This window comes from Oenanthe melanoleuca, chromosome 6 (genome assembly GCF_029582105.1).
Source record: "Oenanthe melanoleuca isolate GR-GAL-2019-014 chromosome 6, OMel1.0, whole genome shotgun sequence".
Taxonomy (NCBI): domain Eukaryota; kingdom Metazoa; phylum Chordata; class Aves; order Passeriformes; family Muscicapidae; genus Oenanthe; species Oenanthe melanoleuca.
In genome coordinates, this window is record NC_079340.1 from 8,081,269 (window position 1) to 8,630,810 (window position 549,542).

The following is a 549,542-nucleotide window of genomic DNA, read 5'->3' on the forward strand; positions in this document are numbered from 1 at the left end:
TTGTCTCTTTCCATCCAAGATTAAAAAAAAAAAAAAAAAAAAAAAAAAAAAAAAAAAAAAATCAAACACTTGACAGGGAAATTAAAAATCTACCTAAATAACAAAAGATTTTAATTTCAGGGTTTTCCAAAAGGCAGAAGGACCCATTACTCAAAAGTGCTTTTGCTTTTTCAGCCAAACTGATTCACTTACACAAGACAATTCTTTGTGCTCTCAAAATTAGTGCACTTTGAACAATAGCTGCAATAGAGCAAACAGGTAAAAAATAAATATTCCTTCCTTATCCCATTGAAAGAGGTAACATCACCTTTGTGTTTATACACTAATATTTAAAAAATCTATTCCATCAGAAGCTGCAGAAATTATTGAACTAAATTTACTAAAGAGGACTGAAATGTACAAACAACATTAGCATTAATAGAATATAAGCAATATTTACTGCAGTTTAATGGCCTCTGCATTAATAGTCCTTGAAACACACTCTCTATACACAGCATTAGGAGTGAAGTAATAGCTGTTTACAGTGCTGGAAGGCTTCTGCACTGCTTTTATTTTTGAACAGTTGGGTTTTTCCATGGAATTTAAGGTCTCTGTGGCCCACAAAGGCAGGCTATGCAGGGTACCTAATAGAAGACATAAGCAAACATTAAGCATTTGAAGATTCAATCAATCTGAAATATTTGACATTATCAGAACTCACAAATTCACATCTTTCCATACTGTGTATCGCACCACAAAAGAGACCAAAGGCCCCATGGTATGAGCTTCTGCCCAGACAGAATAAGGCTGAAAGTACTTCAAGTGTTTTGGGAAATAACTGTAATTTAAAGCCCTCTTTTCTGCATTCTCCCCTTGAGGGTGGATGCAAAACTTTTCTGAAGTTTTCCAATTACTAAGATGAAAATGTATTCAAAATAATGAAACTTATGGAAGTATAAAAATAAAACAAAATGAAAAAACACCACCCCACACAAATATTAGTGTGGAGGTTTGAATTATTCACCCAAAATAGTGAAACAGCTTGCAAGTTTCAATCCATTTATCTGATGTGATAAGTGCAAGATAATGTTGAACTGACTTCTTTGATCAGGGACTATCAAAGGGGCTCTGTAGAGTTAAGCTTATAAGTCCCATTGAAATTTAATAGTTGGGAGATTTTAAATGTCTTTGCCTCCATCATAGCACTTTTACCTTTTTTTCTTGGCTGTCAGAAGACTTGAGCTATTTCTTTCTAGTACTTTAAAAAACAAAGGCAAGTGACATCTAAACATAATCAACATGTGCCAGCATTCAATCTCTCAATAACAACTTAATAAACCCATCATAACTAAAGTCAGGTGAGTAATTTAATGCTAATTATTTCCAATTAACTGGTTCTTTTAAAAACAAAAGCAATGTGAAGTTTTAATGTTTCGTTATCAACTGCGAATACTTCTAATTTGCCACTCACAGAGTAATCATTTCAACTTTCACTGATGTTTATATAACATTGGCCAGCTAATTTAAAGCCAAAAATCCTATACAATTCCCAACTAGATGAATTACAGAGCCTCAGTTCCATTGGAACCTTTGAGCAAATCTCAGCTTTAGAAAACTTCAAATAATATACTCCAATAAAAAAAAAAAAAATCCAGAAGCACAAGCACTGCAGAGAAGGAAATTTTTTTTTGTTTTTTTTTTAAATACATTGTTATCTTTTCATCAAATCCCACATATACAAAGGTTTTTTTGTCTTTGAGAAAATAAGCACTTCATTGGTGAGGAAAATAATTCTCCCTCAAATTTTATGAATTTTTTTTTTTTAATCTGTCTTAATGCTTGTTCCTATAATAGTTTAAGGCCAAGCAAAAAAAAAAAAAAAAAAAAAAAAAATCTGAAGTCCCAGCACCTCACACCTTGCTCCCCCCATGGAAAGGGAAATCCAGGTCACTGCTGGCCAGGCTGTCTGCTCCACCACAGCTGTATCTCTCAGCCTGTGTTACAGCATCCCCCAGTTCCCCTCCTTCCTTCTCCCCTGCAGGACCTCTGCAACTCCTCCCTGAAAAGCAGAGAAGGGTTTGCCTTTAACAATCCACACAGGTAAAGGGATTACCTGATAAAGAGTAATTAAATTGACAGTCTAATTTAACACTTTGCATTTTGTGTGCTTTCACTGGGCGCTGTTTGAGTTCTTAATAAGAGGTTTAATACACTTTTCATGGCACTTAATGCTGTGGAACTAAGCAGCTTTATAACTAGAGGTCTGGGACTTGCCCAACCATTTAATATCCAGGCTGACACTTTAGGATTCTTCTTTTGCAACCTCTTGGCAAAAAAATGCCCTGGTGGAAGTTTTGCTCTAGGGCCAAGCAAGCTGTTCACCTGTCCCACACTCTGGTTGTGAGATCTTTCTCCTATCCTGCCTTACACCACCATTTTCTGGATGTGATATTCCAGCCCTTAGAGGGACCTCAATGCCCAAATTTCACCAGGCAGGACACAGGGAGCCTTCACCTCCTGTGCTCCTACAGAACGTGGCCAGACACTCCCTGAATCCAAACCCCTCTCTCTGTCCTCAGGCAGGTGGTTTCTCTCAAACCCTGAAGCTGTTTAGGCATTGTCTCAATACTGACTGCACCAACCTTCAGAGGAGCCCAGGGATGATCAGCAGCTGCATTGAGCTGTCAGGAGCCAAAAGTGACATGCCTGTGGATTAATGGCCTGTATTTGCTGTGTGCAGAAGATGAAACATCTACTTTCCAAAAAGCAGGATTTGCTTTACAATAGACCTCTGCATTGCCCAGAGCAGCGATATTTTTCTGTCACTGAACGTCAACAAGCTACAGTCTGGAGTAAAATATGGTTTAGTAAGCCACTGAATTGATAGAGCTTCATATTCCTCTGTGGGAGATGTTACAAATATGCAGACAGACAGTCCTTATTGATCCAAATGGTCTGCAGAAACTCCATTTGAAAGCATATGTTTCTCTGCTTGACATTTTGACATGAATGACAAGACAAAGCTAGGAATGCAAATGCACAAGAAGAAACTGTTCTTGTGTTGTAAGAGCACATTCCCCCTGCCAAAGAGCTGCTAAATGTTACACAGCTAATCACAGCCCAGAGAGATGTGTGAGCTGACCTACAGACACAGAACAGGAGGGGAAATCTGACAGCACGGACTTGAAACAGCTTGATAGGATCTGCACAGCCCAATCCAACCACACTTGTTCTCCCTGTGCCAGGACCAGCCTAACAGCAAGTCCCACCGTGCAGAACCACATGAATTTCAGGAAACCCTTACATAAACAATGACAGCAGCATCCAGCAACTCAAGTGCTCCCCAGCCAACAGGCCAGGGCCAAATACAGCATTTGCACCATTTTATTTTATGGCCTTCTTCATGGGCTACACCCTCAGCACTCCTCTCTGGAGACCTGCAGCCCCCCAGCTCCTACCCCTGCTCTCCAGGGCTGCCTCCAACTCCCTTTCCAGGTGCTCCCACAGCAGCAGGAAGAGCTCTCTAGGAAGCTTGCAGCAAACATTGCCTTTAAATGCCACCTCACTCCACTGTGAGTAGAGCTGGGGGCTCTCCCAAAAAATTCTCACCATCAACCAAGCTGGCTTTAGAATCAAGCAAAGCATTGCAATATACTCATTCTCCTGGCCAGCCCCTAAATGGCAGCTGAAATGCAGGAATTACTAAATTTCAACAGCCTATAAATGCTCTACCTACCCACACCCAGCACTCTCTTCTTCACAATTGTCATGGGGTGTAGACTTGCAGCTCAGTGTAGACCCTGGTGCAGCAGAGCACTCAGGACTTAAGGTTAACTTAAAGAAACTCCCAAGGAGTTTATTGAGCTCACTCACCTGATTAAAATTAGGCACATATTTAATTTGAAACATACATTTTAACTCCACCATAAAACCCTTTTATTCTTTTAGCTGCAATTCTCACCCAAAGTGTGGGGCTCTGTTGTGTTATACTCTGCTGCAGAAATAATTCCATCAAGAAAGAAATACAAACATTTTACACGATAAAAAGTATTTTAGAAAAATACTGGAACATAGAAAAATTTCCAGGATGCTTCCCTTCACGACTGACTTTTCAGAATCAGAGTCTAAAAGCAGACTGATCATTAGCTACAGCTGTAGGTGATAAACCTTCAGGGTCCACCTCCCCTCCCATACAATGTTCCTTATGGCACTATAACAAAACAGTTAAAAACTTAAACAAAATTCTTTATCTTGAAAACAACATGGGGCACAATGAGCTCAGTTGTGGAATTTTGACCTAGAAATGTTTCAGATGGTGTCTACACTACAGTCACATGTAGCATTATTCAGAAACCAGAGTCTGTCCCAGACACTCATTTAAGCATTTAAACTTCAGCAAGACGAGCAGAGATTCTTCTTTTAAAATTTTTTTGTTCAACCTTTTTTCTTACCTTTGTGGGTATATTTCTGATTCTGAAGACTTCTCCTCTTTACATGATATAGAAGCCAAACAGACCTCCTCAAAACTACAGAGCTTTCTAACTACAACAGCAGAGCTAGCTACTGAAAGATAAGACATCTTTCAAAGAAGCCTATAAATTTAAAAAGGCAAACAACTCTCTCATACTTGTGCTGTACTACAATGCAATGTGAAGTTTCTGCCTACATCAATTGATTTCAAAGAAAGCTATAAATTTCAGTAAGAAGATAAGAAAATAATTTAGGTAGTTCACCTGAAATCATACAATTACAAAAAAAAATACCTACTAAGGCTGTCAGAAAATTTAGAAGAAAACAAAACTAAAGCTTTATGCACTACTTGCTTCTCTTATTGGCTACCTTGCAAGCTCACAGAACCCACATTTCTGCTCTGCTTCCCTCCAACACAGGAAAAGCACCATCCTGCTCCAGGAATCCAGAGCCACGTGCAGCAAACTCTCCCCAGAGCTGGAGAAGTGAGAGCTTTATGGGGAGCTGATTGGAGCTGATTGAGGCTGATTTGTCCCAGCTGCAGACCAAAACAGCCCTTGGGAGTGTCTCCCAGCAAACAGCCCACAGCTGCTTTGGGTGAAATCACTCATTAAAGCTGATTCTCCCCAGCTGAGCAACAATCAAGCCAAAAAACAGGCACCGCCACACAAATAATTTCAACTCTTAAATAATATAACAACTGTTTCTGGTAGAACAAATGCTGTTTTTATTTGTTTCCTAAAAATTAAGAAAAATAATAATTAGCTGAGGCAACTGCTTGTATGATGGAATTGAGGCTTCTCATACAAGTAATACAGCTTTACTAATATGAATTATAACCATCCTTTTCTCCCTCCCCCTTCACCACATGTCAGTTTTTACCTTTAAATTTACTTTTCTTCAGAGTTTTCTTCTGACTTTCTCCTTGCCTTTCCCAGGATGATGCCAAAGGACGTGGTTTCTCTGAGAAATTTCCAACAGGGCTCCCCAAATGTGTTGTGTTTAGATTTAGGTCACTCTTTAGCTGCTCACAATGTAAGTTCAAGTCAGTAAAGCAAAATAAAATAAATAATAAGGTCTGAACGCTGTGGTTGCTGTGCCATCCCACTAACAAGATTTCCTCTGAATGCTCCACTTGTCACCAAGCCAACAGCTTTAAGCCTATCTCAGAAGACAGCTATTCTGAAATTTAAACAGATTTTAGGAAGAATTTTCTTTCTTTAAAGCAATCCCAGCATAAAGTTTAAAACTGTAATCCGTGTTACAAGCTCAAAATTTTAATAAAGTTCCTCTTTCAGGTTAATTTTTGAGACATTTTCCTTTCCAGAGCTACCCCTGAATACCAGCTTATGGAAAGCAGTGCTCTTGAGCCCAGTATTAAGAGCTAAACCTTCACCTGCTGAAATTCAGTATGCTTGGCCCATTTCCTGGAGGGAAGCTGATTTACACAGGTGAGAACCCAGGTTTAAGTGGTTTATTCTATCAGCAGACTAAGAAAATTGAGCTGCTTTGCTGAGACTTCACCTACAATGCAGCAATGGCTATCAAAGCAAGGCAGATACTGGGAATTTCACTTTGCAAGACAAGTATTGCACACATGTAGTTGTAACTCAGCATAAAAACATTCTATCAAGTTTCAACTCCGAAATTAAGAAGCACAATTACTCTATTTTTTTCCATTGCAATTGGAAAACATGACATACTAAGAAATAAGAGCAATGCATTCTTCAGACTGAAAGCAGATTGCCCGTGGATTACAAGCAAATAGAATAAACTGAGTCACATTTTTGTAAGAAAATAATTTCTAAACTAATGGGTTGATAGAACAAGACAGGCTAGAAGTGCTGTGCCACAGATGTCACTTCTGTGAAAGCTCATAATCAAAAGAGCACAATAAAAGGAAGGTACATTTCATGTACAGCCACCTTTGCAATGTAAACATTCCAGAGGAGTTGGAATATTTGGGATCATACGTTATTCCCTATTTTAAGTACGCTCGGGGAAGTTCCAGTTGAAAAACCAGAGCACAGTTTGATCTTCAAAGTTTTCAGAAACTTTTGCAGTTTTTCTATTTTAACTTTCCAGATATTAAAGGTGAAGGGGTCAAATCTGCAGGTGGTGTAAATAAGCACAGCTCTGTGAGAGCTTTCACCTTATGCTCGTTTACATCACATGGAAATTATATTTCTCACTTCTTCTGTGAGTAATTGCTAATGTATATATAAATATATGCATGTGTGTGATGAATACATATCATATAGAAGGTGAATGTTTTGATCTGTCAAAAGGAAGATACAAATATAAAACAGGAGACAGGATATGAAAATCATACATTCTGCATTTACTTTGAAAACTGAAAGTTATGGGGAAAGAAACATTATTTATGTTCAAGGAGAACCTGGTGATTTGCTTAAATAATCTAAAACCAAACCACTAGCTCATGAAGGATTTAACAGCTTCCTGTCAGTGCTGACAGGCTCAAGCTATGCCTTGCTAACTTTTATATAAACAAATAATCACTAGACAGTGAGAGATCCATTGCAGATTCCTAGTTTTGCAGTGTAGACCCTGGTGCAGCAAAGCACTCAAAACTTAAGGTTAACTTAAAGCAGCTGAGTAGTCCCAGGGAGTTTGGCCAGCTCACTCACCTGCTTAAAATTAGGCACATATTTAATTTGAGATGTGCAGTTTTAACTCCACCATCAATCAGCAATGCTCTACACCTGTGCATAAAGCAGGTGCTCCCTATAGGGCTCACACATACTTAAATATTTTTCTGAAAGAGGGCTGCATGGTTTGATTCTTCATGATCCTGCTTCTCTTAGCAGTAGTCCTGCAAAACATTCATACAGGTGAGCCATATTCTGTGCATGAGAGTAAAGGAGCTCTAATATCACTCATGACTTAAACCACACTTCCAAACTTGACAGCACATAGCAAGAGTAAGCCAGGAGGAGGACACTGAGTATGAAGAATGCTAAAGTTAATCCCCAAAATATTTTGTATTCACAATTTGTTCCACAAATGCAGGTCAGTTAAAATTACAGTGTTTTAGTCTATAACAGGAAAATGATCTGACTTGAAAGCAAAGATGTGTCAGTAAAGGAGGGTTTCAGGCCCCTGCTCTGGCTGTGCTGCAGCGAGTCAGCAGCATGTTTGTGAGTTAACAGCAGGGCAGCAGCTCAGGAAACCTCCAGCAGGCTTGTGTGCCACAACAGACTGCACCCTCTTAGCCACTGCAGCACCTCCTTGCATGGATTCTGCAGCACATTCCTCTGCTGCTGCTAGAGTCTGAAATCGGTCATGAAACCAGAGATTTTTCCAATGCACATCCATGCACTCTTTCTCCAAAGCATCTTTACAGGTTCCTGTGTGAGCACAGTCTTTTAGTGCAGCTATTTCTGCCATAACTAATTAGTGTATTTATGGATTTTTTTTTTTTCCTGTGGCCACAGGTTTAAGACGACAAACAGAAAAAATATGATAAAATAAGAAAAAAAAATCCAAAGTTTTTGTGGACCACACCTCTAAATAACATAAATCTAGTCAGCTTTACTATTAATTTTTAATTAGTGTGAAGCAAATAGTGCAATTTGTGCCAAGCTACAAAACTGCACCATCTTCATGAAGAACCAGATTGACAACAGAGATAAATTAATTATCTCCAAGAGTACTCCTTCTCTAAGCCCACCATCAATATTCCTCATTTAAAAACTGGTAGGCTGAGTATCCTCTTCCATAAGGCAGGTTTTATATCACAGTTTGACTTTTCCTCCCTACTGCTTAAAGTAGAAATGTAAAAATGTGGGGACTTTAATCACCCCGTAAATATACATGTTGTGTAATTATGCAAATTAAATTAGTATCACTGGATGGAATGTTTATTTACCCAGACACCTGACCCAGATTGCCTGCTGACTTTCCTGGGATGTGAATGCATTTTTACCTCTTTCAAACAAAAATTTTCACCCTAATGTAGACAATGATTTTGCTGCACCAGGATCTACAGCCTTTTCCAAATAGCAGTGTTCTAATAAAGTGAAGAAATCCAGCTACAAAGGGAAATTACAACCTAGTATTAGGGATACATTTGAGAAGACACTAAACTGTCCCAGTTTTGAAAGAGAGTGATGGTCCATGAAGAGTAGGAGGGGGGACAGGGATCCATTATGTTTGGCATTCAAAGTTCTGTTTGGGAAGGAAACAATGTCTTAGATTTTGGTTTGTTTTTTTCTTGCCATACGACATTGCACTGGTAATATCTGCATGACAAGACATCAAATAAGCTATATGTGTTGCTCTATCTTTTTCCTCTGTGTTGCACAGACAACAAAAAAAAAAAAAAAGAAGGTTTTGTACAGCCATTTATAGACATGGCCATTAAAATGTCTCTTTTTACAAAATCAATGGAAAAAAAGCTGAGCTGTGCTTATACTCGTCATTCAGGGATATGATTTCAACAGGGAGCATTGCATCCATTATGCAACAAATTCAGTAAAATCTTAAAGAAAGAGATGGCACCAGAGGGCACAGTCACTGCAGTGCCATTATCTCCTGCCTTTACTGTTCCTCCTTGCCTCACTCCATTGGTTCCTCCCCATTTTCAGCCATGTACGCAAGAAACGAAAAAGAACTGAGCAGATTTTCTTAAAAGCTTTTCCCCTAACCTAAAACCTGTTCATCAAAGCATTTATATATATAATATATATACGTTATGATATGTATAATATATATTATATATATATGTATAACAGAACACAGAAAGTTAAATAAAAAGAGCCACACAGCACAGCAGACATGTAAAAACACAACCCAATAATCCTGTGCTTAAATTTAGAAACTCTGTGTATGTTTAAATTCTTGTCAGAAGGAAAATGTTCTCTGTTCATTGTTTGTTGGATTTGGGTTATAATTCACCTTTAAAGCATTTTTTACTGCTATGCTAATACCAGCTGCTAAGTTCTCTGAGTGAATTGTCATCTTGGCTATAAAATGGGGTTGTGGGAAAAGGAGAGATCTAAGCATGGTGAATTTTCTAGCAAGAAACTGATACATTTTTTGCTCTTAAAAAAAACCTATTTCTGTAAGGGAAAAAGTGCTGAAATCCATGGGGAAAAAAAAAAAAAAAATGAAAAGTATGGCCCTCAGTCCCAGTAACAGGTCTTCTTTGGCACTTGAGAACGACCACGAGTAGTTTGCCTTTTTATTCATATAGAACAAAATTTACAAAGTCATTCATACATTTTTGTTTGTTTTTTGTTTTGTTTTTTACTTACTTCGAAAATTGGGAATATTCAAAATACACTTTTTACCCCACTTCATTCTTTCATTATTTACAAGTATATACAAGAAAAATGCAAGAGTTTCTTTTCTTTTCCTTTTTTTTTTTTTTTTTTTTTTTTTTTTCTTCTTTTCTTTTAAATTTTGTATTAAAAATCTCTGCTGGTTGTTTGTACTGTTTGTTTTCGTCATATGGATGTTCCGTGCGAGGGCTCCATCGCTTCTGGGATGACTCCGCCCGGCACGGACTGGAATGACATTGGGATGGGGGTTTTGACGGGGCTCTGCCGGAATAGTCCCCCGTTGGGTGACCTGTGTTTGCACTGTATGGAGGGCATGGTGGCCGAGCTGCTGAGGGGCAGCGGCAGGGTGGAGCCCGAGGCGGCTGTCAGTGTCCTGCCGGCCCCGTGGGCGCTCTGTTCGGGTAAAAAGGTGCTGACGGAAAGTTGCGTGTTCTGGTACTCGCGCACCGGCTCCAGGGCCGGGGCCGGCTGCATGCCGCCGATCTCCAGCGCCGAGATCTCGATGGACGCCGGGGAGATCTGCTTGTGGGCGATGTCTTCGTCAATCAGACTGTTCATGCGTCTGTGCACCTGCTCCAGGTTCACTTCTTTGTCCTGGTGAGGAAGAAACCAGAACAATCAGTCCAAACACAGTCTCCAACCCCATCCGGACCCCCCTCCTCTCCTCTGTGTGACCTGAGTTGCTGATCGCTCATTACATCACTTGGATTTCAAATGTGCCTGTGCAAAACCTCACGATCTGGTGACATCTCCAGATGAAAAACCTGCTGAAGAAAATGCTGAGGAAAACACCGGTTCAATCTCAGCCTGCTGGAGCTCCTGGTGTTGTCAATCCCATCCTCCTGGGAGGTAAACTTGGTGGCCGTGCTTCAGCTAACAGGGGCTGACATCAGGGACCAGCCCATCCCTCGTGCCCCTGCCTCACCTTGCACAAGCTCAGAAAACAGCCCATAGCACGCAAACAAATGACCTGGGACTCCAAATTCCAGTGGGCAGCTCAGCCCTGTGCCACCACATGACAGCTCACCACTAACTCATCTATCTGCAGAGCATTTTCTAAAGAACAGATCAGTAAAAAACCCTGACTTCAGGGTAGTTGCTTCAAGTGTCGAAATCTACTGGCCAGAGGTTGCAGTGGTGATGAATTCTTGCCTTCCCATCAGGAAGACCTGGGTCACCTGTGTGGCACAGAAGTTAACCTACAGGAACAGCACTGAGAGAGGCCTTCTCTGGGAGCCCTGGGGAGGGGACCCCACACTCGTGTTTGGAACAGCTGCATGACAGACCATAAGCTGTTCACCTTGGCATGGCATCTGGAAAAGTCTGTCTGCAGCCAGAGCTCAGAAAAACGGTGCTGGTCTTTAGAAAATGCATCACCATCTTCTGAGAATGTGTCTCCTAAGGTTTCCAGAGTGGTCTCTCCAACTGACTGTCAGAACCACTCACACAACACATTTTAGCTTCCCTGAGGAAATACAACAAAAGGAGTTGTCTTTAAATCCTGAAGTAGCAAAGATCTACAGTGGGCTGTTTATCACCTCATCACTGCATTCAAAATGCTCAAATTGGGAAGCAGCAAAACTGGCAGGGTGAAGTCAACCACCTGGGATGCTGTCTGACTGAATTTTAACAGCTTGCATTGTATTGCCAATAAAAAAGTATTACATTATATAATTTCTCTACATTTCATAAAGCACTGCTATGATTGCAGTTGTAGTTATTTGATGCAAGTGTAACACACAGCAGAATAGCAGCAAAGCATAACAGCCCAACAGCCCTGGAACTGCAGAAATTCCCTGATCCAACAGAAACCTGTAACTACATTACTCAGACAGCAAGACTCCAACCTAGGGAGCAGGACTACCCAAAACTTTTGCGTGCCAGTAATCCCTGACTGCCCAAGGTCAACCTGTGCTTAAATGTTGGTTTAACCCAACATCAGCAAGATCTAGGCTCAGGGAATGAAGAAGCACAAAGTGTCACAGCCTGTAAATTGCCAAGCCAACTCCAAAGTCCTTGATTCCAGTCAATGTCAACTACAGATTCAATTCTAACCTTGTGATTTAACACCCCTTCTACATTACTCAAGAACTGTTGAATTTGCTGATCCCTGCATAGGTTTGGAAATGAATTAGTGTTACATGATGTACAGTCCAAACCTGTGTCCTCAGCTTAGGCTAAATCCATATTGATTTCAACTGGAATACAATTGCTTCACAATTACAGGGCTGAGATGCATGTTGCAAATTCTTTGCTAATCAGTGGAAAATGAATTCCTATTTAATTTATGTCATAAATTCACCAAAATCCCAATGCAGCTCCCAGAAACCTGGGGGATATAATCTTCCTCACCAAAGAAACAAATAACTTTAAAAATCCTGCTTTTTCAGCCAAATCCTCTAATCAGATAATTCTGACTTACAGAAAAATCAATGGGCAATAAAATAAAAAATAAACTTTTTTGACATGAAGTGATCACATAACACTTGATCAGATAACCCCTGCAGCTGTATTAAGTCCTTCCTGACAAAAAACACACCTGAGCTGTCAGGCCCTTCATCCAACACATTAGACAATGCACTAAGCTGATGGTAACTTAGAGGGTCTTTCCTAAATTCTGTAGCTAGGAAACTTAAGGATTTATGATGCAGTGGCCAGAGGATTACATAGATTTAATTCATACTTTCCTCAGTTCCTTTTCTTGAAGCAAAATTGCAGACCAGGGGCAAACATGAGAAAAGCTCTTACATTATTCCCCGATGGCAGTAAGAGCTCAACCTCTCTGGGTGGGTTCTTTTGGAACAGAAGTCCAACCACTCACTGCTGCATTTTCCTCACCTGTTTGCCAGCAAAAGTTTGTTGCAAAGCCCTGCTTGTCCACAAACTCCAGCTAGCACCATATATTGTGTCTAAGGAGCTAACTCTCAGAAGCCCATTGTGCAATGCCTCTTTAGGTACCCTGCACTATGTTTTTCTAAACCATGCTCTCAGTTGGGATGCAGACTCCCAGCTGGCATTCTGGGTATCTGGGCTCATATTCTTGTCAAGCCTCCACTACAAAATAAGAGAACTCAGGTTAGAATTGAGCAAATATTAGAGCAAATGTTCCTAAATGAGACTTTGGCAAAATGCTCATGACTCATTTACATTTTTCTGAGCTTTTGCCAAATACTAATGCCTTTCTTCAGATAATTTCAAGGGAAAACATACATCAATGTTTTATTTATATTTTAATTTTTTTTTATTGCAAATACATCCTTAGTGTATTCATCCTGCTTTGCAAGTGGAACAAGTAAAATGTGACTTGGATAAAGCCAAGCCAGAGGGAAAGCTAAGGTTTCAATAATTGCAACAAGCAGTCATTAATTGTTTGCAGAGCAAAAATAAATTCATGAAAAAAACAGGATCTTCATTTGGAGCATCTGGGCACAGAAGGTCATAAAATTCAAAGCATGAATTAATCCTGGTTACATATTTAGCTGAGCCCTTTTAAGATGTAAACATGAAGAGCCACAGCTGGCATGTTCTTAATACACATCTCTGGGTCCAGACCACAGGGATTATTAAGGACCACATTTTTTGGAATATTCCTTTATCCTGGCCTAACAGGAATTCACGTTATTCCTTCTTTTCATTGTCAAAATAAAATGTTTGTAAAGGTTGTGAAAAACAACTTATCTCTGAGGAATTATAAAAACCCATTTTTAAAGGTTCTTCCCTTTGTCTTATTAGACAAAGAGCAGCTAAATAACTAAATGTCAAAGTTTGTATGAGACTATCTTAATGGTGAATGAATGATTCTTCCAATATTAAAAAAAACACCCAAAGATAAAATTCAGAAACCCTTGAAAATCTTAGTTTGTCATTGCACACCATAAAACTGCTTTGAATCCCAAGATTTCTAGAAGCAGAGGTTTTGGGATAGCTTTACATGACAAGTCAACCTTTCAGAATCTGTAAATTCTATGCACCTAATCTTTTTTTTTCTTTCCTTCATTGTTCTTCTGGGAAATCAGTAACATAGCATATGTTGCTGAAAACTAACAAGCTAAATGGAGAAAGGTTTAAATGGCAATAAAACCAGAAAAAGAAATCTTAAAAGTTATTATATTTTGTTCCATTGTCAGCTCAATGTTCTCCTTTATTTTTAGTTCTGTGCTTCCTATTAAATATCAAGTAATTTGTTAAAATTTATTTTTTGCACTTAATATATAAAATTTAGTTAATATTATAAATATGTTACCTCTCAGACATTTCATGCCAATTCAGCTTCACTTCTCCTTTATGGCTGTGTTGGACACAAGTATATGTTTGTGTTGCCAGAGGAAGATAAATATTTTTCCTTTGCTGGCTTCATAATTCTATTTTCAATATTAATGCTGTACTCCAAATAGATCAGTTGAAGAAATTAATCAGTGAAGGAAAGAAACATCTAAGGAAAATTGATTATACACCCAGGCTTATCCTCTGCAGGCTCAAGGAGAACAGCTAACCAAACATTGCTCCTCGTCAGGAAATTCTCTTATTCATAAATACCAAGTGAAATGTCAATGTCCCTCAGTGAGTTTGAGCTCTGGAGGGTGTTTGAAGGGCAGGTTTCTGATGTGCAAGCACTTGACCATGAGCAACAGGTTCAATGGCCTCTGACAGACAGCAGGAGCACACCCTGGCTTGGAGGGGATCTGGAAGATCCACCAGAATTATCTGGGAATGACCACACCTGCAAGGAACTATGACTCCCTTTCAGGACTAACCAAGTCTGGCTTTTCATACACAGTAAAATTATGGCAAGATATAAATGCAGACATCATGATTTTCAGAATAATGAATATTTTTTTTCTAGTTTATTTTCTGTGACTCTTGACAGTGGGTCCTAATAAAAGCCTGTGGGCAGTCATAATGAAAGAATAAGCTAATTGGGAGGTTTAGAGGCAGTTAACATGATCAAATTCAAGGGTGTTGGAAAGGAGCTAGTGGCTGAGGTTTTTAAGAAATTGCCTACATCACTCTAAACACAATTAATTAACAGGTAATACAGCTCAGCTGACTGGCTTGCAACACTTGGGATTTTCCAAGGGAAAATTTTGTTTGAGAAAAATATATTAATTAAAGACATCATTGTGGTGTCTGTTTTCTTACTTGTGATTTCTGTGAGCTTATTACAGAGTTCAAGAAAAGCCACTTCAAGACATTAACATCCTACAAGATGAGGAAGCAGTTCCAGTAAGGCAAAAAAAGAAGACAAATTCCCAAACAGGAAAGTCTAATATCTGCAGAAATGTGATGCTAAAACTATGCCAAAGCTGTGATAAGTTGCACAGGCATCTAACACATGCAAATAAAAGCACACTAGACTGGAGAAGAAAAAGATTGATGGCCCTGACCCCAGAAGGACTAAAATTTCAGAAACATAGCCAATATGGGCAGGCAGGCTCATACAGGGAGGGAATACCCTGCATATGTCAATACCTCCCAGTCAGGTGCTGGTAACTGTGCCAAGAATTAAAAGCCTGTTAAAGCAGTTAATAAGACTCAGGAGATATGCAGAAAACAATGCTTTTAAGGTAATATAGCCTTGATCATCAATCAGGGCACATTTCTGGTTTGGTTTTTTGTTTCCTGTCCTGGGTGACAATATGAAGGATTATCTTTTGGTGAGAGAAAGAAACCAAGACATAAATGCTAATATTAGGTTTTCATTCTGTGCAATAACTATTTTTAAAAAGTTAGGTAATTTTGTGATTAGGACTGGGTTTCAAAATTTGACACAAATCCCAGTGTCAGACAGACACTTCCTCTTCTGCCCTTGACCAGGAAACATGCTGGTCTCTCTCCCACCCAGATAAAAGTCCTCTTGACTCATACATGTGTGTTCATAATGACAGGTGTCAGAGGTCATGAGACACAGGTGCTGGAAGGCACACCTCTACCCAGTTAGAAAGGAATACTCTGAAGCATTTCCAAGCACAGACAGCCACACTGCAAAACTGAAAAAGGAGGCAGAGAAAAAACAGCAAAGTTTCCATGCTCAGGTACCCACAAACTATTCTTTTCTTACTCAGCATCAAATTCCACAGCTCTGCCCAGCAACCAACTTCAATCTGTGGGGTTTCAGACATCATGGGCTCAAACATTTAGCTTGTTAAAGAAACAGTAGCTCTGCATATGTACCATTGTTTAGGATTATTTTGAAATCCTGTATTCAACCAGGGTCATTATCATTACTTTCAGTTATAGGTACTGCATATGCAAAGCTGTAATTTTAATTTATGCCAGTAGGCTCTGACAGACTGGCAAAACCAGGCATAACTGGCTTGCTCAAGAAGAAAAAGCAGTGATGATGGATGTAATAGATGTGCTGCAGAACAATGACAATACAGCATGGTGTTACATTAATACAAACAACCCCTTTTTCATGTGACTCACTGTGTGGCACTCACTGTTCCGGAGATGCCGCAGCCGACAACGCGGCGAAATGCAGAGACGTGTGAGAGATGCACTGCTGATGTGTGTCTGCTGTCATTAATGCAGCACAGGCACCTGACCCAGCCAAACAGCACTCAGTGTTACATACAATCTGCTGAGTGGTTCCTGAGTGTGCTCCACTCAAGCTGGTTTGACCATAACAGAACCTTATTAGAAATACCAGGGATGCACCTCAAGAGTCTACTTGAAAACCTGCTTTTAGAAATAGGCCAAATCCTGCAATCAAGCTTCTGCTCTTACAAGTGGAATCTCCACCATGTATTTTAAATTAGCAATTAGCTAAATTATCATCCATAAACCAGCTGTTAGAAGAAGGCACTGAGACTGACATCAGGTGAGGTCCAGTTGGCTGTTACCTAATTGAAAGAATAAAAGAAATGAAAGTTTTGCAGCATGTTAATTTCATTCAATGTGGAATCATCTGCAAAGAAACAAAACTTCATAAAATTATGTAGAAGAGGCCACCTTATTCACTAGGTGATGCTCTCCTTCACCAGAGAGCAGAAATTCCTTTATGAAGAGACAGTAACAGTCTTTTCCCTTCTAAGTAAACCTGAAAAAAGTGAGATTTTACAGAATACTATGAAGTTTATGTTAATGTGATAGAAAATAGTTTCAAATACATTGCCAAAGTTTATTTCTAGCTACCCTCAGCCAGAAAATAGGTGCAAATAAATTATTACCAAAAAGCCTAGACATCCAACAAGTAACAGTGATTTGCTACAGTGCTGGTGCAAGTAGCAAGAACCTTCATGAAGCAGTTCACATCTTCCCACACTCCTGTTCACACCTTACCCAGGCTGGATCTATCTAACCTGAAATCACACCTAACCAGGGGTCTAATTCAGGTCCTGCCTGTGAACCTTGCCAGGAATACCCCAGACAGTGATCCCTCCAGCAGGCCACTGAAGCTGACAATGCACACCACTTTAAAACAGCTAAACCTCTCTCTTGATCTTATTTATCTCTTCAACTGCATCCCTGTCTCTGTGAATAAATGCACAGGACACAGTCCTGATGAGGGAGCAGGAGGTTGCCCCCAGTGTCTTGCAGTGATCTGCTCCCACATTCACCACCATCCATTAACTAAGTGCAATCACAGAGAGCACAGTCTAGACCTCACACCTCACAACAGACCCAAACCAGCCAGGGAAGAAGCTGTGATAGCATTTTCATTTGTTACTTAGTATAAAAGAGGACATTCAGCCTCATGCTGAGATTTTCAAGCTTTAAAATCCTTACCAACCTTGGCTCACCAGCTGGTAACCCAACGACAAAGAGAATGAGTGAGCGGTTCACATGGTACAGATGTTCCCACAGTTTTCATGACATTAAAAATAAACAGGACAATAAGAGAATGCAAAGAAACATTTCTCAACACAAGCAGCAAAATGCAGTACAGAATGAGTGCTGGTTGATGAGCATGCCAATGTGTCTGCAAAGGAACTTGGGAGGAAGGAGGACTTGCACCCGGAGAAACCTCTACTGTGCACACACTGCAGACTGGGGATACAGGCATTGCCAACAACACGGGGCAGCACCATGGAGAGCTCCAGGGGAAGGCAGAGGTGAGGGGAAACTAACAGGGATTCGTCTGTGCAGGCAATTTCAACAAGAAACCAATCATCTCTATGTTTATTATAAATTCTCACCATGCTTCTGAGGCCCAGCCTCACATCATTGGCCATCTCCAGATGGAAAGGGAAAGGAAGATGTGGGGAGAAAAAAAAAAAGGATCAAGATAGTGAGGCTGATAATGTAATTAATATTTCACTCTTTTCAGCAAACATATACTAATCATTTCTTATACTTCTGGTCTGAAATAGCATTACAACAAGAGAGGATGGCCCTCAAGAGGGTGGTGTTTTCAGAATTTGACATCACCTAAAATTACACTGTGAGGAGAGAGATTATTCTTTTATGAAGGAAAAATTAAATTCATGAAGGTTCTGTTCCAAAACTCACTAAAACTTAATGGTTCCTTTTCACTGCTTTACACATTTTTTTAATCCTAAATTATAATCTAGTCCATAAGGGATGTAACTTCTTACTCTAGTGAGCCCAAATCAAAGCAGTGTTATCTCTTAACAGACTGAATTACTCTACTGGAGCATCAGGCGTAACAGATTGCTACACACACTCCTTCTTCATCATCCCTGTCTAGTCACATCCAAATCTCAGAAGTTCCCATTTTTTCCTATTATGCCAGGAATAGAAGAGAGAGTTGGCACAGGAGACAAAGAATTGCTTCTACAACCTGTTTGATGCCCAGTGCTGGCTGACTTACAATGCCTCTCATCTCCACTCCAGCTATATGAAAGCCTTATGAAATCCTTACTCTGACTATTAGCCACAATTTTTGCAATTAAAAATCGAATTTTGAAAAGGTTTCTGCGCCCCCATTCAGGGCTGCATTTTGGAAACTGCCCAAGCTCCTATTTTGACATAAGACAAGACATAACCAGCCAAATCATTAAAACAGCTCAGCATAACAGAAATCTGGACACCAGTTTCCCAAGAGATAACTCTTGCATACTGAATAATTCTGAAGAAATAGTACTTTTTTATGTTGAGTGAGTTTGTGTGGCTCCTTTTTATATATGTGCCTATAAATATGGGTCTGGACTTAAGGAAAACCATAACCATTGATTAATTTTAAAAAACCCCTATTTTCCACAGTATTGGCATCTGTGATACCTTAATGTTTTAATAATATTGACCACAGGTTGTTTCAGGTATGATAAAATTATTTAAATTCAATTGATAAATAAGTTTATAAATTGCATGTTAATTTTATTGCATGGTAAGGTCAATCTTCACCAAAGAACTTCAATGTAACTCCCAGTTTCTGCTTCATATATGGTGGTTTCAAAGCAACTGAAGTTTGATCCTATGCCACTAAGAGGACTGGAAATGTTTTGGTGCTCTGGGTGAGATTAGAATACACCTCTTATTTATTTTTAGGTACGTGCTTACATTCTTAGTCAGATCAACACCTAAGGCATTTTACAAACCACAAAAATGCAAAAGAAATTTGAGAAAAAGTCACATTTTATGCTTTTTTTATTTTAAACTTTTACTCATTTTGTTATTTTACACCCCCTTCAATAAGTCAACTTTAAAATACCACCATAGGCTGAGATAAGACATACAAAAATTAGCTGTGTCAACATTGTGTGAAGAATCTAAAAGAATCTGACATGTTAAGGCTCCAATTCAGTAAAATACATAAGCTCATGGCAAGCTCATGAGTAGCCACAGAAGTTCTCTGGGATAGGCAATGTAATGCAAATTAAGCAAGTACTTACACTCATCACCAAACTGAAACTTTAAATAGGTTATTTCTTTTTGATTTTCCTGCATGGCAACACTCATTTTTTAAGCTTATTTCTGTTGAATAATTTTCTTGCCCCCCCTAAGGTTCATGCCAGGTAAATCCAGATAATATCCCTAAGGACCCCATTAGCAGGGTTTTCTTACATGACAGAGAAAAATTAAACCAAACACAAAAATCCCTTCCTTGCAGTTAGGGAAATATGCTGGTACAAAATTCAATTGCTTCACCACTGCTTTGGGTAGCAGAAGCCTGGGCCCAGTGCCATAAATCACAGATATGACATGTCACTGTGAAATCCATTACAGCCTTAACCAAAATCTATGGTGATCAGTAGCAGGAGTTGAGTGATTTCATTGGATTCTGGATGTGCACCCTGCCTGGGACCAGGAATTACAGAATATCTGCTTCTCTATAGGCACCTCCAAAGAGAAAATCTTGTTTCTTCACTCACACAAAAAGCCAGCATGGAGTTAGTTAAGATGCCTTTCCAGCTATTACTAGCTTCTGTACATGGTAATTTATATATTATATATTATATTGGCCTCTTTTTTTCCTTTTTTTTTTCCTCCTAGTTCTTCCAGCTTATACTTTATCATCAAACAACAGTAAGCTTTGCATTCTGGGTTGACTGATTCCTAACACTGCTTTGCTGATTTAAAAGTGCTAGTTAAATGAAGTTCCTCAGCTTATTACATTCAAAGTTGGTTTGAAACTGAATTTCTAGATGGCATTAAAATGCATTATTTTGCCAATGTTTGCATGATTTATTTTCCCCAAACAAGCCTTTATTTATTCTTAGAAAAGTAGAATACAATACAGTAGTACAAACAAATGATAATTTATATGCAACTGAGCAAAAAATGTACAAAGATTTCAGACATGTCATTAAAATACAGAAAAAATAATTTAAAATAAAAACAAGATAAAATATAGAGAACATGCAATGAAGGGAAAATAAAATATCAGTTTGATGATCTTGTGTTTCCTTTCACTCTCAAAAGGAACCATCCTGGGGCAAATCAAATTATCACATAAAAAGATAACACCACAAAGGGGACAAGGTAAATGAAGTGACAAGGAAAAAGACAAGGAAAGTGAAAATAATGGTGAAAGCAAGAGACTTTAATAATCAAAACCAACACTGCTGACACCATGCTGAAGGTACAGAAGCCTTGGTTGCCATGGAATAGTGTCTGGCTGGAGAACCACAGAGAGATGAATACACAACAAATCACAGTTCTGAGCAGTGGCAAATTTGGATCCATTGGACTCGTGTCTGCCAGCTCCTGTTTTCATTGCTAAGGTACACTGGGATTCCTGCTCTTCTAATATCAGGTGAGAGGCTTAGTGGGTAATTTTCATGACTGCTGAAGCTGGAAGAATGGATTTCTGAGGTAGGCTGGGATTTGCACAAGGGGGTTTAAGGCAGATCACAAGAGGCTGCCCTGGTCAGAGACACAGGGTTTCTTTCCTTTCACCTTGTGTACTGCCAAAATACTTGTGATAATTTTTAGAATCATTTTGCTACCTCCCATTGTCTCATAGAGCTCACAGAGTCGAGACCTTTTGAGATTCAAGACATTATTAAGGTTGGAGTAGCAGGAAGTAGGAATTATAAGGTGCTGTTATAGTACACAAGACCATTCCCACTCTGAACAGTACCTGAAATGCAGCCCTCTTTTAATAATTTAAAAATAAAAAGGACAGGAAAGTGGAAAGAGTCTATTCAATAAAATGATTTTGCAGAAGCGTGAGAAAGGAAAGAAATCACAAACTAAGCTGTGAAGACTGTGATTGTTAATGAATTATAAATTTGACACAAGTTATGAGACAATGACTAGAAGCAACTCAGGAGGTGGAAAACTGTTCTATGCCTTAACCAATAAAACCCTCAAATCTTCTTGCACAACAGATTCCCAAACACACTGGGCCCAGTTTCTGACACACTCACATTGCTAAGAATAGCACAGCTGGTTTGGAAAAGTAGATTTTTGATTAATCATATATATTATCTGTGCAAAGAATCAAAGCAATATTTATTGGGGTCATTCTAACATTGTGTTTCAAGAGCTATATCAAATGTAAGTGGATCAGTATCACCTCTTATAAGAGATGCAACAAGTATCAGATCCCAGAAAACAAAAAATCATCCTGTACAAGTGACTAATTTCGTTTAACATGGGGTTGTCTGTTAATTTTTTTTAGTGAATAATCTCATGCACAGTGAAAAATATGAAAATTTAACTTTCTTTCCACAATTAGTAGGATATTTTATCTTTGCCTATAAGTTTCCATCGTTCTGTAGTATATGAACTTGGAATGCTTTCTTCATAGTTCTGATGAGATCTCAGAAGTAATGATCTTCAGAGGAATAGCACATCACACAAAGACACAGCTGATAAAGCACAGAGGATGCTGGAGAGCCCATTGCAGGAAACAGCCAGGCTGGATCATAGTGACAACAAAGATGTGACAAAGTTGTGAAAACTGCCTTTCATTCCTTCAAAGGGGAGAAAAGACACCTACAATCTGATGATGTGGCAAAGCCCTTGGCTGTTAAATGATCCAAATTACATTATGGCTTACTGATATTGTGACATAAATGCATAGGAATTACAACAAAAAGTTAAATCCAGAGGCAATTGTAAAAAGTTCAGCATTTTGATGGCACCAGCTTTTAATAACTTTATCTGATTGCTCAGTGATTTAAAAGGGATATAAAGTGACTGAACAAAGACTCCAGAATAAATATTAATTTTTCACAACTCCCTAATTTTCTGAAGCTTATCAAAGTCAAAAGATTAGGTATCAGTATTTCAGGCTGAGTAGCAGCTGTGTAAATCCAAGATTTTAACATAGAGAGATAGATGTATGAGCTGACTAAATTTCACTGTGTGTATTGGATGGCTGGGTAGTAACAAGGAGGAGAGGGTGATTATAAATTCCAGAATATCTTTTTGGAAAAAGATGACCTAGTGCAAGTTTTTCTGTAATAAGGCAATTTTAATGTTACCAGATATTTTCCAGCTTGAAAAGATTGCAAATTTGAGCCCTAATAGAAGAATGTGGCATGGTGTTGCAGCAGTAAATTTTTTTCCTGATGCTGGAGCTAATCTTTCTTTTGTTAATCTGATCTGATAAGGATTAAATAGGGATAGCATTAAGATTTGTACAGCAGAACTCATTAGAAACATTTTTTTTTTTTTAAATCTCCTTCAAGTAGAATAAAAACATCTTGTATCAACATCCTGAAAAAGATCAATCCAGCCTTTGCTCTTCCAGCAAGGAATAGTGAAATTGAAAGATACCATTGTGAACCAATGGCAACATGGAAAAATAAAGGGAATGGAGATTTGTCTTCATGAATTGACTTAGTGCATAGGAACAATACTATTTTTAAAAAAAAATTTTGTGGGTTTCTTCATATGGGAAAAATGTAAAAAATATTCTAATTGGAAGCAGTGTCCCCTTGACATAACTCTTCCTATGAAGTCTACAAAAGTAGATCAGGTTAATATCAGCATCCAAGTTATGTTGTCAGGTTTCAAAAGACAGGCTCTGTTCATCTCATAGTTAATGCTACATTCTTCACACTCAGTGTAATTAAGAGCTGTGATTTACACCATGCAGACATCTGAGCCCTTGGACATCAGTGCATTGGCTCAGCCTAACCTTCACAAAAGCCAAAGGAATACAAAGTGGAAAAAGAAAAGACAACAAACTGGCAAAAAGCACCACCTTAACAGCAGCTGAAAACATTTCTCCAATGCCAATGAAGGCAATGCACAGTTTTCTAGCCACAGACTTCACAGACCCTCAACATAAAAAATAAGAGTCTCTAAAGAATGCTTTTTCTCTCTCTCCAGCAAGCTGCACGACCCCAACCCTGTGACAGATCTGCCATAATAGTTGTACATTCATGGCCCCAACACTTCTTTTCTTTGAGCTGGCAATTATTGAAATGGTACAACCAACCAAGTGGGCCATGCCAAAGTGAGAATGCTGCACAAGGACTTCATGAGTCAGGACAGCTCTTCATTCAATTCTGGTTCCGCTGTATTTTTTTCCAAGGGATTTCTAAAGCTCCTAACAGGGTGAGGGTCACAGAAGCCAAATGTTGCCATCTTCTCTTTGCCTCATAGGCAACACCAAAGTCTAATCTCAGACTGCAAGAAAATCTGCCTTTTCTGTGACCCTCCACAAGCTCTGCTTCACAGAAGAAAGTGGCTGGGAGACATCCCAGTTCACACAATTTTTAGGTGATATCACAACACTTGTGTTTTGCCAAAGCATTCCCAAAAGCAGAAGAAAATCAGCAGCATGACTTGAGTTTGCAGCTCTTTCTGAACTAATTACTTGGCTGGAGCACCAGATGCAGCTAAGAGGCAGATTTTAATGCTCTGTGTGCTACTCGTGCTGTAGCTCTGTCATTACAGCTCTTGTAGAAATGCTGGTTACCACAGTGCTAGAAATGAGCTCTCCTGAATACAACTCCTCCTGGAGATCAAACTCTCTTTGTGCTTTTGGTCCCCTATGCCAGGCTCAGCCACTGCTCCTGGCTCAAGCAGAGGAGCACCCAGGACTCCACACCCCCCTCAGCCCTGGATCCTGTCTTTACCACAGTTTTGAAACTTGGTTCTTCTAAACACATCAGAAACCTTCAACCTATATTCACCATCACTTTCTAAACTTAGTTTCCTACCTTAATTGCAGTAGGCATGAGATGTCCCACTTCAATCCCTCCTCACTGGAGTACATAAATAAAATATGTTCCACTAGTCTGCCAGGAAGTATGCTACATTCATTTGCTAATTTAGCTGAGTGGATGTTGTGGCCAGTGTGACAAAAGCCTCCAGCCCCTGGTGTGCAGCAGGGCCAGAGCAATGTGGCTCTAGGCAGAGGGTTCCTGAGGATCCTGCCTGTCCCTGGCTCTGGGCTGCTGTCACCCTTCCCTCCAGCTGCTCTGATCGACCCAAAGGTGCCTCTAGCTGCCTGCCTGTCATTGCACCCAGCTGTGCCTCCCATGGGACCCTCATCCACCCCATCCTGCCTGGCATACCCTCCCTGTGCCCTCCTCAGCCAGCTCAGCCCAGCACTGTGCCCTCTCCCTGGGAACCTCCTCCTTCAGCCTTTACACCTGCAGTGCCAGGGCTCACCCTGCTCCCCCTCTCCTGACAGCAACCCCATCACTGATCTTTCTGGAACCTGCCCACTCTCTGTTTAAGTTTAATTTGCCTCTAACCCAGCCTAGCTGTGCTCCAAGCCTCACAGACAGCGACCTCCCCAAGCACAGCTCTACCATGGGAGTACAGTTTACTTTAAAATAGAGGGTTAAAAGTATTCTATGTTTAACAAAGAAACTGCCAAAGAGCACTACAGACATACAAGAGCAACTTTGATCAAGAACACACTGGAGGGAAAGGGGAGGAGAAGGATGGGAAAGAGAGAAAAGATGGGATGGGGTAGGCACAGATATGCAATAATCCTTCTTAGCCTTATTAGAAAAAGAAACAAGGGGATGAGTGAAAAAGAAAATATTTATACTTGAGAAGACAGATCCTTTTTCAACAATGGAAACTGAGTATTCAAAGCTCCTTGCAATAAAAGAGCGAATTATTTCACCTTAGCTATATGAAACTGCCTTTTGTCATATTCTCATCTCTACAAAGTGACACAACTGCAAGTCCCTGAGCGTAGGGGGGGAACACACACATAGCATGGCCAGATAGGTGCTTGTGCACACAGCATGAGGACACCCTGGACAGCATCCCTGCCTTGCCCTGCAGGATTTCAGAGTGCAGGGGAACACCTGCTGCTGGGCTGTAGCCTCCACAACACCAGTCTGGGGGCACCTTTGGACTTACAGCAGGAGCAACATCTACAAGGCAGCAGGGACAGGGTATGGAACTGTTTGGGTTGGAAGGGACCTTGAAGATCCCCAATTCCAACATCCTCTACCTTAGGCAGAGATGCCATCCACTAAACCAGGTTGTCAGTTTGCCAAAATTGCTTACAGGTGGCAGGTATGTCAATTAGTCTACAGCTCCTGCAGCTTGAGAGACTAGAATGGTGGCCTATGTACTATTTTCCAGCTGTAGTGTAGTATAGCAAATAATAGTTCACTGCTATTATTTGCTTGAAACAAACATCTGTTCCAAGATAAAAGCACCTACAAATGCCTCAGTGTCTCCAAAATTGCAAGAGGTTAGTTTGTTAAACATTTAATCTACGTAAACAAATACAGCCTTCATACAAGACAGATCTGAGAATAGACTGATTATTCTACCTTAGCATTGCTAACTTCTACAGGCTGCTGTGCATGGAAACTTCAAACCCAAGAACTTCTCAGATATAATTTCCTAGATAAAACATGTTATATGAAGGTCAGCTTCCTCAGAGGCTCCTACTTTTAGAAATAAAACTGACTTCAAAAGAAAGGACACATTTAAACAGTGTCACGGCAGTATGGCTTATTCAATTATTAACTAGTTGATTCATTTTTAATTGCTCGTGTACCTCTTCAAACTCAGCCTAGGTCAGCCATGAAGGAGAGCAGCTACCAGACATCTGGCAGCTGCAGAGCCTGTGCAGGATGGACATGGGTGTCCCAGGCAGTGGATGGGGCTCAGATCAGAGCAAGCATCACCGCAGGTGGCACAGCCTGTGCCTGGCTCCCCGTCACTCCCAGCAGAGCGGCCGGGGCCGTGTGTCTGAACCACTCTTACCCCTAAAGCTGGTCTCTCCAGGTCAGGACTGAGGCACATTGGTGGGGCAATGAGGGGAAGTTTGCACTGCTGCTGCCCATGCTGTATCTGCTCTACAAATAAATAGAGGACTTTAGTCTCCAGGGCTGTCAGTTTGGCACCTTCCACGTGCACAAAAGACACTTTTGTTTGTTTGTTTTTATTTTCTTAGAAACAACCACCCAAAAAGTTATATGCAAAGCTTAGTATGGCAAATCAAAATAAACCAAATTTATTGCATGAGAGCACCTAAAATCCCAAAATTTCCACTTGCTCTCTCTTTCTTTTGTGTTTTCTACTTTTAATTGTGATAAGAATAAAAGTTATGGACCTCTTTCGGTGTTTCTTGATGACAACGGTTGCTGTTCCACCACAACTCCAATGCTGCCACCAAGCAAGCAAGAAGAAGGCCTATTGCTAAAATGCAGAAAACGCCTGCAAAACTGTGCAGCTTGAGTGCCTTCCCATCTGTCTGTGCATTGGTGTGGCTGTTCAGGTCACAACGTCCCATCCGTGGCCACCACTTCTGTTTAAGAACATCCAAATCTCCACTTTCTTGCAACTCCAGGATCCTGCAGAAATTTCAAAAGACGAGTATTATTTGCAATGATACTTTGTTTACAGGTTATTTTGTCTTTTCCTTATGCTTCATAGATCTTAAATCTACCACCACACTATGCAAAACTCCACCCAACTCCCCCCCCACCACCAGAGTGTTGTATTCTTCATCTGAAACTCCCTTATACCAAGATTTCTTTCTACTCACAGCAGCAGGTAAACTCCTCCGGGTAACTTTAGGAAAAAAAGAGGCTGTCAAAAATTCCACTTCAATGCAAACAGCATTTCCAAGGGAAATCACCACTGTTAGTTATTCCTGGTCTGGCTACATTCAGCTGCAGCAGCTGGTCCCACTAGTGAAATGCTCAACCCACTCCACTGCTACTCTCCTACAGTAATTCCAAAAATATGTGAGGGTAAACGTGCTACTGTCTGTGCACCACTTAGTGCAAATCTGTTTAAGCAGCGACCAACTCATTTACTTCAGCAGATGCAGTTTATTCAAAAGGATTTTACTTCAATGCTGTTACTTAATGCCTGAATTACTGTGTTAGCAGTTGCTAATTAATCATTGTTTTGTCTCTTGTGAAGTGTCCCTTCTCTGCATGAATGATTCATTTTGGATTTGGTTTGATAACTGTTTTAGCTGTTTACTAACAATCTTTTCTCTTGAGGCAGCTTTGTCTCTAGTTATGCAGCTGGAGTTTTGCTCCCTTTTGCAAAGGAGGAGCAAGATGAGGCAATCTTGCTTCAGTTCCCTGCCTGGAGCGGAGCACCCGCTCACCTTCTGCTAAGGCCACACATGCCTGCACAACTGTGTGTCTTTGTTCAGGGTACACACTCACAGGGACAAGAGGTACCAGCTGATGGCAGAGATCACAGTTTACAGTCTCCTGGCCTTGTCAGTCCCATGCAATTCTCTGCAATTCTTGTTTCCCTGCACCGCTGTGAGTCTTTGACCTGCCCCTCCACCCTGAAGGGTAACGCAGGGTGCAGGAGCAACACACGATTCAGAGCCTGCAGAGTGAGGCATGAGTCGAGACCTCTCTTCAATCTCTCCTCCACCTCACAGGAGCTCTGAGGACATCAGTCCTCCCTGCCAGGGGCAGTGCTGGCTGAAGGTGTGAGGCCACCTGGCGCCCTCGGTCCCCTCCTCCCAAACCACACGCACATGGAGCAGAAGGAGCAGCAGCTTTGTTGGAGCCTGAACTCATAACCTCTCTGCTGTCATGTATCCACTGCTCTTGGTTAATTACATGCCAAAATTAATGTGAATGGTTCCTGGCTGCAGAGAGAGATCCCATGAAGCAAGCTTTGTTTCATTTTACCTCTGGGAGAAAAGATCTCTGTAGGGACTTCCATGCTGGAGTGCTATCCCATATCCTTTGCTGCTGATGCTGTTTCCAATGACTGTCACAGAGCATTCATCATCTGTCAGTGCAGCATATTCCACCACTGTCACATCCCACAGGAAAGCATAATTTCCTTTCTTTGCCTGTAAATACAGCATGAACACAACACAGTCTAAACTAAACTCCATTTCTAGGTAGGACAAAACCTAGGCCAGCAAACAAATCCAGATCTTGTCACTATTCCTTGCTGGTATTTCATTAGGTCACAGTTTATATGTAGACCTTCAATATCTTAATACATTTCTAACAGTCTTCTCTCCTAGCAGCATCTCACCTACTTCAAACCTTGCCAAAATATCTTCCTTTTTTTAGTATGCACATATATGCAGCCAACTATAACTGTAGGTGAGGCTTATGTAACAGGTTATTAATTATAAATGAAAGCTATTGCTTTAGATGATGACATTTGATGCATGTTTTGTAGGAGACATGGAATGTGACTGGCTCCATGCATTATGTGACAAGACTGGCATAGTATGAGCATTTAGTGATGAGCATCACAGGCACCAAAATAATAATTTTGCAGCTTTGCTAATATAAACATGTAAATAAACAAATTTCCCTTGCAAGTAAACACAGCTCTTCTGAGAGCTATGTAACAAAAGGCATGCATTGAGCTGAAAGAGTTCCCTCTTTTCTTCACAGGTAAGAAGATTCAAAAGCATCTACTACTATCTCAGTTTTGGGATAAATACTGTTTTATTTAACACACATCCATGCAGATATCTTTAAATATCACTTTTAATTGGGACTGAAACCAAGGCCTGCACACAGTGTATATAATGAACATAATTCACCCTACTTAACACAAGATGTAAGAAACATATTTGGATAGGGATTCAGTAAAGTAAAATAAAATATCATTTTTTGTTTAAAGTAACCATTGGTTGCCTAATATATTTAAGTAGCTGAAGTCCTGTGTATATTTCTTTATGGGAGCTGATTCACAAAGCTCCCCTAGCAAATGGCTACAGCTCTGGTACACAACTAGCTCATCCTTCTGCATAATTTCAGTTCTTTTCTAAGCTCAGTTTTGAATTCATCTGTAAGTTTGTAAGACTCCATCAGTTATTTCATTACCCTGGATTCCTCAGTTGAGCAAATAAGATAATTTACTTCACCATAGTTTGACATAAACCATACCTTTCTGAAGTCTCTTACAGTTGCTTACACATGACAATAAATCAAATGGGTGAAGTATTTTATAGGAGACAGAATTCAGGGAAATAAAGATTAAAATTATGTTGCCTAGACTTCTTGAGAGGCACTTGTTGCAATCCACCTCTTTTCCCTCATTCCCTTCTACTTGCATTGAGGCAATCAAAGATCCACAAACTCATTTGCTTCTGGGTTAAAACAAAGTAGAAATGCTATATCCTTTCTCTTTGGTAAAATGTGAAAGAGTCTGTACATTGAACCTTTGGAAAATATTATTTTTATTACTCAGCAATATTGTCTTCCATGATAAATAAGAATACACAGGATTTTGCTACCTATGATAGGAAACTGTCAGCATTAAAAATATGTCCATTAAAAATAAAACCCAGCAACACTTGTTACTGTATACAGAATTTATTCAAAATCCATTCTATTAGAGAACAAAAGTCCTGCCTGATGAATATAGAGAAATCAGACACCCCAGAAAGATTTGGCCTAAGTCACTATAGTAAAATGTGTTTTACATTTCTCTGGGTATTTTTGTTGGTTGGTTGAATTTTTGTCTTCTTTGTTGTTGTTGTTTTTGTTTTGTTTGGTTTGGGTTGATTTTGTTTGGTTTTTTTTTTGTTCAGTTTGGTTTGGGGTCTTTGGGTTGTCTTTTCTTTGTTGGTTTTTTGGTAGTTTGTTCAGTTTAAAGAGCTGTATTTATCTTCTGTTCTTTCAGAACTGGTCAGTAAATCATCTTTTCAAATTTACAACTTAGAAAAGAACACTGGCAACACAATATATTCCTTATCTATCTCTTAGTAATACTTGGGGAACACAATGTTCCTCAAATATTTGGCTTCTATTACAATGCACTGGCTCAAGAAATAAAATATTATTGATTCTACTTTTCAATCCTAAGATTTCTGTGTGTTATCTTATATACAAGTGCTCTGTACACTGACTTTCAGTGTTGGGCAGCAGATCTTATGTAAAGATCTACTTCTCTTGTGTTTGTAGTGCTGCTGTCCTAAATCACATCCTGCAACTGTAAGTGGTCAATAAACCAAGTCTGCCAGATCTCTTCACATCTATTTTACATATTTTTAATGACATAAATCAGTCTATCCAATGTCATCACATCTGCAGAGCATTATTTCTCTGACAGCCTGACCATTTTAGCATAATCAGGAATCTGACTTTTAAACTCTTGGTTGTGCATATATCTCAACTCTCAGAAATCCTGGGTACAAGGCTGTGTCCCCTCCCTCTCTGATTGCCAAAACCAGAATCTCCAAAGATCCCTTTTTCCTAAGGGTAGACTCAGTTCTTTCCAAACTTCTTCCACTTGTGAAATTTTCCTCCTGGAAGAGTGAGGACCTCATAGTATTAGTGTGTTCGCTGTGTGGAAAGTTTTCTTATAACAAAATGTTTATTTGCTGTCTAAATTCGGCATCCTTCACTTCCCTGTTAATATCTGTTGTGACAGCTAAGCAGTATCATTTGTTCAATTTAAGGAAAAGCTGTCAAACTTTGAAAAACATATGTACAAGATATATAAGTGCACACATACATGTGTGTTTGAAGTAGGCTGACTTTTTATATACCTTCACTAGGCAAGCAGTAAAAGCCAAATAAAATCAAACTGACATTTATTTTTAATGAAAAATCAGCCTCAAATTTTAAATGTAGTTTAAACATTTTCTTTCTTTCTTTTTTCTTTCTTTTCTTTTTTTTTTTTTGTTATTAATGAAAGACTCCATGTGTGCACATGTGCCTGCCCCTTAACATCTAGACCATGAATATAGGAAGACTGGCAAAAGAGCCTGTGGCAAATGCCAGCTGAGAATAGGTGAGACAGCTTGAATAAAAAATGACTGAAATAAACAGAGAATAATGAGCTCAAATTTACACTTCAGTCTTCTAATTGTACTTCATATTTTGCTCCTTTGCTATGGCCTTACTGTGACTCTCAGCATGCAGGCATGCTGCACAACAAAATAAAAAGCTCTGCATGCTGCACAAACTTTCAAAAACCTCTTTATCAGAAAGTCAGCTAAAGCAGCACTCATTTATTCCACCCCAGCAGATCAACTACTTTGGCTTATACCAAGGACACCAGATTTATCTTTGGTTTAAGAGATTTAAGAAAACAGATTTAAGAAAGAAGAACCCCCTGGGCAAAACTTACATTAAAAAATTTTTCTTCTTAGCAATCCTAAAAAAAAATTAAAAGGCCAGAGAAGATTGCTTCCTAGACAAGACAAGGACCACAAAGAAAATAGTACTCCAGGAAAGCAGTAAACAACCCCATAATGTCACTCTTCAGCATGGATGGAGATAGAGGAATGTTGTTCAAAGGGTCCTGGCTCACTGATGGTTAAACAATGTTGCTTCAAAGAAAGCATGATAAGAAATAATAATAACATGAAAAAAGATTGATTCCAGATTAATCACTGATATATCTGTGATTTATCTGAAACATATGAAGAAGCTATCATACTTAAGACAGAAGTGCCAGAATAATGAAAAATTCATCATTAATTTACTGCCAGAACAAAGTGTCAGTGTAGCTGATCCCATTTTATGGCTGGTACCACAGAAATATCAAAAAGTGACCTTTACATTGGCATTAGTGGAGTAGTTCAAAAACACGGTTGGATAACATTTATTATCTACAAAAAAGTGCTTTAAGAGAAGCAACACAGTTCTAATAAAAAGAAAAACATGCCATTTAATCCTGTTGAAATGTTTTAAACATTAAGATAATTAAGGAACCACTACAGGATGCAATAGATTCAGGTTGAAGGAAGCATTTGCTTTTGCTTCAAAGGCTGATGGATCAAGAAATGGAGGAATTTATGAAGCTCTATGAGAGCAATCCCAATTCACAATATAAAATTCATTGTGGACAAAGTTTTAAAAAAGTCTTATTAAATGAACTTTTAAATTACTTCTACTCTCAATATTAGAATGAAGAGAGAAGATCACTCTGATTTAATGCTCAGTGATCATTACAGAAGCAAAAAAGAGAAGGAATAAATTTTCACTGTGCCATTGCCTAAATCAATGATGCATTCTCATTTTGTGCTCTACTTGGTTTTGATCGTTTTTGTTTAAGAGTGATACACAGGAAGAAAAGAAGCAATTCAGAGAAATTTTGGCACCAAATGGATTGGACAGGGGAACAAACAATCTCAACCAAAGCAAGGCATTATAAAATGCAATGATGACTTTAATTCTCCTATCTGTATATATAGCAGATGCAGGATTGCATGGGGATCATATAATTTCATTCTTTCAAAGCAAAAATGGGAGCTCCCAAAGGAAATAAAAAACATTTATTACGTATGTTGGTGCAATCAATAATTACCCTGATTGCCAGTGCATGTAAAGAAAACAGTTCACTGAGACCTGGCTGCAGAAACTTTCCTGATACAGCATTAGTCAATCCTCATCTGTGATAGTCCCAGACAGCTCAAAGTGGCAAAACAGCATTTTGTATGAACTGCTCCTGTGCTGGGCAGAGGTACTGCTGGATAGGAGGAGGTTTTCCATCTTCAATGACCACTTTCAACTACCTTGGAAATACAGCAAAAGCAATCTTGCCTCCACCCTCGGCTCTCAAGAGCTCTCCTGTCACTTCTGTGACACTGAAGGGCATTCCTGCCTTTCCCGTGGCTCTCCCAGTGCTGCAGAAGCCGTGCCTTGCCCATGGGAGATGGTCACTGTGGCTGCAGGGACCTGCTGGGCTGAGACACCTCTGCTGTGGCAGCCAAATGCCTGAAAGCTCACATTACTTTCTTCCACTGCCATCCCTTTGTTTTCAGTCATTGAGAGGGAGTAGGAAAATCTCCGTGAAATGGAGAAAGATAAATGGAATAGGGACAAACACCTGAAATACCTGTCTGGGGCATAAACAACCAGCACTCCCTGTTTTGCACTGAAGTGGCATTGCTTTGTTTGTAACTGCAGCTGAACTGTGATACTGTCTGAAGAAAATGGAAAGGAGAAGGAGGGAAGAAAGAATAGTAGTGATTTTTTTTTTCTTTTTTTTTGCATTGTGTCAGGCAAGTCCTCATTCAGAAAAATGTTTTATGAATCTTTTTATGCTGGAGAGATTTAGAGTCCCCATTTCCTACGAAACACATTTGTAAGGCACATTTACATCTCTTTCATGCAGCAGTATGTGTTTATGGATGGAAACTCTCATTTCCTTGGCAGACATCTATTCTCCTTTAGAAAAAAATCCAGAATTTCTAGCCATAATACTTGACATAGATAACTTGTCTGTTTATTCAGAGAGTTCAATGAGCTAGGAAGAGCAACACTTAAACTATGAACACAATGGTTTAGTTGACAATGTCATTAAATATTAATGCCAATTTTTGTAGGTGTCTAATCAAACATCTGCCCTGGTCATCTTTGGGGACTGAAGTAAAATTTAGCTGTTGTTGACATTAATTGAATGAGCTGATCTAGTTATATAAAAATCATCCTACAACACTGAAATCAAACTTAGTATGAAAAGTTATTATCACATAGATAGGATGGAGCTGCCAGCTCCATACAGACAATATAATTGGTATTCTCAACTGCCTGCCAATCTACAGTTACATTTCTGGCTTAGCAAATGTAGCTATCATAAATGGCAGCATGCACTAGGCTTACAGAATAAAAGTATTTACAATTTCATGGATAAAGAGCATCCACTGCCATAAGAATGTTAGTAAAAAGAAAAGTAAAATATGGTACATTTTTCTAAGGTAAACTGTTTTATTACTGGCTTAAATGCTTGGGTGCGTAGAAAAGTATTTAATGTCTCTATTTCTCCTCTAAATGCTACCAAAACATCTCAAAAGAGGCCTCACTTTCATAAAGTGCTGAGCAGATTAAGAAAAAAAAAACAACTGCTGCAGACTTTGCTATTGCCAGAGCCCTACCTTGTCCCCAGGGAAAGGAAGATTATTGAGCTGAGGGATGGGCAGGGTGAACCCAAATTTTTGACTGAATACTCTTATGCTAAGACATGAGAGTGTCCACATAAAGATTTTGTCCAAAAGTCAAGCAAAGAGCTGGGAATCTTTTGCTAAAGGAATTTGAATTGGGAAATGGGATGGCTTGCATTACTTGTATTCACCCTCTTCATGGCACCGTAAAAACAGAAGATTTTGGATACCACCCCTCTGACTGTTCAGAAAAGGTTTCAAAAATTCAGAATAGAAAAAGGAAATGCAAGCCAAAACCCTTTTATTATGTCCCATGTACAAAAGCATATAGAACTAATAAACCAGTGTTTCACTGACAAGAGTATCTCTGATCAAACATTCACTATGGTAATAAAAACTGTTAACTTGTTTTAGGGAAAAAATCAATTGACAGATGAAGAGGACACTTTTCACTAAAGGAGCAGCACATCAAGGCTTTCAGCATGTCTGCATCCCTTCCTGTAATGTACTCCTGGACTTGTGTTTGATGTAAGGTACAGCCTGTTTTTGCTGAGATTCAAGATGGGGAGCAGAGGGGAGGGGCAGGCTATGAGAGAGAGGGCATTTTTAATGGCCAGTACTCTTTATTGCAGGATTCAGAACAAAGATTAAGCATTCTAAGCTGTTATCATCAGTCCTTGAATCCCACATTAATTCTCTGTTCCACAAAAATAGGTGTAGTTTCATCTGAGGGAAATAACATTTTGGTAAAACACAGTGTCATGTCAATGCATTTTTCAAAATCTGGAATAAACAAAGAAAAATCCTGCATTAAATTTCTGTTTTAAGAGAAATGAGTATGCATTCTGTGGATCCCTTAATTCTTACTCATGTTTCCAATCATGAACTCAGAAGAAGAAAACAAACACGAGCAAAGGACAGGAGTCACAGACAGGATAATGTAAAGAATTAAATCCAAAAAGGCATTATCAAAGCTCCCATGAAACTGAGAAACATTATGACCAGATCAAAGGACTTACATACTGAAGACTTGGGCAGAGCTAAAGTACTTAAACTCAGAACAATGACACCAAAATACAATTCTTATCAGCTATTGAGGTACTAAAAGTAACTTTATATAGGAATTTAGGGGTTTTTAAATGACTGTAATTTCTTCCCTGTGACTTAATATTAACTCCATAGAAACAACATTGATACAGAAATTAAATGAAAACCTCTGTGATCCAGTCTTACCTTCCTGATGCCTTCAGAAGGGTTTGATACACAATTATCTGCCCCATTGTTCTTACTGATAGTCCTCCACAGTTCAGCAAATGTGTTATCCTGCTCCAAAGGGTTGGTCCCTTTTGCTTTAAAGTATTCATACACTGCTGAATCCCTGACTGTACCATAAGATATATCCATTTGTTTGGACAGATCCTGAAATGTTCTGAAATTCAAGCGATATTGAGAAATTAGTATTATGTAGTATATTAGCAAGATTTCATTAAATAAATGGTTTCTTTCTATATCTGTCATTCATCAGGAAGCACTTACCCTCACCAAGTAACACTCCCATATTTCATTCCTCATCGTAAAGGAAAGCCAAGTAGTTATTTAATTGTACTGAGATCTTATGATTTTAACTACACTCAAGCTGTGTTTCACCCCAGTGTGAAGTTTTTGGGGATTTTTTGACAGAAAATATTCATGTTAAATATGTCACCAAGATTGCACAAGAATATAACGTGATAAAGACTTACCTGAACACAGGAAAAACTCAGATTATAAATATAAACTTCCAGCCCCATCAACTTCACCAGAAATACCTCGCAGAATTCAGTGGAATTAGTTTGCAGTTATACCCATGCTCCATCTGACTCCAAATCAATAGGACTGTTTTAAACAAACAAATAAAATCTTGCTTCCAATTTCCACTAAGTCTCTCTTGCTCTCTCTTTTCACAGCCTCTGGTAAAACAGGCATTTTTCATTCACACAGAAGCCTAACTTTCATTTACTCATCATATACCACTCTGGAAGTGTAAATGGGCCTCACCCTGAGTGGCTGTGAATGCACAATTTATTTTCACATTGTACAGAATGTAATTCACTCCTGTTTTACAGCCTGTTCTGCACTGGAAGGTGTAAATCACTGCCTGCATCAATGAAAACCAGCCCAAGCCTCCAAACATTTAAGGTGGCATCACTGCCATCAGCAGCAGTGTCCTGGCTGGTTTCCCTCTCTGAGGCTCATTCCCATTCCTGTGCCTTCCTCCTCTGCCATCAAGTATCACCATTTTTTCATCTGAGCACACAAATATACAACACACACTCGACCAGTGACAGCCACACACAGCAGCAGGGACCAAACTGAATCTCATAAATAATGGCTTGTTTTCATTAAAACACTTTACAAATGTGTGACTTCACATATCAACAACACGCTTCTGATACAACCAACTATCATTGCTTGACAACAGTTAAGTGACCCTCCCTGCCTCACCCCATTTCTTTTTCCCAAAAGCAAAAACTTCCTGATCAGTAGCTCTGAAGGGCCCATTCCTGCCACCTCCCCCATACCTCCAGCTCCTGGAGCCACAAAAGCAGAACATTTTGGCTTGCAGCTTGGGCAGATTTCTTCACAGTGCTCCTGAGGAGCCTTCCCTTGGCCCATGAGCCAAAGCTGTTTTCCACAGCTGAAGACTTGTTATATACAAGTATTTTCCTGCCACCCTCTCCCCTGTTTCACCTGGGGAGATGCCACTTCTGACACATCACATGCCTGTAAGGCTTCCTGCTACACTATTTACAGCAAAGCAATCTGGGCACATCCTCAATGCCCCACAAAAATAGGTAGAAAGCTCTTCCCTCTTCTCCCTGACAGCACCCCCAGGCCTCCCAAGTTTAGAAGGTGCCCTTCTCTGGGGCTCTGGTGTGGAGCCCTGTCCCCAGGCTGCAGCTGCCTCTCAGCACATCCCCCTGCCCCAAACTCTTTGAACTCACAAGCTGCTCCACACAGCCTAAGTGGTTTAAGTTCTTAAATTGTGTTAAGGACTTTTTCATCATTTTAAGCTGTTAAGCAGCTTTAAGTAAGACTGTGTGAACAGTTTCTCTCCACATACATTGCACACTTGTGGCTTTGGGCTAAGTCTAGGAGTTCCACCAACCCCCAAAACTCCTGTTATTTTCCAAGCTCTGTATATGGCAACTAATAAAGTACAAAACAAGCATCCTGGAGGTTGTTGGAAATTCAAAATGCTAATGAAAAATGGCAGAATTTGTTCAGATTTTCTTTCTCTCTTTAACCTTCCTGAAAGGTCCATTCTGCTCCCCTAAATATTTCCTGTATATTATATGGAACATTTTTCATCCAGTCTTGATCTACATGATTATATGCTGCATTTAGTTCTGTCTTTAGTTTTTTCCCACAGCTTTACAAATGCCTACTGCTGATACCACTATTCTGTTTGAAAGTTTGAACATGGGGGTTTGGATAGTTAAAAATATAATTAAACTTGCAATTTTAATATTATCAGTATTTTCTCTTTTCATTTATTGCCATGGAAGCTTTTACTCAGAAACGTGCATTTTGTTTTAGCTAAATTGCACTTTATTGACAATCAGTATTTTTATTTTAGCTAAATTACATTTTATTGACAATCAGTACTGCACAAAAGCACAGTACATGTTGCTTTATGAGCAGCACAGTTTGTTCAGTTCTCTAAGCATCATAGGGCAGAGAGAGCAAATCTGGGCTTAAATCAAGGCTTGCAATAAACAGACAAGCACACAGGTGGCAGGGAGGGAAGCACAGTATTAGCCTGGGTGTGGGAGTAAGGCAACCCCTTTAGCTGGCAGCATTTCCTTGCAACAGAAAGTGTGGAATATTGTGTGTCCTAAGGATTTCTTCCAGAGCACTGTTTGGTATTTTGGTTTTTTAGTTTTTTTTATTTTTTTTTTGGTGTTTTGGTATTTTTAGCCAAAAACCTATCCCAGAAATAATTCTGACAGGAAGTGGTCTCAGCCACGGTTCTTACTCTGTATAAAAAAATATCTCTGCTGTATTTCTGCACTGAAAGTGGAGGTGATGCTCAGCCCCTCCATGGCTAGAGAAGTGGTCAAACGATTTGGGCACATAAATAAATGATACTCCTACTTTTTATGGGGTGAAGTAAGGTAATCACAAGGGTAGATTTTAAACACTGTTATTTTAACTCCCTCAGATTTGCCTTTGCCAGACAAAATCACTCACTGCTGCATTTCAGATAGTGGCTGGATCTTACCAGTTGTGTCATTCTCTAAAGGTGGCTGCTGTCATTGCTCTTAAGCTTTATTTGTGCAACCAGCTGTTAGCTGGACCCATCTCCTTTAGCCACTCAAATTCCTGTCTCACTTTCCTATGGCAAAGATTTCATGCATTTAATATACAAAATTATTTGCAACAAAAATGTGCAGCACAACAAGATGCCCCATTAACCTTACCACCCCAGTTATTGGATCTCACAAGCCATTAAAGTCTCTTTGTAAGTGTGATTAAAGATAAAGCCAGTAAAGCAGAAAAAGCCAATGTCCCTCACTTCCAGTTACAGGAGTGCAACTTCAATTTGTAAATACATCCACGGTGTGATTGCTGTAATTGACAAGCACATGTAAACCAATTGATTTAAGTAAATGTATCTACAGTCAATCTAAAGAAAAATGTTGTCTTTTAAATCTGCATTACCAGCCAAAATATTTAATGCCCATATTTATGCCTGCTAGATGAACTCAACAACTGATACATATTCCAAGTGGAATTACAATTACTTCATGCAGAGCCAGCTTGGGCTCTCTGCTTGTTTGGTTTGTCAGAAACTTATTGACATAAAACAAACGCTGCAGAAGACACAGACAGGCAATAGCAGCATTAGCATTTATAATTAGAACACTAGAAGTAATTGCCAGATTAAAAATACTGGTTAAGGTACATTTTTTGGAGATGTTTTCTTACTTGTAAAAGCCTTGTGTAGCTGTAGATACACGGACTAAAAATATGCTGCCAGTATGGATTTATTTTACTCTGTTGCTGCTATATACCCAAGATTTCTGGATGAATAATAAGTGACAGACTAAACTTGACACTAGGTGCTTTGAGGTAACTGCTGATCAATTAACTCAGCTGGAGGCACCTGGATCATCAGATGTGATCAAAGTGTTTTTCAAAAGAAAAACATGATCCTGTCATTAAAAAAAAAAAGTGGATTTTTGTTTGTAGTGACCCTGAGATCTTTGCTCAATGCATCAGAATATTCTAGGAGATGGCTGCCAACAAGATAAAGTGTCCCAGAGATGATGAGACTTTTTAAGCTTCTCTGCCTAAATGGAGTCTTAAAAATGCATACATAAAATGTATAGTACAACTCCTAAATCTATCTTTAAATGCCTTGAGGCTAATTTATTTTCTTTTAAACCTTTTTTCTCCAAAAGTTTGGAATTCATTACATCCACAGAATTAAATATAAGTGCAGTTCCTAACCAGAACTGTTTTCTCCACACAATTATGTGAGAGGGAAATATGTGTTTTATGCACTGGGAAAACCCAGCAAACTTCAAAGTAAAAACAGAAGTATCTGAACTGATTTGACAAGCTTATACCACCATTCTAAGCCTAAGAAACACCTATGAGCTGAAACCTAGAACATAAAAGCCTATCTGAAAGGAGATTTGTTGGATAAAGTTATACCCAGTGGAAAGCAATGAGTTGAAAGAGAATTCTGCCTACTGTGAACTACAGAAAAGTGCAGAATTCTGAGACCTAAAATTGCTGAGAACTCTTCCCTCCAAGGGAGAATTTTCAACAATGAGGATGAATAAGAAAATGGTATTAGTTGTTGTTGACCTCATCAATCCACCCACTGAGAGATGAACTTGGAAGCCAAGCAAGCATTGCCAGAACTGATTCTCATTTGTAGATGTCCCCCAAGAGAAAAGTCTGCAAAGCTGAATCAAGGCTGAAGTGGGACTGCAGTGGTACAGACAGTGTCTACATGAGCAGACCTTACCATTCAGAACCTCAGTCCTGATCTGAGTCCTGATTAATTTTTATATCCATTTATGAATGTGCAAGGCAAAGGATTTGAGCTTCAATCCATTGCTCACAAATGAACAATCTTTGGAACTCCAGTTTTAAGTAAAATGTATAAGTGGGTAGCGTAAAGCTTGTCTTCAGACATCTAAAACTGAGTTCAAATTTTCACAAAAAGACATTCTGTAGAGATGGTCTACCCAAGTTGAAAAGCTTAATTAGCTGAAGAGCTGAAAATAAATAAAAATTCCCTCTGTTATGGATATAAAATACCACTAGGGGATGACAGCCTCATTGACTCATAGACTTGCATGAAGAATTTCACTGTGCTGTTAAATGCAAGTTTGAAAAGCAAAAGCCCACTTAAAAATGGAAGAGAATAGCAGTTAGTGTCTCTAAACATTATTGCAACTGATATTTCATGAGTCTTCATCTGTACAAGAAAGGGGGATATATTGGCAGAACAATGAAGTAACATTAGAATTGAGCTATCTTTAGCACCTACAAGTCTAAAAAGTAAATATACTTAAAAAAACAAACATGTGATGACATATTTTGGTAGATTTTCAATGTTTGTTCTAGGTACATATAGGAATGTCATTAGTGTGTGTTAAACTGGACATACAAAAACTAAAAGATGGGCTACTTTAAAGATTACTCTTAGTGGGGCCAATTAAACGGTTAAAGGTATTCTTAGAATGGCAGTACCTTTAGTAGAGAGATTTAAAATGAAACAAGTTTATCTCAACTTCTTACAACCTTAGGCTTCCGAAGAACTGGGTCCATGATTTTAATCTGGCCATCTCAGATTTTCTTTGACACTATGAATAATTAAACCAAGCTCTTAAATCAATCCTTAAATTGTCAACTTCTCTATAGTGACGTGATCAAATTCTGCATTGTTCCATTTCACTGCAAGTCACATTAAATGCTCTTAATTCTGTCTCAGTGCAGTGATGTGCAGAGCAACAGGTTTCTTCATCAAATACTCTAAGCAAAATTTTAACTTTAGCAACAGAGGTAGTCCAGTAGAGATCTGCAGCAGTACTTGCATGCTTAGGATACACTCTTCTGGGCCAAGTCCTTCACCAGCAAACATGTCCTGCTTTATAATTCATCTAAAATTCATTTTATCTGCTCTCCATGAAAAATACCATCCACTTTAAACAAAAGCCTTAACAGAAAAAAACCTCATGGGAGTTTCTACAAGGCAAGCTGTAAGTATTGACAGATTAAACTACACTGAATCAGTGGAGCTGCAGCCTTTCACACCAGGACTGAAGCTTTCCAAATCACAGCAGGAGACAAACAGTGCAGACAGTCAGGGCTGTGTCTGCTCTTGTCCTCACCAGAGGGGCAGGAACAGCTGCTACACAGGATTTCAGAGAAGCAGGGACTTTCCTCCAGTGGCAAAACCAATCAATTGACAAGTGTCACAGAGCACGTTGCCATGTCAACCACCTACTCTTCCTATAGTTAAAACAAATAGTGATTGAACTCCTCAGCAGGTAATGGCACTGCAGCAGCTTTTTTCATTATAATGGTCACTGCTGCCAGTGTGGTGGCATCTCTGAGACTCTGATTGCATTGGGAGTCACTGCCCTAAATTAGGTGCAAGCAAAAGTAAAATGTAACATTCCATTCTAGGGAGAGGATGCTAAAGCCAGCTTCATTTCTGTCTCAGGATGAAGGGGTTTGCTACACATCCTGCATGCCATGTGTGATGGCAACAGCTCTGTCACCCACCCAGCTCAGCATCAGGACCCTCTCTTCTGCTGCCCCCAAAGAAACAGGCTACCTAGCAGACTCAATAGATACAGCAGTACTGCTGAGATCAGTGAAAATAGTTATGCACACAAAAGCACATGCTCAAGGTTCCCAGGATTGGAGACAAAAACACAAACAGTAAGAAAAAAGAAAAACAAAATAGCCAAATAATAGATATACAAAGCACTAGAAGCATTAAACTTGTACATCCTCCAAACTGATTTAATTTCTTTCAAAAAGCTTCCAGTAGCCTCTGTTGCTACATGTAAATGGAAAGACAAGTAAACTAAACTAAACTGTTTTCTTAACTCCTGATGTAGCACTGGCTTCTCTGCAGACTGTTTTCACTGGGGCTCTGTTCCTGCAGAGCTACTGCATGATCAAGTTTTAAAAGAAGGGAACAGTTCCCCTCTTTTAGAGAAGGGAAAGAAGGGACTGTATACCTACTGAAATCCAAAAACAGTCAAGCCACTAAAAAATCATGTTTATGATTTTAGTAGCAATTAATTGCTAACTACTCGTATTGGCAAAACATTTGGAGGCTTTGTGTACTTTCTAAGAGTCTGAGATGCAGCAGAAATAAATTCTATTAACAGCACTTGAGATTCCACTTTTGCTTTACCAGTCTCAGAACAATCTGCAGCACTTTTGCTGAACTCAAAGTGTGGAGGATGTAGGACAAAACCCCTACAAGCAGGCTGTGTCCCACTGCTCACAGAAGTTCTTAGTATCTTCCAGCAGTTTATTTAGGAAACATGCCCATTTAAAAAAACAAAAAAGACTTAACATTATTTCTGGCTACAAGACTCAAATTTGGATCCAAAAATCAAACTGGATTCTCATCATAATCAGTAAAACAGGTTCTTCTGTAAACCAAATTAAACCTCTGGGTATTCCTATCCATTGCTATTCCTAAATTATGCCCTCAGGACCACCTCAGCAACTCCAATCATCTGCAGTGATCTGTGTGAGTGTGACTTGACTTGTCACTGGATCCTAAAAGTTCATTTTGCCTAGAGCTGACCCTGGCTCGACTCCAGCACTGCACATAAATTTGTTAAACAGCTCAAAATAAGCTAAACAGCTCCTGATTCCCAGTCCAGTGTTTCTAACTATACTTCCAACCCTTCTCTGTGAACCTCCTCCAGGCAATAAAAACATAAATCACTTAGACTGCTGCTATTTAACTCATTAACTTATCTGTAATTTAATTTTTTCTTTCTCAATGTCCCATGTTTTCTGAATTTAGAATTTGTAAAGAAACTGTGGTGGTTCTTACAGTAGAAGATATGATTGATTGTTTTTGCTTGAAATGTTTCCAAAAAATGAAAGACAGCAGAATAAATGACTCCATTAACAGTGATAGCAATGGGAACTAATTTCTGAGCATTTGCATCTCAAAGCTGGATCCAGTGGGGCCACATAGTTGGTGATCCCTGGATGAAGTTTCTCTCATGGCTAAGCATTTATGATTGCATATGAACTCATCTGATGTCTAAGGGAGTGAAGTCAGAGGGCAATCTTTCCTCTACATTTATTTACAAGGACTGCTTACAGAGCCCCTCCTCACCACCCCATTTTTCCATATTTTACAAAACTTAATAACCTTGATATATTTCCCAGTTTGCCCACCATGTTTCCAATTTAACAATGAAAAGTATCAGACTGACAAAGAGACATTCAGAACATCTAGCACACTAGAATCTCTTTTAAGATGCAGGCCCAGGTTTTCAAAGTCTGGAGCTTTAATTTGTATGCTCAGATCCACATTTAAACTGCTACATGACTGGGCAGATTTTCAGAACAGGTCAGGAAAGATCTGGCACAACATCACATCTGTACAACATTGGCAGATTCAGCTAAAAGTCTGGAGAGGGATTCAGAGCAACTATGAGTAGTTGCTGTTCACCCTGCAGAATAATCAGTTCTGCTAAAAAATCTGGGTAATCCTGGATCCTTTATCTGTACTCCATATCCCATTCAACAGTGAGAAGGAAATTAAAATGCAAAGAAAAGGTGAAAACATCTCAAGAACGTGTTTGGAGGAAAAAAATACCCACATTGGGACTTCCTTTGAGTATTTTCTTGCTTTATTTTTAAATCACTTTGCCATTGTGGCCTTCCTCTGAGTAGCTCAAAGGGTTAACGTGTTAATTAAAGCAAGGTATTCTACACCTTAAATTATTAATTAAAATAAAAACTGCAGCTGGTGTTTTACAGCACCTCGGTCCCAACAGCAGGTTTTAGTCACTTCACCTAAATCAAACATATCATAAAGTTGGCATGAAAATCATATTGTCTGAATCAAACACATCTGGCAACTGACACATGCTTTTACCTATAATGAAAATAACAAACTACCTATTATATATGCAGATGCACTTTAAATTGTTTGCTACGCTGCTGTCTTCTACCGCTCACATTCAGAAGCTAAAAATCCTAATGAAGATTAATGATTAAGATCAAGAGGGAAGAAATTGCTTTCTTCCTTTTCCACTGCTGTTCTAAGTACTGATAACACAGCCGAGCTGTTTTGTGCCCAGATGACAAAGAACAGCTTTTTATTAAACAGAGTGGGCAGCAGATAAGCTTGGCTTCTTGGTTTATAAAGCCTTTACTCAGGGTTAGTGGTACTTCATACAGTGACTATTAGGATATCATTAAAGTCCATGAAATCCCACTGTGGAGTAAGGTCCTGCACAACTCTTTATTAAGTTTTGATTTATCAGGAGCCCTGCATGTCAGTAGTCTCACAGCTGGGGTGGAGGGGCTGGATGAATACAGATCTGTCAAATGTGCATTGTGATTCTGGAAAACAGCTTCACACCCTTCCCTCACCACGGGGAGCAAAGCAGAATTACTGTTGACAGAAAGAAGAGAAGAAAGCCTCTGAAGAGGCACCTTGATTGCTGGAGCATGGGCTGCATACTCCTGGGAAATCAAAGTATAGGGCTCTTCATTAATACTGAAAGCACATATAGCATTCATCACTTATTATTGATGTCTAAAGTGCATGCATTACACATGCATATTTTAAAGTCTGGAGGCCCTGTTTCTCAGAGGACCCAGACTGAGCACACAGAGTATGGTGCACTTCCCATCTCATCCTGATGTGCAGGAAGGTAACCAGGAAGAGACACCTTACCCTTTGTCCTCTCTTACTCCTCACCCTGAACACAAGTCTCTCTGAACACTGAACCTCATCCTAGAAAGCACCCAAAAAGCACATCAAAAACAACTGGCTGCTCGTTATATTGAGATCAATTAGTTTATTTGGTAGCCTCATTGAAATATGAGCTTAGAAATTGCATTATTGCCATATGTAAGAAACACAGTATTTAACATCCACCCCATTCTGACTGATGGTTTTCTATTCTTTTGTAGATAGACATGACTATCCATAAATCAATTAAATTAAATCAGTGGCACATTCTCTCAGGCTGGTTTTAATGGTTTAGAAGGCAAACAACTTCAATGCCAGTGATTACATTTCTTGTAATGCAACAAACTTTGTCAGCTGTATCAAAACAGCTTTTCTGAGGCAATGCCATTCTCTCCCTCATCTCCAGATGAGTCTGGAAACACTCCTGCAGTATATCATAAAGGGGGCACACGTGCAGAAGAAGAGAACATTGCTCAGAAAGGCAGATGAGCCCAGAAAATGGAAAGAACACATGCAGCCCTTCTCTTTAGCAACACAGTACTATTCCAGAAAAGTTTTCTTTCTCTCCAGAAAATATTTTGCTATGTAAGAACCAAGAGGATAGCACTCATGGTAATAAACAGTAGTATCTTAGTTCTCAAGGAAAGTAAGTTCCTTTCTCCCCTAAACATCCATAACCTGCATTGATTAAAAATGTTTTGCTGGGCCTTTTTTTTTTGTTTGGTTTGTGGGTCTCTTTGTCTTGTGTTTGTTTTTATATCATCAGGAACAGCTTCTAAACCTCTTTATAAAGATACTCAATTTTAAAAGGCTTTCTTTAAATGGCAAGTTTACAGATTTCCACTTCATGGCACGAGATGGTTGATAAATATTTTAGAATCTATTTGAACAACTTTTTTTCAGCAGATGAAATATCATCCTATATATCAGTTAAGGTGTTAAGAGTGTCTGGTGTGAGAATGAATGCTCTTCTGTCATGGAGACATTTATGTGAGGAGTGGCTATTTTAGATCTGATAGATTTAAATGGAAATGTCAAAGAGAAAAGTATCCAGATTAAAATTGTTCACAAGATGTTGGAGTTTAATATCCTGAGGCAGAAGAAAAACCCAAAAAAGATTAACAACAACATAATAATACATTTCAAAAGACCAGACTCAACAAACACTAGAACTGGAGAAGAAAGTCTCCTGGGGTGTTGCTTTAAAGTATAAAAGATAGAGAAGGGCTGGCAATTCCTGAAAGACACCATATCAAAGACACAGATGCAAACTATCTTAACATGAGGAACTATTAAAAGCAATTATAAGAAGCTGCAAGAGTTTCTGCAAGAGCTTTTTCAGGACCTAGAAAACCTTCTCTTTGATTTTTAAAGAGTAGTGCAGCTATTGGGCTAGCTAACCATGCATACTATAAATGTTTGGGAATTGTGCAAATGTACAAGATAAAAAGAATCAAGAAGCAAAAAAAAATCCTCCTCACAACATCAATAAATTTAGTTTGCATGATTTGTCACTGCAAAAAGTGATTTGTGTCATCCCTTCATTGAGTGTCCAGGGCAGAAAATTACCTTTGATGTTAGGTGGGTGAGAAAACCAATGCTGAACAATCATGGCACAAAAATGACAAAACCACTGCACGTGTGGGAATGTTGGTAAGAAATTGCACAAGGTGAAAAGAGTTTTTTTGCATGAACAAATGAAGCAGCTCCTAAAGTATTTCAAGAGATTAGCAGAGTTGGAGGTCTATGTATGCCCTGTCTGAAGTGACAGTAATTAAAAAAACAGTTACAGCTTCTTATGAGAACAGTGACTTTTAATGTTATCTCATGGTTTTGCAGAAATGAGCTTACTGTGATTGAGTGTTTGCTAACTATTGGCAGTTTTGTGAATACAATTTACTTGTTCTGGCTTCAGGAATGCTCTCAGAGAGACCCTCTGGCAAGTTTGAAACCTGTGCCATAATATTCACTATACTATCCTGTAACAGAACCTGCATGGCTTTTAAAATAGGGCCCATTGTTACACTAATGGCTCTGACCAGTACAGACAAATAGTATAAAATACATGTTATTTTACAGGGATTTTGGGTTGGTTTGGTTTGGTTTGCAGGCAGCTGCTTCACTTCACAATGTCATTAAGATATCTGCCTGAAAACATGGAAAAAAGCCCCCAGTGGCCAACCTCTTTAATGGTTCAGACACAGAATTATTTCCAAAAGAGAGTTCTGTATGGATTTTGATTTCTTTCTCCTGTTTTTGTCTTTAGAGATGATGGATTGAGCCGTTAGGAGATGTCTGAAGCTTTAAGGACATTTCTGTTTGATTTGCTATAGTAATAGTTATTTTGCTTTTTTAATATCCTGCTATATTAGATAGTATTATCGGTTCATATAAGAATTAAATCAGCTTCTTTAGAGAAAAAAATAACAGAAATCTAAGTATCCTATTGAGCAAAAATCTTCTTTTACTTTGTTATGTACTGTTTATCCCTTAGGAGTCAAATAGAAAATCTAACCTGACAAAATAAGTCATAGGTGCTACCCATGTAATAAAAAGAAACCTCATGCTACTACAAGGAAGGTGTAAGTCAGGGGCCAGTGGGATTTAATGCATGCAGAAAGCATACAGCTACTATGTGGACAGCCAAGAAATACAATCTATATTAATATGAGACAACCTGACCCAAAAGGTGACTCTGTCTGTGCTGAGGAGAGTCTGTTATCAAATATCACATTTAAACCAATCCTTGTACATTTGATGGGCTGTCCTGAGGGCTGCTACTCTTGCTAGATTTTTGTTCTTCCAAAGCAAAAGCCAAAAAAAAAAAAAAAGAAAAAGATTTTATTATCTGCACAGATGGTAGATTTTGATAATGTTATATCCAAATAATTTTCTTCTCTATACTGTGCATGCATCTGAATTTTAATGCTTCAACCCACCTCAGTCTCAGAACTTCTCAGTAACCAGAACAAAGGAAGAGATGCTATGATATAGGTCTCTCAAAAGTCAAGTTGTTGGAGAGGTGTGGAATCACAAATCTCTTGATTTGCCAGTGATCTCAGATCTCCACCATATTTTTTAATGGCAACTGGAGAGATGGAATGCAAGCTTGATTTTCAGTTGTGCATTCTCATTTTTCACAGAAAAATGTCCCTGGGAAATATTTGCACTTAGATGCTCGCCTGCTTGTTGAATTAGAGGAGTAATTAGGATCCATTTTAAACCGTGCTTGATGGCATATGCCAACATTCAGAAAGCTTTTCAAAAGGCTCCAGACTCTGTGGCTCTCCTGGCAGCACCCACTGGGCAGCACCATCAATAGGAGTGAGATGAAAAGACAAACAATGGGGAGCTGGAGCACTGGCTCCCAGTGCCTTGTCCTGAACAGAGCCTGAAGGCAAATGCTGGCAAGCTCTGCTCCTGAGCACTGAGCACTTCCCAGGAAACCTCACCCATGCTCCAGAGAGGGAATGCTCTGGAAAGGAAATCAAGTTTTTCTTTCTTACACTCTTTTTTTGCTTTTGTGTTTATGGAGGGACTTAATCTAGTTATTTAATGATTGAAGCTTTTGCTCACAGGCCTTTAACAATAATCACAATAATTTTTATTTATCATGTTCATTCATACATGCCTCCTGCCAACACGCCTGAGGTGCTGCACAGACACTGCAAAACATAATACAAATTAAACATAACAAAAGGAAACCCAATGAAATATTTTAAAAGACACATCTGATATTAACAAGAGAAAGGCTGTTTTCAAACATGAGGAATTTCAAGACAAAATTGCTGTGAATACAGAGGGATTCCAGTGAGGTTCTTGCCACCAACCCTATCAAATCCACTTAACTACAGCAGATGAAATATTTGTTCATTTCCCTCTGGTTGGCATCTTCCAAGTACTTTCTCATTTTATTTTAAAATATTTTCAGATTGCTTCTGTTTTGTATGCAACCCAGAAAATCTATCTTTTTTTGATACCTGCAGTGCTACTATAATATGGTCATTTATGGCCATGATCTTTAAAACAGCTAAACTGAAAATATGCCATATAAGAAAATATTATTACTGTGTTATACAGAAAGAGAACAAAGACAGACAGGAGACTAAGCTTGCCAAGATCAAACAAAGCTTGTGGTAGAAAAAGAATTTGCACCAAGTCTTCCAAGTGCCAGGCTATCACCCCAACTAAGCTGCTCTGAATCTTCAGCTGTCACCAAAACACAAAAAATTGGGGGATTAAAATACAAATAAGGAAATCTGAAATCATGAAACAACAGCTGATATATCATGTATTAAAGCAGATATATCCTGCATTTGTATGCAGTCCATGAATGTATATAATACTGATACCTTTCAAGGCATCATAGCATGTACAAATGTTAAGGATCAATTTGATAAAATCTAAAATTTAAACTCTTTTGAATTTGCAAATTGAATACCTTTTTTATGTCCTATTTTTCTTGCATGATTCTTAACCTCTTGTCAGACAAGCTCTCCTAAACCAGAGTTTCAGAATATCTGTGCAGCTATTGAACTGCATGTAGTCTGCTTGTTAACAAGAAATGGAGCTGGAATGTAAGCCACTGCTAATTAAACTCATAATTACAAATGGAAGGTTAGACAGCAGATCCAAGAGCCGTTTGAAAATACAGTAAGACAAAAGAAGGAACAAACTCACATGTAATAATTCTGCCTAACCTGGCAGACTGACCCATTAGGAGACTCCTCAGCTGCACACAGTACCAAAGGCAAATATTACAATAGTAAATGCAAATCATTTGGGCTTAAACGAGTTTGTTGAGGATTAGCACAGGCTCTAAACATTACCTAGATTTCTTATTAAAATAAAATGAGAATTGATAATTTACAAAGGTAGAACATGGATCACAGCTTCCTAACCTGAGCTCCAAAGTAGTTGCCACCAGTAGTTGCCTTCCCTTTTTCATACTGAACAGGACAATGTCTCTCTTTCTCTGCCCATAAGGGGCCAGGAAATCTGCTTTATTTGTCACTGCCCTGCCTGTGGACCTCCACAAACACAGAACTCCTGAGATAACCATGACACTGCCTTTGTTCCCTGGCTGGGAGGTGGGGCACAGAGAAGATGAGAAGTGCAGGAGGTAGTTTGGACAAAGGGATTTAGAAGCAGCATTAAAAGATCAACAGGGAGCAGAAGCACCAACCACCAGCAACTGAAACATTAAGGGCAGCCAAGGACACATGAGGAGCAAGGGAAGCATGTGCTGTCAGAAATCCAGTCCCTCTTCTTGTTGGCACACTTGAGATGAAGCCCTTGATGTTTTGGGAAAAATCCAAGGAGAAGAATACCTTTTCTTTCCAAGTGAAGCATGTTTCTTACTTGGGATCTAGACACCAGGACAAAAAAAATCCTGTTCAGGATTTACAAAGGGATCTAGGCACCCAGACAAAAAAAATCCTGTTCAGGATTTACAAAAGGATCTAGGCACCCAGACCAAAAAAATCTGTTTGGGATTTACAAAGTATCTGTCAGGAAACAAATATAGGTGGCAGATCAAAGCTGCTTTCTGCCATTCCTCCTACCCTGGGTATTTCACCTTTCTGTGAGCCACAGGAAGCCTCTGAAATTCCCAGCAGGGTGGAATAGCCTTGTGAGACTTGCCGATGGCAGATTTAAAAAGCTAAAAAAAGTATTCCCTTATCAGCAGGCTTTCATCTGACATGACAATTCTAAAAATCTGCCTTCCAACAGTTCAACTTTGCTTCAGTGAATGTCTCACCAAGCCCCTTCTAATAAATATTGTTTATGATTTCTGTGACACACTTGTTTTGCAGTGAAATTGCGGAGGCAGTGATCACTGGGTTGATTGACACCTAGTTATTCAATCAAAAATACTTCTATTTCACTAGTCACAGACCACACATGCCAAATTTGATACTGAAACAACTTCTATTAGGCTTTTTGGAGAGGGTTTGAGAAGAAAATCAGTCTTGTAATGAAAATCTTAACTATGCTGCAGCTACTGCAGCACCATAATACTTATTTCTCTCCTGCTGGCAATTTGGAGGCAGCAGCACTGAACACCAGAGGACTTCTCTATGGAGGGAGAGATAACAGCAGACATTTACTGAAAGGATGGGGGTTGTTTTCTCTTAACAATGGAAGTGTACAAAGATGGATTTGGTAGTTCTCAGCTGGTGAGCAAACATTCAGCTCTAGCTCACTGTGGCTCTTCGGGTGGGAAAAATAGATTTCACATAAGTATTCCTTTCTGGGTTCATGAAAGACAGAAAGCAGGCAAGCTGAGTGGCAGAGTTAGGTGAAAACAGCTACTGCACATCATATGATGTGAAGCCAGTTAGAATGGGGAGCAGAGGCACAAGGCCACGATTAATTCATGAAAGGCAGTAATTTACTTTCCCAGGAAAAAAACACTTGTTCTAAATCTGACAAATCATTTTATAAGATGTTTCGTCTAAAGAGTGGGGACATGAAAATCATAGCTCAGAGATGGATAAAGGTTTAGCAAGAGTTTCTAGAGAAATTATTTCTTTACCCCACCTCCTCTCTCCAAGGCATGTCAGGAGTGATTTGGGAGCCTAAGCCACAGCATCCAGGACCAATTTTGACATCTCAGGCAATATGAACAATCCACATTGTGGCTGACAGCACCCACTAGAATCACTAGCCACTTACAGCCAAGTAAGGCAGTTTCATATAGGCAGTGAAACTTCTGGCAACTTAAATTTCTTTTGGCATTTATGTTCTGGCACTAGAATTACTCTGCTGATATTTTCTTACTTCTACATCCTCATCTTGTATAAGGGGATGTGATAAAGGAACCTGGGAAGTGGCTGCTACCATTAGGTATAGAAAGGCACTCAATTACTATTCTCCAGCTGTCATCTCTAGCAGCAGAAGGGTGCCTGAGTTCTATATTGTGAAAAAATTTTGAGCAGTTCCTTTACTCAAATAACTTCTCTCCTCCTCAAAATTCTTAACAATGTTCTTTCATTTTAATAAGAAGGGGATTTAAAATCCATTGTAAATGTTGTAACAGCTCAGACTCAAAGGCCTTCCCTAAAAATCCATAGTTCTGCTCTTAAACCACTTTTTTTGGAGATTACTCATGCAATTACACTCCAACTTTTGTCCTTCTCTGAACTTTGCTGAGTTTTGGAAAGTGCTGATTAGACCAAACGGAAAATTTCTTCTGCAGTGAAAGAAATAGAACCTTCAGAAATTTTTAAGAATATCATTAGTCAAGCTTTCTGGATAGCTATTTGTGTCTTGCTTTTCAAGAGCAATTTATTCACTGAGCTTAACCTTATTCCCAATACATCCTGGCATCACACACAGATAGTTTTATTCTACATAGTTTCTCATGTTGCATCGAGAAATTACTTGGAGTACTTATTTCTGTTACTGTTAAGACAAAACAGAAAGAGAATTTAAAACCAAAGCCTATTATGGTTTTGACCTGGTTTGATGATGATGATGATGATGATATATCCATACAAAGAATTACATTATCTGCAAGTACACATTGGCAAGCTAAAAACTGGAAATTGTGCTGAACTCATGTTTAGAAGAAATGGACTTACATCCTTCTATGCAGAAACCACTGAGACAGCAAAAGCCCTTTTTTAAGTGCCAGCCTCACCTCAGTGACAATTCTTCTGTTTCAGGAAGTGAACACAAACATTCAGTGCCAGTCTACCCAGTGCTATCCCAAATGAGAGCAGCAGCTTAACTGTGTCACCCTCTAACACCTGAAATCCTTGGCTTAGCACTTTCTAGAAGAAGAACCTGTGCTGCACTGCTACTGCTCCACTCCATCACTACCACATCAAACATGAGATATCAGGCTCTGACAAGGCTCTAACCTTGTCAGCACTGAGCATGAAACTTCAATGGACCTCTCAGCACTCCACACCAGTGTGAAGGTGGAAATTTTGTCCACATTTTGTGAGAAAAAAAAAATGACAACATTTAGCCTTTAAATTTGCAGAAAAAAACCCCAAGTTATATACACATGCACGAACTGCAACCAAATAACCAGAAGGACATGAAAGACCTCTCTTCTGGAAAAATACAGAATTAAAGTGCTATTGTCCCCTCCATCAGAACTGCTTGAGGTCTATTACACTGAAGGTGAAGAGGGGAAGAGGAGAGGAAAACAGCCACTGCAAATAAGCAGAGTATTTTATTAGAGAGTTATCTCCTTCTTGCAAGAATGAGTGCTCAAATGGATAATACCTTCCTGTGAAATCCAAGTTTCCAGCTTCGTGTTAAGAAGAGGCTCTTACCTTATGGGATTATCCATCCTTGATACTGTGAGAAATGCTGCTAAATTCGCTGTGTAGGAAGAACACACAATAAGGGTGAAGAGCCACCAGCTTCCCATCACAATGCGCATCGCCACAGAATTGACAGTGGACTCCCCCCCTGCAAATAAACAGAGAAATGGAGGCTCTCTCAGCAGCTTCCATGTACAATCACCCTCTGTGTGCCCTGGCATGTTAAACTTTGTTGGAGATCCTCTCTGCCTCCCCTCCAGTCTGCCCTTTCAGCACTGCCTCTGTTAAGGCTGATAATTCACAAGTATTTTCTCCAGTCAACCTCTTGCCCTAGACAGTGCTCTAGAAAAACATCTTTCAAAATATTTCCCTTGAGAATCATTGAGGATCAAGTCTAAAGAACATGAAAAATGTTCCAAATAAAGTTGAATGGCGAAGCACAACTAATATGCAGGAATTAAATCATTACAGTGTTCAGAATATAATAATATTCTGTTTTCAATTACCCTTTCAGCATTGGAAAATAAGCCCCACAGAACTGCCATGGTTTGTGTGCTATCTTTGCTGTATTTAAATCTGCAAAGACTGAAGCATTAGTGTCATTACTTGTTACCCTTTACAAGATTTCAAGCCATGTGAAGATTTCTTTCCAGCACTCTTCAAGCACAGTTATGCTTGAGCATCATTGGAGACTAAACCTTACCATAGAGCTGGTTCCACTTACTTCAGCATATGTTTGTGCTGGTTGTACTTTACTGCACTTAAACCCATCAAGGCTGTCACCTTAATGAGATGAGGGACCAAGTTTCATCGCCATAGGATGGATTCTCTAGCTGAAGCTTTAGAAGCTTGCAATCACAATGAAAAAAATGTAGAAAGAAGTTAACTACTTTACCCATATGTCAGCATTCAATAAAACCTGCCTTCCAAGAATAAAACTAACATTATAGATACAGCACAAACACTGTGTGGGCAGATTTTGTAAACAATTAGTTACAAAAACAACTTTGTTAATGGCAGCAGTCCTACTGAACTCAGTAGGATTAGTCCTATGTCTAGAGATTCCTGAGTATAAAGTAAGTTACATACTCGGTTCAAACAACCAAGAGATGAACTATCTCACATGAGTTCAAAAATGTATACATTTCTATTTCTATTTATATATTAAACAATTAAAAAGGTGCTTGTTTCAGAGCTGGAGAAGCGTTGCAATTCTGCACCAAGCAGCTCTGTAGTTTATTTCTAGAGTAACAATTTTCCCAAAGAGGACAAGCCTGCCAGTGTTTTTTCTGGACTTACCAAGAGACAGAAAAGGCATAAAAATAGACATAAAGCCCCAAACTTGCCTACCTTTCCCACTTTTGCTCAGCTGGGCTAATAAAACACAACACTTCCTGATGGCAGTGGTAATGAAGAGATGGGGTCTCCATGATATGCTTGCAGTAAGCCATGCAGCCATGAAGCCGTTTATTGACACACAAAGCAAAGTTTATACACTTTTTCAGCTATTGCTAAAAATAGCGCACCGATCCTATTGGCGTTACCAAGCTATATTGCTTACTTGTAACTAGAAACATTGCTCAATCTGTGCCTCCTTTAAGCTAACCAGGTACACGCTGTATTTCATGTAAACCCCCATGAACTGCAGGGTAAGCACCCCGTACCAAGCACTTTCTTATCTCTTACATTCCTCCTCCAAAATCCCGCTTCTTGCCAAGGCTATTGGCCCACTGTGGCTAACACCTGCATGTCGGCTGTGCAAGCTGAGCAGTGCTGCTCTCCAGTTGTATTCCCACAGCTCCCCATACAGCATCTCCTCCAGGCTAGCAGGGGTGAGGCAGAGGAGTACCTTGCTGGACGAAGGCTCCGTACACCACCCAGATGGCACTGTGCAGCGTGGAGGACACGGAGGCGCCGGGCTGCGCCCCGCCCTGCGCCCGCACCGCCTGGATGCGGTTCAGCACGAAGATGAGCACGCCCACGATGGGGATGGCCGCGGCGATGCACGCCCACACCGCCACGTCGAAAGGGGCGAACAGGGAGAAGATGTTGATTTTCTCCTCGGGCTTCTTGATCAAGATCCCCACGGAATAGTCCATGTAGCGCTTGCTGAAGTCCACCACGCTCTCCCGCTCGGGGGTGATGGTGATGGCTGAGATGGCCAGGTCTGCTCTCTGCAAGACAAATGCATCGCGATCGCATCACAATCGCATCACGTCGCAATCGCATCGCATTGCAATCACATCGCATCGCAATCACATCGCATCACAATCGCATCGCAGTCACATCGCATGGCAATCGCATCGCACCGCAATCGCTTCGCAATCGCATTGCAATCGCACCACATCGCAATCACATCGCATTGCAATCACATCGCATTGCAATCACATCGCAGTCACATCGCATGGCAATCGCATCGCACCGCAATTGCTTCGCAATCGCATCGCAATCGCATCGCAATCGCACCACATCGCAATCACATCACATCGCATCGTATCACATCGCAATCGCATCGCAATAGCATCACAATCGCATCACACCGCAATCGCATCACATCGCAATCGCATCGCACCGCATCGCAATCTCATCGCAATCACATCAAAATCACATCGCAATCGCTTCGCACCGCATTGCACCGCATTGCAATCACATCGCAATCGCACCACATCGCAATCACATCACATCGCATTGTATCGCATCGCAATCACATCGCAATCGCATTGCAATCGCATCGCACTGCTTCGCACAGCATTGCAATCCCATCGCAATCCCATCGCAATCGCATCACAATCCCATCGCAATCCCATCGCAATCCCATCGCAATCGCATCGCACCGCATCGCACAGCATTGCAATCGCATCGCAATCGCATCGCAATCCCATCGCAATCCCATCGCAATCGCATCGCATCACAATCCCATCGCAATCGCATCACAATCCCATCGCAATCACATCGCAATCCCATCGCAATCACATCGCAATCCCATCGCAATCGCATCACAATCCCATCGCAATCACATCACAATCCTATCGCAATCCCATTGCAATCCCATCGCAATCCCATCGCAATCCCATCGCACCGCACCGCATCACAATAGCATCACATCGCATCATATCGCATCGCAATCACATCACAATAGCATCACATCGCATCGTATCGCATTGCAATCGCATTGCAATCGCATCGCACCGCATTGCACCGCATCGCATCGCAATCGCATCGCAATCGCATTGCAATCGCATCACATTGCATCGCAATCACATCACAATCGCATCACAATCGCATCGCATCGCAATCGCATCACATCACAATCACATCACAATCGCATCACAATCGCATCGCATCGCAATCGCATCGCTTCGGAATCGCAACTCAATCGCTTCGCAATCGCATCACTTCGCTCCCGGCCACCAGCAGGTCGGCCAGCGTGAGCCTTAAGGAGAAGCTTTTCAAGAACCAAGCGACCCCATGCCTTTCCTTCTATAACTTAAAACACTTAGATGCATTTATATAAATTCACTAAAAATCAGAATCACTTTCACCTTTAAAAGATTAGTTAATTGCACTGGTCTAAAGAAGAGTAATGGAAAATAATCTGTTAGGATACTCTTGAACAGAGAGCACGACCCTGACTCCTCTCTGGAAGATGGGTGTCTTATTTAACCTTTATCCCTCTCTTGTTTTCCAATGGAGGCCTAAAACTCCAAACCATATTAACCCAGTGCACTGTAAGCAGTAAAAAGAGAAACACCATTTATTTAGCTTGTGCATTTGATAGCAGGGTGGGAGAGCTAATGTTTGTTTTTCTCTCAGCAGAATTGCCAACTTTCCATATTCATGAAGAGATTTCATAGGACAACTGGGGAGAAGATTTTGTTTGTTTTTTAAAATGAATAAATTGATGGAAAAAGCTTGTAACAGGGAGAATGCACAAAGGCAACTTTGTTGCTGAAACTGCTTTGACTTCAATATTTAAAACAAGTAGGTTTTGCATGTAGGTAATCCTTAAAGAGTATGCACACTTGATGAAGTGTAAGATAGGAGTTAATAAATAAGATTCCCAAAGCTTTTGAAGAGCTTCAATTAGATTTTCAATATTTTCTGTCTTAATAAAAAAGAGTTCTCTTCAAAAACCAGAATATACATTTAGTTTCCTATCTCTAATTGTGTTGGGAATGTAAAGCAAATATTAAATGAGGAAGGTTTGCTTTGAAACCCTTTGGAGTCTGTGAAACAAATAGTAGCAGAAATACCATTTAAAAATTCTATAATAGGTATTTTATTGCTTCAAAGGAAGCAATTTCCGAAGAAATTTAACAGGAGTTCTTACCTTATTTTTAAATCCATGAAATTCAAACAGTTTATGTCAATGCAAAATAAATTAAAAATTCTTTATGCTCCCTAGCACCAACCAAAAACATCCCATTATCACACACGTTTGCTATTGCTTTAATTGCTTCTATTTCTTCCTAAACATCTTCTTACAGATACTAAGCCACCTATTTACAAGATAATAAGAAAGGTTTCACTTTCAGTAATAACCTCCACTGCAGAAGAGCAACCTTTTCTATAAAAAGCAGCAACATGAAATATCAATTCCTTTGATTCTTCTTCTTGATTAACTCTTGTCCCATGTCAGGTTATACTAAATACACTCATTTCATTCTCTGGGAGATTCTAACTTACAAACTCCACAACTACAACAATTAATTTACTCCTGGATTTACAATACTGGATTTAAGAAATTTGGTCTTCTCAGTTTTAAATGAATGAATAATCTTGAGACCAGTTTAAATTCTGATCCCCTATTACTGGGGCTACTTCACCTGTTTGGGAGTCAAACTCATTGTCATTACTCATTGGTCTTTATTAAACACATTGTCACAGAATGACAGAAATAAAGTCCCATCTACAGACAACCTTCAAAGACAAAATGACAAAGAATAAAACACTAGTAGTTAATATTTTATGGGAAATACCTTATTTTTTTTCTCTACTTTCTGTAGTCATTCCCTCACGCCCACAAACATGACCTCTATTCTTATTGCAATGCAAACACATAGATTTGCACCAATATAATTTATGTTGAGAGCAGCTGGAAGCAAATAAAACCAGAGACTCTCTAGTTCCTATCCTGTATACAGAGTCTTAAATTGCAGTTTATATCACACTCAAACCATCCATAGCTCAGAAGCATTCTTTCAGAAGCATTCCTTCATTCCTACATGATTCTCAGAAGCATTCCTTCATCCTACCTAATTCATTCTCCTGTAATTTTTTAAAATGCAGCTTCCTGTCTGTGTACCTTGTTAATGAGTTCTCCAATCATGCCATTCCAGGAGCTGTTTTGGAGCTGGTGTCCATACTTGCCATCAGGAGCTTGATAAATCTCATACTTGAAGCCCAGATTCTTGGCCAGTGCATCCAGGACATCAATGGAAAATCCTTTATATCGTTTTGGCTGCCCAAGGATGTTCTCTGCCACCATCACAAAAGGTTCTTCCTAGAAAACAAAACAGTATCTTAACTGACACTTGAAATGAGACTTTTAGTTTGCTTCTCTGAGCAAAAGGGTGTTTTCTGAGTTAATTCTGGACAATTTGGCACACATTTTGAGACACTTGTAACCTTCTGAGGCAAAAATTGTAGGTCACATGGGATATTGTTAAGTTTCCCAACTAGACACCTCTGCCTCAGCACTATCCTATCCATAGCCTTGTTTTTTTCCATAGTTCTTCAAAAGAAGTAGAAACTCCTAAGAAATTCAACTCCAGATTTAGAAAGCCATCTTTTATATAAAAGGCCTCACCTTTTATCCAGGACACATACTAAAACATGAGCTAAAAACACTGCAATTTTGTGAACATTTAAAATTTTGAAAATTTGAAGAATTACTTTCATGGATACTGGTTTCTGGACTATTTTAATTTAAGAAGTCTGTTTTGGGACCAAGGAAATGCAGCATTTTATGGTATGTTTCCTGTTGGGGATGGGTGTCCTGCTCTCCTGCAGGGGAATCCCAGGGATGTTGGTGGCATGGCCACTGCCTTTGTAGCCTGGTACTGTCACAGAAGGGACCTGCTCACCTCTCACACCAGCTACAGCATAAATTGAGGATAGAAAATTGAGGGCCAGAGGGGTGGCCTCCATGTATATATGTACTCTTAGGTACTGCCTATTTGTACCATGATTCCAAAAAAGAGAACTGAAAACAAAAACCCCTCATCATATTCTGCAATCTGCAGACTACAATATCTTAGCCAGGAATTAATTCAAGCCCTAATTTGCCCCTAATGTAGCACTTGGCTGACAGGAGCTCTTTACCACTCCAGACAGTAGTCCCAAAAGTGTAATGATTTTTTTGGAAAGATGACACCTTTCTAAAAGATATAGTTTATCTCAATGGGAATTTATAAGCTTGATGCAGGAAACACTTGATTAAATTTTACAGCCTGCAGTGTACAAGAGCCAAGATTAGATTATCGTAATTGGCCCATCTGATCTTAAAATCCATGAAATGCTGAAAACTGCCTATCCAAGCTGGAGGATGGTATCTGGAATGCACCCCTGTGCACTCAGGCCCTATGCTGCTTCTATGCCTGGTAGGAATTACAATGCAGAAAAACAGCACAAGCAAACAAACAAATGCCCTGTATCACTGACATAAAATAATAAAGGGCCATCATCTACCCTCCTTGCTTATGTAACTGATCATCCAAAAATACAGAACTGAAAATGACAGGGGAAAACACTGCAGGAAGAGCCCAAAATACTCCGCCGGACGCCTTTAGCTTTGGCCAGGCTGTTTCCTGAGCTCGGGAAGGAGCATACCAAGACAGTCACCACTTTGAGCGTCACTCCCTGCAGGTCGTTGCCCAGCCGCCGCTCCTGCAGGCTGCCGTTCAGCCCCTTCTCCGAGTCCCACGTCGCCAGCTGCAACACAGACACGAGACCTGAGCCACTGCCGGGCAGGAACCCTGCAGCCTGGCCAAACCCACAGCTGAGGCACAGAGGTTGGGAGTGGGTGGCTTTTTTTAGTGTAGAATCAGAATTGGGGTGATTCAGAGGACAGACTTAAACAAGCACCTTGCCTGAATGTACATTCACTGATGAGTGCAATATAAATCCTCTATTCTCTGCAGTATTTATCATTTCACTTAGTTCACGTTGGCATTACATTTCTCCTCAGTAAGTTTATATTGCCTGAGAGTCCCCAGGATTACCTGTGGTTGCACTATCCCAGATTTCCCTCTCTGCTCAGACCCTATTTTCAAATACCTTATGTTTATCAAACACTGACCTTTTTTCCCATAGTGTTTTAGCTCACCTACAGTCATAAATTCTTGACACAGGTTCTACAGTGTCAAACGCTCTCAACCTGCATTTTATTCAACTCCTATCTTAAGGCCTGTTTTCTCTGTTCTTGCCCTGCTTCTACCTGATCTCTGAAACAATTACAGCCTCTCGAGCTCCCAGGCTCCTGATGAACAAGTATCTCATATCTACCAGATGTATCACATGCATGTTTTCAGGATATCTCCCTGGAACATTACATCTAAATATTTTATTTTTCAATTAAATGTGCCATTTAAAAATAATTTTACTGCATTTTCTGAAGAGAAATACAGACTAATTCAATAGAACAGATTCAATAGAAAAGTCAATCTTAAGTGACCTTTGGATTATTCAAACTAAATATGCTCCTGAGCAGCAGCAGCAGCAGCAGTCAGACACTCCTCTGCCTTCAAACAGAATCCACAGTGTCATTTTATTCAGAATAGACATAAATAGTATCAAGTAGAAACTGTTTTCTTCTTTTTTTCTTCAGCTGTATGCTTAAACACCAATACTATGCTCACATATTTGGAAGCAGTGTTGTTAGCTGAAGGCATGCCCTGTAGAAATTAAACACAGTCCAAGATCTGTGAAATATGGATTCCTCCTGCCAGAAGCTAATTTTCATGTAACAAGTCAAAATCTTCTTGGAAAGAACTTATTTCACTGAAAATGCCTATGGCTAGATGTCTTACATGATTTATTTCTATGACTTCAGTTTTGTCCTAAAGCCTCACAAATCAAATCAACAAATAAAATGTGATGGAAGAGATCTGTATAGTTTTATTTCTGTTTTGTTGCATTCAGCTGATAAACAGGGAACTAGAAAAGAACAAGACATTCAGTGAATACTCAGCAACTATCACAATTGATGGAAATTATTCCACAGTCACTAAATCTTGAAAGCTGAGACGCAGGAGAGCAAAGACTTGAGGTACACCTTTTATCCAGATGACCTGGAGGATGGAGGAGGAGAATGTATGAATAATTTCCAGCTTTCTAATGACACTCCTGAAAGCTGAAATATCTCAGATTGAACACTCTCCTCCTGTGATGCAGTTTGGAGTGACAGAGGAGCGTCTGCACATCAATTCTGCAGCAACACAGGCAGATAAATACCTGTAGCCATGGTATCTTTTGAATTTGGATTTAGATGCTTGCACTAAAATATTTCCAGATGTTTCTCAGCCCTTGCTACTGCCAAACCAAATGGATAGATCTTTCCTTTGACAAAAATCAACATGGTTCAACAGACTTCAAAGATCAGTGTGGGTGTGTATAGCATCTATTGTGTCTCAAACGAGTAAAGAAAGCTTACTGTTTAATCCTTCTTCTCTTGTCCTAGGCATCTGATCAAGATTTTTGCCAAAATGGCTTGCAAAATCTACAGGTGATGATTGAATAGTCGTTCAAAATGGGAAATGTAACACATTCTAGTTATTACTTCGTCATTGGTGGACTGACACATCAATTTTTTCTCCTACACATGCACCTTTCAAAATCTGATTTCATGTAAGGGCTTTAGACGTCTTGAATACTTTAAATTTCATATTCTGCACTACCTAAAGAGTTCCAAAAAATACCAGACACAAGACAGTGTAAATCCATTAATTTATTCTTTTTTTTTTTTTTTTTCAAAAGGAGCAAAGATTCTTCCTCTATGCAGCAGGGGTAAGTGCAAAGACAAGGAGTATATTTTGCTTCAGAACAGTACTCCAGAGTACAAACTTTTCAGCCTCTTAAAAGCAAACTACAGAGATAAAAATCCTAAATAGAACATAAGGAAAACCATTTCCAGAAGGGGATTTTCCTGTACATCCTTGTGCTTTGGAATACTTCATTTGTTAAGAATTGTGCCAATTTTATCTTCCACTTCTTGTAGACAGACTTTTGTTTATAGGAATGATCTATTTACAGATATGTATATCAATTTGTGACAGGTGACCTGTCAAGGTCAGTGCCTCAGAAACTAATTTCCAGCACAGTTACACACCATGAGGACTTTTGTTAAGGCCATTAGAGTTTCATTCTTTGTAGAAATATGTACAAATTTCCTACCAGAAGTCTGGAGCCAAAGGTTAAAGCACAGCCATCAGCTGATAGGAGATAAAGGGCTTTTAGATCTGATTACGAGAAACAACTGCCTGCAGAATCAGCACTTGCAGGATGTGTTCTAAAAAAAAAAATCAATCCCCTCTAGAACATGCATTTAATGGCAGTCTGGGTGGGATTTTTTGATTCTCAAGTTACCTGCTTATGTGAGTTCAAGTTTTGGAACCAGCTGCTTTATGAGAGATTTTCAACTTAAAGCTTCCTAGCTTTTCTTTCTGAAACAGCCCTGAGAATCCTCTAGTTCTAGCCATACAGCAGAAGCTAAACTATCCAGTAAAGACTCTCCAGAGGAAACAAATGTGGAATTCAGACAAAATGGTAATTTTGAAAAATTCTGACTCAAAACATGCTTCCAATTTTAGTCAATATTTACTGCATTTTCAACTAAAACTGCAAAGGAAGGTTTGGAGAGAGAAAATAACAATTTTAACATTGTTTTCACCCTCCACAAGCAAGCCAGGATGAAACAAAGACACTTCTTCAAAACACAAGCAAAACAAATGTCTGTTACAGGCCCAACCAAATGGAGATGCAAATTATCCCAAACTACTAGTAAATTCAGTTGAAAACAGACATTAGGAAATAGTGTTCAATGTTTCTATCACAGTACTGAATGTGATTATCTACACTACTTCTTCAGTTTATGATACAATAGTTGTACAAATAGTTGTACAAATGATGTATGTCACTGCTATCTAACACAATTTTAAGTATGACACCATCCTAAACGTGATGTACTTTTTATGAAAAACATGATTCACATAAAAAATAAAAAAGATAATTCTCAGCAGATGCATACTAATGTTTGAAATGGTTACAATCTATCCAGAGTATATATCTTCTATTTTACCAAAACCCAAAAACTTTGACTGGGTGACTTTGTTGGAGCTAAGGTTACACTATCCAAAGAAAATAAACTTGGGAAACATTTACTTGAAATCTGAAAAAAATCTAAGAGACAGGAAAGTGAGAAGAGTGCAAGGCAGTCAGTTCTCACACCGTGAGACAGAGACACTCATATCAACCAAAGCACATTTTCTGTGAATACAAAAGTTGTTCTGTCCATGGAGTTAAATAAATTAATCTATGCCACTCACAGTCTAAAAATGCTTTTAGATTAGACTCAAACAGATTTCATTTGAATGGCAACTTGTTTCTTAACCTTGAAATCAACAGAGTTTATGCCAAGTATGATGGCCTTGTACCATGTATATGTAATTTACATATTGGTGTTTCATTCCCTTTGTAAGCATTGCAATACAGCTAAAAGCAGATTTTAAATGAACCAGATAATAAAAAAAACATAAACAAGAAAAGTAATGTTTACAGGAGACAAATATGAAATAAGGGAGTGGGCCATTAAATAAACGAGTATATTAGACACTTTTCTGTTACAATTCTAAGGAATAAAAGGAATTTCATTTAAATCCTAAAACAAATTTAAGTCAACTTAAAACAGTAAAGTCCACAATTCCTCTTCAAATGAAGTATAACAGTAATCTACAGAATTTTCTGCCGTTCAAAACAAGGTAGTAGTAGGACTCAAAGTTTGAAGTAGTTGTAGCGGTAGTAGTAGTTAAAAACTCTTTTGTATTTGTGCAATCCACAATAATATAAAACAGCATTCATAAAATGAAAAGGTATAAAATCTTTTACTTCCAAGCAAATCCAAACACTTATACAATTTATTTCCATCAGAGCTACATAATTATTATGAATATTCTAACATTTCTACTCTAAAACAAGCTTATAGTCAATATAGGAATAAGATACTGTGTATGATCACCAGATAAACTAATTTAAGATCCATTCTGTGGTCCAGCATAACTCAACCCTGTTTGCAGAGAAATAACAGCAAGTCATCTACATCCAGACATTCTAGTCTGATATTTTGCATTTATTTGTATTAAAAAACATATCTTGCTTCCAAACATTTGCAGTGTGGCTGGAATACCTGTGCACCCACAGCCACAGAGAACTCCAGAACACATTTAAACTACGAAGCAGGGGACTGAGAACCAAGTCCCAAACAGTACATAAACTCCCAGTCTTTGGGTGAAGATTTTATGCCATCCTGCTCAATGCTCAAGAGGCTCAGTTTGCCATTAAGGTTCACCATAAGGATTGCATCTACTTGATAAAAGGTCAGAGAATGGCAGAGAGACCATGGAAAGCTGCATAAAGTTAGAAACAGGATGCAGAGGTAAAGGCTGCCTCCCCTGGGGTTGCTTTGCTGCTGCTGCTTCTACAGGGGGACCTGTGTCCAGAACAGCAAAGGACATACATGTGGCTATTGATGCTTTAATGGGGCCTTAAGAATGCAAGACCTTCAGGGAGAAGAATTCCATTTATTCCAATTTCAGTGCAGGTTTTTTTTTGGAAATTTATGGTGCTATATCGATGATAATAAAATTTCTGCAGAGAATCACAGGAAAATGAGCATGAGGCAGAATGACCTAAAAATTACCAAGTCATTCTGGAAAAACTTGACTGCTTTTTCAATAGTTCTGCAGAGTTAATAGGTAGCTGAAATGAAGTGGACAATATGCTTGCATCAGTCTTATGAACCTTCACCTAGGGCAATTTGTTTCCTAAAAAAGACAATATCACATGATTTACAGATTAGCTTCTAAGAGACAATGAAGAATGATGTATATAGATGAGAAGAAAAGTTCTGAATAGGTCAGAGCAAGTCAATATTAAGATCTTGACTTTATTGCTTTTTTACTGTTTTGGAACAGGAAATAGGAAATTACTAAATTAAAATGTCTGAAATGCAAAGATATCTCAAAACTGTAGGGTGCTGAAAATATTTCAATCTAGTACAGTGAGAAAAACAAATAGGAGTGGTAAGAACTCCGATATGAAACAGTAATATGCATAAGTAGAAATGAACACTTGTGGAACAGAAAAATGGGAAATAGGCATACTTAACTGAAGAAACAAACACAGAAATTAATGAAAAAGTTCTGCAGGGTGACAATGAGATGCAAATGGTGATGAGCTTGTAAAACAATACTGCTGCACAAGTACCAGTGTGGTCCTGGACTCTACATCTCATGGCACAGGCTGAACAGAGCAGCCTCAACACATCTGAGAAGAATGTACAGTCTTAACACTGTGGTCAGCATCTGTCTGAACAAGAGTTAGGCATGATGGAAGAATATCAAGGGAGAACAGGACAACTGCTACTGTGATGGAGGATTCAGTTCATACAAAAAGGATGGAAGATGCAACTGTGCATATTTGAGATAAATGGAAAAATTGGAAACAAAACTAGATATAAGGCAACAGAACCACTGCTGCTAACTTTTTGCAATCTACAGAGACCCTTTCAGAGGAAATAAAATTGTTTCTAGATTCATTCTGTGCAGACTGTTAAATGAGAAACAGATAAAAGGGCAGGGATTTTTTCAGTATCTCTAAGTGAAACAACTTCATGGGAAAGGCTTGGCACATCCAGGACATGAGGAAGTAAGTAAAGGAAATCAAAGAACCCTCTAGTGGTTCTTGAATTCAGCAGAGATACCAGATCCAAAAAATTGCTTCACATAATGCTGGATCCCAGCCAAAGGTGATTAGGATGGCTTTGTCTCATGTGCAACAATTTGATTAGAGTCTCAGAGTGCAAGGTTTAACCTGTGATCTCCTCAGTTTGCCATTTCCCAGGCGATTGGATTGCTTGCCATCTTAAAGGCTGATGTAGGGGCATATTACCCACAAAGGTAAAAGGTACTGGCGTAGTTTCTTCAATAATTCCAGAATACTTGAAAACCTCAGCTGCTTTCATCTCCAAAACAAAAAATCACTCCCTGCTGCTGAAACAAAGCCATTCCTAGAACTCTGCCAGGGAGAAATCCTGTCAAAAGTGCACAGGAGCAATTTGAGGTTCCAGCCTACAACCATTAACTTTGCAAGCCTACGTTAACACCACTGGGTCCCGAGAGCCACACTTATATAAAGTTAATTGAGCATAGACCTAGAATAGAAAATAGAGAAAGTTCAAGAACACTGAAGGAGGGATTTGAGTAGGAAAGAGCAATTGACCTGAACTGACATATCTAAGGAAACAGATATACACCACTGCTCGCCTGAGCAGCCAGTGAGACAAATGGCAAATGTCTAGGACTGAGATGCCACATGAAGTCTGCCCTTGAAGCAGCACAACGCCCTTCAAAACTGTGAGGGAGCAGCCTCACAATTAACAGAGAAAAGCTGCACTAACAGCATCATCACCACACAGATAGTCCCATGAAACTCAGAATTTAAGAAGACAAACCTCTAGCTGTGCCAACAAAATGTACTTTGTCAAGAAGCTGGATAGTAACAAGCAGAGAATTTACACAAATTGGAATAAAAATTTTGAATTAATTCATACACCTGAAAACTAAAGAAAATTACTAAAAATTACATTGCATTGAAACAAAGTGCAAATTAGTATCAGAAGCATGCTTTTGACAGGTAAGATCAATGACTACTTGCCTGCCATTATCTAGAGAGTAACTAGATAGAATATGGATATGGAGTCTCTCTCTGCATGTCATTTACAATAATTCCTTCATAATAAATAGGGAAGATCTAGAGGGAAAAAGCTACATGAGTTAACCCAAAACTGTGGGAATAGTTTAGGACAGAGGATTACCAACAGAGGCTTTGGTACAGGTATTTCAGCATTAATATTCTTATTCTCTGTGTATTTCTTCAGGTCTTGCTCTTCAGATTCTGCCACTCACTGCAGCTAACAATTTTGACCCTATCTATCAAAACTCAGCAGTGCCTTGCTCCACTATTTTTATGGTCCTTCATTGTAGAGAATATCAAATATTTTGACGTGAGACAAAATGTTTTCCCTTACGTTTTTCATTAGCCAAAGAGCAATTCAATTAAATGTAATGACCATAGTATTAAAAGCCAACTACTTTACATATAATAGAGCTCTACAACATAAATGAAGATTAGACACATTATGCCTTATACTACTAATATTAGGGAAGGCAAGGTATTCTCATGCACTGCTTTCTACAGAATTGTGGCTGAGGAGTTTCATGCAGAATTGAAGAAATAGTTTTCCTTAACCCCATAGGTTTTATTAACACAGTGTCAGACTTCTTATACCCCTTGGGAGTAGATCAGCACCATATATTTTATATAGCATATACATCACATTTAATATTATGTTGAAGGACATAATTTGTGAGAATTATCTTTTATGCTGAAATAAGATACTGCTCCATTATGTGGCAGAGTGAGACATTATTTTGCTAGCAGGGATACCATTTCAGGGCTGCTCCTCTTTCCATATTGTGATATCTGGTGAACATCTCTGACTCCTCTGCAACACAAAAAACCACCTGTGTTCTACTGTGCTGAGCCTGGGCAACGTTTGTGTGGGGCAGCAAATCCACACTTGGCAGAAAAAGGAGCTGAAAGGACATGACAAGATAAATGTATTCTGTAATTCATTATACAAAAGTATAAATAGGCCATCCTCAGCTCTGCTAGAATAAATTGCTTCAATTAATACTAGTCTTTGAAGGAGAAGTGACTGCAACATGCTGATGTTATTAGTGCAGCAACACAAGCACTGAGAAAGATGTAGTACTAAATGAAGCAATCATGAGAGTGATGAAAACAATATGAGCAAGAATCTTATCCTCTGATGGCTCCTTTATGAAGTGCAGGGAAGTATTACTCCATCCCAAAATTTTTGTATTTCATTTCCCTGACATAAAATCAAAATGTGGTGAAGAAGGTGTTGAAAATAAATTGGAGGTATTTTCTACTAGACTCTCACAGGCTTCTCTCTTGAAAAGCAGGCAAGAAACCTCCACCCCTGTCCTGCAGTTTTGCCACTTTTCAAGGCTCTAAGACACAAACAAACGCTGCTGTTGAATCAGATGGCAGCATTGCCATAGGAAAAGATTTGTGTGCAGCACTACAACTCTTCTATGGGTCAAATAAATTAACTGTGAGTACCCAAGATACTGCTGAATCAGGCACTTCCCAGGGGCATTGCAAATTACCCTTCGATATGAACAACCAGATCTCTAAGCATAAAATTAAAACTGATAAGTAATCATAATAGTTGAACCAATCCAGGTATAAAGTCCTCAACAGCTGTCACAAGTAGCTGGCTAAAAACACACTGCCACTGGGTTACCTATTGAAAGGCAAACAAGCCCCTCTTCTATTTCCTGCAGTTTAAAAGACAAAGTCATTGTCCAGTGAAATCCAACATGTCCTGGACTCCAAGGATACTCTGAATGCTACAGCCAATTACTGGAAATCAGGTAGCTCAGGAATAGCTGCTTGTGGACAAAACTGAACCAATTCCCTTTACTACTACTCATTATGAGTAGGTAAAGTGGAAACAAATCCATTTCACACAGAGAGCAGATTGTTTTCAAAGCTTCCAAATGCTTTTTGGTACCAAATTACTAGCTTTTGAGAGCAGAACTATCCTTGTTATTCATGCCATAGTGACCTCAGCAGACTGTTTGTAAACAAAAAAAACCCATCATCAAGAAGTTGGATCTAACAAGTACAAATTTATGTTGATTTCCTATAGGTTTTTGTGCTGTACAGAGTGTAGTAGCCAAATAACTCCCTGCTGTGCTGTTCTAAGAATTTTACTGGGGAGAGAGAGCAAGAGAGGCTTGTGCATCTGTCAGGACCTACTCTTTCCAGTCCTTATAAGCAAGGGCTCTGCACAAAGGAATTAATGGGCATGCTACAACTGATTATGTCAAAACTGCTCTTTTTTTTGCAATTCCTTACTGGGTTTCTTGGATATTATCTGAGCTGAATGCTTTTGATGTCTCACATTCAAGAATTCCATCTATGCTTCTGCAGTTCTAACACCACAACTTTTCCTAGCCTGCTCCCTGAGGTACAGACCACTGTGTGATTTCACCAGCTGTGATTTCCACCTCCTGAAGCCTGGCCAACATGAATTCACCTTCTGATTCTGGTTAAAGGCACAGAGTCATCTCAGAATGAAAGCAAACTTCAGCCCACACTCTGGTATCACCTATCAAGCCATTTCTCAATGCTGCATTGAAAACTGCTCTTCTCCCAAACTTCAGACACCTATGGAAAGCTCCACAACAATGAGTAATTTTTTGCAGAAACTTATTTAAAAATAAGTAATGGCATTATCTAATTACCTCATGATATTTTGATGTCTTGATATAACAAGGACAGTGTTTTAGAGAAAAAGATAGACACTTTGCATTTTAGTTCAAAAGGTGTGGATTCATAAATGTAATTTATAAACCAAATTGAAAACTTAAATACAAAAAAGGTCAAAGTCTTAGATGAAATGTTGATACTTAAAAATGACAGTTAAAAAACTCCAATGATATTTTATCAGAATTGCTGTTAACACTTCCTCTTGACATTAGTAAAAACCCTAAGTGCCAAAGCTTCCTTGCTGAAGATTTTAAGTGAATTTTGACCAGCTCTGATTATCAGCACTGCAATCTACATCCACATCCATGGAACACTAAAAATTCTTGTAATAAATTTTAAAGTTCCATTTTTACTGAACTTTCCCTTATTTTGATCTTTACAATATGACTTCATCTTTATCCTCACTTCTCACAGAAAGCGACACAAAATGGCTTAAACAATTTGCAGATTTTTTTTTTCCTCTACAACAAAAGCCAATGAGTGAAAAAAACCCATAACTTGGTGTTTGGTAATGGATAATTGCTTCTCCAAGAAACAGAAGAACTGTAGATAGTATTAAGGAAAACATTAATTTTCTTCTCTGTAATGATGGGCATTTAATGGTTTTAATTAACAACAAGCTATATTGAGACAGCTTTCAAAAATATATTTATCCCTTGGGCTTTGTTACATACATAGAACAGGTTTTGTAAGGCAAATAAAATCAGCTTGCTCATAAAGCCAATTAGCAGAGAATATATAAACACCAGATCCACAGATAATATAGTTCATATAAACTATGTACCAGTTGCTAAGTATTCACAAGGAACATAACAATACACTTAGCTAATCTTTGCATAGTCTTCATACAGAAACTGTGGTAAGCATGAAAAATACTTTTCCATGTTGCTGTTTACAAACCTTGTGCTTACAGCCTATTGCCCTCCTTCGTTTTTCCTTGCTTCAAATCAACATCCAGGAGAATTTTTAGCTTTAAAAATAAATACTGGACAATGAGAACTTCTGAGCAATTTTGCACAGTGACAGACAGCGCACACTGGGTAGATAAGAAAGATTACAGTAATAAATACTTTCTCCCAGCTCCACAAGCTCCCATGTACCAGCAGAACTCCATCACTAGAAAGGATGGGGTAATTTCAGCAAAGTAGTCCAAGGTAAGAAATAAAAGCAGGTAAGAAATACAGCTTGTACTATGTGTAATGCTTAAAGTCTCCCCTTTCAGATTCCTTGCTGCAGCTTTAAAAATAAACCCTGATCTCCAGGAAGCTTTATTAGAGTCCCCTACATCATTTGTTTAGGAGGATTCAATAATTTAGTAGGTTTATGCAATTACTACAGAGTTTATTTAATATTGCACCTGATGCGTTGCTGTTTTCCAAGGTTTGAGAAAAGCTTCTAGAAAGGTCAAAGCTGATCAAATTAGAAAACAAGACATGATTTATGCATGGTCCAAACTTCTCAGGGGAGGGAGAGAAACACTTTGGGCCCATGGAGGGGCACAGATAAGGGAAAGCTGAGGAAGATGAGGGAAAGGCAGCAGTCAGACCTCATTTGAAGATCACCCTGCCTTAAAACATCACAAAATTTATTTCTACACTCTAAATGGCCCTTGGTCACTGCAGGGCAGGTGGTTTTTTAACAATGAAGAGCAGAGCATTTGTACATGGAATTAGAGCTAAAATGGGCAATGCCCTCAGAGAAATATGGATGCAGAAATATGGCAAAGAATTGCCACAAACATATCTGAGGAGGAAAAAACCATACACGTTACATTCATTAAATCCCTTTCTTACTGCCTTAACCTGATCTTCTTTCTGTTGCTATGGTGATTGTTATCCAGCCATTTATACATTTAAAGGAAAAAATCAGTATTCTCTCTCATGAAATTCAAAGTGTGAGAAGTATCTCCTTAATGCAATATAAAGACTATTTCCTCAGTGGACCCATCAGGCATTCACTTTCCTAAGGTCTTTGAGTCCATTCAAACTTCTCTCTTCCACACATGGTGTGGCAATGAATATCCAAATATAAGCAGACAGTCTCTGAAAATGTACTTCCTCTTATAGGTTGTAAGCTGCCTACTAGTTCATTTTATTAAGTATCATCTAGGTTTCCATTACGAGAAAAAATGAATTATTCCTCCCATTTCATCTTTTAATCTCTTTATTTCCTAAGCACCTAGATGCACTCCCTCCTTTTGTCTGCTTACTGAGCTGAAAAATTGTAGCCTGTATGTCTCTTCATATAGAAGCAATCTGATATCTCTAGTCATCCTTCTCCCTCTTACATGTTTTCTAGTTCTTCCAAATATTTTTTGAAAGGGGAAAGGAAATAAAAATCACAAAAAAAACAACTCAATCCAAATTATAGACACTGGCCAAAAATCAGCCCACAGAAAATTGGGAAACTGACTTAAGAAAGCCAACTTTTGAGTGCAATATTTTAAAATTATTTTGGAAGAGTTGCCTTAGAAATCTTCAACACTGCATTTCAGCATTAAAATGGAGAAACAGCTGAACAAGGAAAGTAGAAAGCAAATGTCACCAATAGAAATTGTATATATTTAGATAATATATATACTTAGAAAATGGGAAATAAATTCTTACCTACTACACGAACATAAAATGCAGAATTATTTAATGTTTCATTTATTAGAAAAAAAATGCTATCACCCTTCATTGTATTTGTTGGGACCTTTTCCTAAATCCCTTCCCTTGCATAAGCAGAAGGTGGTACATACTAAGTAGAAAGCTGTGAGCCTGCAGTAATCCCCCTCCTCTCACTAGGTCTACAGTAAAACAATTTGTTGTAATTACTGCCCACAACTTTTCATAAAGTAAGGGGAATTTGCAGCAACTGAATTTCCAGTATTTCTTTTCCATAAAGTACATCAGGCCTCAACAAGTGGTCTAGCCACTGTGAACACATGAATTTTTTTGTAACTCACAGAACTGCCGTATAGATCCCAGAATGTCTGAAGGCTACAGAATTTCCTCACAAATCCAATTAATTAAAGGAAATAAAATTAACAGTGTGTTAATAATTATGTGGGTTTGTCCATACCTCCATGGCAAAATATTCCCAGCTGCTTTGGAGCAAGCTTGGGGCAAGCCCTGATGGCTGAAAGGCCCTACAATCTGCTGGCTGCCCATCAGCTTAGCAGCTTGTGCTACTGGAGTGAAAACTTGGCCATTACTGAGCTCTCAGGGCCTGCATTAGAGACTGACAAGGAGCTTCACTGCAGACTTCAAACTGCAGCAGTTGCAGGAGGGGTGGATGAATGGCTGACAAATACAATCATCACATCAGCCCAGGAGATGCTACTAAAATGTGGCTTATTAGCACTGCCAAGGTGACAGCTGAGAGTCTGAGCTCTGATGGACCTGCAGAATTGACACAGCCCAGGACTGGAAGAATCTCCAATAGCTGAGGTCCTTCCAGAGCAGGCAGCTCCAACCATACAAAGCTACATCTGCACATTGCTCAGAAGCAGAAGAAGGTCTCCTGCACTGAGGGCTGTCAGGCTGGTAGCAGCACAAGCACACTATCATTTTTAGAATTCCAGGAAGGGAAAAAGATTTGACTGTTTCTCACCCAAAATATATTGAAAAGCCTGAAGGCCAGAAAGATGGATACCCAGGTCACAGACCCTGCATCCCAAGAGAGACAGGATGCAACTCTTCAGGAGGCCCTTCAAAAGGCAGGTTAGAGACAGCTCCCCCAGTGGGTGGTTTTTCCTTCACCCTGCTGAGTAACACAGGCTAAATCTAAGATCATAAATGAATTAGCTAAAATGTACTCCTGTAAAAATATACCCCTTCCCACATTCACCTAAAGCTGTCATAAAAATGGCATCTCTTCTTAGGAAACACACAGTTGTCATTAAATATATATATATATATGATATACATGATATATGTAGACAGATATATATGTATATATGTATGCATAAAGAAGCCTGTGCAGTTATCTCTCATAAGAATCTGTCTGAGTTTAAATTGCCTTTCAGTACTAAATGTCACAGTCACTATAGAGAGCTACAATTTAAAAAAACTTATAGGACTGAAAATATTTTTCTCAATACTCCTATCTAGTTTTCTTAAGTTTTTTTAATCTAGTTACTTGTCCTTTTGGGATGCTTCTTTCTCCTTATGCCAAATCTCCTGGTCTTGAATTGGTACTGCATCAGTTAGGAGAAAGAATATCAGATCTCTCCAAAGCAGGAGTTGGCTTTTAATGTGAATAAATCTCATGTTAATGACTTTCATCAGGACTTCAGTCTGTGTTAGTCTGGCAAAATTACAGAGGCTGCACGTGCACACAGAAAATCAAAAAGAACCAAGGTTTAATTGTACAATGGGCTGCATAGCAATATGTCAGAACCTTTTGGTTAAGGAGTCTCACAAGACTAAGAGACCAGCAATCCCATCAAACAATGACAGCCACCAGCACATCACCCCTATCCTCCCAAGACCCACCACACCAACACAGATTTCTTCCCAGGCACGGTAAAGGTCACCTCGTGGATGCTGCACAAAGTGCTGACACTACAGCTCATGCAAGATTTCACATTCAATATTCTTCAGTGAAATAAACTGACTCTTCCCATCTCTGGCTTAGGATCTGATAATCATTCCAATGATGGTGTAAATTACCACAGCAGACTCTTCATTAACGTGTTCCAGGCTATCACACTAAGCCAAATAGATGTAAAAAGACTAACACCAGACTCAAATTTTGACCATATTTTGACTTCCTATGTAACAAAGCAGTTGCATAAGAAGGACATAAGGTAAAAAGGAAAATAAGAAGGCATATTATACTGACTTTCTTGCTCTTCACAGATTTTCTATTTTTAACTTTTTCCACTGAAGTACAAGACTAAATTGAAGCCTGCTGTGAATACATTCAGGAACTGCACTCATTTTGTTCAGGCTAACCTGTGGTCCTAAACCTTTTTGTTGCTTTATAATAAACACCTTATATGTTGCAACACAAACCAAAGGCATCTACCTCTCACTGCCACTATTTCTGTGTCTTAGTTCATGATATCCATGCTCTAGATCTTGTTATCTTTCTCCCAGGATACTTGCCCTAACATAACACGAGCAGGAAACTTCTCAGGCTTACTGCACACCATGCCATTCCAGCTGTGGAACTGCCTCCCAAGGATGGGCACTCGTTTCATTTGTTTATCTATGACTTAAACAACTTTTGTTATGGCCAAGAAAAGATTCTGGCTAACCATCTTAACATCACTAAATTTGGACCAGCTCTGTTAAGGCTGTGATCCAGGTAGCTCCCTCAGTTTAGGGAGCACCTTAGGCTCCAGCCTGCCACCAGGATGGAGCTGGAAACAGGAGCAGTGCTTAATTTCATAGTTCAAGGGGCAATGATATTTCATAACCAGTCCAAATCCAACATGAAGATGGATGTATAAGTGAGGAGAGGAGACTGAAATGGGGAAGTAGGAGCCTTAGGTTTTCATGAGAAGATTATTATGAGATATCATCAGTGTATGATATATTGATGTGATATGTGCACTTCCTGCAGCTGAAATATCAGAACAAGACACAGTTGTTCTTCCACTACTGTAACCATTTGATTTCTCCTAGTTTCAACATGACAGTGATACTGGAATTGATTTAATGTATTAATGCCACTGGAAGTTATAAGGGCTTTTGGCAGAACCTATAAAATGGGAAGAGTCCATCTGTTCCATTATGCTGATGATGTTGAACAGCAAAGTGTGTCAGCCAGAACCCACCCCACACAACCCCAAACCTTTAATTAAGAAAGCCTGATATTAAGTTGTACTCAATTACATCATCTGTAATTTGCCACTGTGCTCCCAGAGCTAGTCCATATGCTTGTGAGGCACCTTTTCAAACCCTCTTTTGGGCACACTACAACTATCATACAATGCACTTGTATTATAATTAAATTTAGTATAATTACTTTACAGAGTGATCACTGACAGTCTATTGTTCAGGAAGAATTAATCCTTTGAGCCTTCCAACATCATTTTAGTTCCTGGTTCTAAATGAGATTTCAAAGAATGTAATTTATAGTAACCAAAATCCCCAATGTATACTTTCATATAGCCTTCCTTTGTTACAGCAGCTCACCAGTAAAATGCTTCTGAGTTAGAGCACTCCTGGTGTGCTGATTTACCTAGGCTGCACAGGACCACTCAAATGGGGAGGAAAGCAAGCAGGAATTCTTAACTGATCACCTTGATGTCTTCTCTTTCTTCCTCCTTCCCAAAATATGGGTGCTCAGAACCCTTTCAGAGCCAGTTCCACTATTAAAATAGAATTCTTCCCCTAGGAGAATGCTTGCCTTTCCAGCAGCCAAAGAAATCCTCCCATCCTAAACATCACACTAATTCACAAATATATTTAAAGGAGGTGTGATGATTGGACTTGAGAAAAAGCTGGAACTGCTACCATACAAGAAACCAGGAAGTTTGATTTCTTCCTAAATGAGATGCTTTTCCACGGAGAGGAATCCAAGTTGGGCAGTGCCAAAACATTTTGTTTAGACTTTTTTAATTCAAGTAAAATGTTTTGACAAGTGGAATCCTTGGAAAAATCCTTTGCAGATTTCATCCATACAAGTATTGAAAGCTATTTCCCTGTTTTGTATCCATTGCAATCTGAGTTCTCAGTTTCTTTCTCTGGATCAGTTGTTAGGCATATTGCATACCCCACTGAATAAATTCCTCCAGTTGCACTCCAGTCCCTCAGGACCACCATGCACAGGAAATATTTGAGAGAACCTGGCTCACAATACAAGGCAGAAGATATTAAAACAGGTCAATATTGTGGGGTTTTAAAATTGTCTTGTCAAAATTAAACCCTTCAGGCCAGTTAAAAAATTCTAAATTTTCATTTAATATCTTTTACCAAAATAAAAGCTTTTCTTGTGCAACTTTTCAATGAAAAATTGCCAACTGCCAACTGTAGCTATCACTACAGCCAAATTTCTTGATGTGATTTTTTCTAAATACCATGTTGAAAAGCTCTCTTTCATTCTACTTGACTAATTAATATTTCTCAGCTATTAAGGCTCAGTCCTTTTTACTGTCAGCAAGGTTTGTTTGTGCAATCAAAGATGCTGGCCACAGATCTTCTGGAGGTGACATTCCAGGAAAATGTCACTGTTAGGATGATCAGCACTCAATAATATGCGGGTATTGAAACTGCATCAAAAGACACATTTTGTGCAAAGTCTGAGAAAATCTGCATATTTCACACTTCTGCCACCTAACAGATAGAACAAAAATTTTCTCAGAAAGCACATAAATTCTTTTTTTATTGGCTGAAGTAATTGAGCAAAATAAGAGAATCACTGGCAGTCGTTCTGCTCCTGCCTCGTGCATGAGGTTAGCTGGTTTATGAGTTAGTTTGTGAACCCCAACTGCAATGTCACTAGCAGCTGAGAGCAAAAGCTTTGGGGTCTCCAGATGCCAGAGCAGTATGATTACAATGCCATCATATCTCTAATTTTAAAGAGATAAGTCAAAAATCTCTTAAAATTATCTTCCTGTCTTTCTTTCTGCATGGAATACGAATGGAAATGTTTGCTGGAAAACATAGGAGGTACCAAATGTATTTTCTAGAAGAAATATAAAGTTGTAGATACTGACACTTAAAACATGATTGTTCAGAGTTCAGCTTACCCTCTTCCCTATGGCAAAGTATTCTACAAGGAAGAGAGGGACATAAGCAAAGTTAGAGGAGGAAATAGAAGTGCCAGTGGTAGCTGACTTAGGTCCTATCTACCCAGCCTAAACAGTAATACAATGAGATTTATCAACTCTCCCCTCCATAAAGATCTGGCCACTGCTATCCATACATCAGAAAAAGCTCTAATACACGAGAAAAAAATGCAGAGAATGAAAAGATGTGGAACTTTCAGCTGGAACAAAAGCCATCAATTCTGCAGGTTAAATTTCAGTTGCACATTATGTGTTCCTCCTGCAGCTTCCCTGTCAACTCTTCATGATAATTTAAAAATTTCATATTAAAATATTAATTTCGAATATTCTTCACGATTAAATCGTTCACTAAGTAAAATTTCAAACATGTTTTCATCTATAAAATAACACCAGAGGCATTCTTCTGAGACAGTGTAGTTCACTAGACTTGGGTCACTTCCCAGAAGTGGGGATCAAGCATTCTTCATCAAGAAAATTGAGCTGTAAGACAAGTTTCCCAGGTGAGGAGTAAAAGAAAGTAAATTAACTTAAAAAAAAAAAAAAAAAAAAAAAGACAAAAGCAAAAAAAATCCACAAATAAACACACCACTTCCTTTGAAAAGTACACTGACAAGCTTAATACTAATTTACTACAGAAACACCACTGAAAATGATGCAGCTTTTAAAAGAAAAAATAGGTAAAAAAGAAAAGGTGACAGGAAGTTTGTGGGGACCTGGTCCACCTGATGATACTATGTAGTGGGTGGACATAAAACAGAAAACATGAATGTTTGTATGGACACAGTTTAAATCCCACAGAGCAGTGGCACAGAGAGAAGAAGGGGGAATGACCAGGAAAAACTGAGCAAGAAGCCAGGAGGTGGAAGGAAGATGCACAGAGGGAGACAAAAGGAGAGGCACTAAGGGCTGAATAGACAGAATACCACAGCACAGAGAGATGGCAGGCAAGCAGGGACAAGCAGCTCATTTTCCCTGATGGCAGTCAGCAGAGGCATCACTGCTGCTGCACCTGACAGGCAGAGCAGCTTAGTAACCAAACAGCATCCTTTAGAAAGAGAGGATTGTTTGTTTGCTCCTCCCAGAGCACCCTCTGGATGTCATGGCAAAATATTATTAGTTGTGTCTCTGATGAGATTTCTAATAAAGGTATCTTCAAGGTTTTTCTTTCCACCTCTATGTCAGAAACTTCAAATTATTTGGTAAAGATGCCATATTTTAACAATACAATTTCTCTAAAGTAGAGTAAGCAGAACTCTAAACTATAAAATCTCGAGCATTAATATCTGCAATATGTCTTTGACTTGTTTCAGAGAATATCAGTTTACTATTGCAGAATAAATATGCAAAGGAAAACAGTCACAATTAGACACCTCACAATTATACTACTTCTGTTCATTTTCTCCCTTCTTTTCTTAGAAATTGGAGATGTTAGACAGTTTTAAAAATGTCTACCTTATGAACTATAGCAGTAGCACTGACATTACAATTTCAGCCATGGCACAATAAACAAGTTCAGTAAATTCTCCCACATTCATAAACCAACAGTATTATCTTTTGATATCAAGAAATGCTAATACATGGCGCAGAGAGCTTGCAAAGTAATTACATTGTAGATTGACACAATCATCACATTCACTCCAGATTTTCTCTGTGAGCTGGAATTTAGGCATTAGCAGCCATCTGCCCTAGGAGACAAGTATGAGGCTCTCACTGGAGTCCCCAAGAACTGAGGATGTTGACAATGGGCCAAGTTTCAGTCCCAACTCAGCATAGAAATTAAGCATTCCAACAGTCACTGAATTTTTAGGTTAGACTGAGGTTAAAGGGCTTGCTGAATCAGGACCCCATCCTTCAAATGTTAAACTTCATAAGAAATAAATATAATTATTAACATTTTCATAAACTGCCTAGGTAAGTCCTCTGGTGTTCAGAGAAATCTGACAAGAACAAAATCCACAAAATAAACCTTGGTTTGCATAGTCAGAATCTTATGAGCAATACAAAATCACTTGGATAAAAACACCCCAGCCCTCACTTTGAATTTGGTATGCTACTGCTTTCTACCCTTACTGTCTGTGAGCATGACTGAAGTGAACTGTGAACACAAGAGGCCTAAAATAAAGCCAGATCAGAATTGAGTTCACCACAAGAGGTGTAAGACAGACAAATCCCACAGCTCCAGGTTTTTCAGAGGGAACATAATGTGCTTAAAACAATGAAATATTGTGGTAGAATACTGATATTCTCCTACTTAACCCCCATTTATTAGCATAATGCCAAAAGGAACATAAAATTTCATTAACATGGGCAGTTAATATAGCAGTCCTGTTTACAATAACTGCATTCTATCTACTGCCTCTATATAACTGTACTTGTTAGGTTTTTAGCAGGAACATAAGTGGGTTTTGCAGTCTTTGTATGAATTTCATGTTGTGGTGGAAATATGACTACCAATGCCTGAGCTAATTTAAAGCTAGATTAGACATGGTTAGGTGAACTGTTATTACACAGCCTGCAGAGCAAATAGAAGCTGTAATTCTACTGGGAAAATATTCCAGGCAAGATCCTTAATTGGCAAAATCTGATCAATATCCCTTGACTTGACTGCTCTTCTATGACTGTACAAAAAGTGAGGTTCCAGCTCACTCTTTACCAGTGACATCTTTGCTAAGTGCTCTGAGTGAATTTCTGTATATGTTAACAGGAACATTTCAGGAACTGGCTCTTAAATCATTGCTACAATATTCTGGACATCCATGTCATAGATTACATTACCAAAGTATAATAGTGAAATCTCTGTGGAACTGGTGTCTTAGAGATTATTTATCTTATTTACACCTTTCTTTCTTTCTTTTGAAAGCATTTTATTTGCCTTATTTGGCCATTCTTAAATTACCACTAATACAAGTGAACTGCAAACCAATCTCTCTACACCTAAAGTACAGTAGGAGACTTAAATTGTTTAAATGTAATGAAAGTTGCAACATGATATTCCATTTATAGGAAAAGGACAGTTTGGAACTATAGAACAAAATAAAACTGCATTTAACTTTACAATCTAGAGACTTTTCCAAAGGTTTCTATATGAAAGGAAAAATAATTTTTGCAAATATAGTCTTAAATGTAATGTTTACCCAGCTCAGTATATTGCTCAAGACATACCACAGGCTCACAGGAAAATAAGAATATTAGTGGTCTTTTTTCTTTTCTATTTTATGCTGTTCTCCTCAATTCTGCTTTCAATTCATTAAAAAATGTTAAATATAGAAAAAGCATCCAAACATCTGACAGTGTCACCCACTACACCAGCAGAAATATGACAAGGTTAATCATCTAGTTTAAAGGAGTCTGACTTCCCCTAGCAGGAGATTGCTGCTATCAGTTTTCTTATGGAGGAACAGTCAATAATGTCTTCTAATCTCTAATAACAGACACGGGAGAAACATCCTATTACAACCTAAATAAATAAGACAAACTTTAATTTTAGACCTGTCTATCAAAGGGCTATTCCAGTAATTATTACTATGATATGCTTGGCATATTTTTTTTTCTTTTCCAGGTTAATGATTTTTAGATACTACTTCAATTAAATGTCATTATGGTTACAAGCAATGAGATTAAATTATATTTTGGTTTAAAAATACAATTATTTGCCACTTATCCTCTCTTTTCTAACTTTAATTTTTTCCAACTCTGTTTTCCTCTTTTCAGTCACTTCTGTGTATTCCCCCCAACTGCTCTCTACTTATTTCCCAAGTCAATTTATGGGGACCTTGTTCTCACAAAAAAGGGGGGGCTGGTGGGGAATGTGAAGCTCCAGGGCAGCCTTGGCTGGAGTGACCATGACATGATGGAATTTTGAAATGTTGGGACAGTGAAGAGGGTGCACAGCAAAGTCACTGCCCCAGGCTTGAGGAAAGCAGTGGCCTCTTCAGGGATCTGCTTGGTACAGAGCCATGGGATAAGGTCCTGGAGGGAAGAGGGTTCCAAGAAAAATGGTTAATATTCAAGGATCACCTCCTCCAGGCTCAGGAGTGGTGCATCCAAAAAGAGGAAGCCAGGCAAAGCACCAGCAGGCCTGCATGGAGGAGCTGCTGGACAAACTCAAACACTAAAAGGAAGCCACAGAGGGGCAGGAGGAAGGACAGGAAGCCTGGGAGGGATACAGGGAAATTGTCTGAGCAGCCAGGACCTGGCTAGGAAAGATGAAGCCCTGACAGAATTCAGTCTCATCAGGGACATCAACTTCTCTTGTACTGCTGTAGTGTTGTTTCTGAATTTCTGCACAGTCACATATAAATGGTATATCACCACCTCACTTTTACATGAATTACAAAGTAAGATATTCAGGGCAGGTATAACACACATAGATATATATATATATATATACATATATACACATATATACATATATAACCGTAGCTCAAAGTACACAAAACAATCCAAATTGTCAAAGAGGATGTAAAACACCACCAAGGTAATGCACCAGCTTTTCACTTCCTGCACTTTGATATTAAATATGTGTTCTGCAACATGAAATTAAGACACGTAGATCAAGTCTGAGGGAAGAAGTCAGCAAACCCATGTTTTGTTTCCACTATTTATGTCCAGATATTAGGCACTGTCACTATTGTGCTTCAGACTCTTCTGTCACAATAAAAAGGAAAAAAGTGAAATGAATAGATTCCAAAAATCAGAATTAAAAACAAAAATATAGACACATTTCTACTAAAATAAAGCTCAAAGTATTTCCAGTCTCACGCTAGGACAAAGAATACCTATTTTTGAAACAAAGCTTTCTATTTAGTAAGGCAAAAAAATATCAGAAAAATGAATGCATTTGGATATTAAGGGGTATTTCCATGAACTTGTAAGTTTGAACCTGATTCTGAGCTGAAAATCCCAAACAAGGTAAATCAGAGGCAGCTGAAACCCAAATCATGGGGCTTTTTCCCCATGATGGAGACCAGCCGTGACAGACAGTTCCACTACCAGATTTTGGAGATGTTAAACTTGATTTTAAGACCAGAAGAGGTCACTATAATGACTCCACTTTGGATTCCTCCACCACAAGGTTTGAAGACAAACACTTAGGCCTGTAGTCTCTATGAAAATAATACAATGTCTCAGGACATCTAACTTTGACCTGATAAATGAACTCATGGAAATTTCTTGTCTGTAAATAGGTTACCCTACCATTTCTTTTCCTCATGTAGAAAAACTGGAAAGGGAATTCATGCCCTTTTCTCTGTATTACAAATACACAGAAAAAGACATGAATTTGAAAGTGCCACTGCTCTGCAGTCTTTGTCCAATATGAATTCTAGAATACAGAATAATTATTATGACTGTGGTGTTGATAACATTGATCAAACTACCCTGAGCATTAACAAAACACTGCATTTTCTGGTTATGAAACTGACCCCATGACATCTTTTCACTGCCATTGAAGTAAAAGGTGACAAGAGAACAGCAGTGAGAGAACACAGATCCTTTGATTTTAACCACAAATCTCCCAACAGTACAAATGGCACCCATTGTTGTGTAATGAAAAAAGCTCTCTTATTAATAATTTCACTCTTTTCATCTTCAACCTACTAATTTTCATGTTTCCTAGAATTTATTTTGCCTTTATTACAGTTCTTGATTCAACTCAAAGTTAGTATCTTGTTTCAAAGATGCTGGTTCATTCTACCTCATACTGGCAGAAAGCTTTTAAACAATCATGAATTCAGTATTACATCTACTGTGCTATTAGCATGGAAATATCTTACTGTTCAAGAATATTTCCTCTGGGTCATAATTATAATAAGAATAGATTCCTTAGGGCATAATCTAACAAAGTACTGAAGTTGAAAGATTGTTTAAAGCCTTATTGAGGTAGATGTCTACCATTTTCTTTCAAAAAACAACATCAGAGGTTTATAACACATCTGAAAGTTTTAATGTTTTTATTTTTTCTTGTTTTGAAGAAAAAAGAACCACACGCAGTTGAGAGTTTCATCAGTCGGCATAATCACTTTAGCATAGAAATTTTCACCCTAAAAGGCTCTTCATCCTTTTTTAGCACATGTATTCAGTAATTTCTGCAGTGGAAAGTCACAATGTCAACAGCTGGAGACGTGACAGGTAAATCATTTCAAAGTACACAATAGTTGGAGAAGGGGAAAGTCAAGGGAGTTTTCAGGAAGATGGGAACTAGCAGCTTACATTTATCTCAATAGAAGTCAATTTGCAACACAAATTAACTAATAGAGCTAAGAATCTGCTTCAAACTCAGAGAAACAACACAACTGAGAATAAACTTCAAGAAGAAACTAGCTAGGCACAAATGGGCTAATTTGCACTGTAATACAAGCAAAAAAGTTAAACAAGAGATCATGGCCAGTATTATACACCTAAAGGAAACACAAGCTAGGCTGGGAAAGGGACAGAGCCAGACTGTGATCAGATCCAAATCAATTTGCAATTCATTACAGGACTTTGGCCACCTTAAAGGCACCTAATTTTCACAAGAATTCAGGCAGCTGCTCTTCCCGGATGTCCTTTCTCCACACTCCATATTCTCCAGATAAATCCTTTAAAACATGTAAAAATCATCAACCTATACTACTGATGTAGTTAGAAGCATTTTTGTAAATAATGTGGTTTCTATATACTTGTATCCTCGTCCCCTATATTTAATTAATCATTTAGATTATATAAGTGGGTCGCTTGCAACTCAAGATAGTCTGTGATTCAATATAAATCACTATCTTAACTTCTCTTAAGGGAATTAGAAGTCATCTAGCTGGGAGATGTCCAGGTAAAGCACATCATCTGTCCTTGCAAATAAACAGGTTTGGGTTCTTTTAAGCAGATTACTACAGAATAGTAACATAGTAAAATATTTATACAAAGCTATTAAATGATACAGAGTGAAGCAATGCCACATTTAGAGGAAGAAGGAATTTAAAAATCCATTCAAAACCCAGTTCAAAAGCAGCCTCATTTTCTACTAAGGAAAAATAAAGATCTGCAGATGTACAAAGGTCTTCATATGAAGGTAACTTCAGGGAGACCATATTTCTCTGAATACAAAAGGCAGCAGTAGGAAGAAAGACATCAAAGTCCAGCCAGCTAGAATTCCAGCTAGCTAGAATTCAAGATTTTAGTCTTTGCAAAAGAAAAATTAAAAGGAAAAAAAAGTTTGTGCATTTTTCTCTTAGATAATTAAAAGAAATGCCAAGTGAGAGTAAGGTTTAATAAAGTAGAATTTATAAATTAGAATCAGAGACACATTCATGAACAGAAAATACCTGGTTTTAATAAACTCAGCTGAGGTATATAGATGCTTGGTAATGATGCACAGCCAATAAAGGTGTCTGAAATGCCTGCAAAGAGAAGCAACAGGCAGAGAAAAAATAAGCTAAAGGATTGCTGTATGTTTGGTGTGTTTATGTGGATAACCTTACATGTGCTGCCTTTCTGAACACAGAGCCCCCACTTGCACTGGCTGTAATCACTGCGTGCCAGTTACAGGGGAAGGAATTATTGCTTGTTATTGGTGAAAATGGGGCAAAATTTAGTTAGGATTTTACATAAAAGCCTTATATTTACATGAAAGAAGCTAATGTATGTATATATACACATAGAAAAAAATTCCCTATATGAAATTACTTCCTGAAACTGGAAATCATATAGATAAAAAATGATGGCCAAAACATTTCCTAGCTTTCTGAAAATGAAGAAAAAAGTTGACCTAGAAGATGAACTATTTATTATACCTATGAAAAAAACTAATTTTTTTTTTTTAAATGACAACTGATTTAAAGAAATATTTGCACAGGCACTAGGCTAGCCTGCATTTTCTTTATATCCAAATTTACCCAATTTTTCACTCTAAACTATTACTAGACAATCTGTTGCCATTTTTTGGGAATTGTCCAAAAATATCTATCAAATCCTCATCAGCTGATAGATGATACAGGAATGTACCAATTTCCTGTACTGCAGGCAACTGAAGCATCCCAAATACCCCCAGCCTTGCAGTTTTCTGCACTCCCTGTGCTATAACCAGACCAGGAGTGCCCAGGGCTGTCACCCTGACACGAGCTCAGATCCTCTGCTGAGAGCTGAGCCCTGCCCATGCTCCAGCCAGGCAGATGGGCCAGCCCAGAGAACTGGGAGGGACATTGCAGGACTGTCTGCAGAATGCTGTGCAGAGATAATGCAGAAAAACTCTTCCTCACAGCAATATTAAACTCTCTAATATAATGTACAGTCTGGAAAGCAGCTGTATTTCTAGCTTGTAATCAGCTAAAGGAAGCACTGATATTGTCTGTCAGGCTTATTGATGACTAGTATCCATAAATTCTTTCTGGTTTTCTCATATCCTTGCATTTCCACTGGGCATGTCTAGTTTCTCAACACTGAATTTTTGACAGCATTAGTGAACAAACGAAAATAAAATAATGAATCCTACTGCTGTGCTTTTTCCATCCTAAAAATATGCCCATATAAAGCCTTTAAAATGCTCCCAGAAGAATTGCTTTTTGTTGATTTGTAATTTTTTAAGTGACTGACATGAAAATCAGATTCTAGTACGCCACAGAAAAAATTAAGAGACAGTGAAATCTATAGATGCAGTACACATCTGTAAGAGCTTGCATGCTTTACAGTCTTACCCAAAATTTAAAGATTCAGAATGTTTATGCAAATGGTTAACAGCAACAAAAATAGGGAGACCATTTGGATTTACAATCAAGTACATTGTGACATAAAAAAGTCTGAGACAGCCAAGACCAGACATCCTTCAGTACAAATACATCAGGAAGGCAAGAGAACTCGTTCCTGAAGTGGATTTCAGCAGAGATGCTCTCAGTCAAGCAAGTATTTAAATCAACAGACTCTGTCAGTTTGCTGAAGTTGCAGGCCAGCTGGAGGTCCCTTCCCCATGAATCCTGCATGCCCAGTCTCTGGGATGGCTCAGATCAGCAGCCTGTGCTCCTGGTGCACTCTGCACAGAGCGCGGTGCTGCTGCCCGGCTCACCGCAGTGACAGCCACAGGAGCCGAGGGAATGGCCTGAGCTGTGCTGGGGAAGGCTTAGCATGGTTACTAGAAAAAGGTTTTTCACCCAGAGGGTGGTTGGGCACCGAACAGGCTCCCTGGGGCAGTGGTCACAGCACCAGGAGTTGGACTTCATGATCCTTGTAAGTCCCTTCCAACTCAGCTCATTCTGTGATCCTGCGATTTTTGAGATGCCAGCAGAAAGGTAAAGAAATTCTGGAACTAAGATAGGTCAAACCAACAGCCATCTTAATTTCTATGCTGTAAGACATTGTTAATGCTTGTTTTTGGTGACAGGGAGCATGGGGAACAGGGAAGGATCTGAAGCAATGATGGGGCAGGATCACGGCTGTACAAAAATGACTTTGGGTTTAATGTGGAGGAGGAGAAAAAAATCCCTTCTTTTCCTCACTGATATGGAGCAGTATTAATCCACACACTGTCTTTCTGGACTGGACCATGAAATATCTACTGAAGAAAGCCAGAGCTACAGAAGGGAGATATTCTAGAGTGGTGTTTCATAATCAGAATTAAAACTGCTCTCTTCAACTAGAAAGTCAGGCTCTACAGAACCTTGCTGCTAGGCTGATCCTAAACTTTTAAGTCAGGAAATACCCACAGTTATTATGAATTCAGAATAGACAGCAGTTCTGAAATAATTACAGCCAGAGAGGTAGTAGGTAAATTGATATACCTATTTTACACCACCTACATCTAGAAAGTTAATTCAGCTACAGGAAAGGATATTTAATCTTTGCTTTGGCCTGACTGCTGTGGAGCAATGGAGATTTTTAATGTGGGCAGGCTGAGTTGGGAGACACAGGAGGAAGGGAGCTGAAGAGATCCTTGCTGCTCCAATTCTTCTCATCCTTCTAGGGGATCCTGCTAACTCTATTTCTTTGCCAAAAAAAAGAGCAGCTTATCTTCAAAATCCAGTACCAATACTCAAAAGACCTTCCATAAATCCTCCTGTACCGACACAAGCAAAATGAGCACAGGTTCTTAAAGAATATTTTGCTCAAAATCTGTGAGAATAGAGAAGGATAATCTGGCAGGCAGCAGGAGCAGTGGGCAGGTGAAGTTCCTCTCTGAAGTGCTGTATACTATGAAGAACAGACTGTACTGTACCTGTCTTGGCAACTGATGTATTTTAAGCAGGAACATTTTTTTCCTGATAATACTAGGATCCAGCTCTGGGGTCCCCAATGTAAAACAAGGATATGGACATGCTGCTGCAAGTCCAGAGGAGGCCAAGAGGATGATCAGAGGGCTGGAGCACCTCTCCTAGGAAGACAGGTGGAGAGAGCTGAGGTTATCCAGCCTGGACAAGAGAAAACCTCAGGGAGATGTTATAGCACCTTCCTCTGCCTGAGGGGGCTACAAGAAAGCTGAAGGGGGTCTTTTTACCCTCATGGAGGGACAGGACAAAGAGGAACAGTCCCTTCCAATCCAAGATATTCTGTGTTTTGCCTGCAGTGTTCTTGTTAAAACAGTCATAACTCTCTCTTAGGAACTTGAAAAATCGTAATAAATGATAAAAAAACTCTATTGTAATTGCAACAATTGTTCTAAAGGCAAAACCACTTACTGCCTTAAAATTTTGATTAGTTCTGAAAAATGCCTTTCTAGTGTAATCTGAGTTCCTTTCCTTATCTGACCCTCACTAAAAAAGAAAAGAATATATTAAAAAAAGGCTAAAAAAGACCATTCAATCCATATTTCCCATTTGGTCTTCTCTACTGCCTACAATAAATGACTGTTTCACCCTGCAACTCAGGAATGGAAAAAATAGAAAAGGACCATGGCAGTGGATAATTAAAAAGATTCAACAGGAGTCATCATGGATAAAGTGTTGTGATGGTGTTAAGTCCTGTCTGACACAGTAGAATTGATAATAAAGTATTTCAATACCACCCATAGGAAAAATATACAGAAGCACACTACATAAAGAATGAAAACATATATGAAAATTTATCCCTTTCTTCTGATATTTAACACTGGACATTTCAGGTTTTTTCCTTACTTTTCTAATAAATCAAACCATAGTTAGCTAGAGATTTTTGAACAATTCATCCATCATTCAGAATAGAAACAGGAAGCAAACATCTCTAGATTTGGAGAATGGATGGAATCAACTTAATCTCTCAGTTCAAGTATGACAATATGTTGAGTACTATTAAAAAGCTCTAATTGGGCAGCAGAGGAAGGTACCAGACCTTCAGAGCCAGTCTGCACACAGAGTGACTTTGGATTTCTTGCCAAAATGGGGCCATTGTGGCTTCTCTTCTCAACAGAGAGAAGTTTATGGGGCACAGAACACAACACAAAAGTGAGAACCATCAGCTGGGTCTGAAACTGGGGAATGCATGAGAGGAAGAGAAGCAAACTCAGAGAGCAAGCCTCTGACATAAGAGACCCTTCTTGAGATCCTAGCAAGACTAGACATTGTGTTTTAATTAAGAAAGGGACTGAAATGTGCTGTAATAGGAGCCACACTAGAATAGCAGAGTCTGTGGCCTGTACTCCAGATTCAGGTTCGTTTTTTCATTTTAAGCCAGCTCAGCCTGCAAATCTGTGTTTTTCACTTCACTGGTTACTGTGTTCCTATTTGTGTCCAAAAAAAGAAGAAAGCCCTGAATGCTGAATGGTCTTTCAGTGAGTCTGTCGAGGAACAGTCCTCCACTGAACACTCAGAAACCAATCAGAGTTAATGAAAAATAACAACAAAATCTCAGTGCACTTCCCTCATGCTCATAAAGTAAATGTTTTGTGCTCTCTTTTGCCCTCTCTTGCCATAGAAAGAAAACCCAAAAGCCATGGAGTAATAACACTTGTTTCTCTAGTGCAATTACCTTCTAGTATTACTGAGAAAGTTTGGAAAGCCTACTGTGAAATACTTCACTCCCTATTATTTTAAAATTTAGGAGAAAAGAAAGAAAAAAAGCAGACACAGCTTCAGATTCTATTCCAGAAGGGAGCTGCTTTCTCTGCAAGTTTGAGCCCTGAGCAGCACTGTTTGCTATACCTACCCTGATGCAGAGAAATATTCATCCCTACACACCTTACACCTCATGCAGAGAAATATTTTCATCCCTGTCTTGGCAAAACAGCAGAGGCAGATTTCTGAGCACACAACCACGTGGTTTGCATATTACTCAATAATTATACATTTAATGACCTGGACATCTCCTGGTATAACAAAACCACAATCTCCAGGTGCTACTGAAATGTAAATAGCTTAAATAGCTACAGTGGCCTTGTAGTTTGGTATTGAACAGCATCTTGAGAGCATGAGCTCAGTTTAGATTCAATACAGCTCAGACAGCAGTCTTGCAAAGCAAACTTGGGCCTTACTGTATTATTAATTTTATGGCAGAATAAATGGCACATAAAGCTTTAAGAAATTAAAGAAGTGCTAGAACTATCCAAACAGATATATTCTCATACAATTAAATATCACCCATGCTCCTAGTTACTAAATATTAGCTTTTTTTTTCTCCCATGTAAGCAACTGCTGATTGTTCTACTTGTCCAGGACTACTTTCTGGTAAGGCTGCAAAATTTTGCTATTTCACCTACTTTAAAACATACCCACTCCTCTTGGAGCATTGTAACAAAACATTACCAATAAAACTTGAAAAATTTAAGGTTTTACAATGAACAGTGCAGGGAGATATTGTGGGCAACCTGCTGAAACCAGCAATTCCCTCAACAGGTTGGTGCAGTCACCAGTCCCTTAGCCACCTAACACAAAATGCCATTGCCACTTTTATCCCTGACCAGTATCCCAGCATGTAGGAGAATTTTACTCCCCATTTTTTCTTCCCAAAGTCCTGTGGTGGTGGGAGAAAGGGCAGGACCAGAAGACAGCAGAAGAATTTCAGACACAGTGAGAACAAGTGCAAGTGCTGTCCTAAGTAAAGCACATCCTTTTGGGACCTTTTGGTGGTATTCCAATTGAAAGGAATTTGCTGCCTCTCAATAGCTTATTGAGCAAGTTCTCCTTCTTCTCATTCTGCTCATATTCAGGGAAACTGATCTTGGCAAGTAAATTAAAAAAAAATGTCAGATTAAACTATTTTTATGCTGTTTCTTTTCCTAAAAGAAAACCTGTATCTGGCTACCTGCTTTGGTCAATATTGAACACCAGGATATTTCCCTAACTCATTCACTATAACAGAGAATCCCTGGATTATTTGTTGTTTTCCCTTTACTCCTCATTTCATCTGCTTTTCAACAAAGCCCAATATTCTTAAGTTCTTCAGGCCTCATCAGTAAAGTCTGTGGGATCTGCAATTTAACTTTTCATAGGAAAGATACTGTTGTGAGTTAAGCAGATGTTTGTGCATCACACTCATTAACATATTAAAAGTACAGACATACCATGGCATGTTCAGAAAGAATATTCCATTGTAGTAGTTATGTAAGCCTGTCTTCATTCCAGTAAAATGATGTTGTCTCAAAATGAGAAACAAGTTTTATTACATGTCATCTGCATACTTTACCCAATTACATAAACTCATCCACTCCTACTGCAAGACACATTGTGGTACTGGACCAGGCATATTTTGGAATTCTTTCCCTGACACAGGCTCACACTGCTCATAGATTGTACCTATTTTAAGGTAAGACTCAGTGTTTCCTGTGTAGTTTGAAAACAGGAGGTCCTCAGTTTAAAGGCAGTTCTGTGAGGAACTGGAACAGCAGCTGGCAATCTCTGCCAAGTACTGCAATTGCAGTGAATTAGCCAATAAAGACAAAACAGCTTAATCAGAACTCTGATGCCCTTTTGAAAGTATCTTTCCCAAAAGGTAAATTCAGGAATTAGGATTATTCTTTTTATAAGCATAATGAAATTCAGGAACCAAGTCAAAGCAAGCCAGATAGTTCTTGCCACTTGGTAACACAGAAGTTCCTCACGTCCCACATTTGGACTGATCACAAAGTAATCTTGATATTAAACCTTTCTTTTGAAAACCATGTGAAAGTATTTATTCAAATAAAGTGATGTAATCTGGCATGAAATGGCAGAAATAAAAACACAAAGTGAAGGGGAAATTTAGATAACTTCTATTTATGTTGTTTATTTTAATCAGGCTGAAGAGAAACCATAAAGTTCTTCCATTTTTCTTAACTACAATGAAGCATGACCAAATAGATTAACTACCTATATTTAAAGATCCACTTTTGGACATATTGAATATATCAGAGCAATACACACAGGCAGGCACCAGATTTTAATACCCTGGATTTTAATATTACTGCTGAAATAAATTACTTCATAAATTATGCTTGGCCTACATGTGTTTGCAGTTTATCAAATGATACAAGGCAGCAACCATTAGAAGAATTAAATGCATTTTTCAAATACTGCAGAGAAGACACTGTGCATGGCCTCCCTCAATACACAGTCCTTGCAACTGTCCCTGACACTGAGACCATGCTGTAAATGAAGAGATGTTACATCTCCTTAGTTCATGTCCCTAAAAAAGCTAAGATGACATCTACTCCATCTGACAGTTAAGATAATGATATTGATATTATTATTATTATTATTATTATTATTATTATTATTATTATTATTATTATTATTATTACTATTACTCTTTTCTTTCAAAGCAGTTTTACTAAACAGACATCACACTAAAAAAACATTATTCTGACATTCAACAGAAAGTTCTGGAATAGGTATGAATTTTAAACAACAATCATGGATCAAAGATAATTTAAGGCAGGAAATTAAAAAAGACAGACTGTTCCTCTTTTCTGGAGTAGAGAGCTTGTTGCCTTTGTTCAAGATTGATACCATGAAAAAGAAAATTGTAAATAACATCCATTTCTGGATTTCCAGAAAGATAAAAAGAATTTGTGTAGTTTTTTTCCAAACATTTATTTTCTTTTGCTTTGTTAAGCTCAGTAAATCTTGACCTGTTGCTGTATGAAAATACATTTTTTTTCATAGTGTCCACACTTAAGCACAGATTCTTCATGAGCTGAGCTACAGAAAGAGGATTTTCTTGTCCTAGAATACCTGAGGGAATACCCTCCTAGGATTCATCAGTAAATTACAGAAACTTTGGTGAAAACTCCAGAATTAAAGATGCATCTGTTTTTACAAGGCTGATTTTAGCACTCTTATTACCCCAATTTTATGCACTACAGCATATGTGTGAAAAAAGGAGAATGTTATACCTATGATTCATTAGAACCTGGTAGGTATGATATAATAGGTGACTTAGAAATTAAACAGAATTTCTAAAGATACAGGTAGTGGTGCACGTGGCTGTGGAAACCTCTGCAGCACCCCAATTGTCCTGGCCCCACTCTTACCTCATTTACCTCATTACTGCTTTGTAAAATCTACCCTCGAGCTTCACACTGTGGAAATGTCATATAAACAGTCTTCCAAAGGGGAAGACCAGCACAATCTTATGCTTGGAGAAGTTCCAACTCAAATTTGCCAGACATCCCTTTTACTCGGCGTTGACACTGGCACAATTTGCAAACACAAGTAACAATTTATACACAAGCATAGGTCCCATTGGCAATGCTCCCCAAAAACATAATATAGAATTTTTTAAAAAAAAATCAAACTTTGAAAGAACAATGTATCACATATCTGCAACAGAAAATAAATTTTTAAAATTGCTTACCCATTCTTCAGTGAAATAATTCAGCTAGAATTTTACAATGAATGCATGCACAACATTAAGTGTACTTCAATTAGAAAAAAAAGACCAATTTGCAGAACTTGGGCAAGCAGTGACCCCACTTTATTTCAGGGTAAAAACAAACCAAAATGCTCAAGGTTATTATGTTTCTTCTATGATTTAAAAATTGATCATAGCCATTTCCTATATGTTAAGCTGTATTTTTCACCACGAATAATTCAACTTGTGGAATATGCAATGCATTTACTTTTATTCCTCATATACATCATGCACAGAAAATCAGAAATAAAAATTCAAGGGGGCTTATTATTTTTGAGTAAAATAATTATTTTGAGTTGTTTTTTCAGTTTGATACAATGTGGTTATAGGATGAATCACAGTGCTCTTTTTTAAAATTATTCCACCACTCAATCAGCTCAAGCAGAAAGAGAAAGTTTAACCAAATGTAAATATGTGGAAACTGCATTCTATCAAGAGGAGAGGACTTTGCCCTTCCCTTTGCAATGTAGCAGAGGGATTTTACTGATCAAAAGTTCAGTCTTACACTTCTGCTGAAAGATAGCTTGGCCAAACAGGTAAAAATGAAATACTACACCAGGTGCCTACTCATGAAGTGCTCAAACAGAAGGCAGGAATCTGTTTTACAGCTAAAGCCATGGCAATTAAGTTATGCATTTTCCTATGTAAATAAAACTGATTCAATTATGGTAGGAAGCCATAATAATTCTTTTGTTGTAAATATCACTTTTAGCAGCATTTGATGGGATTCAGAAATATTCTTGGAGGTGAAAGTACTTGATACTTCAGATGTCTAAAAATGCCATTCATTTTTGAAATGAATAAGAAGCACAGGATTTGTCTTTGTGATAATAATGAGATTTTGTCTAAAGGTAAAAATCCCAACTAAACCATGGTATCAGAATTCAAAAATGTGGTTTCAACAACTGTGAAACATATCACAAAAACTACTTACAGTGATTTCTGCAGTCTGCCTCAGAAGTGCTGTAGGAAACAACTATAACTGTTTACAAAGCTGATGATATTTCAAGAAAATCTAATTAAAAAAAATAAAACATACCAACTGACAGAAATGAATAACCAATCAGGAACATTATCATTTTGAACAGAATGCTTCTTATGAAATACAAAATGTGTGCAAACCATTAATTCTGCCTTCATTACAGCCAGCTCGGGAAAGAAATGCAGATTGCTTTACAAAAATATGTTCACTGTCATAAAGTAAACTAAATACCCACATCATTTCACACTTAAAGAAGATCTTCCTGCCAAAGATGAAGATGAAGGTTATCATAAAGCTCCTTTCAGGCACCATCTAACTCAGCCTAATCACATCCCTGTAGGGTGTGCTAGCTGTTATGGTGCTCTCTGCACACATGGCCAAATAAGAACAAATAGGTTTACACCTTGAGAGCTCACAATGATATGGTGACTTGCTAGGAAAGCCACCCTGGAGCTCCAGCTCCCTTAGTTTTGCCCTCACAGCTGATCATCCAGCTCTTATACTGTGTAGAATCTGCCCAAGTGCAGGAACATATGAAGTATAAAGCAGCCCAGATGTTCTGAAAGCTCTGTCAAGGCTTTGATTAATAAGAGCTAATAATATAGACAGTCACTAAGAAGTGAATTAATGCAGTCCTGCCTTCCTTTCCCCTTCTACAACCAATGGACTGTGAAAGTAGGACATCAGCTTTATTTTTGCTTTTTCCTTTTTGATCTATTCTGTTCCCTCATCACTTTACATCCACTTATTTTTCTTACTTTTTTAAATATACAGATACCCTGTTTGCTGTTTCTGAAGGTGTTTATAGACACTAGGAACATAAATCATAGTGGTAATCATCAAGCAGTAGACATTTAAGCCTTTTCAGTTTCTCTAGAAGTCTTTAACTTTCAAATGCCCCAATAAGCCACGACATAAATCTCTATTTTAAGCATGAATACATGATACTTTCTAAACTTTTACATGTACACAGTGAATAGAAGGCAATTACCTGAGCCTTTTGTAAAACAAGGTGATATACCTTAAGGGACATACCCTGTTCTTTTATGTTTAAACCAAAGAAATTAGAGCATTTTCTGAAGTTTCCCTTTCACTAAAGCACACCTAAAGGAAAAACAAACAGTAACACACAAAATACACAAAAGCCTCTGTGAGCCTTTACCAAAACCACATGGTGTTAGACTTGAGTAGGAAATGAGAAGACAAAGTGACTTGTGGAATAAAGAAGCCACACTGAGCAGTGAAATACATATATTAGGTGCAATTGTAACTAAATCACAGCTAGCAGAAGGAAAAATGGTCTGTGCAAAGACCAGATCTCAGGACAACTGGAGAGTCAAGATGCCTCTGCAAAATAGCTCTGAAAATTACTGCAGATTTGAGTTACTGACTTGGACAACCTCCCAACCTCCCCTTTGTAAGGGATGCTGAGTATAAGAAATCCAATTAAAAGCTTTTGACTGGATTCCCTCTAAGGTCCAACATTCAACATAATCTTTTGCCCTACCCTGTCACTGATCCTGACAGAGATTTCTTGTAGGGTCTGGAACAGGGATGAATAACTACAGATGCTCTCCAGACATAAATAAAACCATGCAGAAAGAACTCTATGTTTTCCCAAAATATGTGCTTCTACAGCCAAACCTGACCAAAAGCTGAAATGGAAACAATTGACAATAAATCAGAAACTGGTCTCTCACTCAAGTAATATAAGTAAGACAAGCATGACTTTCTGAGCCTTTAAAAGTACTTCTAAGCTTTAACATATTTTTGCTGCAATAATAAAAAATCAGGCTGCCTAAATAATTGAACTCCAATAGTTCCATGGTAATTTTGCTCTAAGAGGTATCATCTCTTCCAAGTTCTTCTCCAAACTTCTGTAGCATATTGCTGACTTTTTACTCTCTCTATATATTAGACTGAAAGGATATTTCCAGAACTTCATTTTAGCTCAGAGCAGTATTCCACAGCCATTAGCTTTTTACCCATTTAGAATTATACTCCCTTTCAATTTTTGGGAACTCTATAGTGTTCTGCATTTAACACCCAAAGAGCTTTCCTATATTAACCACCTAGCAGCACAAACTCAAAGTAGCACACTAGGGATAAAAAGTAATCAGTATTATAGCAGATCAGCCATTTTAGTAATTTTCCCATTTAGTCATTTTCTATTTCTTTACCTTGTGATTGCTTTTGAGTGATATTTTAGTTATCTTCACCTCACACCTTTGGATTGTGTGTCAATTAGGTCAGTGGGCTGCACATACCAAAGTGACAGCATTTGTATCTGTGGTACCATATTTGAAAAGCACATTAGAAAACACCTAATACTGTATACTCACACATCCCAGTTTGCCTGTAAGGCTCAAACCTGTGCTCTGTGGTGTTCATGCCAATTTTACTGGAAGGTAAATATTGAAGCATCAAGCAATTATGTGACTTAAGCAAAGTCACTTGGGAATTCTGTAACAAAATGGGACCAAACTTAGATGCCCCATGGCATCCATGTGTTAGGGATAACACAGCACTGACAGGATACTCAGGCTTTTCTGGGCTGGCAGCTGGAAACAGTGGGGTAGTCCACAGCATTTCACATGGCACCAGATCCTTCTGTTTTGCATACTTGTGCATAAAGTGAGGAGCATACTGCTGCCTGAGAAACAGGACTGATTCCTACACCTCCTAAACTAGCCTTGTTTTATTTAACAGGCCATACTTTTTCCAAAATTAAGACAATAAAATAATCTTTTATAATTTATACATAGTGTTTGAAATTTAAGACTTCCTCATTTTCAATCTTCTAGAAATGAAAGTGGGCTGAGAAATAGCCTTTTCTCATCACCACAATATAAGAGCCAAACTGAAGTGTTCAGAGGCATACTTTTGGCAACAGAAAATTTTCAATTATATCTCCTGGAACTCTGTGCATTTCAAATACTTGTCTCCCTTCTGTTGAATTTCTAATAGATATTGCACAACTTTGGCTCCGTGTCCAGAATCCTTGTGCCAAATTAGACTCTGAAAGAATCTCATGTTTAGCTGATAAAGATGATTATGTAAACACAAGTTCTCTGCTTGTTTTTCCACTTACACTTCTGTAATTCAGACAAATCAAAGCAAATCACCAAAGCAAAACCAATGGCCAAATGAAAATAAGAAATCACATATATTTTAATTATTTGTGAAATCCTCTTTGGTCAGCTCTGTTTAATTAGGACCCATTGATCATACCGTGGTAATGTCTGTATTTCAACTATCTGAGCAGTTTAGAAACTATTTATAGCATGGGTTCCATTTAGAACCTCACTGCTCAACGGAGAGTTTCATGTATTTTTGGAGCATCCCCTCTGTGTGTGTTCAAGGTAGCCTTCACATAACAAGACAATTTATGTCAATAATCCATGGAACCATTCTAACTGCCTTCTAATCCTTGGCAGACTTTGTTCCACTAGCTACCACTGATAGGTCAGTCTTTACTTTTCATGACAGAGCATCTTTCATTTTGGAAATTATCTTCTCTAGAATTTTTTATTTATTTATCTCAAATTCCTGCAGCAAACATCCTACTATGTTTATGTAATTTATATGCTCAGCTAGCTTCCTTAGTAAGACAAGTGTCAATTGTGTTGTATCTTCCATATTTATATTACAGCAATCCTATCTTAATTAACAATAAAACACATAAGCTATATTGTGCAGTCTTCACTATCATATTCACAAGATGCTTATGGCATTGCATTGTTACTGCACACGAGAAATAACTTGCAGGATTCCTGCCTACCAATATAAAACTGGTTCTCAAGATTTAAGTGTGTAATAAATTAGAAAATATTTCTCATAGAGTAAATGTCTTCTGCAGCATAGCACTAATTCATTCTTGAAGAATAACATTTTCTCCTGTGAGGTAGGATGTATATAATTTAGAGGAAAACAAAAGAGAGAAGGAAGCAGCATATCCTTACCCTCCTCACGTCTTTGCCAAATGTTTCACTGTAGCTGGTGCCCAATATTTCAAACTGGACATAGGGGTTGGCTCCATCTTCTCTGAACTCCATAACACCAGTTAGCCCAGTTATATGACCCTAAGGAAGTAAGTTTTGAGAAATTTCAGAACAGAAGACACTCGCCTTCATAAACACTCTTCTGCATAAAATGTGTGCCAAACGTGCTTAAATCATGTTTACAGTGAACTTACATGTAGCCATCACTTGTTCTTCGGTAGCTCAAACCCAGAACTTGACAAAATACTTAGTTTTTTAATTTTTTCAGAAAATCACTTTAGCATTAACACACACAGTATTTATGGCCATCAGGTCATTACTGTCCACAGAAACGGACCCCAAAGCAAAAAGGGCCTTAGTGGACTCTGAGACAAAAGCCCTCCTGGTGTAACTGAGGGCAGTGGGCTCTGTTCTTGGCTTGAGTGCCAAGGCATGAACTCCCAGCCCAAAACAAAGGATATGAGAACCATGAAGGAAAGATAAAATTGCATCTCTGTGAAACTATGTCAGAGTTTGATTCTGGCTTTGTAGCAAAGAAGCTTGAAGTGACACCAAAGTTCAAATTAATTTAGCAACAAAGGGTGGCATCATTAGGACTTGTCAGAATGATCAAATTGCATCATTTTACCAGTGGAAAATGATTTAATCAATATTTATTTCAGAACTGGGAGTTTCTTCTGAACAATTGCTAAAGCTAGTATAGTAAAAGTAGGGATTTTTCTACTATTACTTGTAATGAAGTAACTTTTATACAAGAAGTTGTCAGGTGTCTGCAAAGCCACAGTTCTGTCCATATTTGAGTATTTCAGCATGGTGCAAGACAGTGTAACTGTTAGTGACAGCTTAGCCAAATCAGATCCTTTTTGCTCTGCTCAGGGCTACAGTACACAAATAGACCCTTACCAATGCTCAGCTAACTTACAAAGATATCTGAGCTGTAGAAAAAGGAACATAAGTCTTAAACCTCATCATTGGTTTGCCCTCCTGTTCCCCCAAGCTCCTTAAGTTATCCTCTTGCAAAAATGCATGAATCAATTCCCATGACTACTTCTGATCCTACTTCCTCCACAGAAGACAGCCACAAGAACAGAAGTAGCACACACACCACTGGATCCCACTGCACTGTGTGCAACTTGTTTATCATAAATCATTTGCTTGTTTAATAGCTGTGGATTGTTCTTGGTTGTAGTACATCACTTGTAATACATCAAAGAAAAGTTGAATAGAAGTTAAAATCATCATCAAATGTTCAAACAGATATGAAGCAACTCTTTCAATTGCTCAGACAATGGTGGTTTGTCTTTTCTCACCTTCTTAATAGTCTCTAGCATGGACCTTCCTCCATTCCAAGGTTTGGTGGATTTCCTCATGCAGTTCAGACTTGCCATGCTGTGCCATTTCCTGTCCTCCAGTTTTCTGTGGAAAGCATTGGCCAGCATGAGCACACTGTCATACAGGTACAGGTTGGAAACCTGCAAACAATAATAAGAATAAGCCTCTTTTTTGTGAGCACCTTCCAAAGAAACGATAAAAACCAGCAAAGAAAACAAAAGAAGGCATAAGTAAGAACTAAAAGCTGGGTATATTTGACATGTTCAACAGTCAAAGCATTTGAGACAAATGCCTGTGCTCCTGGGTCCCTCTGTCCAAGGGATTCTAGCACACTGGCACTGCCTGAGCATTGCTGCAATGCAGTGCTGTAAAGAGAGATCACACTCCACATAAAAACTCAAACTACAGAGGGAGTACAGCTATCTATCAATGATAGACAAGGATTGCTACTTTGTCAGTCCTTTCAGCAAGGAGAGAAAGTTAGAATGGAATTAAGTTCTTGGGGGTTTTATTCATTTGAGCAACTGGTAATTTCTGGCACAGCAAAATCCAATACACAGCTCCTTAGAAGGAGGAGAAATGACAGTATTATTTTGGTCTCAGTATCTCTCTCCACCAATTATACATGAGACTGGTTATGTGCTACTTTTTCTGGAGCTACTGAATTTAGCCTCCTTATTCTTCAATTTACATGAGAGATACAGAAATAAAAAATTGATAACAAAGAGTCCAGTCAGAACAGAACACCACACTAGCAATGCTGAGCTATTTATTTAATTTTTCAAACCAAGACATGTCTAGCAATACATTATTAGATCTTTGACAGTCAGTGGTATCCACCTCAAATGCTAAAACTTTAGCAGTGGAAGTTGGCTGAGACAAGTGATTTAAAAAATATTATTAGATACTCTTCACTTGTTCCCAGAGTTCACATGCACTCTTCATAAAACATATGCACAGGGGTTTAGACTTAGTCTTTACTAAACTCAAATATTCACTTTACATCATTGGCCAGATACAGCTTTTTCTATTAATACAATAACAACAATCATAATCATAATGATGAATAAGAAATAAGAAATAAGAATAAGAATAAGAATAAGAATAAGAATAAGAATAAGAATAAGAATAAGAATAAGAATAAGAATAAGAATAATAAGAAGAATAAGAATAGAATAAGAATAAGATTGATAGTAATAATATCATTTCTTCTAGTTGTAGGCTTTAATCATGGTCATCCCTGACTGTCATTTATCTCCTGGATTTTTCTAGTTCACTTTAGAAAGTAATGCCTAGAGACCAGGAAAGGGTTGTAGGTGGAAGTTAATTCAGCTGCATACTTCCCATAAATGTCACTCTCTTTGTGTCCCAATAAAAGTGTCACTCTGTGAAAGCTTAAACATATATTACTGTTGAATCACTGGCTGCAAGTAAACTTATGATGTCTGTAAGATGCTAATCTTCAGAAACAAAACGTTTCATGTTCCATAATCCGGAGTTTGATGTAAATTGAAAAGTTAGGCACTTTGAAATATCTTCTAGTATAAGTAAATCTGAACAAAAGATATATGAGCAAAAACTAATTTTGAAAGAATCAAAATACAAAGAATAAAAATGTTGCAAATACACACTTATTTAAGTGACTAAGATAAAAAGGGATCTTAACATGAAAACAATGCAAAACCTATGAGATACTAGCAGAGAGAATCTCTCTCATCTGGCATTGCCATCTCTTACCCCTTCTTTTCTTTCCAGCCTTGTCAAACAAGCACTCTACATTGCCTGTATTTCCTATTTTATCCAGCTAAACCTTTTCTTTTTAGAATATTTTCTGAAGTAGCTATATGCCATACTTCCTCTGGTTTTAAGAAAAGTAGTTAAAGAGTTAATAAGAGTCCCAGCAACCAAGTTTCTCCTGCTCAGTTGCATTTGTTTTTCTTTTCTGCAGATATCTCCAAACAACTCTCAAATAAAGCAACCAAGCAGATCCTTATTATTCATTATTATTCAAGAGGGCATTTCTGGGTTAAACAACTCTTCAAAGAAAAAAAATCAAAACAAACCTCAGATCCCACAAGATACACCACCCCAAACCACATACTACAAAATCCACTTTCTTAGAAATAGGTTTTACATACATAAGGAAAAATGCCATTTCTTATAAGCCTTCATGATCCTCCTTGCTCCCAACTGAATTTTACACACTCACTTTCAACTGACAATAATTGTCTGTTGCCTTGGAACTCCCACAGATCAGAAATGCTTTGTGTTTTCTCCATTTGGCACTGCTCTTTTGTAGTTCTGGGAAACTGCAGCCTCATTCCCAAAAACAGTGCTTGGCTTGCTAGCAGAGAGCTCCAAGGCAAAATATAAGATGAACTTGGGTACAGTGTTTTCTGCTTTTCATGTGCTTGGAAAAGACTCCATTCTGCACATGTGACTGACAGAGCTTGGGAGAATGGCACTGAGGATCTCAGCCTGCACAGCCCTGTACCCAACTCAAATTACCTCCTGCTGCAGAGCAAAACAGAACAATCCTGTGTTTACCAACCTAATCCTCCTAGTTCAGCTAGACCTTTAATGGACTTTTTTGCATCACTATTGCTCCATTAATTTCTTTTGAAAGAATGCTATAAAGTGAGAGATAGCAAGACAGGGTCTGCACAAGAGGAGCCTCCCACTACATTTGTACTTATTCTACATCTGGAGATCTGTACCAAGGCAGAGGAAAATGTTGCAGAGAATACACCAAGGTACTTTTTGCCATGGAAAGAATATTCTGCACATTCTGTTGTACTATCCACTGGTATTTTGCCACTCTGATTCTCTTCTGCTGAAAGCCTCATCCCAAACATGAGTAAATGGTGCTTTTAAATCAGCAAAATTCCTTCCTTCATATAATTATACTCTATTTACTCCAGTAAAAATGACATGCATGCATAACTACATTTTACTCATTACTCACTGAAGAGTCAATATCCTATGGAGGAGTAAATTGCATCTTACTCACACAATCAACACTTCTATTTTAGAACAGAAAACATGCAAGCTGGGAAAAAACAGCATCAAAATTCCCACAACTAAGGCTGGATCTGTAATAGGAAGAAAAAAAAGACACACTCATTCTGGGCTGGTCTTACAGTAAATTCAGGGCTATAATAGGTTTTAAAATTACATTTAAATGCAGCAAAATCTCTGCATATGTCCAAAATAATATTTGCAACATGAGTTTGCTGCAACCTCCAGAATAGTGATGCTATGAAAAGAAAAAGAATTCAGCAGACATGGCCTGTATGTCCTTGTTACTGCACCTGCACACATATTTTAATATTCAGTGACCTGTCAAATTCCCTATGAGTGTGGACATGACCACTGAAAGGGAACTTTTGAGATACCCAAGGGTTCAGCTGTACTCTGACTCTGACAGTACTGTCAGAAGCATGACAAAACAGTTAATTTTAAAAATTTATCTTCAGGTAGCATTCAGAATTGGTAGTAAAGTAAGGGAGAAGCAAAACAAGGCAACATACTTGGCTACTTTGAGTTTTCAAAGCTCTAGAGCATTTTTTAATTCCCCTATTTGGATATTCACAGGGAAACAGAGGAGGAAAGAACATACATCTGTCTGAAGAGATTCCCCTTAACAGATTAAAGATTCCTAGACTAGAATAAAGTACTTCATTTTGGTCATATTTGGAGGAAGTGACAGTAATTTTTAGTTCTTCTTTCTCTCCACTGTTGGAAGTGAAAGAGCTGGAGGAATTGAAATGGTTTTTGATCTGCTATAAGAATGATGGTGACTGCTTCACTAATATGTTAAAGAATATATATATACTCTGTACATGAATAATTTTAGGCATGTTCTGGTTTATCTTCTGGAAATTATTCCAGACTTTATGAAGCCCTTTTTTGCACTGAAGAAATAAATCCACCATTACTAGTTGAGCACAGCAGAAATTTTCAAGAATGGAAATCTATCACAGTATTAAATGTCATTTCACAGAAGTTTCTATGTGAACTTCATGAGATTTTTCCAGAATGATTTTACTTTTAAAGTTATGTATGAAGAAAGCTCTTAGATCCTTCAGAGGGACTAATCACAGATAAGTGCTCTTCTGAGAAGGCCAGCAAGCCACAAAGACTGACCCCAGCTCCTGAGCAGCCAGCAGAGCCAGGAGTCCAGCCAGAGAATGCTGAAGAGATTAGTGGGAACACAAGCTGACACTGAGATGCCACCACTTCAAAAACTCATTCCCAAGCTGGGCATCTGTACCCTGCTGCTGCCAAAACTGCTCTGTGAGTGGCCACAGCAGTCAGCTCCAAGGATGAAGCAGATGGAAGAGGAGCTCAGAGCAGAGCATCCTGCCAGAAACGCCTGCTGCCTGAGGAGAGAGATCATGGTGACTGCCATGCACACCCCAGCATGCCCTAAACCTGGGAGCAGCTCCCAGAGCTCAGGTACTGCCCAGTGCAGCTGCACATCTGTGTCTGTAATGAGAGTGTGTCTTAGCAGGAGCAGCAAAGACTGATGGTTTATTTATGGCATGATGCCGTGCTGACAAGGATATTGTTAGAGCAGAGGGACTGAAAATTTGACCTCTTTCATTTTCCTTAATGTGTTTCAAAGAATGGCAGAATTTCTTGGGTTGGAAGGGACCAAGATCACCTAATTCCAGCCCCCCTGCTGTGGGCAGGAATGCCATTCACTAGATCAGGCTGCTCAAAGCCCTGTCCATCCTGGCCTTGGACACTGCCAGGGATGGGCATTCAGACTGGAACACTTGCCAGTGAGGACCGAGGCAAACAAATCATTGAGTGTCTCAGCCTTCTCCTTATCCTGAGTAACCAAGTCTCCTATTTCCACCAGAAAGGGCTCATATTTCCCTCATTTTCCTTTTATCACCAACAGTACATATGGAAGATTTTGGGTTTTTCCTTGACATTCGTGGCCAGACTTAATTCTGTCAGGGCTTTAGTTTTCCAAACCTGATCCCTGACTGCTCAGACAATTTCAGATTCCACTCTCTGTAGACTTTCTTTTAGTGTTTTGAGTATGTCCAGGAACTACTTGTTCATCCATGTGGCATTTTTGACTGACTTCCTTCTGGATGCTCCTCAGAGCACTCCTGGCTGTATCACTGCCACTGATCACACGGATCAACAGCAGCAGAAATGGTCAGGGGACTGCATGAGCCTGGCAGTGTCTCAGTCACCTCCCTGCTACACAATGCTGTGTCAGAACCATGTGTCTCTGTGTTTCTCAGGAGAAAGCCACTGCTACTCTCACCTGCTGCCTTTTCTTAGTTGAGCCAGTTGTTGCACAGGAGCAGATGAGGCTGCCCTACTCAGCTGTGCCTCTCCCCTGATTGAAGAGTCTTTTCAGCCTGCAGAGTGGTGAAGTGGCTCTGCAGGGGCACTTCAGGCTCTGGGGAAAGCCTCTTCCTCCTGCAGGTCCTTGCTTTTGCAGGTTCTCACTCTCCTCATCACTGCTCCCCTCCCTCCTTCCCTCCTGGGTGTGCGCTGGGAGATTTTGGGTCTGTTTAGCTGTGGCTCCACTGCAGACTGTGCTTGCAGCCAGCTCTGCAGCTCCTGCCCTGCCTCCCTGATGCTCCTGCCCCTTTCCATGCCTCCTGCAGCTCAGCCAGGTGTGTCTGGAGGTTCTGTGCCTGGACACACCTTTCACTGCAGGCACTGTCCCCAGGAGATGGGTGACCATGCCTGGAGACTGAGCTCTGACACAAAGTGCCACCCCATCCCTGTCCTGTCACCACTGTCCCCAGGGTGCCCCTGGAGCCTGGGCTGGCTCTGCTTGTCCTGCTCCTGCCCACACCCACCAGCCTCTCCCGTGGGCACTGCACCACTGTCTTATTATAAATACACACTTGCTGCTCAGGGAGAGCAAAACCACAGCCAGCAGCCCAGGATTCACGGGAAACAGGCAAAAACAAACGTTCATTAAAGACTCAAATGTCAGCTTCAAACTTCCAAAGGGCTATTTATTTATTATCCCTAAGGCAAATGAAATAAAATGACCAAATTTCTCCTACAACCACTAAAAAACAGGCCTCAGCTGTATATTTTTAAGCTTTCTGACAGTAAGGAATGTAACTACTGTATTATTTAGTGTTTTGGCAATTCTAGTTTAAGTATCTCAATGAGCTTTCCAAAGAGTTCTTTGTAAGACTGAGCCCTCAGAATCTCTTTTTAATTGATAAGCAGCTCTTCTTTCCTTTTTAATTTTCTCCTGTTTTTACATAGTGACACATATCACAACACTCTTCCCTTCTTTCAGGTTCTATTCCCTGAATGCTCACTGTCCTTCAGCTATTCATTACAGGCATTTAACATCATTATGAGTGTTTTCTTTGCCAGTGTGTTTTGTAACAACATGCCAACAATAATACAAGGCCTGGATTACCCTGTAATGCTCGAGTTTGTTAGCTGGAGGCATTGGCTTCACTCACTAAACATCTCAGGAATTTGGCACAGCTAACACTAACTATGCAAGGGAAGTCTAGTAGGAGTGCCTTGATAAAGAAAACTAAACACAACCAAGAGTCAAGCAGAAGGACAAGAGGTAAATGCTGGAATTGTAAAACAGTGTTCAAGATTAAAATTTTATCCTACCTCATTTATAAATAAATATGGGTAAAAATTAGGTTTCAGAGGCAATAACAAATGAAAAATGGAGGTACTGATGCTTTCCTTAAGCCAATATTGTCTGCTCCTTGATTGAGCAGTGAACAAAAATTCAATGAAATGATTATGCAAATAGAGAAATCCAGCAGTCAAAAGAGGCAGAGAGGCAAAGATCATTGCAGAGCCTACCTGGGGTTTTAGCCTCCAGGGTGATCACAAAATCCCCCATGGCCACAGGACACCTGCAGTGCTTTGGGGGTTTTAATGAATTCTTCTGCTAACACACCTTGTAGAAAACACACATCGCTGGGTTTCAGGGAGAGATTTGTGCTGTGCAATGGGCAGTAAAGTCAGCTCAATGATACTTCACATTCACATTGTACTCAGAAACAATTTCACTGTGACTGAACATCTGGCCAAAAATCCAAATTAAACTTTGCTAAAGAGACTAGCAAATACAGGTTTACATTGAAAGAAAAGTAAAAATGTGGCTCATCAACCCTTTATGGGAGAAAGTGAATGCTTTAATAGGGTTTAATAAATATTTACTGCCCCTCAGTAGGACTCTACGGTCGTGTAATAACAGCAGTGTTAACAAGCCAAATGACAACAAGTCCATTTAGTTGGACAAAATTTCAGGATCAGGCCCTTAAGTTTAGGTACTCAAACACATCCTAAAAACATCACTTACAGTAGTTAAATTGCAGTGACTCCTGAACAGAAAATAGATTGGAAATAAAAACCCAGCTTTGCAGGAGCAACTGCCAGGAGATGCCCACATAGTTATCTGATGGACACATCCCTGAAAAATGCAATTTTTACTCAAGGAGAACATCAGCTCTTTCAATGAATACCCTCCCACACTCCTCAACGTCTCCTCAAATATGTCCAAGCAATGCCTGGAATAGTTCTTCAGTAGAGAGGCTGGACTCTCAATCAGGAATAACCTCACTAATTTTGTGACACAGTATGCTGGGGTTTTCTTTTTGCCTTTTCAATCCTGCTATGTATTTTGGGTCATGCTAAATGATTTCAGATACACTGTGTCCCTGTAATATATTTTAATATTTTTAGAATCTTACATGGATTGAACTCATCAACTACACAAACAGTAAGCAAGGCCAAAAGCAAACTAATGGGAATTACATTCTAAAGAGAAATATTTCTTTAAAAAAACATTTTAAAAAATCTGATTTTTAATTTATGAATGCATTGTGACTAAACTGATGAAAGAAAAAAATACCTTCATCAAAAAACAAGTTTGTAGGGCACAGTCAAAAGTAATACTTAATGGGAAATATTTTGGAAAGAAGAAAGTTATACAGCAACAGTTTTTCAAATTGAGTCTGTAAGAAATAATCTAAAAAGTTTAATAGCAATTATATGACTACATGCTATCCAAATACCATGTGGGGACACATACTAAGCCTGGTTAGGACTAACTAGATTTAGCTATAAATCCTGAAGTACTTCTGTGCTTTCTGTCCAGATGAGGCAACACTGATGGCCCAAACCACAGGACAGCAACAGCCAATGCAAGAAAGCAAGTTCTAAACTGTGTCTCTTACCAAAAGTAAATGAGATGGACACAAAAAATCCTACCTGAAGAATAAGACAGAGAGAAATGCAGTCCTCTGAAGTCAAATAAAATGATCAAGACAGGAAACTTTATAAGGCTTTTTCTCCACTTGAAGCAGAAACCCAGCTGAGTATATTATACACACAAGAAATAAGGGCATGAGCAAAATTTTGACAAGTGGGTTGATGGAATAAGATTGGATTTCCACAAAGCATTCAGAACAGATGAGTTTTTGGATGAGCTTGCAGAACAGCCTGATCTTTAAAAGGCTTGTCAGAATGCCAAACCGGGATGATCACCCACTGAAAAACAACCTTCCAGGATATGGGACTAAAGACACAGAGAACAAAATCGTTCCAAAGAGATTTTCATTAATTCAGCCAGAAGAAAGTTAATAATCCATGACGTAAACGTTTCTTTCTTCACTTGCTTGTTAAAAGTGCTAAATTCTCCCCTAGAAAAATACTACAGCTAGAGGTTGACAGAGATGAGCTTATTCTTCTTCAAAGTCATTAAATAAATAATTAACCAACAATAGCTGGTGAGTTACCTTGACAACAAACAATTATTAATATGAGACTGCCCAAGGGAGAATGAGGCTGGGATTTCCAAACTGTGGTGTTAATCAAAGTACTTCAAAGCAACACAAAGACTCGGTGCTGGCAGGCGGTCGCTGCCTCTGGTGGATTCATGTAGCCTGACATGGAGCTTGGAGCTCCTGCAGCCTCTGGCAACGGGGGTAATTCAATGATGTACTTCTGTACAGCAAAAGGTCACCACGATTTTTTTAAAGCAGGAAAAATGAAACAGAAATTTGCAAGTACCTGAATTACAGGACCATTAATAACACGTCATTCACACTCAAATTAATATGAGCAGTATGTCCACAAGGTGTTACGTAAGATATTTTGGCAAAACCTATGAAAAGTAAATGCAGCTGGGGAACACTTCAGGCATAACTAAACATGATAAAAGCATCCTGTATTCAATTTACAGACACTTAAAATATAGTGGGGCCAGCTAATTTGGAGAGCTCACATCTCTGTGCCCTCTGTCTTTCATGCCAATGCAATTGTACATGAAAGTTGTGGAATCAGCTGCCAAAACTATTTTACCTCTGCACTGCTTTATCTCTCTTGTTCTTAAGTTCATAGAGAAGGAACTAAAGGGCAAAGCATAACATTACCACACCATTCTCTCAAAGACAGTTCCTAAGGTGGTATAATATTTGTGGAAGAGAGAAACTGAGAGTGTTTTGTTTCCTAAAGTCTGTATCTGGAAATCAGCAGGAAGAGTGTCCTTATCTAAAGGTCCTTATCAATGAAATTTAGTAGTAGAACATGAGGCTGCTGGTGCTAGCAAACCAGTTACCAGTTACCAGTTTGCAAATTTGCAAATTAGAGCTTGCTGACAGGCCTGTCAGAGCCCTTCAGATGAGCCTCTGAATTAGATTATGCATAAACCAGCATAGGCAGCAAGAGCAAAATCCTGCTGTAATGGAAGATTATTCCCCAATGAGTGATTTGTTGGTGCAGCAGAGATAATTTTTCATCATACTGGAAATTGCTTTGATCCTGTGAAATGAGCAGCCTTTGTTCTCATTACAGCATACCTCAGAGTTACTAACAAAGATCAAAAGTGTCTTTTCTTTCTGAGCCAAGGCAGACAAACTTTCCCCTGTGCAGAAGGAATACAGCCACACTTAGAACTACAGGGGGTGTGTTTGGCTTTTCCAAACTTTGCCATGGCTAGGACAGAACCTGAGCCTGTAGAGCTTCTCTTCAAGGAGGAACTGCTCATATCTGTCCCTTAAAGGATATCAGTCTCTGCAGCTACTTTTTAGTAGGGTGCAAATAAGTAAAATTAACACTCCTATCCCTATCTGGGAAATCTCATTCTACTTCCCTTCCTGGCAATCTTCCTCTGATCTGAAACTCAGGAGCTCCACCTTGCAGGAGCCCTGAGCCCACACCACCTCCTGAGCAGGCTGCAGCAGCCCAGGCTGGTTTATAGGTATATCCAAAACCTTCAACAGTGATACAAATGAGATTTTTAACTGTGTCTACAGTAAACCAAAATACACAAGTCCCACTGGAAGTCCAAGGCCTTTGTTTCTGAATTATTGCACTATCATTGGAAATAGCACCTATTAAATAATATTGAAATTACTGCAAGAAAAATTCTGATATCTGGGACAAATTGCCAAGAAATGTCAAGATGTTGCTAACACCAGAGTCAAATGTGTTACCAAAACCTGAAACTTGAACTAGCAGAGCATAATTCACACACTCAGACAATTATCAGCTGCTGGAGACTTCAGAACTATTGAAAAGGGACAGACTGAATGTATCAGCATGATCCAGTCCATTACCTAAATATGAAATGCTCTGCAACCCAATACCTGTCAGAGTTCTATTATCCTCCCCAATTACCTCCTTCACAACAGATGTCTAATAAGCATAAATACAATAAGCAAGCAGTAATATCACAGGACTATGATGGCACAACAACAATTTTCAAATATAAAATATTTTAAAGAGAATCATGGGCATAAAATCACACCTAAAGCACTCAGCACTGGGAAATAAAATAAATTATCTGTACTCATTTCCTTCCTTCTCTGAGTTAATACAGCCATGGCAAATTTCCAAGATGGACATTTTGCTGCTGTGCACAGCTACTGACCTGCAGCATCTGAAGATAGCCTTCCTGTGGGTCACACAGCAGGGAGGATATCCGGTGGTTGTTCCTCATGCACCTCTGGTTGTTGTCCCTCGACAGAGGGAAAATCTGCCTGATAACTGTCATCCTCCCCAGGGCACTGTGCACCAACTCCAGTATCTCATTGTCAGTGATTTCCTGTCAACAGGGAGACAGTCATTTAAAAACACGTAATTGTCCAGAGATTTTATGTATCACTTTCATTGTTGGTTAAGTGCTTTTTTAAAAGACAATAGAAGTAAAATTTTACAGATGCTTAGTCTAGGCCAAATATTATTTTGTGTTTAATGACAACAATGCTATTTTTTAATACATCATCTGAAACAAAAGAAAACAGCCTAACACAGTACCATCTATCTTGGCAATACTACAATTTTGCAGATGTAGTTCCTCAAAGGAAAGCACCAAAATGGTACCAATAGATTTCTTTAAAAAAAAAAAAAAAAAAAAAAGCCTTGCAATGAAATTTATATAGGAAGACCTTTTGTTTGACAGACTAGAACCTCACTATATCCTCAGGACAAAATAACAACTGAAAAACATAACAGTCTTCAGGAAATATGGCTCTTTCACCTGTGAACAACATTACAAGAAAGCACTTTTCCCATAAGTACAGTAGATCATTTCTGCAGACTAATCTTGGTAATGACTCAAGTCTTTTGAGGTTATCTGTATTAGGAAATAAAAAATAGGAGAAACTTTATGGAGGGGTTTGACACATTTAGGAACATCAGTTTGTGCACACAGAATAATTTTGGAGAAGATATAAGGAGACCTCAAGGACAGGTTGCTTTTCTTTCCAGGCTTCACAACTTCTAAAGCTTCTCTGCAGACCTTCACACACCCCAGCCCCCTAATCCATCCTGGGACAGAGCCTCTATCTACTGCTCTTAGAGGGGGACTGAAGCCAGCTCAACTCCATGCTTTACACATTTCATGTTTAAAGAATGACACAAAACTAAAACCTCTTTTTTTTTACCCCAGTTTGAAAATCACAGGCTTAACTGATCCTGAACTCATAATAAAGGTGCAGCTTGTGATGTTTTCATCCTGGCAGGAGGCACTGCTGCCTGCACCCACCCCCCAGGCACCTGCTGTACCTCCCAGCTCCTCACCAGGGCCACCAGCAGCATCTGCAGATCACACCAGCCCATCCCCAGCACAGCTGGACTGCCCTGGCTGCACAGCTGGGCCAGCCCAGTGCCCAGCCTGCACAGGAATCTCTCAGCCCCTTGCAGCTCAGGGGGCTGAAGATTACTCATGTTGCTGCAGGTACTTGCCCACACCTGGTGATGCATCAGCAGCAGAAGTGAACTTGGCCCTGGATATTTAACATTCAAGGAAAAAAAATTATTTTGTTTTCTTGCCATTTTCTCTGTCAAGCTGTGAGTGAAATGACCATGGGGTTATAATAATTACTTGTTATGGTTGACTAGTACTGTACCTTTGCTCAATTTAGTTTGTCTTTGCCAATTTCCCCCCTTTTTTTTTTTTTTTTTTTTTTAGGAACATGAATTTTTAACTTTGCAGAAGGTTAAATTCATTTCATTAATGACAGACCAACTAGTGTGGCATGAAAACAGTAAAATCAGAAAACAAACAGATTCTTATAGAATACAAAGATTTTGAGGCTTAATAGAAAAACACTGGGCAGCATTTTCTAGCCTTGCAAGGAGACAGTGTAGCAGACCCCCAAGCTCTACAGACCCCTCCAGATTTCCCCTCTGTGGACCTGAGGGGTGCTAAAGCCACCTAAAGCCATGTCTAAGCTGAAGTCTGAGGGAGAGACAATTTTATGGCATAGCTTTAACTCATAACCTCCTCTGCTGCATCCCTTGGTAGGCACACTCAGACCAAATGGCTGCAAACCGAATAAAAAGAATCACAAATCATCCAAACCCTCAGCTCAGCTCTCCCCACACACATTTTGTGTCCCTTCTGAGTGATACACAGCCTTTCAGAGGTGTCTCAGAAACACAAACATTGGCCATTAGTGGGACTGGTCTATCTGTCTGTCTATCTGCACACACAGAGCCTCAGTTAGTTTGCAATAGCACGTTGTGTTGCTCAGGGGAATGCTTCAATCCGCTTTGTTGTGCTCAACTATCGCAACACAAATCGCAAAATGACACAATTGTGTTCCACGTTACAGTCTCTGTTTTCCTAGAGGTAATGACAGAAAATTATAAATTTTAATGGCATTAATAATTTACAGAACCAAAACATATTTCCAGAGAATACATCCCTGAGAAACCTGGAGGATTAAACAGAGCAGCAGGGAGAATAAGGATGCTCACGGATGCAAGCTAGAGATTTATTTGGATTTTTTCAGGAGTATCAGTCCTGTTTGGTGGGTTATTCTAACTCCCCTCAATGCACTATTTACATCTATAAATAAACACTCATTGAAAATCCAGAAAATATCATTCAGTTAGTTGTTTTCCTAGAAGGTTCACCACAGCTTACCCTGTAGATAGATTTATTCAATATTTACATATTGCTGGCTTCTCTGCATCCCACGTGACACTCACACATATACACAAACATATGTAAATAAAAAGATTAATCCTTTAAAGAAAGGACACCATTTTTCTTACCACAGGACATGTTCTAATACAAGTGTGCATGACCAGCTGTCCAACTCCTCCCACACATCCAGTACTACACCTCACTTCTTTCTACACAATGCACCTGAAAGTCTCTACAGGGATGTAGTCATAATTAAATTTAACTAGCTCTATTTGTAGATATAAGGACTCTGCACTGGGTGTCCAGATGTCTTTCTCAGATCACAGTGAGTGCCTATACAGTAAAAGATCCTTTGATTTAACATAATATTATTCCATACTAAAAATTCTCTTGGGGGGTAGGGGAAGCACACAAAATTATAGTTAGTAAAAGCTGGACAAAACAAACAAAAACCCCACCATTTATATTACTGTGGATGAAATATTATTATTCACTGATAAAAAAACTCATGAAAGCTCATCTGTGACCTTGCTCCTAGCTGACTGAGACTCTTCTTGTGTAATCCCACAGCATTAGAATCAGGGCAGTTCTAAACCCTACAAATTTCTTTGGGCAGGATACAGGTACATAACTAGCTTCAAGTCTATGTATAACTTTCAAGCAGTTATCAGGAAAAGAAAACCCACAGATTTTTGTTGGAATAAATAAATAAATAGAAATGCTGTGGTGTTAAAGACTGCAGCCAAAAGGAGAGAAGTGAGATTTCCTCAGGCAAGTAATAAATATAGAGTACCTGGAATACAATTAGAATAAATTGTAATTGCAAATTACTACATTTTGCATTGAAATGTGTCATTTCCTAAATCTTACCAAATTTCCACACTGTGTTCCTTGTATTTCTATTCAATTTTTAAACTTTTTCACTCTGTATTTTTGTATAATTTGAGAATATCTTAGAATGCTTGCCCCACTTGCATTAATAAATGATCATTAAAAGGTCTGAATTTTTCCAAGAAAAACTAAGGTATAGGGAAGTGTTAAAGATTTATTAACTTCTGATTATGAAAGTAAACACAAATATCATATCAGAGATTGGTGCTTTAAAATGAAACAAACAAAAAAAAATCTTAGGCACTTCCATATGAAGAGAAAAAGTCAGCAGAATCCCAGCCACGAGCAAAAATTAGGCCACAACAATTTGCATGGGGACTGATCACCCAAAAATGCATATAACGCAGGCATTTCTGGAAAAATATTCTCCAAAAAAGTGAAGAATAACCACTGCATTCATAAGTTTTTTTTCTCCCAAAGTGAACTTTCCCAATATTGCTCTACAGGCATGTGCTAAGAAAACTCTGTTCATCATTCATTATCTTACACCTTCCTACATCCTGCCCTTGGCAAAAAAAGTATCTTGCTGAGATAGAGACTTTGTCTGATAATTACTGTTCTATTTTCTGCTCTTTTTTCTCAACTTTCAAAAAATATTTCATAAAGGAGAATAATAAAGAAGTGTCCAGATGACAGCTGAGAAACCATTTGATTCTCAAATCAAGAGCTCCAGTACCTACAGATATACTGGGCACACCTAATGTGGTGAAAGGAAAGAAAACAAATATTGGCAGAAGCAAAGGAAGTGCAGGATGAAAATGGAAAGTAAGATATACATCACACCAGGGGGTTCATGAGACACACTCTTGTCCCTCATATAGAAAACTGCCTCCTATAGACAACAGTGGTGAAGAGAGACCTATGAAAACAGCAGGGAAAAAAAAAAAATTGAGCTTGAGTCCAGAGAAGGATTAGCAGAAAGATGTTCTGAGTGAATGTTCTGAGAGGGAGAAGGAAAAGCATCAATTGCCATTTTTCTGCACTATGCTCTGACTGATCACCTGGGCTCAGCTTGGGAAAGTTTTATCTGCCCACTGAAGAACTATAAATTAATCTGCTGGCAGCAGCACCAACATCATTTGGAATGTGTCATCTGTCCAAAAAGGAAGAGTAAGGTCAACTGCTGTCTAAAATTTTTGACTGGTGTTCAAGTGATGAGGACAATGTCATCTCCACATGGCCCAGAGTTCCCCAAGTCCCTTAGCACTCTAACTTCTGTCTAAGGCTTCTCTGACGAATTGCCTACTCTTGCTATATTTCCAAAATCTTTTATTACTTTTCCTGCAAAAAAATTTCCAAGAATTTTTCTTCCCACTTCACTTTCCCCTTCTCTTTCTCAGCTAGGAGGGTTTTTCTGACAAATATCATCATAGTTGGGAAGAATTCAGCCAAACACATTAGAGATACATTTGCTTTAGTACTTTCTCTGTGCTTACTGACTCAATTTTTTTCAAGTCAGAATCTTTATTGAGGACTGAAAAGAGAAAATATTCAAAAACAACTTTTTTGGGGTGTTAATCAGAGTTTACTTTTATTTTTTAATTAAAGCTTACAAGAATTTCAGTGTTTATTGTTACTGAATGCTTTGCTTTCCTATGGACTTGGAATATGTCTAATACTCTATTTCTACATCTATTTGTTTCAGATTTCTTATTGAAAACACATTTCTACCAATAACAGACTGATCCCTGTATTTTTTTTTTTTATTTTAAGCATGTTTTTGTTTAGCACTGTAAAACTATTGATGATTTTTTTAAAAGCCCCAGTTATTAAGCCCAGGTTAGTACATGAGGATCAACTGGTTTTCCATGTTCTATTAAAAAAAAAAAAGCTTATTTTTGCAGGGGCCATTACAAATACATTACAAATACAACTTACCTTTCTGCTATCCACCCCACAATGTTGCATTGTAAGCTGTTTGATTTTTGTTTGCTTGCTTTATAATTGGGAGAAATAACAGCACAACTTTTTCTAAGAGATAAAGAAATGAGCCCTTTTCAACCTTAGATTCAAGTTACTCTGCATTGCACTAAACTATATGTTGAAATACAGGAATATAGAAATTCAGTCACCCACTGAGCAGTCCCTGTGGACACCTCCCACTTCTTAAACCATTGTGCCATGAGAAATACCCACAGGAGTTGACACTTAACCTAAAAGGACTTTTTACCCCATGGTGCATTCCTTTCTAGTGGCTACTGGTTCTTCTAGACAGTAAAACACTAACACAATGAAATTTTTACCAGTTTTCCCCACTATTGCTGTGGTTGCAGTTTGAGAATTTAGAAGTGAATATTGGATTTCAGCATTTGTTAGTCCATATGGCACAGAATGTGGTGATTCTAAAACTAAAAAAGAAGTTATTTTACGTTAATGACAAATGCTCCTTTGTACCTGCTCTGATGTGGACTGATCCAAATCAATAAGAATCAATGTAATGTAAAATCAAGAAATGAAAATCATAGTCAAGAGGGAGCTCTGATCTTTAGCTTTCAAACTTATTTTTTACACCTTACAATTAAATCTATTTTTAAAACACTAAAAGTGTTAGTAATTCATTATTAGGCATTCTTCTGTCCAAACCAAACACAATTACAACATAATCCTCCATTACAAATGGCTGATATCAGGAAGCACAATGTTCAGTTCATCCCTGGCTAAGTTAAATCACTGAGGTGGCCCCAGGGGTGGATTTGGCTGACAGAATCTAATCAAACACAGTCATTCCAGCTTATTCACTAGACAGAGAAGGATGGAGATCCATGATGGCTGGCAATCAACCATGAGCCACAGATCCCATACACTCATGTTTACCACCAAAAATACTGAATAAATGGTTCAGTAACAAGTAAATGCAGTGACTCCTTGCATAAACTGTCACTGCCATATTCAATATAACCATATTGAAAAAAGATATGTGGACAGACCTAGAGCAGGAGGTGAAGATCAGAAAATACAAAACACAGTTGTATCCATCTTTCCATACTGACACTGAACTTAGCTGACTTACCTAATATGAGTAGGATGCTGAAAAATGAAGAATAAAAAACAAGAACAGAACCAGATGAGAAAAGAGACAGATCATGGGATGGAAGAAGGTAACCAAGGAAGTTGTTCCTATGCACTCTCATACTTAGATCATAAACCAGTTTTGAATACTAGATCTAATTTCCACTGCAGAAGATTAAATTGTATTTCCCTTATATTTCCAGATTGAAGATGTGATCATATTCTTGTTTTATTTGTTCCCAAGTTTTTCAGCCTTTACACATGGGTCATATATTACCAAGCTTTCATCACACTAAGTGCTTTCCTCTACATTTTCAACATTGTTCTGCATGTCTTGTTCTGCTTAAGTGTTTTGCCTAAAACTTGCAATACTGTTCCAACAAAGCCAAGCTGATGTCAAACAGAGTGAAATAATTGCCTCCCTTATCTTACAAAGGATTTTTCTGGTATCATATCTAAGGACTACATTTGCTAACTCAGCAGGATCACAACAGCACTGATTCTCATTCTGGTTTTTATCCACAAGGATTCTAAGCTCCTCCTGCAGGTGCTCACCACCTATACCTCATTTTATAGCCACAAGCAAAACTACTTCTCTGTAAAACTGCTTCCCAGGGGAGTACTTCAAATTCATCTAAAACAACTGGAACTACAACAATATATTTTAACAGTCTTATCATAATTAATAGTTTTTATAAAGCCAGAATCAGGGAACTGAGTAAAAGCATTAAACCCCCATTTTTCAAGTAATTACCTTTCACTTTTCTTCATCTTCTGCTATATATAAATTTTCTCTTATTACTTTCCATGATCCCTGGTATGAGTAATTTTGCAACACAGCCTTATTTTATAATCCCTTACTTTGTTACACCTTTACACTCTTCCCTAGCCCTTTTCTTAAACCACTTTTACTTTAGAATTCATCTCTGATTTCAGATTCTGTGAAGATAACTCACTGTCACCATAAGGATACCTTGTCACACCTTCATCTTCAGAGAATCCCACAATTCTTTAGCTACCCTTTGCTGACTGAGTTATCTTTCCAGAAGCATTGCTGGCTTCCCAAAGCTGTGAAGTTGGACAATCTTGTGATGTCCATTAGCCCCATGGTCCTTTTCCCACTTTTTCCCACTTCCCCTTCTCATGTTACCATGGCATGATCACTTTCACACCAACTATCTTCTGGCTTCCTTAGCCCATTCTTCCTTGGCCATAATGAAATCTGAACTGATGGCTACCTTAACACTTTAAATAAACATGGTCAGATAATGCCAGTCAAAGGGAATTTGTGAAGCCCTCTCTGTATCCCAGCCCTACTTTTCCACTGCCAGGGAAATCTTCCTTTATTTTAATTTCTTGTCTTTGGGGCATTTCTGTCAAAAAAAAAAAAAAAAAAAAAGCACTTTCAAAAACAATCTTCCTCAATGTCTTCTGCATATTTCCAGGCAAAGGTAGCACCTCTCCTCAGCTTTAGAGGAGGTACAGATTGTTTTGACATGTAACTCTACATTGCATTTTCTTCATTTCTACCTGCCCTTCACAAAAATTGTTCCCCTATATCAGTGAGTAATCCTGTGATGTGCCTGATCATATATTAAAGCTTTCAATTAAACTACTGAATAAAAAAGAAGTTAAAAAAGAAATTAAAGAAATTATGTCATAATAGTGCAACAACTAATTTGAAGTATCTGTCAAATTCTGTACCATTCCGCTTCCAGGAAGAGTATTTCATTGCTTTTTGTACTGATTTACATGTAAAAATAGTGAATGTTTAGTAATCTGGAATTAGAATTAAATATATTGATATGAGGGAATAAAATACTGTGTTTAATTTGATTATATTTTTGTTCCATGTTCAAGTTTTCTAGAATAATTTATCTTTTCTTTACCCTTGGAATAGAGACAATTTTAAAACCATGAAATGGCCCACAAAAAGGGAAATATGGTTTCTAATTCTTTTTATACTCCCAGACCTGCTGCTGCTGCTAATACAGAAGGAGACACAGGTTCCTGAAGCACTGCTCCTGGTTACAACCACATCCAAATTCAGTTTCAAGTATTGCTCTTGTAGCTCTCCCACAGACACATGCCCTGGGCAAGGCACAGCATTTTCTCAGAAAAGGCAGGAAAAGAGAAGGGGAGAACGAAAAATGTCATGAGGAGCCAACAGAGATGCTTAATGCAGGTATGAAAGAGAAAGAAAAGTAAGAGAAAAATAATAATAATAAAGAAAACTAGGGGAAGAAAAAAATAGGAAATAAAAATAAAAAAAACCAGGGGCCATCTGTAACTGTGCCAGTCTTGCCAAAAGAAGCAGAAGGACATGTCTATCAAAGCTGATGGGTCACTTCAACCATCTAAGGTATAAACAGCAAAGGTTCAAGCAGAACACCAGATATGTTCTAACAGATCTTCCAAAACTGCAAATCATTGCCAACTCCCCACACAGTCAATGATAACAGTGTTTTGGACTATCCTGGAGACACTGCTAAGCATGTAGTAGTCATCCTTTGGAAGAGTTTGCTTTCACACAGATTTATACAGGAATCACAAGTGGTCTTGCTTTTAAAAAGCCACCTGGCATGTTTAACCCAGAATTTAGTTAGAATCACTACCTAAATGAATGCAAGGAATGATTTAGCATTTCTAGATGAATAAAAACAAAACGTGCAGATGATAAAATATAAATCAAAAAGGGAATGGGTAGTTAGAAATACTTCCCTTTTTTCCCCTTCTAACCTCCACTACTTTTGACAGCTATAGCAATATTGAAACATAACCTGTTTGAAACCAGAAAAGTGGGCACACAAATATATGTATTTTTAAGCAGTAGGTTTTTAATGACTTTGGCTGCAAAGAGAACATATGAGGGCACGATACTGCCTGAAAAGATCCATCTCTCTTACCCTAGAAAACCTGCTGGGTAATGCTTCAGCCTTCCAGCTCCACACAATAAATTTAACTCCCAATTAACCAGCCTTCTACCAAAGATGACCAAGTCCTTTCTCACCAGCAATGGCATCCAACTGAACATACACTTTAGCACAGACCTGGGTTGTTGAAAACTAGCAAATGGATTTTGATAGTACAGCTGTTTGTTCATTTGCTGTGTAATTACCAGCCATATGGATTTAAAGTTAACTCATCCAAAGCTTGGTGGTCTTGCTTACCTAACAAAATTCAAGTGATAAAATTTGCACTGCCTCTAAAACTTAACTCTATTCCAACACATGGGAAGGAGACGAAGGGGGAAAAAAATAATCTAACACAAAATTTTATTGGATTATCAGTGCAGAGAGAGTAAAGTAGATTTAATTAAAGTAAGAAGATAATAAACCCTTTTATTGAAACAATACCATGCTATGTAGCCATTCTTACTATAGCAAGGTAAGTCCAAATTTCAGGTCCTTTTAGCTTGATGAGAGGTGGGAGACAGAGCACACTGTAAGGTGCAGATCTCAGTAACCCAAGCTGTCCAAAGCTCTTCAATGGCTCCCTGAAGTGCAAAAGGCCTGAAAAGCCTGTTTACAACCCAGTGCTCTTCTTATCAGGAACCTCCATGGAAAATATTGTCCCTGTGTTCTCTTCCTGCTACTGCCCCTTCAATCAGCCAGCCCTACACCTCTCTCTCCTTGCAATAGGATCATTAGGTCACAGGATGAACAGGGACGTGTAGGGTCCCCAATCTGCCCTGGACAAAAAAAGGATTGGCTAAGGTTTTGGTCCATTTGCATAATGGACTTCTACTCTCACAGAAACACATCAAAAGAGCTGATTTGACTGCAGGGAATTAAAAGTTAATTCCATCCTGCAAATCACAGAAGAGTCAGCATCATCTTTTCTATCAAATATTCATGCAGTTCCCACTACCACTAATTGGAAACATGTACATGGAAAGCTTAATCAGTCTATTCTCTTGTTGGCATGGGGGGATGCACACTTAAGTAAGAAGCAAGCCCTAAGGATCCTCCACCTTTCTATAGATGCATCCATGGAAAGCTCAATGCACCTTCTTCTCACAGTAGCTTTGAGCACATAGACAAACTCCAGCACTTCTCCTAAAGAAAGGACAGCCAAGACATTTCCTCTTCCTTTTGCCTGCAAAGCCTTCACCAAAGTGTTGTGAGTCTGAAAAGCTTCTCTAATTGTCTGTTTGGACTTAATTGCATTTTGAGATACTTACAAATTATGTGAACTGATACTTTTCACTAGAAATTTGTACTCTAAATTCACATGCTGCTCTCATAGCTTCCCTACCCAGTCTTTAGCCAAAAAGGAGAAAAAACAAAAGCTTCCACAAGAGAAGCAGAACTGACACCCTGTGTGATTTGTTTGTGTGTGTATGAGTGTGCACATTTGTGCTGAAGGCTTTTATCACAGTCTTACAGATTCAGGCTTCGTGAAGTGAATTTTAACATGTGAACAGTAACAGCAGCAGTAAAAAATTCACAAACACTCCCTCTCTATAAATGTTTAGGGAAATATGCACAGCATTATCTTTATGTGAATATAAACACTGACTCTGGGCATCTTGCTGATGTTTTGTAGTGGGTCATTACAGCAGCTGACAAGCCAGGAGGTACTTAAATGTAACAAGGACTAGAAAGAATTTATAAAGCCTGTACAAGCAGGGATTTCACTTGCTTTCCCTAACCCCTATTTAATTACAGAGCCTGTCTAATGCCACACAATACAATTTATGGTTACTATTAAAAGTTGCCTATCCAAAATTATTAGCGAGGTGCAAAGAAAGGAGTGAGAAATTAACAAAGGAATTGGCTATTAAATTAGAGGCTGTGCGTTTATAATATAAAAATAAGACAGCAAACACTATTCTTTTTAAATTAGGTATTTTGCTATCTTTAAATAAATCATTATTAAAACAAGGAATTTATAAAATACTGCCATTTATCAGTGATTTGTAAGTTACTATATATTGTACAACAATTTTTTTTTTTTTTTTAAATACAAATCTGAACAGATTCCCATTAGGGCATCATGGCACTAAGGTAAAATAAATAATCATTGTAGCAGGACAGGATCCCATTTGCTGCAGAGGGGAAACATTACACTTTGAATTTAAGCTATTCTGGGTCTTGGCCAACACACCAACACAGTTCTGCACTAGAGAAAGCCTGTGGATGTTGTAAATACATATTTGAATGGACTAAGCTTGCAAGCACTCTTTCCTCTCCTGGCATCTGTGTGCAGCCTTTCACAGCAATGGAGGGTGACCTTCTGCCAGAGATGCCTGTATCTGAGATTTCTTTTAAGATATTCTTCCTAAATAGCTAATAAAATAGTGTCAGCAGGAAGGTAAAAATAAGTCTCCCAGCTGCTCTGAGGTACATTGGGAAGTTTTATCTTGACCTCTGGTGTGCAACCTATGCCAATTCAACTACGACAGACATGCAATGACACCACAGAATTTGAACCTTGTGCCATTCAAAATGCAAAAATGTTACATGTATGCTCTGTTTGGTGTGTCAAAACATATGAAACAAAAGATGGTGATGAGTGAAGGTAGCAAACTGTGTTTACTGTTTTGACTTTCTTACCTCATTTACATAGACCCAGTGACTATCCTTGGATGCAAGGTTGGTTTCCACAGCCTACAAAAATAAAAAGAAACATAATAATAAAAATAAATAAAACATGGAAAATATATTCAGAAAGAACTTATATAAAAATGCACTATTAAGCTCATTTTGACTGTTTTCATTGCTACTGATATTGTTTCAGTATAGTTCATCTTTCCTCTGCTGCTTCATGGAGCAGTAACTAACTGGTGGTAGCCACCTTTCTCTGACATCAATTCTTAAATCAAAGTACCCTGACTGTGTCCATGTAACACAAAAGCACACTGGGGCAGGGTGGTACTTTAGCATAAGGGATCCTGTGATGGATAACTGCACAGAACATGCAGTTCAGAAGATCTAACTTCTCTATAATATATCTAATGCATCCTGCTCAGCTGGGTTTCTTTTCAATATGCCTCCCAAAATATATTGTCTCTGGTCCATTACACCTCTGATAGTTTATCTGTTTACTAACCTAGTTAATTAAAAACATGGCAGTGAGATACTCAAGTGAAGTTCACACATTTATATGAGAGTTCATCCTGTCTTCATATCTACATAAGACAAGACAAAGTTATGATTTGCATGGTCACTTTTTTGTCTTCCTGGTATAAACTTGGATAATCACCACATATTATAAAGAAACAACCTTTCTCAGCATTTTGCATATTTATCTATACATGTATAACCCACTGGGAAGCTAAAACTGGGGAAGATTGCACTACTGTTACTGAGAGATAATCTCAGCTGAAGGATCTCACAATACAGATAGAAGTTCCAAAGTTTCCCTTTGTTTGACATAGATAAGCTCACTTCAAGACATTTAATAATCTAATAAAGTGATAGCAAGCATGGAGAGATGTACACTACTGATATTGTTAATGTCCTGCTTAATACATGGTTAAGCAATTACTAGAGTGTGTTCATCTCTCCTAATAAAACAGTGCACACATGTATTTCAGGAGGCAGTTCATTACATGGTCTTGAATGTTCCTGCCTTCAAACACTTATTTTCTCTGTGCCAGTATGACCCCATTTATTGAACAGATATTCTTATCTCTCTGTTATAAATGGCCCTATGAATCACTGAAATGAACCCAGTTTAAAAAAAAAAATAAATTAAAAAAAAAAAAAGGAAACAAATGCAAATGAACAAAATACTTCCAGTTACTGTTTTTCAACCTGGATAATTTCCACAGTATTTCAAAAATGACTGCAGTGGAACTGAGAGTCTCTGTAGACTGTAGCACTGGGCTGAGCAGGAACATCATCAACCACCTTCCTCTCCAGAACACATTTGCATAATAAGCCTCTCAGATATTTAGTGTCAGATGGGATGAATCACCTTCTCTTATGACACTGACTACAGATGACTGGCTTAGAATAAACGCCCACGACTTCTAAGGCTGCAGTGGAATGACAACAGATCTATCCTTAGTATGGGCTAAGGGATATCTGATTCCTAAAAAAATATGAAGTAAAACCTCACTAAGTAGCCAATACCACCATCTTTAGCATTAATCTTAGCTTATGCTGTGTCCTTAAAAAAGGTATAAATTACTTACCTAAGTAACTGTGTTTTAAAATTTTGTGTAGCCCACACAACCACAAGAGAAAATTGTGGGCAACACACATACCTCCATCTATTTCTCACATCCACAACCTGAAATATTCCTTTAAAGAGACAAAAATCCCAAGAGAAACCGCAAACTCATCAAAAGAGGAGAATCAACACAGACAGAACACAGTAATTCTCTTCATCCTGAAGAGCATTATAGGAAAGTAACAAAACCTGGTGTCAAACCAGATGAGAACCACTAGAGAGAACACTTCTAGCAACATAATCCCCTCCTAAACATGTAGTAAAAAACTGTCCCCTTGGTAACTGCCCTCTTTGCAGTTCTTTTAAGCTGGGAGTAGCATTAAGCTGAGCACCTGAGGAGGAGCAGCTCTTAGGAAAGATAGCAGTGATGAACAGGAGGGCAAAAATGTGTGCATTTTCACCCTTTTCACCTCCCAAATATATCCAAAATAGCCAGGTGCTGTAACATACAGAGAAAGAGCAAAGTGCTGCTAGCATTAGCAGAGCAGAATTAAATCATGCTCAGGTGCAGAGTTATTGCACTGGCTACATTTAGTGATTCATCTGCAACAGTGAGCAATTTGTATGAATAAATGCTCAGTCTGGGGAGACGAAGGAGAAGAGGAATTTGAAATGAATTATCGTAGCTCATTCTTCTGGGTTCACATATCTGGGCCAAAGTTTTGAAAATGAGGTGCCTAAATTTAGGCTGCTAAGAGTTTATCTTTAGTCATCAGAGTGCCAGACCGTTCAGTGCTCCTCCTACAGAGCCAGTGGCTCTGCATTCTAATAGCTTGAAATGTATTTAGAAACATCACCGTAGGTAGTCAAGTCTAAATGGCTCTAAATATCTTCTGTTCAGAACTGCAACACATAGCATGAACCATTACTCAAAATGAAAACATGCTGGGAGGGAGCTGAAACTTCTTGCATTTTGTGCTTCAGATTTTGTACCATATATATATAGACTTGCAATCCAAAAAATTATTTTTAAAAACTCCATTGAAAAACAGCTCTCAGGTTTCAACTTTCTGGTATCACCAGTCTATTGCCAGAGGCTCATGAAAGTTAAGCAGTGTGAAAAGCAAGGTCCTGGAGACCTCTCTTATCATAAGTAAGCTTATTGAGAATTCTCAAAGTAAGAAAGAATTTAATGTTTATAACTTAGTGAGGCTTTTTACTTTAAAGAGGAAAAAGATATAAACACTTGGGAGATTATGGTCACCCATTTTTAATTATTCAGGCTGTTCAGGATCTTGCCAATTGCTTGAGGTTGTGTCCATCCATTCAAAAAGAAAACAAATTGTCTATGACAATTTTCTATCCTTGAAAGACTATTCCATCCTACTTGATAAATGTCCCCTTTATAAAGAAAGTAGGCTATGAATTTGTGACATCACTGTGCCTGAGTAAAAGCATTGCCACCTCTTGGGGAAGGATTTACAGGTTAAAACATGCTGTAGTTTTGCATGGAAAAATTATTAATGTAGGTGTAAAATGTCCAAGTACTTTTTATACTTTCTATGTAGATGGGGTCTAGGTGACACTTGGGAGTAATGCTTCAAAATATTTCTATCAAATACAAAGTCTGTTTCTGAGGAAAACAACACACTGGAAATTAAAAAGCGTCCATCTTTCATTAGTTTTATCTCAGAGTAGCAAACAAATTCCACTAATTTGGAAAAAAAAATAATGTTTATTTGAGATTGTGCCCTTCTTCCTCCCCAACTACTTTTCAAGAGCCAAATGTAAAATGGAGAACCCAAACAAGAGAATTGTAATTCACTCAGTGGACCACTACAAGTGGCAACATATAAATGATATAAATGATACTATCAGAATTGGGCCAGAACTGGAAGGTGAGAAGGGGAGCAGTGAATGCAGGAAACGGTTTAATTTCTCAGTAGAAAGCATTTGCAATAGAAATGAAAAAGGAAGAAACTGAGAATCAAAATACAAGCATTAAGATTTCAGATCTCATAGCAACACTGATAAAAGAGTAAGAAGCTTCATGAAAAACAATCAAGGATAGTTTCACGTATACAGTTGTGTTTACATTTAAATGTATGACTTAAAATAATTCACTGCCAATAACCCATGACAACATTATTTTATTGGAATACAGTGGAAAACAAATATTTACATTGCCTTTATGAATAAGTAATTCGGTTCATTATTTTATCTAATGGCAGTTGCCAGGATTAAAAGAAGTGATGAAAGTAAGTAGTAAATACTGCTATGTTCAGAAATAATTCTGCAGAGGGGAAAAAAAAAAAAAGAAATAGAAACAATCCTTTCTCGACCTTCTCAAAAAATCTGAAACTGAAAACTTCTCCAAGCATATAATGGCTGGCCAGTAATAGGGAAAGTCTTTTCCACAATTCCTGGCTGCTTTGACCAGGTCAGCACCTTGCTGTTACAGCAAAAAGCAGGCTGCATAAGAAGGGATGCAGGGATGAGTGGCCAGACACAACTGAGAGAAGATGCTGTGGGTGTTCAAACAGACCTGGCAGGCTGTGTTCCAGTGACAGCAGGATGTGCTGAAGAGCTCAGAATTACATGCAGCAGTGCTATAGCTACAAACCTGTTGTCTCCTCCCTGTGCACCCAGGGGAACAGGCAGTAGGAATGTCTGGAAGCCCTGTAACCAACCCTGGAACCTAAAAGAAAATATCTTGCAGATGGCAAACACAGAAGTTCCTGTTGTCTCAAATTTTGGAAACAAAGATTGCCACCCTGAAATCCATGATATAAAAGAACCACCAGGGAGTGGTGTTTGGCTAGGAGGGATACCAAAGTAGCAAAAGTACATCCTTTAACTTAATGGTGAGGATAAAGAGCATCACAGCTTTCCAAGATGAAAAAACAAAGCAGAGAGCAAACTGGTGACTTCACAGAAAACAATTTGAAAAGGATGTCCTAAGAGACACTGGAAGAGCTCAAAACCAAATCTCTTGCACACTGCAATGGTTTAACCCCAGCCAGTAACTAAGCACCATGCAGCAACTTGCTCATCTCCCTCACCTCTCCCAGTGGAACAGGGAGTAGAATCAGGAAAAAAAGGTAAAACCTGTGGGGTGAGATAAGAACAGTTTAATAACAAAAACAACAAAAAATCTTTGAAAAATAACTGTAATGAAAAAGGACAGAATGGAAAGAAAAGCCCTGGGCCCCCTGTCATGCCAAGGGCTGTCACTTCAGGGCCTCAGTCTCAGGCTCCCTCCCAGACCCCAAATGTGTCCCTCAGCAGAGAGCAAAACCCAGGCACAGAACTGCTGCCATGGAGAGCCTGAGGAACCAGCCTGCAGAACAGCTGAGTGCTTCCTAGAGAACAGCAAGGCAATGATGGATAAACCCATTCTTTACTTTTTTTAAACTTATTTTTAATTATTATTCATAAAGAAGGTGTGAAGCAAAGGAGGGCTTGGGGAAGCAGTCGTGTCTAAATCTCAGGTCTTTACTAATCCCCCTATTTTTTTTTCCTACATGCTCTAGCAGCCCCCTTAAATACTTCTTTAGAGACCTGACCCTCCTTCCAAAGATCCTCTTTTTATTCCTAAGTTCCTTCAAAACCTCCTTGCCCATCCAGGCTGGGCATTTGCCTTGTTGACTCACCTTTCAGCACACAGGGACAGCTGGCTCCTGTGCCAGCAAGATCTCTGTTTTGAAGCACACCCACCTTTCCTGAACTCCTTTGTTTTCAAGGGCTGCTTTCTCTCTGAATAAGTCTCCCAAATAGGCCAAACTCTGCCCTCCAGAAGTCCAGTGTAAAAGTTCCCCCTGGTATCACCAAATATTGAGAACTCTATAATTTCATGATCACTGTGCCCCAAGTGACCTCCAACCACCACATCTCCCAAAACTTTTTAGAACTATTTTGAAATCTACTAGAGTAAAACTGCAGTAGGGGAGAAAAAAAAAAAAAAAAAAAAAGAAACTATCCTCTCTATATAATTTTGTAATCTGAGTCAAACTTAGGTCCAGCTGACGGGTTTCATTGCAAGAGACAGATTTGGATTTTTAAAAATAGCTTTGTTCTCGATTTAAATGTCCAGGAAGACATCCTAAGAATCAGGAAACTGGTTTTGATCCCAAAGAAGAGCTACAGACCAAGTTTCCACTGCAGTACAACTGACAGTAATTAATTGGACAATATCAAAGTGCACCTGTTTATCTGAGAAGCTTTGTGTATGTCTTGGATACAAATAAGTTAAGATAGCAGATATGAAAAAGTCAATTTTGGTAGAACAGATGGGTTCATTTTATATCCCCTAGATACCCAACTTATATTTAGAAATCTCTTCAATTATAATAGTGCAGTTCTTGTCCAGGTGTGACTTGCATAGGTAATAGCATTTCACAGAAAAACAGTTTCTCTGTACCAGTAACTGAGATTTTTGTACTTCCCTAGAACCTTCTTTCCTTTGTATTTTAAATAAATACCTCTTGGCTCAGTATCTCCAGAGGAGCATTACTAGATTAAAAATAAAGCAAGCACTACTAGCTGCAATAAATAAATTATTTATATAAATATTATAATTCTTATAGCATACTAAAGAGTACTTTAAACTGATACCATCTCTGAAGTTTAATAGTTAATGGTACCATTAGAAGAGAAGCTAAAAAAAAATTTCCAGTACAACATCCCAACTTTAGATAAAACTAAAATAATTCAGATTAAGAATCTTGCAGATAAACACTCAGTTGCAGTAAATTAGATCAAGCCTGTAGGTTTATTTTTATTATTTAATAGAGGCTAACTAAAATGCCTAAATATAATTTCAAAGTGAAATATGAATTTTTTTCTTCTCTAAATGGTAAAATGGGAATTTAAAGTGTTCCCATGATGTATTTTTGCAGATGGAAAATTCACTGAAACTGTCCCTTTCTAACTGAACCTCATTTTCCAACAATTTGAACTTTTTCTAAAAAAGCATTGCCAGAAATTCCATATTCTCCCTTCTTTCTGAACCTATTCCCAGAACAAGTTACATGTACATGTTCTTTCAAGCTCACCTGATTCCCTGATCACCACACCTCATGTCAATGACGGAATTAATTTTACTACACTTACACCAGAAGCTGTCAGTTCTGAATCCTGAAGCTTCCATAGGAGTTTCCTACAAGCCATTAATGAACAACAAGCATAGGATGCCTTTAGCACCCACATTTTTTGGTATTTATGTGTATGAATTCATTCTATAAACTCATTACTGACAGCCCTCTCTCAGCAGGGACCTTTTTTCAAGTTATGCACTGTTACATTAAAATATAAAGCCTGTTACTTTCTGCAGAACGGTGCTGCTGAGAAAAGCTGTTCTTTCCTCTGTGGTTTCAGTAATAACTGAAAGGCTATCACGAGGTCTGATGGCACTTTAACCATTCCAAGCTCCTCCATTAATACAAGCCTATAAACCTGGCATGTTCAGCCTGAATCTCCCACAAAAGAGAGGCCAAATCGGTCATGGAGATCTCTGTACTCTCATTAGTCTGAGTCAGCTCTCCAGGGTTCTTGCTCCCCATAAACTCTGTAATATTTCATTTATGTTCTGTCCAAACAATATGTGATAGTCCTGTCTTGACCTCTATCTCAGTTCCTTCACAAGATAAACAACTCAGCCTAATGGGGTGGGGAAAAAGAATTAAGAAGGGTGGGAAGAAAAAAGAAAAAAAAAAAGAGGAAAAAATAAAATACATCCCTGAGCAAATTCCCAAATACCATCCACAACTGAATCCCATTTTGGTTGCTAACAAGAGATTTCACACAAAGAGAAGTAAATATGACCAAAAACTCCACCCACTTTTAGCACAGACCCCTGGAACTGATGAATGCTAATTAGAAGGTGTACCTGAAATTTTGAATTTATCAATATCATTTGGTAACAGCTGAAACCACAATATACAGTTTAAGGTTTGCACTGCACTAGTTGCCTGCTACTTAGGTCATAGTTGATCAGAAAAAAAAAATGCACCAAAGGAATCCTATATAAAAGGTAAACGTTAATCAAGAGAAATACTGGAGATGAAGAAAACTATAGGAGGATTGTGGGAAGACTACTGAAACTTCCTCTAGCTATACAGCTCTATTGTTCCTGAGTAACTACTGTAATATATGTGGCCTGCCTATCGTTTTAGCCTTAATCATTTTGATGTAATGCACTGGGATTTCTGTTTAATCTGATTCCCATTTCATACGTAATGCTCATTACAGTCAATCTCTGCTGCCATTCCATTTAGTGCACATTCCTGCACTGAACGACGCATGAAAATACCCTACATGGAACTCTTCCAAAAGCACTCAGTGAGAGCTCCTCAAAGCTCAAATGTCACCCAGTGTTTATAAACATGGTAACTGCTGACCATTTAGCTACATGGCACAGTAGTGACACCAGATAATTGCACAGCTGTCAGAAAGCAACATTTCCATAAAGACATGAATCTAATGTTAACTAAAGAACCAAACCTCCCAGAAACAGGGTACTTAAAATTTTACCACAACCACATGCCAAGTTGAATTTGAAGACCCAATGAATCCTTTTAAAAGAATAGCTAAATTTTGCTCACTTTGAAACTCCTTTTTTCTTTTTGAAAATAACAGGTTTGTATATCTATATTTGATTTAAAAGCCTCTGCTTTTTAGACACATTTACAAAGAATTTTGTAATGATTTTCTGAGAACTGTATACCTGAGTCACACTTCAAAGAAATTCCAAACCAAAATTCATCAGGACTGATCAGCATGTGGAGGTTGGCTTTTTTGTTGCTGTTGTTTGTTTTATTTGATTCTCCACCTACCTTCCAATAAGAGAAAAAATTCCCATTGAAACAATATAGCAGTTTAAGTTTGGAATGCCTTCAGAGGATTGACTGGACATTGGTCTGAAGGTTGAAAATGCTTCTACAGGCACAGACCCTGGGCAAAGAAACCTATTTCCAGCATGGAGGATTGCTCTCCATCTTTGCTGTTAGCACCACTCCACAGGGTACAACACTTTCAGTGCACACCATCAGTCCCATCCACTGTGCTTTCTCAGCTCTGCTCAGAGCAGCAGCTCAAACTCCAGCTCCAGCTTGCACTGCAAGTTCAACTATGTAGAGTTTGCAAGAGGTTTCCAAAGTTTGATCTTTCTGCAGGTATAAACAGCAGATGGTAACTGTTCCATTAAAGATGCAAACTTCCTAACTCTCTGACAGGCACCCAACACCAAACAGTGAAAGCACAATTTACATATTCCTAATTCCCCCCTTCAAAAGGCTCACACTTTGTCCTGACAGCATGATAGCTGAAGCTCTGAGAGTCACGTACCACCAACTTTGAAATGAAAGAACCAGCTATAGCATGAAGATACCACATTGATTTTCAGGAATTTATAGTTTAATACTGATTTACTGCCTCTAGCACAAAGTTGCCAATCACACTGCAAAGCTGTTATTTAATGTAGATTCTGGGGTTTTAAACTCTGTGAACTTGGAAACGTATATCAATATCAAAGGTTACCCTGTCCAATATCTACATTTTCATCCATTCACATACATTCTACCTCTTCTCTTAAATTTTTTAAAAATCATGTCTGGTTTTAAAGGAAAGACAGCAATAGTCAGCCTGAAACATAATCCCTTTCAAAACAGTGCTTTTCTGCCTACAGCACTCTTCTGCTTTAAATTGCAAAATAAACACATAAATAAAGCAAAGTCCTTACAGGTCTGAGGACCTTCTTGTCAGTCACAGGGCACTTTACATGCACAAACAATGCCACAGGCTGTGTGAGTATTAAAGAACACCTTAAAGATCAACCATCTCAAACCACAAGACTTTTGCTGACCTGCCCTGCCAAGAGGAATGAATATTTGCTGTTCTTTACACTGCCTGAGGAGGATGCTGGAGGAGGAGGCAAACCCTGGGGGACCAGCAATGGTGGTGTGGAAGGGCTCCTTCTCCCTCAGCATGTCTTAAAGACTTTATGCAAAGCCTTATGAGCTTATGAAGGGCACACAAAGGCAGCAGTCACCCAGCATGGTGTGTGCATGTACAGCTCATGCCAACAGAAAGCAGACACAAATAAACTCACTTTTTGCTCGCAGATTTTTCTTTCAAGCAGATGTTCAAATATTCACCACTTGGGTCCAATCCTGTGATGTTCTGCACCTATACTTTCTCAAAGCTTGCAGAGATACACTGGAAGCCCCACAGTGATCTCATTACTGCCAGTCTGCCTCAGCTTTATCTTTGGCAGCAAGAATGGTATTAAAAATATACATTACAGTAATGGGGCATGAGCAGATTTCACTGAAAACATAATTACTTTTCCTAAAGGCTTGCACACAGTTATTCAGAAGCGTATGGCAAAGTTACTAATTAAAAAAAAAAAATAAAATAAAAAAATCCAAAACATATTTCATCCTTGGAAAAAGTTTCTGCTTCTTCTAACTAACACAAGCTCACACAGTGTTTGCAAAGTTACAGACAAATGGAGTTTGAGATCGAACCCTTCCACACTGTCTGGAGCAACAGCTTATCTTCTGACTCAAGGGACACCTGCACACTTTGATTCTACTCTTAAACTAAAGTAATTTTTAGCATTTTAAGTAATACAATTTTCCCCCCATTGTTTCTGAGGCAGAATTTAGACAAAACACAAATTTTTGTTAGAATCTCCATGTACCTGAGTTTCCCTACAAATCCAGAGGAGGGAAAAAAGAGAAACTAATAAGTTTCTAATTTTAAAATATGAGCTGGTTTGACTTGTGATATGCTACCCTTAGCACTGATTTCTATCATTCCATCCATGCAGGTATGAAAAGATGCACAAGGGAAATTTCTGTTATGTTTAATTAAAGCACCCTACACCTCACTGACAAAAAAAATAAAGACCTCTATACGGTACATCATTTCTGCAGGACAGTTTTTATGTAGAGAACTATCAGTCTATGTTTTAAACCTTTGCTTAGAGAGAAGAAAACCAGTTCCCAAATATTATGGAATGCATAGAATTTTAATTGAACAATTTTGTGACAAGCTATGACTAGAAAACACAAAAATGTTTCAGTGTATATCCCATTAAAATAGATTCAAATTTCAGGCTAATATATGGAAGTATTCATCAAGTGTTAATTTATTTTCCTGAAGATGAAGTGACAGCAACCTGTTGTGCAACAATACAGGAAACAGTGCTGAATAAGGAATTTGGCATGAAATCATCCACCTTGAGGGACAATCTGTAGGAGATGGAAACAAGAACCAAGCCTATTAGTTGATGATAGCTCTATTTATAAGGTTTGTGCTGTGGACAAATTTCTCTGTTTGCAGAATCTACTTAGGCACACCAAGCTTTTGAGTAAGGCCACACATTTGACCACATACTGCAAGTACCTTTGGCTGCAACTGATGCTCTTCTCTGAAAAGAGAAATGCTGCAGGGAGCAAACAGACAAACAAACAAAGAGACCAGAAGAACTCAATAAGCACAGAGGAATATAAAATCCAAGGACTGAGACCTATGGGTGGTGAGGACAACACAGAAGATTAAAAAACATAAATGAAGAAGAGAGAAAAGAGGACAGGGAAGGTAGGAAGTAACCACAAACCACATGAAGGAAAAATAAAGTTGAGAAGCTTAGAGATTCACACAATCCCAGGAACTGTTGAATTGCATGAGGGATAAATTGACTGGCCTGCCATCAGAGAGCACAGAAGGAAGAGGTCAGCTGGCTAGGACAAGAAATATGATCTTGAGACAGAAAAGAAATAATAAAAAAAGAGAAAAAAATAGTCTTTCTTCACTTAGGTCAGGTGTCACTGTAAAGTTACTTCTGGATAAAGCAGGAGTTATATATAGGTGAGGTAGATGTGCAGTGCACTAAAACTGAAGCAGGATGCAGCTAATGAAGAGGAACAGACAGATAAGGCTTGTGATAGAAAGGAATGGTCAGCAAATGCAACCACTAGGAAGAATTTTCATTAAGTGAACATTTCTTAGCTGATTCTTTTAGATAATACTTGAGTGTTGGGCTAGAGGAACTAAGTGTGAAACTAATAGAAGAAAATTAAATATTAAAAAGCAGACAGGGCTTGCAGTCTCTAAAACTACTTTTAATTTGTAAGACTATAAAAAAATTTTAATGAGGATATACTAACAGCCATTTAAAAAGAGGGCAGTGCAAGATGTAAAAACAGCAAATCCAAAGAAGAATACAAGTGTGGTGACATTTTATTCAGAAAGAGAATGATACTTACACAGTAAGATAACAGATAACAAAAAAATGAACAGGGTTAACATTGAATCTATGTGAGGGATAGCAGGCCTACAGAAAAGCTGAATATAGAAGAATAATCCTTACCTATTAAAATGTTTTGCAGGGATGGTGTGCATTTAATAAAACTTAAATTCTTGAAGTCAGACCAAAATAATAACAATAATAAAAATAATAGTAATAATAGTAATAGTAACAATAAATCTTGTAAGAAAGTGCAATTAGTTAAATGAAGCTAAGTATAGTCAAGGTTGCTAGTTTCACAACAGAGACCTTAAGAAATTCCAAATTTCCTCTGCCATCCTCAGATTTTGAAGTTTTTACCTATCCAATTTACTCAGCATGTAGTCCTCTGGAATCTGAGAGCTTTAGTTGCTTATTTAATATTATCAGCAATGAATCTGACAAATACTATCAAAGGAATTAACTACAATAAAAAACTAGGAAATATGATAAATACAGGTATTTAGAGAGCATTTAAAAAGTGATGATTTCTGAAGCCAGATAATGTAATTACACTGAAATTCACTACTACAAAAAACAAGGTCATGCACTTAGATAACAAAGAAAAGTCTATTATTAGTAACTTCATCAGTTTGAGAAACACCAAGGGTATTATTACAGGTTCATTGTCTGTGGTCCAGCAAACTGTACACCCATGAACAACAAGACCTTAAATATATATAGATTTAGCTGGATAGATAGATACATGTAGATAGATATATAAGAGATGAAATGCCATCAATAGAGTAAGAAAGTATGCACACCAACAAAGAGAGACTCCTGAAGTCACTGGTAAGTTGAGATGAGAGTTTAAGTTTGGACAGTTGAGTGGCAGAATCACAACACAGAATGTTTCCTGTGCTACATTAAGGACTCCAAAAGGATCAAAAGAAAGCATCCCACCTGCCAAACTCACATGGCCACACTAGCAGAAAGACATATGGATACAAGTATTATCATAGATATATTCTGGTCAAGAATAAAAAGGTTTCTCCTCAGTCTTATGTGGAGATTCCATATTCACCTCAGGTGAATAGTAGTGAGGTGAAATGGCAGTGGCAGGCCAGAACACACAGCTTCATTTCAGGAGCATGACCAGATTCTGAAAGTGATTATGCAATACATATTTATGCATTTCTGGCCTCTCTACTCAGGAGACAGAAGCATGCAAGCCAGGAGTTCATTTCTTATCTTGTACTACTGAGACAGTACAGAAACCCAGCAGCAGCAGCCTCCTGGTCTTATGAGAAAGACACAAAAATATGCACTTGATTTGTCATATACTCCAGCAAAGAGTTAAAACTGAGGCCCTGTTTCTATTGGGAACTCAGGCATTCAAGGTTTAATATCTCAGATGTTGTAAATTACATCTCCTGGAACTTGGCAAGCATCTTGTCAGCTTCAATGTAATTTGTTTTTCCAAACCCAAATTGTTTTTAAAAGATTAAGGTGTTCTAATTTTTTAAAGCATTAAGTACTAAAGCAGTAATCCTTTACCGTTGTGATAAGGACTGTCTACCATAATGTTTATTATTTACTAAAGCATGACTGCCAAAGAAAAGGAATTCATTTTTCAAAGTCCATTTTTTTATGCAGCTGAATTGCTATAGTCTGAATTTGGGGCTGAGAAAAGAAGACTGATTACTTCAGTTCTGAAGAACTTGCACAAAAATAAATACAATTTGAGAATTTATAAAATAATATGGACTGAATATTAGCTCTTTTCAAGTCAAAGAGGACAAGATTTCATCCTCAGAAGTCTTTTGGCTCTCAAATATCACTTTCAGTTCTAGAGAATTGATGGATTTAGAAGACTATTAAGACCCAGTTTGCCCAGATCTTTTAGTAAATTAAATGGGCTAATAGGTCTTTATAAAAGACTATCTATTACAAAAAAGAAAAAAAAAAAAAAAGAAAAGAAAAAAAAAAGGAAAGAAAAAACTTAAAAAACACACCAAAGCTGAGTAAAGTAATCTGGGACTCTGTTTTCTTGATTGAAGTAGGTATGGCAGAGTTGTGGGGAGGGGGAAAACCCACCCATCACAATGTTCAAATGAGATGATACCACTCCCACTGGAGAAAACCAAGATGATAGAGTTTTTAATAGAAAAGAGTAGAAAAAAAACATAAATACAATATGATGAGACCTTTGCTTGCAGTTGGAAATTAGGGCAGAGAGATAAAGTGCATGATAAACATCACCCACATGTGACAGAAAAACGAGCTCAAATCACTCATCCTTGTTCAAGACCTTCCACAAAATCCTTGCTTTAAAAATCTGGATTTTTTCTTGCCTTCAGTAGAAGAGTTTGTCATAGCAAAGGATGTGCTGAACCTGCTGCTTTCTGCCCCAGAAGAAGCAAAAGAGAGCACACTCCTGGAGATACACTGCCAGTGTCCCAGAGGCCCTGACCAGAAATACATCCTTACTTTGGCTCATTTGGTATCTCTGCTTGAAAAGAGCTTTAGAAATGTGTTCTCCTGGCTACTCACATTTATCTGTGCCTTTTACCACTTTCTCCATAGCAGCATTCAAACTGAAAACTAAAGCTGATAAGAATATCATTGCAAGTTTGCACTTGCAAATTCTACCCTTCTGTATCACTCCTGCAGCTGCTTCTCAGTCAGGGGCTTGATTGTTAATTGAACTCTGGAAGGTAGCAGAAGGATTGTTCCTTCATGAATCTGAAGCTCATAGCCAGAACTGTCATTCCATAACCTCTATCTTCCCCTTCCCTGGGTAAATACACATTTGTGTATGTACACATTCCTGTGGCTATGCTCCCACAAATACATATACATACCCACACATCTGTCTGAGGACAGGCACATAAAATAAAAAAGGAAAATGGAAGGAAGAAAATCAGGTCAGCAGTGACATCCGAAGCATAAAAGGGTATTTTAAACAAAGTCATGTTCTCACCACACGGAATGGAGACTCAAAAATTTACTCTGAGATTTATAATACAATTCCTGAGAAAATATAAGCAAATTTTCTCAAGTTTGGTGTAATTTGATGATACAAATGTGTATTTTGATAGATACATACACATATATGCACGCATGCATAAAATATTACAAATCTAGGACTGACACAGATGGGAAAACTACTGTTGCAACTTTTCAGGGATCATACAGAACAGCAGGACTGCATTAACAGGTATGCTAACAAGTAAAAAAGTGTTTGCACATGTCTTGGCCACTGATTTTAAGTTTGGCTATATCTAAGTAGGATTTATTGGTCAAAGTATGCACTTACCTGGAAATCCAATGTAAATTATTAGGGGACACAGCTTGTTTCTGTTCTACTTACGTGTCATGCATTCACTCCCCTCTGTGATTTTAGGAAAACAGAGGAGGGCAGTCCTTTTGAAATGGCTTGAATAAGAATATTTTTATGCCACTGTTTGTTGCCTTCTGGGAGAGAGATGCCTCTCCTACCCAGGGCGACACTTCTGGGACGAGTGGCAAGGAGCCATTTCCCCCTCCAGATTTCCTGGTGCCTTGCCTTTGAGAGCACATTTCAGCACTTCACTGGCTGTGTCAGAGGAGACAGCACACGGCTGAGCTCTGTGCAAATTGCCTCTCACAGCAGCCTCCTACCATGCTCAAACATCACCTCCCTCACCTCCCATTGCTCCCTGTTTCTTTTCATTAAGTCTATTCAGCAATTCTCTCTAAAATCTGTGTCTTGGCTGGCTGTCTGTCAGCTGATTCCTTTCTGTCCCTCTCAACAAGCACAAGACATTACTCACCTGTCTGTGCTGCACAGCTGAAACAGAAAAACTATCAGTCAAGTGAGAAGACTGCAGCACGCTCCTATACCATTATTTTGCTTTCCCTTAGCTACTTTGTACTCCTATTCCACAGGAAGATTTATTTCCCAAATTAATTAAAAGTACACAGCCTGTCTTCATTCTGAAACTCTCACCAGCTATTTACTCCATTCCAAACCCAGAGACAGATGGAGCTGTTTGCCCCCAGCTGTAGATAAACCTCTACAAACATAAAACTCTTCCTCCCCCTCTACAGCATCTCTGGCCCCATGTGTCCCCAGACAGATTGAAGAGTCTACTGCAGCTGTGTGAAAACTCTAGACCATTAGTTCTCCTGCTCTTTTTAAAATGAAAGGCCACCTGGAATTTTGAGCCATGTGTCTCTTGTTCTCTGGGTCTTGCCTAAACACAGTATACCAGGCTCAGTAAGGTGCACTCAAAAAGTGAATTTGTAACATAAACTTTCATTTACTCAGTTTTGGTTACTTCAACACCTGTTCTCCTTGTACTCAAGCCTTCTTGCCCAGAGACTTCTGTCTCTTTTCTTGGGATGGAGTCAAGACAGGATTCCCCACCCCTCACACTTTTGTCCAGAGATGTGACCTCACACCACCTGAAACTGCACTGTGAGAAATGAACAAGCAGAACAAGTCTTCATCAGCTTCCAAAAACCAAACAAAATTATTTTCTACTCTACCTACCTACCTAGTTAAAAAATGGGGAGGACATTTCTTTCCTTGGGCTCAGAAAATAGTAATAAATAGCCACTGCATTTTGCAATTCTCATTTAGCATAATTACAGATACTTAGACTCAGTTGAGGAAAAGGTATGCCAGTATGGGTTCATACTCTGCCAAACACCCTCTACAACAGGGTCCACCTTCCAGCCAAGCCAAGGGCCAGAAACTTGCCAGAAAAACCTTACTTGTTCAAAAATCCCAAAACAGTAAAAACAACCAAAACTACTCTGTGGCACTGTTTCACAATTCTCATTTGAAATTCCACTGCTAGAACCTGTGGTAGACTAAGAGTGATTAAAAAAAAATCTTGGGATGGCTTTTTAACTGTTTTATTCCTGTAATTTAAAAACAACTAGGGCATATGACTTTTACAACCTTCACACGTGCCTGAATCCTTCTCTCTGACTACTGAGCATTATTAAGGAACAAAATTTGAACTTTCATTTATTAACTATGAATTGCTCAATATACTGATGCTTCCCACGTTCTGCTTTTGAACTCCATGCCTGTGCAGCTTGGGAAACCACTACATGAAATCTTGAGCTTTCCTATTCCATCCTATTTGCCAAGGAGGACTCAAAACCTGTCGCAGATGATTAATTGTAGTAATAACTGAAATAAACTGAAATGTCTTGTTTTTATCACTGCTTGAATTACTACCACCGAAAATGAGGAGCCTTGGGAAAAAAAAAAATGTTAGAAGGATCTGTCTGATGCAAAAATCAAAGTTCCTTCGATGTTTTAAGTAAAGTGACAGCAACTCAAAAGTTGCTATAAATTTTCAGTGCCATACTTTTAAAATCAATAGGATTTAAAATGCGTGACTAATTGGGCTGATACAAATTCCCCTTTTGAATTTCAATATGTAAATGTTTGCAGAATTATCCAAGTAATTATGCCACCCTTAGCTACATGATATACATCATATACGGTCTGGATAAGATAGAAACGTTGATAAATTAGTGATCAATCTTTACAACAAGCTTTTCTTTTCAAGTAATCCTACGACAAGCATGGGTACAAGGAGAAAATCAGAACACAGCACCACACTCCTTCCATCTGAGTGTGTCAAAGGCACAGAGTGAATAAATACCATGTGGTATTTTTAGAGCAAGGCAAGACCTGCCAGCTTTTCCTCAGCCTCCATCCTCTGACAGAGCTGACAATGTGTTGCCACCAGCAAAGTGCTTTCAGAAGACCCATCATCTTCCCTCTCTCTCCCAGACAGGTGCAACACTGGAAGCCTTTGTGCCACATACAACTCCAGGCTGAGGAGACAGACTCGATATCAGGAGCTGTGTTTGATGCAGAAAGAGCAATTAATTGAAATGTTCACCCTTGTTTAAACACAGAGCAGTGGGGATGGCTGAGAAGAGAGCAGCAGGAATTCCCTTCCACGCCCTCTGTAAGGTTTCAGAGGAAATGCTGCAGGAATATCCACTATAATTCCAACAGCTCTGGGGACCTGCTAACTTGTTTGCACCTTCCTGCAGCTGCTGTACCCTAAATTCAGCCTCTCTGACCATGTAGTTTCCAGTTTGCTCTTCAGGGGGAGAAAAACACCTGCACTGAGGATGTTTTTCAATGCATCTTTGTTGTTTCTATTCAGTATAAGAGGAGTTAGATACTACAAAAATTAGTCCCCTCAGCTTTGTTGAGATATTAGTGCTTTCATCAGAAATCTACTGAAATTATTGGGTCTCTTTTCAGTTGTTTTCAACAAACATGGGGCCAGGCTTAGAAAAAAAGGATATGAAAAAAGCAAGAGTTAGCTTTTTTTATTAGACCCTATCATAATCATCTTGGCAGAAGAAATAATCACTTACATGAGAGGACAAATTAATATCTAAATAATAAACTCTCCATGCTCTGGAGTCATCTCTTCACAACTGAGCCCTCTATACATAATGTAAGACTGCTGAGTCGATGACTTTGAATAATCACAAGTGACCTGAAATAACAGCAAAGTAACACAGAGAACTGAATCTTTACAGTGGTCTCCCACAGGAACTAGAATCCATTGTTCCACGCTGCAAAATGTTGTTTGTGTAGATAATAATTTCATCTTGTCTAACTTTAAAGTTCACATTCATAGGCTTTTTTTGATTAATCAAATGACTCTGACAGCCAGAAGCTTCTTTCCAATATTAGACAGAAAGTGGTGGGTTCCAATTTATGACTATTCAAACCACTAATCTCCTGTGTCTCTGGCTGCTATTATTCCCTTGCCTGTGACCCAACCACTTAATGAAGTGAAATTAATTTACAGTAATAGGAAATTCTCAGAACTACATGGAAGCACAAGCTTTAATATGAGAAGAACAAATGGCTATTTCATGCAAGGCTGACCACAAGCATTGTAAAGAAATTTGAAAGGACTTTATACCTTTCCAAATAGGTATGGTATTAGCTGGAACAATATACTGCAGTAAATATGATAAATCAAACACCTCTTCAAATCAGGAAGCACCAACACAATTTTCTCCTTTTGTCACACAGCAGAATTTTCTCATTTGCATATAAATGTATGACACACATATATTTTATAAAGGTAAAAGCACGATCCTATCATCCTTCAAATCCCTTTTAACTCTTCTATAATAATACCAATGACAAACTCCCAACAGTAAAGCAGTAACAGAGACATTGACATTTATTTGCTTACTCGTCCTTTACAAATGTATGTATGGGTGTGCATTAGCACTGAAATAAATATGAGTTTATCTTAAATGACAAAATAAAGCTCCCATTTTTGACCAAAGATATTGTTTATCTACAAAATTCTACAAAAGAATGAAACTTTCATGTAGGAAAGTATCACTTTTGGATCATTTGCTAACTAGCTCTAACATTTGTTTTGTTATCCCTCATATACTCTGTATTCTTATACTAATTTGTCAAGCCTTCTTAGGTCCCCTGGGGGAAAGAATGGTTTTCCATGCAGCAGTTAACACAGTGATCCTTCAGGGTGGCTGGGGGCTGTGGGACAAAAGGTATAACTCATGTATTCACATGCTCTCATTGCACACATATGGTGGTGATGCTCGAGCAACACACTGAGAACATCCTTTGACATTTCTCATCACCCTCTTCCCCAGCCTGACTGAGACCATCTGATTCCTAGTGTGTTGTCACAAGCTCCAGCTCCTCCCCTTTCTGTTTTGCTTTTCCCTCATCCCAGAGCTTGGGAGAACAGGATAAATATTTTCTCTTCAAAAAACCTAAAGTGGCAACAAGATGCTGTGGCAACACTTGTGCTTCAAGTGGCAGCTTTTCTATTTTGCCCAAAGTTTCAGATTATCTCCAGCTGAAATCCAGCTATCACAGTCTTGGCTTTACAATTACCAGGGTTGGCAAACAAGCTGTTTACCACTGTTAGCAAAAATCTGTGCCATTTGCTAACCCTGGAGAGATCTCTTTTCTCCCCAAGGGTCTGTTCATTTATAGATGTTTCATGGGAACAAGGCTTGCTTCCTACCAGACCTGGAGGTCTTTATGCAAGGTGTGGGCTGCTACCCAAGGTGTTATCAGCAGATGTAACAGGTCCAAGCCTTCTTCTGTATTTCTCCTTACGAGCACACTTCTGCTCAGGGAAGTATCCAGCCTACATCAATAAGTGAAGGGCAGTCATACTGCTGGGCAAACACAATGCAAACTCCAGCCTCTTCCAAGTCCTTAAGCAAACTGACTCTGATTGACAGACAGCACAGAGAGATACATGAAGAAAAGGCTTTACAAGATGGAAAATGATTCATATCTAATGATAATTCACAGATTTCTCTTTCTCTCCCTCTATTCATTTACTTGTTCAAATAAACTGAAAAGCTCCTCCATCTCCTTGATATTACAAATCCATCCCTTCAAAAACTGCTTTTCAAAACTGCTATTCAATTTCTTTTCTGGCAGTGCATCTAAATCTTCTGTAACCCAAACACAGTATACACACACTACCTCACTAAAGCAGAATTGGATGTGTTAGTTTGGCAATGTGCTCAAAGCAGTCTTTCCTCAGGAACCTTAATAAAAATGAAGAATCTTAAACTGTTAGACAATGGAAGCTCAGAAAATATATGCAATAAAAAATATTTCAGTATTACAAATAAATTAAAAATACAAAATGGAATCTTAAAGGAGTTAACTGACAGGCAGCTTAAACCAGTAATTTCAATGTTTAATCTCAAAAAGCCCAAAAAACCCCAAAGTATTAACAGTTTTAAAACATGAAAGTATAGAGCAATTAAAGGGTATAGAGAATTATATACCATGGATCAAGATGTTCATGTCAGGTAAAAAATAAGTTATCAATGATTGGTCAACCAATAATTAGATATTTAAGAGTATCTAGAGGCGTTTTTTTCCTTTAACAGAGTTACTGGCAAGATTCAGAAAAATAATTTACTGATACAAGTTCTTCAACTATATACAATATTTGTTCTTCTAAGAGATATTTTGTATGGATTTAGGAGAACAACAGTGGAAGGATTAGTGACTGGTAAACTCCCCTTGCCCTACCACTGTGTTAATTCTGATTAAAAGTGTGGAATAATTTAGATACCCTGCAATAGCCATAAAGGCTAGTTTATCTTTTTCTGCTCTTCAGCATTATATGTTGTGAAGTGATAAAATATTGAGGCAAACTCAGAGATAGCTACAAATGTTTTAACCCAGACATCTCTGACCATTTGCCTGTCCAGCATAAAGATGTTACTGGATTCACAGCAGCTTCAGGAAATACTTAAAGCAGCATTTACAAAGGCACTTCTTGCCACTTGTACTTAGAAAAAACATGTGGTTTGTTCAACAAACAATCCATGTTTCTGACACATGAAGACTACAGGCTACAGGGAGGAAACTCAGTTGTTTATTATACTTTAGAGAAAAAGGAAATTTTAGGCACATTCATAAATGTGCCTAAAAATGCTAATTGCAAATTGAAGCTCCATTCCAAAGAACAGTGCATTCATCAGGGAAAAAAATTAAATCTAAACTGGTTGTCTTCAATTTACCTTCTACATCCAGTGTTTCAGAAAGCATGTATCTCTTCCACCAAAAAAAACAAAACAAAACAAAACAAAAAACGAAAAAACAGAAAAAAACAACAACAACAAAAAAACACCAAAAACAAAAACAAAACAAAACAAAAAAAACAACAAAAAAAAAACAAAACAAAAAAAAAAAAACTGTAGAGGCAATATATCTTGGAGTAGTTTTACTGTAATTTTTTGCCTATTTAAGAAAAAATATAACCATATAAAAAATAAATAACTGTCCTGAGATTAATACAGATTACTTTAAAACCCTTGGCCTTCATAGATTTCATCTGGAACCCTGAACAGGTGATTCAATATGCAAATACTTCGTTGGCCAGAGCAAAAGAGCATAGCAATGCTTACTTAGATCATAAGGTGCTGTGTGAGTAAAATTTATTTTTTCTAAGGGATCAGAACCTGTAAGTGCAAAATCTCAGAAAGTACACAAGGTATAGATGCCTGCTACAAAGTTCTCATTTCAAATGTAAATATAGAAATCTTAAAACTCAACATTAAAAAAATAAATCTTCAGCTGTAGAAACTGATGCAGTCTGGAAATTTGTACACATAAAAGTTAAAAATATCTAACTAATGTTATGATTTGCTTTATAAATTCCCCATATAATTGTATCTCACCATCTGAAGGTTGATCAGAAGAATCATGAGAAAGAATCAGAAGACTGGGAAGCCTTGGAAAAGCCTTGGAAAAGCCAAGGTCTTTTCTGAGCAGCATGCAAAAAACATGACTGGACTGAAGAAAAGAGAATCCCAAATCATGAAAATATGTGAAACTCAACTGCCTGTGCACACAGCTCCTCTGCAGGCTGTTGCATGTGTTTCTAAAGTGTAATGTATTTAGAAATCCATCTGAAATTTGGGGGTTTAATGGCTTAAACCTTCCTGCAAAATTCAGGCACTGCCTGAATACCAGTGAGGCTGGACCTTAGTAATACCCTGAGACTGTGACTTGGAGAAATGGTAACTCAGATCCTGCAGCAGAAACAGCAGTGTCAGGGTGTGAATCTCCAAGCAGCAAGCCTAGGTAAGGTCTGCCCCTGAAGTCTACTGCCTTGGACACACACAGGCTGGGTGTTAATACATTTTTTTTTAAATATCTTGCTTTTAACAAGTAACTAACTCAATCCATGACATGTGCAACAATTAGTAACAACAGGAGAAAAACCTGTTGGAGGATGGAATTATTATTTCTCTACCCTCTTCCTCCCTCCTCCCTCTCCTCAGCATTTACCCAGCTGTTTAAAATGGTTAGGGTTGGAAAAGGCCTCTAAGATCATTAAGTCCAAATAATTCATTTTAAAAAGGGCTAAACTATGGAGCACATGAACAATTTCTATGAGCTCCTCCAGCTACAAAGTTTGTATTCAGACATGAATTTGCAGTCTCTTTTCAGTGGGATTTGGGTGTTTTCTGCTCTGGGTGTTCCCTCAAGAGCCTTAATCTAAAGCTATGTATGTGCAAAGAGATAATCAGAAGAATGTGCAATAAAGGATCTTTCAAAAAACCAACACATTAAATACATGTGCACTCAAATCCAGAGCTAGAATATTATTCTCATGAAAATGCTGCTCAGAAGAATTACTGAAAAGAAAGGCTTCAGAGAAAAATCAAGAACACCTGAGAAATCATCTGGAAGGGGACTTTTACACATTTAAACACAATCCAAACAAGCCTTCCTTTGCCAAAAGGAATGCACAAATTCCCTGAGAATTTACTCGTGGCAGGAAATGAAAACAGACCTTTTGTGTTCCCCTGCAGACTTGGCAGCACAGACTCACAGCCAATCCACACTTGAATGACTCCAGAGCTGATCCAAAGCTTGCAGTCCCTCCAGCACTTCCAATGTGCTCTATAGAAAAGCTGAGCATCCCATAATCAAGTAAATACACAAAGGTAATGTCTAAGATCTAAAAGTGACAGGATGGGCAGGACCTGTTGATACAGGACATAATGGCAGAACTAATTAGGATCATTATCAGCTTAATTTTGGAAAATATGTTAAAAAAAAAAAAATAAAAAAAGCCTGCAAAAAATTTTTTTTTTGGATGAATCATCTGGAAGAGCAAAAATCTGCATGACATTTTCTTGGATAAAGTAACCACTCAGACTTGTTGGTCTACAGCTTTTGAATAGGTCTATGAATGTTAATACATTATGAGACAGTTAAGATTTACCATCTGTACTCTGAAACTGAGTAGGAAAGCATATTTCAATTGCATTATAGCAATTGCAAGACCATGGTAAATTTAGAGCTTGATTACTTAGAAGTGAATATAGAAATTATATATATGTATTATTGATTTTTATATAAAAATATTCCTCTAAGTGTGAGTTTTTGCCTTTCTCCAAATTTTTGTATTTATCAACTAAAAAAAAATCATCTTTATGACTTCAATATTTTAACATAACATGACTTCATTCCACTTGTGAACAGAAAAACAGCATTGACCTCTTCACATCTGACTGATCAAAATCAGTCTTAGTCAATACTGATCACTGAGCACGTGTCTAGCAATATTAATGTCTTTGCTGGCTAAAGTTATATCAAGTCATTTACTGTGAATAAGTATCTACACTTTAACACATTTTTAAATCACACAAGGAGAAACAACGTAGAGTCTGGGTATGATAGTTTCTTGGTAGAACCTGCAGATTGTCTTCCACAGAACAATGAAATTCATTCAATAATCATCTTTGTTCAGTATTTCCTGTGACCCACTAGCACTGTATGCCAGTGCTCTGGCTCTTGGGATATTTAGAAGACAAATAGAGCTGGAGCAAGCTCATTGATTCCAAAAGGCACGTGGTATATTTAAAATTGCTCAAACACATCCCCGTTATTTGACTCTGTTCAGTTGTTGCTGGGGCTATAAAAGACAATGTCCAAAACTGAGGAACCTTCTGGTTCCATTGCCAAGGTGTTGCTGAATGCCATCTCCTACTTGCCATCATACTTGGGAGCACCAACCTCTACTGCTGTTGGCACAGGATTTTGGGAAGCAAGTTGAAGTCTTTGAGAAAGGACAGACATTTCTGCTATTGGGTAGCACAGATTCCAAAATCTTGTGCTGTCCCTTTATGAGGCAATGCCACCAGTTTCCTGGTAAACTGTATATACAGACTTTTGTGGGCATCCTGCAATGGTTCCACACTTCCACAGTGAGTTGTGGAAATTCAGAGTAGAACAGTGGAGCCAAGGACACGGGCAAAGACAGGAAGATGGAGTTTTTTCCAAGATCAGAGATAGTCAGTGTTGGACGTTTGAAGAATGATAGTAATATCTACTAATGGAGTGGTTTACATTTTCTGTTGCTTCTTTTCCATTTGTTTAGTTTTGTTTTGGTTTTCTATGTTATTTCCTTTTCTTTATGGTTTCACCAGTCCATCCAAAAGGCCCTAAGAGTAGTTACATTAAAGTGCCAATTTCTGACCCATAAAAACTGGTTTAAAATAACAAATGACATTCAGTTTGAATGACACTGTAAACGCCTCTTGGTCTTAACTGCCCAGTTCTTTAGTTCACAGGAAAATAATGTCCTTTCACTTGAATAGGAAGGGGGAAGTTTTCAAAAGACTGCTCAGGAAAATATCACTAATGACTCATAATATTAAACCTCTTTTAAAGCCAGGGATATTTTCTTGATGCACAATTAGGTTTTTTTATATGTTTCATGCAGTTCTGTTTAGTGCCTAAGATACAATGACTCCAATGCTTTGCTTTTTGTAAGCAATTTTCATGAAATTATGGTTACTGTAAGCCTGAATATCCCATGTCACTAGACAAGCCCCAGCTCCTACAGAGATCAGTACAGCACCCAGCACCACCTAATGACTTTTCATTCAGGTAAGAAAGCTAAATGGGGTAATGAGCAACATTTTACTTCCAGCAACAATTTTTCCCAGCACTAGAAATGTTAGTCTTTCCATCTTGCACAGTTCTAAGAGACTCATCTCAGCTAATTCCAGGTATGTAAAATTATGTTCCTTACCCAAGCAGCTCCCTAAGTCAATAGGTCCAGACTGACTTATCCTATTAAAGACAGGCCCTAATGAATCATCCTTTGGAGGTGTCTATCTCTTGATTACAGAAGAAACCTCGCTGATAAGTTTAGAGAAGACCAGGCTACTTTACATTTCCTTAGTTTGTCCATCCCTTGTGTTTTATAGCTCCAACAAAGACTGTCAAGTCACCACAGCACGACCAGTAGAAGCAGCAAGTACAGCTCTCCCAAATCCTTCTCCATCTTTTTCCACTTGTAATGACAGGACCTCTGGCTCTGCTTTGCAGCCCTAAGGTGCACACCCAGGGAAGACCAAGGGAGCAGTGCTAACAGATGGCAAGAAGAAACCAACCACCAGAGACTTCTAGAGGAACTTGCAATGCAGGAGCCAAAAGGTCTCTCAAAATTAGCACAAAATGTGAAGACCATTTAGAACAGATATTTGCATATTTATGCAATGCACAGTAGAGAAATCTGTGAGCAGTCTTTAAAGGCTGAGTTGCTTATTGAAGTTAAGATAGAATAAAAAAAGGAAAAAAATAAACTGAAGGAAAAAAGCTGTCCAGTTTGTGATTTCATCAAGTGGACAGCATCTCATTACACAATGTTTTCATGGGTGTGAATCACACTTTTAAGGAATAACTGTGGTATGAGTCATACAATGGAAATCTCACTGTAACTCATTTTTTGTGACCGCCTGCACTACAAGGGATATGGAAGAAATGTTTTCCTGCCTGAACCACCCCAGAACTGCCAGCCATGCCCTTCACCCAGAAATTAATCATGATTACTTCTGAGTTATCTCTCAGTCCTGTTTCTGAAGATATCTCTCTGTTTATTTTCAGTTAAATGCACACTTTGGTACATTCCTGAACAAGAATCTGCTTTATAACTGAAATTCCTGGGTTTGCGTTTTTATGTGTTAGTACAGCAGAAAAATGCAAAAAATGCATATTATATGAAAACCTAAATCATAAACATTTTAAAACATAAACTCCATATTAAATACTCATTTAAATTTAAAAGTGCCATATTGTAAAATCCAAAGGCTCTATATTTGCTAACTTAAAATACATCCACTTAAGAATGTAACATTATTAAAAATGTAACAGTCTCATGGAAAATAAATTAACCTATTGTTGTAAATCATGCAAAATATATATTAATCCAAACTAAGGAACAAAAGTTTTAGAGTTAAAAGTCTAAAATTAGGGAGCCTTAAAAAAGGCTTCAACATTAAAATTCCACTAAAAAGAGCAACACAAGAAGATTTATGAAGAAAGCTGTGAAACTTTATTACTTTTTGTGTCCCTCAAGATATGTCCCTCCCTCACACTTTGTAAGTCTTTCTGTAGAGTCTCTCCTTTCCTTGACCATCTCTGTAAAGGCAGAAGGATTTCCAAACAGATGCCTCCACAAAGCTCTACTTGGATTAGAGTGCTATTTTATTAAATCCTATTACAGAACAAATAAAAGTGAATCACATACATAGATAATGGTGCTATTAACATTTAAAGTCTACCAGGTAATACAATGCCATGTAAGCCTCAGAAGAAAATATCATCTTGCAAAACTGGATTTGAGATGCTCTATGACAGCACAATTTCTCTAATACCATTAACAGCTTGTGCAGTATCTCTTCCTGCCAGCAAGAAGGCAAATATTTGAGGATTTCATAACATCTATGATAAAATTTTGAGAGCAACTTGGACCATTTGAAAACTATGTATTTAATACAATAGTCTTCTCATGTAATAGGTCCACAAAATAATTGGCTAATACACCAATTAAATATATTGATGTTTCCACTCCAGGAGACTTAGAGTAGAATTTTAATGAGTAATGAATCACTTATATGAAAACTCAGGTTTTGTTTCTTTGTGTTCAAAACTCTTTTATTTCAAGAGTAATGGCAAAAGAAAGAAAAGCACCCCCATTTATCCCTAGTATCATTTAACAACAGCAATTAAAGAACACCTTTCAGAAAAGGTATTGCTGAGGAAGACAGAAGGGGGTTATGTTATATATGAATAGGGACTTCAAATATTTCACTTATGTGACACTTGAAAATGCTTTGTTCTTTCATGAAAAGGCACTTTTTCTGATTGATGGAAAATCTATTTTTTATACTGATTATAAATGAACAGATATGCCTTATCTACAAGGAAAGTTGCACACTGCTGTAATTTCTATGTTTAAACACCTTTACTCAGAGCTCCATTAATAATGGTGGGGCTTTTGTTTGGTTTCCTGGAAGACAATTTTAAAATGCATAAAATTGTTTCAAATTAATTGAAATTATATTTTCTTTAAAAAAGTTTTTCTGAAAAAACTTTTTAAAAATAATGAGAAATTCAATTTTAGGTCAACTGACAAAAGTCATTCAAACCAAGAGATTTGTTTGTGTCCTAGAATGCACCTGCTTTTCTCCTTTTAAGAAAATGTTCTTTTGAAATGAGAGAGAAGTCAAAATACTGCATTTACAAAACATCAAAGCATTTTCTTTTCTCTGAAATACTCTTTTATTCTGAAATGACCAATAATACCTGTATTTTATGCAGAGGGATTGACTGTAAAGTGGTTGGAGGTGGTGCTTCAATACAGTTCTTACTTTTACTTAGCTACAAAAAATGCATAAATTAAAATAACAATAAAAGTTCACCAAGCAGCTCACAACAGGGCTTTGGAAAGTGAAATAAATCTATTCCATTCCCATCTCTGTGCTGAGCTTAGCCATAGTGTAATACACTGCATAATTAATCAGAATAATTACCAGAGAATCATGGAATATCCTGAGTTGGAAGGGACCCACAGGAATCATGGCCCCCAGGACAGGGTTTGCCAGTATCCAGTAGATATCATGAGAAAAAAAAAAACAAACAAACTTTTAAAAATACTTTTAAAAAGTACCCTGCACTGACCTTTATCCATTGATGAATGGATATAATGACAAATCAACAAAAATCCTCTATAAGAAACTTTTAGACTTGATATAAATTGCAAAATCATATCAATATTAATTCAAAAGGCTGAAAGATAAAAATCTGGTAACTGAAGATGCAACAACCAGATGGTAAGACTGAGCCAGGCCACAGCATTTTAAAGAGTCTCAGTAAAACCTCCATAGAAAACTTGAAATGGGTCAGTATTTCACCCCTGTGGCCTTGTTCTTTTTGCAATGATATTCCAGTCATTCACTGTGGCACAAATTATTATTAATTTTCTTTATTAAAAAAATAAATTACTAAAGGCTTCAAAAGAGTTTAGGAAAAAATTTAAAAAATTACCTATTTTAAATGTCCCTTTTTTCATTTTCTCATTGTCACTTGTGTATTTGTTTATTTAGCATCTCTGGCCAGATCTGGATTTTCAGTGTTGATACCTCATTAGGCTGTAAGGATTTCAATGAGGAAAAAAAAAAATTGCAGCAAAAAAAATTATAGTTTTTTGACCCATATTAATGACTGAAAATGTATCATCAATTCTAGAGAGAGGAAAGATTAGGTTTCACCACTGTTGACTCTGTAGTAAAAGTCAGTGTTTCTTTTGGGGAGAAGCTTACCAGAATTTCCTCTGTATTACTCTGTGGATCATTACTCCTATACAACTCCTTAATGAAACTATAACATAATGCACAGTTTTTAAACTCCTCATGAGATGTTTTCACCTGCTGGGTTTCAATTAAGAAGCCTCAAGTAACTGTTGATGGGCAAGTAAGTGTGTGCTCTGGGCAGTTTTACCTCATATTTTGTTAGTGCTCATGCTTTAATAATTTCCAGGGATAAAATTCACCATGCAATACCAATTTGTAAATGGAGAACATCAAGAAGCCCCACACTACAAAAAAATGACCAGACCTCTTAATTTGTTTCTTCAAATGAGGCTTTAAACTGGTGTGAAACATTTCCTTCCCAAGGGCTAGCACAAATTGTGCCTCAAGCATGTAGGAAACAAAATCAAACCTTTCAAAATGTAAATCTTCTAAAGAAAAAAAATTCACATTTTGCCTAGCAATAAACGAAATCTGTGAGTGACAGGAAGAAAGATTTTGTTGTATCTATTAGCATATACAGATTTAGAATTAATATTTAGCAATTTTATTGCACCTGAAATGTGAAGCTCAGAAGAATTTACATAGCCTCACAGCTATGACTTTTTAATGTATGTTACAAAAATTATTCACTTTGATATCATCTTTTCCTTCCTGTGATGTATTAGTGGCTTCATGCCAGCAACAGGGGAAACTCAAACATTACCAACATTGGAAGTTTTCCTTTCCTGCAGAGGCTTTGCTAATTCCAGAACAGGCAGAGATACATTTTGTGTCTGTGGACCAAAAAGCATCCACTTTACAAATATCCAATGATCACCAGTATTCAGTACTTCAGATTTCTTTGCTCAAAGATATGATAACCAAAACAAGAGCTGGGAAAAGTAAGAGAAAGCATGCAGAATAAAAAGCATGGGGATACAATAAAAGAGAAAGACAAAGATTCTTTCCACTTTATTGAGTCTTAGGATGCTCCCACACTTACAAAAATCAGGTGTATTTAAAAAGAATATCTTGTCCTATAGAGGCCACATAGAGCACCAGCAGAGATAGGAGAGGTGCTCTTTAGCTTCAAGCTAAGCTTTCCTACCTCTGCTGGAAGTTCAAATTTACTGCTTTTACTACTGAAGGGTCCCTATTAGTAGTCATGATATTTAGCAAATTCTTGCAAGCAAAGATTCCTACTGATATATAACTGCCAGCAAGATTTTACTACCCATATTTCCCACCAAATGCTCAAAAAGTTATATTTATGTAAAATTATCCTTCACAGAGTTGAATGATAGATCTTAATGCTTTACTACTTTATTGCAGCAAATATTAAATAAGTGAAGGAATTTAACATTATTCATTGAGTAATTTTTAAGAGGGCTGTTACTGTGCATACTACATAGACTTGAATTTGTAGTTTCTTTCTGCTTAAGTACAGATCAGAAAATTACAATTTTTTTTTACTGTAAAACAATAAATAAAACTTTTCTGTTTACAAAATACATATTCCAGACACTACTTTGAAATCACAAGGAATTGGCTCTTTTCCAAATCCATGAATGATATGTACAAATGAATAAAAATGTTAGTTATGAGAGGGCTCCAGAAAGACTAAAATAATAAAGAGAAGTTAGAGATGCTGGGAGCAAAGCTTTTGTTGGGAGTACATTGTATTCCTACCCCACACAGCCTTAATTCACTTTCTTGATGCTGTGCATATCCTAGAGTCTTGATTAAATTACTTTATTATCTCACATGAAAATTTAATTTCAACTTTACACTCCCTCCTTCCTAAAGTTTGTAAAAATAATATTTTTCTAAAAATGTAACAACTAATTTTAAATACGAGGCTTGATTTAGCAAATGTTGAAACAACTTGTTTGATTGCTTTTCCAGCATGACATTCTTAAAAAAAAAAAATCCTGATAAATATTTTAAGCTTTAATTTAATGACACAGCTTGATGAGAAAGTTAACATCAGAATACTGCCCTACATCTCTAGTGCTGCACACAATATTCTTACTCCCTAGTAGGTTGCTCTTGAAAGTTTTTAATGCCTTGAGACGTTTTGTTGAAAGCCTCAGTGCAAGTGCCAAGTGCATTATTTCGAATGCAGTGTGTGATGAACAATCATGCAAGCACAGACACAACTGCAAGGCAGGGAGCCCCTGTCCCCAGGACACACAAACCAAGAGAGCTCTGTCCCAAGGAGAGGATTCATTCAGATCTCTAAGCCTGATTTGTGACAAGGACAGACACTCAGATTTCCTGGTTTACCCCAAATCCTGTGCCAAGCATCTCTGAGTTCTCAGTAGCCAGAATCCTCTGGTAAGAAAAAGCCTTAAGTACCAGAATTTGCATCAGACCACTTCAGAAGACTTTTAACTCCAGCCATCCAAATGTCTGTCCAGTCACAGTCTGAATTAGACAAGGCTTTGGGAACAAAGGCAGACACTATTAGATGGGTGGGGGTCATTTCATTGCACTGCTGCTCTCATTGGATATAATTCAACTTAACTACACAGTGAGGGTGTGATTGCACTGATCACAAAAGTCATAACTACTGACTCCCACAAGAACAGAACAAGTAGCAAAAATAAAGGATATATATTCTTACTAAGTCTGGAGAGATTAAAGCACTGCATTATCAGCTTCTGGTGAAGAGGCATTTCCTGTTCTGTCAGAGGAGCTCTCATTTGTTGTTCATTACTGTGAAATACTACTACATATCCCCAAATAAAAAGTCAGATCATCTCCTAAGCTCAACCTAACAACAGATGCAGTTCACAGGAAGACAATTCTGATTTCTGAAAACAAGGGAAAAAAATATTAAAGGCAGCTTTTTTTGAAAGGGAATTATTTAGTCTGCACATCACCTATATGTGTACCTGTAGTCTGGGATGTTTCTCATCACACACCTTCCTGGACTGCAAGGGGAGTGAGGCAACAATTAAAATTCATGTCTGAGAACATGTTTCCACTTGACTCTCAGGAACAATATTTGAAATTGAGAAATCCACACTGTCAGAAGCAGCATCACACAAAAAATTGGCGTGAATTGGATGTCCAGAGAATAAAAACCAACACCACCACCACCACCTATTAATCCTTTGCCTACCCCAACCCATACTAATTTGAGATTCTTCTATGGTTATACAATTCAGTAATTTCAGAGAGGTAAAATGATTTGAGATTGAGCACCACCATGTTACAAATACAAGGAACATAAGTGTAGCAAGTTAAAAACACAGAGAGAAAAAAGAATGGCAAGGCAGGGATCTAGCAGCTCTAGGAGAAAATTGAAGAAGCTAGTTCCTGCTAGAGTTGAAATAATTCTTCAACACTGTTTGCTAATATTGCAGTTACAGATAAAAATGGATTATTAAAATGCTGCCTGGCTGATGCCCCTGCTAGCACAGCATCTGAAACTTGGACAAAGCCAGTCAGCTGCATCCTCACAGCTACCACAGAAAAACACCCTAATACAGTTAGAACACATTCAGGAAAGAAAATGGCTACAAAGAGGATGCAAATATGTCCTTGATAAATGGAAATATAATGGATCTTAATTGTGCAGAAGGTGTAGACTGCTTTCTTTTTTTTTTTTTTCATTGAGTTTATTGAAGCGAAACAGGACAGTCATTCACTCAAATTCTGCAAAATGTCTATTCTAGCGAAGAGCACAATCTTATAAATGTTTTCAAGTACTTTTGGTAAGGAAATGTTAAATAACACCTACTGTACTTTGGAGACTTGTGACTCATACTCCACCTCCAACAATCCGTGGTTTTTGTTATAATTAGGAAATACTATTTGTTTTCATGGTAGTGCCTAGAGACCCTATTCCCTGGCACAAGGCACCACAGGAATATGTAGGTGACCTTTTCAGTGCAAGCTCACCAAAAGTACTCTAAAAATAGAAATAGCAATATTTCTGTCTACCACTTTGCAGAGGGAACATAAGCAGCACAAGAGTCTGTGCACACATTAATGATTTTATAAACACCCTCAGTGCTGAAGATGCTGAGCACTTCAGTGCAGGAAGATCTCCACAGCATATGGCAGTCTGTAAAAATCCTGTTTATAGTGACCACAAGCTTCTTTGTGCTGGGAGCAAACGCTGGTCTGGGATTGAAAAGGCAGCCTGAACCCATAAACTACAGCTGTGCTCTACATGATTCATTTGGCCTGAGCCATTTGCTGTCTCTGTCCCCTACTTCCCCACTGAAGAGCAGGAATCTCTGTCAGGCAGTGAATTCAGGACATTAGGAGTAATTTGGATCTCTGAGGGGAGGTGGGGTGTGAGGAGTGTGTGCACAGAATTATCTTAATGGGCAGATGATTTGAGCAGAGAACACAGAATTCTTTAGCAGTTCTCTATTCTGTACTCTTTGTTTCTAGGCCTCTTCCACTGTGCAAAATCTCCTGTTTTAAAGGGAAAAAAATAAGTTTCTCTGTGCTGCTTAGGAAACTTTGATCCTAGCAAAATACCAGCCCAGGACTGCTTTCAAGTCACCCAGAGCAATGGGAAGTTAGATCTCACCAGGCAGCTGACAGTCTCCCAAAAGAAACAGAGAGGATGGAAGCAGATCAGGGTGATGGGGGAGCCATGGCAACAAGTGATCTTTGCTGGAACATGACCCCCTTGTCATTGCCAACCTTAATTATAACACAGAAAACATTTTAAAGAGAAAAATCTCTGACCTGATCTATTTGTTTGTATCTCCTGCTTTAGAGTTTTCTGGGAAAAACTTCTAAACACTTTTATATTCTTATACGTCAGATTCACAAAGGGAAAAAGAGAAAGGGAAAAATAGAATACAGAATAAATATAGTTCTAAAAAGAACAACAGCCCAAATTAAAAAACCTAGAGAACAACACTCTGGTTCAGAAAAATATTCTTACTGTTGATTTCTAAGAAGCTGCAAGGTTTTGTTTAAGTGAACAAAAGCAGCATATCCCCATCACTACTATCTGAGTCTTTTATAACTCTATATTATGCCAAAAGCCTAAGCAGGTGCTCATATTATGTAAGTCTTACATGATTTTTCTCTCAACTCCTGACAACAGTGAGGTTTCTAAAAAAAGTGGTAAAGGCTTTCTGAGATTTTGCATAAATAGTTCTTACCCACTGACTTTACAGCCATTGTGCAGAACCATGGTTTCAAGTCAACCAAAAGGTCAAAGAGCCAAATCTGCCCACCAGCCAAAACTGTCAGCACTAAACTGGAGTAAGAATATCCTCACACTAGTAGCCCAGTATAAAAACCTCATGGCAGACAGAACTTAAAGTTTCTTATGGACAATGCTAAAAGACAAAGATGTAAATCACAAAGGGACACAAAAAAGTTCACACATTTTCACGTGTTCATTAGCCAGAGAATTTCCTTTTTTCCAATTTTATCCAACAGAGTCAAAATAAAATGATGACTTGCGACCTTAGAAGCAATGGGAGGTATAAATATACTCAGAGCTCATAGAAATTTTAATAAAAATAATTTTCTGTGGAAATTACATACTGAACAAATAAAGATAAGAATTAATGGGTTCTTTCTAATATTGCAAGAACTATTTTCTGAACATTCTGTTTTCTCATGAAGTGTGTTAATAAAAGAGAACAAAAACTACTATGTTGTGAACACTCCTGAAAGTAAAAACTTTTTAGATGTGAGAGTACAATATTTCACCTATGCAGATAATTTACAAATCTCTTGGACATATATTTAGTTTTATTTTAAATGGAATGCTTTCTCCATAAGATTTCATCTCCTCCTTCTACTTATCCCCTTGACATTTGTGCTCTTACTATAATGGGATCTAGTAGCACAAGTTAAATGCTCACGAAATAAAATCCTATTTCATGGAAATTTTTCTGGTAATTAAAGCAAGGACAAGGACAAATACAGAAAATGAATTGTTTGTGGCATGCAAAGAAAATTTGTCTGCCTGGAACATTACACAATCTCAACAGCTCTAATGTAATTCTGAGACTGAAGAATTGAGGGAAACAGGAGAATAAACAAGCCATAAATTCTCACAGCCTAATGCAAAAATAATAATGAAAAACTGAATTTGATTCTTTGATTTCCACTGAATTTAAAAGAATGGTGACATTTAAAAGTCACACTGTGAAGAAATAAATGCAATTCTATGAACTACTGTTAGTTTAACTTGTATCTTGTTCTTGTATCTGGCAAAGAAAATGAATCATATTAGGCATGTTTATGTTCTGTTTGGTTTTCTCTAATGCTGTGCTGGATGGCAAAAAATTCAGGCATATTGATTTGTTTTAAAACAAACTGTTCAATTTAAAATTAAAAAAAAAAAAAAAAAAAAAAAAGCACAAAACAGTTCTATCCATGGTGGATTTTTTTTTCAAAAAGTTTGAGCCAACCATAGCATACACTGTCAGCCACATCTTGACACATTATTAGTTATTATGACTGTCTCCAGTTTTATTAGCCAAAAAGCACATCCTGCATTTACAGAAAAACCACTGCCTGGAGAATAACATCACACTGAATGGAAAAAAGCCTGCTTATTCTTCAGCACTACAGGGATGGCAGGTCATATCCTACCTCTGTGTCATTAAAAATAATACCTTCAAACAACTGGCAGCCTGCTTGGCTGAATATTTTGTGTAAATGTTGCATAATCAAAATCTCTGGGCTTTGTTAATTTTGTGCTACACAGACTTAAATAATGAACAACCAACTGTCTCTGCAGTATCAGAAAAGTGCCAGCACATCACCATTCATGGCACAAATTAGGAGAGAAAAAGTCAACTGATGAAATATTAGATGGGATACATGCAGAACAAAACTTCCATAGGTAAAGCAATATAATTGTTTCTAGGTAAACAGCTAAGTTTAGGTTCAAGGCTGAAAGAGGAACAGTGCCAGAATGATGGATTTGGACACTGCATTTTAGTCAAAGGAAAATATTGATATTCCTCCAAGGAAAACAATCCAAAGAGATCTAGATAAACAGCCAAACTTCAATATGTCTATTAGGTTCAACTTTTACATTGTCTTAAGTCCACTGCCATAAATTTATTGTTTGTTCATTTATTTATTTACTGATTATTTATTGCATACTGAGGGGGAAATAATCTCTGCAGTATCAAACTTCAGGGCAAAATAGATGCAAAGTCTGCCTCATCAGACATTAGAGAGATTCACTACCCCAGTACATATGGGAAAAAAACCCCACACTAAAATCTCTGATGCTTTGTCATTTGCATCTGTTGTTTTGCAGGGGACTTCTGTTCTATAAGCTAACTTCCATTCTCTTAAAAAAAAAAACATTTTTGAAGTTAATTAATTCAAGAAACTCCCTTGTCCAAGTTTTCACCGCTGAACTGACAGCAAAGCCAATTTATCAAAATAGGAGAAAAAGAAAAAGTAGGTTATATAAGCTCCCAAGTAGCATTTAGTCCAAGTGTTTCAAATACAGCAGGTCCTTTTGATACCAGGTTTCTGGCATTTTTATAAACTGTTATTAACCATATGCATTTAGTATTAGTAGAATTTCAACTTCCAAATGAACACAAATAACAGCCATTCTGCATAGAAATCCTGTTTTACAGGACACTTAGGAGCTATGTGAGATCAGGCCATAAAAATTATTAACCAGAAATCATGTTCAATTTAGTGTTTTTCCAATTAGCAATTTAGATTGCATTACAGTTGGCCATATCCAACATTGTAACAGAACTGTATTTATTTTAACTGAGGAGCAGTAGCAAAGGACAGCTCAGTCCTCAGAGAATGAATCTTTTATCTGCATAGAAGCTGCACTTTGGACCCTGTGTCTCCTGTAGGAAATGTGGGTCTAAGGACTTCTCCCACATGGGATGCTGTGAACATCCAGCTTCTAAAAAACCAAAAGGTGATAATAAAGTTAATTCCTTTTACTCTGTTCTCAGCCTAGACTGGAAAGCACTTGACTTGGTATCTTACTGCCTTCAAAAAAAAAAACCCAAATTGTAAGGGGGGGCCACAAAAGGACACACCAAATCCAAAATTCATGGTAGCAGACAAAGCAAGCTTATCCCTCTGAAAGCTTCAAAGCCAGTTCTGCTGGAGAAAGAAGGAATCAGCTTCTGCAGGGGTGAGCAGCTCTAACAGAGCATGGCAAAAGACACTGGGCTATCCCATTGTAACAGAAAAGGAGCGTAAAACCTCGTGGGTCTTGAACTCAGAAAAAAAAAAACCAAACCAAACCAAACCAAACCAAAACAAAACAAAAAAAAAAAAACAAACAAAAAACTACAGCTGAGTGTCTCTGTCCTTACTTCTCTTACCAGAAGAAAATGCAGAGAAGAGGAGCTATGTGGCTACTATGCCTTAAAAGTTGTCCAAAAATTCTCTCCAAGTGAGACAATAAAAGCAGAGCAGAAATTAACCTACCTGAAGGTCGTTGTTGAGAAGAGCCATAAAATAGATCCTGAGAGCATATATAAGCTCAGATATATCATAACTGTGCTGCTGCTCTTAAGATTTAAAGCACTGGTTCTGAGTTGTCCAAGTATTAAAATAAGAAGTGTACACTAAAGTTTAAAAATAGTAAACGAATCTGAAGTAGCTCATTGTGCACTGATGTTTATAAACGCAATTCAAAAACCACAGACTGTAAAACCATTATTCAAGCAAGAAAACACCACTTTCTTTTTTAAACATCAAAATGAGGAAAAAAAAAAAAAAAAAAAAAAAAAAAAAGGCAAATACAACCCAAAAGACAGTATATAACCAGTGGGCCAGTTAATGAGAAAGCTGATCCATCTTTCAAGTGCAGAGCTGGCTTCTAAGTCAAGCCTGTTCTGAGCCTGGGACTGGACCAGAGTAGAACCACTAAAATACCAATTCTCTTCTCATCCCATAATAGATAATTGATGTTTTAGTGGTCTTTTTCTGGTAGATTATAGAAAACATTAACTTTGCTTCATCCATAAAGAATTTGATATAAAATTGGTGCTTTTTTGCTTCAATTTGAACTATTCTGCTTCAACCTGCTCCAAGAACTTCTGCTAAATGTCAGTAAGTGTTAGATGAATCTGTAGAAGGAAGGAGCAGACCTGATAGAATAGATATCCTCACAGTGAATTACTGTACATAAGATTTCCTTTTGAATTACTGTAATGGGACTGTCTTTGGATTTGGGGATTTCTTGTGGGAGAGAGATAGGGAAAAGCAGAAATTTAGCACTGTACACCATTTATGCAGCCTTTCTGTTGGTAGAGTAAAATATTTTAAGTAATTTCAAATTCAACCTGCTACTTCCTAAATTTCTAATGGCCGAAAATAGTTCCAGTATGATAACTTCTCAGTGAAGAAAGCTGAAAGAAGTCAGCTGTGTCAGTCAATTGACTCCTCCACATGAGAAGAGGCTAAATGCAATATAGCTTTTCAGGTGGAAAATATATGAGTAAAGGGATGTAGGATAACTGCTCTAAAATTTTAAACAGCCTGGAAAAGGTTATAGGAAATTATTATTCACAATTCAGATGGCAGCCCTCGTCTGCACCTCGTCAAGATGCACGGCCACAGTTTTCCATGATTAAACCATCAGAAAGATGCAACAAGCTCTTTAATTGGGAGAGGGGAAGGGGAAAAGAATGCCATGCTTGGCCTCCCTTTTCCTGACAGCCTGAATGACATGCTGACATGATAGTTATTAACAGGATCGTTGCTTCCAGGATGTGGCTGCTGGTGGCTGGAAGCTCGGGGAGGGATCCACGAACACCCCTGAATACAGAGCACCCCAGAGAGAGAAGAGAGACCCCAGAGCAGCCTGACTCTGGCCATGGGGCAGCCCACTCAGCAGCCACACTGCAGCCTTCACACCTCTCCTCACTTGGAAATTTTCCATCTGCTCAGGACAATTCTGATGCAACATTCCTGCCCCAGCTAAATCCAGATCCTGGAACCAGTTTGGCTGCATGAAACTGCCAGACCCTGCTCAACAGAGCTCAGAAAGGAATCTCCAGCCAGTGCCATGGCCACGCTTGACTGTGTGCCAATGCCTGGTCACATCATTCCTCTCCTTTTCTCTTGCACCTTTTCTCTGCAGGAGGCATTCAGGTGCCAGAAGAACTTTAGCATGAGAGACTCACCACACTTAGCAATGAAAGTCTGCCTCTAAGTCTCTCTCTCTAGGTGTGTGTTTCTAATTCTAGTCTTAATTCAAACTGCAGGCTTCATTTGAGTTTTTCTCCTGTTTTTAAACATAAGCTTAAAGCAGAAGTGGAAATGTGATAAGAAAGCTCTGAAAGTCTCTTAAGTATATCAGTCATGGGGATATATGAAGATGAGAAATCTTAAGTTTCAAGAATGAGAAGAATTTTTAATTACTTGTATTTGAGGAAAGCTTGCTAGTAAGGACTGGCAAAGAGCATAAACCAACCTATATGATACACATGCATAGGAAATACAATGTATATAAAATGTAAAGACAATGTATAAACAAGACCTGTACAATGAAAATAAAGGCCTATGATATAATATACATCAGGCATTTTTTATTTATTATGTATATAATAGTGATTCTAAAAAATGTTATAAACCTATTATTTTTACAACTATCAATGATATTGTGGTACCACTTCATGAAATTAGCAAAGCTCCCTTAGAAATTAGGGTTGGTTACTCCAAAGTCTCCTGATGGATGCAGAAGTAAAGGACTAATACAATAGGTAGTGTAATTATCTTGTACTCAAGAGATTTAATTTCACTACTTCTAACTGATAAAGACTTATTTTTAGAAAAATTTCCTTCATTTCCATTTTGCCTTATTTTCCTCACTGTAAAATACACAGGACACGTATTAACTATGCATAAAACAAATAATTGCATAGTAAGTTCTTTAACCTGTCATCTTACCTCATTTGACATGGTAACAATGCTTAGATAATTTGCATGATGTTATATTCTAATTGTGTATTTCTGCCTTTTCCTAACTAACACCCACCTTGCATTTTAATACAGGCAAGTTTAGCATAATAAGTCTCATGCCCTTTGTTATTGAGTAGTAAGAGATGCAATTGTCTTTTATTTTAATGCAAATAAAGCATACAAAAAATAGCATGTGCAAAGAGACCTCATCCATGAAAACTGTATGCCTACAAAATAGTTACAGATGACATGAAAAATGCAGACATTTTCCTAGTCCAAGTCTCACATAGTTCAACTTCTTAAACAAGAAATATTTACTTTTATCCAGAATCCCAGTATATACAGCACTTCTGGAGACTCAGGTTTGTGTGCTGGGTCACCAGTACCACTCCATATTTTCAGCTGCTGAAAAGCAGCAAAGGCCACTAGAAGAGTTTCCCCTCCTGATATTCCAATGCTGTCTTTGTCAGGGGAACTAAATGTTTATTGCAAAAGAGGATATAAACTGCCTACCCTCCCTGACATTTATTGAACCAATATTCAACATTAAATTTCCTCTCTGGCATCTTAGAGTAAGATAAATAGGGATTAAAATGGCAGCAGAGCAGCAGAGGAACAGTGGATTTTTATTTATGCATTCATTCTCCCAGAACTAAGAATAAAGATGTACCAGAAAACAGCACACACAATGAAAAGTTAACATTGCCATCAAACTACAGGATTTCTAAAAGAAAAGGGATAAATCAGGCTTGATAATCCCTAAAACAAGTTGTTCAATACAGAGCTGCTAAGGGAATTTTATACAAGAAATGAACTTGAGCGTGTGGATTTCTTTTCTCCACAGAAATCAAGTGGCCTCAGGAGTTTCTACCTCTTATAAGAGAAATGCACCCTAGATCTGTGTCTTCCTATAGCCCCAAACAACATTTCCCTTTTTTCTGCCATGCAATAATTAGATAGATTTTTTTTGCCCTGGTGTGTAATGGAGTTATGCTGAACTTAGCTATTTCCAGAAAATTCAAAATGTTACCAAAGACTTGTTAAAATGGGTTTAAAAAGTAAGGAGAATCAATCAAGATGTTGAGGCAATATTCAATTAACAATAACACATACTGCACAATGGGGAAACATAGACATAACTAAAGCATTTGCTGGAATAGATCACTTGTTCTGAATCATTTACAAGAACTAACTGAGCAACTAAAAAGATATTTCTTTCTGATGAGTACTTGAATTCAAGATATGAATATTTTTAATCTACCTGCCACATATATGAAAGATTAACTCTCTGGTTTTGCATCCTGAGGAAACAAGGATTTTGTAATTGCTTTTCATTTATAACTTTGCCAAAAGATACTTCTCTTTAAGCTTCTGACACAAATATGTGATGATAGGTATGTCTCCCCAATCAGCAGGTTGACTGCTAGAAAATATGCAGTTGTAGGAAAAATATTGTGTTTTAAGAGTCACTGTTATCCTAAAAATCTCCAGACTATCATCAGAATTTGTCATCTTAGAGATTGTTTCTTAGCCTTAAGTCTTTAGGAAAAGACAAAGATATCTTTTCATCTAGAAACCCCATGAGACTGCTCAAGGGGTCTTGAAGTGCTGCAGCCAATTTCATCCTCAGCCTTCAGCTCCATGGTGTCTGGAGAAAGTGGTTCCAGAGAGGACAACTCATAAGTCCACTGTCCACCTAGATAAAGAGAATCTTTCCAATGGAATTGGTGTGTAGGGAATTACATCCAGAAATGGTGTTACAGATGTGTGAGGGGATGGTGACACACCCCCAATGATTGTTTTCATTTGGGTTTTGTTTGTTCAGGTCACTGCCCCTGAACACAAGTACTGCAATCACAACTTTACTGACCTGGAGGAACATGAGGCCATGGAAGGAAAGATTCTCCTTTCCCCAATCATCTTTAAGTCCAGTCAGTGAAGGCCATCACACTCCCCACTGGGATTTCCTGTCTCAGAGATCCCATTACTGACAGGATTCCCACTTTTCTTTGACTTCAACATAACTGGTTCTGAACTTGCAGTTTTGTCATGTGGAGCATAGCAAAGATCTGAAATCAGAACTGTGATTTCACTTACACATAACTGTACTAATTCCACTGCATGCTTACTTCAATCCTCATTGCTTTAAAATGTCACTGTCTAAGAAAATTTGAATTAAAAGGAAATAAAAGCACAAAATACCTTACTCTGTTTCAAAAAGCATTACCCACCAGGATATGGTTAAATTCAAGTCAGACCTTCTAGAATAACTAAATATTTCTGAGTTGCAGATATATATTAAACTAATAAGGGTCCATGCTTACTTCAGCTGGTGGCTGTATTATTTTTTCCTTCAAATAACTTTAAGAATTGCTGACACACACAATAATTCTCATGCTCTATACTCTTTTATAGATTATGCTCATTTAAAAAGTATTTCATAACATCACAAGCATTATACAGGTTCTTTTCTATGGATCCTGCCTTCCCCAGTGAAGAGCAGTGGTCAATAATCAACTCAGAACACTGCTACTGTAAATTCTTTTTGACTGTAAAAAATTCATCCCATACAAAGAAGTTGCCAAGTGCTCTTTTTAGTGAGCAAAGCTTTTAACTCTCTACTGGTGAATAATGGAGAAAAATAGAGGGCAAAAAAAATCACTGCAGAGATTTTGTTACTATTATTATTGTATTACTGGTCATTTAAAGATAAAATCTAATTTTAAAACTCCAGTTTGTGTCTCAAAACACAACCAGGTCACAACCCAGTTCAGTAGCTTGGTATAATGAGATCTCTTTCTCTAGTTTCTGTATATTCTGTACCTGAACTCAATCTTGTTAAAGCCAGCAGAAAAGTCCATTCTCTTGCCATTAATGAGTTTGTATCACGGGCTTTGAAAAGTCTGCAGATACAGCCTACCACAAATAAAACCAGATGATAGTGTTTCTCAAGTGAAACTGAATCTGGATGAAAATTAAAGAAATACCAACATTTGTCTAGATAAATGAGGATTGCTCAGATTTTGACACATGATATATTTTCAGTATGCTGCACTAATCAATAGCAGCTAATTAGTAAAATGAAAAGAGCCAAGTCTACCTAAGGAGAAACAATTCTTGTGCTACCATTTATTTCACAAGTCAGCCTGGAAAAAAAAGAACTGCTTTGAGCTTTATAAATATTGAGATGGAATTGAAAAAACACAGATATTATTTTTATTCCACATATGATAATGAATGAAGCTATCAGAGCTTAAATATAAGCAGCTAACCAATGGCATTTTAACTTATTACTCATAACACAAGAAAATAATTTCTATTTTCCACAACCCATAATAAACAGAATCCACATAACTTTTCTTTATAATTATGGTTGTTACTTTTCCAAATGCCTTTTATATTTGGAAAAACACTTCTGTGGGAAAAAAAACAAAAACAAACCAGTACCAGAAACAAAGAAAAACACTGTCCCTCAGCTTAGACTAAAAAAATAGAACTATTTTCATCAAATGAAAAGTCAAAGACAAGTCTAAAAAAATCTCTTTCTGTGCTTGTCAGTATTTTTCACCAGAAAGGGTTTGAAGTCAGAACTAATCTCATATTAAACAAAAACAAAACAAAACAAAACAAAACAAAACAAAACCAAACCAAAAAACCAAGCAAAAAAAAAAAAAAAAAAAAAAAAAAAAAGAACCAAAACAATCAGCCAACCAACCTCAAACAATTCAAAATAAAAAATCCTCATGCTTAGCAATATGGGATCAGATTCAAAATTAAAACATGAAAATAAGAGGCCTTACATGCCTCTCTCAGTCAGCAAGTTAATACGACTGGGTAATTCTACATTGAGATCAATTTCATATATTTATAATCTCCATAATGGAATAATAAGAGGAGGCAACCTGTTAAAAATATGGTGCATGCAACAGGCTGTCAGCCAGTGCTCAAAGAGAAAAGTGTGAGCAGATAGGGGAATCAGCCACATTTTCTGCAGTGTGTTAAAAACAGCCAGGTAGAACATGCCAAATTTTTAACACACAGTTTCTCATCTGATGCATGTTCCCTCAGCAGTCACTGCAAGCCACCCTCCACTAGATATTTACAACAATGTTGATTTTCTCCAGCACTTTTCTGTTATTAATAATCCTCACTCTCCCGAAGAAACCCTAAACCAAGTGAAGGGTTACAAAATGAAGAGACAGGCAATCACAGCACTGCATTATGCTGCTCAGGCTCCCAGTGAAAAGTCCAGGAAATTTACTATCAAAACTGTTTTTCCAGGCTTCCAATCATTTAAAAGCTTCATATATTACTCTGGAGTTACTTCCAAAATTATTTTTATAATTTCCTTTATTTCCTTACAGCATAACTCTTTGTTTATCTCTTGGTGTATAAATTCAACTTTATTTACATAAATATACTGCATCTATTACTGGCTGCCATGCTGCAGGCATTACTGTGCTGCACTTTAAAATTCAATCAAGGCAATCCATTTAGGTACACAACCCTGTTCTCTGTAATTGGAATTAATCTATGGGAAAAGGTACTTCCCATAGATACATTGTGCTATCATGCATCAGCCAAATACCAGTAGACATTGCCTTCAAACATAAACAATTTTTATGCATTTATTTTTAAGCCCTACTATTTCTGTGATATCAATCTTCAGGTGTGAGTAAAATTTTCCTGCATGTGAAACATTTTTGTAGATTTATAATAGAAACTATGCAAATATTGATCTCTTTAAAATCTTTCCCAATAAATTCCTTCTAGTTTAGCCTCCCTGTAATGTACTTCTTCACCTTTCAGCTTATTTCTTCTCTAAGCTATTATGAATTCCTGCAGCAATTAAAATTATGAAAAGAAAAAAAACCCAAATCATTGGCCACAAGATCTACATGTATTTAGACACAGTTCAAGCATGCATAACTTTCCAAAATGCTGGCACATAAATTACATTTTTGAAGCTACAGTTTATCCATGGTAGTGGAATTTAAAAGGTGTCCTGCCTCTTTTAAGCTGAAATGGCATTTTCCCACCACTGCTGCATCTGCACTGACCATTTAACAGTGTGCTAATTTTTAAAATCTCCATCACAGAATGTACTTTCATTAAAATGCAGGAAATTATAACAGTTTAGTGGAGAAAGCTACTGCATACCTCAGTGGGAAGCTGCTGATTTTTCACATTTGTTTATTCTGCAGAAATTAAAAACTCAGTGCTGAAATCTCAAAGGTGACTTGGAGACCTAAACATACCTTTAGCTACTGAGGTCTGATGTCTCATGAAACTGATGTCAACAAACCCCTGCCACCAAAAAGCTCAGGAGACCTTCCTTGATTACAGAAGATGGAAATTCAAGCCTCTAGAGAAATTTCCAGTTAAGCACCACACTATTTTCATATTATTAGCCTTATTTGTCATTATAGAATAAATGGCCTGCATCCTGACCATATAGGAACTACAGCAATTGAACAACACCAGCAGCAGATCTGTTCAAAGACAGAATTGCTACTCAACAATCCAAGAGGTTAAACAAGCAAGGGTGGCAGAAATGGCCGGAGTAGGATTGTCTCCATCAGGAAATAAACAGACCAGCAAGAAAAGCAGGGAAGGTCACCAGAAAGAGAAGAAGAACCCTAAAACTAAGCATTAATTATTTCAGCAGAGTCTCAGGTCATTGAAAACAAATAAAGTATTATATGATACTGAATTTATGCTGTAGGAGAGGCAGGACACAGAGCAGGATGCAGTTGGTATCTACAGCACATTCCCAATAAATAGAGTATTACTTGAGGAAATGTCACCCAGCTTGGCTCACAGGATCTTTTAAATGTCTTAATCCATGTTTAATAGCTGATAGCAAACAGTCACTGTCCTCTTTTTAACCAGTTGGTGGATGCAGATGGCACATTTTAAACTGCTGCTTTCAGAAGCTGGGCACAGATGCAATATTAGTTCTGCTAAATATTCTAATTTTTATCTACAGGATTCTAATTCTCAAAAGTTATTGGTATGGGACAGGGCATTATGTAACTGAATAAATAAGTCTGAAAGATTTCAACTTCCAGAAGTTTCATATCAACAACATTATTCATCAATGTGCTTTAAGAAGAACAGTGACAATAAACTACAAAGAAATCTCAACTTATCTCTTTGTTTCACTGCTTTGGTAGTTTTCTGTGAAACTATATAAGCATTTTAACAAAAGAAAAATCTTGCAATTTCAAAATCTTCTGGACAAAAGTGTGATTGAGGCAAGGGCAATATTTAAAACATTTGTATCTGACAGCCTAATGTTCAAAGCCATCAAATTTGCATTATAACTGTAAGATTTAGAGTCCCTGATAGTGAAAAGATCGATATGAAATTACAAATTGTCACTACTTGCATGTGTGCACACCCCCCTCCATGGAAACCACTAATCTGTGCAGCCCTCTCACAAATCATTTCCCATTAAACACGATGCTTGCAAGGCACAATTAGTTCAGCACAGCATTCAGGAAAGGAAATCATATTTTTAGACATACTCTTTTCTACCTAAATGCATGTACCAAATTGCATGTTATAATTAGTCACTAATTGATGAGGTAATTCACAGTATTATGCAGCGACATTTGAGACAGTGTCTACAACATATTGGTTTGGGAGAGTGTTTTCCTGTGACAAGCACCAAAAAAGTAAACAAAACAAGTGCTGTACAATACAATTCAGGGCTTTGCTGCTGTGAGCCCAAAATCCCTCAGACAAAACTTGTGAAGAACATAAAGAATGAAAATTACTGCAGGATATTACAGCAAGATTTGAGCACCCAAAAGTTGGTAGAGTGGTAGCAAGAGCTCCCAGCCATTCATATGAAGCACAGACATTGTGGTTTCAGGAAAGACCAAATAACAATTCAGCTACCAAAACATTGTTTTGTCTTTCCAGCTGTGAAAATTGTCAGCATCAACGTTCTCTGGAAACTTTTAACTGAACCTGTGGGTCTTGGGAATTTTTGCTTGCAAAAATTACTGATCTTTTACAGTGAACTTCAAGTCCTCCTTTAAATTCTACTAGCTAATAAAAAGTGAAAATTTTCCAAAGCATATTTGGGGAAGGGAAAACTTCATTGGCCTAACAGACTATTCCTGGTTACATCCTCTTGTGAAGTTTTAAGAAAGACATGCTAACATGCCAAAGGGAGCTTCCTTCAAACCTCCAGGTTTTGAAAAGCATTCCCAAATATGAGATTCAATCCTGCTTCACTGGACAACCAGGCTGCACTCACATGCAATTTCCATGATCTTAAGCAGAAAATTTTCCAGCATCATGGGAGATTTTCATTGCCATGTAGGATTTCAAGTCCAGGCTTCAGCCCTGATTTAATTTGTAATCCAGTAAATAAAATACTGGATTCTGAAAACACCTACTTCTCCAATATGGAGTTTTATGTCTCAGAGTAGCATATTGCAAATTTATCCACCACCCATTCAGTTTTGATTCAACTGGCACCTCTACTAGTTGAAATTCCACTGACTTTTAATGGAGAAGCACTTTCAGGTTGCAAGTTTACTAAGTTATCCATGTATCAGCAGAATAAAATTGTCTTGGGCTTTAGTACTATTTCTGGATTTGTAGTATCAGAACTTGACCCCATATCTCAATCAGATAAAACCAAGTGCAGCAAGTTCTGCACAAGAAAAGTCTATAGGGATCAAAAGAAAATATAAGTAGAGCAAATAGGCAAATGAGTCCATTTTTAGTAATTTTTAACTTAAGGCCAAATTTCATGGATTTTGTACTAAAATAGCACCAGCACAAAAATGTTCAAAATTAGGTTTTCATTAAAGACTGAAGCACAACTTACCAGAGCACCTTTCAGGACTCATTTTAAAGGATTTTAAACAAAATTATGTTTATATTACACGTTCAGTTTGCCTCAAATGCCTTAACAGGATTTATATCACAATACCACAACCCTTAGATTAAGGGAACTTCAAAATTTCCACAACTGCTTCCTGAAGTTTTTGTGCAAATTTAGCAACAAGCCTGTAAAATTCCTGCAGATAGCAATGACTTTTGAGACCTGCAACTGGGAGTTTCTAAGCAATCCAAATTTCTTCTTTTTCTTAAAAAACCCAACCAAACAAAAAGCCAACACTTAACATCACAGAAATAGTTTGAGGAATTTTTAAACTCATTAAAAAAAATCCCAAACCTTTTTAGTCAATGACTGTGCTCCTTATTTTTTCCCACAGATGGAACAAATACAGAAAATTCTGCTGGCCAAATATTTCTAGGGAATATCAACAGGTTGGTGGTGTAACTTGGAATTGTTAAGGGAAATACCACCAAAAAACTGGTTTTCATTAAGACTGAGTCATTCCAGCTATCAAAAATGAACAGGTTTTCATACTTGGACATAAAAGTAGAGTTCAAGAAAGAGAACTGCAACAGGCAGCTTAATGGTTCTGCAAAAAGTAAAAACCAAACAAGCATAAAATCCTCCAATAAACCCTGGCAGTCTGTCAATACCAGGACTGTTTCAAGAATGCTTTCATTAACACACCACCACAAGCTGCAAATGGAGTAGGCAACCATGATCCAAACTATTTCTTTCAAGCCAGCTATTGTGGGAGAACAGGAAAAGCAAGTCAGATATGCAGCGTCCAAATGGGTCAATTTTCAGATAGTGCTGATAACACATGAAATCAGAAGTATATCTACCACAGATGTGATTCCTCTCACTACCCCAAAATCATTGAATCTCAAGATTGAAAAGCTCTATTTTCCCATTTCAGCTAGTGCTCTGCACTACACGAGTTTTACTCTACAGACCATTTTCTAGTGTTTTGTCAATTCCAGTTATAAAAGTCTCAGGTGAATTGGTTTATAATATTTCCCTAACATGACTCTCACAGCCTAATGTATCTCTGCCATAAAGCATTTTCTGCCACACAGTTAAATTTCTCCCTTGCTTGCTTTTGCCCTATGGGAATGGTTCTCTGACCTGAACATAGCCCTGCACATGCTTACATTCAAACATGACATTAAGATGCTGGCAGAAAACACCTTCATATATGCAACAAAATGAGGTAATGGAACAAAGCTGGCTGGGAGGGAGAATAAAAAAGATTGCATTATTAAAGAGCAATTCACCAGCACGATAAAGTTCAAGTATATAAAGAGAAAAATGCTGCTCTATTTAGCCTGGAACAGAGAAATCCATTTTTTACATCTAACGACAGTAATGAATTTACTTAATTCCACCAGTACAAGCAAATTCATATAAAACATCAGGAAAAATGATTTAACTTCTGCTTCAGTTTGCTTTGTAAAAGGGAGACAATGCTTCCTGAACCAGAGATTGCTATCAGCTTAGATTCAATGGCTATCCATGAGGATAAAAATTATACAAAGAAATAACATAACTCCATTTCTTTGAGGAGTTACACAGAATATTCTTATTCACACTTATTTATAAATGCATACAAAATACAAGACTGCAATTTTGCAATTCTGTTCCACACTTATGCACAGATAAATAGTGTTCACATAAAACCCTGCCATTAGCTATTTGATTATTCATTTATTCATTTTTATTAAAAAATTGGTCTAGCTTTCTATTTTAATTATTTTTCATGCATTTTAGCAGGACTTGCTAAATAATTTGATTACAGCTAAGAGAGTGTTGCCATTTAATCAATATTGAAAGTTGAGCAGCAGATGTGAATGAAGAAAAGATGACATTAGAGGAAGCCATAACAGTAAAAAACTTCATTTCAGACTTTCATAAACACATTGCAGGGAGGGAATCTGTACAACACTCAAATTGCATTTGCTCATGTGCTTAGATTCAACAGGCTGTTTAATTAACATTTTTAACACATTTTTAGATATGGATAATCATAAACAAGTTATTGCAAAAAGAGTCTACAAGCTTCTCTTTGGTTGTTTAGAACTTCATCTCTGTTTCTGGAAAAAAAAGTACAAATATTTGTCTGAAAACAAATTAGCCACAAACGTTCCAAAATTTGGACTGAATATTGGAGCTATGAGGAATGCTCTGGGTGTTTGACCAGCCATTCTTAAGATAACATAATATTAACTGAGATTTCAAAGCCAAATCTTTCAACTTCAGAACACGTGATTGACTGCAGCTGTTGATTCTCAGCACCAGCTTTGCTTTGTGGAATACACAGGAACATTTTCTACTGGAGCAGAAACATGCAAAATGGCCTCAACAGTTAAACAATGTCCTGGGTGCAGATGAGCATGTTGATATGGAGAGAGCTCTGGAGAAGGGCTCAGTGCCATCCCTGCTACACACAGACCTGGGCACGTGGAAGCTACAAAATCTAAATGAACGTGCAGATATGCTGATGTACAAACACACAGGGACAAGTGAAGTGGAAGGTTCATATTCAGGGAGCACAGATCATAAAAACACAAGCCTGGAATCACTTATGCTGCATTATTGTGATTAATGATTTTGGCCCTTTGCTTCAATATTGCAACAACTCTGAGAAAGATGCAATTACCTCTTTTGAAGAATGAAGTTGAAAAGACTTGCTCCTAAAGGGCAGTGCACACAGTCTGGTGCTTAATTAAGACTCTTAGTGAACGTTTTCATTACCTTTCTAAACACCATCCTTAGTCCCACTAATTTTCCAATGTTTCCATTGTTACAAAGTAAATTACAATTAATAAATTGACTAACCCACATTAATTAAAGATTGTTTAAAGACATAAAGTCTTTCAACCACCTCAAACCAACCCTCTGGATCTTCAAACATCCAAAACTTAAAAACATTATGAAAATTAGATAGGAAAGACTGTGGAGGTCTCTTAATTCTCCCTTTGACAGTCATTACAGTTTTTCCCATCATTCCTGGCAGGACCATCATAATTTATTTTTCATCCTAATAGTCTTAGCTCTTTATTCTACAGCCCCCTATCTCTCACTATTCAAAGGCTTTCCCTATACCTTTCCTTCTATCTACCAAACACAAATCTGAGGAAAGTCTCAGAGCAAAAAAATTTCAGAAGTCTTTTTTTCAGAGCTATCTCCACAGGACACCAGACTTTTTGCATTCTCTGAGTGGTGTTAAATGCACATAATGCATACCTGAATTTGTATTATTAACAAGCTAAATGATCTTTACTGAACTCCTCAAAGTTAATCAAACCATTAGGCTACCTCTTGGAAAGTAATTTTCATCAGAAAAAAGCCTATGTCTTAAAACTTATTACAGCATTGGAGTCCCCAGACAGAATTTGTGCTGTATATCTTTTTGCTTTGTTACCTAGCTTGTTTACAGATAAAATTTTCTTACAAATGTGCAGAAATTCCATTCAGTCACAATCACCAAAGCAGGTCAAAATTTTGCTTTTATTTCAAATGAAAGGAGAATAGAGAAGGGAAAAAGAGATGCATTTTCTTCCATTCTTGCCAGAATGATTTATCACTAATTTGGCAGTAATAGAAGAGCAAAAAAAAAAAAAAAAAAAAAAAAGATAATCCCCCAAATACCCAAACCCAGCAATTCCCAAAAGATTATAGACCAATGAGCAAGCCAGGCTGAAAGCCATCAGTGAGAGGGAGCACATCCCTAACTGCACAGTCCAACTAACATCAATTTCATTGTACTTCACAAGAGTGATGGGGTGGACACACTTTGGGGAATTTTGTGGCAGATCAGAAGTTCCCTCTGACACTGCTGAATTTGCATGTCCACTCTGGTGGGAGCTCATCAAGAGCTCAGAGAGAGAGGCAGCTACTTCAGCTATCCCAAAGAAGTACACATTGAGGTTGAAAACTGGAAGACAATTTATCTCAAGAAAATTCCAATGATTAAGTTGATTTGATTTACTCTTGTTCAGTCAAGCCTGTCCAATATCCTAGAAACCTTCTCCAAATGTTACCTAACTAGGAGAGACTATTCAAAGAGTGTATGTAACACTTGAGTTCTGATTAATGAAATTCAATCCAAACAATACAATTTTGTTACCATAGTTCAGATTCCTCTCCTTCTGGAGAAGTAATGTAGATTTTTCTTCAACAATGTTTTCAACTGACAACATTTTATGATTGACAGAATACTTTGAAAAGATAGTTAAAAACATTTTAAAACCATGAAATTGTGCAATTATTTAAATAAAACCTAAGTTTTATTTACTGTAGAAAGTATTAATTCACATAGGAAAATTTTAACACTCCATTGGGTTATACATTGTTGAGTTATACAAGTCAGTTAAACTGGCCAGTCCTCACTAATAATCTACTTTATTCCTCTCATTCAAGGGAGCTCAGGAGATCTGCAGTCTTATCCGGGCATTGGAAGGGTTAAAATTGCAGACAGGAGGTGAAGGAGCTGGGCCAGGCCATGCTGGAGCTGTGCCAGGATTTTCAGGCCATGCAGGCAGCTTGGGGAAGGCTGGATGGAACTGCAGAGCCCAGCAAGGGAATGAGCTGCGGCCACACTGAGCGGGGGGAGCCAGGATCTCAGCAAAGGTCTCTCTTTCCCCTGGCCATCAGGGGCCCTAGTTGAAAACAGGGGCAGGCTGCATGGGGAGAGGGGCAGGGCCAGGCTGGGCTGAGCTGGGCTGGCTGGCCTTATCTCCTCACCAGCCAGAAGTCAAAAAGAGAAAGTTTTCACTTTTATCAATGTGATTCATGGAGGCGAAGTAACTTTTTAATTGGTTTCCCAGGCTGTCAGTTATTAAATCAGCTTTCCAAATGGTTCCCAGCAACTCACAGAGGAAGTTCTCATAGAGAAAAAACTGTCTGTGTGTCTGTCTGTGTCTGTGTCTGTGCTCCTCCTCCGTGGTGACCTCCAGGCAAAAGCAGAACACTTACTCACAGTAATTGGCATTACCCAAGGCAATACATACAAATTCCCTCTGCAGCCATGACACTGATTCTGCATCCATTCCTTACTGAAGTCATACAATTAAAACCAAATCTCATGGTTTTTTAACATGGCATGTTGTTGATTTGTCTGACCAATATCTCCCTGACAAAGCTCTAGGAGCTAATGAGCCACAGAGAACACCTTAGCTTAGGCTGTTTTCAAATTTCATTAAGTGAGATAAAGCACAGGAAGAGTACATGTGTGCTGAGCCTTCCAAAGTCCTGATAAAGCATTAATAAACTTTATCAAATACTGATTAAGGTTGTCTCATTATGGATATTGTTACACTTTCTACAGATAGCACCACTGGTATATTAAATGCCAGAAGTGCAATGTTTGAGTCTGCTCACCTGAGCGAGCAATCATAAGTAACAAAAGGCAACAGGCAGAATCTCCTTATTTTTCAAGTGTTCACTGGACCAAAGCAAATTTGTAGACGTTTAAGTTCTCTATTTGTTTCTAACAAGTACGTGTCACTTTTTAGGATGCAAAAGTGCACAAAATACAGCATTTTATTATCTAAATTCTTCAAGCACTTCACCTGAAAGCCCAAGTGCCAGCTCTAATCATAAAACAGCATACACTAAGCAAATTCTTTTGCCAAAATCTCTTATATTCTTTATTATTACATCGTATTAGGAAACTGCTGATTCAACAGCAGCTATTTTGCTGCAGAATGGATAAATTCTTAAGTAGGCACAGATGTGTCATGCAGAAAATATTATCAAAATACTTTCCTACTATGATATACATGCAAAGATAGAAGGAAATGCATTCTTATTAAGTAGCCTTTTGCATCCTAGGGAGCACAAGCTGTGTTAAACATTAAGGTACCTGCCTGTACACAGACATTTTCATAAGCAGGCCAAGCCGTGTGATTGCTTCCAGCATTTTATTCTGCTGTTAATTTGGCTGTGTGACCCTGGGAAGTCAGCCTGTGTTCTCTGCACTGCTGTAATGACACTGAGAGACAGTGATGGGAGCTGTTAAATGACTCTAGATCTACAGATTAAAGAGCTCCACACAAAAAAAAAAAAAAAGAAAAAAAAAAAAAAGGTATTTTTAGCTCTTTCTGCACATGAGTGGAATGCTTGTTGACAGCAGTGTGGCAGAGCCAAGAGAAGTGGATCTTCTCTGATGAGTGAGAAGTGGCATTGCAGTGACTGACAGAGGTATGTGGGACATACCAAAACTACCAGAGAAGTTAACACAAATATCTTGCAAAACAAATACAATGGCCTGTAAAGCAGTAAGGAGGAAAACAATGAAAAATAAACTTAAGCAAACTTAGCTAGGTTGCCATTAAAAAAAGTACTAAGGCTGCAGCAAAATGGGCTGGAGAGGAAATGCTAGAAAGAAAAGATTGTATTTCCAACATCATGTAAAAAAGAAAGTAGGAGAAACAGAGCCTAGACCTTATGGATCTAGAACAAGAGCCCACCAGCCTGGATTTCTCCTTTGCCTAAAAGCTCATTAGCTTTCACAGAGCCATTAAAAGGACACAAAATGAAAAGCTGTGTATACATATATAAAATAGATTTTTCCTCTAAGTAGTAAAAGTGTTTCATGAACCACTACAAAACCACTACAAAAAAAGGTTAAAAAGTCATCTTTTATTATAGCTGATGTCTCTCCCAAAACAAACAAACAAAAAAAGCTAAAAACCAAAACAAACAAAAAAAACACACCAAAAAAAAAAAGAAAAAAAAAAAAAAAAAAAACAACCAAAAAAACCCAAAAAAACTCGCTGGGTGCTCTTTTGCTTTCTTTCACAGCAATTTAGATTTTTTTTTTTTAGTGAGAGAGTGCTTAGGTATGTCCAGCTACTGCTGCCCCAATTTTAGCACTTCCAACACTTACTGGTAATACTTAGGTTTAATTAAATCATGAGACTTAATGAATGTTTAGGGGAATGTAATACTTAAATAGTGTCATTCAAGGACAACTTTGTTTTCCAAGGTGGCAATCAGTCTTATTCCAATCAAAATAAAATCAATAAAGTGGAACTTAGCAAATCAGACACAGCATTAATAATTACAACACAAGTCATCCTGTGGTAATAATGAAAAAGAGTTAGCAATGGTCAACTTTGTGAGTCAATCTGAATAAAACCTTTTATGCCGTTTCTATATAGAAAATTATTGTTTGTTACACTTCTGGAACATAAGGAGCACGTTCACTTACCCTTTGTTCCAAAGAGTGCAAGAACTCCCCGCACTTTTACCTCTTCTTGATTTGCAATGACAATTTCCTGCAGAAGGGGACAGAGACCTGCCAATACTTCTCAGGGAGATGCTTGGGGGGGCTGTGAGCATTTTTTTACCTTTCATTATATCAGCAAACAGATGTTACCTCAGTCCCTGGGCTGCTCCATCCTGGGAGTGCTCAAAGCTCCTGCCCTGTAGGTGATGTGGTGGCTGCAGAATGTGGCAGAGGAACGTGAGCTGAATCCTAAGCAGGATAGGACAGGGCTGTTGCTACAGCTTATGAACAATGTGGGTGCTGAGCAGAGTATCAGCAACACATACACAGCTGTCCAGTAGGCCACATGCTCCCTCCCCCTTTTTTTAATAAGGCACTGATTTTTAATTGTTTTATTACTGCAGGAATATTGGGAGAATTACTCCACCTGTGCTTCATACCATTGGTTTTCTATTCAACACACTTTCCTCCTCAACTTTATTCATGATGTTCTGGTTAAATCTCTGACATTTCTTGCAGAAGCTTTTTTTATTAAGGACTTACAACAATCATAAAAATCTGCTCTGGGCAGAAACTCAGCATATAAAGGCTCAGTGAGAGAATACTCACACCATTTAAAGTGAATTTAGTATTTGTAAAGGCACTGTAAATGAAAGAACCCTCAATACCTTTAGTAATTTTATAGTTCAAATGATAACACTAATACACAATGTCTTCTCTCACTTTTCCTTCTCCTCCTTCCCTTTTTACTTCCCTCTCAGTACTCTTGATAACCCAAGCTGATGGGCAAGATCACTCAGGCTTTCTGCTGAGCCTATCATTGAGGAAGGATCCTTCTCCATCCAAAAGGGACTCAGCCACAGGGGGCAGAGGGAGGTGCATCAGCTCATCTGTGTGAAGCCTCTCAGAGGCTGCACCTATTGCTCTGATTCCACAAGCAAGGGAGAGCCTTCTGCTGCAAGAACCAAAGTGACCATAAAGAAGAAGGGCTCTCACAGGCCCAGTCAGGACCCTCAGCAGGTCTGTGGCTCCTCTTATGTCCTGTAATTCTATTAATTACTGTTTACATGGTTTACCTCCTCTCTACATCCTGTCACGAGCCTTTCTCAACTGTTTTATTTTAAAAATAAACCTGAAAACTCAAAAACATTTAAAAACCCACACCCTGACAGTAATAGCATGCAAGAAGTCAGACATTCCTGAGCCATGAATCACATTCAGGCCATTAGAGTATTTTTTTTCAAAGTTCTGCCAAAAGTTCAATTAATCCATTTGTTCAGTTAAAAAAAAAAAAATGAAAAGGAGAAACCCTCAGAAGAATGGCACTCAGGAAATATTTGGTATGTATCCAACCAGATACACAATTCCCAGGACTAAGAATTTCCAACCCAATTGTGAGAATACATGGGAAATATATTGGATTATAAAGATTAGATTAATTTGACTATTCTTTCAGAAGTCAAAGTCAGGACATTGTAATTAGACAAGCAAATGGTCCTCAGCACCTTGTACCAGGTTTGACTGCATGAAACAAACTGGAAAAAACTTGCTTAAAAATCCAGTTTAGAAACCCTGGTTGGGACTGAAGGATATGTTTTGTTGAGTATATAACTTTTAAAATTTCCTTACACAAAGTATGTTTTAAAATTTCATCTTTTATAGGCTAAAAGAATTACTAGAAAATCAAACCTTTTTTTCCATTTATTCAGCTCCAGTTAATGGCATTTAATCATAATTATATAAATTTACTATATCTAGCCACATGCCATCCAGAAGTGTGAGGAATAACTGATTTTAAAAGTCTTAGAGTGTGAATATTATTAATTGATCACTTAAAGATTATTAGTAGTGGTTCCTTTCTAAAGAGTCCAGTACTGTTCCATGGGGAAAATCTCTATTTTAATGGAGAATATTAAATAAACTAAGAATATTATGATTTCTATGGTTAAATGAAAAGTGAAGAAATACAAACATTTTGGCTGCCATAATTTATTGCATTATTTTAATCTATTATATTCATTGCAGTGCATGAAAAATGGTGACTTTGAAGAATTAAGCATTTTTGTTGTTCTGCATCCCAACTTTATTATCCTCTCTTAGCCCTAAAAGAAGATAACCAGGATCAGACAACAGATTATACATAAACAGAAGTAAACAACAAACGGGTATAAATCAGATTATTGGGATGCAAATCAAGGGAGTGATTCATAGCATAAACCTTAGAAATAAAGAACTATTTTATGCCTTCAAGGCATTCTACTTATTTCCATTATATTTTACAGAATATTTTATAAAGAAATGCTTTGATATATCTCTGTCAGCAAAATTACTGTAGGGAGAGCAGGTCACATCCAGCATCACTCAGTTTTCATTATAATGCTAAAACACTTCATTCCTTTTGCTACCCCCCATCAGACCCAGGGAGGGAACTGGTGACACCACCAGGAATGATTCCTATGAACTCTCCATGCTCACAAACATCTTCTCACAATCCCAAACTTGTGTGGATGTGTTCAGAGCCCAGCACCTCACCTGCTATTAGCAACTCCTCCTGTTTGCTGCCAGCAACTGGTGAGCAGCTCATCCTTGTGAGCCTCTGGTGTGCTCTAGCACAGACACAGTTGTGTCCTCAAGTGAGGCAGGACCCCCTGTTCCCTCTGCAATTTGGGTATTGCTGCTGCACCTGACCACCAAACAGCAGCCTCTAGATGATTTTATTGGGGTCAATTCATTGCATGGGAAAATGGCAGAACCTGAGACAGAAAACTCCTCAATTCTGCCATAAAAAGCTGTCAAAGGAGGCACAAGCATGAAGCAAATGAAAAGTGCAAAAGCCAGAGAGGGCCATGAAGACTTTATATTGCTTTATACAGATGCAGCTCAGTTTCTTGGCAAGCACCTTTTCCCAGCCTGCAAGCCCAGCACAAGCAGTGGCTACTGCAGCAACTCCCCAGCCCAACCTGTGTCCCTGTGCAGACTGCAGCTCCCCCTGCCAGCCATGCCAGCCCTTTGAAGACTCCAGCAGCCTGGAAACACACTGAAAAAGCTGGTAACATCTCAGCTCCTGACTTTATGTCCAGAAATCCAAAGAGATACCATCATCACACCTCTGCTCCTGGAAAAGGTGTCCTTAATGACACTGGGGAATATTCTGGCTCCCTGCCCCAGAGAGATTCTCAAATTACCATTGTAAGTCACAAAAAGCACAAGCCTCACAGTTTACAGCTGACACCCACAAACCCTTTCCTTGCATCCCTTGACAGACACCCTCCAGTCCCTGATAAACAGCAGTGCTGGCAGTGTGGACTGAGGCACACATTTATCCCAAAAGGTCTGAAAATGCATCACAGAAAGCTCCCAGGTCTCCAGGAGACAAATGAGATTCCATTAAAATCAGGAAGGGAGAAGGATCACTGCTGAGCACCATCTTTAGAGGATGTCTTTATACAGAGAAAGATGCCATGTAGGGATGCTCAAGACTGCCAAGGAAAACCGAGGTTTTCCTTAGGAGCACTAAGCACAGGCAGCTCCTGACACCTGAACCAGAGACACACAGCACTGTGTATGTCCCAGGCCAGAACAGACTGCTGGGCCTGTCCCCCACAAGGGAAAAGTGCAAGTGAGAGCAGCAGGTGCCTTCAGGAGAAAGGATGGATGCTGTCAAAAGGATAGAGAGCATCATCTAATGTGGGATTGCAAGTGACTTTCTCTCATTTTTCTCCTGAAGGGCCCGACCCACAGCAGATGCCATTAGTACAATATTGTTATGCATTTCATGTTTGAGTACATGCACTTCTAAATCTTTGAAGTTCTTCATTTTTCTTCCCAAAAAAAAGCAAACAATACCTTCTGATCAGCTGCTACAGACAAAATAATGAAGTGCCCTGGTTTGCACTGGTGAATACTTTGTTGAGATAATTTTTTTTTGGTCAGAGCTCAAGAAAGAAAGTACAATCAATTTAATCACAGGTTAATAGTGGGACTGGAGAAGGAAATACAAATGATGGGGAAAACCACTGTAAGAATCAAAATAATAATCATAAATTAATGAATCAGGGGAGTATTTTGGACTGGCAGCTATTTTCTACACATTTGTTGTAGAAATTGTACAAGATACAATTTTGCATTTACAAAATCTCTGTTAATAGAAGCAGTCTTATAGTTACAGAGGATTCCTCCCTCACCCTATGGATACTTTGTGAGATCTTCTGAAACAGAAGGAATACTTATAGTATGTTCCACAACTGACCAGAAAACTTCCAAGTCTTTGTTTTAACTAAAAACCTGTAAATACAAGGCTGACAATACTGGGAGTTTTACAATACATACATAGATACATTTGTGTTTCTAAGAGGGTGGAAAAGACTTCCAAATGCACAGAACTGTCTAATTGCCCATGAAGCTCACCAGTGGCCAGCAAAGAGCCAGAAAAGCTCAATCAGTAATAAACACCCCCAAGGTTTAACACAGGGGAAAACCACTTCTGTGTAGCACCCACAGTGACAATATATCACATGTTTAGACTGAAAGCAGTGCTCTGCTGGGCCACTGCCCTGCATTCTACATTTCCTCATATCTTCACATCAACAGCAAATTTTGAAGTTTAGCTCTGTTTTAAATCAGACTATTAAAGAGGTTTGGCCTCCAGTTCTTATGTAATACTATTGTGATGCATCAGAACAAAGCAAGAGTTGTGGATGAGCTTTACTTTTGCAGAGAGCACAAGAAAATAATTGAGAATTGAATTTTCTCACCATCTTTGAAGTCCAAATTATAGAATAATTTTTGCTGTCTCAGACACAGGTAGCAAGTTTATAAATACATCAGAAAGAGGATAAAAAGGAAGGTCACTGTGATTCAGTGACTGAATTAGAAGCTCACTGAAAAGGCCAGTTGTGTAGTTCGGTGCCCAAGGTGCTCAATAATTAGATATCAAGTGTCTGAGGCCAAACAGAAAGAGGAAAAAAGTGCAGCTACCTCACCCACCTATGGTCTTTTCAGAGACACTGTTTAACATCAACCTTCTGGGCCAGTCTCTGCTGTGCTGCCCTGTGATGGATGTGTACAATTTACAAAAGGCACAAGAGCAAGGGATCTTCTATGGACAGGGACATGTGAGCCACAAGCAGCCAAATGCTCAAGATGAACCCTGCAGGACAGGGAAGTTATTGGAAAATATGGAGGGAGGCATAAAACAAGATAACAGGGGGAGCACAACAAAGAAACAGGAAGCCACATGCTGCATCACAGAGCAGATCTGTCACACATCAGAGATCCAGCACCACTGTCCCCTGCAACAACAGCCTGCCCTTTCCCTGACAGGGATGCCCCTTCAATATCCTGTAGAGAGAATGTTATGTGATCTCTGTTTCTCATTCTCCCTTTAATCACTGATTCTGCACGGATGCTTCACTTCCCACTGCTATCAGCCAACCCTCTCTCAAATTTCTTTAAACATCCCTCAGCAGGACCTACTATGACCCTTCCTCTCAATTGTACAGGATCCTATCTGAGCTTGTGGTTCTCCCTCCTTAACCATCTAATGATGCTGAACTCTTCCTCCAAGGGGCTTTTACACGTGTGCACATCTTCCTAGTGCCATCCCTTCCCTTCCAAACCTTGTTGATGAGAATCACATCTCAGTGTGCTCTGGCAGCCAGGAGGGCCAGCCCTGCCCTGGGGGGCATCAGCCCCAGCATTGCCAGTCAGGCAAGGGAGGGATTGTCCTGCTCTGCTCTGCTCTGCTCTGCTCTGGGGCAGCCCCACCTCGAGAGCTGGGGGCAGCTTGGGGCAACAAAATAGAAAAGAGATAAAAACCTTTTAGAGGGTGTCCAAAGGAGGGCAAAGAAAATTGTGAAGGATCTAGAGGGAAGACTACATGAGGAGTGGCTGATGTCATCTGGCTTGTTCAGCCTGGAGAGGAGACTGAGCAGAGACCTCAGTGCAGTCACAACTCCCTGTGAGGGGAAGAGGAGGGGCAGGCACTGATCTCTGCTCCGTGGTGACAGGGACAGGACTGAGGGAATGGCCTGAAGTTGTGTCAGGGGAGGCTGAGGCTGGATATCAGGAAAAGGTTCTTTATCCAGAGGGTGGCAGGGCAGTGGAACAGGCTCCCAGGGCAGTCACAGAGTGCAAGAAGTGTTTGACAGTGCTCTCAGGTACATGGAGAGGGCCTTGGGGTGGTCCTGTGTGGGGTCAGGAGTGGGACTCAATGATCCTTGTGGGTCCCTTCCAACACAGAATATTCTGTGATCACTTCTCTGCTTCCTTTCTCTCCCGTGCCCTCCCTTCCACACTTCAGTCACCCCTCTGCACTATGGACAGTCAGAAACTGTGCCCTTCACCCTGCTGCCCCATGAAGGGCTCCATCCCCCAGGCCACACCTGCATCTCCCCCCATGGTATACCTGCACTGTACACTTGTTTCACTTCTGGCTTCCACTTATGGCATGAACTAAAGCAGAGTAGTGAAAAATACTTGCTGCCACAAAAAAAAAAAAAAAAAAAAAACCGTAACAAATGTCAGGATGTTCAAACTCTGCTATAAGGTGGGATACCTGTTTTCCCTGGGCTGATATTGTGACATTTTCCTAAAGCAAAACAAATACTCTGTCAGAGGTGCTAACATCTTCTGGTGTTAGAGAAGTGATCAGTGCAGTCTGCAAGGGCAGCAGTTATAGACAGACAATTTAGGTCCTGCAGTAAGTGTTCAGACTAGGGGAGAAAGCTCACAGGTGAAATGATAAAAAAAATAATTAAGAGATGCAGAGAAGTGAGCCCTTACCCCCATACTCATAATACCAAGGCAAATGCATTTTAACCCTCAGCTTTTCTAAATTAAGCTTTTCTTAGGGGGAGGGGGCGATATAAGCCAGATGCCACAATCCTTACTAGAATTGAAGCTTTGCTGACAAGTTTGGGCACAAATATTAGAATTTAAAAAGTAATCTACTAAAATTATTGAGGCTGATCTAAATTTTCCTGAAATCCTACCAAAGTCTATTGCTCCAATAAAGAGAAGGGTCTTAAACAAATCATACCACAAACATTTGATAAACAAGACTGGCAAAACTTCAATAAAGTCCAAAAGGTAAACTATGTATACTGTGAGTGTAACAAAGCAAACGTTGAGTAGAAATTTCAAAGTTTGGTCCCACACTGGGTAGAGAAGTCTTTAGAGGCTCCTGTTTCTTTGCTAAGAGCAGAATAATAAAAATGATGCTAAATACTAGCATTCTCTAGTTTTCACCTCTGCTACAAATGTTCTCCTGAAGTTCATTCCTCAGGTCAAGGTACACAAAACTACAACTCTCCTATTCATCCTCTGCAGTATCTTCCCACTCTCACAAAAGTTATTACCATTTATATTATGCAGAACTGATAAAGGCTCGCCTCAATTAAAAAGTTCTTTTTCTGAAGAGCTGGCATTTCTTTTTTTCTTTAGTCTTCTATTATTTTGGGGTTGACATAATAACATTTCTAGTCAGCAATTAGCAAAGAAAGTCTTTACCAAAGACCAGGCCTAACACTTCCCCAGAGCTAAAGTTAAAATGTATATAATTACTCAGCTAAAGGTTTGAGATATGATTGTCTATATAGTAAATTGTTCTTACAAAAGGGAAAAGGTCTGTTAGAAAGCAACATAATTAAAATATAAACAATAAACTAAACAGGTAATAAAGCATCAATTGGCTCTTCATTATAGAGCACCTACCTTTTACCTGGTATGTTTTATATATTTTGTTCCAGTTATATTTTTAATAAAGGAAATTAATTCATTCCTTTAACAAGGCTTGAAAGAACATTATTTGCATTTTTATGGAGTACTGGTAGGATAATTTTGTTGTGTTTTTTTTTTTAAACTAACACCACAAAAAATCTTTTCAAATCTTTTATAAAAGCAACCCTTTTTCCATTTATAAATACAGCAGTCACCACTTCAAGGTCAGCTTCAGTTTTCTAATACTTATGCAAAATGATCAGAGCTTACAAGGGAATTATCTGTATGTTAGTTGAAACTCTATATTATAATGGAGAGGCAACAGGGGATAAAAGTTGGATTTTCAAAGAAAAATATATTTTGTGGTTCTTCTTTAAATAAATCAGCCATTCAACAAAGTAATAGAATTTCTTGTTACAGAGCTTGCTCCTGAATGAAAATGTACAGATAAAAAGATCTTGTACAAGCACCTATACATGGTGAGCCTTCAGCTGGATGAGTGCATGGAAAATTATTGCAGAAGGCTAAAGGGCTTCATGTGTCCACAAACGTGGCTGTGGCTCCATGGAGGGCAGAGAACAGTCTGGGATGGATGGGACACAGCAAACTGGCTGTGGCTGTGCCCCATGGAGGGCAGAGAACACTCTGGGATGGATGGGACACAGCAAACTGGCTGTGGCTGTGCCCCATGGAGGGCAGAGAACAGTCTGGGATGGATGGGACACAGCAAACTGGCTGTGGCTGTGCCCCATGGAGGGCAGAGAACAGTCTGGGATGGATGGGACACAGCAAACTGGCTGTGGCTGTGCTCCATGGAGGGCAGAGAACAGTCTGGGATGGATGGGACACAACAAACGTGGCTGTGGCTCCATGGAGGGCAGAGAACAGTCTGGGATGGATGGGACACAGCAAACTGGCTGTGGCTCCATGGAGGGCAGAGAACAGTCTGGGATGGATGGGACACAGCAAACTGGCTGTGGCTCCATGGAGGGCAGAGAACAGTCTGGGATGGATGGGACACAGCAAACTGGCTGTGGCTGTGCTCCATGGAGGGCAGAGAACACTCTGGGATGGATGGGACACAGCAAATCGTGGCTGTGGCTGTGCTCCATGGAGGGCAGAGAACAGTCTGGGATGGATGGGACACAGCAAACTGGCTGTGGCTCCATGGAGGGCAGAGAACACTCTGGGATGGATGGGACACAGCAAACTGGCTGTGCTCCATGGAGGGCAGAGAACACTCTGGGATGGATGGGACACAGCAAACTGGCTGTGGCTGTGCTCCATGGAGGGCAGAGAACAGTCTGGGATGGATGGGACACAGCAAACTGGCTGTGGCTCCATGGAAAGCAGAGAACACTCTGGGATGGATGGGACACAGCAAACTGGCTGTGGCTGTGGCTGTGGCTCCATGGAGGGCAGAGAACACTCTGGGATGGATGGGACACAACAAACTGGCTGTGGCTCCATGGAGGGCAGAGAACACTCTGGGATGGATGGGACACAGCAAACGTGGCTGTGGCTCCATGGAGGGCAGAGAACACTCTGGGATGGATGGGACACAGCAAACTGGCTGTGGCCCTGCCTGAGCCCAGCCTCATGGGTCAGGGTCTGTGGGGACTCCCCTCCTATTTCCAAGCAGTCCTGTCAGGCTTCTCTCTGTTTACCCCTAACACAGACAAACACCCAACACACAACACGGTCAGGCTTGGAATGAGACCTGCTCTGTGCTCTGATCCTCCTGCCACAAAGCCTTGTTAGGGGTGAATATTTCCCCTGCTCAAGGCCCAGCAGCACTGAACAAGTTTTTCACCATTCTCACTGGCATCAGGGCCAAGGTGCTGAGACAGGTGACACAGCAAGCAAAGCTCATTTCTTTTACATCCCCTGCACATCTGCCACCAATCCCCACTTTGGACTGACCCCATGCTGTCAGCCATTCACACCAGCCCATGTTCTACTCTTTCCCCATTGCCTGCTCATCACCTGAAGCTTGTAGGGATGAGAATAGCTCACAAATGAAAGCAAAATACAGATAAATATTAATTAAAATAAGGGAAGGAGCTCTTGAGAAAGAAAGAGCTGCTATACCAAGCAGGAGTTCTTAAAATAAATAATGAGTCAGGAGAAACAAAATATGTTCAGTTACCAAAATCATTTGTATATAGACTGCTGTAAAACTTCCCATATGGGATAAAGAGATGTGAGCACATACTAGGCAACAACAGATACCCCTTGCCTGACATCCTGCACATTATTTTATTGGATTATATTTTTATCAGATAAAAATAGTGCTTGCTAATATAATGTGAAAGAGGAGGGTCTATACATTCAAGGAACCAACTTCTGATATATATATAACTATTTAGAGCCTACTACATTATCTTGGGCATTTCATATTTTTTGTGCTCACATGCATTTTTAGGCTCAGAATGGTCATTTTTCCCTCACACCTTTCTTGGTAACCACAAAAAAAGACTTCAATTGCTTTTTACACCAACCCACAAGTGCCTCTAACATCCAAAGCCTCCACTCCAAAGTGCCCTGTAACCCATTTAATCCTGTATTTGAATCATTTCTTGCAATATTTACTAATTATTTTTTTTTTAATACCCAGAGCCAAGTGTCAGATGCCTTTGCAACAAACTGATATTAAAATCAGATAGGAAGTTTGAACTGACAGCTGCTCTTGCCCTCCTTAACCAACTGAAGAGTAAAGAGAAAGCAGAATAAAAATCTAATCAATATTCTCCATGAACACTTATTCCTAAGCTTCTCTGAACACATCAGAGGATGAAGAACATAACAGGCTTCTTAATTTTTGAACAGAGCAATGATTAGATTTCACTGTTGACCAGTAGCTTCATGATTCCCTCCTGGGAATACACAAAGAAATTAGGCTTAATTATTTTACTATACCATCATTAATTTCTTTCCTAAATGTTCAGGTCTTCATCACATTGTCAAAACACCAAATAGGAAAGATGTGAAACTGGGATTGCTTTATGCCTTTTGACTGTGGGGCTCTTGCTCCCTCATTGCTCCCTGCAGCATTCACCCACCACATCGTGGGGAGCTCCCCCAGGAACGCCATGTCAGACATTTCCCAAAACATTTTAACAGGAAAGCTTCACTTCAGAGAAGTGCAAGGGCAGCAGCTGTGATGGATTACAGTCAGACCTACTCTGTGCCTCAAGTACCCATGCCTCCACAGGAGAGGAGAGCAGAAGGAAAGTATGTAAAGATGTGTCAGTCCTTTCCCCCGTTATTCCCAAGTGATCCAAAATATTGGCTTCACTGGTAATGCCCCAGAGCCCCTGCAGGACTGTGTCTCCACTGACCTGAAGGCAGGCTCTCAGAAACATCATTTCAGTGACTGACTGAGGACACAGGACAGGAGAAAATGCAGGAAACCTATTCTGCTACATCACAGCAGGTGAAGTACTGATCATTGTACTGCTAGAATACAAAGGAGTTTGTGGCAGTAATTGGAAAGAGTATTTTAAAGTTTGACTGGCTGTCAGGCATTGTGGGAGAAACAATTAGCAACGTGGTTTTAAAATGCACCAGAGACTGTTTTGAGTGAACCTCAAAAGAAAAGAAATCCTTTTAAGTTTCAAAATATTTGGATCCCAAGTGAGTTCATCCCAACTTTTCTTCTTTTGCAACAGCTTCGTCCCTTTCTGTTTTTGAAGTGGATTCTGTCCTCCTTCCCATCCTCATTCTACTAGAGTTAATTACCAAAATCATTCCAAAAACTTTTGTTCTTTTTTCCCAATTATGATTCTCCCCTGACTCTTTTTTTTTACTCAATGATGACTGTCTGCACACCATAAAAAGAAGTTACACCTAGCATTATGTCTCATGACATCAGCAACTAAGAATAACCTAGCATCAGTATTATATTTAACAGGTAATAACACCCTACAAATACAACTGCAAGCATCATTTTGCTCTAGTTGTTGTTTAATACTGCCACTTGATCTTAACAAATAAGCCTAAGGAAAACTGGAAACTTTGCTTCCAGAAATGGGTACCATATAATACAAAATATCTTCCATTATACTCTTATTTCTCAAAATTACATTTTTCTATTCTGCAAAATTTTCTAATCTTTCCAATCTCCAAAAGAATTGGTGCTGCACTCCTCTCTACAAATCCCATTTCTGTTGCACTTGTGTTCACATCTGCTACATCTGCTTCCTAAGACTCTCTCCATTGACTTCTGAGGTTTGCTGAAAGTGAGAAATGGTGTATTTACCCTTTTTAATTCAAAAATATTTGGACCCACAGATCTAAATATTCTTTTTTATTTGAGTTTCACATTTTCTCCTTGAAAAAGTATGTCCACACACACATGTTCTATTATTAGGCAAATCAGGGGAAAATGCAACTGCTGTTTACAAGCAGAGCAGCAGCAGCATCCACAGTAAGGAGCCCAACATGGGCAACCTTTGCTTCAGTTGAAAGGAATTGACTGGGATACCACAGCACATAATCATACAGTAAGAAGCTACAGCACAGCAGTGTGAAAAGCCCAGCAAGACCTTAGGAGCAGCAGCACCCTTCCACAAGTGCCAAAACAAGTATTCAAGGGAGCTGGACTGAGGAATGTGTCACACACAGGGACATGCACTGTGTACTTCATGAGTACATTAAAATAACCTTTTTCTATTTACATAATAACTTACATAAGAGGCAAATGTCAGGAAGTCACTTAAAACTCAAATATGTCTGTTCCTGAGCAGCTTAACTGACATGTTGTTGCTATTCCCAGAGTCTGAATTCCTGGAAACCAGGAGGCTGACACAAATGAACAATTTACATTTTTAAGCCAATGTAAATTGGATTAATCCCAGATAAAGATTTTGATTAATTGTATTCATCTCTGCCTAGAGGAAGTGCATTAGTTACTGTAGCCTCAGCCCTGGATTGATTTGTTCATTTATTCTAAAAGGCACATTTGTTCTGGCTTCAACTTTGGAAGTAAAGGGTCAGGTCTAGGAACATTGCTGTGCCCCTGCTCCCACCCAGAAGACATATGGGAAAGTAGCAACTCTCATGTTTCTGCTTCTACCTCAAATCTGGCTAAAATAGGTCAACAAGTTCAAGTTTTTAGGCTGACAATTCCCACATGCTTTCATTACATAGTCTTGATCCTTCTGATTGTTTAGCATCTTAAAAATTGTGTCTGTGTTTGTGTGGGTGGGGAGGGGATACTGTTTAAAAGGACAAATAGAAGTGTGGAATTATGTTAGATGAAAACGATTTATTTTGGGAAAAACACAATTATTTATATGGCCTGCTTTTGTTTGTTTGTTTGTTTGTTTGTTTTTAAGGAAATGTTTAAAAGATTCTTTGATTCAATTTGAAGTGATTCTGTATCTGACTTTCAGGCTACAGATCAAGAGATCCCCAGTCAGATGGTCAACAATGTATTGGATTTGAAATAAAGCTGTAAACAGCTGGGTTTTAGGTGAGGTTTGGCATTTTAAAAAGTCTACTCATGAGAATATTTAATCAAGAATAAGAAAAAAGAAGTAGTATGCTTTAGCTGTGTTATCCTCTTCAACAGTTATAAGCAGTCTTTTTAATGCTAGAAGAATCTGAGTTCCTTCTCCATCAGTGTTTATTTCAGTGTCATCCAGAGTTTTCACACCTGCCACCTTGGATATTCAGTTTGCTGTCTACTTTAAGATGGGTGTTTTGGGTAAGGAAGAGCATAAGGAAAGCCAGGAAGAGAAGCAAAGAAAAACAGCAATGAAGCAGTTGTCCTCCTCAATAGGTAACAGCTTTCTGAAAAATAAGGTATCAGCCCATACTCACACAGTTCATGTTGAGATTCATTTACCTGACAAATTACTCCCCCAAACTTCTAGCTTCATTATTTCCTTAGATAATTATGCCTGCATTTTTTATTTCTGGAGTGATTTGTGATGGTAGTGAGCATCTGGCATTGTGTTATACACAACTTTCTCTCCAATTAATGTGAGGAAACAAATGTCATTTTAGGGATGTTTTGTTTTCCATAAAGGTTATGTCCTAGGTAAGCTTCAAGTTTAAATATAAAACACACACACACACACACACAGACTTTTTCACACACTCAAATCCAGTCCAGTGAATTCAAAATCAGTTACATAACAGAGTATGTATAACCTTTTCACCCCCCTATGACTATTACAAACATGGCACGAGCTCTTCAGAAAGAGCAGGAGGAAAACATTCTTCAGAGAGACTCACATTTGATAAAAGCCAGCAGGTGCTAAGCCCTGCACTTATCTCTACCTGAGCACCTCCCTGCATGCCAGGGCATTGCTCTGGAAGCATTTATTGCCTTTTCAATGCATCTCGCTTTTTGTCTTTTTTTCTCCTCACTAATTTCAGTCCTCTGGTAGAGATTTTATCCCATTCCTGGTTCCCAGTCTGAGGATGGAAAACGTTAAAATGTCTATGGAGATATTTATTATATACAGAGATAGTTATATCCCAGAAATAGCTGGGTGTGTGCTGAAGGGTATCAAATTCAGGTGTATCCTCAGTGCAGATACTCTCTGCACCCAAGTAAAGGTATCTAAACTAACTGAGCCAGTTGAGGAAAAGGAGCAAGGTTGTCTTTGAATCCTTCAAATCCTGTGTTGAGATTCATATCTCTTGTTCACCATAGAACTACATGGACTAAGCAGTTTAGCCAAATTTCTCTTGACAGTTCACAGTTGCAATGAGACCCTTCTTTGTCTCTTGGAACAGTGTTTGACAGGTGGCTTCTCCTTCCTGCACATTTTGTCTCAGTTTAAGATGCATCCACCTTTCATTTACTTTTTGTTTTGTGGGGGTGGTGGGGTGTTTGCTTCAGCTCATTGTTCAGACTGTGTCTAAAATTGCTTCCTGCCACCACTCCTGTATTTCTACTGCTGTTTCCCAAGATAAAAATGTCATCTGTTTAGACCACATGCATTCTGTGACTTTATCAAAAACTTGTACACTAACTGTATCTCACAAGGGAAGATAAAAACAATTCTAGACAATCAAGGAAATCAGTGTTTCTTTGGGGATCTTACCTACTTCCTTACAGGTTGTTCTACCACCCCCTGAATATCCACTGGATATCCACCCCCTGAGCTGGCTCAGCAGCATAACCACTACCCCAAGCTGATTATTTTTCAAGTGTCAACTTTGAAATTGACCCAAAAAAAAATCCCAAAATTTTGAGGACACAGGAGCAAAGAGCTTTATCTTGGATGTGAATCTCTCTTGATGAACACATCAGCCCTTTTGGGCACCTCAGCTATGCCAGGCCACACAACATTGAGGCTACATCCCCTGCCCCTCTCTGGTGCACACAAGGGCCAGCCCAGGTACAACTGGCTGCTGCAGAACCACAGGATACTGGGACAGCCCCTCTTTGGGACAGGAGCATCCACAAAGATCAGATTAATAAAACATTCTTCTGACAGAGGAATTCATATTCTCTGGAGCTTTTGTATTCCAGGAGATCTTTACAGAATTGAACAACTGCTGAAGAGAGAAGCCTGAAAAAACAAATTTTGAATTAACTCTGTAAAAGTGTTAGTGCTAAGGCTGAAGGGTCTCTGACCAAAATTAAGGTGATGTATCTATGTCTGAACTCCTAACATTTGAAGGAAATGCCTCCTAGGAAAGCTCATATAATCTACCAGACATGCCAGCACAGCAGGTCTCCTTTCAGTCCCAGTTGAATACATCTACCTGACAGTATCTGAGTTCTCCCTGGTGAAGTTCCATCCAAATAAATATCCAAATTCAGTGTGTAAGGGTTGTCTACAGACTAATTCCTCATTAAAGTACAACCTGAGCACTGGGGCCAGTCAGTTTCCACATCACTGCTTGTGACTGATGTAGCTGTGGCATCAAAATAATTTTACTGCATCACCATAACCCCAACTGAACATAACAGGAAGAAAATCATCTGTAAAGATGAAAGGTGCACTTTAAAGAAATATATAATTTAAAAGCTGAGGATAACAAATTGGTCACTGAAAAGAAGTATCTTGACCTAAACTCTGCTGTAAACCAACCTTTGCAATGATGGGCACTGCACACACAAGCTTGCAAATAGCAATAAACTCAACTGAACCCCAGCTCAAAGAAACTGCAGGGAGGTTTTAAGTGAACTCGACAGCTGTTCATCCAATGTCTTGTTCCTGACAGACTCAATCAGGTACTGTCTGAGCTCCTAAAGATGTCCAGATCTGAAGCTATCATGTTTATTCTCTATTTTCAGCTTTCCAAAATACAACTCATGAGTGCTGCAAGACAGGGCTGTCAATCTCTAAATACACCAAGGGATTCATACCCTGTTGTCCACTGGTTTCTGCTTTTCTGCTTACAAATCTGTGGTATAAATGAAATGCCATGAAACTGCTTATTATCTTTTTGTTTTCCATTCAGATCCTCTGGACATGTTATTCACAGCTAATTTTATTTCCCCCAGTATTGTCTGAAAGGAGGGAGGCAATTACAGGTACATTTACTAAAACTAGGTATCCTTTTCAATTACACTCATCCTGAGCTTTGAAAGTTGGAAGTTTACTCTTTATTACAGGAAAATAATTTTTACAAGGACATATTTAAATGGAATGAGTATTTGGGGGGAGAGGAGGGAGGGCTTTTGCTGCTTGTGGCTACCTCATTATGTGGCTGAAATTGCAACTATTTGTAAAGCTGTCTTTGTACAACACACAGCACCAGTCTCAGCATTGCTCAACATGCTTCGACACAGATTTATTGCCCAGAAAACTTTAATAGAGGTAAATGTTTAATTTATGGCTTCATTTAAAAATATTAATCTAATGGCAAGGCAGATGGATGGAAACTAGTTTCCATTTCCTCTTGCAGGGCTTTATGTGATGCTGTGAACATGGCTGTCTTCACCAGGAATACTGGTATACTGAGGTTAATACAAAATGCAAATCCATTTCAATGATTCAAAAATCAATTCTTAAAATCTGTGATGTCCCCAAACCTTTCAAGACAGTTTATTAATGTCAGTTGATGAAGCCCCATAAAGCTGCTGCTTCTTGTAAAGAAGAGACTAAACTAAGGTGGAAGAGTCAGGAGTTCACGGAAGGAAGAAAGAAATGCAAATATGTTCAGCTTTCTTGTGTGGTTGTTTTTATTAGACTAATGACCACATGCAGAAGTACAACATGAAATTCAATAGAAACATAATGACCTTAAATGGGATTTTGTCCATCTTTTAAAAACTGAATTTTTTCCACCCATGAAGAAGCATCAAGGGTCAGAGCAGACACAGTTACTGCTGAACATCAAAAGCAATCTCTCAAAAGCTCAGTGTGCATCAAACAAATAATTGATTCAAAAAACGAGGACCAACTCATCATATTTTGTTGGAGTAAAGGGCATTCTGAATCCCTGGAGAAATTTTACATTGCAAAAACAGAACTATATTCATTATTCTCCCCATTTACTCAGTTCAGTCTTTCAACAAACTCCATGACAGCTTAAGCCTTTCAATAAAGCCAAAAGCGAAGATAAACAAGTGAGTGAGTTTCCATAGTGAGGACACCCACACATGCATTGCCTGGTAAGACAGTGCCCTGTCACAGTCAAATACCACAGAAGTCCCTCTGCCTGTGCAGAGCCTACAGGAAAGGATGGCATTCAACTACTTCAGCGCTCCTCTAGCACACAAACTTCAATCTTAAGTGACCTGAAATGACTGAGGCACTTAACATTTTTTTAGGTTTCCATATCTGTAACTCCTGCATGCATGTTTTGTTTCCCTTGCAACAGGAAAATGTAGAATTGCATTGACAAGAGTGCCGTGGGAACCAGATAGTTTTTCAGAGGATGGTTATAACAGAGATGATTATTCAGTTGTCAGCATCAAAAACAGGACTTAAAAGAATACACATTGGTGCCTGCAGAATACTATCTCAGTAGCAGCTTTCATGATCTGTCAGGAAAAGAAACATACCCACTGAAAGCCATGGAAACCACTTCTAGGAAAGAGTCAACAAATCCTTTCTGTAAAGTCCTTGAAGTCTGCCAAGAGCTCTAATGTAATTAGCAAAGGTTTCTTTGAGAAGGCAAGGCAATCTAGGAGTTACTGCTTTGGGCTGAGATGAAACAGTTGAGAGCTGATTCTGTGACTGCCACTGGTCTGGAGAACAATTCTGGGCCGTGTTCTCTCCACTAATTCCACTGGAATTGAGGGAACAAAGCCAATTGTGACAGTTTTGAGAAACATGTGTGTCTGCCCATGAGTTCTGTGGTTTTTGAACAGCATTTATCCTCACATCCTTCCAGACAAAGCAAAACTAACATTCTGGATCAGAAACACATCACAACACAAGGGAAAAAAGCTTAGAAAAAACATAAAACATAGTCATTGTGAGGCTGTGACATCAAACACTCTTCCAAAAGAAGGCATAAGCAAGATGGAAACATTGGTCATGATCACCTAAAATATCAGTATACAGATATATATGTATTCTATATATGTATTTTTGACCATATGCATGGCCTTCTGTAATACTTTTATCCCCCCCATACCCCCAAAAAAACAAACTTGGCTGAGTATTTTGCAGGCCCAGTTAAAACCAGTACTGGCAACTTGGCCATGAGCTGCACCCCTGACAGCCCATTTACAAGAACTGAACCCCAGCAGTGCTGTGCCAGTGCTACAAACCCAGATTTGAAATGCCTTGATAAGACTCACAACACAACAACTGCATTTTGTGTTCTGCATCCTCCCCTGTATCAGTGCACAGCAGCTCACAGTTTTTCTTGGGATGCAACAAAAGCCCAAGTGGTTCTTTTTCACACTGTTCAGTGCAGAGCCTGCAACTGAAATATAGAAATACCAATAAGGAGGTTTACTGCCTGAAAAATAATGTGTGTTTTTTTTCATTGTTGCTGTGGATGAACTCCTAAACAATGCCCATTATTGACAGAGAATCCCATTGTTGTGTCCCTACAATGCATTAACCCATCACAGTACTTCAGTGAATGGTCAGTCCCTTTACAACCATATTTATTCTACAAAAAGCTAAAATAAGCAATATGCTTGTACATTTGGAAGGGCTCTAGACACTGGATACCATCAGTGTGATATATTTTCAGAAGTATTTCTCACAGAATAACCAAGGGAACAGAGGAAAGCACTTAACTCCATTTATCTACTACAGGATATAATTGTACCTCTCTACCTCATCTTTACAACAGCACAGCACTTAGAAGTAGCCCAAGAGAATAAATATTTTGTCCATTATTTAGACAGAGGATAGACATATTCAAGTTTTTCTTTTCCTTGCAGCCAGTCTTACTTTAGTTATGTAAAAACACTTTACAGTCCAAGGAGTTAAATACTGGCAGACAAACAGCTGTAGCTGAAACACAGCTGGGTCAATGTGTTTATCTGCTCTCATTTCTTAATTTGGATGGAGAGAGCATGATATTATAAGCAAGCAGATTTGGAGGGGGAAAAAACACATTTCCTAATTCTAGGCATTGGGTATGAGAAGAAATGGCAACTAGAACAAATTATCTAAATGCCTCACTAGTGTAGGGAGGTGCATTTTAATATAATCAAATTATTGCCCTAATTTCAAAAGATAAGTTTATTCTTTATCACTTCACATTAATTTGGTCAAGTATTACTTCCAATTTAAAGCTGAATATAAAACATTTGTGGTTTTCTTCTAAAATCCTCAAATGAACATCTGTTTTCCTCAAAGCCTGCTAACAGCAACTGAAGGAGTCTCCAGGTATACTCCCTTTGTTCTTTTTTTCCTTCACAAGGGTTTTGCTATCCCAATTAACTCAAATGCATCATATTATTTTACAAGAATGACAGGCTTCAAAAGCATCAGCACTTGAAAAATTATAACCACAAAGAGCTAAACTCCACAAAAGGACCACCATGAAAAGGTTAGGAAAGACAAATCAAGGAATTAATGCCTTACAGTTTACTCATGGCAGGAGGCTGAGCTGTACAATAAAGATATTTACTCTTGCAATGTTACAAAAGAACTGCACACTGCAAATCCCTACATCCTAAGAACTGCCTTTAAAAAAAAAAACATACAAAGCTGAATGAGAGCTAAAGGTAATTCTGGGAAATACACTTGTATTCTATAAATCAATGGAAATGTTGTTTTGAGGTTGGCCAGGTAACCAATGATCAAGGTGGGACACCATTTTCTCAGTTTTGCTAATTGTCTTAGATGGGGATAACAACCTGCAGCTTCATTAATCAAAGAAAAATTGGCACCTCAAAATCTTCCCACAGATACCAGAATCCCAAAGGACAAGCCCTTCCTTTACCCATCAACCTCTTTACCTTTCCTCATCTTGAGTTAGTCACAAACTTTCAAAAGTGGTAGCTAAGCACAAATGAATAGCAGCATGTGTTGTAGTCTTCATGAAGCACGGGGTGAAATTTATTCCAAATTACAGACAAATTCATTTACATTTTCACAGCTGAACGTTGTTCAGTATTTGGCAGAAAACTGCTGAAATCCATTCTGTGTCCACATCATTAACTTGTGCTGGGGTTTTATTCTTCACTTTCTAAATACACTTATTCCCAAAACCAAGATGATTTTGACCCTGCAGGCTGACACCACCTTTAATATTTCTATTTTTATTGTGTCCAAAAACACTGACTGAGTCCTTCTGCTAGGTGTCATCTGGCCCATCAGGATCAGGCAGCTGAGATCACACACCCATAAATTTTTAACATATCTTTTCTTACCTTAGGGGCTTTACATCTTGGGTCACAAATTAGAATTTGCTGCTAGGGGAGTTTGTGGGGGCAAACATTTCCAATAGGCTCAAATTAATAAATAAAAGGCTAAAATTAAAAAAAATAAAATAGAGAGAGAGAGAGAAAGAGCAAGGGTATTCTTGCCTTTTCTCTTTAATGTTCCCAATCCAACAGATGGGTGCTGAGATATTGAGCAATAGAAGATGGTCAGGTTTGCCTATTGTCCCAATTGCATTTTTTATTTAATTCAGTAAAAATATATGTGAAAATACACTTTATTTAAGTACATGTACCCTACAGAATGTTTAATACATGCATGATGTCTATTTAATATGAAAACATTACCTCTAAGCATATAATACATTTTAAAGTATCCTCCATACATATATCACAGTTTATGCATATATCAAAAAGAGATATCAAATATCTCTAAGAAAATGATGAATGATATCCAAATGCATTAAGCACATTATTACTTCAGATAAACAACCCTTAAATTATTCTGATTTATTTTTCAATTTTGCTAGAAAGCATATTTACAAAAATAAGATAGGATTTTAAGACATGAAAATGGATATAAATCATTAACCAGACAGCTACACTTTTCTCACTCTGAAACTATTGAACTAGAAATATTAATGATGGCTTAGAAGTATAACTAATGGTGAATTTTGAAACTTACCATTACAAACTGGCAAAAGAAATAGAGAAATGTGGTGTAGAAGCTCATTTATGCACTAAGATTTAATATTTGTACATTACTCTGGTATAACTGAAACCCCTATTGAAGCCTCCCCAAATATTGACAACTTTAGGCCATTTAGGGCACAACGTTGAAAACAGAGCACAAATAAATTTTATCTCTTGTACAGTGTTTTGTTTTTTTTTTTTCTTATAGGTTCAAAACCACTTGAAAAAGAAGGTGATGATCCCTATTTGACATATGGGAACAGAAGAAACAGAAGCAAGATAAAGTAATTTCCTGAAGTTAGACCTTCTGCCACAGCCTGGGACAGAAAACTCGGTTTCTGTGTCAGTGATCAACCTGAAAACTTCTGGTGTGAAGATGAATTGTATGGTCTCTTCTAAATAGAGGTGCAAAGAGCAGCCATTGCTTATGGCTGTCCATAGGAACATGTTTGATCTTCAGTATGTTTAAAGGAGCTGGTCAGTATCATTAGGTGAATTCTTACAAAGTGGGAACTAAGGCACATGGCACAGGGATGGCCTGCTGCAAGTGAGCACAGGGCTGGGAGCTGAAAACAAGGCAGCTCAGTCCAGTACAGTGCCAAACATCTCAGCTCAGGAACACCTACCAAGGGCAAGCAGTGCTGAAATAAAATTCCAGATGTATGTATGTCCTGCTCATATTTGGGGATTTTTTTTGTTAGGTACTCATTTATTTTTCAAGTCTTTATATTTAAGAAACAGAAGTATTTCTTCTCATCCCCCTCAAAATTATACAAAAAGGAGGGATCTCTATGTAACCAGATAGAGAATTCACAAAAAAGTCCTAAACTGCAAATGAAGTATCAGTTTTAAATGTTTGAAATCCATGTACTACCGTTGTATTATCTATTACAGTGTAATATATTATTCATCTTAACTGCAAGTATCTAATTTCCAATGTAATGCCAATATTCCCATAAGCATAAAATATCCTTCCCTTGATTACAGATTTTAAAATATATATTTTATTGGGTTAACTGATGTCTACTCATCAATTACTCATTCAAATGTGCTGAATAACCTTGCTCTTCCACACTTCTGTTTAGGTCTAACTGGCAGATAATATGGAAAGGAAGATCAATGATGGACAGAAGTGAACTGTTCCATACCACAAGTAGCCCACATCTTTAATCATCACTGTTGTCAAAGACAATGTAACTAAGAAAATCTTTAATCATTATTAGTAAACTTGATGAGTATAGAAAAAAACTAAACTGTAACAGGCAGAACTTGAATGATGGCAACTATCACTCATTAAAGTTTCAAACTGAAAGGCATTTTCCATGTATCATATATTAAACCAAATTAAATACGTGTCAGCCAGTCAAATAAAGGACATTGATTCATTGATAGAAGCCCCAAAGACAAATAGTACATCTGAATGAGTCCATCAGTCTTTACAGAGTTATTTAAGGAAGAGTCACAGTATTTAATGAAAGGTTGAATTTGTCTTTGGCTGGTTATGCATGCTGTTCCCAGCTCAAATCAGATGAGAGTTTAAGAAAGTTATCTGAGGTCATTTCTGCACTACACCACTTTCTTTCTGGTCATTTCCATCCAGCAATATTCTTTTGCGTTGTTGCTCACTTTTCTTCATCACCTTATGGTTAGATAAGTTGCAGGCATGCTTTATCCTCCCTTTATTCAATTTCTTGGTATATTTAAAAAAGAAATGCCTTTTCTAGAGCTCACCAATGGAGTCAGTTTGCAGAACAACACAGACAAAGCCACAGTACTTCAATGTTAAGTAAAAGAACTTGAACTCCAAGTGAGAGAAATTCTCAAAAGCCAAGGAAAACTTGTAGAAAGAACTTAAATCGTGGAATCACATTCAGCAAGATGATCAATAAAAGGAGATGTAATAGAAATACTCTGAGCAGCAAAGAATCTAGAGGCAGCAGCCTTTCAACTGCTTTTTTGCCTTATAGAGTAATAATAGAACATTTCTCTCACATGACATTAGGTAAACTAAACTTTTATTACAGAAATCATCAAGATCGAGAATTTTGTGTGCTAGAAAAGAAAAATAACTAACTCAGACAAAATATATGCAGAATTAAAAAAAAATTATTTATAATAAATATTTTGGAAGTGATTGCAAATCTAATGTTGCAGGTCCTCTCTCAAAGAGTATCAGTAACTTTAGGATGTGGGTTTACCTCCAAAGTTCTCCTGATTTCCTTTGGCCCATGTGGTGCTGGGCACCAGCAAAGCTTCATTTTGTTTCATTTCCCAGCTGGTACATCTCTGGGATCTGGTGTGGCCAGGCCATGGCCACAGTGCAAGAACTTCAGAGCACCAAGCATCAGTTCATCCATCCCAGGACATCTGAGGCCACCAGGAAGGGAGAACTGAGATCACAGTAATTCACACCTTGGCTCTCAGCAATTGCTTCATGCACTCCAGGGAATGCAGGGGTAATTTCAGATGTATGAACAGCCTGCCACACTGATCATCTCTCAGGAGGTAATTACTTTTTGGTCACGACCAACTTATTTGCTGCAGTCTGGTAAGTGTTTGCCTAAAAACAACACACTGATAAAAAGCAATGACCTTATTTGCCCATTGTTGGGGAAGGAACACTGTTCCCACTGCCACACTGCTGGGAATTTGCCTTCTGGGGGATCTGAGAGCACCAGCAAGGAAGCCCAGGGGCAGTCATGAGAAAAGAGGATTTTCAAGGCCTCTAATTTGAACTCCATTTTTAGGAATGAAAACTTACCCCTGGCCTAGCAAAAGGTACAGAGTCTATCTCAGATCTGAGTTAATGCAGATGTCAGCATACTAAGACTGGAGGAGCAGAATTTCCTATGGCCTGATAGAAGCAGAAACTCCTAATTATTTAAATGTCCAGGGTCTGAGGGACAAAGGGAATCCAACCCTGTTCTACAGTTGCAGTGAATTTTTATTTCTACCAGTTGCAACAAAAAACCCAATCCAAGGGTAAGAATTGTTACAGCATTCCCTGAGCCTGCAGTCAGCACAGCAGAGTAAAGTGGCACTGGGAATTCCCCTGGGAAATTCATATTTCTGAATATGCATTTTGAGAACCTACAGCCCTGGATGTACCAGTAGCAGCACAGGAAAAACTTGATCACAGAAATTAGATGTGTTACCTAAGAACATGTTCTGCTCTAGAGCCAAGTGCTAGGGGTTCATCCATCCACACTGTCATTAACCATTACTTTTCTTCTACACATGACAGAAAGAAGGTCTTTGTGATGTAGCTCTGCTATGTAAGGCCCTAGAGTCATCATCTCATCTAAATTTTCCCTCCTCTAAGATTACTTTGGGGTTTTCTTCCAATGGCATTTATCTCTGATTGACAAACTGAGTTGATTTTAAGTGTCAGGGAGTCAGATTTAACCAATTTTCCAATTGACATATGACCTAAGCTTTTGCTATAATGCACTAAAAACCAAGTCCTCACAACAAAGTAAGCTGCAGCAATGGAATTATAGTGTTCTGCTTTATTAATAGAGGGCTCCATTTCACCTAAAGTCTCTTACACAATAACCACATGGTTCAGCATCACAAAACAAACCCTTGCTAAGCTGGCTTAAGTCAGCATTCCAATTCCTTGATTTCTTAGGATCAAAAAAAAAACCAAAAAAACAGTGCAAAGCCTGTTCACTGACAAAGGGATAAAGCATCTGAATTGCACTTTATTGTTGAAAGAACATGAAATAATGATAGCCCTAGTACAGATGGAGTGATAGAAAGGCCTGCAAGGATGTTCCAAACTGCATGGTACTAAATGAACCTGCATCCAGGTATTCCCTATTGATCTGCTTCTCCTGCCACCTGGCTGAGCTATTGTGGGCAGGCAGGACAACTAATGGGTCCTGGGACAAGCTGAAATAACAAGCCATGAGGTTAAATCAGAGATTAGTTCAGTTCAGTATTACCTAAATATCAAATTTCTCACTAGGAAAAAACACTCTGTGGTACAACTGTGAAGTAAGAGAGTAAAATAAAATAAAACCAATGACTTTGGTGCTCTGCACACATTCTGTAGGTACCTTGATACAGATATGACAAGGTTTTGTTGGCTGCTTGGTTTCTTTGACATCTAAAGGCAGAAAGTGTGATCTGATCCTAAGTATGACTTAAATAATTTATAAATTAATATCAGATTCTTATTATCAATTTTCACTGAGAGAGGCACACCATTAAGTAGAGCTTCTAGCATTTTTCAATCATCTAATTTTCTCAAAAGGACCATTTCCATGGCTAAAACTGGTTCTGGTCCTATAAATTCGGACCATCCATCCAATTTTGAGATTTAGTCAGACAAAGGAAGTGTGGAAGTCTCTGTTATACTTTGTTAATGAATTATTCCAAACCATGTATTGGGAACTGCAGAGTCAGGGAAACGAGGATGAACACTGGATCACTTCAGAGAGGGAATAATTGTAGAGCAAACAAGGTAAAGCAGAACCCAAATTTCAGAGGAAAACAGAATCTCGCCCTTACTAAAACTCATAGATTTTATTGGACAGACATCTTACTGGCTGCATTTATTAATTTCACTATCAAATCCCTAAATTAAAATATTTTCCTACAGTATTTCTTATAGTCTATGCATATAACTTCATGCTCATACTATTCAAAGTCAAATGCATTACTTTTATTATATCTAGGGATAGCAAATACACAAAACCAGAAGTTCAGCTCTACATAAATATGTCTATAAAACTTGCTTGCCAATTTGAAGAAACTAATTTGTAACTTTAGCAATATAGCTAATGAACCAGATTTCTATTGGTAGTATTTTTAATAGCTTATATCATACTTCATTTGCTAATCTTGAAGGGAATTTACTATTTACTGGCAGAACTAGCAGCTAACTCAAACCCTTCTCATTGAATTACATTTAAAATTCACTATTTGCTTATAAATATTTAAATGAAATACAAACAGCATTCTTGCAAGGCCAACCAAAAACACTCCCAAAAAACAACTACAAATCTCTGCTTGCTCTCTCCAAATTTATCATTTGCTTTCCATCATAAGTTTGCCTTCCCAATGCTGCAGAGTTACATAGTAGAAATCAAGATAAAATAGAACAACAGTTCCAGCAATTTTCAAATTATGAGAAGCAGAGGATTCAAGATGTTTGCTGAATCCCTTCCTTCCATGATTTGCTCTTAGACATCAATGGATGTCTCCAAAATATTTATGCCACTCTATTAGTCTTAATGTCTTCTACACAAAACAAGTAGCCCTCAATTTTCAGTCTCTGCAGTTTCAGATTTCTATTGATCCCTGAGGGCTTCAGGGTGAAATTCATCCTTGTTTAGACAGCCTCCACTTAATCCTGCTGACCTACTCAAGAAATGAGATATAATGGTAATATTAACATTATGAATCTGCAGATGGCATTTCCCCTAATTCTATCAAAATTCTGTGACTCTGCAGCCCCTCTTGATGCTCTTTAGACTATTATGAACTTACTTTTAAGCACCATCAAGAGTCCTCAACATCACAATCTGATATCTCCTCTTTATTCTATACTTCCTCTTTTGCTAATGTCCCGTGAGGTCTGATTTTGTCTTTGATGCACAGTCAATTTTTTTCCAAATATTTTCTCCCAAAGGATTTAGAAGACTTTCAAGGGAACAAGAGAAAAAAAAGCTCTTTTCTTGCTCTCAGAAAAAAAAAAAAATATCTGCCCTTGTTTTGAAGAAAACTGCAATAAATACACAAGCAGAAGGCTGTTCACAGAGATGTCTAAGAGTCTCCTTTGACTAGACACTCCTAATTTGAGCAGGAAAAGACAGATGGTTCTCACCTGTGCCTACAGAGCTCTTGTTTTAGCATCAAATAAAAGGGCTGCCCTCACAGCAATGGAGAGCACTTCAAAAGCCCAGTGCAGGCCGGGTGCAGAAGTGGCAATTTGCACTTTCCACAGATCCACTGAGAAATTTGCTGCCATTCTGCACCTCGTTCAGCCTAACTGTGGTCCTTGACACCAGGAGCCCGGTGACATGCCCTGGTGGAGCTAGAGAGACTGAGCAGGGACACAGGGCAACAGGGAAGTATCTGTTTTATCACAAGGTTTAGGAGCCTCTCAAACCAAGAACATTTTGAGTGTCAGAACAGAGAAGTTTTACATCAAGCACCAAGAGGAAAGCAAGGTCAAACTCAAATGAGGGGACTGGCACCAAGACTCTGGCTACCTTTGCTGCCAGAATTCTGGATGAATTGCCTCTACTTTAACCTTTCCAGAAGCCATACTGCCAATAAACAGCAGTAGAAATGCACAAACCCAGCCATTCTGATACAGTTCCCTTGCACATTAGAGAACTTCATGTACTCTTGTCAAGAGCAGCAGAGAGCTGGAGGGAGCTTGCTTGGGATTTTCTTCAATATCATTTTGACATTCTTTAGGAGATTCAGCTGATGAGTGGAAATTCCCTACTTGAATGAGGGCAAGACACATGCAGCACTCCACTACTCCATTCCATTTTCTCTTGTCTCACATGCTGATGATGTTAGTTCACCCAGATTTAAAAAGAGAAACCCCATTCCCTTGCCTTCATTCTTGTGCAGGACCAAGGGAGAACAGCACCAGACTGAAGGACAATGTGCACAACAACAAGCAGGTTCAGGGGAAGGGCAGTGCATCAGAATCACTGATTTTCTTCCTAACATTAACAAACTGTATGGAAACTGATCATTCTAGATAAATGAAGAATTTGTTGATTCACAAAAAGGGTTTCCAAAGTTTTCTCAAATACTCATTATATGGATAATTCAAACCCAAGGCACTGACACAAACATCTGACTTGCCCAGTCATCTGAACTGCCCCATCCACTTAGCTTGACTTGTTCTCACAACTTTACTCTCTGATTTCTTAAGGATGTCACCGGATTTCATCCTCACACTTTTCCTGTGATAGGAAGAATTTATGCCTGAAATAGTCATGTAATTATATATCTACTGCTAACAGATTTTCCATATCCCAAGTCTTGTTCTAGATTTGCAACTGTTTTAGGACTTCTTATATTAATGAGTAAATAATGAGCATTAGCAAAAGCACACATGCTCTGATTTCCCATACCACTTTGTCCTTAATAAAGGAATTGAAACACTGCTGTATTCTTATTCTTCATATTTCATTTAGTCTTTTTTAAAACTCGAGCATCAAAGTACTCTTCTGGCTCACAATTTTTGTTTGGTGGGTTGCTTTTTTCTTATTCCAAGTCTCCATTGCTCCTGATCCTTCCACAAGCAACTGACATTGACAAACAATGAAATCCAGAGCCCTTGGAAAGTTGCTGTTCTTGGCTAGAACATTTGCCAGAAGTAGTGGTGATTCCAATAAACAAACAGCTATATTCATTTGCAAATCAATACCAGAGTGGGAAATTGAGAGATTCCATTATGCTCTAGAGCCATTGGTCTCTTGATTTAACTTTTGCTCGCAGCCACAGAGGGTGTTCTCAGCTCCAGTGCTGTGGTAAAACAAAATTCACAGTGTTCACTTTTAATTACAGCAGCATGAAGGCTTCAGTGGTTTAGTGAGGTCTTGTGGGTTTTTGTGGTTTTGGAGAGGTTTCCTTTTAATAAATTTTTGGTCAAAGTGACAAGAATTTATTTGAGCTTTATACATAAGCAAAGCTCCTGGACACAGCATAACTGGGTCATTACCTCTTTGTAAAGAATTATATATACTCTTAATTCTAACTTTATATTACAAATTACAACAATGAAAACATATCTCATTAAATGCCTATGTAAATCATTTTAACATCAGCAGCACTATTATTTACTGTAAGCATCTCTGAAACTCTTATTTACCACAAGTAATGAGTTAAATCTATTACAAAGGGAAACTCTGGAAAGGGGAGTGAAATAAAAGGAACAAAAGGAAGACTTAAGTTCTCTGGCTAGCAAAGCTGAATTTAATTTTTCACAGTAGCAAAAACCACTCCAGAGATAAGGTTTATGCACACTGACATTGTCACTGCTATAACCCTGCCATATGAGGCAGCTGCTATCTGCAACACAAGCACCAGTACAGCCAGGTTCATTTAAACACTACTTAAAAGACTACAGAGCTCAACACTCCCTCCTACCTTCTCAGTAACTTCCAATTCCTTGTAGCCAGCCAGGCCTTACCTCTGCAGATGCCAGGAGGGCCAGCCTTGAAATGCCAAAATTGACTATTCAGCCTCAGGTTATTCACAAATTTGGTGATGCTTTGACACTGCCACTGAGTCATTTCATTCAGGATTGCTTTCCTTATCATCTGGGACTGCAGCATTCCACAAATTTCATTTGGAAATCACAAATAGCAGTTTCTGCTCAAGTCACCATTGAAGTGGAGAGTCTCACACTGAAGCATTCCTCATGCTCCCTAAGAGACCTTTGTGCTTTGCCAGTGTACAGCTTTCCCCTGCTCACTCATAGTAAGAGTTTGACCTTTTTTTTTTAATTTTACTTTTTGTGTCTTCATCACCCACAGAAAACTCAGGGCTGATGAGTCTCAGTAAGATAGTTTTTCTAGGCTGTTCCTGTTCCATTTGGTCAGCATTGCAAATCCCCTGCATGAATAATGCTCAATTCCAAAAGGCTTTTAAAGAGACAGTTCCTCACCCAGTTTATGCTGAAAGGTGCCAACACTATTTGCAAATATCAGTAGAGCACATCAGAAATTTGAATGTTCTTAATGAGCTGAAACAGAAAAACCCTGAAGAGCTTGCACTCTTTGGTTTGTTTATGCTCCAGTATCTTTATTCTCCTTTTCAGCTGCACAGAACACAAACATTTACTCTCTGTTCTTCTGTATTTCTAGACATACAAATTCCTTCTTAAGTGACTGACCTGGGCATGGTATAATCTGCAAGTTGTGCATGTGTGTATATATATAAAATACATACAGTACATGCTTGTTTTTATATTTATATATATTTATATTAAATAAACACATATATTTTAATCAAACATGTTTGGCACTAAATACAATAGCTATTAACTGGTTCTATTAAGTAATTAATTGTTAATTAATTTTACAGGGTTTTAGAGCCCTCCTTTTATTACTATTTTGTCTCCTTGGTAATAGTTTTATCACTTCTGCATGCCACAGATTTTTTCAAAGTGGACAGTTCCAGTGCTTATTTGCCCTGGATGCTGCAACCACCTTATTTACACAGGGGCATTTCCAGTGCTAGGGTGCCTCCTGTTTATGGGAGCCATCAGGGATGAGTCTGTCTTGAACTGCACACTTTTATTAAGAATTCATAACTGAATCCAGGCTGAAATTCTCTATTTGGTAGGTGGCTGTTACTCTCAATTGAGATGCATTCAGAACTGACATTGATTTTTAAAATACCTTGAATGCTAGTATAGCTCAGAAATGAGTTTTGTTTGGAGGACTTTTTAATGTGATGATGTACATCTCAAAAAAAACTCTATACTCTTTAATAAAATTATGGAAAAACTTATTAAGGAACTTGTAACATTTTCAAGTCAATATACTTCCATTAAATACACAAAGTCATTGTCATACGCCAAGGCTTAAGTTTTTTACCTTTACAGTATTATCTAAAAATAATTTTAATGTGATTTTTTCCTTTGGAAAGCTGGAAGCAAAATATGAATTATGTATCAAGACCAATCACTCAAGGTGCTTTCCTAAAGAGTGTCCTTGGAGCCCAGTTGCTATTTGCACACACATTAATAAAGTGCAAAGCTTTTAAATCTGATTGCTTCAACTTAAATGGATGGGTCAGTGCCAAACAAACTGATCTCATTCATAGTGCAGGGTCTATAGCAAACTATAACTCCATAACAATCAAAGGACTGAATTCCATAAATAAAATACAGACTTTTAAATTTACCTGAGCACCCCTTTAAATGCTCTGTACGACTGCATGTGCAAGCTGTACTGTTTACCTGAAACTAAAGCCAACACACACTATTCAAAGAGAGTTTTAATATTTGACACAGCGTGCAGGGGTTAAAGGCTGCATGTCTGAAGAAAGGATCACTGGAGTGACAGGACAATCAGTTCTCTCAAATGAAACAACCAGGGGTCAGTGGTGGCAAAGACATACCTGGCAGTAAGATGACCTTTTGGGCAACTTCTTGGTTTGACATTTAGAACTTCAATTCCTGTTTCAGGAGAACTCAGTAAATTGCCTTCTTTCTCTGTAACCCCATGCCCCAGCTGGTAAAAAAGGGACTAATGACCCTCTACCTCCATATTTAATGTTCTGTAACGATAATCATTAGGTACTGTCTCAACAGAAAGGGATCAACCTTGGAAATTGATCTTTGAATAAAAGCTATGAAAACAAAACCCTGAACAAGCAGTGAACAAAAAAAAAAAAAAAAAAAAAAAAAAAAAAAAAAAAAAAAGCAGCAAAATAAGCAAATCTCTGTACTCTGTACAGAAATCTGACTATACTTCCTTCTCTGCAAATTTCAGCATGAAGAGAATTATTTGGTAAAAAGGTATTACTGAAAATGAAAACTATCAGAAATCATCCTTAGGACATAAAGTCCTTCCCCACAGAGGATACTGTCAGAGCCACTTTTATTCCCTTAGCCCTCACACTGTAAAGGAAATGCTCCAAGACCTGAAAAACTCTCTTTTCTCTCTCAAGAAATTCTGCACATAGCAGAACAAGCAGCAACAAAAACATGTAATTTCTACTGCCTACCAACCAAGCTTTGACTGGAGGACAGCACACAAAGCAGCTGCACATCTGGTAAGAACTGCAAAGACAAACAGAGCTCACTCCTAATTTGTCACCCTGGAGCTCACACAGTGCCCACCCAAAAAGATGATGCAAACCCCAGCCCACACAAAGTGCTCCCACCCAGCCTGTCCCTTCATTCCACAGGTCCAATGTCTTCCAGCCCTTGGAACCTTTTAAGACACCTTCCCAACAGCTGCCCTCATAAGAATCAGAACATCTCACCACATACCTTTAAAGTAGCTCCTTCTTAGCCTGTTTCTCTTCCCAGAAAGTGGTTTAGACCTGTCCTTTCTCACTCTCATCAAGTCCCTATACCCATCACCCCACTCTTCCTCTCCCTTGCCCTTGCAGACCCTTTAGCACATGGTTCACTTGACTGAAACTGTTCATACTGACATTCACATTTTCAGCCATAGTCTAAAATTGTTACTGCCTCCTGTTGGACTTTCCAAATGCTTTTAATAGAGATGATCACATTTTTTCCTGATAAGCCTCCTCTTCCCAGCACCTCTCTACTGATTTTCCTCTTAAGACACTCCAGCACAGACTTTCCAGGGAATACTTTCTGTGAAATTCTCCATGTTCCCAAGGACGGTCCCACACCCATTCACTCTGCAATCTTCTTTCTTTACATTAATTCCATCCATCAAGCAAATTAGCAAAAAAAAAAAAATCTGTATGTCATTCATATGCAGACGAGTCTGGATCTACTTCTCTGTGAGACATTTTCCATATTCTGGTCAGTCTAAACTGACTGCTTTCAAAATATCCCTACAAGCTTCATGTGGATAAGAAGATTTCTCCCTTCAAACATCCTTCCTTCAAAAGGCGAAGAAAATGCTTTCTTTTTCAGTAAAAATGGACAGCCAGAATATCAGACCTGCCAATTTAGACTACAACACAAGTGTCATCTTTGATTCTTACTTCTCATCCAGGATAAGCTCAAAATCTCAGAGATCCTTTAGACATAGTCTTTCTAATAATCAGGTTTTTAAACCCATCTGTAATGCAGAAGTTCCTTTCCCAGCTCTGATGATATTAAGTATTGATTACTTCCAAGTTCATCTTTCTGACCTTAAGAATCACAAGCCCCTCTCATATCTCAGTGAAACTTCTGCTGCAAAGAGGATCTCTAACCCCTTTCTTTGATCATTTCACCCACCTCTTCCTAATGCTCCAATAGCTCCCTTGTCACCTGTCACATCAAAGATATGCTAATGATCTTCACTTCCAATACTGCACACTTCTTATTCCAATCTTTCAGGTTATCTCTAGCTCATCCTGAAGATTCTGGCCTTAGTGTCAACGTCCTTCACCCACCCCTATTCATAAAAACATTTCCACAAATATTTTACAACCCTTAGTCTAGTTTAGTTCATTTCTTTTATTTTCAAAAGGCTCATTTCTAAGACTGTGGAACAATGACATGCTTGTGCCGCATAACAACATTCATCATGTTGTTCATTCATCATTCACTGCAGGTTCTTCAGAGACACAAATTCATACAGCACCCAGTAAAACATCCCAATTCATAACAAGCCACTCAAGTGTAGCAAGCATAAGCACACCAGTTCTAATAATTATTAACATAGGACTACACCCCCCTTCCAAAACAGCCCTTAAACCCTTGCTAGCTTTGCAGCATTTGCCCCCTCCAATGTACCAAGGTAAATGAAGTGACACCTGGCACTTTGAGCTGATGACCCTCCACGTTATTCCTCTGACACAGAACACTCTCTGCCTCAGGAAAAGGCAAGCTCTTTGCACAGCTACCACACTGTCTCAAGTTATAAGCTTAATTTAATCAGACCTAACCACTTGTCCTTGATGAACAAGGTTCCCAAACATTTTTCCCCTTGCATTTTGCAGAGCGCTCCCTTGACCCTGTATTTTGGATTTTTTTAGGAGCTCTAAGCTTTGAACTGTGAAGGAACAGATGTAACACTCAGTGTTGTCTCCTACACAGGGGCTCACCTCACACCTACACTGGGTGCTGCCTGCCTGGCACAGAACTGGGAGAGGAACACAGCCCTAGGATGCCTTCCTTGGGATTAATCTTAAACCCACATAAATCTCACCTGAGCTCTTCTCGCACACAGGGCACTAAACTGTGTGCTGCCAGCAATTAGTAAAAGCTTAAATAGATTTTTTTATTAGTTTGAAACTAAAAATAAGTCTTGGGTAAATATAATTTTATTTCGCTGGCTAAAGTTGCTAAAAACCTCCTGTGAAAAGATGCCAAGCACGTGCAAATTATTATCAGCAATTATTACTCATCCCTTCCAAGGATAATGGCCTTCTTCTGTGACCTTTGGGACAACAAACAAATGAATCAGTGATTTCCTCAATCCAGCACAAAGGTCTAGAAGTGCATTTTAGGGAAGAGATGGTTGTGCAGAGCCCTGTACTCCCAAGTCAGTCCCTGTGCTTAAAAAGATGGAAAAAGTCAACCTGTACCTACGGTGTGTACATACTGGTGTTGTAAGTTCAAAAATTTAATATTGAATAATTACAGTATGTATTTTCTAATCCTCCAAGCCAAGCTTCTCCAGATCAGTCAACTAAACAATTTACTAAATGTATATGAAAAAGTAAAACTGGAAGATGGTGAATAGCTTTTTTATGGCCATTACTACTTCTGATTTTTGTAAGGCAAACATATTTTCTCATGTACCTGTGCTGCTTCTGCCAGTGCCTTACAATAGGCACACTGGTATAATGATGAAATGTAACTGCAGGAGCCTATTTTAAAATTAATCATCCATAATTAACTAGTAATATCTCCTTTCTGGTAAATTATACTCAAATTGCAGAAAATTATCCTTGCTGAGAATGATAAAGTCATCTACAGCTTTGCAGAATTTCAGAGAAACATTTTGCATATATTTATGTATTGTAATGACCACAGATATGTCAGAGTATTCAATTCTACTTTGCACTATGCTAAAAATACAAATGCATAGGAACTTTATCTTTAAATTACACAGTATTCAATGGATCACCCAAACAACCAGAAGTGAAATAATTTGGAAAACAGACCCATGAAGGGTAGGTGGAGAGGGAGTTTTTGAGAGCCTTGTTTTTTTAGTGCCCACTAGAATTGTCCTTCTCAACTCTTGCAAAAGCCAGCACTGAGTGCTTTAAAAGTACTAAAGAAAGTGGATTGGCTGTGTCTAAGTACAGCACATGTCTGTTTCCAAATCATTAATAGATCCTGTTCCTTCAAAAAAACCCCAAACATAAATACAGCCTCTCCTGAGGTCAGAATCTTCCCCATCTTGGGGTTAAATCTCTTCAGAGTTCTTGATCAGCAAATGAAAAATAACAAAAAATGTTGAAAAAAAATGGTTTGTTAAAAAAAAAAGAAAATAATGAAGCTCACAACAAGAATGTTAGCTCAAGATACTTTAACAATTTTTTCAGCTAGATTTTTGGCACAGTTTCCTTTGGACTTGACATCCTTATGTGTGGACAGCAGCAAATTTTGAAATTACTCACATTCTGGCAGCTCAACACCTGCAATGAAATGAGGGCCCAAAAGTGCACTGAGGATGAAGCATTTGGAGCAGGAGGAATGCCTGGTTCTTGTACATACAGATTTAATGACATTTAAAAATACATGATCCTCTGTGTATCTGCACCCAATCACCAGATTCAGAACATGAGCTGAGAAATCAGGTTCCTTCAGACCAGACATCACTGCTGACACTGAGAGATTTGGTAAAACTGCCAGTAAAGCAGATTTAGACTCAAAAGGCTTTGTGTACCTCTGGCCAGTGCATCCAATTTCTGTATTTTTTTCTCAGTTGACCCAGAAAGCCTCACTGCTATCACTAATTGTTAGACATACAAAACGGAGTGCAAGCCTCCTGTTTCTCATGATTTCAATATTTAGGTTAAAAATCTCATGCAACACTCTAGTAGAGTAAAAAAACCAAAAGTAATTTAAAATTATTATTGCCACTTCTACCTGCAGTAGTAAAAGGAATGTCATTTAAATGAAGCTAAATAAGAAATTCATAAAGTCATTTGTTCATTCCCCCCCCCTTCCTTCACAGTGTCTACAAATCCATGTAATTGAGTGTTCCAAACATATTTGATTTGGATCCCTGTGAGAATAACCCCATCCCTTGGATTAGTCATAGTGGAGCAAAATGTAGGAGGGTTTGTGTTTTGGGAGGTTTTTTGACCCAGTGGAAAGAGACTTGTTTCAAAGCCAATTTATCCCAGAATGGGAGGGCTTTGTTTTCACTTAGGTTTTAGCAATTCAATGAGGTTTGTTTGGGCTTTAATTATAATTATTATTCTCTTTAAGTACAAAGAGTCTTAGCATATTGAAAATGTCAACAATAGCAGACAAGATTTTAGCTCTAAGCAAGAAATAGAATACCAGAGGAGGATTCAGAAGAAATAAGGCGGGTATAATTTAACTTGAACTATTGGAAGAAAAATGTATTATTTCTACAGTTCTGTTACCAGCACTCACAAATCACTAGCAGTTCTTTAAACATAGAAATTGCCTGCTAAAACAGAAGAGGCATAATATTTTTTTCCCAAAATTCTTCAACAATATTTCGAGATGTTTATATACTGCATATAAAACAGAGATATGGACTAATATGCTGAATGTTTGCAACATAAATTAAAAAAAAAAAAAAAAAAAAAAAAAAAAGAAGAAGAAAAGAGAGAGAGATGAAGTGCTAAGTGCCAGAAAATTAATATTGAATTTTTTTCCTGTTAAATTCTGAGAAGTGAATGTCCCTGGAAAACCATTTCATACAATTGCTTTGTGGGTGCAAATTGTTCAAGATGCCATAAATAATTCATTCAGCTCTAGTCAAGTAATAGCATGTCACCAACTGCAGAAGAGAAAAGAGAAGGCTGGAGCACTGATCCCTAACAAGAGCCAACTGAGAGTGCTCTGGGAGGAAGGAGCTCAGCATCTTCAGTGACCAGGACTGAAGGAAGGCCACAAATCACTGTGAAATGATCCCAAAAGCCCAAACCAAAAGCAGGATATCTATATTTATTTTAAAGACTCAGTCAGAACATTTAGCAGGAACTAGAGTGAAAGAGAAACAGAAGAGTTTTGCTTTCCAATGAGGACACTGAGGTGATTATAAAAGCAGAGCAGAGATAAATTACTGCTGTTCTACAGTGTTACACTGGAAATTTTAGCTTCAACTCAAATTGGAATTGCTGTGATTCACATAACCTGCCACATTGATACAGCAGTTTTGTATTAATTTTTAAAGGAATTAATCTGCTCTCTTTTATTATAGTCTTCTTTTTTTTGAACTTGCTTACTATCCTGCATGCAAAGAGTTGTGCTTTAGGCTGCTGTGCTGCAGGGATATGCATTTAACCTTCCTGCAGTCAGCTCACCAGTTTACAGGCAAGGCAGGGTCACAAGAACTACAGCACTTTCAGACATCCACCTCAACAAAAACATTTTTCACTTCAGTGAAGCTGCCAAAAATACAAGTAATGCTGAGTTAAAGGTTTTGTAAAGCTGATAATGCCTTCTTTTTTCAAGTCAGTAACTACATGCAACTGGGTTACAGCCTCCATTCCACTGGTGTTCCAAAGCAAAGGCTGTATATAAATACTGCAAAGAAGGAAAAGTCTATGAAGCAATTGATATTGCCTGTATTTATAAAGATAAGTCCTATTAAAATACATATCCCAAATAAACCATGTGTTCTGTGAAGAATTAAGAAACCATGTCCTCCACAGAGGTCAGGAACTGCACATCTGCCCCAGGAAACTGGAGAAGCACTGAACTATAAGATCGTTTCCTCCTCTTCAGATAGGTTGTATACAAAAAGTACAAAGTCTAAACTTATTCACACAACAAGTGTTTCCTGGCAGGCCTTCAGAAGGGCTCCTGGGTCACCCAGAACATCCTGCACACCAGCTCAGGACAAACTGCCAGCCTGATTTACCATGTGTTTCATCTAGTGACCTCCTGAATGCCCTGCAGAACGATGTCTCCCTGGACTCTCCTGAACAGCACTGTCCCACTCACCTCCCTGCTGGAAAGCATTCCCTGTTCAGCTTTGGGTCATCACCTCCTGTTAGACAGCCCATGATCACCTCCAGTAACTCCTCCTCCTCTGCTCATGTTTCCTCTCAAGTACCTGGCAGCTCTGCTCCTCAGGCAGGCTCCATGGAGCGTGTTCCCAAAGCTCTGCTCAGAGGTCATGCTCTCCCATCACTTCAGCACTTCTGTCACCTCTTTGAACATTTTTCCATTTATTCATTTCACTCTACAGCCCTTAATGATTAAAGCAATCCATACAAATAATACCTCTACTTGCAACTGAAAAAACATATCCACTGCTAAGTGAAAGAGGCAGGGGAATCCTCACTCTCAGGGAGAGAGCCTTTCAGTCTCAGATTCCTGTGTCTGGACCAAAGAAACTAACAGAAGACCTAAAAGTAATAAATCTTCCTATTTCTGAATTACTGTTTTTTTCCCACTGCCTTGCAAGAGGATCATATGGTTTTCAAAATATAAAATCGTTTTCCTGCCACACATACACCTGTTACAATTGAGACAAATATATCTGGGATTTTTGCAGATGGAGAAATGAATATTTTTCTCAACTGTTTAAGGAGGGACACTCTCTAGATTAGGTTTGCTTCAGTCCCTAAATACCCTTTTAATGCATGATCTAAGATATTTAATATTTTATAAATGCATTTACCATCCCTGTTCTGAATAAAGGCTGATTCTAGGTTTATAGCAATATCATCAAAAAGATTTTTTATTTTCTCCTCTCCATTACAGTCAAAGCAGTTTTATAGCAAAATACTAAATTAGAAAACTTACAAAAGGTCAAAAATTTCTCCTGCAGTAACTTTGACACGTGACAGAACCAGGCACTGATAAATGTTAAGACAGTTAAATGAAAACCATGCCTAAATAAAAATTAGAGAATTCTTCCACGATTCAGAAGTTTTTCACACATGAGATGACAGAGTCCCCCAACTTTGTACACCCAAAATCAGATGAGATCTCTCTGGCCCACCCAAGAGATGATGAGACTGAAACCCAGATCTGTATTCTTAGGAAGAAAAATGTATCATCTGCAGTATCAAGCTAGGCAAAATAGATCCTGTACCAGCTTCCAATGGCTGGTATCTATGATTTGTGCTAAGAAAAATCTGTTAAATCTGTTTATTTCAGGTTTCGTAATCCAAACACTTTTTATTTTTGTTCTGCATTTCACCAGAGGGTTGGTGTTCAGCACCCAGTTTTCATGAAGATATGCTGCTAGCCAACACATTTTAACAAAAATCTGGTTGAAGTTTGTCAGACATTTTTCTCCTACTACAAAATATCAACCCAGCAAAACTGAAAATCTTAATAAGAAACCTCTTTTTCACATGAAATTTCCCATTTCCAGAAACAGAGCTTTAAAATCTCCTTGTTCTTCAATTTTTTTTTTCCTAACTGGAGTTAAAGAAAAACGAAAACAAATATGTGCAAAATCTACAAATAAAATATTTACATTTTCTTCTAGCGTTACTATTTAGATTTTTTCAGAGGGTTTTTTTACACCAAAAACTGAAAAAAACCCCACCCTCAAACGATTTCTAAGGTGCAGAGTGAGATTTGTAACAAAAGCAGTCAGTATAGAGCTACATGGTACCTATAGTACAAAATACCAACTGTGGAATTGAGTTGACCCATCAAAAGCACTTACTGCCACACATTGAGAACAATGTCTTTCAGTAAAACACATAAAAATGTGGATTCCATTTAAGCTGCAGGCTGTTGTTTTAAACTCCCTGAAAATATGCTGTAGATAATTAGTTGGACTTATTGATTACGATATTGAAGAACTGCATTCATTGTAATTCTTCACACAATATAACTTCAGCCTCTGTCTGGGAAAGATTCTCCCCTACACTCTGCACCTGGTATCTCAAGCCTTTTGAGAATTCCTTTCTAAGATTTAAATTTTCTCTTATAAAGCTTTTCTGAATCAATCAAGATTCGATATAGGAAGACTGCCAAATAAATTACTTTTCATTTCTGCCCACTGTTAAACTCCTGCAGGGAGCTGGAAATATATCAGGGTCATTAGTCTTAATGCCTGTAATACAGAGTGCTTTAAGGTGAAGTGAACAGCAAAAGAGTTTAATAGAGTTTAATACTGGCCCCTACCCTGGAGACACCTCCAGGTTGTGACAGAACACTCACCAAACAACCCCAGAGCCCTGGGCCCCCAAGGGGACACAACTCCCACCCAGCTGGGGTCTGAGTAAAACATTTCTTTTTAACCTGGTTTAACTTTGCTAGGACTCCCGGGAAAGCCAAGCAAAGTGCATTTCTGCTGGAAGTCTCCTGAGAAAACACCTGACAGAGCTGGGGAGAGCTGCACACACTTCGAGGGGCTGTAACTCCCTCCTTCTTCTACTGGAAATACCTTTGTGTGTGCACAAAGCTGAGGAGAAATTATCCCTGTGCTTAGTCTTTTCCAAACTACCTATCTGCCTCATTTATTTAGGATAAAATTTACCCTGCTATTTAAAAAAAATCAATGATGAACACAAATGTGGATAATTCACTAAGGCTGTTATGATTTAAAAAAAAAACAAAACCCTAATGCGCTAATTTGAGTTAATTTTTTTTTAAATTTAACAGGCTTTGATGCAACAAAACTGATAACTGGAAACAGGTCTCATCCACATTTTAATTTCATGGTTCAGTCATATCCCTGGTTAGTTAAAAAAAATTCAAGCCCCTACTTTATTGCCAAAATCTTAACTAATGAATACACAGACTTAAACTCAGGCTCAAACTCTCATTCTCAACTCTGACATATAAAGCACTGTAAAATAATTCCTTATTTAATATTAAGAAATCTGGATAAAACTAATTAATGCCAAAAGTTAGCCCACAGCAAATTAATTAAAAGTTTGCCCAACAGCTACCTCCCTGTCCTAATTAGCATCACTGATTTCAAGAAACCACTAAGAAAAGAAGATAAACATATAATTCTCAACTTCATATTTCATAAAAATCTCTTTGATTTAACTTCCAAACATCAATAATGTGCCCCCTTAATACAAATTTGGAGATTTCCACCGCAAAGACAGCTCTCTCAGGCACATTATGTTCCATTTCTAACAGATTATTGCAGATTTTCTGGTCACTTGTTAACAGTGGTTGAAATCCAGGACAGAAGTAGTGATATGGAAGACAACCAGACAAAAATAACCATCCCCCACAGAGCTGTATATTATATTATATTGTATTGTATTGTATTGTATTGCATTGTAGTGTATTGTATTATATTATTATATTATATAATTATATATTGTATTATATATATTATTATATATTATATTATATATATGTATCTAATATAATTATATATTGTATTATATTATTATAGTATTGTATTGTAGTGTAGTGTATTGTAGTGTATTATATTGTATTGTATTGTATAGTATCGTATCATATCATATCACATTATATTATATATTATATTATATTATATTATATTATATTATATTATATTATATTATATTATATTATATTATATTATATTATATTATATTATATTATATTATATTATATTATATTATATTATATTATATTATATTATATTATATTATATTATATTATATTATATTATATTATATTAATCTGGCCCATGTTGCCCCATTTGCATTAACCACAAAGCAAGCGTTCCACGGCGCATGTGCTATTTCAATTCCCTGGCACTGGAGCCTGACTATCTCATTTGACATTAAAGAGCAGCCCTGCCGAAAGGGCAGAGCCTGGGTCCCAGCAGGTGTGTCTGAAGTGCTGCTGACCAGCACTGAGCACTGACCTCGCTGATGAACGCCTGGGCTCCCCGCGGGCTCAGCAGCAGGATCGCCCTGCGCAGCGTGTCCCGGTAGCGGTTCAGCTCCTCCGTCTTCATGGTGCTGAAAAGGTTGGAGAACACCCTGCTGATGTTCCTGTCCACTTTTTGTAGTGATACGTCAAGTCCCAGTCTGGAGGCCTGATCGAGAAATCCCTGCAGTCCACGTATATCTGTAGCACAGGAGGAGGGGAAAATAAAAAAAAAAAGAAAATAATAATAATAATAATAAAAAATAAAATAAAAAAAAAAGCCATTGCATTAATCTCCTCCAGCTAGGCAAGCAGCACTAATTAGGTAGAAAATACTTTTTTACTTTCTTTCCTGCAGTGCTCTCTGAACAGGAGTTTTCCATAGCTCCTTCCATAGTGAGTGCCAACAGGGAAACTCCATCCATTGCCTTTCCCCAGGATCTGAGAACAGCTCTTAGGAAGAGCCACTTCATGCATTTGGGTGGCTCTGCAAACCTCCCCAGAGGCTCCAGGCTATGGGGTTTAACACCACACAAAAAACAAAGCCCACCCCAACAGCACCACAGTTCAAACAGAGAAATCAGGAGCAGAAAAATAAGCAGAGGATAAATCACTCATGCCTAAACTTCTCATTTCTGTAACTTCACACAGCTGCTTTTCTCAAGAAAAAAAATACAATAGTCAGAACATACAGCCCTGCTTTTGACTTACCATTTTCCCCTGTCCTAGAAATAACCTGCCTAACCAGAGGTTCGCCATTCATCCATAAACTCATGAAAGAATACACAAAGCCCCAGTATGATTACAATATATTTGTCTAAAAAAATGAAAAAATAAAAATTAAAAAGTGGTTCAAAGAAGAGAAATCATGCAAACAAGCCCATTCAAAACATGTTCCTTTGAACTCTGTGCCCCAACTTCTGGATCATTTGAAAAGGTATATTCCCTTAACCACATTTTTGGGCATTAACATGAAGGAATAAATTTCATATGTTCATGTTGAAATCTGCTTGTTCAAAGTGTACTCTATCTTCATGACTCTCAGCATTTGTCTGCAATAAATGTCTCAGGTTTTATTTTGTAGTGAAATTTAGAACAAGAAAAATGTCAAAGCCTATATTGAACCAGGTTGCTCTCAGAATTAGCAGTGACTTGATCACAGCTGTACCATGTCCTCAGAAACCTTTAATTTTATGGCAAAAATGTCTAACTTGTAATGAATAAGAAAGTATTGAAGCCTCTCACATTCATTTCTCACACTTTTGTTCAATTTCAGCTGATGGGTGAAGCCTAATGGTGAAGTTAGAGCACACTTACTGATCCCACAGTGAAACCTCCTCTCCAGAAAATGTGACTGCAACTAACAATCTCTACAAACGACAGTGTAACAGCTGGTGGATAGTTCTGGGGGGTTTTAAATCCCGAAGTAACCACGTTGTGCCACTGCTGAAGTCATGGGATGGAGCCCAGCCCAGTGGCACTTCCTGCTGCCACACCTGAGTGGGCTCTTAGACCATCCCAAACACGGTGCTTCATGGCCTCAGAATACACACATGAAGTCATTTTTATCTCCCTTAAAAATGGCATATGAAACATGATATAAATTTAAGTGCAATATAGTAGGGTCAACCAGCAAATATCAGACCCAAAAGACAAACAAGCTGCCTTGAGTAGCTTCACACCTCTATCCAAACATGAGAATTCCTGTTAATGTGATTAATTCAGCTTCAAATATCAGCTGAATTGCAGAATGACACCAGAATCAGCAGAAACTAAGCTTGGGGTGGGCCAACCACAGCAGAGTCCTTAATTTTGGTTTAGCTGATGTGATCATCCAGCCACACCACCAGGAAAGGTGCACTCACTGGGGCTGTGCTGATCTTTTGCTGCTCAACTTGGCAAGTCTACAGCAGCTTTGTGCCACTGTCACAAACGTCAGACCTGCTCTCCATCCAAAATCCCCAGTCAGAGGGCAAAGGAAGGGGTTTATTGTTATGCAGGCATTTCTGGAAAGAGAGGACTTCTGCACGTGAATAACTGCTAAATACTGCAGGTGTGCTGAAACAATGACAGTGACAAACAACTATCATTTACAGGTTAAAGCATTTCGCTAAAGTTGCCAAAGCAAGTTTGGATTTTGTGAATTTAAATTCATTAGACAGCACTCATTACTGCACCCATGCAAACTTTATGGATACGTGTGACACAAAATGCAAAGATTTTTCTTTCAATGATGTTTAGTCCTTCAAAATTACTGCAGCACTTGACAAGCAGTAAGAAAATTCCCTTTCTCATGGTTCAGTAATGACTTCTCTTTTTGTGCAAGCCTCCAAAGGAAAGCTGTTTACAAAAGATTAACTGTGCTGATATTGCTCTGGGGGTTTTGTGCCTCACGTTTTCAACTGACCTGATGAACTACCAGTTGCAAATATTCTTGTAGACAAGTACAAAATACTCGATGCACTTGGTAAGACTATCTGGACTTGGAAGGACATTTTACATTCCCTTACAAACTTTTCCCCTATGGAAAACTCACTATTTTCTGGTTTGGGAAATAGAAAGGATTCTGAGTTTTTCCAGCTTGGTGAGAAAGCAAAATCTGAGATGGATGGGATTGTCCAAGCTCAACAGTGCAAGCACAATCTGTGAGATTTTCACAGATAGAAGTGAATGTGAATTTATTCAGTGTTGGCAATTAGGAAGAAGTGTGTGATGATATCTTCCTGAATGCTAACATGCCTGCTCCTGCTTGACACCAGGAAAAAGAAGGAGGCTTGGTGGGAACTCAAAGGTGGAAGTGGGAACTGAAGAGAATTGTTTGAAGAGGTGACTAACAGATTTAGGTACCTACACAATGGATTTTTTTTTCACAAATAATTATTCACAACAATTACCAAGAGGGTAATCATTTCTTAAAATGTATCAGTACACAAATACACAAACACATGCCCATATGCAGGAGCATCTGTTTATATGACATAATAAATTAGGCTCAGTCTTATTTTATCTGACATCACACAAGAAAGTGAGTGCCCTCATTTTTTTTTCCTCCATTTAGAACATCACAACTCCATGTAACATTGAAGAAAAACTGAGCTTTGCTCCACAGCAGCTGAAACAGAAATATTCACAGGTACAGTTACGAATTTCTTTCCACTTCTCATAATCTAGGACAGCTAATCCTTCATTTTTTTTCAACACTAAGAGGAGTCTGATACAGTTCACATAAAATTTGATTAAAATAAATGATTCTATAAACAGTTTTGTCTGTTAAAATACAATTGCTTCCTGTCTCTTGTAGTCTTAACAGTGATTGTTATTGAAAAGTTTGGATTCTAACATTACAGAGTTATCCTGGACCATTACTAATGAAATAATTCCTTGTGCCCATTCATTTCACACTTTGAAGGCAAAGTATAGCAATCCAAATTCTCACTTCTGTCTAGGAAGGACAAACCAGTTTGTTGCAGGTACACAACCTACAGCTGCCTCTGCCTTCAGTCTTAAAATTTTTGGTTTTCTCAGGTTGTAGCCTTCACTTGGCCTTTGAAATCACATAATCACATTTTAATTTTCTGATTTCCCCTTTGATTTGTGCATGCTCAACAGGAGGACTTTCAGAGGCAATATTTGAACATTTTCTCTTAGAGAACATGGCTTCCTTGAAGAGGATGAAACACTCCAGGAGCAAAAACTGTGGTAGAGAAAATGCACCTCTCATAAAAGTAATTGGGTATGTTTACAATACTCTGGTGTCAAACACAATCATAGAATCAGCAGGTTGGAACTGGAAAAAAAAAAAGTTAGAAGAAAAAAAGAAGGCAAATTTCTTATGAACTTTGTGCCTCTTCTGTTACATCTGACCAGAGAGAGAAGAGAATCTGTCTGAGAGCCTTCTTCCTAGTGCTGACAGATAAACCACATGTACAGGTCTGATGAGAGAGGACAGGACAGTTTCAGGGATAACTATTACAAGGAGGGAAGGAAAGTCTTGATACACTGCTAAGATATGAATTCTGTCACTGTGACTACAAAACTAATGCTTGCCATAAATAAAGGGCTTTATTGTACTAAAAGGAATAATGGAATATGTAATTTCCTGCTGGAGGTTAGGTTGGGTATTGTGCTGGCTGATTGGAATACAAACATAAAAGAACAGTACTAAATGTGGCATTAGCTACCTGTGAAGCTTATTGTCACCTACAAAGCACTTCCTTTTTATTACACTATTTATAAATTTTTTTTAATACAAAAAGGGTTCCTAGAGTTTTAGAGCATTCATCTTTCATGAATTTACAGGATCTGATTCTTGGACTTGACAAAAGAGCTTGAAGCTATTATTTCTGTGTGAAACAGCTGTGTGGCTGGGCACAGCTGGCCTTTTAGGATGGCTCACTGCAGAAAAGAATTTCCAGGAGGTAAAGAGCACTATATCATCTTTTCAACACCAGTTCCTAACCCCACTTGACAGAAACAGAGGCAGCACATGGCCAGGAAACATTTTAGTTTGGGTGGAAAACAGCTGGAAGCAAACTGAAGCACCAAGCTGCAGCTGAAGGCATGGCTAAAGAAGCACCAGGATATAATTTCACACCCTGTCATCCTTATCCAAGCAGATTCTGGGAGGACTAAGTGTCGTCACCGAGTTCTGTTTTCAAATAACCTACGCAAATCCTTTCACTGATACATCTGCAAAGGGGAAAAATAAGAGAGTGTGAAAAACAATGAGATCAGGCAGGAGATGGTGAAGTTTGGAGTTTTCTCATTTGCAGATTGCAGGCTCTACACTTCACACCTTTTTTTTTCCCAGTGTCAGTTTTACTTGAGCGTTATTTTGACAATATTTAAAGTGAGAAGACTATCAAGGAGCTTTGGATAGTTTCATTATTTTAGCATTTATATACCTAAAATCTAAGTTTACCTTTTCCAAGAATTGAGGAAGGGTATTCAAGGCATTGTTCTTTATACATAAACTCCAAGAGAAGAAAAAAAATACTGTTTATTCTTCCTCAGTGAAAGACACACTTCTGTGTCATTTTGATTCTCTTCGAATTGGACAATTATTTCATTTCTTGGTACAGAATAAAACACACATTTCTAGCCTTCATTGATTTGAAAGATAACACATAAGCACTCAAACATGTTTCCTAAACCACTTCAGCTTCGTGGGTTTCATTCTTTTTATTTTACATTGGCTATTGTCCCTAATTCTCACAACTGCAAATTGTCTGCATTAGAAATAAGGGATAATATGCCTGGTGTTAGAAACAGAGACACATATCTTGATGATTAGACTCCTGCTGTATTGTCAGCTTTCTGAATAAATTATTCTGAATACCATCTTTGTGTCCTTGCTGCAGACAATAACCTACTTGAAGGATTTGAACATATTCTAGAATTTTAGAAAACTGGAAGTGGACGTACTTCTTCAGTCAATAAATAATAAAATTTTATTTCTCTAAACACTATAAAGAAGCCTAGTATTAATGTTTCCAAAAGGGACTTATTTTGTCCAAATCATCTAGAAGAATCAGACTTTGAGCAAGCACTGAAACTTGCAATCTAAAATACTCAGAGAATGATCTTAACTCCTCAAATAGAGTGATGAGACCAGAAACTACAACATAGTCTGTTACAACAGATATGACAACATAAATATTAGAGCATAAATACTTATTGGAGCCAAGTACAAATGTAAAATGATATTAATACAATATATTTTCTACTTTTTTTTCTCTGCTTCTTACAATGTCTCTCCCAGCTTGTATTTCTCATTTCACCTACATTATTTCCCCAGGTGCTTTGCCTGCCATATTCCCACAACCAGTGCTAAGATAATTTTTTCAACAAACATTAGAACTCACAGTTTCAAACTGTGTCTAATTTAGTTACCTCACTCCTAATTAAGTTTCACTTCAAGAACTTTCTACTAAAAAAAAAAAACCTCTAGGCTTCTTGCATGTTTTTTGGTATGCCAGAATTCACAGTAACACCTCTGCAATTATAACCCAATTTCTTTGCTTTTTTAAATAAAGAAATGAAGTCAGCAACTAAGTAGTCATTATTATAGAAAGTAGGTATAATATCAAATACAATAAATCCATTAATTAAATTGGATACCTTTGATTACTCAGCTAAGCTAAGAACAGCTGGACCAAATGAGACTAGACAGGAAGTTCTGCTGAGCTCCATGACCTGTCTCTAACACACAGAGTGAAAACCAGGAGGAATTGTGGATACTTCCCTGGATATCCTCCCAACAATTCCATTTGCAGTGCAAGGAATTCCTCAGACAGAGGAATTTCTATGCACTAATGGTCCATGTAACCCTCTCCTCCACAGAACAGCTCAGCTTCCTTTAAGCAAATGTAAACACTGAGCATCCAAATCAGCTGACAACCAGCATAAAAACTTGGGAATTTTCAAAATCCCACTGGATCTGCCATTTCTCAGTTTTACCTTTTTCTCCTGGACAGGCCTACTAACAGGGATCAAACACAAAGCAACATGCCAGCACCTGCACTGCCTGACCAAACAGATCTGGAAACTACATAATCCCTTCCCAAAGACATGAGAGAAAAGCAAGACATGTCAGGAAAAAAAAAATAAAGCAGGCTATAAAAAATTTAAACTTTGAAAATCACATAGAATATTGATTCACCATTTAAATTGAGATCACAGACATCTGACCACCCCTCCACAGAAACAGAAAGTCCTACCACGTGTGTTTCGATCCAAGCACCAGGATTAACCAAATGCAAGCTTCTACTCTGAACTCCTTGTAATATCAAAGGTTCAAGTTTCTATAATGGCTGCAGAAAGTTTTGATCCTGCCCACATCAATACTATTTTCACACTTTTAAAGATAAAAACTACTTTGAATAGAGTCAAATCACAGGTTATTTTCTTTCCCAAACAGATGGAAAAGGGACAGAATGCATCACAAAGCCAGATGTGTTGCATGCATAAACAGATGCTTCCAGACTCATCATAAAAGGTTAAAAATATTTAAGTTACTCTGCACAACTGATGTTTCACACCTGAAACAGCTGATCCAATCTGAAGGTAACTGGAGCTTCTCAGGAGGCCCAGAAGGACAAAAGCCTTTTAAAGGCTACAACAGCCCCTTCACATTTAGCATGAAAGGTCAACTACAGGTCTCTCCTGCTGGATTTTAACACTTAGCATTCAAAAGCACAAGGGAAAGCACCTCAGGAAATTCATTACTGTTGGAAAAAAATGTGGACATATGCTGCAATTGATGTAAAAAAGGGAATTTGATGAAGAACCAGCATTTCTATTCAAATCACCCATTTGATTTGTCCAAGTGCAATAATTGCCAACAGTTTGCCCAATGGTAAACCAGCTGAAATGAGCTGTAATAGCTTCTCACTTCACTACTGCTCTTTATACATTAAAATACCTTTCCAGACTCTACACAGTGCAACTGCTGGATCTTCCTGTAAGACCAAAAATAGCTGTATTGGCAGAAAGTATTTTTTTGCTTATGTATAGCCTTAGTTGAAATGAAACATTTTTTTCACATAAACTAATTTTAATCATTGCATTAAATTGCTGAGTTTAATATTTGCTATGACTGAGTACCAGGAATCTAAACATCGATCCACCAGAACCTTAAGAAAATATATATTTTTCTTTTCTCTTAAAGGGCTGACATGCAGCTTTCTGAAGCCATATTATTTTGTGTTAATATCTGAATTAATAGTATCCATTTAAGATGTTGGGACTGTAAGCCTTCAGCTTTCACACAAATGTAGCTGTTACTGTAGGGTAACTTGGGCTATTGTACTTTGACATTTGAAAAACACCACACAGAAATAAGACAAGTAGCCCTAAACTAAGGGTAAGCAAATGCAAGTAAAAGCACCCTAAAAAGAACCAAATGTGCAAAGGGCATATCTGAAATAGAGAGGCAAAGGTTCTCTCTTCTCATGCGGAGAAAATCAGAAGTCACCTGGAATCTGAGAGATTGGTTTGGTGTGTGTACAAAGTGTCCAGCAGAGAAATCAGAAGCTCATCCCTTTGGATTTAATGGATTGCAGAGTCAGTCTCTTGTTTAAGTCAGCTTTAAATACCACATATTCTGATCTCAAGAGAGATGGCCATGAAATTACTGCAGACAAAGAAATTAAAACATCCCTTGAGGAAAGGCTACTGGCAGGAAGACCTTATTTCACATGTGTGACAGCAATTATTGCTTGTGTTCTTACAACACCTTTCAGCTAAGGATCTCAGCATACTTTATAAACAAGTGGACAGTATAAAAAAGTACAAATACATGTCATGGGAGCTAGTTGCTCTTGTCTACTTAACTACATATCAGCAAATAATAATTCAGCTTTTTATTGGTACAGCCTCACTTTGAATATTGTGTGCAGTTTTGGGCACCAAAATATAAGACAAAAAGCTACCAGAGAGTGTCCAAAGGAGGCCATGAGGATGGTGAAGGGCCTTGAGGGGAAGCCAGATGAGGAGTGACTGAGCAGAGACCTCAGTACAGTCACAACTCCCTGTGAGGGGAAGAGGAGGGGCAGGCACTGATCTCTGCTCTTGGTGACAGGGACAGGACTGAGGGAATGGCCTGAAGTTGTGTCAGGGGAGGCTGAGGCTGGATATCAGGAAAAGGTTCTTTACCCAGAGGGTGGTTGGGCACTGGAACAGGCTCCCAGGGCAGTGGTCAGAGCTCCAAGGCTGACAGAGCTCAAGAACCTTTTGCACAATGCCCTTGGGCACCTGGTGTGACTCTTGGGGAGGGTGCTGGGTGGGGCCACAAGTTGGACTTAATGATCCTTGTGGGTCCTTTCCAACTCCGCTTATTCTGTAATTCTGTGATTGGAGAAACTTTCTCTCATTTCTGTAGGTTCAAGCAAAATTTATGTGTCTGGGCACACAAACAGCAGAGAGGCCATAGAGCTGACAGCTCTAATGCTGTTGGCAACCTCCAGGGATGGAGTCTTCACTAAGGAACCATTCTGTCTTAGGTCACTAAGTCTCTACCAGTCACAGATTTCCATAACCAAGTCCTCAATGACGTTAATTTTGTACTATCTCCAATCTCCTGCGCCGCCACTTGGGCAGGTGCCACGGTTTCTGTGCTTCCCAGAGCACTCAGTACAAGGTGGGTCAGGGGCACTGAACCTTGTCTGGAGCCTGGTCCCCAGGAGCCCTCCCTGGCTGGGTGGGCACCTGGCTGCAGTTATGACTAAGGCTCTGTCACCAGCCACAGGCTCCAGATGGACACGGCTCACCACGAGCTCACGGCCCTGCCAAGCCCACCCTGAACTTGGCCAATATTTGCTCACGTGCTGGCAAGGCAAGGACCATGGTGGGCATATTTTTAGCTCAGAAACAGGGAAGAAGGACCCTTTGGACAGTCTTTATTTTATTTACATGATGTCCATCAGGCTGTAATGAGTATGATAGCACTGGCAGTTTGATTTCCTTGGATAGCTGTTTGACTCACAAAGAGCATTTCTATACAGACGGTGAATTTGGAAAAGCAGGAAAAAAATATGCATCCTTCTTTAATTTCCTACCCTTTTCAAAAGCTCATTTTTTGCAATATAGTTTCTATAAAACTCTGCAGAAAAATGCAAAAGGATAAAAAATCAATTGTAGACTCTTCTTTTCCCTGGCGTTTTCTGACAAAAGCAAGATGAAAAGGATCCCTGCTGAGATAACAAATCTCTTGGCAGCAGAAAGAGGGAGTTGAAAATAAAAACTAAGTTCATGTTACATATAATAGCAATTACTCCTTCTTGTAAGAATCTGCCAATAACAAAGAGAAAAAATCAATTGCCAATGATTCATTTGCATTATGACAACTACTGTAGTACCACAGCAAATACAAGTTCTCCATTCTCTAACAACAGAACTCTGAACCTGGGGGGGTGGGGAAGAACACATAATCAACATGCTAGGGAACAAAAACATAGATCATCTTGGTTTTCTTCATCAGCTAAAAACTCCTCAGGCATCCCTCTCTTAGCTCCATGCTTTAGGAACACAATGAGTAATGATTACTGAAAGGACAACTGGTCACTCTGAGGTGGAACACTGCAGGACTGTCAGAAGATTCTCCACTCATCATACTGTAAACAAAATAAGCACATTTTTACAAACTGAAAAATAAGATGTTGCAGGCCTTAATCCCACAAACATTCAAGTCTGTATTTTGCTCTGTGTGAGGAGACTCAATGCCAAGTCTCCTCCCACATACAAGATCTCTCAACATATGAATGTAGTGCATAGTTACTACACACTGCAATTTATTCCTTGGATGATGATAATCGGGAAAAACACTTAAAGCACACAGGACACACACTTTGCTGGATGTGCAGCTATTCTTTTCCAAAACAGCAATAAAAAAGCACAAGCAAAAAAAACTTCATAGCTTTTTTAATCACTGGTCCTGTGCAACTCTTCTCTCCAAGCTACAATCCTGATAGCTCAACATCTTAAGCTCATGATGGAATATCTGGCCTTTGTGAAACCACTGTAAACTTTTTTTTTTTTTTTTTTTTTTTTTTTTACTTTATTTGTACAGAGCAACAGTAAAGAGAAATATTTACAGGTTAAGAACAACAGTGTCTCCTCATTAAATACTCAGCTGCAGAAAAGGATAATGGCAAACAGATGCCTGAGGAGTCAGTTCACATCCAAAAGCAAAACGTATTTGGGGTTCTCAGTCTACTTCAGTGGCAGCAGGGGAAGTCTATTTGCATGTTTGTGAAATTAGGGCTTCCCATAGCATGTCTTTTATGTGTATTTATGAGTAAATGAATTGAGAGATCTATCTGCCTCAGTAAACTTAAATTTGATTGTCAGACTCAGAGATGAAGCAACTCCCCCAAAATCTGACAAGCTTTTATCCACTTATCACAGCCATCAATCTGAAGGCCATTTAGGAAGTTCAATACACCCTAAGGTTAATATTTCAAGAGGTCTTACTTTTTTCCCTCTAATTAACTTAATTCTTTAGTTAATGTCTTCTAATTTACTGGAAAGGAGTCAGGCAACTCCAGAAGTCACCAGAGGAAATGTCATCAGTAGAAAAGGATGTGAAGGACATTTCTGGCTGAGCAGCACCACGCAGGTGCTGCTACCTTTGGAGGGTGCTGGCAAATGCACAGCTCCCAGGAGCAGACACTGTGCTAATTTCAGTTACTTTAAATAAAGCAATGGCTTGGAAGAGGACAAGATGTCGTGCCAGAAAGGATAGGATAATATGTTACTGCCAGACATCTCAAAATCCATCAATCAGGTACAGACAAGTCTAATGTAATTACTGAGTTCTCTTTTTTTCCTGTTCTTGTGGAGAAGATGGAAAGGGGAAAACAGAAACCCCTCCTTAAGAAAAGATTACAATTGCTACAATGCAGTAAAAGGAAAACAAAAAATACTAAAACTATAGCTAATAAATTCACATTACTTTCACATATTCCATTTTCTGAGGGGAAAAAAAAAACTAACTAAATCTGCTGAGTTCACAGGAACAATTCAACTATGTGATGTTTTATAAAGACATGGAAAGTCTATTTGAACTCTAGATGAACCATACAGCATTTTTATTTTTATATTTACCTTTTATTCTGCTCTTCACTCCAGGCAGAATCAATCTCAGGTTTTTATTCTGGGGACATAACACATCAAGCTCTGCCTCTTTATAGCTTTAAGATAACTTCTACATACTTTAATTAATCATGAAAGGAGTAGATGAAAACTAACAGTTCTCATTCTGCTAACTCATTTATGCATCAAGTATAGGTAAGGCCTCTTGCAGTAGTCTCAGGGTTTCAGTTTATTGATCATGACAATCATAGTACTTTGCTCCTACATAATATATTCAAGCACTTCTGCATCTGATAAATATTTGGTTAATATAATTAATAACTTGGGTTAGAGACTTCTTGTCAGGAGAATGTGGCCCAGATCTCTGAAAGGCAACTTAAGAATGCCAGCTCAAAATCTTTGGAAGGCAAAATAAAACTGAGCAATTGGGGTTTTTTTGTTTAGATATCCTCGTCAATTTATCCTCCTATTTTCCTCCTTTGAGCAAAAATTAGGATCATTTCAGTTCAGGTATTTCTTCATTCACTCATGTAATTTTTCTCACTTGTGTCAAGAGGCTGCTCTTGGTCACAGAGTACATGAACAGATCTCATCTGCAGCGTCCTCCTCCTCACCCTGAACATCCCTGTGTGGGCCATTCACTTGAGATCCTTGTGGGTCCCTTCCAACTCGGAATACTCTGGGATTTATTGAGATGCATTTCCTGCCACAAGCACTGCATTTACTCACACAGCAGCAGAGACAATATAGCTGTAAACTTCAGGGAATGAGACAGCCACGTAAACTGCTGGAAACGCCCTGAATTCCAAACCTTCTAGCAAGAGGCTGCAGATAGAGTTTCACACTTCATTTCTCCTGACATGTCCCCAGAAACACTGCTGAGGTATCCAGTGACAGGGCTGGAAACCACACACCCCAGCACCTCCCAGCTGCATTGCACTAGCTACTGTTTTCCCCTGGAAGCAAGTGCTCAGTGTTTGTTTGAACAGAGCCTTTTGCTCAAAAGAGTGGAAAGAATGATCAGCAAAATGTGCTTTAACACCAGAAAAAAGAGAGAGCTGGAAGTTGAGCTCTTGAGATTTATAAGGTCACTGATTGCATTCTTTAGACAGCAGGACTATTTTTTTTCTTTCTTTTATTTATTTTTTTAATGTAGAAATAGTCTCATATTAAAAAATCAGGTTATCAGTTTCTGGTTAAATGATGGTAAATCATAATTTTTCTGATTTATACTCCAATGATTGAAACATACAGTTTTAATTGACCTTTAATGAGTGAAATGGACCCCTATTCTCCTCTTACAGAGACCCCACTCATCTCTAGACAAAGTGATCAATGACTAATTTATTGATTCCCCCATGCTGAGAGATTTACTTACATATGCAGAATGTATATACAAATATGTAGGTATATATACATACAGTGAATTTATAAATACACATACATTGAATGTGGGTGTGTATACATCTATCCAAGGAATCTTTCCCAGCCCCACAAGGATATGTTTGACCAAAACCAGAAAAATCTGCTAAAATCTGCTAGCACAAGAGGCAGAAGGGGATAATAGGATTGCATTGCTATTGCAATAAATAGAAAGCAATAAAAACATTTCCCTTGAGCAGCCATGGTACAGTTTAAGTGCAAAAGCTGAAAGAGGAATATTAGAATGAATATAAACTAGTTAATTGAGGATAAACATAGCAGAGAAAAAAAAAGAGACTTCTTGAACTTTGCAGTATGCAGATGACAATTTGAAGAGACAGTGAGTAAAAAAACTACTTAGAAAAGAAGGGAATGAATCATGTGAAATTTGCAGAGGATTTAGTCAAGTGTATAATCCCATGGGCTAAAGAGATGTGAAGAGAGATAGCAAGGTTGACTGTGAAAATGAAAGAACTGGACACTGAAGAGTGCCATGGGAATGTTGAGGCAAATTCCTCCAGCAACTACTAAAGAACAGAAAGGAAAGAACCAACACAAAGTGAAGTGTATCCTCAAGCCTGCTACTTCATTTCCATTGCTGACCTGGTTCTGAAGAAAGAAAACAAACAAATGAACAAACAAAATCCAAAACCACCCACAAACCAAAAAGGAGTTGAGAATAATCAAAATGAACTGTTCAAAAACTTTTTATTTTTTCTGATTTTATAATTCACTCCTGCAAATTATTTTTGGTGATGTTTATCTGACACTGCCTTTGATGCTTTATATCTTAATTTCTGTTCTTCCTTTTTTTATCCAACCTACCCCTTATTCCCATTACAATAAATAGTCACTTTGATTTATAATTCCCTTCAGCCAACTGAGCAGGATTGTATATATATAGATATACACACACATAAAAAATAGTAAAAACAAAATGAAAGTTCATATTTCATAAGGTACTTTATTTAAGACAAGAGTTTGAACTTTTTTCAATTTCTAATTGTATTTACAATTTTAGTGTGACTCTGTCAGTGGAAAGATTAAAATAAGCTTCAAATATAGCCTTTAAAGATACAAGCAGCTGTTTGTTGCATTTTCTACATAAATAATATGGCTGTAGAGTCAAAAGATTGGGGTATACTAAGGAGACTTAAAACTCAAGGTTGAATATCATTTTGTTTTCAGACAGATACTACTATTTTCTCTGTGTTAAAGACTTTCCAAAGGTCTGCAAACACACTCAAGACTCATCAGATGTCTGATGTCTATTTTTGTTACAGCCTGCACTTCAACTAATTTGAATGTTTCATATTAGTGCTCTAATTATAGATTTCATATAATCAGATTACTGTTACAAACATAAGGGTCAGGCTCCTCTTAAAGTTGCCTGGTTTCTTTTTAGCTCTACTGAAAGCAGCTGAAGGTGATGTTAAAATGGAAGTTTTTGTATCCTGCAAGTTTATTAAATGGATCTGATACAATTTTTATGGATTATGCTGCGCAGAAATAATTTTGTTTTCAAAAACATATAACTAATAAATATAACTAATGGCAGCTTAGAGTTTCCTTTTTCTTCACAGATGCAGTTGTCAAATTTTAATTTTTTTTTTTTTTTCTTTTGGTGCAGTTCTCTGGATTCAATTGCCCCCATCGACTCACATGTACCCCAGAGCACCCTCACTATTGTTCCTCTCTCACATTTCAGTCATTCCCTCCCATGAAATCGTTCATGGTCTACCACTTTCTCCCCCTCCCCCCCAGAAAAGGCTCTGCTCCTCCCTTTGAGGTGTCTGTGAAACAGAGCATGGTCCCCAGGGGTTCAGTGGAACAGCAGCCAGAAGTGTCCCAAGCACTGCAAGTCAGCCAGGATGGACTGTGGGGAACTTGGCCAGGCAGGGAGAGCCCCTGGAGCCCCCCCTAATTCACAGGGTCTCATCCTGCAGTCACCTTACCCTGGTGTGCCCTTGCTGCACTGACTGGAGCATTCATCACCAGTGGTGCCAGAATCCATCCTGTGCTCCTGAAGGGCTCTGCAGCTCCTGTCACCTGCTCATGAGCTTTTCCCACACTGCCAGCACTGCTGCAGCAGGGGATGGCAGGGTGGAGGAGAAGGAGAGGCTGTGAGAGCAGAGGAGGCAGGGCAGTTTATTCTGCAAGGGCATCCCCTGGACTGGAGAACCACTGCCTCCTAGGATGGGACACAATCAGCTCCTGAGGGTCCAGTGTCCCACTGAGGCAACAAACTCAGGCAAGGGGTTAATAACTCATCATAATTATTCCCTGCAAGAACAAATGCATTCAGAAGAGGTGTTTTCCCAGGTCTATCAGGATTTTCTTTTTTAATGCACAGCTGCAGAATTAGGCAGGTAGGACTCCATAGCACACCCCCAAGCCCCCATCACCTTGGGTGGCATGGTGCCCTGCCCTTCACAGGGACTCTGAGGCTCACTTTGCACATTCTCAGCTCCACATCCCCCTTGGCCTCCTCTCCATTTGCCTGACAGAGGCTGAGATCAGAAAAGACAGCTTGGGCTGATGTTTCCAGATGGAGAAGGAAGCAGGCAAAGCCAGTCCATTTGAATAGAGGTGGGATGGCCAGCTCACAGAGAGAAAATGCCAGCTCTCCACACAGGAGCAGATGATTTTTTTCATGGCTCCCTGCTGTCTTGATCCTGAATAATCTGTAGCTAACTGTGTTCATCAGCCTGTGCTTGTCAGGCTGACATGCCCTTCCCTGCAGGTGGCCATCCCAGAAAGCATCATCCAACTATTTTGCAAAGCAATAATATTAGGAAAGCAATGGCAAGGAACCTTTTGGTACTGGCAGACTTTGATCATGATAATGCTTATTAAATCTGATGAACACACACTGTTTTATTATTCAGCTAAGGAATTGTATTAACATGCATATAAATAGTCACATTCTGATAACAACCTTAAACAAGTTCCTGGGCCATGGTGAAAGAAATGCAAAAGACATAAGGAAAATGCTGTCAAGTGAATAGACCCATGATTTAAGTGATAAGAATACTCAGTCTTTTCATTACATACAGACAGGGTACAGCTGGAGAGAGTTGAGTATTCTGACCAGCAGTAATAACCTGCCTGGAAATGCAAAATTGAACTTGTGATTAAAATGTGATTTATATCACTGACAGGGATAAGTCTTAATCAGTTTAAATAACTGCAACATCACAAAGTTAAATTCTGTATGTTTATTACATGTGAATATTAATTAAAAAAAAATCCTGAAGGGCATGAGCCAGAAAACAAGAGGGAACACTTCCAGACTCCATTTTTGCCCTTAACAATGCCTAAATGATGCAAAGTAATAGCTGTGATTTTAGATATGTAATTCTCAACTACTACTGGGAGAAAAATAAATATTGTCAATATTCTAGAATTTGGTTTTATCTTGAAAAAAAATTATAATATCCACACACATTTGTATAAATAACTTGCCAATGCTCTTCACGCATTGTTTTTTCTCATTATCAAGTTATCATGAATTTACTTCTTTGTGGCAGCCTAACTTGCATGCCATCCACCAAGTGATAGGTCTTGTCAGCACTTCATGAGAGAAGATTCATTCTCAGAGGAATTACATATCCAAACAAAAAGAAAAAATAAGAAAATAAAAAATAGAGTAAATTTATTTAGTCTTTAGAACTGCATTAGAAGTAAACCAGAGGAGATCTTAGAGGCCTCCTACACTTAAGCTATTCACCTCTGGCTTCTGGCAAGTCTCACGGGATCATATTCATTAACATACTTAGAGGTCTGATGTTGTAAAGAGGTGACATTCATGAAAATTTCAGAACTTTCCAGTCTATTCCCCAATAAAACTGTTAACCTGCTGGATGCTTTTAATAGTATTCTAAAACAAAGCCCTAATTAATTCTGGATGTCTCTGCCTCCACTCCCCACCTAAATCATTTAAAGCATTATTTTACATGGTTATTGCAGGGACAAAATGCTTTAATGTGAGTAAATTATCCAGATTCTACATTAACAGCAGTAACATTCACTTAATTTAAATAGATCATTAAGAAACACATCCAAAGGCTCAGAAATCTCTTGCATTTTATCTTCATTAACATCCAAGCATCTGTGGACCTGGCAGTGTTTGGTTAATGGTCGAACTTGATGATCTTACAGGTCCTTTCCAACCTTAATGACTCCACTGAAAGCCAACCACGTTAGAGGCAAGGCATTCACACATCAACACTTTTGTCTTCTTTGCCTTGTCCACCAACTGTATCTCTGCATTGCCCTGTTAAAAGCTGAATGTGGCTTCTGCTTTTGTACTACAATGCATTTTACACAAATATTTCAGCAGCTAGTCCTGGATCAGGGCAGTGTGCTGCACTGCACTCAGATATTTTAAAATTAAGTGAAAGAAGAATTTTTCTTTTACCTCAACTTCCCTATTTCAGATCTGCCCTGGAATATCAGCAAGTGTTGCCATAAGCTACTGTGTATGGACTGAAGGAAGCTGACTCCATCCCAGACAGACTCCTACACAAGTCATCCACTGCATTTCACTTTTGGCAACATTTGTTGCTGTTCCACTCCCAGTACTGCCTTAGGACAGCCCCAGAATTTAACCAAAGGAATGAATTTTCAACCCCACAGTACTAAGAGACAATCAAAACAGCATCATCATCTACATTTTAAAATCAAATAATAGCTAGGTTTCAGTTATTAAGACAAAATTAAGGAATATAAAAATCTTTAACATCCACAGACTGATAGATTAAAACCATTTACACCCAGTGACAAAATCTATTTCCTTATGTTGTTTACTGCCAGAATGAAGGAACTGAGTCTTTAGAGTGACTTATTAGAAATATTACCAGTGATTGCATTCAAAAATCAATTTTTGCTGAAAATATCAAAAAACCCACTAATTAAAAAGCTATATTGGCAAAATAAAGCTGGCCTAATAGGATCCTGGAAGAATCAATCACTATAATCATCTTCTGCCATAAACTCTATGGGAAGATTACAAATGTGATGCTTCAAAGGAGGGGAAAATTCTTTTAAAATATAATTTGAACTTTACTCCTGAAATACCAAGAGCATCATGATCCATCACCCACAGTCAGTGCCCAGACCCACAATAAATCAAAGCTACAACTCAATGGTTACAATCAATCTCTTGAGAGCAAACGCTGCTGCCATGTCCAGGGCATGCATTTCAGACTATTCACAATGAAGGTGGGTTGGTAAACAGCAAACAGAAAGCTGAGAGAGAACACACAGGACTAATAAAACCTTACACAGCAACCAATTAAAGCAAACTGAAAAAGGCACAGAGATGCAGGTGAAGCAAAGCTGCACAGCCAAAGGTGTAGGGAGAGTGTGATCCTCAGACACTGGGAATTAAAAGCTTACTCAAAATAATGTTATATACCACTCCATCAGAGGAAGCAAATGACCTTGGAAGAAGTTCTACCTGTGGAAAAGTTATTCAGGTAGAAAAAATGACCAATTACCAGAATATAATTGGTGGCTCTTCTGCAGGAATCTCAAAAACTGAAGGTCCTGGGTATGGATTCTATACAGGAACCAAGTTATTTGCCCATTTTTCAGCTTGAGAAAGGTCTGTTCCAGGCTACTCCTACTTACAAACAAGAATTCAGTTTAAAAAATCAAATCCAGTTAGGCCTATAATAGATTTTAAGTCTAAGGTAAACCTATAGCAAAAGAAAATCTCACTATGCATGTCCAAAAAAACCTACAAGTAACATCACATTAGATAATCAGCCAAGCTAATTCCAGAGACTTTTTAACCAGCATTTTTATGTCTACAGCCATGTATCTTGCTCCTAAAAAGCATTTTGACAGTCTTAGTTGCTGTGTTAAAGAACTACCATAGACAAGGTGCTTTAGACAAATACCTGATGCAAAGACTTTAACAAGATAGATGATTCTATACTTGCATTTTCAAAAAGTAAATCTAAATTCAATAATTGGCATAAATCTTCATCAGAATGTGCTCATATAGTTCAAGCAATCTATTTGAAGTCTTCCACTTCCATGCAATAAATTGTGAGAGGCAAATCATGAAGCATCATTTCAAAGTAGCCTAACCTGCATTCACCACAGAGGCTGAACTTTCAATAGAGGAATTGCTATCATTTCCTGTGAGGAATTAGAATGGCTTTTCTCCAGTAAACTGTAGGTGTCTATTAAACAAAGTTATGGTGGGAAACAGAAGACGAACATTTAAATTCAATGTCAAGAGTTTTCACTTCAATTAAAGCAATTTCCAGTTTAAAGGAAATGAGTATCCAAGAAAGCATTTAAAATTAATCCTTCCCTTCAGAAGTAGCACTAAAATTCAGTTAGGAGTGAAATATGATTATTTTACTTCAAAACTTGTAATGTAGAATAAAAAAAAAAATTCCATTGCGTATTTATTTGGCAGTAGCTCACCAGAGTAAGGCATCAAAGTCCTTAACAGAGTTCTAAAATTCCAATTTCAGCTTTGCTGCTTTCCCTCATAAACTATAGATCAGTGAAATTATGGTGCCAACCTAGTTGTTCTGTATATTTGCTTTCTTCAAATTCCAGGTATAAATACCAGTGAGGAGTACCACTATATTTTAAGGTAGGAAGAAACTGCAAACCCTCTGTCTGCATAAAGGTCATCTTACCCCTTCCTTTTCTAATTCAAAATGAGACATTTGAGAACAGACAAAATACACAGTCCAAACATAATAAGAGGGCTAAATGCCATTTCAATTCTGCCTCCAATTACTGCACACAATAAGCATTAATATTAATAGGAGTTTAGGGAATCCAACCAAACAACAGCCTGAGCATGAAGCTCTCATCATCTTATGAAGGGTTGTCTTGGAAAATTCTGCTTGTCATTTTGACTACAATAAGAGTGTAAAAGAATTTGCTACCCAAAGTGAAACATGCTCATAAATTTAAGCAAATTATCATGTTCTAATAAGACATTTTTCTATAGACAGGCCTTACCATTTCTGACCTGCTCAAATGCTAACCTGTCTTTCAGTATCCTTCCCCTGTGGTATTTCTTTCATCCCCTTCTCTCTGGCTGAACTGCAGAAGCAGTTTCTCCATTCTCTTTCCTGGAGACTTCAATCTCTCTACAGTGGGTCAGCCAAAAAGTAGCTGCTCCTTTCTTCGTAATATTTTTACTGTCCCCTGTCAACACTGTGATTTATTCTCCTATTTTCATGTTGAATATGTTACTCTTTTGAGCTTTTCTAACAGCCACTGCTTTTTCCAGTCCACACAAAATACTGCTTATTTTTCTGCTAAACTCTATCACTCCTGTGACAAAACCTTCAGCAGCACAAGTGACAGTCTGTTAGTTCAATCTTGGAGCAGTGTCCTTCCTCATGCTGCTCCTTCTCTGTTTCCCACTCTACTCTTTTGCAGTGTTATCCTGAATGTGCTACACCAAAACATTTCATCTGCCAGTGTGCAAGTTCCTGATATCTACCCACCTGTACCTTTTCCTGCACTTGCAGGAACTTCTAAATTTAGAAATTTCTAAAACTAGAATTCTATCCTCTCAGACCACAACACTTTCTTTGCATGAGTCTTGCTTACAGAAAAGCCAGAAATCTCTCAGAATTATCATCATTAATTACAGATGCAGATGAAAAAAAGAAAATTAATACAACTCTCTGCATTTAATTTATACACATCTATACACACACAGGCATTCTCTCACCGCATTTTTGTCTTACTTTAAAAAGTTCAAAAGAAAGTCTGGTAAGAATTTTTTAATGTCTGGGAACTCAACAGTGATTTGAGATGAACAAAAGCTACTGCCACCCCAATGCAGGATGAGCACTGTCTGGGATATGCTCCAGTGCACCCCTTCAGCTTCTGCCACTCTTGAGTGCAAAGCTCACAGTGCTTAGACCTGTCCTCAGCAAGGTGGAAACTCAGTAAAAATGCACCTAGGAGAGCACCCAAATCTACAACTCAGAGAAGTTTGCAGAAAGGTAGCACAAAGCCTATTTGACTAATCAAATTGCATTAAATGCACCAAATGAAGGGGATTTTGTGAGATCCTAGCTTTTCAAAAGTTATACGTACCCACTTTGAAAAATAACATAGCAATAAAAGCAATAAAGTCCTCATTTTGAAAACTACACTGTACAATCAAAAAGATCTCTCTGCTAAGGAGAAAACCTGTCAAGGCCTTTAATCTCCCCTCAATCATGTATCATGATTATTTCATTATTTTTTCTATTTTAGATGGAACAGAAAAAATAAAGGGTAAACTGGACCACTTGAAAGACCTATTATCTGCTTTTTATCTTACTGATTTTGGCTCAGTGTGCAATTTCTAGTGGATTTTTCCTGGAAATAGCCCTGCATTGGCAAACTCCTGGAAGAAATTACCACCCCCAGGAGCAGCAGCAGCAGCATCAGTGAGACATGACCCTCACTGAGCTGCTCTGCTCCTTGTAGGCAGCCACAGCCCATCACAACCTCGACCTCTCCCAGTAACAAACTCCCTTCCTGCAGGACCAGATATGAATCTATCAGCAATCCTGGCCCAGGAAGGTTGCTGCTGAGACACCCTGCTCCATGTTCCATTTATACATTTAATAATTTAAAAAAAAAATCTATGAGTTAATATACAGAGCTCACCACTAACTGGAGCCGTTTTAATAAGGCCCCTTAACAGTTGTTTTTAAAACTATTTCTCCTTAAAACTTTTATTTATTTGGAAAAGCCTTGCACACTCCAGGAATTCTGCAACTAACAAATGGTTTGAAATGAAACATTTATGCTATTCTTGTCACCATGGTACCCAACACATCCCAATCATCTATTTCATGATTCCTTCCTGTTTACTTATTTCAAGCATGCTGGTCCAGCATTCATGAAGCAAATTCTTTTTGCTGGCTTAAACATATAATCCTGAAGATTTCAACACTAGCTCACAAACACCTGCCTCTACAGTTTCCACTGATTTGTACATTTAAAAATGAAGGCAGAGTTTTGAAAATGTGAGGCTAATATCACTTGTCTGAGCACATCAGCTCTTACTTCTGGCTATGAAACAGCCTCTGAGCATGCAACCACTTTCCAGCAATGCTGGAAAAACACCCTTTATAGTACATTCTCCTGAAGATAAATAGGACCACACCAAATGATTCAGTAAACAAGTAACACAAATAAAATTAGATTAACCTCTCAGTGCAACATGCTGCATGAGCCTTCTAAACAGATTGTTTTACAGCCTCCATCCCTTCCCCCCATCACTGCACCAACTCAGGATCCTTCAGCCTCTGCCACCCCACAAGTGCAGACTAATGCTCCCTCAGCATATGGCAGACACACAGAGACTAAATCAATCTCCTTTTTCTCCCTGTCTCTCTCCCCAAAATGAGGTCAGACTTATCAGAACAATACCCATTTTTGTCTACAGCACTGACCCATGCAGTGCCTCAGTATCATTTCAAGACAGGGAAGCAGGGCTGTGCAGTCTCCTGTCCCAGCCACCCGTGCACAGAACTGCTCACACCCACACTTTCCTCCATGCACTCCATTCCCTGTGTGGGACTGCCATGCTCCCAATGTGCAGCATGCACAACAGCAGCTCAGGATTCCTTCATCTTTCATATTTTTATGCCCTGTCATAGTAATCATGGAAGGCAGGAACTAGGATAAAGGGAAAAAGGCAATACGTGCAACTTCTGCCAGATTTCTTTCTTTTTAGGCTGGTGGTGAATTTAAAAAAAAAATTTAAAAAGCGTGATTCACTTCCTATTATTCACTGTGAGTTCCATTCAATTACTGCTCAACAGTACATCAGAGCAAGGATAGCTGAGACACAGGGAAAGGTCAGTCTGACCTCTGCTTCTAAGTCTGCCTAACACTTGCTTCCAGATCATTCTGTTCCAAATGCAATAGCAGGAAATGCACACACAAGTGCAGAATGCAACTTTGCAGCTGAGGACCCACTCACTCCATGCAAGAGAGGAGCTGTGAATAAAAACAAAAAGAAAATACAGAGGATATTTGCATGATATCTGCTGTTGGAAATAAATTTGATTTAAGGAGCTTGTCTCCATACAAAACAACCTTTACTATTTTCCTAGCTTGCTTAAATGCAATTTACTGTAGTCTCCAGTACCCAAACTAATAATTTCTATGGTTAAGCATTAGCTTCAATAGCATCCAATGGGTCTTGTAGCACAAAGAACTCACAGAAGAAAAACTAGCAAGATGTGCTGGGGAAGGGGAAAACCAAACCCCCAACTGTATTTTCTATTTCCCTGAGTCCTAGAAGGATCAAACCTTGTGGTGGATCTTCCCAGGCTGGGAAGATGCCAGGGAGAGAAAGTGTCTTGCCTTCCACATAGAACAGTTTAGGTCAGGACTTAGGGGTCAACTTCTGAACAAACTGGGACAGATAAAAATGTCAATGGAGGACTGTGAGGATGACCCCTCAGAGGGAGTCAGAGAACAGATGCACCAAAGCACCAAAAAACATATTTGCAATTTTGCAGTTGTCTCATAAGTACTCATATCTTCCTGTCTTGGGGCAAGGGGGTTGGCTACAAAAATAAGGGTTAAGTTTTTTGTTTTCAGTGGTGAACTAGCACAGAAATCTGGGGATAAAGACTGAAAAATGGAGAGGACCATTTCATCTTGTGGATTTCAGTTTCTGGAGCCTTCTCCAGTCTCCATCAGCATAGTTCCCTCTCTCTCTACTGAATCCCATTCTTACCATGCTCCCTGTCCTTCCAAAGATTCCTGGCCTCCCAGTCTTGCCTCCTGGTCCTGCTCCTTCTGTATCTTCACTTTCATTCAGGTCCCAAACCACCTCTGTCCCATGGCTCACTGAGACTCTCAAGCCAAAATACAGAACTAAAATTGGTACTGTTAACTCTGTGTAAGGCAAACCTGCTTCTCAAGGAAAGAAACTGGTTGTGTTATCATGATAGATCATATTCTTCGATGCTCTGACAGCATTCAGATTTTGGGCAGGACAGATGCAAGAACAATGCTGGTTTCAGACAGAAGAAGAAGACAAGCACATACCATTTGACAGCTACAAATGATGGATATAGTTTTGTGAGCTCTGCCCTCATCTGTTTTCATGCACGTGTGCTAATTCTCCTTTGGAGTTAGCAGGCAGCCTCCATAAGAAGAATAATAATACACTTGAGGCAATCAGAGAAGAAGTTCCTCTGTTTTGACAAGACTGTGTGTCTATGTTGTCTTTTGTAAAATGTCTTCACAGCTGGATTCAAATTACATTGCCTATAAGGCACCCACCTTCCCAAGCACACAAAGTGTATTTCAGTGTGCACCTGGATTAAAACAAAAATTGAAAAGTCCTTTTTGCACTGCACAGAATGGGAGGCTCTGTTAGCAGGAGCAGCTCTCCAGCTCAGAGGCTGGGCAGGTCATGATTGACCAGATGTCTATTAGGAAATGGCATTTGTCTACCCTGCCCACTCTGAAGGCTGCAGCACAAAGCAGCCAAAACTCTCCCCTCCAAAGACAAAATCCATCAATTCCATTCCACAGCATCCTCCTCCAGCCTCACTGAGTTTATCAAAATGCCTCTTGTGTTTGGCAGGTTGGTGTACAAACCAGCACACATATATTAGAGACTAATGACAGTTCAAGGGGAACATAAATAACAATTTCACCTAAAAGGTACTTAAGGGTTCTAGCATTCCCCAAGCATTTAACCACGGTTTGGCTCTTAAATTATTAATATTGCATAGGACATTTGTAAAACAATTGTATCTGATTTAAGAGGCAAGCTGCAATCTGCTGCTGCTGATTCCCTCCCCTGTAGTTACACTCCTGTATTTTGACACAGTCATTATTTTAGCTCTAACCAATGATAGGACCAAGTGACATCTATGACTTCAGGTGAGGAATTTTTAACAGCAGCCACTCATTACAGCAGCAAAAAGTTTGGAAAAGAGTGAGAGGAATTTTTTCTCCCCACATTCCAACCTATTTTAATGCTTCAACCCACTTAGTCCTGATCTTGATCCTGAATTTCACATTAACCCACAGTGTCAAAGTGCAGCTGCTGCACTGTGCCAGGCTGCAGTGCAAGATTAGAGGCAGCTACTGAGCTTCAAGTGACTGTTTTGAAAGTCATGACTTCGATCAGTGCTCCTCAAATCTCAGCTAGGAAAAGCCAAAACGACAGCATTCAAAGATTAAAGATTTCCACTTAAAAAATACAGCATAAAATGCTCTAGCACAAGCTGCTACTGTGCTGTTCTCCATGCCTCAGTTTTGATCCACAAGGTTCATTTTGTACAAAGTTCTTTATGCAACTCAGTTAAGGGTCCAACATATATTCAGTTCCAGGTTAATTTCTACTATGAGGTTTTTAACTAAAAGCAAAACTCACATGGATGATTAAATCTGTGTTCACATACTTCAAATAATAGTGTTTACCACTGCCTTGTAAGGACAAGAAGCTAGCCAGTTGATAATAGAATGCTCAGTGCTGCAAATGAAAATTTAAAAGCACTCATACATCAAAGAGTTGTATCTTATTTCTAAAATAACAAAAGTACTTAGACCAGATACGTGAACATTTGAAGAATATGTAATTTTCTAATTCACACCAGTTGTTTAAAGTAGTCAGAGCCAGCAGAGCCAGCAATCCACTTCAGCAGTAAAAACTGCTACAGAAATCTTTACAAGCTGTTACAAACTGGCCTAATTATCAGAAGATTCCTGTATACTATTTGGATGAATCAAAGATAGATAAATGTTTAACCCAAGGTTTTCATAGGGCATTAAAGCACTATTTACCAACAAGTTGGATGTAAATGACCCCCAAAAAATCAGAAAAAGGAAGGAAAAAACCCAAACACTTAGAAAACATCAGCAGGAAGAAACTCAAAGGCAACTGTATGTATTTACAGACTCTCAGGTGTTTTTAATATTAAAACCAAACAGAGCTGAAAGTAAATTGAAAGGGTCTTAACTTCTTAGACACCAGCAAAATATATAAGACTTTATTGAATTACTTACACAGCACTGCCTCATGGAGTAGATCCCTACATGTCACTGATTTTTTAGTTAAATAGCTTCAAAGTCAAACCAGTGGTGAGAATTTCGGTTCACCTCTGAGGGCCAAACCCAGCTGAACAAGCAGAGAAGTGAAACAAAACCAAATAAAATCACCTTCTATGTCTGGAACTACCTCACAAAATGAAACAACACTCTCCTTGGTAGATGCATACATTTCACATCAAATTAGATCTCTGCACAGTCTGTCTGATTCCATGTTTCAGTATTTAGGAAAGCAGTATATAAATATTTAGCACATTTGGAAAACATACGTCAAATTTTGTGAAATGTGTTTAGAGAGCTTAAACAAACAATACTGGTCATAAGTTTTGGTTTGCTTTATTCAAGTCAACGTGTTCCTCTCCACACCCCACCAATTATACATCATCCAGATTGCTTGTGTTTGCTCACACACATTTCTGCACATGTATATGCAAATGCCTAAATGGAAGTTTGTGCTATATTCAGTGGGTTTGTGATTCTGTGACAAATGCTTCTAATCACAGTTATTACCATTATTTATTACTCAGTTCATACCCCAGGTGTGCTTGGTGCCTTACAGGCAAACAAGACAGATGTCAGAGCTAGACAGCTGCCTGCACCAGCCTTCACACTGCTGAGGAAACAGCAAGCACTGACACTGACAGGAGTGACAGTGTGAGGATCTCTGCAGTGAGCACAAAGATATGTACATAAAACTAAATGCAATTTTAACAAACTAACCTTGTTCCACAGCCCACTTCACCTGCTCAGTTACTACAGCAAATACTTGCAATGTTCTAAAGGGAGCAGGTGGTGGTGGCTCATTCAGGTAGGACTTCCACTTTCCACACCCCACCCTGTAACTCAGAATTCCAGTTTTTCAGTCACAGAAGTTCCAGTGATGTAACTGTGATGGAGCCATGCAAATTGTGGTCAGACCGAAAAACCAGAGGAATATCCACTAGTCTGTTTGTTCTTTAGAGGTGTCAAAATTGGACATCTGGTTTAACAGGTGCAGTAAGATTTTGTTAAATGTCTTTTAGTAATGACCAGTCCCTGGCAGGAAGCTCTGTCTTCATATGACACCTGACTTTGGGAGCATCCCTGGGTGCCCTGTAAGAAGGCCTTGTGTCTTCTCCTCCTATCCATTCAGCCTCAGGGAACAGACTCCCACATTATCTGAAGACACCCCAGAACTCTGGAAAAGAGTGGGTGTGGTTTGACTTATGGCTCTTCCCCAAGTCCAGCAGCCAAGAACAGGAGCTTAGAGTGAAGGCTGAGCTGCACAGTAGGAAATGCACAGAGCACTCACTCACACACTCACCCCGCTGTGGGCAGTGCAGCACCACACCTTCCTGCAGGAACAGACATCCCCAAGGGCCTTTGCTTTCAGTATCTCTTCAGAAAATGAACACAAAGAGCCAAGTAGGCAAGCATATGCCACTTTTCAATGCAATAATTTATATTCTTCTCCACATTATCACTAATGACAACACAAAGCTCTAACATAGTCTACCCTCACTATTAAAAGACATACAGAACATTATCAACCATATATTTCTAAAAATAACCAATAGAGTACATCTCACCCTCCTTTTAATTTAACAAGTGATCAAAAAACATTGTGGGAATGGGGTTTTTTGGGCGTTTTTTCTCTGTTTTGTTTTCCTCAGTGTGAATCTAGCATGGTACTTTCTTACCTCCACAGGTTCTCCTTCTATTGTGGTTATTAGAAAACCAGTGTTTGGGTAGGTTATCTCTTCTTTCTTTGTTTAATACCTTACAATGTTGTTTCCAATAAGAATTCAAAATAAAAATAAAATTTTATTGGACTGTAATATAAAAATCTTCCAATAAAGTGTCCTTGCCTGAGGCTAAGCATTTACTGGGCTTTTATTCCCCTCCAGATTTTTACAAGATACCTGCTCAGCCTCTGTCAAAATCACACCAGTGATCACACCATCACAACAGCTGATGGCCAAGATTAATTCCTTTGTTTCTGGTAGCTGGACAACTCTTGGATTTAAATGGGTTGTGGTGTGCAAGTGATCTATAAAATTACTTTGTAGCAGTATTATTAAGTTGGAAAAGTTTCAAATGCCAATGTCCCCTTCTGTATTCCTTCCTAGTTGGAACTGTTATTTCCAAACATATCTTTCCTTTTTGGAATGATGAGCAGGTCAGATTTGGAAGGATGCATTCTTTTTATTTCTTTCCCTGAGACTGAACAAGGTAGTGAGCCAGCCAGCATCCTTGTGCACTGTGTCTTCTGAACAGAACACACACCAGTGCAAGGATGTAGCATTCCCCTGAAGAACAAGACAAAAGAAGGAAAGAAAAAAGCTGATGTTAGGTCTGTCATGTTTGCCATTTTCTAACTTGAATGGCTGTAATAAACCTCTTGCTATTTAACATTCTACAGCTGGAAATATTTGACACTTGTCCCTTGTTGTTTGAAAGAATCCCCTTATATTCTGTTGTTTCTGTCTATGATCCATGCAATTAAATTTCCAGTGGAAGCTACTTTGAGAACTGGAAGAATTTGCTTTTACTTTAAGCCTTTAACTGCTCTGCATGCCCCAGTGCAGTGCCCAGACCTACATGAACTCCATGCCCTTCCCTACCTACCAAGGGTGTAGAGACTCATAAAAAGTTCTGTGGAGACAGGCCAGCATCACATTATGCTGCCCAAGGTGAACACAGTAGTTCTACTGCACACAGTGGCAGGACTGTTTATTTAGGATTGCCACATTTCCACTTGCACAGCCATCACCAGAAGAGGCACAGAAAAACTCTTGGTTTGTATCTTTGAAACATTACTACCAACTTTATCAGGAGTGATGACAAAAAAAGCCTGGAGTTGCTCAGAGCCCAAAATTCAAATGATTTTCTGAAGATACTTGGAGATTCATTGAAATATTATGGGAAAATCCAGAGCACCTCAAAGAATTAAGAAACTATGCAATCACATCTAAGAACTAAATAGTGCTATTGCTTGGAAATTTTGCTTATGGATCTCATTCAGCATTTTCAGTAGTCTCTAAAATTAATTTCCACACAAAAGAAAAATCAAAACAAGTAAAAACAAAACATAAAAAAAGCCAACAGAAAAATAAAGGCTAATTAACTATCCCCATCTGTTCCCCATCTTTAACTGAAGCTTTTGATTGCCAGACCCTTTAGAAGCAATTCAAACATCTGCAAATTGGTGTCTCACAACATTTGAGACAAAATACAGGGTCTGCAAGTGGCCCCCCCCTGCCTGTTTTGTGGTGACCTAATGGAAAATGGGGTAGGTGGCCAATGTAGACACCCCAGATATCTAAAACCAGCTATTTTTCAGTACAGAGAAACTATCTCCTATCTTCACAGGTTGTACAAAACCAGTTCAACAGAACCTCAGTTCACAGAGCCATAAATGACAAAACTCCACTCTACGTGTCACAGCTTGATTAAATAGTGGTGTTAATCATGCACTCAAAGCACTCTCTAATTTAAGGGTCCATGGAAATCCAAATTAAGATGGTGATGGAAAAAACATTCTGGCATTAATAATTTAAAGTAAGGGATAATTAGTGCTCTCCAATTACTTTCAGAATAACATAATTTTTTCTATACTTAGAAAATAAATTATTGGGAATGTATGAATTTACTTATTTTGGTCTCAAAATGAACTAACTTTATGCAAAATTTGTAAGTTACAAAGAGTCAATCCCCACTTGCTGCCTCTCTGGGAAAAACCAATTTGTCAAATGTTCAGACTTTCAGGGTTTCATCAGATTCTGAAGCAGAAAAATCTCTCCCATCACAGAGGGATGTGAAGCAAAGTTGCCATTCTTTGATTCATTGCTCTTTAACAGCAGAAGAAGTACTGGAAGGTGAAGAAGAAAAGTTGGAAAACAAGTCCAAGTACAGTAACTATCGCATGGTTTCCACCTCTACAGATGCATCTCTCCTCTTTTTTTTCCCCCTATGTGATGCAGACCTAAAGAACATTTCTTTCTAAAGAAAGACCATGTTCTTGATCAGTGAAGAAGAGGAAAGGAGTACATTCTAGACTGGCTGATAGCCCAGCTAACAGAAAGAAAACAAAATGCCAGATTGTCTTGAAGCCATGCACTCCTGAATGCCCAGGGTCTGAACATTAGGACCTAATCCATCACTATCTTCAGTCCTTTGCTAATCATTTCATTTCATTGAAAAGCCTCTTGGAACCAAAAATTAAGGGTTTTCTTTCCAGCAGAGTCATTTTTCATTTGTATACTTTGATGACTACTTGCTTAATGAATCAAATCTGACTTAAAAAGAACAACTGTTGTTCTGTTCACTTTTTTTCTGGTACCTCTGTAGCCCTCACTCCTGACAGAAAGGTAACTACAACCTCTTCATCTGCACACATGCACAACATGAGGGCAGAAATGTATAGCCCTGAGTCTGGAGGTTGAACCCTGCTGGTCACAGAGCAAAATAATCAAGCTTTTTGATAGTCTGAGCAGACACTTGAAAGTAATTCAAATACACCAAGAATTTGGCATTTTTCATGTTTTACTATTTTCAGCTGGGTCACTTTTATAATCTAATCAGCTAAACTTTGTCTTCTGAAATAGTTTTCAGAATAAGAGCTACATAGTTCTCTATATTCATTCCATGAGACAAGCCATGTGTCAGCCCAGAGTATCTGTGGATAATGGGGGATGAATTGCTGCCAGGCTGAAGGTGGAGCTGCCCTGTGTGGCAGTGTCAGAATGGTCTAAAGGGCAGCACATGGAAGAGGGGCCCCCTCACAGCTGGGCTGGCTCACCTAAAGGGTCTTTTACAGCATAAAAGACTCCATAATACTAATATTGCCAATATACTCTAACTCTGACCTCAAAAATTCTGGCATGCCAGGCTCCTAATTCTCGTGGAGTGACTTTCATGCAAATTTGTGATGACTTTTAAGCAGTTTGGGATAGATGAAAGATGTTTGATTGACAGTGATGTCAATGTTTTGCAGCAGACCTGCAGGGGACACTGGCAGAGGAATTGTAGCTGGAGCAGCATGAAGACTGTCTCATTTGCTCAGATAAGCTTATTTCTGGGACAAAAGATTAGTTCCCTCTAATGCCCCATACTGGTTTCTCTAAACCAGGATTTGGGAGGTATTAGCCACTATGTAAATAGCCCAGCAGATTTTAACTCACCATGTTAGTGGATGTAGAAGACACACTGCCCTACCTACACTGAAAAAGGCAAAGGGAGAGTAATTCACATTAACCTGTCTCTTCCAAATCCTAGACAACCTAATTCAGAGTTTTCATGATAATGGCTGGGCAGAGAGCTGTCCACCAGAAAGGTAACTTTCCATCCAGTCATCTTGCATTTTTACAGCAACAATTGCTACCAATGCATTTCAGTATAATAAAAAAAAAATGAGTTCATAAAGAAAAACCCTCCCCAATTTGCAATTCAAAAAGTATATATTGTGAGTATATAAAAATGCATTAACACAAATCAAATCATGCAGACTAAAGCATTATTAATAATGGCAGCATATTTTCTGGTGATTTTTCTGGTTTAAAATTCACAAACCTGTTCCACCTGCTCATCTCCAAAGTCAATATAACTGAATTTTTTCTCCATATACTTCACTAGAGAAATTCTCTTCATTCTAATGAAAAAAAACCTGGTAGATGCCTTTCAAAAACTGGTAGATGCCTTTCAGCAAATGCACTGATAATAGAATCTTCTTCTTAAAGCATGAGTTTCAGTTTAGTGGGGTTCTTTTACCACTGATTTTTATCCTTTAAAATGCATTGATTTCTTTTTTTTTGCTGACCTTTACAGTATAAATGTCACTGCCAGATAAAATAATTGAATCCAGTAATCTATGCACAGACTGGAAAAAACCTATGACTGATTTCAACATGATACATCACAGTCTAATAAGAATCCAGCTGTATTTCTTTGACAGACAAGTTCCTTTCCCTTAGTCTGATTCAGGTGGTATATGAAACACAAACTTTATAGTGGGGAAACATTCTGAGAGTGACACTGGTTGCTAGTTGCCATGGAAATAATAAATAATGAACGTGGCAGACAGTGCCCTCTCTGCAGTGCACAGGTAACTGCATGCAGCACACCATTCCCACCACGATGCAGCAGCAAGGGAAGGGACCAGCATCTGATTTTTATGAGACAAGCACTAAACAAACTGAAGCCCACATTGCCACCAGTCAGACAAAGAAAAAGCTGTTTTCATTTTCTGTAGGCATCTAAATTTAATACCTGTGCAATTCCATTCCTCTAACTCACCTCATTAGCACATAACATGGATGAAGCCATGAGATCTCTCTCCTGCCACGTATTTACCTGGCAATGTCTTATTTCCAGCTACCAGATTAGGCCTTTAAATAATTAGATTCTTGAGCACAAGCCCTATTTTTGGTGTGCTTTCTGCAAAGGGCTTTATGGAAATAATGAGTTTGTCTATTCACTGTACAGTCACTGAAGTATCTACACATCTCAGCAGGAGTGAAAGCAACTTCTCAGCCTGCTTGCACCTCTGTCAAGCTTCATTTTTATTGCTTTGGGTCCAGCCCCTCCCCATCCCCTCTGCCAAGGGTGCTCCACTGCAGTGAAAAGTAGGCAGGATACCTCGACCCAAAGAGACAAAGCACAAACACTCATTTTAACCCATCAGGAGGCAAAGCTCCAGTCTGAAAAAAGGGACAAGTGATTACAAGTACAAAGCATGCAGTTTCCTCTTTTCCAGGGCATGGCAGCAGCCCCAGGCCTGCAGCCACTGGAGTGTGCCCTGCTCCTCTGGGCAATGGGGAACAATCCAGCACCCAAAGTCACAGCACTGGCTGTGCCTCTCAGAAAGTGTGAGTTTGGGACCCCAAAACAAGCCTAAGCTGACATGGGCCCAAATGCCCAGTTCTGGGAAGACAGGGACATTCTGGGCATGTGCTAGAAGGGAACATTTTGTGCCTGGGAAACTGGGGAAAACATTGAGAGTTTTCAGTGTGTATTCCTGATAGAGCAGCTATTCTACTTGTGTTGACTCCATCCAGTCAAGAGATTTCTACTCAGGCTTTAAAAATACCAAAAAACATTGGAGTTAAGGCTGGAACCTTATTTATCTGCTTCATTGGCTTGGTTATGAGCTTAACTGGAGCTTTATGAATGATGTCAGTCCTTCCTGGAGAAGGCAGAGAGGTTGTACAGGGTGTTCAGTTGGAGCAGCTGCTTTTTCAATCAAGAGATACTTAATTAAGCAGAGACGAGAAATGAAGAATACATAATGTGCTGAAACAGGCTAGCTAAGGGTTTTAGCCAGGCATGGGGGGAAAAAAAGTGAGCTTGCAAGAAAAATACACCCACCTATCTTTTGTTTTAAGCTGGTTTCTAACAGAAACCTGTGAGTGCTGTGAAACAAGTTTGAAGTACAACAATCAAGAAATAAGGAAGAACACTTCTGGGAAAAACAGTCTAGTGCACTGTGATCAGGAATGTCTGCTCCATGAAATTTCAGGACAACAATTAATGTTTACTTCCACAAATATACAGCTCTTTAAAGCAAATGAAGCATGAAGGAAACCCAATTGCACTAAGCACAGGAATGCTCTGAACATACAACAAAAGTCAGTGAACTCGCTGTGTGATAGTGTCATGCTCTGTACGTCCTACCAAATTATGAGCTTGTTTAAATCTATTATCACTTTTTAAACACCCTTTTCTATGTTTAATTCCATTGATACATGAGGAGAACTCTCTTCTCATTCTTAATGAATTCAGCAGTTTTACTGTTACAGATGAAATGCCTACAGACTCCCAGAGCCCAGGCAGGCAAGAAATCAAATGATCGCAGTAGGTGCAGCAGGCTCTCATCTGCCTCTGGGCATTCACAAGCCTCTTATCACTGGAAATGCCTGCTTGAGGTCACACCAGAGTAGAGTTAAATCCTGCATTTTCATCTCAAACCCACCTAATCTGGGCTCACACATGGCATGCAGTTCCTCCTCTGTCATGGTGGCTTAGGTGTGCTTTTGGGGACATTAGCATGGGCTGTGACATGTGAACTGAAAACACAGGTGGCAATTATGGCTCATCCCCACAAACTGCTCAGATTTGTTTATACTGATGGGGTGCTCAGCTCCATTTACATTTTAGTCCCCTAAAGCTAAAAAAAAAACAACTCTAGCTACACTGTAACCTACATTGGACCATTCCACAAAAAGAAATAGAGCAACACCTGAAGCCTTAGTCTCCCATACAGGAAACAGGCATAACCAAGCAAAGAGAACTTTCAAAAAGGGTGAGCCTGTAAGTAAATTGACGTAGGAAAATATTTAAAACTATATTATTTTTTATATTATTTTTGCCATGACCTTTCTGTATCTTCAACATAAAAGAACATTTTAATATAGACTATCTGCTGCTCTACAGAGCTGACATAAAAAGCCTGTCTGTGGCTTTTTAAAATGTTTTATACATCATAGACTTAAACCATATTACCACTGTTTCCAGAAAAATTAACATCTGGACTGCCTCTGCCTGTATAGTGATCATTCACTAATGCACAGTTGCCAAAATTTCTTTCTCTACTGTAAAAACTGGAAGAAAAAAATAAACCTCAAGAAGAATAGGGAAGAATAGATACATCACTTGTTTCAAGTTTTTAATATCTGTTCCAAAATCACCAGCAAGGTAGTCAGTCCAGACTGTTTTGACAACGTCAAAATCCCAAATTTACCACCCCAAGATTGTCTACACACATTCAGCTCATATTCACCCCTCAGAGCTGACTTCTCCTGAATAATTTCAGGTATTTCTAAGTCTATTTCACATCTCACAGTTCTCTTGTAGATGAGATCTCTCAGTTTCAGTGCCAATCAATGGCTTTAATTGTTCAGACTATGAAGAGAACCATAAAACTAACATGAACAGCTGAGAACCCATGGAACTGATAAAATCACTTTGATGTAATGGTGAGTAACCATTGCTGAACCTCTCCAGAGGAACTGGGCAGGGAGGGATGGGTTCATCACATGTAATTCCACTGAGTATTACAGATGAAATACCTGTCAGCCTTAGCAAGCAGCAGCTCCCTGTGTAGCTGACTTTCCTGAAGGAATCTGCAAAGGCACACAGAGGTCCCAGTGCTTTGCTGCTCCTCTCCCCCAGCCAGCACCTCAGAGCCCAGCTGGATGATGCTGAAAGCTGGGCTGAAATGTGCACCTGCCTAGTGCAAGGAGCATCACTGGTTTGCCTGCAGGGTACTGTCCACAGGCTGGGCTACTGTGAGCCAAAGGATGAGCACCAGGAGCCCCAAGGAAACACAGGGAGGTTTTTACATTCACCAGGAAAGCAGGAGCTAATAGCAACAGGCTAAATGATGGCCTAAGTGAAGCCTAAGTGAGTTCTGCCATCTTTCCCCCACAGTGTGAATGCATTTCTGATGTGACCTACACCACCACCTGTGTTTCAGAGCTTCTCAAAGGGAGTGGCTGCAGAGATGCACAGTGGGTTTTACACAACCAGAGGAGTACATTGGGTGCTGACAAGCACAAATGCTGCAGTCAATATTCACTGAGGAACATTCCTCCAAGCATACACCTAATAAAAATGTAGAGACCTACAGAAAGATTGCACAGCTGTCTGAAAATTCCCTGGTTCTCTGTCATGGCCCTGCCTCACTGTTTTTAGCCATGGATGCAGCAAAAACCTACAATGTCACACCACCCTCTGGTTACTCACTGGCAGGGACATCCCCAAGGTATTTTCTCTCTTTGTTTTTCCTAATATCAATATTATCCTTTTCAGCTTTGTGACTTTGTGCAGTCTGTATTTCTAGTCTCAACCATCTAAGAATAAGGACTACAAAATCTGCTTATTGGAAAAACACAGATAGTTGTGGGAGACATGCAAAATTATTTCTACTTTTAGCCTATCTCACAGATAGATTTCCTAGCATTGAGGTTATTCACTTCCCTAAAAATCATATCTCACAGGAGATATTCATGTTAGATAAACAAGCAAATAAGAGTTACAGCAATCACATTCTGTTATAACTCCTGGAGTTGGAATGGAAAGAGAAAGAACCAAATAGCACAATATCCTTGATGAATCCACAGAGCTTGACAATACACTGCTGACAAGACAGGAGACTTTGAAAAGACCAAAACAATTCCTTTGATGGTAACAACCTGAATTTTACTGAATCCTCAACACTCCATCCCAAATGGTTGCTTTTAAAATGCATTAAAATTTATTGCAATAATGCCTTGCTGCCCATTCCTGTGCTTATAAAGCACAGAGCAGTCATCTAAATCTCCCATGATAACATCTTCAAGACAGGAGCTTATCAGCAGTACAGAGAAGGAAAAATCCCGTGGGTTGGGATTACACTTTTGATTATAAATTTCCTGAGAGAAAGATGTCATCAATCTACATTCTTTATGAACTCCACCACATGAAAGTACTCTTTTATTCTAATAATAGCTATCAGGTTTTGTGCAAGCAGCACCTGCAACACCTCTCCCACGTGGAAAAGAAAGAGTTGTTACATACAACCCCACAAAAGAAAGTCAGTCAGCATTATTTTTTTGTCATGAAGCTGGTTTATTTTTATTTTTCCATTGTCATCAGCATACCAGCTGTTACACATCCCTTTAAGGAAGATTAGCGATTAATAGCCCTGTTTTCAAAATATATTGGAGTACTTGCTTCCTTTCTCTATAATACATATATCCTAACACAGGAAAAAAAAGGAAGGCCTTTTTCTGGACATCTCACAAAACAGGTGATGGAAAAAGTTCATCAGGATCTTCCCAGGCACTTTTGTTAGAAATATTTCAGTTCCACATTTTCCATCCTGGCTCCCATTCAGCTCTTCTGTAGAGAGCAAAGGTCACCATAAAAATTACAAGTGACTGAGAGCAGGAGAGAGCTCAGGAGCCCCAGGAGGAGCCCAGCTGCCTGTTTCAGGGGCTGGGCAGGTGCCTCAGCCTGGCTTTTGAGGCAGGAATGGGTAGTGCACACAGTGAGGGCTGCTCAGATACCCACTAACTCCCAAAATTCTGCATTATAAAAACACACCATGCCTCCCCTCATGCTAAAGTCAGTAAAGAAAAGAAGACTGGTTCCAGAAAGACCCCTCAGCCCTCTGACCCATGCATATCACTTTCAGCACAACAGGTTACCCCTTCCTCTCGAGCCACTGATGCCATTCCTGTATCAGCCCCCTTCAAAAACAACAATTTTCCACATGACATTGCACAGAAAACTTTGCCAAAACACAGCTGTACCTAAGCAATTAGTGGGCTCACCAAGGAAAGATCTCAAGCTAGTACACAATGCCTTCAGAAATGTGATTATAAATAGTATGCTCCCCCCCCTTCAAATTCTCTCTTTTTGATGTAGAGTTATAAAGCCTGCCCTTCTCTGGATTACTATTTCCCTCTCCCCTCTGCCTCTCCACCACAAACTTCTAAAGCAATTATTCATCCAGGTTAATGTGTGCATGTATTGTTTCCTTAAAGAATTATCCTACTTCCTTCATGTTAAAGTTCTTGAGCTGTTCAGTTCAGCAGCATTTGAGAATTACAACCTTCACTTTCTCAGAATTACACCTTCAATTATTATTTTTATTTTTGCTTGCTGTCCAAGCTTCTTTCTTTGCCTAATTCCTTTGTAATATATTTTCTATTGCCAGATGAAAATCTGAAGTATTTTGATGGCCCAGGGCACATATAAGTAATGTCATCTTTCTTGGGATAAAATACACAATATGGTTGTGTCTACTGACTTTCATTTTGGGTGGACCTCAGAGAACCAAACACCCTACACCTGCTTGACCTTGACATGGCCAAGAAAAAGTGAAAAATACAAAGACAGGAGAATGAGACCATGTCTTGCTTTAAACTAAGATGAAGATCAGAGAAAACTTAGGGAGGAGATTGGTGATTGTGTAAGCTCTGGGCTCAGGGCCAACCACCAGTTAAATCTGTGCCCTGGGCTTGAGTTGGCCAGGCCAGAAATAGTGATGCTATTCTCAGGAAGGTGCAGCTGGCTTCTCTGCTGTGACTCTGGTCACCAGCAGATTGCAAGAGGGGACTCACACAATTAGCACAATAGGCTGAGCAAGGATGCTCAGCACAAGGATACCTCAGTTTGTGCACTTGAACAGCAAACCTCAGGCTTCAGTTTCCTTCCAGTAATCTCCAGGTAGTGACACTCCCAGTGGTACTTCAAAAAAAGTTTTGTGTTGAATCAATATATGGTCAAAGCCAGTTTTCATTTCTTTCTTTGATACTTTGATTATATGCAAAAGTGTTTTAAAAGAGATTGAACTACAGGACTTAGTGCTTCCTCTCTGCTGTCCTCGAGAAAAATTCAGTTACTTCTTTTTATCAGGATCTTTGCAAAATGCTTTCAAAACAAATCCACACTATGCATTAATGCTGCTTATTAAATTAGGCTTTAAAGAAATATGTTATAGTAGATATTCTAGTATTTTACAAAATAACTCTTAACAAAAAGTATCATAGAGTTTTTAGTGTGTCCACTCAAAGTGTCACCTGACAAGTCAGATGATTCTCAAACATGAGGAAGATAAAACTCTCCCCTTCCCCCCACCATAAGAATAAACTCAGTACTTCTACTGTAACTTCGATTGCACTTGCTTCTAAATGAGTGTTTACTTAGTTTTTCTACTGCCTTGAGTTATGAAATCTGCATGAAATCACTCTGAAATAATTAATTAAGCTAGCATCAAGAAAGTAATCATACCTGTATAAGTCTGTATTCAAAGCTACAGGTGAAAAGCAGTAATCTAATCCATACTCAGAAGTTTCTGAAGCACTTTCTGAAAAAGCAGTATATGGACATGGCAGGGGAATGCTTAATATCCAACCAAACTATTCTTGACTCATGCTTTACTGTGTGCAGATATAAGTGATAAGATACTTGGGAAAAAAGTAATAGCCATTTATCCTTTCAAAAGCACAGTTCCTTCATTCTGTGCAGTTCAGTGCACAGCAACATAACTCACAAGTACAACACTTACCTTGATCTCAGCTAGATCAGTACATCAGCAGCCCAGGAGATCAACACTGACAGTTATCAGGCATCTACATGATGATCATATTTCACAGAGGTGCTCACAAATTATCCCACACATTCTCAACTCCACTCACATTTTCCAGCATGTAGACAGAAATAGCATCATTTCTCTACCTGTACTGCTTTTAGCAAGCTAGGAGGACTTTCAAAGTTGAAATCAAATAATTTGAAGGAGGTCCTAGGACATAAAATACCACTTGCCAAATACTAGGAGCATTACTGCTACAAAATGAAATGCTGTCACAGGAAACCTCTAACACAGCAGATCTGATGCAGCAATCAGCTGGGATGAGAGTCTACTGTAGTACTGCAGTGTGCATTTTACAGGTCTGTCTAGACCAAGACACCTTGAAAAAAATAATGTGTTTAGTGAAAAAGCAGCTTCTGGTATCCTGGATTGCAGTTTTGTTCTCAAGCAGCAATGCAGCAGCATTTTCTCAAAAGATCACACACATACAAGCACCAGATCAGCCCTCCACAAACAGTGCTTTGGAAGATCAGCAAGGGTGTATAGCAGGGGGAGAAGTGACACTGAGAGAAAGGAGCAATTTCTATAAGAAGCCAGCTATGGACTGGCTGGAGCAAGTCCTACAGTGCAGCACTTGTGCACACAAATGTCACTCCTGCTGCAGCTGCTCAGCAGCTGCTGTATCTGCCCTGATGCAGGAAAAGAGAAAAGTGGAATCAAGACAATTAAAAAAAACCAAAACAAAACAAAACAAAAAAAAAAAACTGTAATAGAAAGAAAAATAGCAATGTTAAAGAACATATAAAAAAGAACAGCAGAAATATCACACCAGTTTTTTTCCCATACAGTAAATCTCTTAATTTTGTCATGATAATGGCTACACTAACTCACTGCTTACATATACAAATTGTATATTTTATACATTTTAGCCTTGGGAATTCTCCAGTGCACCTCTATTGGAAGTTTGCTAAATATTTACAAATAGTAATCCAACCACCCCACACCCTTTCCTGACACATTGCTTTTGTGCTTATTTTTCCTCATAAGTAATTTTCTTCACCACAACGAAGGTATCAATCAAGAGACTCTGCTAATAAATCTTTGTGCACAAGATCACTTCTCAGTATAGTTTGTGCAACCCAGGAAAGGACATTTCCACAGTTTCATGAAGAACTTATGTCACTGTAAAAAGGCCATGAAAGGAGCACAGTAATTCATGATAGTGTACAAATTCCAAAGACCATGATGAAAACAACTCCATGGATTTTCAGAAATAATGCTTGCAATAAGCTCAAGAAACAAAAATGCTCTTTTGTGACCTTTGCACGACTCATTTGCTTTTACACACAGTAAAAGAACCACAATTAGTGGCTCCTGTAAAAGATTTCCAAACTCTTTATTTGAAGCCTCTCACTTTGTGATGAGTTTTATGACAATGTTTCTGCCAATGTCCCTTTCATTTCATTAAAGCTACAAGATCCTGCCACAGTAGCCTGTTTCTCCTTGTGCCATGCTGCCAGATTCAGATGAAAAGAGATGAACACAGAAAAAATTCAATGAAAACACCATTTTTAACAATGCCTTCAGGAATCTTTAAAAGGAGTGCAGCTGCCCTGCCTTGACCAACATGCAGACCCAAACATCAAAGAACAAGAGCAGAGCAGAAAGGAAAGGTCCGAAAATCTGCAATATCTATCAATTCCTCTTCCTTACTAAAACAAGGAAGATAAAAGATGCATTCAGTAAACATGAGAGTTGTGTAGAGGGATTAATGGAAAAAGGCAGAAAGAAGGAATTAAATAGGTGAGAAAGAAAACATTATTGTTTTGGTTTGGTTGCCTTTTTTCTTTTCAGGAGAGAACCAAGTGCAAAGCCTGAAAAGGTTAGACAAAAAAGCAAGAAAAGGAAGTGAGAATCAGACTAGTGACACCATGAGAACCATCTCCCTGAGGCAAATGCAGCTTCTCCTTCATTTGAGACCCTTTGTTTAAGTTGAGTAACTCTCGAAGCAATCTGCTAGAACTCAGTCTGTTACCTAAGTGATATTCAAGATAAAAAATCAAATAATCTTCTCTGGCCTTAAAATACATGAATTTATAAAAGGCTCAGATAAGGAAGGAAGTGAACACAGGTTATAGAACAGGAAGGGCAAAACTTATAGAATGATGTAATACATTGCAAAAAGGGTAAGAAATAAATTCTCACTGTTTTCAAGCTTCAAAATAAATGTGCAACCATACCAGGAACTTTAAATGCCTAATTCTCATCTTCATATATATCTGTACTCTCCAATATAATTCTTTTCCCAACACCTCAAATAAATACCACTAGCTGTATTATTTTAGCTTAAAAAATCAAATCTAAAATGCAGCTTTCCATGACACTCTTCACCTCTTAAAGAAGATATTAAATAGTACCTGGAAGGTTTCAGAGTTTTCCAAATATTTCCTATTTGCAATTAATCATTTCCTAAAGCTCAAGAATATTCCTCTATAGAGAGAACAAACAACTCTGAACAAATTCAAGTTCTCAGAAAACAGGCTTAGGCCTTTGTATTTGTAAATTTAGCTGGTATTTTTATGGCAGTGGATTTTTCCAGTCCAAGTTTGCAATTACACAGCTATTTTGCCTGAGAATCCATTGCACACACGATTACAATTTTCATGACAGAAAATTTATATTTAATATAAAAAGACATAACCCAGTGGCAGAGACTTCAAGCACACAAAATAGCAATAAAGTAGCTATTACTAGCACTGAGAGTTGCCTCAGAACATTTCATGTTTCGCAGTTAATGTGAGTTTAAATTTATGCTTGAATATTTATCTCTTGTAAAGTTACACTACAGCTACTGTGTGAGTCAATGCTCATTTTTCTACCATCTTTTTACACTGAGTCTCCTTGTGTGATGTTTTGTCTAACAAAGTAAAGCAACAAAACAAAGATGGAAAAAAGATGCACTGGTAGAAACACAAACACTGAATGTGCAACTGAGATTTGCAGAACTGCACATTTAGTTAGACATGCAGCACCTGTTACTCAAACATAAGGCAAAGATCAAAACATTAGAGTAAAGTAGTTGGCACACAATAATATTCTTATATTTTAGAGGCACAACTGCATCATTTGAGTTCACTTCAACTCACAGAACTCCCAAGACAGCCATTGATGTTGTTATTCCATGTGTTACCTCTGCTACTTGTATTTGAAGTTCAATATTGGCATGTTGAAAATTAGGCACTAAGCAATGAAACAACATTTTAATGTTCAAATCACCTTATTCACAAAAACTACTTTTCTTTGTTAAATATCACTGCCATAGTGTGATAGAAATTCTTTAAATGTATTACTTAAATTGTTGAAAGGCTTAGCAAAGAATTTAAGGAAAATATTACCTGGAGTCTAGGAAAGTATGTCCAATAAAGCAAAACCTCAATATAAATGCACTTCCTCTCAAAGTCATTATGTTAGAACAGAACAAATAATGGTGAAACAAGTAGCACCAAACTGAAATACAATAATTTTCTAAAGAATTTACCATAATGACAAGAGCAGCATACAAGAAAAACACTAGCTCAGTAAATAATACATTTGAAATGACATGAAACATATTTAGAAGCTACCTCAGCAGCAGATTCAAAGCCCCTTGCAGAAGCCTTCCCTGAGTTCTCTTAGCACTGTTCTGTACCAGAGACCTTTTCTCAATCCCATCCCAAGGTGAGAATTGCTGAGAAAGCAGCTTGTTCTCAAAAATTGTGCCACCTACCAGAATGGGAGGGAATTTAGATCCTGAGCACTTGGAAAATGGGCTACTGCCTCAAGGCAGGCTGTATCCAGCCAACTTCTGCCACCTCCCAGCTCTCAGTAGCTGCCCAAATTCTCTGACTGTCCACAGTTCCAAATACCAGCACTCACAGAGTAAGAAACCAGACTGCTGTAAGGGTTAGGTAGGAGCAGATTGCCAGAGAAAGCAGGGATGATGGAAAGAACATTTAAGATTTTCTACTTACCTTCTTGGGTTCCATCACAGAACACCTCAATGATGACCTAACTAACAATGCTCTCCCCACATTATTGAAGAGACTGACTGTGAGAGTGCTCTGAATAAGGTCATGTCATTGCAGCAGCACCACGTGAGTTAAAACCAGGAACTGAAATGTATTTGGTGAAAAGCTCACCAGATCAGTTCCCATCTGAGCATGCCAAAAAATCCCTGTGTCAGATTTCACTGCAAACACTCACTGTGAGTCAAAAGCCTCAAATTTAGGGCACTTTGCATTCTATTTGGGGTAGCTCAGCTCTCTGCTGCATTGCCCAAACTGGAAAAAATCATTAATTTAATCTGCATCATCAAAGTAAATTACCAACAAATCTGATGGGGAATTTGATGCCAACATATTATCTTTAAAAATACCTCCTTGCAGTGTTCAGATGCAGCTACCTGAGCATCCTATTCTTTTGTCTCCTTTCACTGCTAAGATACTCCTTTTAATCTATCAGTACCTAATATTCCTCTCATATTGCCAGAGAAAAATAATTTACTTGAAGACAGAAAAAAAGGTTAAGCAAACATGCACAAATGAATTGTGGGAAATGGAGCAAAGTAGACTCATAAAAAATGAATGCTGATAAAATGATTAAAAGCCCAACAAGTACTACTAGCAAGATGGTAACTTCATCTTAAGGATTCAGTCTCAGTCCTTGAAGGAGCAGTGTTGCTTTCACACACAGTAAAAAAAGACAGGAAAAAACTCCAAGGAATATGGCTTTTCTAAGACTACTCAAAACCCAGCTCAAGGGCCAAGCAATAAACAGTATACTATTTTAAAGGCCACCCAATACACATTGCAGATACTAAAGACATCACATGCAGTCAGCAAAATGTGGAGTGCCCTCCACAAATTGCAAGATCAAGCTGAAAATACGAAAAGCTAACGTGATATGCTTAATACATGCAACAGCTTTAAGGGCACAGTGGAAGATACTGAAATTTGTGTATGCTGAAAATCATCTCCAATTTCCAGCTTCACACTTTCTCTGCTGAGCTGAGCAAGGTTTGATATTGTTTCAGTCTATTGAAAAATGAGCCCACAAGGACATATCCTTTGCTCAATATATCTGCACACATAAGAGCATATTTATACCTTAAGCACACATAATTGTTTTATCCTTAATTTAATAATGAGGGGGGTTGAGGGTTACTGAAGCACTTCAGAAGTATTTTCATGTTTATGTAGAAAAAAGCCACACTTTGTTCAAACTGATAGAGTTTCATATTATCATTATGAGTTCTAAGCTCTCTGAAATCTTATCTAAGGAAGTTATAAACATCTGAGAGAAGTATGATGCCTTGGAAAATGAACTCCTACTTATCTACACCACCTGATGATGGCAGTTTTGTGTGAAGAAATACTGATTATATTTACTCAACCTCTTTCCTGACAACAGTAAAAATACCAGTGAGATTTGGAGGAAAGGCTGGTTTTATTTGTCTGCTTTTGGTTTTGCTTTTGTTTAATTTACAAGTGATTCATCTGCAGTGCTACATTCACGAAGGAATTGTGCAATCTGGATCAGAATTCAGTCTTGCTGGAGAAACAGACTTTGTTGTAGTCAGTCTCAATATAGGTGGCAAATGATCTGGATTTCAAGCTGTTCCTGTCACTAAAGCCCAGGTATCTAAATCATGTGCATTCCAGCAAACTAAATTAAAAAGAAAAAAAGCTATTATTTCCATGCTTAAGCAAAATACCCATATTGAAATTCATAAATTCTTTCACAAGGGGAAAGCAGAAAAAGAAAGGCAGAAGCAGGACACTGAAGTATTTTATCTGCTTTCAATTTGTATATTCACTTTCTTTTAAAATAAACAACATGAAAGCAACAGAGATCTCAGACATGAAATGCAAATTAACCGATTACAAAAGATTTTTATTTCCCAATGCCGACATAAAGCTCCTACTCAACAGACCCCAGAGCACCTGAAAGAAAAATAAAGTCCCAGTTTTCAGGCAGAAAAGTCAACTCACAACAAGACAGAGAGAGGTTAACAACAGGCCAACAGAGGACCCAAGAATAAAACCCAAACCGTTGCTTTATTAAATTACTTCCAGAAAAATATTTTAACCTGGTGTCTTATCAACACAGTATTACAAAGCATTCATTCTACTTTGTTTTATAATCAAAAAGAAATATATGCCTGACATGCAGGATTTTTCTTAAATTGTGGTTAATCACAGTGGATGAGGAGAGGGGAAAAAGTTCCACAAATATTTTCAGCACCATGTCTGCAAATCCACACATGAAAGGACATTATACTCACTTGTAGATACCACCCTTCAAAGTTTGTGTTAAAGTGTCTTTTCTAATCAGTTATGAAAGAGGAGGAAAGTGTTAAAAAGGGTGAAGGAGGGACTTTTAGTAACAGCTCTGCCTCTGGAGGTGAGTGAGTGGCAGCAGCAGCAGCTTGTGCTCACTCCTGGGTGCAGGAATGAAGAGAGAACGAAGGTTTGCCACGACAGGGGTTTGTGGTTTCTGGCCCATTGTATTATCCACCCCACTCAAATAATGAACACATGGGATTACAACTGATGAGTTCCCTAAATACCTGTAGAAGAAAAGACCCTGCTGCTGTGGAAAGCTCAGTGACTTGGGCTGATCCCTGCCCAGAACACTCCAGATTGCTTCTGCAGCTCCCCACTGCAGGCACCCCAACCCCAAAGGAATTGATGCCAACACTTATTTACATCAGAAGTAGTCAGAGGATATAGAAGCCATCCCAATCCCAAAAGAATTGATGCAAACTATTATTTATATCAGAAGTAGAAAGGAATGGGGTGGGTTTCACCTGTTCTCTGTTTCTAGCGACAGAAAATACTCTGCTTCTTATTTTCAAAGAATCCTAAATGTAAAAATATAAGATAAGCTGGCATGAACATACAAAAAAAAAAAGCCCTAGCTCCTAACTTCAATAAACACTAATTTCAAAGTTAACACATTTTACAAATGTGCAAAATCTTTCAAATTATATTAGATTGCAATTTTATGTTAGTAATCACTGAGGCTGGAAAAAAAATTACAGACACTAAAAGAAGACTAAAACTCCTTGGCATTTCTCAGTGATTTTGCATGTCTGTAATATATCATTGTAATTGTATCATAGTTATGCCAAAGACACTCAAGCCTGCTTTTCTATTTGTGGCAATATATCTTGCAAGACAGAATGTAAACTACCAACTTTTGGCTCCAAAGTTATGATTGTCAAATAATTTTTTATACCAGACACTGTCACCCCTGGATATGCCTTCCTGCTCGAGTTACTTGCCTTTGTTTTCTGATTGTTGGGCCACCATTATCCTCAGTCTGGAACAACAGATAGATTTACCACTGGCTTTAAAAAGAACCTTAGAAATAATTAGTCCATAAACTGTCTTTTTATGCAGTCACAGAGTATGTCTTCTCCATCCACCCCATCATATATGCTTGCAAAAAAAGTAAAATATGGGTAATTAACCATTGCAAAAAGCAGAAAGAGAAAACTGAAATAATAACTGGTTTAGGTACAAAGACCCTAGGGAAAACCTTATCAAAGAAAGATAATTATTTGCTCTTTTCCATCACCTTATTCTCAGAGACAATAGATACTTACAATCCATGTCCCTAAAAAAAAGCATAATGTTTCAACCACTGAAACAGCATATTAAAATCAAAGTTAGTTTCCAAGGTAAACACCCCAAACACCAAAGAAATAACTAGGTCGTATTCTGGTAAGAAGCACTACTTCTTTTTATGACAAAAATAAAACTTTTTTTTTAAAGCATTCAGATATAAAGAATATTTAAAGGTTAATCCCACTCCCATGAAAGTATGTATTTGCAAACTTCTCTATCATCCTCCTTTAGAACTTTCCAAGGTATGCACCAAAAAAGGAACCAAAGACTTATTCACTGCAGTCTTTTATTGACAAGACCTTTCTTTCTTTACACAACACCTCTGCCATGCTGCCTAATTTGTCTTCCAATAGCACTCCTTCATTTGGTCTTTTTACTTAAACAATAGCAAAGGAAACATAATTTTTCATTTATTTTCTAATGTTCAGGGCTACAAACTTTCTTTCAGAGTGGTTTATGGGGTTTGGAAGACAGCAGTTCTGTTCTCCCCTGAAGACCAAGTTATTAAACTAAAAATTTTAAAATCTAGATTAAGAATATCTTAATAAGATTTGAAAATATAAAAATATTGGTTTGTCTCTATCAGTCAATGGAAGATACTTGCTGTGTATATGGGCTAAAAACTAGCAGAGCTAAAGTTAAAAAATTTTAAAATAACAATTAAGCCCTTTGATACTATTACAAATAGTGAGGAAATTGAAGCAAACCCCTTGTGACAAGAACTCCTGCATGGTGAAAAGACCAAGATACTGAATTCATCAGTATGACATCATTTATGCACACTTATGGCAGAACATGAGGAGATCAGGTTATCACCAGCAAACAGGCTAAATGCTGCTACCTTTTGTTTCTAAAGCAAAGTAACAATAAAAGCTGAGACGAAGTCAGAAGAAAAACAGTGAAACAGTGCCATGGTGTTTTAAGATACAAAGAAGGAAAGGAGAACTGTGAGATATCAACCATTTGTGGTTGTTATGGTGTTCTGGGTTTGTAGCTTGTTTTTGTTTTAAACTAAGTCAGTAGGAGTTTTGCTTCCTAACAGTGGCAGAATACAATCAGTTTGTTAGCTTGCTGTATATCCTCTCACCAGGGGAGAACAGACCTGACTCTTTGCTGGAGCTGTGCTTGGAAGAGAAGATTGATAAGTTGTGGGAGAAAACAAACCACAATGCAGGCGCCTGTCATATCCAGAAAAATTTCTTGCTTTCGCCATGGGATTCTTTGTACTCCCAATCAGTGGAGGTTTGCTTTGCCCATAAGTCCAGCACTGTTCCTTCTCATAAACTATCACCTGTGGAAGGAGGATCAGAGATGGCAAACCCCATTAGAGTACCACTGTTGTATTCCCAACTGGAATTAAAAGCAGCAGAATATTGTAAAGTCTCTGAGTATCTGCTCTAGCACTCCTGGGAAACAAAATAGTGAAAAAACTCACTTTGCTCTAAAAGTCACAGCACAAAAATATTTCTATCAACTTGCAGAATAGTATGAAGGAAGACACTGAAAAAACTCTCCATCACCTTTGGAATTAATTGAGCCAGCTGCTCTACACATTCTGTCCTGCTTCACTCAGCCTCCCCTTTCTCTCAGTACACTTGGACCAAAACACTGTGCTCATCTCCTTGTGGGCAGAAGCACAACAGCAATGTGAAGTCAGCTATGGGAGTCAACCTGTGCAAGACATTTCCATTTTACAGCAACCTAATTGGGATTTGATCTTCTACCTTCAGTTTCTTGAAAGTCTTTTGTCAGAGACAGCCTAAAAACCCCTTGATATCTAAAGCAGCTCCCTACAAATAAAGAAAAGAATAAACCAAATCCAAATTACACCAACAAATAAAGAAAAGAAAAACATATGGGAAAAGAGAGAAGCCACTTTTAGAAGATTACAATCTACATCATACAAAACAAACCAAACTAAACAAACAAAAGAGAAAAGAAAATAAGCAACAGTTGAAACAACATCTTCAATAAACAAAGATGGCTTAGCAACTGACTGTTCAGAACTATCTCTCTTAATTTCTACCTCATTACCCAGGAGAGGTAAGAGAAGTTTGACACATATTAATGGTCCTCAGTACATTTGAACTCTCTTGCATTCAATTACAAAGCATCCTGCCTGAAGCTATTACATTGGCTCTTTGTCACAGACACCTAAAAGCCCACCCACTCTATATGAATTCCAATGTGCTACTGTAGGATAATTATCCATTCTCTGGGAAGTCAATGTTAATCTTCCCAAGGATAATTCAAGGACTATCTGTGATAACCACCAGCCACTTAAGAAACACAAATAAACCAGAAAACTTGGTCTTTGCATCTTCTTAAACTGGCGAATAGTCTCAGAGAGTTTTGCTGAGGACAATGAAATATCCAGGCTTCTGGGGTGAGGGGGTGTGTATCTATCCTAGTCATATTAAGGAGTCTCCACAGCTTTTAGCGTGTGTATCAAAGTTATTTTTTCATGCAATGCACTGAAAGTTACTTCATCTAGTTTCTCCACAGTTTGACTCTCTTATTGTGTTTGGATTATATTGCCAATGGCTCCAGAGGTTATCAATAATTAAAATCAGAATTGCTCTCGTTGCACATCCTATATTTCTAAAGGAAAATAAAAATAGTCTTCCATAGAGAGAATGATAGGGATTATCAAAGGATTGATCAGAAAGATTTTTTTTTTTTAAATAAGAGAAGTTCTCTATAGCTAGAGAGATTGCAGGTCAGCAACATCCAAACAGAAGTTACATTCCCCCATTCACCTGTGAAGCAGCTCCAGCTGGCTGAATACAGAAAGTTGCTCCCACAGCATGAACAGAGGGAGCAAGTAAAATAATGTGTTTCATGGATATTTAGCTATCACATAGATTCACACAGCACATGAACCAAAACAGGCAGTGAGGGCAAGCTACATCTGAACATGTTCTGGAAAACAAAGAGGGAGAATTGCATGAGAAAGTCACAAAGGGAAATATGACATCCTAAGGTCCACTACTCCTCCAGTGGACTATAAGAAACTCTTCAGAGAGCTTCTAGAACTGCTGATTAGCATTCTGTCCAAGTTATCCCAACTGTAAAACCTGAACCTAACCTTTTGAAGTTGAAAATACAGATCTAAATGTCTGCAGATTAAAGTGTGCAATAAATGTAGCCAATAATATTTTTCCTTAATGTGACAGTTAATATGAAAACATAGAACATAGCTGATGTAGAAATTCAAACTTTGCAACCTTCACAGCTGAAGGTACACTGGGCTTGTGGCATTGCAAGGCCATGGCCAAACATACATTTTATTCACTGCTCTTCTGAAAAGTAAAACCAGAAAACATTACAGGACTTCTTCTCGCAAGTCTTCACCAGCCAGACATCTGTTAAATTAAAAGGGGCTCTCATTCCTGCCTTGTGCAAGCAATCAAAAAAAAACACAAAACAAAGAACCAACAGACTGATCTAGACTTTCAACTTTCTTCAAACCATTGTAACAGAGACTGGTCCAGGACCATCATCTTTCTTTTTTTTTTTTTTTTAATTTTTTTCCCTTCTGATAAGGAGTGTTCCTGTACTGCTCTGCCTCCAAAAAGAATAATTCATGCTTCTGCACATTCAAACATGAGGGAGCACCCAGACAGAAACTGAATGGACAACTAAGATGCAACAAAGAACCAAAGCCCAGACATATCTCAAACTTAAGCTGCTGAGCAAGGCATATTATTGTTCTCCTGTTCTTCTGGTTTCTTATAGAGAGCACAAGGAAAGGCAGTACCTCTTCCTCCAGCTCAACAGACAGAGAAAAGCTTAATCAATTCTGTTCCTGAGCTTTAATTTCCACACTGGTAGAACACCATTCTTGGATCACAAACACTTCTCCTTTTAACATTTGATTCTTTGACTCCCTCCCCTTTTTTGTCTGTGAAAGTATTGTTAGTGGCATTAATGCACAATCCAGAGTCAAGAGCAGAGGTTCCAAGTCTGGACTGTTACTGTACTGGAGCATCTCTAACCCCTGCAGACACTGCAAGTTCATGACATTTCTCCCTTACTGACTCCAGTCACAGGATCTGAACGTTCTTGACTGTTTTGGTAATGTCTGAAGCTTGCTGCAACAAAAACCATTATCCTCAACCAGCCAAATTTAGGAAACAAAATATTAAAAATTAACAATGAGAGCTCTGAAAAAGAGAAAATTGTTCCATTCTATTCTGACACTTTTGCTGATTTTGGGAATCAATTTAATCTATGAAAGCAGAATTTAATCAGTTAGATCACTTGTCTTAACTGATGGCTACTCAAACCTGCCATACTCAACCTCAAACCAACTTTTAAGAATTACATGTATGAATCAATGCATTTTATTGTTTGGTTTTGTCTATCATTTCTTGAAGTGATTTAGGTAAAGAGCTGCTTTCCTCACATACAGTAAGATTAAGTCTCACTAACACACTAACACAAGTTAAACTCTGGTTCTGAACTGGGGGGAGAAGGGGGGAGCAGGTTGAGAATTGAAATAAATGGCTTCATTTACTCAACAATGCCAGCTGGAAAAAATTCATCTATCAAGCATTAAGAAAAACCTACAAATAAACTTCAGGAATAATATTTCCCACTGAAACCTTTGAGGCTCCACTCAATTCTTAAATCATGGAGAGGTAAAGTTCATTTACTGAGGAGATGATCACGGTACCTCTCATGTCTCTCCCCTAACTTCTCCATTAGAGACTTTTTATTTAGCAGCTTTGAGATTTCAAGTTATATTCTGAGAAATATCTCCTAGCATGAGAAACTACTGTGCTTTGAACTTTGCTTCCACAAATAAATAATTATTCAAGCCATGCATGGGACCAATTTCTCTCTTTTACATTTCAAGCATATTCTGGGTGTTGGTTGGAACTCCAAAAGTGAGTCAGTGAGAACACTGTTAGGAAGCTTCTTTCTCACACAAGTAAAGCAAGTGACAGAGAACAATTCAGGGAGCTGGAAAGTGGTGAGAACAAACCTGGCAGATCTAATTTACCCCCACAGAAATGCTGTATGATAGCAATGGATCTGTAGAGATTGTGTTTAGTTTGCTTGCATTGCAGTTAAAGGTGTGGCTATAGCTCTCAGCCACGTGTGAACCAGCTTTCAAGTGAAAAACACAAACACCCATTACACTGTGACCAAGACAGACCAGCTGGAGAAAACCATGCTAAAGAAGCAGGGCACATAGACCTTATAAAGCTTGTGCTGTTCTTGGTATCTGAGCTAACCACATAAAAAACTGGATGTGCCTTCAAAAGCTGTGGTACCAAAAATCCTACTCCAAAGAGCATTTCTAGAAATGTAGAGCATTTCCCAGCCATTCAAAAAAACATATTACAACTAACTTCCCAAATCAAACGAGTTCATCTAGTGGGTCTTAAAATATATAGATAATAATTAGAACCACCTGAGCATTAACTGATTTTAATGCTGCCTCATTTCTGAGAATGGAGGCAGAGAGGGATTTGTCAGGAGTAGCTCCTCACAGCAGGCTCTCCTCCTGCTGCCTCCCAGGCTGACAGCTCCTTGGCTCCTGGCTCCTTAACCCACAATTGTACCTGCTATTGTGTAAAAGTTTCCTCTATTTCTGGTGATTGCATGGGTGGATGACAACTTTTTCCTTCTGAGTCATTTATTTCTCCTTGGGCCTTTAAACTGCTCCTTTACAGTATAATCAGTCTCAGCAAATGACTAGTAATTACCATGCTAAAACACACTTTTTCCAATGAAATAATTCTTGAGTATAGGCTGTCCAAAACCTAACTTTGCATAAAACCCCAAACTTCCTTCTGTACTCTGAGTGGAAAAGAGGGGCAAACTTATTTTTGTATTTTCTTTCACTATGTCTTTACCCTAATTAGAGGAGATTTCTACCCCTCACTCTGGGCTCTGGTCTGGAAGTCCAAGGTGTTTCAGTGACATCAAGTTCCCTCAGATTGTAAATAAGAAATTACATGTTTCCTGGAAGAAAATCAGTGACAATATTCTTCAGAAAAAATGATTGCCATTGGTTTCCTGACTATAAGTTCTTCTGCATGTTGAGCATTTGCAAGAGCACATAGTGACAGGACAAGGGGGAAATGGCTTCACACTGACAGCAGGTTTAGATAAGATATTAAGAAATTATTCTTTACTGTGAGGTTGTGAGGCTCTGGAACAAACTGCCCAGAGAAGTTATGGGTGCCCCCCATCCCAGGCAGTAACCAAGGCCACGTTGGATGGGGTCCTGAGTGGAAGGTGTCCCTGCTCATGGCAGGTGGCTGGAACCAGATGTTCTTCAAAGTCCCTTCCCAGAGCCAAACCATTCTCAGCTCCATACCTTCTCTCAAAATCTACTGATGTGTAGGCATGAAATTAAAGGATGGTACTGCTGTTGTAGGATGGTGATACTGTTGTATCACTCCAAAAAACAAAAGCACTTCAGCTATTCAGGTATTCAGTATTCAGCACTTCAGTATTCAGGTTCAGAGTCTTACCTGAAAATAAATATATTTATACACATAGAGAGTGGGATCTTGGGATTTCCTGAGGCTGCTCTCAGATTGTGTGACTCGCAAAGCACCTCACTGCCTCAGTGGAGAAATCATAATACACATAGAGGCTCCACAGAATTATTAAAAGTATTTGTACTGTGCATTATTGCTAGAAATCTCAACACTAATTTGACCCATTTTTTACAGTACCAGCAAACTAGTTTTGACTGTGAATGTCAATACTCAGAAGCAGATAGGTAATATACACAAATTGTAGAAGACAACACAAGAGGTGGCAGAGCCAAAAACCAATACATTTACAAGGATTCTTCAAATATTATATTCTACAGACTAAGTTCTCTCTTTTGTGTTTTCTATTTTGAGGAGAAAGTTTCCAAGGTATTCAAATCCAGCAGGTGAAAAACAGCCATGAAAATCTGGTCTGAGCTGATGTGGCACACCAGCTGCAGACATGAAACACAGAGGTTTCTATAGGAAATGCAGAGCACTCTGGCCCCCTAGAGAGAGAAAACATTGGGTGATCTTTCATTCTCTAGCAATGCATTTTGTCTCTTTACACAGTAATTTAAGAACTGTCAAGGAATCCACCACTGATTGATCTCATCGACAGCAGGTTAACAGCAAAGACTGATGGGCAGGTGTGAAACAGCCTCAATAAAGTGTTCTGCACTCAGTCCAAAACTCTGGATTCTGTATTGAGAATAAACAAATATCTCCTAGCTTCTCAGAATAACTTTGAATCTGCTTTTATCCACAGTAATTATTGGTTTCCAAAGACCAAACAAACTTAACGCCTACAAAAAAATAAGGTGCCACCCAAGCTTTTCCTAATAAAGATTTATAGTTTCTGAAAAACATAAAAGTATGAGAAAGAGTTTAACAAACACATCAAATCATATCACTTATAAATACAATCACATGCATATGCAGGTTCCCATAAATAACCAAAAAATTCCTCAAATACACTTTTAGAAAATATCTATGTGGCTATCCAAATTCAACAGAATTTAAAACAACAGAAAAATTCAAGAAAAATGAACTGGTTCTATAAAGGTATGGAAAAACTGGGAATATTTCTGAACAAAAGCAATTTCTAAGTGTTTTTTTAGAAATTGTAATACAAAAGGCAGAAAATAAATAACCCTTTGTATTCAATGTTTGCTGTTAACATTCAGTCAATACTAATTAGAGATTCACATAATTTAAACTAGAATGTTCAAACTGGAAACAAAAACTTGAACTCATACAGAGAAAACACATTTACCTCTGTTTTTTTTTTTTTTTTTTGTTTGTTTGTTTTTTTGGGTTTTTGAAAGTAGCAAATATTCCAAACTGGGTATAAACGCATTGACAAGCCTGTAGAAAAGGAAGCATGCCAAGGTGTAATGCCATCTTTCATAGATACCTCACATTATACTCCTGTAAAACAATCTGAAGAGTAATTTTTTTTCATTTAAAACAGAGTAAAAAAAAATGAGCTCCTGATGTACAAGCCTAGCTGAACCAAGAACCCAAACAGTGTTGTTTTTCTAAGGTCAGAGACTATTACCATTTTATTAGTAAAGATAATAAGGTCTTGATACATGGAATAGGCTTTTTTATAAGTACAAGTGTTAAAAGGAAACAAGGAAGGAAAATGATGCCAAAATGTTGGTAAAGTGTGCACAAAGTGACTATAAAGATCAGTGTGCTGACTGGAGCTGTGCAGGGCTGAAACACAAAGTGCCTGCCTGTCAACAAACAGAAACTACACACAAATAGTTACAGAGATAAAAGTAAACACTTTCCATTTATGTTTCAATTTAACAGTTCAAAAATACAGACAAGCTCTAGAGATAAAGCAAGATTTCTGCCTTCAAAACACCACTAATCATTACTGCTGTTATGGGAAGGTCAACATCCAAAAAAAAAAAAGCATCTGCATATTAAATTTATTTGGCCTTTTTTTCCCCAAGTGTTTTCAGAAAGAGAGCATGCATGAGAAATAATGTTTGCCTCTAAAGATGAAAACTGCATCTGTTGAAACACTTTATTGCATACATCAACTCATAGTGTCCCAAAATAAATAAAAAATTAAGTAAAATACAAGTATTTTTATATTTTGAACTCATGATCAAGGTATTTGATTCTTTTCTTTGTGGACCAAATAGGCCAAACTGCCCCAAGTATTTATCAGCAGCAGGTCGACATTGTCACAATAAAACCAGCATTTTTGGAGTTTCATCTCCTTGCTAATGTCTGAAAATACCAGTGTCCCTCCATTTCTCATGGACAAAGTTACTATGAAGAACTATTTCTCACTTTTGTGAAAGAAAAATATTAAAATTTTTCAAGACATTTTGCAGCATAGAAATGACCTAGATCTCAATAATCCTGCAATACATTGCAGGTGTTTTCTCACCAGCCCTAACTTGCAAGAAACAAGACTGGATGGAGAGATCTGTCCTGCAGGAATCTCCCCAGCCCCAGCCATGGTCACCACTGGAGAGCAGAACACCCTTTGTGCTGGCCACTTGCATTCAATCCATGTAACTCCTAAAAATCTGTGACAGGGGAGAGAAGAGCTATGGGAAGGCACCATGTGTAACCAAGATGTAAAGCCATTTTTGCCAAACCCCTTCCCCAGCACTGCAGTGTGAAGCAGAGTGATGTCAGCAGCAGCATCCCAACTTTCATTCCCAAGGCACCAAAGCATCCCTCACTGTCCAGGCATAATGCTGTTCAGAAAATCCTAATAAACAAACCATTCTCCCTAGTGCTATGAAACAATTCCAACTCCCAATACACTCTTAAAATTAACACACACAAAAATAACAATCCTACTCTACTGCTGTCTCCCCTTTTGGTAAAAAAAAAAATCTTTAATCATGAGAAGAAAATAGGAAGATAAATTCAACACTTGCTATCTATACATATCCCACTCTGAAAAGACAACTACCACTTTCATGCAAGAATCCTCTAGATATACACATATTAAACTTTCAATCATCAGTATACAAGGACATTAGAGAAAAAGAGCATTACCTAAATCAGAATTACCTTCCAGTCATAATGTTTGCCACATAAGCTTCTGGCTACAATGAAACAGAGACCAATACAATGGGAACTCAAAATTAATATGGCATGATAGGACTGAGATTATGCAATTATTACCATTTTAATACACACTGGAAAGCAAAAACAAGCCCTCAATTATCAAAATGTCTCAGGGAGTGAGAAAGCCTCACTGCTGTATTACACTTAAATCTCTTCAGGCCTGTATACCTTTTGTCACTTGCCTTAATAGCAATATCAAACACTAGGTATGACAGAAATAAAATTGTGGAGGGCTTTATTATCAATCATTTTAAGCTTCCAACAGTGAACAGGAGTGTTTAAACAGGAAGACCAGTGCAGCAAAGCAAATGTCTCTCCATGGTCTCCCGAGCGCTCATTCATCTAACATATGAACATTGAGGGTGAAGTCCTTCAAAATGTGATTAAATTCACATTAAAATATTTTATGCTCTCACAATTTGGAACATCTTAACACCACATCTGATTTTTATATTTTAATTTAACTTAGGAGATATGTTAAACCTTAAAAAGAAGTTGAATTTGTCCTTGAGACAAGTCCTTCAGGTAATTTTACTTCAGTATCATGTAAGTTAGAACATATTTTACCTTGACTATCATCAGGATTTAGAGCCAACCATCTCCAATATTTATCAGCTTGTCTGACTTTAATTATAATATGCATGGAGCTAATGGAGCTAACTTCCAACAGCACATCTATCAGACTCAGTTTTCAGAAGCTCTCAGCAAAGCCTAAGCACGAATGCTAACTCAGGCAACACGGATTTCCTTGCACTTCCCAGTTTGCATCATCCACTAATAACAGTGTTGACTGAACAAGGAGATGGCAGGGACAAGACACTTCATGCATCCAGTGTATGGTGAAGGCAGCATTACCTCAGGAAGCCCCTGACAACAGACTGCCTGCCACACACCGTGGGATGTGATGGAAATCTTACACTCTCCATCTGATAAACCAGAGAAAGAGAAGGAAAAGCAAAAAGAGAAGAAAATACTAAGAGGTAGTCAGCTCAGAGCACTCAGAACTCCTCTGGGTTTGCCACATACTTGGTGTTACAAATCAACATCACATTACCCACATAACCTCACCTTGCCAAAACCACTCACTCCCCAAGACAGACCAAACACAACAAATTAAACCTGAAAAGCAAAATGGTAAACAAAGCTAACAGGGTTACCTGGAAACCAAGTTATAACTTCAAAACCTTTATAGCTCTAAAAGCTGCATGCAGGACTCATTACCAGTGTTGGTTCTTAAACATGTGCACTTGCAAAGATGATACACACAGCTCACCTTTTTGCTGTGTGCACACAAAGGAAGCAGCACAAGGAACTGTGCAGTTTTGATGAAGGTATGCTCTACAAAGACTGAGTGCTGTGGTCCTACCCTCCAACTTCATAAAACTGACTTGCTTGGGAGCCTGAAGAGCTAGATGTTGATTTGCAAAAAAATCCGAACACAAAACAAAGAAACAAAATACCAAAACAAAGGAAAAAAATCCCAAGAAATTTGCATGTTTTCCCCAGAAAAAAAACTTTTTCATTTGTCTAAATGGTACCAAACAAACTCCTATTTCCACTTGTTTTTTTTTTTGTGTTTATGCTACCTCTGTACCTAAAGCTCAATTTCTAATCATGGGTTCCAGGTAAGTGACATTCATCAAGATAAGCAAAAACTGGTTTTGCTCTTCATTTACACACAGATGTACATATTTGTACATAGACATGTAGAGCAGTAGGTGACAACACTTGGTGTCAGCATGAGGACATGAAAACAAACACAAAAAATGCCCCCCTGAAATAGTCTCTGCATGTATGTTCATGTGTGCTTCATGTGTTTTTCTCCCATCCTTTACACTGTCAATCAGACTCAGCAGCAACTGGGCAGCTGTGAGGACAGACACAAAAATCAACAGGGCCCTCCCAAAGATCTGGCTCTGCTTTATTAGTGCTTTATTAGCTGCCATGCCACCATACAGCAGATGTTGTGTCCCTAAGTGTGGAGGCTGCAGGGAAGGAAGACAACCAGCTCCTGATTAGCCCCCAATTAATGCTGCTCAAAGGACTCCACAGCTCTGCCTATCATGAGGGAAAACTCACATGAGAAGGACAGAATAATAACCCAGTCCTCACAACTTGCATTCCAGTGAAGCCTCAGCAGCAGAATGTGACCACAAGGCTCTGATTTGCAGCCTCAGCAAGCAAAGTGAGATTTAAGGCTCAGTGCATAGTGTGGCAGTAGTTATGGCTTTTTACCAATTACCTCTAATAGGGATGGTGCCATTTCCCCATTGCTGTGTGAAGCAGCAGACAGACGAAGCCTGTATCTTTAATAGAAACACTAACTGCAAAGTGCATGGCTGTCAGATGGACCACAAATGAACACAGGAGCCACTTCAGACTTCCTAAGCACTGATCCAACTTCCTCACTGCAATACAAGGAGAACCAAACAGCCTGCAAGAGCAGTGAGGCTCCTCCTGAAGCTTGCAGTTCAGAAAAAATCCTCACTGGTTCAATAATCTCTTGCCTAATTACGCCCTTTGGGTCGAGGTGTCAAAGAGAGGAGGAATTGCCTTCTCCAACAGGAATGCTAACAAATACAGCCCCCATTATACATCAATGATCAGAGTTTCTTTTCAAAACTGACAAAGTGGGGCACACCACCTTTTCTTGGAAAGGATTCACATTAAAGGTGTGAACGACTAGATTTTAGGTTGGCTTCTTTTACTGACATGTTTGTAAAAAACATTAGGGGCTGGACTTCAGCTCAACCCTCCCCACAGCCATTAACCACCTCTGTGATAAATGTTTGCCACTTTTTAGATAGCAAACAAACCTAAACCACACACACAACCTGTGACCTGAACGTTTTGAACAGAAAAGCTGTGGAAAAGCCACAGGGATGTGAACACCATGTGGTGACCAGAAGGTTATGGGCCACGAGTGTAAACCTGACACATGAAGGCCAAGTGCAAATTACTCTGACTGATAAGAACAAGATGCATTAAAGTCTGATCAACTCATGGGATCAGGCTTATGATTGATGAGGACATGTACATGCAATTGTGCTTGGAAGGAGTGTTTGTAAATCCTTCTCCATGAGGGCCTGCAGTCTCTGGACAGGTTAAACTGATATATGGAAGATTCCCTTAAATTTCAGTAAAATTAAGTCTTATCACGTTTTTCAAAAAGGTCTTGGTAAAAATGTATTCAAAAGGCAAAATAATGTCTAGACTAAGCTCTGAGATTGCTTTAAACGCCAATGAAAATTGGTCACCTCCTGAAACTCCAACTACTTCCCCTTGGCAATTTAAGTTCACAGCACAGAGATGAAGCATCTTGCCAACTTTGGTGGTCTTTAAGCTGAATGACCATTTGGGTGATTTTAATGATATTTAGTACCAGTAAGTCAAGTTCTGTAAGAGACACCCCACCATGAGATAGGCTGTGGGCAGAGTCTTGTGTCTGACAACATGGCTACATCCTACACAAGATTTTCTAATGAAACACTCACTTGTGCTTGAAACATTAACATGTTTCAAATAAATAAACTAGGAATTAACATCACACATTACCACTTCTATACAATTACCACAGTAATTAACAGCAATAAACACTAAATGTTTAAAATACTTCTTTCAGATCATTATCAGAGTCTTTAGTTTTTCCTTTAAATAAATAAAGAAAGATATTTTCCCCTAACACCATATCTCTTTAACACATAAAGAATTAGCTAAATAGAAAGCAGCCATCCTCCCACCCAAGACATATGGGAAAACAAAGATATTTGCATATATCCCCACAGGTCTCCTTTTGCTTGCCAATTTCCAGTCTTTAAATCATTATTAAGGGAAAAAAGCATTTAGCTGCTTATTTTGGTTAGTGTGTTCTGCTAAAGAGAATACTCAAATCGATATTTTTTATCTTTTTTTTTTTTTTTTTTTTTTTTTAGATTGGTAACACAAATAAGAACATTCATAAGAGCATGTTGATCTAAATATCTCCAAAATCACTCCCACTCACATGCAAAAACCATAGGTACTCTTACCTCCTCATTTTCTAATCAATCCATGACAAAAACATGTCTCTACAGATGTCTGCAGAAGCAATACTTGAAAAACAACAGTGACCACAACTTGGAGGAAATTCAACTAGGCTTTTTGTTTTCTAAACGATCATTCAAAATCCCCAAATGATTGTCTAACACTAACTTTCATAATTATTAAAATCCAAATATGTAATTAGCTATTGTTTTGCTAGACAGCAAGGGTAATCCTTCTTCATGTATTAATATTAAAAACCTGATATGAAAATGCAATTCTTTCCTGCAAAGGGTCAGAGCTCCTCAAGCACTCCCCCCTGCCTGAGGTGATTATTAGTTTTGTAAGGATGTTCCTTTCCCTCAGGTGGCACTGCCAGCCCCTCTGCAGCAGTAGGGTCTCAAATTTGTTTGGTTTTATTATAAAGTGATTTTAAAATTTTATGAAATCCCAAGCAAAAGAAAAGTCCAGCTTCAGAGGAATTTAAAAATGTGAACAAGAGAAAGTTAGATCTTGCATTAACCATGATTAAATTCAAATATTCTTGGCAGATCCTAAACCAGCACAATAACTACTGTAGACTCAGGTTTTTGGAACTCTTGTAGAGATGGTTTACTCCATTCCAATCCACAATACAATATAAGAATAACAATGAATCTTCCTAACATCAGCTGAGGAAGATGAAACTCAGAAGGTTAATTAGCACACAAAAGGGATTAAACACTGAAACATTAGGAAAAAACCCTTTCCTGAGCAGCAGCACTCACTACTCCTGTGACTCTGTGTCTGATGTTTGGATTACCTCGTGTTTAACAATGTCTGATTAAACCTTTTGGTACCCTTGGATGTTCTCTAAGATCCTTTTCTTCTGTAAGGTGCTGATGTCAAACCTAAGCAAGCATGAGCTGCTGCTTAGGTTGATTCTTTGGTAAGAGTCTGCAATTAAGTTCACAGTGCAACCTTCTGCACAGCAGGAGTCTGGAGCTCTCTCTTGCCCTCATCACCTGTATTTCCTAAACATATAGAACTTAGAAAAACATATGGATTTCAAGGAAACTTTTCACTCAGCTTCAAGCTAGTGGCACATCATCCCTTACATAACTGGAGAAAAAGAAATTAATAAATTTTTCATCTTTATTATTTAAAGCAGCTCAGTGCAGATTAACTTAAATAAGAAAATAGGTCTCAGACTTAAAATTAATGTTCCTTTTCTCCCTCCTCCCAAAAGTAAAGTTTTTAGCTAATTTTTACACTAGTTTGTTTTTGGTTTGTTTGGGTTTTTTTTAATAAAGTGCAGTGGAATTGCCATCTTTACCACAGCTAAGCCCACAAAGGAAAACAGACAAATCTCACTGCTAACTTTGTAGTTTTCTATCTTGCCACTTTACAAACTGGTTGGCTGTTTTTTTTATTCAAGCACAGCATGTTATAAACCATCAAACACCTTTCTGATGTACCCACCTGAAGAAACTCTTACTGTTTTCTGGCATAACCAAAAAACATAACCAAAAAACTTTCTATCCAAACCAGATCCAAAGGGACCTGGCTAAATAACAGGAATCCAAACAGGAAGCTGATGATCTGAGGTTCCCCCAAAGCACTTCCAGCCCTAGTGTCATCACTGCCATTACACCAATGTCACCTCCCCCTGAAGCCAGTATCTGGTTACTGGGGGTTGCTGAACTTGCCAAACTCACTTGTCTTTGGGCTTGCAGGCTCTTCTACTATCACTTGGACTTTTCTTTTTTTCCTGTGATTTAATTAGGATTTGAGAGAAAGAAAACTTAAATACACCTGTCATAAGCACTCAGTCAAACCCACTAATTGGCCAATAATCCAGCATTTTAAATGTTCCTCTTTCCTTGCCTCCCACCCTTCCCATTGCAAGGCTGCCCTTGTTATTCCTATTTTAGTACTGTAATATATTGTTTCACTTAATTACAGCTTGTCCAGACTTATATGGCTGCACAAGATGGGAGAGAATAAAAGATATACAGCACCACAAAGGGCTCCCACAGATACTTCTTTATACAGCAAAGCCACAGTATGTCACCAAATGCTCCTTGCTAAATAGGGATAGTTCACTCTGAGTGGTCCAAACTACTTTTAAATAATTTGATGAACTCATATGTGCTTCTATACATAAGACAATCATTACAAAGCATCCTTAAAGCAGAGCAACAGGAAAAATCTTCACTGAAAATAAAAGCAAAGTGCTGTTCCTCCAGCCAAGATTTCTATGGCACCACAAGGGCCTGGTGGGGTGTCCAGTTAGGTGTTGGTGCTCAGACTGTGCTGACTCATGAATACAATGCCAGAATTTGACCTTTAATTATTCTTCCACAGCAGGAGGGATTATTATCCCTATGACAAAACTAAATGACAGTTCCTTCCTGTAAAGATTCCGTCATTTGAAGGAGAAAGGTGATTACAGAGAAATGTTGGTTCTAGTTAATGGGTTATTCCTTTTTTAACACAGTTCCCTTGACGTTATTATACAGCTTTTGGAAGATGAGATATGTCTTAATTCCTGTTAATGGCAATGTCAAATATTAACACAAGTGGGCCAAAGCAAAATGACTTTGAGAATTACTGAGGAACTGCATTAGGACAGGTGAGATCAGTGGGTTATGGCCTGTTATGCAAGGAAGGCATTTTATTCTTCAGGCACTGGATATTGCTTGGTCCATTGGTATAAACACAACAACCATTCTTCTGTTGCACAGTTTCTTTATTTTCCTGACTCCCCATGCATGCTCTGCTAGAAGATACTTTGCTGTTGATATAAAAGCAAACAGTGGCTAGAAGCAGAGCAGAGGAAATCACTCTGATTTAGATGATTTCAGCTGTAGATTTATCCACAAAGGTCTGGCTGCTGCTGATGGATGAGGCAGGGTGCTGGGAAGGTGCCAGGGATGCCTGGAGCAGGTGATCTTGGTGGTCATGGTGCAGTGCTGACAGGACTGTGCAGCTCTGAGCAGTCTGGAGCACAAGTGCTACGAGGAGCACTGAGGGAGCTCCCAGTGTCAAGGCTCAGGGAGAGCTCCTCTCCCCCTGCAAACACCTGAAAGGAGGCTGTAGCCAGGTGGGGGTCCACCTCTTCTACCAAGGGGAAATGGCCTCAAGTTGGATGAGGGGAGGTTTAAATTGGATATTGGGAAAAACCTCTTCACTGGAAAGGTCAGCAAGCTCCAGAAAAGGCTGCCCAGAGAAGCAGTGGAGCTGGTGGAGTCACCATCCCTGGAGGCATCTAAAAGACCTGTAGACATGGCACTTAGGGACATGGTTAAAATCTGGGCTTTATGATTTTAAAGGTCTTTTCCAGTCTAAATGATTCAATGAAGTGGGGACTAACAATAGTTCCTGACCCCACAAGACATTCCAAATTGATGAACTCAACTTCTGTCTCCAAATAGTGTGACAGTAGCTGTTGCCATTTAGTGCTCTCCCATCACTGGGAATAATCAAGGAAATTATTGCAAGGGATGTCCCAGCTCTATTTTTGTCTCTTTCTTGAAGCCCTCTGCAATTCTCCTGTATGGCTTTGTAAGAAACAGTGTATTTGACTTGGCTGCTAAACCAAGAGACACTAAAACAAAATATCCAGTACTAAAAAAGGATCTCTGTAGGACTCAATGTTCCCCAGTAGTGAGACTAATCCTATTTACTCAATTTGAACACAAAAAAGAATGCATTATTTCCACTTAAACAAATGCTATAAGATTACAAATATTAAATCACTCACCAGTAGAACTCAGACATTCAGATTACATTGGTAATGGGCTCTGACTCTGAAAAATCCAAACTTTGAAGCATTTTTTCCTCTGCTTTTTATTTAATTTTTACACTCTAATGATGCATTTTCTCCTAAAATGATTGAAATTACTCTTAAAATAACTCCCAGAGCACCAGATCCAAACATTAAATATATGAGAAGGTAAATGCAGAAGGCATATAAGGCCCACACAGCACAATTCAATGAAGAGCAAAATTCTGCCCCCTTCACACATCTCTGGCTTGGAGGTGAAATTTATGCAGCTGTGGACAGATAGCCAGACATTAAAAATTATTTGGACAGGGTGCTGAAGAAAGCCAGCAAACCCACAAAAAGGTTTAGCCATAAGAAAAATAGATAAATAAAACACGGGATTTAAATACAAGAAATGCGAGAAGGAGAAGGAATGAGATTTCTGTCTCAATAAGGAAAACAGAAAGGGTGGGAAGCCACATCAACTCTTAACTGGGTAAAACAAACCACAAATAATGTCCAAATAGGAAAGAACCCAAAGAAGTCCTGCCCATAGTGGCATCAGAAAGATTATTGGCAAAGGCACAAGAGGAGCAGAGGAAATAGGTTTCCTTGATTCTGTATATGGACTCATATACACATTTACACACACAGGTGTACACACATGCCTGTATATAAATACACACACTCCTTTACTATTTTTCTTGAAATTCATACATAAATATCTAACTATATATATTTCTGTATCTAAATCTATCTATATATATGTGTGTGTGCGTTTCCATATATATATATATATATATATATATATACACACACAGATGCTTTAATGAAAGCCAGTAGGGATTGGGAACTTATTCAAAGCTCATTGCAAATTGAGATATCTGAACATATTTTCTCAGAATGATGTCCCTGCCTGAAGCCCTCCACAGATCCTCCAGGACAAACTTCTGCCTTTCTGTTCAATTTCCAGCTATGCTTTTATCGAACAATTTCTATGTGGATGTGTAAACATTCAGTCTCTAACAAATCTGACCTAAAGAGACTCTTCTTGAATGGGGTCCTCAGATTCCCTGCTCAAGTACACCAAATCATCCTTACACTTCTCCTTGTCCTTTTCACACACCTGAACAAACTGTTTAGCTTCATGCCATCGGTCTAAACTCAAGATCTATCATCAGTCAGGGAAAGAAAGTCAAGAACTTCTACAGATGACATCTACAATTTTCAAAGACCTCTCTCTTCAAAATGAATTAATTTGCACCCTCTGGTTCCATGCTGCTGAAGTCTGCCCTTTCTCTTGACAGTGTGTGATGTATTATTCTGTTTCAGAATACAAAAGGCAGGGGGGGCAGGGAACAGAATGACCAATAGCCCCTAGTTTCTACACCTGAAGACTGGCCACTAAAATTAAACAGAGTGTTGAAAAAGAGACAGTAAAGAATGAACAATGAGAGCTTTCAGGACTAGATTAATAATCACTTTTGACCAGATGACTGAGCTGAAAAACTGATGGAAAACTGCTTCTAATAATGCCTTTCATTTCCCTTTCTCATCAGCATCCACCTAGATAGAGACTCCTGAAGTCTTTTAATATATCAAGTGATTTTAAAAATATCTATTTTGAATACAGAGTGCAAACCTTCTGTTCTGAAAGTGTTAGCACAGGGGATTTTGAATTTTCCAAAAGATCTTGCATCATGTCTTTGAGAAACATTTTTCCAACTATTTGAAAGCTCAGAATTATTTCCTGAACTTGCCTTAAATTTATGAGCTAGACAACATGCCTGAAACTGCTCAAACTCTTAGTCCAGAGATCTCTGACTGGATTTTGCTACCACTGAACTTTACAGAAGAATAAAGGCTGTACCATAACTTCAAGATCATTTGTGTACCACATCAGGCATTGCCCTGGAAATGGGAAACACTGTTTCTCTGCTCATGCTCATGCTCCCATACCTTGCTAGGGATTATGGGGGGCTAGAGAGGGGGAAATCTGACTGATACCTTAAAAAACAAAATACTAAAAGTAATGTATAAGTAATAATTTGAAGTGAAATCGACTTTCTTTAATTACATTTGGTGTTATATACTGTGATGCATTACTAAATAAAAAGAAATACCATCACAAATGACAAAAATCCATGCTTAATTTAAGCAGACCAATTACTTTAAGTGCTGCTACAGTCAGAAAAGTGATTCAAGGATAAATATGGGAACACAATACCATTTCTTCAATAGCTTCCAGATCAAATTCAATGTAAAAGTCAAAAGGTCAATTTTTTTTCTCTACTCATAGTATCACAAACTCCCTGTTGGACTTGGAGAACCTGGCTGATCTTTCTTTCCTGGCACCCTCTGCAGCTGCAATGAACATCACAAACTAAAAGACACAAACTTTTTACAGGAAAGTCTTCATTTTTCCAGGCAGATTTTCTATTAGCCTGGAAACTAGACACCCAGTATGCAGTTATGCCTGAATAATTAGGTAATGCAGAAATTGCATAGAATAAATACTCAGATAATTCTGTTCCTTGTTGAGTGAAAAGGTGCTTAGCCCCAGTCTATCCCTCCTCTTTATCACCCCATACAGCAGCATCAATGCAGTGATGTCTGAGGATTCCCTCCCTCAGTGATTGCTGCTGCAGGCTGAAGAGCATAAAGAAGTTACATTTCACTGCAGCAGGCTGCTTAAAATCTATATATCTTACTATGAAAACAGCAATCTCAATTCAAGCTACTCCACAACAGTTCCAGCTGGGATGCACCAACCAATTGGAAAAAAAACCAGGTATTTTTAATAACAGATGCAAACTCTATCAACACAGCTCATGCAGGAAAAGTCAGACACTTTCTGGTAGTGTCAGATTTGCTGAACAGGCACCTACCAGTACATGTGCAGTTGGCTCAACACCTCAGGTGTCAGATTGCCTGTATTTACATTAAGCAAGGCATGCTCACTGGAAATATAACAGCCCCAGTGATGCAGAAGTGGCTGTCTGACAGCTGAAATCATGACATAGAAAGCAGAAGATAACTTATGTTATAAACAGACAGGGATAACAGAAAATGTAAAGCAAGTAAGGTGAGAGTAGCTCATATACAAATGCTCTGCATAGCTTCTTTTTTGTTGTGACAGTCAATGTTTCACATCACAAGTGATTTGCAGAGTTCCACATGGATTGTGCAAAAGCATGCATTTCTCAATTTTCATTACAAATTAAATAAATGCAAGGGTAGCAGCCTGCACAAAGGGATCTTGACAAAAGACAGACCATTGCAGGATCAATATCTTGTAAAATTATTAATAGCACAATTCCTGTAATTTACAATCATGGCTGAGGCCCTTGACAGGCAGGATTTGGAAATGAAACTGCCACATAATTGCTGTGGGAAACACAACTTCCCACAAAACCAGTCATATTGAAAATTAAGTTCTTTCCATATAGCAAGACTGATCAAGTAGCATTCAAAGTTAATGCAGCATCAATGTAAAAGAATAGACCTCTAATCGTGGGGGGAAAAAAATTAGAAATCAATAACTGTGCCTTGGGGTTTTTCCCCCTGCAGCAACCAAGCTTCACATATAGGTTTGGAAGGTCAAATATTCTTCAAAGTTTCTTCTATAAAACTTTTATACAAACTTTTCTTTGGCAGACAACACTCGCTTATTGACACCAAAACTTAAGAATATTACAGCTACTTTTCACAGGTCTAATACCATTTTCGTTGACAAAGTGGACTCATAAAACACCTCTAGATTATTTATTGTACCTCACATTTTGTAACATAGATATGCAGACATGTATGAAAGAAAACAGAGTCCTAATCTAACTACAGAGATAAAAAGTGTTTTTCAGTAGTAAGGCTAATCTAGTGAAAATATAGCTATTACTCACATTTATTTTCAGAAATATGACTTAATATTCCCCATTGTTTTGATTTTCATATCCAGCCTCCAAAACCATCCTCAAATCTAACCACACATCTGTTTGTTTGCTCACCCTAGAAGCAGTTTCAACTGTTTATTTCCCAACCTCATCTTCTGGTGGGTGGCACCCACTGCTTTTAACTGACAGTCATTTTACAGCTTGGTAAGATTCTTTATGAAACTTGCCCCACCACCAATTTTTCTGTCAGAAAATTTGATTATTGATGCTTCTTCATCCAGAAGGTCAGCAAAATAAAACATTCCCAGCAGGCCTGTGCACATTGTTGCAATAGATATAGAGGCACAAAAGATAGTCTTGTAAAGGAAAATTCAAAACACATCAGCACAGCTGAAGCCTCTTAGGATGATACAAGAGATCAGAATTCTGTTGCAAGTTCTTTTAGACCTGGTTCCACAGAGCACCATCTGAGAGCCACTGGCAAACTAGGGGCAGCTGGTTTTTTCATTAAAATATGAATGTCAGTCTCAGCAACCTCCCAGCATGATCAATGGGGAGCAGGTTTCTGTGCATCTTCTGACCATAAATGAGAGAAGTGGAAAAACAAGGGCTAAATCATGAAGTTGCAGTATCTGTATTAACTCACATCTTTCTTATATAAGTACAGGGGAACTAAATGGATAATTATCAACCAACCTTCCCCCTATTGGTACAGCTCAGTTGGAATCTCTCAATTTCTTGTTGTAGACTTTAAGGCATTTTGCTGGAAAGGACCATATCTTTTCACTGAAGTCATGCATACATTTTTATCTGTCATTTCTGTGTAAAACAAGGCATATTTTATTGCAGCCACAAGAACAATAGGGGCTTGTTAGGCTGTTCAGAAACTACTCTGTGTTTCTAATAGCCAAGTTTGTTACTTTTCCACAGAAATTATAGTTCAAAATGTGTGTCAGAGAACGGACAAGTAACAACTTTAATAAGTAACTTTTAGCTTCAATGTAACACAGCAATGCTATAAACGTGGGACTTCTTTAAATTGTGCAATGCTATTTTGTCTTCAGAAAATCTGACAGTTTCCACAAGGAGGACACCAAGGGCTTTTAGAGATCAGCAAATGAACAAATTAAAACACTACTCAGAGGAATGGTACAACTTTCAGAGACCATGTAGAGAAGGACCACTTATTATAAAAAATGACAAAAGCCCAGTGCTGGCAACTCTCTGTAGTCACAAATTCATCCCCTGCCTCACCATGGCCAGCAGTGACCTCCTGCCCATTGGGTGCTGCTGGAGAAGCAGAGGTAGGGCTCTGTGGAAGCTCAGTGCTGAGGAAAGGGCCATGCCCTGGGAGCCAGGCATCTGTTAGGAGCTCAGCATGCAGTGTCCTGGGAAGTGGGTTATTTATTCTCTCTTCACCAATCCACACCCAGATCTGGCAAGGTTCAGTTGGCTTCTTTAAGGAAACACCTCCCACCAAATTCTTATGAAAAAAAGTTATTCTAGTGGAATTAGCATAAGATGGATGTTGCATCCATGAGAAGAAGAGGAGGAAAGAGCACATGGGCAGCTGCAATGCACACCACACTACCCACTGGAAGGAGCAGAATGCCTCTGGCAATCTTCCATAACTTTAATGTCTTACTGATACAGCCTGTGCCAAATGGAAAAGATAAATTTGACCATAACTGAATTTAGAGGTGAATTAAGGGTTTCAGGATTTGCTACTGAGATGTTAAGTCTTTGCAAATTAAAAAAAAAAAAAAAAAAAAAAAAAAAGACAAAGGAACACAGATGCGTCACTGGAATAATGGATACCATGGTTCAGTCAGCAGGCGGGCTAGTAGGGGAAATAGGTAATCACAGTTTGCACATTGAGCATCTGGGCTGTTTCTAAGACATCCTTGTAAAAAATAATCCAGATCATTTTCCCCCCCCTTCATTCTTGAAATAACTGTTAGAATAATTTTGACTCTTTAAACCCAATCATCTGCTAAAGAGCAACCTTCTCATCACTACCACAAGGCCACCAAAAGAGCACCTACCATGTACCTTGTGACTTCTGCTTTCAAAGTATTCACTGTTCAAGCATTACAGAGGACAATAATTACAGGACAGTTTATTTGCTGGGTTACTAGATTTTTGAGTCTACAGATTAGCTCTACAAGCATCATGGAACTCTTCTCATGCTTAAAACAATTCCATATCGTTAAAAGGATGTTACAGTCTCAGTTGATTTCCTGCTTAAAACCATCCTCATCATTGTAAATGTTCCTGTTAAAGAAACATCAAACAACTATATAGCAACTCAGAAGAGCAATCTGCCCCAAAGACTTTCAGAACTCTTTTAAATTCAGCATTGTTGTTTTTTCCTTCAGTTCAGTTGTTGGGTTTTGGGGATTTTTAAACCAGGACTAGCCAAACTTCAATACCAAAGATGCTATTTCTCTCCAAAAATCCGATAGTATTGGGAGAATGCAAATAAAGATTTATTTTGCAATGGTAGAAGACACATAAAATCTAAACTACATGCATAGACATACATAAGATTATTTCTCCTGCTGCGATTTAACCTTAAGTTTTCTTTTTATATTCTGTTCATGGTAAATCACCACATCAAAAGATTATGCACCACATTTTAAAGCAGAAGTGTTAGCAGGGTTTTAAAACATACCATAGGAAATTTATTTTCCCCATTACAGATCCTATATCCTAAGACAGGAGTGCTGAATATACCACAAGTTAAACATATGGAACAGTGTTCATATCAGTTGAGCAGGGGTGGCGGGGGGGATATAAAAAAGAAGTAAACACAGCTCTCTTTCCCTCTGAGAGCCTGGTACAATGAGGGATTTGAGGGTTTTTTATTCTTTATGCCTATCATAAGGTACCTGGGCAGAGATTCTTTTTCCTCAAGTTTCAGCTCAAAGAATTTTGCTGAAGGAAATGTATGAGATTTAGTGAAAATGCTAACTCTACTTTCCAGTTTAATGCCAGGAATATCACTGTGAAATTTAGTCCAGATACAGAATAGTGTGAGGAGGCATGTGAAAAAAGTAGTATTTCTTGTGAAAATTAGTTTTTAAAGAGAATGGTATTCAGCTTTGATAGAAAGTGTTTTCTGGAGCAGGTAGAGACCATGCTGAACTTTCTTGCACACCTATGTGACCCCTGCTGATCGATGTCAACCCCTGATTAATATTTTACTGAAAAAGTGTGAGATGATTTAAACTTTGTCTGGCTGGGTAGGTGTTGCTAAGCAACTTTGCTCCTTGTCTGAGAGCTAGTCTTCACAGCAACCTTTCCTTCAAGACAAAGACCTGCATCCACTTGAAACACATCCTTCCTCTGCCGGTGAAAAGCCCAGCAAGTCATATTCCACCCTTCCCGCTACGTTTTGCTCCTCACCTCCCAGTTATGAAAAAATGAACGTGTGGTTAGGATACTGCTGGGAGCCAAGAAAGCAGCCCTTGCTCAGGCTGCCCAAGGACAACGAATTATAACAATGGTTAAACACCTGCTGGAGACGCGATGCTTTGCAGAAAGCATGTTTTCAAAGAGGTGTTGCCTTCTTGGACCAAGAAGTCTTTCCTATTCTGTTTTGTACGTACTGCCCTATATAACTGCAGTGTTTCTTTAAATAAACTCTCTCTGCTTCTCCATGACACATCCTTTTCCCCGCTCTCCTATAGCCTGAAATGCAGCATGAACATAACGAAGAAATGCCCGTAACGAAGAAACGCCCGTAGTGAAGAAGTGCCGTTCCCTTACCGTAGTCGCTGTCGTAGAAGACGATGAACTTGTGCCAGCGCAGCTCGGTGACCAGCTTGAGCATGACGTCGTTGAGGCGCACGGGCGGGCGCGCGGCCAGCGTGTACTCCTCGTCCTCCAGGCTGGGGTTGAGCTGGCAGGCGGTGCGCGGGGAGCCGCCCGCGCCGCGCTGCACGAACAGGTGCGGGATGTGCATGGCGTCCGTCAGCGACTGCAGCGCGCTGGCCGACGCGCAGCCCGTCGAGGTCACCAGCGCCAGGATCCCCAGGGTCATCAGGTCGCAGGCTGCGGGAGACAAGACGAAGAGCAGAGTTTGAACGAGCTCGGCGAGTCCTTTGGCAAACCTAGATGCTAAGAAGGGAAGGAGGAAGGTTTTGCCCTTGCTGTCGAGGCAGGGCTGAAATGATTTATGTTATGCTTTCAGCTGAAGCCTTTCAGAGGTGGGTCCTGAACCTTTACAGTAGGAGCTGGTGTCTGCAATCTGTCCTGATACGCCAAAGTTGAGGACAGATAACATAATTACTGCCAGTCCATGAGACAGCAGCTGATGTGGATGGAGATTACGGCCCTTGCTTCAGGTCAGCCCTAGTGCTTGCAGGAACTGAATTCCCATTTTTTTAAACTCACTTCACTGCTTTAACCCCTTAATCCTTGTTGGGTACATTGGATGAAGATTTCGGACAAGAAAGAGCGATTTCCATTCCAAGGATTTGCCTCATACAGCAGAGTTTTGAAGGATTTTTTTAAATTGATAAAAAAAATTCACCGTGTGTCTCAGAGCAATGAAGAAACAACAAAGGAATTTTTTAGAGCCAAGACAACCCATGAATGACTAAACAATTATTAGCAACGCTGTAGCTATCCTTAAAAAGATCTGGAAAAGCACGTATCATTTAAAAATGCAGCATATACATTTGACCCCATCTGTTTTTGAGAATGAAGCATTATTCTCAAGCTGACTTTGAAACACAGACCATGCAGAGGCCTGGGCAGTCTGCTAGGCTGCTCAAGACACCCCACATATCATGTCCTTCCCAGGACTTCTCCAGATAAGGAAACCTGATTCATCTTCAGCTGCAGTTAGAAAATATTTCCAGCCAGGACCCTCAGCAGCCATTCAGTCAGCAGTGGTGAGAAGACTGTGTAAGACTGTAAGGCAGCCAGTGATGCCAGTTTTTACTAACCAAGTGAGTATGTGGCAGCCAAGTTGGCCCTGGGAGCTCAGCACAGGAGAACCTCATAGGATAGGCTGGCACCAGGAACTGCCTGCTCCACCTTCAAAGAGGGCTTCAAAGGGGCAAGCTCAGGGGCTCAGCAGCTTTTCAGACCCCAACAAGCACCTGCCCAAGCACAGCCTGCCCACAGGAAACCCTTGCTCCACAGCCCTGTGCAGTCTGCACAAGCTCCTTAACAGTGCATGAACCAAGAGCCTCTGGGGTGCAACTCAGAGCCCCCTGGGACACACAGAGAGCTGAGCAGGAAATTCAGCTTCCAGCTGGAGAGGGGAGGCTGCCCGTGCTGGTGCTGCCCCCACAAGGAGTGCACAGGCTGGGGGACTGCCAGCTCCACATCAGGGCTGGTGGCAGCAGCTGACCTGTGGCCACACTGCCACTGACCTGCTGCCTCAGCTCCAGGGGAAAGGCAGAAAAGAGAACACAATCCATTAAAAGCGTTTATTTATCCTCCTCTAAACACTTTTAAGTATATCTCCACTATCAGAGGCCAGAAAGTCAAAGGAAGTAGGTTATGAATGATTAATAGTAATTAACAGTTAAGTATCAATTAATATTAATTACATAAAGCCTCCATAATTAAATACATAACTGTTTCTCACACAAGCAATGAACCACTCCACCAAAAATCTTCTTAGACCAGAGAGAAAATAGATATATTTCACTTTGATATGGGATAACAGAAAGAAAATATTTGATCTTCTCTGTGCACAGAATGTTCAACATGTATCCTGATGCAAAAAAGATGAAGAGCTTTTAAAATTATTTCCTTGATGGTCTTTACAATAAACATATGTCAGCTGCATTATCTAAATTTACTCTGTGTTGATTATAGTTATATGAAATCGTTCTTTGTTTTTCTTGAGAGCTGACCTGATTTAGCAGCAGGGAGGCATTGTATTTGCCAAATGCAAGACCCAGGTTTGGGAACAGATTTGATTTCCCAGGCTTCTTGCCAGAGAAAACTGAACATGTCATACAGGTAATTTATTTAGTCACAGTAGGGGAGGGAACAGAGAAGTGAGAACAGAGGGACAGAACAGCAGAGCTGAGCCATAAACCCCTGCAGAGATCCCCAGCCAGCAAGCTTTGCTGTCACCAAGGCTGAGAGCAGCAAGCCACACGGGGCTGTGGCAGAACAATTTACTTGCAAACCAGACAGAAGGAGACAAAAAACAAAGCCCTTTCTGACGGGAGGCTGCATTCAGAGAGTCACTTATTTGTGCAATTCAGAGCTGATCACCAGTTGTATAACAAGAAAAACCTTCATTCAGTGACTGGCACTAATCAAAAGCTGCTGCTTATGAGCAGCAGAAAGACCAGAGAGGCGACAGATCACAGCAAATGGGTCCCCTTATCTCCCAGCACAGCCCACCAAACACAGCTGAAATAGCTCAGCAAAGACCATTTCAGCTGAGGCATTCTCAGTGTTTTGTAGTTTGTGTCCATGGGTTAGATTGAAGAATTAGTCAATATGCTTCCACATTCTGATATTTTTGTCGATTGATTATGTTCTGCCTGGAAGCATATGCTACTTAGTAAGTGTGTGTTCCTCTTGCCTCTCTGTTTTGAGATAGCAGACAATAAAAACTGGAATGACTAAAGAAAAAAAAAAAAAGTTTCACGTTTTCTGAATTGCTTTCTTTAGTCAAATTACAGAATGTGAAACAGAACATGTCATTTCTAATAGAAGACTTTCATTACACAAAAATACCATGGATTCTAAGAAGTTCAACATCTCCACAATTATTGCACTGAAGGGGGAAAATAAGCTTTGACCACATAAAAAAAGGAAGTATTACTGTTTACATGAGTAACACAATGGGGAAAAACAACATAACAGACTCCATTAAGAAACTCATTAGCTCTTAAGGCATCTCAAAATTCCTTAGCAAGGGAACGTTCAAGGATTATACAATCTTGGGAGAAAATTCTGGTGGAGAACTTTTTTTTTTTTTTTTTTTTATTAGGATTCCCCCCACATTCCTACAATTTCTTGCACAGAAAACTAACATTAGAAAAGAGAAGCAATTTTCTGTTTAACTTCACAGTAGCTATAGATTTGCAGGACTGAGTAAATGGCTAATTCTGTCTATCAGTTGCAGTTTCAGAAGCATTCAAAAGAATGTGCAATTTTTACATAAAAATTTCATTGCCCTGATTTTGATTTTATTATGAGCTGAATACATTTGATTTGAAATGCTTTGGTCCACATCAAACTACCAACAAAATAAGGGAAATGGGAATCAAAACACCTTGAGAACTTCAGTGAACTTCAGCTACAGTTATGGTAGTATACACTTTATATTCTTATAACTAAAATGTTTCCATATTCATTTTTGTTGCAGATGTCTTTTCTCAGATAAGTTTTAAGAAAAAGGTTTTTAAAGTATTTGTTTCACAGTTGAAAAGACACAAATGTTCTGGAAATCCTGTCCCAGATTTTACTGCTATTTAAACAGAAATAGATATTAGTTTACTGTGCTGAGCATTACTTCACCACTTCATTTTAAGAAGATACCAACATCATACAAACCATACAGTAAGAAATGTGCAGTCTAACATGATAAAAACATGAACATCATCATACCTAAAGAATAAATCTTCATTAATCTATTTGGGTTAATTAAATCATGTCATGGTACTTGTTCAATGTTGGCCCCCATCAACAGACCATCACTAAGCTTATTCTTGGATTTCACTGAAGTCTCCCAAATTATTGATTAACCCTGTTTGTAATTGTTCTGGTGAAGTATCTCTCCTAACCTGTTCTTTTGAAGTCTGTTTCCAGAGATGCCCTTTTACACATCTGCTTGGTATTTTACATCTTGAACTGTTATTTCCACCAATGTTTCACAAGACACTGCCTTCTTCTCCATCTATTGCCTCTAATTTTATTCTCACATCACAGCAATATATACAAAACTTCCTGATTCTGTGACCCACATCTCTTACTCCAGACACATTCCATTAAGAGCACACTTAAGCCTGAAAAATAAGCAATTAATTTTCAGACTTTGCCTTATCCACATGACCCTTATCACTGGGACTCCTAGTGGCACATGAGACAATGCAAGACTTCTATTTTACTTCATCCTTCAGGTCTTGCATTTCTACCACTGCTTCCTGTAGTTCCTGATTCTGAAGACAGGTATAGATGGCAAAATTCTGACTTGGCACCATCTTCATGGGGATATTTGCATTAAGGGCTTTATCTCAGATCTCTGTAATGAAATCCCTCTCTCTCCAAACCACTGGGGATTAAAATCCTCCAAGATAAACTGTTATCTTGCTCCTGGCAATGTGACAACATAACCATCTCTCAGACTCTCTTTCAGTGATTTCCTATTATCAGAAAAGGGTAGAAACTTGTCCCTTTGTTTCTTCCATTATCTACAGAGTAGCTGCCAGTGTAATTTCAGCTCTAACAATATATCCACCTACTGGCATTCACACCACCTCTTCAGACTTCAATATCTTTCTGTCTCTCACTTCTGGGCACCACCATCCTGCCCACTCTGGACACCCTTTCATATTTAATAAATCCTCTTCAAGTTTTTAGTTGAATTTTTTCCTTCTCTTTTAGTTTGACTAACCCTTAGAAACTCTTTACTGCACTGCAAATAGGGAATCATCCAAATCACAAATAACTTGCATTTTAAAAAAATCACTGCCTGAAAATTGAAAGGCTGTTGCCTTTCTGCTTGGAAAGATTTTCAAAGGAAGGAAGATAACTTCAGACACGCTGTATTACTCTGCAATGAAGTGATTAACTAAGTTGGCACTTAAGTGTCTGTGATTAGGTTTGAAAGCCACCTTCCTGCTGAGACAAGGGACTTCATGCTTGCCTCAGTACTACTGCCTCTGTCAATCTGGCAGAAAAGTAATTTTTCACATTATTTATCTTTGAAAACCAGGAGGAAAAATGTTGTCACTAAAACAAAGTTTAGAGAGCATAGCAGATTCTGGGGGAAAAAAACTCTGGTTTTGGGAACCTAAATCCTAATATTCCATGAGATTATCAAGGCCTCTAATATCTACTGAAAAGTTCATAGTTATCAGATCTACCAGCTGAACTAGCAAGCAGATGCAGAATGTCATGTGCTATATACAAACAAACTATTGTATTATTTATGGGCACAAAATTTAATTAGCAGTTTAGATCATTAGTCAAATTATAGATAAACAGAGACATGTAAAATTTTGGGGTGAAACATTAGAACAACCAAGAGTCCAGAGATAAAAATGTATCAGTTTGGAAAATTGTGCTTGAATCAAGATGTAAGGTCTGGGAGAAACACACCCACAGAGATATTCTCAAATTAAATGGGAAAAGTCCTTCTGGGAGGTTTGTTGGAGCACTGGAATGAGATAGAAAAGACAATGATGCAAGGAGAAAGACTGCATCCATCAAGCAATATTACAAACTCAAGAGGATGCTGATACAATTCTTCCAGGTAAAGTCAAAATAGCACAAACCACAGAAGTGTTTTTACACATATCTAAGCAAAACCTGAATGTTCCTGCTGTAGTACATGAGAAACCTTCCATGAAGTTAGGGCACAGTCCCACAGATGATTCAGTCATCCAGAAAAACGGCAAAAGACTATTAACTATCTACATTTTACTCCTCTTTGGGCCTCAAAAGGCCTTTAATGCTTTTGTGCAAAACCAGCTGATCAGGCAGAAAAAATGATAGAATAATCCCATCTATATAACTGAGAATGCTTTTATTAAAATATTGATTTATACAATGATTCTCCTATTATTGGTGTATTAAGAACAACATTAAAATTAGTTATCTAAGCACTCACTGAACCTCATGCTTCACTAATTGGGGTTGCCTGAAGAGTAATTTATTTCTTGCTTCACACTGTATGACATTTCTTACTCTTCAGCTTCTTTCCTTAACTGAGAAAGGCAATTCATAATGAGTTTGCATCATTTGCACCTAATGACATGCTATGCAGTTGTTCTTTCTTTGGATACTCAGCAATAAACATATTTTTCTTTGTTTCATTTCTGTAGGCTTTTACTAACCATTATGTTCTATACTCACACTATGCTTCTACAAATAACAAAGAATTTATTATTTTTATTATGAAATCTACACAAAGCTATAGTTGCTTGTCACATAATGACTAATACAAAGAAAAGATAAAGGCAGACAGCAAAAACCTTTTATGTAGCACTTTTATTGCTATATCACCTTATATGTAGTGAAGATGGATATTTCCTGTTCCATTATCAAAAGAAAATACATCTTAGAACAAGAAAGAAAATTCACAATTTCGTCTCTGTGGTTTAATTAAAAAAAAAAAAAATAAAAAAAAAAAAAAATCAAACCAACCAAAGTCCAAAAATACCTCAACTTAGACATGTCCATTTTTCTGATAAAATGCTTGAGAACAATAAATATTCCCTCCTTCCTCTCCTTCTGAGAAAGGGCAGGACAGGTGTACCAGTACATTCATACATTAGTGTGTGCACATAAGAGTTAGAACAAACACTATGTCAGAATATGTCTGACAAAGCAGCATCTGAAAAACATCTCAAATGCAAGGAAAGCATGAAGACTTAAAATGCTTACCAAAAAATTTTGGAAAGCTTGCTTCTAAAGTTCATCCCCCAGTTTTTGGGCAGTCTTTCTGTTGTTTTTCCAGTATTCCAGGAGGAGGAATAAGGCAATAAGCTGCTGGGCTCAGCAGCTGGCTCCATCCTCCAGGCTCAGGGGCTGACAGGGGCTCAATGACACTGCTCAAGAGAAGCAGTTCTTAGATCTTCAGCTTCCTTTCAACACCAGATTTACAACCTGGTGTCTTGTGGGCCAATTCTCAGCATGTATAAACTCTCAGAGCTCCCCTGGCATTACCAGAAGTGTCCTTTACATCTAAATAATTGCCACTGTGCCTTGTTTGCTCCATACCCCCTTGGCTCAGCATTTTCAGTACACTGTCATTGCTGGCTGGCACACACACAGACAGCTTTTGGTATGAAGGCTGCAAAATGCTTTCATTTCATAGGACCTATGATGAACACCAAAATGGCATAAATCCTTTCCCTAACATTCACATTAACTGCAACAATTGGAGATTTAAAGCAATATCACTGGAAAGACAAACCAAACAGGCAGTTTCTGTGCAGGACAGCATCCCTTGTGTCAGTGCTAACCCACTAAAACCACTAACTGCCATCCTTGAAAAATTAACCAGGAGCATGAAGAGGAGCAGTCTAGACCACTCTTCTGTTTGCATTTATGCAGACAAATGCATTATTCCAAAATGGTAAGTAATATACAACAGAGAATAAAAACTAGAGTTGTGGTTTTCATTTAATTTATGGGAGTGCATTAATAACTCCCTTCACTCTTTGATGGTCAAAATAAAACACCAAGCACAAGTAACACACTGCTCTACTGACAACTCAGTTTAGTTTCTGCACAACTGAGTGATGCCATCAAGTGGTCAACAAATGCACCAGTTGTTTTCCAAGTAAGGTTTTTGGGTTAATCTTCACTGAACACGCTGCATTTTGCATGGAAAAGCTACTGCCATGAAATTGGCAAAAAGCACAATCCACTGATAAAATGCATTAATTGAGAGCACTAGTGACAGATAAGAGATGGCCTTGTTTTGCCAAAAGACAGCTCTGGTACTGCTCTCTAGCTCCTCCTAAGAAGGTAGGAGTCTCTGAGAGCACAAACAGCCTTCTAACTGCTTTAGAGTTGATTCCTACTATTGGTTTTGCAGTTGGATGGATCTAGATCACACCAGGAAAGACTACATAATGTAGGTATTAAAAGTATTTAAATTAAAAATAAATAAAAAAAAAAATAGCATTGTGAGTGTTTGAGATTGTGCAACATCCCAGAATTTATACCTTTTCTAATTTTCTCAATTAATAATAAAAAGATCCTTAAAGTAGCTAAATAGAAATTTGATGATGTAGAAATTCTGCAGAATAACTGTACTTCTGTTTTCTCAACAAAATGTAACTCCATTAGTGAAGACTTTCTATTGGAATTGTAGTTTGGCATGATTAAAAATGTGAATAAGCACTTCTGGTAATTTTGAATAGTGCATGGTTCTACAAAACTACACATTAATCACAATGGCATCAATACTATTTTAAGGCACTAGGTGGAATTGAATCAGCTTTGACTTTTTTTTCTTTTTCCCCTTCAACACTAGTTCTGAGGTAGAATTAACTGCAAACCATCTCAATTATTCACAGGACATAACTGCTTTTCTGAACACTGCATATTTGATCTCTGTTCTTTGCAAGTTCTTCAATAATTATGTTTTCTTTTGCCCTTCAACACAGAATGAGCTGCACTTTCTCACCCTCTGCTTTTTTCACCAGTCTTTCATGACAAGCCAATGACACAGAAGTATTTTTTACATCCTTGTTAGCATTCTGCAGGGATGCCTGACTTTGTTGCCACCTTTGGGACTATTATACTTGTACATGCTGAGTATTATTTTAATGTCAGTGTAGCTCAGGCTCAGTTTGAGCATGCACAAAAGGAAAACACAGTCCTGCCATCAACAAAAAGCAGTCATACAGGGAGATTCCAGATAAGCTGATCAAACCTCCCATTCTTTGGTACTGAGGAACACATTTGGAATTGGAGCAGCATTGACAACCAAGGAACACATTAGCCCTGCCTGCCTATCTAAAGCTATCTATGCACAAATAAGGCCAACAAATTTCCGTTTGGGGGGAGGCTTAAACTCTTCACCTCTGCATCACACCTTAAGCTGAAAGCAGGAGGGGATGAGCACCAGCCTAAGCCTCCTCCCCTCCTTCTGCACTACTTACAAAAGATTGCTGTTGTTTCCCCAGCACGTTAGGAGCACGTGCCACTCTCTGCACATCCCACTCACACAGACATTTTAAGCAAACCAAAACAGTGATGCATGATCTTCCCAATCTGCCATTGTGCTCACTGAAGTGCCTGCTTGAAGACAACAAAGTCAAACAACCCCAAACTTCTCTCCAAAGCAACACATTACATCCTCACACTCCAGGGCAGACTCTGGGGCACACACAATGCTATTGAGGCTACTGCAATACCAGAAACAAAATGATATGAGGCTCAAGGTAAGCTCCCCAAGGCTACCATTGTCTCATGCACAGACAGCAAGTTCCACACTCCAACAAGCAGCTCCAGAAATGCACACCCCTACAACTTTATCCTTATTGTCCTATCCATAACCTTCCCCCTCCCACAGCTGCTACTTCTAGCAGCAAAGAGGACAGTGGTATTACATAAGGCAGAGGAGACACCAGAAATCATCACACAGCCAGGGAAGCACAGCCGTGGTGAGGAGCCCACTTATCTAAACAGCATTCATTTATTTATGCCAACTGCTGAAAGACTTGCAGTGTTTATGAATCTAGCTGTGACTCAGGATGTATTTATAGTGTATTTATCGACAAGCTTTAGGGGTTGATCTATTGAAAGATCTCTGCAATGTATCACACACTTACAACTGCATCCAAAGATTATGCAAATATCCCAAGCCTAGCAACAGCCTAAAGCTGCTATGTCATTTTCTAAAATCAACTTTAAAAGGAACACTTTCTCCTTTCCCCACTCATGAAAGACATAACAAATGCCAAAATTATTTTTGCTCATTACTAAGGAAAGGTTCCTGTCCTCACTCAGCACTAGTATTCGTGATATAAAAACCACTTTGCTTGCAAATCTCAAATCCCCCATGGCCATCCAGTGCTATAAACTGGGTAGCATTAAAACACTGCAAATATGCATTTCCAGTTTTCCTTTTAGCACTTGCCACTGAATAACATCAGACACCACACAAAACTTTTTTAACACCTACAAAACAGCTTTAAATTATTAGAGTATTATTTTGAATTTCTCTCTCTCCTTCAGCCCTGCATGAGACAAATCAGGGAAAAACACCAAAATTCACAAATTGTCAGGAGTTCTCATCTGAATACAAGAAATTAGCCAGTTGTTCAAATGTGTTTAACACCTGGTAGCTCCCACTGTGAACCTGAGGGCAGATTTTCAAAAAGCCTCAACATTTACACACTTCCTTACCAGGGGCTGCTGCAAGACCAGGCCTCTTGTTTTGATGTTTAAATGAGACCCGACCTCTTGAAAGTTTTTCCCATTTTCAAATAGAATTTTTTTTTTTTTTAAACTATGTCAGCCTCTGTCTCTGAGAATAAACAGGTATTATACTGGCATAACCAGACTTACCTCAAACCAACAGAAACACAGACTATTTCTTTAATATTACATTATTAAAAATTGTTTAAAAATAAGCCTAATTACAACTTGCAACAAAGATTTCTCTCCACGTGAAAGTCACTCTATTGTAGACACTAATTCAGACTCATCTAGAAGAAGCCACATAGAAAAGATCTGCTTTTCAAACACCTCACATTCCACAGGAAGATATTGCTCCACTTAAAGGCTCTACTTTCAGCTGTTGTACAATTCCTTCAACTGCATCTGATTTCAGCAACTAGTAACTACATTGTATATATACAACATATTTATATATTAGCAGAGTGGATAGATAATACAGGATAACTCAAGCCCTGGGACATGATCTATACAGAAATATTGTACTACACTCTTATTAGGTCCTACTTAGGCTTCATTACTGAGAACACTTAACTGGATGTTAAGTTTTATGTTTGCATTCATATAATTTCATTATATAACACCTTCAGGTAGTTTTCTTTCATCACAGACTAAAGTAACCAAAATAATTTTGCCCCTGTCCTCTTACCACTGCATTTGAATGTATTCTACACAAGAGCAAGAGAACCACTACTGCACTGTGGTCAGAGAAACAGTTACTGAAACATTATCACATGGGGATGAGTAAGGAATTGAATATTGCACTGTCCTGAATCTGTTTCTACAGGGCTTTGTAACATCAATAACCAGTGCTCGTGCAAGGAGTTAAACACAGATGGAAGGAAAATGCTTAAACTAACAAGATAGACATCATAATGGAGAAGCTAGTGCCTAATTTCAAGCTGGGCACACAGAGATTGGTTTAAGGAAAGGAAATGAAGCATCTCAAATATAGAAGCAGAAAGAGCAGGTCAAAAAAGGTTCCTGCTTTCATATATCATTTTTTTTCACGGGTTAAAAAATTATGTAACTAATTAGAAAAGTGAATTTCTAATTAAAAGTTCAAATGAGGAATTTTTGTTTGTTTGTTCATAGGTCACCAGCTTCTCATAAAGGCATTCATGATTGGATCATAAAGATTTTCTAAGAATATGTATTATGGCTGTATGCTCAAGTCATATACCAAGTAAAAAAAAATCAAATGTTAGAAAGCCTCAACATCTAGAGCCCTCTTGCAAGCCTCACATTGTCCCAAGCATCAGGAAATTTTACTCTGAGAGACACTAAATTTCTAGACTGATAAAAATCAAGTTACAGCAGGATGCCACAGACAACACAGTGTCAGCTTGAGAGCCTGACAAGAGCCATGGTATTCCCTGCAGGCTGAGCTGGGCTTGCTTCAGTCATCATTGAATGATTGTTATCCTCTGATTTCTTCCCTTTTTACTGCACAGCATCTTTATAAAATCACTGTCTTGTCCAGAACATATGCTATATACACCATTTAAATTGTAACATTCTTCACAGCATCTTTTCTTTTCTCATAATCACTGAATTGTTTTCTTAAAGCAACCTGACTACAAGGTAAGGGGCTGCAGGGAATCACTGCCCAGGCCTGACAGTACATCAGCCTCTTGTCTTACAGATAATAACCTGCACAATTGACACTGTGGGCTTTTGAAGTTTCCCAAATCTCTCCAAAAGCGTGGTATTGCCTTCTGAGGTTAAATGCCTAGAGACATCATGAAGGTACAGCCCCAGAGCTCTACACTGTAGCCTGGTTCTGCAGACTTGATGGGTACTGTTAGCTCTCCAACCTTCCCAATTTACTTCAAATGACCATTTCCCAAGGATCCAATTTCATGAGCATTAGGCCAGAAGACATTTGTTCATTCAAGGATCTCTCTCTAAATACATACCACAGATGTAGGAAACACCTTGCCCCTCTCACATCACCTAAGGTGAGTTCCACACAGCTCTTGAGTATTTCCTATAGCATTAATTATACATGCAGTACTATGAACCACTTGTATTTTGGACCTGATTCATCCCAGTAACTAACTACTATGAAATCCAATAAATTTATTTCCTCACAGGTTGAAACTATTTTGTGCAACCAGGAAAACTGCTCCTGGATAGACATGTCAGCTGATTTCTCAGGGGGGCTTTTGTCACAGAGGCTCTTCATTTTCACATGCTAACAATATTTTGACATAGTCCCAATCTACATCTTGAGACTGTCTGTCTGTCAGACAATGACCTTGTATATTTACTAGTCTTGGAAACTCCATGGAGACCACTCTTATTTCATATATATATTTAGACTGACAACCATTTCTCAGTTCTACACAAGAAAAGCAATTTTTTTTTTTAACTACAACAACAGGTTTCCTTAGCTGTAGAGCCCAAGGCACAATATATTATCCCCAGCCACAGTACCAACAGAAGGTGTTTATGAAGCCCAAGACTAAAGCAGAGTTAAAGTCTGGGGGAAGCCTGGCTCCTTGTTGTACACTTTACACAATTATATCTAGGTGTAACAAAGGCACATCTCAGATGCTCCTTCCTCACAGCCCTCTCCTAGTGCAGGGTGGCTGCACATCCCAGACACAGGCTGGAAACCCTGGAGACCAAGGGCAGCATCCACTAGAGGGACAAATTGCTTCCTCTGTTCCCTGAGCTACAGCAAAGGTGTTAAAGTGAGCTGCAGGATGGGACCCTGCTGAGCAGGGCAGGCATTGCTCTGCACATTTAGGGCTCCACCGCACAGAACCTGGGCAGTCAGAGAAAAACACATTTTCTCACTTCCCCTCCAAGTCCCTTTCCAGTCTAAAAGACTGTGCAATTAACAAAAGGCAACATCTCACTTGAGACTTTCCCAATTTCCTTGGTCCTCTGTGCATGCAGGAGACTGCACTGTACACTTGCTCCTGTTAGAAAAAGGGGGTTCTGAACAGCAAAAGTGCCTTGCATATTTTCCCCAATTTAATGATTCATTTGATTAACTGCACTGAGCACAGTTAATCAGGTAACTCACAGGACTCCAGTGTCTTTGAACATCAAAACTGAATTAAAAGGTTATTGTGAGCAACACCCAAATATATCAGCTAAATTGTCAGAAAGGCTCCAAAACAGAAAGGTAGGCAATGGTCAATTTGTAGACTAATTGTAGAACACAGAAATGCATAATGAAAAGAAAGGCAGTGTCTTCTGTGCTCTCAATACACTTTTCTGTTTTGCATTAACTGTAAAACAATTTTCATATTTTGTGAATATACCCCTCTAAGATTCAGCACAAGACATTCAGAATCCCATCAGCTGAACTGCACTAAGGCCCAGGAACAGGCACAGACTCCTCATCAGGGACCTGGGTGCACACAGAGACCCAACAGACAAGCAGCTGAAACATCTTTGCACCCCACAATGTGCAGAAGCACTAGGAATCAAATGTGATCCAAAAAGGGCAGGTAATTTGAAGTGACAAATTAATAATTAAACCTTGAATTTCGATTCAGGTAATGCCTTTTTTGAAAGAAAGAAATAAATTGCAATCTAAATATTGGGGGGGGGAGGGAAGAAATAAAAATGAATTTTCAAGGAGTCATATGGATAATTTATGCAGATAAATTAATGATAGCAAGGTCTAATTTCATTCATTTTGTGTGGTCATTTGCTTGTTTCTTTTATTTGTGTTCTTCCTGAAGTACTTGCATGAAGCATGCAAATGCATTCTGTTGGAGTGGTTAATACAGCATAAAGAGAAATACATACTTGTCATCTCATTTCAGGCCCTGCACAGCAGAATCACATGTTAAATTATTTTTGGCTACTAAAAGTAAAACAGGGCAGATGCTATAAAAAGTAAATGACCAGAAATCTGAATTCCTATAAACTATTTTTAATGTAAATAACTGTCCATGTATCCCTTTACAGTCCAGGATCATCTCTCTTCTATTACAAAGTATGACACAATATGGATTTGCAGCCATCTGTCACAGTTCCACTGAAAGGCCAGGGTAAAGGATTTTGAGACAAAATTTTGGGGCCATTTTTTGGAAGACGTTTTATCCCCCAATTGTTCCTTTATCAGAGGTCAATATTGTACTTGTGTAAGCAACACCTTCATTGAATTCACAATATTGAATCTATTAGCTAGCTTGGCTTGTCTAGGCCAGTGTCTTTTCCATATCTGTCACTGACACCACACCAATCTCTCTAAAGCTTTTACAATCTTTTGCAGACATACACAAAACCAAATTCCTATTAGAGAATATTGTTCAGAATATTGTCATATTCATTGGCTTTTGTGCTGAAGCACGAGGATTTAAATTCTTTATAATTTCTTAATCCTATCAAGTATACTTGTGCATTTTCTAATTATCTGTATAGAGCCTAATCCTTACCAAAGAAATGAGAAATAAAAAACCTTACTAAGATTCTAAGCATTCAATACATTAACTCTGAGTTCACAAAGTTCTTGCAGGTTTTAAGCCTTGATGCTGCCTCCTACAGAGTTGAAATAAAGTCCCTCTTGCTCTCTCTTTGCATCACCATTTCCCCTCCTCCAATTATGTTTTGGTTTTTTAATAGCTCCAAGTCTTTGCTCTTTTCCACATCTTTAATCAGCTTTTGCTTCCCTGTAAATACTTAAGCATATGTCACATATATCTTCACAAAACACAGTCACCAGAAAGGAAAAAGGAAACCTATGGCATTCCTAAGACATTCCCATTGATCTCTCTCCAGTGACATTTTGGCCCTTTCTTCCAATACAGCTGTGAAATTCCTTATTTTGCCATGAGCATGCCTTTGCCAGTCTCAGCTGCCATTACAGCACCCACTGACCTACTCCTGTTGGAGTCGCTGAGTTACTGCCTTCCCTAGCCTGGATAATGCTCTTCTCAAATCCAGATTAAGGATGAGAACATAAACACTATTTCTAGTACAGAACTTGCACATTTTTCCTGTGCTAACCATTTGTGCTCACCTACTTTCATACAGCTCTTGACTTACAATAGCTTCTCACTTCCACTCTCTCCAGAACTGCTGAGATTTTCTGCTGGCTTCTGCAAGCATTTGTCACAGCATGATTTTTCCACATGGTAACCCATTGACCTACAATAGTTTTGTCTGAACATTCTGGAAAAAAAATATACCTTAGAGCAAGTATTTCCATCTTTGATGAAGATCACATTGTCTTATGTTTAATGTTTACCCATGTCTACCATGTAAACCCTATGTTTAATTGGGTATTGCTTTGGGAAATCATATTGCAGCTTCAGCAAAAGCCACAAGCAGTCTCACAGGATCTGAAAGGTATTGTAAAGTCCTATTTTAATGAAATTGCACTTGCAGTGTTGCAGCAAAACATTTCATTCCAGTCCCTTGAAGAGATAATAAAACCAAAAGAACAGTGAGCTGTTATAAAGCTACCACTGCTTTTTTTAAGATTTAGTAACACCAAATCTTGCTGCCTCTGGAAAGACATGGAAAGCCAAACCATCATAACCTACAAATGGACATTTTGTCTACACTGTGCAGTTCACAGCTGCACAAGCTACTGGTACATGAGCTAGGTCATTTTGAAGTCACACAGAAGGTTTTTCTGTGCTACAGTGCACTGAGCAGAGCAGACAAGCTCCTAAGTGGCACATCTCACAAATGCAAAGCAGGACAGAAGGTCTGGTGTTGTGGGTAAGTCCCACATGTTTCTGACACAGTGCAGTTGTTATACTGCAGTGGTTTCCTTCATCAAAAACTCTTGCAAAATATGATTGAACTCATATTCAATCATGAATATAAAAAAAATATTGAAAAAATTAAACAGGGATGCAGAACCCACCCCAGAAGCCTACACTATTTCATGAGGAAATGATACCACAAAAAAGGAATGACTCAGTGTTGAATTGGATCTACTTTGAGGTTACTCTTGCTCTAGAATTCACAGGCTAAACACATGAGCTAAAAATCCCTCCAAAATATTTCAAAATCCTGTACAGAACTTTTCAACAAGGTTTTCACCCCATTATATGGCTGAGAATACAGACAATGTTATTCACTCCAGTACAAATTTCCTTTATGCAAATCACTCAGGATTTACTACTCAGAAGTAGAAATGAAGGCTCCTTCTCCTGTCTGAGGTGCAAAAAATTACCATGTGCTGCTTATTGTCAGCAGCAGAATCCTTATGACTCATTTCTTTGTCCTCATAAGATATTTAAATGGAAACAAAATTTCAGGATGTAGGATAACCCTTTTAACAGGGTGAATGATTTATCACACCACCATGAATATTTACAGTGCTGTCACTGGTTTTAGAGGAAGCTTTATCCTATATCTCACTTGGATCATGTACCAAACCATCACTGTATAAAATTTTGATTTGGAATATTAGTTGTAGCTCATTTAAACATGTGCAGACATATGCATGTCACATACCTTAGTATTCTAACCCAGTTACTACTGAAGAACACTAACTCCCTAAACTGCACTTTTAAGAATAAACTTCAAGGATATTAAAAACAAAACAAAAAAAATCCCTTTTTTTTTTTTCTTTTCTGAACCAAAGAGCAGAAAGCAGAATCATGGTAAGAGTTTTCATTTACTGCTTCCACAAGCATCAATTAAAATCACTTAGTCCACATACACCATCAGATAAAATAACAAGTAAATAATGGATAGAGAGCCTTGCTACAGCATCAAGTGTTCCTTTGAAGAGGAGCCTCAGAGTTTGCAGTGCTGATTCTGCTCTGTTTGATCTACCACATACTAGCTTGCACAAAAGTATTCACTTACCCCTGACAAAACACTCTTCTGTTTGCATTATCTTTGCTGGACTGTCATAATGCCCTCTCCACTTTGGAACCTCTGAGAACACAGAGCACAAATTCAGACTCAATTTATCTTACAGCACTGGAGACAGGTCTCCTATTCAGAGCTGGAATAAGAGACACCACACTGGAATAAAAACACGACTTTGTATTAAAATATTTATATATATGTATGTTTGCATTTACATGTACATTTTCAAGTCAACTGACTTGCATAATGCTCTTCTGTGACCCCTCATTATTGGCTTTTTCTTTGTGGGCTGAGCACTCAGCCACAATCTGGCTATAAACATCCAAGAGAAACAATGGCACTGTCAACAATAACAAACAAAGAAATCAAACTCATTCCAACAAACCCTGCTACTCCCTCTTGGGCACAGAGGAAATATCATGGTCACTTTTACTTTTTTTAAAATTAAAAAAATTAAAACAGTAACTGCCTCTTAGGTCTTACAGCTAAAAAGAGAGACCTGCACTACCAAAGAGCCACAATCACTGAATACAGAAATGACTAAGCTAACAGGGAATAAGAAACTCCCTATCCCAATACTACCTTCCCTTAGTGAATTAACAACATGGAGCAGAGCATGTATTGTGTGACCCTCCTGCCTGTATACTGACAGTGGTTCCAACAGCTTAACAGAATTAACCTGAGTAAACTTCCAATCCATTCCTTGGACTGGATGTAGCCTACAAAAGAAATATTTTTGATGAAAATACCTGAATCTTAAGTCCTGTATAATTTATTGTCCTTCATACTCTGTGGTAGCAAGCTCTGCAATTTAATTGTGCTTTCCATGAGAAAGGACTTATTTTAAAACATCTATTTTTGTTGGGCACCCCTTTTACAACACTCAGATAATTCTCACTCCCTACCCTTACTTCTCTCCATCCACATCTTTATATCCTACTGTTATACTATCTTTCCATGCAGCAATCCTAATCTATTGTGTTTCTCCTCCTGTACAGGCAGCTCCACACTTTTAAACATCCTTCTTGTCCTTCTTCTAGATTTTATCAGTTTTACTGTGACCTTTAAGAGACAGGATCATCAGATCTGCACACAGAAGCTGAGATACAGAAGTACACTTGAAAAATGAGGTTGATTTGCTCTCCATTCCTTTCCTAAAAATCCCTAAGATTTATTTGTCATTTCTTACTGTCACCAAGCATTCAAGTAGTGGTTTTTGAGAAATATCCACAATAGACACAAGATCTCTTTCCTGAATGGTAATAACAGTTTTCAAATTTACTACTGTGTACGTGAGCACATACATATTCTGTGTGGAAACACACACAGCATATTGCAGCACAAAATGTATCTTGACAGCCTCACAATGCTAAGAAAACAAAATGCCCAGGAAAAAAAAACAAAAAACTGATCTGTCATACCAGATCAAAATAATTACTGAACTATATGCATCTTCCCATCCCTATGTCCACTTCCCCAAAAATTATTATTATTTATAAAAGCACACAGCCTGAAAAACAGGAGGACACACATTTGGTATTTGGCCAGTGTCCAAACTGAAGTCAAGCACAGGTATGTCATCAGCAGCACCACACTCTTCCCAGCACGTGTTGCAGGGAGCTGTCCCACAGCCAGGAATCTGTCACTGCTCTCAGACTGCTCAAACAGCCCCTGAGCTCAGGAGCAGAGACTGCTCTGCTGGCTGGTGCAGGCTGCCCAGCACAGGGGCTGCAGGAATAAAGCCCAGCCTGAGCCAGGTACCCCAAGCCCCTGGAAGAGGCAGCACAGCAGAGGAGATTTTGACCTTGAGGTCGCTCCAGGGCAGTGTGAGGAGCAGCTGGGCGTGGGTGGCCACACAGCCCTTCTCCAGAGCCTGCAGGGCAGTGTGGGGTGTGCCCACATCCACACTCCCACCTGTGTGCAGCACTCTCTCCTGCCAACTTCACATGAACCTTTAATACACCCACCTGCACCAGGAAGAAAACTGCAGCACACAGGACAACAGGGATGAACACATCTAGTAACAACTAGACAGATAAACCACAGAGAGCAGGTAGGAATACTGCATTTGTTAGGAAAGAAAAACATATATCCTGTAGAAACACAGAACAGTCAAATTCTCTCAATCTCTAGAAACAAATAAATGTGGCTGTGTTCTTCTGAAAAGTCTTTCTGTGCTACATGTAAATTCATATTTTTCAGAAAATATTGAAAACATTTTTACCTGCCTCAGTGAAATCAAATAGCATATTTTGAAGCACCAGAAGGTATTTTCTTGCCAGCTTCTCTATTTGTGTTTTCTGATTGTCTGGGTGTTTTTTTCATTTGCACCCAACTGAGCACTGCTACATCACCAGATCCTTTGTTCTGGCCTGCTCATATGCTGCAATAACTTTTCTGTTTTCCAGTTAGTAACTCCATCTTCTAGCATATATCATCCTGCTTGGCTATTTTCTTCAATTTTATGAAGTTGCCACTGCAAATTATTTGCACAAATTGAGAGTTATTTCTATTTACATTAGGTCTCCCCCCCTCCAGTCTTGCTCCAGCAAGGCATTTGGTCATGCTGGAGTAAATGGTGGAAAAGAATGGCACAACCACAAACCAGAACAACTGAACACAAGTGCTCAAGGAGAACCACCCAGTGGCAAAAGTAATATTCATTTTATCAGGCAGAGAAAACCAAGATAGCTTATCTTAATTCTACTCATCTTGAAAAAATATTTCCTTAAACTATTTTATGATCTGTACATGCAGCATAAATCCTCCATTATCCATAGTTAATTTAAAGGAGAGGAAAGAACAGTGAGGCACTTCATGTTGTTTCAAATAAATAAGAAACTACACTGCAGTAGCAAATAACAACAGAGACTGTTCTAAACATCACAAAGATGCACAATCCTAACAGGATCTGCAGAATGGGCTATATGTAATCTTCTTGTCTTCAATTTCTGCTCATCAAATGAAACACTCCTACTAAATGGCCTTTATATGCTCCCTAATTCAAAAAATTCCAAGAAGTTAATTTAATCCTCAAAGGAGATACTATCAGATGTGTGTCTGGTGCTGTAAACAGATAATAGAAAAAGCATCTTAAATTCACAAACAGAAAATTTCAGAGTTTTTCCCTAACATTAACTTTCTACACTTGCCTACATCTCTTTGGCACCTTACACACTTTCCAAGCACAAAAATTTCTACTGTAGCATGGCTAGAAGCCTGGCAGATAAAAGGTATCCCCAGCCAATGTTTTAACCTCCACCCTTGTTTGGAGGAGTTTAAAATACTTTGCTATGGAAATACTTCTTCATTTGTCTCAGAAGTCTGAATTGCTCCACATTAAAAATTTTAGGAAAGTTAAATTCTTCCTCTGAGCACCACAATCTGTATATATGCTTATTTTTGCCTATTGAAATAGCATCTCCAGAGCACTTGGCTCAACTCACTTGCTGCCCACTGGGGTCAGCCTGATTTGTATCACAAACTGATGATATCCCTGTACTTACTTCATTGCTCTTTCAAACAGGGTAGGATTACCAGCAGAATGAAAACTCTTTCAGGGAGCTTCACTGGTCAGAGATATCTTAGCACCAACAGGCTGAGGCTTTATTGCTCTATTGCTCTCAGGAGACACCTGTAACCAGAGGGTTACAACAGAAGGAATTGCAGGAAAAAGCAGGACAGCAGGACCTGGAGGAGCAGCAGGTAATAGAGACAGGCTGAATGATGGCTCCTGTGCAGGGAAGGATGGAGACTGCATAGGTGATGCCCAAGGGACACAGGGGTCAGGCAGGTTCCAGATGTTGTGCAGTAAAACACTCTCACACAGCTGTGCAGGGCCTCACTCAAGAAAACACACAGCTGCATTTTAACTAATTGTGAGTCTTTGGACACATGTAGCAAAACCATTCATTTTTACATCCTGATGATGCTGATTCTAGTCAGTGGTTTCCCATCTTTTCAGGAAGGCTTTCCAGTGGAGGGATGGGAGACTGGGAATTCCACAGATGGCAGCACAGCAAGGGTCACCACCTCCTTTCTCCACCTCCTCTAAAAGGCTGAGCAGTCCTTGAGGGCTCTGCAAGAGCCTGGGGGACAGTTAACTAAAAGTTAGTCATGAAAGAGTTCTTTTCCTAATTCATGGAAATACTATGGAAGTGACAGTAACAATTACAAGATTAATGCACTGTTAAGTGGTCTAGAATGAACAGAAGTGGAATCATGGAATAAATTAGAATGGTATTACAAGAAACACTTTAAAAACCAGATTAAATTAGTTTGGCTTGAGAAATCTTTTCAGTATTTGAAAGTTTTTAATATCTGGAATAAGTTTTGCATGAATAATATTTAAAATATATTTTAATCATTTTTGTGATTACACATAATGAACAATATTTGATAATATTACATATTACATACTTTAAATTACTGTTTTAAAAATATATATATATATACATTAAAGTCGGGGGTGTTGAGTTTTTTCCCCACATAGAAAATCCATTATCCTTCTGCTACTGGGCACTTAAGATAAAAAAAAACTAAAATGAGAGTGTAATATATCTTGAGAAATCACTCTTCTTGATTCTCAGTCATTCCAATTGCAAGACTCCACTGCCTGCTGCAGAGCAGAAATCATCTTATGATCAAATCCATAAATGCATACCTGTGCAACTAAAAATTTACAGCAACATTTCCTGAAATGTGTAGTTTTAGGTGTGCAATTAGATCCACCATATAAAGCAGGTGATATTCAGGCAGGAGGTAACCTGCATGTTTTCAAAATGAGATTTTTGCACACAACCTCTGAAAGCAACAGTCTAAGAGGCAGGTGCACTAAAATCCTCTGGAGATATTCCCAGCTCACAAATGTCCCCAGAGGGGACAGCAGCAGCTACCAGAGCACCATGTGCCACCCCAGAGCTAGACTGTCATCAGTGCAGAGCTGGCACAGGCACACCCCCCTTCCTGTGCTCTCCACAGTGATGACACTTCAGCCCACCTCTTCCAACCAAAAATGCAGGTTTTGGCTGTGATAACAGGCTACATTTGAGTAGATCTGGGGAAAGGGCACGTGCTGTTGTTCTCAGCCTTTAAAAACACCTGGTAGAAAAATTTTTTAAATTACACTTGGATGGGGGACACGAATCTCTGGCTGTTGTAGGCAGCTGGTCAGAGGAGATGGCCAGTGAGACACTGATGATATTATTACAAGAAGACTGTGGTATGCCCTTCCAGACTTCACAACAGCAATCTTGAACTCAGTAATATCTATATATGCCAAAATAAGCTCCATTAAATTTACCACCGTGTCAATATGGCAGCTGTCACTGATCACTTGGAAAAATCTAATAGAGACAATAATAATATAAAAACAATGATAATAATACTTCACCCTCCAAACCTGACATCTTCATTTCACTAGCTTGAAATTACAACAATAAATATAAAGTTCCATATTTTTAAGGCCAGTAGATTTCATTATAGCCATTAAGTCTGAGGTTCTGTACCATATTGCTATGAAATTTTATCAAATGACACATCAAGTCTAGAGCTTCTTCAATTCACCACATGCTCAGCTTCAGTGATCCAGCATTTTATCACCATAACTGTTTCAGAATGTGTGGTTTGCTCCAGCCTCAGTTTTTCCCAACTTCAGTTTCTCTGTTTTGTAAAGACTTTCTACATGAGCAACTTACTACCAGAAATAAAGTCTCAAAGTCATTACAGAAAAATTGCCAAACTTTCTTTTTCTGAACTAGGCAAACCTTTTTTAAGTTCTTAGAGCACTAGACACAGATGTCAGATCAGCCATGCAGCTCTCAGCACAGTGACTTTCCCATCCTCCATAAAGCCCACACAACTGAGAAAAGCTGTATTTTAAGACTGCTTACTGTAACAGTGATACTACTGCTATTAATCAATATTCTGCACTCATATCTGCCACAAATCCTTAAAAACTTGTGTTTAGAAGTCACAGAAGATAATGACTCATATTGTTTACCAAGTCAAAATACACCTCTGTGTTATGTAAGTATGACACACATACCCTTGCATTCTTAGAAACATGAGCTTACAGCACTTAATATGAGTACAAGACAGAAATTCTCTTTGCAATAACATTAAATAATTAAATACCAGCCCAAATTACAAAACTTTAGTTAGCATAGTTGTAGACATTTCCCATGTAATTTACCTGAAAACTGACTTGGTTACTCCTTAGTGATTCCTCCTCCTCCTCTTTACTGAGATACTAAATGTTGTTCATGTTCAAAGAAACTCCAGTTTGTTGGTACCCTCAGATGACAAAATGCCTAAGCAGGGTGTTGGGTTCAGGTAGACATCTGAATTACTGAAAACATAAGTCACATATTTTCCCACTCTGTGCCAGAATTTATGTATATCCAGCCTGCAAATGCTGATTCCCTCCATTTTACAGAACAGCAGCATCCACCAGTCAGAGGGAAACCAAGGGCAAGAAACACAAAGCTCAGTTTGCCCACAGTTCAGAAGGGACTGATTAAAAATTCTAACCCACAGGGTGATCAAAGACCTCCAAAACCTCAGAGGTGAGGTTACATGTTCTTCAAATCACTGCTCAGCAGGTCTGCCTACACTAATTAGGATACAACACCAGAAAAGGTCAACTTCATAAAATACCCAGAGAATTAATACACAGTGACCTTGCCACTTCCTTAATGTGATTACATGCACACTGCCAGAGGAAGACTTCATGGGCTGCATTTTATTCATACCCACTTTTGTCAAACAGCTCTTGTAAAAAAGTTTTAATCTCAAGATGCATCTATTCAGACAAAAATTTTAAAAATTAACTTGAGTTACTGACAATGGGGTTTTATGTTCTGTTTTATTTATAGTTTTCTTGCTTCTATTTTTTTTCCACTCACATGCTTCATAGTAGCAATCTGGTTAAGGGGATTTAAAAAAAATAAGTTTTACAAATAGCATTTTAGTCTTTGAGGTCACTTTTATCAGTAGCATTATTTTCTTCCAAACAGTAGTCTGCTAGGGGATAAATCCTGCAAGAACTTTTGAGCAGAGTCTTTGGAAGAGTCTAACTACACCTCTCTTAGGCAGTGTATTTTAGTGATGCTGGGTGTGGGGTTTTGTGCCTTTTTATTGAACAAAGAGAAGCCCAAAAGAAAAGTTCTTTCAACTGTCAATTAATCTGAGTTAACTAGAAAAGGAAAAATCTATTTCCTGAGGTTCACTGGTTTGTTCTGAATTTTGTTATGCATTATTCTTCCCTTCAGCCATGATTCAGATTGTTTTTCAACATTCATCTTCCTATTTTTCATTCTCATTTCTAATAACTCTCAATAGACTTTTGTGTTATCTAAGTATTTTTCTCTATATTGGAGATATTCATGGTTCACTACCTCCACAGAATTTAGTTTATATACTTCATTTTCTGTGCTACTAACAAAGATATTAAACATTAGAACACATATAAGCATTATTCCCCAGGCTTTTTCAAAGGCTCCAGCTTCATCTATTCAAGATTATTCTTCATTTACACTTGCCCTGCCAACTCTTAGATCATATGGCAGTATCTCCATCACAGTACATTTGAATCAATATTTTCAAGTAAGATTTCATGAAGCAGATTATCATGAAGCATTATTAATGTTTTACTTAAGTCCAAACACATTAAATTTCCTGAATTCCCTTCATTCACCAGATTTGTAACTCTATGAGAAAGGTAATCAAGCTTGATATGCCTTTCACACCATACTTTTAACTTTGCCATTTTCTAGCCAAAACACATTCATTACACTGTACTTGCAAAATACAGAATCGCCATACATGCAAAGCTGAAAATAAATAGTTTTGTGGGTTTAAACTTTGCCATGTGAGCAGAGGCTGAATTTGTTTAAATTTCATCTCCCATGTAAGAAAACTGACCTCTCATTATGATTCAGCACAAACACAAATAAATCTAGGGCAATTAAGTTGCCTTTGAGATAATTTGTGCAATTGTATATAGCTCCAAAATCCAAATCAGAGCTGTATGCAATCAGTGTCAAAACCCACTTGGCTCTGCATCCTGTTAATTCTAGACAACAAACATGTCCTTAAATCAACAAGCACACAGAATGTAGGGGTTTTTCCTTCCAAAGCCAAGCATGATGGCTGCTTCTGAGGTCAAGCTGTGAAAACTGTGGAAGCAAGACAAATTATGGATGGCTGTTCTCATCTGCTCACTTCCCTCATTCTTGGCTCTGAAATGCATGTTATAATGGCTAGGGAATCACCCTCACTCAGCTTGCACCTGGAGGCTCCTGCATCCATTCAAGTACAGAAATATATAAAACTACTTTTCAGCATGTATTTTCCACTGTGAAAGCAACAGGGTACAGTGACTGGAGAGAGACACAGGCTGGCTGCTGCCATGCAGGAGTTTCACCAATATACCCCCACTTCCCTTCTCAGTCACACCAGTAAGGACTGCCTTGTTTTAAAAAAATTAAAAAGTAGCTGCATAAAGAACACAAGGAAAATATAATTGTTTCCTGAAAGCAACCAGCCTTTCCATATAAACAAACCAAACTGGGCTTCAAGTTCCACTAAGTGGATCCCTGGACAGGCAGATTACAAGGAACTGGCTCATTGTGCCAAAAAAAAAATAAATTAAAAAGCAAAATTTTCTATAAGAATACTATAGCCTTTGTCCAGAGCATCTGGGTTCCCTGTCCATTCTGCCCTAGCTGCTTTTTTTTGATCTTTATATTCAGATGCCCTTAGCAAGAGAACTATCTCAGATCCACCAGTGGGACATCACTCCCTTGTGAGAAGTTCATGCTCAGAGAAACACAAAGCACATTGTGATGTGCCAGCTCCTTCCGGCAGCACTGTCAGATTTGCACAAAATAAAAACAACATTCTCACTGACCTTTGAAACAGATTTCTCCTAAACCAAGGACAACATGCCTTGCCCAACCAGAACATAACTTGACCAAGATAACAACCTGCTATAGGATTTTCTTTTGCCTTTACTGATGTGAATCCTTTGGAAATTTCTCCTGCCATGCCTCTTGGTGGGAGTCACTTGTCCTCTCTGAAGAGCCACTACTACACTGCCACAGAGAGAGATGAGCTACTCCTTGGGGAACCCTGGGCTGTGTGTCTGGGCCAGAGCCTCGAGCAAGTGCCACCACTCCACCTGACTGAGGCACCCTGGGCAGCACACTCCACAAACATCCCTGCACTCAGATCCTATCCCACTTGAGTACAGGGGCCAGGATGCAAAGCAGGATGTTTGGCTTCCTTCACCTTCACCAGCAACAGGCTAAAATTTACATCACCACCAGCCTTTTTCTCTGACAACACATGAACTCTGCAACACTCACGCAGCAAAGGTGCAGCACAAGGTTCCTGGCATCCAGAAGGGCCTTTCATTGGCTACTTCAAATTAAATATCCAAAGCTCTTTTCAAACTAGAAACACTCAGATCCATCTCAAGGCTACAATTCCATTTCTCTGCTTTTAAAACACTCATCAACAATACCTTTATGTTTTCAAAGTCCAGATGATTGAGGAAGAAAACAACAAAATGTATTTCAGATACATGGCATCGGCATTCAGATTGACATGCAGAGAGGTAGATCTAGCAGCAAAAAAATCTTTGCAAACATACTGTCAGCCATGAAAATGAAAAGATTTTTAAATTATGCACTGGCTGTATTCAGCCATATCAGTAATATTACAATTAAAGGACTTACTACTAATACAGTTTTAGTAACAATAAGAACCCCTGTTAAATGTATACTCAAAACAATTATTTTCAAAAGCTTTAGAATCAGCAGCTGCACTGGGCAATCCATGTCAGCCTGCTATTACCAGGCACTTCTGAAAGGTTCAGTATCCAACCAAGGACAAGCTGAATGTAGCTCAAGTCAGAGCCATCAGTGGCTACAGAGAGAAACAGGCTGTATCAAAAATGAACTTGTCTATCTAACTCATGTACAAAAGTTGTATTTTAAAACACAAAACAAGGAAAAGCAAGATTTAGCCATTGAAAAGCTCTCATTTCCCACAGAGATCCAGCACAGATAGTTAAAAAGACAAAAACAACGGGATGCTGATCAATGCCACGGTGCCCAGTGGAGCAGCAGCAAAGAACAAACCTCCATCATTTCAGTTTAATCACAGTTTGGTACAAGTTGGACTGAGCCAGCCTTACACCTCCTCACTGGCACACGGCCACTTCTGTGAATGGAGCTGTTGATCTCATTACAGCTTCTAGTAAATTATAGTAGACACATCGATAGCTATCAGCACTACTGTGACATTCTGAAAAGAAGTTAAGGGTTGGAAAGCTCTGCCCCAAGCAGCCCTTTTTCCCCCAGAAGAGATCCTCATCACATCAAAGTTGGTAAATACTGCTAGATGGGGTAATAGCCACAGACACTGACAGATTCAATTCTGTTTTGATGACAATCCAAAATCTCTATCAGGAAATTAATTCATGCTAAAGAAATAAATCTGCTCTCTTTAAGAGGTCACTTTATAATTAATTATACTCCAGCTTTTAAAGCATTTTGCAGACTGCAGTTCTCTCTAACATAATTATCTCACAGGCTGCATTTTATGGCAAATCTGAATTGAGAACTCTAGTCTGGAATTCCAGGAGTGAGATTACTTTAATATGAAGCTTCAGTAGGTGTTTATAACAAGTATTGGAAAAGCAGGTAATAAAATATTACACAGCCTTGAGACAAAAGTTAATGAGACAATAAACAGCAAGAAATTAGGAAGCTGGCATGTATTTTGTTCCAGAAGCAGAAATGACACAATCAGTTGTCTCTGAACATTACCTTTCATACTGACTGTAATGTTCCAGACCTTGTTCAGACATCTGAATTATCACACCTGGCTTCCCACAGCAGAGCTCCTCAGTGCCCATTCCACAACCCTCTCCAGCCCAGGCACAGCCAACAGCACTATGTCCTTCCATAGGCAGCTCCCTGCCCCCAGTGCAGCCCTTGTGCCTCCAGCACCATCCCAACAACCCCAGGAGACACACCCACCACTGCCACTGACTCACAGCACAGTGACATGCTCACCACTGCCACTGACACACTCACCAGTGCCCTTATCTTCCATGGAAGGCACTGCCCATCTCCTAGGAGGATAGGGGGCATTTCCCTTTGCAGAGAGCACTGCACAGCTCATGCAGAGATTTATCCTGAGCCCTGCTCAGGACTGGGAATGGGAGCACCATGGGAGACTGGTACCAGCTCACCTGGGAAGGGGGTTAAAAGCCAAGCAAAAGGTCTTTCCACAGCACACTGGGCAATCCTCCCATCAGAGACATTCACACTCCTCTCCCCCATCCCTTCTTTTGTCATCACCTCTGCAACCTGGGTTTTCAGTCACCTTTTTTTCACCCACTCTCTCCTTCAGTATTTGCTCTCTAACTCATTCCTCTTGGCCAGATTCTTGCTTTTTCCTCTCCTTAAAAAAGTTTTTTGCTCCACCTTCCCCTGGAATAATCTGAAATGTTCCTTTTTCTCAGAGATGCACAGCTCTAAGCAATTAGCAATCACTCAAGACTCGAAGAAGAGTTCAACTTAAATTTTTGAGAAATTCAAGATTGTCTTTCACTGGAATTCCATTTCTCCTTCACATTATGTTAAAAGGTCCTGCTCTGTTTTGCAGGTACAAGTAAATTGGAAATAACAAGACCAAAAATATATTTTTCATTCTATATGAAATCCTGCCATTTCAAATCATTTTTCCTTAATCAGTACAAAAGACTAAAGGTCTAAGACTGCTAAATCATATTCATTTCACAGCATTACACAATGGTAGAATAAAAGAGTAAATCAAAATCTCAAACATGAAATATTAGCTACTTTATTTCAAAAACATGCATGTCATAATAAAAATAAGCAAAACAGCGTAACATAAATCATACTAATGTTATTATCAGAAACAAAATGTAAAGATTTTTTTCATCACAATACAAATATTCTGATCATGGATTTTTAGTAAAACTGAATTTGTCTTTCAGCCCAGTTTTGGAGGCCAAAAGGCACTGCACAGTTTTGAAAAGCTTTGTGGGTCTATCCAGATTGCATCTCATTACAGTCACCACACACAGAAAATGAGTGTCCTCCACCCCAGCCAAATCAGACCTTTTCACCACAGACCTCACCCAGCAGGGCTCTGCATGTCCCAGCACTGGTTTTGAATTCAACATCTATTGCAGATGTACATGGGCTGCTAGCCATATTACAGATTTCATAAAAGATTAGAAGAAAGCTTTGTAAGTTATCTCTGTAGACAATGGAAAATTCTTCAGTGATGGCAGTAGCCACGTAAACAAGAACATCTTGGCAGTGCCCAACCCACACTCAAACACCATTTTTTAGTACAGCAATTACTAAGTCCCATTTATTTGGTGTTAGTTCACACTGAACTAGTGTCACCTGTATGGCACAATAAAGCAACAAGCACAAATCCTATAACCATATAGACCAATCTTTGGGATGGCATGCTGTCCTTGGCCAGGTCAGAGCTCTGATTCCAGCAGTCTGGCTCACAGCAGTGATGCTTTTCCACTGGAGATACAGAGTCCATGTGCTGGCAGTGTACAGCACCCTGAACTAATTTCTGTGAGGAGTATTTAAGCCACCCTTACCTAACCATTTAGATAAATACAGCAGCCAGGTTTTAAATGGTCAACCACAAGTACAAGACTACATAATTTTAAAAAGGCAATTTAGAACAACTTATATTATTATTAGAAATTCCAGTGATTCTGAAAAAAAACCAACAGCTGCAGTACAGAATCCTTGGTTTCAAAATGTGATTTCAGAAAAATACTAACTACGATCTGAATCTAATTTTATTTTCTATATTCAAATTTGGATGAATAGATGCTATGAGTATTGTCTATTAAAAAGCCCATACAACAGTTTTCTATATATCTCATTTGCAATTCTTCTTTCATTGAAAATTTCTAGTACTGCAGCTGCAAAGGCTGCTATATCTGCCTGGCTTTCTGACCATTTGCAGTTCATACAAATATGTGTGCTGCTCAATTCTTATATTTCTGCTACATTACAGACACTTGTGTTCAGTGCCCCACTCCCTTTCTCACTGTTGGGGCATTAGGTTATGTCATAGTCTGTGACAGAACACAGCAATATGAAATATAACCAGACACAAAAGAAAAAAGAGATCTTATCCGTTTCCAGTGGTGCAAAGGATATTCTCTGGATGATGTTTGTTCTGTCATCATGTGTCCATGGGTTACAATTCATTTGATAAAAACACACAGAAATGTCTTAAAAGATGTTTCACTAACACAACTATAATCTCTTCTGCTCTGCTTCTTTAATCCCTGAAGATCTTTTTTAATAAACCTCTCCCACAGAAACTGATTAAATTCCACCTTTCATATCTTCTGAATACAAGAAATAACTCAAAGAGTAGTTCATATCTAGTGTTAGTAATTATGCTGAAAGTGCACTTTAACAGACTGTGTCTTTTGATTTATTTATTTCTGGATATCCATGAATGAGCATAGTAGGCCATTAAATGACAATATTTCAGCATCAACAGGAAATCACAGGTATATAATGTACTGGATGACAATTCTAGTATGGGAAAGAAATAAGAAATAAGCTATATTGGTGTTATTAATTACAAAGGAAATTACTTTGGTACAATCTGAAATTCACTTAAAAGCATGAATATTTGCTGCTTACGGTAGGTAAAGCCATAAATCCAATTTCAGGTCTTAAGTCGAAAAATTAACAATTCCATTATAAATTTAACATGAATCCTCTGTATTTAAGAGTAGAATAAACTTCTCCTCGATGGGCCATCTTAGCTTTCTGTTAAAGCATCTGCAAATTCTAACTTGGTTCTTTTGCATGAAATCAGTCATTAGAAATGAGGTTTTAACCATATCCTTTGCAATCCTTGCTTCAGTTAAGCAAACTCCCACAATGGAGCTGGCTGCAGAATGGGAACAGCAGAGGCAGCAGCATAGCCAGAGGGAGAGGAAAGGGGCTTCTCCTGTGCTCTGCTGAGATTTGGAAGAGACTGTCTATGAATTAAAATGACAAGGAATGAGCCCTTGCAACAAGGAGTGATAACTAAGAAAGACCTTGCCCTTTTCTGTAGCTATTACTTCCCAAGGCCACCTGAAATTACAATCTCCAAACAGGAGCTCCAGCTATGGGAAAAAGTTGCCAAAGCCCAGAGTTACAAATCCTCCTGAAGGGCAGAACCAGTGCCTTGTTCCAGAAGAAGATGAATACCCCAGCCAACACTTAGACCTGAGCACCCGTGCTGCTGAAGCATCAGGGAGATGTGGCACACAGCAGTGAAAACATTCACTCAGAATGTATCATTTACTGCACAGCTCCTCTGTATCTATTGCTATGGAAAAACTGTAAGGGAACAAGTTACCAGCAGCAGCTTTCCCTGCTCTGGCCTTCCCCTTTGTTCTGTGAGCAGGGCCAGTTCAGCTTCTCCCAGCACCCCAGAGAAATGTGACCTTGAAGGGCATCTTCAGAAGACCTTATTTCTTGTCCAGCAAAACAAGCCTCATCAAACAGGTACAATTTACCATCAAACTGGAAAAGACTGAAAACTGAAAATTTTAAGTCCATACAGAGTAAAATAAGATCATAATGCACTCTAGGGACTGTTCACTCACACTTCCTTGGTTCAACAGCTCAAAAGGATCAATCTCACAATTAATCCACTGCTAATTATCTGAAACCAAACAGAAGCTTAATATGGTCCAGGCTGCTCTAACTTCTACCACTCCATGCCTTGCTAGGATTGCATGGACTCTAGCATAAATTGCTCTAACCCAAACACTTTGCAGAATGGGGACTTCCTTTCCCTTCTCTGGGCCCAGGGTAAGTCCTTCAACATCACTGGGTAAGCAGAATGGAACAGTATTAACATAATTACACACACAATCTAGAGTTATCTGCAAAAACCCCAAACCTTTGCAAATCAATTAAAGTTGTAGATATCTGTAGGTAATCTTGAGAGAAGCCCATCACACAAACACTTCACCAATAGCTTCCCAATCTCTGACCCTCATCACCAGCTCCCTCACCCCAAGAGGGAGCCTGTTGCTTTCTCTTTGTGCAGATTTGACAACATCAAAAAATTGACTTTTAAAGATGCTGAATTCATGCACATGAAAATCTCTCTTCTTTCCACAGTTTACAGCTCAATTTTTGATGAAAGAATAGAATTTTGAATAATTCTAACAACTCTAAATCTACACATGAAGAAGTGTAGGTAGCTACATCTTACAGCACAACCAGCAAAAAAGGGCAGTGACCTTGTCTGATAATTAATAGAAGGGTAAATTCTATTGGGTTTACTCCTGGTAAACCTTTGTAAGAAATATGACGAGACTAAATTTCAGGTCGCCTGAAATTCTGCACATATGTAAATATAATGTTATCTTTATGCTTAAGCAAGACTAACAAATTCTGGGTGAATTCACTTGCAAACAGCTGATTTCAAAATTGTAAGTTTATTACCTCATTCACAAAGTATTTCTTCATAGTCATCCATTGCTCCCATTTAATACTTAACTTCTCTTCTGAGATACCACTGAAGCTGTCAGGGTCACAAGGTTTTTACAGATGTCCTGTAAAAACTAACAAGCAGAATGAAACACCTACCACTTTTCTTACAAGCCACCTAACAGCTTTATAGTGTGGTTAAAATTTGCCTGATGTGATCAAATTGAAACCTCTGACCTAGTGCAGAGGAGGTTCTCACTCTTATTAACAGTCCCCAGGCAAGCTCTTTACTAGAAAAACAATTTCGTCAGTGCCCTGTTTCTCAAACAGTTTTGTCACTGAGTATGGTATTTGCACCAATATTACATAATGCTGAAATAACTCAGTGAGGGAGAAACCCAGAAGAAAACAAAGCCAGACTCAATGGGCCCTGTAAAACAGGCTGCAACTTATAAATAAAATTATCCACTAACAAATTTCTAAGTCTCTATAAAATCCCAGTATTTGGCAAAAAGCACTCTATTTCCCATTTTAAAATCCTCTGGCATAAACTGTCATGCTTTAATTAAACACAGGATGCAAATCACATCCCCAGGAGATAATGCCTCTAGCTGCTTCTCTTTGAATAAGTGTGGAAATCAACTATGGCAGTAAAAGAGCGCAGAGAGCAGCCCCTGGGGCTGAGCTGCCCAAATGCCACTGCAAGGGGCAACTCCTGAAGAGTTCCTGGAAGCACTGCTTCCAGACAGGCTCCCTGCTGGCAAGCAGCAAGCTGTCCATCTCTGCTGCTGCCCTCCTGACTGACAGGCTGCACTGCTGGCAAGCACGACACTCAGCTAGGCGCATCTCACACGGTTCGCTGCCTTCGCTGCAAGCAGGACAGTCTCTGCTCCAAGGCCTTGTCCACACTGCAGCTCCCACTGAGAAAGACCCTGCCAGTGCTGGGAAATTAGGAGAGCTACCTTACACAGAGCAAAGAGCAGACACTTGGTGCACCTGCCATTTAAAACTACTCTTTGGAGACAGCACCACGCCAGAATGGCACTCCCGTCAAAAACCCTTCTGGTCCAGTCACTGACTACCTGTTCACTGGGTAACTAAAAAATATACAGACACAACATGGAAACTGGAATCATACTGGCAGAGAAATACTGTGTGTTTCCAAGTACCATACCAGGACATTCCATATATATTCATTTTCTCTCCCCCTCAAATATACCAGCTCAGGAAAGTCAGACTTGTTTTCATAATAAATAAAACCTGGGGACGGGAACGGAACCAAATTGTGTTTAGTTTATCACACATGGAAGGAACCACAATTCTTCCAAGGCAGTTTTTAAAAATAAATGATAAATACAGCTTCCACAGAGACAAGATTTGTTATGTACATGCTAGGGAAGTATCTAACAACAGCTAATTCAAGTATCAGGGTGTAAGTATATAACAATATTTTCAATACTGGGAATCCACTGGCAAGGACTCCTCTGAGTTCAAACATGATATAAAAGACTTAGGAACTCTGTACTATGGCAGGGAAACACTCAAGAGTCTTTCTAATGAGAAGAGTTTGCCCAAGCTGAGTGACTGAAGTGAAAAAAAGTCCAGCTCATCCTACAGCCCACATCATGGGAAAGAGCCAAACACAGGCTATGGATACATTTTAAAACACACAAAGCACTGTATTCTAGAGTGCATTTACTATTTTAATTTTTAAAATGAAGCAAGGAAAATATAGTCCATGCCCATGTCTTTCTAGACTGATTGATACTCAGAGTCAGTCTGTCCTCTGTGACAGAGCTACAACATGACTAACTCCCTCATCATCATCAGGAATTATTTTTAAACCAATATTCTGTAATTAGGGTCCCACATGAAGTATCTGAATGCACAAACCCTCAACCTTCTGCAATGTGCCTTTAGACTTCTCAGGGTGGCCAGAGTGACCAGGTAATTCAGTGTCTGACTCCTGCAGCCATTCAGACCTAGTTAAAGCTGTTGGTTAACTTGGTCTCTGCACTGAAATATTTCACTGTCAGCACCACCTCGGCTGAGACAGACATGCAGCACCACAGCAAGTAAATGGAGTGAGGGAAAATCAAGCTCTGGAAAAAAACATCAATTTCACAGGAAAAATAAACTGATTCCTCCAACAGAGATAAAAAGATGTGAAATGTCTTCATCTAAAATTCTTAACTGATAGGGACTTTTCAGAAATTTTTCACAGGACAGCAAGAGGAATTTCACTCAGGTGTCTGCAGCTGTGTGCACCTTCCTCCTCACGAGGGAAAAGATTAAACAGTTAAAGTAAAATACCAAAACAAGACTCTATGTTTAGGAAGGCATTTCTGTGAATGCTAAACATGGGGATGCTCTGAAGCTGGTGAAGTTCTTGGAATTTCCCCATACAGCAGAATATCAGACAAATATTAACAAGCCAGAATAAGGTGGGAGTACCCATGTGTCAGAGTTTTCTTTAATGACTCAGCTATAGAACTGTTCTTCAGGCCAAGATTCTTTTCAGGCTAAGAATCAGCAAAACTTGAATTTCTAAAGGCATTAAGTTTTTTGTTGTATTTGTGGTTTTTTTGGTGACCCAAATGACAACCTATGATTGGTACATCCAGGATGTGAACGGCTGTGATTCTAAGCAAAATACTACAGTTTAAATCACACTGCAGCTAGAAATACTGGAAAATACACAAATTTACCTTTCTGCATGTGATTTTGGGAGATACCGAGCCTAAAAAGCTGTTGAGGATTTCAGCAAAGTTCCAGATATTTTGCTCTTTGGGGCAGGGGGACAACAGGACAGGACACACAACAACAACCCCATCTAGAGACAATAAATTTCAGATGCTCTCCATGAATCTTTGGCCTTATATACTAAGAATGATGTATGTATTTCTTAGGTTTATTTTTTCTTTCACCTTCATTAAGGTCTTATTTCCCTGGAAAGCAAAAGAACCACCAATCACTGCAAACCAAAATATTTGCAAATGCTAACATTGAGGCACACCACGAGAACAAACAAGGATGAATCTTCTCCAAGCACATCCAAAATCCCTTTTGGGTGATTAGCAACACAACTTTGCTGGAGTGAGTCATCAAAAAAGACCAGTTTCACTTGCAAAACACAAATCCTGATCCCAAACTGCCACTGCTACACATGTAGCCTACTTTGGGCAAATAAATACTATTGCAATATTTATCTGGAAAGATTATATGGTTGTCTTTACTGGTTTTGATCTACTTCAGAATTTTCCTAGCTAAAACAAAAGATATTCTGAACATGTGCATACACTTTTTACATAAATGTAATTTTAAAAAAAATTATAATTACTATACTGTAATAAAATACCCAGACTTTTTGTCTTCAAGTATTTGACACAACTTTGAAAGAAAACTAGAAAGTTAATTAGTGTTAAGTCAGGGCCTAGGACTTGGTTTTATGGAATCCTCAGCTAAAATGCAAGAGAAAAAGATGGCATGCTGTTTATTAAAGCCATTTACTCTTGAATTCATTTTCTCTTTATTTGCTCACGTTGTGCCATCACATTATGGAGACCTTGCTAGACAATCACTTAAATTTATCTCAGAACAAAATAAAAATAAAAATTCATAATTTACTTTGTTTTTATGAATAGATACGTCTCAAAGCACTAAAAATATTAAAAATTGAAGGAACAGAAAGTATTTTCTCCTCTCAAATTTGGCTTTTTTTCCTACTTGCTTGGTTTTGCAAAATGCTTAGCTTCTAATCAAAATAACGAAAGCAGGGCTTCTGTGCTCAGAGGTTTTCATTTGAATAAGCAAAGCAATTTCCATTTCAAATATATGTTCTGCCATGCTCTCACAAAACAATAAAGTGTCATTTCTCATTTAATGCAGATGCCAGGTTATTAAGGTTCTTACACCCCTCCAGAAAAACATAAAACCATCTCAGTTTGCCCATTGCTCAGCACAGCAAGATTCCTTGTCCAGTCTGACGTTTGCCTGCAAAGTTTAAATGCAAAGCCTACCCAAATCCTAGTTTCTATTCTTAAGTCTGACTTGGCATAGGAATTTTCTGAAGTTGCTGCACCTCAGTTTCTCCTCTCATTTATTTCCTCTCTCACTCAGGGGTATTTATGACCTCAAGCTGGACAGAGACTTTGATATACCCAGATAAAAGATGTCGAGTACTGTTCTTACAGAATCAAGCTATGCACCAGCCAGCACTGTCAGTCATGCAAGGTCTTCTCCACCAGCTCATCTTGTTGGAAGAAATAATGCAGACATTAAAGTGAAGCTACAGATCAAAATTTCATGCTGAAGTTCATTTTTAGAAAAAATCTCCTAAGAAAATAACTTCTTTAAACAGCAGAAGCAACTTAGCAAAGAGTGATTGATAAGTTGCTTTGTTTCATGGTGTAAATCTTTAATTTCATTTGCTGCCCTTGTTACTCTGACCCTAGCAATAGTCCATAAATATTTAGGTAGCTTTCGACCAACATGCTTTCAGCTTTTGAATACTAATGCTAACTGCAGTGAAGAAGAAAAGGAATTGCTGTAATGGACCAGGGAACTAGCTGTGAATATCTAACCTGCTGTTTGTAAGGCACTCTGTTTGCTGGAATTAAAGCAGTCATTACCAGTACACAGGAGCCCATCACATTCTTAATGAATGGTGAGGCTGTCTTGGGAAAATAACAAATATCTTTACCTGAATAAGCATTAATGTTGTAACAACCAGAAAAAAAAATCAATATCTGTATAAAGCCCAAGGCTAAGAACAGAAAAACAAGACCGACATGCATACAGATAACCTTACCAGTGAAGAAATCAAAGAGATTCTGGTTTATTCTGCATCTCATCATGCTGCCCGACAGATTATCAACAACTTTAAAAGTACCCTTTGATATAAGTACAGTCAAGGCCCAGGGACATGACCTTCTACCAACCATATTCCTCCATTCCACAACACTCCAAGCTTATTAGACTTCAAAGAAAAGGTTTGACAAGACCTCTGTTGGCAGAGTGGCGAGCAATAATGAGGTGAGCCTCCCCCCTGCTCCAGCCAGAACAGCAAGAGAGTCACAGAAATCCCCCAGTCAGCAGATACAGCACCCACCTTCAGTCTCTGAGGGGACAGCTCATTCAGTCCAACAGGAGGTACTTCCCTGCCAGCTGGCCAGATCTCTCAGAGACACCAAATGCAGAAGCAATCATCTGCCATTCCCAGAAAAAAAGGGGTGCTGAGCATAAGTAACCATCACTGCTGAAAGAGCAACTGTGGAAAAGTTGCCAAAATTCATCTCTACCTTCTTCCAGCTTCTGCCAGAAGCCTCTTCTAGGCTTTAATTCCTTCTTGTCTTGTACTGAAATTGCCTTAAAAATTACCTTGTTACATTGCTATGATTTCAGAACTGCAGAAGGGAATTGAGAACACTGCAGCACAGCTCTGCATGCTCTGGAAAGCTCTCACCACTTCCTCATGAAAGCAAAAACTCCCCTCCTAAGTTTTAGATGCTGTCCTTGTATTTTTCTGTGCCTGAAGACCTTGCTCCTTAAGTTCTCCTTTCTTATGCTCTGCTTCTTTCCATAGGGACTATCCAGAGTGAAGAATTGAGTACCAAGGACTTCCTTGTCTTTGACAGCCACTAGAATTCAGTGATAGTGAAATCTTACCTTTTCCTTTTTGATAATCCTAAGGCTAAATGGAGCCAGGAATTGGGCTCTGCCTCACACAATAGCTAAAGGAGAGCAGAGTCCAACATTTGCCTTTAAGAGTCACTGGAGCAAACTACATTAGTGCTCCCAAATCCTCCATATGCTTTTTCCCTGGACTGAAAACTCAAAGTTGGCTGCTAAAAATGCATGAGCAATGGCAAAGCAACAAGTCTAACACTAAATCAACCTGTAAAATGAAACTATTTTCTTCATATCACATTAGGAAGCATTTGCATATGTGGAAATTACTCAGCAAACATTAGTACTGAGGCTCATGTCTGGCCTGTCATAAAAGGCTCAAAAGTGACCTGGCCTGACAAATCCACACCCCACCACAGCCCCCCAGCACATTCCTTTTCTCAAAAAACAGAATGTATTTGTTTGCAGCTTAAAAAAAGGCATGCAAATCTTCAAATACTCTTTCCAATTCCTCCTCCAAATTGAGTTAGCAGGTTTCTGCAATATGGGAGATAGGACTCTAGTTGCTAGCAAGATAATGATTCCCTAAACATTTTTGTAATTTTGTAATTCCCTAAGAATTTCAGCTTTTTCTCACTTCATACAACTGTTTCCTGTTTAGGCTGCATTGTACACAACTCTCCCAAGCCAACCCCAGCTGCCCAGCATGCCATAGTGGGGCACCATTTCATCCTTTGAGTTCTGCTGCATGAAAGGGAGCAAAGCATTCAGTAGAGCTCACAAATGGCATAGCTCACAATAAAGAAAAGTAGGCTATCTTTACCATAAATTTCAGGCACCACTGAGATAACAAGGACACACTGAGCAGGGCAAAGAGCACATTAGTAGGTTGGAAGTTTCATTTTCCTGTTCAAGTGTAGGAGCTCTGTTGTTACTGCTGCTGGTTTGCAAGTTCTCTTTTAGAGACAGTTAAACAGTAAATGTGAACAGTTTTTATTTGCTAGAGTTGCTACTAAAAGGATTTTCATTAAAAGATTTCTTTCCTTGTAAAATGAAAAATCACTTAGGTACTATTTCTCAGAACACATTGATCCAGCAAAGCACAGGTCCTAAATAGACCAGAGCTGCAGAATCCTCACATATCTTTTCAGAACATAAGCCTCTAATATTTGAGCACAAAATCGCCTTTAGTGATACATCTTTCTTACAGTATTTACACCTAAAATCAGGGTCTAACACCCACTGTTGTCAGAAGAAAAATTCTTTTTAATATTAACACTGCCACAAGGCTCCAGGGTCTCTTTAAGGTGGAAATTATCAATGGAGAATGAGACTAACATGTAAATATATGCAACGTCTAAAGAAATTGATAAAGTAATCAGTAATTACTGACCAGAAGCCAATTTCTTTAAATACCACCCATTTAACCAGTGTTCAAGGAGATTTAATGACACACTAGAAAGTTAATAGTGAGAATTTTTTCACTTTGAACTGCCTAAGAAGCCAGAAGACAATAATAGCATCAAACCATTAATAATGTGATATTCAAAAGCACTCAGCCCAACTGTTTTCAATCCTTGCTTTCAGAAGTAACCAAGTTATTATCAGGCTCATGCAAAGTTTCCAGTGAAGTATCTGTAATATAATATAATGCAAAACATATCTCCATCCAAAGCAGTGCAACATTACTGACCTAGGTGCTTGAACCTACTCCACAAAGCAAATATCTAACAAGGGGGTACACACACACACTCCACCCACATTTGCCATTTTTAAAAGCCAAGTTTGGTCATTCAGTATTCAACCCTTTGTGTTCTGAACACACATTCCTGTTTTAAACTTTATTTGTGCCAAACCAACAGGGTTTAAACCCCACCAACCAGTATGCTGTCATTTCTCTTATATAAAGATTTTGGTGGCTTGCTGTTGCTAATGCAGACTGAACATCCTTTCTGTGCCATATTCTGAGCACTGAGTTGGCAGAGTGAACTGTAAACCAAGCCTGCAAGTACCATTATCTAAAAAACTGTATGTGTGATACAGTTTGTCAGAGGAAGAGTGTCTTTCAAACCAGTTGCCTGTTACCCTCTGTTCTTCAAGTTTAGGAACCCAGCAGCACCAGCAGTGTGGGCACAGAATGTATTAAGCACTTAATCAACAGCATCAGCTCAGAGGAGTCAGAAGTCTGGCTGAACCAGAAGGGAATCATATGTGGAAATCCTCACAAAAACCTGAACTTAAAGTACTCCTGCTGGTGCACTACACAGCATGGGGAAGTTGCACAGCTTAGAAGTGCTGCCTTTCAGGTAAGTACTTACAAGGTCTCTTTTGCTTATCTCTAGAGACTTTTCAAGAGAAATTAAGGACTCTAGGACTCTTAAAAATGTGTAGAGGGAGTTGATCATTATGTACTAGCCAACACAGCCTCTTTCAATAAAATGATACCATTAGCCACAGCTTTAGGTATTGCTAACCCTCTAATAGCTACTGGGACTTGTCATGATCAGTGCAATGCTGCTACTTAGCTTTTCATTTTGGACAGAGCTTTAGGACACTTTGGGGACCTCTAGGTTAGCACCTGTAAACTAGAAAGGGAAAATGCTGGCTGGTAGCTGTGATAGCTGCACAGCTTCCCTGCCCTCAATGCTACATTCCATGGGGCAGCTCATTTTCCTCTGCTGCCCAGCACACAGCTAACACTGGCACCTGTGTTGTTCACACCTAGAAGTAACAAAACTGACATTTCTTCAGAGAATTCTGAGCAAGTCCTGGGAACATGCCAGAATTCACCCACGGTTCATGGTAAGGCACAATTAATATACCAGGAAAGACATGGTCTTGTGTCATTTGCTCTGCCAGGCTATCCTGGAGCTGGAGTTAAATAACTGATTCACCAAAAAATAATCTCAATCCACATACTTCTCACAAAAACAAGGTGTTTATGGAATTCACTCTTTTGATAACAGCCTGATTAGATATGACATTCAGGGAGGCAATTTTCAAGGATGCTCTCTATGATAGCTTGGAAAAGAAGTTGTTTCAACCTTTTCCTTTGCCAGCATGAACTTTTAATGAAAGTAAATCAAATTTGCCACAGACCTCTAGGTATCTGAACTGCCAATGATCGTCTCAAAATGTTCAGTTCCTCAACCAATATTCTTAAAAAGAGGAAGCTTTTGTCCCAGCTTATCACTGCTAACCTATACTCTACTGCCAAAACTGCCCTGGGAGAGCTAGGTTTACTTTGTCTTTATACTCATCAGCTGCATTTCCAAGCTCTCTTTAGCTGCTCTGTTAGGTTTGTACAGCCATAGACAGCACCAAATTTTCTTCACCAGCAGCCTGTGCTCCTTGGCTGCTCGGGGATTTGATCACTGGTCTGCAGCCAACTATGACTCTTAACAAGGCAAAGAGGGTTTAGATTTAGGCTGCTACATACCAGCAGTTGTGACCAGATTCTGTATCAAATACCTCATTAAAAGCAAACAATACAACAACATGCACACCAGATTTGTTCTGTGCTTAAATCAGGCCAGGCAGACTAACCCCAAGAGTGTAATCCCCCAAGTGTGGGATTAGGGTCACCATCAATTCTGTAAACTACTGTCTTCTAAATTCAGAGACTCAAGTTTACTCTACCATACTATTTTACTCCAGAAGACCTGTAAAACCTTAGATGTCAAATACAGTTTTAGTATAAGTGCTGTAAAAGTCACTTGTGTCAGTAAAGTGACATTGCAATACAAAGTCAATAAAATACTTGCTAGTATGTTTTTAAACTTCTCATCTTTTTTTTTTGCCAGAAGCTCCCTGACTCCACACAGGAAACAACATGACAGTCAGATCAGACACATACACAACATTCATAATAAAGGCACCTTCCAGCTACTTTACATTGGTATAATACCCCTGGAATGGTGTAGTAAGTGACCTTCCCAGTTACCTTTCGGGTCTGATTTTGTTCATGCAGCTGCTCTAGTCCCTCAAAGGTGTTTTTTCTGCTGTGTTTGTTCTTTGTGGTTTTGCACAGCTGCATCACATGGAGCAGATACTGTGATCTGCATCTGTGCTCTGCTAGATATGAGACAAGAGGCACTACAATTCTATTAAACTGATCTTTTATCTACAAGTTTCCAAACACATGGTGCTAGAAGATTGCATTTAAATTCAGCACTTAATTCCCTTAAGTCAGCGATTAAATTCTTTAAGGTGTGAATGAGGTGTTAACTCCATTGCTGAATTGTTCCATATGAGAGAAATATATTTTTTGAAGTAATTGAATTTCATAATGGGCTAATTCTTGGGGACTAAGAATTCAGTTAACCTGAAATATGTTCGAATTACTAGATTTCAAAGCAGCTACACCTAAAAGCAAGCATGACACACAAAGGAAAAGAAAAGTATACTGTCAAGGTATTTTACTAAATAAAAGCTGTAAATTATAGATTAAGACTTAAGACTTAAGACTCTACAGAAACAAGTATACAACCAAAAAGTGAACCCATATCTTTAGGATACAGATTTGTTTTCAAGCTGAAAAATAATTATAATTGAAGAATAATTATTTTCTTTGTTTCAAACCAGGCATGATTCAGGCTGACTTCAAAGCTTGAATTGTTTATTTTTTTCCCTTGGATGATTACTCTTATTAATATTTCCCCATTGCTTCTGTTGAATTTGTTCTATACTGAATTCACCCCTGGAAAACAAGTTTAATTATTTTGTGCTCGCTTTAACCAAGTTAAAAAATCATTCATAAGTTTAATGTCATATATTCACACATGCCTTTACTGGGTGGCTACACATGCAGAAAAAGCACCCAGGTCTCAGGAGAAACTGCAGCAGTAAGCTGATGTAGCCACAGAGGCAGGGAGAAGGCTGTCACCTCAACACAAAAATCAGTAACAACCTCACAGAGGTAAGAAGAATTTCACTCGTGCTTCAAAACCCACTTCATGTGACATAATGGTTAAACCTTACAGTTCCAAGGGTTCATGCCTTACACTCATCTGTCTTTCACTAAAGTTAAGCTCATACAAGACTTGGCATATGTCTTGAAGGAAAGGCCATCCTGTGGCATGCCTTGATGTTGAGCATAAAACTCTCCAGTTTAAATTTCTGAATATTAAAATGAAAACTAATAATTTACTTTCCACCTTCCTGGTGTTTATATTCAGCTACATAGCCTGGTTTTCACTGTCATTATTTCTAACCTATCTGTATGAGTACAGCTTTCTTGCAGTTCCTGCATAAGAATTTCTGAATAAAGAAAGAAGTTGACAGTGATGTTTTTAGATCATGAAAATATTCAAATTGACATCCAGCTACATTTTTCAAAACAGATCTGTAGCTGTACCAATGCAAATCACTTCTGAACCCAATTGGTCTATTATCATATTCATACAAGTTATTTGTTTTATAGACTTGAAATTCCTCTGTGGTGGATTTTATTATTTGTTCATTGTTACATTAGCACTGTTCTGCCCTTGGAAATACCCATGGCATTAGTTGCTGAATCTTTTTCATGTTATCTATTTCAACAAGAAAACACATTGTTTTTCCTGTACCTCTTGAATATAGCAATAATATATTACAGGAAAATGATTTATACAAAACAAGGTGAAGGGGAGAAGGAAAAACTGAACACTCAAAATAAGAGGTTTGAATAAATGACTGAACTTCATGGTTTTAATAAGCATATAATGGAAGGCAGAATTCAGATTTAGATCTAGATTTAGAATGAGTTTCAACTAGCAACAAAGGGATGTTGTGTTCTGCCATGAAATTTACCTCTCCCATAATTTAAACCAAGATACATTTCAGTGGTTTTGTAGTGAATAGCTGATAGAGAACAGGCACATAGATCACCTTGATGGAGATACGTGATTTTGGTCCAGCAGTAAGTAACAAAACTTGAGACACAACAAATCCTATTGTGTTCATGTAAATATGGGATATTTTAGAATTTGCTACAAGCTCTCAAACAAAATACTATTCTTAAAAATTTAGAGCAGCTCCTTATGATAATAAAGGATGTTACAATAAAGGGCTGTTAATCTGAAAGCATCATGTCAAGCTCCCTTAAGGGAGTCAATAGTCAGTGGCAAATTCATCTCCATTTTTTTTTTAATTTAGTAAAGATCCTAATAATTATAGAGAAAAAAAGCTGTAGCTATTTTTCTACAATCTTCCCTTTAAGAATCTACTAGAAACCTTCACATCACGCAGACTGATTTAAACACTCCAGTAAGCATTTTCTAGAAACCTTAAACCATGCAAAAAGATTACTGAATTCAGCTATATACATGGGTTTTGTTTTCATGTAGTTTTATTTTTTTAAGCATGATGGAGTCCAGCATTAAAGAAGTGATTCATTTCAGAGTTCCCTGGTACCTGCTCTCAAGAACACAGACTCCTCTAAGGTTAATTTAAAGCACAGCAAACAACAGTCACCTCTATTAAATTCATGTTGTTAATCAAAAGACAGATTTGACCCCACAAAATTTCATGGCCACCCTAAACAGAAGGCAGATCAATTCACCTCTTTGAACTGTGAAAGAAAAAGATTATGGGCAAAATCCAATCCTCTCAAGTTATCCTTTAGGGCAAATTCCAGCCAATTCCAGGGAGTGACACAGTGGCTGAGGCTGGAAGTCCACCCACACACAAACTCAGGATCAGCAACTGCAGATTGCTCAGGACCATTAGAGTAGAAAATCTGAGAGAATCACTCCTCAGGAAAATGGACCTCAAGTGTTTTAGGGAAAAAATACAAACAAACAAACACTTGATTTAATTCTAGAGACTTTTCAGAGGAAATTCTGTACTGTGTTGCTGCTTTCATTCCCACTAAATTCTTAGACTCCTCTTGTTAGATACTCTACAAAACAAACACAACATTTTTATTTAAAAGTACATTTTTCAGTAGCTGTTCGCTCACACAGATTGTTGCACAAATAAAATCCAGAGAGATTTGGTGTTCTTAATCATTTAACAATTCCATTTTCAAAGCACACCAGGCCTGCTAATCCTTATGTACCTCATGTTTTACCCTGTGCAGAGGTCAGAGTCAGCTGAAACACTGTGCACTATTTTCCCTCTAGGAGGAACCATGGAAAGGATGGTGGTGATATTGGAAACTCAAGTAGAAGAAAATTTCTCTCAGTTATCACAGGCAGGACTATATCCAACGATTTTATCCATGTTTCCAACTATCCAAATGATGTTATATACAATCAAACGTCCAATTAAACACATTAAAACAAAACATTTAAGATGAAATGGGAAAAAAATTGTGAAGCTGCTTACTGCTATTTGGTGATTTCCAACATGCAGAACTCTGGTTGGCAAAATTTAATTCTTGGAAATACAGCTCACTATTTCCCAGCAGGCAATAGCAAATTGATTTATTTTAATAATCATGTCTCCCAAATCAATTAAATTTAAAAATTAGAAATCCATTCACATTTTAAAAGAAAAGCAACTAGAATATGCAAGCCAAATAAGGAATGAGAGACATGGAAAAAAAAGTCAACTGCATAAATACAAGCTACAATTGAAGGTTCACATGCTTAGCTCAAAAGGGTCACATGGCTATTTATTAGTCTAGAAGTGGCTTGAGAAGCAGCAAACCATATGTCAGGGGACATGAGTCAGTAGAAGAGTAATTGTCTGTTGAGAGTAAGAATGATGGAGACATTATATCCACGACTTCTCCAATACAGAATAAATGAGATAGATACTATGAACAAGAAATTGTACTTTCTGTAGCCTAAAATTCACTTACATACTTTGCTGTTATACTGACCAAGACCATATTACCATGGTTTAATCTAACCTCGATCATAAATCTTCATCTTTGGCAGAATTTAAAACTGAAGATTAGACTTAATATGCATATCCTTAACTAGGATACAAGGAGATTTTTTCAAGGACATTTCTCAGAATGAATCATCAGAGGGGAGAAGCTCTTTTCACTTATTGCACTAGTAAAGATATTTGGAATTTAAACATACTGTCATTCAGAAGCTAATTGTCAGATAACATATTGAGATAGTTCTTATCACTGTTCTAAGTAACATGGGTTGAGCTAATAAAAAAAATCTGTGCATGTACATTATACCCTGCTGAATCCAATTTTAAAATCCAATTTTAACTAATTTCAAAGCATGTTGAGTGGCTCTACCTTCTTATTTGCAGAGATGTTCCACATCCAGTTCAGGAACATATTTAAGTTTCTAGATTTCAGAGGAATGGTAGTGCTGAAAACTGCAAGTTTGATTCCTTGGGGAATAGTCTGAATTTGTTTCATAATGTTCATCTCATTGATTCAGTTCAACATTGAAACTATACATCTATACATGGCTCCTGTATGATATTCACAGAAACTGCTCTGAACTCTTTTGTATCTCCTAACCCAGACCACACATACATTTCAATAATTACAGAGTATATTTAGAAGAACACAACTTTAAATACATGCTTTATGGCAACTAGTTACTTTCATAGCACAGGTCTCAAGTTACTGCTGTTACACGTGATTTCAAAATATCACGACAGGCTCCTCTGTTGCTCCTATTTCTGTTTCCAGGGTAACCTACATTCTGCTCAAGACCATACAGAGCAGCTACTGTCATGAGAGACCTCATGCCTGTACCTCAAAGAGATGAACATTTAATGTACTAAAGACTAGCTCCAATTCACAGTTTGTGGGGGTTTTTGTAAAAAAAAAATTAAAAAAAAAAAAAAATCCCAAAACTTAAACACAACAAAAACTGCCAGCCTCTACAACCTGTAGGATTCGTGTCAGGATTTCACAAGAAAAGTCAAGAATTATCTCTTCTACCCTTACCATTTTTTTTTCCTCTTCCCCCCTTCCTCAGCTTCCTGCTCATCAAAAAAAAAAAGAAGAAAAAGAAAAAAAGTGCATGTTTACCTTGGTCAAATATCTGGATGCCACTCCTCACCAGGAGAGGAGGATGTGGGTTTCAATGCAAATAAATGAAGGTAAAAAATCAATTTATAAGCTTGCACTTATCTGTGCCTCACCTCAGTTAGTTGCTGTGAGCATAGACAACACATACATCAGAAGTCTGGTCCTAAATGGTTTCATGGTCTGCTTAACACAAGAAACAGCTCTCACGGAAAAAAAAAAAAAAAAAAAGAAAAAAAAAAAAAAAAAAAAAAAAGAAAAAAAGAAAACAAACACCTTCAAGTCAGAGATCACTTTGAAACACCAAGCTGCATTAGCCACTACAGAAAACAAACCCATTTGATCTCCCAACAAACAAGATGAAACTGAGCTCAGCCAGAAACACAAAGACTTCATACATCATTATTCAACCCAAATGCACTGCTTTGCAAGACCATGTTCAAGGCATGGCCACATCAGTAGATCTCTTCAGACAACTCAAGCTGAGCATATTTTGGGAAGCAAGTTTATCTCACAGCTAGGAGTAGCATGAAAAGCTAGCAAATTCCCCACAGAAGAAGGCTTAAAAATAGAATATGCCAATGAAACAGCATTTCTAGGCAATAAAACAAAGGAGAAGCAGGCCACTTCCCCCATAAGCACCAACAAATTTTGTAAAATACTTCAGTGCTCTCCAAAACACTCCTGAAGCAAACATGAAGTCACTGTGCATGAGAAGAGTTCAGAGAAAGGATCATCAGCAACTCAAAAAGTGAATGAAGATGCTGAAAGCTCCTAGTCTGCAGCTGGCTCCTCTGCTCATTGTTCACCCAAGTTACACAGCCAGCAGGGTAGCAAATCCTCCAAACCAAATTAGAACATTTGCTTTGCACAATACCACAGGGAAAAAGAAAAAAAAATAGATTAAATACACCACCACTGACCTACTGAGAGTAAGGCAATGCCCAACTGCTGCTGATGGAGTACGAGGAACAGCCAAGGCAGGGAGTTTTGCTCCATTTCAAATAGCTGCTTATTAAACACAAATCTAAGATCCTTCATGAAATTGCTTTAGCTTTGTAGTAAAAGCTTGCTTTTTTCCTGAGGTCTGGCTTTCCATGATAGCTGTAGCACTAAGATAGCCTTTATTAAAACTGTTCTGCACTATTATTCCATTTGCAAGAAAACAGCAGGCATGAACACCTAGAAATCACAAATCACTTCTGCAAGAATTAGGATCCTATATGGTGAGTTCTTTGGCTTATCATCCAAATGCAGTCTGCTAACATGTATGTATATATTCTTATATTTAAAACTATAGCCAAGGCTAGACATAGTTAGAAGACAAAAAAGAACAAATCTGTTGGTAATTATTTAGCAGAGGCTTAGTTACTATGGTGATGAGTTTTCTATAAGTACCACAGTCAGAGACAGCACCAAACATTTTTGACACCATATCCTTATTTTTCCATTATGTTTAGAAATATCTTTGTCCTGCCCTAATGCTTTTATAACTGACCAAAGTATAAAATGCACTTTAAGAGACAGATTTGACAGGTGGGAAGAGCTGAGTGGAAAGAGGTAGTAAAGAAAAAAGATTTTTGATTATTCAAATGTTTTAACAAGTGAATATTAAGCAAATACACTACTGAATTAAGCATCAACACTGATCTATTTATTAGAAGAAAATATCAACTGAAATGAAACATAGGCAAGAGAGAGTACATTTTAATATTGACTAAAATGAGCACTCATGCTCTTTACATTATGCTCTAAATTTTATTACCAATACTTATTATGACATAGGCAAAATTGTGGCTTTAAACTCAAGTCCAATAGGCAGACCTGCACAGAGGAGGAGTTTTGGACTAGATTAGTGCTCAAAATCTCTAAAGGTTAGGGAAATTTGGGATTTTATTTGCAACTGGTGGTTTGAAAGACATATGTGACACCATGGGGAGATATTTCCAGCTGGCCCAAAGGTGGCAGCATCAGCTCTGAACAGTTCTGTCAGTCATACCCATCTTGCCATTTCAAAGTCAACAAAGTGCTCTGAGCTGGGTTTTCCTAAAGTTTTGGGTGGGATAGAGATATCTGACTGCCAGTTATGCAGGCAAACTCCCTTTCTAAAAAAAAGCAAGCTAGAGCCTGGAAGTAACACTTCTCACCTGCCGACCCATCCCCAACATTTCAATGATGCTACTTGTACAACTTCATCTTCAGAAGTCCTTGACCTTGGCATTCAAATTCAGACATGGCCAGGTAAGTTAAGTCTGAGAGCTTGGGGGTGGGGTTTTCTTTGTTTTTTGATGATATTACCTTCATCACTTGCAAACTTTCTTTCCACATAGGATGACAAGCTAGAAGTGCCTTAATTCAGATAAACAAAAACTCAACTTGTCCACTAGACCATATTGCAACTGTATTTGGAGAGAGGATTAGCTGTCCTTTACTCATACTTCCTAGAAAAATAAATAAAATAATCAGAAGCAGGGAAAGCTGTTTGCAGAGAGCACAGAGGTCCTGAGCAGGCTGAGCTGCAGCTGCCGTGGCTGGGCTGGCAGGATCCAGCCCCACGCTCTAATATTAGAATGGATTACACTCTGCACCAACACTCTGCTTTACTCATCTCATTGAGACAGACACTTGGCATCAGGAACAGCATACTAGCTCAAGCATGTGCACATCCCCATAACAAACTGGCATATGGCTATTTTCAGAAAATCTGCATTTGGCACACGAGGTGAATAGTGTTTCTGGATTCTAGCATGCGACCTTTCTGACACTGGAACAGGGAACTTTGTCCTAGCCCTGTACTGGGAACTGATTGTATCCACCTGGGAACAGTTAAAGGTTGAAAATACTGTAACAAATGAGGACGATTCTATCCCACTCCCTCAGCATCTTGCTAAATTCAAAAGCAATGTGTAAAAAATACATGGTCCTGTTCTTGCTGCCTGCAATGAGCAGTTCCATGAATACTCCCTAGAAAGGTGAGGAATCCTTGCATACATATTTTTCTAAATAAAGATGAATAATTATTTACTGCTTCGAATTGTTCACATGTGTACATTTTGATATCCTTTTAATATGAGATTATTATGATGTGAAAGGTAAAACTACACATAAAGAAAACAAAAAAAGCAGTGGACACAGCAACGTTTTTGCATTCTCTTGCCATCTCCCAGCTGTGTGGGGTGGAAGGCACCAAATGCAACTGACCCATTTAACATCACCTACTTACAACCTCTGTCCTCTGAACTTTACTTACCTAAATCCTCAAAGACAAGATGGTGTTACTGTTACTGACCAACATCACTGCAGTTTTACTAAAGATTCTCAAATGTCAGCCTGCTGATATGCTACTAATTAATGCTCTTTGCAGATCATTTTAGAAAAGCCAAGCACTCAGCTGATCCAGCTTAGCTCCTATTACAGCTGGCTTTTCCAGGCAAGCTTGACATCGCCTGGTGTTGGAACCTTTAAACCATTTCTGGCTGCTTGGTACATGGAGGACTGTATTTGCCAGGACTCATTTCACTGTTAATTAGAGAGCATGATATCTTTTTCTGCATATTGATGTAACTCAAAGCAGAAATGGAAGATTTTGAATCCAAGCTATAAAAATACCCAAGATGACCAAGGCACTGGGGAGCATTGCACTTCCTCTTTCCCCAAACCACAGTGACACTGGGTTTGATGCTAGCAAAGGAGCAATTTTAGCTGGAATTTACTCTCCTCTCAAGCTCAGAAGGCAAAACAGATCCTCTCACTGAAGGGAGGCTTCTCAGGTTCACAGCCAGCTCAGTAAGCTGTACCACTGAGCACTCAAATTGGGAGCATCCAGACATGAATCTGAAGTGAGGGAGAGGGGAACAGCTCATCTTTTTCTCATCTAATTAAGTACAGGAAGCATAGCCCCAAGGAGAAGGGCCAGCAATAACAAGGAGCACAGCTTGGTGAAAGCATTATTGAGCTGCCAACTCAGGAAATGGGCATGGTTTGGAAGCCAGCCTTACTCATCTGGACCAAACTGCCTCCACAACACAGACCAACATGTACTCCTGTCAAAGAAATGCATGAGCTAGTTTAACATCAAGACATAATTTTTCTTCATCATCACTTATCATAATTTTTCATTTTATAATAAGCGACACATTTTTCCAGATACTCTATGTCCAGGTTATTTGGCCTGTCCCATGCTTTGCATTTCAAATCAATTCTCAACACTGTACTGGTTACTGGTCACAGAAAAGCTATCATCCCTTCTAAAACCATACACTCAGTGTGCACTGGCGTTTTTAAAACTAATTTCCTTACTTATTAAATGCCTCTCTACCAACTCTTCTAAAGTATTTCCTAATCACTGGTTGTCATTTGTCATTCCTACAACACAAAAATGACACCCTCATATAAAACAGTCTTTTGCCTGTCTCAGAAAATTGAAAGAACTTTGCCCAAGATTTATCCTTTTATTTGATGCACTGTAACAAAATTATTTCAAAGGTTATTTTGCAGAAGTTAAATCAGATCATGTAATTGCAATTTAATTACATTGCTCTTATCAGTCTTAAAGAAAGTTCTACTGATTCAACTTTATCAAAAAACACAAGAAAAATACACAAAAAAAGCACAGATTTTTTTCAGCTTTCATAGAAATACCTTTCAGTTCTTAAAAAAACAAACACAAAAACAAAAACAAAAAAAATTTTAAAAAAAGAGATAAACATTCCACTGTCACCAGCCAGTTCTTGGCTGCTACAACATTGCCAGGCAATGGTGACACCAGGGCTCTGCCATTGTTTGTTGGCTGCACAATCAACACAGATCAATTTCAGGGATCTCTAGCACTCTAACTTCCAGAAGAGTGCTAATTGTTAGCAGTAAGTGAAGGACAGAAAGGCACTGACAAGGAAAGAAATACAGAAGATACACTAGTGAACTATGGAAAGCACCCAAGGCATGGCTGGCAAAGTTATAGCATAGAGGGTATGAGAATGAAACAGAATTAAAATTGCAAAAGGTGCTATGTTCACCCCTGGAAAACATCTCTGCTTCCCTAGTGCTCATAAAACCTCCACTACTTAATCTGATTATCACATCCATCTAATCCAAAATGGTATGAGCACAATATTGGCTCACACAGGACCCAAGAGAAAAAGTTGTCCTAACTTTTTTGTACAATTGTCATTTTGTCTTTAATTTGCCATTTATATTCTTTATTTGTGTTGCCGAGGAGTAATGAGAATTGAGGAAAAAACAACTGAAAGTGCTCACCTGATTAATTTTAAATCACTGAAACAGCTGTCACAAAACACTTTCTTTTCTTTCACTCAGTCTACAGCTAACATAATGCAACAGGAGGACTTCATAGGACAACCAGTGGAGTTTAAAACAGTAGCATAGGTGACACCCAAGATTTTACAATCTGGTTTTGAGTGATATTGTTAATTGCATTAGACTTTGTGCAGGCTTTAAAAAGACTTCTTCCATTTACAACTCTTATACTGTATTCACATCTCTTCCTGCACTATGTCTTAATATTGAAATGGAAAATTTGAACTGGCTTTTAAAGTGGTTTATTGTGAAGAAACAAGCACATGCTAAGCAACCATAAGATTAACTATGTGAATACAAGACAAATTCATCTTCTCTCTCTCTTCACATTTTACTTAGAAGAACTGTCATTAAAACAATGTGAAAGAGGAAAATAGTATAGCTTAAGTATTCAACAAAACCTGAAGAGATGACAGATCTTCATCAACACGTAAGGGCAATATTGAGTCTCCTGATGAACTTAATTAAATAACCTCCTTACTGCACAACTGACATCCAAATATTTTTAGCCCTGCGTTCTGCATTTCTAAGTGTTTTCTAAACAATCTACATTGCAATCAACAATAAAACCACAGCAAGTACAGCTGCTGCCTCCTGTGCAATACAGATACCCTGTGTACACAAATCACTATTGCTACCATGTAAAATAAATGCATGATTTATTTCACATATATAGTTCAGCTGAGCGAGCTGCAGCAAGACACTGGAACCCACTCAGCTTTGTCTTTCCTTTTCACCCCCAGCAGGCTTCAGTGCCCCAAACACCAAGTACCACAGAAAGAATTAATAATTCTGGCCAGTCCTGAAGAATAACTTCATCTTGCAGCCACATCCCCTCAGTGCTCAGCCCAGCAAACAGCAGCTGGCAGGGAGGGAGCCACACACTGAGGAGCTCAGGAGAAAGGCTGAGCATGGGGCAAGAGGTTCCCATCACAGACCACGTTCCTCTTGAGTGCAGTAGCTGGGTTTCTTGTCCATGCCCTGCATCCATAGAGAATGTATGAATTGCCATGTCCCTGTGCACACACGCAGGCAAGTCTGTTTTCCTGTCAAATCAGTTTTTAAATTGTGCACTCGCTAAGCAAACCTGTGTAAACAATCAAATCCCTAAGTGCCAGAAGAGGAAACACCACCCATGTACCAAATGGAGGGGAACTGGGATCCTGCCTGGAATAAGCCCAAACCTCCTTCTTCCTTTTCTATATTTATACTGGGTGCTATGTGTAAGAAAAGGAATTAACAATCTGTCAACTTGCTTCTACGCCTTTTGATGCTCAAAGAACTGCACACAAAACTCAAGTAACCACTGCCCATTGAGTGCTTCAACACTTTAATTTTCTTGCTTTTCCCCACCATGAATGAGATGGTCATGTACCAGCTCTTAATTATGCTAGAGAAAACCACAAAGTCAGCATGAGGAACTTTCCTGGCATAGCTGCTGTCATATTACCTAGCTATCAGCTATAGAAAAAAAAGTAAATTGACAGGGAACTGCTAAGCCACACTCACTGGTAACTCCATCATGTGAGTCAGGAGGAACCACTGTCAGGCTCTGCATGTCAAACTGTCCTGGAATGCTCCTGTCTTCCAGCTTTACAAGGTATGGGATGTGGGTCTTGTGACTTTGGCCACAATACAGTTCAGCACATGGCAAAGAAAGCTGGCCATGATCAGCCCATGCAATTCACTGACACTGTCCCTCCACTCATTTTAAATAGTTTAGACCATGCTGCATACTGCCCCAGTTAGGCTCAGTAATTTCACACATGATGTTTCAAAATCTGTCAAACGACAACTAGAACAAAAACAGCAAATATCAGACAAGTATAACTACTGACATGGACAAAGATGGTAACAGACTAAAATTTCAACTAGCAAGCTCATAAACTTGTCTTTGTAAGCAGTTTAATTCACAAGAGAAAGTCAGCCTTTAACTATCTCACCAGAACCAGAAAATGCATTCAAGACAATCACCAACAATAAGTCTGTGCTAGACAAAAACCCATTTTCTTTTGATTTACTGTATGAAGAACCAAACAGATATACACATCCAAAAACACATGCACACCTAGCCACAAATAAAGTGCATTTTTAATATATATGTGTGCACATACATATAAAGTAAACATCTGGAGATGTATTTCATGCACACAAAAAACAAGTTCACTCAGACCAACTGGTTCTTCTGGAGAGACAGTGGCAGCCTGCATAAGCTTTTTACTCTGTCTCTCGTCCTCTCTGAGCATTTGGTGTTCCAAAAAACTTCCTATAGACTAGCAAATGAGTTTTTATTGCTTTTTGTATCTATTCAAATTGTAAACAATATACAGTGTATAATAAAAGACAAGAAGTTTAGGACAAAAAAAAAAGGGCATCCTCAAGCAGGTCAGTTCTGATTCTAGTTTTTGCTTCAGTCTAAAATACTGAAATGTTAATTTACCCATTATTTTGAAATCTCTGACATGGTGATAATTTGAGCCTATGTGTAGTCACAAAGGGCAAAAGTTACTCTCTTCATTTTAGTGCAGTCAAAATATACAGAGGTCTTTAGAGCAAACAACCAAGGTTGTACAATTTTCTAGGCTGATTTTCACTTTTCTATTATAAATCCATTTATTTATGTTCTGCTACAGTGTCCTTCATCAGTTCAGAAAAAACTACTTCATGCATATCCTTTAAATGCCTCATATTCCACAATTGAGAAGTTTGCTCAGCCTGAATTGTGCTTTACATTTTATCACTTTTCATCAAAAACCTTTCCCAAAAGAGAAAAGTCTCCTTCCTCCCACAGAATAATTATGAGGCAGTAGCTGAAAACCTGGATGTAATGGTCTAAAGAGAAATAAACCCACTTTACCTGTTTTCTTTTTTGTTGTTTTAGAAATTACATGGTCTAGCTTAGCGGTGCATGGCAAGTCTGTATTTGCATAGTTCCTAATCCCAGAGATAATGTTATGGTCTCTGGGGTGTCTCTGGTTTAATGCAAGTCATTGGAGAATGGCATGAATTATCTCTGCAGTGATTTCACACTGAATTTGCAGTGGTATGTAGCAAGCAGAAAAATAATGGACAGACACACACACGATATTTTGTCTTCCTTCCAGAAAACAAATAGCAATAAGATTTGCAATATGCTCACAGACAGAACCCTAGGCTTAGAAGAGAAGTCTTACAATAAAGTTCTTAACTAAGATGGAAAATAGTATAGCTTGTACTGAAATCAAAATGAGCATTTTGTCCCAGAAAGCCAAAAAAAAAAAAAAAAAAAGCTATTAGTTACATAAAGTTACAATGAAATCTGGAAATTATATTCTTCAGTAACTATATTTACCTTAGCCATAAAAACAACCAACATCAAGTTCTTTCTATATGATGATTCTGTGCAGATACAAAATACTATTGTGTTTAGCTAATATAGGTAAGAGAATGATAGTCAGTGTTTTAGAAACCTGTTTGTGTCTCATTTATAATCAATTTTTCTCTGAAAAGAGAAATATGAATCTGCATTATGCTCCCTCTCCTGTTCTTGTTTCACTCCCCCTTCCATTTATACTTTTTTATTTAATCTTTTGTTTGGGATGTTTGCTTTATGAGGCAGAAGAGATGGCAAGGGAAAAAGACACATACAATGCAATGAGCTGTTCCATTGTTTCCATTCTTTCATTTGTAATAGAGTCAGTGCTCTCAAAAATTATTTGTAAAAGAAACTAGTTTTGGCAACAACCTAATCTGAGGGAGGGGAAAACAAAGAAAATTGTGCAATACATTTTTAAAAATTAATTAAGTTAGCCTAGGAACACAGACTCAGTAATACCATTAACAAAAACCTACCACAAAATTCCAGGAGTTCTGACTGAGAATTAACTGAGTACAAATTCACTTTTCTAAGTGAGCATCTTTGGAGCATCTTGGACATCTTTAGAGCATAGCCTTATCCATTCTGCTTTTTGGTTATTTTCCACTTACACTGCTTCACTTAAACTCTAGTAACCCAAAACCAGGCCACGATTCTTCCTCTAGGCATTTTTATCTGGGTATGACAGAAATACAAGTTAGTTGGTGTATCTTGCTACCATGTGCATAACAAGAATTTCTAAGGACTTAGTTTCTCCTCATTGCATGATATTAACACAAATTTAGATTACAGCCTGGTTAATGATGCAAAACTGTTAACAACCCTCTTTAGACATTCTTCTCCACAGAATGAAGTAACACATGCCTGAGCAAGTACAGATGCCCACAAGAATCTGTACTTGGAGATTGCTGGAGTTGTCAACCAACTCCAAGGATCATATTCTCCTAAAGTATTTGTGTTTCAACATTTCATATCAGCTTCCAACTAAGAAATTATATATTTCAAATTAACAAGTGGAGCTTAGAGAAAAAAAAATTACTTAATCCATCATGTATTTCTCAGAAAATCACTGAGAAGTCACTGATAGCAGCTTTGAATCATACTTCTCAGGTTAAGGCTGTGAGAGAGTTTCTTTAATTCACAGAGGACACAGGTCTCTCGTGGGAATGCACTATCCAAATATACTCTGTCTGGAAAGGCCCTTGCTCCACACAGTAGTTTAGTTCTGATGATGTTTCTCACCCAGTAAAACCCATCAAAACTGGGCTACAGGATGAACAAGACAGCTGGCTGCAGGAGGAAGAGAGAGATGATGACATGAGGCAAGAGAGGAGGAGTATGTTCTCCTTGAGCTTTCCCCACTCCAGCAAGCAGGAGTACCACAACATTATCAGATACTAAAACAGAGGATCTCTGTTGGAAGTATTACAGAAAATCTGAACATAAAAAACATGGACACTTGGAGTATTCACTATATTCACTATATCATTTAATTGTGATTTGAAACACCAGCAAAGGCCCCTGCTGATGCCAGTAATGAGCTTTAGGCACAGCAGAGCTCAGCAATTCACTTTCCTGTGCAGGAGTGTATGTCTTACTTCAATGTTGCTCACGTAAAATTTTGGCAAATCCTAGTATTTCTACAAGGAGTTGACTTTAAAAATTCAGAAAACATTTTTAAATCTTCTAATTTCTGATTTTAATGTTTATCTGGTACATCTAACCTAAATTACCTAAGATCTAATAAGCAGCTCATGTAGAAGTGACCTTTCAACTTCCAGTTCATCAAGTTTGTGATATGTTTACTTTTTACTATATATCTGTAAAGCACAGAAGAAATTTAGGATCTGAAGAAAAGGCAACTTCTATTAGCAGCCTGTGCTAAAAGAAACTTCTATTTTAAAATTAAGATTCCTGTCCATTAGACTTATTTGATCATTACTTCAGTCAGACAAGTATTTGTGAAGAGAAATCCAGTTTTTCTGTTGAAGCAATAAAGCTGAGATGATCTGAGAAGCGACAAATCGGGTTCTGTAATGTTCAAATTCACATTATGTCATTTTTTTTAAATCACAAAGTTTGGAAAACAGCTTCTATCACAGAACCAACACAACCTTCCATTGCTTTGTGTTTTTGTTGGGTATTTCTTTCCTCTAATTAAATTAAATTTGGACTGCTGACTACGGAAGCAAATCAAGACAAACAACCACACAAATCTTCCATTCAGCTAGGAAGAGCAATAAAAATCCTCAGGAGCCAAAAACTTCCCTGTTAATGAAGTACACACATGCAATTCACTGAAGTGCACAGTGACAATAAAAATACTTGTATAACCTGTAATATTGCTTGGGAAAATTACAAATTAATTTCTTTTTAACACATACACTCCCACCTGCAGCACAAAATATCACAGGGAAAAAAAGTGAAAAAAGAAGCAAAAAAGTGTTATTAAAAAGGCTTATTGTTATTAAAAAGACTCTGAGGCCTTTCCTGATGGTTACATAAGTACTGTAAAAGCAAGATGTTCTTGGCAATCAGTAGAGCTTCACTGTGCTTGCTACACTGGTTTCATTAACTATTACATCACACTTAATTTCCATAATTGGCTTCAACTTCACTTCATAAGCTAGTCTAATTTAGTTTTTATGCATATTTTAATTTAATACAGTTTGTTCTTGACTGTAAACCCTTCATGGGCCACATATTCATCCTGTACTACCTCATTTAGAGCTTTCCCTAAGAGCAAAACTAAAAGGACAAAGACCACAGTGTCTAGGAAATGACCTCTGACAGTTGGAACTCTCATCCAGGCCCCCATCACACAAATATTGGACTAGCAAAACCTTCTCATTTTGTGCACTCAGACAGAAAGACATGCTCCCCCCAGAAAAAAAAATTAAAACAAAATTAAAAAAAAAATACAACTACTAAGAGTTGTATTACTTATATTATTCTATTCTTCCACAAATCTACATCTCTGTACCAATTCTCTTTTCCTCACACATGAGACAGTTTGGCTTTTTAGCCTTAACCTTCTTGACTTCACTTTATATTTCAGTACATTTCCACTCTTTCATCCAGATCCATAGTTAAACATGATCAAATATTCAGGGACTTGGGATTTGGCACATCAGACTCCACGGAGCACCCGCTTCTCCCATAAAAAACCCTCCACTGCTTGTCCTCAGTTTCACTCTTCAGCTACCCTCAACATACCCATCTGCTCTGCTCTCCTGATTCACATCTCCTCCAGATCTGCTCTCATGCTGACAGCTGTAATGATGAGCTAACAAAGGTCATTCATTCTTTTATGCACTTCTCCTTCTACGCGCTCCACTTTTACTGAGTAAATTCAGAATGTTTACTGATCTAATACATCCAGTTCTCACCTTCTTTCCCCATCTCCACTTCTGTTATACCCTGTTTCAAATGTCTAAAATTAGAGTGATATCTCCTGAGGGAAGAGCACACACTTTGTGTGCTGAAGCCTGACAACTTTGGTAGCACAGCTTTTGCAGATCCAACATCATCCACGATGCTCTAACATGCAGAATGAGTGAAAACGTGACACTAACTAATACAGAGCCCAACAGACCTCACAGCCACTGTCTCTCAAAACCAAGTGCACACTGAGGAAAGCACTGACCTAGAAAGGGAGGAATTCTTTGGATGGCTTTGTTATCTATCCACTATGTATCAAACCTTACTCACCTAAGAGACACAGATGCGGTCTGTGCTGGGGAAATGTTTACTTTACTAACATGATTAAACTCAATAGTTACTCAGATGTAAGTTCTCTGCATAACTAGGCCTCCAGCTGCTACTTGCATTAAAATTATGGGTATTTGCCCCCTTCTCCAGTGACCTAATGAAAGCACAGTGGAAGAAATTGCCACGTTAAGAAGCAATTCCTATGCACCTCTCTCCATTTGAGTGATGCACAATCTGATAATGCTCACCAGATCGGGAACAAAGGTCTTGGTCTTTAGTAGGAATTAGATTTTCATGAACCTTTGGACCTTTGAATTGGAGGCTGAAATTTTCAGTAGCTTATTGGCTTCTACAAAGAAGCCAAATATTTAAAAAAAAATACAAAAAAGAGAAGGTTGTGATGACTAAGAACAAAATTACATTATGTATCAACTTTCAGGAAAAAAAAATCTTTATTCTTGGACTGAATGTGATCCAGCCACAACAATTTAATATTTCCCAGTAATCCTCTAAATCTTAGATTTGTACATCACGCAACCCACAGCACTTCCCAAACAGTTCTGAAAATAAATAGGTCAGCAGTCATATTTATCTGTTAATATAATATTATAGGGCTCAGATTATGACAGGGACACTGGGAAACTGGCCACAGAGTCACTCTTTGCCATAAGCCAATAACCCATCAGCAATGACGCACAGCTGACTGAGCTGGTTTTGGGAGCAGAGTTGTGACAGGTCTCTGAGCACTCAGGGACCATCCTGGTCTGTCAGCAGACTCTCATAATGATGGGAGATGCAGGGATGTTCTACACACTGTCCCACTGTCCAACTATTTTTTGGAACTAAGAGGGAAAAATATTATACAGTTTGGTAACTGAGTTCCCACATAAGATTTCTACTTCACCAATTTTAGTGCTAGTAGTTTTAAAGGGGTGATTTTGAGCAGGTATGAGCCACACAGTATGGGTCTAGATTTGAAAAAAAACTTTTACTTGCATAAACTTTATCTATACCCTCCTGAAATAATTACAATAAATTTACTCACTAGCTTTAGTGGCTTTAGGATTAGGTGCCTGATTTACAAGTGGTCAAGAACACAGAGTTACTGAGCTTTTATAGCAGTCCTAAATTATTTCCCATTACAAGATAATTCCTTCTTCCCTGTCTCCTCCCCTCCCTCAAGTACTTATTAACCAAAGGTTTGAAGCTGAAGATAAGCCATCAAGTAATAGAACCTTAAAGCAGGTTTTTTTTAATCCCATTTTTTCTCACTAAATTTTCACAATGCCTAAAGCCCTTCACAAGTCAGTATTATTCTGTTGCATTTGTCTCAGATGTAAGGGTCCCTAGAGGGAACAGCAGACAACTCTGGAGCAAGAAAGACATTAAATCACAACAAAAATCATCAGAATAGGTTAGACAGACTTATAGACTATTTCTGTAGCATCACAGAAGCACATCCTATTCCCAATACCAAAGCCCACACCAAAAGGGGTTTTCCCCCTCAGAAATTTAAACGCCTTTAAGTAATTTATGAGTACAAAGACTTTTGCCTGGATCCAGTTCAGCAGAGAAGCAATTCCTCAATCTGAATTAAGTGGGCTCCTTTCTCACCACCAGCAACAGACTCTGCTCATTGTGGCTTCTGCACAGCAGTAGCTTCCTGTCCTAGATCTTGGCAGAGGGAGCTGCATTCTGGCAGGACTTCTGCCACTTTTGTAGGACTTGACTTTCAGCCATTGCAGCACTTCAGATACCAAACAGAGCCCTTAGACAAGAAACTTAGAAGCTCCAAAGTCTCTTTTGTGCCAGAGTCAGGTACTTCATTCTAGTGCACCTTTTAGTTTCTTCCTAAATCACAACTATCCTCTGGGCAATACAGGATACTTTATCCACCATCAATTTGTCAGTGCTTCCAAAAACAGAGATACACTTTATGAGCCAGTTATTTCTTGGGCACAGTACAAAACTGGTTAGAGCATACAGCACCCTGGGAGACCAGCAGCTATGGGATTTTCTGATTTGCAGAAGGAGATAGCCAAGTGACAGCTCCAAACCCCGAGCAAGCAGCAGGGAGCTTCGTGCCAAGCTCCTGGAAAGGCTCCCAGCTGCCTTCCCTGTGCCTCAGAGGTCAGCCCCAACCTGCTAGCTCACTCAGCCTTCCAAACCTGGGCAGCCAAACAGGACCGAGCTCTGGAGCAGGCTAAGGCACAGCCTGAAAACAATTCCTCTTCCACACTGAAATCAAGCACAAGCAGCTAAGGGGGAAAGGCTGCTGTGCACACTTACGTGGCTGCCAAGGGCCTGTCAACCCTCAGACCTTTTCATCTGCAAGATAAGGCAAGAGTAGAGTCTCCAGAACTTTTAAGACTCAGAACAGCTTCTTTTTTTTTACCCCCACCCCCCAATAGCTGCCTACTTCAAGAGGACAGGAAGTTGAGGCTGGGTGAGATCTTTCAGTTTAAGCTGTCCTTTTAATTCACAAAATGAAAAGAATGTAGGAGTAACAGCAGGATTTGGTAATGTGGTGATAAATGAAGTTTTTAAGATTTGCCTTCAAAACATCAAACTGTCTGCACTTTTTTTTTTAAGGCTGAGTATTGCTGATGCTTCTAGCAAAGCATTTCAATTTTTAATTCATTTTTCAGTCTTTTACATTGATTTTTTTTACCCTTTTATTGATTTGAAGCCCTACATTTCACTTATTTTAAAACAATAAAAGTTCCAGTTACAATGCATTACATCTCTTGACACAGATTTAATACATTAATATCATGAAACTATTACTGAGGCTAAGCAAATGTTCCACTCAACCCTAAAGACTTCTTTCTGCTGTTTAAAATCATTAAAGAAATATTTCATGTTTTGTCAATGCATGTTTTCTTCTTCCATTTTAAGAATTGCTAAAGTAAGCTAATAATAAATTTAAAAGAAGTGCAACATTAATATATTCTGTATACTAATATGCTTTTGAAAAGGATCGACTTCTGCATAGACTTTCCAGCCTTCTAAAGCAATGTCTGGTTGGAGATTTTTGTTCCTACATAAATATCTCCCAGTCTTTAACTGTGCTTGAGAGAAGCCAGAATTACAAATGACAAAACAAGATGGTGAGTGGATTCATTTACATACTAGGATATCCCTACAGGTCTGTGAGCACCCTATCCTGCTTGTTATCATCAATGACTTCAAGAAATTAAATTTTAACTTCTAAAACAAAGCATTTTGAGCTTAACACTTTATAAAATAATATAAAATTTTTAAAAATATAATTATAAGTATTATATATCTTGCACAATTTAATATTATATATTGAAATATGTGCATTAAGTTAATTGTACAAATATATTATAGAAAACTATAAAATACAGCACTCAAACCACTTTACCTAGAAATTACAGGAAAGCTCTTGCAAAGATCATGGCCTAAAACAGCAGAAGACCACTTGGTAACTATTTGGAATTACTGTCTTGGGAGTTATGAATATGAGCCAAGAACTGAGGGAATTCCTCCATGTAGCAGCTTACCTTGTGTCACTAAATGCCCTTTGGAAAAAAATGTGGAATTGACTCCTAGTTATTGAACAATATTCACTTATAAAATCACCATATGGTTTAATTAATGTTTATAAGCTACCCACTATTTTTGCTTTGCACACATCTTCACAGACACCTCTGCAAATAAAGTTGCTTACACAGCACAGATTGCCTAACCAGGCTTGGTTCAGGGTTGTTTGCATTGTTACATAATCGGTAATTCTGTGATCCCACCTCCCCCCCACAAGCCTTCCCTTGCCATCCAAGGCACTGAGAAGAAACAGAACTCACTAAGCAGAATAAAAAGAAAAATATTTTCTACTTCGTCTTTTCCACTTTTACCTTCCAAAACAGATGTTTACCAGGATTTTTCTTTGCTGTTGGGTTTTTTTAGTATTCGGATGCTTAATAAAATTGTCACTCATTGCACCAGTTCTGCACACAGGATGGTGAGCATACAAACATACAAAACATTGAAAAAACATTCAAAACCAGTCAAATCAGCCCAGATTACCTGTAGGTACAATACTCAGCATTACTTATGGCATAGCCTAGCTCAGCTCCCAACCACATTTCTCACATCTGTTGATGATCATGATCATCAGTTTTGCAAAGTAAATAAGGCATCATGACAAGTCAGATGAAATCACCAACTTGTAGAAAGTCTGGCTTAGAGAATTTGCTTAAAATTTCACTGTAGTTTTCCTATAAATACACTAAAAGGGCTTCATAGTTTTGTCTTTTTGAAACTTCAATACAAATCATTCTCCCATTCAAATTCAAGGGCTCCCCAGAGATTTTTGTCGCTCAGTGTTCAGGGTTGGGTTTTTGTAGCTTGCTTGTTTGAGGAGATTTTTTAGGTTTTTTTAGTTAGTTTTCTGGTTGCCATTGTGTTAAGATTTTTCTCTTTTCTCTTTCTGGGTTTTTTCCTCTTTGGAGGGGAAGAGTTGGTTTTGCTGGTTTTTTCTTTTCTCCATTCTGAAGCAGCTAAAAGCTCTTTTAAGCTTTGAAAGAGCAACAAAATTGAGATCTCTTATCTTGGATGTAAGTCAAGAAGCTTGTAGGTACTAGAAGAATGATATCAGGTTATCAGCCAGAGCAGCCAATAGAGAGGTTGCCCTGAATCCACGGAGTCCAGCCCCTACCTGATTACTACATATTTGAGCTACTCATTTTGGCTGCTGGCATAAGAAGGTCACCAGGAGGTGACTCCAGCTCTGGTGCTCTCCCACTCCACAGGTCCAAAAGTCACATTCAGCACACGCTGGCACATCCAAGGAGCTGCCAGCACACAGCTGATGCTCTTTTCGATAAGCAGTCCGAATCTCCCTGCAACACATTCTCCTTCACACATGCCTCACAGGAGGAGATAAAGATACACAGACAGAAGCCAATTACTTCAGATCAAAAAGAGAAATTAACAAAAGAACAAACGGCAGCTAAGATGCTCAAAGGCGGTGAGAACTGGGCACCTAACTCCCATCTGGCACCTCCCTGTCACAGCGCAATCACTTGCCAAAAGTTTTCTTTCAGAAAAAATCTGTATTCTGATACTCACATTCCACAGTTTCAACTTAGAAAGAGAAAAAAAAAAAAGTCACGAGATCAAACATTGTTAGAGAAGAATTTTCCACCCAAAAAATCCATCTTCCTGAACAAGTCTAGGTTCTGGTAAAGACTTCCTTCAAAGAAGAAAATTACTTTCCATCTGAGAGAACAGACTAACTGTAAAAATCCATTTTTTACCGGGTTGTATTTGATGTTTGTTTCTGAAATTTAAACCAAACACTTTAGATACGCCCAACGACTTTCATAACCAGCTCCACTTAGAACTCATTCATTGGCATTTGTTCAAATGTGCTTAATACTATAGACACACGTTCTTAAGTGATTACACTTTACAGTGCTTTAGTCTTTGAGGATTGCTAATGAGATACAAACTCTTCCACTTCATTTGGGTAATTATAAACCACTTTCCCCTATGTCCAGGCTAAGGCAATGGTCAAATCCTGTCTGCTTCCTGGCAAATAACAAATGAACTGCACAGGATAAAAGGGCTATGCAGAATAAATGGGATTTATCTTCCCTTTAAAGAGGGGGAAACGTGCAGCAAGGTCACTTCCCACACAGAAATTGGAAATTATCGCCCTTTCAGTTGACACTATTTTTTCTTGACAAGTAAATAAGTCTTAAATGTTTTCAACTTGACACTGCATATTTTTTTAAAAGCTAGCATGGAACTACAGCTCCACATTACATTTTCTTAGTTTTCTGAGCATTAGTTTTCTTCTTACTTCAGAAAAATCCCATTACCTACCATCAACATCTTCATCTCATTAAAAGCCATACATAATTAGTCCCCATGGGTTATTCAAAGCACTCACACAAGCTTGCTTTCTGCTTACTCTGCTCCTTCCATGCCCCTACCCTCTATCCATGGCTCTGGCTAAGGATATATTTGGCCATAAGAAAAGGGGCACTTGTCATCTGCAGAACAAACAGCCCAGGTTCATGAAGCCTTGCCAAAGTAGGCTCTCTCAGAAACGGCTGTAAGAAAAAAATCATGCCTTCCTAAGTCACTGCAGGGCCTGACTGAGAAAAAAGACTCATGGTTTTCTATTCTTTAAAAAAAAAAAAAAAAAAGTCCTTCAGGAAGACATTTCTTTTCATTTACACCAACTCATTAGCTGTCAAAATTGACCTCTGTTTTAAAACCACATATCTCCCCTCCAAATGGCATTTTCATTAAGATGAAATGCCTCTTCAATCCTTTGGAGAATTTGCATTTGGTAGACACAGCACACCGTCATCAAATTGTACACAATTAACCCGAAATTAGAATGAACTACAGAAAAGCAATTAAAGTAAACTATCAAAGAAATGGGAAAAAAAAAAAAAAAAAAAAAAAAAGATAACTATTCAATGAACATTTTTTTTTAAACAAATACTGATGGGCTTGCAACAGGTCTATTCAAGAAAGGTCCAAGCCATACTATACAGTACAGTGTAAATCCGTCATTCTAAAAGCATGCCAGGTTAAGCATGTCCTGCCACACCAGATTTTGCTCAAGTTTTTCTCTGATGTTCTCTTCAGCATCTATCATCAACACTTGAACTGGATGCAACTGCATTCTTCTTGCCATGGACCCTCACTGCCTAATGTAAGAATGGACATAACCAGACAATGCATTCTCTGGGGTTTGCTTGGCAAGGTGGTTTTTGTCCTCGTTTTGGCTTTCAAAGAAGGCAGAAAGCAATTAAGGAGGCAAGCCAGGAACAAGTCACCATGCACTTCTGGGGGAGGAGTGTCAGTAGGAAAGCTTACAGGCTCCTCAGTTCAACAGCTTGATGAAAAGTCCTGACAAGCCAGTGGGGTCTTGGCATTTACCTCACCGTGTTTTCTATTAACTCCTACAGAGCAGCAGAATTAAAAGACCAGACTCATATCATTGCAGATTTCATGGAAACCTGCTTTCCATTCCACACCTACAAAGCATCCGATAACATTCTCAGTGAGTCACAGCCCTAAAGCAGCAAACGATTGCTCCCTACACCAAACAAGAAACACTCAGGCAAACTTCCTTCCCGGAGCTGATCCCAAAATTGCCATTAGTAAAGGCACTGGAGTCATACTGGTTGTTAAAGAGCGTGACAAAGGCAGAAAAGACAAGATGATGCCGTGACTTTTCCATCTATCAGGATTACTCTTCCTTTTCTGTGTCTTGTTTGCAAGAGCCAAACAAGCTCCCACTCAACCGTGCTGAGTCCTATTTCATCAGCAAGTCCCTTTCCCGCATTCTAACAGCCTTTCCTACTGCCACAGCAGCACTTCACCTTCCTTCTTCAGCCTGAAGCAATAGCCCTGGCCATAATGGATAAGCACTGGGGATGGAGGGAAGCAATAGAAAAGCTCCCTCTCAGAACAATTGGATTGCTGCTGCATTCTGAGGACAGCAAGCACAAAAGAAACCAAGACCTGTTGCTTTGCAAGAGTTCAGTCCTAAGTCCCACACACCTCAGGGTATGGAGCAAACTGAGCACGACGATGATCTCTATGGTAACCAAACTGCTTTTATTCTTTTTTTTACCCAGGAGACTCCTTTTAAAATATAGATGCTTAAAGCACATTTCACAGTCTGGTTTTGAAAATGTGGATGGAAATAGAAGAGCTTTACTTAGCACTACTTAAATAACAACAAAAAAATACTTACAGCATAAGCATGACTATGTGTCCCTTGCCCACTCTCCAAAAATAGCCTAACAATCAAATGTCAACAAGTCACAACAATCTGAAAAACTAACCGAGAGTCATGTATTTTACAGCAATCCTAGGGGCATACTATGCCTGGAAGGCAACCCTCCTGACTAATTCTGTAGCTTTTATAAATAATCCTAAAAATTCAGACCTCAAAGAAATACTGACTACCATTCTTGAGCTTCCCATTAATTGGTTTCTTCTCTCTCACCTTTAGGTTAGCTTCAGAGAACACAACCAAAATGCTTACAGAAATTTTAAGAATGGCAGGTAGTATTTTCAGGCTGCCATTATCACAAACAAATACAAGTTTCATAGTTAGAGGAAATATGTAGCTCACTGAAGGTTGTCACCACACCACCTTCCTGCAGATCATCTCTACACTGCAGCTATACCCCTTGGAAAATTACAAACTTCAACCATTTTTAAGGGAACATTGTTCCATGTCCTGCCCGACTATAATAACCCATCAACATTTCTTGAGAGATTTGGAAAGCACAGCCCATAATAGTCCTACTCTGGCCTCTCCTGATTTTACCTGAATCCAAAAGTTTTGAGATATTTTGTGGGTTTTGTGCTTTTTCTCCACTTGAATGATAATGCATCTACCACCTTGCTGTGCTCAAGTAATACCACGGATGTTTTTGAATTCTTTAATGTAGCACCTGATCACGTACATATGTCAGCATTGCTGTCTTGTACTACATTATTCTATAAAACAAGCAGAAGTTCAGTTAAAGTAAGCTACAAATGTCACCTTTTTTTTTTTTTTTTTTTTTTTTTTGCCTCTGCAAAAATTTCTAACTAAACCTGCAGGGTTTTTTTAATGGCTTGAATTATCTCATTTCTACTTTGTCTGTTAGAAACTCCAACCCCAAACTGGAAAAAAAAGAGCAAAAACACCAGAGCAATTTTCATAAGATACTGCTTAAATTATTTGCACCTCATAATCAGAATGACTGGGGAACACCTACAACATGTGGATTCTAATTTCAAATCATTCTCATCTAAACAGTTGGAAAAATTAACCTCCTCACACCACCTGCTCAACACAAGTCTCTTTTTCTATCCCAGAGTTGTATTCTGCTTCAAGGCCACACAGCTACTGCAAGTGTTGCATTCTGGACTTACAAGCAGAATCCTAAGATTTCTAACAGATGACCTTCCAGTGTTTTTTTAAAAGCCTCCAAAATAATAGCCACAGTACAGATGCTGGGTAGAATATACAATGTCCAAAAGGTTCGTTATGCCATTTACAACCCAGGATGACAACCACAGTGCAGCATTTGTATTTGATTTTTCTTTCTAGGTACTTTTAGGTAGCAGTTTCCAAATTAAAGGATTCAGCCTGTTCTGACACCAACTAGTTCACATGACCCTCCACTGCCAGATGGAGCTCAATTACGTCCAAGTCAAACCTGAGGGGGTTGGCTTGTGGTTTAGGGTAGGGGAGAAAGAGAGAAGATGTCAGGGGGGTGTTTTGGCTTTTTTAACTGTACACAGGTCTATTTTTTCCTGCACCTGTAGGCAAGGCATTCTGCTGGTCTCAGTTACGTTTTTGTTGCAGGTAGAGTGGAGCATAGCAACAGTAATGGAAAAACATCACGTGAGCTCTACAGATCACTGCAGGCTGCTCCCAGTTTTCAAAGGAACAGTCTGTTCATACTTTATGATCCAGGCATTCATCACACAGTTATTTCACCATCCTGACTCCTGAAGCAAAGACCCAAAGACCACCTCATACATACAGCTAAACAAGGATGCTGGAAATTAAGAGGAGGGAGGAATGATTGTGTAGTGTTTGAGAGGTTTGAGCCACTACATTCTCCTACGCCCATGGCCAACAAAAGTAAAAGGTAGAAGTTCAAACAATAAATGAGGCTTCAAAAATATCCACTTCTTTCTACACAAAATAACATATTTTGTAAAGACTTGGTACACTACTTCAACACCGTCTCCCATAATACTTTTATTTAATTCTGGTTGGCTTTTCCAGTCACTTGGTAACCTAATACTGCTATTTATGTTGTATCATCTCATTGATTTTTTTTTATTATCTATGCCTGTAATTTGGTATTAATTTTTATATTTTGATTATAAATTTGTGATAGAAGGAGCAGAACTGACGACTGCAATTCACAGACCAGTAATAAACCAGTAAATTAACCCATGTAAACACTGAATTTCTGCCAACAGCTCTCAACCTCTCAAATAATTAAGTGTGAATTACAATAACAAATAGATGAGGCAGGAAGGAAATAATTTTAATAATTACTGAACTATGCATATTAAGATAAGACTTAGAATCTTAATTAAACCCTAGAATTTTCTTTAGCACTTTATTAGCAACTAAGCAAAAGCATTAGTCACCACAGGCAAAATAAAATGGGTGAGTATTGATAACTGTAGGCAGTTCTTAAGCAGACTTCTTCCCTGGACTATGCATAAAAACTTTAAAAGAAAACTAATTGAAATGTTCTATGTGAAAGATAGAAATAGTAAAAATATTGCTAATACAATGATGCAGTAAAGAACAGCATAATATATTTTCAAAGTTTCCATGCATCTTGTAATTATTCCATAATGTTTGTTTATATGCAGAACCCTGCTTGGCAGGGCATGCAAATATATCAAGGAACAATTTTTCTTTCCTAGTTAGCTATCCCTACTCCTTCCCCAGTACAAGTGACTGTGTGAGGGGTGGAATTTCATTTACAAAGCGTTTCTGTGCCACAGTTGTTCTGCATGCAGAGCCACAGGTGCCCTTGGTGTTTTGCAGACAGAGCAGCAAGTCTAGAGAATGCAGACACTGAGAAGTACCTGCTGCCTTGTTCCTGAAGTCTGGAAACACACCTGCAAATCTGGTTTCTATGATCTACAGCAAATGCAAACTGCACAATTTACTCATGGCCACAAACCAGCAGTGTTTATCCCCAACACCGGCACACGACCCCAGAAAATATTTACACGTGGGAAAACACACGGATGTCAGGTCCCAAGGGATCAGAAACAAAATGCCTTCTTACAGTGTACTGCTGGACTGCTGATAATCAGGGGAAGCCTTCTCTGCTCCTGATTCCCCCAAGTGAGGATACAAACTGCTGCTGTGTCTACCCAGGATTGAAGGAAACACCCAGCCACACCTATCAACTCAGTGCTGTTATCCAGTGAGGCTGGGCCACAGTCTTTTCCTAAGTTTAGTGCTTATGAATCTTGTAAGACAATCCTTTTGACATAAGATACTAATTCTATTTATTCATTCATTCTCTATTTCAACTACACCTTTGAAAATTAGTTCTATTTTACATTGCTGGTTATAAAGTTTCCTTTAGTGTTCTGGAGTTGGTCACAAAACCCACAGATAAAACTGCATAAAATAAAAATAGGCACCTAACCAGATCAAATCTCATGGGCACCAGTATAAATCACATAGATAGCACAGCATCAGCCAGCCTTCATGTGCATTTGCAAACACATTTAAGGGTTTTCATTTTATTCATTACTCACTGGCATCAAGCCACAGGTAAACTGCCTCTGACAGCAAAAAAAAGGATAGGTGGTAGGAGATGGACACAGAAGGGAGAAGGATGGAATAGGTGATGGAAACAGGTACAGAAAACATTTGTCCCTTCTTTTATAGGCTACTTCTTGTATAAAGCAACAGCTACCACACAGTTTCAACTTCCTGAGCTAGGAGGACTTTACTATTCCTTCCCTAAACGAAGATCAGAACCACAGGACAGACCTGGGTGTGATAGATAAATAAATAAAGCCACATCCCAAATAACCACAGGCTGGCCCAGTAACTGAGTAGAACTCCTGGAAACATTACACCTTTGCCAAATGTTTGCTTGTTCAGACTTGCTGCACAAAGAAAAGAGGAAGATGAGACAGGACAGCATTTGATCTTTTTTCTACTTCCACATATATTTCTGTGCAGACACTACAAGAAAAAAAAATTAGTCTCTGTGTATGCACTGCATCCTGCATGCAGGAATTTTATTACACATCCCCACTGGCACACTAAGTCCACCTGAACAGTAAATGAGGATGTTTCACACTCTCACTCACCTGCTGCTCATACAGTACATTTTTTCTGCTTCTTACCAGCACAGGAGAGACAAAAAAAGCTCTGGAATTTTTATTTGTAAACAGACTTAATCGTCAGCCTCTCACCTACAGTTCCTACATTACAGCATACATGATTCAAATAATATACAAGAATTAAACTCTGCTCTAGTAAGTTCTATCACCCAAGATGGGGTTCTGAACTATTATATTATTACAATTCCATTCCAGCATCATTCAGAGGTATTTTCATCATATGACTAGACCTTACTTCAAAAAATAAAAGAGTGTTTGTTTGTTTGAAAGGAAGTTATCTTGTTTATGAAATAAAATTGTATAAGCTGTTTGTACACATTGAAAAATAGGACACTTACAACACAATTCCTACCATGAAAACATTTTTCAAATCATTAAGAAGCCAGCTACTTGACAGTGTACTGGTAGCCCTAAAGTAGATGCACAGCTGGACAAACATAAATCCCCTATTTTAAATTGGGCTTATCCCTTTGCTTGTCAGACAATAGTTTCAATTTTGCAATTCCACTGTCCAGGCACTACGTGAGCTGTAAATCCTCTCTCACAAAGAGCTGAATTCTGTTCCTCAAGTATTGCTATGAAATAAACATATTGATCTCTGAGACCTTTTAAAGCTGAGAATCAACTTCAGGAAAGGAAACTCAAAGCTTTGCTGGCATGCAATACATTATTCCCCCAATTTTTCCATCAAGTATGCAAGCAGAGAGGAGACTGCATCAGACGAAGTTGGAGAATGCACACCTCTACCCATCTGAGCTGCCTTTGGTCAAATGAGAACACTCTGTGGTTGGGGAACCAACTCTACCACAGCAGAGCAACCAGCTGAAGCTGATGCCTGGAAAGGCTGACCTGGAACAGAGACTAGGCAGAGCAAAAGGAATAAATAGGTATTTATTGAAAAGATACACCTTGGGCAGTGCAAGAGCCTGGTCAGGGCTACACCCAAATCAAATCCAAGATGGATCCTGGTTGTGAGTTTTTACACTTTTATAAGTTTTGATTCATCTACACATTGGGGTCAATTGTCCAATGACAGCCCCAGGCTATGAAGTCTCAGCCCCCTGGCTTGCTCCTTTCCCTCACTGTAGTTTCTGCTTTTTGGGTAATGGGCGTCCTTGATTCTCTAGCTGGGAAGGGTTTTGTCTAACTACCCTGTGAAGGGAACTTACTAACACCTAATATGAAGTTTCAGAGTTACTAAGCAGCAGAAAATCTGAAAAATATAAAAGCTAAAACCCAAGGCATCAAACCTGAAGACAAAGAATTACTCAGAGTGTAGATTTTTACATGCAGCCTTCTTGGGATGGAAATTCTTATAGACTCTGATTTCAAATCATAAAAAAAAGCAAGATTGAGAGATGCCTGTTGATAAGTCCTCCCACTGTTTTCCACATCTCTTCCCTTACTTTTAATACATGACAGATGAAAACAGGCTGTTTCACAGAATCACAGAAGCAATTAGGTTGGAACTCTGACATTGAGCCTATCCTATGACCAAACACCATCATGTCAACTAGACCACATCACTAAGTACCACATCCAGTTTTCCCTTAAACAGTTCCAGGGATTGTGACTCTACCATCTTTGGGCAGCCCATTCCATTTGTTTCTAATTTTTACATTAAAAACAAAACAAAACAACTAAACTCCTATTTATAAGATAACTGTTAACTACAGTTTTCCTGTCACCTGTAATATCACACAGGGCAGAGTATGTCTTTATAGGGGGAAAATAAGCACAAAAAACATATGGAAAGCTTAATGGAAGAAAAAGCAAGAAGAAAGGTGAGAGAATGGAACTTTAAACTATGAAAACACCAGTGCAAATATTTGAAATAGCATGATATTTGTTCTGTAACATATGGAACAATTTTTGTAGTAGGAGCCTCAAAATTTGTAAATATGAATGTTGGTGCATGTTCTATGTCTTGGACTCTTCAAAGAAAGTATTTATGATGAGCACTTGTGTGTACATATGATGAGAGCTGGTTTAGGTAAAATAAGCAAGATCCATCTTGCATTAGCAGGTTAAAGAGAAAGAGAATGTGCATATGTTCAGTGCATCATTATAACCCCAGTTTTCATCCAGGATGATTTAGAGGAAGAAAGCACATGATGTCAGCAGATCATCCAAATCTGGAACAGACTGCCTGCTAAATAAAATCTGTTGGGGCTGCTGAACGAAACTAAGTTAATTTGGCAGGTGGACTCCTAACCCAAGTTGCTCTTAATTCACAGACGCTTTTTGCCAGACAAGGGAGTCTTGCTTACAAGGCATTTGCAGGGTAGTAGGATGGAATGCAAATTCCAATATGTTTCATTGTTCCTCAGGAAAATTCCCCAAAGGGTGCACTGCACTGGAAAATAACAGAGCATCATGCCATCTGGAAGTTCATAGTAGCATAGATGCAAATAATTAGAGTTCAGAGTTGCAAGGAGAATCCTTCCCCTTTCTCCTGGTGATCGCCACAATTCTGTTTCTTCTAATTCAGCCAGACAGCCAAAAACTTGTGAGCAAATGCAACAAGCAAAGTCACCCACACAAGCAGTCCAAGGCTTTTGGGGCATTTTTGCCCCTAGACCTTCCAGCTCAGCCTATGAGGAGCACACAGCCCATCTTCGTAGAGCACAGAGCTCACAACATTGCACTGACTTCTTATCTGTTCAGCACGGACAGAAGGTACAGAAAACCAAATTCACCATCAAAAACAACCATGTACCTTGCTGAGCTCTCCCAGATGAGGATGGAGGCTCAGGCCTTGGTCACTGTACTTGGAAGTGTGCAGTACATACAAACACAGCAAGCATGTCTCCAGCAGGAATATTGCATTGCCTTCTTACTGCAAAGCACATTTTAAACTATAGAGTGCCACTGGAGGGTTTCACATCAATGTTTATATCTAAGGATTTTCCAACTCCATTAAAGCAGAATTTCAAAAAAAAAAAAAGTGGCCTCATGCTGACTTGAGTGCTCAGTTTAAGGCCGTCAGCACACAGAGATGTTAGTGATTAGCATCATCCCAAGGGCTGCACACATGCATATCTGAGCAGCCTGTGTGGTTCACAGCTCCTTAATGACAATGCCTGTGTCTCTGCTGCAGCAGTTATGCAATCATTCCTTTAGCCTGTGACCCAATGACAAGCTAAGATGATGTGAATGAATGTGACAGAGTCCATCCACTCTTTTCTTAATTCTACTGAGATTACTGAGTACAGGCTGGCGGATTTCAAAGTAGAAGAACGTAACAATTCAATCCTGGTTTTTCAGATTAAAAATCTTAGTGTGTGGTAGGGAAGACAGAGAGGAGAGATGGGTCAACAGAGCTGGGCTTGAAGCAGTTCTTATGAAAAACCAAACAATTACACTGAATCTTACTTTCAACCAACATTTGAAATGCCCAGAAAAATAACATTGGCATCATTACACTGAAAAATTTGTAAATCATGTTTCTAGTGTGCATGACTGTATATTTAATTAAAACTGGATACAACAGTTATTGTGTGTTAAACAGCAATCTGAAAAGCACTTAAGTTGAAGAACATAACAATAAATAAGTACTGACTTCTGCATGCTAACTCGTGCACGATTGTAACAGGCTGAAAATGAAAATGTGTCCATTTTCAGCCTCAGAGGCCTTTAATAAACTATAATTCCTCTTTTATTCATTTGCAAGACCTGAAGTAGCTCCTATTCTTCACTTGCTTGACTAGTAGTCTTCTTTACTAGCAAGGCTGATGATAACACAAATCACATTACTGCTCTTGCCATTCCCTTTTCCTACTTTGTACAGAAATCTTTCACCACTCCCCACCACCTTCATTACATCCATTCTAAATCCTGTCCAGTAAAGACCAACCCTGTACTTTAACAAAGGTCTGCAGTAAAAAAAGGTATGAGAAGTCTCACTTTTCAAATCTTAACTTCTACTGCAGAACGAGAATAAGTTAAAAATTCAGGTTTCTTCATAGCTATGAATCAAATTCAAGTCCAGGAAAATTTTCTGGCTGGAATGGGAAAGCAATCAAAAAAGTGCTAACAATTGCAGTCTCTCTTTTTTTTATAAAAAACAATAGAAAAGCCCATTAAACTGCAACTTGAAGTGGGACCTCCTTGCATGAGATATTCAAACAAACCTTGCAACAGTTAAAAACAGTATTAATAACCCTGTGCTGAAGAGGAAGAGACCTAACAATGACAAGTAAACTGGACATTTCACGCTTCAAAAAGTGAAAAAAGCAGAAACAAAGCTGAAGAAATTTTCCAAGTCCATGACCAGCATTCTGCTTGCTAAACTACCCAGCCATTTCTCACTACCACAATATTGTAAATCTGATAAATGGTATTTATTAAAGGAAGGCCTCAACAGATTAAACTTTCAGAGTGCAACTACAAAGAACAAACATATATGAAGCCTCTTTTCCAGGCCTCTTGTTGCATGATATTCTTCATCACAGCATAACATGAATGAATGCCTTCCAAAAGAGAGGCAAGAAGCAAAGGCAGGCAAAAACATATTTGGAAATAATTCCACAATTTTGCAAATCATTTCTTGAAAATAAATATCCTCTTAGACTACACATATCTCACAACAACCTTTCCAAAGCCCCTGATTACCATTATGCTGCTTATTTGAGTACTACTGACTGTGCTCAATGCAGTAATTTTATGACCATGTCCTTCCTCCAGGATAAACATGACAAAACCTACACAGCACCCCCTCATCTCATGAGGTGAGTAGCCATACAGCAATGTTTCTCAGTTTTGGAGATACAGCCTTCCATCTTACCCAAAGAGGAGTAAGCCCAGTTTTCCTGGTACTTGCATGTTAGTAATTCTGCATTCCCTCACCTGAAATCACTTCTGCCCTGTACAAAAGCAAACAACACAATGTAAACTGTCAGATTTAGGAACAGGTCCATAAATCCAGGGAAGCTTCACTAGAATGATTCAGAGCTTCCCAAAACATCAATTTTCACCACCAGAATTTCATCATATTGGTTGACCAAAAACACTTTCTCTGAGTAGCCAGCTAGTTGGGGAGTTCTCTTTAATGAATGTAAGATAAACTGTGAGCTACATTGAGAGGACTGCTTAGAATTCCCATTAAGGGCAATGTAGCTGCATCAAAAGCACATTTCACTACTTTCCTTCTCTTCCTTTCTTCCTTTTCAACACCACACCACTAGCACAGCACTGTGAAGTATTGTTACAGCTATGCTTTTTAGGACATGAATGTGTCCTAAAGGGCCTATCATTGATTGCACTGAATAATACTTCTTTATTGAAAAGTAAAGATGTAATGGGACTAAAGAGGTCAGCTATCTAAAAAAAAAAAAAGAAAAAAAAAAATTAATTCTTAAAATATTTTAAAATCTCATTATTTTATTGCGAAGATCAAAGAGATTTCCCTTTCCATGAACTGAGGTCTTCCTGCAAAGTACTTTGCCTTTATTTGCCAGACACCATTTCTAATAATTAAACTTCCTGGACTTCTCATTCTACATTCTGCATGGTGACTTCATGCTGACATGGTTTTGACATAAATTTTCTGATGTATTACTGTTTCTTTGCCAGCTAAGAGGCAACTTTTTGACAGTGAAACTGAATACTGAGGAATACTAACACCATTCTGCAGTATAGAATTTGTTTAAAAAGGACAAAAAAATTGAAAAAATATGAAAGCTTTTCTTACTTTAGTTTTAATCAGTTATTTTTGTTTCTGGTGTAGCAGACATGGAAAAACCAGTTAACTGTGACTGCAGATGTCAGGAAGAACTGTTGTTAGACAATTTCATTCTCTGCACAGGTTCTCAAAGAAAGTATTTTCAAATGACAGAAAATGCCATGGAGGGCAATAAGAATAAAAAAAACCCCATACAAATGTGTCTTACTTTATAGATTGCAGGGCACCACAGGAGAAACTCACACTGATTTATCCTATTTTCATGGAGCTATGAAGATAAATACTGAAAGAGCAAGCAGAGCTCCATCACCTGTTCTGTACAGCCAGGGACAGTCAGAACTTGCAGTGACAAAACCACTGTGATGCAAATCATTTAACAGCAGAGAAGCTGAGAAGTTCAGACAATGTACTCAGGGAGGTGACTGGGCTCCCTGGGGTTGGGGCTCTATTTGAAAGCCTTCCTTCTGAATACAACTTGCAGGGAATGAAATGACTCTATTTTGAAGACAGGTAGAGACCATGGCTCTCTTCAAGCATAACCCACAATCTTCCTGGTGGAAGAACTTCCATGCTAAGTTCACTACAAGTTTTAGCTTTAAACAAACCCTCAAAAAGGCTTCTGAGAGCAAAATGGTTTTCTGTAGTTTTTGGTATTCTTCCTCACTATAGAACTCTTCACACCTTTGTCAGGAACAGCCAGACATACCACAGCCATTCTTTTGGGTAGAAACAAAAGTAAGGAAGATTAATTGGCCACCTTCAGGTGAAAAGAGATGAGCATTTGAAATAAACATAAGGGTAAGAAAATGAGAAGTAATTAACCTTTCTGGCTCATCTGTCTCCCTGTGCTTGCAATCTGGCATGAAGTTTTGTCACATCAATGAGAAAATATCTGATACAGGTACTGGTACTTTCATCAGCCCAGCACTCTTCAGTGCTCCCTATGAGATGAAAATAAAGCATATTCTTCCTTCTGAACCATCACCAGCATGGAGGTGAGAATAGAGACTCTATTTCCAAAGGGCAAAAACCATTAAAAAATGAATTCTTCATTAAAGGAAAAGGATTTTTTTGGTCATATTTAAGTAACTGGTACAGTTGTGCATCATTGAAAAGTGTTCTGCAATAGCCATTTTTGAACCAATATCCTCTATATGAGGTAACAGCATGTTTGGCAATTTTTTAACTCTAAATCAGTCATAACTGGCTGATTCACTGCAGGAGTAGATTAGATCACCAAAAAAGAATTTTGGGTGGAATTGTCATGAAAACTTATTCAGGAAGAGGCTTACAATGAAAACTAAGTTTTCACTATTGTTTAAATTATAGAAAAAGGAGGAAACACAAAACAAAACAAACATAAGAAAATTCTGCATTTTTCTGAGCATAATACGAAGATGAAGTCTGCTGCATAATCCTCTGGTTTACTAACCTTGCATTTTGTTTCTCCTTGAAAGAGAACAACAGAAGACTCATCCCAACAGAAACTACTTACATATGGCCAATGCTTGTTCTAACTAAAAATACAAGAAAGAAAAAAAGCAACAAACTTCTCATGCCACATGGCTGTGCTGAGTGTAGAATCCACTGCACAGCCCCTGTTCCATACACATAGCCAAAGAATTTCTCAGCCTGTTACTGTTATTTTCAGTACATGGGCTGGGGAGGCACAACCACAGCTGGACAAGTGTCCTCTTGGACATTCAGCCAAAGGAATAGGACAGCAGAGTTGGTTGGGATAATTAGCAGTTGTAGGTTAAGATCAAGAACTTCCTAGCACAGAAGCAGTTTTCTTGGAAAAGAAAGTCAGAGACACCCATGAATAGCCCTCCAGGCCCCTAACAAGCAAGGACTAAAATTTTTCTAACAACTGAACTGAAACTCACTTGTCTAAATTATTTTAAACTCTACTCCTATTGTACTCAGAGGGAAGTAGAACCTCCTATGGGTGTTTTCAGAGTTCACAACACAGAAGAATCCTTTTTTCTTTAGTATCCTTTTTATTTTAGATAACAATGACATTGTGAAGTGCATATAGTGATGAAGACCATAGAATTTCACATGCATCCAGACTCCTTCCTCTTTTACTCCCTCCCACTTCCCTCACCACACCCCAGAGTGACAATCTTTTTCAATTTGTCATATGAAAGCCTGTCAGAAGAAAATTTATTCTCCATCACCATATAATCTCCACTGATGAATGATCAGGATCTCTACCAATTTACACAGATAAAGACTTCAGAAAAATACAAGAGCTTTTCAAACTAACAAAGACTTGACTGATTTGAGTTGCACATAATCTCTCGAGCTTTAGTTTTCCCGTACAAAACGAGACAGTGATGCTCTCCTGGAGGGCACAGCCACTCATCTTGTTCCCTTCCTGCATCACACACACACAAGGGGAAGATCAGTGCTGTGCCTGCAGTGCAGAAACAACTACTGACAGCAAGACTGCCAAGCTTAAAGAGAACCTTGGCAGTACAAATTCTACTAAAAAAGACACTTTTTTTGTTTGTTTTTGCTATGGGTCAGTAGTTTGAATTCTGTCCAAGTCAACACCACACAAAGGTTGTTATCTGATGCCTGATCTTGAGGTGCTAAATGATCTCAACTCTGCCAGCAGAATCTCACCAGCTTGGCTCTCTGGGGTATACTCTGACATGTCTGGAAGGGGTGATTGCATTTAGCTGCTCTGAGCACAAGCCCATAGAAAAACACCCTCATTAGAACTGTCACCTTTACACCCAGCTCTCCACAGAGAAGTTAAAGACTCCGGCAAGCAAGTGACCTCATCTGTCCTGCAGCAATTCCCCAAGGACTGAGGCAGCTCATGGACAAAGCTTGGGAGATTACAACCTGTATCTGGATTCACAGGTTACAATTTTCCATATCAAGACCTTTTTGCATAGGGCAATAAAAGCTAACAAAGCAAAAAATTAACAAGTCACACTTTCTAAGTAAAAGGAAATAGGGCTACTGGACCTAAAAATAGGGCTAGTGGACCTAATAATTGTGAAGGACACATCAGATTTTGTTGCTGCAAGTGATAACTGGAGTTTCTATTAAACCACCAGAAGTATGGCAAAGCAAGAATCCCAAGTCTGATGAAGTTGAAACATTTAATCTTCTGTTAATATTTTACTGCTATACTGCTAAGATTTTTGAATATATGACATCCAATAGAGGCTATATTCACCCTAACATCTCTAACAAACCTAACTCCTGAAAAGACTCACAGATTCTTACAAGGTTTGTTTATCACAATGTTTCATTCTAGTCCACTGCTCGAACCCCAGATTTTAAAGAACATAAATACCATTCTCAGCTCCAAGACAAAAAAAAAAAAAAAAAAAAAAAAAAACAGAAAAAACCAGACCATGTCAGTATTATTCCATTTACAGGTTGCAGCTTTAGCATCCTAAATCCCCATGCAATTAGAGATGGGAACTGCCCAATAAGCAGCAATGCTTGCATCTCACTCTGGAAGGTCCCCAGACAGATGATTTACGATCTGTAACACTTTTATAGATCATAAGGCTGGTTTACATCTCTTTTATGAGATGTTTTAAAATTTATAAGTTTTCATTTCCCCCTCCCTTGGAGTCCAGTTATTAGTGAAGAGAGGCTTTATAGGTAGCAGGGAAGAAGGAAATGATCAGATTTAAAAACAAAGAGAAAGAAATCCATAGAATATTTCAACTCCTTCATTCTACAAAAGAATGGGGAATAAACTACTTTGGTAGGATAGTGCCTAATCTTTTAAGATATATTTGGACTCTTCTGAATCCATTTATAGCCTATGTTAGAGAATATGACATCAACATTATAATTTATTCTAAGTATATAGTTCAAAAATAACAACTTTAAAACATTTTATTTTAAAAATAGGTTTTAATTGGTAATCAAAAATTTATGGAGAATTAGAAATTTCACAAAAAACTCAAACCTAGAGCATTATAAATTTTAATACCATAAATTACAACTCACTTCTGCTATCATGCAGAAGAAAATTTTGACTTAGCAATAAAAAACCCACACATAAACCCAGAATAATACCTTTGCTTCAATATTTAGAATGGGTTCTCTCCATTTTTCCTCTTTCTTTTGTATTTAAAATACTTGAACTAAGCAGCTAAGGTTATTTACAGGGAAGAGAGGACAAATACCAATGAAGAACTTCAAATAAATATATTTTATACTGAACCATGAGAATAAAGTGCAACTACAAAAATTCAACTCTGAGCAAACCAGCTCTAAAATACACACATAGATTAGGATCTATAACTTAATCATACATTTTCCTGAGTGGGCTTTAGAATTTTTTTAATAAATATTTTACTATTAATAACATGTAGTCTCCAGATCATTTTAAGATACTTATCTTGAAGAACGAATCTTTGTAGTTGAAAATTATGCTTTTATCATATTAACTGCCTTGTTTTTTAAAATCTTATCTACATTTTTTCACCAAGGTATTCACTTCTGTTTTGTACAGCATTCATCTCTATTTTTTAAAAGACCAGCTGAACAAGTGTAAGGAAGCTAAAAATATCTTGTTTTTAAAAGGTGAAAAAGCAGTTAGTGTAGTTATTATCATTAATTTAAAAAAAAATAAAGCTGTAGTATTATATTTATCTTTCAAGAAAAAAGAACTTAAGAGCCATTTTTCAGTAAGATGCAGACAATTGTCAGATGTATATTCAAATTAAATTGAATAGCTTAAGCCATGTCATACCATGTCAACCCTATTCAAGCACAGTAGTTTTAAAGGATACATTTTCCCAAAGAGAGAAAATATTCAGCATCTGAAAAAAAAAAATCCTACACTACATATAAACATCATGGCATTCCTAATTTCAAAGATAAGCCATTAACAGTCAGATAAATGGAGTTTTGTGACAAATGCAAGAGCAGAAAACTGAACTAATTTTCTCATACAAACGCATTGCTACAAGAGCAGTCACTTCCTGTAATGCAAGATTTTGAAGAAAATGTTTCCAATTTAGAGTGATATTTTTAAGTTAAAAAAAAAAATCAGCAGAACAGAAACCAAATGTCTGATAAATACATAAATATATGTAACAACTACTGTTTAAAAAAACCCCGAAGAAACCAAACCAAACCAAACCAAACCAAACAAACAAAACCACACAACAAACAAAGCATACAAAGGTCCTGACATACCCAAGTTAGCAATAAGTATGCTGCAAAGAATAATTAGCAAAGCACAAAGGTAATCAAACACAACCTTCCACCTACTCAGAAATTGGGCAGTAAAGAGCAGATATAGAACAAATGACAGTGACAATTTTATTTAGAAATTCAAGGGTTGTTTTCCAAACAAGTCCATGTCTCAGTTTCATTAATTCATAGGTCAACACATTTCACAGGTTATTCCCTTCTTTATCAAAAGACATTAATATAATTGCAATAATCACACAGCCAGATATCAGCATGTTCTGTTTGAAGCATGATAAAAATTTTCAGAACTTTAGTCTAAGCGCATAACTTTTGCAAAGCCAGGGTCTTCCACAGCAACTGCTGAGAGATCACATAAATATAAACATAATTCTGGTGGTACTCAAAAACCTTGGGCCAGATCAACGAGCAAACTTTAGTATTGGGTTGGCTGCCTTGTACAATTCCTGTCAGAGAACTGTCACAGCTGAAAATCTGTAAATTCCAGTTGCTGAGTATTCAGTCCCCAAGAGCACAGGAGTTATGCAGTGCACTACAGCTTAGCTCCCAATGCTCTATCCAAGACTGAAAGTGCTGCACATAAAGCACCAACTCTAAGTACAGTGGAAAGCACTAGGAACACATCAGGTCACAGCGTGGAACAGCTGGGTGTTTTATATTCAGCTCTGTTCAACTCATGAGTACTTTATCAAACAGTCCAGCATCCGAGATGCCAGCACTCCAAAACATTGGTAATCTGCCTCATGTATTGTTCCATGGAACAATAAAGAGCTCAATATCTCTCCCACTGCTTTATGAGGTTAGCCTTTCTCTCCCTTGAATAATACATCACTACTACTGAAATGTGTATTGCTCCAGTTGCTTCCAAAAAAGTTAAAAACCTTCTTCTCTTCAAGCCCAGTCCACTACAAAATATGTAGTGAATCATCTTTACTATAAACACAGACTATTTTTCCAGCTACATTTCCCTTCCAAAGAACAAAACTGTTTTGCTCAGGGTTTGACTAGTATCACAGAATTCCACCCCTCCCTAGGCAGCTGTTCAGTGCTCTGCCACCCTTAACATAAAGAAGTTCTTCCTCATGTCCTTCAACATCAAATGCCACAAAGCAATTCTCCCCCTCCACTAGTTCCATGCAAACTGACACACAATTTAAATAGAGAAGAGCTGTAAAAAGCTGGTTGCAACAACACCAAACTTTGAAGTAACCTAGAAAAAACTTATGAAGTAGAGCTTTTATTTCTTCAAGTAATATTGCTCAGTTGTTCTGAAATTAGTTTAGCAAGATGAGCAAATAAAAACCTTAATTAACTCAAGTTATTCTCTCTGTATGAATCAGATGTTGTGATCCATCTAGAACTTTAACAAAATACACTTCCTAATTTTTTTTCTGGAAGCAAGAGATCTTCACTATTCTGTGGTTTCAAGAGGCAAGGTGAGGGGGGATAAATGAGAGTGGAGAACAACAAGCAGTTCTGTAAGTAGGAAAACTAGTCAGAGTCATTTACAATGGATTTGTGTCCTAACAGGAGCCAATTCTGGAATGTGAAGCATAAACTATTTCAGGAACTACAAGGGCTTCCATGGTCAAGAAGCAAACAAGACTGTTCACCTGCTGTTGAAATTCTGTTGTAGTAGAAAACAGGGAAGCACCTGCTCCAAGCACAGGGCCTCCTGCACAGCAGGGAATCCTGACAGGATCTCCCCAAAACAGCCCTCTCTTCTTCGATTTTGCTCTCCTGTCAAGTTCAGCTGAAATTAAACCAGATGACAAGAGAAGAGGAAATACACATGTAAGCACAAACAAATTTCCCTTGGAAAGCAAGATACAATTGTAAAAGTAATATGAAATTTTTTGTTAGCTAGGATTAGTATAAATCACAGAATGTGTTTCTGTTTCATAATTGTGCTATATTGTATATGCTACAAGTTCTCAAAGTTGCCTTAAACTTCACATTTTTATAGATAACTGTGTAAATATGCTTAAATATAAAGATCCCTGATTATATGCACATAGAAAAACTAGAATGAGTTATACTATTCCTCCTTTTCAGCTTGTCTACATTATTTAAAAAGTTTCCATTAAAAAAAAATAAAATCCAGAAATTACCCTTTTAAAAAAAGTAATCCAGATTGAATAAAAGTGCCCACAAAGCACTACTCTTTGGTTTACTTCCTTAATAATTGGTAGCTTCCTGTGTTATGAGACAAAAAAAAATTACTTTTACATACAAAATGCATCATTTATGACAAGGCTTTATTGTAATTTCTGGTGAGGATACACAGTTTTATATTTCAATTGAAGTACTTTCATCTAGTGCTCCTTTCTCAGTTTTCATGATATTTTAAGAACAAAAGATCTACAAAAACTGCTAATATCATGGGTATATGTGATTTTTCCAGTATGTTGGATTCCTGTTTCCCTTACAGCAAACAGTTCTTCATCACTGCAATAGGTATAGCCCAGCCCCATAGCAAAAGGACACCAGGCATATCAAATCCTAAAAAGCTTTGGCATGCTCTCAAACTACAAACAGCACACAAGCATCAAATTCATCTTTTTGAATAAATAGTGGCAGGAAAGAAGAAATGGCACACTATCCCCCACAGTCACAATGGCACAAGAAGCTCTCAGGAAAAAAATGTATCACCCAGGAGACAGATTAAAAAGAATCCATAAAATGTGATGAAGAGTAAAATTGGAAAAGTAGAACAGAAGATGAAAGCAATATATTCACTTAAACTTAATTACTGAGTTTGGGGCCTGCCTCACCCTCCCCCACCCCACATCTGCATTTGCTTAATCTTGTAAAATTCAAACTATCATTTTCTTTAAACATTCTTTTAAACATAGTCCTAGAAGTGGCACTCAGATTAATCACCATTATTAAGAACACCAGGTGCAATGCAAACTGCTAAAGCTGCCCCATTTTGCACCAGAAGACAGACCAGAGTACAGACTGGAACCTGGGGGCTGATGATCAGAATCATTCTCCTGCACTTCCTTAGCCTACAAAACGTACAAGTGTTTGTATGTTGGTGTGCAAAGTGGAAGCCCTCTGTGGGAAAGGCCAAAAGCAAAATAACCATCACCACCTCCCACTTACACAGCTGGCATTTACCTTGTTCCTGAAAGAGTGGAGGGATGTTTAAGTTTTATCAAAGAAGAGATTAAAAGATGTTTCTCCCATCTCAGGGAAGTGCCTTAAATGTTTCACTGACTACTGTCTGATGGAGTAGTGCTGTCATAATCATCCTGTCCTTTGTGAATAGTGAAAAAGGCAAGATTTTCATCTATCCTTATTAAAATAATAAAAAATCCAAGTATTAATAGTTTTCATTCAAATTAGAAGCATTTCTAATCCTTTAAATTTATCTCAATAGATACTTCACACTTATCCTCCATCCCTCAGCTGAGAAAACACCCTCCTTTTAAAAAAAAAGATTAATTAATTCCCATGCTTTATCTTTAACTTAAGACAGTGTGAGGAAATCTTGCAGTCTGAGCAGTGAACCAGCTGGTGCTGCTCACCAAGTGCTCCCAGAATAGGATTACAGGGCTTTACTTGGGACTAGCACTGATCCAGTGCTGTGGGCTAACTTCCCCTTATCAGCTTTGGGAGTGCTCCTGGAGAGCACCTTCCTGTTGAATTTAATTTGAAAAAGCCTGGTTTGTGAAGTCTGAAATTGCTTCATGACACAAACCAGAAGGTACTAACTGGAGCAGAGACTGATTCCCAAATTAACCCAGTGATTTAAACTCACATCTACACACTCACACACTTAAGTCCCTGTTGTGATATCATTTTTTTTCCTGAAGGTCCTCCAAGAAAATGTGCAAAGTATCCCCACCCACTTTAGTACAAGAAATAAAACAATCTCACAGCTTTCATAACCAATCTCAACTTGATTTGAGAAAAAAAACCTTTTTTTTTGTTTTTTTTGTTTTGTTTGTTTTGTTTTGTTTTGTTTTGTTTTTTGTTTGTTTTGCTAAAAGGCTAAAACAATAAGCTTACATCTTCAGCTTAATACTAAAGCTACAAAATCTACTCAGTTGCAAAAGTACTGTTATGGGTAAACCTTTAAAAATTTAGCAAGAACTTCTCTATTAACATGGATACATGGCTAAATCATTAGGTTTAAGAAGAAAGTCTGATGAAATTACTTTAAAAAATAAGATTTAACTTTGAATTCTAATTTAAAAATATTAATTTTAAAATTACTTGGCCCAGCATGTAGGAAAAACAAAATACTTGTTTATTCAAACATGTTATTCCTCAGCTTCTGGACAAGGCACAACTTCTGGTAGCTCAAACCTCTTATAGTGAAGTACACCCAAAAATCCATTGTTAATGTACTGCCCTATACTGTGGAATGCCTGGGTGATACTTGATGCCTGAAATTTTACATATATCCACCAGGGAAGAAGTTAAATCATGGAAATCAGAAGAGAGAAAGCAGAAATCTCTAACACACCTTATGATGTTTGAACAACTGCGTTCTCCCCACATCTTTACTTCAGGGCAGTGAGAATCAATCTGTGGCTCAGACTGGATTTCAACTAGCTGAGTTTGTTTCTCCCTATTTTAGGGCTAGAGGAAATACCTCAATTTCTGCTGTGGGTATGAAGTAGAAGCTCTGGGTTTTTAATTGGTAGCTGAAGGCTTGGCTAGAGTTCCCAAGGGTAGTCTGCATACCACTCACCATTGATTAAATTATTATCCTTTTTCCCTTCCCACAGCTACTTAATGTTGGATTTGGCAGTAAACTTGTCTTATAGAAAAAAATAATACTTCCTAACAGGCAGCCACAGTAACCCCCCAATAAGTGCACACATCACTCCTTCCACCCTTCAGGAGAGATGTGTTTCTGGGAGGTGAAGCAAACCATTCTGCCAGAGACAGGTAACAGCAATATAAACTCTCTCATTACCAGTGGCACTCCAGGGGAGAGCTTTCAGAGATGACAGTGATGAAAATTCATGGTTGATAAATCAATACCACATATGAATAGTAAGAAATAAAGTAATCAATGGATTACAATTCTGTATGTACCTCATCAAGACAGATATCAGTCATTCAAAGTGGGAGCTAAAACAAAAACCTCTCTCTAGATGAGCTAGTGGGATCAACAGTAATCCTTCACAGCTGGAAATGTGCACCCTACAGCACTTCACAGAGCTCAAAAATACAATCTAAGAGTTCATTTACACACTGGTAGTTAAGAAACACTGAGCTGCCTTTCAGCTGATAGGTATCTCACAGTTTTTGCAGCCTCTGAAATAAATCCTTGTAATTCAAAGTGTGCCATTAGCATTCACAAAAGGTGAAATAGTCCCCCCAAACAAAAGCTAACTATACCCCTGAACAGTTATTCAGAAGCCTCTGCAATAAGTTAATGCAAAGAAATGTCTGTTTACTAACAGCTAGCAATTAAAGCTCCAGAGCATACACCTTGTTTCATTTCAAACCCTTGTAATTTGTATGAAAAATGTCCCTAGGAGAGGCAGAATAAAAATGAATTTTCTGTTAAAATGTGAGAGAGCCATACCTAATTATAAACCACAATAAGATTCAGCTGGTGCTTTAAAAATATTTGGTCTTATTTTCCTAATACTAGAGCTTAGCAGCTGCCCAGCCAAGCTTTTCCAACCAACCAACCTATTTATTTTCTCATTTTCCAATGAGGATATTGTTACACAAAGAGAACCATGGCTATCAATGTACTGTCTTCCAATTTGAATTTGTTTCTTACATTCATAGCACAATTAAGAGTTAGATTTTGCTTCCTACCTTCTATACTCAGTTCTTACAGGTACAAAGGGTTTCATTAAACAAGCAGGAGAGAAAGAATCCCTAGAGTACTGGGTGTAATATCTGCCCCCAGCATAATAACAGATCAATCCAAAGTAATTTCTAGTATGCATCATTCAAAGTCTGCCTCATCCACTAGTATTCCATAAAACACACAAAAAAATCTTGAACTCAGTCTACTTTACCAGGTAACACCCAATGCAAAAGCCAAGCTGCATCAAATCAATCAACATGAAATCTTGTGGATTTTACTTTAAAATATTACATGCAATAGAATTGCCTTCTTGGAGGCACAAAAGTTACCTATCCATGGTTTCCAGACAACATGACTAAACACCAGGTCATTAACAATCCACTACCCAAAAGCATCTAGGTCTGACACATGGGTAAGTTTTTGTCAGTCTTCTAACTTAGGCTTAACTCTTTCCAGCCCAGATGCTTTCTACACATCTATCTTCTCACTCTGAGAGAGCCCTAGAAAGGATTTATGCCCTACCTAGCTCACAAACACAAACCAAGTCCCCTAATATATACAAAAGTGCATGTCACAATAAGCAAAAGAGACCTAAAATAGAGCAAATAAGTAAAGACAAGCTATACCATCAACTCCTAAAACACAAAAATCCAAACTGAGAGCTCTTGTTTGAAGGAAGAAAAGCAGGCAGACCTCTATGGAGGTCTCAGTGTTCTGCTGCAGCAAGGTCACCTCTACCCCAGGGGCTGCCAGTCCTTCCCCAGGCTCCCTCACAGCTGCCTGGTGAGCCCACACCTGCTCTGCACACAGAGCTCTCAAATGCCCCAAATGCCCTCCCTTCCAGGCCTATCCATGGAAATCCTGGAACAAAACACTGCTGGATTCCACATATGGGCAAAAAGGATTTAACCCTGGGCTTGACCCGGCTGCTGTTGCAGGCAGTGGTAACTCTCCCAGTTCATTTCAGTGCAGCAAGGTCATCTTTCCTGCTGGGGAGCTGCAATATTCCACAGTGCTCACAAAGGAGAGTGTCAGGAGAAAACAGGCAGGGCTCTGTCCCATGGTGATGGGAGCAATCAGTCTTTATACCAGACAGTTATACCAGAACTGCTGTCAATGCAAAAATCTCTCAACAGAAGAAAAGATCTTTCTTTAGCCCGAAGAGCTGAGTATTCACATCTTTAAGAGAGGCAGAACTACAGAGGTTTTGCTACTCACCTTGCTAAAGCTTGATCAAAGTTATTATTCCTTCATGAAGTCATATTCTCCTTAGTCACTGAATCAAAATAATGCACAGAAACACAACAACCACTCATTTACTTTATAGCATTCCTATAAAATTTCTGTAAAATACGTCCAGTGGTTTTCCTAAACATTACTTTTTCCTCAATACAAGTTTTAAAGATTTAAGATAATGGAACTTTCAGAAAGGGATGGAAACTCAACCTTTAAGTATCTGCACAAGATGAAAGTCTTGATAAATCGATGATGCCAAACAAACACATGCAATTTTTTGCCCTCCATATCTGAAAGCTCAGACCCTCGAGTTTGTCTGATTCAATAAACACTATCCATTAGATGATGGAGAAAATTAATATTACTACATCAAGTAATATAAAATATTCATTTGAGATGCTGGATTTCATCTCAAAAAGATGGCCTTTTTCCAGGAGGAAGTAGTAAAAAGTAACACTATTTGCTTTAGCATAATAGATACTTCATCCAGTTATGCTGTTTGAAATGTGTAGTTAGATTTTATTCTCACTCTGAAAATCAAAACCTGTACTGCTCTGTCTTCTTATCTGCACAAATTAGCATACCCATAAGCATACATAATTTAGTAATTGTGTCAAGAGATTCTGAAAATAATAAGAAAAAATAATAAATGTTTTATTTAATAAATAATAAATATATGCGTAACAGTTTGCTTCATGCAGAGGGAGCTTGGGAAAGAAATTATGCATCCATCAGCAGTCTAGGGAGACATTAGAAGTTCCAGGTATGAAGGGAGTGTAATTTCTTCTTCACTGTGTAGATATGTAAGTAAAGTCACAGTTCTCTGGCTCAAGAAGTTCTGCATCTTTGAACCAGACAATAATATTAAACCTCTCAAGAGTTATATAAGCACTGCTTTCCCCATTTCATAGAAGGAAAACTGTATTAAGACTAAGGGTCTTCAAAGAGACCTAACTCCAAAAAATGGGCTAAACAGGAGCAAAGAGGAGTAGAATGAGGAAAGGTTAGTCAGGGCAATAAAGAATGAAACTTGGTTTCCAACTGTCATCCCACTGTAAGCAACTGGACTGACTCCTTTAGAAACTTCTACTGGGGGTTTCTTATCTGTAGGAAAACTATCTGTTCTCTGAAAGTTGATTCATTTACATTTGTTAAATGTGCTGGGGCATTTATATTGCAGTGCCACAAAATAAGATGCTTTATAAGAAATTTTGATGCAGTGATGACAATTATGCTGTTGTATTAGTACTATACAACATTTATGCAAAGTAGGGCATGAATCCTTCATGGTATAATTTAAAACCTGTCTCTGATCCTACAAGCTCACAGTCTAAAGCCCTGATCCAAGACACATTTAGAACATGCATTCTAGAGCCTGCACCAATATCCACAAAAAGAGAATGGAAATATCTCACTTTCCTCCTTTCACTGACCTTTCTATTTTCTTCACCTGAACTTCAGCAGAGTCAATATCTTGTAAAATCAGAGCCAGTTCTCATAACCACAGACAGCAGTAACATCTTAACATAAATCATTCTAACTGTTCACCATAATAAATACTTAAAATGAATTCTTCACAGACACTGTTAGTTTTTAAGAGCAATTTATGTAAATCATATCCAATGGCAAAGACTAATATATTTAAGACTTGATATCGTACTGTTTGCAAATCAGGCATCTGGACCCTAGCAATTGGAATATTGCCTACTTGCCTGATATTCATCAGTATCTGTGCTCCACAGAGATCCAGGACAGCGAATACACTCCCTAAATCTGAGGCAGTAAGATGAAGGAGGGAGGCAGAAAGAAGAGGAAAACTATACTTGAAATTGTAAGGGTCATATTACTGCATCAAATGCCCTTCACCCCTCCTTTCTATGCCTGAACAACCTCCTCCTCCTCTCCCAAGGAGTACACAGGAACACTCCTCAGCTCCTGTCATCATCATCTCCAGGTGACATGGAGAGTGCCCATCATTATCCATCTGAAAGGCTTTATAAAGTAGTTTATTTAACACACCTGGAATCAAACATCCTTAATAGCAAAGTTTGTATCTTAGAGATTGTTTTCTAATAAGCAGGAGAACCTTAGGTAATTCAAGTTTACTTTGGCACTCACTACATGATGGTGTAGAGCCCTTAGGGGTCTGAGGACTAAGAACGCAAGATGAAACACAAGCTGTAAGAGCTTGGTTACCATGAATGCCATCAAAACCTCTAAATTTGCAGGCTGTTTTAAAATGCACCCTCCTTTCTGGCTGCAAATAGCAAAGTCCTGATGTGGTTGCCAAGAAACCAGTACTTGCAATTCACAGAGTTCACATTTGAGAGATATTTGCACTCACAAACATTTATAAAAGCAAAGCTGAAGCAAACCAGAAAATGTGGTATAAATTCCTCTTATGATTTCTCAATATCATCCTAAAACAAAGCACACATCCCAACCCGCCTCCCATCTTCAGATTGCTGTGCTTCCCTGAACATGGAATTGCCTCCCCATGTACTCTGCCACATCTGCCCTTGATGGGTTTCACTGACGTCTGCTCATCAATTATAGCACGGTCGCTGGGGTCCCCACCAACATCAGGCTCTTCTAACTCATTGTCCCACTTTGTGGATTACTGCACTAGTTCACTGATTAAATCCAGAGTTAATCATGATTATTGTGCTGTAAAGCACCTTGGGAGACATGACATGAAAAGTACTAAAAAATGCAGTTGAATTTGATTACACTGTATCTTCTCGAAGCCATTTATATGTTAAAGACTGTCTTTTATTACATTCACTATTATGTTTCATGTAAACTCCAGTCTCAATCCAATTTTCCTGTGCCATTTTTAATTATTAATATTGCTGTTTGCAACCAGAGACTTGACAGGGTTAGGCCCTATTTGTGCTAGGCCCTGTACAGACATAAAACAAATGGCACTTCCCAGTAAAGATAATTCACAAGTGTAACAGCCAATAAAACACAAGGAAGACAAGATGGAACAACTGCTTAAGACAAACAAACAGGAAGCCAGAAGGAAACCCACAATGACAAACTATCCATGCAACTATTTTAAACAAAATTGTTCACTGCTTTTTAAATTCCCCAAAATATACGTACTCACCTACTTCAGTTGTGAACTGCTGCTTTATTGTACATATTAATTCATTTTAGGGGATTAAGAATAAACAAAATACGTAGTCAGTAAAGTTACAGGTACTACTGAAAATCCAAACCTAAAGATTTAAGATTTCTGCAATCCACCAGTGATGCCTTGGGTTTTAGCTTTTATATTTGGGCATAGCCCTGCCTGGGCTCTTGCACTGCCCAAGGTGTATCCTTTCAATAAATACCTATTTTATCTCTTTTGCTCTGTCTAGTTTCTGCTCCAGGTCAGCCTTTCCAGGCATCACCATGACACTGCTATGTTTACAGCAGTGCAATGAGTAGACTCTCATTGCAACAGAATACATCTTATACCCTGTGATAGTTTTCTGTCGTTGGGATTCCACAGATAAATTCCTCACAAAAGAACATCCTAATGATGCTTCTGAACAGTTAACAGTTGTGAAGGTACTCTGTAGTTTACTAGGTGATCCTTTGCTGTACTTATTCAGTCAAACAGATGTTTCATCACTTCACCTTTTCTCTGATATATTTTTTCCAATTTTTCATTTCTTTTCAATTTTGTCCAGTAGTGGTGTCATTGTAGAGATAAGAAAATGAAGAAAACAGTTATAAAGTCAGCAAGGTAAATGCCTGTGAAGCACAAATGGCAAAACTGTGAAAATCTTTTCAGGAATTAACAGCAATTCTGAAAGGCTACAAGGCTTCAGAAATAGTGTGATATACCAAAGTTTTCCCAAGCTGCTTTTCAACACAGTGTCAAAAGGATGGGATCAGTTCACCTTCTTCCCTATGAACAAAAAGCTTCTCCAAGAGGAGCGAATATCAATAAAGACTGCTGCATATCCAACAGTAGATGATGAAACTTCCTTTCCAGTACCCATTTGCAAATAAAGAAAGATTAAAACTTGGTATAGCAAACAAAGAAATCTAGCCAGAGATTTAGAAACATATACAAGTATAAATTTACATTTTGCCTTTAGGAAATATTACTTTGTTTAACAGAGGAGAAAAACAGGTCTAGGAGAAAGTCGGGCTCATGGCCCAGCTTTGGCCTATTTCAATTGCATTGACTTTACCAGCTCTTGTATACCAAATCCATGCATAACAAACAATTCTTATTTAATAAAAACCTTATTTTAAATGAAAAACTAGTCCTCGTTCCATTTGCATTTGTTTGTCAACAGTAGCACATTTTCTTTACAAAAAAAAAAATCTAAATATAACCACACTAAGTTGATAGTAGCAGAACAGTAAGTGGTAATTTTAAAAGCATAAAAACCCATTCTTTCTTATCTGACTAGACCTGCCCATCTTCCTTTAATAAGGTTGTGTACTCACAGCATTATCCTATTTGTAATCTTCAAACATACAGGGCTTCAAGACCAGCCTCTCTAGATACCAGTGACAGGCAAGATTCTACCCTGCTAAGGAAGGATTATTGTCTTCCTGTTTCAGAAAGCAAGTGGGGGGAATCATGAAATAAATTAACATTCTCTGTCTCTACAAGTCACTGTGACACTTGTTTTAATTTCTGTTGTTATTAAGGCTTTCATCTAAAGCATATCAGCAGAAACAGCAGAATAGAAATATAAACTGCTACTGGAACAGGCTGGCTGATGACTTGGATTCATCACCTTTTGGTGTCACTAGACAAAGAGAGGAGGAGGAATGGGGAGAAATTGTACTGTAGTAATTAGGGATCCAGGTTTATTAGTAAAGGCTGTTTCTATGCAATCTAAAAGAGCACTCTGAACCACAAATCAAGAAAATATGCACACATGCAAAACAAGCAAGAATTTTTTCCATAACTTTTTATATAACATATATAAAGTACAGTAATAAAGCAAGGAGAGATAATTGTATTACTGATTTAACTACTCAGTAGCTATGCCAAGAATGAAGTCAGTTTATTAAGTAACTTCTCACACTGGAGTAGCATCCAAATTTCTTTTGTATCATAGAATGCATTCTTTTAAATGTTCACGGTCACTCTTTAAACAGACTTTTTATCCCTTTAGTTGTGCCTGTATTAGACTTTAAAGAATATTAAAGGGAATGTGATTTTATTCAGGAGTTCCTTAAATACTGTCAAATTTGTCACTGTTCACTGTAAACCAGACATTTGTCAAAGTGAATCAGCAACTGGCCACTTGCTGGCTAAAGAAAGCTGAGTCACTGCTGCTGATCTAACAGCAGTGTCCTACATCACATTCAGCATACACATCAGTGTGTTGTTTACCAGCCTAAAAAGAAAATAAGTTATTGCCATGAGTCAGAGGGAAGGGAAAAACCACAGAAATGAAGATGAATGTCTGGAGCTCAGAACAACCGGAAACGATAAACAAAACCCTGACACACAGAGAAGGCAGGAGCTGAGTGCCAGGAAAAGACAAATACTGCTATAGATTCAGATGTCTTTCTCTGATAACAACCACAAAGATTAGTGTTTGCTGCCAGCTAAATCACAAAGAAAAATCTTCTGCTGTCCTGTACTTCAGCCTGGGTTATTAGATTGTATTGAACTGTGTAATTAGGCTACCACCAAATTAAGTACAGCAAAAGTTCAACTGCACTTCATTACAAATATAAATATGCTAAATTAAAGTGTTTTCTCACTAAAAATCAATAGTGATATAATCATGCATCTTTTTGAACATTGAAGATGACAAGTTTCCTTTCCATTAAAAAACTGCAGATTTGCCATGATTAAAGAATCAAATTAAATAATATCAACATTTCAGAGCCAGGGAAGAAGGAGCAGCTCAGCTCTGGTTCTAGCAGACAGAAACTCATCACCAAGAAAATGAGCTGAGGAAAGAGGCGTTTCCAGCATACCAACTAAAAAATATAATCAGGAAGAGGATTAAAAGCATGCTTGCTCTGAATGATTCATGAAACATAATTTCTGCTCTTGCCCGGGTAATTAGAAGGCTTTCAACTCCAGAGATCTGGTTTGGGGCATTTTTTATTCTCAAAAGTACTCAGCTAAAAGAGTTTTTCTTCCTTTCAAACGTTGACATCAAGGCAAGAGATGTAGACATGCAAAATATGCTTTTTATCAATTAATAGGAGTCCAAGATTTTAAGTTCCCCAATACCAGTTAAGGGACAAGAAAAACCTAGATCACTTCAGGGTGAGTTTCTTGAGGAAGCATCCTAAACTACAACTCCATGATACTCTTGGTTGGGAAGGAAACATATGAAAAAGGCAAACAATATGTAATTTTAAAGAACAGCTATAGGGCAAAGCATGTCACATCCACTCACAAGCTTTTTTTTTTTTTTTAGTCTGACTTTATTTATTAAAAAATAAAAAAGCAAACAAAGCATGATCAAAACTTTACTGCTGACTCTGCTTAATTACACAAGGACTTGGAAATTCATGGCAACTGTCAGCACAGAAGTCTGATCTGAGTGCCTATGCTGGCACTTGACAGACTTGACAAACATTAGGCTTAGGAGACAGATTTGTTATTTTTGTAGTCTGTGATGAGCTGATTTTTTAATTTGCATGTTGCATTATGTGTTAATGAATGTCTTACATACGATAATGCACAAAAAATTCTAATATAAGATGAGGAGCTTTCAGATGTAACATTGTCACTGGAGCTCAGAAAAACAGAAAGCTGATAACAAAATGAATGTCACAGATCTGTAGATGAAGCATGAAAAAGCTTCCTGAATGAACTAACTCAGTCTCTTGGGAGAGCAAGAAAATACTTCTTCATACAACATCAGAAGGTCTGTCTTATTTTTAACTCTTCTGCAAGTTCTTTATTTTATTAAGTCTTTGTTGCTACAGACTGTGCAAGGCTTTTTTTCATAATGTATCTACTAGTGATTCCTTTCAAATTTCAGACTAATATTTTTTTAATTCTATAAGTCTGGCTTTAAGAATTTTCCTCATTCATTTTACAATAAGTATTTGTATTGCTAAATAGCTCTAAAGCATAAGTAAACTTTTCACAAAGGTTTTATGTTTTGTAAAACATGCACTGCTTTATTTTGCACAGACTGCTGAGCAACAGTCACAGCTTAACCCTTTTACATGGTCTGGATTAAAAAATGACAGGAACATGAAATATCCCATATTCTCATCAATCATTTCAGCCATACAGTCACAGATCGTTCTTCCATCACTTCTATAGGGTTTTGGATTCCAGAAAGATTATCCATAACATGTAAGTGGAAGAAAATTTGTCCACTCCCTAATCCTTTAAAATAATTGTTTACTCTGTTCTAAAACAAGGAGTTTGCACATCCTGTTTCCTGGAGCCTTTAGCAAACTGAGGTAAGGAGAGAAGGGTTCAAAATAAGTTCCAATTTTAAGTTATTTCAAGTCTGAAAGATACCAAATGTCACATAATTTTAATTCCTGGCTCCAGAATACCCCTTTGTTAACACTTTGCTCCTTGGAATTTGTGTATCTGTTTGTGCGTATGTGTGTCTGAGCACACAAAGAGCCTTCTGGCCAGCCCATATTCAGCTGGGTTACATGAAGATTATTAATTATACTGTCTCAAAACTTTTATGGTTTCTGTTATGGTGGTAGAAGAAACAGATAATTTTAGGTAACAAAGTATAACAATCAAGATTTAAGGAAAGGTGGAAGACTTATCAATGCAATTACTTGACAACACTATTTCTGACCTCAGCAACATTACATCAGTGACAGGCACAATGCACACTTTCCCTAGAAATCAGTAATCAAAATTGTTTTTGAAGTAATAATAACAAACTCATTTTTCTCTTTCAAAACAATAAACAGGAGAAGTATTAAGCTTTCATCCTTCCCTGCTCTCTCCCAGAGCTGCATTTCTAGATATCACAGGATGTTGCCTCTGCACAATATTCATTCCCTATTTAATAGCAATAAAGCAGCCAGAGCTGTTCCAAGGCTGCAAAGCCTGAATGGTCTGGGGTACTTAGAGGTGTATTTTTATGACTGTCTTCTCCCTGGCTCTGGGCATTGAACAGACATGAATTGTGGTGCTGTCCAGGGCAAGGAAACATTACCTTCATTTTACAGCAGGAGAACTGCAGAGCCCAGAGAATGAGTATCCTGACCAATGTTTCCCATCCAGGAATCTGTGGCAGAACTGGGAGATTCTGGTTGAACCATCAAGTTCATGAACTTAATAAACTAAGGAGAGAGAATGCAAAAGCATGTTTTCTGACTCCACAAAATGTGGTAGGTTTACACACTAGGGAATGCTTATACAAAACACAGTGCAAAGAGTAACCCTAAAGCTGCCCTTACATTAGTTTGACTGGGAATATGAAAGCAAATTCCCATAAAGCTCAGTACTCTTGGATACAACCTACAGAGATAAGAGGCAGAGCAGTCTGGACTGCACTGATATTCATTCTGCCATAGAAATTGCACTCAGTGTCTCAGACAATTTGTTTAAACCCAACCAAGCAGGTTCTACTGCAATCTCAAATAAATTTGGGGGTAGCCTTTCAGCCAGCCCCCCACTGGAAACCATATTGCTACTTTCTGCTCTGTATCACACATCTTCCTGCACCTTAGGAAAGCCAGAGTCTACCTTGTGTTTCAGTTCCCCAGCTTTAAAATAAGGATACTTTTTTTGCTAAGGATAGGATTTTTTTGCCTCAGAGGCAAATTGGAATGCATCATAAAAATTCAGGGAGCATTGTGAGCATCTCAGAGAAATACTACTTTTTTTTTTCCAAAAATTTCTCCAACTCATTATCCTCAGTGGAAGACAACTTACCACTGCACATTAAATCTTTACATTTACTGTTATTAGTCTTTTGCATTCTGAATGTAAATATATTCAATTAAACTTACATTGGATCTCTCTTTGCGAATAATCTCTCATTTATTTTTCATATAAACAAACTTGAAATGCTTCTTTCCCTCAAGTTACTTATTTGTAGGTTACATTGGCATATGATAATGCTTCCTAGTTACAAATAAGGTTAGCCACGTTGACAAAATTGCCAGCAACATTCTGTGTAAAACATATCCCAAAAAGCAAACCAAAAGAAACTATAGTATGTTTCAGAGAAAGAAAAAAAGGGTAGAACAACTGTCCTGTAATGAGTACAACAATTCTAATTTGTAGTTGCACTGAAGTGATACCCTTGATAAATAACTAGAGGTCCCTCAGCCTGTGACCTTCCTCAAGTTAGGTCTCAACACTTACTTGCCCTCTCTGATGTGACAGAGCATTGATTAGCTCTCTTTGCCTCCTATGAACCACAGGGGAAGGTGCCACCCTTCTTTTACAAAGACTTCCTTTGAATTACTCTCTGGAGCCTCATTTCTCTCCCCCAGTACTAGCAGGAATGTCTACACTATTCCTTTCTGCTCAAAAAATTATAACCTCCACTGATGTGTCTTTTCCACTGTGTCACTGCACTCAGCACATCTCCAGATTCCAAGACAACAGGATGCTGATCCAGACAACTTCTGGAAAACAGACTGTCTCTTCTAGCCCTTATAATAAAGCCATCAAGGAGGACAAAGAGATAGATATTGGAAAACAAATCCTGAAAGGCACCTCTGTTATCACAGCCAGTGAAATATATATAGGCTACAATTAATAAATCAATCAATAAATGAACAAGTAAATAAGGAGTAACTCAGAAACTCAATATGGCAGACAAGAACCAAAGAATGTCCTTTCCAAATCTGTTCCCCCTGGACTTTACCAGGTTCCAGGGAGATAAAAGCCTTAATATTTATAAATATTCATAAAGCCTTTATGGCACATCCTTAGAAATGTTCTTAATTTAAGCAATAAATGATAAAAAAGACACAAGCAGGAAGAATTTGATTCTAGTATATTTAAATGAATCCACAATTAATGACTGTATAAAAACTGTGAGAAGGGAAGATTCTGTCATATTTCATTATTTAATTTCATGTATTCTTTCATTCCTTATTATTGCATTGAGGTGAATATTTCCCTTTCTGCAGCAAATCCTTACCCTTGAGATTACACATTTGCACAATAAATATAGGATTATCTTCACCTACAGGAAATTAGGAGATAATATTTGTGCTGCACACTCCATAAATGACACTTTATTGTTAATACAGACTTTTTCCCCACTGAGGCATGGAGAAAACAACAGCAATTACTGTCCTTTCTGAATTATTTTTCCTAGTTATGGCTAATTTTTTGAAAAAAACCAAATTAAGTTGTAACCTAACTGGTGGAAAGATCTTTGCAGCCAGAAGAGCTCTGTAACAGCTGTCATGCTTGTACTGGGGGAGCTAGCAGGAATTATTTTTGAAGTTGATGAGCACAGCAGCCAAATAAACTGATCAGGTTTGCCTGGCTGAGTCAGTCCACATGCACTGACTATTAGTGATTGCATTATACTGAACCTACATAGCACCTTTGGGGGGATTCCTCATCCTCAGAGAAGGCAAATAACATGGTAGGAGCATTTGAACAATGGCAAGACAATACTGATTTAACCAATGAACATCTGCAGTTTGAACTTCTCTCTTTTCATAGAGACAGGTTGTATTATTTATTAAGTTGGGCAAAACCTAACCAAAGCAAAACCAAAATGCACTCCTGTCCTGAGGAAGGCAAATACAAAGAGTGATTCAACTCTGTGATCCAAATCTCTCCTCTCTCTGATCTATGCTAAGAAATAACCACCTCACCCTCTAAAACTCACATGGATTGTGAAATCTGCAGCCTTTAAAATACTCAGAATTTAATTTGACAAGGTCTTGAGCAAACTTATCTTCACTGGCCCTGCTCTGACTAAGGGGATTGACAACAGAATCGCCAGAAATTCCTTCAAGACTAAATTATCTTCTGATTCCTTTTATATCTCTCAGAATTAACTCTTCACTAGGTTGTCTCATCTTAACCAAAGCATTTCCCTTTAAGTTACCACTTGAAAATGCAACCACAGGCCTTATTATTCAAGGTTTCTTTTCTTACATCTCTATTTCCATTTCTTTTAAAATAACAAAGTGACCAGGGCTGAAGTGTTTCAAATTACCACTACTCCCTAATACCAAAAGAAAGCAATTTCTTAGGGCTAATTTAATGCACTTCTGAATCCTGTAATTTATTTTGATTCTGTGTTCTCTCTTCCTTTCCAGGCTCTCTGCCAAGGAAGTTAAAGAGGGTCTTTCTGGCTAGATTTCCAATATTCTTCACAGTTTTTTGTTTTGGTTGGGGGTTTTTTAGGGGGGTGGGGGAGGGTTGAAGAAACATAGGTGAATTCACAGCACAGGGCCAAGCTGAAGTCATTAGTGAAGATCAAGCCATGTGAAGCTGGCATTAGAGTAGAGAAAGCAGAGAAAATAAATATCTCTTACTGTGGCAAAGTATACTTTGAGAACAAGGATGTAGACATCTTCTAGGGCAGCTACAGCTACAGGGAGTAATATTTTCTAAGAAAGAAATATTTGTTTCTTCAAGAGTGGTCCTGTAGAGAGAGGTCTTCAAAGGTTCAGAAGGACACCTGGAGAGTTTTACCTTCATGGCTGCAAACTTGCACTAGACAAGATGCAAGGTTTAAATTTTAGGCCATTTATTAAAGAATGGGCAGAATGGGATATCAACCCAAAAACAGGGGCATTATGAATTAAAGTAACTTCCTTATCATCATCATCATCTGTAGGGCAATGAACACTGCAGCCTGGTCCCTGGGGCACTATTGAGAGCTTGTGGGCTCTGGAGCCAAGGCTGCCTGTCCCCAGAGGGTCCCTGCCAGAGCATTATGGGCTGGGCATCAGCAGCTGCCTGCCCACTCTCTTCAGTGCCAAGCAGGCACAGACAGACACACAGACACAGCAAGGGCACCGCTCAAACCTCATTTTCTGTGCCTGAGGTTGTCCTGGAGCACACATCAGCCAAGCAATGATCCACAGAGGAAGGGCAAGACCAAACTCTGCAGCTACATCCTGATGGCCTCTGTAGGTGTGCCAGCTAGGAAGGGATGTCAACCTCCACACAAAAATCCAAATGCTTTCATTCTGAGCATCAAGATGACATCTGATATTCTGTGTCTGTTTGCTGGCCAGAAAAACTCTTCAGAGACAGTCACTGTCTATCACAGAAAGCATATTAACCTACAAAATTCAATTACATGCCACTGGCCCACAGAAAATGTATAGGTATTCCATTCAACCTCCACAGAAGGAGCTACAGAAACAGTGTGATCAGCATTATTTAAATTGGGTTCAAATCTTGTTTCCTAATACTGGATTAAAGAAGGCAGTTTTTCAGTTAAAAAAAAAATAGAAAAAAAAAAAGACACAAAACAAGAGAGAATTTCAACATTAACTATCTGACCTCACTTCTCAAAGTATCAGATGCTGGGATACTAAGCTCTCTGAAAAGACTGATTCTCAGTAACATGCCTTAAAGGAGAAAGTGAGGCATCATGAATCCTTGTCTTTGTGTACTAGAAGAGACCAAATTTACAATTAGAACAAGTCTAAGAGGGTGGATTGTCACCTGCCTAAATCTCCTGATCCAACCAAGGCTACTCCTATTATCACCTTGATGAGATAAATGGGAAGGACAGATCTCTCAAGCTCACATTTAGCTCAGAATATATTAAAAAGTAATTAAGGCGGTTACTTTTATGTTATTGTTTCTAGAGACAGAGATTTCTACTGCTTCTAGGCCCGAGTGAGCAGTAAATGCTCTTCAGAGGGTAAAACACTATCTTAGGCAGAAAATACTCCTGATGATATCTGCACTCCTTTGAAGTTGCCCTGACCATCCAAAGTAAATTGTTTTAATACTAATGCATTCTCTATATCCCATGTACTAATGAATATAAGCAGAGAAAAACCTTGGCAAAAAAGGAAAATATAGCATGAAGAAAAAGGGTTGTTAGAAAAAGGGAACTTATGACTGCTCTCTAAATGAACAGATTACATGATGAAATTTTTCCTTTTGCTCTGTCTGTCCTGAAAAGATGATGTAACACCTTCCTTATTTTTTGAGGCAGAGTAGAAGACAGTTAAAGAATGGTTCAATGACATCTCCTTTTCAAGGGGATAAGTAGTAATACAGTGGTCTATAAGACTTAAACATCTAAAAAAAATTAGAATAGTTCGTTGTGAGCTGCTGTTAAAAAAAGAATGATCACTTTTAAAAGTGAACTCTCAGTAGCATCCTTTATTTGTCAAACACTGTTCTTGCAGTCCTTGATATTGATTAGTATTCCACTTGAAGGAGGAGATAATGAAGGAGATTATTTTTTCTGCAGTGCACCTGACACAATCAGAAAAGCTGACACAGAGTATTTTCCTGCTTTCCAATTTGTCTGCCACACCTATTTTCTTTTCTTTGAAGGCCACTGAGGAGAAAGAATGGGAATTAAATTAAGACATTCCAGAAAATAACTGAGAATGAGGTGCATTTAAATTCTACACAAGACACAGGAGGGATGAATAGTATAAAGCAAAATTCAGATGTCATAACCTTTGCTAACTATGAAAATACAGAGTTAAAGTTAGTTAATTGGATTTCTAAGGTTGCTAATCAGTGTAAATGCTAATATAGTAATGCAGATGTTCCACCAAAATAACATCTTTCTCACTTTAGAGTATTTTTCTTCTGACTACAGATGCACACACAAAATCTCAGCCTGTTCATGTGTCAAAGATGCCAGAATAAGTATGTAAGTAACTGTGATTGTTAATTTATTCACAGAGCAAATAGCAGACAACAACCATATGCACTTCCTCAGCTGGAAAGCACCTGGGGCTGGATGACAAGGAGAACCCTTGGTGAGCTGCAGGACCACACAGCCTTGAAGAGGCTCAGCCTATGAATCCTTCTTTTATGTTCCTATTTATGTAGCTGCTGTCCAGCCAAGTGCTATTACATGGCTATGCACTCCTGGCTTCCCAAAACACTTGTGTTTTGGCCAGCTGCAGATTAAATAAGCAGCTTTGGCACCTGTAACAAGAGCCCACCATATTCCCAGCCCATTCTCCCTTGCAGCAGGGCAACAGGAGTGAGATGAGCACAGCAGGACCCTTGGGGGCACAGGTGCACTCAGAGAAACAAACAAAAGAGCACACTGGTGTGGAGAGCATAAACCAGGAATGTGGCAGACAGAAATGCAAAGGATTAAAATGCACCATAGTCAGCAAAACAGGCAGGGGAACATTTCACTTCTTTGTATCTTTAAGCCTTTCTAATGAGCAGAACTCTGGGCTTTGTTGACCTCAGCCCTGTAGCAGAGGAGAAATTTGTTTGTTAGTGATTGTAGCTGCTTGACTGCCAAACACAAATGGGAAAGGGATCAGAATCCCTGCTTCCCAGCACACATTTAAGGGAACACAAACCAGAAATACAGAAATACATTTGCATTTATTTCTTGAGCAGTTTACAGGTCTCTTGATGAACTTGCAGAGCCACTATCATCCTGTGTTGGCTCTGGAACCCAGCGTTTTTGATCTGTCTGAATAACAAATTACTAAATACTAATTAGCTGGTCACAGGCTTTGAGTCAGCCATGTGAGAACTGCCCTCCCACCACAAGCCTTGCTTGGCTATATCAGCACAAGTACCTGCTGTGTGCTCTCCATTTTTAAATTTGCTACCATTTGTGCAGTTCTAGGGATTACCCAATGTTCTCCCACACTTGAGATGTTTGAGTTTCAAATAGGGAAGATAACCTTTCCTTAGAATTCCCTTGAGCATTTAAAAGCACTCTCCTGGCACTATTACATGGTAAGTCTTATTTAAGTGTATTTTTAGGCTGCCAGAGGTACAAAAGCCACCTTTACTTTGTAGGTGCTCTGCTTCTAAACACTTTTTGATGTATACTGTGACATACCAGCTTTTCAAAACTGCACATGACACTTGTGTTTACCAGTACTGGAAGAAGCAATCCATGAGAACAAAAGCCTGCCCTGAGAGTAGCTGCTTTCTGGGACTAGGAAATGAGTGAGAAGAACATTTGCGTGTCAAGGTTTAGGATAAAAACAGTTCTCAAGCCTGAACTAAAGTGAACAATGTTATTCCCATGTTAGTGTGGTGCTCAGCCCTGATTGTTTTCTTCCCACAGCAGTCACTCACAGAGTCCACTAAATCAGAAATGCTGCAAGGAGATGGCAGCTCCTTCCAGGCAAGTCTTGAGAAACACCACGAGCATTTTCCCTTCCAGAGATCTCTCCAAGTCTCACCCAAGTTTCACATGATGCCTAACAACTATGAGGTAAAAGTAAAGAATATCCAATCTGAGCAGAGTCCAATGTCCATGACCCATCCATGATTCCTCTCCCCAGCCTCTACTCACAACTCAGCTTTTCTCCTGGGCTGCTCTGATCTTTGTCCCTTTCAGGGAAGCTAAATTTCACAAGAATTTTTTTAGGTTTGGGAATTTTTAAGTGAACTTTGATATTGTTGAGACTTGATATAATGACCCCCTTTACCAAAGACTGACCAATCAACAATAGCTAACAAGATATTGTATTCTCAAGATGGATTCCTTCTTCTTTCTGTATAAAGATCACTTACCCTTTTACAAAATAGTTTTCAAAATCATGTGCTAGATCCCAAGGACAGGGTAAAAACATAAATGGGTTTCTATTTACCTGACATTCCAAATAAATCTCAACATACTGGAGCTGCTTAGCTATAAATAACCAACTCCCACAAATCTTTTTTTTTTTTTTTTTGTTATCTTCAAACAATGCCCAAATTGCCTTTTCCAAACAGAAGAAATTTACAATCCCTTTTTTCCAGTTTTGTCATCAATTCCTTCTCTGCTTGTACCAAGTACCCAAGTAGTCTGCAAGTACGTGAGGTACACATTACCAACCATTGAGCAGCCAGTGCTTGCTCCAGAGTAAATCAAACTGCATCCCTTTCAGGTCATTTTACTTGTCAATTATCTCACAAAATTGCACTTGCATTTTTATTCCTTCTAAAAAGCATTCACATTGTGAAGTACTACATTAATTACACATCAGGCTGTGTTGAATTACTCGTGACTGGAACCACATTTGTGTTGTGTTATAATGTTTCAAAAGTGATCATGCTGTGTTAAGCTGTACTCCAAAAAAGGTGACATTTCTGAGAAATGTGAAATAATTTTTAATAAAAAGTATTTTCTTAGAAATCTGACTATGTTCTAGATTAACTTTCAGATACATTAGAAAACACATACGAAAAACATGGAAAATAAAAGAAATTGAATTAAAATATTCCTTTTTAAAAAAAAATCATTCTGTAAGCTAAAAGAATATTTCACAGAATACACACTTTGCATTTTAAATACCTATTAAACATTCCATTATGGATATAGTGTTGCTTCTACAAGACATAGCCTTTAAAATAAATTGCTAAGACACAGCTTTTAAAAAGAGAAGAAAAAAGGAGGGCTTTAAATTCTTCTAAATTGACAATCAGGACAAATAGGCCAAGCAAAAATCTTTTTCCTATTCCCCTTATCATGACTCTGCCTTTGGTGTGTCACTGACAGGTCCAAAAATGCCAGATCATCATGAAGACACAGCCATAGGCCTTTAGCCTTTCACCCAATAATAAACTGGGAGAAGAGACCCATACCCTACATCCCAAGCACTTCTGGAGTATTGTTCTTGAGGAGGAAAGCCTTCACCAAGTACAAGCCAGAGAGGCATGGAGAGATCAGCCAGTAGCCTGCTGCCCACAGGATTCCAATCCTTTATTTTGATCAGTTTAGAATACCAGGGTCTCCTACCCCAGCAAGTGCCCTGTCCAAAGGACAGTTAAATACGCAACCTAAAACAGCCTGTCTTCAAATCCCACATTCAGTAAAACAGCACAGCAATCCTAAGTGCCATTAATGGTTAGAACTAGCAGGCTAAATACCAGAATCAGTCTCCTTCTAGAGAAATTCTGTTATGGGCCTGGGTATCTATTTCTGATGGTACCATTTCAACAAATTGGCTTTTTCAGATCAAAAGGAATTCTTTTACTCATGTTTTTAAGGGGCTACAGAAACACTTGAGCTGCTTGAACAGAAAACATACATTTTCCTGCTTCCCAGCAAAGTGTGAACCTTTGTAGGAAACCACCTCTTCCACTTTTTCAGAAAAAAAAAGAGCAACAAGAATTTCTTAAAAAGGAATCAAGCCTCTCTGGAAACAGGAACATAAGTTAGTACCTAACAGTATGTGACAGTTAAGAAAACAGAAGGTCAAATCCACCTCATTGTACTGAAGCATCAGTGCTAAGGGGCATGAATGATCTGTTTTCAGAGTACTGAATACTCAATACCTCAGCTTATCCAGATACTATTTTTTTTTCCTAATTTGGCTTGGGTCAATACCCCTCTTCAATAAAGGCATAAAAACTGGCATGAAGGATGCTGAGCATTGTTACCATTATTACTAAAAATCTACTAATCTATTAAACTTAATCTATTAAAAGTAGAACACTATCAGTCCCACTAGCTTAAGGCAGCAGCCAGTCCAACAGATCACATCCCAGAATTGCAATTGCTCCTTATGTCTCACATGACAAATTCTGTATTCCTTCACTTTTGGCAGAAGTTGGTTTCACAACATTCCTATTTCTCTTGAGGTATATTGGGAGCTTGAAAGGAAAGCCAGAAATAGTGGTGTTCCTCCTTGGCAGTTAGCCTCATCCAAAAAAAGTAGTAAACTACATTTAAATCAGCAAGACATTTATGACATATCACAGTATACAGTTTTTAAATCAGATATCCTGTTGTGCCAAGGGTGAACCAATCCTTCCTACCAGAATGGAGAAATCCTACCCCAGGGGCACAGCCAGAGTGTCAAACTTGTCCCTTCACCAGCCCAGAGCCCTGTGATCAACACCCAGACTCCTCAGATGGGCAAGAGGAGCTCGAGTACCCACAAATAGAAACCATAAGAGCCATGACGCTTCTAGACAGTCCTGGTACAAACTGAGTCTACAAAGCATCTCAACTGGGTCACACAGAAAAGAAGAAAGGGGGCCAAAAATGTTCCCTTGTAACTGATCACAACAGGCCTCAAGAAGTAAGGACCCCAAGTTCAGCAGTCTGATCCAAAGCAGGCAGAGGAACTAGCATTTGATCAGGTTTCCCATCATCTCAGTGCCTTGTGCATGAAATCTGGACTGAGAGGAACTTTGTACACAAAAACTTCACCCCTCCATGGAGCTAGACACTATTTCAGTAGAGGTCATTAAAATCTCCTTGTTACCTAAATATTTAACTCACTTCTTGTGCTTGGTACTCAAAATGGTGGCAGAGGAGTTTTCCTCGACCTTAAATCAAGGTTTTAGGCACAGCCTTTATGTTCTGTGAACACCTTTTACCAGCCTCTAGACTGCTGCACTTGAATAACCTTCATAATAACCTGAATAATGCGTCTTGAGCACCAGGACAATCATCTTTAATTTTAATCTTTGATTGACATTAATTTTAACATTGCTAAAAGAAAGAGGAAACTTACTAATGGACTTGATAATATTTAATTTGCAAAGAATGAACTTGATTCATCTTGAGAAATATTTCACGCTCAGTTTTTTATGCTAGATATTGTTGGGTTTTTCCTCTTTTGGGGGGAGGGAGGAAGGGGAAAGCTACAAGAATAGAATCTTCATGATCATAAGTATGTCAAGAATGCCCCTTGAAATAACAACATCTGGGGAGTTCCAGTTGGAAAATACTTGTGATATTTGTTCATTGAGGATACAATAGCTGAGTTTAAGAATTAAATATGGCAAGGAATTATGTTATACTGTTTCCTTTAAAAAACAACCCCTAAAATAATAGTAACAAAAATTGCCAAGGAAAAGAAAATTGTTTTACTTTTCAGAGAAAAAGGATGATATGTAAATTCACTAATTGGAGAATTCATTTCACATGGTTTAGCTCTACAGGACATTCCTGTCTGAAATAACAAATGTTCAAGCACCTAATTACAAATGTTGCTATAAATAAAGTACTTTGGGCAACTATTTTAGTCATTATGCTAAATAACTACAGTAATCATTATACTTAGAACATGCTGAAATGTAGCAAGTGTTTGGATTTGGTACCCTTGCATTTTTATTCTGCATGTGGCATAAAGTGCTAACAAATATTTAACTTAGTGAATTGCATTCAGTTATAATTTTTTTCTTCCACTGACATATTCAATTCCTGATTCATTTCAAGTCATACTTATTCCACACCGAGCTTCCAACAATAATATCATTATACTGACAGCTCCTATCAATTATTTCTTTTTAGAGCTGTTAATTTTTGTGCTGTAAACATCATCAATAATCACATAGGGGAAAAAAATTACGAAAACCCTGATAGCCATTATCTCTCCATTCTGTTTTCTTCTTTCCATCACAATTGCTACACAGACAATAAATTCAGCATAAAGTACAAGCAACGTTTGAAGTGAAGCCCTGCCGCCTCCGCAATTGATATTAAATGTCTGTTGCTTCATCCTTCCCCACCCACAGGATTTCTCATTTCTGTGCTGAATCCCACTTTGACTTCTAGATAAGGTTAGCAACTAAACTGTAACAAAAATAACAAAAGCACGTGTCCTGTCACTTGTAAAAGCATTAATCAGGAAATCCATGACTGACTGACAGCTGCATTTCATACAGCTCCTTGGCCTTGCTGATGGGGGCTAGGCTGCTCTGGGGCCATGAACTTCCCTGGACCCTGCCATACCATTTTTGCACACATTCCATGCCTTGGAATAGAATTTGAGTTTCTGTGGGGAAACACAAAGGATTAGAGATGTTGAAAATAGAGAGGTGTGGCTTTCTCTCTGAAAAGCCACAGGGGAGGGGACCAAGTGCTGCAGCAGCAAGTGGAACTACACACATGGCAGAGCAAGGGCAACAAACCCAGCATTGCCCCAAAGCTGAGACTGACAGAGCACTGTGCCAGGGGCAGGGAAGAGCTGCACATTCCAGTCTTGCAGAATATCTTGCAACAGGTATCTGCATGAAAACAAAGAAAGAAAGGTATGAAGCCCCAGGTCTGCTGGAACAAGTGCACCAAGAGGATGGCAGAACACAGGAAGATAGCTGTAGGAGACTGGTTGCTCCATAATGCAGCAAAATTAGAGTGCAACATCCTGTGACCATCTGATGTAATACATTAATTTAAAATCAACACTCTTGAGGAAAAATAATGGAAAAGCTGTTTGGGGTGTTTTCAGAATAGCCAAGACAGAGGAAGCATGATGGTTTCAGAAAAATATACTGAATTGTGAAGCCTGGTCTTGGATCAGTCTGCTACACACTCAGGGTTCCCCTGGGCATTGCTGTTTCATCCAAATCAAGTCACAAAATAACACCTTTTTTATCTTCTTGACTTTCAGTAAGTCACTTCCCACTGGGGTCTTATGGGACTCTGGAGCACGAGGAGGAGCCCACTTGAGACTCAAGATAAAACCAAATACTCCTTGAAAATGTGGTCTCAGAATAGGAAAAAATATCCCTCAATACTGTTTCTTCTAGATAAGAATTACTCTGGCACTTGGTTATTTCTGTAGCTTTGTTAGGCTATCAAAGTGACACTGATTTCATACAAATACCTATATACCACACTCATCTTTTAAAAAAGATCCTAGAAGCTCTGCAGTTCCATATTCCACATCCTTCTTATCTACAAGAGCCTGTCTGTCAAACAGCTACTATTAAAACAAAAAGCACTGATTTTACACAATTTTAATGTCATCCAGATAATTTGCTGGTGTTACATTATCTTGCCTTATTTGGTTTTGCATGCATTTAAAGGAACCCATAACAAGTTTTGTTTTACTTAGCTTTGTTTTGCTCACTGTTAAAAGAAGTTAGAGAGATTCACCTAAGCAATAATGATCTCAGATGACAAAAACAAGGGAAAATAAAAATAATCACCTCCAGATACTTATTTTGCTGCCCAAGTGGCCTATTTGTTGTGTAGTCTTCGATGAGTCTACTACCACAGTCAATACCAGGCAGCCCTTTAACATGGTATTTGAATGTCAGAGACTATTTAGAACATGGAAAAGCAGGGATGGTTCCAGCTTGTTTCTTTTTGGTTTGCTATGCAGCACGCAGTCTCCACTGACTAAGGTGATAAAACTATAAAACATCGTGACAAATTGACTGAATTTTACAAGCTTTCCCAAAGTGCTTTTTCATATTGTTTAAAGCTTTCCAGGGAAAACATGTTGGCAGTATTAGCTGGGCAAGGTACTGACATGCACAGCATTAAAAGGGAGATAATACAGTGCTCTCTGTGCTAAAAACAGCATTATTCTCCCAGCCTGTAAGCAATCTGCTTCTCTGTGTGTCTTGGATGGCTTGAACGGAGGAGAGTAGCTGCAAGCAGCTCTAAATAGGAGCAAGCATAAGCATGTGTGATAAACAGCTACTCCTCAAAGCTTTCTTCCCTCTGGTATTTCAATTCTTTCACAACCTCACAGGGGACAAGCACTTTGACAGAGTACTTTTCAGAGCATGTTTGGTTTATACTCCTTCTTCAGGCTCTGCACTGCACCTCGTGGTGTCCGACTACCTTCTGCACCAACAAGTGAATTTCTTGCAGCAAAGCCTTTCTTCATTCTATCTTGAGCATGGTAGAGCCCTCCAGATGTCTCTTAAGATTCCTTAAGTTACATAGGGAAGGACAACTTAAAAAAATATGTGAATGAGATAACACATTTCTTCAAATCTGGTGACAACATAAGAAGCAGCAGTAGGGGTAGCAGGCTCAGGACATCATTCCAAGAGGCAGCAGTGCTACAGCTAAGTGAAACACAAGTTAAATTGTCTGCTTGTATTCGTGCTCTCCTTCACGTTGAGATAGTACTTGAAACCAAGATCTAAAATAAAAATAGACAGAGCCATGTTCTTTACTGCACTTTTTCTAAACATTGCTACATATTTCAGCTGTTGAAATACATGCTTGGAAGTCCAAATGATGAGCCAAATATGCATCCTCCCTCATAGTGCAACACTCAACCCATTCTAAAGCTCTTTCTGAACCACTCAGATGTTCACCGTTTCACCAACACCACTAAACCAAAATCCTCCTCCAGTCTGGCAATACTTTGGCCTATACAGTTTAGAACACCATTTGCTTTGTGGCATTTTTCAGCTAATTTAACCTACCATTGCTTTTTCCCACTACAGCAGTTATAGAGGGTATAGAGAACAAAGCATTAAGTAACTGCTTGGCAAAAGCATGCTTTGTATCTTGGATGGATAAAAATGTGAGTATATTATTCCCTGAATCTGCAGAACTAAAAAAAAGAAAAAAAAAAAAAAAATTAAGAGATTACAAGTTACAGAAAAGTGATTTTTTTTTCTTTTGACTTCACTATTATCTGAGAAATATTTTAAATTCTTGACCTGCTAAAGTTTATAAACATCTTCCAAATCATGTGGGCAATAAATCTGGGGGTTTTATCACCAGTTTGTTCTTGAACAAGCTGATCATTCTTCCAGGTAGAAATTATTTTCTGCTACCCATACTCTTATGATCTCACCTAACTGATTCTCTCCACACCAGGGGTCACAAAAGGATTCCTGCAGAAGAGAGTAAGAACAGGGTGAACTTTTTCCCTGCTTCAACCTAATATTCTCAGCTCAGGAATCCAACAGTTTTCAGTCTAGGACCAGGATATGGTTTCTATGCTTTTAATTACTCTCAGTACTTTTTGTTCTCATTAATTTTTCAAGACATCCCTGTATCAATGTAAAACTTTACCTCTGCAGCAATCTGGAGCAACAACAACCCCACTCTCTCATGTGTTTCAAATTTATCACCTACTACTTTGACCTGGTGAATGTGCCTGCATTAGAAGAAACAGTGAGCAGAAAATCCCTCTGTATCTCAGTCAAGGTTTTAGGGACTTCTATCATATTCTTCTACAGTTGTCTCTTTTCTGAAGAAACTCTTTCAAATTATTCATAATTTGATTCAAGAAGTGCTGGTGTCCTAGAGAGAAGACATGTCAGTTTATTTCACCATTCAAAAAAACAACACTTATAAAAAAGTTTAAATGTTTCTAGATAATATAAGCACAACTGTCCACTAGATAAATTACCATAATGAGGTATGAAAATTAATTTTGTTTACTTCATGATTAGAACCAGGTTTGTATGAGGCAAAAAACCATCAGGCATGTGATCTTAATAACCTGTTTGATGCCCTTTTTCCAGTGAGCATTATGGTGGCCACTTTGGCTAGAAGATTCTCATAGAGGACTCCCAAATACCAGAGAACAAATAAAGCTCACAGCCAGTGATCAGGCAACAACGAGCAGAGAAAAAATTTGACTAGGCTAACATGGTGATATGGAACACTTTGAAATTTCTTGAAAGACAAGCCTAGGTCAGCTCTTAAGACTTGATGTATGCTTTCCTTCTTTATGCACCCTAATATAAATAAGGTATACATGTGTGCTTCTATATGGCTATGCAAAAACAAATATGTCTTCCTGCAGAAAGGAATTCTTGGTGAAAGATTGTTCTAAGTGTCTCATTTCTGTTTTGAATTAGCTATTTACATCTTTAAAGTGACTTCACCATAGGGCTAGAGGTTCTTTGCTTCCTTCCCCCACCACCAAAACAGAAAAGTATTTGCAAGAAATCAAGAATGTAAGTGCCTTTAGAAAACATAAATACACTGTAAGTGGAATCATCTGCTAGCATGGAAATTACATGTCTGAGAGGAAAAACAAGCATCTAATGCAAAACATAATAAATGCTTGTCTAGAAAAAACATAAGCTTGAATCTATTTCTTTTTAAATTATCTCAACACACTATTTACTTGAGCACACAAAAATTTATCTGAGATCCTTTACCAAACCCCCATTAGCCCTCCTCACAGTAAAACTTGCTGGAGAAAGAGATCTGTCATCTCCTTTGATGTCCCTGTCCACTGCAGGGAGGTTGCGCTAGATGAGCTGAGGTTTCTCCCAATCCAAACTAGTTTCTGATTCTGTGACTGTTGAATGCAGTGTTGTCAATGGCACTGAAATAGAAGAATTTATGCAATCAAAATACCAATCTCCAGACAAATGTTCCAGACATTTGTTCTCCACAATGTTCCAGACAAAGCTAACCTGGCCTGTGTGCCTGTACTCTTACATTTTCCATTCCCTAATTATTTTTATTTTCTAGCAATACTCATTGAAGTATTGAAAATACCTCAAGATATTGAAAAGCCTATCATAGGTATGCTGAGTAGTTAAGAAATACACTGCTCTTACAGGGAATTTGTCTTTTAAAGTTGCTCCTTCCCAACACCAAATATTTACTAATAAAGCCTTTGGAAAGCATGTGCATCATTTTAAATAATGAAAATATATGTTCCCAAAGCTCAGAAAGAATGACCAAATTAAGGAAACAACTAGTTAAGCATCTCTCATCTCCATCAAAAACTGTGTGCTGCAAATTAGCATCTGCAGAAAGAGGATGTCCCCTTGTTTCCCACTACCTAATTCCTATTGCAGGATCTGCAGGGCTTGAAATTACTATGTCACCATGAACTTCTCAGTATCTTTAAATATGATAATAAAAATAAAAAGATGCCTCTGTACTCTGTGAATATAACTGAAGAAATTATGAATATTTTTCTTCAAATAGGACCTTAGGGTGCGAATTCAACTCAGCTTAAGTGCATTTAAGTGTATGGAATAATTCCAAGAATAAATTTGTCCCACTCTCCAGAAAGGCACTTGCTTTATTGAATTAGGAGAACTGAGTGCACTCATCCTGTCCACAGATCCATTAGTCAGTAGTTATGACAGGCCATAAGCAAAATCTATTATTAGCACATTTACTGAAAATGCAGTTTTTCACTTGCAGAATCAGTAGCCATGATCTTAAAACTGCTAAAAGAACACTGAAGCCTACTGAAAAAAATAAGACTTACTTTTAATTTCATTTTCAAAAAGGTGATACATATGCAGGGTTAAAGAGGGGGATCTCAGAACACACTAAAATTTAAGAAAATGTCACTAAAACAGTTTATTTCATCAAAGTCAATTCCATATTTCAGAATAATAAAAAGGAGAAGCTTCCCTGCTGGATCTATGTAAAATTCTCTGTGCCACAGTGCCAAGTGGTGGCCAGGCACTAAAGCAGAATTAACCAATTAGCAAAGGGTTCCATCTGGTACAGCCTGGACTTGCTGTGTCTCCACACCTCATGTTACCATGACAGAAACTTCTAAAGGAACATCTTTAGCAAGAAAGCATCTGACTCTCTGAAACATCTTTCTTTTAATCTTTTCTGCACACAAAACCAAACATGGTCACTTTACAGGAAGCCAGAGCATTCAGAATTGGCGCATTCCCACCATGAAAGAGTTTTTTATATAGCCTTTGCTATAAGTCAATTCAAATATTCTTCAGCTCTGAGAAGTAGAATACACACATACATCCCTTTGAGAAATACAGTGGATCAAGACAAATGGTTTTAAAGTATTGAAGAAAATAGAAACCAAGAGACTTTAACATAAATACATCCAATTCCCCGTACTCCTGATTTCACTAATTGTTTATTGCAAGAAACCAACAGAAGATTCCAGCCTAACAGCTCTGGATAACAAAGTCTTGTCCTGAAAAGGCAGCAGAAGCACAAACTTCCTGCAGTGCCAGTTTTGTACTGCTGTCAGCTTAGAAAGATATCCTTACTTTTGAAAAAGCAGATTTCATATTGACACTTTATCATGGCTGAAATTGCTAAGCTGCCTATTAATTAATAAAGACAAGCCAGTAACATGGATAAAAACCCAGGGGAGACTGGATTGCTGGCCAAACAACAAGGTTTCACAACTGCTCTGACTCATGAAAAACCTGAAATGGAAACCTGGAGATTAAAAACTTCAATGCCTCATCCCTTAAACCACCTATCTCCCTCCCAATTTGCATAATGTGAAACAGAACTCAGAATTAAGCATTCCTGTCTCTTCTGCAAGAACAACAAGCCTATAAATCAAAGTCTCTTCACTGTGTCTGCAGTTTGCAACATTTCAGTAGTCTCATCCCCTGCAAGGATGTGATACTGAGCCCTGCCCAGAGCTGACAGGATCACTGCAGTGCGGCTCTGGGGAGCACTGGGAGCGAGCTGAGAACGAAGGCACGTCCCTCCTTGCACTGAACGTGCACTCTGCCAAACTGGGACAGACAACTCCCCATTCCCAAGATCAGAAACACAACCCAGGCTAATCTGTCAAACTTGTGTCTGTTTCTTTCCTATCATCATCATCCAATCTGCTTTTTCAAAACTAAATTAGCATGGACTCAGCCGAGCAAAGCTTCTGCTACTATGGTTTAGGTAAATTATCACTAAAAATCAAATGCCAATGAAATTCCTAAGACCAACTTGATAATGAATTATTTTCATCACTGTATACTAAAATATATAGAAAAAAATTTATTTATTAGCAAAAAAATTAACTTTAAATATAAGATCCTCAAGCATCAACTGATTCAGCATTGAATTAAGTAAATAGAAACAGAGACATAGTGTTTTCTTTTTATGACAGAACAGCATTTCTACCATGTTAAGTTTGTACATCTTGCTCATAAAATTTAGTAACAAATATAACAGTGACAAAGCTTTCCCGACTCAAAATCAGAAATACTAGGAAGTAACACGCTTGCAATGTTGTGGATATAAATTATTCACCGAAATCTTGTTTTCTAAAACTACAGTTTTGTATATGCACATGTCTCTGAATGATAGACATTAAATTTAGGATGTTGGAAGAGCTGTTTCCCTTGGGTTTGTTGGAATAACCTTCTAGGAGAAAAAAACCCCTAAAAAACAAAACAAAAAAAAAATATCGGAAACTCATCTAATACCTTTGTCTTGAAAAATATTTTGGTGATTGAGAAGGTTTTTGAGATGCCTAGAAAAAGATGCTTTTTGTCCTAATGATTAGAGCACTATGCTGGGTCATGGGAAGCTCTACACCCTCCTCCATTTTCTCAGGGCACACTCACACACAAAACACACACACACACAAATCAAATCCACCTTTTGATCTGAGTCCCATTTCCAAGGGTAGTATCTCATTACTGACAGCCAGCATGGTCAGGGGTGAGCTTGTCTCTTAAAAACTTCACTGAGGTGAAAGAAATAACTGTTTGGACAATCACCTTGAAAGGGGAATATGAAATTTTCTGTAGAATCTTATATTTCCTCTAAAAAATATTTTTAATCTTATAACATTCTAGACAAAACCAAGGATATTATTTTAGAGAATGAACCCAAGACATTAACAGTATAACTATACTTACTCTTATTATATGTGCTCTTTCTTAAAGTTTTATTCTTTTCTGACATATTCTATCAATTTTAGTACTTTTGTTGTTTTTTCTTTGCCAACACTTCTGCAGAAGTGAGGGAAGTAAAAACTTGTAATAACTGCAAATAAAGCTTAGATTTCAGTGCAAATTACCAGATTCAGTAAAACACAGATGCAATCCAAAGAAAGATAAAGAGTTGGGATTACATCTGCTACGATTTGCCAGATGAATTTATAGTAACTACTGATAAAAGAAAAAGAGTTGTTGGGGAAAGGAATAGATTTAAATCAAAGCCAAAAAGTAGGTCAGATACTACTTTAGGTAGGAAAGCATGCAAAATGACAGCAGATCCAGCACTGTGCTCCCAGAGCAGGCTCTCTCCATGGGATCTGGGGCTCTCTGGAGGGCAGTGCTGGTCACTGGCCCAGCAGGGAGAGCCTGGTGCTGGGCTGAGCAGAACGGCAGCACCGCGACCGCAGCTGCACTCAGAGCTCACCTCTGCCAGGACGGCACACAGAGCGCTTGTCTGCTCCAATCAGGAGAAGAAATATGTGCCAAAGCACCTTAAAACCCATCTTTTATTGGAGATACAACATTTACCTCTTCTTTATTAAGAAAAGGAAAAGGCAAGAAAGGCAATGTTCACAGAATGGAATGAAGAACAGATGAAGAGTAACAACCCATGAAACTGCTGCTCGCTGGCAAACAGAAAGGAGACCTTCACTGCTATGTACAAAATGTCTTTTTTAGGAGGATTTCACCATTCAACCAGCAAGTCTGATTTCTTGCCATAAGCATAGGAATATTGAACCCCTGAGCAATCCTGAAGAAATGGGAAATTGTCTCCACTTGAAAAAAATCTATTGTTACTTTGGGTTTTTAAAGCATTGTGACTATTTGCATTTTTCTAGTGTGCATACAATGCTTCATTTTGTAAGATACCAACAACACTCTTGAGAGAAAAGGAAAAAAGTCATGGTATTATTATGAAATAACAAAACATGCTTTAAAAAAAACCACATACATAAAAACCAAGTAACAACACCACATGCACAAGAATATTTCCTATCAAGGTTCACTAAACCCTTTTCAAGAAGGTCTGGAAAAATGATATCTAAATATTTTCATTTCTGTTCAAACAGCATGAATGTACTATCTACTTTCTAAAGGCAAACTATTTGCTAGATACATTTGATAAATTTAAAGAGCTGAACATAAATAATATTTAGAGGTACTTTAATGACCTTACTGGTAGTTGCATACTGCTCTATAGATAGTGCCTTTGACAAGTTAGGCTGTGCTTCCATCACACAGACATTCATGAAGATGCATGGAAAAATGCATATGTAAACAGAAATGTCATATGGAGGGCAGACATATGACCATCTGGAGGTAAATTGGGGCTACCTGGTCATAATCCTTATAACAAAAACATATCCTCTAAGACACTGTCCAAACAATAACACTTCATAAACATACAGAGACTGCAGCAACACAAATTGTATTTGGCAGGGTTGCCTCGAGGTTTGTTCACCAACACTGCTGTGCTTCTGAACCAGCCTTGACAGAACCCTGAAGTTTCAGCCATAGTAAGGAGCATTCAAATGAAAAACAAAGGCATAAGTCAATTGTGAAAAGCTGCTCTGGACACACACCTGCCTGATACACTGGTGCTCAGAAACTAAACCAGGCAAACAAAGGGAGGAGAGGCAAGTGACCAAAAGTAAAAACTTTTTGCTGAGAAGTTAATTTGACTGAATCAGAACCTTTTACAGGAATATAGCAATGCCACCAAAACTCAGTGGAGGAGCAGTGCCCACCTGTCTTACTGGGCAGGGTGCTGGTGCATACAAACTAACTCTGAAAAATCTGACAGAATTCTCCAAAACCTTGATATCTTGCAAAATTCTCCCCTAAATCAACAGAGCACAGAAAGATGGATTTATTGCTTGTGTACCCCATTTTTTGCCCCGTGTATGCCCGTTTCAATTTTGCAGAGAAAAGGAATTCAACAAGGAAGAGCAGAACTTAATCCCTGTTTAGCTTCAAATCTGTGCTTCCAAAAAATCACAAAATTCTTTTTGCATTAACACAGGTTTTCCAACTCAGCTTCTAAATAATGAATAGAATTATTACTAATTAGAATTATTACTAAATAATTAGAATTATTATTATTTGTGGCTCTATAAACTTACTAGTTTTAGAAAAAGCCCTGAAAGATCACTGAATACTTGCTCCATTCTTCCGTAATTATTTCTGCAATATCCAATAAGGCCTCATTAAACCCAAGTCCTCAATGAAATAAAAAATAATAACTTGAAAAGAAATTAAGGTCCTTAAGGTTATCCTGGATGCTAAAGGAGATATTCATGTATACACCCACACCTCCTAGGAGAATCTAATTCAAATTCCCACTTTTCTTATTTGGAAGCAGAACATAAATACAAGAAACTGCTGAGCATAATAAGCTTAAGAAATAAGCAAACAATTTGAATCATCTGAATCCAGGAATTGAGTCTATTTCTACAGTCACATTTCATTAAACTTACAAGTAACAAAAACTGTGACTTGTACCAACTTCTTTGGGTAACAAGGAAGGCTCAATTGTTTTGGTTTTTGGGAGGATGTTCACTTTCTCTCATGACATTAACTTGATTTTGTTCGTAGGTATTTTTACATTACTGAAGTTCCTTGGCAAAACCATTTGAAATACAGTGTCTTTCCATCAACTTCAGTACTGTTTGGAATAATCTGTTTGCAAGAACTACAATAGCATGCAAATATTCCATGGAGAACCAGAGGTAACCTTGTTGTGCTTTATATTCAGCACAAAGCATACATTTATTAAATATCTGTGACCGTGATAGATTTCAACCCCAGAATCCTGCCTTTGCCTCATGAATGAATCTCCATCTAAAGTCCCTGAGGTCTGTAGTCACCTTAACAGCTCCAGCTGGCAATACTTACTTTAAAGATTTCAAAAGGAAATTCTTCTGTTGCTCTTTGAGCCAAGATATTTTACATATCCAAACTTTACTTCACAGCTGGATATGCCCATGACTACAAGCAATTCTAAATTATCACATCAGTTCTTGCCTTCACAAATTGAGTAAGCAACAAAGCATTTCTAACAGTAGAGATTCAAACATGAAAAAGTACCTTTTGATAAGATCCAAGACAAAAATGCACATGCAAATCAAAAATGTAATTCCTGAATTTTAAAACTCATCATGCATTGTCTATAAAAGTTCAGATCTCACCTAAAACTCAACTTCTCAAAATCCTCACACATAAACCTTGATACACAAGTCTGGTTTGAAAACCTGAGCCCTCTACTAGAATGACCACCAAGAAAGGAATTACTAACAGAGTTAGATTCATGAAATTACACTTTTAAGGTCTGTTTTAGGTTCTGCTATGTCAGATAGTTGTCCCCACTCACAGGGAGGGGAAGAAGGGAAAGGTCACATTCCTGTCTTCAAATTTATTAGCACTATACAAATAAATATTTGAAAAGAGCATGAATATTAGATTGCCTAAGCAACACTGGTGCCTTGGGCTTTTTACTACTGAATATATTAAGTCTGAACTTTCAAAATCATTTGAAGAAAGGAGGTGAAATCACAAATGTCTTGGGAATGTACAAAGGCAGAGGAGAGAAAACGAGACAGCAAGAGACCTTACAAGCATAAGAAAATCCTTCATTTTTGGCAGTTGATGTGTATTGCATGCATTAATATGCAACAGTCCCCAGAAACACTAGCTGATGTTACAGTCACCTCATTTTAAGTACTGTTTATAGTAGGGAACAGTCCTAGCTCAGACAACTTTGTCTCAATAGGCAAAACAAATTATCTCCATTTATAGAACTGCATGTCACCCAGAGTCAGAAATAGCACTGCATTAGCACCAAGCTCACAAAAGCAAGGGAGAGTCACAGCTTGTGTTAACCACATGGTGTATATATTAAATGGCTTACAATAATTAGTGGTTAGAATTTCTTTTAAATAAATAAAATTAAAATGCACCATATAATGTGAATAAATTTCAATAAATCAAACACACCAGAGAATGTGGTCAGCTCTCCAGAGTTTACTGCATGCTAATCTGGTGTCTGTATATTGGTACATGGCTTTTCACAACAGCATGTCAGTATTGCTCAGGATACAGCAGAACAGGTGAATCCATGGATAGAACACAGACTGGGATCTCCCCCAGGCTTCAGAGTATCTTTACTTTCTATTGGACGTGAACTCTGTTGTCCACTTCCAAACAAAAGTGGTTTCTTTAGTTCAATTTTTGAGACAGGAGAAGGGGACAAGAGAAAGACAGAAAAGAAGATTAAGTAATTTTAGAACAGGAACTGGCCTTCTCAAGCCCTCAGTGTGTGTGTCTTATCTGTATTCTGTACTACATTTTATGACCTGAATTATGAACCGTTAGTATTCACTTGCACACAGCTTTTATTGCAAGAGAAACTATTTCTTTAAAACAAGATAATTAAAATTAGTTGTGGTGGGCATGAAATGCCTAGGAAATCCTTCTAAAAATGTTCCCAGAGCTTGCCCTTGGATACAAACTCACGACTCCACTAAAGCACCCTGACTATGCAAAGAATTAAAACACTTTTGTAATTTTCTGACAGCAGAGGCTATTGAATTAAAGTGACTCATTATTAGCATTTACCCTTTTGAAGTTATTTCTAATTTGTTTTGAGTACTCCAAGGGAAAGTATGTTCGACTAGCCAGAGGTAAGGCTTTCAATAAACTACATGGCCTCTAAAGCAGACTAGCAGAGCTTGGTAACAACTAGTAACAACTGCAAGGACTCATTCAGTGTCTCAGTTGGTGCAGTGAGATGCTGAGAGATTTTCATTCCCTGGGGAACAAATCCAGCCTCTGAAACGACTGAATGGCCTTTCACAATCCCATTGCCTGATGTGACACCACTCACAGTTTCTGCTATAGCCTTGGTCTCATGCAGAATAGCTGCCAGCACTGTACACAAGCCTGAGACATGTGAGCAAAACTTGGAGGAGATTACACAGAGCATCATCTGAAATGTGCCCAGCAACTGAGCCAATCTGATGATTCCTCAGCCAAAAAATGCAATGATGGGTTTTTGAAGAAAAGCAAGTGGTTTCCAGACTACCCAACAGTTAGAAGGTCAGGGATTTTTCTTCAGGGATGCATCCTAAACAAAGATGTGTAACAAGAAGCACAACAGGGCAGAGATACAACGACAACCTTGGGGGTTTTCAGAAATCACAGAACAAGATTTATAGCCCCAACACGATAAAAATAGACAGTGGTCTCTTTCAGTAACTGTCATTACCAATGGCTCAAGTGGCCCACTTTGAACCAGGGGGAATTTGGACACTCTAGCATTATAGAAAGTAAGCTCAAACATTGACTTCTTTTAAAACCACTGAATCATTTTCCTGTGGTACTGAATTCCTGACATAAAGGAAAATATACTGTTCCACTGTAATTGGTTAAGGATGACCAGCACCAAAGCACAGGTATTGGGAAAAAGACCTTTGCTTTCAAATACCAAAGTCAGCAACACAATGTTTAGAGGTAATATTTTGATCACGTAATGTCTCATTTTAAAAAGCTATTTATACAGCTTACCTCTGAACAAATTTTCTTACATAGAGAACAACATGCCAGAGCCTACTGCCTTAGAACTATCACTACAGGACAAAGTTTAATTCAAACCCTTTAAAGTTCTTGAAGCACATAGCACCAATTACACATATTTCTGCTCTGTAAAATTCTGTGATTAGGCAGACACTGTAGTGTACACTGGATGACAAACAGTCTGTTTCAGGTCTCATGGAGAGAGTGGGGAAGAGCATATAATCTACTTCCTTATGCCAGTGCTTCCCAAAACATTCCATGGATATCTCTGGTAATCATAAACACAAATAGATCTGAGCAAGAACAGTGATGTATATGCCTGTGGAATTGAGACCACAAAGTTCCCCATCAGTGCCTAGCACCACACTTGGGAATTCTTCCTTGATGAAAGAAAAAAGAGATGGAGCTGCTCAAGCATGAGCCCAAATATTCATGAGGTCCTAAAAATACCCAAACACTCCTGAATGGTCAATAATATTGCAGACTGCTAGCAGGTTTAAATAATCACTACAGACACCTGTCACTAGTCCATTAACCAGAAGGAATCAGTCACAACATGAGAACAAAAACAGCATTTCACATATAGAGGGAGGCCTTAGCCAGTCTGAAAAGGGTAAAGGAATTCTGAGGACTCCAGGGAACATCAGGTGAGAACTGCCTTAGAGTTGTCAAAAAACTCAGCAGTGAACTGATTTTTGATAGGGCAGCATTGAACAACCCAACAGTGCAATACCCCAACACCCAATACTCCAGAATGTGCAAATATATAATCCCACACTCTCCAGAGCTCAGCAACAGAGACTTTCATTTATTAAATTAGTTGAGATATTTCAAAAATAAACATGGTATGTGTAAATCTAAAATGCAAAAAAGTGAGAAAGAAAAGTTTCATGGATATTATTTAGGATAATATTTAGAATTACTACAAATATTGTATTATAGAAATCATAAGCTATAAAATAATTTAGTAAAATATTCTGCACACTCATTTTTCATTCCTTAAGTTCATCAGAAATTAATAATACTAAATCATGTGAAAATTCACAGTAAATATCTACACATATAATTTTATAACCTTCCACTTTCCTGATATAATGAAAAAGTGACAATTTAGCTTGATGACAAATAGTATAGCAATAGTAATTGATAAACAGCTTTGAAGAACTTCTCTGAAAGTATTAGTGCTTATAAATTGAATGGATATACATTATGGGGTTTACAGAATGTAGAAAAAGAAGTTCATTATTTTGGAACTCATGCTAGTATTCTAAGTAATGACAAAAACATTATGTAAATTTTAAAAGCAGGAAAAATGCTGAGTAAATGTTCAGAATATGTAATAAAGGTAATCTGTATTGCCATTATAGCTAAAAGAACAGAACAAGTACTGATGAAAAGTTTCAGCTGAGATTAAAATGAGACTGAAATTGGCTAGCAGGTGGTCATAAAGTAGGATCATGCAATATCTAATATATGCTAGGATAAAAAGAACATAAAACATATGCATAATTTGACAGCAATAACTCAATAAATTCTCTCCTAGAGTTTTGCTTTTTAGTAAAAGGTCTTGTTCAGGAAGAATCCTGACTCTGATCTTAGTTACACATTTACATAAATACCTTCTTAGCGAGGGGAACTTTTCTTACTTCTGCTAAAAATTAATGAAAGACGTTGATGAAAAAAAAATTTCAAAATATGCCAAGAAATAAGCAGTGGGAAGAAAAGCACTGGTATAATAAAAGAACTTGCTTTAGAACCTGTCACTTAAGATTTGATATGACTGGATAAAAAAAGCTTAGAGTCTAAGGATCACTGGGAAGAAACAAAGCAGTTCTGAGCTTGACAAGCACTATGATAGTAAAAAAATGTCAATGGAATTTGGAATAAACCGTCCATCTGGGAATAGTTTTGGGTTGGTGACCTCATCAAGTGGCTGTTCCCTACTGGAGAATGATGGGAGTTGGTGCTGTTCAGATATTTGAGCTGTGAGCCCCGAATTAATAGCGAGGGAAGAGCTGTAAAGTCATTTGGCAGTCCAGAAGAAGGCAGGAATTTCCACCTGGAGCCATCCTCCTGCCCATTTAAGTTACATTTGCACCTCTTGGGCACCCAAGGTTTGTACAAGAGACAAGACAGCTCCTGCCTATTTTCAGTAGATGCTTCAAATACAGATCTGACCAAGCAGATACTGAAAAACTGAGAGACTTCTTTCAGGACAGCATTGCAAAGACAGTATTTGAACTACAAAACTAAACACATTTTATGCTGATTTGCACTTTAAAAACCTCTCAAGATGGGAAAAAAGGTTCTTTGATTCTTGTACAGCATTGTTAAAGTATTTTTTGAACAAGCTCAGTTTTCTGTCGATGTGAGAAAGGTCTTTGGCAAGACTTTCTTCCCTCCACATCCTAGATTTTCTTCCCTGATAATGTCAAGGACTGTTCCCTCATATGAATAAGTGCCATTGCACTGGCTGATAGATGTTACAGTTTGTAAGTTTTGAAACTGAAGACAGCGAAGATCATGCTCCAACAGAGACTGTGCTCTCTTGTGAAGAGAGGAGGCAATAAAATTCTTTGCTAAGAAAGACAACTGGAAATCCAGCTCAGTGCAATTTGATTGGAAAGAGAAGCACTTTATCTTTCTGTACAAATTACTGGCTTAGCTGAACTGTGTTTAGTTCAGATGTTAAGAGCATTGTATTAATCCTCTGAACAATTTAAAAGCCCTAAACCCTTCAGAACTGACTTCTAAGAAAGCTACCAACAATACTGATAAATAACAAGATATATACATGAAGGACGCTGGCTGTATTTTTTAGTTAAAATTTTATCTCAGAGCTGGTCGATATTTTTTAATCTCAGCCTTATGCATATAAAACATCATTTTCCTTTCCTTCCAATGAGTAAGGTTTGATTTCTTTAGGACAGGAATGAAACACAACCTCCAGGTCCCTGAGCCCTGTAGCACATCCAGTGGGATTCATTCCAGCAATCATTATTTTACACAGCTTGCCAGGCAATTTTTCTGACTATGCCTGACCTGGGGAACTGTGCTGGGACAGGGAAAGATTGGCAGGGAATACTTGGCCTCAAGATCAGGTTCTAGGTGACATGTCTAGATATGTAACATTCTGCAATGTCATTTTTGCCATCAGTATAATCAATGTTCCCCTCCCAAAAAAATAGGAAAAAATATTCCTTCAATATATAAGTCATTAAATAGACGCTTCCAATAAATGTTAACTCACCAATACCTTTTCAGGCTTTATTAAGAATTCTGAAAAGCAAACATTTTCTCTGTTAGGTGCTGATCCTGAGAAAGATGCAGTTTTCTTTCTCTTCTTGTCCAAATACTGATACTAATTTTCCCCTAAATTAGTTTTTCCCTAAACGATAGTTACTATTTTAAAACATCCAATCACCATCTAAAAATAAAACAAAAAACAACCCTAAAACAAAGCACCACTTTTTTTAATAAATAAAATTATTTATCATCCAAATTCTTCAGAGACTCAAAAAAAAAAAAAAATACAAAGAAAGTTACTAAGAATAAATTAAAGAAGAAACAAACAACTCCATCAAATTGGCAGCGTGTCCAAACTCACAGCGTGTTATTAAATTAAATCAGTGACATTTAAATGAGTGCACCTGTATGCATACAAAAATAATTTCCTAGTTAATTATCTCTGCAGCTATGGATGCCCTAATAGGTCAAAAGTACATTAATTATACCTAAATGAAAAAGAATAATTTACAGGTGCCCACAAACCAGTAAATACATCTTAACATTTCAGATTCTTGCACTAGGAGATAAGGTCATATATTCACTTATTATGTTTTCCAGGTGTAGAAAATATCATTGGAGGCAAGATATCATATTATTAATGAGTCAATTATCCAGATGGCACAGGACAGACACCTGAGACAGGACTGTCCTGGACAGAGGGAGCAGCACACTTGAGGAAGTAGGTACAGCCATGTGCTTTGGAGTGCAGCACTCTGAGAAAGGCAGAGAGGGGTCAGAAAAGAACCCAGAGCTGGAAAAGGATGGAAGAGGGCAGCAGTGGATCTGAGAAGGAATTTGAGAGTTTGATAAACACAAAGAGCTGCAGACATGGTGATAAAACCCTCAATTACTGAAACAAAAACAACAAACCCACACTTAGCAGAAATGTTAATCAAGCATCTGTACAGCTTTGCACTTGCATTCTGTCAGAGCATCTCTGCAGAGCATGAGCATCTATTTGACCAAAATATATTATCTGAGTTCTATATTTAGAAAGTAGAATAACATGTTAAAAACTACTGGATGTTCCAAACTTGATCAAGCCTGAAATTCCATTTTTATTTGAATTTAAAGGAGGGAATTCATTTTCAAACAAAACACCTATTCAATCATTCTACAAAACAAACCTCATTTTTCAACTTTTATTAACTGAAGAAGCAATAAACTGGAATAGGAACTTTCCCTGACAATCCCTGTGAAAAGTTCTGTATATTATTTCTATATTGTTTTAGTTTCATAAAGAGATGGTGACAACAAAAATATGTGGACTCAGAGCATTCATGCACCAAAATGAGGAGCTGGTAGTGAAAGCCCCTGATATCCTGGCCACCTCTGTACTTCCAGGAGGCTTACAGCAAAAACTTCCTGTAGCCAGGATCACCAATTCTTGAGTAGGAATACAGCTTAGAAAAGAGTCAGGCTTGTGTTGCTCTATGTTTCTGTAACTTCCAAAAACTGTTTCATCTCTCTACTGCAACAGATGACCTACATGAAACTGCAGAAATGGCCCACTTCATCTTCAGGAGGAAAGCTGAAAAGGATGAACAGCAGAACAGCTGAAGAACTGGGGAGTATTTCTCAATGATGATAACTGTGCAACAACAAAGAAATCTAAGAACAATTATTTTTGCACTAATATTTTTATTAGGTTTTTTGGTAGATAAAGTACATGCACTTATTTATTTAAAATCAGCTGTGTTATTGAGTCAGCATTAGGACCATCCAACTACTGCAAGCAGTGTTCTTCAGTATCTTTGAAATCAGGGAATTTGTTCAGAATTTGATGTTCTGGTAGTTTCTTTCACACTGCAAACTCATCTGCTTCTATTGCTTTACTAGGATTTTTCTCTCTGGGACTTCATGTGTATCAGCCCTATCAAGGAGGGTCACGTGTGACAAAAGGAAACAGATGAATGTTCCAAAAAATTAGTTTGTTTGGGATGAACATAGACTGCATCTTAGATCTTGTCTCAAGGTTGACTGCATGGTTTCTTCATTCAGAAGAATAAATAAATCAAAATTAGAACAAAGGAATTCCAAACTCTCACCATCGAACCACATATTAATCAGACCAAATGAAGAAATTTAATTGATCAACCTAAAAACAGTGATTTCAATGTAATGCATAGAACTGGAGTTTCTGCAAACTATTTGGCTTTCCACTGAAAAATAGCACTAGTCAGTCAAAAGATGAAGAAATAGTCAAACTAACAGCATATTAATGAAAAACTTGCATAACACATTGTTAATAATCCAATTTCTATGAGATTTTTTTAAAAAGTGGGAAATAGCCACTAAAAACATTAGATTTTAATGAAGATCGTTAGCCTTGACAGAACAATCACTTTATTCTACTCTTTTCCTTTCTCTGTGCATTTTTAGCAAGAAGTAACACTGAAGTACAACCACCTGCATATGAACTGATGTTGCAAAATAACTGAGCAGTAGCTTTGTGACCTTCAAAACTCTTGTCTCTCAGACCAGTGGGAAAATTATAAGTCAGAGTATTAAATAGGTTCAGTTTTGTTTGCTGAACATAAGGTCCTGCTTTAGAGCAGAAGAATTAGGCAGTGTCTATACTTAACTGTGGCCAACCCAAGGTCACTGGCAGCTCAAAGTGCTGTCACACACTGACATGTAAAGACTGGCAAGCACATCCCCACTCTCTGATTTTCAGCCAGTTCTGAGATGAAGATAAGCTATTTAATTACTGCAATTTTAGGACAGGAAATGAGGACACCTATCATAACCATTAAAAAAAAACCCTCAGATAATTGTATTCTAACTCATTCCTTATAATGAAAACACTGAAAAACGATGGAATTGCCTTGCAAATGGGGAAACTGCACTAAAAGTAAGTGGCAACCACTGGAGCTCTCACTATGTGTTGTGAGATTTTTAATACCGTAAAGTAACTGTGGCAACTATTTTCTTTACTAGCCATAAAACAGCACCTCCAGAGAGGGGCTGAAGAACTGGAAGAACACAAGTCCAAGTAAAGATGAACAAGCATTAGACTCCTCTCCAGCAGAGAGATTGTTCCTCAAGGGCTCCCATCCCAGCACAGCAGCACTGTGCAAGACAGAGAGCAAGACAGCCAGAAACTATAACCTGGATACCAATGGTCTGTCAAGGCCACATCACCTGCTACATTTGCCTGAGCATTTCTTCATTTGCTGGAAACTAAACATCTCATTTTTTTTGAAAAACACTGATTCTGCAGTTGTGGCAGATACCACACAACACAATTCTATCAAAACCAGCTTCTAGTAATGCATCCCTCATGAGAGAGCGACAAAAACAGTCCTGCCTGTCTTCACAACTGTCATCCCCACATCATTATTTTCCAGTTTACAGAAGTACACAATACTTCAAAGAGCAATCAGTCAACATAAAAATTTTCATGTCACGCCACGGAGAGCTTTCACATTAACTGCAAAGACAGGCAGTATATCATGGCACAAATGTCTTTGTTACATTTTTCCAATGGCACAGTTCAAATCTTTAGGCTACTCAACATGGCAGGAGAGCTATGGAGAGAGAAAACTGAAAGTATATTTCACCATTTTTTTACAGGACTCTCATGTTCTCTTCAAATACAGCTTTAAATTTAAACCAAAGTAATTTAAATTACTGTAATTTAAACCAAAGGCAAGCAGCTAAGAAGGGGGAAATAGGTAGACTATCCTTGCTGCTGTTTAGCTCTTCAAGTATTTTATTAAAAAAATATTGTTATTCTTTTTGTAGACAATTACTGCCAAGCAGGATTTCAAGTGCACAAGGAAATAAAAAAATTAAATCTTGTGGCTTCACTACAAATGCTTCTCAAATTAGTAGTTATAGACTTTGAGAACTTCTGACCACAAAGAAACTTAACAGAAGATGGAAGGAGTCATCACCTCTGAAAAGAAGTCTTCTCTAAAAGACCATAAAGTAAGCTACCATACAACCCCTGCATCTGTCATAAATATTAAATTACTTTTCAGGGCATAAATATATTCTTTGACTTCACCAAAATCAGCACACCACAATGCAACTTACCCAGCTGTAATGCAGCAGTACCACGAAATGTCCTTCTAATCAATAAAGCAGCAAACAGGCCTTTTGGCTGATGTCTGTGGCCATAAATTCACCTCCCACATTTTATTTCTACCCACTGGAGCTGCAACCCAGAGATCAACATCATTTGGTTGCCATTCACTTGGCTTTACCAGCAAATAAAATTTTGCAAAATATATTTCCCTCACTATATTTCCTCTCTTCATCTACTTAAAAAAAAATACAAATACCATGGCAGAGAGGCACCCCTTACCAAAATGCAGATTCCTCTTGCTGCTTTGTGGCTGTCAAGCTGTGAGAGGCCATTCAGTGTCACAAGAAGCCAGCACATTCAGCAGCACTATATCCTTGCTGGTCTTGCTATAATCCCACTAACACCTACAATCTTACAGATGTTTTAGCACTGTAACATCACTGGAACTCTCCCTACAGTACATAAAAATGTGCATTTTTCTGGAAAAGCCTTAAAATATTTGGGTTTGTGTCAAACCTCCCAACTTTCTGGATGATTATATGGTTTTGGAGCACAAATGCTATGATTTTGTCACTGTCACACAGCTGTTCCAATAGAGAGCAGAGCTGTTGTGGAAGCTGGCACTCCACACAGCAGTGGCACAGAGCTTACTGCCCACACAGGATGAGGCAGGAGGCAATGACTGCAATGAGCCACCCTGACTCTGACCGAGGCATTACAAAGGAAAGTTGCAAAGAGAAGTGCTCACCTTTGTCCAAGATAATGGAGACAGCTTGTTACCTAACATTTCACCAGGAATTTAATGGCAAGGAGAGCCCTAAACCCGTATAAGCACATGTGATGTTCTGCTATAGAACTGACATGTATTGCCAATGCTGAATTTTAGTTTAGTGCAAGAGTCCCCAGTAAAACAGAGAGTGAGTCTTATCCTCTGCACTCCAGTGTAGAAATAAGGAGGCTCATTCCAGTGCTTTACAGAGGGGTTTGTCCTTCCCTTGACACCTGCACTAATTCTCATAAATGGGAGTGTGAGTTTAGTCTGTGCACAAAGGGGAAACCAGCCCCGTGAAGACATCATGTTGCAGCTGCCTAAGGGATTAACTACTAATTGCTACCTTTGAGTAACATCCACTCCCTTCCTAGTAATTTCTGTCACCTTGTAAATCTCCAAAGGAAAGCACTGGTAAACAAAGCTATGCTCAGAGTACCAGGAATGTTCTGACCTGCTCAGGAATATCCAGTCTCATATGCAGCTCACTTGGATCACCTTCCCTGGCAGTCTTAAGCAGCTCTAGAGCACCTCGTTACATTAATTTGGAATTAATTACTGCAGAACAAAAACACACAGAACATTAAGATGCTGGCCCAGCCTGCATATTTTCCAAACAGTTCTCTGAACAAGTACAAAAAACCCTCAAACTTAGTAAATCCCAGTGCTGAAGGTGAAGGATCATCTCATCTGAAAGATGCTACAGACACCTGAGACATGGCAAAATATAGTTCAGGCATGCAGTATAAATTGAAAAATGCATTTTTATGTTGTTTTAAATGCAAATACATGAACTCAAATTTTGATGTCATACCCAAGATAATTATTCACCTGATTTTCAGATTGATCAATAAAAAAATAAAAACTGCTAAGTCTGAAAAATTTCTTCCAGACGGATAAAAAATGACAAAACTAACACCAAAACTAGAAAAATAAATCATTAACAAAATCATTACCAAAAAAACCATAATATTTGATTACCAAATTCCTGAATAAAAAGAAAGGAAGCACACACAAAAAAAACCAAAAAAAACCCTAAACAAATCAAAAAACCTCCACAACTAAGCACACGATCAGCCAGCGCATTAATAAAGATTTTATTTTCTACATTGCAAATTTAACTTGGAAATAAAACAACCTATAGCCTTTGCAAAGCATAGAAGTCAACACATTCTCTGGATGGCCACGTCATCAAAAGATGCTGCCAAGAAAAAATTGTATGTCATATGCAAACAGTGATCTTGTCCCAGAAAACTATCCTAGTACAAGGACAAATTGACTTCCAACAGATTTCCCAGAAATACCCAGTCAACAACAATAAAATGCAGGTAGACAAGTCATGGAGCAAAAATAGGATCCTTGGTGAAGAGAGTGTAATGAAGGAGAAAGTGATACAACAAAACTCTGCATAAAAGAGTACAAAAGAAGAGAAATTTATTTCTCTCAGACTGTCAGAGATCATAATTTATTAAAGAAAGTGAAAATAAAAAAGAAAGAGCAGGAACAGAGGCCCACTTTACAGGAACCTGTTACTGCCTGTTCCACATCAAAGGTCCAACAACCTTTACCCCCCTGAAGGACAGGCCTCTCTCTTCCCTGCTTTGGCACTTTTGCTATGAATGAGCACAGCAACACAGCCTCAAGGAAGGGGCAAAGACAACTTCAGTTTATGCTCTGCACATTCACCAGTAATTTTTCATCTGAGATTGCCAAGCTCTTAAAGTCTGAAGTCTTTATGAAAGAGCCAGTTTCTGCTGTCTAAATGGGAAAGCTAATTTTAGTAATTTTACTGATAATTTATTATACACACTTTTAGGTGACAACAAAGAATTCTGGTTATTATATTACACTTTTCTTAAAGAATATTAATACTTTTTCTTTTCAAAATTAATCTTAATTAATTTAAATTTCTAGAATTTAAAAAAATATTGGGTTTTCTCTTTGTGTATTTTTGATGTTCAGACACCATGGCAACAAATGTACATGGGAAAAAATGGACATAAAACTGTCGTAAGAGAAATCGCCTAAAGGAAAGAAGTGCAAGACTAGAGAAAGAATTTGAAGTGACAGGAGGAAGGCCTAATAATAATGAATGTAAGAAAATAGGGAATGGTTTGTCACATTTCAACACATGAGTAGTAGATATCATATTTACACACAACTTGTTTCACTGAATTATTTCATAACCTTGGGCAAAGACTGTTTTAATCCTCTGTGGCGTATTTATTCCAGCATCTCTAAAACAGATGTCATTCCTCTGCCTCTCTAAATACTGCTCTCACCTATCTACAAAAAGGAATTACCTAAGATTCTGGCAAGAGCTAAGCCAGACAGTCACTGTGCCATATGCCATTCCTGGCTACAGGTCTTCTGCTACTGGTTTACTATCAAACTTATATACTACAATATACTATACAATACTGTATTATAGTATATAAGCAATATACTATAGTATATAGCAATATATTATAAAACATGCTGGACTCTGTCTTTCTCTCCAAAGAAATTAAAAGTTCCATGTCTTAAACACATTCATCTGTTGGCAGTACTAGTCCAGCATACACAAGGTTCTGATTCTGAGACAACGAAAACATTCACTCCTGTAAAACAGAAAAATATCCTAGGATAAGAAAAACTGACAGCCAACAGTTTGAGAAATCAAAGACAGAAAATCAAAGCCAACCCTATGCTAAGTTAATAAAAGCCTCTTTGTATAGTTTTTTCATGTCAAGAGTTCTGTCTTTCAAAAGAATATAAAAACCTTTTTGTTGGTAAAATGAAACTAAAAAACAAGGCACTTGATTTTCCCTTAGCCATATCTCAAACTTTACATTTTAGTCTAAAGAAATGTGCTTTGTTTTATCGATTTTAAATACAAATTGGCATGAAATCACCATTTCTTCAGTTAGACAAAGCCAGTTAGAAAAAACAGCTTAACAACAACATGCCAAATGGATAATGGGAAGTTAAATGTTAAATGCTTGTTGTATCTCTTACACTACAGTACTGACAATGAAAATTACTTTCTCACCTCCTTACGATAACCATTTTTGGGCCCATAAAACAGGAAAAAAGAAGGCTACTACACATGGTGAAAACTAAGGTAATGTGACAAGCCAGCAGGCCAGAAGCAATCTGCCTTTGACAGACGAATAGAAATAACCTTTTCTCTTCAGCCTAATGCAAAGCACAGCAATTATTATTAGTGTTACTATAACACAAGAACAGGTAAGTAGCTTCCTCAGTGATGTGACAAATGTGGTGACCTGAAATTACAAATGTAATCATGAACTCAATTATACTTTCAACAGTAGTATGACAACTAGGCAATATTGTCTAGCCCATTTTATTGGCTGGTGATCCCAAACACAGAAAAACTATGTGCACTACATAACTTTGCAAATCTGCTAAGATCTATTTGTTTTCATGAAAGAATGCAAAGAAAAAAAATAGGAAAAGTATATAGATTCCTTGTAGCTGGATGATACAGAAGGAAAGGCAGAGAGGAATTAAAACACACGTGTGACAGTGGTTAGAGAAACAAAATTATATGATGTTGCAGGGGTAATAGAAGGCTGGAAAAATACACCAAATATCCAAACTCTGCAAGGCTGGTGATGATGGAAGGGACATGTCCTCCAGGTATATTGGACATTGCAAAACAGGCCCTAAGCAGTCCCAGGTGGGGCAATATGCAGAGCCCATCCCTGGGACACAGAACAGCCATGGGCACCCAGGAGCAACCAGGCTCTGCTCTGCTCACCTCCTGCTCTCCTTGGGATGAAGATCTCCCCAACCTCCTCCTAATGGTCCCATTTTCTTCCTGGTGGTAACTGAAGGCTTCACCTCTCCACTTCTGCTCAGCTCCCAGCTTGCCATCAAGAGCAGGCAATTTCTCCTGACATCCATCAGTCATCACTGTCTTCCCATGCTCCTAATTACTTCTTTTCCTAACCTGGGCTCTGCCTACTAACAGGGCTCTGTCTTCAAGTGGCCACACAGCACGGGAGGTGCTCCCACCTCTCCCTGAGGGCTGTGTTCTCACACCTGGGAACAATGTAAGGCAGTCCCTTCCCACTGCAGCCCACCAGCACAGCATATGGACTGTTCCTCAGGGCCCTGAGGCTGTCTCTGCTGCTCTCAGAGTCTCTGCCCTGCTCACCTGCCACTGCCACTGCCACTGCCAGGGTATTAGTGGGAAGCACAAGTGAGCACAAGGCAGAAGAGGACCCATGCTGACCTGGGGGTGTCAGAGAAGATGAAGCTGACACGTGTCCTGCTCTACCTGCCACACAGCAGGGTCACAGTGCCCATGTAGCTGTGCCTCACCCTGACAGAGCAGCTGACAGCCACACTGGGCTGCCAGCCTCCCCTGAGCTCCTGAGTTAACAGGGACAGGGAATGCTACCTTTTACTGCAATAAGATAAAGCAAATTAGCTTCTGTCAGAGAGCTCTTACCTCTCAGATAGAAAAATTCTGAGATCCCATTGATCTAACAAATACAGCCTTATTGGTTAGTGCCCCCTCCTTCTTTCCCTTTTTTATCCCCCACCATACTTTCAGTTGCACATCCTCTAAGAAGGTAATTCCATCAACTGTTAATTCTGCTCCAACCTGGGAAGTCACTATGTTTGATTTAATGGAAAGGCCAACACAAAACTGCAAATGTGCAATTCATACATTCAGTAATCAGCAGTCAGAGTTTGCACAAGGAGACAACACTTAACAGGCGTTTGCAAAACTGCTTTTTGTGCCCTAGCCATGTATCTGGAGTGAAAAACAAGGCCACAAAGAAGAAAAAGCAGAAATACTGTATGAGAAAAAAGGCTAAAAACATCTATTGCATAAATAATGAATGCTAACCAGCTACAGTGGAGAGCTGCAGTAATGAAGAGGAAGAAAGGAAGTGCAGCTTAAATAGTTCAATTAGTTATCCTTCAGGATTTAACAGTATGTTAATCATAGTATGTTAATGACAGATAAATATTAAACACATTAAACAGCTAAAAAACATTTAGCCCTCATGCAATGGGTAATATATATCTAGATTATTTTTTTTTTGTAATTGATTTCTTTTGCAAGTTAACATTAAAAAAAGAATCTACCAAGACAGGAGGTTTTATTCTGGAAAATTCCTTCTTCTATTTCCCAGACAGGATCTCTGACCTGAGCTTTCTCTAGTCTACAGTATCAGTCAATAGGCATTTGCTACCAATTGCAGTTGTTACACCCACTTTGACCATCAAAAATTCACTTGTGTCCTTTCTCATTTGCACGTCAATCACAGCCATAACTTTGCACTTATTTCACAGAAAAGTAGTTTTCAAGGATTTCAAGATCATTTCTCCATATTTTCACAGGAAATGGAAAGCAAAAAGTAAACAACAACATTATTAATCCATCAGCCACAAGTATTTCACCCTGTCAATTCTCAGCTGTCATCAGATTTTGCAAGACCCATTTTGAGACCTCTATTTCTTGCTGTTTTACTCTTGCTAAATTCTCAATGTAAAACAATGACCTTTACTTCAGAGTCAGCAGTCCTTTTGATTCTATCAAACCCATGATTTCTTCCGACTGCTAGAAGAAAACTAACCTCTATTTTAAGGACTCTGTGCTACAGTGTTAAAAAAACTCGACCAAACAAAACAAACAGAAACCCCCAAAACCTCACAGACCCAGGGTCAGTCTATTTTACCTCTTTAATCGAGCTGAAATATTCCTTAAAGCTGCTGACAAATTTTTTTACCAGTCTTATGTTATATGGCAAACAAGGGCATAAACAGAACAAAAGGCTTTCTGGGTCTTCTTTGTATAAAGGGTTTTTTTTCTATTGCTTGATTGTTGCCAAATATTTCCAGCAATAGACCAAAAGATAAAGACAGATGCAAAAGGAACAAGTTTATCTGAAGATACGAAAGACAAGGTTTCCTAACAAGTTGCACATTTTTGAGGAGTGGTACCACAAGGAAAATACAGTACCATGGTACTTCAATTACTTACAATTTAAGATATATCCCAATAGGCAGTCCTTCCCCAGCCTGTGAAGTCAGAACATCCAATTTACTTTTTACTTTTGTGCTTCAGAATGTATGTAGGAATTGAATGGCCCAGATTAATAACATTGTTCTCCTTGTCCTCCATGGCCTCTTTTAAAGATGAAGAAGCCTGTGTCTTCTTTCAGCATTACCCACCGTCCACAGGCTTCTACAGGACAGCTACTCCTGGCCCTGAGGTTCATTCAAAGAGGTTTTAAACACTGTATCTTGAACAGGGGCTGATGTGAAAACATTTTTAACAATCAAAGTGCTAAATTCAAAGTTCTTTCCCAGGCTGGAATTTATAATTTCCTTTTATTGTTAGCAGTAATTTTGTTCTTATTTATATTTGATCTCTTTCAAAAGACCTTAAGAATAATGGCCTTCTTAACACCATCTCCTGAGAAATCTCTTTTCTATTGATACAGAAGTCCAAAGCTTTTCCTTTTGCTGCTAATGTGATTATAGAAATAGTTCTTGTCATACTTAATGTTTCTTGCTAAACACATCTAATTTTGAGCCTCGGTTTTCTAAGTACCTCTCTATAAATCTGTGTTACTTTTTTATAACTGTTCTCAGTAAACTAACTAATTTTCTTTTCTACATAAAACCAGTGGGGAGTTCATGATTCAGTCAAGTTAGTCTTTAATAATCTTCCTCTGCTATCCTTCTTCCACACATGGATAATTTTGAATTATGCTGTTAATGTCATCTGTTTGAAAGCAGGTCACCTTACTTTCTGCTTTCCTTAAACTGTCCCCCAGGAGATTTTGAAGTTTTATATGTCTGCCTTCTTAAAAGCCCTTGTTCCTCTGTTCCTCTAGCAGTTCTCACCCAACCTAACTTCCTCAGCACTGGATTTTCCTGGATCAGATTGAAGGCTGTTTGAATGATTTCCATTTTTGCACTGTCCCTATCAATAAACAAGTACTTGTCAGTTAATGAACCTGGTGAATTATAAGACTTTCCTGAGCATCCGCTAATTTTTGCCCCCTCCCATGACACCTCCTTATTGAAACTTCACAATCTACCTAACCTCAAATTCTGCATCAATATAAATCCATTTAATAAAAACCTCTCACCAGACTCCTGATTTCATGATCTTCTGTAAATTATCAAAACGCAAAAATGTTCTCCTTGTGGTTTTCTCATTATGGTTTTTGACATTTATACAGTTGTTCAGGTTATGGGCATTTTGCTCATGTTCTCCTTTAACCTCTATTTAAAGCTTTTACCCTAAGCTAGTCAGCATATATTAAAAACTGAAACCTCTTTAATCAAATGCTCCAGATCATGTGCCAGTGTTTCTCACCCATAGACCTACCCAGCCTATTTGGCCAGTAATTTTATGTACATCAGAAAAAAAAAGAACTTGTTTAAACATACCCAAATTTCATCGTATATTTTCCACAAAATGCTAGAATACCATATGAAGGAAAGCAATTAGTTGGGATCTTAATAAATTAAAACAGCAATCCTACTAGAAATATTATATCATTAGCAGAAATCCCTTTTTCAAGTGAAAATAATCATGACAGAACCATTTAATACAGACAGGAAACAACATTCACCAGGAAGTTTGATTATTCAAATAATTAACAAGTTTGAGGATGCTGTATCTGAATTTACTACCTGCATCTGAATATACTACCTAGAATTATAAAATCTGAGTGAAATTAATCCAGTAGATAGTCCTAAAGGATGTCCTTACTCGATGGAGATATTTACATGCATGCAGAACTATTCCAATGCACTCTGAGAAGTTTAAGGATACAAAAGCTGTTCTCATTATCACTGATGTATGTGGCCAACAATGAGTCTTTTTTACAATTCTGAATATTGTCACCAGGGCCTACTTGTTGCATATGCAAAAGAGACAACAGAGTTGAAAGCATCCCAAAAGCCCTGAGCAGCTTCCCAAGTGCAAGGAGCAATCAGTAGGGGATGGCAAAGCCCAGGAATGATAGACAAGAGTTGTGACACTTTCCATCCTAACACATTCCAAATTTTTGAGTTTTGTGTTTCAGATAGATATTGGAATGGAATTACTCAACCTTCTTTTGTAAGTTATCAACTTTCTTATGCCATTGTTTTCCTTCAGGTTGGTGGAAGGTTCTCCTGGCTAAGGTCTAGTTTCTCTTCTTAAAAAACTACAATTCACAAATTATTAAGTAACTACACTCTGATTTTTCTTTTTAAGCTGAAATACCATACTTGCAATTTAAAGTCTATATTGTAATCAAGAACAGCAAACAAGAAACCTCAAGATCAATGTTTCATCATAGAATCATGTTAAAAAAAAGCAAAAAGAACAGAAAGAAAGAAAACCCCACTATATCACACTATGAAAAATAAACACAGGCTCTATAATGAAGATCACATTACAAAAGTAGAACTTAAGGTTATTTTAGTAGCAAATCAATTGGTTTTAGTAAGCATTTTGCATATAGAATGGATTTATGAAAAAAAAATCTCTAACTTTGAAACAATGCTGGCTTTCAAAACTATTTCTGAATCTAAGAACTAAAATAGTTGTTTATACACATTTCTGAGTCTAAACAATACCCTCTCTGCATAAAGGCAACGGCTAGTGAAAGTGAAAGTCAAGAGGGAAAGTCAGCTGGGTGCTTTTGAAAATCTTGCTTTCTTAAGCAAAGCCTTCTGGCATCACAGTAGCTCCCAAAAATACATATAGATCGCATGATAAAGTAATGCCATCAGGAACTATCTCCAGCCATTGCTTGGGGCCAAGCAGAGAACAGCTTTGCAAAACAGACCTGAGATGAGAATCTTCTTCATAAAGCAATAAGAGCAAACAATAATGGGGGAGACACCCAAGGGGAAAAAAGAGGCAACTGTTTTTTTAATCTATTTTTACTCCAGCTTTATGCCCTACTGCAATGACACTCTGCTGAAGTATTTCAACCAAAATCACTCCTCAGACCTCTTTTTTTTTCCTGAGGTACGTTCTTGAGTGTGGAACTTTGCTCAAGATCCCTTTTCAGTCTGAAATAACTTGTTCTGGTTCATTTCATTCTCTAGTATAATTGAACTACGAAGTGAAGGGCTACTATTCCATGTGAAATTAATAAAGGCAAAAGAAGGAAAACCACTGCTCCAGATGGCCAACCAGAGCTGCAGACAAAATACATGGTGATGCTTATAAAATTAAATTAAGAACGAACTGACTGCGTGTATAGTAACAGTAAAAAACTTTGCCTATTCCAGCACAGGAACCTCACAACAAGAGGCTTCAATACACAAATTGCAACTCAAGAGCCAGGTGTGTGTTTATGAGCTCTGGGCCCTTGAAATATGATAAATTCACCATGGGAAATAAAGAAAACTAGCTTTGGAGAAAGTTTGCTTTTATCTTCCAGCATTCGTATGTCAGCAGTACCAAACCTCCCCTTCTCCCTCTCTCCTTTCACTTCCCCCGGCAATTCATGAGCCTTTATGGACCATTTCAATGCTTTACAAAGTTGGGTCTTGACTCATAGTCAAGTGAAGTCTCCACAAACCAGATCTGCAGGAGCACCTGTTCCAGCAAACATCGCAGTGATGGGCAACTTTGTGAGGACTTTTCAGCAGATAACAAGTACCAATGAAAATATTTTTCCTGTTCCCTCAGTAAAAGAAGGATGGGCTCCCACTCCATTTATGACACAAATAAAGGTTTGGGGAAAATGAAGTGTCTAGGATCCTTTGTTACCATGGTGACCACCCCCTTTGGAAGGCCAACTGATTTCAGTTTGTTGACAGAATGATTTGTAACTTAGTTTCAGAGAAATGTGGTATTCATCATATTTTGACTGAAACAACTCATTCTTAGTTTTGCCTTTTGCCCTGTCTTTGGCTTACAGAACAACATGGCTAAAACACGAGAAAATCTGTTGATGTTATTTACTGTTCTGAAGCTTCTGACACTAGCAAACAAAGAGGAATGCTGTTCAGCACCAAAAATGTCTTCACTGGTTAGCATGAAATGCCTTATCACTTGGCCCCACAGGACCAAGGGGGAGGCAGTTTTAGATGCATTGTGCATTACAGTCTGTTTGCAGTGAAAGATTCTGCATCTTAGCTTCAAATGCTCAGCCAGAATGTAAAGTGCACAAGTTCATCTACAGATAATCATTGGAAGCTGTGTGCTCAGGACATTATCCCGTGCAGGAGAGAAAAAAGGAAGGCTAAAAATCATTTTTATTCAACTAAGCAGCATTTGAAATTTACAGCTGCTTCCCTAACCAAGTAACACCTGGTGCACAGGGATGGCACACTGCAGCATGTCTGACTGGGTACTGTTCTGCAGAGAAGGGCTCACCAGGTGGGACAGTACCAAGCCTGGTACTTAAAGGACTCCAGGAACAGCAGGACTTTAAATATTTTAGGGCAGCAAAAGCAATTGCTGTTACCAAGAGAAGTCTTGGTTTTCCTCTAGTCCCAAACATTCCACCTAGCCCATGACACTGAGCTTTTACACCAGCATGCTTTTTGTGTGGCTGCAGTTTCACCTGGATCCCAAGGCTGAAACAGAGTCTAAAGCAAAAAGGCTCATCATATGACTATGGAGGTATGAAAAGGAGAAGGCTAAAAAGAGCTTTGTTTTGGTACCAATGCTAAGAATGAAAGCCCTCTTCCCTCCCCAAAATATGTTTCCAGGTCTGCAGTCATAATTTGATATTTAATATGTGAGCTTCTATGGCATTTGAATGCTAAAAGAAATTGCTAGCAGGACTTCCAAATATTTTGTGCAATATGAATTACTTTTTCTTAGTTTTCTATTTATGCCGCAGTATCATAATTCTGTTTTCTTTGACATTTATTAACGGGAACATTATATTAAAGCAATGCAGTCATCAAGAACTCTGAAGTTTGTGAAGTGCTACTGCTGATCCCTCAAGCTGGTCATCTGTTACTCCTTCAGATATTGTAGTCAACATTCTGGAAAGTATTACAGTGCCAAATAGAGAAGATTCACTCTGGTGCAGCATTGCATAGCAGGAGATCTTACCTGAAAGTCTCAACAGGTGCTTGGCCACCACCAACCACCTGTAGCTAAAGTACCTTGTTAAAACTATAAAGCAGCAAGCAAACTCTGCATATTAGCATGCAGATTTCTGAGATTTATTATTTTAGGTGTTGACTGGTTTTGGTTGGAAGCCAGACTTCTCAGAAGAATTTACAAGGTTCCATGAGTCTCACTGGAAAAGAACTTTTGGATTCAGAACCAAGACTAGGAAACGTGTACACCAAAGAACAGCTATTAGCCCAGTGTCTCTGGAACTCAGGGCAATATGAGAAGAAAACACTAATGTTTCTGTTCTGTCACTCCAAAACTGGAAGTGACTGCCTTCATGTTTTTTTACAGATTATAGCATCTTTCTCAATTTTTTGGGAGCAAAAGTCCCACAAAATTCATTTTAGCATAAAATGGAAGTTTTCCAAATCAGAAATTTTTGCCAAGAACAGTAACAAATTGAGAGGAAATTCAAATTAGACTGGAGTGAACACTATCAAAACCACACTGCTATCCAGACAAGAAAGCACAATATCATAACTGTTCCACATAGTAGAGTACAATCTTAAAGTGAACAGAGTATAATTGAAGAGGATTCTCAAATATAAAAGTAAACTCAGATTAAATACTTTGAAATCCCCACACAACCTCATTTGCAACAAGAAAAGCCAGCATTCAGCATAACAAATTAACATTCAGAGATGCAAAGCAAGACTCCTCCTAAGAAGCCCTAAGGTTTTTTAAAACCAGGCAACAGATGAGAATGAAGCAGATAGATGTAGGGTGTCCAGAGAAGGGCACTAAAATCCATCATTTAAAATAAGATCTGCTTCCACATACTCCTGAGCATGCCAATGCTCCAGCTTCATTGCACTTGAAAGCAAGCCCTCCAGAAGAGGTAATTAGAACAGTAGCTTGATATTTATCATGGAGATGCCATTCCCCAGCATGTGAGTTGCGTTTACTCTACACTAATACTGAGCATAAATTTCATCTTTTATTGATTTATAAATATTTCATACTATGTAAAATATTGTCAGATTGTAATTCTCTCTCCATAAAATGGCAAGCAAACGTCCAGCCATCTGTTTGGCTAATGAGAACAATCACCCAGGCTACTTTTCAAGCATAACGCATCCCAGTTTGAAACTGCTTTCAGTGTAAGCACCTGTTCATACATATCAATTAAAATGATAATTACTCCGTTAGTGAATATAATCAAAACAAAATAGTTACAGCTCTATTGTTTACCAATTAAGACTGCAGAGTTCACTGGTGATATATTTCTGAGCTCATTTTTTTTTCTTCCTTACCCGTTCAAAGCCTGAATCAATTTCACACCAATTTAAGGCAATATATGTTTCAATATTTGAGAACTTACATTTATAAAGCAGCAAAACTACACATGTTCTCCTGGAAGATGTCTCTCTTCATGATAGGTCATGGTGACACACCTTCCCAAGAAAAAGAGAGGACACTTTTGCCTTGAAAGAGAGGGCCATTCTTTCCAAGTTGAATGAGTGAATGGTGGAGATAAACAAGAATGGGAATTCTGCTCTTTGAACAGAGTTCTTACTACAGGGTTGCTGTCAGACTCTTTTTTTAAATACTAATAATTATTAGCATTTAACAATGAACTCATTATACAAATTGGATTATGATGGCTTTTTATAGTAGACATGTTAAAGTGCACTTAACTTCAGGACAGAAAGTTTTTGTAACCTTTCCACAAAATGCAATGCTGCTGTTCACATGTTCATCACTTACCCAATTTTGCTCAAAATTCCTCTCAACATAGAAAAAATTCTTCACCTGTGTATTGTTTGCTATTTCTCAAAATCCCTCTGAAGTATGACTGTACTTGGATGTGAGCCTGTGCTCCTGTGTGGTGACCAGATGTATTTTGGAGCATCTCACCAGCACAGCTCCCTCACTCCTTCACCACAGTGAATGCTGTTCTCTGTTTTTTATGTGGATGCTGGAGATTTGCTGTGCCATTCCCAGCTCTGGTAACTACTGCGTTTCAAAGACTCCTGTTTGTTGAAAACCAAACAGTTTATCCTCCAACAGTCACAACAACCTGAGACATTCCTTCTATCGGGCATCCCTATAAAGTCACTGGGTATGAATGCAGTGAAAGCTTTCACAGTAAAAATACATCCTTACTGACTTAATGTCCCTTTATTTGTCTTCTATATTGAAATCAAATCACACCTTCCAAATGCAACATCCTTCTCTAATATGTATTTCCTAATGTGGGGTTCAGGTACTGCTGGAAATATATTTCTTCCCCAGCTAAACCTACTTGAGTGTTGTTGATAAAGGTAATTGATGTTGAGAATGTAATTGCTGTGAATATGAATTCCAACTTGTAGGTGAGTTTAATTCATTTTAAAGTACACAAAAATGGCCTTCTTCAAAACAATACACTATATATGATAATATAAATAAGTTTCTTCCTTGCTGGGATGTACCAGATTTTGCCTATTGACATAAGCAAGATTCCATAAACAAAGAAATCTAAATCCAGGTATTACACCCATAGTGACAGTGATGCATGAGCTCCCAGAGCAATGCTTGTGCATGTGTAAGATATTCCAGTGTTGAAACTGCTTTTCATGCACACTGGAAATGAAATTTATTCACTCCCTGTAACAAGCTGAGAAGCAGCTTTGTGTTTCCATGAAATAGACCTCCGATTTTCATTGTGCCTTGTAAACTTCCTCCAAGCCCATGTTCTTCCTCCCTTCTTAGGCTCTAACCCCATCAGCATACAAGTCAGTACTGGAACTGAATTCAGAGGGCCTTATTCCACAAAGGTGAAAGAAGTTAACACATGAGGTGACTTCTCTGACAACTGTGGCTACAGCAAATTTATGCTGGAATATGTGTGGATCAGGAAAGTCTGCTACTCACATCTGCTCTTCTCTTTGTTACCAAATGCAACTTGGTACATCTATCAAGAAAACTATTTTCTAGTTTATGGCTATACAGTTATCTTTTCCTCTAGGGAAATTCACCTCAGAATTATGATGCAAAAAATAACATTTATATTTCATACACAGTGCTGTAACGAGCAACACTGTAAACGATAACACACTTTGCCCATAGATACTTTTCCATAGTTCACTGAAATGTGGATGTTTGGTATAACAGATACTAAATATTTTTCTTCCTCCTTTTACTCACATAATCCATCAAAAGTTGACATCAATAAACATGACTATGTTAACCAATTGCAACACTTTCCAAGATAGGAGAGGCACCTGGAAACTGACAGTGATTTTAATATTAGCTTCGACTGAGATAAATTCTGACATGGCTTCCACCATATATATAATTCTCTAAAGACCCTGACAGACAGAACCCATTTTATGTCCTCAGAGCACCAAGTGCACCCTGTCATGTTGAAAGATTTGTCAGTCTGAAGTCACCCTGAGCCATCATGACAAAAAGCCCAATTGTCTAGAGTACAAGAAACCTGGAACGAAAGAAAATTGATTTTTTAAATGGATCATATGTACTTAGTGACTTTACTTTCAAGAATAAAAAACATTTCCTAGTTTGCTTCCACATAAATAATTATTCTCTGACAAAATAACCACAGGAATAAACTATCCTTTTTGCACAAAGTTGTCATTAAAGGGCAACAGGTAACTGTGGTCTTGTAGCAGAGAAAGAAAATACTCCCTTGCTCTAGACTTAACATTTAAATTGTCACTTTTTTGTGCAAGTCTTGCAGAAATAATAATATTTTCTTGTAAAAGCATTCATACCTACTTCAAATTCACAGAGGAGCATGAAAAATTTCCATGTGGTTTCACTGATTTTTCTGCCCATTCCTCCTATTTCAGCTTGCAGTTCCAATCTCCCAGTTGTCCATAGATTCAGTAATTGCCTTTTAATCAACCTCATGAACTATGTACTTGACATTCCCTTTTTACTGGTTCATGGTCTTTCTGTAGCTATCTCATGATATTTCATTTCTGACAAATTTCAGATCAACTTTCATTGAAAGGCAGCACAGGTAACATCAAATTGCATCAATGACATTAATTAACTATTTCTGAAACTCACTCAAAGGAAACATATCTGTCAGAGTCCTAGCAGTCAGTGAGCATATTGAAAACTCCATCATCAGCTTCAAAGTACTTTGGATTTTGTCCTAGATAGTATCAACATAATTTTGAGCTCGACATGTCAAATATTTTTTGTGGCCATCTGAGAAAGCATCATCATGTTAAGAGTTTGTTAAAAAACACCTTGTTTTACCATAAAATAAAAAATATTACATGGACAATTCAGCTTTATTACTGAGAAGTATAAAAGAAAAACTTTATTAACATTATTTGTGAGTTCATAATGGAACTGACAACACAGGTTGAAAAATATTTTTTTGTTTTTCCCACTTGTAGATAAGGGCTGAGATGCATTGCCCTAAAACAGACAATATGGATACATTAATCGACTGGCAGTGATGGATAACACCAAATCACCCAGAACTTACCTTCTGATAGTGTTTCTACCACTGAGTTAAGCATTCCTAACCAGAACACATCCCTGGTGTTTAAATGGCCACATCTTACTGCTCCCTTCCACCTGCAGTGTGGCTGCTAGGATACAGTGAGTAACAGAGAGAGCGGGGAAGAGAAGAACACAGGAGAAAGGAAGCAGCCTTGGTGCTTTCCTCCTCCCTCAGACTTGCAGCTTTGGAAGTAAAAGAACAGGAAACATTACTTGTAACCTCGTAGTCAACAAAATCCTTCCTTGCGACTTTCCAAGACACAGTTCCCTGGGATAGCTCCTACTGTGAGAGGGGAGCAGACGGTCCACACTGAACCCTCTTGGGGAGCCCAGGGCTCAGCAAGAATGACAGCAGAGTGTTTTACAATGGCCTTAAGGCTTTTCCTCTACTCTGCTACATCTCTGAGTCTGCTTGGTTCTCTGTGGCTCTTAGCCATGCAGTGAGCTCTTCATGCAGCTGCATTCAAGAAGAAGTGCAACTTGCTACAACCTCATCCTTCCTTTTCTTCTTCCAGAGAGTCTTGATTGCTTCCTTTCCAAGAATTCACTGAGGCCATGATGTTGCCCTTCTTCCTGCTTTTTTCCAAGATTAACCTTCAACTCCTTTCTGACTAGAACTTCACCATGTTCACTTTACTGTTTGTCAATCAACAGCCCATCTAGATTTATGTAATGTGTATCAACAGTGTAGCCTGCTGCCCACCTACTCATCGCTGAGTGTAAACAACATAACTTTATATTGTTGCCTACACTGGGATGAGTAAAGTCTTCTGCAAGGAAACAGTATGGAAACTTTTCTGGGAAACAGTCTATCACCACATGGAGTACAGAAAGGAACAGCTGGCAAGAGGAAATCCCAAATGTCCCTTCTACCCCTCACTCATTTGCTTCCCAGAGAACCCAGACAGACCCAACTAATTCAACTGCTTAGGCTCAGGATTTCTGCACATTCATTGCAGAGATGAAACATCACAAATAATAAATTGCTGTCTTGCTACTTTAGCTTTCCTGTCATATTCCTGCTCCTTGTTTTCAGATGGAGGTAAGGAAATCAATCCCAGGTCCCATGCATATAATGGACAAGTTCAGAGGTATCCCAAAGCAGGTGTTTTAGCTGTGCATACATCTATTCAGTGGCAGATCCCTAAAAAAGCAGAGAACTAAGAGCCATGTCAAATACTTGGGGGCTGCTCAGAAAATATGTCCTTAAAACATCAATGGACAGAAGTCCCTTCAACAAATCTTGTTTCAGAGAAAACAAAAATATGCTAAAGACAAAAAATAACTGAAACACCAAGTACCATTTTGTGTGTTTTTATGAATAATAAATAAAGCAATTAATTTCTCAGAAAATAAAACTCTACTGCAACCCTTATGCATATGTTCTAGCAGTGTGTTTTATTGAATTCCACAGATGTAATTAAGTGTGTCATTCATTTGTTCTCCATTATGGTATTTCAGTCAAACATAAACAGCTTTCAGACTTCATTTGCAAGAAATATACTTTGAGCCATGTAATTTGCTAACTTCAGAGCAATAGCTTGAGAGGTCTTCATAGGCATTTAACTATTCTTCCCTGTATTTACAAAGCTCTACACGTGCACACATGTAGATAAACACAAATTTACCATGACACTAACATAGAGTAAGTTGAAAGATTCTTTCCCCGCACACACTGTGATATACGATGCCTTCATGGCATGTTCCTCCTATTCCTGGTAGTTTGTAATATATTTAATCATGCCTCTGATTCAGCTGTACTCAGTGGTTTCCATTTCATTTGTACAGCTGGAAAACGTGTGCTGCTGGGAGTCATGCAAAATAGTCTGCTACAGTGAATGACTGAAATAGAGAGGAGGGGAAGGGCAAAAAGAACTTGTGAGTGGAACTGGAGTACAGCATTTTAATTGTTTTAATAAACAAGTCCAGAAATCCAGCCTATGGAGGAAAGTCCCTTTTATGTTACAAGTGATGTGGCTTGACTGTGGTAGAATTCAGCTCAGCCATCATCTGCCTGAAAAAGCCCATTTATAAATGGGGTGGTGATTGCAAAATGAATCCCTGGAAGCATTTTTTCAGAGAGGAGGCTATTGACAAGGCTGTATTGCAGAAAGAATGGACTGTGAACAGTATAATCTGTCACAAGATAACTCACTGCAAGGTCAAATTTTGACCTTGCACCGATGAGGCAAAAGAGGCTCTCGGTAGGCAATAGAAGAGAAGTTGTTTGAAGGTGGCACTGGGCCAGATCAGCTTCCTTTGGAAGTCTGCAAGCAACTGTGGCTGCTTGCTGAAAGGGTTAGCTACCAACATAGGACAGTTAGAACCTTTCAGGGATCTCACCCTGATGTACCAAAAGTCAGGATCTTCCCATCTCTTGCCTGTGCACTCCGCTCAACACCTCAGGAAAGCGCGCTCTATTTTTTTCTATTAGAAAAAGGTCTGCATCTCATACCAAGAATAAACCACTTAGAACAATTTAAATATGAGTCACCAGAATAATCAAGGGATCATGCTTTCAGTATTCAGAGCATGCCCAAGATGAATTAGAAATGCAATCTCATTCTTCTTCACAGGCTGCTAACCAGAATTTCCAGAGCTCCTTTCCCAAGTTTATTTGAAGTCCTGCACCATGACCTGAAGCAATGTATATTCTGGACACTCCACAGAGGGGTGAAAAGTTTTGCACTGTGGCCTCCTGAAGGAGGGGGCTACTACACAAGTGCTCAGCTGTTCCACAAGGACTTCAGTAGCCCATATGATGCCTGGGAGTCTGTGAACCTGCCCAGAGACACTCATTTCAGTGAGACACTCAGCCTTCAGCACAAACTCGGTGACTCACTCAGTTCTGTCCACCTTCTTGAGAGGAGAATCACACTGTACCCAGAAACAAAGAAATCTATTCAAAAATCTCTGTCAAGCTGCTACATATCTATCTATCTGCTATTCCATCTTTAGCAGGACTAGAAAAATTTTAACCTGTAAGTAGGTTCTCAGTTATCAAATTAATAATGCATTTGCAACATTAAAAATCAACTTCCACGATTAGTCTGTGCCTTTGGTTACAGCCTTCTTCCATCTTGATAACAAAGGCAGTGATTTCTGGGCTTTAAGTGAAGTTTGGGGTTGTTGATTATATATTTACTACTGCTAAAGCCCTACTTCTTAAAATGTAGACGATTTTAAGATACAAAACAGCTCCTTTAATCTGTATCTATTTCTGTACTTCTCACACAGTGTGCCACTTTTTAATTCTCTGGTTTAACCTAATTGCACATCATAAGTGAAATGCTTAGAAAAAACATTGCATAACTATTGGCCAGGGAAAAATCCTAAAATCTAGTCTCTGAATCTGAGAAAGCAAAATGTGATCTGAGAAAGAAACTGAATGAGATTTTTTTTCATATTAAAAAAAAAAGAAGTGAATACTATTGAAACAAGACTTGTCTGATTAGTAACAACTCAACTGGTTTAATTTAATTACTCATGTTAGGGGAGGGGGATTGTATTTCAATATAATTTCATTTTTAGATTAATTTGGTATGGTCTTCTTTTATATCTTCCCCCACTAAATTTAACATGGATGTCATTACACATCATAAGTGTAATTACAGGTTTCAGTGGAAAGATGACATAATTAGGTGTAATTATGCTCATTATGTAAACGTAACACTATAAATTAAATGTACAGAAAACCAACAAAGAAAAAATAAAATCACAAAGGAAAAAAGAAATTTAACAAGTTCATGAAGTAATAAACTCAAAAAGAGAAAAGGAAAATGAAAAAGTAAAAAATTCTGTCCACCAATGTAAATGACTCTTTTTACCCCTTTTGTAATTTAATTTTATTTAGTATAAGTTTTTATTTTACTTCTTAAAATGCTTGCAAGAATAGGACCAGATCAAACATCTTATTAGCCCTTAGATGAAAAGCACTTATAATATGAATCCCTCTCCTTTCCCAAATGGAAGCACTTTTATTAACCAGGCAGTAAAAGTCCCTGGACTTGTTCTTCACTGTTATCTGAAGAACAACACATTCTCCTTTAGCCATTACAGTTTATCATCTTTTACTGCACTGCAGTTTGTACACCCAGTCTCCTATATTTGCTACAACCATTCAGGTTCTGACTGACTGTGGAAGCAAATGTAATTGTTTGGCTTCACACAACACACACCAAGAGCCTAAAGCTACTCCCTCTGGCAATAATGCTTCTGAGGGAAATCATACAGAAAACTCTGTCAAAATTAGGGGGCATTAGGAGACACTCCACTGTACACAGATGGGAGTTTGGTCAGGCTCAGAGAGTCTGGTCTAGAATCCACAGGAACGTGCTGGCTCTGCACTGGATCATTTAGCACTTTACCATTGTGATCAGAGGCTTGCAAAAAAAAATTGAGTTCGCTCTTCAGTATCTCTTTCTGGCAGTGACTGGAAAGCATGAATAGGTTCTATTTTTCATTGCTGGCATGGTCAGATCTATTGACAGGGTGAGGTACAAAACCCAGTACTTAATCAAACAAGCAAAGGGCGGGTAGATTCTCAAGTGTTACTTGTTTAAAATTTGGGTAACTCTCAGTTCCTAAACCTATGGCTCTATTCTGTTCCTAACCTACGGGTCTTAAAAGCTGCAAGAACTTTTAAAAGCTTAGCCATTCACATTTTATGGGGGCTTAGCTAACTGTGAAAGTACCATTTGATTTAATGGTTGAACTTTTGCAAGGTGAGATGAAGGATTTTTTCCTGTCTGTGTCTACAGGAGATGCCAAACACTCTCCAGCTCTCAGGAATTACAGGTGGTCAGATGCTCCGTCTTCATGCAGTAGCTTCAGTAGCTGCAGGGGTTGCTCACTATATTCCTGCAGGTGACTGATCCTGCAGTCTTTCCTGGAAGATTCAGTCTGTAACACTTGTGAATTCTCTGCTGTTAGCAGTGGTAGAAGTTTCAGACACCTGGATATTATTGCATTCCATCTCTTTTAAATAAACAAAAGCTGTATCCCATAAAAAATTAATTACACAAACATTTTATAACCATTCTTGGGGACTCTGAGGCAGAAGTCAAGGCCTATAGGTAACATTTGCTTCCAAGACCAAAATGTGCAAGCTATGATTCTGTGGCAGCATATGGGAGGCCGTTGATAAAGTAGCAGATGCATGTTAAAAATCCACTATGGGCTGGAAGAAAACATTTGTTATTTCCCATAGAATAATTCATCATATGTTCATACAGAATACCCACAGGGTTCTGCACACTAAGGAAATGGGAACCATTTTCATACTACAGGCCCATACTACACACATCACAGAAGGCAGAACCCAGAATAGCTGTTGCTTAAATGTATCTTGATGTCTTTGACAGAATTTTTGTCTTTTAGGACAAAATATAAGTAAACAGTCATGCCTTTTGTTCTTATTACACTACACAAAAGAAGCAGCTTTACCAGCTCTTTGTGTTTCAAGCACATTTCATCAAGGGCTCTTTCACACAGTATAATGCTGAACCTAGATCTCTGAGAACTGTATATACTAAAGAGACAATATACTTGCCTCAATGAAGACTTTACTATTCCTTGTACCCATGCACAAAGTCTGAACAAATAAAAAATAAAAGCTTTTTTCAGAAAAAAACATTTTGACAAGATAAAAGCCTAACCACACATCCTAGAAGCAAGCTGATATTTAAGGCTTGTCTGAACTCATATTTAATAGAAATAAGCACCATTGACCTCTTAATCATACCCATAAAAAGCATGTATGAATACTCTTAATTCTAATTAAGCCATACATAATAATTAATGCTAAAACCCACCCAAACCCATACACATTTTATATTTTAAATAGGCTTGGGGAGTAAACTTGTGGTGCTTGATCAGTTAAGCAAAAACCACGAAGATCACTGTGATTCTGTTCTGCCTGAGCTGAAAGAGCTATTAGGTTGCTGAGTAAACAGTTCCCCTGTTCCTCCTACCTGCACACTTGTTTCCTGTACTTATTCTCAGCTTTATTTCTTCTTTCGTGCCAGCACCCACACTTGAATCAGCCCACCCACTTTTCATCTGCCAAGCAATCAGCCGTCGCTTCTTCCATCTTACAGCTCTTTGGCAAAGACTCCCAACACTGTTCTCCGAGGACACGCTCATCCTTCCCTCTTTGAACACTGAGCCAGTGTCACGGATGGATTTACACATGCTGTAATAGAAAGCTCACAGCAGCAGCTCCAAATGGAATAAAACCATGTCCAGGCAAAAGTGAAAAATAAATGGGAACATGCAGTGTTGCCTAAAGAATGCCATCATTTTTTCCACATATATTCCTCTTCACAGAGCCAATTCTAGCTGGGGATTTATCATGTGCATAATATGGAGCAAGAAAGACAGGCGAACAAAATTACATTTGAAAAAGAAAAATTATTTGGAAGCCAGGACAAATGAGTTGTGCACCTGATGCCACACCTAACATTGCTATCTGTCTGATGGAAAGTATCAATTTAGCTAACATCACCTTCTTAGGACACATTCATTTCATCAAAAGAATTCTAAGAAGGAAGAGGAAAATCCCCAGACTGACTCCTCAGAATTTTTAACCAAGGCTCAAAAGCAAAAGGATATCTTGGAAGAAGGAAAAGTAGAGAGTGAGTACCAGACAGAGAACAGCTCAGCAGTGGCAGGTACCTCTGCTACTATGATTTCTGAGAACAGGAAAATGTGAGGTTCCTTATATTCTGAAGGGTGCTAGAATCATTCTGCAAAGTAAAAAAAACTCTTGGTCTCCAGTTAAGCAGATGATATACCAGATGTCCTATACAAAAAGTAGAGGTGAACATTTGCAATAAGGCTTCAATTACAACAATCATGCACCTCATCTTGTGTGCTATGTAAAGTCTCAGAGGCCAGCCAGAAATTTTTAAAGAAACACCATACACCAATAGCACTATCTAAGCAAGAGTTCAGCAACAAAAGAGTTTGATAGGTACCAGAGCAATTGAGTTATTGATTGTTAGCAATAAACAAATCTCTTGTTAACAAGACCACCATAACAATCATGCTACTTTTACTAAAACTCGCCTTGCACAGGCCATCTAGTGAACTCAATTAGCACAGTCATGGTCAACTCCAAATACTGCAATTGCTTTATACAGGTCTTCCTTTTTACAAATGTTCATTTTTGAAGAGGCTTTTGTCTTCTGAGTCTCTCAAGTAAGAGAGTCTGCTCTGCAACTGACTTTCTGAGAAAGTCACAGAGAGAAACTGAGGAGATGCCACATATGCAATTAAAACTGACAATATTTCCATAAATTCTGACAAAATAGATGGTATTCTCCATCAAAGCAAACCAGGAACTAGCTCATGGCATGCTCCATTCCCACTGTACAAGACACTCAGGGCTTTTCTCTCCCCATCACGTCGTTCAGTTTAAGTTAATGATTTAAAAGTAATTAAATCCAATAAACCATGACAGATTAAATAAAAACTAATCAAAGTAAATAAATTACTATTTTCACACATGGCTTTTGTTTGGGCAACAGAACAGAAGGAAGTAGATGATGGCAGTGAACAAAAGTGAATAAATAAGAGAAAAGAAAACATTAGCGTTTGAGACACATTATAACTCATTAACTTTTATGTCTGTTCTGCTGTAAAAAATACTCTGTATCAGCTAACAAGAAAATCTAATGAGACCTATCAGGGGACTGTTATAACAAGATTAGGAGAGGGACCAGTGGCAAGGCTGTTTCTGCACAATGGAGAAAAGGATTTGTATTTAATTAACAGCATTTATCTCAACAGTCCATTCCTAAGGAATAGTCTGATAAAGGCAATCAGTCTCTTGAACCAATTGGTAGTTTAAACTCACACATAGTTTTAAAAGAATAAATCTGGGATAACTCTTTGTTGATTACTGTTGATTAATGTTTCTTGAAGATACTGGTTGGAACTAGCATTTGGTTGACACTGACATCAAAGTATATTGAATTTAGTCTTTTCCATTCTGCTCCCAATTAATCATTACCAAAGCACATGTACACAGATACAGGTAGTATAGCACAAGTCATAAGCACAATGGACCAATGATTTTAGGATTTTTCCAGAATTCCAGAAGCCACAGCAATCACAGCATGTTCTTGATTGAGTGAAGAAAACTAACACCCTCCATGTTGAATGGCTCCAATGAGGCACAAGGATTAACTGCTAAAACCTAAGGATTGCTGCCTGATTGTAAGCAATAAAAATAATTCTTGTCTTAATAAAATTAGGAGAATCCTCAGAGAAGCAAATGCCATAGAAGGATTAGTTTTAGTACTGAGATTAAATGTCACAAGTTTCTGCCTCCCAGACCTGCATTTGAATGATATTTCTTATAATTCTTCACTATTATTTTTATTATTGCTCCCTGCAAAGACACTGGCAAGTTCTTTAAAAATAGATTCGCATAAAAGCACAAAATGAAAAATGTTGAAATATTTAGAGAATAAGTACCTACACACTTCTGAAGAGTTCCTGAACTTCAACAATTTAAAATACACAGCATTCTGTACAGATGACTGATCTAAAAGTAAGAGAGACTATTGTACTCATCTCTAGCTACAACAGCAATAAAAATACAGTGAAGATAATTCTTTTATTCATATTTTTCAGAACAATTGAACTGACAAATTCCAATGTGAACCTCAGGCTCTTTACGAACCAGAGCTGTCATCATGCAGGCAAAAAAATATCTTGTTCCTCCTCCCAACGTACCTTGGGCAAAAATAAAAAAATAACCTGCCAGTTACTCCAACACCAAAAAACTCCACAAATACAAAATCTTCCTTCTGCTTATCTCTGCTAGAACTTTCAGGTGTATCAGCACTTCCATTGTCATCTTATTTCTTAATTTACTTACAATCAATATAACTGAACAGCTAATTGGCATTAAAGCTTTGTGATGATACTGAAGCCTCTAAGCCTTTTTTTTGTGTAGACAGTAAAAAACGATCTAACTCTTGCTGTCTATAACTTTCTTATTAACATTATTGTCTCTAATTTTAGACTTCTGTAATGTGGCTGACAAACTTGGTGCAAGACACATGGCTATGACAGGTTTTTTTTAACTGAACTATTTTAACATGAGCTTTCTAAAAGATCACTCCCTGAGTTTACTCCATGGCCCTTTCAAGAGTTCTTATTCCTTTCACAAACTGGGAAATCCTTTCACAACTCTCACTGCAAGGGACTGCTCAGTTGCAGCAGCATTTTGCATAAGCAGTTTAATAATCAGATTCTACTTCACTGTCTGAAAACAGGAGAAAATCTTGAGCTGCAAAATTCAACTGTCACACATACTTCCCTATGGCACACAGACTATAAAGCTTCAGATAGTTGGGTTTTTTTAGCAAATTGTACCTGAAAGATTTTACAAATTAAATGTGAAACTATAGAAGTCCTTGTAAAAGCCTTGGTTCCTTGGGCCGGCAGCAATTGCTGACCACTCAAGGCAATTGCCCCTTACACCTGGCTGAGACCATACAGATAATATTCTCCATGTCTCATTCAGACAAAGGCATTCCCCACTTGGAAAAGGGCCTTATTGAAATCCTGAACTCGGAGCCAACAATGCACTTCTCATCAGCACCTCTGTGCCATCCCAGCTCACTGTAGCAGCAGTCAGGAGAGGCTCAGCCAGCCCTCTTGGCTCGGGGGCCCGGGCTGCACGGGGCACATGAGGACACAGGAGCAGCTCCCCAGCTGGTGGAGGCTGTTTCCAGTGGGCTGCTCGCCATTAGCATTCCAAACAGATCCCTCCCCAGCACTTGCTAACGCGCTTATTGATCAGCGCATGCCCGTACTCACTGGAGACCTGATTTCACTGCCTTTCATTAATTTAATTCTCTTAGCTCCAGCTAAGTGGCTTGACACCTTTTTATTACATAAAGACAATATTTTGCAGGCCTAATCTTATATAGTTTTGATCATTAACGACATGCTGTTCCAAAGAACTCTGAGTTCATTCAGAGGGACTCTCTCAACCCCCATGTCAGTGAACACTGGCAATCTTACCAGATTTCTTTTCTTGTTTTCAGCCTCTCCAAAGCATAAAGAAAGTTTTTAGTCTTGAATAAACTGCACATTTCATTTAATGGAATCATGCCTTATAGAGAACAGATTCTGAGAGTTTATTTCATCTATCATAAAACCAACTTCCAATGCGTATGTTCTACAAGACTTGGCATTGTACTGTTGCAGACATAAAAGCCATTTTTGTAACTGAACAATCAGATGTCAGTAAAATACTGCCTGCTTTTCCTCAGAGCACCTAATGTTGTCACAGGCAGCCCTTTGCACTTTTGATAACTGCTTGATAATTCTTCTGTAATCCAGATACCCCTCTGTTCAGAAGAAAATGGACAGTACTGATGAAAACTTATTAGCTTTGAGAAATTAAAGCTGGATCAGTTACTTAAATGTACTTATTAATGTTTCAGTATCTGTAAAACCTAAAATAAGTCCTGTAATTATTTAATTTTAGATTATTTAAAAAAAAAAAAAAAGTTGGAAAAGAAAGGAAAAGGAATAAATGCTTCAAACTTCCACAGTAAACATGAAGTCAGCAAAAATAAATGTTTTGCATATATGCAATGCTATTGCATTGCACAATGCAGCAAATTCTCAATGAAAAGATGGTACTTGGTGGTGTTGAACTTCTACTGCAGTCAAAGCTGACATGATGCACGTTCTACATATTCAATTCACACGCGTGGATACACGTAAAAAACAAACACTGACAATTTCATGTTTTATTATCACTAGATGTGTGAATGCATTTAGAGGCTTGGCATCTGATAGTAATAAAACAAGAAAGAAACTCAAACACTGCAATTCTGAGCAATTAGAACATACTGCACCTGTCACACTCGTTAGCCAAAGAGTACAAAAATCCTGTTACATGTTTCATGAACATACCACACTTCTTGGATTCTTCCAGCCTACTGTGGATCTTGGAGGGTGACCAAACCAATTCTTCAGTTTCATGCTTTCATCATCTGAATAAATTACACCCTAAATCTTATCTGTTGTATTCTATTTGATTTATGATAAACAGAGGCATTTCTCTACTATAATCTTTCAGATCTTAATGAAAGATCTTAAGTCCCCCTGAAGTTTGCCCATGGACAGGTTAAAACCTTCCTAACCTTCTGTGTCAACAGAGGGCAGACAGAAACTTGCATTGTAAATTTCCAGGTAAATTTAGAAGAAAAATCTCTAGATAAGATAGATATCCCTTATTTTGCAAGAAAAGCTTGTTTTCTTTAAATTGCTCAAGACACTTCAGCAAAGTCAGTAGTTTTGACCATGCAGTAGAATTTATGGCTTTCTACTGATACTGTGATGCACATTGTGTACCTTTCTGAAGGTAAATAGATCTTCAATAACTTTTAAAAAAAGCCCTTGTGTCATTAAAACTTTGCAGAAATGTTAATTTGAATTTAACAGGAATTTGGTTTTGTTTTATTACAAACTCCTCTGTATTTAAAATTATGAACAAAAGAGAAGTATATTTTCATCATTCATTTCCAGCATAAACTTGTAAGATATTAATTCTGATTTTAATTTCATAGTATCTATTTTTAAAATTTATTCTAAGAGCATCTGCCTAATTATTTTTCATAGAACTTGAGAAAAGTGACCATTATGTTTCTTAAAGTAAAACAGGGGCATGAGCACAATAAAAATACAGCTATGCAAGCATAAGGACACATCACCAGCAAAAGTGGAACATCCATCTCACATCATTATCTTCTTACATCACCAACCCCTATTTAATTACATACAGAAAGAATTCTATTTCACAAGTTAATTTTGCCCTGATTTTTAATGCACTTTTCAATGTTTGCTCCAATTCAGAGGTCACACAGCATTAGCAATTGTTTTTTAAAAGGGAAATCTGTTCTCATGAATAAATACTGCACAGGCAAGAAGACACTAGGTTTTTCACATCCAAGGCCTGAGTAAGTCATTGGTGCATAGTGTTTACAAGTCCTCAGTGTTTATGGGATTTATTCACCCTTCAGGGTGGAGATGACGAAAATCTGAATTCCTCTCACTGCTGCAAGGGCACCGGCTGCTGCCTTACTCAGTGCTCTGTTGGGCAGGATATGGGTTTGCAAAATGACTGGGGAAGAGAGATGAAAAGAAATCTGGGATCCAACTCTCTGTGACCTTTCTTAGACAGCTGAGGTGCAGCTATCCTTTCAACTTAACAATGAAGAAATACAGAATTTGCATTATGAAAATTTTGAAAATGTCGTTCTGAATAGCAAGATTCACACCAAGAGAAAAGAAATCAATTATTCATTTTGACTAAAGTACATGATAGAAGCTGAAGTAATTGCTTCTTAAATTAAGTACACCATTCCCCACACAAGATTTAATCTTTTAGACTGAACAAAGATTGCAAGTCTTGGCATATCCCACATATGTTTATTGTACTACTGCTGCTGCAGAAAGGAGGGTTAGTATTTCATTTGGTCTAGACAAACCAGTCACAAAATAGTTTCAGATTTTTTGTCTGGACCCTGCTGACCTGGTGAATCTGCACAGCCAATAAGAGAACACAGTTCCAGTGTACAGATATACTTCACCAACTCTCTCAGTTATCCTCCAATTTGTTAATAGTTGTTTATTTTGGCAATTTCCTGCAATTTAAAAATTGACCACAGTTCTCTCTAAACTAATATAAAAATCAATAGGAAAAAATACATGTATATGAAACTAGTTTTCATGCTGCATACAGTTTCTTAAACAAAATTAATTTTAAAAATCTTAAATAGTAGTGATTTTAAGTGTTCTTACTGTGACCTGTTTCTTCCTTACTTTTTTTAATTCAACCATGCAGTACTAGTTTAACTTTCCAGTGAAAATGCAAGTTTCCAATGCTGGAAAAAATAGACATACATTTCTCAGAACATCATTGTTTTGAGATGTTTCCCAAAATATTCATTTGTGGTTTCTGTCTGCTGTTTCATTAACCAATCTCTACTACAGATCCAATTCAGCAAACATGGATGTGCAAGTTTACAGCAAATACCAATCATAAAGCAGAAGTTATTTACGTATCTAACCTATAGGATGGTAAACATGCAAATGGAGCATTCAGGGAAGTGCTTTACCACTGCACATGCCAATACACTTGAACACACTTGATAATACTAAACAGTCACAAGACAGGTAGGCATCACTTGAGCTGAGCAGCTGACCTGTAGTTAAAAGATTATTCAAGCAATTTCACTTCCAGCAACATAAGCTGCAAGGTGCTGTGTCAAGCACATTTCTTCTTGCTTTCTCTAGAACAGTTATGATTCTAGATTTCAGGCCCTTCTGGCTGACAGGAACAAGTGAATGACATGTTAGATCCTGCCTGGATCTTCGCTCTACACCTTCAAAAAAGCCCAGCTTTGTGGAACTCAGCAAAGCACCCAGCCACGGGCTCTTTTACACCTTGGTATTGCCAGGACCACCTTGCAGGTAGCCCACCAGCAGCAGGAGTGCTCCAGCTGAGTGAAGGACAAATGGGCATTCCCTCCCTCTCAGCCTCAGACAACTGCAGGACACAGTGTGAGGGTGCAGCCAAGGGCTCCGGATATAAGATATAAGCAGGGCATGAACTCTACGCCAACTGCAACATGATTAATGCTCAGTTTCATCCAATTTTGCCTGCATTCTCTATTCTCCTGAAAAACAGCATTTACTGTGCTATATGTGCCCATGCTATAGCGATCAAACCAAGCAACTAGCAATTAACATAAAAACAGAATTAAAAGAGCAAGGTTTTAACAGACTCCAGGAATGCAGAATTGCCTACTGTCTAATGTTTAAAATTTGCAACAGCAGTAAGAAACTCAGAAAGGGACTAATTAATCCTGCAAGTTGCCCTGCAGTATGAGCAGCTTTTAGCAGGGGGGAGTCACTGAAGTGGTCTTTGCATGTGTAGGAGCACATGCTGTGTTACTGAGCTGCTGCAAATGAAGCTTTGTTAAATGACATGACTACTGGGGAAAGGCATAAGGGGTTAATTGTAGTCAAGTGCACATGAAATATTTTGCTCTCCATGATTTTTAACCTGAAACTAATAGTGCAAGTAAAACTGTCACCTTCTTGTTAATGGCATGTTACAATATCATTTATATTAGTTTTCCCTTAGGAAATAATAAGCTTTCTACTGTATGGGGGCTGTTAACAAGGGAATTCAGCAGAACTTAGAGGCTTATAATTCCTCTTTTATAAAATAATCACAGTAGAACTACAGTCATAAAGCCTTTCATTAAATTCATGCAAGATCTTCCAGGAGGCTTACTCCTATGAACAGTATGAAAGAACAAAGGTTAAATATTCTTCAGATATTGCATTCTGCAAAGTGATCTGGACATATCTAAACAGTGCCAGACAAAACAGTAATACCACAGACCTCCAAGAATCCGAACAGCGCCAGCAACTCTCACTTCCACTCCTTATCTGGCTGCTTCCTTCAGGTTGTGACAGAACTCTCCACCAATGCAAATATTCAAGGAAGATGTCAAATATTTCACACAAAGAATGCAAAATGAGAAAGATCCCAGAACTTCATTTCACAGAGAAACAGAATGCTGTTTCCCATTTTAAAAATCCCTACACCCCACAATTTTGGTGGGGGAAAAATAAAAGTTTGAATACAGCACAAATGGTCCCACTGTAGAGGAACCTGTTTGTAAAATGACACCTGTGGGCTTGCACACACTTACAAAAACACTAAACCCAGGTTTCCTGTCAATGGTCTTACAATAGACAAACAACCCTATACCTAAAGTAGATAGCAGGTTATTAATGAATTTCATCACAAAACCCACACTGTATCTTGCAGTAGTACCCTAGATCAGATAAAAAACTCATATTCTAGAATAAGAAAATCTATATCAAGTCCATCAGCATAAATAAAATCCATTACCTCACCACCAGTGTTAAGTATTAGGATATACATGGCCTTGAGGACCAGATTAGATGTATCAAGACCCGTGTAGACTTCATTGGCACACTTCATGTTCAAGTTAGTGACAGCTACACAATGTGCATCAGTGAACCAGCAAGGCTACAAAGACTCAGTTTCCTCCAACATTAAGTATAATAAAATGTTAAAATTACAACCTCCTATCATATTTTAAAATTTGGTTGAAAGCCAGCACATACTGAATTTCATCTGTTCTCTCACTGAAAATCAGCCTCCAAGTGACAAAGTAACACGGTTTCATGCACCATGCTGAAGCACAACCCAAATAGACATATATTTTTTCTGCTTTTTTTCTGCCATGAAGCAATTCTGTTTTCTTACAGCAATACATCTGCAAGCTGTTCTTTCAACTGGTCCTATATTTTTGCTGCCCAGTAAGACCACGGTATGCCAAGTAGCTTTTTCTGCACCAGTCATGGATGCAACTGAATTACAGACTGGGAACAGTTGGGATTAAATTATATCCTAGAGACAGTATGTGCTGTTGGAGCAAAATCTACATTTCCTCCATATTAGCATACTATAAAGTACCTGCCTCCACAACAGTTGCACAGAATAACACACAGAACAAGACAAGACCACCAAAAAATTGTATTGCCATGGTAGAAGAGAATTTTCACCTTTGTCTCTTTCTCCTTTTTAATGCTGACCTGCCACAGTAAAAATAGTGACAGAGCACAGGCTCAGAACCACAAACCTGCATGTAGAACACAGTCCTCTAAAATATCACTGTAGTTGGAAAACACATCCAAGACTGAGTTCCCCTTTTTAGTTCCCAGTTGTCTATCAGCATTTAATTGCATTCCATTAAGGATTACCTCATAAAACAAGATGGTAAATAATACCCACACTTTTTGAACAAAAACATTTAAATGTCTATCAGAAGGCAGGAGAAATTTATCTGTTTGGTATTTCAATATCATGCCTACTCTGAGCAACAGATGTACAATGTTTTTGTACAAAGAATTAGGACTGCAACTTTACTAAAAAACCTTGTATAAGAACATGGAAAAGCTCAAGGATTAATCACTAAACTGCATTTTAATATCCATTTTATGTTACTGAAGCCAAGAGTTAATAGATAATTTAAAAGCCTCTGAGTGATATATATTCAAGTTTGGTCGTATTCACATCTTCAATTTTATAAAAATCAACTATTATCTAATGTTGTCATAATTTCATTCCATTAAACAGTCTGCTGAAAGTAATTCTGGGATTATAAATCTAATGAGAACAAAATAGGTCTTATCCTATCTGAGCTAAAAGGTGCAGTGGAATGACTCGGAATCTTCAATGTAAAGACAATCTTCTACTAAGACACTGCGATCTCTCTTCCTTGTAAATAATGGAAAATTTAAGTCAAATTTTTTATTCTTGGTTTATTTAACTTCACACAAGCATTAGGCACTGTGAATATATGGATTAAACAGATATATTTCTTTTTTTTTTTCACACAAAATGCTGTTTTCAATGCTTTTAAATCACAAAGAGTAACTATTTAGAAGTGAGGCCAATTTTAAGTTGCATTCAGGTCCACACAGACAAAGAGGGTGCAGTCACAACAAAGGCCATTTGCTCCTTACTTGTTTACAAAATCCAGCAGGAAGACTGGACCAACCCTGCATTGATTGCATATTTAGATAGATATTAAAAGAATTAATGCATTGCTCTTTCAGGTACCAGGAAAAAAAAAAAAAGGGTAACATCTTTGTTTATCTAAACCAATGTGCCTGCCAGTTTTAGGTTTATATTAGTAACTCAGTTCCACTATTACTGCATAAATTACAAGACAACCATATCAAACAGTAATGCTCTATCCCTTCCCTTATATCACAAATATACATTTGGAAAATACAGTAGACAAGTAAGGGGTCACAGGCAAGTTTTTCTCTCCTGGTGAGATGCTGCAACATTCAAGCCACTCACACCATTTATATTGGAGACATCAGTGACTGCATAACAACATGGAAGCCTTCTCTACTACTACTACTAAGAGGAATTTGGAGAACAAAGATACCAGAAATATCCATTCAGAAAGGGATAAAATAATGAAATATTCCAAAATGAGAGGAAAACAACTGCTCTTCAGGAGTAACCTTAAAATATGACTTAACTTTCAACATGGCTAATTCCTTATTGAGACACTGTTTGATAATAACTGGAAATAGACAAATGAGAAAATACTGAAATTTCCCAAGCAAAGCTGCATATGAAAAGTAATTATGGCTAATCCATCTGGTGTATTTCTTTGAGTTGGGTCAACAGAACTGATCTTGTGATAGTTATTGAAGAGCTATAAAAAAACTCACAAGTTTCTAGTTCTTAAAACAGATAAAGAGGATTCCACCCCAGAATATACCAAAACAGTCATCCTTAAGCAGATCGATGTGTAATGTGAGCTCCTGTATGATTCACAGGAAAACAAACTTTGTGAAGAGATTCTTCTCACTTGTCCTGTTACAAGATCCCTGTTTAGTGTTCACTGGGGCATTCACCAATAGCACATTGCTTTTCTGCCCTCATTTTGTTCACAAGGTTTGCAGCAAAGGGTAGGATATGAAAATATAGAGATGAAGGAAAATCTCACAACAGTACCTGCACTGTATCTGTGTGCAGTCCTGGAAGCTGCATACTGGCATGCAAAGGAAGACGAGCGTGCCCTTCTTCCCAATCATAATTTGGATACTGTTAACAGGTGCTAATTCAGGAGTGACAAGTAAAAAGATCCAAGGAAACTAACATCACTCTAAGAGTTACAGAATGACCAAAGGCAGCCTCCACTCCTTAAATGCACTCAACTCTCAGCAGCAGTGAAAATAAAGGAGCTTCTTACTTCTCCTTGGCCCTCCCACTGTAATTAATCTGGACTACCAGAGCTCCAGTGAAACTAATTAATAGTTATTAAGGAACATGGTTAATGACACTATGTGCATGCATCAACACAGACATCCCATTTGTAGCTTTGCCAGAAATAAAGCATTTTTATGACAGATAATTTGCAGACTCGATTTCTCACAACGTATTCCCTCCCTGAAGGGAATATCAGAATGCCAGGTTGTTTGCATGTACAGAAATATGCAGAGATATTTCATTTACCTGTGATTATTTACCAGTTACAGCTCCTAGAATTATAGCTGGAGCTGGGCTTAGCAAAAAAAATTAAAAATAAAAAAAATAAAAAAAAATCCACTACAGGAGTAAAATACTGGGGGAAAAATGAATGTTTTTTCAAAGAATTTTTTCTTAAATACCAAATATTTAATGCAAATATCAAATTATATTTGACATTTTTATTTTTTTAACAATATTTCCTTTTAGTTTAGAAAATTCTTTGAGCCAAAAACTAGGATAGAATGGTTGATTATAGCTGGAGATACGGGAAAGTTGGCAAAGGTCTAAAAACTCAACAACAGTTTTACATAAACAACTGTTAGGGTTCATCCCTGAATTACAGCATTTCCAAAAGCAAAAAGTCAAAATATTTTATGTGAAGACACTGCCAGAAGTGTAGTAATACATTTTTAATTCCATTTCTTTTTGTGAAAAAATTCTTGCATTTCACTCTAAATTTATCTATTTTCTCCTCCCACCCCAGAACTCCAGCTTTTGGCAAGTGCAAAATCTGCCAGTATCTAACTAATAGTTCATGTCAATAGCACAAGATGCTTTTTGATATCCCTGTACATTATGTGAAATTTGTATGCATTTCCATATTTCTAATTATAACAATGGAAGAAAATTAAATTTCATAGATAAGTTCAAGACTTTGGATCTTCTATACACCCTACAAAACAAAAACAGTGAAAGCACATGTAAGGCCCATATTTCCAAATCCCAAATCTTGGCCCTCTGATGGAAACCTAAAGGAGGTACTCAAGAGAATAGCTTGGATTAAGTGAGACGCCTACTTGATTTTCCTTCTTACTGCTACTGTCATGAAGATTTTTTTCGTATTTCAAAAATGCTACATTTCAGTTAAATTATAAAAAAGTATAGAGATCGGTGCCTAGTAAAAGTATTTGAAAACAAACTTTCATTATAGCAGTGTCTTTGTGTTCATAAAAAAGCATAAGAATTTTTTTTAATATAAATCTAGACATAGAAGACACTAAAAGCTTATAAAACGAACCCAAACAAGACAAACAAAGAAGGACACTCAGGGACAGTGTGATATAGACCATAATGCTCCCAACACTGACTGTATCACATCAAACTTGCACTGCCTTGCAGGCACTTGCAGGAATCATTTTAGAGTCATGGCAATGTGGTACACACTTTTCCCTCATATATAGAAAACTAGGGAGAATCAAACCAGAGGAAGAGGGAAAAAATGCTTTCCCAGTAACTTTAATTTCCTATAGATATTTTATAGCTACTGGATTCTATAAGCTGTTCCCTGCAGAAACAACACAAATCTTCAGAAAACTGGAAGACAAACTAAATTTCACATAATGCAGCTACATGACAATGGCTGCATGGATGTTGTTATTTTTCAGACCTTGCAAGCAACCCTCATTTAATGGTGACAAACTCACTCCAGAGCCTCAACTAAGCTAAAAAATTAGTCTGCAGATGCACAATGCCTTCAAATACGCATTTTGACTAACAGAGACTCCAAAGTAACTGTCTTGAAGCTACTGGAATACATAAAACTTGACACTTAGCACACACATGCAGAGAACCAAAGCATTGGGTCAGGTAAGTTGAACCATAGCCTACTGTGAATGTCCAAATTGCTGAGTTAATTCATCAACTACCAAGCACATAATTAAGACAGAACATTTCCTACTTTGCCTACTTTGGCTTCCCACCTAAGGAAACTCATCCTACTTAACAAAATAATCACAGAGAAAGATAGTAAACAAAAAGTAAACTAAAGCTGTCTTCCTTTCCCTGCAACAGAAATTCCTTTCACTTAACTGATGAATGTACTGAAAATATGCATTAAACCCCCACCCTTGCTAAAAGAAGTAACTCACATCAGGAAGACCCAAAAGTGCATCTTTTAAGTGCCACATTCATGACCAAACTGGAGACTGACACTCTGCTCGTTCGTTCGATACTCACCACTGTAGACCCAAGGTAAAAACTAACACTCATTCTTTCTGATTCAACATTGTAGAGTCCTGTCACCTTGATCCAGGAGAAAAATTGAGCATTTCATGGTTATCTGTAAAATTCACATAGCCTAGTTAATACAAAACACTTTCCTGCTGCCTGGGCACTGCCCTTCCTTACTTCTGTAAAACAAAGTTCATTTGAAACACCACTACTTTGCTACAGAAGAACAGATCCCAAAGTACTCACCACTCTGAATAGCCTGCAGAAAGGGTGATTATTATTGCATACGTTTCTGAAGAGCTTGTCTCTCCATTGTGTCCATAGATAAGATATGTTGTTTAAAGAGGAACAGTGGAAATGAAAGGAATGCCCACTGGGAGGCAAGAGCCAAGCTAGAGCTTGGAGATGGAAGTGTTTTTATGACTGTAGTGCTTGTTGCTGCAAACAATGTAAGAATTCAGCACTCATTTGAAGTGTATTCTTTAGAGCTACAGCTGTGCTAATGCACAGATGGGGAAAAAAAACCTAAAGAGATGCATCAGTTCTTTAAATAGGAAATACAGCCTAGATGGAGAGAGAGAAAATGTGGCTAGCAGGTATATAAAATCTGAAAGCACGATTGCTGCAATAAAGATGCACATGCAGTGATTTTGAGATCTGGGTGGTCCAAGAAAGTTTTTATGGCTCCTCCTTTGACTTGCCAATAAGCACATTTATGTGCATCCAGTCTGAGAGGAATGTGGATACAAAGAAGACACAAAGGTGTGGGGGATGTGTCTTCCTCCTGGTGAAGTCCTCAGCTTTCTTCTGAGTGAGGAACACAAGGATTTTTTTCTGGTGCAAGAATCCCATGCACACTGACTCCCCTCATTAGTACGCAATGTGAGGGTTTGTGTCCTTTTCCTTTCTACATAAGCTTGCTGAAAGTACTAAGGCAACAGACATCCTTCATCACAAACATCTGATGACTGTTGGCTGTCCTAGGAGAAATAGAAGAGATTGGAGGTCCAAAAGTAAAGGCAGACAAGAAGAAGAGAAAGGGATAGATGAGAACAAACATCAGTAAAGTCTGTAGTGGTAGGGAGGGAAATAGATGAGCCTAAAGAAAGCACTTCATGATGCAGGAATATGTGATGGCAAGACTAAGAGGGGCAAAAGAGATGTCAATACAGCCAAAAAGCAATTTGTTTGTGCTGCAATAATTTACAGAATACAAAGCAAGTGTTCTGGAAAACTGCTGTTACCCACATGTTCAGGAATGGACAAAAATAGAAGAGATTGTGTTTGTAAAGGAGCAAAAAAACAGTAATATGATGAAGAAATACATATACTTGCTTCCTAGGGCAATAAAGCTGCAGAACATAATGAGATCTGAAAGGAGATAAACTCAACCTTCGAGGAAGCTGGAAATGCATTCTGGCAGCTATCAAAGATATGTAGCAAATCAAGATCAGTCTAAAAGGTAAACAGAAATGGTGCAGTTATTTATTTTCCTTTAGAAAATTACAGACAGATACCAAGGCCAAACCATACTTTGGCGTAGTTCTCTGAGGACAAATGTAAACCAAAGGGACAAGAGCAAGGACTGGGAAAGGTCACAGCAAAGAACTGAAAGGCTTGATGGACTTGGCCAGGGAGTTTAATTTTCATCAAATTACAGGAGACTGCCACTCTCAAGACATACAAAATAACAGGATTTTATCAGTATAATATCAATTCCTTCCATGCAAGAGCCTGCCACCTAGGTCATTTTGTATGTTAACCAAAGAAAGGCCTGTAGCTGATCCCTGGCAACTGAAGAAAAGTCAGAAAAAAATAATGGTAAGACCAAGGATGATTACTAGGAAAGGGTTATTTTAAATAAAGGTGATTTTTTTTTTTTTTGTGATTAACCAACTAATTAAGCATTACTGGTTGCTCTGCAGAAAACTGCAGACAAAGGTGAAAATATTCTCAAAACAGGTACCACTATGCAACCAGGTTGTTGCAGTTTTGACAGGACCTTGCCAGTTTTCTCACAAATCATGCTATTAACTTCTCTTTCAGCTTCAAAGTCTGACACCAGTAGAGAAGGGACAGCTATGCTCAGAAAACTTTTGGTGCAAAGCCATCAAAAGGCAATAAAAACAGCAACTTCAGAGACTCACAAGAGATGTGGCAGCCAACCCTCACCCCACCATCTGAACACACATCCCTCCTGTCACACACTGCAACTCTGTTTCCTGACCTTCTATCCTAATACATATGGGGAAAAGAAAAGCACTTCAAGGCAAGATCTCTTGGAATAAAATGCTTAAGGATGTGCTGAATATTCTAATCGGGACTTGTTTATTAATTCTCACAATGCTTGTTACAAGTAGGTAGAGCAGAATGATTGTATTATTATAGAGCAACTATATCAGAATCTATACAGTGACAGGCAATAAAATTGCCTAGAATGGCTAAAATATTTCTGTTTAAGAAAATACAGATTTACTGGAAAGTGACTGGATTTTTTTTCAGATAAAGACTGAGACTTTTAAACTCCAAGCTACAAGTCCAGAACTTATAAACATCCTGAAGAACCATTTACAGGTACCTATCTGCCTTTTTGAAAGATCTAAGCTATAAGAAATTTTGACATTGCTAAAATGACAAAGACTACATGTGAAACAAGTCACTACTGGTATCACCTTGTCTTTCAGTGTTCATGTAAATCCCTCTTGATGAAAGCCATTTTAGAGTCCTTCACAGTGATACATAGCTATTATATAAAACACAAAGAAGGTTTATATAAAGCTAAAAACTTTATCTAACTCAAGTCCTCTCTATTGCTGTGATAGTCTATAGTTGGGGGTTTTTACTGATTTCAGTCATTAGAGGGTATATGAAAAAAAGAAAAATCCTCTACTGTACAAAGCTTTTCCTTTTTATGAGATCTTATGGCCCTGTGCAAGCAGTAGTCTCCTTTTCTTTTCAAGTATCTTTATGGAGACTCCAGGGAAGATTTCCTCTGGATAAGAAGACTTTGAGGGGCTGTAAGTCAGACACATGCTTTTGAGCCCTTCATGTCACCAGGGATCTGGGGAAGGAAAATTATCTCTCAAGACACTTTCAAAAGGGAAATCCACAGTGCTGTCTCTAGAGCAGTTAACAGCTCAATCTCTGAGGCCTCCCATTAGAGGCAAGAATGAAAGCTTCTCTCTTTCCTATGCTTTAGAAGTGTTGCCTAATCAAACACACAGGGCAGGTACACAGCAACCTCCCTAGAGATTCTTACCATATTTGACACCTCCTTGTTTTATCCTGAGCCTCCAGCTAATTAGTAATTTCTGAACAGAAACTGTTCAGTATCAAAAAACTCATGCTTGCAGAGGTAAACCCAACCACCAGAGCTATTTCTGAAGCATTTGGCTGAAAAAGTGGAAAGAACAAAAGTACTTTCAATGGAAATATGCCTTTTTCCTGTTGCACCAAATCATCAGGAGCTTGACAGCAAGTTTGCATTATTAGGCATCACGGAACTTCTTACTGGCATTCAAGTAGTGTTAAAGTATAGGGTAAAAGGGGCCATTAAGTGGAGGGTTCAATGTTCTCTGGGGAATGAGGACACCCAGACAGTCATGTAGGTACCTGACTGAAGAGCTCCAGTGAAAATGCAAACACAAGGTATTGTGCAGCAAGAGCTGCAGGGACCTTGTGCCTCAGCAGCTGATGGCTGGGTCACCTTGGAAAAAAACAGCTGGCAGAGGGTGGGCCTGCAAGGGAGATACCTGAGTGCTCAAGAAACTACTGTTCAAGGTCCTGGGGGAGCTGCAATCAGCCTAACTGCAAGGATTTCACTCCTATAATGACTGAGTTTGGCATAAAACAAGGTGTATCTTTTAGGAAATATGTACATTATCTTCCTAATGGTGAGCAGTTATTTTAGAAATACATATATATATGAAAAGTGAGAAAAGTACAGGCCAACTGATGGGTTCAAATTCCAGATTTTGGGACTCGCCTCAGTTTGTAGCATTCTCACTGAAGTCAAAACAAAAGAAATTACAGAAGGTAAAAAAAGGCAGTGGTTCTGTGTCTACTGACACTGTCCAAGACTAATTCCTAGTTTTCAGATGAAAAATATTCCTTACCACAAGAAGAATTGCTACTGACAGCAAGGGCTTCCTTGGATTTTGCTTAGGAGAATAAGCAGAGGTAACAGAAAACATCACTGTCACCAAAAATTATACATTCTGAGGTGGGAGTAATTTTTTTAATCAGAAGTTTGTAACAGAAAAGCTGCACTATATTCAGCTTTCAAAATACCAAAGATGAAATAAAGGAGTTTTCCAACCACTCTTTCACAAACCTCATTGAATGAATTTTTATAAACAGGGGGGTTAATTTTGTTTGCATTTTCAGTTTTACATTTTTCTCAGAAGTATGATAAAGGAGCAAAGTTGCTTATATGCCTTTTCAAAGAATTTTTGTTACATTTTGCCGCTGAAAGTGCTCAAAAACTAATGATGGATCTCTCATCCACTATGGAATACATTCTGTACCACATGTAACAGTTTCTGTCAATTAAAAAAAGTAGGCTCAGAACTCTCCTGTATGACTTGCACTATCTAGTAACAGCAGCTCCAGCTCTGCCATATCTACTGACATATTTGTTTCCAGATTCATTTCCTGAAGCTACAGTAAATTATTAAATGCAGTGTGGCAATTTGGGGTAAGTAGAGCCTTTCTCTTTTTACAGTTTAAAGATATTTTTAAGATGGGATATTAGGCTTCATCTGCATGGATGACATTAGGGCCTGGGAGACCCCTGCAGGTAATTTTCTGCTTTCCTTCTCCCATTGTCCACACTTGGCTAGCTCTTCCTCATTTCTTAGCAATAGTTGACTATGAACTTAGAAAATCATCTGATATCAAATCTTCAAACAGACTCTCCTTGAAAGACCTAGATACTGTCACCTCCAAATCTCTGAACTCTACAGATCTGACCCTTTAAAGCCTCCTTTTAGAAATTATTTGTCAATGACTAGTAAAACAGGCAATAAATTTTTAAAGCTATGTTATCTATAACTTTTACAGTCAGACTTAATACCTACTTCAGTTACCATAAAAAGTGTTGTAACAGATGTTTTGGGGTTTAATGAAGACAGTCAAGCGGATTTATTACCTATTTCTTGCAGAGGTGGCTGAGCAATTTGCAACAACTAACTTCCCTCCCTATAGCCCTTATTTTCTGTCTATATTGAACAGCACATAGACTGCAGTCCTTTCTCTTAGAACAAACCACTTCAAGTCTTTACAGACCAGTCAAGCCTGCTGAGGCTCATGGAAGCAGTGACAGAGCCCTGGCTGTCTTCAGCCAGCACAGCAGGGCACACTGCCACCTGTGAGATGATCACTTCTGTCTGAGTTAAAGGGGGGCAACTTTGGGAACACTTAGCATTGTTTCAAATTTGTTCATGGTGCAGCTCTGTCTTTGGAATTCTTTTCCCATTACGTGCACCTTTCAGAACTGTAGATGCAATTCCCCACAGCCAAAGTTTAAGCAGAATTGAAATTTGGGTGCCATAAGAATTCTGGTCAAGGCCATCTGTTTCTGCCACAGGAGATAAATACAAAGGGACAAACCTCAGGTGAAGTCCCAGTAGTGAACCCCACTTATGGGGCAGGGGCCATGCTGGCAAGCCTCACAGAGCAGTGAAATTCATTGCTAGAACTAAAGCTGATGCTACACTTGCAGTCCTTTGTCCCAGATCTGCCTCTGCCATTACCTTGGGCCATCCTGCCTTTAATTCCAAACATGTTACAGGATCTGCCTGTGGAAGGACCAAGTGTCATATTTCAGAAATACCTGCAAAAGACTTCGAGTGACTGCAATAAGCATAAGCAACAAACCAGTTGAGTTATTCTCTTGATAAGACACACACACACTGAGGAGCCAAGCTAACCTGAAAAGAAAGAAGAAATGCATCCCAAAGGAGATTCCCATGACTGAGTCAAGCTCTGCTACAGACAGGGTAGTAGTAACCTTGGACTGGTTGTGGTCCTGCTCACTGTACTCACACTGTCTTGGTCACAGATCAGGTGTAACACATGGGCCTGGAAAGCCCTTTTGTGCACAGACCCTGAGCCTGCTTTTAAAAAGTAACAAGGATTTGCACTGTTTAGAAACCAAGAGTTGCCATGAGGCTATGTGTGATCTAAAGCCTAAGCTCTAACATGCCAGGTGAAAGTTCACATGATTATTGATGGTTATAAAGTTATGCTTCCAAATCTCTGTCAACAAAAAGAAAGCAAGTTGTGGTTCTCAGACTAAATATCTATGAACTGAAGAAAGCTGAAGAAGCATCTAATAAATTTAATAAATTAGAGCAGTAAAATATTATCAAATACAGTGATTTATTTACACTTTTAATAACAGTTAAGTCCATCAAAATACTCACAGAACAAATTCTTTCTATTTCCTATTTTAAGAAAATGGTCTGAGTTTTTACAAAAGCATCAAACAACTACTGTTTGCTATCAATGGCAACAAATATAATCAACTACAAACGTTCACATGCAAGATATGGAGGAAATTTGCTGCAATGGGTTCAAATGAGGCAGATGGGGAGGAACACACAGCTCCTATGATTCAGTGAGTCAGTGACAATAGAGACTATGCTGTTAGAAGTGCTCAGCAACATTGTTGTACAAGAAAGGTCCCATTTTAGCACACTGCATTAACAGCAGCAAACCCTTGAGAGTTTTCCAGGCCTTGTCAGCCCAGACTACTTTGATGAATGATATAAACAGAAGATGAAATAATAATTCACTGGTTTACAAGCACTGAAGTGCAGCTATTAAAGAATTCTAGTCTGCATTATGACACTGGAACAGTCATGCTTGGCAAACAGGCCAATATCTGAGCTTATAGTTGTCATACATCCTGAATTCTGATCTTCATTTTATATTTCTCAGGCTTATACCTTCAAAGACAGAGGGTTCTCCTCCTTCACACTGTATTTCCCTACAGAAAAGAAGACTGGCAATTTTGAGGGGATTGGTCCTCTGCTTATCAGCTCCTAGATAAAGGCTTATCGTTCAAGAATGCCAGTCAATTTTTCTAGTCCTTGTAGTCAGCTAATGATAAGAGAAACCCTCAGTGCCACAAAAAAAAAAAAAATAAAAAAAAATAAAAAATTAACACATCATTTTAAGGAAAATAAACAAAATAAACATAAGCATGGAGTTAATGACAATGAGCAGACTGCCATTTTATGGCTGGACTCAATAATTTTAAAGGTCTTTTCCAACCTAAATCCTTCTACAATTCTGTGCTTATGTGTTGGGAATGAGAAAATTGGAAAACCTTATAAATATAAGTGCTTAGCGAAATATTTTGAAACCACAAGTGAAATAGAAATTATAGTAGATTTTGACTGTGGGGCTGAGAGCAACCATGTGAAGGTTTAAAGCCTCTTTCCCTTGTTTAGGTAATGCCAAATGCCACAAAAACCAAAAAGCCAACAGACATCCTGTTCCAAGTATAGCAGGAAAGGTTTAGAGAAAAGGTTTATAGATAAGAAAGCCATAAAACATGGTAGTATAGCAATTCCTATAGGTTGCATGCAAATATTAGGAAATTAGTATTTTGTAGTAGATTGGTTAGTGGAAATTAGAATATTCAACATAGAAGAAAACTTATTGTACTGTAAACGGGAAATCGCTCTCTTATTTTCTATTCTTCTCTAGCTATTATTCTCTCTCTCTCTCTCATACTTCTCTCTCTGCCCTGCTCTGAGTTGTGGCTGGCAGCCCTTAGCAGGACCCTTATACCCACACCCTAACAATAAACTGCAAACTTCAAGACCAGAATATAGAGAGCTCCTGAGTTTGTCCTGATGACCATCCTCCCGACAATAACTCCCACACTTATGTTCCATGCCAGTGGGACAAAGCTGGGAAGATCATTGGGATCATTGATTGCAATTCTCTGCAATCACAGGAAAATATAATAAACAACTCAGTAACACACGGGTCCTGTGAACATCAAGGACTATTTCCCAAATCTTCTACAGCTGGTTTCAACCTGTGGGTCACGGACAAATCTAGGCAATTAAAAAAAAAAAAAATAAACCAACTAAAAACCAACAACACCATCAAGTTTCAGTAGATTTAAATGATCAATGCACTCAGAAACTTTTCCAGAGGTACAGAAATGAAAAAAGCTTAAAAACAACTGGCCTACAGCCAGGCCAAAGTATACAGAAAGAGGCCAAAAGCCAGAACACAACTCAAGAGCACAGAAAATGAAATTCGTGCTGTTGTACTGACCTCCAACAATATCAAGAAACATTCAATGCCAAATAGTTCTGAAAACCCTGAGAAATGGATCACAACCAACAGAGCAGAGAGAGTGAAAATTAAGTAAGTAGCAGTTCCCCACTTATCTCACCAAGGAGAAAAATTTCTTCACAAGTCCACATCTTGTTTAACCCATCTCTGACTTAAGCAAGAGCTGCAGAAGGATAACAGAATTAAGCAAGAGATGCACCAGGCTAAGTTACCAAATACCTCATCACTTCCTCTGGTACCTCTGTGATCAAAGGATGCCAGCAGTGAGAAGGCAGAGAAAGAAAAAAAGGAACAAAGCTAAAGACTACCAAGCACCTTAAGCTATCTTTCACAATAGGAAGATCCTGGTTTTGGGCCTCTCTTGTGTCAGGAGCAGGCATGAACTATCTGGTAACACTTCCTGAGCACCAGGAAGTGGAACTCCAATCCCAAGGACACACAAGTCACAAAGTTCTGTCTTCCTAACTGTGTTGTACAGATCAGAGCTTGGAAAATGTATTTGGACTCCCATTTCTCCTCAACTGACTATTTTCATTCACCAGCAACCAGAGTTAGAGTTAAAATTCCACAATTTAAAACTAATCCAGGATCAGCATCCAGAAAATCAATTGACCTTTCCCTGTATTGAGATAACTAATAGTCTCAACAAGTTTTCTTTCTATATAAAAACTTCCTATAGAAAAAGAGATAGAACTAGTTTCCTGTAAAATCTCATCAAAGAGAGAATATAATTACAGGGAGAATGGCACCTTTCTTTAAGCCAATATATCTATCTTGAGACAACCATCAATATTCTTTAGAACATTTCAAGAAATTTTATCAGCATTTAGAAAGGAAAAAGAATGCCTTGAGGCCAGCCCTGTCAGCAAATATTTCCCACCATTAACTTAAATCTCAGTATTATTTCAGATGACTGCATTATAGGCACAATTTTCTAAAACAGTGGGAACATTCAATGACATTGATGGGCCACACTTTTCCCACATGAACCATTATTTGCAAATATGGATATAAAGGTAATTACTAATCTTTTGGAAAGTTCACAGGCACACTTCATATTAACAACTCTCATGAAGAAACTTACAGAACTTTGTAAAATTGGAATTTATGAGACCAAGACTGAACTGCATCTTCATTTGTCTCTCTCTATGGTTTCATAAAGAAAATTATTTTGCAACACCTGTTAGAAAGCTTTCTGACCAAAAGCTAAAAAGAAAATAAAAATCTCTTTTTTTTTTTACCATATGTAACATTACCAGAAATATTTTTAATTGCCAAGTTTACATATATACTGACCTTTTCTGAGGAGCAATTTCATTTTGCCTCATGCATGTCTGTTTGAGCTTTAGCCTGGCTTCCTCAGATAGTTTCCATCTTATCAACACTATCAGGAGTTCCTCTTCAGTTCTCAAGCTACTTATTAACATTGTAATAACATGCTAAATCTTAAAAATACCTCTTAAAATTCTCAGTTTCAAAGTACATTTGCCAAAGGCCCTAGGATATATGACTATTTCCCAGTTGATGTGATAATATGACAAGATATTTGCAAATTATACATTCAAAGTAGCCCTGAAGAGATGGATTGATGGAGAGATTACAGGTCCTTCTAAATCTATATATTTATTTGTATTTCCTAAGTCTGGTTCACTTCACCAACAAAGTAGCTGGGGACAGATTTAAATGGCAAACAGATAAGAGCCTTCTATTTGCCTTAAGGCACTTCTCAGGGGCACTAGAACCAGCAGAGCCTTTCCCACTGTTGTTGTGATGCTCTGCACTCAGAGAAACTCATTCCATTTCTTCTTCAACCTCAGACAGAGCAATTTTACCTTATTAGTACCCCTAATTGTCCCAGAAAGTAAACTGAGCAATCCAGGCTCATACCTTTTCCTGCCTATCCCTTGATCCTCTCATGACTGAGCTTAAGTTGAATTTTGCCAGGTAAAGTGTTGTGTGTATGTAAGATACATATTTTTCTCCAGGGCCTTGTTCAGTAGTTCTCTGGGCTCCTGTGCTGCATTTCACAGTGTATGAATTTTACAGTTAACTTACACTCCATGCACAGGTTTTGTACAGAGGTAAACTACACCCCTGGGCAATTCAACAATGCTATTTCTGGAAATAAAATAAATAAATAAATAAACCAAACTTTCTACACTGTAAGTCTGTCACAAGTTACAGACTGTAATCTTTTCTCCCCCACAAGCCCATAAGAATGCATCATTTTAAAGCACAGCTTCTCTTTTTAGAAACACAAGAGAGCTAAGAGAATTTGCTTCCCTATTAATTACCCCATGTCACAGCTTCTTCATTTGTTCTTCTGAGAAAATATATTTCAGAACCAAAACATGACATACATCCTGCTCCAAGCTCTCCTCTTACAGCCTCCTTTAGATGTGCCACTTCGACTGACTCAGCGCAACCACCCACAACTTCTCAAGGCAAGAGACGAGACTCCAGACTACAAATAGTCTCCCTGCAAGCCAGCAACAACAAAGACCAGCCATCAGCATCACCAAAATCTGGTTTAGAGCCCAAGTGCCACCATGAATGCAGGACATGAACTCCCATCTTGGATCAACAAGCTATTTCTTGCATATCCACCAAGTACTTTTCTTCATGTTGAGCTGCCCAAAGTGCAACACCTCTTTGAACATAATTAACACAAGAAAGAAAACACAAACACCCTGAAATTATGACAATGCATAATCTGACTCAAGTTCACAGAAGTTTTAGGAACAATTTTTTTGACCAAACTACCATTTTAGTCTGAATACATTTAGCTACTAGCATTGCCAGAATACCCTATAGTAAATAAAACTGACCACTGATGCAATTTCTTTTTTTACATTTCTGGTATTTAGCTGCTCTCCAGAGCTACAGACATTCCCTGAAGAAGCAGCTCTGGCTTCTTGTCCCTGTGTGTTCTTCATTTCCTTATAATGGTAGTGATAGTTAACTTTAAAGGTTAAAATCTAAAAAAAAAATATTTTCTAAAGAGAGGAATGTTACCCTTCATATCAATGAAAGCAGGATGAGAGACTTAATTCTGTAATGCAAGGCTCACTGCAGCAGGAAACACAGAGGAAGGTATATGAAACATAAAGGTTTCTCCTGTTGGTCACTGAAAGTCTTCCAGAGACACTTTTCATTTCATTAATGCAATTCCACTTTTCGTAATGTAAATGAAAAATACAAAACCTTAGTTTTGTCATACAGATATAGTAAGCATTTACAAACCTTAGAACATACTCTGACAAAGCATCTGCGTACTGCTGCCAACAGATGTCATCATGATGATTAAAATGCAATGGAAATAAAATAATCCAGTAAATCATTAAAAGAGTATTCATAAAATCTATTGCACTGAGCAATAGCAGGGAAGAGGGAAGTATGGAGGGAACAGCATGCTGCCAAACAAGAGAATACAGGTAAAAAAAGACATCAGAATTTGAAGAGAAAATTTGCATCATGAAGAGAAAACTGCATCAGGAGGTAGAATGATGGACCTGCTGTTCATACAAAATGGGGCATGGCTACAAGTGATGGCTCTGGAAAGTGCAACCACAGACAGGGAAGTCTCCTCAGCTGGATGCTTTAGAGAAATTGCAGTTTAGTTCAGGCATAAAGATACCAACTACAACTCTGCAATCCCTGACTTGGCAACAAAATACTAAGAACAAACCAAACAGATAACAGAGAGAAACACTTCCTGAGAAGAATACTGGGTTACTGAAAAAAAGTCTGCTCAAAGACAGCAAAATGTCTCTTGAGAACTAGGCTTGCACGTTTGATTCTAAAAGAATAAGATATCACTAATTACAATGCCCAAATGACTCTCACTTTTATCTGACATTAAACCATATTTCAAAACAGAAGTGTAAAAGCAAAGAGGACACACTATGGTCACAAAAATGTAAACTGTCCTCAACACATAACAAAGCATTAAGCCTTTAGAAAGAGGAGGCTTTTTAAGAGGGAAGGAAAAATAAAACCAACCAACCAACCAATCAAACAAACAAAAAACCCCCACACCACTAGGAGACAGGTAGTGCTGAAATATTAGATTACTTTTCATGTGAACTACACAATGGTAGTACAATATGGGCACACTCACATCAAGCTGTCCTGGGCAAGTGGCTTTCTACAAGCTGAGGTTTGTCAACCTCAGCTTCTGCTATACCATATCTTTCCTCATCCAGTGAGCAAATAATTCCTTTTCTCCTCTTGGAAAGTGAAATGCCTTGCACAGGCTGATTATCTGGAAAATGATTACTGGTCTAAATTGTGGTACCCCTGCCCTTCTCCAGCCTCTTTAAGAACCAGACTCATTCTGTGCAAACACTTCACTCAGACCAGAGGAGAAACAAACTTTTTCTGTTTCTGTTTGGGTCACTAAGTCCTACCTATACCAAAAACACTGTTACTTCCACAGTAACTGAAGAACTTCAGGAGAAAAGCAAGCTGAAAGGAAAAAAAGTTTCAGAAAAAAACCCCAAAAACTTAAAGCAGATAATTGGGTTGCTCCCTTTTATTTTTCCTGCACTTCAACATCCTAGCTCTCTCTGGTTTGACCCTTGCAGACATCACATCCGAAGTTCCTTTTCTCTAAATTTCTCAGATAACTTTTCTCATTCCAAAAATATTTTCAAGTAGGATATAAAAAAGGCAAATCATCAGTCAATTAAATCATCATTTAATTTTCAATTAAATTGCAGCTAATATTTCACAAAAACAGAGCTCAATTTACACTAGGGTTTATTTTGGAGTTCTGAAGTATTCTTTAAATCAACGTAAAATTAAGTTTAAATAAACTGTTTTAAAATAAAGGATTTGCAAATGCACAAAGACACTAAGAGGCTCAGTCTCCTATATGCCAACTCTTCCTTCCACCATCCCAAGTTCTACCTTTATTTAGGAGCAGAGAGGTTAAGAAGACAAAGGGCTATGGAAATGCTCTAGATCATTACACAGTTTCTCTACTGAAAGTATTATCAAGCAGGAAATAATTGGTGTTTCCTGAATATCACGTAATGGTATAACTTAGGGTCATTTACCCACTGACAAAGACAACTCTCATTAACTTTACAAACATTCAGTTCTATGGAAAATCCTTTCATTCAATTTCGAAATAAGAACAAACCAGATTGTCAATGAGATTTTGAGGACACTGAAAGCATTCCATCAGCAACCTTACCAGTTAAAATCTCTAAGACTCAGATAAGTAAATTAAAAACCAGAGGATTAAATTACTAGACTGAGGAATAGGATACTTAATGAGTCCCTGGCCCCACTGGGAGTTTTTGGTTTGAGATTCATGTGTTTATATGAGAGAAATTAATTTCTTACATATGATTCTGTTGACTGTATGGGGGAGAAATTGTTTTCTTACTGTCCTTTTACTCTCTCTATGAAAGGTTGCTAAGGGAATATTTCTCAGTAAGGTCAAGCAGCAGAAACCCTGCTGTGTGTTTTAATGCAGCCAAACAACACTTGAAATTAATGCCTCTTGGTTCTTTCTACCTTTAAGGACTGGCTGTTAGTGCTTTCCAGTATTCTTACTGCATAACTGAATATGTAACAGGCAGAAGGGACAAAATGGACAGGCACAGCATGGTCAGAATGAAGGAACTTCACAAAAACTGTGCTAGTGCAGACAGCCTCTTCCTGATAACACAAACCCTTTCAGGCTACAAAAAGCACTCCAAACCCACACTGAACCCTTTTTCAAACACAGCAATCAAGTCTCCAAATTATAATTAAATGCAAGCTATTACAAAAAGCATAAAAGAAAGCCTTTCAACATAGTTTTCATTTCAGATATTTATTGCCTTAAAGTTATGTAAACAAAAGAAAATCTGGCATATTAGCATATCATTATTATCTGCCTTTGAAATTATTACAGATCTGTATATGATATAAAATGAGTATCTCAAAATGTTGTATACTACTTAACAATCTCAGTTCCATTTTCTTATTCTTCCTAATAAGAAAAGAGGTCCACTAAGTATCAGCATCAGCTGCTCCCTTTCCTCAATGAAGAGTGAAATGGAAAGGATTCTCAGGATGATACCGAGGATTTTGACCTCAGAGCCAACACAGTTCTGTGCAAGAAGTCTGCAGGACCCCTATGTGCCCTGCACATACAACGTGTCATTCCTCAGTCTGAAACCTGACCACTTGAAACAGGTTTCCAAATGGAAAGGACCCATTTCTGTGTGTAAGAAAAATCACTGTGAGTACTGTATTTTGATTACATGAAAATAAAAGAAGTGTAAAAATGTGAAATTGAACATGCAAATCATTTTTCAAAATCATCAACTCCAATAACTGAAAATTATGGAAAAATCTCTTATCAAGGAAAAAAAAAGAGCTCTGTGGATCAATTTCATTCTAGCAGGACGCTTTCAGAAAAACACAGACATTTGCGGGTTAAAAAAAAAAAAAAAAGTTACATTTCCTACAATTACAAGACTCACACAGCAGCATGATTCCAACAATCTACATAATTTTTTTTTTTTCTGAGGGGCAAGTTGAAAAAACACCTCTAAGCATAAGATGACAGAGACAAATGAAGACACAGCAGGACTTCCCCTCAGAGGGAATTTATTATGAATAAAAGTATGAGAAACGTTTTGATTTTTGCCTAAAAAAAAGACTACTCTGAAACGACAAAAAGTTAACTCTGAAGTAACTGTTCCAACCACAGTCTTGGTGTGCTGTAGTCTTACAGTCAGGCACTATTACAGCTGTGTAACATGGCTTTGAGGCTTTGTTTTGTTTTCCTTCCAGTAAGAAACTGTGGTAAGCCACAGTTTTTATAAACATGATGACATCCCTCTGTTCAAAGAACGTGCAGCTTTAACTACTTTCACTGTATGGATCAACCTCAGCATGATAAATCACATCAAAATATTAAATTCATCTCATTCGGCAAGTATAAAGATGTAATTTAAAATGTAATACTTAGATAGTCAATCCCCTAATTATCTGTAGCTGGAAGATTCTGAACATAGAAAGGCTCAAGGCATATTCTCTCCTGGATATATTACAGTAAGTCTAGCAATTAAATTATTTGTACAGGGTATATGAGCATGCATGTATGTGCATATATCCAGACTGTATTTCACAGTTTAGGATCCTGTTCTTGAGCCATTATTTTAACTAGATCAGGCTGAGGAGGTTTTGTGTACTCATTTCACTTTTACAGATCCTCCCCCACATTAATGAGTGAGAACAGCTGCCACAGACAAACAAAGCATGCAGAAAATAATTTTCTCTAAAAAATAATAAATAAGAGAAACACAAAGGAATCTTTAACCCTGAAACACATTCCCTGACACTTCTATGAACACAGCTTATTTCTGATTTTTTGGGATAATTTCTAGCATACCAGTTAATGATGTAGCATATTTTCCATAACAAAATCCCACAATAAGAAACCAAACTGCTCCTTTGTAAATGAGCAAGATCAACAGCAGGATCAGTGGGAAAGACCATTACATACTGAAAAAGAACTGTAGCCTAATCTGAAGCTAATTTTCTGTATGAGACTCTTAAAATAGACAAATTACCCACACCTAAGATGAAAATAAAAGTAGTAGCAAGTCTGCAATCAGAAGAAAGAAGAAATGTACTTAACCTGAAAAAAAAAAAAAAAAACCACAAAAAAACAAACAAACAAAAAAAAAAACCTAACTCTTTTGAACTAAGTCTTTTAACTGCAAAGCAGGAAAACAATAAGGCACACCCTGTCATCCACTCGTGGCCTCCTGTCCAGCCCCAGACTCCACCAAGCTGGGGCAGGACCATGTGCTCTGATCTAGTGCCATGCACACTGCTGGTGTTTCCACAGAAAGCCTCTTGCTCCCTTGGGATGCTAAGCTGTGTCACATCCTTGTTCCCCTGAGTGCCTGCAGACCCCGTGTGACACTGTCACACCAAGCTCTGGGCAGCCCAGCCCCAGCCTGAACTGATGGGAGCCTCTGCAAAGGCAGAGCACATGGCTGGGGTGGAACTAACCCAAATACAGCCTGTAAAAACTCCTGTACCAGGGATGTGCTGGAATGGGACTGCCTCCCAGAAGTACCAAGTATTCTGCACCTGCAGCTAAACTGTGACAAGAACAGAACAGCTGTTGGCTACCAAGTGACAAACAGCAAGAGGGATGAACCGACAAAAAAAAAGTGGATACAGATATTGTCCCATAATCTGTAGCCTGCCTTCATCCTCAGCACCAAAGGGACTCCTTCACGGGCAATCAACTCCTTTCTATCCTACTGCACATCCCTGCTTTCAATATTAACAAAAACACAAGAGTATGAGAAGATGTACATTCTAATTTGCTGTTTGCTTTAGCTCTGCCAACACTCTTGTTTATAATACACCAAGACATACAACTGTAGAGCATAAAAACATAAGCAATGAGATGAGTGTCACAGATGTCTTCACTGTGGCAGTCCTTAACAAGTCATGGTCCAATCTCAGAGGGCCCAATGAGGTAAAACTGTTAAACCCATTCACCCTACTGAGCAACAGCTTTCAAATGCAGAGAATGAGTATAAAAAAAACATGTAGTTGCACAGCAAGGCCTCTCTGACCAGAGGTGGGAACTCCTACCTACACTGGCTGGTTGGCTTTTAAAAACTGTTGAAAATTGATATTAAACTTAGGAAAAAAAGTATGCAACAGGATGTGCTTTCCAGAGAGTTAAGAGTGCACCTGTCAAAACTTCCAAACGAGACCTTGCACCCCAAGGAAAACAGTGTTCTGAAATCTGTGTTCAAGCACGGAAGAAGAGCAGGTAAAGTTACCAAACAGTGAAAGACATAGCAGCAAACACTTGAGAAAAACCGACAGTAGATCGATATAAACCAATCCTTTGCAATTCTGGCAGATGAGATTTTTTTTAATGCTTTACTTTAAAAATCTAGGTATAGCCTATAACTTCTACCTATGCACCCAGTTCTCCAAGTCAGTGCAGTCAAATTAATAAAGCCTTGTTTCTGGGGGTTATTTTTTTAACAAAGAAACAAACAAACAAAAAACCCAAAACCACAAAACCCTAGTAATTTGTACACGCAATATTTAATGAACAAATGTAAATAAACCTGCTTAGTCTGGTTCTCCAGGTCTGTATTTCATCTTGTTTGATCTGCTTACACCCTCTTAACAAATAAAACTGTAGAAAGCAACAGTGGTTGTAACATTAAATATATGCACTGAGACAAGACAGATCAAGAGCCATCCCATCTGCTGATCTATTCACTCTGAGATCCAGTGACATGATGTGTGGGAATGGTTCAAAGCTGTGCCACAGGAGGTTTAGACTGGACATGAGGAAGCATTTCCTTACTGCAAGGGTGGTCAGCCCTTCTAGAGAGGTGCTTGATGCCACAAGCCTGTCAGTGGTTGAGGCATTTGGACATTGATCTTAACAACATGCCTGAACTTTTGGTCAGCCCTGAATTATTCAGGCAGCTGGATTAGATATTGTTGTAGGTCACTTTCAACTGAAATAGTCTACTCTGTCTATTCTATTTTATGTCAAGTAGGTATCATTACCAAGTGCTACAGACTATGATAACAGATCACATTCACTCAGTGGTATACAGCACAGACACCCAAAGACTCAGCAGCTCTGAGCTCCTCTGCAACCACAGCAGTGTGTATGGATCTGATAACAAACTCATTTATGGAACACCATTCTTGCTCTCAAATCACATTCCAATTTTCCAAATTTGTTCTGGTTTCCAGAACTGACAGCATTTTTAACATCAACAAGCACGCATACAAGGCCTCCCAAATTAGAAACAATTCATATGAAATTGCTATGCAGAGAGAACTGCAAGTTTCAGCTCCAGGAAAGCTCCCCAGACATGTAAGCATCATCCACTGAGAAAAAAGGGTTTAAAGTTTCGCAGTTTCTGAGTAACAGGCTCCTTTGGATCCCTTCTCCTAAGGGTGCTACAAACAGTATTTGCTTTCTCATGTCCCAGTTTTGACCTACAGCTAACTGTGTCCCCTTTGAAAGCAACGTTTTAAAAATTTACAGGTCAGTTTTGTTTGTGTTTTTTTCGTTTAATGCATCACATTTTCAAGCCCATCCATAAACCTGTTTGCCACCTGTACATCATGCACACAGTCCCTTCTGAACATCAATGACAAGCTCAGAAATCTCAGTTTGAACTGAAAGCTTAAAAGTTTCTCATAGCTTTAAGCTTATTTGAATCCTTGAATCATAGAAAGGTTACTACAGTACTAGTTTAAATACACACCACACACACACAAGCTCACACTGCAATCACTTAACTGAAACTGAGCACACAGCTCTTTTGGAAGCGAGAACCAAGTTTAGCTTCACAATTGTGGTTTGAGCTTATTTCTCTAAATCATATGAAAAGAACAATGATTCCCCATGTATATTTCCTCCCATAACAGTCAGTGAGAAAACAATTTTTCCCTCAAGTAATTGCCACATACATAAAAGCAATATTCTACAAAATGCAAGGACTGCTTGCAAGGGGAGGCAAAACAGGCCTATTTTATGCATACACCAGGGTCTGTTCATTCTATACTGTTTCATCCCTTGCCACTGAAGTTCCCTTGCACCCATTTGCCACACTTTGATATAGAATAAGTTTGATGGGACCAAAACAATCTCATCACTTATCAGCACAACAAATCTTGTTTATGCAATACGCATTGAAATGAACGACAAAGAAGGAAACAATAACATGAGTGTCCACTGAGTCTTTGAAGAAAAAGTATCTCTGAATTTTATTTACCCATTTCAGTCACCAGAGACTGTCACTATGGTTCCCTTATCTCACTACACAAAAATCCCTAGAGTTTTTTTTTCCCCCAAAATCTAGCAATACTTCTTTACTCAGCATGCCCCAGCACTGAAAACTTGTGTGTATGAAAAGCAAGGTATCTTCTGTTTAGCCTTTAGTTCTGTGAATGCATTGGTCCTCCAAGAAAAACCTGCTGGTACTACTCTTCTGTGCTTCCTACCCATGCAGATGTTCTCTAACTGCACATTAAATGCCAGGACAAACACATGCTAGAACTATCTCTATCAGTAATTAAAGTTCCATTGTTGTGTAATAGACATTGTTATGTGGAATAATGCCTTTCTATAATTCTACCGTCACAGTATCATTGAAATGAAGGTCCCTCTGAAGTTCTCTTTTAAAAAACTTAAGGATAATTTACAATGTCATCTTACAAGACGGTACAGAAGACACTCCAAATAAAAACAGTGTTTGTGATTGGTTTGCTTGCGTGAACTATTCTGGTGGTGATATCACAATGGCCTATTTTTATTCTAAATTGGTTTTTACTTGTAAAAGAAGTCCCATCCCTATGAAGCTAAGGCTTGCGACATTGATTTCCATGGCACTGCTTGGAAAGATGCTGCAGAAGAATAATGTGGATGTCAGAGCATTTTATATAGGGGCAGCAAGATTCTGTGAGCAGTCTGGGCAGTGGATTTGCTCTGGGCTGTTCTGACTACTACATGCAGTATTTTGCCAAAATGAGCAGGACATCCATACAGTGAGACACAATCCATACAATGACAAAACCAAGTAACACCAGGCAATGAGACACTGCTCAGTAAGAACAGACCAGCAACTTGTACATTCCATGGATTATTCTGCTGCATGGATGACAGTTTCAAAGGTAGGAAATTAAATCTTAAACTAAAAAAACAGACCTGACCTGAACCAACAAAGCAAGCCAGGAAATTGAGCCAAGTCAGGCACTCTTTTCTTAGGCCTCCTATTGTGGCAAGCTTTTACTTGCAGAAAGGATCATCCTGCAGTCGTCCCAAAAGAAGACACCTTGATGTGCCTTAATGAAGCAGCGACAGAGAACAAGTACTTTTTGGAATTGCGAAGGATCGTCAACCACTTCCTTAATTCTCCAGCTCAGTATCAGTTCATCAAAGAGCAATGTGAACTGCAATGAGCCCTGAAAGAGCATCTTGGAAGGGACAGCAGAAAACATCTTTATTTACATATATTCAGATAGCACAAAGCTCCTGTATCATAGTGGTTGAAAATCTGACCAGGCTCTTCTCTGTGGATGCAGCATAGAATTTCAATAGAGAGAATTTATTTTCAGAGTAGTTTTTATAAATGCAACCCCAATCTTTGAGGATAGCAAATAACTCAATTTTGAAAAAAGTATTACTAGACCAAGAAGAATCCTCCACTAGGTCATGCTTTCCTGCTTTTAACAAAACTGAGAAGGGACCCCATCCACCAGATTGCCAGCTCAGATCACTGGGCATTCAAAATGGTTTCATACAGTTTTACTTCTGAGAAGAGACATTGTTGAAAGCCATTGTTCAGCCAGCCAACTACTGTCACTTCCATGAATATGAATAAGCTCCAATATAGCACACTGAGTTTTTGTAAATGGAAGAAGATCCAATTGTTCAGTCATTCTTTGCCAATAAATCAACCCACCATTATTTAGAGATTTTTGTTTTCCTCTAGTGTATGAATATGTGGGTGGAATTTTGTTTTCAAGTCCCCTTCTTCCCATTTTCATAAAGATTTTTTTTCGTATCACCTAGCTAAGTTTTCAGAGCAGCTGAAGGAATCCTACTGTCAATGGGATGAGGCCCTTGAAAAGATACATATTGCTATTTCTCCTAGCACATACTCTTGAGGAAAAGAGAGCAGAAGAAATTGTTCAGAGTTCATGAAAATTAACATTTGGTATAATTTTGTAGCCATAATTTGCATGTACACAACTTAGACATAAATACATATGGATTAATGCAAATTCTCATACCAGGAAAGATTTGCTGTGCTGTGTAAAACTAACGGTAAGGCTGGTGATGAATCATTTTTTTTAAAATATTCTAGTCTGGATATATAAATAGCTCTCTGTTTCTAGAATAATTACTACTGAAAAACGCAGCTTCTTAAATAACCTAGGCCATAATTAACCTTCGCTTCATTAAATCACAAATAATATATTTTTAAAGTCTTATTTGTAAAGGCAAGCTGATTAATTTAAACGTTTCCCTTTTGCAAAAAGGAATCTAATTGGAATGATTTACCAACGTAGATACTTTTCAGATCTTGCAAACTCTGGCAAGGCTTTCAGCCGGCTCCCTCATCCCCTGCCCGGCCCCCCGAGGGAGCGCCACGCTCACGCTGCAGCCCCGGCCCTGCCTCCCTGGATGCTCGGGGAGAGCTGCCGGCTTGTGCCCGCACCTTGGCGGCCGCTCCGCCGGAGCCGAGCCCCTGCCCGGGCCCTGGTGCCGCATCACCGCCTCCCTGCGGGCGGGACCCTTCGCGTGTCCCGTCCCGCCGCGTCCACGCGTGGTCCTGCGGCTGGCACGGGGGCAGCGGTGCTTCCGCGGCCCGGCCTGCCCTCCGCACTGGCGGAGCCAGGAGCGCTGTCGAGCCCCCCATGTCCTGCGCTGCCCTGCCCTGCCCGGCCGCCCCTCCGCAGCGCGGCTGCCGCCCCGGCCCGGGCTGCCCTTGCGCGCACGGCCGGGCACAGCTGGGCTGGGCACAGCTGGGCTGAGCTGGGCACAGCTGGGCTGGGCACAGCTGGGCTGGGCACGGCGCCGCCACCGCCGCACCGCGCCGTCCCTCCACTTTCCTTGTAAGACAGCGCCAACCCCTGACCGAAGCTAAGTTTCCAGCCGAGCGCCAGGACAGGTCTGGGCTGCCACCTGCGCCCCCTCCCCGCCGGTGGGACGGGACGATCCTCCCTCACCCCCGTCCTCTCCACGTACCCGCCCGCCCCCCGCGCCGCGGGTGCCGCCCGAGGCGCTCACCTTCCTGCACCGCATGGAAGGGGTTGTTGGCCTCTATGAGCTTGATGGAGTAAGTGATTTTCTCGCTCTGGAGGATGTCGTCATTGAGGTTCAGATCCGACACCGCCTGCTTGAACACCTCGTCGTCCTTGGCAGCATTGCCCTCGAAAATGGCACCTGAGGGGAGGAAGGCGGCAGAGGGTCAGGAGGGCTCAGCCCGCCCGCACCCCCGCTCCGCTCTGGGCCGCGCCGGGCTCAAGCCGGCTCGCACGGCACCGGGTGGGGCAGCTCCGGGGGCACCGGGCGCCTGTGGGGCCGGGACACACACACGTGGGCGGCCTCGTCCCGGGCACGGGGAAGCGCAGCATTCCTCCTGGCCACTTCTGCTCCACCGGCATTTACGGAACCCTGAACCAGAGCCGCGGTGAGGTGATGGACTTGTTTCGCCAGTGACGGGAAAGGGAGCAGGCTTGGAAACTCCACCAACTTTTTGCTCGCTGCTCGCCTCTCCCTGGGATGCTGCCTTTCGGGCCGCGGTTTTACTGAGGCTTACAAGCACACACGAACGTGAAGCCGGGATTTGTGTCCAGTAACCTGGAAGCTTTAATTTCACTGTCCTGTTTATGCAGTTAACGTGAAAACATCTGGCGATGTATGTTACATAAAATCCCTCTCCACGGAGCGTGTGTGTGCCCACGCCAGGCTTACTGCCCTGCTCTGCGCGGCGCTGGGAGATCTTTAGAGCTGGCAACAAAACAAGCAAAAAAAAAACATTATTCCCCAGCCTGGAAAAGTCCTGCTGATTCACACCGTGCGTGCCTGTGGCTTGAGCCTCTGTACACTGCTCGTGTGCATCACAGCTCCTGCCCAGCGGACCGCTCTTTCTGCCAGCACTTAGTGAGCAAATAGCACCCGGGCTGAAGTTCGTGAGGGGAGAACCCGAGGTGACACGATCCACGCGCAAGAGAGCGAGACCCGCGGAGGCTCCTTCACCCACTCTTCTACCCCGGCCCTTCCCCAAGGCGGCCCCGCCGCCTCCCCTTCCCCCCGCGGGGCTGCCCCCCGTGCCGCGGGGGTCTGCCCTGCCCTGAGGACTGCCCCTGGCCCGGAGTCCCCGCTGCGGTCAGGGCTGACCCCATCTCTTTAATGGCTCCGCAATGCTGTCTGCCTTGGCTGCGCCCCCAGGCTCCGGAGGCGAGCCGCGACGACCGGAGCCGCCTTTCCCACCGGCCCCGGAGCCGTCCGTGCCGGGAAACTTGTTTCAGGGCTAGTCCCCCTTCTCCACTTCCCTGCCTCGGGTCGACACGGGACTTTCTTCCCGTCCCTGTGGAGCCTCCCCTCCCCAGGATGGCTCCCTCCTTTTTCTGATCTCCCATTCTCCCCGAAAGCCTGGTAAAAATTACGGCTTTTCATTTCCCGGACATAGTCCCGTTTCCTCTTCTATCATCCTCTACAAGTGATTCTCTCCCCCCTCTCCGCCTCTAAACATCTTCAATTTCCTTCCTGCTGGTACCTTTCAACACCAGCCAAAAGGTGACTGCAGAGCCTCGCTTTTGCTTGCCAGGCTTCCCGCGGACATCACCGTGCCTTGCTCCCAGAAGCCATAAAAGTTCACATCAGCCTTTCCTTTGCCTCTTATTCATCCCTCTCCTTCTCCCACTGATCCAGCCTTCTTACTGCCCAGGGGTTTTAATGAGATCTTATTCAAACCACAACAGTTGCGCGCATAGACAGACACACACACACATTCACACGGCCGCAGCAAAGCTCGCCTTTCTAACCCTTTCCCAGCCAAGTTCCCCCCTCCACCCCCCGCATTCTGCCTTGGCTGACACCAAGGGGAAGGAAACCAGGGTATTATCTCTCCGAAAGTTTTCCCTACGAGCACGTTCAGATTATGCCTCTCTCCTGCTCGGGTGATGGGGGCGGTTGTTTGTTTTCAGTGGCGAGGAGGCGGGAGGTGGGGGGGAAGAAAGCCCTTCCACGCAAACAGGTCCAAGCACAGACTCCCCAGGCACATGGGAGACCGCAGCGGCGGCCCCGGCGGGTCCCCTGCCCGCTCCCGGCCCGGCGCACAGGCGGCATTTCGCCCCTAACTTTACAGTCGGGGGCGGAATACAGCTGCCTTCCTCCCATCCGTCCTCCTGTCTCTCCGCGGAGTTGGGTTCCACCGCTGCCCGTGACATTACCGCGGCTAACGAGACGCTTCCTTTATATATTTATTTATCTATCGCGTCCCTCTCCAACCCCCCCTCCGCTCCCTCTCTTACCAATGTGGATGATGGAGTCCGCCCGCACCGAAACGCACTGAAATATCCAGGGAAAAAGCCAGAGCATCAACACTTCCATTTCCAGCCTCTCGCACAGCACATCAGCCCGGGTTTGGTGGAGAGACGGGGAAAGAAGAAAAAAGGCGCAAGGGCAGGTGGAGCAAGGCAGCGGGCGCGGGGGGGGGAGATGCCCAGACGCCCCCCTCTCAGAAAAAAAATCCCCAAATCCCCCAGCGCCCCACGAATTTTCCAAGACTGAAGAAAACGGGCGGTGGGGAGGGGAGGGAAAAAAAAAAAAAAAAAAAAAAAGCCAAAAAAAAAAAAAAAAAAAAAAAAAAAAAAAAAAAAAAAGCCGAAAAAAAATCCCGGGGCTAGAAAATCACGGAGGTAGATCCCGGGTTGGCAGGCGGCGCGGCGGAGCTTCCAGCGCTCGGTGTGTGCCGGGGCGCCGGCAGACCGCGAACTGCGGAGCGGCCCCCCCGCCGCCGCCGCCCGCCCCCCGCGCCACGTGACTGCGGAGCTCGGCGCTCGGTGCCGCCGGGGCACGGCACGGCGGGCGGGCAGCGGGGCGCGCGGGGAGCGCCAGCCGGGCCGCGGCAGGGCAGCTGCCCGCCGCCGACAGACTCAGACACAGCCACAATTACACATATATATATACGTATCTAATGTGTGTCTCCCCGAGGAAAGAAAGGGGTAGGGGACGGACGCTCCAAGCGCAGGGATGCGAGGCGAGTGGGCAGCTCTCGGTTGCCGGGCTCAGGCTGTTCCGCGGGGCCGCAGCCCCCGCCCGGCCCGGCACCGCGGGACGCCCCCGCAGGTAAGGGCGCGGGGATGCGCCCGCTGCCGCTCCTCCAACTTCAGCGACGGGAGAAGGCGCGGGGGCACCGCGCTGAAGAGGGAGGTGGAGGAAATGCCCCTTCCTCCTTCCACATGCTCGAGCCCGGGACATGATCCGTGTTTGAGGAGGGAAATGGAAATGCGAGGCTTTTATCCCCCCCACTGGGGACGAAGTGGTGAGGAAGAAAAGTGGTACAGCAGAACCTTTTCTTGTTTTGTTTTATTCTAGCTTTCAATGAAATCTAATTCATAAATTGGACATGCTCAGGCTCAGAAGACTAATTCATCCCCTAAAACAAACGCATCAGTGATTGCAGGCACCCAAACGTGACAAGCGTCTCAATATACCGAGGATCCAGAGAAAACAAATTCATTCAGGAGCCCGAACGCAATTAAAACTACTGCCAAGAAAATGAGTTGAGAGCAGGATGTTACCAAGATTATTAAGTTGCTGCGGGGCTAAGGCACGGACCGCTACAGTGATACATACAGATAGATAATGTCAGTCTTTGGATAACGGGAGGAAGAGCGATTCCTGGAGGTCGCCGTCTTGCAAGCGCAAGCCTGGTAACAGCGCGCCGTGGCCGCATCCTGCTCCCGAATGGCAGCGGCGAGCCCGGGGGCTCGGCGGGAGGCAGCGGGCCCCCGCCGCCTGCTCAGCCCCGGCAGAGTGCCCGCAAAGGGGCCAGCGGGCCCCTACCCCCGCCACTGGCTACAGCAGCCCTGCCATGAGTAGTCAGCACACTTCTTACAACCATCACCTGTACGTGCGCTAGGAAATGCTCCTGATGCTGAGTAGTGCTCCCTTGCAGGAGCGATCGCTGCAATGTATTTATTCAATGTAGAAAGCATTTTTTTTAATGCAGAGCACAGTATGGCAAGAATTCTCAACGCTAAGGAGTGGGAAATATAGATAAGGGGGCTGGGGAGGCAGACGGCACACACAGTATAGATGAAGCAGAGTGAAAGGGAAGGAAGCTAAAATGGAAATGATATGAACAAGAATCCCTGTTGATCCACATGCATCAACAACCTCCTATTCAGCGGTAGTTACAAGCAGAGCATTCGAACAGGGAAGAGCAGGGGGTAAATAAAACAAGATATGCTTTTTAAAAATAAATCACCTGTTAACTACTCTTACTTACAGTCCTTGTCTTAAATATGCAATTTCACACTGATCAATGCAGAATGATATATACTATACTCTGCATTTCACGTAATAAAAACACTTAATCCAGATAATTGGCTTCTGGGACAGAGATCAATAGAAATGTTCCTTATTTGACTACGTTAGCAAGTCAAAATTAATTCTAATTTACATTTGCTTCAAATCAATATGCACTTAGTGACTTACACAGGCTCTTTAAAAAGTTAAGCACCTATATTGACCAGAGTCATATATATGTCAGTAACAAGTACATGTGTGGGAATTAGAGAGGGGGAAAGTGTTACTGCAGAACCAAGTCTCTGACTTTCCTAGAGGAAAGGAGGCTAAATTTATTTGTGTTTGAGAAGTGCTTTGGCGTCCTAGCCTAAAACCTGTAGAAATATGCTGCTATTAATCCCACGATTTATGCAGGCACCCAGTCAGTTGCACTGCAAGCACTTGGGAGCAGGCTTGCCTCCTACTTTAGTTTGCACAGTGAGGTCTTGACCTCACATGGGGTGCTTCTGGATGCTATTTTAGTAATAGAAAAATAATAATATAAAATATTAAAACTCTAAACTGGGTGAATTAGACAAATTACAAAATTTCCTGTGAAATCCAAGAGCAAATGTTCTGAATGCAGAAAAGGATCCAGTCCCAGCCAAGGGAGGTAGAGGGGAAAACACAAGAGACAAGAATATAGTAAAACAGACCAACTGAAATAGGCCCCAAAAACAGATGGAAGGCTACAGTATGACAAAAACAAACCAGAAAAATGCACAGAGGAAACCTCAAATACTATAAAATCAGACATGCAATGTGTGAAGTACAATGAGACCTAAATGGATCCATCACAGCAAAGAGGATTGCAGCTTCAGTAGCATCTCTGCAAGACGAAAAGTTGCCACATCAAAACTCCATTGTGTCTGGTTTTAATTCAGGTTGCATTACCTTTTCTTTCACATTATTTGCATTTTTTTTCTTTTTCTTCTCCTTCAACGTTGTTTTTTTTTTGTTTGGTTTTTTTTTCCTAAACAAAAAACATCCCAACAACTTTGGTTTGGATTATGTTTTTCATAACAATTACTTCCTTCCAAACAAGTTATCAATGCACTCCTTTTGACCCTGCCATTCCTCGTTTGCAATCGGGGGAGCGCTGACACTTTGCAGTGGGTGGACATTGTTTAGGTGCAGCAATCAGCACTAGAAGGCCAACCCCTCTGCCAACATTTTGAATATTAAAAATGTTCCAAGCTGCTGTGATATTCCATCGTTATCGTGTAGGGGACAACTCATGACATATTATTCCACAAGGTACCACTGGATTTACAGTGCCCATGGAAGAATGACATCTCAATATAGCAAAGATGAGATACCTCACATTGAAATATGCAAGGTGTAAACCCAATTCAAGCAACACAGTCACAATTCTATTCTGTGAATAGATGAAATTCTGTGCACCTCTCAGACAGCTCTTACCACCTTTGCTAACGACTGTGGTGATTTTGAGCTGACCTATCACAAGTTATTGCTGTGCTCATTTCTGTTGTCTCAATGAACATAGTATCAAACCTGCACCAAATGGGTTTTGCCATGACAAGAGAATGGCCTCACAAATTGCATTGCAATTAGAAACACAGAACATCCTAGAAAAGTGAACTGAAAGGCTTGTGCAGTGCCACACTCAGAGAGCCTTGTGCCCAAGGCTCTGTCCCTCTGTGCTGCCATAACAAGAATGAAGCATATTTTGAAAGACATCATTAGAACCATGGCTGCAGGATATGCCTGGATCTGGAAAGCACCTCACATTTACAGAACTGCCTCATAAGCAGGAGCTCTGCAAGACCATAACATTGAGACTTTTATCATAGCCTAAGTCCAGAATAAATGGAGGGCTTTAAGATTCAGTGTTTCTTGTGTTTTCTTCCAAGTTTCACCCATTTACTACAGCTAAACTGCGGCTTCCCCACAAAAAATCATGTATATATCTATTTGTGCACATGTAGCAATGATTTATTCCTTCTGAAAGCAAACAGAATTCCTCCTTTGTATCAGTTAAACAGGTATAAAGATGCAGCTAGTAACTCCAGTTGTTAGCTGCTCAGTCAATGGAGTTGGAAGAATGAAAACAAAAAATCCCCAAAATATCCTAGTACACATGGTAACAATCTCCCTTCCTTCCCCAATAGCCAAGATCTCAACTGTTAATATAAGCACAAAAAAGTAAAATTTCTTATTCTAAAATGCCATGAAATTCAACAGCTGTGCTTTTCTTCACAAACAGTAATACAAAACCCCAAGCTTAACTTAATTCCAAAGTTTGTGGATGCTTATGTTTAAAAATTCATTTTGTCATTCTCCTGTGGTGACAGCCTGGGATTTCAGTTACTTTATTGAAGGTTCCTTTAGCTTATTGCAACCCCTTTTTCTCTTTTCATGGTTGACAGCATAGTATGATAATCTTGCAGAGTAAATGGACTAGAGTCTGCAAGAAGAGGCTGCTGAATTATAGAGTTCTTTGCAGGACAGTCGACATTCTTGATTAATTTGCTGTGTGCCTACTAACAAGCCAAAACTTTGCTTCAGTCAACACTTTATTGAATTGACATGTCTTTTAAGATGCCATAAAGAAGGCAAAGTGTTGCTATTTCCTCATTTTTTACCTGATTTAATTCAGCAGATTTTTTTACCTGATTTATTCCACAACTTGTATGTGATTTAATTTGTACTTCTGCTTGGTTAATTTCATCACTTCAATATCTGTTGCATCTTGATAAGATTCATATATAATTCCCTACTCTCTTTCAACTGTGACTTTTCATACCCTATTTTTCTTTAATGGGCATTTTCTTTACAATAGACAAAGGGCCTCGATAGGCCTTTCCAGCCTCACACATTTTTACAGCTGCATAAATGCACTCTTAATGCAGTGCAAGGCAAATTGTATCAGTGTTGGTAAATGTAATCCCTATCTTGGCATTTGTATTTAATTAACACTTTGATAGAGAAGAGGAATCTCTTTATTCACAACATTTTAATATCACCAATACGTGTTTTATTGAGAACTATAACACACAGGTGACCAAAGAATACTTTGTTATTACTGTAAGGAATGGGAGAGTAATCCATAGTTACAAGAAAACACCTTTCTCCTTCATTTCTAAGCAAGCAAGCAAGCCCATTGTCATTATATCCACTGCACACTAACTGGAAAAGGCTAAACTCTGGAAGTTCGTTTTTCCCTGAGGGGAAAAAAAAAAAAAAGGAAGCGAAGTAGGTATGGTTGCCATCTTTGTTACAGTACAGTTGCATAAGAATGCAGGCTCTCCAAGTAAAAGTGTTTTTCAACTGCTCCTAATTCAATAGAAGCCATATCAAGATAATCTCTGAACTAACTTCACTGGCATCCATCTGAGGGAAAATAATAATTTACAAGATTCTCCAATATAAAACTATCTCCAGGGGAACTCCATTCAAAAACATCTTGCATGCCTCACTGATCCATCCACATAGTACACACAGTCCAGTCTCATGAGCTGTTCAATGAGCTGCCTGTTACAGATAATGAGACACTGCTAGGACAGCTGTCCTCTGCCATCACAGCAACCCTAATAGACAGACACATTCCAAGAGGAAAATCACAACAGGAAAAGCCCCCTATGTCGTTCCTCGTTCCATAAATACATACTGACCAATCTCACAGGTAGTCATAGGCCAAGAATGACACCTATGTTTTACAGATACTTCACTGTACATATACATATCCCAGTATTTCCACTATAATAAAACTTCCCAACACCTCACCATAAAAATACATCCTTGCTTTGTCAGAGCAAATTGAAGCTGCAGGATGGTTATGCCAGACAAAGGAAAAAGAAAGCCACTAGAATTTAACCTGCAGCTCACCTCAGCAGGGTGAAGACTGTGGATAAGTCACATTCCTGCTACTTCTCACTTTACTCATCTAGACAGTAACAAAACCAGTAAAGTAGATGCTGCTGCATGGTGAAGCAGAGAAACAGAAAATTCTGAAAACGTACATTTAAAAAGTTCTGCCCTCCAGCCAAGACCCAGTAACTGATCTCGTGTTTGTCCCTGCTTCACTGCAAACTCCGCTGAGAAGTGATGTAAGCAGAAGTATTTTGCTACAAGCCAGAAACTTGAATGCTGCCCTTTCTGCATCTCAGGCAAAGAATAGGGACCTTTTCAACTGCACTAATTCAATCCTTTGCCGTCACTAAATAGTGATGCAGTTTGTGCGTGCAGAGTCCTCTGAAAGCCTCACAATGGAAAGTACTCTAAGGGAAAAGTAATTTTACACTTAAAAAAATCCCTGATCTTTCTCAGCAGTCCATTCTAAACCATATTATGTTTAGTGACTGTCTCACAATAGGCCATTTCTACCAGTAGGTAAGACCTCTCTCTTGTCTGGCAATGCTGTGTCATGGAGTTGATGGCTTGGGGTTTTTTTTTTTTTGGGGTGGGGTTTGTTTTTTTGTTTTCCAGTGTGTTTCTGCAACCCTTAGTATATAATAAAGGTACAGAATTGGCCTTCTTAGTGACCCCATTAGCATTAATGGCAGTCACACACAGAATATATTCTCCCAGGGATCTGTGTGCTCTTTGGGCAAAGATTCCCTGTAATGGAGTTCATAATTCATGCTCATGTTTTCAGGAAGGGTTGAAATGAAGACTTTTTTTAGCAGAAACACCAGCTTCTCATTGTATGCCTGACTTAAAAAATTATTCTACCAAAGCCTTTGCTTGTTGTACTTTTTGTGCCTTACAGGAAAGAAAAAAAATCAAGCCAAACAGTAGGGTAAAGTGTCATGGTATATCTTAAATTTCCTACTCAAAGAAGGGGATACTTTTTTAAAGGCAGTGCACTCCAGCCGTTGGAGCACAGGGGCCATGATTGCTGGGCTCCATTCCCACCACAGTCACCAATTCATTTCATGACTAATTGAGTGGACTGTTGCATGAACATTGTATTCAGTTCTTAATTTAAGGGGGAACAAGAACATCAAGTTCCTTTCCTCAGTTCCTGCACTCAGTCAGCTGTCCTACTTCTCCAGGAAGTATAAGGGAAAAACAGTAGGTTTATTTTTGGCAGGTCAAACAAGTAATTTTAAGTTATTTCAAGTTTGTACATCTTACAGAGATTAAAGAAAAAATTGTCTTATTTTAAATAATTTCAAACAGAAAATTCTCTTCATGGTACTTGAGACCAATCCATTCCACTTACCTGAGTGTGGATGCAAACTCTCAGTACCCAAGCCCCATTGCTGACCTGAGTGACAGGACTTCAGATGTCTAATGATTTCTTTTCTTTCAATTTTTTAACCATGGTGGGGAGGGTTATGTGAAATAGGGGACAACACCTTATATTGACATGGATAAGAAAAGCTCTAGAGACAAACTCACCCAGAGCTACATGCTGGTTATACTCCCCTCTAAGTTACATTCAAGTAATCTCTTCTATTCTGCTAGAGTAAGCACCTGAACTAGGTCTCCCACATGAGAAAGGGGTGTCCTGATGACTAGGTGTTGGAAAAGGAGCAGGGGAAGAATATACACCTCTTTTGAGAAAGAAAAAAAAGTAAAAATCACTGTGAAATATTTCCATATGGCCTAGTGAGAAAGAAAGAAGAAAAAAAGAAAAGCACACTGCTTTCTTTCTACTTTTGGCTGTAGGTGTTTGTGTGCAAGAACAGCTTTCTAAGCCAGGTTTCCCCATGTCAGGAAGTTTGTTTATGTCAGGTTGATTTTCTGTTGACATTTTATGCTGCTCCCTGAAAAGAAACTATTTCTATGAGCACACCCAGGCATTCACAACCCTTCCAATGGTTTGAGTCACATAAGCCACATCCTAGTGGTGCCTCATCCCTTCAACACTTCTCCCTTGCCATTCACACAGCCTCAGCTGAAAACATAAGTGTATCATAGATCCGTTTGCAATAATTTATAGTGTGGCCAGTGGAAACAGGAAACTCAGGACCACTTGACTTTGCAGCATTCAACATAGCACCATTGGGATGTTATTACCACAGTGTAGAAGAAAGCTACAGAAAAAGTACAAATTAGTTCAAGAGCTCCAAAATACTTTGGTTCCTGGCACACAACACCTGACAACACTGAAAACAATGACCTCTCTTTACTGATTCTTATTCAAAGTGAATTTAAAGCTATTAGTCCATATACTTGACTAATTCTGAGAAAAAGTATAAAAAGCCCAAACGTTTTTCCAGTCTTCTGAAAACTTGGAGATATTGCAGTAATGGGTTTATGAAAAGGGCAGGGAGGATAAAAAACAGGCGCCACTTTAAGCATCCAGCACTCCATGAGTCACAGTCCCTGTCACTCCACCCTCATGAAGCTTCACTGACCAACAGTTTCTAAAGTTTCCACAATCTCCAATGTCTTCCCAATCTCACTAACTATATTTTTTACCTTGCTCCCAGTCCAATCTGTGCTGTACTATATAGGAGTATGTTTTACTACATCTACGTGCTATCCAGCTGAATGCAAGTCTGCAGTGGAAATAGCTTTGTTTGCTGCAGTGCTGTATTATCACACATGACTAGACCAGGCAACATTGATTCTTAAGCAATGGCATTGATTACAACTCTTATTTTTAAAATGCTGGCAAGATACAGCCCTTAGATAAGCACTTTAAGATCAAATTTGAATTGCATTTCCCAGCAGCTCTCCTTTTTTTACAGAGACTATATAATAGAATTACAAATAATGCTACTGGCTTCAACACGTACTGAGGATTTACACCAGTATGGTTTCAGAAGTAGAAGCTTTTAGTACTTCACTTACACAATTATAATACGCTTTAGATTATTATTTTCAAAATGCAAAATCTATTTTTTTCCCTTCAGTAGCTAAAAAAAGATGTTTGTTTTCCAGAGAGATAAACTTATTAAATTGAATTTGACCTTTCAGAGCATAGTAAGGTAGGGATTTCTGTTCCCTGGAAACATAGGAAGACTCTTCATGTACTGCTCTGAGTCATGCAAGAGTCCACAAGCAAGTAAGCAAAGCACTCTTGGAAGAACACTTTACATTAAAAAAATTATGCAGGGTGAGGGGGCAAGGGAAAAAAAAAACCAACTTCAAACCCAAAATATATCCTCACACCTACATTTTAAATTACATACTTGAGAATATGCAATCATTACAGAGTTTTCATGCTCTCAAGCAGCCCTCCAGATTTATCACCACCATACCATTTCTTGACCAGTTTCCATGGGGTAGTTCCTGCCCTATTCCAAATATAACCTTTAAATACCTCTCCAAGATTTCTTGGCAGATTGTGCTTTTGTTTTCCCAAGACAGTAAAAATCTCCTAGCTATCTTACTGGTTTACCAGCTTAATCACAGTTTGCAAAGTGGGTTATTTGTAACAATGCACAAGGACCATACTGTTCCACTTCTGGCTTTCTCCTGCAGGAATACAAGGAAGCACATTGATGCCATCACCTGTGCTGGTCTACCTGTAGATCCACAAAAGCTGTTGCCCAAGTAGCTAAACATCCTTTTCCTCACATAGTACATGGGGAAAACACAAGAGTAGGCTGTCTTTCCCCTTGTTTCGCTCAGGACCTAGAAGCACCGAAATAGAAAAATCACAGGTACAGAGTGATCTTTGTGTCGTGTATTACAACAAAGCAAGATTCTGTTTCTGAGCTTTGTTTCGAACACTATCTCTTAATTCTTTGTCTCTTAAGCTTTTGATGGACTTACTATTATGGATAAATTATATTTTACCCTTCTCCCTGTTTTGATCAGGGATCTTTGACCTCACCTCCTCCTTGGGCTTATTAAGACACAGGGTTCCCTCTCAAACTGCAGATTTACAGTCAGGATCTAAAGAAATCCAGTAGAAACACTAAGTGAAGATGCATCCATTATTCAACGATTTCACATAGTTCTCATAATTCACCAAGTAAAATGCCTTTTGGAGAGACAGGTGGCATAGTAGGACTTGCCATCCTACTGTTTACTCCAAGCCTCTCCTTCCAGCCTGCATTCATGGATATCCTTTAATTGAGTGCAAATCAGTTAAAACAAACGAATAAAAGCCACAACTGCTTTACCACCTTCTTCTGTGTCAACTGAATTAATCTGGCTTACAGAAAAAGGCTCAGGAGAATCAGCAGCAAATGTAATAGTCCTCATAAACCCCAAAACCATTTTGCATTTGATTTAGGACAGTCTACACAACAGAATTAACTTCTGCCCCCTACTCCCAACCTCTCCCCCCTCCCCCCAGCATTGGGCAAAATCAAAACTTGCATGCAACAACAGAAGAAAACCAGAATGGCCTGGCATCACCACAGTGAAATTGTCACTTCTGCACAGGGGAAGTTTTCATTGCTTCACTGCCAGTGGTCCTTAACCCACACAGCAGAATGGAGATTTCTCAGCACTGCTACACCACATAGAGCAGCTGGACAGTTTTGCTTCAGTGACTCCTCTACTACTGCCATTCTTGAGACCTATTTGGATTTCTTTTGAAAGCTCAGGCTAGCTGCAAACTGGGTACTGATCACCTTTGCCTTACACACATAAAAGAAGCCTCTTAATAAATACATTACAGAAACCTCTTAGTGAACTTTACCTCCCTCTAATTCCACGCTGAACAGCTATAAAAGAAAGGAACAGTTATATCAAGACACATCCCTGCAATACCCTGCTTCTTTATGTACTTTATCCATTCACAGTTACCCATCCTCTCCTCAATTTAGGAATACAAATCTCATAACTATTTTCCTAACCTGACAAGCATATGTAATTGCTAGGTTCAATACTTGACTCAAGAGATACTTTTTCCTACTCATGTTTTTCTTTTCAGTCCAGCATGCCCAAGAAACTCAATTCAACAAAATTTTGGAAATGCCTGATATATGTTAATAATGTAGAATTTTCCTTTTCTCTGTTCAAAGTGAAAGTGGATATGGATGCATGGATTTTGTGTCATAATCTGACATGAATTTTGCATTATAATCTCAGCTCAGTGTTGTTTTTCAGAAGAAGCATTTCTGCCCCAGAAGCCAAAGCCCTTCACCAGCAACACCATTCCTTTTCTTTTTGTCCACCCATCCACATCATTGCCTGACTACAAAACACAGAAGCAGTGATGAAAATCTTTCAGGTCCTTCAGAGTCACAGATAATCTGCCAATCATGCACTCATATTTGTCTAGATCATTACCAACAAAAACCACAAGTTCAAAAGTTTCTGTTATGTGGCTCCAGACCCTGGCTCTGTAGGCCAACCACAGGGCCACTGCCACTAGATGGAGAGCAATCCCTGGATTTGTCTAATGGTGTTAAGCAGACAGAAATTGCTACCCACCCTGCTCCCTACTGATCCTAACAGAGGGGTTCCTGCATGCCACCTGCCAACCAGGTACACAGGCACAGATTGGCAGCACCTCTGTCCCTTGGTGGCAGCAGCCTGTTCAATTCCATCAGTCATGGGCTCCATATCCAATTGTGCTTTAACTAATATGGCCTCAGAGGATGCATTTTAAAAGCAGAGTGAATGATTTCTTCTATTTAGACTTCTAAATGCTGGAGCGGAAGTTCTCACTCTCTGCAGTTAGGAGTGAATCATGTGAATTTGTGTGCACAGGATGAAAACACCCTTCTGTTGATGAAGGTGGCACCACAGCAGCTCAAACGATTTTCCATTAGCACACAATCAGACTTTATATTGGTTATAGAAGAGAAACAAATCCAGAATACTGACGGAGTCTAAAAGGGACTCTTGAACACTGGTAGCAAAACAAAAACAAGAGGCAAGCAAATTTCTCATCTGTTGGTTTCTGTAACCTTGAGCTCATCTTACTGCAATATAGTGGAATAAATCTGAACTGTGCAATTATAGACTTGATGTCAAGGCTGAACAAGAAAATAACATGTAAATAACTAGCTGTTCTAAGCTGATTCATTTACAGTTTTACTAAACTAAAGATGGAATAATGCAATGAAAAAAATTGAGTGAACAGTTACAATTAAACCAATAGGTTCAAATTAATACAGCTACTGATAACCAAATCAGCTCACAAGAAGAATAAGCTTTCTAGCTCAGAGGAAAAAGAATTAATTGCTTTGGATTAATGCTAAAGAGAGAGGGTTTAAAGGGAGAGTGAACTCCCTTTCAGCACAAGGCCACAGCCAGCACTAGCTTCTCTGTAGTTCACAAACCATCCTGGCAAGCAGCAGCTCAGGATAATGTTTCAGATTTCAAGAGACAACAAAGCAGAGGTGGGGAAACAAAGCCAAATGGCCAAGAATGGGTCTAATCTCAATCTAAGTAGCTTTCTGTATTTCCTTGCTCTAAAACAACAACAGGAATATAAAAATCAATCCTTAGTTTATGATTTAATGATCACACTCATAAACAAGGCAGCAAACTGGTTGCACAAGAACTGAGTGTGTGGGCTCATCCCAGGGATAGCCCAGGTTTTGGGCTCCTTTTCCAACCCCACGCCCCTGGTTGGATCAGCACAGCCCTTTATGGCCACAGCACAGCCTCTGGCTCGAAGGAGGGACCTGGAGGAGCCCAATCAGCTCTCGGGGCAGGAGAGTGGCTGCACCAAAATAACTGTAATGTAAGCTCAAGTTCCACCCATAAAAAGCCATTCATGGCCACAGGTCCAAATCACAGCTCTGTGATCATTCTTTGTGCATTTTGACCAACAGACGAATAGTCTGTTAATTAATGAAACTATTATCAGGCTACTGGTCTCACTCCTCATTAAGACAAAGAGGCAGTCTTATTCCTTTCATGACATTTTCTGCTGACAAAAACTGCATAACAATTAATTTTTGAAAAAGCTTCCCTTTTTATGCTTGCAAGAAATTTTCCACATAAAAACATGTATTTTCTAGAATAAAATAAAGAAATATTCAAAATAAGTATGACTGTGTACATATCAACCCCAGAATGTCACAAACATAAATAAAATAAATGCTGGTAAGAACCATGTCCCTTCTTGAGAGCTGAGGAAGTCTCAGATGACTTGTAATTTATGGAGAGATTAAACTTTGGCAATCACGAGGAACTGCTGAAGCAAAACCAAAACCTCTTCATGGATGTAGCACCAACAAGGCTTTAAATAAGCTGACAGGGCTCTGAATGTGCAAGGAAAGGAGATGTATGAAATAATGAGGGTTCTTTTCTGTGTAATACCTTCTCTGCTCCACACTTTTGATTTGCTGATCAATTTTCTTTTAGCAAGATGGTTTAGTGCATTACTTCTTACATGACTAAAAGCAGCACATTGCTTTCCTTCTACAGAAGACAGTAAATAACATTAAGGGAGTTATATGCAAGAAGGAAGAGCAACTTTACAACAGAAAGAACCTCATAATTATAGGATACAGGATAATAGTCTTAAGGCACCATCATGATAAAAGGCAGAGTTTTTATGTAACATCCTTTTAGATTGATTTTTCTACATTCCAAATGTTCCCATAACCATCTTCTGACATTTCTCCTGCACAGCTGGTTACACCATCCATAAGCAATCTCTGTTTACCTGGCATTATTATTATTTTAAAAGCAATTTCCTTTCAACTAAGACTTATGCTATACCTAATTGCTGGTTACCACCCTTCCTTCTATCAAAAGAAAATCTGGTTTCTAATAATTTGAAATCCATTCTTAATGAAAATGACAATATAATCATAATACCAGTATATGCACATTACAGGAATATGAATAGCAGAAGACTAAAAAAAAGTGTGTGCTACTTGTGTTCTCTCTGTCCCACTATAAATGTTAACTCACAGATGAGCACAGTCTTTTGAGAATAACACCAGATATATTACATACAGAACTATCAGCAAGATGCAAAAAAGGTATTAGTTGCTTGCTTATGATTAATAAAGTAGTTAAAAGAGAAGGAATATTATTCTTGCTGGGTGCTCATTATGCATTTGATAATCTCTATTTATAGGACAATGAAGCATGAGGCTTATAAAATGCCATCTGTTGGTTTCTTTTTAATGTATAGGATTTCTGACTTCAGGAGCTGCAGTTCAGCAATGTTGATAGTGCTACAACATGTAATACTAATGTCTCTGGTTATGAGAATTTGAGCCATTAAACATCAAGGAGCAGGTTGGGTACACATCCTGAATAGTGTAACTCCCATCTTCTTACTCTAATCTACTTAAAAAGCAATTTATACTTTCATGTAATTGATTTCGATCAGTCATTTAAATAGCACAACACACACAAAATTATATATTGCAATGATCCACAAATGTGACAGAAGTGATTTTGTTCTTTGATCTCCATGAGAGAAGGCGTCTCATGAGAGAAGCTCCAAGAGATCTATAACAACTTCAGAAAAAATAGCAACTACTTTTTTATCTAAAAAATTAAACAAAACCACAGGCAAAAAGAAAAAAAAGTCTTTCTTAGAACAGAGAGAGCTAGAATGAGACATCTGCATTAAATTTATCAGTACCTAAAGGATGAATTTTTCTTACACATTAACCATGAAAACAAAGCATTCATAATCAAGATCAGTATTACAGTGTATTAGCTCTAGTAAGTTTGACTGTCATTGACTTCTGTTCCTAATTAAGTCATCAAATGGCCCAATATCCAGATCTTATCTTCTGGTTTAAATGCAATTAATGAAATAGTGATTGATTTTTTTTGAAGCGAGCCACTACATATTCGTATCAGCATAAAGTTAGATGAGTTTATATCACTGCTTTAATTAGGACTTCTGCCTCCAACAGAACCCATAAACACTCAGCTGCTCACAGGGCAAGCAAACACAGGAAGAAATAGCTAAGCATTCTCAGGGACAATTTATACTTTGGCAGTTTCTTAGGGAGATCAACCTACAATTCCTGTTCCCTCTTTCAACTGCTTTCACCTCTGCAGTCCCTGCTGTTGCCTCAGCCTTCACCCCTGCCTTGCCACAGCTCCTCACTGTGTTTCTCTGTCAGAGTTTGTCAGATAACTGGAAGCAACAGCTACCCAGGACAGGAACTGTCATCTTTGTATTTCTCTACAGCACTTTGACAAAGCAGCTTGATGTCTGAACCAACAGGATTATAATGCCTTCCATCCCAGAACACAGGATTTGCTTCTCCCTTAGAGGCCAGAGAAATGGTAGAAATCCCTGCCTTGCTACTAAAAACAAGGTCACTATATTAAGACAGGTTGATGTAAATATTGGAGGAAAATTGAAGAATTTTGGGAAAATATTTGCATGTGATTTTTTTCATACATCAAGAGCAACATGTGCTGTTTGTAGCCCAGAGTCATTCAGGCTAAGAAAGGTCATCAAGAACAGCAACAAAATAAACTAACAAAAATTAGAAACAACAAAAAAAAAGCTGTTTCATGAAAGGGCACTCAAACAACTTTCAGTATCTGTCTTTTCAGTGGTACACCCAAAAAACAAACTGGTGTTTTCCATTTTCTCAGAGACACAGCATATAGTAAGCACTGGAATTTGGGCAGAAGATCAAGACTAAATGCAAATGGACTGTGGGTTTTCGGCTAGGCATGGAGAAGTTCCTATTTGTGTGATATAAAGGAAACATACAGCTTTTCTAGTCAATCTGCTGTCAGTGAAGAATTCTTATAGAAGTCCAAGAGTTTCAAACTAATGGCAGACAAGTTTAGCAGGAGATCATGGCAATTCAGTAAACCATATGTCATCACAAATCACAGCAACCTCACTTAGTTAACAAAATGTAATTCAGTAACAAGATGAGGAATAATGAATAATATCAAGAACAGCTGAGATGAGAAACTAAAATGGCACAAATAGTTCTCAAATGAAAATTTAAAAATATTCTCTGCAATTAACTTAAAGGGCACTACTCAAAGTTTGTTCACACTCATATAAATTAATGGTGGTTATCTCAAGTTGCAGCAAATAAATAACCAATGTACCTATATGCTGAAATCTCTTTCAAGTAGAACACAAATAGATATTGTTTTCACCACTTTGGGGAATATATAGTCATGATTCATCTTATGCTTGCTAATAATATCCCTTTTCCCCCCTCCTCTCATTTGTTAGGTTAAAAGCTGCTTGTATATCATTTACCACAGAGTATTTTAGTAGTAACTACTGGTAAGGTTGTTAGAGCAATGTTACAGGTTATGCAACATTTTTTAATCTCTACATTTTACTTTATTCTTTTGCAGTAGCCTAGAATCTCTATTTGCTTTGTCTTTTAAAAAAAGTCACAGGATTCGCCCTACAAGGAGCCCTAGAGGATGATAATATCCACTGTGAGCCTGGAATGATGAGTCTCCAGAGGAATTTTGCATAGCTTTAATTAGATTGTTCTAAAGGTCACCAAGGTGCACACAGATATCAATTACCAGTACTGAGTGGTTCCCATGGAACTGGAAGTTCTAATCAACTTTCAGAAGCCCTGAAATTAAACAGTTAAGAAAGTTGGATTTTTTTTAAATTGATCTAAGAGAAAGGCAAACAGGAGTTGTACATTTCTAGAAAGAAAGGGGATCCACATTAGCACCATTCAGTGTCCAACTCAAGAGTAGCATGCTCCAAAGATGAAAAGTAAAGTACCAGGGAGTTTATTTACAGGGTGTACCTTGAGCCTTGTCGAGTTGAACCAGCGAGGCGAAGAGCACACACAGAGCTCCCTTTGGCTGAAAACCCTGCTCAGGCAGAAACTTGCTGCCTTGATCTCCCCCTCACTCTCTTCAAGGGCTCCCAAAAACAGCAAAGTGGAGCCATCTGGTTAACACACTTCCTTCCCACACATCCTTTTCCCTCAGCCCCTGCACATTACACTTTCGAACCTGCCATCCCTTAGACCTCTCGTCTCAAAAAACGTGACTTTGCTGTCAATTCTGCCTTTGATCAGTTGCTCTTAAGAGAAAGGATGCAGGGATCCAACAGCCCAAGCAGTGCTCACAGCCACTATTGTTTGGCATCCTTAATCATTCCCAAAGACAGTTTCATTATGGGTGTCTACAACTCAATGACCTTTAATACACAACTCAAGTCCTTCTTTTCAAGCAAGCAGTATTAATTGCTGATCAGACACTTTCAGGTGCATGGAAAGATAATTGAAGCACTTATTTCCAATCCTAAGAAATGAAAAATGCATATTTTATTTTCAAATTATGAGTGATCATGGTAAAGTGGCTTAAAGAAAGCCCTTATTTATTTGAAAGTTGTACGAGTTTAAAAAAAAAAACACTCTTTAATGTGGCCATCACTCACACTTTGTTTTCACAAGTTTGAATCACAGTTGCATTGGGAGACATTTGTTTCTGCTGATACCATCAGACAGGATGGGAGCCCAAGTCACTGAATGGGAGAGGAAAACAGGATCACTCAACCAGTTCCTTAAAACAGATCTTTTCTTTGCAATACACATTTTAACAACCAAAACACATCATGCTGTTAGTTACTCTGGGCAACAAGACAAATTGTTTAAAAGGTTATGAAGCACAATTTCCATAAAAGTGGTCACACAGATCCTTCAAAACAGAGAGAACCTTTTATATGGCTCTTGGATCTCAACATCATAAGTAGGCTTAAATGCAACACCAGGCTTCACTGAGAAACAGTTCACAAAGTACATCAGAGAATTTCTAAATTAATTTCCTAATTTCACAATTACACAGCTGGGGGAAAAAAATTTTGAGAAGAAAACGCAAAAAACTCTTAATTAAAAAAAAAATGGGCAACTGAGTTTCTCAATAGTAAGATAAAAACATATTATATTCTCAAATAACCATTGCTAGTGATAAAGCATATCCAAAAATGGCTCAGTTCCTTATGCACTTAGTTCCAGCATATTTTTCTTTTAAACTCTTTATCAAGTTCAGTTTAAACTCTGTTATTCAATGAACATAATTTTTAAAAAAATTCTTCAGCCTCCTGGCATGTGTGGCAAACACATGCTTTAAAAAAAAGGCGTGACTGTACCCACATGTGCCATGTGCTGGGCAGAAAGCTAGAATGGACTTGCCCAGGGAAGCCCAGCAGCAAAGCCTTGCATTCCCCAGGGAAACATTGATTCTGTACTAGGAAATCTGTGGAGTCCTAGACTAACTATAAAAATGTTTCACAGCCACAGACCCAGAGCATAGAAACCCAGTATCTTCCAATAAATTATTCCTTATTTTGTTTTCCTGCATATAAATACTGTGTAATTTAATGGAATTTACCTCCAGAGGAAGAAAAAATATTAATATTTCAGGCTTGTAGTTTAAATGCAACATTTAGAAGCAACACTAACACAAGGATTTTGGAAGGAAAATTCTGAGTATTTATCCATAAATCCACAACCTAATCTTGTTGATGTGAGTACTCCCTCTATAAAGGAATAAATAAGGTGGAGTTAATTTTTCAACAGTGACTTTATGAGGTTTATGTCCAAAATCCCTATCCAAATAAAGCTTTGACAGAATTTACACCTAGTAGTCCAAACTATTCTATATAATCAGATATGTCTCCATGTAGAGACACACATATCTAAGGTACAACAGTTCAGAACCAACTGTAGATGTTAAACACCTGGAATCCAGCAGCATTTGCCTCCAGACTTCTGGTTCATCTCTAGTGGTAGCAGATATACAATCAGGACATTTCATAGCAGCCTTTCAAAACCTTATCAGAACCCCATAGTTCAATAGTTTTAATATAAATAGTGCATCATGAACTAAGTACTGAAAAAAGCATTTCACCATTACACATCATCAGCCTCATTTCAGTGCAGGGAAGGTCATCAACATTTTGACTCAGCCGAATTTCAGCAGCATTTAATGCATAAGTGTCACATATCCTAAATAAGTTTCACATGGAGCTTCTTCTCCATAAATGACAGGCAGAACCTCGCTGAAGACATTTGAGGCTCAGACAGGATGTTCCAGAGAGATGTCAGTGCTGTCAGGAGAAAGAAAAAAGTGAGGTGCAGGAGGAACACCACGGCCATGCCCCTTGGCCTGTTCCTAACACAGAACACTTGCAGTTTTGCGTGACATTCCATAGGATGCTTCTTAACACATATGGTGAGTTTGAAATCCTAGACTGAATTAGTAATTTTTTAAGTGATAAAGTTTAGTTCTTCTTTAACTCCTAGGTAATATTGTGTTCTAATATTTTTAGGAGGCCTGACCTTGACAGTAATGCAGTAGTGAGTTAACTTGAAGTCTTCCAGCATTATGCATTCTTTTCCCCTTTCTGAAACAGAAATGATACCTCTAGTTCTAATCCTGTAAATAACTATAAAAAAGTGCCTGGCATTAGAAATACAGGTAACTAATTTTCCTCTAAATTCTTTCACTTTACTCCTATATTACTTCATTGTTATTTGGTCTACAATATCATTTTAATGCTTTTCCAGGCCAGCTTTACCTGTTTCAAGTTAAATCATCTTCATTGGTGACCATCCATTTACCTCAAGGGAAATAATTTTCCAATAGTGCTTCTATCTTTAAAGGTCTGTTTTCTTCATTCCCTGTTCCCAGGAAGAAGTAATCACCCACAGATGCACACTGCATGATCAGGTGAAGTTTAAAGGCAGAAAATCTACTTTGTTCCAAAATATTTTTTGTGGAACATTCCTCAAAGCTAGGAGTCTTTTAGTGCACTTCTATTCATGCTATTACCAGACTAACACATGATGAGCATGACCCTGGTGGCACTGCATGGCCAGCAGGTAGATGAGAAATCTGACACAGCGCCCTGGCTGCTCTGCTGGCCCTGAGCCTGTTCCAGGTACTTACTGACTCACTAAAATTCAGGGAATCCTAGGGGAAAAAAACAAATGTGTAGCACCTTTTCCTTTGAACTTACGTAGAATCTTTCTGAAGGAGTCCTGAGGACAACTATCAAATTCCTGGCCAAACAGAAGTACAATACAGGTACAGCAAAACAACCAACCAACATTTCATCTCCTCTCTCAAGGCAGATGGTGAAACTGCTCTTACCATACATATGCCTTCCCTGCACCTGACCCTTGTATTCTAGGTATGGATTTAGAATAATCCAAGGGACATTTTAGCTAATTATCTCTTCCTAGTGATGGATGAGAATCAGATGTCTTGTAATAATGCTGCTATTATTAGCTTGATTGGCTGCCTTTGATACTCTCACAAAAGCATACAGGCTATCTCTAATCTGATTTATCTTGTCCAGAAAACAAATTGACTTCCTCAGAATAGGAAGGCCTCAGAGTTGAGTCACCTACACACCTCATCAGGCAGCAATAGGGCCTGTCCTTCAACAGAGAAATCAAGCTCCAGTAAAGCATCTCACACTCTCAGTTCTTCCCACAGCCAGTAAGAAGGTTGAGGAGAGGTGCGTACAAAGCTGAGTAAGTTTTCTGTTGTCCAAAACTAAGCATAGTAAACCTATTATATTTACTTTTGAAACCAAATGTCATGCTGAAACTTTCTTTTAATGCCATGCCAGTGAAATGGTCTGACCAGATTTATCTATATCTTTTCCCTCTCCCTTCCCAAAAATACTCCATGATGTCTCATCACACAGATTCAGTTAAGTCAGTCATACATTTTCAGGGTGAGAATTTAAAAAAAAATTAAAACAGAGTGAAAGATAAAGATTTTGATGCAGTTTAACTTTTCAAAGGTTTCATATTTTCACTTCAGATGGTTTTCCTGCCAACTGTCATGGACTTGGCCCTTTTTTTTTTTTCCACTAGAGATGTCACACTGCCAGTTTGAAGTGGTTGGTCAGTGATAGGGGGCCCAGGGAAGAAACACAGATGCCAGTGTTTCTTGTGTACTGACACATATCAGCTTTACAGCTATACCTCATCCAAATTGCATGGTTTACCTTCAGACTACAGCCCAGGCCTTGCTGGAACAAAGATGCAGGTGAACAGGAGACAGGCACTTTTCAGGTAAAACTAAGGGAGTCACAGAGCACTGCAAGAAGAGAGAGGTGGCTGTGCTCCTCTAAAATAAGTTGTTGAGTTAATTTCAGCAACAGCCTGCTCAGCTTTTCCTACCATCTGTATGTTGAACGCAGACTTTGCCGTTGTTACCTACACTTTCATCACCTCGAGACTGAGGTTGTTACCAACACATCCCAGATGGGACTCCATCTGAGGATCATGGCATGACTGAAGCAGGGTTACACACCTCGCTGCCATGTGCTGATGTCAGTGCTCAAGTAACAGCTCTGACTGAATTCATCTAGCAGCTGAAGGTGCTGATCAAGATCTGCACTGCCTTACATGGCAAAAGCCCATCCCTCCAAAGAAATTATTTTAGTCCATCTGCCACATTCCTACAACTGTGGTGAGCCAAGACAAGCAAGCTGAATGCTGCTTCCTCAACCACCACAAGTGTTTGCCCATGCGGACCAGGCATCCTTCAGAACTGGCCTCTTGCCCTAAAGAATTTCTGGATGAATTTCAGGAAATGACAATGCATTAAGGCTTCTGACAAACGAAGCTTGCACTTTCCAGAATAAAATAAAGGTAGAAAGGAGTTCAAGTGATTGCTGGTTTCATATTAAATCTAAAATAAATAAGAATGCCTTAAACTGCATCCACTGCTAACATCCAATTTAGATACATGTTAACACATTCTTCTGGGGGTTTTATCAACACAAACTTCTCAGAAATCCAAATATGTTCTTCTATACAGAAATGTTTGAAGAAAATCTTGCAGAAATGCATCTGGTTTATCTGCTCCCTTCCTGGTAAATACCAAGCCCTTTTTATAAATAGAGACATTTTGGATGGAAGGCTGAGAAGCCACAGTGCAACAGTGCCATCCCCTGTCTGCAAAAGTCATTGTCTCTCTCTGGGAAAAGCCGAGGACAGAAAGGCTCCAGCTGTGCCTGCTGTACCGACGTGGAAGGGAACCGGAGAGCAGCAACACAAGTGCCACGTGTTTCGTGGGAACGCTGCTGGGGAATTCCTCCCTACAAGCTCGGTTCTGAAAGAAGCTTCTTTCTAGCTAATGCCATCGACTTTGTGTCAAAATAAATTGCAAAGCATTCCATAAATTATACGTTGAAGCTCAGTTTTCATATTTTCCAGCATGCAATCTGGGGGAGGGAAAGCATTTTGCATCTTTTTGTAGTAAGCAGAAAGAAGGAAATTCCCACATACTTCTAGACATCCCTGAAGAAAATCTGTTCATCTATTCCACTGCTTTGCATGTCCACTTCTGTTTCTACTGGAAGCAAGAAGCACTTCTTACTAAATGTCTACCCAAGCACTGCACCAGCTATAACACCCCACAGCTCAACATTCAGAGTTTAAAACCTGAATTAGAATGAAATATTGCAACACAAAGAAGGAGTCCAAAGAAGTTTGGAAGGAAGTAGGCAGTACCCAAAGGTATTTCTCCACAGAATATTGGATGCTGTTGTGTATCCAATTAGCATTTTTCCTTTACAGGACTGCTGTAGGGGTTTGCATGGACTAAGAGCATGTTCAAGACATATTTACTCTGAACCCTTCTATTTTTGTCTCTTCTAGATGCTAACTTTCATCCTGTCTATGGTATCAGAAGAAGAAGAAACTAAAATTAAGCAACAATCTGACCATGTCAATAGTTGCTCCCAGTTACCAATTCCCTGCATTTAGCAGGAAAAATTCAAGCTAATAATTCTTTGCTAGCATTAGGAACAAGCTAAATGCTGTCTACAAGGGCCATCTTCTCTGAAGGCTTAAAAAAAATTATTCCCAGCAAAAATTCCCCAAAAATCCCCATGCCACACAACTAGTGTATTGCACCATTAGTGTCAATTTCTTAAACATCTCTCAGTTAAGTGCAAGTAAAGCCAGAGCCATTTGTACAATCTCCTTCAATCTTCTCTTCTTACAGAACAGAACTAAATTAGTCCAGCAGACCAAAAGCAGGCCTCCCTTCTAACCAGGAGGAAGTCTTTATCTCTCACCTGCTATTGATCCTCTTCTACAGGCTACAAGAAGATTACTTTAAAGAAAAGCTAAATCACAAATGTCAGAGGTTCCCCTGATTACTCTGTTTCAATCAAAGTTCAAACCCATCTTTAAAGCAGCTGCAAACTGATTTGTTGTGTTTTCTCATATCAGCTTTATTATGGTGACTTTGACTGAATAGGTCCAGGGAATTAGAGCCTTTTAAATCATTAAAGTCCAAAGTATTGCCTGTTACAATTGGTCTCTTGGGCAACTGCTAGTGCAACCAAACTGCAGATTTTGCAGTTCTTATGCAGCTGCCCTGTGATCCCCTTGCTTCGTTAGGAATAAATTAATTGTCAGCTACCTTGTTTTTTCTACACCCACATTATGCCTCCTTCTGGGGACCAGTGATGGGACTTCACTGGGAGCTGGTCATCCCCGCCAAGCCAAGTCACACATGGCTTTTTCAAGGCAACAGAAGAAAAGTCTACAAGGAAAAGCAAAAAATAAGTCTTACTCTTTATTCACTGCTGTCCCTAGAATACTTGCAAGAACCCTCAGCTTTCTTCTTGGTGGTTATGGGTCCTTGTATTAAAATGATCTTCTAGATAATCACCCTGCATGACAGGTTCAGCTTACTATTAATGTTCCAGTTCCAATCTGCACCTGGTATTAGCTCAAAGCTCATAAAGTAACTCCATGGGTGATATGATAAAAATTACAGATGCATTGCCTGAAATATTCTATTTCTTATTTTCATAAGCCTGAAATATTTTATTAGAATCCTATCTATATTAGAAGCAGAGTCTGATAGCTACCTAATATCTGAGATTCCACTAAGCAAGTTCAGCTTCCACTTCGTTGTGAAGAGGTTATTATAATCAAAACTAACTTGCTAGAGCCTTTTCACAAAATAAATCAGGGGCACAGGACACGACACAAAACAAAATAAAATCTAACCTCTGAAATCAATAGATTGCCAGTTAGCACACAGCAGTTAACTTCATCTTAGATATATCTGGACATCCGTATGTTTTTTGAAGATTGATGTAATCTCTTTCTCCTCAAATATTTTTGCAATTACTTTGATTTAACTATGTGTGGCCAACAACTGGTTTAAAATGTTTGAAAATCTCACAGCAGTAAGCAGCTTAGTGGAAAGTCGCAGACAGCAAGATGAGATCAACTTACCCAAATAAAGAAAAATCAATGACCAGTATCACATAAGCAAAAAAAAACCCAGCTACAGACAAACTGATATGACTGAGAATTAGCTATGTAACCTATCCCAAAGAGACAAGTTCATCAGTTACAATTTAATGAGGAAATATTGCAGTGGGAGTCACCAGGTGGTGCTGTTAAAAATGCACATTTTACTAGAGAAATTATGTCTATTCTTTGAAGATATATTGTGCTATTGAGCTCTCTCTCTGTTTAGGTATAATCTTGGAGCAGAATTATGCTAGGAAGAAATAGCCAGTATTTGACTATTTGAGCAAATCTCTCAAGAAGCACTTCCTCATGCCATGCTCCTGAGATCCCTTGCTCCTACATTGAATTTATAGAAAGCCTTGCTTAATTTATACTATGAAAATGCATAGATTTTGCCACTAACATAGGGAGTATTTACTTGTGCAGCCTCAGCTCCAGGATAAAACTGAAAAATTTAATTAAACCCAAAATATGTCCTGGATCTAAGAGACAGCAAAATATTTCCACCAGGTGAACAGAATTACCTGGTTAGTTCTGAGACTTTCCTCTTTGTGTGGTGTTCCTGCATAGAATATGCCTATAGAATATGGTGGTTATTAAACAGAGGAGAGACCAATAAACTTGAGATATGGGATAAAAATTTTTATTCCTTACAATAGGTCTTTTTGAGTTCTGACCACAAGCAGCCTAAGCACCATCCTCACTGAAAACAACATAAAACTAAACTCTACATGGAGATGCAACTTTTCTTATTTAGTATTGTGAGTTATGGTCTGCCTGAAACAATTATCCTGGAAAAGGCATGAAAGGATTTTATTGATGTCCAGTTAAAATACTCAGAAACAACTCTTTCCAAAGCACTTATTTTCTTTCTACTCCCCAGGAATATAACCCCATAAAACAGTGGAGTGATACAAAAGTGACATTTGGAACCAGGATCATGAAAATTCTTCTTTGGTGTCTTCTGTGGTAAAATTAATACACATTACACCACTAAAAAATATTCTAAAGAAGAATATTCTGAAGAAGTGTTTCAGAAGAGAAAATAAAATGCAGGACACCTTCTTGCAGAGAAGGTGAAATGCAGAACATCTTCCAGCAGATTCCTTGCTATATATTTATTGCTGCTATTTGAAAAGTGAAGTATTTCCTAAGGAACCATTCATATGAATTTTATATGGGCAATTCATTTTCACACTCTCTTGATTCTGGGTAAGATACTGTTATTTTAGCACTGGGTAGAACAAGGTCTACTTCAAGCCATTTCTCAAAGAGTGGGATTTCCTTCAGGCAGAGAGCTTCACCTTCAAAAGATAGCAAGATAAAGCCAGCATGATGGAAGAGAAAAATATCCCGTGAGTACGGCATGTGCCTCTCTGTGTTTCATCTTCAAATACTTGTACCATGCTAGCAGCAACAGATTCTTCTCCTGGAAATATGAAGTTCTTACTTCAGAATCTACTAGAACCACTAAAAAAATTATTTTTTTTCAATTAAAAAAAAAAAAAAATCCTACCAGGAATTTTGCAGAATTTTTAAAACTGCATCCCAGAGTAAGTCAATTTAGATTCAATTACTAAATACCAACCCCCTCACAGCAGTCATATTATTCCCATGTAAAGTGCCACAGGATCTTTCAAGGCTTTATATGAAAGGTCAAGGATTTAACTGCACATTTTCTAGACATAAAAGTGCAGTATAACAAAGGTATAAAAAATACACAATCCTCCCCAACTGGCATCCAAAGCCTTTTTTTAATCTTTAATGTCACTAGGTTTCAAGTTCAGCATCTGTCAGCACCAACTGAAAATATTTATAGATCCTGAAAATCATCAAGTCTGCAAGAAGCTTTTTTTTGTATCATTAAAGATACCAGCACAGAGTCACAGCTGTGCTTGCACTGTCTCAGCCAGGACTCCAAGCATGTCCCCACTGCCATGGCCAGTGGCACCATCATTCCCCATCTTATGCCTCTGGGACTGCTTCAGATTCAGGAAACAAGATGAGCATAAAAGCTTTCCGAGTTGGAAGAGATACTTTATTTTGTTTTAATTATTTTTTTATTTTAAATTTTATTACAACAAGGCAAAGGAACAAAGATTTAAAAGAAGGAGAAAAGAAAAAAAAAACCAAGAAAAAAGGCATTAACTTGTTTACTATAGTCTTATTTAGATGTTCTTTAAAATGCCATACAACTCCTTGTCTTTTTAAACATAGGCTGCCCACCTGCTCACTACTAACATTTAATTAACATGCTTCACAGTTTGCTGCTTGAACTTCTCAGCAAGTTGGTGTTTTACTTTCAACCTCTCTGCAGACTACCTTTCATGCCAACAACAGTTCCCTTCTTTCCAGTTAACCTCATTTAGGCCAATTTAAATGTAGTTCCATTCTCAGACATTAGGTCAGTCTGCTAAGCAGATCCAAACAACAGGGGCCATTAAAACCACACCTGGATTAACGACTCCAGCAGAAACTGCATCAGAAAAAAGTAGGTCATCTTCATCTTTGTACTATGCCAAAGCAAAACTTCCGTCCACTACTTCAGTGATTTTTAAAACAGCAAAATATCTATAGCCAACATACACAACACTGGGTCATAAAAATTAATTTTCAAGTGTCCAGTGAGAAGTTAGAGCAACAGTTTTCATACAGGAAAGAGCCCTTAAAGAATCTTCTCCAGCAGGTCAATTTTAAGAAAAAAAGCCTAGCACAAATGTTCTGCAAGAACGTTGTCCTGACAAGAAATAACTTCTGATGGTAGCAGAAGAGCCCAAGGGTCCAAGATTCCATATCCTAAAAAAAAAAAAGGGCAGGGGGGGGTTTAAACCACAGAAAAAAAAAACCCAACATTTTAAAAGGAGTAAAGGACATTGCTTTCTTCTCCCTTCTTGGCTGGAAGCATCCAAGCCACAAACAAAACACAATAACCTAGCCCTCAACCAGGGGCTGGCTATAACTGGGGAGCTGTAATTCTTTTTCAGTGGTTACCTTCTTCAAGGAAACAAGAAAAGCCCTTTATGGCAAAGTACTGAAGCAGCACATTGATCTCCTTTTACTGTTTACAACCCCGGTACACTGCCAAATCACTTTTTCAGGAGTGCAAACAGCCTGGTTTCTAACTGTACTGGAATACCTGGGTAGTTAAATACTTGATATTATCCCATACTTTCAGACCACTCCATGGTTCACAGAATAAAGCCAAACTCACTAAACTTTACAAGAGATGTGATGAGGAAATATTGATCAAGTGGCAACTTTCTAGTGTATATCCAGACTTTAGAAGTTACAACTGTAAGAAATCCTACATTCATATCATGTTAAACATGATGTAAACATGATGTTTCTTAAGCCCAGATACATTTAATTGCTAATGAAAATCCTCACAGATGGGGGAAAAAAAGAATCTAAGCACCAGTCAAACCACAGAGGCTACCATCCCTCTATGTCCTAAAGGAAAACATATCCCATAAGCTCTGTAACCTAAAATGCTGATTTTAATACTACCCTGGAGGATAACAAATAGCATAAAGCACTTAAATACTCTTTGCAGCCTTCATTTGTACCACTTACCATAAAGTGTAGTACACAATGTTGTATCGATACTGTTTTCCTTCCATTTTAAACAAAATGAATCCCTGAGCTTCTCTAAAAGGCTCTCAGTGCACTTATCAATCATGCTCACATGCACATCCATTTCAAAGCTGTCATTCCATGTGCCAATTTCAAGTATTGATCTAACACTTCATGCAGCCTACTCTGGCATTTACCTCAATTTTCAGTCGTTGCAATAACTCCTGGAAACCGAGTGAAAAATAACTCTGCTATGGCTTTAGAGCACACAGCCTAAGTTCCAATATTTAAATTCACATGAAAGTAAGATCAAAAGCCGTGGTAAGCTTTCTTCATTTTGGTACAGCCACCTTCAGATGCTGATGCTCTTGAGCACTACTGAAGGTGGCAACTGCAGCTGTTATTTTTCTCTCAAACCACACTATGAACAAAGAAAGTCATTCCATGTTCCCTGTCTTCTCTGCAGTTCTCCAAAACACATTAGTATGCAGTTTAAGTATTGATCCTGCAAGGTTTGTGAAATTCATGTTACTTCAGGCAACGTGGCGGGGGGGGAAGGCAATGTAGAAAACAAGGCAATGATCACTATTTCCTTCTCACTTCCTTCAAAACCAAACTAAATCATCAGAATTAAGAATCACTAAGAAATTCCCTTCACACCAAAAATTGTCACAAAAATCATCCTGCCAAGCTGTGAGTAACCGCACATAATACACTCCTCAAAGAAGCCTGTAGTAAGGTGATGGCAATCTGTACTCTCAGAGGTGGTTTCCTACTCCACAAGAAAAAAAAAAAAAAGTTGAAATGGCACATTAATACTGCCACATACACAATACGTTAATTTCCATGAAACTTATATCTCAATAGCAATACAAACACATTGGAAAAGTTTCACCCCAGATGAAAACACTGTTAAGCACTCCTTGTATATCTTCAGTATTTATCCTGCCAGTAAAGAAACTGCCTTTGCTAAAGAGTTTTAGATCTATGTACAAGTCATGATAATCAAGTTACTGGAATTGAAAACTCTTTTCTAGCAGTAAATGCAAAAAGACAATTGAGTTTCCAAGCAACGATTCTGCTTCTGAGACTCTCAGATGCTGAGCAGGAAGGCTGGGAAATTGCAAGAATCAACATATGGTAACAGAATGCTCTACTTAAGCAACCATAAACTGTATTTGCTTCTGCAAAGATTAAGCAGAGCTGGGGCTTTATTTTATACACCACACAATAATTTGTTTGTTTGGAGTTGGTTTGGTGTTATCTTTCAGAGGTGTGCTTAAGTGCACTGCAGTGCCAGACTGACATGCTCCCAAATGAATGTCCTTTCCTGTTTGTGGGACAGCCTTCCTCTGGGCACAAGTAACACTTAGCTCCCTGACATGGTCTACCTTACCAAAGGATCACAGTTAAAAGGGATGGGGGACTCTAGCATCCAAACCTAGTGTACTTATGGAATGCATGATGTCTCTGAATTGCAGCTCTCTGAGGTCTTTCAAACTCTTCTTTTCCACTCAACCGGACAACAATGACCTGACTCCTTAGCTCAGTCCCATCACCTCAGTTGCTCTGTCCAACTGCTTCTGTGAGGCTGCAGGCTGTTTCCTGCAGAAGCAGCTATTCTCCACAGACTCCAGGTTATCCACAGCTCCTGTGTGAAACATCCCACCTGTTGCAATCCTCCTGTATGGTCAGTGTTCCGCCCAGGTACTGTGCACAACTGCTCCACCTTAGGCAACTTGAGAGTATCTCATAACATACTCTCTCTTTCTAGAGACTAGATTCTACAAAAATGGGAAAAAAAATGCAAACCACCAAACAAATCAGTCATAAATGTTCCATTCACTTATTTCAAATGAGAGCTATATGAGATATAGCTTTATCTCTTAAAAAAAGCACCAAAACTAAACACCAAAAAAACCCCCAAAAACAAACAAGCAAAACTCAAACCAAAAAACAGCTCCTTCTCCCCTCTCATTTTACACTTTCTTTATACCTTTTTAATTAATCTAGAAGTGGAAGTTGTAACAGAACAGAAAGGCAATGCAAAAGACAGACATTAAGCCAGATATCTCAACAAGAACCGTGCAGACACACATATACAGTCCTTACTTCTTAGGATTACATCTCCACACCTCAGTTTTGTTCCACACAAACTCTTCCTCAAAAATCAATAGGAGAACACAATGCAGAAACTAAGACAATAAGCCTACAAAATATTCACTGTAAGTAAGGTGGGACTAGGGTTAATTTTTGCTTAGTTTTTTTCCCCATACTCCCACCTTTTCCTATTTTAGAGAGGAAAAACATCTTGACAGGATAAAATAATTGCAACCCCCTTCAAGGTTCAGGTTTTCTCTCTGTTTTGGAATAAAAGAAGCAGTGTTAGTCTAAAACCAGATTAAAAGACAGAGGGAAAGAAAATAAATAACATAACTTTGCTCACAACACAGCAAACAGAATTTGAATTCTCCGCCTTTGAAACGATGAAGCAGCTATAAATCCCACTAGGAGAAGGCCATTTGCTGACAGAGATTGTAGACAGCAGGTGTTAAATTACTTACTGTCCACTGCCATGAATACAAATGTATTGAGAATTACATTCAAAAAAATAATAAACCAATAAAAGAACAGTTCAAACTGACTCCCTGGGAAATGATGTGAAGTAGCCAAGATAACGCTTCACAGATCAGAGCTGTTTCCAGACTGCCTAGGGGATGTTTGCCCAGCATGTCTTTCACATTACATTAACCTACAGCTAATATGAGACTCATTTTTACAAACACCATATTTAGATAAGAGAAAAAAAATACAGAAAACCCAAACTACAAACACACAGAGGATCCCCTGCAAATAGGCAGGTAATAACTGTTAATTATTCATGGTGTGCAATTACAGAGGAAATGGAATCCCAAATCTGTTCTTATGCACATACACAAACATCCTAAAACCCAATCCTCTTCTATACACAGAGGTTATAGACAGCATATCAAATATGTCCACAATTTGCTTGCCACCATTTGAGAACTATGTTTTTCCCAAGTGGTTACCACTGTGATAATCCACCTTCAGGTTCCCACTCATTCCGATAACACAGTCCACAGCACCACCCTAATCAAAACAACAAATTCAAGTGCCTAAACCAGATAATTGTATGGATAAGCTTCCATTGCCTCTTGTGGATAGAAGTGCTGCAGTTGGGTGGGTATCAATTGTAATGCACAGGTGTAACCCCTCACAGAGCAAGATACACTTGAAGAATGACAGTAACAGAACATCCATCAAGGGCAGGGTTGTTTTATTTCTGAAAGGAGTAGAAGAGAAGGCACTTAGGGAAAGCATTTGATTTTATAAACACACAGATTATTCCTCCAATGTCCTTCAGTAAGAGATCACCAACAAGAACCTCTTTCTCTGTGAAGGTGGCAGTGCCTTATGTCTCCCTGGTTACACTGCCTACCATTAATGTTTCAGCACATCTTTTAATGTGCTGAAACTTAACTTTCTACCCCTACAGAGATACAGAAATCTTTACAGAAACTGGTCACATATTTCTGCAATATCATTTTTTAATCTTGCACCCAATAAATATTTGTTTTTGTTAGTGCCGCTAGCCGAGTAGCATTTGATAAACAATGAATACTGCAGCAGAGTTTTCTCATCAATCAAGCTATATAAAAGGCAAATCCAGCAATTTAATCTCCTGTTGCTGCAAGCTGTCTAAACACAGTGCTTTTTAACAAGACAGTTTTGTTCCAAGAGTACACACTCCATCCAAGTCTTGTCATTAATTTGAAAAATTACATGCATGATTCCAAACTCCTGGGAAACACAAAGCTATCTTATAACTATCCTTTAGAACTGAACTTCTAAACAGAGTTGAAACTATCCCTAACCAAACAGTTGTCAAAGCAGAAAAATAAAATTTTAGAATAAAATAATCTATTTTTAGAATAAAATAATTTCTTAAAAAGCTCTTGATTTCTTAAAGGTTTTCTTTGTTGGGTGGTTTTGTTCTGAGAAATGTCCAGACTCTAATTTCAAATTTAAACAGAAGTCAAACAACTCAAAACTAATTCCTAAATCACACCTATTACAAAGGCTTGATATTTTCAAAACAAAACAAAAAACATGCAATTTTTTCTTCTGCTTTTCTAAAGCAGAAGGGAACTCCAAGTACTTGAGCCACTTATAGATTATTTTTTCTCACAGAGGGTCAAGATTCTGTTGAATTTCTTTCAGTGGCCAGAGCATTTGCCACTGACACAGGGCTGCTCTATTCACACAGTGTGCAAACTGTTGTGATGTATCCCAAGTCTGCCCTGCAGGACAGAGATGCTCCTGGGACTTGAGCAAGGAAGTCAGCCCAGATGAGATGGGAAAGAAGGCATTAGAGAAATGTGGGGCAGCCTTCCAAGGAGTAAATAGGCTAAAGACCCAGCCTAATTTTGACCTAAAATAGTCTCAATTTATTGCAAGGATTGTATTCCACAGCTGCTAAAATTCAGTAGCCTCTTCAGTCCAAAAAGATATTTCTCTCCCCAGATTATATCACTAGTATATCTCCAGATAAACTCACTAGGCTTTCAGATGAAGAATTTTCATAAACTGACCAGTTTTTTCAATTTGTCTCAAGTTCAAGCTGATGTTTACTGCAGTGTCATCATCCTCTTGGTAAAGAGAGATGGTGATGAGCAAACAAGCAGCTGCTCAGTACTGACAGGTTCTGCTGGATTCAAAATGATGATCTAAGGTGGAAGTAAAAGTCTGCCTACTGTTTTATTAATTCTTCAAGCATCCCCGTGTGCCTATTCCTTTATCTTCTGCTCCCTGCAGTAAAGAGAATTTAGGAAAGGACAACCAAAACTTTCCTCCAGGAAAGTTTCCTTTGAAGTTATAGATCATTCATGAATTATGTAGAAATCCCTTTTATTTTGATTTGTAAAAGTTAAAATCTGTCCTCACCTGAAAATAGGAACCCAAGACTTTCTGAATTTTTCATCATGGAAATACAAATTAACTTTTTAATCCATTTCCCTTTACAAACAAATTTTTAAATGTCAAGTATTTCACACTAAATGTACTGCCATGCAGAACATTTCTATCCAAGAATGACAATGTCTTTCAGAATGGTTCAAAAAAAACAATCCATTAGTGAGAATGGCATCATTTCCTACGGTGTTAACTAACTGGAGAGTGAGTGCAAAGACTTAATTTCCACATAGCAAAACAGAAAATATTAATTTCAACCTGCAAATTTATTTGCCCCTTTCTGAAGAGGCAGAAAGAAATTTAGGTGGAATGAAAAGTCCCGTGCATATGCAGGAATTTTTTTCAAGCACTTTGTTCATAACAGCAGATCAAGTGGCAATTTTGACTTCATTTTCACTGTTATTCAGGGTATGGATGCAGAAATAGTTTAAGAACATAGTGAGAGGAAAAAGAAGCCCATAATAAACTGAAAAAAGCCCTATTGACCCACATCCCTATCTCATTTGCAAATCAAAAAGGGAAGAACGAAAGCAAAAAAGATGGTCTAAAAGCAGCCAGGTGAAGCAGGATTGTTCTGTGCTGCCTGGGACAACATTGCTTATCTATCATCTGGAAATATTCCCCATGGTGACAGGTCAGTCACAGGTAATCCCATTTAGGGTCCACATAAACACTTAGCTCTCCCAGCTGTCTTTTATTTTTCGCACTGAAACATCCCAGAAGAGGAATCCTAGGTAGAAGACATAGGAATTACTGTCCAAGGAGATAAGATATCGAAATCTGGTCCCATCCCAGGACCCATGTGCATATTCTCAATGGGACAGAATTTACCACCATTAGTCAGTGCTGCAGTAATCACTTCTCTAAGAAAGCCCCAGCACAGGAATGAACACCAAACAGAGAATTTTGAATTCTGCTTGTAATCCAGGTCTCTTTTCCTTACTGTACTCAGGTAACATTTCAACTAGCTCACAATGAGACAATGCATCTTGAAAGTTATTTTGATCTGGTCAGGCTATCACTATCTGAAATAGTGATTATTTTGTATTCTTAAATTTGCTAGAACAGTCATACACACTGCTGAGAGCTACACAGGGCTTGTGTGTGTAACTGGAGAGCATGTAGCATCTGACTATCTCAAAGCAGTATTTTCAAGGTGTGTCTTCCCCCTTGATTACAAATAAAGGTTACAATCATAAACCTCTATGAACCTTATTTCATAGTGAATGCAAAAAACTAGGTTAAGGCATTATTAAGCTTGTACAGATAGACTGACAAATACCCCATGAAAAAGAGAGCTCAACATGAAGAAAGTCCATTTTTTTTTTCACTGTCTGGTCTGATGTCTGATAAAAGCATAATTCTTTTAAATAAGCAAACAAAAAGTTATTTAATAAAACATAATTATGAACCTGAGGACTATTCCAAAGAACATTCAGAAGGGCAGAACTGAACAATGCATTTGCCCTTTAGTGCCTTGTAATCCATGCAGCACAAAGCTCATTTCACATCAGTATAACATAGTACTTTTTTAATAGAGACATAAAGAACAGAATGAGAGAGGCCCCAATATTCCCAACATGGATTGGCCAGCTATTACCTCAAAAATACCTTTGCCAATGTAAACAAGCTTTTTAAGAATTTAATTACACAGCTTCTACATGTACTGGGTCCCATTCAAGGATGAGATTTTCCTCAAAACAATAAAGACATTTTCAGCCCTGGGTAGCAATGCCAACTGTCCCATCCTTACAGACTGAGTACAATTAACAAAAGTCTGTAATTGAAACCCATCTGAAGTTTCTGGAATTTCTTTACAAGGTAAAATGTTTCTCTAAGTAAGATTCAGATCCCTCTGTGCTAGAGACTGGCATAGCTTTAAGGCAAACACTAAATAAGCCTCTGTAACTCCAGGCTTAGCAAACTATTTCTTTTCACGAGGGAACGGGTCAGAAGTCCCTTTCCCCTCTAACTGCAGCAACACACCGAAAGTGGATTGCCTACCTATTCCTGGAGCCAGCCCTCTTCACACTGCTCTATCTGCCAGACAAGGAGGTTTAAACCATGTTCATTAGCAGCAGAAAGACAACACTGAGACGTTTCAAAGGAACACTTAAGTCTTTGGGTGTATCCAGGGATGGGCTCAACTACAGCAATTCTGCTCTAAAGGGCCCCATGTGCAGCTTACCCTGGCACAAAAAGACTCAAGAATGGCAAAGCAAGTCTAGGATACAGCCTGTGCTTTAATGGCACAACTGTCCTCGACAAAAAGTTGGCATTTTATTAAAATGGAGGACACCACTTTAATGCTGTGCTCTCCCTTAGCTTTTTTCATACAAAGAGCAGGTCAGAAAAGAAATTCTGCTTCAGGGACATGCTGTAGATATGCAACAAGTAGAACTGGAATGCAACATAGGGATGCAGTTTATTATCTTACCTATCAGCATCTTACGAACAACTCACATTCCTGAAGTGATAGCTGTAAATGGGATTAACACTCTTTCCCTTCCCTCATGAGAAATATCTCTGTCTTTTTCAATTTCACAGAGAAATTTTTAATCTCTGGATATGCATCATATAATTTATCCACCTGATACTTCCTTGGCCAAGAAATAATGCTCTTCATGATAAATAGCTTCATAATGCAAAATCTAGTAGACATGGTGCAATTCTGGAGCCTTCTTTGCTGGAGTTACTGCAGGTCCCCAAAGAGTGGCAGCCTTACCAGGAGACAGCTGTGATCTCTATTCCCTGCCACTGGGCAGGATGTTTACTGGTAGTAAATATTTGAGGGGACTTTGCCAGCTAAATAGATTTTGAACTCCCAGTGCACTCGGGAGGGATTCACACCTACTCTTATCTTTTTTCCTCAGAGCAAATGGCACCAAAACACAAACAGGAACAGGATTAAGTAGCAGCTAAGCACAGATTTTGTAGTTGAGGGAAATGAGGAGCCCTATTAAGCAAATGTGAAACTACAAACTGAGTTGCACAGGAGTAATTTTGCACTTGATATAATTAACTCTGTGAAGAGCACAAACACAAGTAACTGGACAGGCTAAACCACTGCATATTGGTAAACAGAAAAAAGACCTAATATCATAGCTAGAACTGCCAGAGTGCCTCAGATCTGACCATTAATATTATATATTCTCTAGGACAAGAGAAATTATGAACAAAAACTGAGGGAAAAAGGATAGGCCAATATTATTAGAAAGCAAAGTAACTTGTATTCAAACGCTCAAGTTTTAACACCTGTGACCTGCTGTGCAAAGAAAACAGCTGGAAGAGTGAAATACAAGCCCTTCATACAGTATAATTTAGAATTCTTGCCTACTCTGGTCAAATTCTCTGCAGTTATATCCCTTAAGTAAGAATATCCAATCTAAACTAAGATAAAAATGAAAAATAGTGTTAGTTCTTGTGTTGCTTCAACAGTTAGGAAATGTAAATAACTGTGACAATTTCTTTGGGAGATTACTAGCTCAAAATTCTCTATAAGTCAGAACTATTAAGTAGTTTAATTATCAGTACAGAGAGTTTTGTTTCCCCCTTTGTTGCAATCTCTCATCTTGAATTGTCACTACCCAGCACTCATCTCTCCATCACAATCTGCAGCAGCCAAGTGATAAAGTTCCTTCCTTACCTTCAAGAATGCCAATTGTTCGTCTATCAGTGCTCAGGTTTTATCACTGGTTCAGTGGCAGTGAAATTGAGTTCTGGGAGGAGGGAGCCTGCATTGTGTGAGAACAGTTAGATGCAAGGACAGCAGTATTTTTGTGATTGAGAAGCCAGCTGTGAAGCCAGCACTTACTATCCATTGGAGTCAACTGTGAGTATAGAGGAGATCCTGATGCCATGATGATGGACAGTCTGGTTGCATATTTCCTGTGCACAGAGAGCTGTGAATATGTTCAGCGATTCTCAGATGCTGCCTGTATCCCACACGTGTTCTGCAGAGTAGAAACAGTAAAATACACTTTACTTTTCAAGCCATATTGATCTCTGCACAAAAGGAAGCAGTTGAAGACTTCTCATAGGCTCTCAATAGGTAGGTTGGTTTGTTTGATTAAATATATTTGCAACCAGAAATTTTCATCTGTAGCTTATTTGAAGTTTTTGTAGGCAGTTAATTTAGTGAGTAGTTTCACCATTGGAGGGGTAAATGCACTCAGGTAGACACAGGTGTGACTATAAAGCAATGTTATGAAATTAAAGCTGCTGTGGGTATAGAATAAAAAGATAACACAAATAAATTAAAAAGTCCGTAATTCCAGAGAAATAAAAGGAACCAACACACAAAGGAAAATGATTCTCAGATGGATATTTAAAAAAAAATATATTAAAAAATTAAAAAAAAAAATAATTAAAAAAAAACTTTTTGCAGATGACCTGTGTAAAGCAGGGGAAAAAAGCCTAAAAAACAGAAAACAGGAAGACATATTTCCTGAAAAGCAAAGTGAAAATTCTGAATACCCAAAAAAAACCTCCCTAGTTTTTCAAATGCTTGAATAAAATTGGAAAGCAAGAATAAACAAAATTAAAATCTTTAAAATCAAATGCAGTAGCTCCATAAGCTTTAAGGGACCTCAGCACTGAGGTCATTCTATTTCCTTTCTCCTCATTAAGGAATAAAATAAAGTTATGATACAACTTTTCTTGCCCCCAGTACCCAAGTAATCTAACCTGTTCTAGAAAGATAGTAATTCTTATCTTAACTTCAAGCTTATGAGATTCCTGTTGCTACAGTTAAACACAGAACAGCATCCGTGTCAGGGGAACAGTAGGGATAAAAGCACCAGAACTGAAGAGCTTGTACTACAGGTGGGATCACTAAATCAATGGCATCCACCATCACATGCTCCTGCATAAAAAAAAAAAAAAAAAAAAAAAAACTGACTCCTCACAGTATACTTAGGGGGCTATGAAATTAGCATCACTTATCCTGTTTGCTGAAGCATTTATTACCCTTGCACTTTTCACATCTTACAGGTGGAATTATTCTACACTCATCCTGCAGAGAGAAAACTGAGACACCAAGCAGAGTAAATCAGCCCAGGAAGGGGACAGAGATGCCTGGTGGCTTGAGTTGGGATCCAGGTTAATTCCTTAACCTGCAATCAAAGGCTTCCAGCTGCTCTAATTATGTCTGTGTACCCAAGCCCACAGTAAGGAGCCCACTCAAGAATCCTGGTGGAGAACAATGTCCATTCAAAGTGCACATGCAGCAATTCAGTTTTTAGCAACACGAATATATCAATGTCTACTACATTAATTGGTGTCATGGCTGGAGACAGAGACATGACCTTCTGAGATTTTTATGACAAAAATGGTTCTTTATTCTCCTCAACTCTTCTTAAATAGAGCGTTTCAATTTCCTGGCTCATGACATCTGATTGATTGGGAGTTCAGACTGCCCAGGTCTCTGACCAGGGAGGTGTCTGCAGCAATGGAACATCATTGGGTGAAATCCCTGCTTGGACCTAGCATTGTCCACCCAGGGGCTGGCCCATGGGACTGGGCCAGGTGTCCTATTTAATAACCAAATTAATAGTCTAGTACAAGCCAGCTTGTACTGCTACAAATGTCAGTGATATGATGGGAACAGTGGGACAAGACCTGCAACACTTGGTCCTCATTTAAAGAGCAGTTGTATCAGAATGCAAGCCAATCCTTCTTAGCATTTCCATATTTTATATCCTGATAACTGGAAATTAATACTCTTAAAGATGAAGTCAGTAGGCTGTAGTTAGTTACAGAACCATTGTCACACTAATTGTTAAAATCAGTGAGACAGTATATTTGCTAATTGGGCAGAGAAGGTGCTGAGCTAAATGGGGCCTCAGAGCAGTGTTTCCATGGCTCTTCCTGAAATCATGAAGAACAGGGGAGAGTCTTGCCAGGAAAACATGTTCTATTCAAACAAACTGTAATGTGTGCAAGGACAGCACTTCCTCTGAAACATGACTGACTTAGCAGAGCCTCTGCAGAAAGCTTTGCCAGCATCTTAAACCCAAAATTGAAGCCCTCGTATGATTTCCTTGTAATTAAAGCTTTCACATCTGCTATCATTTGGCCTTCCCTCTTTTCTGCATGACATCAAGGTAAACAACTAAGTAACTATTACAGCTGTTCCCACAGACATCTAAATCATGTTTACCTCAGGTAACAGATTTTGTTAAAATTATTGGACTGGAGTTGTCATCTGTTACTATATTGAAAAAAAACCTATGTCTCTCTTATATGCAACATATACTAAAAGCTCAGTAAAAGTCTGCAATACACACTACTAAAACAAATCTTTCTTTTCTACAAGCTCATAATCTGGCTGTCAAATTAAGAGTCCAAGAGAGTACCTGACATGCTATGCAAAACTTGAGCTGTTCTCAGTTCAGAAACAATTTTGTCTCTTTGCTGAGACTTGGAGGTTTGGGTTTTCATTGTATTATTATGGTAGCTAATATGAAACTTTTATAATTACTTGATATTTCTTCTCTTGCTGCTGCTTATTCTCCTCACCTGAAACCACGTTCTTGTGCCATACCCACCTGAGTGGTTCTGAAGAAACAGGAGCCTCTGAATTCTGAAATACTGAGTATCATCCCCATGCAGATCTATTTGACAATTGAAAACAAAGTGAGGGAAGGAAAAATAAAATAACAGTGTCTGGAGAATTGCAGCTCAACAATATACTTTTCAAAGTTTACCAGCAGGAATCAGTCACTCGTCAGTCACTCTATCATGAAGTTCCTGTCTGTGTTCATGTCTGAGATATTGAATGGGATTTCCTCACAGGTAATGTGGAAGAAGCCTTAGATGAAGGTACATCAAACAGGCCATAACTAAAATTCAGACTGGATAAATTCATCAGCATAGGTTTAACAAAGGGACATAGTGAAAGTTTTTCAATTTAAACAATATATATTCCTCTAATAGAGCACAATCTCCCTCTTCTACTTATCAACAGCAAGAAGAACCTGTATGAATGCAGGCTTCATTTGATATTGCAATAACAGTGTGTGAACTGTTCCAAGAGCTGTAGAGTATATCAATTTTCTTTTTTGTATCCATTTTTCTTTTTGTGCCTTTTCTTTTCATGAGCATAAATAACATCTTTTTTTTAGCAGAAATGGAAGAATAAAGTGTATCATCACCAGAGTAAAACTTCTCAACTGGACTAGAGAGAGGGATTAACTGACAGGAGAGCTGCAGATAAATATCTCCTGAACTGCACACATTGCCAAGAAAGTATGAGAGGAATATTATACTCTGAGATAGGGAAGAAAAAACTCCACCAAAGCCATCATAGCTATTGCAATGATTCAAAAATATTTGATGTGTGCAGTTCAATTATCCCACTGCCAGAGTGTGACTAATTTCACTCTCACAACACCTAAGTAATCAAACTTGTAAAATTGAGGTAACTTTAAAATTAATCAAAAAATCCAAATGATTTGGTGTGAATCTCCACCTGATGAAACACAAAAGTTACTTTTGTTTGCCATAGTGACTCTATTTGGACTTGATCACTGCCTTTCACATCAGCTTACCAAGTTTTGGCATATGGTCCACCCTCAGTGCCAATAAAGACTCCCTTCCACCGCTCCTCCTCCCTCATTAATTAAAATCCAGAGCAGAGGAATAAATGGGATGTGGGAACCTTCAGAACTGAGCGCAGTTCAGTGGCTCCCAAGACAAAGTCACTGAACCACAGTATCTTTACCAGCAGCCAGCTGCAAGGGCTGCAGAAGGCTGGCCACCTGCAGCTCTGTCATGGCAGGGGGTGCACAAACACGGGAAGACACCAGCCTGCATCTGCAGCTTGGAAGTGACTTGTAGGTGGTGCTGTAAGCCTGAGAACAGCACTGAGAAAATAAACAGTTTACTTCATGTAAGGGGATATAATTACATAACTTCCAAGGAAGGGTTTCAGAAGCAAGGATGCACTTTCTCTAATGTGCATCTTCCACTGCACAAGTTCTGGAAAACCAGATTATAAAACTTTAGAGTGTAACTCAAATACAAAGGTAATTGTATAGACCTTCCTCAAGGCAAAGGATGATAAATGACCCAACAAAGCATTTCATTGTTGCAGAATACTACACACACTACAACACAAAAAAAATCCTATGGAGATTAAATTTCTGGAATTAACATGGAGCTCAGGCAAAGGAAGCTTAATGAGCTACCTCACTACAGGCCGTCCTTATATCTATAATTAATTTGATGTTTCCTCTCACACTTATTTTAGGAAGAGGAAAAATGACTGTAACTAATTTTCTAAAAGGTGAATATCAAAGCTGTTAAGTGATGCTATCTCAGAGCCAAAATTTCTAACACTGTGTATATGTACATGGGTGAACAACTAGCAACATGCTTTATAGTAAGACTGATATTTTTAAAAATAGTTAGCAATTAAGTGTCTTGATTTTTGAATAGCCAATTCAAAATCTTCACTAGGAACTGCTTTCTGAGGGTTGGGGCTTTCTTCCCAGGTTTATGGATCCTGACAGCAAGTCAAACTGAAACTCAGAGTAAAGTACAACTTTCAGAAACCTCAACAAAAGTACAGGGAAAAGCAATAGTCCCAGTTTCAGGGCTTCTCTTCTGTATTGTCCTACACTACACTGAGCTTGTAAAGCAACAGGTAGCAAACAAAATTACATTCTCAGCTGGATTTCATTTGCCTTTGCAAAGACATCATCTCCTACAATAGAAAAAAGATGAAGCAGGCCCAAGGATCTGGCAGGCAAGTAAAGGATGAATTACTTTTATTGTGATGAACTGAGTCTCTTGTGATAACAAAAATATCAGCTCAGTTAAAAATGTGATGTGTAGTGCAAGCTCACTCTGGTGATGCTAGTTAGACATTGAAGCAGTTGTGCTGTCTCTGGGTTTCAGAGCTCAGGCCCTCAATGTGCACTGCATTACACAAACACAGCAGCTTACACCCAGCAGTTTATGGATCCTGGTACTCCTACCATTGTGTCTTTAGTATGGATGGGAGCCACAGCAGCTGCAAAAGCCTGGAGTAGGGGGAGCAGGAAGGAAATTCTGGCCCAGACACAACCAGAGACATCTGTAGGACATGGCTGTGTTTCCAACTCTGCTGTTGGTCGGTACATCCCACAGACAAGAAAGGAGGACAGCGAACTTGACAGAAGTCTTCACTGAAACACAATCTGTAATAAATACAAAGCTACCTGGTTCTCTAAGTCTCTTCCCTTCAGTCTGGTTTGCTAGAACTCTTCTTTTGGTCTATTATTTAGTTAGTTGATGGAGTTTGCAACATCACCAGAAATTTTTAATCTTCTTCTCTTCTTCCCCTTCAGACTTCCTATGTCATCCAATAGAACATTCCTCTCCAGACTGAATTATTAGAATGGAATCTGAAATTCAACATTTTGCTGTGAGAATTTAAGCCTGTCTCAAGTGAACATATCTGAAAAGCACTTAATGCCTACAGCTAGCCTGAACATTCATAGTTCCTTTCAAATGGCCTTTCTTAGCAGCAAGGAGAGTTCCCTTTTACCATTGTACAGCATCAGTGCACAACCACCCACAGCCCACCTCTAAAGGGAAGCAGCATTATTCCCCCAGAGCTCCAGGGATGATGTTATTAGAGGTCTGACTCCCACAGCCAGTACACTGCAACCTTAATAAACCATGTATTTGCATCAAGGGATTACGTCCATGAATGCAGGGGAGTGGACTCATTTAATAGTCTTTCTCTACCACTGACTGCTCTGATCCCTACAGCAATTCTGCTACAGAATGACAAATTGATGCTTTCCTTCCTTCTAAAACAAGTCACTTCTGATTTTATGGTTACACCAGATGCATTTTCCTCACTTAAATTTAAGGAGGACAAGCTGGTTATATTTCTCTCTATTTTTGCCAGAAGCTTTGTATTTTGTGCTGGATGCCTCAGGACAGGGCTGATCTAATTCTACAAACGATGGCTGATCTGTTTTGCTTTTGCTGAGCAATAGCTCACAAAAATAATCTCTATGATCCTGACTGCAGCAATTGAGCAGGATTAGACAGTCAAAGGTTTGACATACACAGGCACGTACCTTTGTCTAATTCTGTGTGCCTCCATTATCAGATAGCAATGCAGATAATTCTCCATTTGTATTTTAGATAAATAACTCCTTGCCTCTTTTTTTCCTTTGCATAACTAATGTAGTTTTACCCCTCTGCATGAATGAAAGCTACTACTGTGAAAATAAAGCAGACCCCTTATGCTGGCTGTAGGGTGCCTGGTCTGAAGAGCCTCTCTGGACTATCAGCTGGCATTAGCTGACAACATTCTGCCAGCCTCAGATGCTGCCAGTGGCAGAGGGACCTGGAAACTCTCAGTTCTCAGGCCTCCAGAGGGGCTCTCATTTCCTACAGTCATGCAAGGGCATACTGGTGTATGCAGGCAGGGTACTGTTAACACCTCTGCTGTCCCTACCACACAGATAAACTGCTCCTTTCAGGGTACAGAGCCACCAAATTAATTGTCCAGAGCACATTTTTAAGCCTCTTCCTCTCACAAATTCAAAGTTCTCCATCTCTTCAGTGAAAAGTTATATTCTAAATGTGTCCTACAATGTAGTTAGGCAGCCACACATAGAATTTTGCTCTATAACCATATCTGTACCCAGCAATGTAAAAACCAGTGATTTCCCTTGGTCTCTTTGCTTGTGGTATCTCAGTACAAGAAAGTGGGACCTTACAGACTTGTACCTGTGCAAGTCCTAAAGAAACTTTTTGCTTGCATAGTGAATATTCTGACAAAATGAAGATTGTGGAGCACATACAGAGGCACTTCTGTGACACTCAAGTGGCTCAGTCTTGTGTCTTTAATCACTAACCAGCTCTCATTTTTCCCAAACTGCCAATTCCATCTATTCTGACTTAGCACAGAAACTATTATATTCTTCCCTCTAGTCACAAGGGAAGCTTGTAGACCTTCAAAACAGATGCTATCATTTCCCAGCTGACTATTTCTGTTCCTGTTTTCCCTCACTTTCTAAAAGTTCATTGCCAATCTCTCAAACACCATGACCTCCCTCTGGTCCTTCACTCCCTCACTTAGAGTGAAATTAGCCCCTGAGCTAGAGACTGAAACATCCTTCTGCAGTCTTAGCCCATGTCTCTCATTCAAACCATTCTTTTCTCAGCTTTAGCCCTCACATTTGTGAAGTCACACATTTACATCTTTGCTTTTTTCTTCATTCTTGTTGCCTGCAATTCCTACAGACCTTCTGTAAACTCCTGGCCTCAGAACATCACAGCTCCATGCTGATGTAACTACAACTTGCCCTCAAGAACTTCATGGCCTTATCATAATTCCCTTGTTTTAACAGTTAAAAGTGCCTTTCCCTTTTCCTTTCATAGTTTCTTTTTCTCAAAGATTTCATTTCTTTCAATTATTACTGGATTCTGACAGCAGTTATCCTATTTTATTTCACATTTTACAGCCAGGTATCCTGTCTTAAAATTCAAAAGAGATGGTGAATAGCTTCCTGAACAGTAAAGGCTTAGGAAGGTACCAAGCTAACCCTGTTCTCTGGTTTTCTTCTCTTACATCCTTATCCATTAGAAACCTTGACCTTTATTTAAAATTAAATTAAACCCCTTGTATTTGAGATAAAATTTAAACATTCAAATCAATTTTGTTGCACATGTTCAGAAAGCACAGAAAGAGAAGATAAGATACATACGTAAATCTTGGATTTTCTTCAGAGCTTTCCTGGAATTCAAACAATAAAAACAGATGTTTTATTTCAAAAATTATCCAAGAATATACACATATAGTTCCCTTGGTTAAGCCATCTGAGCTGTGGAAGAACTGCCAACACTATGGTAACAACATAAAAGGAGGGATGACCATCAGCATCTGGACTGTGTGATGAGCACACCAGTTCTCCATCACTGAGCACAGCAACAGAAAGGACTTCTGAAGCAGAGCTGGTGCAACTGTCTTCTGACTAAAGGGCTCCATCTTCCACTCTTGGAGTTAAGGTACAGATGTATCAGACTGCAAATTATCTGAGTGAGGCTCTCTTGACAGACTGCAGGCAAGCATCACCTTCCCAAGTAAGCGACTGATGTGGCTGTGCTGCATATAACAGTGCTACAGTCTGCAAATGAAAGGCAGCAGTGACTGAGGCCACATCCACTGTGGGATAATGGAGAATTACATACTCCAGCCAGCTCCAAATCTATTTCCTTAGAACTACAGGAGCTAAATTTGAACCCCTGAAGTCACAGCCGTTACATTAGGTTCAATCCAAATTTAGGCATTAGTTAGAATAAGTATGCTTAAAAAAAAATCCAAACAACAAAAATATATATTGTAAATTAAATTTTAAAATGAACTTTGGAGTACTTTTTCTTTTCTTAAAGAATCTACAGTTTTTTCAGATTGTTTCATCTATTGTCATCTAAAATCTATGTATTTCCTGGATTTATCTTCTTTCTTTGGGAGTGAATATATTGATTTTCTTTATATTTATTCATTTATGAGAAGTTTTTCCAAAATGGATGAAGGATTTAACCATACCAATCTTTTTGACTCTCAATATGATTTGCTTTCCAAACTTCTCTAGAGGCTTTTGAAAACTCTAAACTCCTAGACCTACAATAAGTCTGCTTTGTGTACTACTGTGTTTTTATTTCACAGTTGGTCTACTGAGCTGGCTTACAGACATGCATATCAGCTGATCAGCACATTTTAAGGAATCCTGGAGAATACACATAAAATTCTCTGTAAGGTAATCATAAGCACCAACACCAGAATGTTTATGTGTCTTATGCTGCCCAGCTCAGATGAAAGTAAGGACAGAAGAATTCAGGAAACTGACTCTGAAAGATCAGCAGAAGCCAAGAGCGAGTGGGAGAAATGTTCCATTGGGTAATTTTAAATCTCCACACATAAATCAGAGGGAACTGTGAACTGTCTGGAATAGAATATTAGCCATTTCAATGTATTCCCTATCACACAGCAGGGCAGCATTTTGGATCAAACTCACTCTGCTGAACATACTGAATTCCTCAGTTCTACTGAGCATTTCAGATTGACAATACAGAGGAGGCAGGTGAGGTGAATCATAAGGGATCAGAGGAGACCAGACCATTGTTCCTTTCAGGTTCCCCACATGACAGAGCCCACCAAGAACAGCTGGGGTGTCAGTGCACAGGATGAAATGGTAGCCATGTGGGGGATGGTGGGGGGAGGGTGGAAAACCTGGAAGATCTGACATGAGATCATCCACACAGCATGGCCAGTGTAGAACACGAAGATGCCTTTCGTTCCTTTGTGTCTCAATTTTAAAAACGGATTGGCAGAGCTCAGCCCAGACTCACTGAACTCAATCTGCCATATCCAGGTTCATGACTAGGTCTATAAAGATTAAAACTTTTCCCCTGCTGTGTTTTTCTCCAAAAGTAACACCTTGTAGCAGTCTGTATACGTGTGAATATTTGGAAGTCCATTATTAGAAAAACATGGAATGAACTGTTGAAATCACAAATTTAACTCAAGAGGGTTAAAATCTTAAAAAGTGTGTTACAGAAACAGATCTGCTGAAGGAACAGACATATGAACCTAAAAAAAATCATGACTAAGAAATCTGCACAGCAATTGCAAATGACTCTCACTGACCCTTGCCCATAATGTTTAAGGCAATAGAACAATATACAAACCTAAAGTAAGATGGTTTTCAAGAGAAAGATTTTTAAAAGGTTTTTATTCAAGAATTATGCCCTATGTCAGTTAAAACTGTGTACAGAGTGGGTGAAAGAAGCAAAGGTGAGAAAAGACTGCAGGTAAAAAAAATTATTCCAGTCTAAGGAGATTATAATTACAAAGTGAATCACCACAAATACACACTGAATACTTCCATCATTACCTGCCTTCCGGAGTGAATGACTGGGTGATAAGATTAGTAACTTTCCTTTAAAATCCAGATTTTCCGTAGGCTAAATAGAACTCAGCATCTCTGAATAGTCTGGGAAAAAAATTGTCTAGCAGCATCAAAAATAATACGAAGTCTGAAATAGCAACTTGTGCTGGTAAGGGTATTTTAGGGTCACAGTTTCTAAATCTTACATTCTACATCTTACATGAGATCAACGTGGATTTTCTTTTTTTTCCATCTCTTTTCCTAATTACTGGCAAAAAATCTGCCATTAAACTCTGCTTCTGATCTCCCAACTAAAAATATTGAATGGAAATCAGTAACAAGGGATCTAAGGAAATTATTATCAAGCAAAACCAACAAATAGGTGACTGCAGTGAACTGCCCCCGTGGCCCTGGCCAGCTAGTCATGATCTAACAGAGAATATATCGATTGTAAGGTCACTGAGAGACAAGGCAAACACAACTGATATTGATGTAAGGGGAAACAAGCTTAGAGAAGTCTAATTGTTAGTCCAGTCAGTTCAATGAAGAGCTATTCAAGTGGGACAGGGCCCACTGCATGCCCTCAGTCTCCTATAAGGCACAGAGGTCCCCCATTATCAGGGCCATGCCTGATTAATCACCTACTCAGCCATTCATCTGCAAATGACCTGAGCTCTGTTACTGACCCCAGTGGGACCACCAGGGCTCCCCACTTGTGAGCAATTATTCAATGATCTACTGTGGCATTCAGCTGTCACCCACACACCAAAGCAACCCATTTTATGCTACAAAATGCTTTGTGATACTTCCTTTAAAATGCATTCATGTGAAGACACATTTTGTGAAGCAATATCCTTAAAAATATCCACAATAGAGAAGCAATTGGAGTGAATTAATTCTACCTGATTCAACTGGCAGCCATTATAATTACAAAACCAGCTCAGCTTGCTATAGAATTCTCTGTTGATGCACTTTTATCTTGAAAAGGGGTAAAGAAAGAAAAGCATTTAAAGGCACCTTACTATCTTCCTGATGGCAGCTGAGGGCAGGAGCTGAGTCTTGCTCTCACTATATGCTATCTTCAGTGAGTAGTGTATCAATAAAAGGAGAAAAATGTAACAGAACTTGCAGAGCCCCTTATTCCATAAAAATGGTTTAGAAGCTAGTTTCACCATTATAGGCAAAAATACATAAAAACCAGCAAAATACTCAAATTGAGGTAGATTCAGGAATTCAACCTACAGGTTAATTTATCTACAGCTCACTCAAAGTTTGTAGGAGTTTAACATCATAGCTGACATCTAGGCTTTGAACTTGAGCATTACAGCCTACTTTGATTTAAATGCTATCCCCACTGCCACTCTCAAGAGAGTTATCTCATGGAAATGAAGGTTTGTGTCACATTACTTATTACACTACAATAAAAATATACACAATGATCCTGTCTTCCAAAGCACAATTGCAAATTTAATTGCTCTTCTGAAATTATCCTGAATTAAATACTTGCAAGTTCTAATCCTGTGTGCTCTAAAGACTTTAAGGTAGCAAAATAAGCTATTTATCACAGTTTCATGAAGAGTGCAATGGAAAAATAAATCCTATGATAAATATCTGGCAGTAAAAGGATAATGAAGCCAATATAGAGCAGCCTAAGGATTGAAACTGGCCAAGGAATAAAGAGCAACAGACTGGCTCATATTTTCCCTGCCGCTTGTGGCATTAAATCTTTCTTGAGAGAGAAATGGTACCTACCCACTTTCCTAAAAGAGGGATGGATTACTGGAAGTGATAGGTCAAAAGCAATTTATCTATATAACTGTCTAAGAGCATCACATCTTTTCAACCCATTCTCTTAATGATGCAACATGATAGATACAGTTATTTTGAAGGGTATTATTCCTTTTTGCCCATATGCCAAGAGCAGCTTTTGCCAAAAACACAAAAAGAAATGCAAAGTTGCTATGAGAGATTTAAAAACAAGTTAATTACTCATCTGTGTGAGAAAGGAAACATCTGCCTTAAGAAAGCCACCAACCAACCAATTCTCATTTTGAAAATGGTCACATTATTCAAGCCCAAAACATAAGCAAACATGCAGGTAGGCATCAGATCCAATGTGGATTTTCAAAACACTTCTGTTTTTATAGCAGGACCTAGCAATAAAAAGTCTGTGCTCACAGACAGACTGCAATTCATCATACTGCTCAGAGCTTCCCATTTGTTTATTTTTTGATAACTGAAAATTAATTTTAATTTGGCTACAGAATAAAAAAAGTTTTCCCTGATATGAAGCATCATTTTTACTATATAATAACTCTCTGTTCCAAAATAAGAGAATACTACCCAAATATATAATAATTTTAAAAAACTATATATACTTTCATTTCAGGAAAAAAAAAAAAATCAGTATGAAAAATTTCAGACCAAATGTTTTATTTGAGCTATAAACTACTAAAGAGATGCTCTTACAACAGAAACTGGTGTAAGTAATACTGAGTAATAGCAGCCCTACCCATACTGGGGAAAAGGGATCCAGCCTGTGAGGATGCTGAGGCAGAGCTGAGTCATGCCCTGTCCCTGTAACTGCCCAGCAGAGACTCAGTGAGCACAATACAAACAGGAATGTGCAAGTGGTTGCCTGAAACCTTTTGGCCAAGGAAAGAGCAGACCATGGTCAGCCTCAAGACCCAGGGCAGTCAAGAGAAAAAGTCTCCTATTGATTTTAAGGGCCTTGTGTTCAGCTCTGCAATGTTTGTTTTCATGCAGCCCAAGCTATTCAGCAAGTTTCCAGCCTGGCCAAACTTCCAAGCATGAATTACAATGCAAACTGGAAAGCATTCAAATGTTATTGGCTCTTCAGAAGTGGAGCCAAATTCACACTAAAAAGCACTGTTTAACAGATAGGAATATGTTGATTTTCCAAAAACTATGTAGAATCAAATGGCAATGTTAAAAAAAAAACGAAACAGAATTCTGTTTTCAGGCCAGGAAAAAGTGTGGAATAGCAATCTGAGCATGTTCCAATCTCACAAAATGCAGACTACTGCTGGGCTTGCAACACATCCACCAATAACAAAGTAGAAGGGATCGCTGGGCAGTTTTGTTGTTACTTAAAGGCTCTTTTAATCAATAAGTTACTTAGATGTGCAATTTTCCAGCTTAGTCATAGAAAAGTAGCAGTGTATTGTTCAGCAGAGTATTGCTTATTAACAGATTTCAGCTTTCTTCCTTACAGTGTGCAAACTGCTGTTACATAATGTTTAATAAAACAGATTTCAAGCTGGTGTTTTACTTCTGAGACCCTGTAGAGGGCATTAGGAAACACAAACGCTGCCTCTTCCCAAGGCCTACATTTCTGGAACTGTAATGGGAGCAGAGCTAATGAGGATGGAGTGAAATCCAGCAGATACACCCACTTCTTAACACTTCTGTGCACACATAAAGTAAAAGAACACCATCTTTCTGCTGCCAGTAAATCTGCCATATATAGCAGGATCTGGGATCCTTTTCCTTGGCCTGAAATAATTTCTTTTCACTTGCTTGCAAATGTGGAGTTTGTGTATGAGTTTGCTGCAATTAAGTTCTGCAAGCTGAAATTAGGTTCTGCAATTAGGTTCTGATATTCAGTGCAGTAATACTGAAGCAACATTTCCCCTCCCAATCTCATTATTCTTCTCTTATTCTTTACCATTTTCTCCTGTTACTCTTACTCGGAGTGTGTTTCAAAGGTGCTTGTTTCAGTGTTATTCTCCTTCCCAGTCCAATGAGTGGCACCAAAGTTTTTTCTTAACCCTTAGCTTTTCTGTTTTATTGCAGAGAAGAAAAGTAAGACTGCAAGACTGGTGTTCATCCTGAAGAGTGGTAAGAACACATCTGTACCTGAGAAGAGATCTTCATGAATTTCCACCTGCCTTAAAATGGGTCTGAGGAAGAGGACAGGCCTGGACAAAGTCTTGCTGGGGTGTTTCAGTTATGGAAAAGGGTCTTTCCCTCACCACAGGAGTGGATGGTTTGTTCTTCTGAAAACCTGAAACCCAACAAGGATCATCACCTATAGTGACAGCTTCTTTTTCATCTCTAATAAATCTTCTATTCCCTGGATGGTCTGTTAATTGAATAAGCAAAACACACCAAACTGTCACAGCCTCTCCCTATCTTCCTAAATTTTTGGAACAGTTGAAACTTGCAACAGTCTCAAGCTCATTTTCATTCAAGAGCATGTGGAAATACAAGGCACGATGGGAGGGGCTGTCTTTACAATAGATTCACACTGAATTAATCCAAGTGGAAAGCTGCATGCCTCTTAGGTTTTTGGGGGTTTTTTTGTTGTTTTTTTTTAAGAGTGCCTAATAGGATTAATTTCAAAGCTGTGGATGTGAGTTACCATGTTTTCTTCCAAGCAAGGCAGAAAGGGTCATAGTGCTGGGCATTATGGAGCTCCCTGACAGCCAGTTCTGCTTCATGCTTCTTTGCCAATTAATCTTGCAATGTCTGCCCCAAACAAACAGGTTACCAATGATAAATTAACAGCTAAATGCTCATTTAGCATATCTGTATCCCCTTTTCACTTGTTTTTATGCTCTGGAGCTGGCAATTCAAACACAAGAGGTGAAAGGTAGGAGAGAGACAGACACAAAAAAATCTGCACCAACTCCATTCTTATTCCACAAGATCTCCTTAGGGAGATCTACCTGAATTCCCCAGAAGCAGGTGTGTACAAGGAAGGGAAGAAGCAAAGTAAGCCAAGAGAAGCAGTCCAAAGGCAGCTACCACTGGTCTGTACCTGCAGACCACAATATTTAATGCTAAAGGAAATGTGAGTTTGCAGCTACTTCTCAACAATCTCACTCTGAAGGATATTGAAATTTATATTAACCATAAAGCTGGATATTGCATTTTGGGTTGAGAGGTCTGCAGAGAGGAGGAACTGAGGAATGAGTTGTTCATTTCAACAGAACAACTGCATTGAGAGGTGCAGTCAATGGTCATGTACCATGTTCCCCAACTAAGCTTTGATAAAGATCTCAGCTCAGAATACATAAAAATCATGTGCTGGAGATTCAGAGGGATTTAGAAAAGGAGGAAAGAGTCTGTTATTGAACCTAATAGTAATAGAGATTTGCAATTTAGAGAGAATCACAAACAAAGTATAGCTTTTGGAGATTTTGAGCTAAGCAGAAAGGAATCAGTCTGTGTTCCCTACTCCAGCATTCTCTGTAGCAAAACATCAGTCTCAGTCATTGAAGTGAAAATTCTTTGAGTTACATTTTTTGCCAACCAACACCTATGCATGGTGACATTTCAGTTATGAAGACACAGGTCTGAAAGGCTTCAAAGCTCTCCACAGCAACCAGATATACCCATCTTCTGTTGGCTGAATTTCCACGTCTGCTGTTTCTCATTTCAGAGTCTATGGTTATTACAGAAAAATGTCTGGTTCCTCTTTCTGCTCTGTACCACATGTGACAAAAGCCTGTCTGGGCAAATATTTACGTCTTTCCATCCCTACCATTCCAAATTAATCTCTTGGAGGACTGCTGTAAGCCTGATAAAATGTTGTTTCATATATTAATATGAACCACATCAAATTATCAGGAAGTACTGTAATACAGATCTCAGAACCTTGTCATTAATATAATCTTAGAGGCCTTTTTCATTTTTTGCAGGATCTCTGTAGCCAAGTAAGAAAGAAACTAAAAAACTGTACTGCCTCTGTCACAGGATCCAACATAGGGTTAACTCAGCTGAGAGGAGGTGATCCTTGAATATTAACCATTTTTCTTGGAACCCTCTTCCCTCCAGGACCTTATCCCATGACTCTGTACCAAGCAGATCCCTGAAGAGGCCACTGCTTTCCTCAAGCCTGGGGCAGTGACTTTGCTGTTCACCCTCTTCACTATCCCAAAACCTCAACATTCCACCAGGTCATGATCACTCTAGCCAAGGCTGCCCTGGAGCTTCACATTCCCCACCAGCCCCCACTTTTTTGTGAGAACAAGGTCCAGCATGGTACCTCACCTTGTTGGCTCCCATCACTTGAAGAAAGAAGTTACCATCAGGGTATTCCAGGAACTTCCTGGATTACCTATGCCCTGCTGTGGTGTCCCTCCAGCAGATATTGGGGTGGTTGGTAGAATACATGAAGACTGGGGCTGCCTCTTCCACTCAGTCTAGCTGGTTAGCACTGTGATGCCACTATCTCTGTCCTCCTTTCATCCTGACCCATAAGCTCTCAGCCAGCTCCTCATGCATCCCCAGGCAGAGGCTCCTGCACTGCAGCTGGACACTAACACAGGTGGTAACAGCTCTTCCTTGCCTCCCTTTCCTGTCCTTCCTGAAGTACCTGAATCCTTTCATTCCAGTCCTCTGGTCATAGGATCCATCCCACACATGTCCATGATTCCACAGCCCAGCAGATCTGTACACCTAACTCCTCTTAATTACCCCAATGCTACATACATTTGCATTGAGGCATCTAAGTCTAGCCCCCAGTGAAGCTTTGGACTGGCTGGATTTCCTTTGTGCTGCTCTTCAGGGGCTCTCCTGTTCATATGGGACCCCTCTGCAGGCTCTGGGCATCTTCTGCTGGCCCTGGAATTCAACTGGTAGGAGTGGGATGGGCTGAAGGTACCCTCCCACAGAAAACTTCAAAGCCCTTCCTGCCAGCTTGGCAAGCCTGTGACTGATGATGCTCTTCCCCTTCTCTGACAGATGGAGCCCATCTGCCCCAGACCAGGTTTCCAAACAGAATCCCATGCTCTAGGTAGCTGAACTAGGCCTTGTCCTTGCTGGTGCAAGCTTTTATTCTCCTGCATCACTGGCCCCTTTTCCTCCCTCTCTTCCTCCTTCACGTGTGGAAAAGCAGGAAAGTTTGGATCTGTCTGGCTGTGGGTTCACTGCAGACTGTGCTTGGAACCAGCTCTCCAGTTCCTTCCCTGACATGACTTGCCCATCTCACCACCTCCTGCAGCTCAGCCAACTGTTGCAAATATGCATATTGTAATTAGAAGGAAGTGTTAGACCAGCCACATTAGCACTGATGTTGCACACAAGCTGCAGCTTGATGTACACAACATTTTGACAGCACAATTATGTCAGTTAAATACAGGAGGAATAGCACAGCTACAGCATCTTCACTATGACAGAGCTGACGAAATCACTCCTGGTTGGGTTCACACTGAATCTAACATATTTTCTTCTGAAGCAGAACTAGAGCTGTACAGGGACTGCTCAGCTGGAAAACGAGCTGTGAAGGCAAGAAAGTACAGCCAGGGAGCAATGACGAGCAATTGCAAGCAGTACAATTAGTACACATGGATCCACAAGAGGATGACCTCCTTTTTTAAACCTTTGTAATTTTCACTTGAAGAGAAGCTCCTACTGTATTCAGTAGGCTATTGAAGGGTCTATCTAAAGTTCACACAGAAGCTGGGATGAGTCCATGACTGTAACAATTAAATTGCTACTATTAGGAACCTGGCACAGCTGCAACTGAATATCCCAAATGCAGCCTACTCACAATCTTTCCTATGTGTACGAAAGTGTTTCCCAAGTGTAAATAGAAAGTTAGTAACAAAGTGTTTTATTATCTAGAAACATACAGGATAAAAAAGAAGTGATTCAGCAGAAATTAAACCTCTGATTTAAATTATTGCTATTGTGCTAACACAGTCCTTTGAGACATCAGGCTTTGCATGAATATTTTGTACTGTGAAATCAATGAAGACACCAAGTTCTTTTTCCAAGATGAAGAGAACAAATCCCTATTTTAAATAGAGAAAAAAGCATTGACATTTCAAGAACAGTACAGTTTGTACTTCTAAGAGGAGATGTGAGCAGTATGAATTATGACTCTGATATTAAGTAGTTCTGGTCCATCTACTACTCTCCCCTCAAGAGCGACTCCAATTTCCATCTCCACTGAAGTTAAAAAGAAGACTGAATTAGAAGCATGTTTCTTCTCCAGTTCTGTTTAAAACAGAACAGGGGAGTTAAAAATGTCTTGGACAGAGGGCAAGAAACTATGTATAACTATAGCAAAGTCAGCAGTATTGTAGCACAAAAAAACAAACACTTGAGATTTAAAATAGAAACTGCATGCCTGGATTTTAGCAGGGAGCCCTTTTCTTTCCTTATGTAATGGACAGGGTCAGGAATAAAAACCCCACAAAGTAAGGTGTGCATTCCATTTAAGCTGTTGCCTAACCACAGAAATTAGAAACAGCTTTCAGCAGTGAAACTCCTTAAGAGTCAAAAACCTCCTAAGCTTCCAAAACTGAGTAAAGAGAACAGTTAAAAGAGTGATCTCTTTCTATAAATTTGCATATTTCCACTGGAGTCTTACATCTGCAATGCAAATGCATTTTGACAATGAGCTGCCCAGAAACAGTGTCCAAGCCCGTTTCCCTTGTGGATGCACCCCAGCAGTCACTTGTTACACAGCCTGTTCTCTTCTCAGGTAGTGTCTTCTGTCTCCCACTTCTTAATTATTAATTGCTTAAGCTCCAGCCACCACTCTCTCCTTAGTTCCTGCTGTGTTAAATTAGGCCATTTTCTGTTTCACAAAAAGATCTTAAATGATGTAAGCATGCTGATCACTATTCAAGGCAACTAACTGGGGTTTTTATGAGTATCCCATCAATTCATTTGCACATGAGCAATGAGGAATCTTCTTAGAAGCCCAAACAGTAACATTCCAACCTTCATTTCTTTTTGTTTCCTTTTCATCGAGGTGAAGAGTGTTGCCTTCCTCAGCCCTGGTGCCTCCTTGGGGCCCAGGGTCTATATCATGTTTAGTTTGCAGTTTGATGTTTATGTCCCTTCACATGAAATTCACACTTACTGGAACAGTGCTTGATATTGAAGTAGCTGCAGCTGAATGGACCGTGTAATTAGACACCGATTCCCTTGCTGGCAAGCTCCCAAGGAACGTGTGACACCAAGTAGCTTTCCTAGCTGTCTACTATGGGTATCCAACAATGCCCAAAATAATCTCTACAGAAATACAGAGGGCCACAGACCTACTCTGGGGCAGAGGCAACACAGCACCTTCAGAGCTTGAATGTTAACATGCAGAAATGTGTTTTACTCATTTTGTCTGGTATCCTAAGGAAAAAGGAGAATGTCAATTTCCAAACAGAACAGTGAAATAAACATATTTCTGTAAATATTAGTGGAACTGAATACTTCAACTATATACAAATGGGTTTTTTTTTTCCTTCACATCAGGAAACCCAGAATTCACAACTATTTTTCCACAATTTCAGCTCTAACAGATCACTGTTTTTTTCATTGAGGGAAATTTTCCACGGGAAATTTTCCACTGGAAATTCACAACTAGGTGTGTCTAGTTTGCCCTAAACACAGCCCAAGAGAGCAGCAAATGAGCAGATAGTTCACGGCCAGCTCACAAAAAAAATGCTGTCTTTACCTGCAGTTTCATTCTGAGTTCTGACCTTTAAAGAGTACAGTGCCTCACCTCTGCAATTCAGAAATTACAACTTCAGCATGTCACCTCCTGCTGGTTACCAAAAGGAAATATAAGCAGCAGAACACCAGGCCGGGGTTGAGTCATTTGGGGTCCCAGGGTGAGCTGAGCACGGGGTGCCCAGTGCCCTCTGCCCGTGCACAGGCCTGGGGCTGACACCTGACACTTTGGACACTTAGTGCAATACAATACCACCTGTCCCCAAACACCAGGGGGAAAAACACTGGCCAAGACCTGCAAGCACCGGCGAGAGCCCAGCCTGTTCACCTGCCTGAGGAACCTTCTGGAAACCTGCAACCCTCGCTCACCTGCCTGAGGAACCTTCTGGAAACCTGCAGCCCTCGCTCACCTGCCTGAGGAACCTTCTGGAAGCCCCCAGGCCTCACTCAGCTGTCTGTGGAACCTTCTGGAAGCCCCCAGGCCTCACTCAGCTGTCTGTGGGACCTTCTGTGGAACCTGAGGGCTGCGGGCGGCCCCGGGCACAGCCCCTCGCTCAGCGCCGAGCCGCGGCCCTGGCGCTCCCCTCAGGGCACACCTGGGGCGCTCCGCAGCCCCACGTCCCTGCTCATGGCCTGGAATCCCTGAAAAACTCCGAGGGGAGCTATCCAGGATGGATTTCGTCAGCAGGGGTGGTATCACCAGGTGAGGTTCCCCCAAGGCTCGGGCGGCAGCTCAGGCTATGGGGTAACACCCCCCTAACTCCCAGAGGGGAGACGCAGGCACGATTGTAAATTGTAAATCTGACACGTTTCCTTACATCTCTCCCTGACGGGGAAGTGGGCTCCATCCCTCTCGGAGGAGCTGCTCGCCAGGAGGGGCGAGGGCGGAGCCGGAGAGGTGCGAGGGTGCCCGGGGGGCCGGGGAGCGCTGGGCCAAGCCCGGCCGGGAATAAAGCACCACTGAGCCCCCTCACCCCTCTGGGATGGGCAGGAGAATCAGAGTAAAACTCCAGGTTGTGGTAAGGACAGAGTCGAGATAATAGTCCAGAACAAAGTAAAATACAGAAATGACAGGAAATGAACTACCATTTCAATTAGGATAATAAAATGGAAACAAACAAGTGATGCTCAATTCAATTGCTCACCACCCACTGACCAATGCCAGACCCTTCCTTCCCAAACCCAGATTGGCCCCACTTCTGGGTAACTCCCCCAGGATATAGCAGGCATGATATTCTCTGGTGCAGAATACCCCTTTGACCAGTTCAGGTCATCCATCCCAGCTATGCTCCCTCCCAGTTTCTTTTGTGAGCCCTCTCACTGGTAGTGCCAGCACTGTAACAGCTGGAAAGAAGAAATCAACTCCATGGCTGAAAACAGGGCACAGACCCACTGTGAGCTCTCACCTCATGCAGGGGTCTGGCCATTGCCATAGGGAAACATGTGTCCTCATTTTCCAGCCTGGCCTAGAAGCAGGATTGCAGAGATGTTTAAGCTCAGAGCTCAAACACAGCAAGCATTTGGGGATTGGGGTCAGGGAGAGCTGGTAAATGCTTGACTCAATCCCATTTGTGAATTAAACTAAAGCATGGGCTTAGCAGCCATGCTGCAGGTTTAATGAAGCTTCAGCTTGTGCAGCCTGCCTTTCATTAACTTGGACAGACCTTCTGGAGTGCCCCAGGGTGGGGAATGGGAAATGACACTTGGTCCAAGTCGCTTAAGAGGCTTCTGGCCTAGCACATGTTCTGCCTTCCAAGCTGTGCCTTGGCCCCTCCTGGCTGGAGGCACACCAGGACTACTGCTTCCCACCCCTGGATACAGAGAAAGAGTACAGCTGTAGCTGCAGAGAGATTCCCAGCCTCAGTGCTTCCAGTGAAAACCAGGCATAGCTTCTGAAAAGAGGCAAAGTGTTATTTTTTTAAAAAAAGTCTGTCTGAAACTTGGGCTATTTCAATAATTTGGTTTTATAAAAATAAAGCATGTTCTCTACATTGTATTAACTTTTAAAAGCTTGCCACTTGGTACTTGTGCAAGTGGCATTTCTACTGCCAAGAAAATTTTACTCTCATTGGACAGAGATAACCAAATCTAAAAACGCACACAGAGCAAAGACTTTGAGAAGATTTACCCAGTTATTTGACAGGCAGAGGAATTGCCTCATTTTGCCTTCTATTTTAATAATGAGCACTCTTCTCACTTGCCTGGATTGAACAGGCTGATCTCACCAGCAAGCTATTTTTCCACTCAAGCATCTGCCCAGACAGCTTGGAGCAGGACTGAAACGCCAGGCTGGGTTCTCTTATTGTAGGAGTAGTAATTAAAATCCCAGATGTTGCTGCTCAACACCTGTACCTTCTTTCTGTCAGGCACTGCTGCAACTGGAGCTGTAATGTGACACAGCAGAATTACAGCAGCACTTGGTGCATCCTGCTGATGACACAGTGGCCTGCTGATGGCCTCTAGCCCCGTGTCAAGTTCTGCCACTGCTGGGGACAGCCCAAGTGCTTTGCTCTGAGGCCTCAGCACTGAGTCATGGCTGTGCCTGCTTTGGCAGAACATTTGCTGACCTACCTGCAAGTGTTCTTTAACTTGGCTTAGCTGTAACAGCATTTTTTCTTCTTAACACATGGTCATGCATGATTTAGTTTTACTTTTGCTTATCCTTGTATGTACTACTGTAGTTGTCCTGTCCACAGGCAGGACTGTCAGGTCATTGTTTTGTGCAGAAGATACAACCAATATAAATGATGTGATGGAAAAAACACAGACCTGGGGTGGTAGGCCTTGAGAGCAGGAGGCACAGGATGCAGTGGGGAAGAGTACAGGAATAAGATAACAAAAGAGAGGCACAGGTTTGCCCATTGGAAACCCCACAGCTACAAACCAACCAATCAACCATTGTTTTCCATTAAAAACACAGACCTAGAGTTAGACAAACCACCTCTTCATGCATAACAGAACAAAGAGCAAGTTTTCACCATATGCAAGATACATCAGCAAATTTGAATATCATGCAGGTTGCAAACCAGTGATGAAGCAGCAAGGTGTGAAGGTTTGCTGGAAAACATAAGACCCCAAGTGGATCCTGGAGTGAGAAGGATGCAGCCATCGTCACATCCCTCCCAGCCAAAAGACCTCATGTGCTGGTGACCAACCTTAGCACCCCTACCACTGCACTGAAGGCAGCAACATGAGGACCCTGAGAAGTGGCAGGGTGAGTGCAACTCCAGGAAAGGGGCAAGAAGCTGGAACTGTGAGTATAAGAGACTAAGCATTATTATAATAATAATTATTATTATTATTAACAGACTTCTTTCTGTATGGAAGCATGTTTTTCTGTAGTAATTAGTTCTGGATGAATAATGATTCTTAAACTTAAGATTTCTGCTAACTAACAATAAATTCTTGGCTTTATATATATATACATATATAATATGTCTTCCCCTTCTTGACTAGCAAGATTTTGAGAGTAACAAGCTTTAAAACTACTCTGTGTTGTCACAGTAGTAGTCAAAGTGCAGTCAGAGTTACTGATGCAGGATTTAATGTCCTTGTATGGGGAGGAGATCCCATACTACAAGTCACTTTAGAAAGTACAGCAAGAAAAAAAAATTGAAGTAGTAAGAACAGAATTTAGCAAAATTTAAAAGTTGTCATGGCAATGTACTCTTTCATGTAAATCAGTATGTGAACTTAGGCAAATTACACTAAGAGCTGCCACTGCTTAAGGATTTTTCTGTTCTATAGGAAAGATTGCAAGTGTTGCAATTAGTTTTTCAATTTGTTTTTTAAAGCTTATATTTCATATTGGCAGAATAGCAGATTATTTGTTAAATTTAACTTTAGACATTTATACATTTCTTTGAAACAATCTCCATCTTGTTGAAAACAACTCTTCCTGCCTCCCACCTTCTAAGGATTTATATTTATATTTATATTTATATTTATATTTATATTTATATTTATATTTATATTTATATTTATATTTAGGCTAAACTTGCTCTTCTGTGATGTTAGAAAGCATGCCTAGAACTCACACCATTAGCCTTCCCAGTGGGGAGGGGGCAGGAAAAAGCCTGAGGTTTTTAGAAACATTTTTACTAATTGCATAGAATAAAGGTTAAAATTAATGAAATATCTGACATTGTGATGAAATCCCACGGGAACAACACGGAATCTATAGCAAATGCTTGCTAAAAGTACCACTGCTTAATACCTAGCGCAGAGCTGGCGGTGGAGCAGAGCAGTATAATTTCCTCACTAGCTCCTTGCAGCTGGGTCACTTTCGTGTGCCATTAAGAAGCCTGACTTTCCTGACCGTGCCACAGCCCTCCCACATCCTCGGCCGGACCCGGAACAAGCGGCGTGTGGCAGTGCCGGGGTTGAACTCAGAGGTGCCGCTTTTCAGGGATGTGACCAGCTCTTGTCAGCATTCGGAGCTCCCCGAGCCCGGCTCCTGGCCGCTGCTCCGGCTGCCCCCCGCTGAGCCCCGGGGCTGCACGTCCATCTCACATCCCTCCCTGTCACCGAGGCTGCCGCAGGGAAAGCAGCACTGAGGAAAGAGCCGAGCTCCCCCCAAGGCACGTGTGGAGCACCAACGGGGAGCAGCAGAGGGGCTGGCTAAGGAGAGTCCTCACCAGCCTGGATTCCTCACACCCACACTGCTCATGGGGATATGCCCGACCACTGCACTGAGGCCATCTCCAGCCAGGGTCAAAGGGGGAGCAAGATTTGCTGCCAAGGCATGTCTGCCCGTGGCACTTGTCTAGTATTTTTGGAAACGCAGTCTGAGTGTAGCACATTATTCAGAGGGGTCTTGGAGTATTTTTGAAAAGAATACAGATTATTTATACAAGAGGTGATAGGCATGTGGAGGCTGGGAGAAAGCAGAGAGATGAAGGGAAATTGGAGCTAGAAAAGAAGCAGGAAGGGGATAAACAGGCATGTGGCGAGCTTTAGAAAATTCATGCCAAAAGTGTGGAAGAAATGGGAAAAGACCCATGCTACCACTCAAACAGTGGGATGGAAACCCTCTCCCTGCCCCATGGAGGGAGCCAGGGCCTGGCCAGTCTGCCTCTTCAGGGATTGTCAGCCAGGGACATGACTCTTTAAGCCCAGCTAATCCTGAAGCAGTGTCTGGGACACTGCTGGGTAATTGAAGAATTGGGCTGCAATAAAGCTGCTTGTGCTGCATGTGCACGCTGCAGAACACTCATAGTGCTGCCACCAAGGAACGGCACAGCCAGGAGGCCCTGGGGCAAAATTTGAAAGGAGAGACGAGCTCTTACAGCAAGCAGAGAGAGCTGACGCTGCTCCCTCATGCATTGCTGTGCACTTGAGCTGCCTGGCACGCAAAGGCTACTGTTCAGCAGCAAAACATTCTGAGCGAACTGTTCCCACGATTGTGGGGCAGCAAGTTCCAATTTAATTCTGTGCTGTGTTAACGTGTACTTCCTTGTGCTTATTTCAAATTCTGTTACCTGGTAATTGTACTGGGTTCCTTATTACAAGAACTAAGAGCACTGGGAGAAGCAGTCATTTTCTTTTCATGTTTTCCACATCGTAGTTGATTTTTTTTTTTTTTTTTTTGTTGTTACTGTTGCCAGTCATGTATCTCCAGTCATTGTTTCTTCTTGAAGCTGAAGAATTCTGGGCTATTAAACCTCTTCCAACTATTCAACATGGCTGATTAATCAGGGTATAAAGCAGAAAAATAGAAGATGAAGTATCTGCCACTTGATATTTCCTAAAATCCATGCTGAGTTCTGAACAAGGCAACATCAGGGATGAATCCTGTGATACAAAGACGGTTCTTGTTTTCTTCTTCTATTTGTTTCCTAATTACTCCTAATGTTACAATTGTCGTTCTGCCCTCTGTTGGAGTTGAATACTTACTCACCCCCGCAGGCAACAGTTAATTTGCAGTTTAACCTGCTGTAGTACAAAGCTATTTTTCCTCCCGTGCATTACTTGCCAGTGACAAATTCGTCATTGCCTACCGCCTGTGCAGCTCTGAGTACTCAGATTTGGATCAGACCACAGCCACCCAAAACCGCGGAGTGCCGAGCGCCTGCACACCCCACCCCTCCCAGCCAGCCCCTCCTCTTGTCAGGGCAGTCATGAACCCAACCGACAGCGCAGCGCTCGGCCCTCAGCCCGTGCTAACTCAGCACTCCTTTCCTGCAGGGATGAAACCGCTATTTCTGCTCAGCTCTTCTCTTTTAAACCCTGGGAGTGGAGGTTATCAGTCTAATAGAAGACTTTTCTCCCTCTCCACAGCTTAGAAGCTCAAGGAAGCTTTAGTGAAAACTCTGGTTCTTTTGTTTGGTTTGGGGTTTTGTTTGTAGTTTTGGGGTTTGTTTCATTTTTCTTTTCTAAACTTGACAAGCAAATTCTTACTTTTGTGTTTGTCTAGGAGAGAAGCATAGCCCTGGTGTGGATTACCAAGAGAGGCTGCAAAATCTCCACCAATGATGTTCTTAAGACTTGGTGAGGCAAAGTCAGGGCTGACCTGAACTAGCTTCAAGCACAAGTGAGGACTAGATGATCTCTTGAGTTTCTCCCAACAAACATTTGCATGGCTTTATAGTAACTATGTCACACCCACCTGCTTACTTATATAAGCTCCTCTGGAGTTTTAAAAGCAATCCTTAGTCTGTCTTGTTCCCCCCAGTATTTAGCCAAGTACCTCACCAGCTGCCTATGTTTTATTAGTGTGTAACTTTTAGCAATTTCTTTTGGAAGGAGGTTAAGCTTGCTAGCTTGTGGGTAGTAGGCCTGTCTCTGAAGCTCTTTTGAAAGTCACAGTCATTCCTCTAGTTCCTACTGCAAGTAATGTGTTATAAACCACAGTCACTCGCTGAGTTGCTTCAGGGCTCTTGGTCACACCACTTGGCCCTGATAGTGATGGACAGCTCTTTTCATACCTACACAGTTCTTGCTTTGACAGGATACCTCCTCGACACTTCTCCCTCCACCAAGTTTCCAAGAAGTCCGTTTTTAATCAGTGTGTTTTGTCTTGAGATCCTCTGCAAATAGTAACAAACAGTAAGAGAAGAGCACTGTGTGTCTGGCAGACACTGGTGGTGATGTCTCCTTAGTAAATCCTGCGTTTAAGCAGAAGTGCTGAAAGGAAGCACTACATATATCCTACATTCATGCACCATCTCTTTCATAAAGTCACCTGTTTACTCCAGCAGGTGTGGTGGCTTGTCTCATGTTTGATAATCCATTTAACCCTGTGCAGGACACAATTTAACACCTTATCACTTACCTTTCATAGAGCCTCGTTCCCATTCCAAATCCCACATTACTAATCCATATGTTCAGAAGATCTTTGAACACTCCTGCAGTCTGACCAGATTGGTACCTGGTATGCAGTAACACGAGCAATTCCCACCAGTGTGACCAGGGCAGCATAAACCAGCATCACAGCTTCAGAGCAGCAGGGAACTCTGCTCTGCCTGTGCTGCATCCCCCTTGAAAGGCTCCAGGTGTATTTACAGAGCTCCTTGCATAAACAAAGCACTCTGGAGCCCACCACAGAGACACACTCACCTCCCTTGCCCACACATGCACAGTAGGCAGAGCTCAGCTCTCCCCCACTGCCATGGGCAGAGCATCAGAGACAGGACTCTGGAATAACCCTTGAAGCATTTTGAGAGCACCAGAAACTCCACAAGATAATTCCTGGGAGCTATTGCCAGCTGCAGGGGTGACCAGAGGAGGCAGGGGCACAACATGCCTCCAGCAGCTACTCTGTTTCTACAAAGATTAAGGAATCAGCATGAAACCTGCTAATGGAACACTTGTTGCTCTTGAGCTCAGGTTCTTGAGCTTGTTTCGGCAAGACAGATTTGAAGCTGTGCTGTTAACGTTTGCATGCCTCCTAGCTCTCTCCTCATGAAAGTAAAAAGAGAAAAATACCTGCAATCTTCCTTTTGTTCCTTGCAGTTTGATGCTTATGATGGTTGCTCTGAAACACTGACATCAAAAGATTAAGAATTTCACATCTTTTACAGCATCTCAATCAGAGTTCTGCTCTAGTATCTGTTCTTACAACTGGACATCATGACTGATGAGCTCACTCCTGAGTAAATCTCCTATTTTCTACTACCGCTGCGAGTGCAATAGTCTGTGCTGGTTCTTTCTGTGGTGTGAAAATTCAGGATTCCAAACTTCACGTGTGCTCAGTGTTTGTGAACTGGCACTGGGAAAGTGAGCAATAAACCAAGTGCTACAATGCAGCCTGGACCTTAGACTGATGGATGCAGACCTCAGCATTCTGAGACAGTAGTAATTTAAATATTTTTAGACCAGGATGGTTCACATCTCCTTCTCTCCCCTCACCAGCTCCCAGAGTAGAAGAGAAATTCTAGAATCAGTTTCTTCCTGGTGCTAAAGAACAACTCTCAGGAACTCCTGCAAAGGATTTCTCTCTTATAAAATCTTATTTCAGCAGTGCTGTTGAAATGAGAAAGGGGAAGATGAATAGAGAATGATGTAAAGAAACTTCATAGACATGTACCACAATTTTCAATTGCATTCAATGAAGAAAGCAAAGCAGCTTCCAAGGAAGGTATCTGGCAGCTGAATGCCAGTGTTGTTCTGGGCAACAACTTTACAAGAGATAAAGTTTGCTGATGTTACACTGTGCACTGCCAAACTTTGAGCAGAACTTTGAGCAGAACAGACCTCGGCTTATCCAGCCAAGTTCTCAATGTTACAAGAAGTTGCTTCTGGTTCAGCATTGCATGGAATCTCCAAGGCACCTGCTTGTAGTTGATATTCTCTGCAACCTGATCCTAGACAGCATGCAGTACTCCTGGAATGTCATCTGGGAAGCAAGAGACGCTCATGGGCTAATTGCTCACCCATCTGGAGACCATCAGCAGCACCTGGCTCTTCCAAGATATACTTGATGCTTCAGAACAGGGAGTGCTGTGCAACCACACACCAGGCCCTGTTGTTGATCCAGCTTCTGATAACATAATTTGCATGATGGTTCTTCTACACCCCATTAGATCTCTGTGTCTCTGACTTAATCTCCAGGGAAAGTCTGTTAATCAAGAGTATTTATTTTCCTTCCCCTCTGTTGGTCACAGGCGAATGACAACTTTTTAGCATGCTATTACTGAAACATAATTTTCTTTTACAAGTCTGAATCTTTAAAATTCCTAATTTATCTCCAGGACATGAAAAATTCCATATGCTCCTGAAATAATAAGACATTTACTTACCACTGATGTTGTGGAAACTTCATCAATTAAAACAGCAACTACAATGTACTGAAGAGTTCTGATCTTTCAGATATCTTTGTCTTGCATGTGCCTAAAATTCTGTTTGAAAGGACCTCTATGTCTTGAAGAGATTTGCACACACTGACAAAAGTCTAAGCAGAATCTCACATATGACAGTAGTTAGCGAAATCTGGGCTCATAGAAACTCCTTCTGGCCTTTGGCTGTATCATTCCTGGAATCTTAATGCATGTGCTTTCTTGCTTAGACCCAGGAAAGAAAGTGCATTGCAACGGTGCCACGTGCTGCTCTCCCTGGAATGAGGCTCACATGGCTCAGCACCCAAATGAGTTTTGAAATCAGCCTGGGAAACATGGAGCAGTTCTGGTACCAGCAAGACGTGGTGCAGACAGCCTGAGGAGGTGCCCTCCCCCCGTTCCAGTTGAGACTCCTCCTCTGTTCGTGAGCAGCCAGAGCCCGAGACGGCAGCTCCCAGTGACCCGAGCAGAGCCCTGGCGGACGCGCCAGCTCCTACCGTGGGTTTGGCTCCGCGCCCCTGCTCCCTGGGTCTCGCTGACGCAGGAGCACTGGGGGTCTTGCTGAGAACTCAGCATCTGCTCAGGGTTTCTCGCAGAAAAAGGTACAGACTAAGCTCAGCTTCAAAGACCATCTGAGCTTAGCAGGCTTTGAATTGAGCATTTTGAAAACGGTGACCAGGTAAAATCCACAGAGAAGGGTGGGATTGTGTAGACATCTGTGGTTCAAGAGCTGCTTCACTTGGTCCCAGGTAGCAGAGGTCAGAACCAAAGCACATCCATCCTACAGGATTTTCACATTTAAAAAACGCTGAAACTGCACCACGTATGGTAATCAAACAGCACAAACCAATTATCCTGAGAACTTGTAAAGGCTAATCACAAGTATTATATAAAATTAACATACGGCTCATCTTTGTATAACAACACCTGGATAGATGTATATTTGTCTCTTCTTGTGAGGAGCATCAAAATTTAGTTTTCTCAACAGAATTACTTTAGGTTTTGGGGTTTCCTTTTTACAGTCCTAGACTGGATGTATAATCAACTAACAAATCATTCTAGAGTACTGGTCTGCCCCAGTAATTTAAATTTATATTCTACAGGGATACATAAATGACTTGAATTCCTATATGTTTGCTTTTGTCTCACATTTGACATTACCCTTGAATAACCATTATAACCTACATTAAATAAGGGGGAACTTGTATGATTATCTGGGCTAAAATAGCTGCAAATTTATTCTCACAAAAGCCTCAGTAAGGCTCTCACTGTAATCTAAGGTATCACAAAAAAACATTGTTTTGCAATATGAAGCTCCATTCTGACTGGATGTTTGAGATGCATGAATATACCCAGCACACAAATTCCAATCAGATTTTCCACTAAAAAGGTGAATTTTTTTCTTATTAAAAATTTATAGCCAGGTTTTAAAAATACTTAAGGCAAAAGAGACTACAAACAATAATTGCATCACTTCTATTTAATTTACAATGTTCAATTTCTGCTGCTGAAGTATAATTTTACTACAGAACTTCAACCTAGGTATTTTTGATTTGGGTAAGATAGTTTTGCTTTAAAATTCCTTGTTAAAAGAAGACAAAAATTTAAAATATGAGCTAGCAAAATGACACCAGATGTTACACAGCAGTTTATATGGCACATTAATAAACTGCTTTTTAAGGCTCAATAACCTGAATATCAAGCTTCTGAACCCCTTTCATGTCTCTGCATAGAGCTCTGACACAAAGTGATCTTACCCCAAGTTTTCCTCATGGTTTGTACTTCAAATCAGACTATAAATTTAGCACTAGATCAGAAAACAACTCTGCCTGGATATTTTAGAAGTTTTTGCCCCAGAAATGCTTTCATGAGACATATGTTTGGGGTAAGAGGCCAACAATACATGCATGAATAAAACCCCACAATTCCACAACTTTGGCATCATTCCCAGAAGTAAGGTGTGTGCAAGGCTCCTGAATGGAATAATTTGACAAAATCAACTCCTTCCTTCCCTTTCTCACTTCAAAGTTCTGCAGTAATGCCTTTCACCTTGGTTTTTATGCCTTATGTACCAGAAACAGTGAGAAATAACTGTCATTCTATGACATAATCACAGGGTCAGCTTTACAGGTGAAATGACATTTCATCCATTTCACACTCCAGGTTAACACTCTTCCTCCCCACTTTTAAAAAGC

The 549,542-nt window shown here is 38.8% G+C and overlaps 1 protein-coding gene across 2 annotated transcripts; it reads right to left on the bottom strand.

Annotated features, from left to right (window-relative positions):
* Positions 1–9,719: 9,719 nt before the first annotated feature.
* On the bottom strand, positions 9,720–482,372 carry GRID1 (glutamate ionotropic receptor delta type subunit 1). 2 transcript variants are annotated; one of them, XM_056495389.1, is made up of 17 exons: positions 482,079–482,372; positions 479,830–479,985; positions 291,523–291,807; positions 219,675–219,880; positions 122,939–122,992; positions 110,976–111,149; positions 100,051–100,212; positions 98,702–98,821; positions 60,469–60,570; positions 58,943–59,140; positions 55,487–55,811; positions 53,647–53,785; positions 35,614–35,809; positions 28,205–28,371; positions 26,650–26,890; positions 26,301–26,387; positions 9,869–10,346 (listed from the first exon to the last, which is right to left on the bottom strand). In XM_056495389.1, exons 1-17 carry the CDS (start codon positions 482,155–482,157, stop codon positions 9,918–9,920), a joined length of 3,120 nt encoding a protein of 1,039 aa, XP_056351364.1. In that variant the 5' UTR covers positions 482,158–482,372; the 3' UTR covers positions 9,869–9,917. The 2 variants fall into 2 exon arrangements, with proteins under 2 accessions (XP_056351365.1, XP_056351364.1); XM_056495390.1 differs by lacking the exon at positions 26,301–26,387 and having other exon boundaries at positions 9,720–10,346.
* Between the last annotated feature and the right edge of the window lie 67,170 nt (positions 482,373–549,542).

Coding starts and splice junctions, on each gene's coding strand:
- GRID1 (XM_056495389.1), bottom strand. CDS start 482,157: ATGGAAGTGTTGATGCTCTGGCTTTTTCCCTGGATATTTCAGTGCGTT. Junction 59,141..60,468: donor TCAAAGTGGTGACTGTCTTG/GTATGCTCCTTC, acceptor TTTGTTTTCTAG/GAAGAACCTTTTGTGATGGT. Junction 28,372..35,613: donor CTTCTGAAGGCATCAGGAAG/GTAAGACTGGAT, acceptor CTGTATTTACAG/GCAAAGAAAGGAAATTATGC.